Genomic DNA, 576,716 nt, shown 5'->3' on the forward strand with positions numbered 1-576,716 from the left:
CATCGACGGGTGAAATTGGCAGAAGTGACATATATGGGGCTAGCAATGTTATAGGGAATCTTCCCACCAAGGGAAAGAGGGCCGATAAAGGGGGGGGGGTTGTAGCGAGACATTGTTTTAGAGCAGACAGTGAGAAAGATGAACTTATCTTTGGTTCTCAGAAGGAGCGCCCCACGAGCCAACTTCGGCTGGCTGTCAAGGACACTGGCTCCATGCGGAGTGGGAATTGGAAAGAGAAAGTAAACATTTGTAACATTATAAGATAACCCACTGGCATGGAGCAATAAAGAACTTCCCACACTCTTAGAAGCCAGAGGCATAACTCATACACATTCGTGGCAGATAGGCAGGAGCCATATGTGACAGATCCAATACTGAGTTGAAGAAATGCCGAAACAGAAGATAATCAATTCTAGGACTGACATTAGACAGCATGAAGCACAGGTAAGATATAGGAGTACATATTTAAAAAGAAACAGATAATACGTGAGGCAACATGGTGAAGTTTATGGTCCCTAACTCATTAGCAAAACATCTGAGACCCCCTCCCTACTATACAGCCCTCCTATCTGAGTAAAAAGCTTTTTTTAATAATTCCATTTTGTATCGGATGAGTGATGAATGTGACATGATGTTCAGATGAGTGATGAATGTGACATTAACCATCTCTATGGTATTTATTGGCATCCCAGTTTATCAAATTCACATTTTCTAAGCAGTAACTGTGGTGGGGTAAAATATTAATATGAGTATAAATGACCACCATGAAGGGCATAGCCCAGGCAAGTTAAGCAGGCTTTGCCGTGATTAGTAATTGGATGGGAGACCTCCGACGAAGACCAGGGTTGCAGAGGCAGGGAATGGCAAACCCCCTCTGTTAGTCTCTTGCCTTGAAAATCCCAGCAGGGGGTGCCATAAGTCAGCCACAACTTGATGGCACTTCCACCACCACATAAACGACCACTTCAGATTTCATGTGCAGGATTACAAACTTTCCTTTACAAAAGCTGCCTGCACAGCCGATCAGCAAGAAAGCTAGGCAAGATATGCAGGATTAAAAAAAATATATATGGAGGAACACTCAGATACTCAACCAACCTTTCCAATCAGAGACTGTACATGCAAAGAGCAAGCATAAGCAGATCTACTCAAAAGAAAATCTCATGTTATGCCACAGTACCAGGCAGATCTACCCTTGGTACTGTCAGCTCTTTTGTTCAGACAGACATGAACTTAACTGCTGCTAGATCAAGATGCGTAGCCATTTTAGCCTGCCTGTAGCAGTAGAAAAGAGCAAGAGTCCAGTAGCACCTATAAGACGAACAAAATTTGTGGCAGGGTAGGAGCTTTCGTGAGCCACAGCTTACTTCTTCAGATGCAGCTAGAATTACCACAATCTTCAGATGTGAAATCCAACCAGAAATAAAGATGAACCCTGGATCATTCATGACCTCAATATCCAAGCAACACCACCAGTGGACCCGACATCAGCCATACCATCTCGGGTTCATCCTCCAATGTGATTTACATCATCACGTCTTATGTCATCACGTGCCCCTCCACTCTCTACATGGGACAAACTGGCCAGTCCCTTTGACAATGAATTAATGGACATAAGTCTGACTTCAGAAACCAAAGCATTCAAAAACCAGTGGGGGAACATTTTAACCTTCCAGGACATTCAGTTGCTGACCTAAAAGTAACAGTTATTCTGCAAAGGAATTTCAAAAGAAGATTAGAAAGAGAGACTGCTGAATTGCAACCGATAACGAAGCTCAAGACAATGCACCCACCTGGACTGAATCGAGACCTGGGCTTCCTGTGTCATTACCAATGTTGATTTCTCCACACCTACCACCCCTCTGCATACCCCACTCTATTGAATCGCACCTGCCTTTGTCATTCACTGGCTATTATCATTCGGGTTCTGCAATCACGCCACTCCCCAGGATATAAGAACAGATGGACTCACATTTTAGCTGTATTTGAAGAAGTGAACTGCTGCTGTGTTTCCCTCCAACTTTCCACACCCCTCTGAAAGGGCACTGGATACTTCTGTAGCATTCCCATAGGTTCAGGTGTGAAACAGCGGTGTGGCTGCTTTATCTTTTAGGGGCAGGGAAGTGTCCTATCCATCATACTCTCCAACTGCTAAAAGAGGCTGTAAGAATACCTTTTTGCCATTTCACTGATAGCCAGGACTTCCCCGTCAAACACACTTTTCTCTCTTTCTATTACAATGAGTTCTAATCCCTTCTGTATCTATCTTTTAATAGCATTGCATGCTCAATCATAAGTTGTTCTTTTAAACTGTGCTTGGTTAAAATTTTTCTTTATTTAAACTATAAACTACAGACCACAACACAATAAACAGCAAACATAGAGAACAAGAAAAAACACACAATTCTAAACATAACACACTAACAATACATATATCTATAAAATTAAGAGGAAAAGAAAAAAAATAAAAAACACCTAGATTACGCTACACGTTTAGTTCCAATTTTCTCCTTCACAAGTATGTATCATTTCTAGAGTCCCACTTATTCTAAGTTAGTCACAAACCCCCTTTTTTTCTATTCCTGTTTCTTAATCTATAAATCCAGATGTCATCAAATCCTTATTATCCATTTCATGCAAAAAGTCTATTAACAGTTTCCATTCAGTCAAGAAGTTAACTAATGGCCTTTTTCTAATTAATGCAGTAAATTTTGCGATTAACGCAAACGCCAAAACATTTGTCAACCATTCCTTCATCGTAGGCAATGTTGTAGTTTTCCACTTTTGTGCATGAAGTACTCTTGCTGCTGTAATAAAGTATAAAAACAGTGTTCTAAAACTTTTTTCCAACTGGCTGTCCATTATTCCCAACAGCAAAGTATCTAGTTTCAGCTGAAGTTTAATCTTCAAAGTCTTCTGAATCGATGATTTGTATCTGCAGCCCAAAACTCTTTGCTTTCTTACATGTCCACCATATATGAAAAAATGAGTTCTAATTCCTTCAGTGTCCATCTTTTAATAGCATTGCATGTTCAATCATAAGTGTTTTTTTTTTTAAACTGTGCTTGGATGTACATTTCGATTAATGAATTGTGGCTCAATAGTACAATGTATCAGTTGGCAAGTCAGGGTCTTTGTAAGGACAAAACAGGAGAGAGGAGAAATTCTTTATCACCCTGGGCTCTGTGGAAGAAGTGTGAGATAGCAATGTGATAGGTAAGGCATATACATGGTGAGAAAGTTCCCAATAAGTTCAACATGCCCAGAATACAGCTCTGCCTTTTTATTACCGAATATTGTGAAGGCATTTCTTATTGGCAAGCATTTGTTTCCAGCCAGATAGTCTCTTTTGCTCATTAATTCCAGAAAGGGGTCTTACACATTATAGGAGATTAGATTTAGGAGTGTATGAAATGACAAAGAATGTCCATATGAATAATGAAAAAACCTTACTAGTTAACTAGTAAAATGATGAAAGCCTGACTCAGACCTCACTTCTAAGAGCAGAGCCTCATTAACAGGAACCCTCATTTCAAAGGTTATACTTTCCAGGAACCACACAGAGGCAATTGGTTCGGCAACAATTGCAGGAGATACACAGCGGCCCTAAATATGATACTCAGATCCGAACAGCTTTTTCCCATCACATTAGCATAGCAATGATCAGTGCTAGGCTGGGGCGTAATAGTTTAGAGAAATAAAGAAAATTGTTTATTATGTAATCTATTTAATATGCATTTTACTTGTGTATGATTTATTTTCGTTGAGACCCGCCCTGAGCCTGCTTGAGGGAAGGGCAGGAAATAAATGGAATAAAATACAAAATACAAATACAAAAGATCCCAGAAACCTTCAGATGAGGCTGCCATCTTCATCCTCTGCCCAAGTCACTCTCTAGCCCTGCCTCCTACCCATCATGTATAGCCACTAGAGATGGGCATGAACCAAAATACGAACCAAAGTTCATCGCGAACCGGTCCAGTTCGTGGTTCGCAAACTGGCAGTTTGTTGGAGCTCATTTTCTGACAAATGGCTATGATTTTAGAGCAGTTCGTTTGGTTCGTTTTTCCGTTTGTCACTGCAGACAGCCTGGTGCCGATCAAACAGTTTCCTAGGCAAGGGGGGGGGGGGCGCTTTCTGCAGACCTTCTGCTGCCCTGGAAATGATGTTTTCATGAACTAAACAAACCAGTTTGTGAACCAGTCAATTTCATGCTGGTTCATGGTTCGTGAAATGTGACAAACCATGAACTGCAACAAACTGCCATTTTTCCAGTTTGTGCCCATTTCTAATAGCCACTGTTTAGGAACAGTGGGAGAACATGTCCCTCCCTTCCCCTAGTTTCAGGCCTCACCTTCCTCAGGAGCACACGGCCTTCTGACCAGCTCCCTTCCTCATACTGTTCATGCAGTGGGGAAAAGCTAGGCTACCACCTGAACATTTTTAAGGCCCCAGGGAAGTTGCCATATCCCAGGCCCATTTTTATACTTGATTTATTTTCAAAAATCAAAGTCACAGTGAGGAATGTTACTGCAAGCCTTCGCTTTCCAAGCTGAAATGGGTATTTAGACCTCCCTCCCACTGAGAAAGCATCAGGAATACAGATAATTTTTGTTGGAGTAGAGCAATGCCTTGTGTACAAAAATGAAGAGAAAAAGATCCTGCAGGGGGCAGGAAGCCCTAGTAAGACAGGACTGTAGGGGGAGTAATTCCTTTCTAATAAGAGGTTTTCTCCTTGTCTGTCTGCAGATTGCTATTTTTAGGATTTTCTCCTAGCACACTGCATGAACTGTCTTGACTGACAAGGCAGCTTGCTTTATCCCCTCTCTTTCCTATCCAGTTTGTTAGTTCTATTAATAAAACATTTGTTATTCTTAATCAATTCACTGTCCTGACTGATACACTGGCACTGTGCCAACAATTTATAGCCCATAGAGACCTTTAAGTGTAATCAAAATTAAACTTATGAACCATAGGACCATAGATACCTTTAAGTTTAATCAAAAATAAAGTTATCTACCTATCTACATCTCAAAGATTAATCTTGGCCGTTTTCACACTGCTTACTGGCTGCGGAAAATTGCACCAAGCTCCCGGAACGACAGCATCTTTGAGGGGCACGGAGGCCATTTTTGGCCCCTTCCACCACCCTGTGGGCCCCCAGGGCAGCAGAAGAGGCCAAAAACAGCCTTCCCGCCCCTCCTGGGAGGAGAGGAAGGACGCCGCGTTGCAGGGGGAGGTAAGTGTGGGGCTGGGGGTGGGGGGGTAGGGGGTAGGGGGCTGGGGTTTGGGCAATTTAAAGGGACCTGCCATGGCAGGTCCCTTTAAACTACCAGCTGGCAGGTGGCGGGGGATCCCCCCTGCCGCCTGCCAACTGGTAGTTTAAAGGGACCTGCCCTTGCAAGTCCCTTAAAGGGGCAGTTTAAGTGGCCATTTCCCTGGGGAAATGGCCATTTAAACTGTCCCTGTAAATACGACCCAACAACCCAGTATACAGTTCATGGAAGTTCCATGAAAAGGAGCTTCCGTGAACCCTGGTTCGCGAACCCCAAACCGGCCTGGTTCATGGGTGTTTTTGGGTCGTATTTAGGTTCATGCCCATCTCTACTCTTCAGAGCGTGGGGTGGTCTGGTGTGGCAACTTTTTGCTCTAAGAAAAGTTTGCACAAGACACTCAACTTACACAAATAATCTTCATGGAGACAGCCTCATTTGAACAACTTGTCCTTCTCAATTTTAGGTGACTACTGAGAGCATGTTTGTGCCTTGACATTTCCTGTCTTCACACCATAAATCTCTATGGCCAAGGAAAGAGTAGCCATGAATCTCCTGGTGTGAAAGTTTGTTTTTCCAGCAAAAAAACCAGAACCCCTTGTTTATATTTGCTGTTGGAATGTCTTCAGCATAAAGTCTTCAAACAAGAACAGTTTGTTTCTGTCAGAATCCCTGCAATGTGAAATGTATATGACCAGTCTATGACCAGTCTGCATTAGCTAGAGAGCAGTAAGTACATTTATTTATTTATGTCATTTATTGTCTTTCTCACTGTGGTTCAAGGCAAATTACACAATGTGAGATTAGTACAGCCAATATCTCTCTGTGCCAGTGACCCAGAGTTAGCCGTGTTAGTCTGTAGCTGCAAAATAGTAAAGAGACCAGTAGCACCTTTAAAACTAACCAACTTATTTGTAGCATAAACTTTCGAGAACCACAGCTCTCTTCATCAGATGAAGAGAGCTGAGGTTCTCAAAAGCTTATGCTACAAATAAGTTGGTTAGTCTTAAAGGTGCTACTGGACTCTCTACTCTCTGTGCCAACATAACAGCTCTGTGGTCGTGCCAATATAACATCTTTCCTTGTAGGTTCTTGGGGCTAACTGGAAAAGAACTTGCATGGCAAATTTAAGTTTAACAAAATATTTTAGTGCAAAACCCCTCCAACAAACAGTTGAACACAGAGGAAAACCTGCAATATATATACTCTGCATGAATTCAGCAAAGCCATTGGTGGTTGCTTGAAACAACTGGGTTAGCCAAGCCCTGCTTCTCCAGTCCAAGTGCTAGCTTCTTCTAGTGCAATCCTCTTGCTTACAAAAGAAACAAACTGGGCATCACGGACTCCAGGCTACATCTTCAGCTTGGTAATTATAGCTCTTATACAAGGCGACAAATGCCCAGACTTTTATACAGCTCTCCAGCAAACAGAGTAGCCCTGTACTTAGGGTTCCCAGGCCCCCTCCCTTGAAATGTGTGTGTGTGTGTAGGGGGGGCTTCCTGACAGAGAGGGCACAGCTTTTCTTTCATGCACATGCTCCACATGCTGCCAATGGCACTATTTCTGATTTAAACAGGAAGTGACATCATCTCAGTAGGGCCATTTCTTTAGGAATTGACCCCAAACAGAGTTTCCACTATGTTTCGGGCAATTACTAAAGCATTGGCTCTGCTGAGACTCGGTTGCTTCTGGTTTAAACAGGAAGTGAAGCCATCAGGTGCCTTTGGAGTTCATGCACCATTTTACCACATGCTCCAGCCACCCTCCGCACACCTCCCCACCATAGGGTTACCAGTCCTCTGCTCCCATTCTCTAACTCCCCACACCATTTACTTGGCCAGTGGTGGGGAGAGGCAGGGGAGCGTGCCTCCCAGGGCGCACTCCTGGGTTGCGTGGTGCACTTCCATGCTCCATCGTAGGTCAATTTGGCCCCAAACAGGCCCAATTGGGTCTAAATCGGCCCGCTGTGAAGTGCAAGAGCTCTTCAGGGCCTGCCAGCACTGCTCCCGTGCTCTGCGGTGGGCCGAATTGGGCTTGTTTGGGGTCAATCAAAAGCGGCCCCCAGTGAAGCACAGGAGGACTCCAGGGCCCTGCCATGAGGGCCCTGGATCATCAATACTGATCATCAATACACTGAAAATTATAAACTTGGATCAAAAATTTTAGACAACTAGTTATGTGAGATTTAGTCAATCGGTCTGTCAAGGATGTTTGTATCTGCATAAGACCCATAATTCTGAAGAAAAAGAACAGGATTTCTGGATCAAGCAATTAGGAAGTAGGTCCCACAGACTCTGATGGGGCCTACCTGGAAGGAGCTCTGCAGAAATGCATCCTTCAGAGCTTGTTGCGTGATGGGATGCCTTGCAGGTAAGTTAATCCCCCCCTTTCCCTCTGCACGTCATCTCCATCTCCTTCATTCCGTGCCCACCTGAAAGGGATTCCTGTAATTGTTTCCACTGGTAGTAGAAAATTTAACATTCTCACTTCTGTTCATGTTCAGGAAGTTTCTGCCATTTTTTCATAACTGGAGAATATAAATACCCAAATATGGCTTGCAATTTAGCCTCAGTTCTTTTGCCTCCTGGTTAATGGGGTTGCAGCAACCTGGACTGGTCCACCATCCAAATCTTCAGGCCCTGGAAAAGGGTATTCTTTTTCACGCACTCCTCCTTGTGGGGTAGCATGCGAACCCCAGGATTCCAGAGTTGAAACATGCCGTGAACATCATTTATGGTATGTTTCTGGTGTCTGAATGCAGCCGCTGAGCTCTTCATGCATTCCAAATAAAGCAAAAGATTATTTCCAAATTTTCCTTTTGCTGTTGAGGTCCATTTAGGTTTCTTTTCAGAATGTAAATAAAATACAAAAAATTACCCTTCTCTTTCTTAAGTAATTGCTCCTGACAGAAATCAACCACATGCTTAAGTGACTCAAGGGTATCAAGAGCTCATATCTTCATTTAATTTCATCTTTTGAAATGAAGTGCCTTTCTCACATCGTTCTACTTTCTGGACTGCATCAGTGCCCTCCCAAGAGCAGGGCTCTCCTCTGGGAAACCAATTATCCCACGGATGGAAAATAAGAGATCAAAAGGAATTTACTCTGAATGCATCTGATGAAACAACCAAAGGTCAGCTAATACAGTCTAGGGCTTGGTGGCACAGGATTTTTGAAAGACAATCTGAGAGGAAATCATGTTTTTAAACTTCTGGTTTAGCTAGCATATTTCCCCATCCAAACATATATCCCAAGAGGCAATTGAAAGAAAAAAAAAAGATCTGCATTCCTCTACTTTGATGTTGGTTTTTTTTTTCAATTGGATCTCCAAAGCAGGATAATCTTTCTTTCAATAATAGAAAAGAAATTGTGGTTTGAACCAACTGCCAGCATTTTCTTTATAATGAAATGTTCAGTATGTACAATTGAAATAAGACAGTGTTACCAGACACAGCTGGGGGCTGTAGGGGTTCCAACCTCTGGGTGAGGACTGGAGAACTCCCAGAATTACAGCTGATTTTCAGAGATCAATTCCGCTGGAGAAAATGACAAGTGTTGGAGGATGAACTGTATGGGATTATACCCTGCTGAGAGAGCTCCCTCTCCTCCCCTGCCCTATCCAGGCTCTTCCAAATCTCTAGGAACTTCCAAACCCAGAGTTGGCAACCTTACCTGCCAGTAAGTGAAGCTGAGCCTGATTAACACCCAGCCTATTTAGGCTGAGACTTGAGAAACCTGCCTGCTGGATCAACAGGTCCACTAGGCACAAGCCTAGGCTCACAGCTCCACTAGGTGCAAGCCCTGAGGTCCATGCGCCCTGCATGCAGCTTCACACTTTAGTCTAGGGATCCCAAGTTCCCTGGTGGGGGTGAGGGATCCCTCACTCCCACCCTCTACACCCCACCACTTACCTGGCAGGCAGGGAGGAAAAGCAGGAGAACAAGCACTCCTAAGGTGATGTAACAATGTCAGTTCCAGGACCTGTGTGATGACATCACTTCCCAGAAGTGATGTCATCACACTGCCCCAGAAGTGCACATACGAAAACAACAAATAAGGTCAGTACCAGGTCCTCACCTCCCACAAGGAGGGTAAGGGGACCTAGCAACCCTACTTCAGTCTGCACTCCCAAGTCTTGCCAGCCAAGCCATCAGCCCTACACCATTGGATCCTGGACCTGACCAACCTGCAGAGCACAGGACAACTTATAGAAAAACCAGAAGTGAAGTCACACCTTTCTAAGAATTGCCAATTACTCTATGGTACAACTGTAGAGCTTTTAATGATTCCTAGAGAGGATTGACATCACTTCTGTGGAAAACCTTACAGGTTTCCCCTAAAATGACATCACACTGTTGTTGTTGGCGGCTCCTATTACCCCCCCCTTCAGCTCTCCAGATGTTTGCTAGGCCTCGCAACCATAGTTCAAAGACACCAGCTGTGCTAAATTAAATGTGACCCTTGTGATCCAATTAGTATGTTGACAACTGTTGGAATAGGCAACTCACCATGCCTTGGACATTGGGGGGCACTGCATGTCTCTCTTGTATGTCTGTGTAACTCTAGCAAGCTTCAGCTCTCTTGTGTAAGGTGAGAATGCCTCCTGACTCCTCCTCCTCACCTCTGTGCCTTTTGGGAAATCTCTCTTCTTCCCTTGTGGCCTTTCCAAGGAGAAAGATGTAAATCCTCCACGCTCCACATGGAGCCCTTTTGTCCACAGACCCACACCTCCAACCTCAATGCCTACTTTTCAGGCCGTGGTCTTAGAATACGAATGTAACTTTTTAGATTAGGATCTTTCCCCTTCTTCTACAAGATATTGATATGGAAGAAATCTACTACAATAAAACTGTAAGTTGTATCTTTCTATGATTTTGTCTGAAGATTAATGCATGTTTTAGCAGTTTAAATGCTTCTGCCTAAATAACTCTGCAGTTACTCTGCTATGTTACTAAACTAAACCAAACCAAATATAGATTTCCAACAGGGTTATAGTAACCCAGTCTTGGATTTAATAAGTTCTGTTAGGGCCAATGAAAGCTCATATTTGAATCTCAAAAGAGGGTTTTTTAGAACTGCAAAGCCTAAATTTGAATCTAAGAAGTAAAGAGTTTTAAACTGCAAAGTTTTTTCCTTGACTCTGCTGGCCTAACAGCCATGAGAGAGTCAAAAGGAATTAGTTACCATGTGAATTGCCCTTGCAGGCAAACTCACAGGGAACAAAGGAACTACTAGATGAAAGGTATAACAGCCTTTTCCCCGGCTCCAAGCATGCAAGAAAAGCAGAGAAACCTTCCTTTAAAAACTTTTGGATAACTTGATCCTGGCCTACAGAAGACTAAAAATTAAAGAGAGAAAATAAAGTTTTCTAGAGAAATACTTGAAATTTCTTGAAAATGTTGAAAAGACATGCAGTTTTGGAACGGCTTTCAGGAGAGAATTTTGAATCCTGGTATTTTAGATTACAATCTCAATTACAAGAAGGGAATGTATATTTTGTATTAACTGATCCAAAGCTGTCTGGTTCAGATAATGACTCAGATGTGCAGGATTGGCTGGATGCTGATGCAAAGGCCAAACATCTCATTACAACCACACTGGCAAATTCCCAGTTGGCGCATATTAAAACAAAGAAAATGGCAAAAGATATGGTGAATTCTCTTAAGAGTATCTTTGGGGATCAGGACCAAGTCAGCAAAATTGCTTTGTTCAGAGAGCTATTTTCTACTAAAATGGCAGAAAATGATGATGCATATGTGTATATTGAACCTTTGTTGAACCTAATTGATAAACTTGCAACTGCTAGTCAGATACTAGATGAAGATTTGAAAATTTTGTTTTATGCTCACTCCCAGAGAGTTACTCCAGTTTCACCAGTACTATTACTACACAAGGTGTTACATTGGAGGAAGTGTTAGCTAAGATAAGATCAGAGTACAACAAGCAAAGATCTTACCATGAGAAAAATAAATGCAAGACTAACTCAAATTACATGGTCAGAGAGGCCAGACCCAGAGGGGCAGGACCTAGGCAAATTGATTACAGGCAAAAAGCCAATCCTAGAGAAAGGCAGACTCCTCCCTTCTGTCACAAATTCAACAAGCCTGGTCACCTCCAGAGGGGGTGCTTTAGCAACAGGAGCTACAGCCACAGGGGTAGAAACAATTATGCTGCTGCAGTCAGGAAACCACAGGCAGAGTTAGTAATTTCAGAGATTTTCCTCAAACAAGGGCTGATAGTAGTTTTCCTGTGTCTCATATAGCTTGAATAAATGATAGCCCAAAGTGCTGGCTAATTAACAGTGGCACAACAGCACATATGGCATCAGATATTAATTTGTTTGATGAATTGGATACTAGTACATCAGAAAAAGTTATAATGGCTGATGGCACTTGTGTGAATGTTGAGGGCAGAGGCTCAATTACACTTCATTGTAATACTGGTGTTTCTAAAAAGATAATTAACGTAGAAGAAGTTTTATACGTCCTTGATTTAAAGGCAAACTTGCTAAGTGTGCCTGTACGATCAGAAAAAGGATTTTCTATACATTTTGAGAATAACAAATGTACAGGAGAGATATATTCCACAGGTAGTCTCAGAAATGGAGTCTTTGAACTGGACTGCCAAGGCAAAAAGTCCTACAGGGCAACAAAAGCTACCACAAAAGGAGAGCCAATTGAACTCTGGCATAGAAGATTTGCACATCATGATATGCAAGCCACAAAGGAGCTGCAGTCTAAGGACTTGGTAACAGGTATTAATATAAGTGCATGTAGCAATGATGATGAATTACGTGTTTGTTGTGTAAAGGGAAAGGCAACTCGACCTTCAATTCCCAAACAAAGCCAAAGGTGCTCAAGGCAACCATCGAACTAATTCATACTGACCTGTGTGGTCCTATTAAACTAGCATCAACAGGAAATTACCTTTATAACTTGTCTTTTATTGATGACTTCTTGAGATAAACAGTGTGCTATTTGGTGAAAGAAAAATCACAAACTGAGCAGAAACTACAAGATTACATTTCCATGGTTTCTAACAAATTCAACAGGAAACCTCAAGCTTTTCAAAGTAACAATAGTGATGAGTATATTTCTCATGCCACCCAGAGATTTCTCAGGGAAAACAGAATTCAACATAGATTCACTATCCCCTACTCTCCAGAACAAAATGGTATAGCTGAGTGTAAAAATCGTTTTATCATGAATATGTATGCTAATTGATTCAGGACTTCCCTACAGACACTGAGGAGAAGCTGCAATGACTGCAATCTACTTACAAAACAGATTGCCCACAAAAACCTACAAACAAAACTCCTTATGAATTATGGCATAATAAGAGGCCAAGCATAGATGTCTGGGGATGAGGCACCTGCCTGCGGCCCAGTCCTGGGATGTTCCCCTACCAACTGCACCAGCCCAGCACACCCACATAGAAAGCAACGGGGCACTCCACCCCAAAGACGGGGTGATGGGTGGCAGAGATGGCGGAGCTGGCCAAGATGGGCCATGGCAGATGAGTGGCATCAGCACAGCAGCATAGAGCGGGCCTTGTGGCTTCTCGCAACCCGGTTGTCCAGGGAGACCTGGTCCTGACCACTGGAGCAATGCCAGTGCACCTTGAGTGTGGCGCCAGCACTGGCAAGCCAAGGGGAGGCTGAGAGTCCCGTGCAAAGCTGGCGGGGTCTGCCACCACCAGCAAGAAGGCAGAACGGCGGGTCCCAGGGTGGAGGGAGAGAGCAGTCGGGGGGACAGAGGCAGCAGGATTGGGGAAGGAGCAGAACAGGGTGCGGAAAGGACAGGAAGGGAGATGGGCGGAATGGGAACCGGGCATGGCTCAGCAGCAGATGAGCCGCAAGGGATGGCTTAGGAGGGCATGGCCCCCATTAGCCAGGATAATGGGCCTCACGCTGGGTGCAGGATGCTGGGGAGTGTGGGGGGGTCTCCATTAGGTGGGAGGGAATAAAGAGGGCTCAGGAATCCAAGACCAGAGAGGAGAAAAAAGGAGTGCTGTGCCTGAAGGAAGGGCAGCCTCTCAAGTAGGGAAAAGCCACAACTTAGGTGACACCTACCTCACATCTGAGGCCAATTAGTGGAAGAGCCCTCTAGCCTAAGGCCCGAGCGGCTGCCAGACAGCCCTGCTAGCCACACTCAGGCCACGATGTCCAGGCAGAGTTCGCATGGGTTGCCCCTCCCCATCATGGCCGACCAGTGGGGAGCACCCTCAGGCACCCTGGAGGCTCACAATGTGGTGAATGCATGCACGCAGCCTGCTGTGAGACCACTTCCCCACCTGCCAACCCCGCCTGGGTGGACCTGAAGCCAGCCTCTGCTATGGCCACCAACCTTCCAGGGCTCCCACCAGCATACCCCCAACAACTACACCAGCATGGAGCAAGGGACTCAAAGGGGCCAGGGTACCTCACCCAGGGGTGCACCGACTGGTTCCTCCTTGGACCTAAACCAGTTTGGGCAGTGGCTGGCAGAGCAGCAAGGCAGGCTGCTGTGAGATATTATAGCTCAGCAAGCAGAACAACAGGGGCGGCTCATCCATGGCCTGATGACTTGCCAGCAGGAAGCCCAGCTGGTGATGATGAGAGCTCTGTGCTGAGCCTTGAGGGAGTCCCAGGGAGCCAGTGGAGCCGGCTGAGGTGGCCTGGGGATGCCAGGAAGAGGGATTCCCTTCCATCTGACGAAGCTAGGCCCGGAAGATGACATCAATGCCCGCTTGGAGGCCTTTGAAAGGACAACTTTGCCCCTCCTCATCATGGCCAACCAGTGTGGAGCACCCTCAGGTACCCCAAAGACTCACAATAGAACATCTTAGAGTATTTGGATGCACAGCCTATGCTCACATACCAGAAGAAAAGGGATCCAAACAAGAACCCAGAGCCTTAGAAGGCATCTTTGTGGGATATGCTCCAGGATATAAAGGATACAGGATTTATAACCCAGAGACTAACAGTGTTACTATTAGCAGATTTATGCAATTTGATGAACGAAAAAGGAGTAACCAGAATGCTGCTACATGTGACCCTTCAGAGGGAGATGATGATGACAGCCAGCTGCTGCTCTATCGCCCAGATGACATTGCTACACAGATGTGATCAGATATCCATCCTGGTGATGAGGCAATGGCTGCAGCCACTGAGCAGATGCAACCAGAAGCCCGACCAGGTGAAAGAGTAAAGGCGAAAATTCCCAGGCCAGTAGATGTGCCTGAGGATCTAGAGCCTGCTGCGGAGGCCGAGGAGACTCAGGACCTCAGGCACTGTCAGCGCATCAACAGAGGAGTTCCAGCCGAGAGACTGACCTACCTTGCAAGGTCGTCACCACCACAAGAACCAACTTCATGGGCCAAAGTTCAATGAATGCCTGAACTAGAAACAAGGAAATGGTAGCAAGCAACACAAGAAGAAATAGATGCTCTGCACAAGAACAAAACATGGACTCTCACTAAACTTCCTAAGGGTAAGAATGTTATTGAATGTAAATGCGTTTTTAAAGCTAAGAAAGACGAAAATGGTGCAGTTGAGAGATACAAAGCTAGATTAGTAGCCAAAGGATATTCTCAGATTTATGGAACAGATTATGACCCAACTTTTGCACCAGTTGTAAAATATTCCACAATCAGGATGCTTTTAAGCATAGCAGCTTCTAGAAACATGCAAACAGAACACCTGGATATAAAGACTGCATTTTTACATGGTGAAATTGAGGAAAAATGTATATGAGTCAACCACCAGGGTTCATAAATGAAAAGAATAAACACTTAGTATGTAAACTTCAGAAAGGACATTATGGTCTTAAGCAAGCTGCAAAATCTTGGAGTGATAAACTGACCAAAACGTTACTTGATCTAGGTTTTAAACAAGGCAAAGCTGACCTCTGTCTTTACAGTAGATACAAGAATGGGAGATGGACATTTATTTTGGCTCATGTTGATGATCTTCTTGTTTGTCATGAAAATTCAAATGATTGTGCTGAAATTATATCTCATCTAAACAAGGAAGTCGAGGTGAAACACTTGGGCAATGCCAATTTTTACTTAGGAATCCAGATTGAAAGGTAGCCAGATGGCAGTTACCTTCTCAGTCAAAGACAGAAGATACGAGAACTACTGCCTTCCTCATTGAGACTCAAGGCTGATTACATGGTGTGAATCAGTACGATCAATAGATCCAGAGGAGTTAGCCATGTTAGTCTGTAGTAGCAAAATCAAAAAGAGTCCAGTAGCACCTTTAAGACTAACCAATTTTATTATAGCATAAGCTTTCGAGAATCAAGTTCTCTTCATCAGATGCCTGATCAAAACATCAGTTTTGATCAGGCATCTGATGAAGAGAACTTGATTCTCGAAAGCTTATGCTATAATAAAATTGGTCAGTACGATCAATGACTCAGACATTCAATAACAATGCTATAGGGCATGGACTGAAGAAATTTGAATACAGAACAGAAACAATGCTTAAACAAAGATGCTGCTGTGATAGGCTTCAAGACACCAGAGAGTCTGGAAAATGTAGGTTTTACCCTTAGAGTCCTGACTACATTTTTTCCGGGCATCTCAAATGCTGCCATAATAGGTATCGGAAAGGGGGGCATAGGAGGAGGAGATGAAAATCTCCCCTTCCTTCCCTGCCCTGGTTGTGGCTACTCGGAACAATTACCACCAACACAACTGAATACAACATAATGTTGTGCCCTTAATGCTAGACTTAGGAATAATAAGACTTGCTTCTGAGTGGATATGTGCAACAATCCCTGAGTCCAAGGCAGCCTTAGACCTGTGGTTCTCAAACAGCAGGCACTTTCCTGTTGGATCCAACCCAAGAGATTCAGAAAACAAAATCATTTTTAATTTCTTATAAAAGAAGTGTGTGGGTATTTGCAGGATCACTTTAACCTATACTATTATATGCTTGCCTGCAGGATTATGTCAATGTTTTAGTCTACAATTTATAAGGAGAGCATTAGAGATGGGCACGAACCCGGAAAATTCCAAACCGTGCAGTTCATGGTTCATCGCGTTTCATGAACCACGAACTTTCACGAACTTGCCCCGGTTTGTGAACCAGTTCGTTCTGTTCGTGAAAATGTCACTTCCGTGTCGGCAGAATGTCTGCAGAGACCCCATCCCTCACATTGCCTGGGAAACTGATTGATCAACACTAGGCTGTCTGCAGTGACGAACTGAAATATGAACCAAATGAACCGGGCTAAAATTTGTCATGGTTTGTGAGAAATGAGCTCCCACAAACCACCAGTTTATGAACAACGAACTGGCCCAGTTCATGATGAACTGCAGTTGTATTTTGGTTCGTGCCCACCTCTAGAGAGCAATCTCTTCTATGAAAAACGAGCATGCAAATGTGCTCAGAAAGCTGTTGCCGGGGAGGGAGAACTCCTGTCTTTCTCCCAAGCTTCCCCACCCTGGCCCCTGCAAAAACAGTGTAGGGAAGGAGAGTTTTCCTCTTTCAGTTGCTGCATGTACACAAAATACCTCCAAATGGAGCAGCAGAGATGGGGGAAAGTCTCCTTTCCACAATGTTTTTGCACGGAGGGAAAAAAAGTGTGGGAGAGAGGCAGGTTCTCTCCTTCCCTCAGCAGCAGCTTTCTTGGCCCATTTGCACGCTCTTTTTTTATATAGAAGCCAATCCCTGAGGTGATGTGTGTCTGCGAGGAGCATGGATTGGCTCCATGGAGAACTCGTAAAAGAAGTAACGCGTAGAGTGTTGGCTATACTGTGTGGGGCTTCACTGCTATCCTAAACAGTTTAAAGGCTGCCCTAAGAATGGCACTGTGACACTCCCGAGCTGGAAGTAGACTCTCCATGAATAACAACAACAACAACAACATTCAGTTTATATACTGCCCTTCAGGATAAAACCCACTCAGAGCAGTTTACAAAGTATATCATTATTATCCCTACAACAAAACACCTTGTGAGGGGGGGGGGGGGCTAAGAGAGCTCCTAGAAGCTGTGACTAACCCAAGGTCACCCAGCTGGCTTCAAGTGGAGGAGTGGGGAATCAAACCTGGTTCTCCAGATTAGAGTCCCGCTGCTCTTAACCACTACACCGAACTGGCTTCAGAAGTTGTGTCGGAAGAAGGGAGCTCTGACTCCCAAAAGGTCATACCCTGGAAATCTTGTCGGTCTTTTGGTGGTGGTGGGCTACCTTGGTGGCTGTATTTGGTGATGCTGGCCGATCTCCACCTTTCCTTTCCTGGGGCTTGCTGGGTCTTAAGATACATTTGCGAAGTGAAGCTGCATTGGTACAATCTGCGTGACTCAATGTCTGGCATAAACGTCATTTTCTGGAGACCGGTTCCAAAATGAAATGAAATTCAGCAGCCACGATTCAACCAGAATTAGACACATCTAAACTTGGTGATTTCCTTTAGCTTAAGAGCACTTATCTCTGTGCTGAACTATGGCTGGTGTGGCCTCATCTCCCGGCCCTCCCGCCCAACGAGAACATCAGCTACATTTTGCTGTCTGTCTCACTGGTATTCTAAAGCAGAATGATGCGAGCATCGTTGGCCCCAAAGGCCCATCTGCCCTGGATGCTTGCCTTCGTAGCTGGCACTGGTTTTTTCACTGAACGTTAATCTTGGCAACATTTCTGAGCTCATTTACCATTTCCTTTTTATATCTTAAAAAAGACTCTTGTATACTCCTACGTCTCTTTTAAAAAAGCCACCTCCCCTCTCTCTTCAGAGTTTATAAATGGTTCTTTTTGTCAAGGCCTATTGATCATTCTTCAGTGTTACAATCTAGTTTATGTGTAATGTTCAAGAGCCCTTTCAGTGCTGAAAGCATCATTGGAATGGTATAATTTGGGGGCAGACAGGAAGGTGTGCATGGATGCATCAACCCCCTTTTTCCCTGTTACGGAGCTAGAGTTCTTCTGGAATTATAGCTAATCTCCAGAATACAGAGATCAGTTCCCCTGGAGAAAACACCAGCGCTGGAGGGTGGGCTGTATAGTATTATACCCGGCTGAGGCCCCTCCTCAAACCCCACCCACCCCTGGCTCCACCCCCAAATCTCCAGGAATTTTCCAAGCCAGATTTGGCAAGCCTAGCACAGTGGCTCCAGGTGGTGCCTGAGCAGGCTCTGTGCATATGACTGGAAACATTTAAAAAGTGTTCTTAATCATAAGAACAGAGTCCCAATGCAAACTGTTTGCAAAAAGGAACGGCAGCCGTGCATCGGTGGGGTGTGTGACAACGATGCTTGTTCAGAAATCCACCCCTCCCCTATGGACATTTACCCTGTGCATAGCAAATGTACATGCTTTTGTAGTATAGATATGAATGGGAGATATAAAATAATAGCTGGAAGATTTTTCAACCTTCTGTCCCTCTAGCAGTTTTGGAGGGTAGGTACAAGAAAGTACCATATGCCAACAGAACACGCAGATGCCCATATGATAAAATTGAAACCATTGAACAGATGATTAGAGAGTGTCCCATATTTAATGAGTTGAGGGCTAGCTTAATCTTCCCTCTACTTAAAAATATGGAACTACCTAATATGAGAGCGCAGGTGACATGGTTATTATCGGATACAAATATTTCCGTTATCTTTCTGTGGCAAAATATATAGGGGCAATAATTAAACACCAGAGAAATGATATGAAGTTTCTTCCCATTTTAATTTCTGCTTAAGGCAATAGCATTATGATCAGTACTAGACAGACAGACAGACAGACAGACAGACAGACAGATGATAGATAGATAGATAGATAGATAGATAGATAGATAGATAGATAGATAGATAGATAGATAGATAGATAGATAGATAGATAGATAGATAGATAGATAGATAGATATTTTTCCTCTAAGAAGTTCAGGGCAGAAAGAGCGACTGGTCCAAGACACTCAGCAGGACTGATGGCAGAGGCATTCCCAGAGGTTGTCCCCTCTTTCTGCCAATTACTGGCAATTGGGAGGAGGTGGCAATCAGCCTGTGGCTCACCTGCCACCAGCAGGCACGTGTGCTCCATGCAGGTCACAATAAAGTTACTTCTGGAAGCTTGGTGAAGGGTTGGTTTCAGCTCTGAACAGGCTGATGATGTCACTTCCGGAAGAAGCCCAGTAAGTGCAGAGCAGCCCCCTCCGACCGGTTGTCACGGAGACCAGGCGATCCGAGAAGGCAGAGTGGGGATTTGAACTCGGAACCCTAGTCAAACCCTCTAACCACTACTCCACATAGGGTTACCAACTGCCTGCAGAAAAAAAATGACTTGTTTCTTTAATACAAGCTGAGTAGGATGTTATTTAACAGGTGATGCTATTTACCTCCATGTCATGAAAAGCTTAAGCTGCCCATTTGGACACATTTAACAAAGCGACATGACTCTTTTTCCAGGCCTGTTGGCAAATACTATAAGCCTCCCTGTTGTCTCTCACATGTAAAAAGAGCTGAGGGAAAAATCTTTTAGGAAAATGAGGACGAAGGAGATTCTTGGAGCTCTCTGTTCTTGCCATGTTTCACCTTGAGACTGTCAGGGAAGCAAAATGTACCAAACTTTCCTTTAAATCCATGTAAGAGCATGAATGAAATTGTTCCCTCAAGTCATAGTTAATCTATGGTGACCCTGGGTTGGGTTTTCAAGGCAAGAGACTAACAGGGGTGGTTTGCCAGCGCCTGCCTCTGCAACCCTGTCCTTCGTTGGAGGTCTCCCATCCAATTACTAACCAAGGCTGACCCTGCTTAGCTTCTGAGATCTGACGAGATCAGGCTCTCTGAAATAACAGGGCACCATGTGATCCCTTTGGACAGAGCTTATTTCTGGGAATTAGAGAGGTTAAAATGAGGCTTACTTATATCTGGAAACAATATTACTGCTTCAGCCCATCTATTTTTGGCTGGCTGAGTGTAGGCCTTTGTTTTTCTCAAAACAGCTGTCTGTTTGAATGTTGACGCTGCAACAGCTTTCACAATAATTGGCAATAATTGCTCTTGCTATTAATTCTCAAGTGTTTAGACAAGAGTTCCCCTCTCTCTTCTTTGTTTGCACTCATGTCATATGGAGACGGCATTGTTTGCCGTGGATGGTCTGACAGCTCGCTCTGTCTCTTTTTTCCTTAAGAAACACTTGCGCTTCAGAAAGCCAGGAGAAATGTTGAGAGCTTCATGGGAGACAAAAGTTTTCTCAAGATTTTTCATTATTACACTGTGTTGTGAAGTTGATAGCCTTCAGGTCATCGATACGGTATCTCTCAGACGCTTTGGGATGGATTTACACCAGTGTCTTGCTGCTACATTTAATAATAAACTCTCTGGAAAATAATTCCTGAGGGGGAAAACATGATAGTCTGTTGCAATGAAATTAAATGGAATTCCAGCAGTACCTTAAAGACTAACAAAACGTATTTCAGCATAAGCTTTTGTGAACCGGTGCTCACTTCATCAGATGCATGAAGTGTCCATTCACGGCAGATGCATTTACACTTAGAAGCAACAGAAGGGCAGGAATGGGGAGGAATGCTACAAAGAGAGGTTGCCCAGACTTGCATAGCCCAGGTGAGCCTGATCTTGTCAGATCTCAGAAGCTAACCAGGGTTGTATTTGGTTAATATATTTGGTTGGAAGGGGGGATCCAGCTTCCGGCCTTTGATGGGGCTCCACTTGTGCCCATTTCGTCGGTCTGAAGTCTTGGTGTGATGCTGAACTCCTCTTTATCAATGGAGGACCAGGTCGCGGCAGTTGCCCGGTCTGCTTTTTTCCATCTTTGGCAGGCCAGGATTACTGTAACTCACTACATGCAGGGCTTCCCTTGAATCTGGCCCAGAAACTACAGCGGGTCCAGAACGCTGCTGCCCGTGTCCTGATGGGTGTGCCTTTCAGGACACATGTAACTCCGGTTCTGCAGCAGCTACACTGGCTTCCCGTGGAGTTCCGTATCAGGTTCAAGGTTTGGGTATTAACCTATAAAGCCCTAAATGGACTGGAACCAGCATACCTGAGGGACTGTCCCTTCCCATATACTCCCTGGAGGGTGCTGAGATCAGCTGGTAAGCACCTACTGGTGGTCCCTGGCCCCAGGGAGGCTCAATTAGCCTCAACCAGGGCCAGGGCCTTTTCAGTCCTGGCCCCGACCTGATGGAACTTTCTGTCTGAGGACACCTGGGCCTGGCAAGATCTTGTTTCCTTCAGGTGGGCCTGTAAGATGGAGATGTTCCGCCAGGCGTATGGTTGAGGCCATCAGGGGTTCCATCAAATGAGCCTCTCTCCCGCTCTACCTTATGTTTATGGGGGGGTATTGACCATCTACCCCCCATATATGAGCGACCACGTGTGGTAAGCTGCACCTCCACCTCCGTCAGATGCTATATAGTTTTTATACAGTGAGCAGGTGTTTTATTAGAAGGCTGTGTTAAATTATTGTGATTTCATCTCTGTATATTTTATCCACTGTTGTGTCCTGCCCTGAGCCCGCTTGCGGGGAGGGCAGGATATAAATAACAACAACAACAACAATAATGGAATGGGAGACCTTCAACGAAGACCAGGGCTGCAGAGGCAGGCAATGGCAAACCACCTCTGTTAGTCTCATGCCATGAAAACCTTGCCCGGGGTTGCCATAAGTCAGCTATGACTTGTGGGCACTCTCCACCACCACACAAAGAGAGGCTAGTTTGGAACAATGACCTATCGATGGAGGAACCAATCCATTCAGAGTTAGTGTGGATGCTCCTCAACTGTTGGTAGATGGGCAGTGTAAGAAAATGAGTCCAAAATCAAATCTAATCACGGAAGATGCAGTGTGAAACATGGTAAGCAGAACTATTTTAATATTTGTAAAGGGTGGACCAAGCTAAGAAATCATAACATATAGTGAACAAGGAAACCTAAGTCCCTGTTCAAACCTGGGGAGCGAGAACGTTGAACTTCATGATTACTCTTATAGTGAAATCCTAAGCCGATTCCAGACGGCCCCCTGCCTTGCGAAACGTCGCGCATCGTTACGCGTCGTTGCGCAGAAAACGCGAAATATCATGTTTTCTCGCGTGAGTTTTGCGCGACGTCGCGCAAAACTCGCGCGAGAAAACGCGATATTTCGCGTTTTCTGCGCAACGACGCGTGACGTTTCGCGAGGCGGGGGGCCGTCTGGAATCTGCCCAGAGTTACTCCAGTTGAAGCTCATTGAAGTCAATGTGTTTAGGATCCCACTGTTCATGTAGCACTTTCAGGTTGGATTTTCCCTTTGAAGGTTTTTTCTATTTGGTAGGAGAATAGAACCTGTAAGTCAGCAACGATATGCCCACAGTGCACTCATAAGAACAGTAAATCTGTCCTATCAATAAGCCCCATTGAGTAGACCTAAGTAGGACGCTGACTAGCCCCTTTGGATAGACCTTAGCATTGCTTTCTGTCTCCTCACTGGTTTCTGGATATTGTGATTTTTAAAGTCAGATCTGTACCTGTAGTAACCATTAATTCTGTCCAGTTTTGATGTACATGAGTTATGTGCCACCAAGTTGCCTCCGACCTATGGTGACCCTATGAAGGTCTTCCTCTTTTCCTACTGCCTTCCACTTTTCCTAGCATTATTGACTTTTCCTGAGAATCTCGTCTTCTCATGATGTGATCAAAGTACAATAGCCTCATCAGTACATTGGGACAAACAATGTAGAGCCTTCTTCTAGGTCTTGACGATGGGAAACACTAGAAATCTGGATTCGCAGTGTGTTTTGCTAAAGGCACAAATAGATTTTTCTGAAAACGTTGCAAAGTTTTTCACTTTTTTAAATACAAGGTTAAGAAAGGTTCAATATCTCATCTGATTAGAACCAAATCCCCTTAATCCACAAATTGCTTAAATGTAACAGAGACCATTTCATCCAAAATATATGCCACAGTAATCGGTAGGAATGAATGAAGATGGGGCCCATTTTATTCGCGGTTAATGTACGCATTACCTAACCACACTGGATCCTCTATAGACCAGATTTAATTATTTCAGTGTTCTCCTTTAATAGCCTCCTTCCACAAGTTAATTAAGCCACAGCCTTGGCCATTTCTCTTTATTTTGAGGATGCACATGGCATGGGAAAAATTAAATTACTGGGGAAATCAGGATTATTTCTTTGAAATGTTAGTTAAATTAAATGACAGAGGCATCAGGAAAACTCTGCATCCTGCTTCAGTCAGAGTTTTTGGCAGTGTGGTGGGGTTGACTCTTGCATAATTGAGGGGCATTTGCTCTGTTCAGAAATGCAAATTCATCTCCCAAGCAAGCAATATCTGAGCGATAATGTAGTCTATGCATATCAGGGGTTATAACTTAAATTTCTTATTCATGCTATCTATCTTGGAAGAACTTGAAGCAAAAAGTAGGAGATACCACTTCAGTCAATTTTGTACCTGTACTTCGTACTGTCTTATACCAGCTTACTTTCACTTCTGTTGTATATCTAAATTTCTTTGCTGATAGGAAAACCCTTCCCTTTCCCTTTCCCCTTCCTTTTCTTTTCTTATGGATGATTTTACACAGGGATTTTTTTCAGGGGGAACGTGGGGGAACGGAGTTCCGGAACCTCTTGAAAATGGTCACATGGCTGGTGGCCCCGCCCCCTGATCTCCAGACAGAGGGGAGTTTAGCTTGCCCGCTGCGCCACATGGCGCGGAGGGCAATCTCAACTCCCCTCTGTCTGGAGATCAGGGGGCAGGGCCACCAGCCATGTGACCATTTTCTCCGAGGGCAACCCACTGAGTTCCACCACCTCTTTTCCCAGAAAAAAAGCCCTGATTTTACAGTGTTTCAAGCCTGCTTTACCTTTCTCTATGGCTGAAAGGCCCTGACCTAGATAGCCCAGGCAAGCCCAGTCACATCAGATCAACAGGGTCAACCCTGTCAAGGGTTGCTAAGCAGGGTCAACCCTGGTTAGTACTTGGATGGGAGACCAAGGTTGTCCTGGGTTGCTAAACAGAGACAGGCAATGGCAAACTGCTACTGAACATCTCTTGCCTTGAAAACCTTATGGGATTGCCGTAAGTCGGTTGTGACATGATAGGAAGAAAATGGCAAGAAGTGTGCATTTGTGAGGGACTGCAAAGGGGTAGCTGTGTTGGTCTCTTCTAGCAAAATAAAACAGAAGCCAAGGGGCTTCTTAAAGATGAACATTTATTTCAGTACGAGATTTCATGGGCCACAGCCCATGGATGAGCTGAAACCATAGCAATGAGGTTTAGCAGCTGGGTGTAGGGTAGGAAGGGACTGGAGGCTTGGTTGTTCACCACTACCACTCTTGACCTCATGGCTCTCCAGAAAAAGTAGTTCCTGGCTATGAAACTATACTAAAAAAAATAAGTTTCCTATTACATCGTTTCGTAAAAGCATCCCCCCCCCCACACACTAAAAGTTCCCATCTATGAAGAGGAGGTTAAAAAAAGTACTTCTAAAGACTCTCTTCTCTTTCCATTTAGTATTTTCTGAAAACAGTGAAGGATAATGATTATGTTATGAGCCTTGAGCAACCTATAAATAAAGAATAGCTTGTGGACTATAACTGCTAGAGAATTGCTCATCTAACATGGTGGCTTCTTCTGTAGCTGTGTCTTTGGACCATTTTGCATAGGCCTGGTGTACGTGCTGAAACTCTACTTGATGACCAGCAGGTGAATGAGTAATGGACTCCATGAAAATAGTTAACTGACTCCTGTCAGTCCGTGGCAAGTAAATCCCCAAGTTCTCCACAGCAATCACACAGGTGAATTGGTTGAAGTAACTTTCATTAGAGATCTATCAGGTTCAAGGTACTCAGACAGTGGAATTGGCAGAAGTGATGTGTTAATGAAAAGCATGGTTAGACATAGAGTAAAGTCCCACCCCATGCCAAGTATATCTTCAGATCTGAATAACAACTTTATTGTCTAAACATTTAGCTTGTACTACAGATTTAGCAATTGAGTTTTTGAGGCTTCACCCGTGTGCTGAATGGATATATTTTTTTGTAATGTGCTGGTGTGTTGTTGCCACATAGAAAATCCTAGAAGGTTATCTGACTATTAACAGAGTCATTGTAAAGTTTCATTCACATTCCTTTTACACTAATAGAACCCGCCACCAGCAAAGTCTGTTTGAATAAAGTCCAGCTGTTGCTTCAAAGGGTTGAAGTTGACATTTTCCCTGTTGAGCTGAAATATTTTAAAAGCTTACATACAAAAATTTTATTGTCCCTTGCCTCCTGCTCAGCTTTTGCTTTGAAAGGCGCCGTGTTTTATAGAAGCTGCTCAATCATTTCTTGGAGAGCGGCTATTTCAACAATTCTTTATTTTGTCTGAAATTTCCACACAGCCATGTGAGTTTTGTTTGCGGAAAGTGGAATGAAAATAAGAGTTATGGTCTGGTTTTGGACAGGCATTACCTCATTCCTCAGTTATTCCAGCCATTTTCTTTAATGTAATTTCTAGAGCATAAACTAAAGCAAGAATCAGTAAATTGAACTGCTGTTCTGCCTTTGTCTTCTGGTACTAATAGGATTGACAAACACCATCCGCTCATGTCATCTGCCACAAAAAACACTTTCTGTTTCAAGCAGTGCCCTTGGTTTGTTAGGGTCCAGCTAGCAGATGCTTGTGGAGCTCTCAGTCCAGGCATCTGAGAAATGTGCTCAGTTAAAATTATAACATAAATAATTGTAATGCACAAAAATATTCTTAGCATGGAGATCAAAACAAGTTTTTTTTAACTCTGGCCGTTTTCACACATCTTACTGGCTGCGCAAAATTACACAAAACTCCCAGAATGACGCAAAAACCACTTCCTGGTGCAATTTCCCGTCATGACTCCAGTTTGTGGTGCAATTCGCACCACAAACCAGTGTCATGATGGGAAATCGTGCCAGGAAGACGCCGTCATTCCAGGAGTTTTGCACGATTTTGTGTGGCCGGTAAGACGTGTGAAAACAGCCTCTCTCTTCATTCCACTCTAGATATGGGAGCACATAACCTTATAGGCTTTCAAGTGTTTACCTGTTTTTTTCTGATTTGGAAAAGAAAATGACTGAGGGGAAGGATGAAAGATGCTTACTGTGTTTTGTTATTTAAAAGAATTTTGAAATTGAATAAATTGTCTGTATATGAATTCAAGCACCCCGGTGTTCAATGCATTGACAGCAGTAGATTAAGGCTAGATGACTAGAGTGGTACAGGGCAGGTTGGGGAGTTAGCTGATTTGACTTGAAAGTTGGTAGTTCATTCTTTTAACTTTTAATCAGGGCTGCAAAAAGTGTTCCATTTGCCAGCAAACTCAAAAAACATATTGTAGTATTGCAGATGTCAACTGTTCAAGGTCTAGGGATTAAAAATCACTTCTTTTTCTAACTGGCTGTTCTGCTAGCTGAGCTTTTGTTATACTGATGGCTCAGAATGGTTGGCTGATACTTCCTCAATGGATGGTAATAGTTAGGAGGTAATCCGCTAGTTATACAATTTAAAAAGTTGACAGGAAGGAAGAATCAAAACAGGTGAGTTCATATATTTTTAAAAAACAGTTTAGGCAGGAAGTATATGGACTCAGATTTCAGTGAACATTACAAAATCTTAAAATGTACAGTTTCATGCATCTCTAAGCTTTATTCAGTGCACTGTTAACTGCCAATGTATTGGTTTCAAAAATGGTTTATATGTGTGAACGAAGCATCTCAGATAAAGCACAATTTTTACAGTGGAATGAGTTTACAGACCATGTACAGAGAAACCAAGTGATGTATGTACTTGGTTTCCATTTTTTCGGCACCTTTTCTGGAACAATGAGTAAGTGCTGTCCCAGAAAAGGTGCCAAAAAACCAGAAACCAAACGGCCTACAACTGTTTTGCAAACAGAGACATCTGGAATCCTGGGGGAAAGCCGCCAGCGTTCCATGAGTGGCCGTCCCTATAAGGACATGTTGAAACGGTTTGGTTCCATGAATCACCTCTGAGAGCGGAACTACAAATGACAAAAGGCACAGTTTGGACACTTGTCAGCTTCCCTCAAGTTTTGATGGGAAATGTAGGCAGTTTGGCAGAATGTTGGACAAGTGACAGTTGAAAAGTCCATTGGACAGCAGTCAGAGAGCCAAGCTGCAAGACCAGAACGCCTACATTTCCCATCAAACTTGAGGGAAGCTGACAAGTGTCCACCTTTTGTCACTTTTAGTTCCGCTTTTGTCACTTGTAGTTCCGCTCTGAGGTGGTACCAGCCAAGGAGGCCCATACATGCTAAATATTTAAATGATGGCTCCTTACTGAGTAAGGCGAACAGAGTGTGTTTTCTCCGTCTGGTAAATTGAGAGACTAAAAGCCAAGCTCTTAGGAGTTGGCAACTATACGAGAACAATCTGCAGTGATTTAGCATAGCAACAGACATGTTTATCTACAACTTCCTCTGGTTCTTGTCAGTAGAGAAAAGGATCACTCTGAGGAGGTCCAAAGTCATAAGTAAAGTTGTCAGTCTTCCCAGTTTGCCTGGCAGTCTACTGGAATGGGTCACAATTAGAGAGAGGCATGAACAGCAATACGAACTTTAAAAAGCCACGAACAGCCCAATCTGCTGTTCATGAACAAGCTGGTCGTGAGGCCCCATTCTAAATGAACAGGTGGTCGTTGCAAGCCGGGTTTGTTGCTGTTCATTGCTGTTCGTCAAGCCAGACAGTCTGGCACCTGCAATCAATTTCCTTGGCAACCGGAGGCAGGGACTGCCTGAACTCTGTCTGAACTCCTGCTGTTGCCCTGGAAACCCCAATCTAAGCCCAATTTAGCTTGATAGGCAGGTCTTCCTTTCAAGTGTGGAGCTCCAAATTTGTTACAAGGGAGCAAAGACCAGGGGGGAGGGGGTTCACAGCTCTGGTTTTGCAGACAGTGAGGGAGAGACAGTTGCTGTTGGCATTTTGAGAGAGAGAGAGAGGGAGAGTGCATTGGAGCTTGAACTTTCTCTGTGTGTGGTGGGATAGGCATCTATCTCTTCAAGTTCCAGGGCTGCTGCCAGGCTCTGGGCCAAGCTATTATTTATTACTGGTACCTTTCCTGCTGCCTGTTCAGGTAAGGTTTCTGGGAGTGGTGTGGTAGGGATCTTGATGGCTGGAGGAGAGCCTGCTGGCCCCCATGAACAACAAACAACGAACATGTTCATGAACAGGTCATGTTAATTAATGTTGGTTGTTCGTTGTTTGTGGATGGCAAGGAACAATGAACACCATGTTCGGGTTTTTTGTGTTCATGTCCATGTCTAGTCACAATCTTCCAATTATTTGGAGAGTGTCCCATGCCCAATTGCGACAGTGACACAGCCAGATTGCCCAAAACTGTGATCCAAAACTGGTATTGGCCCAGAATCATGAAGAAGAGCAAAGTCCAAAGGAAGAATGGAGCACCTCAGGAAGGGGGAGCCCTACTGGCTACAGGCACTGAGAAAAACCTGGACAGATGTCCTTTGCAACTTCTCAGCAGCTCCTGGAGAGACGGCAAGGTGGGACAGATTCTCAGGATGATTCCAGTGGCCAATGTGAATGAAAAGGTACCCTGTACTGACCATGTAGGGGTGTCTCCAGGAACAGTTGTAGTTTGAATTGGCAGCACTAGCCCTAAGTGAGGAAGAGATGTGATGGCAAAGCAGATCCATTTGCACAATCATAGATAAAGCTGCTTCTTGAACTGATCGAGGCTGCCCACTGTGGGTCTCACCACACGAGACAAAATACACTTGAATTTGAGTGTATTTTGTAATTCGAGTGTATTTGAGTGTAATTCAAGTGTATTTTTTCTCGTGTGGTTCGACCCTGTGATGGATGATTGTTATCCGCTTTCTTGATAGCTGTTCTGGGACAGCAATTTTTGAAGTGTAATTTGTGGACTGCTGGTAGTCCATGTTGTGTTTTTATATGACCCAGGAGAAATGATTAAAATAAATGGGGAAAATACTTCAGATTCATTCATTCATTCATTCATTCGTTCGTTCGTTCGTTTGTTCATTCATTCATTCATTCATTCATTCATTCATTCATTCATTCATTATGTTTCTATCTTACATTTTCTCCAATGGGCTCAGGGTGGCCTGCATCGTTCCCCTCTCCTCCATTTATCATTGCAACAGCCCTGTGAGGGTAGCTTGAGTCCAAGGGAGTGAGTGGCCTACAGTCATCCAGTAAGCTTCATGGCAGAAGGCAGATTTGATTCTGGGGCCCAGTACAGTTGCGTTTAAGTGCAGAAGGAGCAGAGCGTCCAACACCCCTTCAAGAGTCTTGCAGCCATAATAGAAAGGAATTGAAATCAAAGGGCTTAGACTGAAGTAACTCTGTTTATGATTTTTCTGTAAATACCCTGTTCTGAAACATAGATTGGACAATTCAATCAATCAATCAATCAATCAATCAATCAATCAATCAATCAATCAATCAATCAATCAATCGAACAAACAAACAAACAAACAAACAAACAAACAAACAATTCTATTTCACATTTTCCCCACAAAAGAGAGTCATCACGAAGAGTTGCACGTCAGAGTTTTGACTCACGTAAGAGCTGAATGATGGCTGTCAGAAATGAACGGAGTTCCAAGCAGTGTTACATAACCCTAATCAAATTTCTCATGGGATTTTAACCATTTAGCTGCCGGCTTTCCTTTTTTCACATTTCTTTGTGTTGCTTTCTCCTGGTCTGTTGGTTTCCATCTTAGCACTATATTTGGTAAGGCATCTGTTGGTATATATTTCGGTGGGACCCAGCTGTTAACAGCACGGCCAGCTTTCGCTCATAACTCTTCAAGGATTTCTCTCTCTCTCTCCCCCTTGTGTGGAGAAAGTCCTCATTATTTTTCCACAGACAGTTGTTTTGAAATGTCTCTAACTATGAGAGAGAGCAGCCTGCCCTTGTAACTGTTTTAAACATGTGCCCCATTTGTGTTTACACAACTGTTATATTTCAGGTGCTGCTGAAAAGTTGTTTTATAGCCCTCCCTGAAATGGGGGGGGGGGGCGCCTCCAGGTCCAGCTTGTAAAAACAAATCGCACAATGCTAGCAAGGGTTGAACTCCAGCAGATTTTTCTATTTGATTATTTTTTAATTGCAGGCCAGAAATCAGTCAGGCTCATGTCTGAACAGTGAGGTGAAAGGTGGTGCCCCCATTATATTATTAAAGACAAGGCTAGCATATATTGAAGGCATAAAATACCCTCTGCTATGACTCAAACAGAAATTCTGAGGTGCTGTTTCAGGAAGCACTAATGAAGGGGCTTGCCAGCCTCCAACCTCCAAAACTAGAGATCAGTTCCCCTGGTGAAAATGGCTGCTTTGGAAGGTGGATACTATAGCATTATAATCCACGAATCTCTCTGTCCAGGCTCCACCTATAAAACTCCAGCAACTTCCCAACCCAGAGTTGGCAACCCACTAAAGGGATGCAAACATTTTTTTCAGTGGGGCGGAAGTGATGTGATTGACAGTAAGGCTTAAATCCTGTTCTTTAATACTAAACTCGAAAAAGCAGAGAGTTTTAAGAATCGTTGTGACTGTTTAGTTACACCAAAATAGTCAGAGATGTGTTACTGGGAAAGAACTGCGGGCGGTCTGGTAGGATGTCCAGCTGCCCTCTTATTTGAGGGGTCACCTCTGAAATGTCTGGCTTCTATCCAGTGAGCGGCTGAGGAGGCGGGATTCCTGAACCACCACAAGGGACCCAGGTAGCACTGCCAGGTCTCCCGCTGTGGACCCCCCCCCCCCCAAAAAAACAGGAGCAACCCTCAAGGGAGTACCAAAACAACATGAGGGCAACACAGTGAAAAAATAGTAGGAAGTGTAATTGAAAAAGTAACAAATGTATAGTCAATTAAAGTGCAACATGCTACAGTACCATAGTAATACAATCAGAATAGGCAGTAGTGACCAATACAACCAACCAACCTTGTACTCCAAGGTAATGAGTGCTACATATAAATGCCAATGGCCGTTTGAGGCGGCCACACCTTTGAAGGTGCTTGCTTTTCCACCCAAGAGCTTCATGGTGGTGATTTATTATTTTCAGGTGTTATCTGTGAGCGGAACCACAAGTGACAAAAGGCACAGGTTGGACACTTGTCAGCTTCCCTCAAGTTTTGGCGGGAAATGTAGGCAGCTTGGCGGAATGTTGGACAAGTGACAGTTGAAAGTCCATTGGACAGCAGTTGGAGAGCCAAGCTGCAAGACCAGGACGCCTACATTTCCCATCAAAACTTGAGGGAAGCTGACAAGTGTCCAACCTGTGCCTTTTGTCACTTGTGGTTCCGCTCTGTGTTTGCAACTCCTGAGGAAGATGTTTTGAAACAAGCTCTTTGCCTGGCTCCTTATAGAGTTGCTGGGGTCTTGTGCCCCCAGGCTTTCTTCCTGACACCTGTAAAAAAAGAACATAAATACCTTTAATATGAAAACTATTTTATGACTTTATATGTAGCGCTCACCTTGTACTCCATTACCTCGGTTGGTTGTATTGGTCGCCGCTGCCTGTTCTGATTGTATTACTATGGTACTGTAGCATGTTGCACTTTAATTGACTATACATTTGTTGTTACTTTTTCCATAACACTTTCTACCATTTTTTCACTGGGTTGCCCTCATATATATTGCTTGTTTAGGTCTCCCGCTGTGACAGCATCTTCCTTTTACTGCATTGCTTTTTCCCTTTTGTAACTCTGCATTATGCTATGCCATGCCGTAGAGCGGGGCTTTAGGAAAAGAGGTGGTGGAACTCAGTGGGTTGCCAGCACAGGGGGCAACTCTTGGCAGGAGGTAGTGCCCCTGGAGCCACATGCACATGTGCAAAGTGCGCGCACGCTCCCAGGACTGCACAATGATGTCACTTTGGGTCAGCTGGAACAAGGGGGGAGTTTACAAAGTTTAAATTGCCCTTGGTGAAAATGGTCACATGGCTGGTGGCTCCGCCCCCTGATCTCCAGACAGAGGGGAGTTTTGATTGCCGCTTCAACATGGAGGGCAATCTAAACTCCCCTCTGTCTGGAGATCAGGGGGCGGGGCCACCAGCCATGAGACCATTTTCAAGAGGTTCCGGAACTCCGTTCCCCCACATTCTCGCTGAAAAAAAGCCCTGCCGTAGAGACAGTTTTCATTTATTTGCTTGTACTGTTTCCCAGTTCTGCAGTCATAATTCTACTGCACTGTTTATTGAATCAATCAATTCATCAATCAGTCTTTATTTCATCAGTAGAAAGAAACACAGCAATAATACAATTATTCCATCAAGATAAAATCAAGAAATGTCCAAACATTTTCACAGAAAAAAATAAAATACGTAATGATCATTTGAAATATCTCAAAATAAAACCACCTTACACAAGCCAATGGCTAAAGATCCAAAGTGATACAATTACTGTGCAGTCAACATCAACATACGCCAGGCACTGTTTACTAGATGTCTTATGCTGTCTAAGTTTTTTTTTTAAAAAAATTGTAATCTGCCTTGAGTCTCAGTTATAGTATACAAACAGGGCAAATCCCAGAGCAGTAGCTCAATAGAGTTCCAAGTCAAGGAGTTCCAGACCCCTGGGGCCCAGCCCAGCTCAGGGGAAGGGACACAGGCTGCCTGGAAGGTCCTGTTGCAAATAGCAAACCAGATAAGCTGCCACCAGCTCCCCAGTCTATCCCTAGGCTAAGGAGTTAGGGAGCAAAGCTCCCGAGCCTATTAGGGAATTTAGCCAAAGCAAAGTCTACCTTGCAAGGGTAAGCTTTCAGGCAGAGTTCACAGCCAAAGATTAGTTGTTTGGTAGGTGGATCTCAAGCATACATAGGGTGAGTTCAGCAAAGGTTTTATAACAGTGAGGCTTCATAGTCTTAATAACCCACACAAGGTAAAAATATAAAGGTTTATTAAATCAAAGCACAAGGTTATCATACAATGGAACATTGAAGAAAACCTATTAGAAAGAAAGAAGAACTAGATGAGACCTGCACTTTTGTAAAAAGCACAGCACTTACCTGATTATTGGACTCGGAGTTGGCATCCTGCTTCCTTGGAATGAACGGGAGGGGAATGTGTAGTCCTTCTTCTTATAACTTTGTATTTTGTATTTAATGTATGATCATTGTACTTGTTGTAGGAATTGCACATTGAAAATGTACATGATTTTGAGAGTACTAGCACTGGTGGAACGCTCTGTCAATGGAAACCCGGGCCCAGCGGTACATATTATCGTTCCGCCGGGCCTGTAAGACAGCGCTGTTCCGCCAGGCGTTTGGTGATTGAAGGGGGCGGTGCCATGTCGGCCTCCCACCTTTGGGGTGGGGAAGGTTCTCCCCACCACTGCACCTTGTTAATTTGTTTTATTATTTGTATATTGATTTTAGTTTTTGTTTTTATCGATTTTAACTGTTCACCGCCCAGAGCCCCTGGGGATGGGCGGTATATAAATTGAAAAAATAAATAAATAAATAAATAAATAAATAAATAAATAAATAAAATTATATTGCTGTTTCTTTAATCCCTGGGTGGTTTTTCCACTCTGTTACTGAGTCTCAGTTAGACAGACAGGCTATGGATACTTTATTTATGTTGCATAGGGTCCCAAGCACTGTCTCCGTGGGTCCTCTGCATCATTCCTGGGATATAAGATCTGTGATGTGTCCCTGATGCCTTGTTTTCTGCATCTTAGCGATGGGAGACTTCCATTTTTCACTGTTCAGAAGGCAGCCAGTTGCCCTAGCTAAGTACCTCCTACACCTCCTTTACTCCATGGTAATGTACATCAGGTTGCTCCATGGTTTATGAGAACCTGGAAAATATCTGACTTTTATAGCTCTTTTTAAAAAATGTGTGGATAGTTAACTTCGGAGATGTATATTTCCTTTCAAATCACTGTTTGGAAGCTGCATTCGACCAGTACAAGCAATTAATTTGCCATGTGCCTTGGATTTGAGGCCAGGGACTTATCAAAGTGTTGCAACAACTGTTCCAGAGCAAAGCACCAGCACTAACAAGACTTCCATCCAGGCAAACATTTGAAGTTTATTTTTTTCCTGAAGGCAATTTAGTTTGACAGGCCTCTGAAAGGAAGCCAATAGAGGAATTCCTTTCTGCTTGGGAAGCGGGGGTCTGAGGTTAAGCATGTCCAGCGGTCTACAAAGGTTAAATAATAAACCACATGTCTACAGATTCTCCTACCTGGCTGAGGAAACCATGGAAACAAAACTTTGCTTTTGTGAGCGAAAAGTGAACATTGGTCATTGCTAAGGTGGCCACAGGCAAAACTGGTGAAGACGGCTGGCTAGCCATGTTTGTTTGTAAAGGCCAAGGAGAAAAAGACTAAGCTAAGAGACTCTGAGGTGATTTTGTATGTTCTTAGACCACCCTTGAATCTTGAGGCCAAGATGACACACTCCATCAGTCAGGAAAATAGTAAAGAGTCCAGTAGCACCTTTAAGAATAACCAACTTTATTGTAGCATAAGCTTTCAAGAATCACAGCTCTCTTCATCAGAGAGCATCTGACGAAGAGAGCTGTGGTTTTCAAAAGCATATGCTACAATAAAGTTGGTTAGTCTTAAAGGTGCTACTGGCCTCTTTACTATTTTGCAACTACAGACTAACGCAGCTAACTCCTCTGGATCCATCAGTCAGAGATTCTGTTCCCAAGGTGGGAAAATAGATCCATTTGCCCACACTTTACTGTGCATGCAATGTCTAACACACACACACACACACACACCTTACCTCTCAAAAACAAAAGAGGTCACCTGAATTAGATATGTGCCTTGTGCATGTGGGAAATGCTCCTTCATTCAGACAGAATCTCCAATTGGATGAGAACACGCCCCACCCCCCAAGTTAGTTTAGCACGCGGGACTATAGGCCAGTGACAGTGTTTAGAGATGGGAACCTTGAATTGCTCCTCTGCTGGACTTGAAACTAGTCCACTGTGTGTTTGTGTCCGTCTTGGTTTAAACAGGCTGCATATATGATCAACAGAGAATTCAAGCTGTATTTTTCCTTACTTAGCGGATAGTTTCAGGTGGGAAGACAAAATAGTTTGTAGGGTCGCCACGTGTCTGGTTTTGGCCCAGACAGTCCGGTATTTGGGGCGACTACCCAGGAAAACAGTCCCCTAAATACCTAACACCTGGTCTAGGCCTGAGGTGTGTGCGAATTTGTTGTATGTGGCCATAGGCCTTCACAATCCAAAATCATTCATTAGAAAACAAAAAAATACAAGAATACAGATATAATTACATGCATATAAATAAAATTACTATAAAAAGCATTTTACCTAAAATGTAAACATTAAACAACAATGTTTCTAGCAGCTTATCAGACAACAATCTGTATCAGGTGTTTGCTCTCCTGGTTACCACATTTGCCCTTATTTTCCTAGCAGCCAGGGCATAGAGGGCCATCCTATTCGAAGCGTCTAGGCCTGGCCCCTCCCCTCCCCCATTGGTTGCCTGATTGCCCAGTCTCTTGCAGCTGCACAGTGCTGCCACTGGGCTGGGAATGTGACCTGCCACTCAGGGTGCCCAGGCAGCCTTCTGTGGCAGTGTGGCACTGCCTAAGAGCGCCCAGCCAGCCTGTCCAAAAGTTGGGGGAATTGGCGGGATGACATCACTTCCTACAGTGATGTCATTGCACCACTTGGGAGTGTGTGCGCATGCTGCCCATACACACAAAAGGTCAATTCCTCCCTGCCTCTCCCCGGGGTCCGGTATTAGACCGGACCCTATCTGGCAACCCTATCTGTAGTAGAAGAGCAAGATTTGGGTCCAGTAGCACCTTAACGACCAACTAGATTTCCAGGTATGAGCTTTCAAGAGTCAGCTCTCCATTAGATTCTCTATCTTCTGTCCCTATGGATTCGCTGGCAGCTTTGTCCCTTCAGTATTTTCATCTTGCTTGTTCTTCATTGTTTCCCAAACAGCTATTTCCTACCTTAGTGGCAACCTGATGCCAACTCTAGCATACAGTCCAGATTCACCCTTATCAGTTTATGTCCTGTTCCCCGGAGCTGGAGATCTAAATGCACGTGCTCTCCCCTTGCCTTCCAAAGCCACAAAGAGTTTTGTGTTTCATCTTTACTGAGATCACTTGTTTTAGCTTCATCAGAAAGTGTTTTGGCAAAGATCCTTGCTCCCCCCTTTTTTAGTAAACTCCAGTGACAAGACCCATTCAATCTGGGTCAGTCTGTTCTTTCCCATGTCTAGACAGCACCTGGAACGTCGAAAACTAATTTTTTAGAAACCTTCTCCGTGTCATAGCCAGCCAACTGTTTCTTTGGCAGTGGATTTGACACTTTATGGAACGTTCCTGATTTAGATCCTAGAATGGGATACAATCCATGATCAAGACAGTGGACATTGCTCAGTCCTAAGGGCAACTATTCTAAATATACAGGCAACTATATACATCGAGCAAATGTCGTTTTCGTCAGAACTGTCCCTGGGGTCCATGTCTCGTTGGCATCTAATTTTAAAAGCTTCAGACATTCCCCCAACAAACTGGCTTGCCTAGTTCAAATCAATGCATGAAATTTGGGTCCGCCATCCGCTGATGCTTGGATCTTGTTGCTCCATTCAGATGGTGTCTGGAATGATGAATTTCTCCTATATTAAAAAATCCATTTCTGGACTTATTAATAAAATTGTATATACTTAAGGATTATAATACGGTTGATTCTCTTATGACTGTATATCTGGCAGAGTGTTGTTACCTGACTTGCATATGAACAGGCATTGGCAAGTGGCTATATATTCTATTGGTTTGTTGAATACGTAGATCTGAGAGTAGAGAGTAGAGATGGACATGAACAGCAATACGAACTTAAAAAAGCCACGAACAGCCCAATCTGCTGTTTGCAAACAAGCTGTTCATGAGGCCCCATTCTAAATGAAGAGGTGGTCGTTGCAAGCCTCGTTTGTTGCTGTTCTTCAAGCCAGACAGTCTGGCACCTGCAATCAATTCCCTTGGCAACTGGAGGCAGGGACTGCCTGAACTCTGTGGTCTGGGGCAAGCCACTCCTCTCAGCCCCAGCTCCCCAGCTGGATTATGAGGATAATGATAACACTAACTTGTTCACCATTCTGGGTGAGGCACTAATTTGTCTAGATGAGTGGTATATAAGCACTATTATTGTTGTTGTTGTTGTTATTGTTATGTATTGGCTTAGTTTCAGGCTGAGCTAAGGCTCCTGAAGCCTTCATTACTATTCGTTGTTTCTTGCTGGCAGCAGCCAATCAGATCTGTATAATAAATACCAATCACCATGCTGTAAATAAGTTACTTAGTATATAGTTTATGCAAACTAAGGATTCTAGTTAGGTGTTTGTATTGGTTGTTGCTTGAAAAAGGGCATGGGGTTTCATGCATCTATTTGGCTCATGTTGAGCTGGGGCTTTTGTCTGTCTGCTTCTAGCTTCAATAAAGTTGTTGATATGAGCTGAAAATCACAATGCTTAATAATAATAATAATAATAATAATAATAATAATAATAATAATAATAATAATAATAATAATTTATTCCACACTTGCAATGGAAATGAGAACTCTGTGAGAAATCATCCTTGTGGGTAAGCATCTTTTTCTGAGCTGAGTGGTAAGCCACTAATAGTGATTTACATCTGCTCTGTGGTGTTGCATTATATATCATAATTTTAATTCCCAAGCTGCATAAGAATGATCTTTTGTGCAGCAGGCTAGCAAAACATCGACTCCAAATCACTGTGTCTCCATTTTTCAGATGGCAGCAATCTTCTCCTACTGCTGTCTGGCTTTCACATCTGGTGGATGAAACCCAAGGGCATCACGGCCTCTGTGACCGCTATAATTTTACCTGACCCTTCGTTCTGTGATGTCATAATTAATTAGACCACTTCAATTCTGTTATAATACCGAAGGCTAAAGCTTGTTTCAAGCTGCACTAATTAAATCCATCTTTTTTCCCAAGGAATCTAAAGATTATGGCCATACTGTGGCATGTATCTGATTTCAAGGGGAGGTATCGAAGAGGGGGGGTATTCAGTTTTAAGCTGTAATTTGTTTTAATCCTCATTTGTAAGATAACTTGAGCCCAGAGGAAAGGCTGGGTTTAAATATTTTAATAAATAAAAATTTGCCCCAGAATATTTCCCAAAATGCAAATTTTTATGTAAGTAATACAGTGAGAACAATCTTGTAAGACTTTTGTGGCTGTTGGATGTAATCAGCCTAGACAACCAGCATCAGAAAAAAATATGATAGACAAGATATTCCATTTCCCCAGGTCTTAAAAATAGCGCCCCACTCACACGCGGGAGCAGCGCGGAGGGCAATCTAAACTCCCCTCTGTCTGGAGATCAGGGGTGAGGCCACCAGCCACGTGATCATTTTTGCCATGGGTGATTTAAATTTTTAAAAACTCCCCCATTGTTCCAGCTGACTCAAAGTGACGTCATTGGTCCTGGGAATGTGCACACACTTTGTGCACACCAGGGGCACCACCTCCCACCAAGAGTTGCCCCCTGTGCTGGCAACCCGCTGAGTTCCACCTCCTCTTTTCCCAGAAAAAAAAGCCCTGATTGTGAGAGAGCTGATGCCCATGGGAGAGATCCTAACATTGTTTTGAAAATTCTGATGGACCATAAAATAGAGTGGCTGTGATCAAGCAAAATTAGCCATGTATATGATACCCCAGAGGTGATAGTCTCAAACAAAACAGGGGGGGAAAGCATCTGAGCCTGTAATCTAGAACATTGTTCACTTCCACCTTTTGTTTATTTCCTGTACACTACCTGGTCATTAATAAAGACTGGTTCAAGGAAGGAAGTTCGATATCCCTATAAAAATATTCCAGCTGTCCACAATTGTGAGCTATCGGACATTCCAATTCAAAAAATATTTTATTTTTGTTTTCTCTATTACAACCTGCCTTTCTCACTGAGATGCAAGGCAGATTGCACGAGTATAAAACACTGCAGTCAAAGAGCAAAAGGCATCTAGTAAGCATTGCAATAGGAGGACTAGGATTTCAAAAATTGGGAACAATGCCAAAGAAAAAATCAGGAGTCATATGTCAAGCAATGCAGAAAATGGAATATAAAAAAGCGGAAAGCCATGCAAAAAAACACACACACACGATAAAACATGCCATACAGGGTGCTATAGCCAATGTACTCATGATTTATATGTATGCATGTGCCATCAAATGACAACTTACTTACAGTGACCCCATCATGGAGATTTCAAGGTGATTTGCCATTGCTTTCCTCTGCAGAATCCTCTTTAGTGGCCTCTCAGACCCTACGTAGCTTATGAGATCTGATGAGATTTGTAGGGTTCCCACGGGGAGACTGGGAGGCTGGGCGGTGAGTACTTACCCCTGCCTCCGATATGCTTCCATGCCCTGCATTATGACATCACTTCCCATTGTGCCAGAATTGGGGCTGCCTTTGTTGTTTTTGGTGTAACTGGAAGTGTCATAATTGCACAGGGTGTGAGAGACCCCAGGATTAGACATGGGCACGAACAGAAAAAAACAACAACAACATGGTGTTTGTTGTTCCTTGCCATCCACAAACAACGAACAATGAACACTGACAAACATGATCCTGTCACGAACATGTTCATTGTTCGTTATTTGTGGGGCCCAGCAGGCTCTCCTCCAGCCATCAAGATCTTTACTGCACCACTCCAAGAAACCCTACCTGAGCAGACAGCAGGAAATGTACCAATAATAAATAATAGCTTGGCCCCAGAGCCTGGCAGCAGCCCTGGAACCTGAAGGGGTAGATCCCTATCCCACCACACACAAAGAAAATTCAAGCTCCAATGCACTCACCCTGTCTCTCTAACAGCAGCTGTCTCTCCCTGAAAGCCAGAGCAGGGAGCCCCCCTCCCCCCTGGTCTTTTCCTCTTTTAACAAATTTGGAGCTCCAGTCCACACTTGGAAGGAAGACCTGCCTGTCAAGCTAAATTGGGCTTAGATTGGGGTTTCCAGGGCAACAGCAAGAGTTCAGACAGAGTTCAGACAATCCCTGCCTGAGTTGCCATGGGAATTAATTGCAGGTGCCGGACTGTCTGGCTTGATGAACAGCAATGAACAGCAACGAACGAGGCTTGCAACGACCACGTGTTCGTTCAGAATGGGGCCTCACAAACAGCTTGTTCGTGAACAGCAGATTGGGCTGTTCGTGGCTTTTTTTAGTTCGTATTGCTGTTCATGCCCATCTCTACCCAGGATGCATGCCAATGGCAGGCAACCTCCAGACGACCCGCCTCCTCCCAGCAATTGCCACCAATTGGTGGGCAGACAGGAAGATGGCTGGGAGTTTACCAACCAGCAGCAAGCACCTGACACGGTGAGAGTAATTGGTGCAAGGGCATATACCAGGAGATGCAAATTTCGGATTTCCACCATGCAATGAGCATCACAAAAGCATTCTTCTATTGTTCCTAGAGCAGTAAGTAGAGGGGAAAAAAGTGGACAAAGTTTGTCCATGCTTGCCATCTATCATGGGAACTTTGCTCATGTGAGCAATGCCTTCTGACGGCACCACCCTGCACGTGGGCAAGATTGCCAAATGCCTGTAACCGAGTATTCTCTGTTGTAGTTCACACCTGGTGGGACAGCTTCCTGAAGAGGTCAGGGAGGTCCCCACACACTTCATTTCATATAGTGTGCAGAACAGAGATGCTCACACATTTTTTAAAAAGGATTAGATCTGTAGTATCATGGAACTGCTGAGGAGGATGTTTTTATAAGGGAACAAGCGGGAACCCTCAAGGACTTGTGGGGGGCATCTAATTTCCCCCTCCCCACTACCACTTCTTCTTTTCCTGCCCTGAAAGCCCCCATGGGCCGTTTCCACACAGCTTACCTTGTTCCGGAAAACAGCGAAATCTCGCGCAAAATCTCGCGAGAAGACGCTGTTATCGCGTCTTCTCGCATGATAACAGCATCTTCTCGTGCAATTTCGAGCGAGATTTCGCTGTTTTCCGGAACAAGGTGTGTGGAAACAGCCATGGTCTCTCCTTATTTCTGCCAAAGGGACATTTTTGCCAATCGGGTATTTCTCTCAACCTGGGGCATTTTTCAGGTTTGTAAAAAGATCTGTTGACCATTCACGGCTCCAGTCTCCAAATTTATGTTTCCTTAGATTTGACTAGGTAGAGAATTAGATTAAGGTGTCTTCCAGACAGCTGTTATGTTCCAGTGTCATTTCCTAAGGTTTCTGTCCCCTCCTCCCATAGTTTCCCCATGTTATGGTTGTAGTCTATGACAACGTTTATTGTATGTGTCACCTTGCTTTTATTGCATTGCCTTTGTACCTTTGTAACCCACTTTCTGAGTTATGTATGTCATATCTTAGACAGTTTTTGTTGGCATTCTTTTCCTATTCCGTATTTCTAGTTCCGTTGCATTATTTCTTGGATGTCTTATGCTGTCTGATTGAATTTTTAAAAATATTTTGTAATCTGCCTTGAGACTCACCCCAAAAGGTGGGCCATCAATGAAGGAAATAAATAAAATTGCAAACACAGCCAGTATATCTTGGAGAGTTCATGTTTATATCCGTATTTATAAAGCTTCCATGGATGCCAATCTGCTGCGGGGTCAGCAGAAAGGCGGTTGAGCAAAGATTGTCCCTGCCAGTGACCCTAGCAAGGAATTGATCGATCTTGCATTTATCTGTGTGGCTGTACTGAGACTGTCTGAAGGAGGAACTGGTATAAACTCCCATGTTGTTGTCTGAATGTGGCAGGCATGGTAGGAACTCGGGAGTGTTCATCACTAAAATAGGACAAAGCCAGCATGTTTTGCCCCGTGCTTAGAGGCAACCATTTGTGCATCGGACTCTGTGAGTTTCAAAACAATGCTCTTCCCTCCCTAACACATGAAAACACTTTCAGAGTTAATGCAAAGTGTTGGCAGAGTCTGGTCCCTAGAATAACATCCTTTCCTTTTTCGGGTGGGCTGTTTTCTCTAAATAATAATAGTAAAACCCAAGCCCCTGCTGTTTGTTCTATGTCTCCAGAAAGGCTTTGCAAACTGCAGCGTCCAACAGAATGGGGAAAGCAGGATGTTAGCTTTGCAAGACGTTTCCCTGTGTACTTAGCCCACCGTCAGCATTCAGTTCTCAAAACGGGAGTGACATGGCGGGAAAGTGGCCAGGGACATAGCCAGCCATCATCATCATAGCTGTTTTCCTTGTTCTCAGCTGAGAAAAAGCCAATGTGTTTGAAGCGCTAGCTCAGGATGCTTCTGGGCAAGAGGCAGGGGCCTTTCTGCCTTTTAGATCTGCTGGGTCTCTGCATTAGAGTTTTTATTTTATTTATTTATTGATTTTATCGTATTTATATTCCGCCCTCCCCGCAAGCCGGCTCAAAGAGTTACAAAGACCAGTTCCTGGTCAGACAGCCATAGACTACCACCTTTATTGCCTTAAAAGAAACACTCCTTGGATTCCTTCATAAATAAAATGGAACACACTTGAGAACAGTATTTCAGCTACAAATGCCTCTCAGGCTGACACCAACGAGATAATTTCTATAATTCCCAACGGGCAATTAAAAAAAAGTAGTCCACTATGACAGTGGGTCATAGATGCAGAGGAGTTAGCTGTGTTAGTCTGTAGTAGCAAAATCAAAAAGAGTCCAGTAGCACCTTTAAGACTAACCAACTTTATTGTAGCATAAGCTTTCGAGAATCACAGTTCTCTTCGTCAGATGCATAATAATAATAGTAAAACCCAACAGTGGGTGGTGATGTTTTTTCTTCCGCTAGAGAGCCTTAATAAACTATTTATTTATTTATTTATTTATTTATTTATTTATTTATTTATTTATTTATTTATTTATTTATTTATTTATTTATTTAGTTAGTTAGTTAGTTAGTTAGTTAGTTAGTTAGTTAGTTAGTTGGATTTATGTGCCGCCCTCCCTGTGAGCCGGCTCAGGGTAGGTCACAACATCATAAAACCACAATTTCAAAAAACATATGCACAATAAATACAATAAATTACAGTTTAAAATCATAAAACAGTAATACATCTGGGTAGGCACAACGGATCTCATTAGGCAGTGGAGCGGAACAAAGGCAAGGGACCAGCAAGATAGTTTTGCGGCATCAAATACTGCTTCTGAAACAATTTTAAAGTATTTGCATTATTTGATCTTGGATGACCTGCGCATACCTTCGGGACACCACTGGATTGGCATGCATGTGGGAATCAGCACTTTTGTACTTTGGTCTGATTGATTTAGGTGCCCCCATGGTTTCCTCTCCTCCTGTCGCTCTTACCGTTCCCCCCACAGTTATTCCCCCCTCTCCACCACCACCAAAAGAGATGCTGGCTGCCTCCCCTTCATTCTGTCCCTGCGTCAGTCACAGCGGTAGGGCAAGCCCCAATTAAGTTTAGAAACTAGCAGAACTGACATCAGGCAGCGTCCCCAGTGTCAGGAGAGAATGGGTTGTGTCCTTGGGAGCAGTGTGAACTTTTGAAGCGCTGATCAACTTGAATGGATGTGATCTACTAGAAAGGATCTGCTATTCATTTCTGTGCAGGGAAATCAAGGGAAAAGAAAAGGCCGTTTTATAGAAACAGCCACGGTGAAGAATAATAGTAAATGGGCTCTGCTGCTTGTCTTTTCAAGCAGATAGAGGGGAAGTCACAAAATGTTGTACATTTCAGAGTCTCTGTGCTGCAGCAAAATTGCCTTTGATCAGGGCTTTTTTTCTGCGAAAAGAGGTGGTGGAACTCAGGACTGCACAATGACGTCACTTTGGGTCAGCTGGAACACTTTGGGTCAGTTTAAATTGCTCCTTGGAGAAAATGGTCACCACTGGAGCGGCGCGGAGGGCAATCTCAACTCCCCTCTGTCTGGAGATCAGGGGGCGGGGCCACCAGCCATGTGACCATTTTCAAGAGGTGCCGGAACTCTGTTCCACCATGTTCCGGCTGAAAAAAAGCCCTGCCTTTGATAAACTAGGGCGTGTGTTGGAATGACAGTTGTGTTTTTTTTCCAGCACAACAGCTCAGCAGCTTTCACAACACCATGTTAATGAGGTGCATGAGTCTGAAGGGTTGTGCTAAGATTGGCCACTTACGTTGTTTTGTAGCACACATGTTTCCTTTGGTTTCATTTATTTGTTCTCTTAATTTATACTCCTCTTCTCCCCAATGGGGTCCTAAAATGGCTGACATAATCCTCCTCTCCTCCCATTTTATCCTCACAACAACTCTGTGAGGTAGGTCAGGCTGAAAGTGTGTGACAGGCCCAAGGTCACCAAGCAACCTTCTGGGGTGGAGTGGGGATTTGAACCTAGTTTTCCAAGGTCCTAGCCCAACACTCTAACCACTATACCATACTGGGTCTCCACTACCCTCTCAGAATGCCAGTGTCTCAGGAGTGAAGTAAAAATGTTGGGGACTTACTGCTCTTTTAGAGAGCTATCAAACAATCCTTTTGGAGCTTCCAGTCATCCTAAGAAGGCAGGAGGTAGTTTTTCCCCACAGCAGTGAAGTGTCTGTTTGAGAATTGTCTCAACTTCTGCTTGACTCGAAACTTGGAAGTGGGCAGGGAGATAGTTTGCAGGTCAGACATCCTCTTGGGTGAAGAAAGGTGACTTCTGGGTGACTGGACTATGTGGAAATACATCACACATGCCAGCGTTTTGCAGGGGAAAACAAGAACCAAAGGAAAAACAAGCTATTTCCTCATCTTCTGCACGTGTGACTATGACATATCTATGAAGTGACTCTTTATTAACACCAGATGAAGCAAAGAGAGAGATCTAGAGAAAGGCTCTTCGGTGTGTAAACAGTGACCCTGAAAAAGCAGGGTGAGTAGTAACTCTCCCTAGTGACTTGCTGAAGCTCATTTCCTTTCCAAGTTTCACAAATGGAGGGGATCAGGCAGTGGAGAACTTGACAATAATGCACAAGGCCTTCAATGTAGCCAAGATATGACTGGAACTATGGGCTAAGCTACAAGTGACGAATGACACTTGAATGGCAAGTGAACAGACTCGCGTGTATTCCTCCCTGTTCACTTGCGCTCCACTGATCAAGTGGAGTGCAAGTGGAGCGCAAGTGAACAAGGAGGAATATACGTGAGTCTGTTCACTTGCCGTTCAAGTGTCATTCGTCACTACATGATCAAGTGGAGCACAAGTGGAGCGCAAGTGAACAGGGAGGAATACACGTGAGCCTGTTCACTTGCCCTATGAGAGAAGATTCTCACTATCTTAACGGAAGGGCTGTTTCTTCTACAGAGTCAGGCTGGGCCTGTGTAGAACGGTGAAAGGGTATGTCACAATAGCTAATGTAAATGACCTTTGATAAGTTTTGATTTATTATTGTAATTATATGACTTTAATGCCTTTGCATAAATGGGATTAGAGCCAGCAGGGCAAAAAATGTATTCTTCTAAGATTTGGGAATGTGAACAAAAATTAGGAAAGTTAGGACAATAATATGCCCTCATTCTTCCCCAGAGATCAATTGGAATAGAATTAGAATGAGAAAAAATGAGAGAAACATCTTGTATGAAATAATTTCCTTTTCAGATTATCATTAAAAATTTTAAAAGATTTTTTGACATTTTTTCTTTAGCAAAGCCTGTGTTGTTGTGATTGGCTTGGATCATATTACAGCAGAAATCCCTTCATTTGAATAGGGGCAGCCAATAATGTGCTGGCCTACAGGGGTCCCACCCACTTTCTGAAAGAGGGGAAGAAGTTTTGTTGAAGAATCAAAAGTGTGACAGAAAATCCCATGGTACCGACGGGCATTAGGGATCTCTATGACTTGGATATCCCAGGGTAGCCGGATTTCATCAGATCTTAGAAGCTAAGCGGGGTCAGCTCTGGTTAATGCTTGGACAAGAGTCCTGTCGGGATTTTAGCAAGTGGTCTACGTTTAATCATGAAAGAGTTAAATTGTTGTTGCATTACTTAGTTAGTCAACTAGTTTGTATAGGACCACTTAGCTGTCAAGTTAAGTTTCCCGCCATAGGAAGTGGAGTCGATATGCTTAATGAGAAAGATCTGAAATTCACTATTGGGCAACCAGTTTGTGTGTGTGTGTGTGTGTTGAAATCAATGGGCTTAGACTGGAGTAACTTTGCGTAGGATTTCACTATAAGTTCACTACACCATCAAGCTGTAGACAGTTAGTTAGTTGTTCTTTATTTTCTCACCGATGTAACCTTTTACCCTAACATGTAGTAAAGTATTTTTTTAGAGCTAAATACTGGAGTCTGTCCTTATTACATTCTAATGCACAATAATCTATTCTGCGAATTAAAACGCTACAAGTCCACTAAGGAGGTCCTAGTTCACTACACAGAAGCAGGAAGTGGCAAACCACCTCTGTTGATCTCTTGCCTTGAAACCGTTATGGTGTCGTCATAAGTCAGCTGCAACATGCTGGCTATTTACACACACACATACTAGACAAGAACATTTTAACGTGCATGAGCTGGTCCCGCTGCAGAAGGCAAAATCCACAGAAGTCTCATTGGCTTTAATGAAGAAGATCACAGTATATTCTTCTTCATATTAAAACAAATGGAACTGAAAAGTGGTTTGCTTTACCGGGAGTCCATCAATGTTATAAATTTTTAAAGGGTCAGCTGAAGAGTCACCCATCGGTATAACTCAATGTTCATAAACTAACTTTATCTGAACTCTCATTGAATGCCCCCCCTCAAGAGCTGTTGAGATAGGCATGGTTACACTGAATGTATCACTTTCTGTAAATATGAACGGTCCTGATGCCTCCTGAATGTCCCTTTTGTTCTCTGCGAAATGGCAATATTGTCAGAACTGAGCATCTTTAGGTTGATAGAAGTTTCTCTCTCGCTCTCCCTTTCTTTTGTGTGTAAGTATCCAGTATTTTTAAAGAAATTGTCTTTGTTTCATATGAAAGCACTGTTATTCAAAGGCAACATATTTCAACTTGTATTACAACCACACAAATCTTTCCCTCCACAATCAAACCTCCATTTTTACTAGAGGAAAATGAAACATTTCACATTTCCACTGGCTATTGTTTTGCAGTGGATTGGTCCTCTCTTGTAACATTAAATGCTTAACATGTTAGGGCTTTTTAACAAACTAGACTTTTGTTTCTAACAGGGAAGCTCAGACGAGCTTTTATCTTTGTCCTGGGCAATAGGAACTCCAAGACCACCAGACTCAAAATAAAATAATGGCACTGCGGAATCTGTAGCTAAATTTCACTGATTAACTGGTTATGTTGAATCTGCTGTTTTGTTGTATCTATGTAGTTTTACTTGCTCCATCATAAACGCGTTCTTGTGTGATTTATATGATTAACAAAAATATTTCACAATTGGCAAAGAAGGTGGGATTCAAGAAGATTTTTGTGATACAGAATTGTAAGTTTTGTGAGACTAAGTGAGATGTAAGTGCTGTGGAAAACTGGCCTGTACATGTAGAAAGACTGGAACAGTATTTTGAAGTGAATGAGATTTTGATGGTTGTTGTGGGTTTTCCGGGCTGTATTGCCGTGGTCTTGCCAAGACCACGGCAATACAGCCCGGAAAACCCACAACAACCATCGTTCTCTGACCGTGAAAGCCTTCGACAATACATTGAATGAGATTTTCCTCAGAAAATACCCCGTGTTGCTGGATATTATGGAAGGGAAAACATACAGTCTTGTAGACAATTTGATTGTTTTGGAGTAGAGATGGGCACAAACCACAAAAAAAAACCCCATGAGGTTCATGGTTTGTGGATTTTCGCAAACCAGGAAACACGAACTGGCACGAACTGGGGCCAGTTTACGAACCAGTTTGTGGTTCATGGTTTGTGGGGTTTAAATGCCCCTTTCCGGCCACTTAGCAGCGGCAGGGAAAGGGGCGTTTGACAGTTTAAAGGGCCCTTTCCTGCCTTGCAACTGGCAGGTCCTGTTAAGCTATCAGCTGGCAGGCGGCAGGAGGGATCCCCCCTCGCCACCTGCCAGCTGATAGTTTAAAGGGATCTGCCGCTTGCAAGCAGCAGGCCCTTTAAACTGCCCAAACCCCAGCCTCCCTCACCCCGGCCACAGCCCCAGCCCCACACTTACCTTGGCCTGCGGGCCCGCTGCATCCTTCCCCTCCTCCCTCAAAGAAGGGCCCATAGGGTGCGTGGACCCATAGGGTGGGTGAGGAGGCCAAAATTGGCCTCCCTGCTCCTCAAATGGTGGCTGTGGCGGCCATTTGAGGAGCAGAGAGGCTGTTTTCAGTCTGTCCTGCTGTCCTGTGGGCCCGCAGGGCTATATTTTTAAACTGTATTGTTAAACTGCCCCTTTACATCCCATACGAACCAGTAGACCAGTTCGTGGAAGTTCATGGAAATGAGCTTCCACGAACCACTGGTTTGCGAATCACGAACCGGCCTAGTTTGTGCAGTTTTTTGGGTTGTAATTCGATTCATGCCCATCTCTATTCTGGAGAAGGCTGAAAGCAAGACAAGTTCCAGCACCCTAGCTGGAACTAATTTCTCTCTATTGCTACATTAGATCCAATGCCCCATCTCTACTAAATCATCTTCCAATTGAAGAAATCAAAAAGTCTGTTACTTGGTAAAAGGGAGCCATTGGATTTAACCCACTATGTTGCCCAAGGAAAATATGAATACAGCACAATTTTTTTTAAAAAATTGTATCCTCTAAATCCAGAGGAGTTAGCCGTGTTAGTCTGTAGTAGCAAAATCAAAAAGAGGCCAGTAGCACCTTTAAGACTAACCAATTTTATTGTAGCATAAGCTTTCGAGAATCAAGTTCTCTTCGTCATGCATCTCTTCGGATCATGCATCTGACGAAGAGAACTTGATTCTCGAAAGCTTATGCTACAATAAAATTGGTTAGTCTTAAAGGTGCTACTGGCCTCTTTTTGATTTTGTATCCTCTAAGCCATCACACATCTCATGTTGTGGTAGAATTCCATTCAAGTTAAATATACAGTATTTTTAAACAAATAGTTATCTCTGAATTTCATCCAAAGTGAAATCTTAGGTGAATGAGTACATGCCTATGTTCCTGTATCTAAGTCCTGAGCAGGCCCAATGCCTGTAGAACTTGAGATGGAAGTTTAAATTTTCCTAAGATCAGCAACTTTCCCCAGAGGAGATACACACCTGAAGCAGCTACCAAATCCCATCATATAAGCAATACTTGAGGTGAATCTGCTGAGCTGAATTATCTGCAGGAATTTCAAAGGAAACTCTGCCTTCAGTGGGATCAGCAAATATTTCTTCGGGTGATTTCTCAGCAAATATTTCTTCGGGTAATTTCTCAGCAGCAATAACTCTTATTATAACAGAGCAGAAACTTTGCATTTAATTTGGTCTGGAAAAACTTCCTTTTTTGTTCTCAGGAACAGTTTTCCATGGTAACCTTCTCATGGCACTGCTTAAAAGCTGCCAGATACTTCCAAGTTTTCCTCTGTATGTTGAAAGAAACAGTGGAAGAAATACGGAAAGGGGTAATTAGTTGCTCCTGTAACAGGTAGAAATGTCATAATTTTACAATCCCAGTGCAGGAGCTGGAGGGGGTAGGGGGACCACATTATGAATACTGAGGACAAATACCTTAATTCAACTGCTGAGAAACATTCGTGTTACATGTTGAATAAGGCTGGAGTTTCTGAGGAGAACATTTGTCAGAAAAACGTTCTGTCCGTGGTGGAACAGGCATGACATCCTGATGACCAGATATGGCAAGGGATGCTTCACCTGTTGGACTTCTGACTACCGACTAAACTCAGCATTATAGGACCTGCTGGTATACATGTGGTAATGGTGTGCTTTTTAACAATTGTGTTTACCCTTCTAAAACATGTGCCAGGCTAGTGGTGGCACCATGTAGTTAATTACCATGATGCCTCCACTGAGAAGAGAGATCAGAGAGCCAAACTGTGCCTCCAAGTTGCCAATTACCTGTCTTATAAGATAGCTTACTTAAAATAGAGAGAGTTTAAAATGATGGTCCCAGAATATGTCAGGAAATGTTGTTACTTTTAATGATGTGGGTAATTTTATGGTGGTGGTTGTTTTTATGATTTTACTGCATTTGGTTTTTATTGTGTGAGCCACTTCAAGCAGGCCTCTGGAGTGGCAGCACATGCACTTTCCAAACAAAGAAGTTATTTTTAAAAAATGCAGCTTCGTCAGTTGAATGTTTTCCAGTTGTGTAACTATTAATAGCACCGGGGACCTCAAGAAAATAAGAGAAACTGTCAACATCTAGATCCCTCAACCAAGAGTCCATGACAACGTTCAAGTAAGTTACTTAAAAGAAAAAACCCTTTTAGCCTTAAAGCTAGCATCCTGCTCTCTAATTCATACACAGCTTTCCCTCTTAAGAATGGAACATTTCCCTCACCTTGGCCGGTTGCTTTTTTCTGGATGTTTCCAAGCCTTTCTCCACATCCATCCCTTCCCTTGGGAAGATGTCTAAATAAAGGACAGCTGTGAAACGGTTACTCTTGACCAGCTCACCATGTGCCAAGAGCAGATGGCCATACTAGCAAGGCTACGGGCTGCTTTCTCCCTCCGTCCATTTTTCCACGTATACAGCTGTCCCCTTTGCTGTTTCAGATCGGAAACTCTGCTTGTTTTTTTCCTTAGTGGCATGGAGGTGTGTAAACCTGTCAACAGTGGTTTCAAAGTCAGCTGAGGTGATATAATAGGGTTAGTTCTCAAGCAGCCACTTTCCTAACTTGAAGCAGCCTTTGGGTTTTGGTTAGTGGCCTGATTCTGATATTTGCTGGATATTATTGGGAGGTTGAGATGGCCACCTTCTTTGTCCTTGGGGTAGGGGGAAGGTACGCTATTCTCCACACAACAGTCTGAGGACTAGAAGTACATTTTACCACAGAAGTTGCTCCCTTCAAAAGCAATCAGGTTCCGTAATGAAGCTGATGTCATCTAGATGTGACAACTTCACAGTTATGGTACAAGTGAGCTGGGACACATTATGGTTATATAATCCACACATTATATGCTTCATGGACAGTGCGTCGCTTTGCTTTTGGAATCTGAATGAGGATCTGTCTTTGGAAAAAAAAATAATGCATAGAAGAGGAAGTCAAAAGCACAGTGAAGAGAATTTGGGCTGTGGAGACCACGTGAAGGGACTTGAAGGACTGGATCTGGTCTAAAAGCTGCCATTTGGTGGGAAAGGGCAAAAAATCTCAGGCCTCCGTAGCTTTCCAGGTCATAAATGGACGGATTCACAGAAAACTTCTTCCTACTGTTACCACATGGTAAAAGCACGTAAAACTAAATTTTGTCAGAGGAACCAGTATGTATGTAGGATCCTGGTAACTTCTGTGTTGTCCAGTATAAATTATATTCTGTGAAATACAAAGTTATCAGTCCAGTTCCTCTATCTGACCCTTTATGAAATTTAAGAACAATTTCTCTTGGGAAAATGTACATAAATATTATTTGTTTGTTTGTTTATAGTTTGCCTTTCTCACTGAGATCCAAGGCAGATTATACAGTCCAAATCAACACAAGATAATTGATAGCGAGGACATCGGCCATTTCCGCGTGTCCTTGGAGGTGCAGTTCGCCTTTGGAATTGTGGCGGCTTTTCCCCTATACATGAACACGTTATCATTTGCCAGCCATGTGCCTATTGATTTTTTACCATGTTTTCTGCATATTTATTCGGACCGCACTTGCACCAATGTTTTCTTTTGGTGCTGGTTTCCAGTGTTTTGGGGTTTTTTTTTTGCATTTTCTGGCATATGAATTTGAAGTGTTTCTGAAGAAACTTCTCACTCCTCTCAGTCTCTGCCCATTTCTTCCCCTGAAGCTCTTGCCCTTCCTTCTTCACATTTCTGTTCAGCCGGAGAAGCCTGCTTGCAACAGTAATTGCATTCAATCGTGCATTTGCAAAATAAACAGGGGATGGACTTCCTGCAGACCTTCTGCTGACCCGGAAGTGAACTTCTGCTGGCCCGGAAGTGACCTTCTGCTTACCCAGAAGTGATGATTTTCTGACCTGGATGTGACGTTTTCATGAACCAAACGAACCAGTTCGCGAACCGGGGTCAGGTTCGTGAAAGTTTGTGGTTCATGGTTAGTGAAATTTAACAAACCACGAACCACATGGTTCAGTTTTTTTCTGGTTCGTGCCCATCTCTAATGATAATGGTTAGGGCATTCAATTAAAACAGCTACAATAAGACATGGTAGTCGCAAATCTAAAAACTAACACCAAGCTAAACACAGAGGTGAAACCTTTCTGAATTAAAAGCTTAAGTAGTTAACATGACATCTTTAGTAATGTCAAACTACCCAGTAGGAGCAGTGTTTCTGTGTATTATGGGCTGTCAAGTTGCTTCTGACTTATGGTGACCCTGTGAATGAAAGACCTCCGAAACATCTTATTGTCAACAGCTTTGCTCAGATCTTGCAAACTGGTGCAAGTGGCTTCTTTTATTGAGTCCAGCCATCTTATTTTGGGTCTTCCTCTTTTCCTACTGCCTTCCAGTTTTCCTGGCATTATTGTCTTTTCTAGTGGGTAGTCATGTAGTCTTCTCATCATGTAGTCTTCTCATGATGTGACCAAAGTAACTCTCCTCCAGCACATTTCAAATGAATCCACTTTCTTCCTATCAGCTTTCTTCACTGTCCAACTTTCACATCCATACATAGTAATGGGGAATACTATCATGTGAATTATCTTGGTCCCCTTAAGAATCTTTGCAAGTTCCTTCATGGCTGCCCATCCAAGTCTCAATCTCCTTCTGATTTCTTGGGTGCAGTCTCCCTTTTGGATGAAAACTGAGCCAAGGAATTGAGAATCTTGGGACAATTTCAATTAATTCATCATCAACCTTAAAATTTTGTAATTCCTCCATTGTCATTACTTTTATCTTCTTGATGTTGAACTGTAATCCTGCTTTGGCACTTTCTTCTTTAACCTTCATCGGTAGTCGTTTCAAGTCTTCGCTATTTTCTGCCAATAATATGGTATCCTCTGCATATCTCAAATTGTTACTGTTCCTTCCACCAATTTTCACTCCAGTTACTTTTAAATCTAACCCAGCTTTTCTTATGATATGTTCTGCATATCCTGTACAGAGTACAGATTGCACATCAACACAATCAAACCCATTTCTTTTAATACCATCCATAACTTTTCATGATTCACACAGTCAAACACTTTGCTGTAATCTATAAAACACAGGCTGATTTTCTTCTGAAATTCCTTGGTATGCTCCATTAGCCATCGTAAATTTGCAATGTGGGTCGAATCCACATTCACCCATTACCCGCACGTTTATTGGATATCTTCCGTTTGCCTCCAATCCGCGATTTTTTCCTCTTCGTTCACATTCCTGCTTCCAATCCATCTTTCTTGCGCGTCCCTCCGGTCACATGGCCGCTCGAAAACCGCTTTTTTGGGCGGGACCTTTTTTCCCCACCCATTTTTTAAATTTTTTTTAGTGCACTTTTCCGTTATTTCGATCTTGCCTTATAAAGAAACATCATTGAAGATAATGATGCCTCTCTTTCCCCCACTGACAGCACTGATGGCTCTCTCCCGTTTCTTTTTTGGAAATTTGGAAGCATGTGGGAAGCTTTTGTGGGCATTTCCTATGCAGGACAGTTCAGTGCCTGAATTTTACTGAAGTTTCACTTCCTTGGAGTGTCATTATTTCAATATTTCGTAATTTCGATATTACAGTAATATAAAATAATTTTTTTAAAAAAACAGTTAAAAAGGAAGTTTCGCGAGTCCATTCTGAGGATGGATTCACCCCAAAATGATTTTTTAAACTACCAGATTTGATTCAGAAACAGCATAATCAATAAATCCAATGCTATGAAGTCAAAAACAGTCTTTTGCAGACTACAGAGCACTTGCAAGTTGAATCAGCCAATAGGAACTCTTGGAACTGCCGAAAAGACAGGAAGGGGGGTGGTTTTTTTTTAAAAAAAACGTAAATTGCGCATTGGCCCGTTCACAGCCACCGTGAAACTCCCGTTGAAAACCTGTGACCACATATTCAGGAGAAATGCGAATGAAATGAGGTAATGTGACCAGCACTCGGGATTGCATGGGGAATGCGGGGAACATGCGGCTTAGAATGAGTAATGTGGATTTGACCGTGATCTCTGGTGCCTTTTCCTTTTCTGAATCCAGCTTGAACATCTGGCATTTCTCATTCCATATATGGTAAGAGTCTTTGCTGTATAATTTTGAGCATCACTTTGCTTGCATGGGAAATTAATGCGATAGTCCGATAGTTGCTGCACTCTTTGGCATCCCCCCTTTTTTTCAAAAGTGGAATGTAGATGGGGTGTTTACAGTCTATGGAACATTATTTTGTTTTCCATATTTGTAGACAGATTCTTATTAAGATTTTGATGGACTCCATTTCGGAAAGTAGGAGCAGACAGTAACAAATACATCCGCAGACAGTTCCCAATTGCCTAGTCCAGAGTCCCTTTCCCTTCCCAAGGTATCTCTTTGAGCTGTATTTTATGATACAGCTGGATTGCATATTAATAATATAGATTGCATATTAAGTATATAAATGTGGGTATAATCAGGTGTTAAATATATTGGGCATGATCCAGCCAAAGTTACTGGACATAACAATAAATCAACAGTATATTTACTATGGCTTCTTTCACACAGAGGTTGTTCTTCCAAAGTGGAAGAGCAATTTTACGAGCACCCACATAATCTCATCTTTTATTCACGCTGTAATAATTGGTCCTTGATTTGACCTTTTCCAAACCTGCGTTGCTGTGATCTTTTGGGGAAGAGTGCAGTCCAAGTGTGTTTCATGCCATCTGGATGGGAAAGTGCACGTTTTCAAAGGTCCTACCCTTGTTGGAAACATTTCCCTGCTGTCAGCTCCTTGCAGCTGCTGCCTCTCCCTGCTGCCTCCCACTCCCACCCCACCTCATACAGACACAGTACTGGATGGGATTTGGGAGCTTTTTGAAAAAAATTGGTAATTACTACCGCAAGTTCTGATATTAAAGAACAAAAATTCAGATGACCTCAAAAAGTCCTCTGGTGATTTTCTGCAGGCAGAAGATGCAGGGGAACAGTGACCAAAGGACTCTAGCTTGGAAAATTCCTGGAGATTCATGGGTAGAACCTGGGAGAATAGAGTTTGCGGAGGGAAGGGAACTTAGTGGAGATGTGATGTCATATACAATCTGCCTCTGAAGCTGCCACCTCCTCCAGAAAGACTGATCTTGGTAGCCTCAGGTTCAATTGTAATTGTGGCAGGCCCCAACTGGTGGCTGGTAACCCTACATGAGAGACTGGTAGACAAAAGTGTGAGAAAACTCACCTCTGCAAGCTCATTTTCCAGACGGTATGCCTCTTCATTTGCAGCAGTGATGAAAGGAACAAGGAGAATGGTCCCCATGCAGAAGTAGCATCAGGGCCTACTAGGGGCCCCAGGTTCCCGCCAGTGTCGGGCAAACTCCTGAGGATTTGCCCCCTCGTCCGCTGATCGCCCAGAGTCCGGTGGGAGGGGCACGCTCCTGGAGGTTGCCTGCCACTGGTAGGCACCTCAGGAGAGCGTGCTGCACGCATGCTCCCAACTGGCTCAGCAACATCACTTCCAGATGTGACATTGTCATACCAGCCAGAGGAGCATTTCTGCACTTCGTTTGGAGCCAATTTGGGCCCCAAACGGGCTGAATTTGTCCTGTGCAGAGCGCGGGAGTGCTTGCATGTCCAGCGTGATAACATCATTTCTGAAAGTGATGTCATCATGCCGGCTCCAGGGTGTGCATGCGTTTTGTGCACATGCGAAAGAAGACCTTGTGCTCAACACAAGGTATGTGCCAGGTACTCCACCCTCATGATGGGAGATGAGGGGTACGTGGCAACCCTAGGGCCAGCCCAAGAAGTGCCTTAGGTGGGTTGCACGCACTCCAAACCTGCCAGCAGGCTGACAGTCAGTGTGCACGTGCACACCCTGGCTAGCTGGCCGCTGACTCAGGGCATGCATGTTCCCACTGGCAACTGGGCAACAGTGCTGGGGCTGGAGGCACTGCAGGGGGTCACCTTGATGCCCCCCCTCATGAGCAGGTTGGCTTTAGGATTACCTGCTCCAGGTGGGGAAATTCCTGGAACTTTGTGGGTGGAGCCTGGAGAGGGTGGGGTTGGGGAGGGGAGGGACCTGAGCAGGGTATAATGCCATAGAATCCACCCTCCAAAGCAACCATTTTTCCAAGGGGACTGATCTGTCGACTGTAGCGCTGTTAAACATAATAGAGATGTTTGAAGGAGTTCAGGTCCCGAATTACTGTTCTCTTTCTAGCCATAAAATGAAACTTGCAGGCTTGTGGGGGCATCATGGCCATCTAAGGAAGGGAGGAGGAATTTAACCCTTTAACCCCCACTTGGCTTTCCTATTTAAAATTGGCCTTTTTTGCTCTGCTGTTAGCCTTTTAAACAAGAAAAGATCTGTTTTTAAAGGATAGACCGGTAAAGTCATTTTTTAATAGTTAAATTAAACTGACATGAAATGTTAAACCCTCTCCCTTTCTTGCACAGCCCCGAGACACATCGAGGCTGCGCATATCTACAATTTGCATTTTATGCGGTGAACCAGAGCAGTGATCTTTGGTCACAGGAAGTAACTGCAGGCAGTTAAAGCCAGGATACAAGTACTGCAGGCAGGATCTTCCTCATCCTGGCAGTTTGGGTTCCTTCCAGTACACATCAAAAGACACACACATTCTGGGGGTTGTTTAGGGGTGACCAAAAAAGCAGGCAAGAGCCCTCAAAGAAGACGATGAAATTTGCATACAAGTTGTATACTTCATATTGATAAGTGCATATTTTTACATAATTATGATCATAGCACCAGCTCTGATTTAGGGTTGCCAGGCCCTATACCATCCCGGCAGGAGAGGGAGCACCTGGCACTTACTTCATGTCCTGAGCGTGTTTCTCTTCCCATTCCCATCCAATTCCAGGAAGTGATGTCATCACACTGGCACCGGGCCAATTCTGGCCCATTTGGGGCCAAAATTGGTCCCATTGAAATGCAGGAGTATGCCCACGAGCAGCGCAATGATATCACTTCAGGAAGTGACATCATCATGCCCAGGGCTTTTTTTCTGGGAAAAGAGGTGGTGGAACTCAGAGCCAAACTACAAGTGACGACTTACACAGGTTGGACACTAGTCGGCTTCTCTCAAGTTTTGATGGGAAATGTAGGCATCCTGGTCTTGCAGCTGTAATGGAGAGCCAAGCTGTAAAACCAGGGCGCCTACATTTCCCATCAAAACTTGAGGGAAGCTGACAAGTGTCCAACCTGTGTAAGTCGTCACTTGTAGTTTGGCTCTCAGTAGGTTGCTGTCAGAGAAAACGGTCATATGGCTGGTGGCCCCGCCCCCTGATCTCCAGACAGAGGGGAGTTTAGATTGCCCTCCGCACCGAACTGAGCGGCGCGGAGGGCAATCTAAACTCCCCTCTGTCTGGAGATCAGGGGGCGGGGCCACCAGCCATATGACCATTTTCAAGAGGTTCCGGAACTCCATTCTACCGCATTCCAGCTGAAAAAAAGCCCTGATCACTGCACATGTTCCTGGAGTGTCTGTTGGTGGCAGGTGATCTCTGTGGGTAGCCCAAAATCTACTGTCAATTGCCAGCAACTGGTGGGCAAGAAGGTAAACTGCTGAGAGATGGCCCGCCGCTGGCAGGCACTTGGGATTCCTACTCCGATTGCTTCTACTCAATGACAGTGTAGCTCTCATTGCTCCTGTGAATGGAGAGGCATTTGCTACAAGAATGCAGCATCCACCTTGCAGTTTTCTTTGCACTTTCATTGCCTCAGCACCTCATGGCCACCGTTCTTCCTCCTCCATGCTGCTGAAGAGCTTTTTTGGAGCTTCTTGAAAATATTGATGGATAGCAATCACTGATATTTTTAGCCTGAAAAAGCCCTCTGGTGAGCAGGTGGGGAAATGATGGCTATGGGGAGGGGGGGGAGCTGAAGCACATGGGGCAATGTGGGCAGGACCTATAAAAATGCACATCTTCCATCTACCTGATGCACAAATGCTCTTTGACTGCAGTCTTTCCAAATGGATGATACCAAACCAAGGTATGGGAAGATCAGAACAAAAGAGGGGAAAACCTGGAAAATGGACAATGGCTAGCAAAATATCTGCAAGGACACACACTCTGTCCACTAGCCTGGTGCTAATTGTTAATGGGGAATCTTTCAAGGCCCTTTCTTCTTCTCGCTTCTTATGGCTCATCAAATTCATCAAAATCCTAGCTGTTTTGCACCGAATCCTGGCCATTCAGGGCTGAAATTTGGCCCAAAATGGCAAAAGGGGGCTGAAAATGGCCAAAAAGGGGCCCAAAATGGTTAGGATCGGGCCGCTGCTGAGCAGGAGAGTGATCCAACCACCCATCAGAGGCCTGATCCAGGCCATTTTGGCTGCAATCTAGGCCCGAAATGGGCCCAAAATGGCCGAGAGTCAGGTGGGCGGGGCCAACTGACATGTGACCTCTTTGGGAAACTGCCGGAACTGTGTTCCTGTGCATTCCCCCTCAAAATGAGCCCTGGACATACTGATTAAATAGCTTAGTGTTGGGTGGAGTTATTACGCTGATACTGGCATTTGAACAACTTTAGTTTCTGAATACGTGTACTTATAATGAATTAGGCAGCTACATAGTATTGGATATTTATATTTTATTAAGAGTAACTTCCCATTAAAGACTAGCTTCATGGTGGACCAGGAATACAGCCCCTGATGAAATGGACGCACGAAACAAGTTTGAAATCAGCCAGCCCCTTGTTGGGCTTTCAGGGAGTTTTCTCTCCCCTTTTATGGTTCCACTTGAAAGAGAAAAGAGATTACATATTGCCACTATTTGTTAAGACTTATCTGACAGCAACGGTGTATATCTTTTGTGCACCTGGAAGAAAAACATTAAAAAAGACATTATTATTCTGAACAGATTTTGGACTATTAGTGTATGACCAACTCTGGCCAAACATTGGGCTATATGATTTTTGTATTTATCTGACATTACCAACTTGTATTTGACTATTTATGAATATGAATTTTGTAAGAACTTTTAAATATTTATTAGTATGTATACGAGCACCTAGTCACTTTGCACTTTAAATATTTAAAATTTATACTAATATGTGTCATTACTGCTATCATTACTGTTTTCATTTGATCCCCGTGATTATAGGTTTCCACCTTTTGTTCATGTCAAGCCCTATTGGCTGTAGCAACAGATGTGATCGTTGATAACATTACAATGAGTTGGTGAAAATGAAAGGAGAGGGGTTCCCTTTGACCACCAAAAAGGCTATGCTGGGGATCACGGGAGCAGCACGTAAAAAAAGCCATGTGTGACGAGGGCTGTAGTAAGGAGGGGAAATGGGTCGAGAGAGACTCAGTGGAAAACCTGGCTTCATCCAACCCAAGACTATTTGGGATGTGAAGATATCACAGAAACTTGTACAGATGATCATGTAGCTCACCAAATCCAATGGGCTTAAGCCACAGTGTGGATAAGTGAGGACTCCATTTGAGGCTAAAAAAGAAGGGAAGAAACACTGGGGGCCTTAACTACACAGAGCCAAGCTACAAGTGATGCCTGACACAGGTTGGACGCTTGTCAGCTTTGCTCAAGTTTTGATGGGAAATGTAGGCATCCTGGTCTTGCAGCTTGGATCTCCATTTAATTGAAGTTTACAGAGCGGCAGTCTGTGGGAGGGAGAACATGTGGTCAGGAGGGGAGTGCAGGCGTTGGGCTCAATTAAATGGAGAGCTAAGCTGCAAGACCAGGACACCTACATTTCCCATCAAAACTTGAGGGAAGCTGACAAGTGTCCAACCTTTGTCAGGCGTCACTTGTAGCTTGGCTCACAGTTCTCTTCCTAGATATGTCCCTAGATCTGATTAACAGATGTGGCCCCAAGTGGGCCTGGAAAGCATGGGACCCCCAGGCCACATCTGTCAAATGGTCACAGAGATATCCCTGGGGAAAAATAGGCCCTGAGAAGGAGCAGTAGCTGAGAGAGGAGAGTATTGGATAACACTGAAACTATATGACATTTCAACAAAGTAATTTTTCCTAGTTGACTTAACTTGTTCAACTGTGTTGAACTTGTTTTCCAAATGGAAACCTGAAGAATATTTGTCTCTTCTGTGACCTGCCAATGAGTTTAACATCAATATGTTTATTTTAGGACAGGTTTTTTAAAAAGATGACAAAGAAAGATATGGTTTGAGAGTAAACTAAGTAGCAATTTTTGTTGGGAACCATCAAAAATTGCTGGCGAATTTTAGAGAAACTCTATGCTTGTTTACTCGGAACTAAGTTCAGTGGGATTCAGAAGTATGCTTTGGACTACAGTCTTATTTCCAAATCAGATTTTTTTAAAAAACCAGAGAAAACAATTCCTGTCGCTTTAGGAAAGTGACTGAGCCAATTCTTTCTTCCCGCTGCAACAATTTTGCCTTCAACGTGCAAATGAAACTCAAGACGCTTAATCTTTCCAATCGTGCAAGCCAGGTTTATTCCTGCTTGCCGTGATGCTAAGAAGTGTGTGTGTGTGTCTCGGTGTGTGTGCGCACTCCTTATGTGTCGCAGTTCCTTTGCTGAATGGTTTGTTCAGCTATGTGTTGGAAACATATGTTGACATCTGAAATGCCCTGTGGAGTCTCTTGGGTCAGGGAACTAACCAATCCCTAGACAGGAAGGATTAGGAGGGTGGGGTAGAGAGAAGGGGGGTTTGACAACTCATTGTGAGCTAGCAGTAGGTGAATCCACTGCTAATGCCACGCAGAATGGGTTAGGACACTTCCCCGAAGAGGCAGCTATTTCTTTGGCAGCCTATCAAGGCTGCACCACTTCTGCTGGGGAAGTGTGTGTGTGTGTGTGTGGAAAGGTACACTCTTCCCCAAGACAAAATGCGAGGCGTGAGTTTTCACTGCTGCAAGAAGACCAGCAATAGAAAGCAACTGGTGTGTTCTCTTCCTCTGCTACAGCGCAATTCTAAACAGGTGAGGCTTGAGACACCCCCTCCCCATACCTGTGTGTGTGAAGACTGATGTGCAAGAAAAGGGATCCACGCATGTGCTTGGAGTTTGTGCTACTCATTCGAAGTTACTTGAACTTATACTGCTGAATCAGTGTGTGTGTGTGTGTTCTTCCCGCCTGTTTAACACAATGTAGAACAATCCCTCTCATATTTCAAGCGTTCTGTTACTTTGGGGGAAACACAGTGGGATGTGGCTGCTGGTTTCGATGCAAGATCTCATTCATCTTGCCTGCTGTCTCGAGCGGGCAGCCATGGTGAGACGGGCAAGGGGAAGCTGTGTGAACTGGGACAGAAGCACCGGCTTTCCCGCTGGTTTGTGATGGTAGAATTTCATGGCTGGAGCCAAATCTGCTGGAACGGGAATTTTTTTTTTGAAAAGGAGCAGGGTGGGTGCTTGGGTTTTTTTTCAAGTTGGTTGTATTTATCTTTGCTAAATTTGAGAAGGCAAGCCAGAATCCTAGGCAGTTTGCCATGCTTTCATTCCTAGCCTGCTTTCCATTGAGACACTGCAACGAAATCTCAGGCTAACTTGCTTTCCTATAATTTTAGGTTGTCGTGGTCTAAACCCCTGCTGTTTATTTCTAGCTGTTGCGAATGCAAGAAATGCACTTTCTGATGCTAGCAGGCACACATTCTGTGCATACTTTCTTTTAATATCTTCAGATACAAACATATGGCCATGCAGGCACAAATATGCATTTAATAGAAATTATAGACACGGAGTTGTATTTTTAGGCTAGTCGTTCTGTCTGATCTTGGGGATATGGTCTTAATCCCACTTAGTCGGGAGTAAGTTTCACTGAAACCAGTAATGCAGTCTTCTAACCTATTACACTTTTGACAAGCAGAGCCTTTTAATGACTCTAATTACAAACAAAGTGGGGAAATGTTACAAAATAATCATTTCCTTAGGGTTGGATTCAACCAGCTTGTCTGATGTGAAAATGTAATGAGGACGGAGTCCTCTTTGTTCACCCAAAAAGGCTAGGCTGGGGGTGGGGGGGGAGGTTGTGGAACCTACATGTACAAAAGCCATATGTAGGGGAATTATCCACTACCTTTTTCCTTAAAAAGAGAGAGCGAGAGAGAGAGAGAGAGAGAGAGATGTACCAGTTCTCATAATGTTTGCCGCTAAGGGACCAGAGCCTCTGGCCAAAAAAGGTGATGGTATTCCAGAAAGTAGTACTGCAGAAAGAGGTGCTGGTACTGCTTGCTCTTATGTGTCACCACAAAAAAAGCCCTGGAATTGTGAGATGGAGTGAAAAAGCTGGCTGGATCCAACCCTTCGTTCTGAACCACGTGTGCATATGTTCAAAAATGTGCACGACAAAAAACCAAATTCAACGTCTAAATGATGCCAAACGGCATATATTTCTGTAGCTTGCAAACCTTCTCAACATATGTGATAGAGACAGAGAGACAGAGAGATTCCTGAGATCTGTGCTCCTCTTGGGGTGACCTTCCCAGAGCTGCAGATCAAAAGGTGAACAAGATTACAATCTCTTCCCAGGCTCCTGGGTGACTCTATTAGTGGGAACGGGCCGGGGCTCAGCGGTAAAGCATCAGCTTTGTGGGCAGAAGGTCCCAAGTTCAGTCTCCAGCAAAGAAGATCAGGGAGTAGGTGATGTGGAAGACCTTTGCCGGAGACTCCGGAGAGCTTCTATGAGTAGACGAGATTTGATCTTGATCGACAAATGGTCTGGTTCAGAATAAGGCAGCTGCAAGTGTTAAAGCAGTCTATTGATTTTCCCTGACCAATTAGAGCTATAAAAGCTTCTGGCCAGGCTTGGCCTTTCCCTAGGCAATAGTAAACCTTAACCGTGTCTGCCTGCCAGTGATTTGCCCACCTTGTCTTACAGTAGACCCTTTGCCAGCTCTTGAGGCTGCCTACAGACCAACATCACCACAAAGAGATAAGCAATGTGCCGTGCCAGCCCTGGAAACCCCACCATCTGACCACTAGCTTCCCCTGTCTTTGGAGTTTTCCTTCCACGCAGGCCCTTTTCACACTACTTACCCTGCTCCTGGAACGTTGTGAAATATTGTGCAAAACCCGCGGAAGATAGCGTCTTCTCGCGGGAGTTTTGTGTGATGTCGCGCAAAACTCTCGCAAGAAGACGCTCTCTTCCGTGTTTTTTTGCATGATATTTCGCAACGTTCCGGGAGCAGGTAAGTAGTGTGAAAAGGGCCGCTGTCCATTTACTTTCAAGCCGATCTTCACAGCCATAAGGAATGGAAATTTGTCAACAATGAATGTTGAAAGACGCTGATTTTCTGTAGTGAATAGCAAATAGGGTGGCTTTTCTGGTCCTATTTCACATCCTATTGCATGCACAGCTCTGAGTATGTTTGTTTTGGATACGTCGGTGCTTAAAGGCTTATTCTTCAGTTAACTTAGATTTTTTAAAAACCCTTTGTTTGGAATTAAAGCCTATTGATTTGAATGGAATCTATTCACAGTTGAACTTAAGATCAGGGTGTCGGAATAGCTAAGTGGCCTGTGGGACAGATCTAGCTCTCACAGCAATTGGACCTCGCCCCTGTTGGCTTACCAAGTTTTATCCCAAGAGTTTCCCATGTATAGAAATGGGGTGTGTGTGCGCTCAGGTTGTAAGAGTCCACGTTTTAACGTTGCATCTCTTTTGGAATTTGTATGCAAGTTCCCAGATACGCCTGAATGCAACTGTGCTATAATTCTGAAGCTGTTGCTATTAGATGGTGCTATCTTTTATTATAAAGCCAGAGCATCCCACGAGGAGCTCAGCTGCTATGGCAAAGTACACATCCAGCCCTTGGACCCCTGCCCAGAGAACAGCGTATTGTGCAAGAATACAGGAGTCAGCCATCCCTGAATTAGTGTGTGTACATATTTATGCCTATGCAGACCCCTGGTGCTACAAACGGTGCCGGAGATGGACAACTGGGCAAGGCAATCAGTTGCATGTATGATAGTCAGGTGGTGGAGCAATTGCCATTTCCTGGCCCTTAGCTTCCCTGCTGCCTAAAAGTTCTTCTCAGTTTTCAACTTGCCCTCTAAAATCTGATGTCTAGGCTTTGATCCCAATCAAATCACTTTCCTTTCTCTCGTGGAAGTTGGACTGTGAACATTCTGACAGCTTGGCTTGCTTAGCAGTTGAAATGCCATTCTATACCACCATTCCAGCTCAGCCAATCCAGGTCAGAAGGCTAACCAGGTGCAACGCAATACGGCGTTTGTTTGCCAGGATTGTACCAACAGGAGAGCAACACCCTACCTGGTGCTTCTTATTCTTATAGTTGGTTGTCTTTCAGTGTTCTTTTTAAAGCCCCCCCCCCCCATTAAAGGTTTGGCCAATACATGGGAGCAGGTGCACATCAGTTCTCTTGGCTTTGTTGGTTTGTCATTCAGAAAATTTCTATGTCAGAAGGCCAACCAAGTGCAATGTAATACAGCATTTGAGAAAAAACTGTGAGAAAAAAATGGTCTCCATCTAATGATGCTCTAGGAATTTCCCCTAGTCTCTATGGTAAAAACCATAGAGACTAGGGGAGGCAGCCTAGAATGTCACTCAGAAGTGACATCATATTCTCTCCAAACTCTTCCCTGCCTAGGCAATACCCCCCTCCCCCCAAATCTCCCATCATGAGCCATGGCAATGTTGGGAACCCAATCTACTTAGCTATGCTACTTGCCTGAGGTAGTAGGAACAAGAAAGTTGTCAAACCCTTAGCAAGCCACAATGCAAAGCCAAGGAACTATGTTTGGCTTGGTAGGTGACAGGGTCTGCATATAGGGTTGCCAACCTTCAGGTGTTGGCTGGAGATCTCCCAAAATTACAACTGATCTTCAGACCACAAAGATCAGATCCCCTGGAGAAAAAGGCTGCTTTGGAAGGTGGACTCCATTAAATTATATACTGCTGAGGCCCCTATCCTCCCCAAACTCCGCCCTCTCTGGGTTCCGTTTCCCAAAGCTCCAGGAATTTCCCAACCTGGAGCTGGCAGCCCTACCTGCAGGCCCGTCCTGGAGGGCTGTTTCTGTCCCTGCCTTGGGCAACAACATCTTCTGGCTTTTGTTCTCCCCAATAAAGCAAATAAATGCATCTGTTATGCTTTCACAAAGAGAAGGCTTCCCAAGGGTGAAATGCGAGTTGTGCATCTACTCTCAGTGACACAGGGCCAAAAGGAACATACAAGTTTGTTTAACTGCTAGGAAACTTCCCCCAGATGTGCTTGCTTTTAGCTTTGTCCTGGACTTTCCTTTTCAATTGTTTCTTACTAGCCCAATTACGATCTGATTACTAACCCTCAGTCTGGTTTCTGGAATATACAAATAACATTCAGATAGAACCGCTTTTATCAGTCTGAGCCTCTCTGGACCACGTGGTAGTCGGGTTGCCGGGTCCCCTTACCCTCCTGTTGGGATGGGGGGGGGCCTGGCACTTACCCGTCTGAAGTCTTTGCACGCGTGCAAAGCGTGTGTGTGTTCCTGGCATGGTGTGACGATATCACTCCCAGGAGTGACATCATTGCGCAGGCCCCAGGAGTGCTCCTGGGCTTCGTGCCGGACTCATTTGGGCCCCTAAACAAGATGAATTGGCTGACGCAAAGCCCGGGAGCACTCCTGGGGCCTGCGCGATGACATCACACCTGGGAGTGACATCATCACACTGCACCGGGAGCATCCCCCAGGACGCCTTTTACTGCACCTTTTCTCCTGGGCATGGAGCTTTTGGATCATCTTCTCTCCACCGGTCCAGATATAACAATAGCAATAAGAAGAAGAAGGACAACAACATTTGTTTATGAATATTTAAGACTTTTGGACAGTGTTTGCATAGTTGCCTTCCCCGGAGTTATCACCTTTGCAGGTTGAGTGTCTTCGGTACTTGCTGAAAAAATTGATGCCTGTTACTTTATAATGTATAATGTATAACCATTATGTACTGTAACATTTGAATATTGAATTTATATGAACTGTGACAAATATATTAATTAGCACTTGAGCACTTTAAGTGTTGTAATATACACGTAGTAGAGTATCTTTCTCCCATGGGAGTTGTTCTCCCCCCCAAGGGAACAGCAACTCTATGTGGAAGTGTGCTTAGAAATGGACAGAGATCCAGATCTTTCCAGTTACTATGAATAGTTTTGCCTTGATAATGCTAAAAAAGGCAGATCAGACAGAGCAGAGCAAGAAGGCAGATCGCTTCTCCAATACCTCACCGTTCTATTCCTGATGTGTAACGAAAGGACAGCGTTCTTCATGTGACCAGAGAAACGGTGATCTTTGGGGGGGGGGCAGTGAGTCAGACATGTGTACAGACTGGTGTTGAAGTATAGGAGAGCTGGGGTGTGTGTGTGTGCAATCTTATCTACTGCACCTACCCTTTCTGCTGCTACCGTTGATCTACAAGAGTGAAAATGGCAGTGTTGATGCCAGAGGCCTATGAAGCTCCCTTACGTCGAGCCTCACTTCTGGCCTGCGTCGAGTCCAATCCTGTCTGCTACCAGCTGCGGTTCTCGGGCAGTCATTCCCTGTCCTATTACCCAAGATCCTAGAAAATGCCAAGGACAGAACCTTCACATGAGGCATGTGCTCTGCTACTAAGCTCTCCTCGTTAAGGCCCTTCTGCATTTGTCTGAAAGACGTCAATGCCACTGCAGGCACATCCTTTTTACATCGCTCTGGTGACACTGGATGCCTCAAGGCATATGGAGCAGGACACTGTGAGGGGCTTCCTTCCTCCAACTCAGGCCAAAGCGGCAACACTGCCACTGGAAGGGGTTGTGGGGGTTCCTCCCATACAATCTGGGGCTGCCACCATCAACAGAGAAGCCACTGGGACCAAGGGAACAGCACAAGCAGGGGAGAAGCACCAGCCGGGGGTGATCCCAAACCTGGAGTTCCGTCACAAGAGCCAGAGGGCAGCGATGTGTTTGACAGTTGCCAGGGAGACACTGCCTGAAATTATTCTCCTGTCGCTAACAGTCTCTGTCCTAATGGCGGCGCCTGTCTGTCTCCTGCATTTTTATCCCACCTTTCTTCCAAGTTTCTCAGAGTCACATATGTGGTTCTTCTAGCCTCTGTTTTTTCCTCAGGGTTTCAACTCCAATCTCCACAAGACCAGTCTCCATCATAGGGGGAGTGTTTATGATTGCTCTCCATATTCCCACTAACTAGGGTTCCCAGGCGCCCGCCAGTGGTGGGCAAACTCCCGGGGATTTGCCCCCTCATCCACCGATCGCAGTGTGATGATGTCACTCCCAGGTGTGATGTCATCACACAGGCCCCAGGAGTGCCCCCGGGCTTTGCAGTGTGATGATGTCACTCCCAGGTGCGATGTCATCACGCAGGCCCCAGGAGTGCTCCTGGGCTTTGCAGTGTGATGATGTCACTCCCAGGTGTGATGTCATCACGCAGGCCCCAGGAGTGCTCCCGGGCTTTGCAGTGTGATGATGTCACTCCCGGGTGTGATGTCATCACCCCAGGAGTGCTCCCAATTCATCTTGTTTAGGGGCCCAAAGGAGCCAGGCACGAAGCCCAGGAGCATTCCTGGGACATGCACGATTATGTCACTCCTGGGAGTGATATTGTCACACCATGCCAGGAACACAAACATGCATACCACAATAAAATAAAAAGTTGTATTTTTTTAAAAAAGGAGTACGATGCGCGCGCACTCCCACATGATGTGGCGATGTCACTTCCATAAGAGATGTCATCGCGCTGTCCATAGGAGTGTTCCTGCACTTCATTTGGGACCAATTTGACCCCAAGCAGGCTGGATCGGCCCCATGCAGAGCTCAGGAATGGCGCAATGACATCACTCACAGAAGTGACATTGCCATGCACCTGGCGTGGTGACATCACTTCCAGAAGTGATGTCATCACACCGCCTCCAGAGCCGGTGTGGAAAAAACTTCGAGCCAGCAGAAAGTAAGCACCAGGTCCCAAGCCCTTCCGCTGAGAGGATAGAGGGACCTGGCAACGCTACCACTAGCTGAAGGGAAAGTTGTTGGGGGAGGGTATTGGGGAAGCATTTGTGGATGTTCTTGCCAGGACTGATATTGCTTACCACAGAGGGGACACCTTCAGTGCACCTAGGCCACGTGCCACATGCGCAGGCCACGTGCCGCCCCTGGGAGCGCTCCCGCACTCTGCAGTGGGCCAATTTTGGCCCATTTGGGGCCGAAATCATCCCACTGCAGAATACAGGAGTGCTGCCAAGGTGGTGTGATGGGCCCTGGAGTGCTCCTTCACTCTGCAGAGGGCTGATTTTAGCCCATTTTGGGTCAAAATTGGCCCACTGCATCGCGCAGGAGTGCATCCTGGGAGGCACATTTCCCTGCCATTCTCCCTGCCAGCCAGATAAGTGGGGGTGGGGGAGGGGGTGGAAGATGAGAGCGGGGAATCCCCTACCCCCAGCGGGGGACTGGCAACCCTAACGCTACCTCGCCCTCAGTGGTTTTTTTTTGTGCTCCTGTTCTCAGATCCTGCCCAAAACTGAACTGGCAAATTTAATAATTCGACATTCTGATTTCCAGTTTATGTGGAGGTATTTACAGGCCTTTACATTGAAATGATTTTCTATCCAAAATCCACCGTGTGCTATATGAGCAAATAGAAAGAGAACAAAATAGAAGTGGAACCAAAAATAAAACGAAGAGCAGGTGTTGCTGCTGGCTTATTATTATCCAAAAATTGATCAAATGCACACCTGGCCATGGCTGCCACCAGGGGGTCAGGAATAAATTTATCAGGAAAGACCACAGAGACGTGTGTCAGGAGTTCCCTCCAGGTTGGGACCTTGGGACAAAGTCTGCATCAAAGGGGGAGGAGGAGGACTTGGGAACTTACTCCTCTAGGGATTCAGGAACCACCACCCCCCTAACTCCATCGGGGCTCTCTTAGGACCTGGGCCCCTAGACCCCAAGACTCAGGCAGTGCTGACAGCAATCTTGTCAGAGGGTTTAGATGACCTGCCACCCCAGGACTGGTCATCCCTCAGCATCCCTGGACCAGGTCTTGAACTGGAGCCCCCTGGACTGTACTCCGACTCTCAAGATCACTTGAGATGCTGATTGAGGACATAGCCTGTGTAGAAGAAGAGCCTGTTTGATGGTATGTGCTTAGGGTTGCTAGATGTTCTTGGCAACCAGTGAGAGATGTGGGGTGTGTGGGGTGCAGCATCCAGATCCCCTTCCAGGGGAAAAAGTGTGCTTGTGGCTCCATGAACCGCCACAATGATGCCAATTCTGGAAGAGGCTTTGTCACATGGAGGGGTAGGAGCATGCACGTGATTTGCATCAGGGCCAACTCCTTAAGAATCCTATGTTTGTGCTCCCCCCCACAAGAACAGAACTTCTGGAAGTGACATCATCGTGGTGGAGCACAGAGGCATGCATGCCCATTTGCCCAGGCTGCCTGCCAGTGACTGCAGGGTGGCTTGCCTCCTCCTGGCAATCAGCGGGCAAAGCGGCAAACTACTAGGAGTTTGACTGCTATCAGCTAGGCTGTGGGAGGAAAATGATAAGAAAGTGGGGGTCGACAGACAGTGTCCCAGTGAGCTCACATCACTCCCCATGCACCCAAAAGTGACCATATTGGTGGGGACAATAGCATTTAGGCAAAATTCTGTGGTTAAACTTACAGGTGCACAGCAGTGATGTCAGAGTGTTGCCAGTGATGTCAGCATGCCCCTCCAGGCAGGACTTTTTTTCTAGGAAAAGAGGTGGTGGAACTCAGAGGTGGAACTCAGGACCACACCATGACGTCACTTTGGGTCAGCTGGAACAAGGAGGGAGTTTTTAAAAGTTTAAATCACCCTTGGCGAAAATGGTCACATGGCTGGTGGCCCTGCCCCCCGATCTCCAGGCAGAGGGGAGTTTAGATTGCCCTCTGTGCTTCTCGGCGCAGAGGGCAACGTAAACTCCCCTCTGTCTGGAGATCAGGGGGCGGGGCCACCGGCCATGTGACCATTTTCAAGAGGTGCCGGAACTCCGTTCCACCGCGTTCCCACTGAAAAAAAGCCCTGCCTCCAGGTAAGTCTCCCACCAGTTGCCAGCCTTGTGCTGGCTACCCTAGGTCCATATCTCTTTGAAGGATCAGAGCCCAACCTGCTCCTTGAAGGATAAAACCCAGGAACAACACATGTATAGTGGGGCCGCTTTCCTCCAGTGCTTTTTACTTAAGCCTTCATTCTGGCTGGGGTTCTCACTTTTCCAACCAGACCGGCTCCTGAATGGCAGTTCTTGTTGAAATTCTTGTTCCAGCAACCTGACCAAGATCTCTGGCTTGCATTGCCCTAGGGAAAACCCAGTGGTGGAGTGCCTGTTGTCTGTTTTGGGTCTACCTTGGGTGATTCTGGCTCCTGCTCATGAGGAACCCTTTCCTTGCCCTAGCTTCCCACTGGCCTAGGAGAGAACAATACGAGAATTTTGAGGTTTTTTCTCTAGAGGAAAAAATGGATGGGGCAAATGGTTCTGAAGGTGATTACTGCAGTCTCTCTCTCTCTCTCTCTCTCTCTCTATCTCTGTGCAGTATTTATGTCCATTTTGATTTAAGGAGAATTTATTCACTTTTAAAAGACAACGTTGATTATGCCTTTTGTCAGGGGTCATTTCGTAGAAAAAGAGCTGGAGGAACTCATTAGCATAACTCATTAGCTTATGCCACGCCCCTTGACATCACCAGAAGTGTGTCATTGATATGACTGACTTGTATATGCCACACCCCCTGACATCACCTATCCTGGCTGTTTTGGACTCAATCCTTGCCATTCAGGGCCGAAATTGGGCCCAAAATGGCAAAAAGGGGCTGAAAATGGCTGAAAAGGGGCACAAAATGGTCAGGATCGGGTTGCTGCTGAGTGGGAGAGTGATCCACCACCCATCAGAGGCCCGATCCGGGCCGTTTAGGCCCCAATCCAGGCTGAAACGGGCCCAAAATGGCAGACAGTCAGGTGGGCGGGGCCACCTCACATGTGACCTCTTTGGGGAACTGCCGGAACTGCATTCCAGTGTGTTCCCCCTCGAAATGAGCCCTGCCTTTTGTAGGAATGAGCAAATCTATCTACAAGTCTTTACAAGTAATAGTTTTTTCCCCCCAATAGCAGCCAAGTTTTTTAACTGGCGATTTGTCATGCAAGTTCCTTGGTTAATCCATTCTCACCCGTTCAAAGGCATTCTATCCGGTAGCCCCTGCTGTAGGGAAGTCTCACTAACTGCTCTCTCCTTGCCCCACAGGGCTCCAGTCTAAGTTCAGTCTCTGCATACTTGTCATTTACCTTTCAAAGATGCACGGGAAAGAGCTGTCTCTGACATGTCTGCTCACACTCTGATAGAGTTCCCAGTATTTCAGGGTGACCCTTAATAACTTCCATGCAGAATATCTTCAGAACAACATTTTATACTCTGCCCTTATTCTTGGCTCTTGATTCCTGGCATTCATCCATGTCCTCAGTATTAGAAGCATTTTCCAGTTTTTGAAGCAACAAAAAACCCACTTTGCTTTACCAAAACAGTGTTTTCCCCCAAAAGTCTTTAATATATTTCACCCACTAAATATGGCTTTTGGAAACCCATCACACACGCAAATATTTATGCTAAAAAGCCAGCTATCTAGAACAAACAACAAATGGATTGGTCCAGTGTTACTGTTATTCTGGTTTTTCTATTCATTATATACGCAATTAAAATTTATCTTCCCCAAAAGAAAACATATTCCGGACTTTGATTCTGGTTATAGAAAAGTGGAGGGAAGGAATATGTTTCCTACACGCTGTAAATGTCTACGGGTTACCCACTGTTCTTTTTCCTTCTATTTTTGGCATGTAAGGTTGAGAGACGACGTTATCTCCCTGCTTATTGTGCCCGCTGCAGAGTGTCCCGCTCAACTCAGTGCAGAACTCTGGCAACGATACCAACTATAAAGGGCATGGAGACCTCTTGTAGTTTCCCTTTTATGGTGAGCAAGTGGTCTACAGTGTAATGAAAAGGAAGCAGGAACTTGGGAAGATGGAACTGACAGCTGTGTTAGGAAAATGGTTGGCCTTGTATAGCTTCAGTTCAGCTCCTTGGCTTAACTGAGGCAGTGTGGTGTAGTGGTTAGAGTGTCATGCTAGGATCTAGGAGAACCAGATTCAAATCTCTACTTTGCCATGAATGCTTGCTGGGTGACTCTGGGCCAGTCACCTTTTCTCAGCCTACTCTACCTTCCAGGGTTGTAAGGATAAAAAGGAGGGGAGAAGAATGATGTAAGTTGCTTTGGGTCCCCGTTGGGGAGAAAGGCAGGATTTAAATGAAGTGTGTGTGTGTTATGCGCTGTCAAGTCGCCTCTGACCCACGGCAACCCTATGAATGAAAGTCCTCCAAAATATCCTATCATTAGCAGATTTGCTCAGATCTTGCAAACTGGAGGACGTGGCTTCTTTTATTGCATCCAGCCATCTCATTTTAGGTCTTCCTCTTTTCCTACTGCCTTCCACTTTTCCTAGCATTATTGACTTTTCCCCTCCTGGATAAAGTGGTGAGGGGGTTTGAGTGTGTCAATGAAGCTGAGAACACAGGCTTGGTCAAGAGTCTTAAACTCCTGGAAGAGTCACTCAAGGTGGAACGGTCAAAGCTGAAACACCAGACTAAGAGGCATCCACACCCTTCAGAAATCAATGGTCACAGGGCTCATTTTGAGGGGGAATGCACCGGAATGCAGTTCTGGCAGTTCCCCAAAGAGGTCACGTGTTAGGTGACCATTTTGGGCCCCTTTTCAGCCATTATCAGCCCCTTTTTGCCATTTGGGGCCCAATTTCAGCCCTGAATGGCCAGGATTGGGTCCAAAACAGCCAGGATAGGTGATGTCAGGGGTGTGTGGCATATGCAAATCAGTTATGCTAATGACACACTTCCGGAGATGGCAAGGGGTGTGGCATATGCTAATGAGTTATGCTAATGAGTCCCTCCAGCTCTTTTTCTATGAAATGACCGCTGAACAGTCACATCAGCAGAAAAGAATTGAATGTTCCAATGGTGATGGGAGCGGAGGAATTCTTGAAGGATAGATACTGGGCAGCAGCAGTAGTGGAAGGTGACACTGGCAGAGGATCTTTCACAGACAACGGCAGTGTCACTTCAACTAACCCTGGTTAGTACTGCGAAGCAGAAGAAGGCAACGGTAAACCACTTCTGCTAATCGCTTACCTTGAAAACCCTGTGATGAGACAATCCAACTAAATGAAGTAAAATAAATAAAATAAAAATTTTGCGTCTGAAGGCAGAAATACATGTTAGGAAATTACCTAGGGTTCCCAACATAAACTGCAGCTGTGTTGGGAGCCTGGAGTGCAAACCAGACTTGATTGCAGGTCCTTGCTTAGGTGCACTTGTGTGTTCCTTTTCTTGCCTGTGAAGTATAGAAGAGCCAATGTGGAGTGTGTGTCAGAGCCAAGCTACAAGTGACGCCTGACACAGGTCGGACACTTGTCAGCTTACCTCAAGTTTTGATGGGAAATGTAGGCGTTTTGGTCTTGCAGCTTGGCTCTCCATTTAATTGAAGTTTACAGAGCGGCAGTCTATGGGAGGGAGAACATGCGGTCGGGAAGGGAGTGCAGGCGTCGGGCTCTCGCCAGGCGCCCCCCCTTCCCCTCTGCTGGGCGTGGGGTGGGGGGTTCTGAAAACTTCAATTAAATGAAGAGCCAAGCTGTAAGACCAGGATGCCTACATTTCCCATCAAAACTTGAGGTAAGCTGACAAGTGTCCAACCCGTGTCAGGTATTACTCATAGCTTGGCTCACAGAGTGTCGGACTAGGATTTGGAAGACTTGGGTGTGAATCCTTACTCCGCCATGAGAGCTTGCTTGCGTGCCCTTGGGCCACTCCGCTTTCTCAGCCTCACCGACCTCACAAGGTCATTGTTAGGATAAAATGGAGGAAGAAAACGATGTTGTGAGCAGCTTTGGTTTCCTGTTGCTGGTGGAATGTGAGAACATGGCGGGGATTGGTTTAATAATGGCTGACCTTTGTGTGGTAGCTTTTTTCTAAATCTTACAAGCTGGGTGAGGATCGCTCATTACAGGGAGAGAGATCTTCGCAGTGACTGTAACACGTGCGTTGTCCTTGAGATGAAAAGGCAGTTAAAAAAAGGTGTTGGTTATGACGACAAACATGTACTCCGATAAGAGAGATCTAACCAAAACTTTTACTTCATTTATATCCCACCTTACTCCCCAACGGGCTTACATCAATCTATCCTCTGTTTCATCCTCACAACAACCTTGTGAGGCAGGTTAGGCTCAGAGAGTGTAGTGGGCCCAAGGTCATCCAATGAGGTTCCACGACACAATAGGGATTCAAACTTGGGCCTCACAGGTCCTAGACCAGCTCTCTAAACACTACACCACAAAAATCTGATCTGTGGTAACAGTTTCCCACACCCAAATGACGTGCAGCAACATAAATTAGCCAAACATTGCTAATGTAAAACACCCGTTTCATTTCGAATAGCACATCTGGTGATTTAATCTACAGGTGATGAGGAAGAACCTTACACGATCAGGACAAATTGTTTCCTGAGTTCCCTCAGGAGACTCCCTAAAAACAGTTGCTCTATGTCGGTGTCGCGCTTTGTGCCCACTTGCCATTCTCGATAGGCCCGGCAGCGCCCGATGAAAATTTAGGACTGCCACCCTCTGGGCGGGCCTGGAGATCTCCTGGAGTTCCAACTGATCGCAGACCAACAGAAATCAGTTCTGGCCGCTTTGAAGGTAGACTGCATGGGATTATAACCCACTGAGATCTGTCCCCAACTTATGCCCACCCCAGACTCTACCCCCAAATCTCTAGGAATTTCCCAACCTGGAGTTGGTACCCTATGAGAGATTCAACTGGCCTCTGTAAGAGCAAGAGTCTGCTTTGCTGTGGCCCCCGACTTTTGGAATAATATGCTGGAAGAGGGATGGATGATGTCTTCTTTGGCAAAATGTAGGGAGTTTTGCCAAGCAGCCTTGTTCACATAAACCGTTGTGGAGTTGATTTCTGTTGATGGAACCTGATGTCCAAATGGCAGCCAGCTTTCAAAAGTTGTGAGTGGGCTTTCGAGGAGGGATTTAGGGGTAAGTCTCAATTGCTACTGAACACTTTAAGCCTCGGGTCTTTAATTTGTATTTTATTAGATAGTTTTCTGTTTTGTGAAAATATGCTCTTTTGACTCTTTTCGGAAGAGCTTTGAAGACATGATATATACATATTTTAAATAAAATATCTATTTAATGTTTTGGGTTTCCAAAAAATATCTTGGGATCAAACTAAGACCCAGTGTGGAGAAGTGGTCAGAATGTTTGACTTGGATCTAGAGACCCAAATTTGGATCCACACTGAAGAATTGAGTCTGAGAACTGAGTCAAATTGAGGTGATAAAAGATGAAGTTCTAGACTTATTTGGGAAATTACAAACCACTGAGTCTCCAGGTCCTGATGGCATACAATTGAGCATTCTTAGAGAATTCAAATGTGAACTGATATGTGAAATTGTTGATCTAATAACCAGAAACTTGTCACTAAAATCAGCTACTGTACTAGAAGAGTGGAAAGTATGTAAAGTTACATTGATTTTTAAAAACGGGGCCCGAGGGGAACCAGGAAATTACAGGCCAGTTAGCCTTATATCTGTTCCAAAGAAAATTAGTAGAAACTGTAATCAAAGAATTATTAGGCACATAAAGGAACAAAAGCTGTTCAGTGAAAACCAGCATGGCGTCTGTAAAGGGAAGTCCTACCGAACCATCTTTTGGAGTTCTTTGAGAAAGTGGACAAACATGTAAATAACAGTTACTTGGTAAACTTGATATACTTGGACTTTGAAAAGGCTTTTGACAAGATATCTTGTCAGAGGCTCCTGAGTAAACTTAGCAGTCATGAGATAAGAAGATGGGCCCCCTTATGGATTAAAAATGGTTTAAATAATAATAATAGCATTCGATTTATATACCACCATTTGGGACAACTTAACAGCCACTCAGAGCGGCTTACAAAGTGTGCTATTGTTATCCTCACGACAATCACCCTGTGAGGTGGGTGGGCCTGAGAGAGCTCTGAGAGAGCTGTGACTGACCCAAGGTCACCCAGTTGGTTTCAAGCGAAGGAATGGGGAATCAAACCCAGTTCTCCAGATTAGAGTCCTACTGCTCTTAAACACTACGCCAAACTGGCTCTCTGACAGGAAGCAAAGAGCAGGAATAAATGGACTGTTTTCTCTGTGGGGGGAAGAAATCAGGATTAGTTGGGGGCGGTGCTATATAATTTGTTCATAAAGGACCTAGAACTGGAGGTGACCAATGTAGTGATGACGTTTGCAGATGACACAAAACTATTCAGGATGGTGAAAACCAAAGTTGTCTGTGAAGAGCTGTAGGAGGATCTCCCCAAACTGGTCGAGTGGACAACAATGGGTCAAATGAAGTTCAGCATAGGCAAGTGTATGTTGATGCATATTGGAACAAAAAATCCCAGCTTCGTATATATGCTAACAGGGTCTGAACTTGCTATGATCAAGAAGGAGTCATAGTGCAAATTAAAGAGATTACAGGTTATGATGACCTTCAGTTTGATCCCCAAATTATCTTCCTTGACTTCTGGCAAAATATAAATGTTCCAACAATCAGGCATGAATTAATTGATAGCTTACTGGTGGTGGCTAAAACACTAATAGCAGCAAGATGGAATCAGAGATCAATGGTATGTTAAAGTTTGGGATCAGTTCATATTAGAAAAATTAACATATGTTGTATGCAAAAACGAGAATCTCTCTCTCAAATCGTCTTTCTTTAACAAGTGGTGGCCCTTCTTTGAATTTATTGCTAGTAAAGATATGTCTCCTCCAAATGACTTATACCAGACAATTCTTGATAGTTAATCACTCCATCTGTTAGTATATATAGTTAAGACTGTTTTAAGTGTATCTTATCTTTGTTGTTGTTACTCCATGATTTTACTGTTATTGTTCAACTTATTATTGTTTCTTCTGTAGTTGTAGTTATGTTTCTTAATTATAAAAAATTAAAAAAAGGAGTCATCGTGGATACCTCAGCGAAATTATCAACTCAGTGCGCTGAAAAAGGCAAACTCTATGCTGGGGTTTATTAGGAAAGGGATTGAAAATAAAGCGGCCAATATTATAATGTCCCTGTGTAGATTTATAGTGTAGCCGCTTTTGGAATACTGTGTGCAGTTCTGGCCACCCCTCTCAAAAAGGACATTGCAGAACTGGAAAAGGACGGAAGAGGGCAACCAAGACAATTAGGGAGCTGGAGCACCTCTTCAGGAAAGGGGGAAGAAAAAGGAAGGAGGGGCTGTCTTTGGACACCAAAATTGGGAAGAGCTATAGCAGGGAGGGGAACTGAGCAAGATTCAGTGAAGGCTGGCTGGATTCAACCTGATAAATGGCTTTTTGGCAGTTTGCTCTTCATAATTTTATTGTTTGCATCTAAGAAAACAGCAAGTCCTATGAGGAAAAGTTGAAGGAGCTCAGTATGTTTAGCTTGGAGAGGAGACGACTGAGAGATGATATGATAACCATCTTCAAGGACTTGAAGGGCCGTCATATAGAGGATGGTGCGGAGTTATTTTCTGTTGCCCCAGAAGGTCAGGCCAGGACCAACGGGTTGAAATTAAATCAAAAGAGTTTTTGGCTAAACATTAGGAAGAACTTCCTGACACTTAAGAGTGGTCCCTCAGTGGAACGGGCTTCCTCGGGAGATGGTGAGCTCTCCTTCTTCGGAGGTTTTTAAGCAGAGACTAGATGGCCCTCTGACAGCAATGCTAATTCTGTGAACCTGGGCAGATCATGAGGGGGAGGGCAGGAAGGGTTACATCAGTGTTTAGTTCTCACGCCCCCCTCTTACATGCCCAGAGTAAGGCCAATTGCAACCTTGGGGCCAGGTAGCAATTTTCCCCAGGCCAGTTTGGCTAGGGATCCTGACGGTGGTTTGCCATCTTCTGGGCAAGCAGTAACAGTCACTGTGTATGTGACTCAGCGTGTTTGTGTGTGTGTGTGTGGGGATAACTGTGAATTTCCTGCATTGTGGAGGGGGTTGGACTAGATGACCCTAGTGATCCCTTCCAGCCCTATGATTCTATAATTCTATGATTCTGTTTATATTGACGAATGCATGAAAGGAGGGCAGAATTTACAATCAATATTTTAAAAATTCCAAGATTCCCTCCTTCCTCCTTTGATTAATTTCAGTGAGTCAAGCCCCATACCAGGTTGTCGGGGCACCCAGCATGGGTAGCCTTCCTTACAGCCAGCCTGGACTTTGCCACTTCAGAGCGCACATGGGATGCCTTTCGCTTCGAGTTTCTTTCAGTCCCTTGAAGGGAGACCTCACAGTGCTTTGATCTTCTTAATTATCCCCCAAATTAACTCTAATACTTGGAATAATTATTTTTAAAAAAACAGCCTACCACTGCTTTCTAAGGATCTCCCCCCCCGCCCCCCCCCCCCCGCTCTGACTGAAGACAAGTTGGGTGGTCTTTGCTTTTCTTTTCTTTTTTAAATGCAAAGGTGTTGAGGAATGGCTGTCAAGACTGGATGCTAATTAGCCATTTAGGGCTTCTCATTAAGAAGCAGATTGCCGTATCTGCTTTGCTGGATAAAAGGAAAAAAGGCTTTGGATGTGAAAGGAGAGTCCTCCTGAGACCTCATGAGAGTCATTTAACACTTCCTGAGTTCATATCTTTCCGCAGACAGCTGGATGAAAGATCCGCGTCTTCTTTTAAAGCAAGAACTCTGATGAAAAGCTCCGAAGGAAACACAACAGTTGAGGCAGCTCAAGGAACAAACTGGTATACATTTGAATTAAAATGGTAGATGCTGGGCTCTCTCCTTCCTTTGTACAATCTCCTGCTCGACTTTTATTTTTGGAACCCGCGGAACCAGATTTTGGATTGGATCCAGCCAGCCTTTTTACTTGGTCTCACCCAATTCTCCTCCCAACGACAATCTCCGTCCCACTGATCCGGCTTTTGAGGATGCAGGATCCACGATCTCCAGCACGGCTATTTTGGGAAGTCAGAAAGGACCCTTTCTTCTTTTCTCAACAACAGAAAAGCTGGTTGGATCCAACCCTTTATGCTTTATATTAAAAGTCGCCAGGGCTTTTTTTCTGGGAAAAGAGGTGGTGGAACTCAGTGGGTGACCCTCGGAGAAAATGGTCACATGGCTGGTGGCCCCGCAGCCATGGCTGGTGGCCCTGAGCAGCGCGGAGGGCAATCTCAACTCCCCTCTGTCTGGAGATCAGGGGGCGGGGCCACCAGCCATGTGACCATTTTCAAGAGGTTCCGGAACTCCGTTCCATCGCGTTCCCTCTGAAAAAAAGCCCTGAAAGTCACAATATATAATATGGCATAAGCAAACGGTGCCCTCTTGGGTGGCTATGCAATTAGTCTTTGTTCAATTGCATGTATCAAGAGGCCTCACTAACAGTTGGCTCATTCACTGACAAAACTCTGTATCCTACATCATGTTATATCATCTGTCTTAAGACAATCAATCCATTTAAAGAGTTTACTAAGAGTATTTTTATATTTAGGTTACATTTGCAGGGGGAGAGTACCTAAGCTTTAACGTAGGTGCATTTTTAAAGTAGTTTAAGCATAGCTGTTGATCAGTGTTAAGTCTATCCCCCCATTTTCTCTAAACTGACTTTGTTTCATTTCGTTTATTTATAGTTTGCCTTTCTCATTAAAATGCAAGGCAGATTACAGAGTATAGAAAGGGGGGTTGTAATCATACTAGGGCTGCCAGGTCCCGTGGGAAATGGCTGATATATCTAATAATTACATTCTGGAGAGTTGTGTGTAGACATCGGCACGAACTGCATTATGAACCAAAAAAACCCACGAACCGCCCGATCGCCCATTTGTGATCTAGCTGTTCGTGAGCATCTATGGCCAATGAACCAGCATTCGTTAGAGCCGTGATTCAGTGCATTCTTCTGTGGTCCTTGAAGCCAGACAGTCAGGCACCATCAATCAATTCCCTTGGAAACGGAGCTGGGGCAATGCCTGAACTCTATCTGCACTCCTTCTGTCGCCCTGGAAACCCAAATGGAAGCCCAGCTTACCTTGATCAGCAGGTCTTCCTTCCAACTATGGAGCTGCAAAGTGGTTACAACCTGGGAGAAGACACCCGGGGAGGGAGGGGGAGGGGGTGTTCTGTAGCCATGGGCACACCAATCTCATCCTTGCAAACCCTGATAGGCAGCTCTGATGGCCAACCCCTGACCTCCTGCATTGCTCAATGGGACCTCAGCTTATAAAAAGCATTGGGCTCCCAGGCTGAGTTTCACTTTCAACGAGCAGTGGAGTGTGACAGAGCTGTTGCTTGCTACTTGCTAGTTTTTGGGGGGAGAGAGAGAGAGAGAGTTTAATTGAGCTTGGATTTTGTACACTGGGCCATCGTCAACCGGTGGCTCTAATTGTATCAAGTGGGAGTTTCCTGGGGGCCTCAGATTGCAGAGGGTATAATTCCAAGATCCCTATTGCAATCTTGACCAAACTTGGATAATGGCTGGAGGAGAGCTTGTTAAACACTCCCTGGGAATATGGGCTCTCCAAGTCCAATGGGGGTTATTCTGAGGCCCACGAACCACAAACCTCGAACCAGTTCGGCAATGGGAAAAGTTCGTTGCGGTTTGCTGGTTCAGGTTCATCGTTGGCACCAAACCACGAACCGTAGGTTCGTTGATTTTTTTTGGTTCGTGCCCATGTCTAGTCGTGTGCTGTAAATCACAAGTGTCTGGGATGTATGGATAATATTTTTTTAGCCCTTGAAAAAGTGGAATTTACTGAACAGGTTGAGTGAGCTGGCTTCCCTGTTGGGCTTTTGGTGGGCTTGACCCCCGGGATGCAGTATCAGACCTATAAAACAACACAGAGAAAGAACATTAATAATTAGAGATGGGCACAAATCGAAATATGAACCAAAGTTCGGCACGAACCGGGCCGATTTGTGGCTTGCAACTCGGCGGTTCATCAGAGCCCATTTCTGATGAACTGCCACAGACTTTAGACCAGTTCATTTGGTTTATTTTTTGGTTTGTCACTGTAGACAGCCTGGCACTGATCAATCAGTTTCTTAGGTAATGGGGGATGGGCTTTCTGCAGACCTTCTGCTGACCCAGAAGTGACCTTCTGCTGACCTGGAAGTGACATTTTCATGAACCAAATAAACCAGTTTGTGAACTGGCGCAGGTTCGTGAAAGTTCATGGTTCGTTGTTTGTGAAATACGACAAACCACGAACCACATGGTTTGTTTTTTTCCCGGTTCATGCCCATCTCTATTAATAATCGACTGATTCATTGAAGCTTGTGTACTTTGTACACTTTGTACACAGCGGCACGGAGGGCAATCTAAACTCCCCTCTGTCTGGAGATCAGGAGGCGGGGCTGCTGGCCATGTGACCATTTTCAAGAGGTGCCAGAACTCCGTTTCACTGCGTTCCAGCTGAAAAAAACCCTGTTTAGGAGAATGTAGCCCAATCCTAGGCACATTTACTCAGAAGCAAGTCCACAGAGTTCAGTGTGACTTACTTCCAGCTAAGAGTGCATAGGATCACAGCCTACAATGCTGTTTTTTGAGGCCAACCACTCAGAGCGGCCAACAATCTTGAGCCCAAATATGCTGCTCCTTGAATGGAGGTTTCATGGATGGAAATGGGCAGGTGAAAGGTTTGATGGCATAAAATCCCATTAAGCCTCTATTAAAGGGAGACATCCAACAAAGACCCGGGTTGCAGAGGCCGGCAATGTTCGTCTCATGCCTTCGGTCAGCTATGACTTGAGGGCACTCTCCGCCACACAAAGGGACAGGACATTTTTTCCCCCCTCCAGGCAGTTTGCAATCTTAACTGTTCTCATTCTAGCAGCTGCAGAGATTTTTGGTGTGGTGCAAAAGATTGTGTTGTTGTTGATCCCTAGAGACAAATCTACGGCTTGACCAAGTTTTATGGTGAATAGCAGACCTAGCCGAAGCCCCACAGACGGCGTCACCTGTGTGTGCGTGGAGGCCAAGCAGTCCCTTGGATGTAGCCCAGGGGGGCTACTTAACGGCCCGCACTTTTCTTTCAGCCTGTCAAATCAAAACATTACAGCGGTGGAAGACCATTTCCTGGTATTTGAGCTGCTGTTTCTTTTCAGGAAAAAAAAATATAGCAAGGCCTGGAAAAGATTAAAGGGGTCCCTGAGGGCATATACTTTTTTTTTAACATGTAGACTTTTGCTGAGACATTACTAGTCTATCACTGGCTCGTATATTTTTGTTGGAAGCCCAATGCACTTACGCAATCTGTTTGTTCATTCTTTTCTCTTTTTATTTTGAAAGGTTTAAGCTATCTTGAGAGCTATGATGATTTGTGGAGTAACCTTTTCCATTCTGACAACGGTGTAAATTTGGGGGGAGGGGGGAGTTTTTACAGATAATCAACATTTTAGGGGAACAACTGGAAATCTTGGGTTGTATTTACATAAACCCAGGGCTTTTTTTCGGCAGGAATGCAATGGAATGGAGTTCGGGCACCTCTTCAAAATGGTCTCATGGCCGGTGGCCCTGTCCCTGGATCTCCAGACAGAGGGGAGTTTAGATTGCCCTCCGTGCCACTGCACAGAGGGCAATCTAAACTCCCCTCTGTCTAGAGATCTGGGGGCAGGGCCACCAGCCATGTGACCATTTTCTCCAAGGGCAACCCATTGAGTTCCACCACCTCTTTCCCCCCCACAAGTAGCCCTGCATATACCTCTGTAGTTTGTCTCCCCCCCCCACCCCAAGTGCTCCAACAAAATAAACTGTTGGCCAAAACTACAAGAAAAGATGCAAAGCAAGGAGACTTTTTTCTTTTAAAGGAGATATTCCCCCCACAGTGATGGGAGCTGAACTGGGAAACTACAGGAGATGACAGATCTGTCTCTATGATCCCATTCATTCATGCCCAGTCAAAAATAAGCAGAGATTTAAATGCCTTCTTCTCTCTTCAAATGTCAACCAAATTTTTTCTTACTGAGCATTCCTTTAAGCACAATTCCCACTATTGTTTGTTCTTGAGGTACCTAATAGGCAGCACTGCTGAGGCCTGATAGTAGAGTTGCCCGCCTCCAAGCAGGTCCGAGAGTTGTCCCATAATTACAACTGACCTTCAGATGGCAGAGAGCAGTTCTCCTGGAGAAATTGGTAGCTTTAGAGGGTGGACTGTATGGCATTATAATTCACTGAGGTCCCTCCCCATAACCTCTTCCCTCAACCTCCAGCTATTTCTCAACCTGGAGTTGGCAACCCTATCTGACAAACTCATTTTTTTTGTTTCCATTTCCTCCTCTAAACTCAGGCCATTTCCGCACGCCCTTATAAGGATGGCCAACTCATGGAACACTGGCGACGTCTCCATTTGCAAAACGGTTGCAAGCTGTTTGGCTTCTGTTTTTTTGATGCCTTTTCTGGGACCATGCAAAGTGCATTCCCAGAAAAGTCACTGAAAAAATGGAAGCCAAACGCCCTGCAATTATTTGGCAAGCAGAGAAATCTGGATTCCTGGGGGAAAGCTGCCAGTGTTCCATGAGCGGCCATCCCTATACGGGTATGTGGAAACGGCCACAGCCATACCTTTTGCTTAGCAGCACGGCCAAAACATCTGTCAACCTTTCCATCTTCTCTCCAACCCCAATACTTCCCACTTCACCCTGCAATTAATACTTCCCCTTTTAAAAAAATCTTAGACAACCCCTGGCATGCATACCCAACAGAGGCACATCAGGCAATTTTGCTTGGTATGCAGGGTCTGTTCTTTGTCCAAGAAACTGAGGAGAGGTCCAAGGCAATAGCAGAGCCATTGGGCCTGGGAGGGGGGGGGGTGAGAGAAAGCAACAGGCATGGCCTATGCCCATTATTCCTTCTCCACTCCATGCAGCCGCCAATTAAGTCCAAGGTGAGCCCCTAAAATGCTGGTGATATTCTTGTGGCATGACTTGCTCTGAACACATCTGACCAAGCACAACCTTTGCCTCCCACCGTTCTGTTTTCCGGCATACCAGAAATGTTGTGTTTTTTCAACAGAGTGTCTTACCGGGATTCTCTGTTTCGGACCTCAAACTATACGTCAGCAGAAGAAATTCAAAGGGGAACTCCAGCATGGAGTGACTGAGTTGGGATTTAATTGAAGGTTTCCCATCACCTTTCCTTTCCATTATTATATTCAATTGTCATCAAGTTAGGTCTTCCTCATGGCGAAATATTTCCTTAAATGTTTCCTTTCCCTTTAATCTAATGAAAGCTCCTTGACTGAAAGTCTTGAGCAGTCAAAACTAGAGATGGGCACGAACCTAAATACGACCCCAAAAACCCATGACCCAGGCCAGTTCGGGGTTTGCGATCGCGAACCAGCATTTGTGGAAGCTCCTTTTCACGGAACTTCCGCCAACTGTATACTAGTTTGTTGGGTCGTATTTACAGAGACAGTTTAAATGGCCGTTTCCCCAGGGAAATGGCCATTTAAATTGCCCATTTAAGGGACTTGCAAGGGCAGGTCCCTTTAAACTGCCGAAATCCCAGCCCCCTACCCCCAAAACCCACCCCAGCCCCACACTTACCTTCCTCTGTGGCGCGGCATCCTTCCTCTCCTCCCGGAATGGGTGGGAAGGCCATTTCCACCCTCTTCTGCTGCCCTGTGGGCCTCCAGGGCAGCAGAAGAGTCCAAAAACAGCCTCCCTGCCCCTCCCAGGAGAAGAGGAAGGATGCCGTGCAGCAGGGGAAGATAAGTGTGGGGCTGGGACCGGGGTGGGGGGGTACAGGGGTAGAGGAGGTTTGGGCAGTTTAAAGGGCATTTGTGAGGCTTACCCTCATACTTCTGTCTCTCTTGGAAAGAGGGTGATAAATAACTTGCCAGAGATTGAATCTTACATTGCTATGCATCAGAATATATGGATTTTCATATCTTCACATCTTTTTGATCATCTGGACTGAAGCCAGCAATGCCAGCTTGAACTACTCAAAGATTACGAGCCAAGCTACACAAGACAAATTACACGAGGAGGAGCACATGAAGGGGAGCTGCAATGTTAGCCGGGAAGCTGAGTTTTAAAAGAGATTGGAAGGCTTTGTCAATTTCCCCTCTCTACAGAGCCAAGGAGATCCCCTTCCAAAAGGCAAAGAGGAAATAAACAAATCCTCTAAGAAGCAATCTTCCTGGCTCTGTAGAGAGGGGAAATGGAAAAAGCCTTCCGATCTCTTTTAAAAATCAGCTTCTCAGCTAACATTGTGACTTCCTTCATGTGCGCATCCTTGTGTAATTTCTCTCTTGTAGCTTAGCTTGGAGAGAGCTCGGAGAGAGCTGTGACTGCCCCAAGGTCACCCAGCTGGCTTCAAGCGGAGGAGTGGGGTCGATGTGACAACTGAAGTTTGGCAAGTATTTTTTTCTTAAGTGGAGATTTAAGCAAATCATGGTAAACAGTGAGGGGAGCACTGCCAGTTACACACACTGGTGCATATTGGTCCATCTGGATTGTCTACAAGAGACGAATTACATAAGGAGGAGCATGTGAAGGGAGTTGCAATGTTAGCTGGGAAGCTGAGTTTTAAAAGAGTTTATTTCCTCTTTGCTTCTTAGAAGGGGAGGTGAAACTGACAGAGCCTTCCGGAGGCAAAGAGGAAATTAACAAACCCTCTGAGCAGTGATCTTTGCAGGCTCTGTAGAGAGGGGAAATTGAGGAAGTCGATCTCTTAAAACTCAGCTTCTCAGCTAACATTGTGAGTCCCTTCACCTGCTCCTCCTCAAGTAATTTCTCCGGTAGCTTAGCCCTATGATCCTTTATACCCCAATTATGATTAGATAATGAGAGTTCTAGAACAGTAGTATTGTATAAAGGTTAGAGTGCCAAACTAGAATCCGGGAGACCCAAGTCTGAATCCCCACCCTGCCACGGAAGCTCACTGAATGAACATGGGCCATTCACACACGCTGCCCATGTGATTTAACTCATGGGACTGTCGTGAGGCAAAAATAGAGGAGTGTGGCGTAATTCAGCGTAGATACCCACTGATATGAAAGGTAGGATATAAATGATCAAATAAACTCCAATTGCTGATTTGTTTTTGAGCTTCTATTTTGATCTGCTATCATATTTTCCAGAGGTAGTTCGGAAACATGAGGGCTAGAAACTTTTGAATTAAAGCTGAAGCCACTGCAATTCGTAGCCATTAGGGATTCTTGTTAAGGAAGAAAGTAGTTTCAGATTGCTGTTGGCGTGGAGAAGTCCACCATCTCAGCTTTCATCCTACAAAAACACACACGGGATCACGTAATCTGGAGAGGAAAGTTCCAGCTTTTCAAAATACATCTCACCCCTAGATCAACGCGTCGCCAGCTAGCACTCTGTTCCAAGCTGCATTCCACATGTGTTGTCAAATGTCAAGTGGGACATCTCCAGTTTTTAAAAAAAGTCTTTCCAAGACTTTCCTTATATGAGTGCCTAATATCATTTTGCACTGTGGCAAAGCATTATTTGAAATTTTAAAAACCCTCAAGAATTAGTTACACAAGCAGACAGCTACACAAAGAAGCAGGAAATTCCTTCTCTCCTTTTGAAAAAATCTACTTTCCGAGTCACGCTTACTGTGTCAACTTCAAATAGGCATTATTTGTGACCAGTTTACTTTGGCATTCCCAGCTTGCCTTAGTGACAGATTGCTGGAAGGTTCTCTCCCCACCCCCCTCCCCGAACATCCTCCAAACAAGAGCGTTTTCCAAGATATTGGTTTCCGCGTTATTTCATCCCAAATCCCTCCCACCCACATAGGAAAGGGTGCGTTTCCCCATCTGCAGACACAGTCGGTTTGAGACACTCGTGTTCTTTCTTGCTGTCTCGGTCTTGGATGAAGAACAGTGAAGCCTTTGGTGGTGTGTGAAGGGGTGGCTGGGAAGGGAGTAAGCAAAAGAGTTCCAAACTCAGCAGCAGTGGTGACCTGTAAATGGTCAAGTACAGGCAGGTTAGAAGATCATCATTCAATGCCGAGTTTCAACAAAGGTCAAGGAACGCAGGGCGTATGTATCTCTGCCAAGAAGAAACCTCTCAGGGGGATCTGATGGATCCTATGTCTTGAACTGGATTTTGAAAAGCGGAGGCAGGAGGCTGATTGGGAGCTGGAGCCGCTCATGGGCTGTAGAGTGAGCGTGGCTTGCCTGGGAAATGAACTCTGCGCCGTTCCCCTCCATCATCGCCGCTTGATACACGACAAGGAGGAGATCATGATTCAGGTATGCAGAACCTCCATGTGGAGTGGAAAAGAAATTAATTAAGTCCAGGTGGTGGTGGTGGTGGGGCAGTGGCTTCATGCGCCTGACTCTGCTGAGAAGTCCTGGTTGCTTCATGATTCCTGCAGGCAGGGTCTGAGTGGAACGAGAGGTGTGTATATGTGTGTATTTGGGGGTGTGTAGATGCAGCATGAGAATTGTAATTTGCAGTGGAAAGGGACAGACAGACAAAGAGAAACAGGGATCACTGATGAATTTTCCATGGGCATTGCTGTGTACCCGGCTGAGCTTAAATTCTTTAGTGTCGTGGTTAAGAGCGCGTGGACTCTAATCTGGAGAACCGAGTTTGATACCCGACGCCTCTGCTTGAAGCCAGCTGAGTGACCTTGGGTCAGTCACAGCTTCTAGGAGCACTCTCAGCCCAACCCACCTCACAGGGTGTTTGTTATAGAGATAATAATAACATACTTTGTAAACCTCTCTGAGTGGGCATTAAGTTGTCCTGAAGGGTGGTATATAAATCGAATGTTGTTGTTGTTATTGTTCTTTAACCACATGGCAAGGCAGTATAGACGACTAAGCTTCCTTGATGCAAGTGGCCTCTCATTAAGGTCCTGTTGTCACATGGATGGCTGCAGACAAAATCTATCCCATCTCTGACATGGTGGTCTGCAAAATGAGACACCCCTTTGCTTTCCAAGACCAATAGCCATAGAGTCTCTCTACACGAGATGCCTCAGCGCGTGTTCGTCAAGTGTAAGGAGACACAATGTTAGCTGGGAAGCATAGTTTAAAAAGGCAGAGCCAGCGGAGATCACTCCTCAGAGGGCTTGTTAATTTCATCTTCGCCTCCCTGAAGGCTCTGTCAATTTCACCCCTCCAGTCTAAAACCATGTGGGATCACAACCAGACAGCAGCGAGGAATGGAAATGAGCTGGAGTTGCCTTCCAGAGCTGGGCTTGGACCTGGAGAGGTTATAATGGGCTGAAGTTTCCCTTCTGGCATTTCACAGCCCCTCCACACAGCCCGTCCACACAGGCCTTTGCCCTGCCTCCGGCTCTGTCTTTTTAAACTACCCTTCCCAGCTACCATTGCATCTCCCAACACGTGTTCTTCACAGGTCAGATGTCTCGTGTAGAGAGATTCATAGTCAGGGGCAGACTGGGATGTTAAAACAGTCCTGGAACGAGCAGGGAGAAATGGATCCTACTCAGCCCAGGGCTGCAGCAGTCTGGAGTTATGGGAGGCAACCTCCAGTTGGACTCTGGAGATTTCCCTTAATTACAGCTGCTCTCCAGACTACAAGCGCCAGTTCCCCTGGAGGAAGTGGCTGCTTTGGAAGGTGAACTCCATGGCATTATACCCTGCTGAGGTTCCTCCCCCCCTCAAACTCTGTCCTCCCTTGGGCTCCACCACAAATCGCAAGGACATCACCAAGTAGGGTTGCCAATCACCTGGAGAAAAAAAGTCCTGCCCCTTTAAAAAGGTAAAGGTAGTCCCCTGTGCAAGCACCAAGTCATTACTGACCCATGGGGGGACGTCGCATTATGACGTTTTCTTGGCAGACTTTTTACGGGGTGGTTTGCCATTGCCTTCCCCAGTCATGTACGCTTTACCCCCAGGAAACTGGGTACTCATTTTGCCGACCTCAGAAGGAAGGAAGGCTGAGTCAACCTTGAGCCAGCTACCTGAACCCGGCTTCCGCTGGGATCGAACTCAGGTCGTGAGCAGAGCTTGGGCTGCAGGACTGCAGCTTAAGCAGCTGTTATTCATCAGGTGGTGGTATTTCTTTCTGAGTTGTGAAAAGTTTCAGCCACTCATTAACCCTCTTAAAGGGCCAAGACACTTTTTGCTCCAGGTTGTTGGCAACACTCCACAGCAACAGCTTTATTCACATCTGTGTAGGCCCTCTGTCTTCATCGCTGCAGCCAAAGGCCGAGCTGAGCCCCTTAAGGACCACTGACTCATCCCGACTCTGGACATCGGCAGCAGCCCAAACAGGGACTTCCCCGTTCAGTGCAAGGGCCAGTCCACTCCTGGCCGGGGTCCAACGCAGCACGCGCCAAATCTCTCTGCAAAGTCCCTTTAATCCATGTTAAGTCACAAGAAGGCGTGCTGGAGGATTAGTAAAATTTTGCGGTGAAACGGACAAAGAAATGTACAAGAGAGAGGAAACCGCAACCCAACAGGAACACTGCATCAGATAAGAGACCTGCATGGCTACGAACTCTCAGGACGAGAATGGATTCACTGTATTTATGCAAGCAGCAACGGCGTGCGTGCATGCTCACAACCACCTTTACAGAAGTAATGCCATGCCTCCCCACTCCCCATGGCGCATGTGGTGTCATGCACCCCTTCCCCTCTACTAAATCAGTGCCAGGGAAACCCTTCACCCACCTTGGAGCCCTCAAGTTCATGAACAAACAAAACCATTAAAAAGGCTTTTAATAAACATATTATAAAACTAATTATAATACATAGAAAGGAAGGAGAGTTAGTGAGAGAATGCCAGATGAGAAATAAGTGGAAGCCAATGATTGAGGGGTATGGATGAATCCAGGCCTGGCGCCACTGTTGAGGCGGTGAGGAGGGTGCTGTGGGGGCCGTGGGGCTGGAGGGGGCGCTGAAGGGGGTGCCGGGGGTGGAGGCGCGCGTCCCGTGCTGCTGCAGGGCTGGCCAGCCCCGCGCCACCGCCGGCCAGCCCTGCTGCTGCCGCCGCCACACACCCCCAGGCGGGCGCAGCAGCCACGGGCCAGGGACTACAGGCGGGCGGGGTGGCACGCGGTGCACAGGTGGCCTCCTCATGCCACCTCAGCTACCCGCCGGCGGCACTGCATGATGACGTCATTATGTGATGACATCATCACGCAGTTCGGGGTGTGTGCAGTGTGCACGCGAGGCTCGCCTCCAGCACCAGAAACCCTAGTGCCGGGGCTGGATGAATCCATCTGGGGAGGGAATTTCATATTTTTGGTGCCAAGACCAAGAAAGCCCTTGGTAGGTTACTGCCTGTCTAGTCTCAGCTGGCAGGGTCATCCGAAGCAGGGCCTCAGAACATGACTGCAGTGACAGGGTATGATCATATAGGAGTAGGTGGCCCTTGAAGTTCATTTAAGTTATCCTCCCACCAAAAGTGACTTTAAATTACTTTGGCCCCTTGAAGGAAACGTGGGTAGGGTTGTCATTCTTCAGGTAGGGCCAGAGATCTCCCGGAATTATAACTGAGCTCCGGACTACAGAGTTCAGTGCCCCTGGAGAAAAAGATCCAGAGGAGTTAGCCGTGTTAGTCTGTAGTAGCAAAATGGCAAAGAGTCCAGTAGCGCCTTTAAGGCTAACCAACTTTACTGTAGCATAAGCTTTCGAGAACCTCAGCTCTTTTCATCAGATGATGCATCTGACGAAGAGAGCTGTGGCTCTTGAAAGCTTATGCTACAATAAAGTTGGTTAGCCTTAAAGGTGCTACTAGACTCTTTGCCATGGAGAAAAAGGCTGCTTTGGAGGGTGGTCTCTATGGCATTATAACCAGGTCCCTCCCTGCTCCAAATGCCGCAATCCCTAGTCTCTGCTCTAAATCTCCAGAATTTCTCAATCTGGAATGGGCAACTCTAACTGTATGAATTCATATGTCTGCTGAGCTCCCCCTCCTTCCAAAATTCTGCCCTCTGTAAGCTCCACTCCCAAAGCTCCAAGAATTTATTAAGCTGGAGTTGGTAACCCTAGTAATGCGCCATCCCCCAACTTCGGCATGTTCAGGATTGATTCTGAACAGCCACACCTCACTATATACAAATTCCCTGGTCACGTATGGGCGTATTTTTTCAGATTTCTTACTGAACGTGCTAACAGGTCTACAACTCCCTTGCTCTGCCGTGCATTTAGTGTACCCTGCTTAGTGCCGGAAGAAGGCTTACCTAATAGGATTTTAAGCCTTCCAGATTTTTGGTGGTGTTTTGCTGGTGGGTGGGGTAGGGAATTGATAACAATTTAAAACTTACAGAGGAGATTATGTGAGGGTACAGGATGCTGCCTCTATTTCTTTTTTCTGCAATGTCCTCTTCAGTTTCGACAGTCGGTAAGCCTATTTGGCAAATACAACATTGGCTTTGACACGTCTGGGCTGGCTTAAGCTCCCTTTAGGTAGTAAAAGTTTATGTTTCTATGTATGTACAAGTCTCTTGTTACTGGGTGTAATTGATAGAATGCTTTCTGTTTTTCCAAGATACCAGAACATCGTTTAAAAATGAGCTTCTTTTGAAGACTGCTTAAGTATTGTGGTATGCCTCGACTCCCGGCTCTTTCTTTTTTTGGTTCCCCACCCCCCTCTGGTCTATTTCCCCCTTAATGTAAAGAGCCAAGATAAACAGGATTCGATTTTTTCCACCTCTTTCTCACACATAATACTATATTCCAGCTATGTTTTTGCAGGTTTCTGTTGAAAAATGGTACATGTGGCTGTTGACATATTTCTTAGGAGGTTTGGGGTCAGAGTTTTCCGCATAGTGAAGTTCCCCTGGGAGGAGTCCGCATAACACAGGGGCAGAGTATGGCTGTCCAAACTTTTTATCCTTCAAAGAACCTTCTGTGCTTTAATTTGACTGCTGTGGGGCCCCACCACGCAATCCCAGAGAGCCAGTTTGGCGTAGTGGTTAAAAGCGTTGGACTCTAATCCGGAGAGCCAGGTTCGAGTCCCCACTCCTCCGCTCGAAGCCAGCTGGGTGACCTTGGGTCAGTCACAGCTTTTCCAGAGCTCTCTCAGCCCTGCCCACCTCACAGAGTGATTGTCATGAGGATAAGAATAACCAGGGCTTTTCCCCCTAGAAAAACAGGTGGTGGAACTCAGAACTGCACAATGACATCACTTTGGGTCAGCTGGAACACACTGGCATGGAGGGCAATCTAAACTCCCCTCTGTCTGGAGATCAGGGGCGGGCCACCGGCCATGTGGCCATTTTCAAGAGGTGCTGGAACTCCGTACCACCGCGTTCCAGCTGAAAAAAAGCCCTGATAATAACACAGTTTATAAACCGCTCTGAGTGGGCGTTAAATTGTCCTGGAGGGCAGTATATAAATCAAATGTTATTATTATTATTATTTCTGAAAGGATTGCAGGGGTGCCTACAGGGACCTACCGGTTTATCAGCCATACAAATATGTCACATCCACCATGCATGTATCCTAGGTCAGTGATGCTGTTCTTGTCATAGCAGAGTCCTTAATAGGCTTCTGGGGAACAGTTTTTGACACTGACAACCATTGGAGAGGGATTTTTATTTATTTATTTATATTATTTATAGTCCACCTTTCTCATTGAGACTCAAAGCAGAATACACAAAGTCTTTTTTTCCCCCAAAAAACTGCCACAGAGAGGCCTCCTACCATAGCAAGAGACCTGGCACCCCTATGAGAAGGGGGTGCAAGTGAGGGCATGGGGTGGTGGGGTGCCCTTTGCACCCTCAATCCAGGCCCCTCAAAAATTTCGAATAGGCACCTGCAGCCTTGTTCCTCTTTAGTGCTGTGGGAAGAACTTGGTTCTCTGGATCTTTTCTGTATCTGTTTTAAATGTTAACAATAAGTCTATGCTTTTCTTTACAAAAACACTTTCAGTGCCCGACCAGACTGTGGTCTCGTAGCACTGTCATTTCATTTGGAAAGGGAGCTCATGTTAATAAACCCATTACTTGCGACTCCTTTGAAATTCTGGAAACTGGGCTTGGTTTCAAGGTGTTATTATGACCCTTCAGCAAATTCTCACTCAGATGTTTGAAAGTGGACCCATAGTTCCTGTTAGACACCCAGCATTGTTTTAACTCCCAGATCTCGGAAGCGGATTAAGATTTCCAGGAAGATGCAAACCATCCTCTGAAGAGTAGAACTGCAAGGAAGAACTGAGTCCTTCTGTGGTTGTTGCTCCAAGGCTTGCAGATGGGGTGATTCCGCACACGTTGGATAATGCACTTCCAATCCTCTTTATAGATCATTTGGAACGAATTTTTTTGTGTGCAGAACAAAAAATCCACCTCAAACGATTGATAAAGTGCATTGAAAGTGCATTATCCAATGTGTGCGGAATCCGCCATGGTCTCTTTCAGCCTCCTGGAATGCACATCAATGCCACACACACACACTCATGGTTCATTTTGTATCAGACTGGTCAGGGCCATCATTCCTTGCAAATTTGTTTGCAGCTTATAGGGTTCCCAGAAGGTCTTTGCAAAAATACTGGACACAGGAAAGGGGGGGGGGGGCGTACTCACATGAAGAATGATCTTTGTAGGCACTCAAAGTGCGCCTGCGCTCTTGGCCCTGTCGTGATGACGTCACTTCCAGAAGTGACATCATTGCACTTCCCACAGCTATAGATGCTTCTGGGTGGCGGCTTTGCTCTGCTGGAAGCACAAGGGGGAGGAGAAAGGAGACAGGGGCCGAATCCACACTTCCCTACCTTCTGCTTTTCCTACACAATAATTGCACTGGATTCTATCCTGCAATATGCCAGTCTGTGTTCATATCCCCTCTCTTACTGCGGCAGTGTCGCACTATACTCCGTCCACATCCCTGGGAGAATCTCGCAAAATGGGGCAGGTTTAGATCTACCATAGCCAATGACATCAGTACTTTTTTAACCAGATTTCCGTTATAGCGATTTTTCGCTCAATTGCTATGGCGAGGCCACACCCCCTTTGATGCCTGCAATTGGTCAATGTTGTTCTTTGTCATTTTTCTAGATATCCATTGGACCATTTTTCTGGCAGGCAAATTTGAAATGATATTTAAGGTGGGGGCGATCCAAACTCTCTTTGTTGGGTGTTAGAGGTGGATGTTGGCCACCACTATGGCTCCGAGGGAGACGATTTTATTTCTCATTGCGGGAAGTTGGTGGGACAGAGGTGTTTACATGGCCAATCACCACAGACTACTGTGTTACCGCTGAACTATGGTTATAGGATAGCAATTTTTCGCTATACCGATAATTTCAATAATTTTAAAAAAAACCTGGAAGGAGTCAACCTTTGCAGCCACAGAAATTACCTAGGCTCTCTTTCAGCAGTAAAACATAATTCACTGAAATAAAAATGATGCCCTCCCCCCCGATGCCTCCACGGGCATTTTTCAACGGCCTAAACCACTCCTGGGTGATCTTCATGAACGGGATTGCGCAATAGCACTAGGAATGCCCTTGCCTTTTAAAAAAATAAACAGGATGAGGGTGTGGACATGCCTTGGACAGAGTTGGGACCATAAGAATTGCTTTGCAAAGAGGGACGGTGTTCCAGAAAAGCAAGAAACAAAGAAATGGGGGTGGTTAAGAGGGAGCGATCTCTTTGTGAACCGCTTCTATTTGTTCACATCCATGGTGAGAACTGTGCAGGAGAAGCATTTGAAAGCGTGACAAACTCGTCTGAGGCGCAGTGCAACAGATGCGAAAGAACGGCGGGATTGAGGTAAGAGTATGTGAACCTCCCTCTGAGAAGCGCATGAATGGCGGGAAAATTGCGGCAAACTTGAGGCATGTGGATTCGGCCAGGAAGAGGCCCTCCCATGTACAACTTTCAAAGCTGTGTGTAGGGAAGCTGTGAGGGCTCAACACGGCCTTTGGCATCCAGCAGTGTGTTTGGCCAGCAGGCAGATCCCTGGGTGACTGGGCCAGCCCTGCACTCTCAGCCTCCCCTCCCTCACAAGGCTGTTGTGAGGAGGAAACAGAGGCGCAGAGATGGTGAGAGATGCTCTGCTGGGGAGACAAAGAGGAAAACAGCAGTCAGGCCGCCTCTGACCTGTGAGCATTTAAAAGAGGCTTATTTTGCGGGACAGAGTGGTGGTGGTTATTTAGGTCAACTCTATATAAATGCTGTAATAAAAAAATAAAACAAAAACGTAGAGCTCAGCTAAGGATAGGAAGGGAAGCCACTTTTTTATATTAAAGTCCATATGAGGTACAAGGAGCATGTTTTCATTCGCCGAACTACAACTCCAGAAGGCACGAGTAGGAGTGTGCAAAATGAAGTGCTGGAACTGAAAACATAGGTAGAAATCACCGTTTCAAATCGTTACCTTGATTACCTGCAATGGTAAAACAAATTCAAGATACTCGCAATAACTAAACCCCTTTCTCAGAAAAATCCGTTGTTTTCTCTTCAGGTAATGATGCTTACCAACCATACAACATGAACACATTTTTTCCTTTTCGAGCAAAGAGTCAATTCAATCTGCAGGCAGCTGCCATTCTCTTTCCCCCCTTCTTGTGGGCTGGAGAACTTTTTTCGTTGTAAGCAGAAAAGTCTTGGCTTGCTCGGGTGCCCCTAGATTTCAAATCCTCTTTTGCACAGACTTCTCTTGCAGCTGTTGGCCCCTGCTTGCCTAGGTTGTAACTGAGCTTGCTGAGCTGAGCTATGCTTTGCTCTGGGTGAGCTACGCTTTGCCGAAGGTTGATTCATAGAAACAACCAAAAACGCCGGTGTATAGGAACTGCACGCTCACAATTTTCAATAAATGATTTTGAATAATTTTGGGGGGTATTTATATTAATTCATTGTTCTGTGAATAGCTTGATGGAGTCATGAGTGTTTAAACAAATTATGGTGACCATCCGGATAGACATTATTGCCTGATGAAGTAATACCTTACGAAACGGGTACTGAAAATTGCTGGCTAAAACCCGTAGCTGAAGGCTGCAGAATCTATTGGGCTCCAGCACACACGTTGTCTTCTGGCCATGGTGCAATATACTTGAATATTAATTCTCATGGACTCATCTATCTTTGTGCTTGAGGACTGGGCTACAATTGTTCATTAAATGTTATAGGAATTATTTGTATAGCACTGAGCACTGTTGCACCTTGAATTAATATAAATACCAAAAATTTTTTATTCAAAATCATTTATTGAAAATTGTGACGGTGTAGTTCCTATACACCGGCGTTTTTGGTTGTTTCTACAGTCTTGTAACCAGTGTGCCCTGTACTGTAGTTAGAAGGTTGATTCATTGCAGACACTTAGCCCTGGGGCTTACAAATTACTTCCGTGCACTTGATTAAGTCTGCAACTGCTCAGGTCTTTGCAAAATGTCTGTTTTTCTTCTATGGCCCTGTCCCTCCTCTGTCCCCTCAGAGCACTGCAAGGGAGGAGCCAAGTGTCCGGTATTTTTACTCCATTTCATCTGGGCAGTCCAAGAAAATACTGGACCGTCTGGGTGAAAACCGGACACTTGGCAACCCTAGCAACTACTAACGGGAACGTGCTGCCTTCTCTCTGCTGCTTTTAGCAATAGTTTCTCCCACTGGTTCTTTTTATCCAACTAAACTTCAAGGCCATTAATGCTTCCGTCTTTGATGACAGAAAACACAATAATAGGAACGGAACAGGCGCTCCCTTTTCTGTGTTTGGCTTCCATCGTTGTGACAATTTTTTAAGATGATTTCCCCCCACTCTGTTATTATTATTTTTTTTTAAATACTGTGACTCCAGTTAGCTAACCCGGGAAAAACTTAAGCAATAGATGATTGGGTAAATCCAATCATCTATTGCTGTAGAAACGTTCTGTATACACACACTTTCTCTCTCTCCTTGTCTCAATGGCATCAGAAGATCTGCCAGCTCTAAATCACAAGCTGGTGACATGAACCAGCTTCTCTTTGTCACAAAGTGCTCCACAGGGTGAGACCCGGCGGGCCCGCTGTCTTGTTCCTATTATTCCCTGTTTTCTGTCATCAAAGACAAAAGCATTAATGAAATTCTTGCCCTTGAAGTTCTTTTTGTCAGTCATCCAACCAATCTGAACAAACGATCCCCCCCCCAACCAAAGTTGTAACACAGAATCCTATGACCAGTTTGAATTCAAAGCTGGAAAAAAAAGGAGACAAAAGGTTTTCATTATGTTTGAAAGGAAATGTCAAACTTAAACTCTTTCATGTCCATATAAGCCCCAACGGGCATGAATGCCTGGTTCCATCCAGCCAAATCTGGTATTAGATATGGCTTTTGCTTAAAGGAAAATTGAAACCATTTGGCCTCCTCTCTTTGAAAGCGTTACCTACACTACTGTTTTCTCACTTGACATGTTGCAGCCAGGCTTTGGGGATAAAGAAAATAACCACCTCCTGCTTTTTTAAAAACTCCATATATATATATATAATTCTCCCTAATGAGGAGCCTAAAAATTTTCAGAGCTGAATTGCTAAGCATATGGGAGGGCCCGTTGTTTATTGGTAGATCATCCGCTTTACCATTTTGACAGTGCAGTTGAAGTCAGTGGGCTCAGAAGGGTGCGACTCTGCTTTGTATTTAAGGCTGCCAACCTCCAGGTGGGAACTGGAGAGTCTCAAAATTACTACTGAACTTCAGACTACAGACATCGGCCGCTCTGAAGAAAATGGCTGCTTCGGAGGGTGGACTCTTTGACATTATATCCCTCCCCAAATCCCACCCTCCAGTCTCCACCCCAAAATCTCCAGGAATTTCCCAACCTACAGTTGTCAACTCTTACAGCATTGCCCTGTAAGAGATCTTTGAACAACAGTGACTGTTAATATCAATATTAATATTACTATTAATACTAATATCAATGTCAATGTCAATGCCAATGCCAATGGTAATGACAATATCGATATCGATATCGATATCGATATTAATATTGTCATTACCATTGACATTGATATTGATATTAATATTAATATTGTCATTACCATTGACATTGATATTGATATTAGTATTAATAACATTATTATTATTAATAACAATGATGACAATGATAATAAAAATACATTTGATTTATATACTGCCCTTCAGGACAACTTAATGCCCACTCAGAGTGGTTTACAAAGAGTATTATGGCATTATATCCCTCCCTAAATCCTCACGATTATCACCGTGTGAGGCGGGTGGGGCCGAGAGAGCTCTGAGAGAACTGTGGGGAGAGAGCAGGGGGACTCAAGGTCCCCCTGCTGGCTTGAAGTGGAGGAGCAGGGGATCGAACCTGGTTCTCCAGATTAGCATCCTGCCGCTCTTAATCACTACACCATACTGACTGCTGCATGAGACATTTGATCGGGCTGCCAACCTTTGAATAATAAAAAAAAGATGGTTGGGGCAGATGGGGCTAAAGCAGAAACGGGATAACTTGGAACAGAGCCAGGCTGGAGGATACTGGAATATCATCAGGAGGGCCTATCCTGGGAGAATCTAGTAGGTTGCTGGTGGACCTTGGCAGAATTTGGAATTGTCAGACTGGTCAGAATTCTATACATTGTCAGCTTTTTAACTCAATCCATCTCATCCACTTCTCCTTGCTACAATATCCCTCATCTCACATGACTTTTGTACATCTAGGTCCAATGATTCTCTGCATAGTCTTTTATGGTGGTCAAATAGGGCCTCTCCCTTTTTGGTGACCACACCATATTTTTTCCTGACTAAATACTAGCTGTTAGCTTTTCCACTTGGGAGAAACACAACTATGGGAAAGAACAGGGGCTATAACTCAATCATAAAACAGATGGTGTTTCATGAACCTGCGAGCCTGCGAAAGCAGGGAGGGTAGAATATAAATGTAATAAATTAAATTAATGTATTGTCGAAGGCTTTCACGGGCGGAGAACGATGGTTGTTGTGGGTTTTCCAGGCTGTATTGCCGTGGTCTTGGCATTGTAGTTCCTGACGTTTCGCCAGCAGCTGTGGCTGGCATCTTCAGAGGTGTAGCACCAAAAGACAGAGTTTTCCACACTGTGACACTGGGAGATCTCTGTCTTTTGGTGCTACACCTCTGAAGATGCCAGCCACAGCTGCTGGCGAAACGTCAGGAAATACAATGCCAAGACCACGGCAATACAGCCCAGAAAACCCACAACAACCATCAAATGAAATGAAATGAAATGAAATGAAATGAAATGAAATGAAATGAAATGAAATGAAGAAGGTCCCAAGTTCAGACCTTGGCATCTCCTGGGAGAAGGATCCCAAAACAGTAGAGGGTAGAGAGTAAATGTACTTGATTCACCATTGGTCTGCTTCAACACAAGGTGGCTCTGATACATACTTGGGATGAGCTAGACACTGCATATCTCAAGAAAAAAAGCTGGGGTCTAAATACAGTTTATGGACTTACTCAGATGCTTTTTAATATTCAGCCATACACACACCCCTAACCAAGCCGAAGGCATGAAGATCTCGTTTTCAAAAGTGCCTGTAACGGCCGTGAGGCATACACATAAACAACAGTGAGGTGTCCACATTTAAAAGTCTTTTTAAAAAGACAGGTAGCTTATGCAGAAAAGGCAAAGCCAATTTCCAGCCACAGTTTGTGAAACAGAAATGTGTCTACAATTGATAGTGCTATTCGGACGTTACAGGCACTGGTAGTCCACTAAAAACAACAACAACAAACAACAACAACATTTATAGAGCTAATGAAGCTGTATGCACATTGGGAATGCACACATTGCCTTAGGGCCAAGCTACAAGTGACGAATGACACTTGCCTGGCAAGTGAACAGACTCATGTGTATTCCTCCCTGTTCACTTGTGCTCCACTTGCCCTCCACTCAATCACGTAGTGGAGAGCAAGTGGAGCGCAAGTGAACAGGGAGGAATGCACCTGAGTCTGTTCACTTGCCATTCAATTGTCATTCATCACTTGTAGCATGGACCTTAGTCGCTTGAAATGGATAGCGGCTAGTGTGCACTCTTTGAGCTCCCAGTACGTGTGGTTGTGTTGTCTGAAAAAGGCGAATGTGTGTGTTCAATCAAGCTCTTGATTAGGGTTCCCAGGGATCCCAGGGGGCCAAGTGGGGGTGCAGTGGGCTGGGGGGGGGAGGCGGAAAACCATGGGGCACTTACCCCCCGGTGCATGCACACAGCGTGCACACTCTCTTGCACTCCTCATCTGCAGAATCCTGGTGAGGGCAGAGTAAAAACCATCCCTTTGGAGGCAGTTTTCACTTTGAGAAACCTGTGCATGTGTCACAGCTCCGTCCTCCATCCTGCTCATTTTCCAACGAGCTGAAGGAGCTGCGGAACATGGATGCGTGCTCAAAGTGGAAGCTGCCTGGAAAGGGGTGGATTTCATTCTGTGCACTTCGGGATTCTTCTGCAGAGGGGGAGTGTGTGCCCACACTTCTCCCACCACCAGTGCTTCCCCTCCCTGCCGGCTGGGTGAGCTGGGCCAGGGGACAGTAGGTGGGGGCAGGGGATCTCCCACCCCGGGCAGGGAGATGGCAAGCATACTCTTGACTGGGGTTGCTAGCTAATGGCTGGTACCCGGCTAGAAATGAGGGAAACAGCCATTGTCGCATGCAACACAATGTCACTTCTTGGGGAAGCTGGAAGTGACATCATTTCCCTTTGGGGCTCACTGGAAACTCTGTGGTAAAACCAGAGCGTTTCTGGTGATAAATAGAATTATAGAATCAGGGTTTGGAAGGGACGTCCAGGGTCATCTAGTCCAATCCCCTCCACAAAGCAGGAAATCCAAAACTACTTCCCTCCCACATAGGGTTACCAGGTACCCACCAGTGGCAGGCAAACTCCCAGGGATTTGCCCCCTTATCCACCAGGGCAAACTCCTGGAGCATGCCTGCCACTGGCACACACCTCAGGAGCACGTGCCGTATACATGCTCCCATCCCTGGTGCTGGCTGCAGAAGCATCCTGTGCTCTGGTTTGGCCCCAAACCTGGCCAAATCAGAGTGCAGGAATGCTCCCACAGTCGGCGCGACGATGTCACTTACAGAACCGATGTTGCCACGCACTTGGTGTGGTGACGTCACTTCTGGAAGTGATGTCATCATGCCGCTGCCAGAGCATGCGCGCACTAACATGTGCACACAAGGGTAAGTTCCAGGCCCCTATCCACCCTACTCCCACACCCCCAGTGACCCCTGCTCCATGCCCAGAAGATGGAAAAAACCCCTACAGGTTCCCTAACCAAACTGGCTGGGGGAGATTGCTGTACAAACAGTACAGGAGGCGCCTTTAATGCGAGTAAACAAACAACGAGAGTGGAAAACCACACACAAAGGCAAATTGATAACAGTTTTATGTAATAAATGAAAGCTCAATAAATAAATATATATACGCCCAGTATAATCAATCAACAACCAAGAATTACAAATGCCATATGCAGGACCCAAGCGCTGTACATCTTTGAAGCGCAAACATGGAGTTTGTCACAAACTTCTTAAAGGACAATCCCAGAGTCAAACACAAAGTTCCTCAGTCCTGAAAAGTCCAAATAAATGGTGACCAGAAGATAAAGGTCCAATGAATGGAGTCCCCCCGCCCGACATTCTGGGCTGACAGGTTCCTGCTGTTTCCAGCGGTCTTCCTCAGGGGCGGATGAGCATCAAACACTAATGAAAGCATATACATTAATATACAGTTACAAACATTACAATAACAGTTAAATATGAGGCATCTCTGCCGTCTCCATACACTGATGGTACACACCTCTGTTGTCTGAAAAGGTTCTTAGCCAGGGCTTCTTTTCAGCTGGAACGCGGTGGAACGGAGTTCCGGCACCTCTTTAAAATGGTCACATGGCCGGTGGCCCCGCCCCCTGATCTCCAGGCAGAGGGGAGTTTAGATTGCTCTCCGCGCCACTCCAGCGGCGTGGAGGGCAATCTAAACTCCCCTCTGTCTGGAGATCAGGGGGGAGGGGCCACCGGCCATGTGACCATTTTTGCCGAGGGCAATTTAAACTTAAAAACTCCCCCTTGTTCCAGCTGACCCAAAGTGATGTTGTTGTGTGGTCCTGAGTTCCATCACTGAGTTCCACCACCTCTTTTCCCAGAAAAAAAGCCCTGTTCTTATCTATTGGGGGGGAAATGGAGCCACTGGAACGCACTCTCCATAAAGGCGGGTTATTTTTCTTTCAGTAATCTAGCCTTCCTTTGCTTTGCATGCATCACAAAGGTCTTTTGTTTTCTTTAATATTTATAAGCCATGTGGAATTAATTTCCAGATGCTAGATAATTAGGTTGGGGGGGGGACGGGGAAGCTAGACCACAAAATGAGGCAAAAGTCAGACAGCCTGTTGCCTTCCTCAGAAACAAGATGACAGACAGGGAGATTAGCAGCCGTGGGAGTTTTATACCAGCTACTGGCCCCTGATTGGCCTTCTGATGTCATCTGACTTCCTGGGCTAAGAGGATTATGGGCTGTGCTGTGAATGCTAAAACTGTCAATATTTGGTTTTTCTGATCCTCGTCCTCAGGAAACAGGGAGGCAGAATTTTACCAATAGGACTCCCGGTTGAAACCCTGTGTAGGTTGTGAGGTGTCTGGTTTTGGCCCAGATGGTCCAGTGTTTTGTGGGACTGTCCAGGAAAAAGGCCCCCAAATACGGGACACCTGGCCTCTCTTCCTCTCAGGTGCCCAGCCTGGCAGCCCAGATTCCTGTGGCTCATGGCTCTACTTCCAAGCCGGGAAAGAGGCCTGCCACCCCAGGTGCCTGGGTGGCCTCCTGCGGCTGCACAGTACCCAGAAGTGGGGGGGGGGGGGGTTGGCATGATGACATCACTTCCTACACATGTTGGATAATGCACTTCCAATGCACTTCAGCAATCCTTTGGAAGTGGATTTTTTGTTTCACACACAAAAACCCAGTTCCAAATGATCATTAAAGAGCATTGAAAGCACATTATCCAATGTGTGTGGAAGCAGCCTTGGTGTCCCCATTAACCTGGAAGGCTTACGCAACCCAAGAATGTTCTCACGTTGCCTCTAATCTTCTAGAGTTCTCCAAGCAGAGTGAGAACACAAGACCTGTTGATTCCCGGAACTTGCTCACCTTGAAGTCCTTAACAAAAGCAACAAAACGTGACGCGCTAACGAAATAAAGACATATCAACCACTTGCAAACCACTTATACTGTTATTGCCAGAAGCAGATAGTTGTTCAATGTTTCTCAGTACACACAGTCTTCACACAGACCTATACATAAAGTGCTAGTGCATAATCATGCAGATGGTATAGCCCGTGAATCATCCTTCAGTATAGGCACAATTACAAATTATGATGCAAGGTTCAAAAAAGTCCACAGGTTTAGACGCTGAGTACAGGTCCAGGTAGTACAGGCGGAGGAGACCATCTAACAGGCTGAACGGTTCGTTTGGAAGGTCCCGTTTCCAAACCTTTATCAAAGACGGTTTTCCAACTGACATCGATTCCAAAATTTATAAACCTTATATAAAAATCAATATGCATATTGAGAACATATACACATCCATTACTACCAAACCCAACAGAGTCTGCGTGAACTTCTGGATCCTAGAAGAAATATTATTCCGCAGTAAACCTTCTTCTTTTTATAGCAGATAGTTTGTTCCAATGTTGTTGCTGAAATTTCCCACAATTGTAGCTTCATTAACCTGGAAGCAACTCAGTTTCTTTTCAAAGGATCCCCAAGGTGTCTCTTATACGCAGGGCTTTTTTTCTGGGAAAAGAGGTGGTGGAACTCAGTGGTGGAACTCAGGACCGCACAATGATGTCACTTTGGGTCAGCTGGAACAAGGGGGGAGTTTTTTAAAGCTTAAATCACCCTCGGTGAAAATGGTCACATGGCTAGTGGCCCCGCCCCCCTGATCTCCAGACAGAGGGGAGTTTAGATTGCCCTCCGTGGTGTGGAGGGCAATCTAAACTCCCCTCTTTCTGGAGATCGGGGCGGGGCCACTAGCCATGTGACCATTTTCAAGAGGTGCTGGAACTCTGTTCCTCAGCTTTCCCACTGAAAAAAAAGCCCTGCTTATATGGCTTTTTAAGATGCAGGTCTCATGATTTTCGGCAAAGCCTTTTTCGGTAACCAAAGGGGATCCCTCCCTTCTTTTCCACAGGACAAAAAACTGGTTGGATCCAACCCATTGCTGTCCTTCCAGTGATTGTAAGAGTAGGGAATGACTTGGGATCTCAGGGTGTGATGCCAAAGCAAATTAGGTCAGATTGTGCAGATCTGTTCCTCTGGTGGAGGTGTTTTCATCCAGCTGAAAGCCTTTCCTTAATGTTGGATTCTTGCCTCGCTTCAGCGGAAGCCTCTTTGTACTGGAAGGAGGCACCTCCACAAGCAGAATGGATCCGGAATGGATCTTTGTACTGGAAGCCTCTTTGTACTGGAAGGAGGCACCTCCACAAGCAGAATGGATCCATGGGCCCTAACCCATGACAGAGTTTTTAAGCCACTCATCTTTATGTCATCTCTGAGCCCCATCCATGCCAGTTTTACTGATCTTTTTGTTCTGAACCAATGTAGCCTGCTGTAACTCAATGTCATTTTACCCGTGTCATAACTATTTTTTTCACAGGCTTTCACAGGGGTTTATCTAATGAACTGTAACAGCTTCCAGTGTTTCTGACCTTGTACTCCCTCTCAGACTTTGCTATGTCTTGCTTCTTAGTGACTCAACTTGATATTACAAATATGTGAAACGTTCTCACACAAGAAAAGCGCCAAAATCTTGTTATGATTGGGATGGGGTGGGGGGAGCAGACTTGAACATTAAAAGAGACGTCTCTCACACATGATGCCATTCCTGTCAACTTTTACTCTTGCTGCTTAGATGTTTACCTTGTTTCTGAGTAGTCCTATGGACATATATATGGAAATGACCTGATTTCTGAATAAAAGCCATTTAACCAAGAACCTGTGTCTTGCTGCAATGATCCAGGGATCTGTCTGCCATATCCTGTCATCCATAGCCTGACACTTTATTTTCCTGTCCTTTGGTACTGAAAATTCCTCCCAAGTTCAAGACTCCCACCATCAACATTTTCTCAAGTCTATACTTGTCACCTGTTAGTGTCTTTACCCCAATCTGCTCAATTGCCCTGGTCAATTTGTCCCACGGGCAGGGCTCATTTTGAGGGGGAACACGCAGGAATGCAGTTCCGGCAGTTCCCCAAAGAGGTCACATGTCAGGTGTCCGCACTCACCTGACTCTTGGCCTTTTTGGGCCCGTTTCAGCCTCGACTGTGTTATGCACAAACTTGTGCCTTAGGTGTCCCTCTCGCCAATCACAATAAGAGACACAGACCACGGAGTCCTGTAGAATGAAGCAATATATGATTGTTTAATTTAAACAATGGAGGAGCGTATTTTCACAGGAGTAGGTGGTCTCCTTGTGTCCTGAGCTCATCAAAATTACAATAGAAATACAGGCAATTAATACTTTCAGATAATCATAACAATATTACAGTATTCTAATATTTGATATCTTATTGGCTCGTAACATATCTAGGGTCAGTTCTGATTTGAAGATGCAATTCTGGGCTGGCCTCTCTATTTGGGGGAATTCCAGTCTTCACAGTTTTTTTCTCCTCTGCCCTCATTTTGGAAGGACACTGTCTAACCTTTTACCTACTTTCTTCTGGGCATAATACTTTCTTTTTTTTATAATATTTTTTATTTTTCAATATCTAACATACAAAACTACTACATACATACATAACCTACAAAACAGTAACTACAAAAGACTACAATAGCACAAGGGATGGGAAGGAAGGGAGAAAAAAGAGAAAGGGAAGGGGGGTGGAAAAAAAGGGGAAGGTAACCTACAAACACTAAACACTACGTTTCAATGCTTTCCCTTCATACTGCCACAGTAAAAAAATAGCTTAATAAAATAGTGACGGAGTGGTTGATCATACAAATTACAAATTACAGTTCAAATTAAATCTTTTTCCCTCCCCTGGGCCTCGGGCGCAATTCCCTCTGCGCAGCTACCGCCGGAGCGCTCATTGCCTCCCCCCTCCCTTCAGGCTTCGGATCCTCTTCTTTTTGCTTGGTGTCTGGTCCAAATTCTGGATTTTTGTCCACAAAATCCCTTAGCTGATCTTCCGAATTAATCTTGTAAGCTTTATCTTTATAACTAAACCCGATTCCTTCCGGGAGTAGCCATTTGCACTTTATTTCCCGTTCCCTCAAAAGAGCTGCCAACATCTTGTACTTAAATCTTTTCTTCCGCACTAAAAATGGAACGTCCTTCAATATCTTGACTTTATTTCCCAGAAAGTCCAATTCCGCATTGTATGAATTATATAGGATACTGTCCCGGACCCTCCTAGATGAAAACTCGATAACAATCTCGCGAGGCAGCTGCCGCTTCGTTGCATATTTTGAAGATGCCCGACGGACTCCCAAAATGGCGCTTTTCACTTCTTCTTTAGTTGTCCTCGCGGGTGTCGCTAAAAGTTCCGAGGCGAGATCCCATAAATCCTCTTTTTCCTCCTCTTTAACATTCTGGAGACGCAAAATGGTTTGTGTTCGCTCCACTTGCAGTCCGATCAGCTGATTTTCCACCAACTTTAATTCCCTGTTCGCTGCTCTCGTAAGTGACGCACTTTCCCGGGCAGACTTCTCTGCCCCCCCCCCGCTGCTTCTTTAATGGCTTTCACATCGCTTTCAATTAAGCCCACCCTTTGATCTGTTTCATTCAGCTTGTCAACAAAGGGTTTTATGGCTTCCATAACCGCTCTTTTAACCAGTTCTTCAAGCGTCTCGCCCCTCTGCAAGGCCGCCGTAACTGACTTGCCAAGAGAAGGACTCTGCTTTTTCGCTGCCATTTTAGGGGGGGGGGAAACCGCCAATCTTCCGAGACTCTATGAGGGGGGAAAAGTCCGAGCTAACCTTCAGACCCCACCACTCCTCACAACGCTTGTAGTAACAGAAGGGATTCGCTTACTTGCAGGCTTTCGCCTAATCCTGCTCCTTGCCGTTTTCCATAGCCCGGCAGCACACTAGGTGCCGCACTCGTCTGCCGACCTCCATAGGGACAAACGGGCGATTTACCCCCTGCCTCGATCTGTCAGAGGGCTCTTCCCGCCGCGTCCCGGACTCAGACTCCCTGCCTGAGAGTCTGGGGGCTAACCTTTGCAGATCAGCCGCCCAGCCAGGCGGCTCGGCCGCTTCCTCTCGGACCTGCCGAGAGGAGCGTCCGACATGGCTGCGAAAACGAAACCGAATCTTCTGGGCATAATACTTTCAAGGGCGCCAATGAGTCTCAATCTGGTGGATAGGAAGGGATGTTTTCCTATTCGTGTCCTTTTCCCGAGTTTCTTATCAGCTTTAAGGAAGATAATACCACAGGTGGCCAAAACCAGCTTGCTGCATCAAATCAGTTTTCTACAAAAGGCTCTCTGGTACTGATTTCTATTGGAATCTATAGAATATTATAACATATAATATAAGTGCAGCCCTAAAAGCAGTATATCAGTTCTTACAGAGTTTCAAGTCTTCTTGTTTCAAGTGTCAAATTCTTACAGGTTACATTGCAAGTACTACTTTGGCTCCTGAGCATAGAAAAAGTGCAAAGCATGTAATACTGAAAAAGCATAGGTTTAGTATATAAAAATAAGTATATAAAAAGCCTCCAAATCTATATCCATCAACTGGGGCCAAAACTGCCCAGATCAGGCCTCTTGACGGGTGGTGGATCACTCTTCCACTCAGCAGCGGCCCAATCCTGACTATTTTGGGCCCCTTTTTGGCCATTTTCAGCCCCTTTTTGACATTAGGGGCCCAATTTCGGCCCTGAATGGCCAGGATTGGATCCAAAACAGCCAGGATAGGTGATGTCAGGGGGTGTGGCATATGCAAATCAGACATGCTAATGAACCACTTCCAGTGATGGGAAGGGGCGTGGCATATGCTAATGAGTTATGCTGGTGAGTTATGCTAATGAGTTCCTCCAGCTCTTTTTCTAGGAAATCACCCCTGCCCGCCGGTATGAGTTATGAAGGAGGAGACGAGTTGTGCAATGCTTTCTGCTTACCTCATTTTCCCACTGAAAGTAGATTTCATATCTGCAGTAGGGGTAAAACAGCTGGAAAATAGTAGTTGTCATTGGGGAAATGGATTAAGAAGCTGTCAACAAACAAAAATCTAGAATGATTGAAATACAGCGCTCCTTGTGATAGGTGTAGCCCCACCTCCTTCACAAGAGTAGAGCTTTCGATCAAGACAGCGTGCAACATGAAAAATTCATAGCCTACTAGGACAGTCAGCAGAATAAAAAGTAGAGTTTGACCCAATATTGGGCTTACCTGGGCAAGAAAGCATGGACAGATTCTCTGGGACCATTGATCCAGAGGAGTTAGCTGTGTTAGTCTGTAGTCACAAAATAGTAAAGAGTCCAGTAGCACCTTTAAGACTAATCAACTTTATTGTAGCATAAGCTTTTGAGAACCACAGTTCTCTTTGTCAGATGCATCTGACAAAGAGAGCTGTGGTTCTCGAAAGCTTATGCTACAATAAAGTTGGTTAGTCTTAAAGGTGCTACTGGACTCTACTATTCTGGAACCACTGCAGCCTCACATTATTTACTATGCGCAATCCCCTCTTATCAGTCCCATGGCACAGAGTGGTAAGCTGCAGTACTGCAGCCCAAGCTTTGCTCATGACCTGAGTTCGATCCTGGCAGAAGTCAGGTTCAGGTAGCCAGCTCAAGGTTGACCTAGCCTTCTGAGGTCGGTAAAGTGAGTACCCAGTTTCCTGGGGGTAAAGTGTAGATGACTGGGGAAGGCAATGGCAAACCACCTCATAACAAAAAGTCTGCCAAGAAAACATGATGTGACGTCCCCCCCCCCCCCCGCATGGGTCAGTAATGACTCGGTGCTTGCACAGAGGACTACCTTTACCTTTAATCCCCTCTTTGGAGGCTTTTGTCCACCCAGATATTTGGGAATCCCTTGGTCTACTGTGCCTCTATTATGGACATTAATATTGATCATCCATAGCACATGCAAAGAAAATAGAAAGGCTCTCACAAAAAGAGCTATTTATTCTGAGAAACCTGGTGGCTTGGATGACAATAGCCATTTTCTCCACCAGAGGACACCACAACCCACAGTTTCTTTTGCAGAGGTTTCCACTCCGCGGTAATATCTAGGATTGTTGGAGGCACGGTAGACACAGCCTTGTCCTTACAGTCTTGAAACCAGTGGTTATGAGAGATCTTAAAAGCGGGTGTAGTTTAGCGACTGAAACTATGAACCAGCCATTCCTCAGCTTAACTGCCTCTCGATAAATGGCCTTCACTTTCCCAGCTTGATTCCCTTACCTGAAAAAATTCCTAATGACCCACCTTGCAGGTTTGTTGTAAGAATGCCAACAAAATATACGACACGTCTCGAACGTTTAAAGCAATGTGTGAATGCTGAAGTGTTGTTTCGCCGGGCATGTCTGGGTGCGTTTTTTGACAACGTTTTCTTTGCTGTGCTGTTCTTTTGGAAGGGCTGGAGGCAGCGTTCTCCCCAGGTTTCTGGGCACACATGCACCTGTGTGATCATTATTTAGGAACTTCTTTACTTTAATACTTAATTAAAATGTTGGGATTCAATTTCTATCAAATGTAATGATGACCACCAAGGGAAACGAATGACCTTTAAAAAGCATTGGATGAATGAATGAAGAGGCCTATGAACATCTGTTTGATGCTGCTTCTTAATGAAACATCCACGTTCAGGGGCAGTATACCTCTGAATTCTAGTTTTCGAAGAGAAAATAGCAGAAGCTTCGTGCCCTGCTTGCCTGTGGCCCCAAAGACCTCTTGCTGGCAATTATTGGCAACAGGACACTGTACTAGACAAATAATCTGATGCACCAAGGGTCTTCTTCTGTTCTTAAATAGTAAACACTTCAGTAGCACCTTTAAGACTAACCAACTTTATTAGTGCATAAGCTTTCAAGAATCACAGCTCTCTTCATCAGATGCATCATCAGCTTTCTTTTTTTTTTTTTGAAAAATTTTTATTAGGTGAGAATATTAATACATACAACTTTTAAATAACATTTCAATATCATTTCCCCCCCTTCCCCCCCTTTTTCAGGACTTCCAACAGCTTTCCAACCCTATATCTTAATCTATTCCTGATGCATCGTCAGCTTTCGAGAACCATAGATCTCTTTGTCAGATGCATCATCAGACGAGGTTCTCGAAAGCTGACGATGCACCTGACGAAGAGAGCTGTGGTTCTCGAAAGCTGACGATGCACCTGACGAAGAGAGCTGTGGTTCTTGAAAGCTGACGGTGCACCTGATGAAGAGCGCTGTGGTTCTCGAAAGCTGACGATGCATCTGACGAAGAGAGCTGTGGTTCTCGAAAGCTGACAATGCACCTGACGAAGAGAGCTGTGGTTCTCGAAAGCTGACGATGCATCTGACGAAGAGAGCAGTGGTTCTCGAAAGCTGATGATGCATCTGACGAAGAGAGCTGTGGTTCTCAAAATCTTATGCCTCAATCAAGTTGATTAGTCTTAAAGGTGCTACTAGATTTTTTCTACTATTTTGCAACTACATTCTAACACTAACTCTAGATCTTCTGTTCTTAAAAAAAACTTAATATTGGTACAAATATTTTAACTTGTATTTTATGCCCTTCCCTCAGTCGTTCATCTGCTTGTGAGAGCCAGTTTGGCGTAGTGGTTAAGAGCAGCAGGACTCTAATCTCGAGATTCAGGTTTAATTCCCCACTCCTCCACTTGAAGCCAGCTGGGTGACCTTGGGCAAGTCACAGTTCTCAGGAGCTCTCTCAGCCCCACCCACCTGACAGGGTGTTTTGTTGTGGGGATAATAATGGCATACTTTGTAAACCACTCAGAGTGGGTGTTAAGTTGTCCTGAAGGGTGGTTTACATTGAATGTTGTTGTTGTTGTTGTTGTTGTTGTTGTTATCTTGGTATAGTGTAGTTGTTGCAATGCATCCAAATAAAATAATCACAGCAAATGCTCTTAAAATGCATTTCCTTTTTGCCGTCTAACCTTCATATAAACGATTGGACCGTGGTGAAACTCTCATCTGTTCTAACAATGAAATTGGTTTGCCTTCTTCCCCACTGAAATGGCTCCTCTGGGCTTTCTCGAGTGCTGAGCTAACTGCGGTTATTCTAGTAACTCTCTAGTACTTCCCATAAATATATAATTCTTCCATGGGATGCTTCAAAGCATCGTGCAGAAACTGGACTCATATGGAATTTGAGAGAAATCCCTGCAGGCCTTTGCTTCCATCTGTGTTCAGTTACTCTGGAATGCCTGGATACGGAGTCTGTGGTGGTCCGCTGGGCACTTCGGCCTGAAGATATGGAGAATCCTGGCTTTAATTCTGCAATGCGTTTCAGCTCGACCCGTCTCAGCTACGTCTCCTCAAGAGCATGAAAAGCTTGCTAGAGAAACCCCACCTCTCGCGTTCAGCCTGTGAACTCCACGACCTGCCAGGTGCTCAGGAGTCTGCTCAGAAATCCCAGGAAAACATTCTTAGGATTGCATCCCAAAGCATTCAAGTTTCACCAGGGTTGCCAACTCTGGGTTGGAAATTCCTGGAGATTTGGGGGTGGAGCAGGGGAGGGGAGATTTTGGGGAGGTGAGGGGCCTCAGAATGGTATAATGCCATAGTCCACCCTCCAAAGCAGCCCTTTTCTCCAGGGGAACTGATCTCTGTAGTCTGGAGAACAGTCGTAATTCCAGGAGATCTGCAGGCCCTACCTGGAGGTTGGCAACCCTAATTCACTTTGACATGGAATAACGTAAACAGCTCCTATAGATTGTGCTGTGGCTTTATGCATCTCCAATTCATTTTAAAGGGGCTTGAAACCATACATTCAGGTTGTGTCCTAAATCTATACTACCCTCTTACCCAGACAAAAGCACTTTGTGGCTTACCCTGGAAACCCGTAAAGCATTCCTGTGATGAAATGGCCCACCTTGCTTTGGACACAGTTGCTGTTCTTTGTACTGTAATTAAAATATTTTTGCACTTTTTAAAAAAAAAGTTAGGCTATTTTTAGCCTACCTTTCCATTAAAAAATATGCTCATGGTGATTATCACAAAAGGCAATAAAAATCCTCCATAAAGCAGACAGTATAAATGGAACTAAAACTCTTAAAGGCTAAATTTCCAGCAGCTGGAATAAGAAAGCTTTTAATTGAGGCTGGAAGGCCTACAGGGAGAGTCTAAAAGCAGAGCCTGGGACCCTTGGCTTGCACTTCACTGAGGGCTTTCCCCCCCTAAACAAGCAAACAAAAAAAGAGGCACTGGTACTCACGTTGTTCACCACCTTGGCGCAGGGCCGGATTGATGGGGGGGGCAGGGGGAGTAGTCTGCCCACGGTGCCATCAAAGAGGGGGGCCGGGCGCAGCTGCCAGCCCCCAAGAGCGCACAGGCTGCTGAGCAGAGGGCAGTGGGAGCTTGCCCACACCATTCACCTGCCGCGAGAGCAGGGGGCGTGAGGCAAGCTTGCCACCCTGTCAGTGTGCCACCCGCGCGGCAAGCCGGCTGCTCCCTAAGCGGGGCAGGTGAACGGCACAGGCAGCCTCCCAGCCCCCTGCGCTGCCGCTGCCAGCTCCACGGTGTGCCAGGGCAGCCGGCTTGCCGCATGGGACGGTGCGCTCCACAATGCGTGATGATGCCACAGAAGTGACATCATCATATAATAATAACAACATTCGATTTATATACCGCCCTTCAGGACAACTTAATGCCCACTCAGAGCGGTTTCCAAAGTGTTATTATTAAAGTGTTATCATGCAGTGCCGGGAGCACATGCGTGCTGTGCATGTGATGCTGGACTTGGGTTGCCCTGGGCAGTGGCAACCCTGGATCCAGCCCTGCCGTGGCGTTTGCATTGCCATGTCCTCTTACCCTCCCCGCGGGATGCGGGGGGACTCAGCACTCATCTTCATGCTGGCCTGGGAGTCCTCTTCCAGGAAGTAGTGTCATTGCACAGGTGTGGGAGTGCATGCATGCTTTGCGATGGGCTGATTTGAGCCCCAAACATGCCCGATTTCGCCCATTTGGGGCCCAAAGCATCCCACTGCGAAGCGCAGGAGGAGTCTTGGGGGGGTGATGTGATGACGTCACTCCTGGGAAGTGATCTTGTTGTGCCACCCCAGGAATGTGCCCAAAGGCCCACTCCAACACCTCCTCCCCACTGGCCAGGTGAACATGGCAGGGGGGCGGAGGGTGGAAGCAGGGGATCCCCCGCCCCCACCAGAGGACCTGGAATTCCTACTTGGGGCCCAGCCCACCAACCGAAAGAGGTGCCAACGCTGGGTACTGGTGCCTATGGCCAGAAAAAAAGCCCTGCCTTTACTGTCTGCAAAATCTGGCCGAGTGTTTTTCAGCCCCTTCCTGGAATCAGATTAGGGTTGCCAGTCTCCAGGTGGAGGCTGGAGAGCTCCTGGAATTACAGCTGATCTCCAGATGACAGAGATCAGTTCCCCTGGAGAAAATGGCTACCTTAGAAGGTGGACTCTATGGCATTATAACCAGCTGAAGCCCCTCCCCTCCCCAAACCCTGCCCTCTCCAGGCTCCACCCCCTCAAATCTCCAGGAATTTCCCAACCAGGAGCTGGCAACCCTAAATCCTGCATTCTCCTAAGCAGGGCATTGTGGGCAGCTTTGTATCCTCCATTTGCCATGTTGACTGAGATGGTAGAATTTTGATAATAATAACAACAACAACATTCAATTTATATACCGCCCTTCAGGACAACTTAATGTCCACTCAGAGCGGTTTACAAAGTATGTCATTATTATCCCCACAACATACACCCTGTGAGGTGGGTGGGGCTGAGAGAGCTCCGAGAGAGCCATGACTAGCCCAAGGTCATCCAGCTGGCTTCAAGTGGAGGAGCGGGGAATCAAACCCGGCTCTCCAGATTAGAGTCCCGCGCTCTTAACCACTACACCAAACTGGCTCTTTCTTTCTTGATGGGTTTCTTTCTTCCTTGAGTCTCTTGCACTGGAAATCTTGAAATAAGCCTTAGTTGCCTTTTCCATTTCCTCATGCGAACCCAGCAGGTGTCTGGTCTTCAGAATTCGAGTTATATGAGATCAGGTTTGGCCACTGGTCTGGATAGCACATATTGGGTTGAAGCCCACCACACCAAAGGTTTCCTCCAATTCTCCTTCCTGGCTGCAGAGCTCCCTGCTGTGCCATTCACTGGCGTCCCTACCATGGAGATAGATGAAGATGGGCAGCCATGTTAGTCTGCCTGTAGCAGTGGAAAAGAGCAAGAGTCCAGTAGCACCTAGAAGACTAGCAACATTTGTGGTAGGGTAGGAGCTTCCGTGTGTCACAGTGCGCCTATAAGACTAACAACACTGGTGGTAGGGTAGGAGCTTCCATGTGTCACAGTGCGCCTATAAGACTAACAACACTGGTGGTAGGGTAGGAGCTTCCGTGTGTCACAGTGCTCTCCAGATCTCATGAAAGCTCATACCCTTCCACAAATGTTGTTAGTCTACTGGGGTCCCTTTTCCCTGAGGCGCTGCATTCCACGGGGATCAGAGGGCTGCAGGGAGATGGGGAAGGCAGGAAATTTCCATTCTGCGGATGGAAAATGTGCCCTGGACCCACCCCACAGTCTGCTCTGGCTGACATCGGCACTCCAGACTTGTGGACTGGGGTGCTACCTGAGATTTTTAAAAACAGAATACTCAAACATTGATAGTTAACCCTTCTCTGTTTTTAGTTTCTATTTTAAGTTCTGTTTGGGCGGACCAAAGTGGTTTCTTAGGTTTTGAAAGCGAAGTGAATTAATTTTTTATTATAAAGTCAGTGGCTTCCCTAAGCTAGAGAGAGGGCTGGTTCACACGTTTGTAGATTACTCAAGAGCAAGTGGGCGGTAAACCAAATGTGGAAAGAATCGCGTTTGCTCAGAGCACCCAGAGATCTAAAAGGTCTACTTGCATCGTTTAAAAGGATGGTGCTGGAGAGTGCTGTCAAGTCATAGCTAACTTATGGTGACCCCAGTAGGGTTTTCATGGTAAGACACTATCAAATGTGGTTTGCCATTGCCTGCCTTTGCAACCCTGGTCTTCGTTGGAGGTCTCCCATCCAATTGCTAACCAAGGTTGACCCTGCTTAGCTTCCAAGATCTGATGAGATTGGGCTTGAGAGGGTTTATTCTTGCATGCAATTTATCAGTTATTTAGCAACAGAGCCTAGTTAAAAAAAAATGGGTCCACTCCTAGAAGACAGTGTGGCCTCCAGGGGGACAGGCCGGCTTGCCTGGCCTTCCTGCTGTGGCACTGGCCTCCCGAGGGGCGGGCCGGCTCACCTAGCCTTCCCACTGTCGCACCAGCCTCTTCAGGGACAGGATGGCTAGCCTGGCCATTACACTGTGGCAGTGCCTCCTGGAGGCCGTATTGGCCACGACACACTTATTATCCTAGTGTGCCTGCGCAGGCGCACCAGGATAAGATGTGCGTTGTCGGCAAAACAGATTGCCTTTTATGTTTAAGGCTGTTTCAGTCCTCCAGTAGTATGCCCACCTATGTGAATCGTGTCATAGTTACTACTACTGAGGCTTGATGCCTGGGCATACGTGAAACTGCTTTATACTGAGTCAAATTATTGCTCCATCAAGTCTCATATTGCATACTGTACTCTGACTGGAAGCTGCTCTCCAGAGTCTCAGGTATAAGAGATCTTTCACATCACCTGCTGTTTGATCCTTTCCACTGTACATGCTGGCAGGGCTTTTTTTCAGCGGGAACGCGGTGGAACGGAGTTCTGGAACCTCTTAAAAATAGTCACATGGCTGGTGGCCCCGCCCCCTGATCTCCAGACAGAAGGGAGTTTAGATTGCCCTCCGCGCAGCGGCGTGGAGGGCAATCTAAACTCCCCTCTGTCTGGAGATCAGGGGGAGGGGCCACCAGCCATGTGACCATTTTCGCCAAGGGCGATTTAAACTTTAAAAAACTCCCCCCTTGTTCCAGCTGACCCAAAGTGACGTCATTGTGCAGTCATGAGTCATTGTGCACCACCTCTTTTCCTCAAAAAAAGCCCTGCATGCTGGGAATCGATCTTGCCAGGGTACTGGGACCTTCTGCGTGCAAAGTAAATGCTCTAACCCCAAGCCGTAGGCCCCTGCGACAGGAACATTAAACAGTTGCAAGTCCTGTGTGTGGCTGGCTGCTATAGGATGCGCAGTCAGTCAACTGCCAAATAAATTCATTTGCTAAAGTTTATCCTGACATGGTGAACCTTGATGGCAAGACCACACAGGGTTTCCAAACGCTTGTATGTCAGAACACCTGCAGGTGCGAAAAAGGGAGCTAGCAGGACTGCAGACCTGGAACGTCCTTGGGAGCTTTTCTAAATAATGTCTCTGGTACCTTGCCAGAGTAAAAATGTTTTTTCCAGGTAGAAATGTGGCAGATGATTAACAGCAATTATTACCCTGTTGTCCTTGACTATAGACACGTGCCCTGTAGGTTCAGGGAAGAACTTCCCAGACTGCGGCTTACCAAGCCAATGTAGTCTGCCAGCTATAAGCGGACATGTTACATACACTTTATTCGTGAAATGGCTGTGGAGTAGGTTATGCCCTCAAACAGTAGTTTTCCCAAGGCTATTCTGTTAGTTGAATAGCTTTGCAGGAGGAGTGGATCAGCTTATGACCTACGCGGAAAATTCACGGGTCTGGAGGGCTGCAGGCACCCACAGCAAGCTGGCCAAGTGGTCCCTCGAGGGTGGCCTTAACGGGGCAGTCCCCTCTTCCTTTGCAGGCGTGTGGAAGAAGTCTCACTTATCCAGGGCTTTATTTCAGGGGAAAGAGGTGGTGGAACTCAGTGGTGGAACTCAGGACCGCACAATGACGTCACTTTGGGTCAGCTGGAACAAGGGGGGAGTTTTTTAAAGTTTAAATCACCATCAGTGAAAATGGTCACATGGCTGGTGGCCCCGCCCCCTGATCTGACAGATGAAAGACTGAGAGATCTCTGTCTTTTGGTGCTACACCTCTGAAGATGCCAGCCACAGCTGCTGGCGAAACGTCAGGAACTACAATGCCAAGACCACGGCAATACAGCCCGGAAAACCCACAACAACCGTTGTTCTCCGGCCGTGAAAGCCTTCAACAATACATAGAAGGGAGTTTAGATTGCCCTCTGCACAGCGCGGAGGGCAATCTCAACTCCCCTCTGTCTGGAGATCAGGGGGCGGGGCCACCAGCCATGTGACCATTTTCAAGAGGTGCCGGAACTCCGTTCCACCACATTCCAGCTGCAAAAAAGCCCTGCGCTTATCCACCAATTGTCTTTATTGTTGGGCTGCGCTTTCGCTACGAAATGTGGATTCAAAGGGACTTTACAGCAACAACAAGCAGTATGTTGACCAACCGGATAAACAACACTTTGGGGGCCATGGTAGGTAGAGTGTTAGATTGGGACCTGGGAGACTCCGGTTCGAATCCTCACTCTGTCCTGGAAGCTTGGTGGGTGATCTTGTTTCAAGTCCCTCTCTCTTAGCCGAACCTACCTCACAAGGTTGTTGTGAAGACACTGGAGAAGAGGGGAGAATGATTGTGTAAAAAATATTTTGTGCCCTCTTTGGGGAGAACATTGAGGTATAAATAACCAGATAAAATAAATAAAGCCTCCGTTTGTACAATTGGAACTTTACCGTAAGACCAAAAAACACTCTTCAGAACGAAAAAAGGAACTGAAAACTTCAAAATAGTACTCTTTAGTCTCCCAAACACCAAGAGGTAGGTTTATTGTCCTTCCCTCTACGGGGAGATTGCTTCAGAGCATTGGGGCAACCACAGGAAAAGCCCTGGTGTAGGTATTTGGAGCGCCTTATGGGAGGAAGAGCATCTGATCTCTTGGTTCATGTGGTGCTATATCTGCTCTCCAAGCTAAAACATCCTCCTTGTATAGTTTCCTACTATAGTTTGGCTGTGGAAAGCAGAAGCAAAACAGAGCAGAAGCTATTAATTGAAAAATCACACCAGCCTCCTTCCCGGACTTGTTTTTCTGATTGGCAACATGGTCATTACGACAGCTGAATGTGAAGTTAGGGAGGAAACAGCTGGGGAAGAACAAAACCGCAACGGCGCTGACTCACTGCAGCTCATAGCACACATCTGCCCATAACTGTTATTGTCAGGGAAGGAGATCAAAATAACAATGACTTCAGTGTTGGGGGAGGAAGAAAGGACAGGCAGCTGTCCCGAGGATGGCTGGGGAGCACGGAGCGGCTTCGCACCAGCTTCTTTTGGCCAAGGAACTTTGTTATCCTTTGGCGAAGACAGAAACACCTCCATCCCATTGGACCCCCATTACTATTGAATGAACAGCACGACGTATCTAGCCCAGAGTTGCCAAATTTTTAACTGGCCACTGCAACTGTGCCTTTAAAAACCATTTGATTTGCAGCCAGTGGACTTCAAATTAGCTTTTTCTGCTGGTTTTTGCACTTCAAGCTTCTGCTCAAGGCGACAAAACCTCACAAAGTTAAGTGGAGACTCCAAAGAATGTTATCTTGATAGGGACGGGACAAACTCATACGGGACGCTGGCTCGAATGGGATTAAAGAGGGCTTTTAAGTGCTGCTTTTACCATTATTTTTATATCAATTTTAAAAATTTTGTAAACTGCCTTGTAGATATTTGTGCGGAGAGGAAGGGTTAGATCCTGTCAGCTTTTTCCGTTGGTGAAAGAGGGAGGAGGAGCCCCTTTTGACTGGGTGGGACTTGTGGGACCCACAGGGACAAAATTATATTAACACCCAATTAGATCTGATGATGGACGGCTGGCCCGACTCTGCCCCGGATGTCTTGCAGCGTGCCTTCGAAGCTGTGACTGGGTGGCTGAAACAGAGTTGGTGGAAACTAAATCCCACAAAGACGGAGGTCCTGCATGTGGGTCTGGGGTCCATGGGTACGGGACTCCGGCTCCCTGCTCTTGATGGAGCGCCGCTTTCGAGAGTAGAGAGCCTGAGGGTGATCTTGGATGCCTCCTTGACTATGGAGGCACAGATCGCAGCAGTTGTCCGGTCTTCATTTTTCCATCTGAGACAAGCCCGGCAGCGTGTCCCCTACCTGTTGACCCACGACCTAACAGCAGTGATCCATGCAATGATTACCTCTAGATTAGACTACCTCAACTCGGTCTATGTAGGGCTTCCCTTGGGCTTGATCCGGAGATTATAGCTTGTCCAAAATGCAGCTGCTCGGGTGATTGCAAGAGTCCTGATAGGGGAACATATAACACCTATATTACGCCAGCAGCATTGGCTACCAGTTGAGTACCGGGTCCAGTTCAAGGTTTTGGTGCTGGCCTATAAAGCCCTATGCGGACTGGGTCCAGCATATCTGCGGGACCACCTCTCCCTATATATACCCCAGAGGACACGTCGTTCTACGTACAAAAAACTTTTGTTGGTCCCTGGTCCTAGGGAGGCTCGCCTGGCCTCGACCAGAGCCAGGGCCTTTTTGGTCCTGACACCGGCCTGGTGGAAATCTCTGTCTGATGAAACCAGGGCCCGGCAGGATTTACTATCCTTCTGCCGGGCCTGTAAGACAGAGATGTTCTGCTGGGCATATGGCGGAGGCTAGGCTGGACTTGACTTGACTTGAAAAGATCTGTCCACCACCCTATATATATCTATAGATATATGGGCCATGTCTGAAATGAAGTAACTCTTCCATTGCCATCTGAGAAGTTTTTATTGTATGTAGTGTTTTAAATTTTATTGTAATGTTTTATCTGCTTTTATGTGTTTTTATGTAAATTAAAATGTTGTGCTTTGCCCTGAGCCCGCTCTGCGGGGAGGGCGGACTAAAAATCTAATATAATAAATAATAACAAATAAATAAAAAGCCACGTGGGATGGCATGTGGAATGAGGAGGGGAATCAGGTAAGATTCAATGGAAAAGTTGGGAGGATACGACCCATGAGGTAGAAATATTTTAAATAAACCAGTAGTGTGCGGCTCCATTTTAAGATGGAGATGATATTGTAGCAAGTAGCAGAGTTCACAAATACCTCACTAATGGAAAGCCTTATTAATTCTGTCCGGTATTTTCTGTGTGTTCACCTAGCTATGATAGTTTTAGAAAGCTTTTCTCTCATCTTTCCACATATTCAATCTCTCTCTCATTTATTTGTTATTTATTTCATTTATACCCCATCTTACATCATTCCACTCTCCTTCATTTTATCCTCACCCTGTGAGGTAAATTAGTCTGAGAATGTGTGACTGGCCCAAGGTTGTCCAGCCATCTTCTATGGCAGCATAAGGATTTGAGCTAACCCTCTAACCACTACACAGCATTAGCTCGTCCCTCATGAGAGTTGGCTGTTTTGTAATCCCAAGCGGGCAAGTTGAAGAAATGCTCCTCATGTGAGAAGAATTTTGTGAGGAATGGAAATATTTTGTCAGTGTATCGGCTTGTCCTCCTTGACTGACAACATACAAATGGCCTACAATTTATTTATTTTAGCACTCTGTTTTGTCAATAAATGACATATTGAACCCATTATTCTCATGATTATGTGACATCTGCTGTAGCACAGTAGTTAAATGGTTTGGCTGTGAATCAGCACTCTACTGGTTTGAATCTCACTACTGCCATGAGCTCAGTAGGTGGCCTTGGGTAAGCCATTCCTCTCAGCCCAGCTCCTCAGCTGGATTGTGGAATAATAATATGCTATGAGAGCTGCTATAGCATAGTGGTTATGTGGTTGGGCTGGGAATCGGCATTCTACTGGTTTGAATCCCACTTCTGCCATGAACTCAGCAGGTGACCTTGGGTAAGCCACTCCCCTCAGCCCAGCTCCCCAGCTGTATTGTGGGGATAATAATAACACTAACTTGTTCACCACTCTGAGTGAGGCACTAATCTGTCTAGAAGAGCGGTATATAAGCACAGTTGTTGTTATTCCAATTTCACACAACACAATCCTACTATATAAAAGGCTAAGCGTGTTTCAGACAACTCATTTCCTACCCTGGTGTGCCACCAGAGGGCGCTGCTGTGGAAGAAAGCCCGGAAGAGGCAGCCTGTCTCTCCAAGAGCACACCGCGGCAGGAACCCCAGGTTGGGATCAGGCGCGGAGCAGGCAGCAATGCCTGCCCCCCGCCTTCACCCAGCTGGGATCAGGAGTGGAGCAGATGGCAATACCCACCCCCCTGCATCCAGTTGGGATCAGAAGCAGAGCAGGTGGAAATGCCCCCCCCCTTCACTCAGCTGGGATCAGGAGCACGGTAGGTGGCAATGTCTGGCCTCCTCCTTCACCCAGCCTGGATCAGTCACGGAGGAAGAGGCAATGCCCACCTACCTGCCCTCCCGTTTCTAGAGCCCATTGTATTTTTCCCACAACGGGCTTTGTTACTAGTCAATAATAAAGATCACGTTATCATTGATTGGCCTTGCTAGTCTGATACAAGTTTCCACCAGAGATCTAAGTATCAACCAGGTATCAGTGTAAAATGTCCGCTGTCCCAAGTAACACCGTCTTTTGCAGTTCTGTAGGTGTTATGTCAGAAAGCTGCAGTTTTTCCATATAAGTTGCAAAATTTTCAAAATGGTTCCCAGTGCCCCGATGACAATAGGGACTGCTGTTGTATTCTTCATCCATAGTCGGGTGGTTTCTATTGCCAGGTCTCTATATTGAATCATTTTTTCTTGTTCTTTTTCTTCGATTCTGGCATCCTCCAGAATTGCAATGTCAATTATCCAGACCTTTTGATTTTTTCCCACAGCTGTTATGTCTGGTGTATTGTGTTCAAGGTGTCGATCAGTTTGTATTCCAAAATCCCGTAAGATCTTGACTTGATCACTTTCTAGTGCCTTTTCCTCCTGGTGTTCCCATGAATTCTTTGATACTGGCAGATTATACTTTTTACTCAATGACCAGTGAATCAGCTTTGTGACCCTGTCGTGTCATTGTTGTCTTTGTCGTTGTTATCGTCGTCGTCGTCATCGTCGTCGTCGTCATCATCATCATCATCATCATCATTATCTCTTCACACATTATGGAGAACACAAGGTTGGATCCCAAGGCCCTGCCCTGTGTAACAAATGCACAGGACTTTCAGGTTCTTCTCAATTCCTGAATGGCTGGTGCCTAATTTGGACTGTGACCACAGCTAACGTCGCAAAGGGATTTCAGCCTCCCCCCCCCACTCCTTCCATTCTCCTGTCCAGAAACAGTCTTGCGGATGCCCTATTTGATCTGTCAGGGGAAGCCACTATACATAATCCACAGGCCATTTTTTTTAAAATATCCTTTTCATTGACAGAGTTTTTACATTCCAGAACACTTTAAAGTAATCGAAAGAAATCACCACATTTTTCTCCCAAAAGGAAATGCGCTAAGCCGTATAGATAATTTAAGACACATTCAAAACTAGTTCATTTGGATCACCTTATTTAACAACAGGGGTATTTATTCAACCAAAGCATAACCTCATCTCAATATTTTTCAGTGCCATTAGTGTAAAAACGAGTTCAGTTGTTGCTGCCGCCCCTCATTTTACTGTTTTTGCTATAGATCTTTTGGGAATGTTACACAGCACTTTCCCCCTCCACAAAGCCTACTGAAGATCAAAACGAAAGACGGATGGAAACATTTTGATGGATTAGCATCGTCGTCTTCTTCGCTGCTTCTTGCAACCATTTTTACAGGAGAGTTTATTGTTAAAGGCCTCGAAGGCAGACATCTGCCCAAGAAGGGAAAGAAAACTCTCTCAAACACCATATGCTTCAGAGTGCAATCTGCTAAGCCCATACACTTCAGTGTAGCTTCAGCTATTGGGGTCTTCTGTTTGGGGGGCTCTCCTTTGAAACCTGGCCTTGTAAATTAGGAAGTGGACTAGCAGCCCATCATTAAAATAATAATAAACAAAGATCTCTTGATAGCGAACAGCACAGTGTCATGTCCCCAGACAATAAAAGAGGTGAAACTTCCTCGAAGCAAAGAAAATGTGGTTATGATGCGTCCCATGATGATACGGGGCCGAGCAAAGGTTTCCAGTAAGCCGCTTGTTTGCAGCCAAATAGGCTTCATTGGTTATAAAAATAACAATGGGATTAACGACGTTTGCATCATTCAGAACCAGGGCTTTTTTCCAGCAGTTATGCGGGGGAACGGAGTTCCGGCACCTCTTGAAAATGGTCACATGGCCAGTGGCCCCGCCCCCTGATCTCCAGACAGAGGGGAGTTGAGATTGCCCTCAGTGAAAATGGTCACATGGCTGGTGGCCCCGCCCCCTGATCTCCAGACAGAGGGGAGTTCAGATTGCCCTCAGTGAAAATGGTCACATGGCCGGTGGCCCCGCCCCCTGATCTCCAGACAGAGGGGAGTTCAGATTGCCCTCCGCGCCAAGTAAACTCGCCTCTGTCTGGAGATCAGGGGGTGGGGCCACCGGCCATGTGACCATTTTCACCGAGCGTGATTTAAACTTTAAAAAACTCCCCCCTTGTTCCAGCTGACCGAAAGTGACATCATTGTGTGGTCCTGAATTCCATCACTGAGTTCCACCACCTCTTCTCCCAGAAAAAAAGCCCTGTTCAGAACAACCCCCCAAAGTGGGTCGCCATCAACATTCCCATTTTTAGATCAGAAGAAGTGAAGCTGCCGAAAGAACCAGGTGAATGTGGCCTGGTGGCTTCCTGAGGACCAGGGGACTTTTCGTTTTACTTACGGAAATTTTTAAAATGTTGCTGTAGTATTATGAGAACGTCAGCAGTTCATAGCTCACAGACTCTGTGGCTTGCCTTAGGCTATCTAGTTTCAATCAGAATCCTTCACTCTGCCCCGTCTGAATTCAGGAATATTGATGCTGGCCCACCTTGCAGGGTTGCTGGAAGAATTACTGACATAATATGCATGAACTCAGTCCCCTTGAAGTGCTAGATAAATGCCAAGTGTTGTTTTTTTAGTTGTTCTTGCCTTTGTATCTCTATCGGAAATAACAAACCAGGGCTACGATATAGTCAAAACTTGAGTGTAATCTAGTTACTCATAATACAAAGTGCAAAAGTGCTATAAATACATACATAAATACAAGCCAATTTTTACAGAGTCAACTTTAAGTGCATAAGTACAAAAGTACAAAATTCAGGTAAGTAGCAAGTATATAATAATTGTGACTGTCCGGAACAAATCTTATCAATTAAAGTGCAAGTGCCAAAATTGACAAAGAAGAATCGGTAGGTGGGAGCTTGTGCCAATGGTACATTAACAGTCCATGAAGTCAAAACATATATAGAAGAAAACGCCAACGGGGACTTGCAGGCAAATAACATTAACCCGTTTCGTGAGGATCACTCCTCACTTCCTCCTGGGCGTGTAACAATTCGGACTGCGCATACTGTGAAAAAAATAATTAACAATAAACAAACATACATTCAACTTTAGTAAATATTTATACAACAAACCAAGAACTCACAGTATGAAGGTAGCACAACAAACTTTCCCACCGTTCCTCCTCCTCCTCCAGAGGAGGAGTCAGAGATGGCGAGGGAAAACCTTTGCAAGGGTCAAAAAAACAAAAAAACAACCCTTGCAAAGGTTTTCCCTCGCCATCTCTGACTCCTCCTCTGGCGGTTATATCTGTAGCAATAGTTATCCTTATGGGTACATGTCCGTGAATCACGTGTTGGAGGAACGGTGGGAAATTCACTTACCTGAATTTTGTACTTTTGTACTTATGCACTTAAAGTTGACTCTGTAAAAATTGGCTTGTATTTATGTATGTATTTATAGCACTTTTGCACTTTGTATTATGAGTAACTAGATTACACTCAAGTTTTGACTATATCGTAGCCCTGGTTTGTTGTTTCTGCTAATTTGTACTAGGGTTGCCCTTGTTAGTTTTTTGTATCTCTATCAGGCAGGTGGCACCTTTGTGCCAAGAACATACCCTGAGTCTAGGGTTGCCAAGCTCCAAGTGGTGACTGGAAGATCTCCCAGAATTATAACTGCTCTCCAAGCCACAGAGATCAATTCCTCTGGAGAAAATGGCTGCCATGAAGGGCGGAGTCTATGGCATTATACCCTAATGGGGTCTGTCTCCTCCCCAAACTCCAGACTCTTTAGACTCCACCCCGCAAATCTCCGGGAATTTCCCCATTCATTCCTGGCAACGCTATGTGAGGCGGTGCATTCTTTGCTTTGTTGTCCTGGTGGAGTTCTCACAGAAGCAGGTTTTTGTAACTCTCGTCAGTGAAGCAGTGGCTCAGCACATGTGGAAGACGCGAGCATGGAATTGTCTCTTTCGTTGAAACTGAAGAGGAAGTTCTTGTGGAGGGATGAAACTGCATCATTGGTCAGCATTCCTACGAAGAACCAGAAGAGAGGCTACGGCATCAGGGACCATATCCCAGATGTAATGCCAGGGCTGCAAATGGTCATTTAATGTAGTCATTTATTTTTTAATGGGAAGGCACCTTTTTGTATCTGGTAAATGCCTGACTCGGGACTCTGACGTTAGGCTAATTAATTAATTAAGGTATTTGTGACTCGTTTTTCCCCCCAAGGGGTTTCCAAAGCAGCTTACAGGTTTGTCCTCCCCTTTCCCCACTTTTATCCCTACAACAACCCTTTGAGGGAGGTTGGGCTAACAGCCCAATGTCATCCAGTGAGCTTCTATGGCACAGAAGGGATTCAAACCCGGGTCTCCCAGTCCGATTCTCTAAACCTATACCACACAAATCTGAGCTCGGCTCTCATCCTGGCATAGGAATAAAGTAAATCAAACCATCTGGAAATACTTCTGGATCCTTTTCTCTCTTTCAGTGCATAGTTGCTGAACGACTCGGTATTGTTAAAATCTTAGATATGCAGTATATAATTATGTATAAATGGTTACCAATTTGGCCTATAAACGCCAGGAAGTTCATACTTTTACCATAATAAAAAAATAATATTATGCTTGAGAAAAGCAGGCTACCATCAGATAATTTTAGCAGGGATTCCTGGGAGTGAGAACATAATTAAGTATGATGACAGACTCCGAGACAAAGAATTTAGCTGGCTGACTGTTGCTCGGGATCCCCTCTCCGTGGATGAATTTTTTACTTTATTTATTTAGAAAATTAGAAAATGTATTCATCACCTGTTGACCAAAAAGCAAGGCCCTAAATTGCTTTATAATATAAGATCAAACAAGGTTAAATCAAGAGAATAAAAACAGTTCCAAAGTACCCAGGAGCAAAGCTGCTTGTTAAGCCGAATGTACAACTGTAAGCAGGGATGGCCTGGGGAGGCAGAATGGCCCAGGATCAAGGCCATGTGGTGCCAGTCAGTGCTGCCCGGGCCAGTGGCAGTGCCAGCTCACCCACTGCCTCCTCTTGGACTGGCAGCAGAGCTTGCACCCGTCACCAGCGTCTCTGGCCTCCTCTGGGCTGAGCAATTGCTGAAGCATTAGGATAGCTACTTGGCTCTATTTGCTCTTACCTGCCAGTGGCCAGTCTCCAGGTGTGGCTTGAAGATCTCCTGGAATTACATCTTATCTCCACACTCCTCCCCTTCTCAGACCATCCCCCAATATGCAGGAATTTCCCAGCCTGGAGTTGGCAACCATAGGCTCAGCAGGGACTTTTCCTGCACAGAAGAGACTGAGATGGTAGAACAAACTGCAGGATGTCTGACTCTAGGCGAGTGCCCGATAAAAATGCCCTGTACATAGAACACCATGGGGCGGAGGGGAGAGAGAGAGATACATAGATTATTTTCTCCCTGTTGTGCTAGCTTTCTCTCTGCATGGAAGTTTTATTTTTCCTTTTTTCATGTGAAGCTGTTTCAAAGTGGGATGCCCTGCTTGCCATTCCACCACTTCATTCTGTGGGACTCAAAAGCCCAGAAAGTAATGTGTGGAACACAAAGGGGAAAAGGTCAACTTAGGGCAAAGCTACACATGACGAATGACACTTGAACGGCAAGTGGATTGAGTGGAGGGCAAGTGAACAGGGAGAAATACACTTGCCGTTCAAGTGTCATTTGTCACTTGTAGCTTGGCCCTTAGATATGCGGTCTAAGTATTAATTTTTATTTAGTCCACTTTTATCTCCTCCTTCAAAGGGTTGTCAGCTCCAGGCTGGGAAATTCCTGGAGGTTTGGGGGTGGAATCTGGAGATGGTGGTGTTTGGGGCGGGGGGGGGGGACCTCAGCAGGGTATAATGCCACAGACTCCACCCTCCAAAGCAGCCTTTTTCTCCAGGAGAAATTTATGGCACCTGGAGATCAGTGGCAATTCCAGGAGAGCTCCAGGGTTGTGTACATCACATTTTATGGTCAGAACAACCCCGTAGGCTAGGTTGTGAGAGGATGACCGTTCCCAAGGCAGGGCTGCCAACCTCCAGGGGGTGGCTGGCGATCTCCCGGAACTACAGCTGATCTCCAGGCCATGGACATGAGCTGCTCTAAAGAAAAGAGCTCTAAAGAAAAGAGCTGCTTTTGGACGGCAGGCTCCATGGCATTATCCTCTGCTGAGGTCCCTCCCCTCCCCTCCCCAGGCTCTATCATCTCCCGGCTCCGCCCCTCCCCGCCAATCTCCAGGAATTTCTCAACCTGGAAACCGCAACAATATCCGACCGGCAGCACTAGTGGGAAGATCTGAACCCGGGCCTGGCAGATTCCAACCCTCGCCACGCTTATTGACTCGGCAGTAAGTGGCCAGGAGTTCCGAGGGCCTCCCGCCCCGGCTGCCTTAGGCTAGGCGGGCGAGCGAGCCCCGGGAGAGGCGGAGCGGCGCCGGCTGCCTCTAGGGGGCCGCGGAGGCGCGCCGGCGGACCGGGAGGCGCCTGCTGGGTCCGCAGAGGGAACTTCAGCTGCGGGCGGGCTGGGCGCGCGGGGCTCCGGCGCTTCCCCGGGAGGCGCTTCGGCGAGAGGCAGCAAGAGCCGCACGACTCGCGGGCGGCCGGTCCGGCGGGGCTGGGGGAGGCCGGCCGGCGGCTGCCTCCTCCGGGCAGCCTTTGCCGGTGTTTGTCTGGTCGGCGGACGCGCGGCTCCGGCTGGGAGATCGGCGAGAAGAGGTCGCCCGGGACGGAGGGCTGCGAGCGCGCCGCGCGTTCCCCGGGCAGACGACGAAGTTTGCAAGGAGGCAGTCCCTCGGTCTCGGGGAGGCTCTTTTGCCTCGGAAGGGTAGGAACCCCCCTCCTCCCTCGCTCCCTTTCCCCCTTTGCATGGGGTCCATTGATCGTGTGTGCGCCTGCGTGAGGGTGTGTGTGTGTGTGTGTGTGTGTTGAATGGAGGTGTGCGGGGAACGCCGAAACCCCCAAACTAGGGGGGGGGGGCGACTCAGATTGAGCCGATCGCTTCCCGATCCCATCGGCTTTTTGTCAAAAGTCATTAAGAGTTTTCTGGCACTTTGATAAAACTTTGTTCTGGCAGGAAACGCCCCCCCCCCCCAGCGCTTCAGTGGGAGATTCTTTTCAGGCAGGTGGCCCCGTTGGCCTGCGGGAGAGCAGCAGGGCTGGAGTCCGGAGGCACCTTGGAGACCGACCAGATTCTCAGGGGATGAGCTTCCGAGGGTGGAAGGAGGGAGCTTTGACTCTCCAGAGCGCAGGCCCTGGACCTCTTGTCGGTCTCTAAGGTGCCACTCCAATCCTAGGACGGGATGCTGTTAGGAAATTTGAGGAGCAGTTATTTGACAGGATTGCATGAATGTGTGTGTGTGTTATGTGCCATCAAGTCGCCTCCGACCTATGGCGACCCTATGAAGGAAGGACCTCCAAAATGTCCTATCATTGACATAGCCAGGGCTTTTTTTCAACTGGAACGTGGTGGAACGGAGTTCCGGCACCTCTTGAAAATGGTCACATGGCCGGTGGCCCCGCCCCCTGATCTCCAGACAGAGAGGACCATGTGACCATTTTCACTGAGGGCAATTTAAGCTTTAAAAAACTCCCCCCTTGTTCCAGCTGACCCAAAGTGACGTCATTGTGCGGTCCTGAGTTCCACCACCTTTTTTCCCAGAAAAAAAGCCCTGAACGTAGCGTAAATGGAACCTCCTTATTCAGAGGCAGTCTGCCTTACAGTGACTTGTGCCAGGGAACAGCAATTTTGACTCTCAAAAGCCTGTACCTGAAAAATCTTGTTGGTCTCTAAGGTGCCACTGGACTCCAATCCTAGGAAGTGGTGCTGTTGTGGAATTCGAGGAGGATGAGCCTTCCAGCAGTTATTAGACAGCATAGCATGAATGGAACCTCCTTATTCAGAGGCAGTCTACCTTACAGTGACTTATGCTGGGGAACAGCAGGATTTGAGTCCCAAGGGGAGCTTTGACTCTCAAAAGCTTGCACCCGAAAAATCTCATCGGTGTCATAAAATGCTGCTGAACTCAAATCCTGCAGTTCAGCGGGAGAGTTCAACCATAATCTTATGCACCTTCTCCTTTGAGTAAAATCTTCACTGAGCTTCTGATAGGATAGCACTGTTGAGCTCTTCTCTAAGTGGGTCTACCTTGGAACAAGACCCATTTCGTGCAACGGGTGCTTAATTCCTAGGTGGCCTGCAACCCGACTCTTCTGCGGCAATCAGTGGGAGTAACAAGGGCTTAACTGTGTGTGACTCCACTTCCCTTGCTGGAATTCTTGCAATGATTTGTGTTGCTTAAATGGCTGTGGATCTGCTGCCCCCCAAAGCCGGCATGCCTCAAAGGAGTAGAGCACATGATGCGCCAGGGTTTGGGGAGGAGGGGGAAGGGAGTCTAGATTGAAAGAAGCGAGAGTAAGTTTTGTCCAAAAGATCAGCTGTGCATATGCTGAAGATTCGCTGGAGTTGCATTATAAAGTATCTTCATGCAGTGCAATCTTGTGGAAAGTTACTCCAATCTAAGACGAATTACATGAGGATGCTCAAGTGAAGGGATACGCGTTTGTAGCCAGGAAGCCAAGTTCTAAAAGAGAGATCGGAAGGCTTGTCAGTTTCCCCTCTCTACAGAGCCCCCAAAATGGCCCCTCAGAGGGTTAGTTAATTTCCACTTAGCCTCCCCAAGGCTCTGTCAGTTTCACCTCCCCTTCTAGGAGGCTAAGAGGAAATTAACAAACCCTCTGAGGAGCAATCTTTGCTGGCTGTGTAGAGAGGGGAAATTGACAAAGCCTTCTGATCTGTCTTTTAGAACTTGGCTTTTCGGCTACCATTGCATATCCCTTCACTTGAGCGTCCTTGTGTAATTCGTCTTAGACTGGAGTAACTTTTAGAACTTGGCTTCTCGGCTACCATTCCGTATCCCTTTACTTGAACGTCCTCGTGTAATTCATTACTTGTGTTTTAGTTCTAAATCCATTGATTTCTGTAGGGCCAATTCCAGACGGCCCTCCCCATCCTGAAACGTCGCACGTCGTCGCGCGGAAAATGCAAAATATCGCGTTTTCTCACGCGAGTTTTGTGCGACGTCGCGCAAAACTCGTGCAAGAAAACGCGATATTTCGCGTTTTCCGCGTGACGACGCGCGACGTTTCAGGATGGGGAGGGCCGTCTGGAATCGGCCTAGGTTTGGCCTGGAATGCCTCTGCATAGGATCGCACTATTGAGAGATGTGTGTTTGTGTGTGTGAGAGAAATGAACTACGTTATTGCTCGTCCCCCTAGAGTGTGCCTTGAAAGCAATGTGTTACATTTTGTTGACAGTGAACTCAAAAGGATGTTTTAAGTTGCTCTAAGGATAAAATGAAGGTGGAATGAATGATGTTGTAAGCCACTTTAGGTCCCTCTTGGGAGGAAAGATGGAGCATAACTACCTGAACAAATTCCTTTGATTCACACCCCATGCTTCCTTCAGAGACCCAGGGTGATGTTCGTGGTTGAGGTTAATGCTTTTTTTGTTGCAACAACCTTCTTGGCAGGTGGGTTGGGCTGAGAAGGACTATCCTTAAGTCAGTTACTGATCTTCATGGCCCAAGCAGAGATCTGAACCCAACTGTAGCGAACAAGTCTCTAACCTTTATGCCACAATGGCATCAAAGAGCCATCTGCTTTAAAAGTGTGTGCATCATGTGCCGACAGGGTGACCTTATGAACTGATAACCTCCAAAACATCCTATCATTAACGGCCTTGCTCGGGTCTTGCAAACTGGACTCTTTTGACTTCCTCTGTTGAATTGATGCATTTCATATTGAATGTTCCTCTTTTCCCACTGCCTCTAACTTTTCCTAGCATTATTATTTTTTCCAGTGAGTTTTCTCATGATGTGACCAAAGTACAATAACCTCAGTTGAGTCATTTTTATTTCTAGGGAGAACTCAGGCCTTGATTTGGGCTACAGCCCACATAATTGTCTTTTTTGGCAGTCCGTGATATCCATAAAACAGTCCTCCAACACTACATAATTAAAAGATCAAGATGGGCAGGGTCGGATCAACGGGGGGGGGGGCAGGGGGGTAGTATGCCCCTGGCACCGCCAAAGAGGGGGTGCCACGTGCAGCTGCCAGCCACCAGGAGCATGCCAGTGGCAGTGTGGGTGGCTAAGCAGCTGCCCACACCATTCGTCTGCCCTGCAGGACTGGGAGCATGTGGCAAGCCGGCTGCCCCCTCGTGGGACAGGCGAGTGGCACGGAGGGCTGAGCAGCCGCCCATGCCATTCGCCTGCCCAGCAGGACAGGGAACGCGTGGCAAGCCGACGGCCCCCTCAGCGAGGCAGGCGAATGGCATGGGTGGCCTCCCAGCCTCCTGTACTGCTGCCGCTCCGCTGGCAGCACGCCCCACCCTTGCGTGATGACATCACGGAAGTGACATCATCATGCAGCGCTGGTAGCTCGTGTGCACTGCGCACGCACGCACAGGGGGGCAGACTTGGGTTGCCCTCAGCACCGGCAACCCTAGATCTGGCCCTGAAAATGGGTAGCCATGTTAGTCTGTAGCAGTGGAAAAGAGCAAGAGTCCAGTAGCACCTATAAGACTAACAAAATTAGTGGTAAGGTATGAGCTTTTGTGAGTCACAGTTCACTTCTTCAGAAGTGTGTCTGAAGAAGTGAGCTGTGGCTCATGAAAGCTCCTACCCTACCACTAAATTTGTAAGTCTTATAGGTGCTACTGGACTCTTGCTCTTTTCCATAATTAAAAGAGTTTACACAGTATATATAATTATTTGGTCCATTCAATTTTTCTTATTTTTTCAAGAGGGCATTGTTGACCATGAACAAAATTTAATGATTTTAACTAATTGCAGTTTCTCTGGTATTGGTGATTAAGTGCTGTTGGCATGTGCACATAGGCAATATTTAGTGAACATAACACTTGTTTATGTAGAATGTTTCAATGTGCTTTGCGTACATTATCTCAGTAATTTTTACGACAGCTCTGTGTGGTAGGCTGCTGTTTTCTCTGTATTCTAAATTGGGAGAGGTGGGGGTTGAGGCTACGAGCAACTCACCTGAGCCCTGATCTCACCTGAGCCCTGTTGACATGTTACAGTGAACACACATGCATCCTGCCTGCACATGAGTTCATCTCTTTGCAAGAAAGAGACACATCATGCTCGCTTGAGAGATGAAACCAGAGACTGGCAGCGGGATTAATGTGACGTTTATTTCACCTGTTCAGTTGTACATGCATTGAATGTAACGTAAGAATTATTCAACACAGTATAAAGAAAAAATCAAGTGTACTGGCTACATGGCTTTTGCATGTGTTCACTGTAACTTATGAATGGAGCTCTACTCGTGACATTTGAGGGATTCTGGCTCACTGCCCATGTTCTTCACTTGCTCTCAGATGTTCCACTTTAGGTTCTGTCTGTATTCACTTCAGGGGCAAAAAATGCTGTTTTAGATGTTTTTCTATCAAGCTTTTGAATTGACCTCACAGGAGATGAATTCGCAAGCTCTTTTCTACTTGCCTGTGTTATGAGTCACTGGTGAGCCTGAAACACATTGTTATTTATTAGCTTCTTATATTCCCTCCCTTTCTCTCCAATGGGGACCCAAAACCGTGACCTTAGCAACTGTGTTCTACCTGCTAACTTTTCTGTTTTTACAAATGACTAGGGGTTGCTAGTTGGGGGAAGAATTATGCAAAGCAAGACCTGTACAGCAGCCCATCAAAATAGGAGCGTACGGCCACTCCCCAGCTTTTGGGGGGAGTTTGCCAAAGCTTCTTTTGGTAGCTACCGGACTGGCAGAGGGCTTTCCAAGTGCACATATAACAGAGGTGACCCTGGTTGGCCGTTGTTTCGAATCAGAGCTCAGCCGATCAGATGGCCTCTCGCCATTCCCCGTGTTTGTTTTGAATGGCAAAGAGCTACACCTCTGCTGAAATGCTTGATCCCAAGACCTACAATTAGGGGCCAATTACCGCATTTTGTATCATTTCGAGGCTCTTTTGTGTGTTTCTCAAAACAGTTTGTGCCTCGAGTCATAGTGTTTTCTTTCGTTTAATAGTGAGATGTTCCTGGAAGTTGTTATTACTTAGGGGCGGGGGTATAGGCTTGGCAGTGTCTAGATTCAGCAGCTGTAATATGCCTCAAATAGCAGGGTGTGTGTGTGAGTGTGGAAGTAACTGTTTCATTTGTACGTGTTTTGTTTGTACAGAATTCTCCGCTCGCGGTTTGCTCAGCAGTGCCTGGGAGAGGGCTGAACGGCAGGTGGTTTCCGAGCTGCGTTCCCGAGAGCACCCTGGGCTCTGGTTTTCTTCCAGAACTTCTTGGGGCTCCTCTGGGAGAAGATAAATGATGGTGGATAAGCTTCCTTGCTAGGGTGCCTCGCCAGCACTGCTGATTTCTGTGAAATGCGAAGGTGCATGGAAGCACTGGGGTGTGTCCTGGCTCACTCCCATAGAGAGGTCAGGCAGAGGCCAAATTAGTGTTCTGAGAATATCCCTCTGAATAACCTTCTGTGCGCTGAGCTTTTGCAGGGCAGAGTCGCAGGGGGTCTTTGACAGATAAATCGGTTTGGAAATGGGTTCCCTTATGGTGGAAAGTTTGAAACCTAAGGCAGAAACTAAGACTTGGAAAAGATTAATTTGCAAGGCATTATGTGGTATACTTACTGAGCCCCGTGGCACAAAGTGGTAAGCTGCAGTACTGCAGCCCAAGCTCTGCTCATGACCTGAGTTCGATCCTGGCGGAAGGTGGGTTCAGGTAGCCAGCTCAAGGTTGACTCAGCCTTCCATCCTTCCGAGGTCGGTAAAGTGAGTACCCAGTTTCCTGGGGGTAAAGTGTAGATGACTGGGGAAGGCAATGGCAAACCACCCCGTAACAAAAGTCTGCCAAGAAAATGTTGTGATGCGACACCCCCAATGAGTCAGTAATGACTCGGTGCTTGCACAGGGGACTACCTTTACCTTCACCTTTATGTAGTATACTTGGAAGGAGGGGTCACCAGCAATATTGAAGGGCTTGGGATACACTGTTGTGACTTAGATCAAGACGAGTAGCCGTGTTAATCTGTCTGTAGCAGTAGAAAAGAGCAAGAGTCCAGTAGCACCTGTAAGACTAATAAATGTGTGGTAGGGTATGAGCTTCCGTGTGAGTCACAGCTCACTTCTTCAGATGAAGTGAGCTGTGACTCATGAAAGCTCATACCTTACCACAGATTTTGTTAGTCTTAGAGGTGCTACTGGACTCTCGCTCTTTTCTACTGTTGTGACTTGTATAACTTCTGATGTCCCTTCCAAAGGATTTAGTGCTGGAGTGGTTTTGGGGTGCTGCCAGAACGGACCCGCCTCGGGGGGAATGATCCCTGCGACACCTGTTATGTGCAAAGGCCCATGGGGCAGTGCTTGGGTGTGACACTGTGACATCCACACGGCCTTAGCAGCTTTCAGGAGGGTGGAGCTGATGGCGTGGAGACATGCGACTCAGTGGCCAAGGTTCATGTTGTGTATATAAACACTGAAAATAAGGATCAGTTCCCAGGGAGAAGTCATTTTCATCCACAGCCCTGCAGAGATTGTCATGGGGATTTTGGCTGTGGCATGCTTTGAGCTGTGCATCCCATTCCATGCTCGCATCTGGAAGAAAAACCTGGCAGCGGCATCCTGTGATTGCCTTGAAGGGACGTGGAGTTCGGTGGAATCTGTTCCACATGCAGTTTGGTTCTTCCTCTCCCTGCTTGTGTGATGAAGTTGCTTAAAGGGAGGGGCATTTAGCAGCAGGCGGTACCCAGGGCTGGCCCACCCATTGAGGCCGGCCTGGCAGCCACCTCAGGCGCTAAGGCATGGAGGGGGCGCTGGCCCGGGGGCAGGGGCACGCGCCACGGAGCTCAATTGCCCCGTGCTGCTGCCCCTGGCCAGGAGTGTGGGCTGGTGGCGGCAGCATGGGGCCACTGAGCGGGCAGCCTCCCAGCCCTACTGCCCAGTTGCTCTGTGCTGCCACCGCTGCCAACACACAGCTATGGGCCAGGTGCGGCAGGTGGCCAGGGTGGCATGCGGCACATCTGAGCCGGAGGGCTGGGAGGATGCACACCACTGCGTGGCCCCGCCGCCTGCCATGCCTGGCCCGCAGCTGCTTTGCCCAGCCAGGAGTGTGGGCTGGTGGCGGCAGCATGGGGCCACTGAGCGGGCAGCCTCCCAGCCCTACTGCCCAGTTGCTCTGTGCTGCCACCGCTGCCAACACACAGCTATGGGCCAGGTGCGGCAGGTGGCCAGGGTGGCATGCGGCACATCTGAGCCGGAGGGCTGGGAGGATGCACACCACTGCGTGGCCCCGCCACCTGCCATGCCTGGCCCGCAGCTGCTTTGCCCAGCCAGGAGCGCATGCTGGTGGCAGCAGTGTGGGGTCACTGAGTGGGCAGCCTCCCAGCCCTCTCACCCAGTTGCTTTGTCATGCCACTGCTGCCAGCACACAGTTGCAGGCCAGGTGCGGCAGGTGGCCGGGGTGGCACACGGTGCATCTGAGCCAGAGGGCTGGGAGGATGTACACTGCTGTGCACCGCCCTGGCCTCCTGCCATGCCTGGCCCGCAGCTGCTCCGCCTAGCCAGGAGTGTGTGCTGGTGGCGGTAGCATGGGGCAGCTGAGCGGGCAGCCTCCCGTTCACTTGCTCTGTGGGACAGGCGCAGCCGGTGGCCAGCAACTGAACGGGAGGGCTAGAAGGCCCCCCCATGTGTGCACCCAGCCCTGCGTGATGACATCACATGCAGTGATGTCATCACGCAGTCCGGTGAGTGCGTGCATGTGCGCGCACACAGAACAGCAGACCTCAAGCTGCCTCAGGTGCCAGCTACGCTGGAGCCGGCCCTGGTGGTACAGGAGCACAAAAAAAGGAGGCAACTCCAAAAATGAGGGGAATTCTTCCCAACAGGACAACCACGTTAAGGTTATTTAAATAGACGCTTATGAATGGGACAATAAATTACCATACAACCACAATAAATACTGTAAAAAAAATTAAATATTTTTTTCAATATAATTTTACTAAAGCGCTAAGTGCTCAAAGTGCTTAACTACCTACTTATAATCAATGGTGCTATATCATAGTAAATGTTACAGGGACAAAATACAACACCTAATTAACAAAATCAACTTTAAAGTCCGCAATGGCTGTAGAAGACCTCTTAAAGATGTTGTTCCTTTTTGGGGGTGTAGTTTAAATCTGTTGTTATGTTCTCTATTGCGGGGAGCGTTCCTTCATTTTTGGAGCAGGTGGTACAGGACTGAACATGGTGTTGGAGACCCAGTCCGTTGTACTGGAAAGCCACCAGCTGCTGCTTGAAAGTCCACTAGCGGTATATACAAGCCACATATTGACCACGATGTGTGAATGTCATGAGTCAGGGATAGGGGTCATTTGCCTCAAGATGTGGCATCTAGGATAACATATAAACAGGGTTCATTTCAAGGGGGAACGCACAGGAACGCTGTTCCGGCAGTTCCCCAAAGAGGTCACATGTCAGGTGGCCCCGCCCACCTGACTCTCGGCCATTTTGGGCCCGTTTCGGCCTGGATCGGGGCCGAAATGGCCTGGATTGGGCCTCTGACAGGTGGTGGATCACTCTCCCACTCAACAGTGGCCTGATCCTGACCCCTTTCAGCCATTTTCAGCCCCTTTTTGCCATTTTGGGCCCGATCTCGGCCCCGAATGGCCAGGATTGGGTCCAAAACAGCCAGAATAGATGATGTCAGGGTGTGTGGCATATGCAAATAAGTCATACTAATGACACACTTCCAGTGATGGCAAGAGGCGTGGCATATGCTAATGAGTTATGCTAATGAGTTCCTTCAGCTCTTTCTATGAAATAACCCCTGCATATAAAGATCTGGCCATTGTGGTGCGTGCTCAGGTTACATCTAGATTAGATAACTGTGATGTGCTCTTCATGGGACTGCCCTTGAAAAGAGTTTGGAAATATCCGCTGGCACAGAATGCTGCAGCCAGGATGTTGATTGGAGTGTGTCGTAGGGGCCATATAACACCAGTCTTGTCCCATCTGCAATGGTTCTAAATCTGTTTCTGGATACGATTCAAGGTGCTGGCGCCGACCTTTAAAGCCCTATGTGGTTTGAGACCAACATACCTGAAGGATTGCCTACTTCTGTATGAACTTACCCAGCCACTGCAGTCAACATTAGACGCCTTGCTTCGAGTGCCCTGACTTTCTGAGATTAAAGTGTTTGGCAATTTTGTTTGGTGTTAATTTTTAAGACATGTTTTTAATCTGTCGGCTGCCTTGGTGGCCCTGACAAGGGCAGAAAGGAGTATAAATTTTGTAAAATAAATATATATAACCTTGTCCTGCTTTCCAGGTAAGAGCAGTTTTGCCGTAAGTTGGGTTGTGGCTTCCCAACTGCAAACCTGTACTAACCCAAACCACACTCTTCTCAGTGGAGATGATGCTGGTAACATTCTTCAAAGATTCATTTGGCTTTTATAAAACAGTAAAGAGCCCAGTAGCACCCTTAAGACTAACCAACTTTATTGTAGCATAAGCTTTCGAGACCCACAGCTCTCTTTGTCGGATGCATCCGAGGAAGAGAGCTGTGGTTCTCAAAGGCTTATGCTACAATAAAGTTGGTTAGTCTTAAAAGTGCTACTGGACTCTCTACTATTTTGCAACTACAAACTAACACGGCTAACTCATTTGGCTTTTATGTCTGCCTGACTTGCGTAAGTGGATTCTCTCGTCGGTGACAGGTTGTTGATTTTTTTATCATCTTTGAAACAGTGGCCCGGTCACATCAGTTCAGCAGCTCTCAGTGTCTTCCAACAAAGGCAGCGCTCATGGTCAGTGTTGTGTCATTGGCACAACTTGGTTGTTCCATCAGAATTTTTATCATTTGTCTGATGAGTTCTTTGTTGTCAGCGAAGAGGGTGCCTTTCCTTCCAGTACACTTTTTTATCTGCCTGGCATAGAAAGCTGAACAGTGGACAGGGTGTGCTTTTCAGTGGTGTTGTTGAAATGTGCAAGATTCATTTGACACAAGAAAACTTTTTCGCTCACATTAAACCAAACGCAGCTGATGGTCAAAAAGCTATACGCGCTTGAGCTTCTGTTTTAAAAGAATACAGTTAATATTTTATAGGACCAGAGATACGGGATGGAAAACTTTCCAGTGCTTTCTTGTTCTGTGGAAAGCTTTCAGTTTCGAATGATTAATTGTTTCAAAGAATAAATAACAACAAATGGATGCCTTTGTGATTGCTATGAACATTTTCAGGTGATAGATCCAGAGGAATTAGCCACATTAGTTTGTACTAGCAAAATAGTAGAGTCCAGTAGTACCTTCAAGACTAACCAACTTTATTGTAGCATAAGCTTTCGAGAACCACAGCTCTCTTCGTCAGATGCAACTTTATTGTAGCATAAGCTTTCGAGAACCACAGCTCTCTTTGTCAGATGCAACTTTATTGTAGCATAAGCTTTCGAGAACCACAGCTCTCTTTGTCAGATGCAACTTTATTGTAGCATAAGCTTTCGAGAACCACAGCTCTCTTTGTCAGATGCAACTTTATTGTAGCATAAGCTTTCGAGAACCAGAGCTGTCTTCGTCAGATGCAACTTTATTGTAGCATAAGCTTTCGAACCACAGCTCTTTGTCAGATGCAACTTTATTGTAGCATAAGCTTTCGAGAACCACAGCTGACGATGCTTCTGACGAAGAGAGCTGTGGTTCTCGAAAGCTTATGCTACAATAAAGTTGGTTAGTCTTAAAGGTGCTACTGGACTCTTTACTATTTTTCAGGTAGTTTTCCATAGGAATTATGTAAGAGAATGCATGGATGTTGATTTGTAAGTAAGATGGGGGAAATAAAACCACAAATGCATATAATAATCCATTTTTTTAAAAAAAAGGAGTTATGAATTCACCCGGTTGACTATGTGGGTCACATCAACACTGAAGCTAAGATTGTTATTTATCTGCCTCCTCTCACATGGTGGAAGGAATGTTGCAATCACCAATATGATGTGGCGCTAACAAGCAATGTGAGGAATGAAGTACCCTTATGACCCTGCTGGGCGAAAGTTAAATTGTGTTGAAATAGATGAGTGGATGACCGCATCGAGGGCATCACCATGCACCATTTTTTGAGGGTGCTAAAATTAGTGTGTCAACAGTTTTCAGTGCTGTTGGGTTTTCCCCTTAAACTGAAACAACGTAAGGGAGTATATGTTGTATTGCCTTTCATTTTTTTTACATGTATTATTGCAATGAAAACAATTGCCACATCAAGAATATATTTGAATACCCTCTGCCATATCAAAAAAAAATTGCCTGATTCTTTAAAATGGGTTTTCTTGGAATCTGTTTAGAAGCATATATGGAACTCCTCTTCCAACAAATCTAGTTGTTGGAATATTAAACTCCAATTTTACAAGCTGTTGTCCAGTCGGTATTTAACGCCACATAAATTGGATCAGATGAATAGGTCGTTGAGCCCTCTATGCTGGAGATCTTGCAAGCTGGAAGGCACGACCTTACATATGTGGTGGGAATGCCATTTCGTTCAGGAATTTTGGAGAGTGGTTCACAAAGAGATATCCAACATGGTGGGTCTTTCGTTGCCACACTCCCCAGAATTTCCCCCGACTCTGTGCTAGATAGGAATACCAGATCTCTTGTTTCGACATTAGTTCCCTCTGCTCATCTAGTCATTGCTGGGAATTGGAAATCCCTCGTAGGCCCATTCTGGGAAAAACCACATCATGGTATAGGGCTGTAATGAACTAGTCATATGTTAATGATTTACCAGACCTTGCAAAGGTATTTGAATTATTATGCTCCCTTCTACATAACTGCTGAAATGTCCTGGGTTTTTTTTTAAACGAATGAGTACAGATAAATGAGTCAGTGAACAATCTGCTTAATCGTAAGGCACTTAATCACAGAAAGCAAGACTGGTGAGGAAATTCATTTAAATTCCAAGTGGGCAGCCCTCAGAGAGGCAGTAAATGAGTGAAGTAGTCACTTGTTTACGTGCCTGAGTCCTTCTTGCCTTCTGTGAATGTGTGAGCGCTTGAGGGTTACAGTGTGTCCAGTGAGTTGTAACACGTTATCCGGATCCATGTGTAGAACAAGACAGTGATGCGATTATTACGTGCTCTTCTTTCTGTCGAAGCACTCGTGGAAGCAAGTGTGTCTGTATCTCAGGTATGGTGTGTGAACCTGTTTTCTCAGCTGCAGATTGAAAATTCTCTCTCCACACCTTTGCTTGGGAATCTCTACGCTGCATAATTAGAGTAGTAACTGAGGGGCTTTTCTTGGTATGGCTAGACTTGGCAGCCAAGATCCGTAAACACAGAACATGAATTCTCCGTTGTGTGATGTCCTTATTCTAGTGGCTGTATTAGAACTCACCAGGCTGTTGATGAGTCCATTTATAGGGCATGCTTACAGAAAGGAGGGTTAAGTATTCTCTGTATTTCAACTTTTCCACACTGTATAAGTTGCATTTCTGTACTGTTTTTAAGCCTTTACACAGTATAACTGCAAGTGAAAACTACAAAATCCATGATGAGGGAATTCAACTGACACATATGCACCAAAATTTCCAGGGCACGTCTGAAAGAGAATTTGAACTCCAGAAATATCTTGGCAGGGATGAAGGAAGAATTCCCGCCCCACCATGCCTGCATTTGACTTGGGCATTGGTTGTGCGGATCTTACACCAGCACTCAATAGGATTAAACTTTGGCTGCAGCTTCAGAGACGGATGGATATTGCAGGCAGGAGCTACTCTTCAGTGTTTTCAACTATACCTAAAATAGGGATTTAGTGGTGGTGACGGAAAGTTGTTTATCTCTGAAAGACTAGAAATGTGGTGCTCTTAAGATTTTGTTCACCAGGTTCCACGTACATCATGGCTGATTCCGCACACGTTGGATAACGCACTTTCAATGCACTTTATCAATCGTTGGATTTTTTGTTCCGCACACTAAAAAATCCATTCCAAATGATCTATAAAGAGGATTGGAAGTGCATTATCCAACGTGTGCGGAATCACTCCATATAACCTTTTGGTTGTTGTGCTTGAGTACGGGCAGATGAGATGATACACATTGATCTGTTCTTGATAGGACGGGTTGGATCTAGACTGCTTTTAAAACCACATCTCCCACAAAACAGCCTTCATTCTGCATGGCTTTTGTGCACGGGGCTTCTGAGTTCTCCAGTGTAGTCTTTTTTTACTCCTCCTGCCTTTTTCACTATCAGAAAAGCTGGCTGGAGCAAACCCAATGTAGGTAAACGTCAAAGCGAATTAGTGTTTTCACTACATTTCTTGTTGTTGTTGCTGTTAACTTCTTTTATAGCCTGCCTTTCTCTCCGAGACTCAAGGCAGATTTCAGAGTATGTTGAACGATTCAATCAAGCAGCAAAGACCTCTGCTGAGCAAAACGGTGCAGTAAGGTTGTAGAACTGGGAAACAATGCCAAGCAAGCAAAACTGAATTAACAAAACTGTTAAATGTAGGTAGAGAACAGTGTAAGGCCACGAAACTGTCTCAGGTTGACATATCAGACTGAAAAAAGGGTTACAACGATGCAAGATGTTTAATTGAAGTAAAAAGAAAAAGGTGTGTGCCTGTGTGATACGTACGATAAACATTGCAATATACGACGATACTGACCTTTTTGAAGAAACCTCTTGAGTTGATCACTCATACTATATTTCTTCTTTTATAAGAATCCCTTGTGAGCATTTATATTTTGCTTATTCTGCAAAATGATAGAAGGGTGGGGGCCTTCCTGACAGCCTTGGGCGGGCCTTCGCACAAGGTGGGAGGCTCCACAGAGAATGTGCATGAACAGACTACCCATCCTTCTGCAAACAGTGCAAAACTGAATTATTCAAAAAAGCTTTTTATTCAGATAGGAGGGCTGTATTGTAGGGAGGGGGTCTCAGGTACTTCGCTAATGGACCATAGACTTTACCACTATGTTGCCTTATGTTCTATCTATTGCTTTAAATATGTGCTCCTAAGAGCTACTTGTGCTTCGTGCTGCCTAATGACAGTCTTAGAATTGCTTATATTTTGTTTTAGCCTTTCTCCAACTCTGTATTGGATGCTGGCGAATGCTATGTCTTTGTAAACTTGTATTTATTAACCCTATGACATTGTTTATGGAGATATCCTTGATATCTGACTGTACTAATCTCACACTGTGTAATCTGCCTTGACTCTCAGTGAGAAAGGCAGACTATAAATGTTAAAAATAAATAAATAAAATCTTCTGAGCTAACTGGAGTGGGTAGAATGCCTTTTTTGCAGCTGCGTTCACTTCTCCAGCAGTAACACTAGATCCAGTACCACCCCTGGGCTCTTCATTGAGTCAGCAAGTGTCAGCTGGACCCCATCGGAAATGAGAAGCACCATATCCTTCATGCAAAGCTGCCTAGGAGCAGGCAAGAATTTTCTTTCTAAGAAGTTCTAAAACCTTATACATCTATGTGGGTGAACTTTGGTTCCGTCACCGTCAGTCACGTCTAGGGGTAGTAAGTAAGCAATTAGCGTGGACTGCATGACGTGCTTATGAAACAGTGTCAGGAGATTCAAAGGGCAGTTAATGCTTCAAGTGTGACAGTAGTATAACAGTCCTGAAGATTAAAATTTGTGACATTTCTGTGACAGGTGATGGTGGAGAGAGTTTGTATTCTCTGTGTTGAATGCTAATAGGAAGAACTGTTTCTAGTTTTCTGAGACTTTATTGGGCCATGACGATGGTGTATATGTCTGTTTGAACTATACATCTTTAGATTATAGGTGTGGATGTTGCACTTTTGAATGCTCTTAAAGGGGCAAAAATATCCATACCCTTGTAGAGTTGCCCTGACTTGGATAGCCCAGGTGAGCCTGATCTCATTGCATCTCAAAAGCTAAGCAGGGACAGCCTTGGTTAGTAATTGGATGGGAGACTTCCAGTGAAGGCCAGAGTCGCAGAGGCAGGCAATGGCAAACCACCTCTGTTAGTCTCTTGCCATGAAAACCCCACCAGTCAGCTATGACTTGAGGGCACTCTCCACCACCACTTGTAGAGTTAGAACTTTGAGGGCGAGGGTTGGGCTAGATCCTTTGCCCTGCGTTGCTGTTTGTTAAGAAAGGTGGGTTGAATCCAGCTAGGGTTTTCAATCAAATTCTCCTTATTCTAGCCCCTCTCCCCGCACAGTTTTAACAGTGTCTATTTATTTTATTTCACTTCATTTGTTTTACTTCATTTGGACTGCAGTACTGCAGCCCAAACTCTGCTCACGACCTGAGTTCGATCCCGGCGGAAGCCGGGTTCAGGTAGCCGGCTCAGGTTGACTCAGACTTCCATCCTTCTGAGGTCGGTAAAATGAGTACCCCGTTTCCTGGGGGTAAAGTGTAGATGACTGGGGAAGCCAATGGCAAACCACCCCGTAACAAAAAGTCTGCCAAGAAAACATCAGGATGTGATATTCCCCCCATGGGTCAGTAATGACTCGGTGCTTGCACAGGGGACTATCTTTACCTTACCTACTTCATTTATATCCTGCCTTTCTCCCCAGCAGGGACCCAAAGCAGCTTACATCATTCTCCTCTCTTCCGTTTCATACTCACAACACCCCTGTAGGTTAGGTTAGGCTAAGAGTATGTGACTGGCCTGAGGTCACCCAGCAAGCTTCCGTGGCAGAGCAGGAAATCGAACCTGTACCTCCCAGATCCCAGTCTAGATTTATGACCACTATACCACACTGGCACATTTCCAGCGTCGTCTTCTGCTTCTTTTTTCAGCAGTGTAAAATCTGGTTGTTTCTAACACCGTGACTTTTTTTTAAGGCTCTGTGCATTCAAGCATGTAGTGTCCTCAACTGCAGTCTAGAACCAGTAGAAGGAAAGGCAGAATGCCACCTGTGCTTCAAATAACTGTGCATAGGCAAGGGTTTTGAAAGGCTTTGGAAGTGGCTTTGAGTGGGACATCCCATTCCACGGTCTGCTCTTGAATTCCATTGCAGCCTCTTGTCAAACAGGTTTTGCAGGCTTCCAAAGCAATGCAAAAACCTGCAAAACCTATTCGGAACCAGTAGAAGGAAAGTCAGAATGCCACCTGTGCTTCAAATAACTGTGCATAGGCAAGGATTTTGAAAGGCTTTGGAAGTGGCTTTGAGTGGGACATCCTATTCCACGGTCTGCTCTTGAATTCCATTGCAGCCTCTTGTCAAACAGGTTTTGCAGGCGTCCAAAGCAATGCAAAAACCTGCAAAACCTATTTCCCGGGAAATGGGGATCAACCTACACATGACGAATGCCAATTTTTCTTTCAAGTGATTTCTAAAGCGGTTGCAGAGTTTTTAGTGGGTGTGCTTAAGATTCATACAAGTTTTGTATAAATATATTGACTTCTGAAATTTATGTAATTTTATAGTGACTTGTTTGCTGTCTTAGATCTTTGTATGCCATTAAAGGTACTTGATTGATTGATTGATTGATTGATTGATTGATTGATTGATTGATTGATCTTTCTTTCAACTTGCCTTCAGTTTTCTGGAGAGAAACAATTAAACTGCCTCCAGCTGTAGGGAAAGCTAAATTACAAATAGAACCAGGATGAGATAATTTTATATACCTTGGAACAACATCCTTCTCTGGACTCTACCGGACATTTATCTTGTCTAGTCTGCAGATTTCCATTTTGAGCACAGAGTGTGTTTGAATGTTGAATTTGTCACATGTTTGCATTGGGTAGTTATGGGCCGTTTTCACATGTCTTACTGGCCATGCAAAATCGCACAAAACTCCTGGAATGATGACATCTCCCTGGTGGGATTTCACGTCATGATTCTGGTTTGTGGCGCGACAAACCGGAGTCGTGACAGGAAATCGTGCCAGGAAGACACCGTTGTTCCGGGAGTTTTGCATGATTTTGTGCATCTGATAAGACATGTGAAATCAGCCATGGTGCGTGTGAAGCCTCAGAACAGGGCTGGTGCATGCATTAATACAAGTGGTTGTGCGTGAGTTTCCACTGGTATATTCATAGCCTAGCCTTTTTTTGTCACATCTTTGTGTGTGCATAGTTTTAACATTTGCTCACAGCTGGGCTTGCAGAGGTTGCTGGAGATCAAGGATTGCTGTTTGGTGCTCAAGTACAAGGCAGAATTTCCATCGCTGCTGCAATCTCTTGATATCGGCATTATCACTGCTTTGCTGGGTGGAGGGAGGGAGGTGGGGGAGACACAGTCTACGGCATTCCTTTCTTAGCCTCTTTGTTATCTGATAAGCCCCAAGGTTCAGACAGTGCGATAACAGGATTGCAGTAATGAATTGCTGGAGGCTGAAGGTGACAAATTGATTTGCAGTGACAACCCAATGGACAGGTGTGTTGGCCCAGTCTCTTTTCTGCCTGCCTCTTCTGGAAAGATCTGAGGGCCATCAAAGATAGGGGAAGAGGATGGGGTGGAAGCACAGAAGGGCAGTGTTTGGTTTAATGTAGCTACCTGGCTCCTCTGCTGGGCAGATAAGAGAGACAGTGGTCTATAATCTGGGTAAGAATGTGTTTCCTTGAGGATAGAAAGAATGCTTTGGCAAAGAGTGTCTTTGATCCACAAGACAGAAAAGAGTAGAGTGCAGTAGCAGCTTTAAGACTAACCGACTTTACAGTAGCATAAGCTTTCGAGAACCACAGTTCTCTTCATCAGATGCATCTGACGAAGAGAGCTGTGGTTCTTGAAAGCTTATGCTACAATAAAGTTGGTTAGTCTTAAAGGTGCTACTGGACTCTACTGTTCTCCATTTTTGCAACTACAGACTAACACGGCTAACTTCTCTGGATCTTTGGTCCACATGCATCCAAACTTTCTTATTGTACTGGCTTTGGTTTGCCCATTGTGCCTTTTACCATTTATGATTGTGACTGTTTGCCTTAGTTCCTTCTTGTTCTCCCACCGTTCCTGCTGCTGTGCTCTGTTGTGACTTCTTATGTCACCATTTTAATTGGAAGCACCTTGGGGCAGGGAGCTGTTCTCCTGTGGGCCTTTCTGGATGCTGTAAAGGTGCTGTGTGTATGTGATTGTATTGTAATAGATGATGCACTGATCGTGTGCCTGCTAGAAGAGATGCTATGCTCACTTGGCAAGCAAGTGAGAAAGACCAGAAGGAGTGAGAGAGGTGACTGGAATAAGCTGACGAGCCCAGTAACATCTCTTAAACGGTTCAAACTAACCCGTCCTTCTATGGGGAAATGGCAGAACAAATCTATAGCAAACTCTGCCACTTCCAATGAGGTTTCTCTTGTTCTCTGGAAGTGTATCCCAGATGGACCCAAGAGTGAAAAGGTTTGGAGGGAAAGAACAAGAGGTTCCAAGATCCAGCACCTGCTGTGGGGATTCTATCTGGAGAGTCTGTCTAAGGGCCAAGCTACAAGTGATGAATGACACTTGAACGGCAGGTGAACAGGCTCACGTGTATTCTTCCCTGTTCACTTGCGCTCCACTTGATCACGTAGTCACAAATGACGCTAGAATGGCAAGTGAACAGGGAGGAATACACATGAGTCTGTTCACTTGCTGTTCAAGTGTCATTTGTCACTTGAGGCTTGGCTCTAAGAGTCTAAAAACAAAAGCCATGGGGTACTTTTTACTAGGAGTAGGCAAAATAGTGCAAAACATAATGTGCAAGCTTTTAATATGGATGTCTGTGCTCTGTATGGTATTGGAGAGGCATTAGGTTAACTCCTTGCTTTAAAAAAAAAATAAGTTGGCGTTTTCCATTCTATTTTCCAGAGGTGCAACCTGATCCCTGCTCCATCCGGCACCACTATCTATTCAGATTGGCCCAATGTCCTTATGCAAGATTCTGACAAGAGACCTTTTCCAACATACAGCCTGATGAAAAGTTCTGGAGAACCTGTGCTCTGACATACCGTATTTGTGTTAGCTGGGCTGGTCCTAATATAAGAATTGTGTGGCTCTTGCTTTGGGCAAGGGTTGGCTGTTTGCGACCCCTGTCTAGTTGTGTTTTCCAAGTCGTATTAACTCCTCCTCAAACCACTGGGTAAGTGGAGGCTTGGTGTATTTTTCCTTCACTTAGTATTTGTTAAAATATATTCCTTGGCTTGGATCTTGCATAGATTTCCGCAAGGACAAAGAAGGGATGGTGATTTTTGCCAAACTTCTGCTTTCCCATGGGAGAGCTCCAATTCCGGGAGGAGCATTTCGGGGGCAATTTCAGTTGCTATGAAAGGGGTGAATTGGTGAAAATCGCCCTCCTTGCCCACAACACCTGGAAATCTATGTAGGATCCAACCCACTGGTGTTTCTGGTCTCCACCCCGCAGCCCATACAAGAGCTCCAAACAAACTAAAGGCTGTTGTTTCTCATACTAAAAAATTCTCACACCTTAGGCATTTTGGCATATTAAGATGAATGCCATATGAAAACTGTAAAATAGCCATTACACATGCAAGTGTTCTGCTCCCATGTACACACATTGTAACCATAATTTGGATTATCTTGGTCCCCAGAGAGACATCCTTATCTTTAAGGATCATTTCTAGTTCCCTCACGGCTCAGTCTCCTAATTTCTTGGGTGCCGTCTCCCTTTCGGCTGGCGCTTGAGCCAAGGAATAGAAAACCTTGAATCATTTCAATTTCCTCATTGTCATCTTTAAAACTGTGTAATTGTGTTTGGTGCCCAGATTGGTGTTGGCAGAGGATTGCAGCAGTCTTCTCCCTACAGTACTGAAGCTGAATACTGCTGCTTTTCTATCTGTATAGATGCTAAGCAATTTGACTTGGAACGGGAAAGGCATCCTTTTTTAAATATAGTTTCAGGTGGGTAGCCATGTTGGTCTGCAGTAGAAGAGCAAGATTTGGATCCAGTAGCACCTTAAAAACCCACTAGATTTCCAGAGTATGAGCTTTCGAGAGTCAGAGCTCCCTTTATTAGATACCAGATAATCTGACGAAGGGAGCTCTGACTCTTGAAAGCTCATACTCTGGAAATCTAGTAGGTCTTTAAGGTGCTACTGGATCCAAATCTTGCTCTCTTTTTAAATATTGTGATTTAGCTGGGTGGGGTTTGTTAAAACGCCATCTATTGTGTACAGGGATTTTTTTCTGGGAAAAGAGGTGGTGGAACTCAGGGGGTTGCTCTCGGAGAAAATGGTCACATGGCTGGTGGCCCCGCCCCCTGATCTCCAGACAGAGGGGAGTTGAGATGAGGGCAATCTAAGCTCCCCTCTGTCTGGAGATCAGGGGGCGGGGCCACCAGCCATGTGACCATTTTCAAGAGGTTCCGGAACTCCATTCCCCTGCGTTCCAGCTGAAAAAAAGCCCTGATTGTGTATATCCACAGTATAAGCTTAAAATTGTCTTAACAGTCAGTTTCTTTCCCCAGGAGGCCCTGGGATCTGTATTTCTTTGTGGAAGGGGCCACCGTGTGTGTGGGGGGGGGGGTCATGATTCTTGGCACCATCTCTTTGCTATAATTCTGAGGATTCTTTGGGAGAAATTTAGTGGTTCGTAGTGTAAAATCATGTAAAAATTGTCATACCTTTCCTTTCTTTACATTTTCATAAGAATGGAAGAGCAGCCATCCTAGATGTTCTCCCTACTAGCAGTGCCCAGGGCCTGATCTACGGTTGCCGGCACCCAGGGAAACTGAAGACTGGCCAGTCGCACATGCGCGTAGTGTGCGCACACTCCTGGCGCTGCGTGATGACGTCACTTCTGTGACATCATCATGCAGTGTGGTGTGTGCCGCCCTGCGGCAAGCCGGCTGTCCAGGCGCACCGCGGAGCTGGCAGTGGCAGCGTGAGTGGCTGGGAGGCCGCCCACACCATTTGCCTGCCCCGCAGGACAGGCGGCAGCCAGCTTGCCATGTGCCCCCTGTCCTTCAGGGCAGGCGAATGGCGCGGGCAGCCTCCCAGCCATCCACACTGCCTTTCACCTGCCCTGCAGGACAGGGGGCATGCGGGCACGTGTCCTGCCGCCCACGTGCTCCTGGAGCTGGCAGCTGCGCCCGGCGCCCCCTCTTTGGTGGCGCTGGGGGCAGACTACCCCCCCTGCCCCCCCATCAATCCGGCCCTGGCATTACCTCCATCTAGCAAACAGTCCCCAGTATGATGCTCTAGAGATGGGGGAAGGTCGGTCAGTTGGTTGCTGTGCCATTATGATCATGTATATATATGTATTTTTACTGTGTAACTTTGACTGTTTTATGGTTTTAACTAGTATCAATTATTTAATGTGTTTTAATTGTATATGGTTGTAATCTGCGCTGCTGGTGTGGGGAGGGCGGATTATAAATCAAATATAAATCGAACAAATAAATAAATAATACATAGATCCGACAAATGGTTCATCTAGATCAGCATCTTGTTTCACCCAGTAGCTAACCAGACACTCCGAGAAGAGTTTGAAGGCCAAAGTTTCCTGTCCCACCCCCACCCATCCCCACTCCTCTGGCACTAGTATTCGGAGGGTTACTTCCTCTGAATATGGAGTTTCATTGTGGCTAGTAGCCCTTGATGGGCCTGCCCTCCAGGAATTTGTCTAATCCCTTTAAAAAGCCAGTTAAACTAATTGCTATCACTGTATCTTGTGGCAGTGAATTCCACAAGTAAATGACTCATGGAGCAACAAAGTACTTTTTTTTTAGTCCAGCCCGAATCTGCTGCCCATCAGCTTTATTGCCCCTTCCATTCTTGTGCAAAAGTTCTCTCTCTCTCTCTCTCTCTCTCTCTCTCTCTCTCTCTCTCTCTCTCTCTCTCTCTCTCTCTCTCTGCTTTGATGTCCACTGATGCTTACTGAACATCAGCAGATGTTTGGGCCAAGACTGGTGAACAGAGTATGTGTTGTGAGCTTATGAAGAGAAGGAATAACCGCATACCAAAATAAGTCTGCTTGGCTGTTTGGTTTTATGTTACCATTTTGAAAGGCTGCGATTCTTCTGCTTTGTGAAAATGGTTTCCATTTGGATTAACTCTGCAGACTGTAAAAATATGAGCCGAAGCTTAAGACGTAAAGAAGGGATCCTCCAGCCTTGTTGTCTTAGAACAATATTCGTGTGCGCATTTTTAGCGTTCCAACAGAGTGGGTGTGATCCGTCCAACGTTAAACCCTTTAAAGTCCCATTGGTTTCACTGGAGGAGTTAAACGTGTGCTTAAAGCTGCAATTTCAAGCATCTTGACTCGGGACGGGAGTTAGTCCACTGGACGTGGTTGGATTTATTTCTGACTAAACATGCTCAGAATTGCATGTCTTCTCTCCCCCACAGAAATTGGTTATGGACTTTGTTTGCAGCAGAGGTTGGTGGGCCAAAATGGGGTGATTCTCCTCCCAGCTGGGCGCTGCATGACCTGCTAGAGAGCTCCCCAAGGTGCCATTGAAAAAACTCCATTTGCAGAAGGATGAGAAGTTCAAGCAAGCCAGGAGAAAGCTTAGCTGAAAGACCTGAGAGGCGCTGACTGTTGACTGGGTCAGAGCCAGCTGGCACACCTGGGACTAAGCCCCGATTCCTCTTGGCTGCTGGTGGCCTGTTGGTACAGTAGGTCACTGGGATTTTCCTAGTGAGTGCAAGGGCCACTCCTCCTCTGGCAGAATATTTATTTATTTATGCTATTTATACTTGTGGCACAGAGTGGTAAGTGGCAGTACTGCAACCCAAGCTCTGCTCACGACCTGAGTTCGATCCTGGCGGAAGCCGGGTTCAGGTAGCCGGCTCAAGGTTGACTCAGCCTTCCATCCTTCTGAGGTCGGTAAAATGAGCACTCAGTTTCCTGGGGGTAAAGTGTAGATGGCTGGGGAAGGCAATGGCAAACCATCCCGTAGAAAAAAAAAAGTATGTCAAGAAAACGTCATGATGCGACGTTCCCCTCCCCCCCATGGTTCTGTGCTTGATGACTTTTACCTACCTTTACCTTTTTACCCCACCTTTTTACCCAATGGGGACCCAAACTGGCTTCCCTCACTCTCGTGCCCTCCATTTTATTCTCACAACAACCCTATAAGGTAGGTTAAGACGAGACTGTGTGACTGGCCCAAGGTCACCCAGCAAGTTTCCATTGCAGAGTTACACATTCGAACCCGGGTCTCTCCCAGATCCTAGGGTCCAAGCTACAAGTGACGAATGACACTTGAACGGCAGGTGAACAGACTCATGTGTATTCCTCCCTATTCGCTTGCGCTCCGCTTGATCACGTAGTGTATTTCTCCCTGTTCACTTGTGCTCCACTTGTGCTCCACTTGATCATGTAGTGACGAATGACACTTGAACAGCAAGTGAACAGGGAGGAATACATGTGAGTCTGTTCACTTTCCGTTCAAGTGTCATTTGTCACTTGTAGTTTGGCCCCTAGTCTGGCACTCCGATGGCTACAACACACTGGCTCTTCTACACATACTTATGTGGAGGTTATGTTGAGCATACGATAACTGAGTAAGTGGTAAAATTCATATTGGATTAGGGCCCTCCCCATGTGACCACTTTACAATTACACCGATGTTTACTTGGGAGCCTCCAAACTGATACTGATGGAACTCTTCCCTGTTCCACCAGTCGCTTGGTTTTCCCAAAGGTTTGCATTGAGGGCTTCCCCCCCCCCCCCTTATCCAGGCTTTTTCTTATTTTCTTGAGCATTGGGTATGGTGTTGTGCTGTCGTGCCTCCTCCCATCCTACCTGGATAATGTATGCATTGGACCCAAGCTATCGAATGTCGATGGAGTGTTAAGGCAGCAAAGAAAATCTCGGTTGAGCAGATTGCAGCGTGGGACGCTGGCTTCTGATCCGTCCGTAGTGGGATTTGCACCTTTGTTGGCCTTTTCTTGTGCCTGCCTCTCAAGGATAAACTTTACATTTAAAAAAAAATCAAAGCTTTAGCTTGTGTAACTCCTAGCCAGGCTGACCCAGTTTCCTTTGCAACTAACCATTTTCAGTTCCTGATTTCAGTAATAAAAACAACGTTCCACCTCACCGTCAGACCACTCCAGCTCTGTTTGAGCGACTCCATTTTATGCACCTGGTTTTGCGCTCATGGAGAGCCCATATTCCATGCTTGACATAGTTGCTATTCTGTTCTTGGCCCAAGTGAGTTGATGGGAGTGACGGGAACAGTGAGAATCTCTCTTGTCACTTTGCTTTGCGATACCTTTTGCCTGAGGAGAGAACTTCTTCGTTGGCTTTCATAAAACCGTCGTAAGGTTGTGAAATGGTTCCAGGTGAAATCGTTCAGGCATGCAGATGTCCCGAATGACTGGTGACCCCAGGTGACCGACGGCTTTATCTTTCGTGCTTCAAACTTTGTTGGAGTTCTGACCATCTCTGGTGCTATTTTCTTGAGAAAAATCAGTTGAGCGTGGCTACTTGAGATTGTGGCTTCTGGATAGATGGGATCCAGACAGGGCTTTTTTTCTGGGAAAAGAGGTGGTGGAACTCAGTGGGTTGCCCTCGGAGAAAATGGTCACATGGCTGGTGGCCCCACCCCCGATCTCTAGACAGAGGGGAGTTTAGATTGACCTCCACACCGCTCCAGCGGCATGGAGGTCAATCTAAACTCCCCTCTGTCTGGAGATCAGGGGGCGGGGCCACCAGCCATGTGACCATTTTCTAGAGGTTCCGGAACGCCATTCCCCCGCGTTCCCCCTGAAAAAAAGCCCTGGATCCAGATAACTGAAGGACATGAACCACACCTGGTCCTTGAGGTTGTGGGTTTGAAGTTCGTCTGTTGGCGGTCAGCGGTAATGTTATTGTTTAGTGATGCTTTGAATAGTACGGGAAGTGACTTTGAGGGGTCTTTTGTGTCCGAGAAGTCAGAGGCAAGCTGAGGCCTTGTGAGAAATCTTAATTCCGCACCCCTCCTTTCCCTTTTAACTGACTTTTAACAGCTGTCAACATTCTGAAGCTTGTAGGCTAGATTAAGTCTTAATTGGGGAGTGTTTTGGGGGTCTCCCACCAGATTTACAGTGTCATTTTTTTCTGCATACCTGAAAAGTCCCCAAAGTGCGTAGAAAGCTGAATTTTGTTTCTGTATAGTGGATGGCCTGATTTTGCTGCTTCATGCTTACGATGGAGGCCAATCACTTTATTAGATTTAAGGAAGACAAATAGTATCTTAAGGCTGTGTTTATGTAAGCGATGGAGAAACCGCACTGGCTGTTGTGATTTTGCTAGGCATTTCTAAATGACTTCCTTAATCTCTTCCCTGTAGAATACACCAGGCTTCACTAAGAAGCATTTTTTAAAAAAAAAAAAAGTCCTGAAGCTAAGCTTGTAACTAAAATTAGTAAATATCAGTGGGTACCCTTTAATGTGTATTTTGGAAAATTAAGCTGATGATTTTCCGATGTCAGCGCCACACAGTTCTTAAATGACTACTGGTGCTTTTCTCTCCTCTGTAAATAAAGTGTGTTAGCAAACACTGGTTATTTCCCCCCATTTTATTAAACATTCAAGACTTGCTGACAGAAATGTCGACCCTCAAGTATCATGGGTGTTAATGCTGAGACCTCGGTTTTTTTCTTGTGCTATTTTTTTTTTAACATACAGGTGTTCCTTTCAACAACATTATTATTGTGGAAGGACCAGATGTTGAGCTTAAATTCTGAAAGTTTTGTTAACTTGTAACTGTTTAGCTGACAATGATAAACTCTCTTAATTCCTTGACGATAGTTTCACGTGGGTAGCCATGTTGGTCCGCAGTAGAAGAGCAAGATTTGGATCCAGTAGCACCTTAAAGACCAACTAGATTTCTATGGCACGAGCTTTTGAGAGTCAAAGCTCCCTTCATCAGATACATGTGTCTGATGAAGGGAGATTTGACTCTCGAAATCTCATACCCTGGAGATCTAGTTTGTCTTTAAGGTGCTACTGGACCTGAATCTTGCTTTCTTAATTCCTGTCAACCAAGGTTATTTTAAAGTGTCTTTCGTGTGCTTTTGCTTTCCACGTTTTATATATCCCTTCCCCCATCAATCACTATCTTTCTACTTTGGCCCTTGCTATCCTTGACCTTGTTCGCTTTCACTGCTGTGATACCCCATTTGATTTTTGTCCACAATGTCACAGGCCTCTGTAAACCAAGTCATGTGGGCTGCCACAGCCAATCCGATTAAATGGCAGAGAAGGCAAATAAGGGCAAGGACAGTGAGGGCTAGCATAGACGAAAAATGGCAAAGGGAAGCAGCAGCTTTGGGAACAAAATGGTGCTGAAAAGCACAGTATGAATGTTTGGTGAGGTGTAATTTTATTTTGTCGATATCAAGTTATATGAATTTTGATATTGGAATGAGGAAATATTTAGCAGAGCCCTAGTTATATTCTTTTACAAAGACTGGTTCTACTGCACATATTAGTTTGCATAAGCATGTTTGTTGCCGTAGTGAACTCTAGATGGCACATGCATCTTGACTGAGAACCGTTTCTGGGTTTCTCTCTTCTCTTTCTTGTTGGATTCTTGTGCTTTTAGGAGAAATTCACTATTTGCAGTGCTATGAAAAGCTTCACCTGTTGATTTCATCATCTGAAAATGTCCAGAACATGGTAGCAGAAATATAGTCTCAGACATACAGTGTATGATCTTCAAACGAATGAGATTTTTTAACAATATGTATGTGCTTTTAATTGATTAATTTGATACGTATTTTAAATAAGAGAATCCAGCTTGAGTTGAGGAGGAGAAAGGCAGGATAAAACTGCCTTAAAAATGCAAATGCCACAAAGCGCATAGCATATAGCTCTCTGATTTTGTGTCAGCTCAGCTAGTGCCCGCTTTCTTATGAACCTACCTCTCCCTGGCCCATAGATCAGCATTGCCCGAGGAGAAAATCTGTAAGGCTGATGCGTTTCTGTGAGCTAAAGCAGATGGGCCAGGGAGAGTCAGGGCTTTTTTCAGCAGGAACGCAGTGGAACAGAGTTCCGGAACCTCTTGAAAATGGTCATATGGCTGGTGGCCCCGCGCCCTGATCTCCAGACAGAGGGGAGTTGAGATTGCCCTCTGCACTGCTGGAGCAGCGCGGAGGGCAATCTCAACTCCCCTCTGTCTGGAGATCGGGGGCAGGGCCACCAGCCATGTGACCATTTTCTCCGAGTGCAACCCACTGAGTTCCACCACCTCTTTTCCCAGAAAAAAAACCCTGGGTAGTTTCATAAGAAAGCGGGCACTAGTTGAGCTGATAGAAAATCAGAGAGCTGTATGCTGTGCGCTTTGTGGCATTTGTCACTGGGGACTGCAAATTGGATTAGAACAGTGATGGCTGGTCCCTTAAGGTGAATGGGGCAGTAGGGTTACCAAGTTGCCACTGGGAATAGGGGATCCCTCTGTCTCCAGTGGCACTTTCCCCCCAGCACCCAACTGGGTGAAGGGAAAAAATAAGGGGGGGAATGGTGGGTGGTAACAGCCAGCAGCCCAGCATGCTGACCAGAAGTGATGTGAGCACATTGCAGGGATGGTTTAGCATTCAGCCCAAACTCTGTGGTTAAACCATAGAAGCTCTAGGGACATTATGTTGCTGGTGAGGCCCTGCCTGCGGTGGTGAGTCTTCTTTCAGTTGCTGAGCCCTGTGGAACAAGGCCCCACCAACACAGGCGGCCTCCTACAGCCTGCTTCCTTTCAGTCCTCACCAAACCAGACAGTACAAGGGTGGCACTGCCAGCGAAATCTTTCTCTCTATCTTGTTTCCGTTTAACTTGGCATTGCAGACACGTATAGGGTTGCTGGCTCCAAGGTGGGAAATTCCTGGAGATCTGGGGGGTGAAACCTGGAGAAACCTGGGGGAAGTGGGGTTTGGGGAGGGAAAGGACCTTGGCATGGCAGAATTCCATAAAGCCCCCCCCCCCCAAGTAGCCATTTTCTCCTGGTGAACTGATCACTGTGGCCTGGAGACCAGTTGTAATTCCGGGGGATCTTCAGCCACTACCTGGAGGCTGGCAACCCTAGACATGCATGGCCTTCCCAACAGAGGACCATCCACAGACCATATATTGGGCAGGGAGCTTTTATGGTTCGTTCAGAGTCCCTAATGATCCATTGACCGGTCAATCTTTTCCAATGATGAGGAAAGGAAGGGGGAAAAAATCACCAGTCAGGGACTCTCTTAGATGGCAAAACTGTATGGCTACAACCCCCCACCCCACACACACACCTGCCCCAATCAGGCCTATGCAATTTGCCGGCTTTTAAAAAACATATACCCATCTGTCATACTACCCCACTTTCTGTCGTGTAGTTAGATTTTGCCTTTCACTTTCTTATTCTTCTTACAACCTCTGGGTAGATTGCTGCCAAAAGGTAAAAGGTAAAGGTCCCTGTGCAAGCACCGAGTCATTACTGACTAGGGTTGCCAGGTCCAGGTTGGGAAATTCCTGGAGTTTTGGGGGGGTGGAACCTGGAAAGAGTGGAGTTTGGGGAGGGGAGGGGCCTCGGTGGGGTATAATGCCATACAGTCTACCCTCCAAAGCAGCCATTTTCTCCAGAGGAACTGATCTCTGTGGCCTGGAGATCATTTGTAATTCTGGGAGATCTCCAGCTACCACCTGGAGGCTGGCAACCTTATTACTGATCCATGGGGGGGGGGGAACGTCGCATCACAACGTTTTCTTGGCAGACTTTTGTTACGGGGTGGTTTGCCATTGCCTTCCCCAGTCATCTACACTTTACCCCCAGGAAACTGGGTACTCATTTTACCGACCTCGGAAGGCTGGAAGGCTGAGTTAACCTTGAGCTGGCTACCTGAACCAGGCTTTGGCCAGGATCGAACTCAGGTCATGAGCAGAGCTTGGGTTGCAGTACTGCAGCTTACCACTCTGCGCCACGGGGCTCGCGTGGATTGCTGCCACCAGGAATTATATTCCAAACTAGTTAATTTAAATTTCCCCTTGAATAATGTGCCCAAACGTCAGGCTCCTTCATGGGACTATGTGGCCCTGAGAATAGGAATGGGATATATAGGAATCACGTATATTCTGGGGTGGATCAAAAAAGACAAAACCCAACCCACATACTGTCAGTCATCAACCAATCATTTCACTCACTTATTGCCTCTTAGAAGGGGAGGGGAAACTAACAGAGACAAAGAGGAAGTTAACAAACCCTCTGAGCAGTGATCTTTGCCGGCTGTGTAGAGAGGGGAAATTTACAAAGCCTTCCGTTCTCTCTTAAACTCAGCTTCCTAGCTAACATTGTGACTCCCTTCACGTGCTCCTCCTCGTGTAATTTGTCTCTTGTAGCTTAGCTCTCACTTGTTGAACACAAAACATACTGAAGGAGAAAAACTGGAGTCCCCCCCCTCCCACCGCATAGGGAAGCAAATCTTCAGTCCATTGAATCTGTGGTAGAGTAGGTTAGGGTGAGAGGAGGTGACAGCCCTGAGGTCACCCAGAGTGGAGATTCAAATTTGCATTTTCTTCCTTGGCCAACACTGCTCTCACTGCTACATCACACTGTCTCACGTCAAAGGTTTTGTGATCATTAGCTTGCGTTCTTTTGCGGGGGATGGAATAGAAATTGCCCAGGACTTGTTGAGATCATGCATCTTTCAGACATATGTTTTTAATGAATTCCTGTCTTCTAGTGATGTAAATTTTTATGTGATGTGGTAAGCTTGTTGCAAAGGAGGGGGGGTGGGGTGATGGTTTAAATTCCGTTAGTATTGTCTCTTACAGAAACATAAATCTTACTGTCTTTGCAATGGCACCAGTAAACCCAAGGCAAAAATCCAGCCCTCTTAATATGTTGAATTGCAACAAAGATTTGAAGAGAATATTGGGAATTTTTTTTTTACTTACCTGTGTCTCCATTTCTTCCTTTATTGGGAATTGGTAGTGCTTACATGAGGAATGATCAAGACCGCTTTCAAGAAGTGACATCATCACATAGGGTCTGGGGGCGCTCCTGTGCTTCACAGCGGGCCTATTGGAGCCCCAAACGGGCTCCATTTGGGGCTCCAATAGGCCCACTGTGAAAAACGGGAGCGCTCCTAGGGTGGCGTGATAGCATCACTTCTGGGAAGTGATGTCATCACATCACCCTGAAAGAGCAGCTAGGAGGCCTGTTCCCACGCTGGCCAAGTGAGTGGTGGCAGGTGGGGGAGAGTGGGAGTGGGGGATCCCCACCCCCACCAGATGACTGGCAGCCCCACAGGGGATGCAGCCATGCAGAAGTGGCACCAATTTATTTCGGGTAAAGGCAGGTGGTCCTGGCCCATTCTTGAAATACAGAATTCTAGTACCTGTGAGGGAACTGTCTGGATCCATGGCAGAGTCTGGTGGTGGAACCAGGGGATGGAGTCCGGCAGGATTTGATAGGCCGAGCCGCAGCTTTTGGTACAGATATTGCATATTCTCCTCTAAGGGTTATAACATTTATAAAATCAGAAGTGCTGGTGGTTGTTGGGAAATGAGGAGAAAACTGTATCTGCTTTTTTTCTGGTAACTGATAAAAAAATTCTAAAATGCATGCAGCCAATTCCTCATTTGCTGGCTTCCCACAGTCCCCATATTACTTGGTGACGTGGTCGCTGTTGAGAAGGTGACCTATGTGGGTGCTCTTCTGTGGAGGAAGCCGTTTCACTCTGAAGAGGCTTCTACAAAGAACCAGGCCTCTCTTGAACACAGTTTGTTGGTCTGGTTAATTTGGCTTGAACCTTAGGGGAGCCATTTTTGCTCAAATGTCTTTGCTGAAGGACCCTCCCCTCCACCCTTGTGGTTTACACTCTTGCCAAACATTATTTCACTGTTGAAGTGTATTATGAGACTCTTTCACAGAAGCTTTTAGATGTATGCTAGTCCCTTGTGACAATCTCTTAAGACACAGATTGGACACTGGTCAGCTTCCCTCAAGTTTTGGCGGGAAATGTAGGCAGCTTGGCGGAATGTTGGACAAGTGACAGTTGAAAAGTCCATTGGACAGCAGTCGGAGAGCCAAGCTGCGAGACCAGGATGCCAACATTTCCCATCAAAACTTGAGGGAAGCTGACAAGTGTCCAATCTGTGCCTTTTGTCACTTGTGGTTCCGCTCTCAGAGAGCATCAGCGATTCCTTATGAAAGTCCAACGAGGAATCACTTGAGCTAGCAGAATAGAGCAACCTTGTGTCTTCCTTCTCGCATGTACAAATACTTCACTGGTGCTTGTGTGAAGAAATTCTGCTCAAATGGGAGTTGGACACGACCGATTATTTGTTTCAATGATACTTCTGCAGGAAGAATTCCCTAATGCCTTCTTGTAGACACACATTATGTTTTAGTAATACTGGGAGTGAATTTTGATATGGGCATGTTCAATACCTTGGGTACCTTTCTGTACATTCTTTCATAATTTCTTCATTGGCGGGTCTCGGGTTCCAGGTATTTCCAAGGAAGGCTTTGCCCGCAAAGCATTTAAAATACAGCTAAATGCCTTCATGTTTTGCTGTAGGTCTCCTTTGTCTTTGTGCTGAAGTCTTTAATGTGGTCACTATTGTTCAAGAATGGTTTGATGCTATCTTGCCACTGTTACGGTGGTTTATAGATAGACCTTGACAGCTGCAGGAAAGATAAAGATTTTTTTTTTAAAGCAGAGTTGCTTGTTTCACTGGGACTAAGCATTACAAGATCCCATAATGCTATATGAGGCTGGGAAGTTTTGGAAGTGAAGAATTAGGAGGCAGGAAGAATTAACCTTTCTGTCTTCCCCAGTTTTCTGTCTGTTTCCCCCCCCCCCTGGTTTGGGAGGAAAGAATTTATGGATTGTCGTGGAGGAATCCCACGGGTGTGTATGGGGAAAAGGTTGACCTTCTCTCCACTGAGCCTCCCCTCCAACCCCTCTCCCCCAAACAGGTCACTATTAACTGAAAACATGGTTTTCCTGAGGTAATGTGTAGCACTTCCTGAAATCACAAATAAATTAAAGGGTGCCGATTGAGAATGGCAGAGCCTGCCTCTTGTGCTCCGGATAGTCCCCTGGGGCAGACATAGTACCCATTTTTAAAAATGTATTCCTTGTCTCTTAAAAGATACACTGATGTTGTTTCTACCTCTGACATCTATACTAGGGACACCAAAGAGGGAAGGCCAGAGCGGTTTTTTCCTATCCCTGTTTCAGGTTCAGATGGTTTTAGGAGTCTTTAGTTATGAAGTATAAAAACTTTTATGAAGCCATAAAAACTTTTGAATGAATCAGTATTTTCAAGATCAAGATTCTTTTAGAAGCGAAGGAAGATTTTGAACTTTGTTTTTTGCTCCCCTGGTCCCTTCTTCATAGGTAGTTAAACTGTACTCCTGGACTCAGATCCTGCTATACACTCATGGGTTTGTATTAAATGACTCAAACACGGCTACCCGCCTAAAGAAAAATAAAGTTTCTATCAGTAATGGTTTGCAAGTATGTGAATTCACGGTGGTGTATCTTGGCCAACTGATACATTACATTTTTCCCTGGGACCTGGTGATCAAGCGTGTACTGTGAGTTCCATTTTGGGTGCTTAATCCCAAGGATACTGCCCTTCAATTCCCCATTTCATCCCCAACGGGGTTGACATTATTAAATCAAAAGAGTTTTCTGTTAAACAGGAGGAAGAACTTCCTGACAGTGGGAGCGGTTCTTCAGTGGAACAGGCTTCCTCGCGAGGTGCTGGGCTCTCCTTCTTTGGAGGGTTTTAAGCAGAGGCTAGATGGCCATCTGACAGCAATGCTGAGTCTGTGAACCTGGGCAGATCATGAGGGGGTGAGCAGGAAGGGTTACACCAGTGCTTAATTCTCACAGCCCCTTCTTACATGCCCAGGGTAATGCCAATCGCCACCTTGGGGTCAGGAAGCAATTTTCCCCAGGCTAGTTCGGCTAGGGATCCTGACAGTGTTTTGCCATTTTCTGGGCATGGAGCAAGGGGTCACTGGGTATGTATATAGGGGGAGGTAGTTGTGAATTTCCTGCATTGTGCAGGGAGTTGGACTAGATGACTCTGGAGGTCCCTTCCAACCCCACCATTTTTCTTCTACCACCCAGCTGAGCAGCAGTGGCAGGAGGCATTCACTGGCATTGGGGGATCACCTGCCACCATTGGGAACCTGGCAGCCCTACCTCTGCATTATTAAACAAGTGTATTCTTTCCACACTTATTCTCTTTGTGACCCCTTTAGCACTGTTAATGACACAAAAAGTACTGCTAGCAATGTGATTATTTCACCGGGTCAGGTCAGTAGGGTGACTATCTGCCTATCTCTGAAATAAAAGGCCAAGTGGAGATTTGAGGAAATCTCTAGGTCATCATCTTGTCATATCCAGTCCAAAAAAACAGCAGACTTCCTTGTTGCCTTGGCGGTCGTTGAGCTGACTGCACCATGAACAGATATTCCTCAGAAAAAAACTGCACATACGCCTGGCCACGAGGCATCTGTGAGGTCTCTGCAAATTGAGTGGATCGATTGCTTTTCAATGTACTAACATCATCACTGACGATCTGGTTGCCTGAAACTGAAGATTCAACTCGTTTACCACCTCCCAGTGATAAAATTATAACAGTAGACTAATTAGACCAAGAGGCAGGTATAGTTACCTGTGTGTTAGAGACTGAAATGTTTATCAGCTGCTGCTTTCCGGTATACAGCATGCAAATTTACAATTTGTATTTGGTCAAACCTGTTCTTTCCCCCGGCAAAAACCCTTTATGGTAAAAGCAGAATGTTATCAGAAGCTACATATGTTTAATTCCATCTGCACATATTAAATTACAAACATGTAATAAAATTATGAAAGCTTTTGTGTTAAGTATCAAGGGCTTAGCTGTCTCTGCTAAGTGGCATAAGGCAGATTTTGTTCCTAAATGGTTATTCTTGGTCACAGTTATCAAGCCATTCCCCCAACCCCTGGTGTTTGTACTCTTTGGTTCCAGTTTTGGTGGCAATATAAATCTATTGTACAACTCTTCGGGATGACTTTGATCTGCTAATGTTGAAGGATTGACACAAATTAAGCCCCATCTATTGCTTATGTACCCTGATCTGGATAGCCCAGGTGAGCCTGAACCTATCAGACCTCAGAAAGCTAAGCAGGGTCAGCTGTGGTTAGTAATTGGATGGGAGACCTTTGGCAAAGACCAGGGCTTTTTTCTGGGAAAAGAGCTAGTGGAACTCAGTGGGTTGCCCTTGGAGAAAATGGTCACATGGCTGGTGGCCCCATCCCCTGATCTCCAGACAGAGTGGCATGGAGGGCAATCTAAACTCTCCACTGTCTGGAGATCAGGGGGCGGGGCCACCAGCCATGTGACCATTTTCAAGAGGTTCTGGAACTCCGTTCCACTATGTTCCAGCTGAAAAAAAGCCCTGGCGAAGACCCAAGATTGCAGAGGCAGGCAATGGCAAACCACCTCTGTTAGTCTCTTCTCTTGAAAACCCTAATACAGGTTGCCCATATACAGCTGTGACTTGAGGGCACTCTCCACCACCATTGTGTATGTTTTAATTCAGAACAACCAATTAGAAGAATTCTGGGCACCTCTCTACTAAAAAGTTCCTGTCTCAACTGCTGTTCCTATATTTCACAATAATTTCACAATACTCAGTAAGTACTGTGTTGGAGGGTCCTGTATCGATAGTTTCTAATGACCCAGACATACCATTTTGCCCTTAAAATGATGGGGGGTTATTGATAAATTTTCCCACTACTTGAATGCAAATATCTCATTGAGAATTGACCCCTGTTGTTTCTACACCAAGGTGATCGGCAGAGGGGCTCTGCTTGGCTTGGAGTATGGGGAGAAACTTTCCTGGAACATGGTTTCACGAGACCCAGTCGTTGCTTTTCTCCTCTCATAAGAAGTGAGAATTCTCTGGAGAGCTGGAGCAAAGGACCGAGGGTTCCCCCTGTGCCCAAGGTTGGGAGTCCACTGTCCAGCTCCACAGACCGACGTGTTTTGCTTCCTTAATTTTCTTTATGAAACTGGCTTACCATGAAATGTAGTTAGGATCAGGGCTTTTTTTCAGTTGGAATGTGGTGGAAAGGAGTTCCGGCACCTCTTGAAAATGGTCACATGGCTGGTGGCCCCGCCCCCCGATCTCCAGACAGAGGGGAGTTTAGATTGCCCTCCGCACCGCGCAGGGGGCAATCTAAACTCCCCTCTGTCTGGAGATCAGGGGGCGGGCCACCGGCCATGTGACCATTTTCGCCGAGGGTGATTTAAACTTTAAAGAACTCCCCCCCTTGTTCCAGCTGACCCAAAGTGACGTCATTATGCGGTCCTGAGTTCCACCACTGAGTTCCCACCACCTCTTTTCCTAGAAAAAAAGTCCTGGTTAGGAGGATTACATCCTTGGTGAGGTAACTGGGCTTGAAGGTTTTGTTTTGTTTAAGTGGTAAGTCAGAAATGGCGCTTGGGCTTTGACAAATGTGTGCTCTTTCTGCTCGACATTCTTTCTTACCCTTGAATAAGTAAGAAGCCCATTACTTTTTATGAGGTTCAGATGTTCTCTTTTTCTTATCGTCTGTTGCTTATTTTAACATTTTATGGCAAAGTCTGAGGTTTATGAGAGGGTTTGCATTACAGCCCATAATTATAATCCTGAAATGAACATGTAAGCCAGGTCATTACCATTAGATAGCTCCGGGGTCACAGCTCAAACCCCTCAGTGGGCCACTTTTATATTTTTACTAATTTGGGAAGGTTTGCATCACATTAATTGTGGAAAGACTTTTTGGTTAACGATTTTAAAGCTGTGTTTTCTCTTTAACCTACTGCCTGTTCATTTCCCCCTCTTTCCCTTTATTCATGAGTGCTCGAGCTTTTCTCTCCTCACCATTATAGGTCCTTCTGAACTCCTCTCTGTTCACTCTCCTTCCTTTTCTCTCTCTCCTCTCTCTCCACACCCCGTAGAAGACACTCAGATAATTGCATATGGCCACACCATTATTCAAGATGTGTCTTTGTGGTCTTGCACGGATGTAGCTCACAGTTACAAGATTGGCCCAAACAATGTGGAGAATTTCCCACTTTGCAACCTTTTTGCCAGATTCTTAACTGTAGGATTGCTAGCTTGGATTTTCATACTGGCTGAAGCAAAGTGCCCCCTAAGCCGCATGCTTATGGGCTTCCTTCAGACCTAGTAACCCTAAAACCCTCAGTTACAAGCTTGACCCAGATGTCAGCCTTAACAGTCTTTTGACTGTGTGATGAAGCACAACGACAAATTTGGAAAGCAAAGATTCTTTTTTTCCGGGGTTTGGGAAGAGAGGGGGCAGAAGGGAAGATGGTTCTTGAGCATAGCTTTTAGAGCCTCTCCCTGTACGTTCCCCGGAGATTGCTCCGATCAGCGAATAAATATTTACTTGTGGTCCCCGGCCCTAAGGAAGCCCGCCTCGCTTCAACCAGGGCCAGGGCCTTTTCAGTCCTGGCCCCAGCCTGGTGGAACGCTCTGTCAATGGAAACCCAGGCCCAGCGGGACATATTATCGTTCCGCCGGGCCTGTAAGACAGAGCTGTTCCGCCAGGCGTTTGGTGATTGAAGGGGGCGGTGCCATGTCGGCCTCCCACCTTTGGGGTGGGGAAGGTTCTCCCCACCACTGCACCTTGTTAATTTGTTTTATTATTTGTATATTGATTTTAGTTTATGTTTTTATCGATTTTAACTGTTCACCGCCCAGAGCCCCTGGGGATGGGCGGTATATAAATTGAATAAATAAATAAATAAAATAAAATAAGGAAAAGTGGACACAACTGGGGCTTTGGGAGTCGACCCATCTGAAATATGTTCATAGCTTCTGGGTAAGGTAATGGACATGCTGGTCGGTAATTGTGGAACATCTGCGACTGTCCTATAGTGAGTCTGGCCATGGGTCTATCAAGGCCATAGAGCTGCAGAAGGACTCCCACCGCTGACGGGCCTCAGATGTCTCCACAAACATTTGGGAAAGGGCTGCCAACTATGAACATCTGGGTTTCCTCCATCAGGCTGCCAGTGGACGAGCAATCTGCTTGCAGGCCTTACGCTCTACAGGCCTGGGATTGCTGTTCAGTGGTGTGCATGGAATAAGTTCACGGCCTTAGTCCATTTCCTAGCAAGTGTATTCCTGTTTGCAACGGCTCTGGAAGATAAAGACTCTAATTAGAGCGCTTGGCGAGAGGAGGCGGGGAGGTGTTTTGGTCTACAAAACAAAGCCGTGAACTTCTGCGGTAGGTTATCTCCATGCAGGAATTCATACCAGACAATCTGTGCTTTTTCTTGAATGCGTTTTTTTTTTTGTACTATCAATGAATCCGTGTCCAAAAGACCCCATTCAGTACAGACTTCCTAAAATAAACGGAACAAGTATTTTGGCAGAGTGCTTTTTGCAGAGATTTGTGTGTGTGCATCACTCAGTTTAAAAAAAAATCCCTTTAAATGAATTTTATTGTCAAAGGAACACACACTGTGACAAAGGCACACGCAGTGATGCCCCCCTCCATCAGTTTCACAAAACTCTTCATCAGACAGAATGCACGAACCTTTGCCAAGACCCTTATGGCTGCAGTTTGGCTTTCCTTCCATTGTTGCATGACTCCGGGATGTGAGAGTGGTAAGAGGATCGGGTTTTGTTGCAGGCTGCCAGTCCTCTATTCCGGTGTCCATGGAGTAAGGGAGAGCAGGTTGCTGAGATGGCAGGCCCCACTTGAGCATCACACGTCCCACAGACACTGAATGGAGTCGATGCGCATACATGTCTATCTACAACTTCCATAGAGTGTGAACCAGGGCTTTTTTTCAGCTGGAACGTGGTGGAACAGAGTTCCAGAACCTCTTGAAAATGGTCACATGGCTGGTGGTCCCGCCCCCTGATCTCCAGACAGAGGGGAGTTTAGATTGCCCTCTGCGCCGCTGGAGCATTGCGGAGGGCAATCTGAACTCCCCTCTGTCTGGAGATCAGGGGGCGGGGCCACCAGCAATGTGACCATTTTCACCATGGGCGATTTAAACTTTTAAAAACTCTCCCTTTGTTCCATTTACCCAAAGTGATGTCATTGGCCCTGGGAGCATGCGTGCACTTTGCACGCGCACATGTGGTACCAGGGGCACCACCTCCTGCCAAGAGTTGCCCCCTGTTCTGGCAACCCGCTGAGTTCCACCACCTCTTTTCCCAGAAAAAAAAGCCCTGGTGTGAACGATATGCATATGTACAGTCTCATGTGCACTCTTCTTACCGGAGGGGATGTGGCTCAGTGGTAAAGTACTTTCATATGCAGGGTTCCAGGTGCTGTCCCGGTATCTCTGGTTAAAAAAGCTTGTGGTTGTAGGTGATGTAAAATACCTTTAACGGACACCCTGGTGAGCCGCTGCCAGTCAATGTAAACAATACTGATCTTGATAGACTAAAGATCTGACTCGGTATCAGGCAGCTTCAAGTGCCTGCCAAAGGAACGAAGGTTGCCAACAGACACAATTCCATGTTCACTGAACCTGTGAAAAGGTCTACTGTGAGCAATGAATCGGGAAGTCCCTCATTCCAATTGCTCATTTCTGCTGAAAACTTAGCCGGTTGGTTTAGGAAGCTTCAGACTGGTTTCCTCCTTCCTGCTCTTGACCTGATTTGAACACACATACACATGTACGCACATGCAGCTGCCTGATACTGAATCAGACCTTTGGCCCATCAAAGTCAGTATTGTCTACTCAGGCCGGCAGCAGCTCTCCAGGGTCCTTCATATCACCTGCTGCTTGGTCCTCTTAATGGAAGATGCTGGGGATTGAACCTGGGACCTTCTGGAGGCAAAGCAGAGGCTATTCCACTGAGCCACAGCTCCTCCCTCATATTTAAAATATGGAGGTAATGATGTTGTGGTACAGGATTTTAGGACTGGCCAGTCGAATGAAGATTCGGGCAATAATGTCTGAGATCCAGAGTCGAATGAAGATTCGGGCAATAATGTCTGAGATTCAGAGTCAAACGACGATTCGGGCAATAATTTCTGAGATCCAGAGAATCTCACAGCCATTTCTATGCGACCAAGACCACTAGACTGAAGTAACCAGATGGCAAACCAAGTTTTAAAAGTGAGAAAATTTGCCATAAAGCAATTTGGGAAATAGCCAGTGCTTGTGGTGTTTTTGCTGTTCAAGGAAACAAGTCCAACAATCTGGGACGTGGGTGTGCCTAGTGACCTTTTGGATCTTGGTTAATATATACTAGGTCTGGTTCTGAGCACTGGGAAGGGCTGTATAAATACTAGTTATGTTGTTTTGTGAACTGCTCTGTGGCTCTGTGAACTTTCAGACTTGAATACAACAACTTTGGATTTTTTTAAAAAAAAAAACTCTTTGTTTTGGTTTTTATGTGCCACCTTTCCACCCTGTCTGGCTCTCCCAAGGAAATTTATAGTAATTTAAAAACAAATTTTAAAAAATCAAACAGGAAAAATAGAAGGAACCAGGGACTGCCACAGATCAGTTGATCCAAAAACTTACTGGAATAGTATATTTGTACCATGTATATTCACCATGTTGTCTGTTCTTGGAAAGCTTTATTTTTCATGGAAAAAATACGTAAAATCAGCTTTGGAAAAAACACATTGTTCTAGAAATAAGGTCTGGAGCTGATTGAAATGGGGGAAAGGAACCTGTTTTTTAATCAAAATGAAAAGGTGTGGTCTCCTAGTGGGGCATAATATCTGAATTAAAACTGGGTGAGTTCTTTGCAATCGAAGTTCTTCTCTAAGAGGGAAAAATGCAAAGCAAGGAAAAATATCCCTGGAGGGGAATTAATTTTGAGGTGACTCAGATAAGGCACTTTGATCCCATCCATCTGCAGATTGGCTTGTTTTAGCATGTTAATATAAGGATAGCAAATTCCCTTTTTCCTTTTATGTTTGCAGAATAGCTCACAGCCCACACATGTCTCTGTAATTGGGAGAGATTGTTCATTCTTGCCTTCAGGAAGGCATTTCTCTGTCTGCTAAGCTCATGTTCCAAAGCAAAGAAGAAAAGGATATGTTGTCTGGGGGGGGGGCGGGGAGAGATGGGGGGAGTGCCGGAATGTCTTGGTTAGGAGTTCATTAGGAAATGGACAAATATAGGAGGTAGACCCGGGGCCCAGTGATTTCTTCACATGGAATGTGAACTCCTGCCGTCGCAACTAGCACCCCCCGTTTACTTGTGCTCTGCCACTTGAAATTAAAACCAGGCAGCGTTTCTATAGAGTGGACTGTGATGAATTAAAAACAAAGCCCCTTTTGTGCTTTACTTGATTAGACCGTAAAACTAAAAGCTTCGGACTTGCAATTTAGTGCTGGTACATTATATGTATTAAATAGCGCTTACCCAATAATTGACAATTTGTTGCCCTTCACTGGTATCCTGAAATCCACTGCCTATTATGCCTGATAGAAGGGCTGTGTTTGGGGGGTTGTGAGAAGGGTGGGGGGCTCTCTCTAGTTAGTCTGTGCTGTGGGAAATACTTGGCCTCTTCTAGGGAGGGGGATATAACTTTCGTCTATTTTGAATCCACAGGGTTAATCTCTAGCATTGCAAACTATCCGGCTTGTCCATTTGGCCTATTTAGTTATAATAAGTTAGTAATATTTAAGAGCTGATTGACTCCTGAGATGGAACAAAATGGTAGATGGACGAGGCAGAATTCTGTGCTGTACCCCTTGGGACTGGGGAGCTTGTCACACTTTGGTATGCTTCCATATATTACAAAAAAACTCTTGGCATGTAGTCAATCCACCATGTTTGGGACAAGGCTAAATTTCACCTTTCTTCCCGCTGTGGTGGCTTGTTGCATGCAGGAAGCTTTTTGCATGGGGAAGGGAGTATTTGTTCAAAAATAAGATCTCTTTTGCAGCTTGATTCAATGCCACTACTCTCTTGTTCTTGAGCGAGTGAGGCAGCTCTCGAAATGGCATTTTCAAGGATTGTGTTCCAGACTAATGTCTGGTCACACTGTATAGGAATTCGATTCATCATTGGTTTGGGCTCCTGGCGGTTTGTAAGACTGATTGTGACGTGTTTGGGCAGAGTCATCTGGCTATCAGAACATCTGAACAGCTGTTGTTGGAAACCATTGGTTGGGTCATTGACACTTGTGTCACTTGAAACTGTGCCTTAGGCTCTTCCTCCCCTCCATAAACCAAGCCTTAAGTCCTGTCTCACTAATCTAGAGAACTGGGTTTCATTCTCCACTCCTCTGCTTGAAGCCATCTGGGTGACCGTGGGTCAGTCACAGCTCTTTCAGAGCTCTCTCAGCCCCACCCACCTCACAGGGTGATTGTCGTGATGATAATAATAACACACTTTGTAAACCGCTCTGAGTGGGCATTAAGTTGTCCAGAAGAGCAGTTTATAAATTGAATGTTGTTGTTATTATTATTATCAATGAAGTTGATTATTATCAATGAAGTTGCTTTTATTATGAGCTGAAGACCTGCGGTAGGAATTAGAGCAGGGTCGCTATTCTGTCTTGTTACTCCTAGCCACTTCCTGTCTCAATTTAAAGACGATCTTTTCTCTCCTGGCAATTAACTCCTGGAAATCCTTGAGATATTGTATCAAAATACTATTGCCTGTTTTTAATTTGTTTATTAAAAAGTAACAATATGCAATCAGAAAAAAGTATTCAGAGCAAACAGCATGTCAGGTTGACAATTAACAAAACAAGTGAAGGAAGAGAATGGACACAGTTACAGCTGTCCCTTTCTTACCTATTCATTTTGCAGAGTGTAAGGATTTTTTTTTTTAAATGCAGCCAAGTGTTGCCAATTTTTGTCATCTAAAATAGACTTAGGATTTTGGATTGATGTTAGTTTGAGTATTGATAAAAAACCATTCTAATTTTCCAGACAATGTTGGTTGTTTCCAATAACGTGCAAATACCTATCCTTGCAGAGGTTGGAGCATATAGCAGTACCTCCCTGGAACCAGTAGTTATGATATCAACACAATTTAAATGATAAATTTCAAGTTTCAAATGAAGGATCAACCCCATACCTCAAAAATAGTATTTTGTGCTGTTTTCCAATAAACTTGGGCTGTGGGGCATGACCACCACATATGACTGTAATCTGCCTGTTGTTCTATGGCTGTCCACTTAATTGGGATTTTGTCCTGAAAGTCCCCAGGGATTAATCTTGGAAGGTTTAATATTTAAGTTTTAAATCACGGTTGTCGTCTGAAATCAAAACAAATCCTCAGATTTCCTCACTATAAGTTCTCTTGGAAGGTTAAAGCAAATTAATATCTTGGAGTTTATCCACCCTGTGCTAGAAAACAGGCGGCATTGTAATAATTTACCTCATGGCTGTTTAGAAGACAGCTGGTCTTCCTGAGGAGAAAAGTAGGCTAAAGTAAGTAAATAAAGAAGAGAATAATTGAGGAAGATGAGAGAAGGAAATCTTCACTCCAGAATAGTGGGTAAAGATGCTCCATTTCCAGCAGGACCCAGAAACCCCCTACTCTTTTTTCCTCACAAGTTACCCTTGGAACACATGAAGCTGTTTTGTATTGACAGAGGGCCAAGCTACACATGACGAATGACACTTGAATGGCAAGTGGATTGAGTGGAGGGCAAGTGAACAGGGAGAAATACACTTGCTGTTCAAGTGTCCTTCGTCACTTGTAGCTTGGCCCTCAGACTTTTTCTAGCAAGATCAATATTCTCTACTCTGACTGGAAGAGCCTCTCCAGAGTCTAAAGAAGAGGTCTTTCGCATCACCTATAACCAAATGTTTTATCTGGTGATATGAGGGGGTTGAACTTGAGACTTTCTTTATGCAAAATAGATCCAGAAGAGTTAGCCGTATTAGTCTGTAGTAGCATCTGACTGAGGGCCAAGCTACACATGACGAATGACACTTGAACAGCTAGTGTATTTCTCCCTGTTCACTTGCCCTCCACTCAATCCACTTGCCGTTCAAGTGTCATTCGTCATGTGTAGCTTGGCCCTAAGAGAGATGTGGTTCTCGCACGCATATGCTCCAATAAAGTTGGTTAGTCTTAAAGGTGCTACTGGACTCTTTACTATTTATGCAAAACAGATACTCTGCCACTAAGGGTCCTTTCACATGGTCATTTTAACCTGGTGTTATCCATTAATGCCCTGACTCCGTTTACATCCGTTTATGAACCGTATCTGAAGCGCTCAGTCCACCACCACTTCCCGACTATTTAGGGGATATTGGGGAGAGCAACCTTTACATTTAATATCAGGTCAGTTGATTGAGCAATTTTTAAACTCAATCTATCTGACGAGAAAGATATTTTTTAAAGACTCTGCCGTTTTTTCCTGCTTAAAAAATGGAACAATGCATTTTTTTAAAAGCAGGTGGCTTCTCTTGCAGCCACTTTTTTAAAGCAGGGTTTGAGGTTTCCCAGAAGAGAGAAAAAGAAATCTAACATTGGGAACAGTGATCAGGTTGCCCTGGATTGGCCCTACCAGCTTCTTATAATTCTGTGGTTGTCCAGAGGAAGAAAATGGATCCATCTGTGCAAGCATTTTTTGAAAGGCATTGGGGCGGACAAGCACTAGCATCAGGAAGCAGGCAGAGAAGTTAAAACCACTTTGGAGCAAGCTGAGCCAAGCGGCCTCCGTAGCACTAGCCATGCATGCTGCGGGTTTTACTGACCTGGGCCAGGGCAATGGACATAGGTGAGATTATATTGGTTGCCGTTGTTGCTGCAGCCAAGCTGTCAGTCAAGCGGATTCTGTGGGTCTTCTAGCACTGCAGAGGCCTTCTGGCTAGTCTACCACTGACTGGTTTACCCAGGGCTTTTTTTCTGGGAAAAGAGACAGAGGAACTCAGTGGGTTGCCAGCACAGGGGGCAACTCCCTGTGGGAGGCGGTGCTCCTGGTACCACGTGCGCATGCGCAAAGTGCGCACACACTTCTGAGACTGCACAATGACATCACTTTGGGTCAGCTGGAACAAGGGAGGAGTTTTTTAAAGTTTAAATTGCCCTCAGCGAAAATGGTCACATGGCTGGTGGCCCTGCCCCCTGATCTCCAGACGGAGGGGAGTTTAGATTGCCCAGAGCAATCTAAACTCCCCTATGTCTGGAGATCAGGGGGCAGGGCCACCGGCCATGTGACCATTTGCAAGAGGTGCCGGAACTCCGTTCCACCATGTTCCAGCTGAAAAAAAGCCCTGGGTTTACCACTGCTACCAGCCTAAATCAGGCTGTCAAAGCAGTAAACATAATTTCTTTCATGCTGGAAATGAAAGAAATGCTTGGGAAACAAAACCAGAAAAGGCAGTTTCTAACATTGGAATCAAAGAATGCTCTTCTGTGTTAAAGACAGTTGATTCTCTTCCTGTGGAAAGCATCACTGGGTTTGTTCTCTTGCTTATGGACCCAGAAGATGCCCCTCTCACTTTCCATAGCATCAGAGTAAGACAGCCCGGAGGAAGAATTAATTTGGCTGAAGAACCGCCCTCTGAACTGGTCAGCCGCGCATTTCCCTGAGACGTTCTCTCCTCTGTTTAGGATATTTCCATCTGAGGGCAGAAACTGTCTTTGGCAAAGTGTGTCCAGCTCTAGCTGCCTGTGCCGTGTTAGATTTATGCTTGCTTATGCCAAGGTAAAGGTGGTATTTGGTCCATTAGAACCCTGACTCCACATAAGGCCACTCGGGAAGTTTTGGGGGAAGAAAAATTTATTGGAATGTATATCCCATCAGTTCCCTGTCTTTAAACCTCGGCTGAAGGATAAAGCCATTGCTGACTTCTCTACAGTTTCTGCAAAGGAGGCCGGTAGGTATTCACTGAGGTAGATCTCCCAAGGCTGTGAGATATGGGCTAAACACTAAATGACAGACCCTATCTTCACCGCTACCTGCAAGCTCGAGTCACATTTCACTTGTCTGAAATGTCGCTGGATGAAATATACACACAGGATGGAGGATACTTCTGGTTTTTTGTGTGTGGCACGCTTATGATAACATTGGCACCGAGAGACTTCCACTGAGGAATCAGATTCTAGAGGGCTTTGATTATCCCTGGATGTAAAGACTTGGATCTTGCATTGCCCGTTCAAAGCATCCCATGGCTGTGGTGTTCTGTTGGCATACTGCTCTTGTGGAAGCAGACACGCTTGCATCGACGCTATTTGTCACTCAGGTAATTTCTGAGGTCTATTTTTTGTGCTCTCTCTCTCCCACGAGAGGTGCTGCTTCCACTTTGGAGTCTCTTGTGCGTATGGAAAAAATAGGGGGTCCAAAATCCACTGGGCTCTTGGGCGCAGTAGACAACAGGAAATCTGCATGCACAACCAAGGAAGAGCAAGTAGAACCATGTCCAGGATCCAAGCCTCTATTAGCATTAAGCCGTCAGAGTAGGACGGTGGCTATTACGGTCTCAGAACGGAGTGACCCCTTGGTCGAGCTGCCCCATTCTCTCCTTATAACAATTAAGAGTTCAGCCAGGTGCCTGGTCTTCCTCCCTTCCTGATCGGTCGTTTGGGTATATTTGTTTAGTCTTTTGGATAGCTCCTTCTTCCTCTGTACAACCAGCAAAATCACCACCTGTATTGCAAAAGAGAGGGAAACTATGCCAATTGGCGCAGTTTGGTTCATTTTATACAGACTTCAGAATTCAGCTTTCCTTGGCGCAGAATTTACATTACACACACCACACACAAAACACCACAGAATGCAAACAGACCCGGCTATGACCTTGGAAGCTGTCAAGCTGGGAGGCTTCCCTCTCCTTTTTATGGCTTGAGGGAAGGAACTGCCGTGTCTGTGAGGAGAAGTTAGTTCGAACGATGCTTTTTAGAGTCTGTCTTTGTCACAAGACATCTACCGAGGGAGCTCTGGCATGGGGGGAGAGGGGTTTCTCTTCATGCCATTCCCCCCCCCCCGGAATCTCCCTTTCCCATATTCATATTACTACTGTTCTGCAGGGTTTGTCTTGCCTGCCTGTTTCTAGTTTGATCAAAGGAGCTGGATTGGATTCTTAAAAGCCTTCATGTCTTAGGATCCTTCATGCAAGATCATAACTTCCCGTATATGTGGTCCTTTCTCTATGCACCTGCTTCGTGGAACAGGCTGTGGGTGGAGGTCCAGAGCGTATCGGCTTTGGTTGCTTTTAGGGAAGGGCTGTGAAAGGTTTATTCAGAAGAGCTTTCCCTTAATGATCACGTAGGTTTTGAGTCAGTTGTTTATAGTGGTTAATGTTGGACAGTCTTAGGGCCAAGCTACAAGTGACGAATGACACTTGAGCGGCAAGTGCATTGAGCGGAGAGCAAGTGGAGGGCAAGTGAACAAGGAAGAATACACTTGCCGTTCAAGTGTCATTCGTCACTTGTAGTTTGGCCCTGAGGCTCAAATTCCCACCCAGCCAGGAAGCTCGCTTAGGTGATGGCAGGCCAGCCTCTATCTTTCTGTCTGTCTGTTTTTCTCCTCACCTAGCCAGACAGGGTTGTTGTAAAGATAAAAAGGGGATAAGATGTATGCTGTCCTGAGCCACTTTGCAGGAGGGTAGCATTAAAATGTGCTTGATAGATTAGCTACCCTCTGTATTTTTGGGTTGTTTGGTGTGTATATATTTATTTCTATCTTGTGTATTTTCTTGTAAATCACCTTGAACATTGTTTTGAGAAAGGGATCACTGGAGACTACATAAATAAGTAAAATAAATATGTATCTGGGAAGACCCAAAATTAGATGGCTTGACTCAGTTAAGGAATCCGCAGCCTCCAGTTTGCAAGATCTTAGCAAGGCTGTTAATGATAGAATGTTTGGGAAGTTGTTAATTCATAGGGTCTCCATAAGTTGGAATAACTTCCATAAGTTGGAATAACACACCCACTATGGGGTAATAACAGCTTGGGATGGTAGAGGGTTGGGTGGCAAGTTCTAGGGGCTAGGGAGGGGGGGATAGCCTATCTCTGCTCCACTGCTCCAGTCAAATTTGGACCCCCCCCCCAAGGCTACGTGGAAATAAAAACAAAAATATTAGCAGATCCAATCACAGGTTTCCTGATAATATGGATTTTGGCCCTTTGCCTGAAATGGAAAAGCTTTCATTGTGTACTGCACAGATGGAGAACAGACGTTTGAATCCTCAACTCTGGGGCAGGAGGCAGGCTCCCTTTACATGAAGCTATATGCCATGCTTCGCTGAAATGTTTCCCCAATACATCAGTTTCTATGGAGGGAGTCATTTCCTTCATGTAAGAGCATTTGGCATTCTCTCTCTCTCTCTCTCTGCATCTTTTAGAGTTAGAATCCAGCTAAAGCCTTGATGCTTGAACCTGTTGAATATGCCAACTGTTTCTTAGTGCAGGCTGTGTGACAATGTCTTGACAACACTGACTTAGAGCCAAACCACACGATACGAAGTACACGTGAATGACACGAAAACTTACTTACCTGTGTTCTAACGTTGTTTTCAACTACACGCGCCAGGATTGCAGGACCTCCATCGAACCCGTGTTCATGGTGGCACAGGTTTTCTCCGCGTACCTCCAAGATATCCCATCATGCATCTCCACTTTGCACAGATAGGAAGCAGAATATATAGGAAATAACGACGCTCTGCATTGCCGACTTACTGATTGTGACTGCGTACACGCGCCGTCACGGCTACACTGGAGCCGAAAATTTTGAATGCGTGCCTGGACCAGGACACGTGTTCATCGATAGAGTGCTGGACACGGGCATTTGGGGTAAGACAGGACTCCTGACACTCGCTCTGTCTCGTGTAATTTGTATCGTGTGGTTCGACTCTTAGGCTTTACCAGAACCTCCCAGAACCTACTTCAACACTCTAACCACCACACCACGCTGGCTGGGTGTGGGTATGTGAGTTGCAAAGGGGGTTACTTGTGGGGAGTCTTCTGGCTATAAAACTCTCTGACAAGCCTTGCATGATTTTAATTCTTGTGCAACATCCTTACTCTTTGTGCAAGGTTTGGAGACTTCTGAATTACACTGAAGTCTGTGAAGGAGTTAAATGTGCACGCGATGGAATGACTGCAGTTGTAATAAGGCATTTTTGGAATTTGCCCTGTCGGTTGGTAATATTTCACTAATTGAAGTAACTCTTTGTTTTGAACAGGTTGACAAGGCTTTGTCCGGAGTCTTGGCCAGTGAACTGACGGAGGTATGTTCATTGTTCAGCAAATCTGTCTGCTTATTTTTAAAAGTCTGATGATCTGTTGCAAGTTGTGCCTCCCTTGCTGCCCCAAGTTTAATCATATCTGTGAATTCTTGTGGTTTATTTGCTGCCGTGCGTTGCATGCTATAAAAAGCTTAGCTCTCCCTCTGAGCAATGAAAAAAAATCACCAATAAAGGAAATACGAGATTGGCACAATGCAGGAGGGGGGCACACACTTGATTTTGCAAACGTAGGCCAGGCATGCTTGATGAGTGATGGATCTGATCGTGGCTTGGGCAGGGAATATGATAAACTTATAAGTTGCTTTTTTCCCTCTACCTAGGGCCAAAACATTTAGGGGTCCTAGAAGGGGAGGGGGCTAGGCAGACAACATTCTGGTGATTCTTGTGGCCAGTGTAGCAAGTTGAATCCTCTCGCTGCCTGTCATGTGACGTCTATTTGGATCTGGGTGGTGTGACATGCGGGCAGTCGGCCTCTTTGTTGGGAGAGATCAGCAGTGGTAGCACTCAAAGCTAGTCAGAAGTAGTTTTTTAAACACTGGCCCTACTTTAAAATCCCCTGACCTGGATGGCCCAGGCTAGCCTGATGTTGTCATATCTTGGAAGCTAAGCAGGGTCAGCCCTGGGTAGCACTTGGATGGGAGACTGTCAAGTAAGTCCAGGGGCATTACACAGAGGCAGTTGCTGGCAAGCCACTTCTGTTTGTCTCTTGCCTTGAAAACCCCGTTAGGGATTCATCATAAGCCAGCTGCGAGCTGACGGCACTTTACACACACACACACAGAGTTTGAAATGCTCCAGAGGTAGCAGCATTAGCTCTCCCCACCGGTTTAACTCCCATATAAGCAGAAACAAGGGGAAAAGGGGCTCTTTAACCCTGTCTTCCTCAGCATTGTGAAAGAGGCTTTGACAGAGTCCTTCCTTTAGCCAGCTCAACTGTCAACTATGCTTAGTTGTTGTCTTGGCTTGAGTGGGGAAGTGAACAACTAAAGTACCTAATATGGCAAGGTCTCCATTGGTTTTCAGGCTTCAAAACTGGGGGCTTATAGGCCTTTGCCATTTTGTGAACTTGAGAGAGTGTGTCTGAGATGCATAATGGGGCATATTGGAATCTTCCCTGGGGGGTGGGAGGGTCTGTCCTTTAATATGTCCAGGCTTTGCTTCTGTCCAGCTGAAAGGGGTATTTTTGTCTGAAAAAGCATTTTTCATGAGCTTTTAAATGACAGCCCATCCCTCAAAGAGCTGAATATTGTATGTGTGCGTTATGTGCCATCAAGTCGCCTCCAACCTATGGCGATCCTGTGAATGAGAGACCTCCAAAATGTTCTATCAGTAACAGTCTTGCTCAGATCCTGCAAACTGGAGGACGTGGCTTCTTTTAGTGAGTCAAGCAATCTCTTTTTGGGTCTTCCTCTTTTCCTGCTGCCTTCCACTTTTCCTAGTATTATTGTCTTTACAGAGAATCTTGTCTTCTCATGATGCGACCAAGGTATGATAGCCTCAGTTTTGTCATTTTAGCTTCTAGGGAGAATTCAGGCTTGATTTAATCTAATACCCACTTATTTGTCTTTTTGGACGTCCATGGTATCTGCAAAACTCTCCTCCAGCACCACATTTTAAATCAATTCATTTTCTTTCTGTTAGCTTTCTTCACCACCCAACTTTCACATCCATAATAATGACAATGGGGAATACCATAGTTCTACGAATGCAAATTAGCCTATGCAGATCTTCTGCAAATGTTGGTCATCGGATTGCAGGCTACTGAAGGGGCCAGGCAGTATTCGCTTCCTGAATTTGGCACCTGAGATTCTAGCTGTTAAAGGCTCTTTTCTGTTTGACGTCATGGAAATTCAGAACTCGTGTACGTATGCTGAAAATAAGGGGATCTGCTGTAGGGTTTGCCTTGCCTCAAAGAATAGCAAAGGAGGTTATTCACAATGTTTTAGAGTGGTTTAAATAAAATATTTATCTACTGCTGTGATATTCAGCCTTTTTGTCTCCAGGGAACCCTTTTTATAGTCCTCCATAGTCTTAAGAATTTGGGACGTAGGGTGAACTTTTTTTTTTAAAGATTGTAATATCTTTTTTTAAACTTACTTATCAAGTGTTCCTTAAATAACCTTATTTTCGAATGCTGTTTGAATGTCCTACATCCAGGGCTTTGTTCTGGGAAAAGAGGTGGTGGAACTCAGGGGGTTGCCCTTGGAGAAAATGGTCACATGGCTGGTGGCCCCGCCCCCTGATCTCCAGACAGAGGGGAGTTTAGATTGCCCTCCACGCTGCTCCAGCAGCACAGAGGGCAATCTAAACTCCCCTCTGTCTGGAGATCAGGGGGCGGGGCCACCAGTCATGTGTCCATTTTCAAGAGTTTCCGGAACTCCGTTCCACTGTGTTCCAGCTGAAAAAAAGCCCTGCCTACATCTATACTGACTACAGTTTAGCAATAAATGCACTTGAGTCAATTGCAATAGCCATCAGCTCTGTGGGATTGCCGCCATCACTGTTTCCCTATGTAAAAGAATTTATTTATTTATTACATTTCTAGACCGCCCTCCCCGTCAGACGGGCTCAGGGTGGTGTAACACCATACAATTGATAACATATAGTTTAATAAAATAAAAAACATTATAAATACACATTTAAAACATTTTTCCATATGCAGTAAAATTTCTCAAATGGCGGGTATAAATATTAAAAATTCAGCATTTTAGATGCAGGGCTCCTGCATGGGTGGAGGATGGTCTTCGGTGGTATGGCTGGTAAGAGGACAGCTTAGCCCCCACCAAATGCCTGGTGGAACATCTCCATCTTGCAGGCCCGGCGGAAAGATAACAAATCCCACCAGGCCCTAGTTTCCTCAGACAGAGTTCCACCAGGTCGGAGCCAGGACCGAAAAGGCCCTGGCTCTGGTAGAGGCCAGACAGACCTCCCTGGGGCCAGGGACCATCAGCAAGTGCTTATTAACTGACTGAAGCGACCTCCGGGGAACATATGGGGAGAGGCGGTCCCGAAGGTATGCTGGACCCAGCCTGCATAGGGCTTTATAGGTCAGCACCAAATGAGTTTGGAGCTGGCGGTGGGTGACTTTTAAGGTCCAATATCCAGTGAGGATAAAATGAAAGGGAGGAGAACAGCGTAAGCCTCTTTGGATTCCCATTGGGAAGAAAGGCAGGGTATAAATGAGGCAATAAAATAATAAAAAATATTATAAAGAGGATACAATCTCATTACTCTGTCAAGTTATAATGAAGATCTTGCTGCACAGATGTGGGATAAGATGATAATAATAACAACATTCAATTTATATAACACCCATCAGGACAACTTAACACCCACTCAGAGCAGTTTACAAAGGGTGTTGTTATTATCCCCACAACAATCAAACCTGTGAGGTGGGTGGGGCTGAGAGAGCTCTGAGAGAGCTGTGACTGACCCAAGGTCCCCCAGCTGGCTTGAAGTGGAGGAGTGGGGAATCAAACCCAAAGCAGGACTCCAGATTAGAGTGCTGCCGCTCTTAACCACTACACCAAACTGGCTCTCTGTCCCTCTACCCTGTGTGTGATGCTAAGAAGGGGCCAATTGTATGGAATAGGGGAAACACAGAATTTCAGTGTACGCTTAACCGTGCAGTTGAATTCATTGGGTCTTATTCCAGCATAGTGTGTTTTTAACACTGCAGTTTTATCAGGCCGTTGTAACCAAAACTATAACCTTCCAAGCCCATTGATTTTAATGGAAAGAGGGTAACTCTGTCTGGGACTTCAAGCCACTTTTCTGTCTGTCGTTGCTGCTTTAACAGACTTGGTCCTGGCTCTTGCCGCTTGAACAGCAAGAGAGCAGGGATTATGCAAGACGATAAGGCCTGTCAGGTTGGATTACCCTCTCTGGTAGTGCATTGAATTCTTAGTCAAACGGGATCATCTTGCTTAATCTCTGGCTTGTTCTTACAGCTGGCAGGGGAAAAATTGCTGATGAGTATTAATGGAGCAGCACTAAATGCAATGAAGGGATGGCGTGTGTGTGTTCACAGTGCTTACCGGCCACGGAAAATCGTGCCAAGCTCCCGGAAAGACAGCATCTTCCTGGAGTGATTTCGTGCGAGAACGGCTGTTCTCGCACGAAATCGCACCAAGAAGATGCTGTCGTTCCGGGAGCTTGGCGTGATGTTCCGTGGCTGGTAAGCAGTGTGAAAACGGCCTGTATCTTTTTAAAAAAAATCTTAACCATTTGCTGTGGCTGGCTTCATATTTAAATATTCTCCACTGTGTGTGCCCTGGTTTCTGGAGTGCTTGCATTGTCCTGTTTGGATCTGCCCTGGGTCATGACAACCATCTGATAGATTCTTGGAAGACAGGTCCATTGATAGACTTGAGATGATTAATGGGAGCCTCTGTGTCCAGGTGCAGTAAGCCTCCGGAACCCAACGCTAGGAGGTGACATCAGGAGTAGACTTGACCTCTATGCTCTGTTTTTCGGCCTTAACAACAACAACAACGACATTCGATTTGTATATCGCCTTTCGGGACAACTTAACGCCCACTCCGAGTGGTTTATAAAGTATGTCATTATGGTTGGCTGCTGTGTGGGATGCTGGACTAGATGGGTCTGATCCAGCAGGCTATTCTGTCCCATCCTGTAGTCACTCCAACGGCTACATGCCAGTTTCCATGTTCAGTTCAAGGTACTGGCCCTCACATGCAAGGCTCTTCACGGCTGTGGTCTGGCATGCCTACAGGACCGCCTCTCCCTCTGTTCCTCCACGGCAGCTTTGCTCATCTGAACAGGGTCTCCTGCAGGGCCGGCATGCCCATTGAGGCCAGGTAGGCAGTTGCGTCAGGGTGCGGGGCGCCGGAGGGGGTGCTGGAGGAGGTGCTGGGGGCAGGAGCGTGCGCCACGGAGCTGCAGCTTCCCAGCCCTCCCGCCTTGCGCTGCCGCCGCTGCCACCACACCCCCCCCCCAGCTGGGCGCAGCAGCTGTGGGCAGGCGTTTGGGGCGGCGCAGGGCAACTGAGCAGGAGAGCTGGGAGGCCACCTATGTGCCATCCCAGCCGCCTGCTGCAGCAATTAGGCTGGCTCATGCGCACACCCATGATGAGGTCACATGTGATGTCATCACGCAGGCTGGTGTGTGCATGTGCGTGCACGCATGTGCCCAGCCGGCTTGCTGCAGGCGCCGGAAACCCTGGCGCTGCTCCTGGTCTCCTGCAGGTGCCACCCTGCACATGGGCATTCTCTGTGGTGACCCCTCCCCTGTGGAACGGCCTGCCTGAGGAGGTCAGGAGAGCCCCCACCATCTCCTGGTCTTCTGCAAATGATGCAAAACTGAATTATTCAAAAGGGCTTTTTACCCAGACAGGAGGGCTGTACTGTAGAGAGGTAGTCTCAAAGAGATGCTTCACTGACGAGTTATGGACCATAGATTTCACCACTAAGTTGCCTTATGTCCTATCAGTTGCTTTAAGTATGTGCTACCTATTGCTTTAAATATGACCCTACTGGGTAGGTCTATGTAGTCTAATGTCAGTCCTAGAATTGCTTATGCTCCGTTTCAGCATTTCTTTAACTCTGTATCAGATTCTTGCCAATGCTCTGTCTTTATAAAAGTGCATTTATTTACCCTAGGGCATTGTTTATGGAAATGTCCTTGATATTGACTGTACTGATCTCACATTATGTAATCCTGCTTGAGTCTCAGTGAGAATGGCAGACTATAAATGGCATAGATTAAACAAACAAACAAATAAATGTTCGGTATCTCTTTGCATCCCAGTGCTAGGAAGCTACATCAGGGAAAGGCCTTGGCCTCTGGGCCCTATTCCTAGCCCTCCAGGGCAAGACTTCGCCACTTTGTGAGACAAGGGGCTGGATGGTGGACCACTGATGTGATTTAGCAGGGCTTTGGGGGAGCGGTCAGTATTGGCTCTCATATCCTGTAATTATTTGTACCTTCGTTGCAATGTGATAATTCACATTTCCTAAACTGTTGGACTTTCAGGCCTCATTCTGTAATGACATTCCTCACCTTGAAGATAGATTGGTTGTGATCTGTCCGTTGAGGATGACCCTCCGCACATCTGATAAGTGGGACAAGCCCATGAAAGCTTTTAATACCTGTATTGGTGTGGTGTAGTAGTTGTCAGACTAGGTTCTTGGAGACCCTGGTTTGAATCCCCATTGTGCCGTGGTAGCTCACTGGGTGACTTTGGGCCAATAAACACAGCCTAACCTACCTCACAGGGTTGTTGTGAGGATAAAATAGAGAGGAGAGCAATGTAGGCTGCTTTGAGTCCCCACTGAGGAGAAATATGGGGTATAAATGAAGTAAATAAGTCAAATAATGCATTTCCCATACCTGTATAATATACAATAAAAGCTGTGCCGGCTGCGGCAAGTGCTTTGAAGCCATTTGGATTAGTGGGTGTTTCAGATGGTAAAAAATGACTGTACTTCTTTTTGGTATAAATTCCCAGTTGTGTCTCATACTATTTGGTGCAGCGATTAAGAACGGCAGGACTCTAATCTGGAGAGCCGGGTTTGATTCCCCACTCTTACACATGAAACCAGCTGGGTGACCGTGGTTCAGTCACAGCTCTCTCAGAGCTCTTTCAGCCCCACCCACCTCACAGGGTGAATGTTGTAAAGCGCTCTGAGTGGGTGTTAAGTGGTCCAGAAGGGAGGTATAGAAATCGAATGTTATTGTTGTTATTATTATTATATTGTTTTTTAAAAAATTGTCGACTAGATTGATTTCTGCTCTCTCTTCTTTAGATTGCATTTGCATTGTGAATCTTGGTAGGGCAGGTCAGTTTGGATACTGGGCAGGAAGGAAAGCACACCAAGAAAGTTTTGAGGTGGGGTGGATTGTTGGTAGCCATTCATCTTCTGCATGTGCCAATGCTTTCTGTTAGCCTTTATTCTCGTCCCTGTAGGTGGTTAATATTGGTTGGTGTAGGCACTGCCCACTGCCCTTCAGATACCCGCTTCCCCCATTCAGGTGGTGAGATGTACTCAGGACTTTTTTTCTGGGAAAAGAGATGGTGGAACTCAGTGGTGGAACTCAGGACTGCACAATGACGTCACTTTGGGTCAGCTGGAACAAGGGGGGAGTTTTTAAAAGTTTAAATCGCCCTTGGCGAAAATGGTCACATGGCCAGTGGCCGTGCCCCCTGATCTCCAGACAGAGGGGAGCTTAGATTGCCCTCTGCGCCGCTCCAGCAGTGTGGAGGGCAATCTAAACTCCCCTCTGTCTGGAGATCAGGGGGCGGGGCCACTGGCCATGTGACCATTTTCAAGTGGTGCCGGAACTATTCCACTGCGTTCCGGCTGAAAAAAAGCCCTGGCTGTACCCTTCCTGCATCAGGCGTGGTCTTTTGGAGCTGTGTGTGTTTTATCTTCCTAGTGTTTTAAATAAAGACTTGTTCAGCACAGTGATTTATCTCTTTTGAGCTGCACAGAGCTTTTAGAAAATTCAAACAGACAAAGAAGAAGAAGGAGAATGGTCTTTGATCCAACGGGCTAGAGTTTGCTTTTCTATAGCAGCCTCTGTGGAAGGTTAACCTTGAACACCTGCGGGGGGGGGGGGAAGCTTTAACGAGCATGTAAAAACATTTTGAAGTGGGTCTTTTTTTGGAAAGAACACATTGCTCAATGAATTTTGCAGACATAATTGGTTTTGAAACGGCCCAAAAATTTGTAAAAGCTTTTGAAGTCATGCAGGGAGGGAAGGTAAAATCCATTTTAACAAGTGTTTAAAGAAAGGCACTGATGTTCACTAAGAATAGCTTCCAATGGATGGAACAAAAGTGCGTCCCATTCTCCCACAACACTGTCATGCTCAAAATCGAACTTTCAAATCACCTTCCGCCCAATTCGTGGATGCATGCATGTTTCTCGGGCAGGGAAGTTGCAGGAACTGCTGAGCCTGGGTGGAACGGTGGTCTTCAGCCCATGGGTTGGGACTCTGCGGTGGGCAGCGGAGTCCCTACAGAAATGCCATTTTTGTTTTTTTGGGGAACTGCTGCTAGAGGGGCATGCTTAGGGAGCCCTTCTTCTTATGCATGCTGAGAGGAGCAGCAAGATGGTTGAAGATGGCGTTGCAGCATAGGCAAGAGAACAAAAACTCCCACCGCCACATGGAAGCTTTCCCCCATCTTCCTTCTCTCTTTGTTCAGTCCTGCTTCTTTGCCTACCATTTCTGTCTTTGCCCGATTCCGTGGAAGCTTAGCTTTCCCTCTTCCTCTCCCAATGGAAGCTTGCTTTCTGTCTCTGTTCCAGCCACACCCCACCCCTGCCCGTAGGTCCTCTGGTATCATTAGGTAGCTATTAATTACAACTTTAAAACGTTTTCACTTGATATGAAAAGCAAAGATGAGACGGAGGGGGAAGCAAGGCAAATATACGAACTTGGGAGTAAGTCTATTTCCGTACTTGAGAATGCAAATGGTGGAACATGGAGAAAGCTTTGTTAAGTTATCTCAACATGTTTGCAGTGGGGCAAATGAACAGTACGGAAAAGACAGCCAACTTGCATTCAGGACAAGTCTGTACTTCTCCAAAAATACAGTACAGAACCCTGAAAAAGCGAAACACAGTCGACTCGACAGCATGTTGCAGCCATTCAGTGAGGGAAGGAAAAAGGCAGTATCACTCCCGTTATGTAAGCAGCCAAATGGAAACGTATAGGGTAGAGCACACGTGCTGGGGACATGTCTGGTTTGGATCTCAAGAGTGTCCGTGTAGTTCCAAGGTTGTCCTTGAGCAGAGGTGAAATAGCTGAAAGCAAAATCAGGGACATATTTTGGAAGGAAGGGGATTTTCAGTCATGCGTGCTGCCTTGGAGATGACGTGCAAGTTCCATTTAGTCGCCGCTCGTAAGATTGTACAAGAGAATGCAGCTCGATGTTTTCAAATATGACATGTTTGAACGGTTAAGGTAGTGGGCTGGAAAACAGAATGTATGGTTTCTTTCGGCTTCATCGGCTTTCCTTCACTTTGACCTTCATAAAATTACTTGGCTCCAGCATTCTTCTCTTTCTCTCTGTACTCCGTTTCTGGTCTATATCAACACCACACTGTTCCAGTCACGTTTGGCCTTTGCTGCCCCGTGCCATGTGGACTCAATTTCAGCAGAGTGTTTTGGTGCTGCCATAATGTAAATCACTGCTCTGGGGAGTTTTGACATAAGCTTTTTGTTTAAATCAACGTCGTGCAAACTGCTAATGGCTAAGCTGAGGCACTCACATTTTTCTGAGTTGGGCTTCCGCAAGAAGGTTTGGAGTGTGAAAGAGTCACAATGACCAGGGCTCAGAGAATCCCACTCCCTCGCTGACTCCCTTGGGGTAACATGGCTCCTGGTTTGGAGGAGGTACGGCTTGTCCAGCAGTGACTTCCCAAGAGGAACAGAGCTCTCAGTAGTCACCCCAGAAGGTGGAGATGGACTCTGCTGCCTCTCTGGATCAGGAACGAGGAAGTAATCCAATCATACTTAAGAACATAAGTATGGTTCGTCAGAGCCCATTTCTGATGAACCACCACGAACTTTAGGCTAGTTCATTTGGTTCCTATTTTGGTTCATCACTGCAGACAGCCTGGCGCCGATCAATCAGTTTCCTAGGAAACAGGGGATGGACTTCCTGCAGACCTTCTGCTGACCCGGAAGTGGCCTTCTGCTGGCCCGGAAGTGGTGGTTTGCTGGCCCGGAAGTCACATTTTCACAAACGAAAATGAACCGATTCGTGAACTGGAGCAGGTTTGTGAAAGTTCGTGGTTCGTGAAATGTGATGAACCATGAACCGCACGGTTCGTTTTTCTGGTTCATGTCTATCTCTAGTCACTAGCACTTTCTGATTTGCAGCTGAAGTACACATAATTTATATGAGCAACTATCCCAGCCTTTAATGAGCAAGTGGATTCTGGCAACCCTCCTAGTTCAGTGACTACCTATGGAGTATTTGATTTAGTTTAGATGTCTTTATTACCCACATAGGAGAGAACATTGGTGCTTAAGCAGATTTTTTTTACCCTTTCTTTTGCCCAGTTGCATCTCATTTGATGTCACATCTACCTTTGCGGCAGAGACAGACAGTGGTGCAGTAGTTGTACGTCCTGGCCTGCTCTTCTAATGATCTTCCAGCTCTGTTCATATGTTGCAGTGAACGCATAAACATCCTACATGCATGTGAGACATCTGATTGTAAGAAAGAGTCAGTGCACATCCCCTTTACAAATGAAACCAGGAACCAAGCTCACAAATACCTGTACACAGAGCTTTATTTCTGGGAAAAGAGGCGGTGGAACTCAATGGTGGAACTCAGGACCGTACAATGACATCACTTTGGGTCAGCAAGAACAAGGGGGGGAGTTTTTTGAAGTTTAAATCACCCTAGGTGAAAATGGTGACAGAGGGGAGTTTAGATTGCCCTCCATGCCAGTGGCACGGAAGGCAATCTCAACTCTTCTCTGTCTGGAGATCAGGGGGTGGGGCCGCCGGCCATGTGACCATTTTCAAGAGGTGCTGGAACTCCATTCCACCACGTTCCAGCTGAAAAAAAGCCCTGCCTGTACATGTGCTGAATGTAACAGGAGAGTTGCTCAAAGCATGTATAAAGAAAAGTGTGCATAGATTGTACCTTTGTCTACTGTCACTGGTGAACAGGACTTCTTGCAAGAAAGATTCCAGTTTTTTCCCTACAGAATGTGGGCAACAGGGCTGTTGGAAGAAGGGGGCAGTGAACATCAGCATTGTCCCCCCCCCTCTTTTTGAGTCTTTAAAAAGAGAGAGAAATAGGACACCTCTGGACTGCAGCTCAGTCATCTGAACATCGGTTGTCAGTAGAGGTAGACAAGTGCCTGGAGAATGACCACTTAATCCTATGACTTCATAAAGAATTGACCCTTCTGGCCACTGCATGCAGACTCCAGGTGGCAGCAGCAAGCTTCTCTTTGCCAGTGAGCAAAAGCAGATAGCTGGACTGAAGCTTTCCTCGTTCTCTCTGCAAGAGGGTTCTTTTGCCATAAACTTTTGGAAGGCAGAAGAGCAGAAAGGGGGAGCTTCCAGTAGACCAGACAAGCCTAAAGAGGTCCTGGCAACGAATGGGTTCTTCTCTCTTGGGAGGAAGAGCTTTGTTGCAACTGTCTCTTCGGAAGCGTATGTGATAGCAGTGAGAGCTGTCTCCTCATGGCCAACATGGGACTTTTTCTGACGGCATCTTCTCTTGTCTCGGCTGCTGGAAGAGTTGGCATTTTAGAGAGGTAAAATTTCTGGAGAATTTGATGCCATGTGCAGGGGGGATGGAATGCAGCTTTTGTGCTGTGGCTTTGTTTTTATTGGGTTGGCGTCTTTTTATTGACTCGTTTTAATGTATTCATTTTGTTGGCTTGGCTTGTTTTATTGACTTTTCAAATGGACTTGCTTTTAATGTTTTGGTTGCCTTTGTGTTACTGCTTCAGCTGTGAGCTGCCATAGACCGGTCCGGAAGAGGGGGCATACAAATCCTCTAAATGCATAAGCTTGTATGTAAATCATAGAGAAGACCATGTGATCTTCACAATTGACATGCACGTGTTGCTTTCATTTGCAACCTGAGGTCACACTTGGGGACCTTTAACAATTTGTTTTCTAATGCTAAAACCTTTATTCTGAGGTTCCTGACTGGTCAAAGTTACTTCTTCAGATATTTGATCAGCCATTTAAGCTATTTAATTGGTCTTTGTTATCAAAATCTGTGTTCCTGCAGAGGAACCTTGATTTGCATATGTTGAAAAGTCTGTTTCAGCAGCACAGATAATACCCACTAGTTTATGTTGTTCAGTTTGTTCCTGGTTTTTAGAACAGCTATAGAGTGTTTATTTAAGGGGTTTATATAGCAAGAGAGAGAGACTTTAAATGAGTTGCAAAGGAGGAGAAATAAATAAATCTGCCCCCCCATCTCCTCCTGTTGGCTTCACCTCTTCCTCCTCCCCTCTCCCTCCTTGCCACGGCCTAGCTATCACCATCTTTTAATTTGTACCATTTTGAATTGCATCGCTCAGTTAAGGGGAGAGGGGTTGGTTGGGGGATTAATCCCAATCTTCCTTCTTTATTTTAAATTTTATTCATTTATTTCTGCTCTAGCCAGAACTAATGTTGTGTGGCCATTTTTCTGGCTGAGCATCCTATCGTTGCCTGAAAAATAATCTATTTTGTGTGTTTGTGTAATGCTCACATAGGGTTGCCATGCCCCCGCTGGGTGCGGGGGTTCCTTCACTCCCACCCGCCAACCCCACCCCTGCTTACCTTGCCGGTGCAGGGGAAGAAATACGCCTCCCAGGCCCCATGGGCCCCATGGCGCATTCCCGTGTGCCGCAATGGCCCAATTTGAGCCGAATTGGGCCGCTGTGGACTGCAGGGGCTCTCCAAGTTTCCTTGTACAGCCTGGCAGTGCACCAGCATGCCACAGCACTCCAACTTGGGCTCAAATCGGGCTGGCATCAGGCTGAAGTCAGGCCAAATGGGGCCTGATTCAACCAGAATGGGCTGCTGTGGAGTGCAGGACCGCTCCAAGGTCCCTCATGTCACCTGGCAGCGCTCCTGCACACCACAGTGGCTGGATTCGGCTCCCCCAGAAGTGATGGCATGGTGCAGGCTGGGAGCATGCACGTGAGGAGTAGACATGGGCACGAACAGCATTACGAACAGAAAAAAACCACAAACAGCCCAATCTGCTGTTCGCGAACAAGCTATTCGTGATGCCCCATCCTAAACGAACTGGTGGTCGTTGCAAGCCTCATTCGTTGCCTTCGGCAGCCGTTGGTCAAGCCAGACAGTCTGGCACCTGCAATCAATCCCCTTGGCAACCAGAGGCAGGGACTGAACTCTGAACTCCTTCTGCCTTTCCTTCTGGCTTTAACCCTTCAAAGTATTTCCAGCAGAGAATCCTGTTTTTGCCACTGTGAAGAGAAAATGACAGCCAACAGGGAGACCCATGGATCATGCCTTTCCTGGGGTGCAATCTCTCTGAAACTTGGGGGGTCTTCAGAGGACAGTGAGGACTATGTCCCCTGCAAATTTGGTGGGTATTGGACATTGGGAAGGTCAGTTGGTAACCCCTCAAATTAGCTGCCAGCAGACACTGCTGTTTTTGCCAGGACAGGGTTCTTTAAACTATCCCCCCCTGCCGCCTGCCAGCTGATAGTTTAAAGGGATCTTTAAAGGCCTAGGTACGTGAGTTTGAGGGGAGGGGGGCTAAGTGGGGGGTTTGAGGGTGGGGGTGGTTCTGGCCCCCACAAACAACGTACATGTCCGGGAACAGTCCATGTTCATCCATGTTCGTTGTTCGTGGATGGCAACGAACGACGAACGGGGTGTTCGGGTCCCCCCCTCCCGTTCGTGCCCATGTCTAGTGAGGAGACTTCCATAGGTAAGTGCCAGGTCTCCCACCTCCTGTCGGGATGGTAAGGGGACCTGGCAACCCCATGCTCACATCACTTCAATAACTGGGAGGAATTTGATTTTTGTGCTCTGTCTTATTGGGCAACAGAAACAGGGCAAGGAATCTTTGATTTTTCTCTTCTCTGCAGTTGCAATACCATAGGTTGTAGGGAATATTGTCTCTCTTGTGTCTAAACCTGCGGCCTCTAGTTGGAATTTGAGAAGGGTGGGAGTTTTCTCTCAATATGCTTGCTCAAAACAGCTAAATAGTTTTCAAGGCCAGTCTGTGCTGAGATTCTTGTCAAGTATTTTGAGCTTTCAGGTCTTAACTTAGGAACATAATAGAGTTGCAAAGGGATATTCTCCAAATAAAGTTTTTCAGAGGTCCCTGCTGTTGGCGAGCACAGCCTCTTAGTTTTGCTCTGTTGTTCCCGCAAGAGACTCCATTTGTCTTCTGGAAGGAAAGGAGAGCTTTAGGGTGTTGATAAGAGATTTGGTGCAATATACTGAAAGCAAATATGCTTAAAAATGCAAAATGCTGCTCCCAAAGAAAAATATTTTATCTTTCTATTGCCTTTCCATAGATAGAACAGTGCTTCTGTGCTGTGAAGAAATGAAGTAAACTCTTCGAAACTAACCCTGTATGTGCTGAAAACCATAGGGACGAATCCTTTATGCTCCTGCCAGATTTCCTTCCATGGTACACCTTGTGAAGGAATGGACTCACAAACCCTTCCTTGTTACTTCTGGTCAGCTCCCAGGAGGTCAGAAACTCTCTTTGCCTTCTTAACCTCGCTCCCCAAGGATGCCAAAGCAAACTGGGTGCCACATGCTGCCACAATGAGTTGGAAAGTATCTCCTGCTAAACAGAATCAAAAAGAGTCCAGTAGCACCTTTAAGACTAACCAATTTTATTGTAGCATAAGCTTTCGAATCAAGTTCTCTTCGTCAGATGCATGGTACGAAGAGAACTTGATTCTTGAAAGCTTATGCTACAATAAAATTGGTTAGTCTTAAAGGTGCTACTGGACTCTTTTTGATTTTGCTACTACAGACTAACACGGCTAACTCCTCTGGATCTGCTAAACAGAGTTGTACTTTTTGCACTCTGTACTTGCGCTGTCGTTCAGAGGTACCCTACATCAGGGCTTTTTTTCTGGGAAAAGAGGTGGTGGAACTCAGTGGGTTGCCAGCACAGGGGGCAACTCTTGGCGGGAGGTAATGCCCTTGGTATCACATGTGTGTGCGCAAAGTGCGCGCGTGCTACCAGGACCACACAATGATGTCACTTTGGGTCAGCTGGAACAAGAGGGGTGTTTTTTTAAAGTTTAAATTGTGCTCGGCGAAAATGGTCACATGGCTGGTGGCCCCGCCCCTGATCTCCAGACAGAGGGGAGTTTAGATTGCCCAGAGGTTGCGGAGGACAATCTCAACTCCCCTCTGTCTGGAGATCAGGGGGCAGGGCCACCAGCCATGTGACCATTTTCAAGAGGTGCCGGAACTCCGTTCCGCTGCGTTCCCGTGAAAAAAAGCCCTGCCTTTAATCATGTTTGTTCCCCTTCTTGACTTTTCCCAGCCCTGTAGTATCATCTACTGTGACTGCCAGCGTCTCTTCAGGGTCTCATATCTTCAGCATCTCCTTCTCCGTAATCCTTTTAACTGGTAATGTCAGGTGTTGAACCTGGAACCTTGTGGTATAGACCAGATGCTCTACCATTAAACCACGATTAATTCTTTGTCATTGGCTTATCCATCTAGGTAACTCTAGGCAGCAAAACTGTAAAAACAAAATTGTTGCAAACTGGCAATCTTTCCTCTGTCATTGTCTGATTTTCTAAAAATGTCCGCACCATCAAACACGCGTTTTAATTAATTACAGTTTAATGTTTATATAGACACTGGCATGTGAACTGTTTATGTAAATTTTACAGTAAATTGATAAAGTCCTAAATGTTTTTATTAAAAAAAAAGGATCAACTCAGCTTGGGGAACTAAAATATTCTCAGAACTTTTATGACAGGGAAGGGTGAGGTGAAAGTTGGAGAGTTTTTCTTCATATATTGCTTGACAACTATTTCTTTTCCTGGGGGGCTACAAACATTTCTGATACGTTTGGTTGCATTTCAGCATTACTCAGCATGAAAAGGTACTAATAAGTCTACAGATGGCCAACTGGTGGGACACAGACTGGATCATTTTCTGAAGTGATAGCTGGTTTTTTTTTTCTTTTCACTTCATGAAAGGACACAATTAGTTGCTTGTGTGTGTTTCATAAAACATCATGGCATTTGGGGAATTTTTCATAAACGGCATTGGTTCTTTGCTCCTCCCTAAAGATGCCTTTGTATCACCCAGGTGTGCATGCTGTAAAGCACCTTCTGTTTGATGATGCCAACATTATTATAAATCTTGACCATCCATGGGGTGGGGGCTGGACCCTGTAGTAGTTCTGGACCCTGGACTAATATTTGCAGAGCCAATGATATCCGTTGGCTGTGCCTGGCACTTTCCCCTGGTAACCTCTGGATTAAGTGTGCGGATACAGAGTATAGGAAACTGTGGGTCAGGCAATGCTGTTGAGAGCCTCCCCATAATAGTCTGTACCTTTTTCTGCTGCCCCACTAGCTCCCAAATCCTGACAGATTGGACTGAGCATGCATGCTGGCCTCTACTGTTCGGAAAATTTTCTCAGCTTAATGCACTTTGCATGCCCTTGATCAACCGGGGATCAAACTGGGTGACTGAATGGTAACAAAGTGTGCAAAAGGTCCCATAATACTGCTTTTCCTTCTGTCCTTAGAGGGAACAAGTGTTTCATGGCTCAGGACAAACTCATGAAATGGCCGCAGTAGTGAAGGAAAGCAAGTTCAGTTCCCCTTTGACCCTGAACTCATCATGGAGCTGGACAGAGAACCCCGAAGAGGCTGGTCATTGGATACTGAGGTCCAAACTATAAGTGACGCCTGACACAGGTTGGACACTTGTCAGCTTCCCTCAAGTTTTGATGGGGAATGTAGGCAGCTTGGCGGAATGTTGGACAAGTGACAGTTGAAAAGTCCATTGGACAGCAGTCGGAGAGCCAAGGTGCAAGACCAGGATGCCTACGTTTCCCATCAAAACTTGAGGCAAGCTGACAAGTGTCCAACCTGTGTCAGGTGTCACTTGTAGTTTGGCCCTGAGAGCTCTTGTGATACTTCTCCTTAGGTCCCCTTGCCCACCCATTTTATGGAGACACCATCTGACATCTTGACTGACATCCAGATACGGCTTCTCTTGCCTCATGTCCTTTTCTTCTAGGTTCCGTGGGGGTTCTTTATTGCATTTAAGGAGACCTCCAGATGCTTACTGGCTTTCTCAGTGTTCTCTCAGCGAGAAATTCATGGGACAGAGGGAGAGTAGCGAAAATTACATTTGTGTTCACTCTCCTCATTCTTTGGTAAATTCCTTGAGGGCATTATGTAACAGTAGTCAATGCATATCGATTGCAAAACACTTCTTACCTTTATCTGTCAAATCATCAGTGAAGGCACTATGCAATTCTTATAAAAATGTTCTTTCTGGAACACATTGTCGGTTCAGTATTTGCTTCGTTATTTCTGGGGGGGAAGTTTATTTTCTTTAATGTTTACCTAAAGTTTCCTCTTTTTCTTTCCCAGCCAGAAGAGCTAGCATCAAGTTCTCATACCTTCAAGACCAAAACCTTCAAGAAAGCCAAAGCCTGTAACATCTGCAAGCAAGTAATTGACCAGCAAGGCAATTTGTGCAGAGGTGAGCCCCACTGAATGCAATTTCGCTTTAAAACGGCGCAAAGTAGAGCTATATGTTCTGCAGCAAAGATGGGGTTTCTAATCTACCTTTGCCACTCATGTGCAAAGCTGAAGTTGAGAAAGGGAGGATATTGGCAGGAGAAGAATTCTTCATAATTAGAAGAGGCCGATGATGAACAAGCTGAAACTGAACGCAGACCAGATGCAGGCGACATTGGTTGGAAAGGGCAAGGTTCCTAGAGGGCTGGGCTTGTTGACCCTGGATGGGGGTTTGTTTCTCACTGACTGGTAGTATGAATAGTCAGGGATTTTTTTCAGCTGAAACGCGGTGGTACAGAGTTCTGGAATCTCTTGAAAATGGTCACATGGCTGGTGGCCCCTCCCCCTGATCTCCAGACAGAGGGGAGTTGAGATTGCCCTCTGGTGCGGCGGGCAATCTCAACTCCCCTCTGTCTGGAGATCAGGGGGAGGGGCCACCAGCCATGTGACCATTTTCTCCGAGGGCAACCCACTGAGTTCCACCACCTCTTTCCCAGAAAAAAAGCCTTGTGAATAGTCCAAGAACGCTTCTGAAGATAGTTTCAGGTGGGTAGCCATGTGGGTAGCTGTGTTGGTCTGTAGTAGTTGGCCTGTGAAGGATGTCCACCATCCTGTTTTAAATGTGTATGGATTTTATTGTATTTTAATATGTTGTTTTTATTGTATTTTGTATTTTAATATGTTGTTATCCGCCCTGAGCCCGCTTGCGGGGAGGGCGGAATAGAAATGTGAAATAAATAAAATAAATAGTAGAAGAGCAAGATTCAAGTCTAGTAGCACTTTAAGACCAACTAGATTTCCAGGGTGTGAGGAGCTTTGACTCTCCAAAGCTTACACTCTGGAAATCTAGTTGGTCTCTAAAGTGGTACTGGACCCAAATCTTGCTCTTCTGCACCCAGCATTTGATAAATAAATCGTATGTTGGCCCAGAAACCTAATTAAAGGATTCCATGTTTGGGCCATTAGCAGAGCCTATAGTTTAACGGAGGAAGCATGATTATAGGTGGTTGTGAGCTTGTTCTGCTGGCTGGCGTGTGTGTGAAAATAACAAAGGATACACTTGTTTATATTTAGAAAGGAAAGAAGAGTTCTTTATTGTAGGAACCCCATACTCTGATATGAAAGGAGGAGAGACAGATCCTAACTACTTGTCTGTTCTGAGGATAGGCATGGATAGCAGGACAAGGCCTACATCCATGTTGCCAAGATGGAGGGAGGAGGAGAGAGGTGGTGTCTGGAACAAAGCCAGGAAGAGAAAAGGGAGAAGGAGGCAGTCAGGACGAGAAAATCTTAAGAATAGCAATCTGCATATCAAAGAATAGTCAGAGCAGTAAACAGTACTCAGAGTGCCCTGACCTCCCTATCTTTCTAACTCTTTGATTTGTCCCCCTCTGAAACCTGCGGAAAGGGATAGCACTGAATCCTCCTCTTCCAACAGCTTTCTTGGTGGATGGGTAGGTTGATGCAGTTGCTAAAAGTCTGGCTTCTAAGTCTTCCCCTACTGGTTTTTGTCTGAATTATCCATGCTGCTCTGTGCCAATATATCCTAGGCTGTACTATTGTGATACGTTGTATGCAGAACTGCCCTTGAAAACAGTATGGACGTTTCAGTTTGTGCAGAACACAGCCTCTTGTCTTTTTATCAGGAGGTAGCAGTTGATAAATATAACACTTGCTTTGGAACAACCACTCCAGCTGCCTGTTTGCTTCTAGTTTCAATTTAAGGTGCTGCTTGTTATCTTTAAAGGCCGTTATGAACTGGAACCTCTGAAGAACTGCGTCTCCTTATAGGAATCTCTTAATTATGTTCGCTTGACCGATGCTGTCTCTGCAGCTCTTCCCATTAAATGGTTTGCCCAGTCATTGGCTCAATGTTGTGGCATAGCTTGCTTGAGGGAACTCGGGGAGCCGCAAAATGGAGCTTTGCGGTACGGTTTTCTTGCAACAGGTCAGTCCAGGCTGGTCACATTGCATATTGGAGTTCTGCTGAGTTGTCTGGCTTCTTGATTGCCCTGTTTGAATGTTTTCCCTCTTTATCTGTGCTGTTATTTTTACTTTGATGTATTGTAAACTGCATTGGGTCTTAAGAGAAAAAAGAGACGGGAATGCTTTTAGTAAATCGAAATGTAGCACTCTACACACGTTATCTTGATGTGATTCTTCTAACAGTCCTATAAGGCTATAATTAGAGATGGGCATGAACTGAAATATGAACCAAAGTTCGTCACGAACCAGGCTGTTTTTTGCTTCGCGAACCAGCAGTTCGTTGGAGCTCATTTCTGATGAACCATGACAAACCGCTATGATTTTTAGAGCAGTTCGTATGGTTCGGTTTTTGGTTCATCACTACAGACAGCTTGGCGCTGATCAATCTGTTACCTAGGCAATGGGGGGATGGGCTTTCTGCAGATCTTCTGCAGCCCCAGAAGTGACGAACCAATGAACCAAACAAACTGGTTTGCGAACTGGGCAAGTTTGTGGCAGTTTGTTGCGGTTCGTGGTTCATGAAACACAACAAACCACAAACCGCAATGCACTGTCATTTTCCTGATTTGTGTCTGCCACTAGCTATAATTATTAAGTGTCAAGTCGCAGCCAACTATTGGCAACCACCTTGTTGCCAGTACTCAATAAATATGGGCAGTGATTTCACCTGATCATGTAGAAAGCATTACTCCATTGGAAATACCATTCCCAACTTTTGTGTAATTTTTTAAAATAAGGAATTAAATATTTTTAATGCGTTGGGTGAAGCTTTTACTGTTTTTATCTTCTCAACTGTAAGATAACCAAGTGGCAGAGAAGGGCAGGAAGGAAAAGAGACTCCAGATTTGTTTGTGGTGGCTTATCATATTTATTTAACATTACCTACTCTGAAGTCAGTGAAATAAGTCTGCTGATGATCCTATATATAAAAGAACCAAGTGTCTCTTTCTACTAGGGTTGCCAGGTCCTTTGATCCCCCTGGCGGGGGATTGGGAGCCTGGCACTTACGCGTGCATGTGCTCCTGGCATGCACGATGATGTCACTTCCCGGAAGTGACGTCATCACGATGGTCAAAGGGCAGCCCAGTGTGCACTCCCGCGCTTGCCAAAGGGCTGCATCACCCTCTGTGGGCCCGATTAGGGCTGAAATGGGCCCTTTGCAGGGCGCGGGGGTGCACTGTGCTGCTGGGGGTGCCCTGGGGCGTGCCCCCCGCTGGCCAGGTAAGTGGGATCAGGGGGGAGGAGGTGGGAGCAGGGGATCCCCTGCCCCGGGCGGGGGATTGGCAAGCCTACTTTCCACTCTCCTTGTAGGCCTTGTGACCCTGAATGAAATGTCTAGTTGGTGTTTGGTGTGATTTTTTTTTTAAAAAAAGGCATCCCCTCCCCCCGCCCGGGATTTGCTTGGTAATGGGGGAATTGGCTGCACTGCATCCATGGGGTTGATCCAGTACATTCATAGTGCTTACAGAGGCATTTTCTTCAGCTTTCTCCTGATGCAAGATGCATATTGCATCCAGGATGCCTCCTTCTGTTGGAGGAAAGCACTTCTGAAGGCAGTTTGGATCTGCATGATCCAACTCCCTGGCTCCACAGCCACTAGCAATATTCCCCAGGTGGCTTATTGGTGAGAACCCCATTGGTTGGCCCTTAACTCAGAAATGGCATTGGGATTTTCCACTGCAGAAAATTGACTGGCGTAGGTTTTTGGCCGATGCGTTGCCTTGGTGCCTTTGTGGCTTCAGAGGGACATTATTTGCTCAGCCAGTATATTGGCAAACAGATCAGTGCAAACATACTTCAAGCCTCTCGGGCGTTTTGACACCCTGCACAGGCTGCCTTGAACTTCCCAGCACTGGAGAAAGAAGGGATGTGAAATCCTGTTCTCCTTGACCAGTTGGTTAGCTTAAGAAAGAAGAATAAAGCTAGCAGTGCCTGGTATAGGCTGTGGAGGTCCAGATGGGATCCCCACAGTTTTAGCAGAAGGAGGGTATGGGCTGAGTTCTTTAATCTTGCATGGTCAAAAAAGAAAACCAGGACCTCTGTGACTCGCCCAAGGTGGCTTTACATTCACAACATAAGAGTCCATATTTGACAGTGGTGGGCAGAGAAAATAACTTAATTTTGGGGTCATAGTGTCCTAATAGTTTATTTTTTAATGAAAACTGCTTCAGGACTAGGTGTTAGAAATTAAAGAAGTGGGAAGGGCCATGTGACCCTTCCACAAGCACACTTTTAAGAATCCCACAATGGGGGGAACCAGTTGTAGGGATTTGGGGCAGACAAATTGGATTTATTGTTTATTTAGAAAATGTATATACTCCGGAGACTTGCTTGAAGTGGCTTGTATGGGGCGAGGAATGGTTTAAACACTCCTCTGCCCCCTCTCTGTGTCTTTGCTGCACAGAAAATGGATTTGTTTCAAATACTTGCAGTGCAATCCTAAACAGATCAATGGGCTTAAACTCGAATAACTCTGCTTAGGATTGCACTGTTGCTCTTGGTGAAGTGTAGTTAGTGCCTCAAGGGTTTTTTTAAAGGTCAAGGCATTAGTAGTTTGTGTCAAGTGATCCTAAATTTGCTCCCTTCGGCAAGGTCATAAGAACTACCTTCCAGGAGCAGATCAAGGCCATGGAGTCCATCTGTACTCTGTAGTAGTTCCAGAAGCCTCTAGACGTGGTCCACCAGATAAAATGGATTGTGGTCTACCATGAATTTTAATCAGTCTTCTGACTACAGGTGTGCAGCCAAAAAAGATTCGGTTTTCCCGCTTCATAATTTACGAAGCAGGGAAAAGAGTCGGAAAGAAGTAATTTCCAAAATGGCAAGCTGCTTTGGAAATTGCTTCTTGGCCCCACTTTGAAATGCTCCAAAAAGATTCAGAGCACTTCGAAGCTTCCCCATCTCACAGCTTCCTCTGAAGCTGATGGGGGGAGGAGGTGGGGGAATTCTCTATCTCCCTGGCATCAAGTCAGTGAGCAAGGTGGCCAGTTTAAACTAGCCCCCCCGCCACTGCCTCCTCTTCACCCAATGCCAGGGAGACGGGGAGTCTCTCCATTTCCCTGGCATCGGATCAGCAGCACTGCCTTCACCCGTGGCTGATGGGGCCAGGGAACTCCCTGTCCCCATCAACAGCAGGTGAACGGAGCACCCGGCGGGGAGGTGCAGGCTTAAGCCTATGGCGGCACCGCTGGGCTGCTGCCCCCAGTGCGAGAGGGGTGGGTAGAATCTCCTCGTCCCTTTCGCACCAGGACAGCAGGTGCCACTGGGCTGCTGCACCCAGTGCAAGAGGGGCAGGGAGAATCTCCTTGTCCTTCTCACATCAGGACAGCGGCGCCACTGGGCTGCAGCACCCGGTGTGAGAGGGGCGGGGTGATTCCCTCGCCCCTCTCGCACCGGGTGCAGTAAGCCCAGTGGCTCTGGCTCTGGCGCAGTGCTACCCCGATGAGCAGCTGATTTGGTGCTTTAAATGCCTCTTTTTGTGCCCCTGTGCAGCAGCACAGAAAGGGGCATTTTAAACCCCACAGCCGGCACTCAGCTGCTCGTCAGGGAAGCCCCCAATGAGCAGCTGATTCAGGTGTTTAAATGCCCCTTTCCGTGCCTCTGCACAGCAGCACGGAAACGGGCATTTAAACTCCTTGACCCGAAGCTTCCTGAAGCTATACAAATAGCTTCAGGAATCTGTGATTCTGGGTTTCCGAAACGGACCCGTCATGCTGGGGCTGTTTCGGTAATCCCAAATCTTTGCGAATCAGGTCCAATTTGGGTATTTCCCCCAAATCGGAAACCTGAATTCGCACATCCCTACTTCTGACTATCCTTGTTTTTGCACACAGTGTGGTCTCATATGGAAGGAAAGCATGGGAACAGTGTGTGCACTTTTGAATACTTCCCAGAATCCTCAGAAATGTATAGAGGCTCCCTAGCAAATGAGCAGAGATTCTTTGGTAAAGAAGTCCGTGTGAACATGGTTCCTTGAAGGTAAAAACACTGAAAATAGCTGATACATGAGTGTCCAGAGACAACTAGAATCCTCACTTGCTTTCTCAAAGCTAGTTCAGAAGGAATGAAATTGACAGTCTATAATATTCTGAGACTTTAATGTACATCTCATGAAGTATCTTGCAATTGCCGGTTTTGAAAGCTTACAATGTACTTTTGGTAATGTGGGGAGAGCGCACTGTTTATGTTTCACTAAGAATATTCGAAATGTAAACAAGTACCAATGTGGTTTTAAATGATCCCTTTTCTGGGTGGGAACAAAAGTTGATAATGACACATGAGTACTGTAAGTAGTTATCAGAGTACACATCGGGTGGCATTTCTTTGGCAGGCGAATTTAGATTTTCAGTTGGAAATCCTTAAAGAATTTGAACTTCCTTTGGGCGAGTGGCTACTAAGAGAGGCTTGTGGGGCCAAATCTGGGATATATGTTGGACTTTCCTTAGAGCAGTGATACTTAGAGCTAAGCTACAAGAGATGAATTACATGAGGAGGAGGACGTGAAGGGAGTTGCAATGTTAGCTGGGAGGCTGAGTTTTAAAAGAGATCAGAAGGCTTTGTCAATTTCTCCTCTCTACAGAGCCAGCAAAGATCCCTCCTCAGGGTTTTTATTTCCTCTTTGCCTTTCAGAAGGGGAGGTGAAACTAACAGAGCCTTCAGGAGGCAAAGAGGAAATTAACAAACCCTCTGAGCAGCGATCTCCCTGGCTCTGTAGAGAGGGGAAATGAACAAAGCCTGCCGATCTCTTTTAAAACTCAGCTTCCTGGATAACATGGCAACTCTCTTCACGTGCTCCTCCTCATGTAATTTGTCTCTTGTAGCTTGGCTCTTAGACGCTCAGGAGCCTCAAGAGTCTCTTTGACATACCATCTGTGACTCTTCTCCCTGAGCCATGGGCCTTGTGTTACACATGGAAGTAAAGATCCCATCCACTCCAGCAGGCCCCTAACCTTCTTCTCAACCTCTGTACTCACATCCTAGCACACAGGCAGCTGCCGGGAGGGAAGCCCTTCCCCTCACTCTAGATACCCAAGGTTCAGCAGTGGTGGGAAGAGACAGTTCTACAAACTCTGAGGTACTTTGGTAATTTAAAAAGGCTACCTTATGCATGTTTGGTAGGGTCACACACATTAGTCATGTAGCTCTTTTGGCTGATGGTAATTGTGAATGTGGCCGTCTGTTAGATGCAGAATGAGTACCATTATCTTAGAGGACCTGAGTACTCTGTTTTCATTGGCCAAACCACAACAACAATAACAACAACAACATTCGATCTTGGAAGCCCAGATCTGAACCCAAAGGCAGCAGCACTTCTTGTTTTCTGTCCCTCGGCAATTTGTTTTCAGTGCTTCTGAACATGAAAGCTCTGCTTAGCTGTCCTAGTACGCAGCTCTTGATAGACACATTCAAGGCGGTCTTGTCTTATTCTGGAACCCTTTCTAGATGACACATCGATGTATACTGGGAGCCTGTGCTACCCATAATGCTTCTGCTAGGCAGGCAGGCTAATAAAGATTTCTGTGGGCCTGTACATTGCATGACTGATGGGATTTATTTGCATGTCTCAGTGGTATAACTCGCTGTTACTGTTTATAGTGTTATTGTGAGCTACCCTACATGGCCACAGGCATTAATATAAAAATAATTGTCATGTCTGTCTGGCTACCTACATTCCATGATTGTTTGCTGTTTATTGCTGATGCCATGTTTCCTTATACTAAAGTCATACTCAGGGCTTTTTTTCTGGGAAAAGAGGTGGTGGAACTCAAGACCGCACAATGACGTCACTTTCGGTCAGCTGGAACAAGGGGGGGGGGTTAAAGTTTAAATTGCCCTTGGCGAAAATGGTCACATGGCTGGTGGCCCCGCCCCCTGATCTCCAGACAGAGGGGAGTTTAGATTGCCCTCCGCGCTGCTCGGCAGTGTGAAGGGCAATCTAAATTCCCCTCTGTCTGGAGATCAGGGGGTGGGGCCACTGGCCATGTGACAATTTTTAAGAGATGCTGGAACTCTGTTCCACCGTGTTCCAGCTGAAAAAAAGCCCTGGTCATACTACCGTATTAATGTGTTCCTATGCACTTTCTCTCTCTGATCATGCATAACTGTATTGCAGGTGTTACTGAGGACCTGAGCAGGGCCCTCATTCCTTATCTTAGAGAGATATGCAAGTCTCGGCTAGCCGTGACCTTGGTGTATCTAAACGCCAGCTTCCACCACGATCCCCAGATTCTGGGAAACTTTCATGTATACCTGAGCCTGCTGATGCGGGGAGGGTGGAATATAAATTGAATAAAATAAAATAAATAAATAAAATAAATGTGTAATAACTAAATAGATTCTCATAGAACTCTTGTAGGCTTGCGCGCCAAAACCTTAACTGTCAGTTGGAGCGTGGGAAAACCAACTATAACAGAGACTGCTTGATTTAACTTGTCACTTCTGTCAAACTCCGTGATGGAGGACAGACCTGAACTGTATGGAATCTAATAAAGCTCTATCTGCTGGAACCAACGTGTGTTCACTGTGGAGGGGCTGAGGGATCTACCTGCCAGGGACTGACAATAATAGACAGAGTACACAAATGCTGGCTTCTGCCATTGTACTGGAATGGACAGCTTCAGCTATTTCAAGAACTGCAGTCAAAACAGAGCAGAAGCTAATCTGCCTGTTTTGTGGGAAGGGGATGGTACCATTTGCACATCAAATACAGCCGCGTGATACATTCTAAGCCAGTGTTGCAGCCAGCCCCCAAATAGAATCCATAGGTGGAATTTGAGGGGAGGACCCCAAAAGATTACTTGCTTTGGATCCCTTCTCTTGCATTCATATCATGATCTGCCAAATTCTGCAAGCCCATGTTCAAGGATTGCCAGGCCCTGGTCCCACTTGGGTACTAATGTTTCTGAAACCAAAGATTCTTTGCCATAACAGTAGGCAGGGCTCATTTTGAAGGGGAATGTGCAGGAACGCAGTTCCGGCAGTTCCCCAAAGAGGTCACATGTCAGGTGGACCACTCTCACACTCAGCAGTGGCCTGATCCTGACCATTTGGGGCCCCTTTTCGGCCATATTCAGCCCCTTTTTGCCATTTTGGGCCCAATTTTGGCCCTGAATGGCCAGGATTGGGTCCAAAACAGCCAGGATAGATGATGTCAGGGGGTGTGGCATATGCAAACCAGTTATGCTAATGACACACTTCCGGTGATGGCAAGGGGTGTGGCATATGCTGATGAGTAATGCTAACGTGTTATGCTAATGAGTTCCTCCAGCTCTTTTTCTACGAAATGACCCCTAACAGTCGGAGTCTAGATTGGTTTACTACCAAATGTGAAGAACCTTGGACTGTCTCAGTTCTGTCTTTTCCTCTAGTGGTAACCATTCTTGTTGCAGTTGCAAAGGGCAGTAGGGGGAATCTAGTTACCTTCTTAGAATAAGGGTGAGAAAGCTCTCCTAAATGAGTGACTTCCTTGTATCTTCTGAGCCTAGAAGGGGGCTTGACAAATCCCAAGCACATGGGCCCCATGGCTCCTAGAGATTCGGTTGTGCCACCTGGTATTTTCATCAGTCATTTATTGTAAATGCCTCTTGGTAATACTCGAGTTCAAAGTTTATTCAGGTAATGGATAGAGGCTAGCTTTTTGCTGTGATGACAGCCAGGGTTACCCTATATTAATTTATGTGATACAACACTTATGTTGCAGAGGAGTTAGCCATGTTAGTCTGTGGTAGCAGACTTTTGTTATAGCTTAAAAAAATGGCAAGAAACTGTTTAGGATAAGGTTTTGTAGTAGCAGTACTTTAGAAAGGGTGGTCATTAAAATATAAAATCATGATTTCTGAAAAATAAGCCTGGCTCCTAAATGTATGGGTGGCTCGCAAAACTGAAGAAAATGTTTATGGCCTGTCCGAGAAAGCTTAGGTGCCCTGTAAGAACTGTGTGTGGTGGTGGTGTCTCCTTGTTAGACTAGGGCTGCCAGGCCCCCAATGGGGGCGGGGGATCCACCGCCTCCACCCTCCCATCCCCGCCCCTACTTACCTGGCCAGCGGGGGGGGGGGCACGCACCTTCCATGCGCACCCCCCTGCAGTGCTGCATGCCCCTGCTCACAGCAGCCGCCAGGATCAGGACTGTTTTGGCCTGGATCAGGGCCCCTGTGGAGCGCGGGAGCATTCTTGCACTCCGCAGGGGCCCACAACGGGCCTGATCCACGTCAAAACGGGCCTGATCCGCGCCAAAACGGGCGCAGATCGGGCCCATTTTGGCATGGATCGGACCTGTTGTGGGCCCCTGTGGAGCGCAGGAACGCTCCCGCGCTCCACAGGAGCCCAAAACAGGCCCAATCCATGCCAAAACGGGCGCGGATCGGGACCCTGCGGAGCTCAGGAATGCTCCCGCGCTCTGCAGGGGCCTAAAACAGGCCCAATCTGCACCAAAATGGGGCTGATCTGTGCCCGTTTGGGCATGGATCGGGCCCGTTTTGGGCTGCTGCGAAGTGCAGGAGCGTTCCTGCGCTCTGCAGCAGCCCCCAACGGTGCAATCCAGGGGCTGCGTGATGACGTCACGCTTGCAGGGGCAAGTGCGTGCGTGCGTGCGTGCACCGCACGAACCCCCCCCCCCCAGGAAAGAACCAGGCCCCAATCTCCCACTGGGAGATTGAGGGGGCCTGGCAACCCTATGTTAGATGTACAGAGTGCCAGAAAGGGCGGGGGGGCTTCCAAGCATGATAGCTTATAGAAGCTGTTGGAACAGGTAGACACGAAGGAAACTTCAGTAAAGATGCACTCTTATTATGTTTGCAATTTATAAACCAGCTTGGACTCTTAAACATTCTTGCTAATCAGGGATGCTATACCCTTGAGTCTTTTTGCAAGTGGTTTGCATCTTATAAGTCACTATAGTAGCTAACACTCTCTTTTATCTAATTTATTTTTAAAGTATTCCACCCACCCCAGTGGCATTTTGTGGTTGGCAAAATATATATGAGTCTGGCTCTACAGACCTTTCTCTACTAATGTTTGTATGCCTAGTTGATGTTTATGTCATGTTTTTTTTTCATTGTTTGTTGTTATAGTTATTTCAGAAACATTAAAAAAAAGTCTGGCTCTGTAAGTGATGCGTAACGTTGGCATGCCTTGCTGGGCTGCCTTCAGTGAGTTTGGGGGACATTAATATCGGGGGATATCAAATTTGGGAATGTCCAAAGTGGGAGATTTCATTGGAAGGCCCACGCAATAAAATTTAGAAACTTTGTAGTTGAGGGCTATGTTCTTCACCTATGTTCTGGCCATCATCTTCCTGCTGTTCTTTGACCCCCTCCTGGAAGAGCTAAATTTGATGATCGCTGAAGCAGATAAACATTTGGTAGCCAGCAGGCCAAACTTGGAGTGGGTGGGTTGTTTTTTCATCCCTGAAAGGACCCTGCATCCTTGTTTTTCTGCACAATCACCTATACGTGCACCAATAACTCAGTAAGGAACGTAGGATTAGTACTGCCAAATTATAGATAAATGCGAGTTGAAGCTGAAAAATGGTGAATTGCCTTTAGGCTCCTCAGTGAGTTCATGATAAGTTGCGATTTGAACCAATCATGTTCTTAACTTTCACTCTAGAGGATCTCTAACTGGCCTTGCTGCTGGACATTGCCTATCACAAGCTGGACTCTCCCGCGTAGCCCTCTTTCCTCATCTCTTGTCTGATTTCACTTTCTTCATCTTGTATTGTCAAGCAAACTAGATTTTAGACTACATGTATGATAACTTGGGTAGAAAATGGCACCTTTCTGTTTCGTGGATAAGGGCAGGGAAGAACTGAATGTTATGAAATTATGGCATTACTAGCAACAAAGCTCGTTGTGTGAAAAAATACAGTGGGCTCTAGAAAATGTTGTTGGTCATTTCTCCCCCATGAAACATAGCAATCAGTAGAGCTTAATCCGGGGAAACTGCTTTCAGGATTGTAGCTAGGCTTCTGTAGGGAGGGGAGAATAAGCTCCACATGATCCAACCGGGACCCCTCCCAGGCAAGCGTGGACAGGCGTTCAGCGCTGCTGGGGCTTCTGCCTTCTCCTCAGTGACCCTCAGGCGAGGTGTGGAGAGGAGTGCTTAGGCTGTCGATTCAGCAAGCCCCCTCCCACCAATGTGCCTGTGCAAAGATTAATTTGTATTCTGCTCTTTTCCCCCTCTGCACCCTCCTGCTCTGGCCTGGGGGCTGCCGTGAGGGGGCCTGGCGAATTGACGGACTGAGCATTTCTCCCAGTGGCAAGCGGGTGCTTTGCAGCGACCTGGAGACCAAAGTAGGAAGGTGCTGAGGGGAGGCTTAATTTGTGCTTAATTTGTTGATTCAGTGCACCCCCTCTCGGCGGCGAGCGGGTGCTTGACTATGGCCTTGAGGCCAGAGCGCACGTGCACAAGGATAAAAAGTGAGTCGTTGTCAATACGGCTTGCCTTTTATGTAGTAGGATACCTTGGGTGGGGGTTGTATGAGATTGTCTGTTCAGGGGGCAGCCACACTTTCTTTGTGGTGCTTTGCTTGGCCTTTTAACAAATATCTTCATTCATGCATGAAGATATATTGGCAAAATTGTGCTGGCTTTAACGAACAAATCCCTTCTTGATAGAGAGGGATCCTACTCTCCTTGTAGTTTAAGAATGATGTGGCAGAAGCCTACAATAGAATAGTCTCACAAAGCAAATGAGACGGGTATGAGTTTTAAAAAGTAAATTTGTGTGGTAAATGCCACCCAAGGAGGATTACGCAATAAGTCTTAAAAGATCAAACCCATCACATCTTTTAAAATCCAATGTTATCAAAATAAAGGATTCTTCTTTTATTCAGCGTAGCACTTTTCAAGAGCAATTAAAAAAAAACTCTGCAGAGGCGAAGATAGTTTAAAATGACAAGATTTTCTTGAGTAAAACTTTGCAGCGTGACTATTTTTCAGCCTCTTGACTTTATTGACAATCTTTTGTCATCCTCGTTCATCTTTCTTCGGCCTCTTCCCTTTCCCCTTCTCTGGCAAAACTCCTGTAAAATGTTTCAGACACTTGCCTGAATAGAGTCAAAGCACATTTGACTGAATACCTTCACAAGGTTTTTTAAAAAGGGGTTTTGTTGTTGTTGAGGTACAGCAACTTGCCTAAATATGGCTGTTCTTTTGCTTCCCTGCCGGCAGGCGAGAGATGGTTGTTCTTGGAACTCGTGCCAAAATTCTTAAAAAACAAATTTGGCAAAGTCTGGATGACGTGACAAGAGAGGGGATTTGTGGAATGCAGCCCCTCAGCTGTTGTGCTCGCAGCCGCTCTTCTGAGTGTGACATTGATTAAAACTGCTGGACTACTTCAAACAGACCTACCCCTGTTGGAGAGATATTAACTGTGATTTTCAGTGCTCTAATACGAGCAGACGAAGTCTAGTTTGGGCTCTAGTCTGGCAAAGAAGTGAATGGTACGTCGTCAGTAATTTGTCTTGAAGAATGCCAAAGCTTGGTAAAGAATACTTATTGACGTCTTTTGACTGTAAGTCCTGCATTCTTTTCTGGCAAATACGCTTTCTTCTGTAAATATCATTCTAAGCTGATGTGCTGTGACAAACACTGCTGTTGTCAAATGTATTTTGAACACCTCCGGGCTGTGTCAGATCGAAGGACCGAAGTGTCTGTTTTTGTAAGAGGGGCTGTTGGCGCTCCTGCAGCAGTCGTGCCTGGGATTAAACTGTGACAATAAAACTCAATGGATTGACGAGTGATGAGGGAGGATATCTGATACCTGAGGTATTTATTCTCTGAGTACACTGTAAATACCAGCAGAAGGTGTACCTAGACTTTCGGTCTATAGACTTTGGAGAAATGAAGTGTGGGAGAGGGAGAGGGGCTGAAAAATGGTCTGGATTGGTAAGAAGAAGAAGTGGTAGCTTTTAGCGAGGATTTGTGTAAAACCTGTGTGCTGGACCGATTAGATATGTCGATTCTGGAACCTACCACCAATGGAAGATGCAATTACAAGGCTGGACAAAGGAACAGAGCCGTAACTAAGGAATGCTCACATCATTAGAGTGATATGCTTGACAATGCATCGGTGTTGAAAATAAGCCTCTATGTATGTGTGCTATGTGTGGCTTCTTTGTTGAATTTTGCTCACTGGACCTCGCCACACTTAATTGGTAGCTGTGATTTAACTAGGGCCAGGTTGCCTGAAGAACGTCCGAAAGTTCACCACCTAGCTAGCTTTCAGCGATGCCTCTGGAGAGCTGTAAAAGACGCTCATGAAAAGGAGCCCTGGATTCTTAATCTGTTCATCTGCTGAAGGTCCCTGGCTCCAGGGAGGCCCACCTGGTGTCAACCCGGGCCAGGGCCTTTTCGGTCCTGGCCCCAGCCTGGTGGAACGCTCTGTCTAATGAGACCAGGGCCTGGCAGGATTTATTGTCTTTTCGCCGGGCCTGTAAGACAGAGCTGTTCCACCAGGCGTATGGTTGATGCTAGGCGGAGTCCCCCCGTCCAGTCATGCATGGTCTGTGCCCTCCCCACTAGCGACGTCCTCCATCCGTTGAGCTCCACTGTAAATGCTCTGGTGAAGGTGAAAGGGAGGTGCCTTGTGTATGCATATAGTGCATTTTATTATGCCGCTGAGTATACGTGTATGTATATATATGTATTTTAAATGTTAGGATGTTTATATATTTATAGTTTTAAACTGTGTAATTGTTAGATGTATTTTAAATGTATGTGAATTGTAATCCGCCCTGAGCCCGCTGGTGTGGGGAGGGCGGAATATAAATCTAATAAATTAAATTAAGATCTATTTTTGGCATTTGCACATGGGCAACCGACTTGATGCTGCCTTGGGTATTGTGGAAAGATAGGATATAAATATTTTAAATAAACAAATGGTAGACTCCTCTTGCTGCCCACTGGGACCACAGTTGTCAGGCCTCAGTCAGGCTGTGGTAGGTGGTTGGTGAATTTCTATTCCGTGTTTTTAGTGGAATAATCATATCCTGGAGAATTTTAGCTTTTGATAGTGGCCCAGGAACGCTTTTGATATGTGGTCCATTGAGATGTATGCACAGGGGTGAGGGGACGTTTGAAAGAGGCAGACATGCTGGGCAAGATGCATTGTGCAAAACAAAGAATTAAGTTGCTGTTTATTGGGCTGTGGTTTCATTAGCATTTGTAAGGCAGCAGTTTGCAAACAATGTGTTAGGGTTGGCTGGTGTGTCATGGGGTATTTGTGAGCATGGGGTGAGGAATTAAGTATTAAAAGTTGCTGAGGGGCCCAGTGTATCTAACTGTAGAGGAGGTTATCCTCTGCAGAATTCAGGCCTTGCACCTCTGCTAGGGTTGCCATCCCCCTGCCCAAGGTGGTGGATCCCCCGATAACACCCTTCCCACCCTGCTCCCACTTACCCACCTGGCGGGGGGATGCACTCTCTGGGGTGCCCCCTCCCCAGGGGGCATGGCATGCCCCTGGGTGGGGGGGCGTGCTCCTGTACCGCAAGAGCAGGTGATGGCAGTGGTGAAAGCAGGCTGCTTTCGATGCCGCTGCTGCTGCCAGCGTCACCTGCTTACACTGCCACTGCTTGCTCTCGCGGTGTGGGAGCTGCAGCACTGACGAAAGCAGCTTGCAGTGGCGAGAGCAAGGGGTGGTGGTGGTGGCGGCAGCAGCAAGAGTGGCTCGCTGTTGCCAGCTCCTCCCGCTGCTGCTGCTTGCTTTCGCTGCTGCTGCCCGTTACTTCCATGAGTGACGTCATCACGCACACAGAGGCACGTGCGCACAAAGCGCGTGCAAGAGAAGTTGAAAAAAGAAAAAGAAGTAGGGTGGGTGCGAGTATCCCAGTCCCCCACTGGGGGACCCGAGGGGCCTGGCAACCCTAACCTCTGCACTGGTTGGAAGATGATTGGCAATCCAGCCAGTGGGGTTTCTGATCAATAACGGAGGTTCCCCTCTGCATTGGTTACTGCTGTTGGCCTTTTTTCTTCCAGATAGTAGGCAAAGACTTGCATGGGAAAAAATGGATTAGATTCCTCTAACAGCAGATAATACTTTTGTGCAATCAAAAAACAAACTCCCAAACAATCTTTTTTTATATGAATGGTGCATTTTGTAGTGGTTAGTGTGTCGGACGACTCCTTTGACGAGCCACATTCAAATCATCTCTCCACCAGGAAGCTCACTGGATATTTTTTGAGCCAGCCACATACACAATTTCTTTCCCTCTATGTCTCCATACCCACACCTTGCATGTTTGTTGTGAGGATAAAATGAAGGAGAGAACCATGTGTACCAGTCAAAGGAAAGGTGGGATGAAAGTGGCAGAGAAGCTGCTCAAACTCAGAAGGAAATTGTGTCTCGGGGCCAAGCTAAACATGACAGCAGCCATGAGTCTAACCCATGGCCACTGAGTTCATTTCAGAGGAGAATTTGGCCATTTAGGAATAGCTGCGGTTGGGCCTTCAGCGCAGTGGCACCAGCTGTTCTTGTTTTCCTGCTGTGCCTTTTTTTCAAGCTCCGTAATCTCTAGTTTGGCTTAGAGATGGGCACGAACAGCAATACGAACTAAAAAACCCCCACAAACAGCCCTGTCTGCTGTTCGCGAACAAGCTGTTTGTGAAGCCCCATTCTAAATGAACAGGTGGTCATTGCAAGCCTTGTTCATTGCTGTTCATCAAGCCAGACAGTCTGGCACCTGCAATCAATTCCCTTGGCAACTCAGGCAGGGATTGTCTGAACTATGTCTGAACTCCTGCTGTTGCTCTGGAAACCCCAATCTAAGCCCAATTTAGCTTGATAGGCAGGTCTTCCTTCCAATTAAGGACTGGAGCTCCAAATTTGTTACAAGAGGAAAAGACCAGGGGGGAGGGGTGCTCCCAGCTCTGGCTTTCAGGGAGAGACAGCTGCTGTTAGAGAGACAGGGTGAGTGCATTGGAGCTTGAATTTTCTTTGTGTGTGGTGGGATAGGGATCTACCCCTTCAGGTTCCAGGGCTGCTGCCAGTTTCTGGGGCCAAGCTATTATTTCTTATTGGTACCTTTCCTGCTGCCTGCTCAGGTAGGGTTTCTGGGAGTGGTGCAGCAGGGATCTTGATGGCTGGAGGAGAGCCTGCTGGCCCCTACGAACAACAAACAATGAACATGTTTTTTTTTTTATATAATTTTTTATTTTCAATATCTAACATACAACTACTACATACATACATACCCTACAGAACAGTAACTACAAAAGACTACAATAACACAAGGGATAGGAAAGAGGAGAGAAAAAAGAGAGAGGGAGGGAGGGGTGGAAAAAAGGGGATGGTACCCTACAAACACTAAACACTAAACACTACATTTCTGTTTTCCCTTCATACTGCCATTATTCAAAAGTTAAAGCTTTATATTATATTGATGGAGTGGTTGACCTTACTAAATGCAAATTACAATTTAATTTCAAGTTAAATTTTTCTTCCCCTCCTGGGTCCCGGACGGAGTTCTCTCTGCGCAACTGCAGCCGCAGTGCTCGTTTCCTCCCCCTCCCCCTCAGACTTCTCCTTTTCGTCTTGCTTGGTGCACTGGAATTCTGGGTTCCTGTCCTCAAAATCCCTTAGTTGATCTTCTGATAATATCTTAAAGGCTTGATCTTTATGGGTGAACCAGATTCCTTCCGGAAATAACCATTTGTACTTTATTCCACGTTCTCTCAGAAGAGCTGCGAACTTTTTATACTTAAAACGTCTTTTCTGGACTAGAAATGGGACGTCTTTCAATATCTTAATTTTGTTGCCCAAGAAGTCCAAATCCGCATTGTATGAATTATATAGGATAGTGTCCCGGATCCTCTTAGATGAAAAATCGATGATGATCTCGCGCGGCAACTGACGCTTCATTGCATACTTTGAAGTAGCCCGACGGGCTTCCAAAATGGCGCTTTTAACTTCTTCTTTAGTTGCCCTCGCGGGTGTCGCCAATAGTTCCGAGACAAGACCCCGTAAGTCCTCGTTTTCCTCCTCTTTCACATTCTGGAGGCGCAAAATTGTCTGTGTTCGTTCCACTTGTAGCCCGATCAACTGATTCTCCACCAGTTTAAGCTCTTTATTCGTAGCCTTCACGAGTGACGCACTTTCCCGAGCAGACTTCTCTGCCCCCCCCGCTGCTTCCTTGATGGTTTTCACTTCGCTCTCCATTAAGCCCACCCTTTGATCTGTTTCATTCAGCTTGTCAACAAAGGGTTTTATAGCTTCACCAACCGCCCTCCGTACAATTTCCTCCAGCGATTCTCCCTTTAAGGCAGCCGAAACTGACTTGCCAAGGGCAGGACTTTGTTTTTTTGTTGCCATTTTGGGGGGGGGGGGGCGCCAACCAAATTTTGAGACTCAGCAAAGGGGAAGAGTGAGCCTTCTTAGCTTCAGATCTCACCTCTCCTTCACGTACGCTTGTAATAACAGAAGGAATTCGCTTACTTGTAGGCTCTCGCCTAGTTCTGCTCTTTGCCGTTTCTCATGGCCCGGCAGCACTCGAGGCGCTGCGCACGTCCGCCGGCCTCCGTAGGGACAAACGGGCAATTAACCCCCCGCATTGATTCCAGGGGGCTCTTCCCGCAGCGTCCCGGACCCAGCCTCCCTCACTGGGAGTTTTGGGGGCTAATCTTCGCAGATCAGCCGCCCGGACAGGGTGCCCGGCCGCTTCCTCTCGAGCCAGCGAAGAGGAGCGTCCGACATGGCGGAGAAAACGAAACCGAATCACAAACAATGAACATGTTCATGACAGGATCATGTTAGTCAGTGTTCATTGTGCGTGGATGGCAAGGAACAACGAACACTATGTTCGGGGTTTTTTCCTGTTTCGTGCCCATGTCCAGTTTGGCTCTCAGTTATGAGAAGTCTTTGAAGCAGTGATGCAATGGCAACAAATGCAAGTATCGTTATTTATATCTCTGTGGTTTTGATGAGCTAGCGGATATATTCTGGAAATATTTCTAAATTATGCATCATCCTGGAAACAAACGCCCCTTCTCCCCCACCCTTTCCCTCCCTCCTCTGGCGGTAGTTTCTAATGCCTACTTGTCCCAGTTCAAGCTTTAAATAATTTTTGCAGATAACATATTTTGAGTTGGATTGTGTACCATTTTCACTGAATGAAATGAAATTTCCTCTGAGTGGCAATATAAAAGGGAGGGGGGAGGTCTTCCATTTTAAGGACATTTCCCTAAAACGTTATTTTCCTTTGCTGAAATATCTTTTCTCAACTCTTAACTCCCATCTCCTGGTCATAAAATTCTCTGCAGGCTTTTTCCCCCCACAGAGAAATTCGAAAACTGTATCGTCAGCCCTTCCTTCCAGTCCAGGACATTCAGTATACTTAGCAGACATGCAACTTTTATTAGCTGCAATAGGTAAATCAAACCTCCATGTACAGTTGCTGTATATCCCTGAATAACAGCTTCTGGGAACAAACCACCGGAGATATTCATTGCCTTTAGGCCTCATACCTTGGTCTGATCTAACAAACCCATTCTTGTGGTGTTGTGTGAAGAAGCTCATACCACTTTCGTTCCACGTCATCCTCTAACCTTATTGTACTCCCAGAGATCGCTCCAGTCTTGGGGTGGGAATCTTAGGCTGTTGTCACACATCTTTGCAGTCGCGCAAAATCGCGCAAAACTCCTGGAAAGACAATGTCTTCCTGGCGCGATTTCCTGTCATGACTCCAGTTTGTGGCGTGACAGAAAATCGTGCCAGGGGAAGACGCCGTCATTCTGGGAGTTTTGCATGGCTGGTAAGACATCTGAAAACGGCCCATGACTGTGCTAATTCACAATTTTTACATACTCCTGGTACAACCTGCCAGTCATTCTAGTTTCACTTTTGTGAGTATATTTATAGGAAATAGGATATTCATTTTTTAAAAAAAACAACAACTTTAAACCAAGGGTTTTATCAATTGAGTCATCCTTTTCTTATCTGAAATGGAATTGCAGAGAGTTTGCTTTTTAACTGCTTACTTAATGTTCTGGGTGTTGTGAAAGCAATTTTAGTTTTGGACTGAGACATGGTCATACCACTCATGGTCACTTGAGAGTCAGGAAGAACTTGTGACTCATTTGGTTATTAGGAAGACTAAAAAGGCAGATAAGGTGGTGCTTTAAGCACTGAAGGCGAGTCAGTTGTCAGAGCTGCGAAGCTTTGATTTGTTCCTACCTGATGCCGGCATATGTTACGAATATCTTTCTTAGAATCAGTAGGTTTGCTAATTCTCTGGAAAAACGTTTCAGAGATTAACAATTATTAATTGTTAATAATAGAACCAGAGAAGGCGTGTAAGGCTGTATCAGCACAAAATGCTGATATGATTAAAAATAAAAAAGGAAATGGTAAGACTTGTTTGTATTATAAATATTGCAAATGTGACAGTGATGTAAATATTGCAAATGTGATTTATATATATTCAAGGTAAAAGAGGTTTTAGACTTGGATGCAGAAGGGAGATTTGTGTGCATGTCTGTGTGTGTGTGTGTGTGTGTGTGTGTGTGGAATTCCACATTTTCTTTCTTAAACACATTGTTTCTTTTCTGTTCTAGTTTGCAAATATGCTTGCCACAAGAAATGTGAGTCAAAGGTAAGTGTGTTCTCATTTTTCTAAAGCTTAAGAATGTTGAAAAGGATTTCAAGAATTGCTCCACTAAATATGAATAACCCCAAAGCAGATCTTTGTCTATACCAGGAGTAATTGTAGAGCAGAGAGCCAGTGGGGTGTAGAGAGTAGATTATTGGAACTGGACTGCTTAAAGCTCACTGGATCTATCACTCAGCCTAACTCAGAGGGTGTGAGATTTTTTTTTTAATTGTTGGAAAAGGGATTAATGTAGGGTTGCCAGCTCCAAGTTGGGAAATTCCTGGAGATCTAGGGAATGAAACCTGGAGAAACCTGGAGAAAGAGGGGTTTGGGGAGGGAAAGAACCTTGGCATGGCATAATTCCATAGAGTCCACCCCCCAAAATAGCCATTTTCTCCAGGTGAACTGATCTCTGTGGCCTGGAGACCAGTTGTAATTCTGGGAGATCTCCAGCTACTACCTGGAGGCTGGTAACCCTAGATTAATGTCCATCACCATCCCTGAAGGAAAGGCAGGATGGAAATGTAATGAAGGAAATAATTCATCACAAATCGTTAAGTTATTATACTGTATCTCCCGTCATCATTTTTCAAAAGTTCAAGCTGTGAATTAAGAATGATTAACATTGGGGTCCTGAATATGGCTGCTTCCACACATGTTGGATAATCCACTTTCAATACTCTTTAGTGAACATTTGGAACTCCTTTTCCATGTGTGGAACAAAAAATCCACTTCCAAAGGATTGCTAAAGTGCATTGAAAGTGCATTATTCAACGTGTGTGGAAATGGCCTATATTGATCCAAGTCTGCTGCTGGAGGCACTTAATTGTTGGTGGAAGAAGCCTTCCCTTATCAGAAGACGCTGTGTTAACAAGAGCCAGTTCCTTCTGCTGGAGGAAAGGGCTTCTGCTAGCAGAGTAGACCCATGGAATCCAACTCCACCCCCCCAACTTCCTCCTGTTTAATGCTAGCCGTAGTTTGCTGTGACACTTGACTTGGCAACTGTGGTTAGCCCTTGCCCTCTAAACCAGAAAGCACGGTTCGAAGAGGGTTTTCTCTGCTTAGTAAGGGAGGAAGAAAAATGGGAGGAGAGAGCTTGTGAGTTTGTGGCTTGCTCATGAAGCTTCAAACCATAATCTGAGTGCGCGCATGCTTCTTGTTCGCCACAAGAAATGTGGCCTTGTTTACATTCGATTGGATTTATACACCGCCCTTCAGGACAACTTAACGCCCACTCAAAGCAGTTTACAAAGTTTGTTATTATTATCCCCACAACAAACACCCTGTGAGGTGGGCGGGGCTGAGAGAGCTCTGAGAGAGCTGTGACTGACCCAAGGTCCCCCAGCTGGCTTCAAGGGGAGGAGTGGGGAATCAAACCCAGTTCTCCAGATTAGAGTCCCACCACTACACCAAACTGGCTCTCGCTTTTGAAAAGCCAGACAAAAAAAGGAGCTTTCATGTCCATAATTTTCTCTCTCTTTTTTCCCCCTGGTGGTTGGAACCCTGAGCAACTGTTGGGGTGTTCCGCGTTTCTGCCATGGGGAGCTCTTCTTAAAAATTCCACATGTAAAATAGGGGGAAGTGTTTGTAACTGTGCATGGCAGGTGCGTTTTCTGTGACATGCCGAGGCAGAGGTAACAGTGGCTGGTGGTTGATGGGGAAGCTGGGATCTTGGTGACGCTTTAATGTCTTTGGGTGTGATGGAGTGCCAAACTTCCAGGATGAATTGCTCTTAATGCCGTAAAGCAAATAAGCTCCTGTAAAATATGTAGACACTTATAAAGACACACAGGAAAACTGAATTGTTGTTAAAAAGAATGGTATGGGTAGGTAGATGTGTAATTAATTGTACCTAATTAAACTTCAGAAGAATGGGCTAAGTACTCACACATGTGCTTTCCTTAGTACATTACATTTATTAAAGCTTGTGGTGTAGTAGGAGGAGAATGCTGTCTTTTCTGAACTCTGGCGGACATGCATCTTTCATGGCCTTTTCCACATGGGTGATATCCGCAAGTTTGATACTGCTGGGTAGTAGATTTTTTCTTGCTTCCCCACAGCATTGTGGTGCATGAATGCACATCCTGGAGTTTCTCTGGCTTTTCTCCAATCACTCCCAAATCTGCATTGTAATATATACAATAAATATACCATAATTCCCATTATCGATATCAGGCATTCTGGGAGTCAGTCACAGCTCTCTCAGAGCTCTCTCAGCCCCGCCCACCTCAGAGGGCGATTAATGCACTTTGTAAACCACTCTGAGCTGGTGTGAAGTTCTCCTGAATGGCGGTACATAAATCGAATGTAGTTGTTGTTGTTTTGTTGTTGTTGTTACGTTGATGATTAGTATGTTGTCAAAGGCTTTCACGGCCAGAGAACGTTATTTGTAGATTTTCCTGTCTGTATTGCCGTGGTCTTGGCATTGTAGTTCCTGACGTTTTGCTAGCAGCTGTGACTGGCATCTTCAGAGGTGTGGCACCAAAAGACAGAGATCTCTCAGTGTCAATGTGTGGAGAAGATGTTAGCAGGTAATTTATATCTACTCAGGAAGGTGGGTTTGGGCTGAGTCATCCTGTAAGAGTTTCCCAGGGTGTGGAGTGCTAATGGGGGGAAGCTTCACTGTGTCCTTTTGCACATGGATTGGTGGATGATATGCTAATCTTATCTGCAGGGCTGTGGAGTGCTAATGGGGGGAAGTTTCACTGTATCCTTTTGCATATGGATTGGTGGTTGATATGCTAATCTTATCTGCAGGGCTATTGTAAGATGTAGAGTATTTTGTTAGTCTGGTGTTTTTCAGGACTGGAAACCATGTCCTGTTCAGGATTGCAGCAAAGCATAAATCCTGTGTGAGTGGGAAACTTCAGATTTTCCCAGTCCCACACACACAACAGTAGTTTCCCCTGCCCCTGTCCCTGCAGTGGTCATTTCCTCCTACCTGCCACAGAGGGATTTTTGGCTTTTTAATTCAGCAGTTGAATATCATTATATTGATAGGGCAGTACATGTAACAGGTGTGGAAAGCACCCCTGGTGAAAGCACCAAACGTAGCAGCGAGTGGTCTTTTGGTGCTGTTGCTTTAAATGGTGAGGCAATGTGGTAAGGCACTGAGTGAAACATTACCATGTTGCCACAGCTGAGTGGAATTCCAGGGAAACCAATTCGACAAGCTGGGACCCATGAGACCAATGAGGGGAGGGATTTCATTCTCCCCCCCCCCCGCCCAGCTGGTTCATCTTTCCACCTTGGGTCTGGTACTCCCTCCCTTGAAGTACCAGAGAGAAAGTCGAGGGAGAGGGAATCTTGTACACCCCTCCCCCACTATGATTTCTTGCCCCCTCTTCATTGCTGCACCTGCCCTCTTGCTGCCCCTTGCCACTCTGCTTGCCTACCCCCTCCCCTGCTGTTTTGCCCCATCCCCCCGTGCTGCTCAGCCTGCCCACCATGAGGAACAGCGGGGGGCAAGGAGTGGTTCCCACTCTCCTTTTCCTGCTCACATGCAGCGCTGCCTCTTCCCGTTCTCTTGGTGAGCCAATAGAGGCATATTTGCATTTGTGCAAACATAACTTGTCTGGGGTTTTTTGTGGTGGGGCTGGGGGTTTAATCTATTGGGGTCCCACCCTGATCTGCATAGCCCAGGTGAGCCTGATCTCATCAGATCTCGTCAGTTCTCAGAAGCTAAGCAGGGTCGGCCTTGGTTAGTAATTGGACGGGAGACCTCCAGTGAAGACCAGGGTTGTAGAAGCAGGGAATGGCAAACCACTTCTGATAGTCTTTTGCCATGAAAACTCCACTAGGGATCACCATAAGTCAGTGATGACTTGAGGACACTCTCCACTACCTATGAAGTTTGCTAAAAAATCTCCCTTCTGTCTGCATGGCCTCATCTTCATATCTAAGTATCTGCAGATGAGGCCAAAAATTAATAAGGGTTTCATTTTCTTTCAAATATTAGACAAAACCTCATTACAGGTGCTAATAAAAATGTTTTGGGTTCCGTATAGATGTTTAGTGAGAGTAACTAGCGCGGGGTAGTGGTTAGCGTGTTTGACTAGCATCAGGGTGACTCAAGTCCAAATCTTCTATCGGCCATAAAATTAGCGGGGTGACTTTGTGCCAGTCATTCTTTCTCAGCTAGCCTACCTAACAGAATTGTTGTGAGGACAGAATGGCAGAGGGGAGTGATGTACATTCACTGGGCTCTTTGGTGGAAGAGTGGCAGAAAATGTGCTAGACACTGTCATTCCGGGAGTTTTGTGTGATTTTGCGCAGCCGGTAAGACGTGTGAAAACAGTCCAAATCTGTTTACAAACTGTGCAGGTTTTTTTATGAGTAAAATCAAACTTGTTTGCACTGAGATTATAACATTTCTGTCGCATGCATGCCCTACGTGCTTGGACACACACACACACACAACTAAACAGGTTTCACTACAGTGAGAATTATACGAATGATGTCAAGTAACCACAAAAATAAGTAGCAACGTATAATTATAAGGACCCATATGGGGTTTCTGTTTACCCCTTTGTAGGGATCTCTGTGAAACAGCAGAACTTTGTTTCTCTCTCCCCACTCCTTCCCAGCATGCTGAGTTCTGTGCTTCGGGATTCTGAGGGAATAGGAATTTTGTGCAAACCTCTCCAGTTGGGATTCAGCCTGACTTCTACAGCTGGGAAAGTAATCCTCTGAGATTGGTTCCATGACTGAGTGGAGAAGTGAGCTGGATGCCAATATGGAAGACACCCACCGCCTGTTTCCTAACGGGATCTGGGGTGCTCACTACTAGGAGATTTTGGAGATGGAGCCTGGAAAGGGCAGAGTTTGGGGAAGGGACAGACCTCAGCAGGGTATAATGCCATAGTGGACACCCTCCAAAGCAGCCATTTTCTCCAGGGGAACGGATCTCCATGGCCTGGAGACCAGTTGTAATTCCAGGAGATCAACCCAGCCAGCATTTGGAGGCTGGTAGCCCTATTCCCTGTATGTAAACCTGTGGTGGGAGGAAACACACTGAATGAAGTCAAGACTACTAGCCATGATGGCTGAAAGGAACCTCCACTCTCAGAGACGCTAAACCTCTGCATACCAGTGCTAGGAGGCAACGGCAGAGGAGAGGCTTAGTGTGTTTTATTGGCTGTCCATGGCAGCTGGTGGTTGGCCGCTGTGTGAAACAGGATGCTAGACTAGGGATGCCAGACCCCTGGTGGGGGCGGGGAATCCCCCACCCCCGCTCCCCACACCCCGCCCCCACTTATCTAACCAGCAGGGGGGTGCGCACCTTCCCTGTGCGCTCCCCCGCAGTGCTGTGTGCTCCTTTGCACAGCAGCCGCCAGGATTGGGGCCCTTTTGGCCTGGATTGGGGCTGCTGCAAGTGTGGGAGCGCTCCTGTGCTCCGCAGCGCTTCAAAACGGGCCCAATCCGTGGCAAAATGGGCCCGTTCTCAGGCACTGCGGAGCACTCCTGCGTTCCACAGCGCCTCAAAACGGGCCTGTTTCGGCATGGATTGGGCCTGTTTTAAGCCCCTGCGGAGCCTGGGCGCGCTCTCAGGGGCCGTGCGATGACATCACTCCTGAAGTGACGTCATCACGCTTGTGGGGGTGCGCGCACGCGCTTTGCGTGCGCACACCTCCCTCTCCCCCAAGGTAAGTGCCACGCCCTTATCCCCCGCCGGGAGGTTGAGGGGGCTTGGCAACCCTATGCTAGACTCTTATCCAGCAGGGCTCTTCTTATATTCTTAAAAATAGGGCTTTGTTTTTGCCCTGTCAGGCTCTCTCTGCATATGCTCTCATACAAAAGGCCCAGGGCTTTCCCCCCTGGTGTTAGAAGTACTGGCACCTCTTTCTGCTGGTGGTCTTGGCCCCTAAGTTCGCAAACATCACGAATACAGCTCTCTCTCTCTCTCTTTCTTTCTTAAGGGGGGGAAAAAACATTGGAAAGGCCTGTGCCCTGAATGTATTCCTGTAAAGCAGAGGGCTGTTTAAATAATACATTCAAAGTTTTGAATAATACATTCAAACATGAAATTCCATTCACAGAACCGTACTTATGGGTGTAGTGAGATTGGGAGCAGGACTTTGCGTCTGGGTGCTTTCCCCCTGTTTCCTTTCCAACTCTTCCATGCTGTGTATAGAAATCTGACATTCATTTCCACACACACAATGAGGGGAGAAAGGGATGAGTGGAAAAGAAGTTGGCAGCCAATCTGTTGCCGCATAGAGAGGTTGGGTAGTAGAAGCAATATCCAAACAGTCCCACTACTGTGCTTGCATATGTCTTTTCCCCCCCTTTGAATGGCAAATGCTATTTTTCAAAGGAACTGTACTCTGTATTTGTCTAATGAAACAAATGTAGGAGGAAAGGCAGCCAGTGGTTATTCTCATTTATATATCACTGAAGATTTCAGAACTGCCAAGCTGCTATTTTCAACCTGGTCCCCAAAATCCAAAGAAAGGGGCATTAATGAAAATTAAGAACCTGCAAATTCAGACCAGATGGTCAGGAAGCAGTTTTTCATCCTGACGGCAACAAATATGTAGATTGGTATCTCAGACAGGGTTGTTGAGACAAAAAACAGTGCAAACTAATACAGTCCTGGGGGAAATGAAGCCCTGAGTGAATTCAATATCCTCTTAGAGCAAGTAGTATATCTACTGTTGCTGACTGCTTAACTGCATCTTAAAGATGGTTGTACTCAGACAAATTTTCTGTGGGAAACACGGACTAGAGAATGGTTCCTAAAATTTCCTTTTTACAACCTCCTTTTTATTTCCATCCATTAAAGGACCTGCATTAGTCTTTTTGTTAGAGGTTCCCATTGGAAGTGGCTACACAGTCTGACATATGTACATAATTAGTTCATTAAGCTGGAGCAATCTTGAATGCTGTAAAACTCGGCACTTTTTTAATATTTCAGGGTTTTTTGTTTTCCTTGAGCCTGATTTTGTTCCGGGCTGTTCATTTTCTTTGACTGAGGTTTTGGAATGCCCAGCTGAAGGCAAAAATTATTGTTTTAAAAAAATTATCTTACTCTAGCTACTTTTCTGGTTTACCTATTCTATCTTGTGTTAGGAGTAGAAATGGGCACGAACAAAAATACGAACCAAAATTAAGCACAACCAGGCCGGTTCATGGTTCGCAAACCACAGTTCATCAGATCCCATTTCTGATGAACCGCCACGAACTTTTAGGCTGGTTCGTTTTTTGGTTCATCACTGCAGACAGCCTGGTGCCAATCAATCAGTTTCCTAGGCAACAGGGGATGGACTTCCTGCAGACTTCCTGCTGACCCGGAAGTGACCTTCTGCTGACCCGGAAGTGACCTTCTGCTGACCCGGAAGTGGTAATTTTTTTACCTGGATGTGGTACTTTCACGAACCAAACGAATCGGTTTGTGGACCAGGGGCAGGTTCGTGAAAGTTCGTGGTTCGTGGTTTGTGAAATTTGACGAACCACGAACCACATGGTTTGGGTTTTTCCTGGTTCATGCCCATCTCTAGTTAGGAGTGTATGGATGTGGTCCATATTCTGCTTAAATTCCGGAGGCAGTTTACTGTGGAAAACTGAACTGGAATTTCTTTTCTTCCCTTTTTTGGTAGGGGAGGGGAAGTTGAAAAAATACTCAGCTATCCAAGGTAGAGTCCTTGCATTTTGCTTTAGCTGGTACCAGAGATACTCTGCAACTAGATTCCCACCCCCCTAAGAACTTTGCTGTTATTAGTTTACCAGATCTTTTCATTCCGATGCCAATGAATCATGATGCAGTTTTATTCTGGATTGGCAAAACAGCAAGAGAGAAATTCTTGGTCGTTTCATCTGTCTGAGTGGGTGGATAGACAGCATGATTGATTAAATACGGGACATTTCCTGTCCTTGTGGCTCAGGGCTGAACTAGACTACTTAATTTTAATCACATGTCTGTCCCATCATCTATAAAACAAGAACAGATAAGAGTGTGTATGGAGGGGGGCTAAGACCTGAAAAGAAGTGTGTGGATGAGGGGAGCTGATCCTTCCTAGTCCTTGCTGCTCCAAACTTTTTTTTATGTATGGGACACTTTTCTCCTTTTCCAGTTTGGTCTGCTATTGGAGTTATGCTGGAGAAAACCTCGGAAGAATAGAAGGCTGAGTCAACCTTGAACCGGTTACTTGAACCTGGCTTCCGCCAGGATCAAACTCAGGTCGTGAGCAGAGCATGGGCTGCAGTACTGCAGCTTACCACTCTGCACCACAGGGCAGTTTCAGGTAGTTCAGTAGAATTTCAGATTTGAGTCCAGTAGCACCTCAAAGATCAACAAGATAGATAAGCTTTTGGGATGCCTGTGTCTGATGAAGGGAGCGTGACTCTTGAAAGCTTATACACCGAAAATCACGGTGGTCTCTAAGGTGCTACTGGACTCAAATCTTGCTCTTCTGCTGCAGACCAACACATCTGAAATTATCTTCATGGAAGATCCACAGAGGAGGCTGAGAGTGAGTGACTGAGTTGAGGGCCATCCAATATGTCTTCAAGTAAAGTGCCTGCCTACTGTTATATAAACACCATGTGAATTTGCATTATTTACATACCCTTCCACCTTTTTGTATGTTTCCAGAGTGATTCTTTGTAGCAAAAAAATGGTTTCCCTCCATTTTTGCAATCCAATTTTCTTCAATGGGTTGAATTCCGATGTGCACCAAAGACGACTGCCTAGGTACATTTAGCCTAAACATTTAAATATCATTTTATAGAAGCATCTTTGAACATTTTGGAATGTACAGAGAGAGGCGTAAACATCTTAAATAATTTTTATACCTAAATTTTATACCCTAAATAATTTTTATATCTAACCAACACACATTTTTTCTGCATTCGCTGAGGTAAATGAATGAAGGGACGAAGGGAGGTAAAAAGAGGAGTGTGTAGCTTGACTAAGTGGGGCATAATTGGTTAAGTTGCTTGTTAAATGGTTTAGAATCCATAGGTCTTATACACTGATCATGAATGTATTACTCGGAAACAAAGTTCCCTTGCTTTAACTGGACCTTGGGCAGACTCAATGTTTACTGCGTCAATACAACCTCCAAAGATGACATTCATATGAAGGATTTGTTCTAGATCAAAATATCACAGAGAGAACTTCCATGTCCAGTATTCCCCCCGTCCCCTGTTTTCTTTGTGAGCTGTTTTGAGTACTCTGGGGGGAGATAAGTAGATAGAAATACCTAAATGTACAAATAAATTTAGGATTCTAAATGTGAAGCACTCACTTCTGTGGCTGAATCCCAGTCTTCAGGTTTTGAAACACTTTTTAAAATACAACTTAGAATAATTTGACCGCTATGCCAAAATGATATTTCATTTTGATATAACAGTGAAGGTTTCCGTAAGCACTGCTGCATTATTTATTATTCCATTCAGTTCCAAGGATACCATTCCCTGTGAATTTTTAGAGGCCAGGGAAATGATTCTCAATAACGTGTAAAGGAACTCTCTTGGATTTATTCAGGATTAAATTGCAACTCCCCCCCCCCTCTCTCTCTGCATTTAAGGGCAGTTTTTGTGGGACCTTTCAAAAACACCTCATATATTAGCTAGAATAGTGTAACCAACACCAGTCAAAACAGACACCTACTATTTAACAAAGAGAAGACGTTCATTGTGCATTTTGAGTTCATTGCTCCCCTTTATAACAGAAGCCTCTTTGCGAGTTGGACGGAGGTATAGGTGTTTGGAAGCATAATTCAATTCCATGTGGACCGAAGCACCAAGGGGCAGGACGTGACTTTCTTCCCCTTCTTCCTAAAGGGCTTTCCTGCTCATTTCAAGGTCTCCCGTGTACAACTGCAGATTTCTTACATCTGAATATCCTAGGGCATAAGTTTGTTTTAATTGTGGGCAGGCTGGCTACAGCTTGCCTCCTGCCTTTTCTCTCTGTCTGGCTCTCTTCAAGACACAGTCTAGACACCCTCAGCAGAGTGCAGATTAAATCAAAGCTCAGGGATATGGTATTAATGACCTGAAATCCTCCTACTGGCTTGCTTCCTACATGGTTGCAAGTCAGTATAGCAGAACCAATGCCAGACCAAACAAATTTATTACCTCAGAATCCTTTGGTTTATTTTCCTTTCCTTACAGATAGCGGAGATTTATAATGTGTCTCCAGTGGCTCCTCCTTTTAAGAAACTAGCCAAATCTCATTAATTTTAAAAAGTAAAAAAAAAAAGAGTATCCTCTCAAATGTTACATTTTTTGTTCTTGTCCTCGGGCACCATTTCTGAAGCCTGCTTTTGGGGAAATTTTATGTGCTTTCCTTCTTCTCTTCCGGCCACCCTTGGTGGCTTCATTGCTGGTCTGGAGAGCTGTGACCAAGCATTATAAAATTGCCTCTGAAGCTCAGTGAGGGAATTCCAGTTACAAATGGCCTTTTGAAGAAAGTAGAAGTGAAACAACCAGGAGGAATATTTGTTTGGTGTTTAAACTCTCTCCCTTAACCTGAAATAATATCTTTTAAAAGTCACAAGAAAGGAAATTGAGGGTGGGACTTGCCCAAGATGTGCACGTTATGAGCTGAGAATATTCTATATGGGAAGTCCTCCCGTTTCTGTTCTGTGCAGTCCGTATGGGAAGTTTACCAACATAGAATCCTCAGAATAATTGCTGGTTACTGTTTAGGCCTGGGAAGGGTTGACCCATTCGAGAGGAAATTGTCCATCCCCAGTTTAGAAGTATTTGCTCTTGGAAACTGATCTTTACACTTAGGGTTGCTAGTCTCCAGGTGGTGGCTGGAGATCTCCCAGAATTACAACTGATCTCCAGGTGATAGAGATCAGTTCCCCTGGAGGGGAAAATGGCTGCTTTGCAGGGTAGACTCTATGGTATTATACCATTCTGAGGCCCCTCACCAAACCCTACCCTCTCCAGGCTCCACCCCCCAAATCTCCAGGAATTTCCCGACGTGGACTTGGCATCCCTATTCACACTAAAATTATGAGAAACATTAAAGTGTGAAAACTGACAAAAACACACCTTGTTCCCTCAGTCAGGGTGCACTGTCCAATTCAATATGATCTTTCCAAGAGCTGCTATCTTAAACAGAGAGGTAGCTAATTTTCCCAATGTCCAGCATTTTTGACTATATGAGGACACAAATTTTCCGAAAATTGGGCTTTTATCTCTTTCAGAATGTAGGGAGCAATGCCCACTGTGAGATGCAGAACATGAAGTTGGTACCCGGGGAGACCTTTGGAATTAGTCTGTGGGCCAAGCTACACATGACGAATGACACTTGAACAGCAAGTGTATTTCTCCCTGTTCACTTGCCCTCCACTCAATCCACTTGCCGTTCAAGTGTCATTCGTCACTTGTAGCTTGGCCCTGTGTTCCCTCAGGAGAGCTTCAGAGACTGGACTGGATCCTGCAGACAATTTCTGCTAACAGAAGGGGATTTTCACCAATCCCCTCCTGCTATGGACCTCCAATTCCCCCTCATGCTGTGTGTGGGAGTCCCCTGTCCCCCAGCAGCACCATTTTAGGAGTCATTGGGGGCTGACACAGGAAGAAGGAGTTGAGGAAATCCCACTTCGCTGACAGAAATTGCTTCTCTCCGCACAGTTTTACTTAATGGTCCAAGCCTGTGCCTGAGGCGACTCCTTCTACTGGTGTTCCCAACATCTTTACTGTTTCCCACTCCAGCATCTGGGTGTGGAACACATATAAGCATCATTAAATGGATAAAAACCAAAGCATCTCTGATTGGTGGAAAGACACCGGCAAAATAAAAGGACTGTGCAAGGTGCCAGATCCTGGCAGTTGGCATCCTGCTTCTCCACCTCCATTCTGTTAACAGGAACCCAGTAGAATATTTGCTGGCACCTAGCACAGGATTGATATATGCCGGTTATTTGGTGTAGTGGTTAAGAGCGACAGGACTCTTATCTAGAGAACTGGGTTTGGTGTAGAGCACTCTGCTGGTCCAAATCCCACTACTGCCATGAGCTCATTGGTGGCCTTGGGTAAGGCACTCCTCTCAGCCCCAGCTCCCCAGCTGTATTGTGAGGAGAATAACACTAATTTGTTCACTGCTCTGGGTGAGGCATTAATCTGCCTAGAACAGCAGTATATAAGCACAGATGTTGTTGTTGTTGTTATTCTCCACTCCTCCACTTGAATGCAGTTCGTCTTCATGGTCACACTGCCTTCTCACAGGGGTTCTGCTCATGCGCCCAGGCCTGCTGCGGAAGAATCTTCTAGAGCGCCATAGAACGAATGTGGTGCTCGTCTAACCTGTCACATGCCAGTTTTTCCCCGTCCTTTTCAGTTACTCTCTTGCCTTGAAAACCCCACCAGGGGTCGCCATATGACAGCTATAACTCGACAGCACTTTCCACCACTATCTCCAGCTAAAGTATTAGGTAAGGAGTGATGGTAAAAATCTGTGCCTGAGATACGGGAGAACTATTGCTAGTCAGAGTAGGTAGCACTGGGCCAGATCAAAGCTATGGTCTGAATGTGTATAAGGCGTCTTCTGATGTTCATAGTGGGTAGCTTCAGTTCCCTAGCCGGTTTGGTATAGTGGTTAAGAGTGGCAGGACTCTAATCTGGAGAGCCAGGTTTGATTCCCCACTCTTCCACTTGAAGCCAGCTGGATGACCTTGGGTCTGTCACAGCTCTCTCAGAGCTCTCTCAGCCCCACACACCTCACAGGGTGATTGTTGTGGGGATAATAACACACATTGTAAACCGCTCTGAGTGGGTGTTAAGTTACCCTGAAGGGCAGTATATAAATCAGATTTTGTTGTTGTTATAGTACTTTGCATTTTGAGGATTCTGTATAGATTTTCGTGAATTTGTTTACTCTACATGGTACTCTGCTTAATGCGTGTATATGTTTTTTTAAAAAATAGCCCAATCTGTAAGGGAAAGGGCAATTGAATGACTGTTGGTTTTAGCACAGTGTCTACTTCTGTGTTTGCCAGAAGATTTGGTGAATCCCCAAATCTAATAGTCGAAAGTCCAGCGGATTACAAAACCTATATTTGTGCTTCTGTCAGCCAGCAAGCGGCCTTTGGATTTTGCTTGGTTGCCCCCAGGAGCAGAGAACTGATGTAATATCAACCATCACTTATCTGCAAAATATTTTGCTCTAAGTTGGATTTAATGTCAGTGTAATGAACTGTTCCGTGAACGAGCCTTCTGACTGGATCTGAAACAGAGGGGGTGTAGTGTGACTTAAGAATACGAAATGGCTTTTAGTGCACACAGTGCCTGCATTGTTTAAAACTATAGATGTGTCATCCTGAAGGTCACGCATTAGAGCAGTTAGGTCTTTTGTTTGGCTCTCAGCTTAAAAAGCATTTAAAAGCAGGCTATTGTTGTAAGATAAGAAATCACACTTCAACAGTTTTTTTTAAAAAACTATTTCATTTTTTGGACAGTAGAAGGCTATCTTGTGTAATGGTTTGAGACTGAGTCATGTATATATATATATATATATATATATACCGTTTCACAACTCATTATCTGATAATTCAGCAAACCAAATACAACAGCTTGGGGAACTAGAAAAAAAATAGGCAGTCATCTTAAACCTGCTACCTTGAAAATAATTTTCAGTGAAATCAGTTGGTTTCCTTAAAAATTGTAGGTGTGCAAATTTTGTTCAAATGTGGAGTCTTGGTCTGGGTTTCGGCCACATGAATCCCCTCAAGTTGCTTGCTAATCGCTCACTCACCCAGCACGAACTGCATCCTTAAAGTCTCTCTAGCTTTATGTCTGCCCTCTTTTCCCGATTATATCCCTTTGTGTGATTTTTGCTTCCTTGGTCTCCTGAAGGTCTCCTGCAACTTTAAACAACTTTTACGGTTCTTGTTTCCATTTATTCCCTTTGGGGAGAAAGGTATAAATGAAATATATAAATAATCAAAATATCATTAGATCCAGAGGAGTTAGCCAAGTTAGTCTGTAGTTGCAAAATAGTAAAGAGTCCAGTAGCACCTTTAAGACTAACCAACTTTATTGGAGCATAAACTTTCGAGAAGCACAGCTCTCTTCGTCTGGCAGCAGGAGAAGCACAGCTCTCTCTGCTCTGGCAGCAGGAGAAAGAGGGTGTCAGTTTCACAGACCCCGCGCTGGATCCGGCTTGGGGTCTGTGAAACTGACAGCACCTTTCTCCTGTTGCCCGGGCTGTCAGTTTTACAGACCTTGCACCAGTTCCAGTGTGGGGTCTGTGAAACTGACAGCCTGGGCAGCAGGAAAAGAGGCTGTCAATTTCACAGATTTCCTGGCTGAACCCAGTTCAGGGGCTGTGAAACTGACAGCCTCTTGCTCCTGCAGCCAGAGCAGCCAGAGAAAGGGGCTGTCAGTTTCACAGACCCCGCACTGGGTTTAGCTGACAGGCTGAAACTGGTGCGGGGTCTGTGAAACTGATAGCCCCGTTCTCCTGCTGCCGGGCAGCCGAAGAAAGGGGTTGTCTGTGCCGGTGCAGGGCAGTTGAAATGCCACGAACCACAAACTAATTCATGAACTGAGAAAAGGTCAGAAGTTTGTGGTTCGTGGAATGTTATGAACCACGAATTACGTGGTTCAGGTTTTTTTGGTCCGTGCCCATATCTATTCTTGACTGTACTTCAGCATTCTCCCATCTTGTGATACACAACGTTTGGCTGCTGCCTCCTGGCCAGGGCTGGCATAAGCACACAGCAAGATGGGGCGAGTGCTAGGGTCCGTGGCTTCTCGTGGAGTCCACTGCTGCTGACTCCCTACTCATGCATCTCCTCTGACGCCTGTAGTCATACCCTTCCACTGCCTGCTTTTGAGTGCTTTGTCACCTCTGCTCCCAGCTGCATTTGTTGCCTAGCGCTGCTAGAGAAGGGCATGTGGGAAGTGTACAAAGCATCACCGTTCCTGGTGGCCATGGCAGTTACGCTTAGCTGCATCCAGCACCCTTGAGGAAAGGGCAATGCACGTAGTGTGAGTAGCTGTGACCACAGCTGGTGGGAGAACTTGCAAATGGACAAAGAAAGGACACACAGGTAGGTGGGGGCACATGGGAGGGAGGTCAAGAAGGGGAACCCAGTAGTGGGGTTGGGGGACTGATCACTCTCTGCCCAAGGCCCCCCAAACCGGGAACTGCCCTTGCTCCAAGACACCTGGTGGGTGAGCTCAGACTTCCTACCCCCAGTAGGTCCCATTAAACACAGCAATGCTGCTTTATATCCACAGCAAACTAGGGAGCAGTGGTGGCTTTCAGCTTAATGCTGCAAGTTGAAACTGCATGTGACTTCAGATGTTTTCTTTTTGTGTGTGTACTGCAAACAAAAGCCTCTACTCATTGTAAGGGGAACGGCTGTCTGTAGGGTGTGATCTCACATAGAGTGGGGTTGGATCACATTGGAGATGGTGCTTGGAGCATCCAACAAAAAGTTCTGGAAGCTTTGAAGCTGTAGGCGTGGGTGTCACTTTTTTGTGGAACAAAATCCCCCCAAATTTTGGGAACAGGAAATATATGCAATACATATTTTCTTACCAAATCTAACTTTATCTCCTGTTATTTGGAATATTTATGAAATTCAAAAGTTTAAATGCTTTAGTTTTTCTTGAACAATATTCAGGTCCAGTAGCACCTTAAAGGCCAATTAGATTTTCGGGTATGAGGTTTTGAGAGTCAAAGCTCCCTTCATCAGATACAAGCAAAACCGAATATATGCAGTGCTTGAGAGACAGCTGCTGTACCCCATGCTACCTTTGCATATATATCTTAGTTTACCATTAGAGAAGTAAAACTAAAATAAAATTTGAAAATAGAAAGAACTTTTTTATAGTACACAAAAGGAAAGTGTATTATTTGGACAGATTTAAAAAAAACCCAGGAACACAATCCACATCAATACCCTTATTAGTACCCAGCGAATGGCATATAATTGTGCAAGCTTTTAAGTTCACCAGAACTCTTTACAAATGCACAAATACATGGGTGGACCAATATTTGCTAGTTGGGTCTGCAGTTGCTGCTACACACCAGGAAAGGAAAACTGATCATATGTCATTTCCAGAATGTTATGTGGGAATATTTTTTTCTCTGCTTTCTGTGGAAGAATATCAAAGGCAATTGTGAATAGCAGCTTTGTTAGCACAGGCTTGTGAAAAAGGAAGAGTTTATCACCCAGTCATATACGTATTTAATAATTCCAACAGAAGTCAAGACAGTGACGCCTTTATTCTTTCGTGCATTATCAGAGAGCCTGACCTATGTTTATAGTTTTACCTAGAATTGACTCAGCAGTGTGTTTCAGGATATCAAAGGATTTTCAGTACTTGCTCTGTTGGGTTGTAAAAATGTCACAAATCAAGTGCCGCCTCCTATATTGCATTTCAAATGAAAAAATATACAACACTGAACCCCTATCCCCTGAGTTTTCCTTGGGAGTGTTTCTCTCCTTCCCAAGTTTTGACTGAAAATGAGGATGAGATGAGATGGTGCAGGGCTTTTTTTCAGTGGGAACTCGGTGGAGTTGCGGTGCGGCAGCTGCGGTGCGGAGGGCAATCTAAACTCCCCTCTGTCTGGAGATCAGGGGGCGGGGCCGCCAGCCATGTGACCATTTTCTCCGAGGGCAACCCACTGAGTTCCACCACCTCTTTTCCCAGAAAAAAAGCCCTGGTGGGGAGCATAATTGTTTTGGATACAGCACCTTCCAGATGTTATATTGCGGAGACCAGCTGTTGCCTCAAGTATTCCTGCAAGGAGAATGCTTTTCGTAATACATTGCCCAGTTTTCTATGCTTACGGGCGGCTTCTTTTCCCTTTTGCGTGGTTTTCTTTTGGTTATCAAAAGAATATGAGCAAGGGCCACAGTTTAGGCCATTTGTGACATATGTGGAGGTAACGAAGATGCGAGAGTGCGTTTTGTCAGTCTTGCAGAAGCTGTCTGCAAAAGGACATTAATCTTCAAATGGTATTGTAAGAATGGTGAATTGATAGCCCACCGAACAGATATGACCTTCAAAGCTATCTTCAGTAGACACACTGGGGCCTTTTCCTGTTGTTTAAAAAAGTTGCCCGTGATCTTTTTGAAATAGAGAGCTCTTGTCAATGGTGAGAAGCAGTGGTATTCTACATTTTAGTATTTTTCCTTGCATCTGCTGTCTGATGCTCTGCCTTAAAGCTGCTTGGTCTTGAATGTGAGGTGCTAAAGCTGCTTCTATTTTAAAAAATTCCACAGTTCTAGTTTTGTTAGCGGCCCTGAATATGATAGATGGGTAGCTGCGAATTTGATGGGGCAAACTTATCACTGTCCCTGACTAGCCTTCCGAGGCTGTTATTTGCTCCATGGTGAAGAAGCCGAGACTGGAGATGCATTCTTGTATGCCTTCTCCCCTTGTACAAAGAATAGCATCTTCACTGGGCAGTTTAGATTAGAAATCTGATACTGGGCGTGGGGAAGGATTAAATACTATAACCAGTAATTACAGGTACCACTTTCCTGGTCATATAGCAGCACCCCCTCTCCGCTAGGTAGAACACCAGGAAGTCAAGCGATCAGTCACGGATTTTCCAGTGTAATATGTATTTTGGCTGAAAGAGAAGATCTGTATATTTTAAAAAACGTGGTACAGCTCTGCTTGAAACTATGTCTTTAATCTGTAGGTGGAAGATCATCGTTTTTTTAAAATCCCCCATGTCAAAAACTTCATTGCATATGGAAAATTACCACAGCAGAAGCCTTGACCTGGATAGCCCAGGTGAGCCTGATCTCATCAGATTTCAGAAGCTAAGCAGGGTCAGCTTTGCAATGTAGCACCTTTAAGATGAACCAACTTTACTGTAGCATAAGCTTTCGAGAATCACAGTTCTCTTCGTCAGATGCACTGTGATTCTTGAAAGCTTATGCTACAGTAAAGTTGGTTCATCTTAAAGGTGCTACTGGACTCTTTTCGATTTTGCTACTACAGACTAACATTGGAAAAACCACGGGCGGCCCTGGAGCAGTTTTGGGAAGAAACCACACTATGCCAGGAAACCACTATAGCAATTGTAAATATATTTCTATTCACATATAAAAGTGCGAAGTGCAAAGTGCAATGTGTTCAAGTATACAATTCCTAAATACACAAAACAGGAATACACAGTATAATCATATACAGCACATATATTATTCAAACAAGTCTTTACAGTCCGTATAGTCTCTTGCTTTCATTTAAAGTGCAACATGCAAAATTTTATACAGAAGCCCATGGAGAGAGTCGTGGAAGATGTTCTAACATTCCCAGTCCCAAAATTCAAGATATGTCCAACAACGCCGATGGGGATGTGCAGGCAATTGTCATTAACCCGTTTCGTGAGAGAAAGCTCACTTCATCTTGGGCATGAAAAAATTCAGACTGGATACAAGAAAATTGCAAGATCCAAACTCATACTCTGGGGGCTTGAGAAGAAGGTGGTGTTAACGGACTTTGCATGTTGCACTTTAAATGAAAGCAAGGGACTATACGGACTGTAAAGACTTGTTTGAATAATATATGTGCTGTATATGATTATACTGCGTATTCCTGTTTTGTGTATTTAGGAATTGTATACTTGAACACATTGCACTTTGCACTTCGCACTTTTATATGTGAATAGAAATATATTTACAATTGCTATAGTAGTTTCCTGGCATCGTGTGGTTTCTTCACTACAGACTAACATGGCTAGTTCCTCTGGAGCTTTGGGATGGGAGACCGCCAACAAAGACCAGGGTTGCAGAGGTAGGCAATGACAAACCACCTCTGTCAGTCTCTTGCCTTAAAACCCCACTAGGGGTCGCCATGCGTCAGCTATGACTTGAGGGCACTCTCCTCCACCACCACAGCAGAAAGAAAGCTAGCTTTCCTTTTCTTGCTATGTTCCCACAGGCAGGCTTATTTTTTCTGTGCAAGAAGATTCAAGCATACATTCTCCCACCTGTGAGTTCTACATCAATACCATCCCTAGAAAGCTGTACTATATGCTTTTACTGAATATATAAGACAAGCTAGGCTTTTTTAAACTTTATGGTGAACCGTTCACATGATTGCTGAGCATTACCATATGACAGACTCAACTGACATACCTGCTACCCAGAATTAGATGTGATTTTTAAAATAACATCATCTGACTGTTCAAAGTTCTTTGTCGCAACTTTGTGGTGTCAGTGAACATAATGATCCTCCTATAACACATAGGGGAATTAGAGCATGTGGGACCAGCACTGAGAAACAAAATTGTTCCCCTAGGCACCTGGTGAAGTCGTGGCCAAGGTGATATTTGAGCCACTATTTTACTTACAATCATGAATCAGCCAGCAGAGTCACCAGCACAGGTACCAGGCCCTGCAACAGACCCAGATGCCAGCTCTGCCCTTATATCTACCCAGGGAATACAATTACAGGACCCAATGGCATCAACTACACTGTCTCTGGCTCTTACAGCTGCTCATCCTCCAACATGATATATGCCCTCATGTGCCAACAATGTCCATCTGCTCTGTACATTGGACAAACCAGCCAACCTCTGCGCAAAAGAATAAATGGACACAAATCTGACATTAGAAATGGCAACATCCAGAAACCAGTGGGAGAACACTTCAGTCTACCAGGACATTCCATCAAGGACTTAAAGGTCACTGTAGTTCAACAGAAACCTTTCAAAAACAGAATCCAATGGGAAGCTGCTGAATTGGAATTCATATGTAAATTTGACTCAGTCAGGCTGGGATTGAATAGAGACTATGAATGGTTATCTCTTTATGAGAAGTAACTGATTTCCTTAATAGAAGCAAACTGATCTCCATATCAGAAGCTGCTCTTTGCATCTACTCCTCCCTCCCCTCTCCTCCTCTATATCTGACCAGTTTCTTCTTGCCCTCCATGCATCTGACGAAGAGAACTGTGATTCTCGAAAGCTTATGCTACAATAAAGTTGGTTAGTCTTAAAGGTGCTACTGGACTCTTTTTGATTATTTTACTCTGCTCTTCAGATCTTCAAATATCTGCTGTCTCTTGATGTCATCTCCACATTGCTGTGTGGCATTCTGGTTTAAAGTCCCGTTATTTGGGCACTAGAGCTGTGAATGTGGGACATTTAGTAGAGAAATCTTCCTTCCAGACTGCCTGCCTAAACCCATTGTGGCGAATCAGTTGAACTTGCAAGCAAGAAGCTAGAGCTCCGGTTATCAAAGGAGAGCGAACTTCATGGTAGGATGAGTACTAAATTAGGATGCACAAATACGATTGCCAGTTCTCCAGGTGTGAGCAAAACATTTTTAACCTGAAGAACATGTTTCTGCTGAATGATAGAACAGGGCTCATCTCTGACTTTATGCTGGGCTTTGGAGGCATTTGGAAGCAATTGAAACTCTGGCTCAGTCAATAGTCACAAAGAATGCAGTTCGTCTTCATGGTCACACTGCCTTCTCACAGGGGATCTGCGCATGCGCCCAGGCCTGCTGCGGAATAAACTTCTAGAGCTCCATAGAAAGAATGTCGTGCTCGTCTAACCTGTCACGTGCCAGTTTCTCCCCGTCCTTTTCTGTTAGTCTCCTGCCTTGAAAACCCCACGGTCACCATATGACAGCTATAACTATAACTATAATACTAATCTGAAAGAGAATGGATATAAGATAATGTATAGGTGGTATTTAACACCGAAAAAATTAGCAAATGCCATGTCAAACAAATGCTGGAAATGTAAAAAACATGAAGGTTCCTTTTACCATATGTGGTGGACGTGTGAAAAGGCCAAGCTTTTTTGGACTAAGATTTATGCAGAAATGTTGTTAATTGTGAAAAGTAACTTGTTGAAGAGCCCGGAACTGCTGTTGTTAGGTTTAAATATGAAAAAAAGTTAGTGTCAAGGATAGGACGCTAGTATATTATCTGACGGTAGCAGCAAGATTATTATATGCACAGTATTGGAAACAAGAAGAAATACCAGAAGTTGAAGATTGGATTCAGAAGCTGTTGTACATGGCGGAGATGGATAAAATGACAAGAAAATTGAAAGATCAAGATCCAAGTGAATTTTTGAATCACGGGGGGAAATTTAGGGACTACCTTGAAAATAAGTGGGATGTGAAAGGACAACTGTGGTCTCTGGATAACTATTAAGATGTACAGAGGATAAGTATGAACTTTACCTTTAATAATAGAAACAAATAATAGAATAGGGATAATGATAAGAAATAAGGGGTTATAGTGCTGTTGGGAGTCAAAAAGGAAAAGGGGGGAGGGAGAAGGGGTGGGGGCATATATACCAGAATAGGGGGTTAAATGAAGTTATACTATGTATTATGGAATGTGTGGAATGTATGTTATCTCATCCAATAAAAATTGATTTTCAAAAAAAAAGAAAGAAAAGAAAACCCCACCAGGGGGTCGCCATATGACAGCTATAACTTGACAGCACTTTCCACCACTATCTCCAGCTAATGTATTAGATAAGGAGTGATGGTAAAGATCTTTGCCTGAGATACAGGAGAACTGTTGCTCGTCAGAGTAGGTAGCACTGGGCTAGATCAAAGCTATGGTCTGGGTGACCAGCAGGGTGGCCTTAGGTCAGTCACAGCTTCCTGGAGCTCTCTCGGCCCACCCACTTCATTGGCTGATGTAGTGAGGATAATAATAACATACTTTATAAATTGCTCTGAGTGAATGTTAAGTTGTCCTAAAGGGTAGTATATAAATCAAATGTTGTTGTTGTTGTTAGGGCACGCTCATATGCTGGAAAACTTCCTTCACTAGCATTTGAAGTTTTGTCTGTAGATCACATAGCATGTTTCTGGGTGTACACTTAACAAAAAACCTTCAGTGTACACCTAAACATGCGAAGTGTGATTATGCCAAATGATTGTTGGCACAAACTGGCTTTGTGTTTATGTTCATTGGCAACTCTGCAGCTGTCCCTGCCCAGTATGTAAAATGGCCTTTTGATTCACCTCAGACAAACAATCCTGAGCAACAATCAAACTCTTATTGTAACTTTTCATTTCCCCTTGTGATCTTGCTTTTAAAATTAGACTGCTGTGATATGACTAAACAAATAAGGTTTGCCACATTATAAAGGGGAGCATTGATTTTTAAAAAGCTTTCCCAGTCTTTGAACTTCAGTTCTAGGGCTGTCTGCTGGCGCAATCCTTTTTTAAGGCACTTTTATCTATCAAAAGAGGCTAGAATAAATGCCCAAGCTGGAGGGGGTGAAAGGCAAGGTGAAGCAAAGATCAAAGCTGCGCCTCTGGTAAGATGCATTGTGTGAATAGCGCTAGTTGGCTGCGAGAGTTGGGATTCTTAAGTGGGAACTCAGTAATATAACAGAGGGGGGCACTGTTGTACAGTACGTGAACTAGACACTAGTGTCTGATTTATTTCTTTAGTGGCCTGTAGACTAGAAGAAAACCAACTAGTGACACATTATCAGCCGGCACTAAGCAAACGTATTTGTTATCTCTGCAGGCAGCGACTGCTTGCTAATTGCACTTTTTAAAAATGTGGCACTCATATAAAGAAAAGAGAGCTATATATCTTGACGATGACTAGGGCAGCCAAGAACCATAAGTCAGCTTCTTTAATGCAGCAATCTTGTTTAAGTTGGGACTTAATTCTGAGAGCACAATTCATCATCAGGCCCGGTATCTGGAGTGGCAAATGCTCTGTAGCATGAAGCGGACAGATGTGATTCTGTAGACCTGCAGTGGGCCTGCCCCTGAGAGTCCCAGTTGGTATGTAGTTGATATTCACAATCAGGGCTTTTTTTCAGCGGGAACACGGTGGAATGGAGTTCCGGAACCTCTTGAAAGTGGTCACATGGCTGGTGGCCCTGCCCCCTGATCTCCAGACAGAGGGGAGTTGAGATTGCCTTCCACGCAGCGGCACGGAGAGCAATCTAAACTCCCCTCTGTCTGGAGATCAGGGGGCGGGGCCACCAGCCATGTGACCATTTTCTCTGAGGGCAACCCACTGAGTCCCACCACCTCTTTTCCCAGAAAAAAAGCCCTGTTCACAATTGTCTATCACACTCTCAGCGGCATGTTGTTGCTCCTGTGTGCCTACCCAGAGCTTGCATTCCAGTTGAGTTCCAAGGGCGCTTGCTGCGTTTTCACGAAAAGTGTACAGAGCAGTTAAGTTGCAGGACTATCATTGGGAATTTCTTCTGGTTTCAGTTTTGGGTTCATTGGCATCGTTCAAAAATGCTAATTTTGTAAATCCCAAATGGTTTGCAGGGGGGCAGGCAGAAGTCAAGGTAACTGCAAAATTTGTATTCTTCCATATGAAGGCTTTGCTCTGGGTGCCCCCATCTTTGGTGATGAGGCACACAGAATCTGGACACAGGGTCTTTTCAGTTGTGAAATACCTTCTCTGGAATTCCCCCTGTCCCCAATGATAATAATAATAATAACTTAATGCCCACTCAGAGCGGTTTAAAAGTATGTCATTATTATCCCCACAACATCCTGTGAGGTGGGTGGGGCTGAGAGAGCTCCAGAGAACTGTGACTAGCTGAAGATCACCCAGCTGGCTTCAAGTGGAGGAGTAAGGAATCAAACCTGGCTCTCCAGATTAGAGTCCAAACTGGCTCTCTGATGTTGGTTGGACACTGTTATCCTTGGGGCACAAGTAATAACTTGTGCACAAGTAAAAACTTTTCCTTTCTCCTGTGTGATTTTGTTGCCGGATGCTGGTCTTATTTGTTACTGACTTCTGGTTTGCTGATGCTCTTCTGATCTCTGTTCTGCTTTGTTGTTAGATTTATGTTACGCTGTGGTTTTTAGGTAGAAGAAAAGTTTTAAACAAAACATAGAAAAAGCATAGAAAGCATAGCTTCAGCCCAGTCAGTTCACACAATTCTTAGAGTGTGGTAATGACTTGGCATTGTTGTGCATGCCTGTGCTATGCTGGCAGCTTATTGATTATGGGCTGTTATGGTGGTATTCAAAGCAGCCCCACATTTAGGTACATTTGCAGTTATGTGCAGACAGCCTGGTTTAGGGTTGGCAGCCTCCAGGTGGTGGCTGGAGATCTCCTGGAATTAGAGCTGATCTCCAGGCAACAGAGATCAGTTCCCCTGGAGAAAATGGCTACTTTGGAGGGTGAACGCTATGGCATTATACCCCACTGAGGCCCCTCCCTTCCCCAAACCCCACCCGTTCTAGGCTCTATCCACAAAATCTCCAGGAATTCACCAACCAGGACCGGGCAACCTTGTGCTTGATTTGTTTGTGGCTGGCCAGTCGCGGGGAGAACTCAGCCATTTCAGAGAGCCATAATATGTTTAGCATCCGTGAACCACCTCAGGTGTTCTAGGGTGAAAGAGAGAGTCTGAAAAATTATGCTTCCTCTCTACATGCTTCGAAGGCTATAGGGACAGGTGTATTCTCACAGCGCTGGAAAATGCATCTGCTTACTGAGGTAGCATATGTATCGTCCCCCTTTGGAAGATAAAATCCTTTATCTTCCAAAGAAAATGATTTTAAAGCCTTTTCAAAGGTGATGTCAAGCTAACGTAATTTGGTTTCCTCGCGCAGCTGCATTTAGGCCGGTTCTTTTCAAACGTTGTGTAATGAGAAGTGCAGAGTGCCATCCTAAGGAGAGTCACACCCTTACAAGTTTGTTGAAGTCAGTGGGCGTAGAAGGGAGTAACTGTTTAGGATTGCACGGCCAGTGTATCGGTTGTAGGCAGGGCTTTTTTTCAGCTGGAACGCGTGGAACGGAGTTCCGGCACCTCTTGAAAATGGTCACATGGCCGGTGGCCCCGCCCCCTGATCTCCAGACAGAGGGGAGTTGAGATTGCCCTCGGAGGGCAATCTAAACTCCCCTCTGTCTGGAGATCAGGGGGCGGGGCCACCGGCCATGTGACCATTTTCACCGAGGGCGATTTAAACTTTAAAAAACTCCCCCCTTGTTCCAGCTGACCCAAAGTGATGTCATTGGCCCTGGGGGCATGCGTCCACTTTGCGCGCGCACATGTGGTACCGGGACACCACATCCTGCCAAGAGTTGCCCCCTGTGCTGGCAACCTGCTGGGGCACCTTTTAAGGCACAGTCAAGTGGGGTGTCGACCAGGCCTGTTGACTTCACTGTTGCCTGTCATGTGAAATGAGCACACCCTGGAATAAATCCTACACTCACACAGGCAGTTTCCTTACAAGGGAATACTAGTAAATGGTAGAGAAAGCTAGTTGATCATTACTGATGATCTCCCTAATTAGTGATGGAACATTTCTACAAATTTTGCATCCATGGAGAAAAAAATATGTTCTATTTTTTTGTGAGAAATTGAAATGTTTGCAATACTTTCTCCTCAGCCCTAAACTTATATCACAGTTTTAACAACATAAAAGGCATTGCTTACAACTTACTTGGTGATAGAGAGTGCTGTCAAGTTATAGTTAATTTACAGCGACCCCTGCTGGGGTTTTCATGGCAAGAGTAACAGAGGTGATATGCTATTGCCTGCCTCTGCCTCCCTGGTCTTCTTTGGAGATCTCCCATCCAAATAATAACCCTGCGTAGGTTCTGAGGTCTGACAAAGTTGGGCTTGCTTGGGCTATCCAGGGCCATTTCCAGATGGCTTACCTGCCTCCGGAACGTCGCGCCATGTTGCGGGGAAAACGCGAAATATCGCGCGAGAAAACGCATATTTCGCATTTTCCCTGCAACATGGCGCGACGTTCCAGAGGCAGGTAAGCCGTCTGGAAACGGCGTAAAACTCAGTATATATAATTCTAAGGTTCACTATATTTATGAAATTTAAAAGTAAAGATGCCATAGTTTTCTACAGCCAGATTGTGAATATACCCAGTACGAGAGAGAGAGAGAGAGAGAGAGAGAGAGAGAGAGAGAGAGAGAGAGAGAGAGAGAGATGCAAACGGTCACACCTTATGATATCTCAGCGCATATTTCTTAGTTATTGTCATCTAAGAGGTAGGGGAAAGTGTAATTAGTTTATAATAAAAGCATCCAGGATTGCTGCATATCAAAATCTCTGGTAAAGACACATTCTTCTGCAGCGTGGGAGGTGGCCTGATAGCCTTCTGCTTGTATAAAAGTGGATGCTGTCATCACTCATCTGGAGTCAAGGAATGAAACTTTTTGACAGTTATAGTGCTTTTTCAGAGGTGTTTGATAAATTTTATACATGCTTCTTCTGCCAGACAGTGTGTCAGGGATACAGAAGCTGTCTTTCGACAGCAGGTGTCTTTAATGAGATTTTAGTTAACATTTTCCACCTGTTTGGCTTGTTGCTTTAGTCTCTAAAAGATACACGAGACAGCAGCCATCTCATGCGATAGAAAAGGAAACTTATTATGCCATAGGTTGTGCCTCCTCCAGTTGGGGGACCAGAGAAAAATCCTTTTTCTGCAGCACTAATGAGCTTCTGTTTGAGATTTTCACTGGGGGCCAAGCTACAAGTGATGAACGACACTTGAACGGCAAGTGAACAGACTCATGTGTATTCCTTCCTGTTCACTTGGGGCCAAGCTACACATGACGAATGACACTTGAACAGCAAGTGTATTTCTCCCTGTTCACTTGCCCTCCACTCAATCCACTTGCCGTTCAAGTGTCATTCGTCATGTGTAGCTTGGCCCTTGCACTCCAGTTGCACTCCACTTGATCACTACGAGCCAAGCTACAAGCAACGAATGACACTTGGACGGCAGGTGAACAGACTCATGTACAGGGGTTTTTTTCTGGGAAAAGAGGTGGTGGAACTCAGTGGGTTGCCCACTGATGGAAACAGTAAAGAGTCCAGTAGCACCTTTAAGACTAACCAACTTTACTGTAGCATAAGCTTTCGAGAACCACAGTTCTCTTCGTCAAATGCATCTGACGAAGAGAGCTGTGGTTCTCGAAAGCTTATCCTACAGTAAAGTTGGTTAGTCTTAAAGGTGCTACTGGACTCCTTACTATTTTTCTACTACAGACTAACATGGCTAACTCCTCGGGAAATGTGGAAATGTTTCTCGGGTGAGTTCAGTATAACTTAGTGAGACAGTATAACTGAGGGCCAAGCTACAAGTGACGAATGACACTTGAACGGCAAGTGGATCGAGGGCCAAGCTACAAGTGACGAATGACACTTGAACGGCAAGTGTATTTCTCCCTGTTCACTTGCCCTCCACTCAATCCACTTGCCGTTCAAGTGTCATTCGTCATGTGTAGCTTGGCCCTGAGTGGAGGGCAAGTGAACAGGGAGAAATACACTTGCCGTTCAAGTGTCATTCGTCACTTGTAGCTTGGCCCTCAGTGAGTTCCTAATGCTAGCACTTGGTCTCTGGATGGGTGCGTCGACTGTTCGTAGCTGGGCTCGAGGCAGCATTGCAGTAAACCGTGAAGGTCTGTTCAAGGGTACATTCCTATTGCCCGTACTGCCCTCTGCATTCAAATTGTTTAAAATTTCTAGGGTGGCGCAAAAAAGAGGCATATCTGACATCTTCTGTCATTTTAAAAGCTCAAGCTGGATTCTTTATCGTTAGCTGATGTATAAAATCTGCACTTTATCTTTTCAGGTGGAAGCACAGGCAGATAGAGGAAAGCATTCTTGCCCCGTAGACAATTATCCCACCTGCAGAAAGGGCACGAATAGACACAAATGGGCAAATTAATATATCCCCCCTTCTTTTCCCAGTATCCTCAAGCAAGCCTGTGGAGGTGTTGGTTTTAAAAAACAAAAACAGAATGTGAAGGCAGGGGGATCTGAAAACTATACTTGCCTACTCGTGTTGTTCTCCGGTGTTTCCAGCATTTTTCTCCCAACCTGGCTGCCCAGAATTGGAGCCTGGTTGGGAGAAAAATGCTGAAAATGCAAAAAGTAAGGGTGGGGCAGTGTTCAGTTTTCCTGGCCTGTGTGTGCTGATTTTGATTAAAAGTAGACACAAACACACCCAATCTTGCTTTCTTCACACATGAAATGGAAGCTGCCATAAGGGCTAATAGCAGCTGGGAGAAGAGTACTTCGTAGCAATGGGATAAAAAAGAGAGATACTAGATCTTGAATAGACAATTCTACACGTCTTTCCTCCTCACTCCTCACTACAATCTCTTCTGTTTCTTTTGTATGGGGGTGTAAACATAGGGTGGGGGAAAGTTATCTTCTGCCTCCAGCTGCTTTAGCAACTTGCAGAGTACGGTGCAGCAGCATTTGAAACAAATATTCCCCCTCCTTCCCGTTTGCGGAGCAGATGGGCTTCTTGTTGCTTCGGGTATAGATAAAACCCGGGCATCTGCCCCTTTGAGGTCAGTGTGCAGAAAAGTGAGATAAAAGTGTTTTTGAATAAATAAATAAATACCCCTTCCCCCCACACACCCATTTGGATCTTTTTAGCCTGGTCTGTCCGCCAGTGTATGCAAGGAAAGCATTTCCCTTTGCCCCTCTTGGAGCGTGTGGGGTGGCTGGGGCTGCCCAACTGTCACTGGGAAGGGGGAATGCCTGGTTTCCATCCAGAGATCAAAGCAGGACCTTTCCTCTGCCTGCCTAGAATAGATAAGGGAATGGCTCAGACCAGCAGACGGTGTTGTTTGGGGGGCAGGAAGCACTTCCCAAAGCCAGTGATTGACGGAAAATGGAAATGTCAATCACAGAAGCAAGGGACGAGACGGTCCCTGGGCTGGACGTGCTGCTGACGCTGAGGGGTGCTCGCTCCCCTTCTTCCCGAAGATGGGAACCAGACAGCATAACTTGTCAGTTTATAAGGCTCTGCTCCCAAACGTCAGAAATAATTTTTGTCTGGATTCGAAGCGTTTCTGGTGTTTACAAACAGGAGTTTGCTTGGGAAGGGTCTGGATTAGTAAATTTCTGACTCTGCTTCTCAAGAGGTAACTTTTATCAATAGTGGAGCCAGATTTGAAAAGAAAACACACGTTGAACTTTCCCTTTTTGTTCTCTTAGGTGGTAACCCCCTGCTTCCTGCCAGTCAACTATCCATTGGTAAGTATATTTGAGAACGGTGGTATTGCTCGGGGAGTGTATTTGCAATAGGAGTAGGCACAAATATATGGTAACACTCACTAACCAACAGTGAATCACAAGTAGCCCTCCTCAGAGCTCAGCCCGTGATTCGTAGGCCTGTTTTCAATGAGAGCTGCTGTAGCACAGTGGTTAAGTGGTTCGGCTGCGAATCAGCACTCTACTGGTTCGAATCCCACTACTGCCATGAGCTCAGTAGGTGGCCTTGGGTAAGCCACCCCTCTCCGCCTCAATTCTCTGGCTGTATTATGGGAAGAATAATAACCCTAACTTGTTCACCACTCTGGGTGGGGCACTAATCTGTCTAGAAGAGCAGTATATAAGTACCGTTGTTGTTGTTGTTGTTGTTGTTGTTGTTGTTGTTAATACAATAGGGCTCAACCTCATGGCTGGCAGGTACTTTCTGGGACTCAGACCTATTAGTGTGCCCACTGTAAACCAGTCCCAGCCTCTCCTGTCCTGGCTGGTCTGAGGAGAGCGTGCCCCTGAAAACACTAAGCTGTTCTCTGTTTGGGTATCCAGTTTTTATCTTAACAGCAAGAAAATTAAGGAGGGCTCCTTAGTTTAGTTGCTCAGGAACCCTTAAAAATCTGCAACCAGTCTAGCTTGGCCAAGTGATCCATGCCCATAACTATGTGCCGAATGCATTTTCCTCAGCCGTGTATATCCACTATCTACCCCTCTCCCCACAACAACAACAACAACAACATTTGATTTATATACTGCCCTTGAAGACAACTTAATGCCCACTCAGAGTGGTTTACAAAATCTCTTATTATTATCCCCACAACGAGAGCCAGTTTGGTGTAGTGGTTAAGAGCACGGGACTCTAATCTGGAGAACCGGGTTTGATTCCTCACTCCTCCACTTGAAGCCAGCTGGGTGACCTTGGGCTAGTCATGGCTCTCTGGAGCTCTCTCACAGGGTGTTTTGTTGTGGGGATAATAATGACATACTTTGTGAACCGCTCTGAGTGGGCATTAAGTTGTCCTGAAGGACGGTATATAAATGGAATGTTATTATTATGTTATTATAACAATCACCCTGTGAGATGGATGGGGCTGAGAGAGCTCTGAGACAGCTGTGACTGACCCAAGGTCTCCCAGTTGGCTTCAAGCAGAGGAGTGGGGAAATCAAACCCGATTCTCCAGATTAGAGTCCTGCCACTCTTAACTACTACACCAAACCATACACACCATAAAAAGCAGCAGGGCTTCTACATCCATTTTCACTCCCAGCGCCTCTGTTTTTAGAAGAGTGCTGCTGTACCTTAGTCCTTTTCTATCTGTAAACAAGGGACTTGATCTCAGTTAGCATGGGAAGGATTCCACTTCGTTGTAAGAGGCCTTGCTTGATGACTTCCTACCTGTGGAAAGACTCTGGCTGATTTAAACAAGTTAAGCTCAGCTGTATTTGTCTTAGCCAGAGGCCATCGCCAAAATAGCATGAAATTTAAACAAAACCTTTAACAATAGCGAATGAATAGCACAAAGCTTATTACCCGCACAGCGGATCCTAGTAAGTGTACTCAGGACTAATCCAGCCATCTGCGTTTCAGTGAAATTCATTTTGCTTTGTACTCGGAGCCAAAGGAAAATGAGCCGTTCTGCGCGGAGCACTTCAGTTCTGTGGTGAGGGAAATGGCTGGTTTGTGAGGTGGACATCTTTAAGCAGTGTGGGTAAAATCTTTGTTCTAGACATTCCGTACTGCTGATATAGGTAGTGGATGTTCAGTACAAAACGTAAAAAACAGAAGCAGAAAAGAAGTAGTCAAGGCCTTTTCATCATAAATAATTTTGCAGAATATCCATTGATTGAGAAAAGACATAATGACAAAAAATATCAAGGTGACTATGTTTAGTGTGCATATGGATTTGTGGATCTCTTGCAGTATCTCTGCGCCCCCCCCCCAGGGGCCCCTGGCCCCCAAGTTGAGAACTACTACTCTGGGGTATGGTAGCAAAGACCAGTTTTTGCAGGTGTACTCTTGGGTCCTCAATGTGGTGCTTAACCACACCTTTCCTGGAGCCTACCATGTGTGGCCTTGTGGGGGGGGTCCCTGCCTGGTAGTTTCTGGTTGGTCATTGGGGTTCTGATTGGTTGCACAGATTAAAATGATGTTGCTTTGATGGCTGCTGCCTCCGCAGTGATGGTTTTATCGCTCTCATTCTATCCCAGTGGCTGTCTTTAATTAGTCCTCTTGTCCCCTGCCCTTGGGCTTCCTCTCTGTGACTGGGTGGCTCCTCCTCCTGTGGCGGCCATTTTGTGGCTGCGCCCACCATCTTGTGTTAGAATTCCAAATGTGCCCACAGGTTTACAAAAGGTTGGAGACCCCTGGACTACAAGGTGGTTTGCAGGCCAAATTGGATCGGATGATGCTGGGTGGATGTAAAACAGGCTTTCGAGTTGGGTTGGTGGTTGCTGAGGCAAGGACACAAAAAGCCGATTCTCCTTTTGTGAATGAAGAAGGCAGGTACTTGCCTGAGTGTCACTCAAGCCCTAAATGAGACACACTCTTTAGTGAACATTTGAAACTGATTTTCCATGTGTGGAACAAAAAATCCACTTCCAAAGGATTGTGAAAGTGCATTGTAAGTACATTATTCAACGTGTGTGGAAATGGCCTTGGTCTCGTCTTAACTGGAAACTCTGCTTTGAACAACACAAATCTATTCATCATATGTGATGAACAACGCCTTTCATAATAGAAGAGTCACAAAAATCACAATTCCCAAGGAACTCTGGGCAGCTTTTCATCTTCGCCCGATGCTATTTTGGGGATCCCGCTGAAAGCAGTAACAGCCTCACGGCTTCAGTAGGCACACATTTCAAGTTGGCACTGATGGCAAAAATGGCTCTTTCAGCCATGCCTGTTAATCCACTTTTTATTTGCAAGACTACTTAGCCAAGTGGTAGTCTTCGGCCGGCAGAGGGAGCCCACAGAAATACAAAGAAGCACAATAAATATATTGCAAAGAAAATAAATAATGTTATAGAAAGGGAGCAAAATGTTTGTTAAAATTTAGAAAGGTATGCCTTCTACTCCCCATCAGAGATCAGGCTTGCATCTGATCAGGGCTTTTTTTCAGCTGGAACGCAGTGGAACGGAGTTCTGGAACCTCTTGAAATGGTCACATGGCTGGTGGCCCCGCCCCCCTGATCTCCAGACAGAGGGGAGTTGAGATTGCCCTCCACACCACGGTGTGGAGGGCAATCTAAACTCCCCTCTGTCTGGAGATCAGGGGGCGGGGCCACCAGCCATGTGACCATTTTCTCCAAGGGCAACCTACTGAGTTCCACCATCTCTTTTCCCAGAAAAAAAGCCCTGCTTTTGATGCAAGTCAGAGCAGAAGTGTAATATTTTTCTCTCTAAAAAAATGGGATTAGCATACTACCCTTTAGGGAGAAAAATGGGGGTTGATGCTAAGCAAAGCGCTCATTTCCTTCCTCTTTCCTTTTATGAATGTTAACATTGAGAGTGTGAAATTGTTTTTGGTGAGGAGCAGAGTTCCGATTATGTTGCTGCAATTTCCAGGGGAAAAGGCCACGGAGAACTGGCCTCATTAGCCATGAAAATAGAGCGTCCATCCTCTCCTGCCTAGCTAGCTGCCTGTGGGCGATTCGGAGTGAGGAAACAGAGGTGCAGGCGTGGCTGCTGTTCTCAGCAGTTCTTTGTCACTCTTTCAAGCCATTTTTTGAAAGATCTCCCAGAGAGAAACCCTGATGTGTCAACATCTTTTTTTAAAAAGTGAGTATGCAGATAGTTCAAGCATGCAAATCAGTGAAAGAAGAGCCTTGTAATAACGCGGGCGTGAAGCGTTGGTGCTGGTTGTGTCTGACCAGAACACGCATGACTGGAGTGTCCCCCTGTGGGCTGGAGAGCCAAAGACCCTCCTTCTCTCCTTGATCCCCTGGTGTAAGGGACCTCTGCCCATGTCTGCTTCAGCTTAAAGAGCGATCCTTTTTCTTGGCACGACTTCCAGATTTGTATAGTTATTGAAAGTACAATCATGTTCCTTACAACATGTTTCATGCATGTTTCTTTTTGCGTGTGTGTGTTTATGTGTGTGCCTACTGAAGCTGTGAGGCTGTTTCTTAGAGTTGCCAGCTCCAGGTTGGGAAATTCCTGGAGATTCGGGTGGTGGTGGAGCTTGGAGTGGGTGGGCTTTGGGAGGGGAGCAGCCTCGGCAGAGTATCGTGCCACAGAGTCCACCCTCCAAAGCAGCCATTTTCTCCAGGGGAACTGAGCACTCTTAGGGCAAATCCACACTTACTGGCACAGCGCTAAACAGGCGGAGTGAGAGCGTTTTTCTGGCGTGTTTTATGACATCATCACGCCACGAGAGCGGCATCTCATGGCGCGCTGATGTCATAAAATGCTCCAGAAAGATGCTCTCACTCCGCCTGTTTAGCGCTGTGTCGGTAAGTGTGGATTCAGCCTTAGCTGGAGACCAGTTGTAATTCCAGGAGATCTCCAGCCACCACCTGGAGGCTGGCAACCGTACTGAATGTTACTGCTTTCTGCAGGAATCCCCAAAATGGGATCTGGCGGAGATGAAAAGCTGCCCAGGGTTCCCTTGGAATTGCAATTTTTGTGACTCTTCTGTTACGAAGGTTTAGTCCATCGCACATACTACATTTTATGTAAATTGCAACTTCTACCTGTGAGGTTGTAGGTACGCAGGGAGACAAAAGGATGTGGGAGAAAGTGGGAAGAAACTCGATGTTCTTGATACGAATCTGAGCCCCAGCGATGTTGCGAGTGCATCAGAGGCTCTCCATGGACCTCAGAGGTAGTTGCATGATCCGGAATGTGGTGATGGGCACGAGCAGGGTGCCTTGCTTTCTCCCATGCAGTCCCAGTAATGTTGCCGGCATCTCAGGGGCTGGTTGCTCCGAAAGGGGATGGGCTATGTGCCCTGAACAAAGTAGGCCACTTTTTTTTTAACGAGTGCTGTGCGGATCGCTCACCCTGGCTCTGACTGGCTCATAATGTTATCCACTATTCGATGGTTGTTGTGGGTTTTCCGGGCTGTATTGCCGTGGTCTTGGCATTCGTTTATGAATCTGGAAACCAGAGGTTACCAGGGCTCCGTGATAGGAGTGGGTCATCCGTGGGAAATACCGGTGTGCATGCCACAGTTTTATTTGCTGTGTGAGGTGTATGGCCGAATTCATGCAGATGATACGAGAGGTCCCCTGTCTACTAATTTAGAACCTCTGACCATGCAGGAGGAAGGCGAATTGAGAATACGAAGCATCCAGGAATGTTCATGCCACAATAATGCATAGATTATTTGCGCTGATTTTGACACCCTTCTTCCCCCCCCAGGGAAGCCCTATTCAGTGCTCGCAGGGAATTTAATGTGTAACGTTGCTTAGTGAACTTTGCCTTTGTTTGCTTTAAGATACCATGTTACAGCTATAAATGCGATTAAAATCTGAAAAAGTTGGGCGTTGGCTGATTGCATAGTATGGACTTGAGGGCTTGCAACCCCTGCCCGATCCCCTCTTCTCCTTGTGGAATGGTGTAGAGTTGTATGGGCTGAGTTGTGAAGAGATGCTGGACCGAGCAATACTTCTGAAAAAGTTTTTTTGTCTGGGGTTTTAATCTTCTCCCCCAGATTAAAACGAGAAGCTTCCTTTGCTTGTGTGGCTAGGAACATATATGCATCTTTTCAGGGCTTTTTTTCTGGAGAAACAGGTGGTGGAACAATGGGTAGTGGTTGCCAGCACCTGCAGGGCCGTGAGGTGATGTCACTTCCGGGAAGTGATGTCATCACAAAAGGTGCTGCAGCCCAGGGGATCTTTAAATTTTAAATCCCCATGCATCAGCTGTCTGGCAGGGACTTCCCCGCCAGGCAGCAGACGCAAGCCAGTGGGAGGTTTAACCTCCCCTTTCTGTGCTGTTTCGAAGTGGCATGGAAAGGGGCATTTAAACCCCAGCTTCAGCTGTCTGGCAGGGACTTCCCCACCAGGCAGCAGAAACAAGCCAGCGGGGTTTAAACTACCCTTGTTGCTTATTTCATCTGATGGGAGGGGGAGGAGGGCAAACTCCCCCCCCCCATTGGGTGAAATAAGCAGCTGGGCAGGAAGTTATTGAGGGGATCTGAATTTGTTTTTACTGGACATGTGATCACTTTGGAGAGGTGCCAGAACGCTGTTCCATGGCGTTCTGACTGAAAAAAAAGCCCTGCATCCTTTTGCAATTAGCAAAGTGTTCTTCTTGAAACGGCAGGACTGCCCACACTGCCCTTAGCCCAGCCAGTCAGAACTCAAGGATGAAACAGTTGTTCTCTGCCCATTAATTGAGATCCAACTCACACGTTGCCTTTTCAACTCAGATATGGAAAAAACGTCCCAGTTTAAATGATTCTGTGGCGCCCTTATTTTATTTACAATATGTGTACCCCACTGTTCTGCCCTCATCAAGGCCACCCAGGCAGCTAACAGATTAAAAACATACATCATGAAAACTCCACTTAAAAAGCATTAAAAACCAAACAAAAGCACATCATTAAAAATTAAACCGAGCTAAAATACAGATCCAAAAACATAAAAACAACCATTAAAGCATAAGGCTGGAAGGAGGGTTCACTGAGGGAAAGGCTGAGGAACAAAAAAGTCTTCACTGGCGGAAGATGACAACTAGGGTTGCCAGCTCCAGGCTGTAAAATTCCTGGAGATTTGGAAGGTGGAGCCTGGATCGGGCAGGGTCTCAGGAGGGAGGGACCTCATTAAGGTATAATGCTGTAGAGTCCATCCTCCAAAGCAGACATTTTCTCCAAGGGAACTGATCTCGGTGGCCTGGAGATCAGTTGTAATTCTGGGAGATCTCCAGCCACCACGTGGAGGCTGGCAACCCTAGCGACAACAGAAGGGGACTAGGGTTCTCAGTGGCCAGGTGGTAGCTGGAAATCTCCTGGAACTACGACTGATCTCCAGGCAACAGAGATCAGTGCTCCTGGAGAAAATGGCTGCCTTGGAAGATGGACTCTATGGCTTTATACTCAGCTAAGATCCCTCCCCTCCTCAAACCCTGTTCTCCCCTGGCTCCACCCCCAAAATTTCCAGGAAAATCTCAACTCAGAGTTGGCAATCCTGAAGAGGATAGGCGAGTCACCTTGGGGAAGAGAGTGCCAGACCTTTGGTGCCCAATAGAGAAAGCCTTCTCCCAGGTTGCTACCTGTCTGATCTCAGCAGGTGAGGGCATCAGAAGTACCTTGAAAGATCCAGAGGAGTTAGCCATGTTAGTCTGTGGTTGCGAAATAGTAAAGAGTCCAGAAGCAACTTTAAGACTAATTAACTTTACTGTAGCGTAAGTTTTCGGGAACCACAGAGCTGTGGTTCTCGAAAGCTTACGCTACAATAAAGTTGGTTAGTCTTAACTATGCTACTGGTCTCTTTACCACCTTGAAAGATGACAGTACTGGTTGGGTAGGTTTGTAAGGGAGTCCTTCCGAAGTAGTCGCTGTAAAATGCTGTAGAAGTAGTCAGCTGATAAATACTAGGGCTCCACTTCCATGTTTAGTGGAAGGCTGTATCATCGCACTCAGTTGATGGAACCATGAGTGGTTTTTGCCATTCCAACCTGAATTTTAAAAGTGTCAATCGGCTCAGAAGAAGTGGTGACCTACTAGTGACCTTCTGACTGAATGAGCTGAAAATGGCTGCCACTTTCAGCTTTGAAGTTTTCTGACATTTGGCAGCCTTTGAGTCAAACCTGCAATCTTTCTCCGGCTTAAAAGCGGCATTACCTGGTCATGCCAGTCTCTTGAAGTATTTCCACTCTGTCTTGGGCAAAGGGTGGCATTCCTAACCTTGGGCAAACATTGTATATTTATATATGCGAGTGTGTGTAGACGTGCACATGTGCTTACAGTTGCAAAGTTGTTCTTGCTAACATCTATCAAGATCCAAGCCCGTGCTGAAGCTTTTGAAGTTCACAGTGTCATTTTTCTGACTGACAAACGGTTTGTGGAAAAGAAAGCAGATTTTTCTGTTTCTTTTTAAAGTTATGATAGATTGGCTTGCTTAACCTGCATTTCTAATCAGCCCATCTGGAACATCCCTTGCTCAGCGGTGCTTTCCCCCCCACTTACGGTCACGTAAGTTTCAAAGCGAAATGTTACTTTTGAAAGATCAGTGTTTGATGTCATTTCTAAAAAATAAAATAACGTGGCTACTGCCACGTTGTCAATGACAGCCAGTTTTGTGTGTTTTTTAAGGGACATCTCTGCTGTAGCATTTCTGATAACCCGTTAATTATGTCGAATTCACTCTTTCTATCTGAGAATATTTTGGATTAGAAAACACGCAAAAATGCTAGATCTTATTGGAAGGAGGGCAGATTTGTACAATAATTTTTTGTGCCAGAAGTTATAATCTTGCATTGCAGATGTGACAGAATCCTGATGCATTCAAATGCTGTTTTGATAATGTTTGCAAGACAGCTGTTTGTTTAGAGATTTGGGGGAAGAATTTATTTTAGATGTTTATTTTTTGATACACTTTTTGTGCAGTTCTTGCGTTTCTCATGGAGAAACCATTCTCCTGCTGCGATGTTAGTCATTATATTGTTGAGGACAGAACAGGTTACTTGGAGAGCCCGTTCTTCCTGGAGACTGCTAGTTTTATGGGGAAGGGTCCGTGTGATGTAACAGATCAAGTGTTGGATTTGGAGCAGGGAGGTTTGAGTTCAGATCTGTCCACAGCTAGAAAAGTCTCTTGTGTTACTTTGGACTGCTCCTTGTCTCAGCGTCATCTTACTCAACAGAATTGGTTTTTGAAGATTAAGCACGATATTCTCCATCTTTACTGATTGAGCTGCTATAGAGGGAGGATGGAAGATGACCATGAAGTCAATGTTCTTTAAAAAGTCTACAATTATGTGCTGTTAACTCATGATTAATAACCAAACACGGTTAATATATTCCTTGAGCCTCAGTGATAAATGAAGTAAAAAACCCAAAGATCTCTGCAATCATTAAACACAAAAGTCATAATTCAGTTAGCCAGGGCTTGGTTCCTAGCTTGAATTTTACACCCCGGAGTAAATCAAACCATCTATGACAGTTTCTTGCCATTTCTTGGAGGGCATAACTCAGTTTATGCGCAGAAACTGCAAACAGCCACATTATCAGTGAAATCCTAAAGAGAAGTCAATTTTATTTATTTTTATTTATTTATGTCATTTATAGTCCGCCTTTCTCACTGAGACTCAAGGCGGATTTCACAGTATGAGCTTAGTACAATCAGTATCAAGTACATTTCTGTACAGTATATCAAGTATATTTCCATATAGTGTCAAGGACATTTCCATAAACAGGATCCAATACAGAGTAGAAGAAATGCTGAAACAGAACATAATCCATTCTAGGACTGACATTAGACAACATGAAGCACGGTAGTGCATAGGAGTACGTATTTAAAGCAGCAGCTAATATGTAAGGCAATATAGTGATGAAGTCTATGGTCCCTAACTCATTAGTGAAGCATCTGAGACCCCATCCCTACATTACAGCCCTCCCATTTGAGTAAAAAGCCTTTTTGAATAATTCAGTTTTGCATCATTTGTGGAAAGCCTGGAGCGTGGGGGCTCTCCTGACTTCCTCAGGCAGGCTGTTCCACAGGGTAGGGGCCACCACAGAGAAAGCCCATGTACAGGCTGCTGTTGGTTTCCCTAGTTTGGGAAATGCCTGAAGATTTGAGGGTGAGCCTAGGAGAGTGAGATTTGAGGAGAGATCTCAGCAGAGAAAGGATTCCCTAAAGTCCACCCTCCAACGCAGCCATTTTCTCCTGGGGAAGTGACCTGGAGCTGAGTTTTAATTCCGGGAGATCTCCAGGCCCCTGCTTCCTAGTCCGGTTTTCTACCCATTTCTGTATGGAATTTTTAATGGGTCTCAACTTACCCTGGTCTTTTAAAATCTATTGTGGTTGGGAGTGTTGAGTGATGATGAGTGGGCACAAGGCCCATTTGTTGTGAACCCCACACCCCTGTCATTAATTTGGTATTCAGTTTGTTGAACTTTAAGACATGCCAAAAAAGTCTGTTCCTGAAGCCTTTTCTTCATTTATGCTTTGTGTGCACTTGTGTGTTTATAAATGGGTGTTTTTTAAATAGTAGTTTTATTGCTACTGTTGAAATTGATGACTTATTTCTTGTTGGTGATAAATGCTAAATGATCATTATTTTTAACTAATGGAATTTCCGGGTGTTAATGTTGGCCTCTTCTTTATTGTGTTTCATATCTTATTTATAAGTTAATTACCATATAAAATGGTAGTATTTGGCATGTTTATGAGATTTTAAAGTAGACATGCTTTAATTTTTACCAGCAAAATTATGAATATACTCAGTATTTTAAAGAATTGCAAACTGCTGTACCCTGTACTACCTGAGCACATATATTTTAGTTTTAAAGGTCACCACTGGAAGGTAGTCAGCAAACCTACAAGCAACAAATGCCTTTGTACGTTCCTCTCATGAATATGGCAGAAGGTGTCAAAATGCATACTGAATAGGAGTGTTTTATATGTCTGCAGTATTCACAGGAATTGTCATTCTCTAATGCTGTAGATTGCCTCATCTAAAATCATAATTCTGCATATTTGGAGGGGAAGCATTCGCCCCTTTCTAAAAGACAAAATCTTTCATAGGCACCCCACCCCTGTGTTCTTCAAGATTTCTAAATTTTTGAAATGAGAGTAGGGTTGTCAGCTCCAAGTTGGGAAACCCCTGGAGATCTAGGGGGTGAAACCTGGAGAAACCTGGAGAAAGGGGGGGTTGTGGAAGAAAAGGACCTTGGCATGGCATAATTCCATACATCCCACCCCCAACGTAGCCATTTTTGCCAAGTGAACTGATCTCTGTGGCCTGGAGACCAGTTGTAATTCCGGGAGATCTCCAGCCACTACCTGGAGGCTAGAACAAATACAAAGGGGGTGGAAAGCTTAACTACAATTCAACCATACACTACACAACCAAAAAAAGCTCACCCCAGGCGGAAAATTTACAAATTTATGCGATTTAAATGTGTAATACAAAATTACAAGGAACAAAAGTAATACCAGAAAGCAGTCATTATGCAATATTATAGTCAATAATGGCTGAGACAAATATGATCCCCAATTTTATGAAAAGGGCAACGATTCTAATAGACATATATAACAGCCGTAGTCCAGCAAGCTGTCCCGGTCCAATATATGTAGAACCAATTTAAAGCCACATAGGCAAGATAACGTCCCGTTCCGACGCTAGTAGGAGCCGCTGTGGAAGGAGCGGGAACAAATGAGTAAGGCGCAGGGCCAAACACAAAACAAGCCGTCTCAATCCGACGCTTGCAAGAGCCGCTGTGAAGTGAGCGGGACGGAGAGCTGAGGCGAGAGCTGAGGCAACGAGCAAAAGCCGGCCAATTCTTTCTCTTTTTCTCGTTTCAGACCTAGATATGTCTTTCATCAGGCCATAACATCTAAGAAGTAACATAAAGCAATAATATGCATCGAAATTAAAGAGAAACATACTATGATGTAAAACACCCTCCCCCCAAAAAAACATAAGAGAATCACAGCATAAATTACAATTGTGAACTCCCAGGAAATTATCCAAACATATGCGGAGTAAAAGGGGTGGGGTGATACAACCACTTAAATATATATCAGGGTGGGACCATAATACACACATCCAAATTAAAGACACAGTGCAGTAAATTATTTTAAAAGCACAGAGCAATAAATTATTATACACAAGGTAGTTTAACATATTAATATACAAGGTACTATTCCGTAATGATAAATTCCGACTGTCAGCCGGGGGAGGGGGGAAGGGGGGAGGGGGGGGGGGAGGGGGAAGGGGAAGGGAAGGAAAGGAGAAGGTGAACGGGAGGGAGGGAAAGGAAAGGAGGGGGGGGAGGGAGAAAGGAAGGGACTAACAAGCCGGGTTGCTGCCGATCAGAGAATTGCTGATCATAAAAAGGAGGAAAGTTCCAAATGGTTATTCAGACCATGTGGGATCATGGACCGAAGTCTAACGATCCACCTAGTTTCAGCTTGGAGGAGAAACCGGTTGCGAATTCCCGGTGTAGAGACAACTTCCAACACAGAAAACCGGAAGGGTCTGTCAGAAACATGTTTAGTCCTAAGATGTTCATACAGTGGAAGATCCACGCTAGGATTTTTACATCTAGAGATATGTTCTTGAATACGTGATCGCACCGGGCGGGTGGTACAGCCAACGTAAAACTGATCACAATCGCAGATGAGGAGATACACTACATTGTGAGTGCTGCAGGTTGAAAAGAATCTGGAATAAAGGTATTTTCCTGATATTGGATTTTTGACAGCAGTTAGTTCTATACTCAATGCGCAAATATTGCAGTGACCACAGGGAAAGTGTCCCCGTGGTAAACTGGATACCTCAGATTTAGGTCTAAAATCAGAGTGGACTAAAAGATCTTTAAGATTCCTGGTACGCCGGTATCCAATCTGTGGAAAACTGTTACACCCCGGCAAGTCAGACAAAATGTGCCAATTCTTCCGGATGATATTGGAAATGGCGCCTGATAGGTGGGAATAGTCCAACGCCCAAGTGATCCTGTCCGAGGGCAAGTCCCGATGGCGGTAGTTTAATATATTAATTCTGGGGGTAGCGTCAGCCTTCCTCCTAGCTCTATTTATAACCCATAGGGGGTAACCGCGGTTAGCAAAAGCCGAGCTCATGCGAGCCGCCTCGATGTAATAATCCTGCCGGCACGTAGCATTTCTCTTAGCGTGCAGGAACTGCCCCACTGGAATGTTCTGTTTTAAGGTGGGCCGATGATGGGAAGTATATTGAAGATAGGCTGATCTATCTGTGGGCTTACGATAGGGTTTAACCCCCAGACTCCCGGAGGACTGTTTGTGAACAATCACATCAAGAAAAGGAATACTCTCATTACTACTCTGATGGGTGAACTTAATATTAGAATCTAACCCATTTATCCAAAATATTTCTTTAATTTCAGTTGCCTGAACAATTTAAACAAATCAACACGGGTATTGAGGGAATTATACTGTGGGGTCGGGACGTAACCTAAGCCTTTATTCAAAACCTTACGTTCGGTGGGGGAGAGCACATGAGAAGACAAGTTAAAAATTACGTCTTGTATCTCCCCCTGCGGGATAGCCTTCCCTTGGTCAAAAAAGGCCGTCTGGTTGTGGGGGTAGGAATCGTACGACTTCTAAGAGTACGTCCCCCCTCATCTCCAGACTGCTCCGTATCCGAGGGGTCCGTAGTGTCGAAATCCGGACCCCCCGAGGTGGCATTGGATCGACGCACCTGTAACTTTCCACCTACTTCTTTCCTCCTCGACCTGTTAGATATCATTATGGAGAGAAATTACTTTAGATTTGACTCTCAATTTTTCTATCAGATTAGGGGGGTTGCCATGGGATGTCCGGCAGCCCCCTCTATTGCAATATTGTATATGGCCAATTTGGAGGAGCAATTTATTTATAATGAAGGGTCCAACCCGTTCCACTCAGAAATTGTCTGTTTTCGGAGGTACATTGACGACATCTTTTGCGTGCTGCGCACGTCCAATAAAACCCAGGAGTTTATGGAATGGATAAATGGGTTAGATTCTAATATTAAGTTCACCCATCAGAGTAGTAATGAGAGTATTCCTTTTCTTGATGTGATTGTTCACAAACAGTCCTCCGGGAGTCTGGGGGTTAAACCCTATCGTAAGCCCACAGATAGATCAGCCTATCTTCAATATACTTCCCATCATCGGCCCACCTTAAAACAGAACATTCCAGTGGGGCAGTTCCTGCGCGCTAAGAGAAATGCTACGTGCCGGCAGGATTATTACATCGAGGCGGCTCGCATGAGCTCGGCTTTTGCTAACCGCGGTTACCCCCTATGGGTTATAAATAGAGCTAGGAGGAAGGCTGACGCTACCCCCAGAATTAATATATTAAACTACCGCCATCGGGACTTGCCCTCGGACAGGATCACTTGGGCGTTGGACTATTCCCACCTATCAGGCGCCATTTCCAATATCATCCGGAAGAATTGGCACATTTTGTCTGACTTGCCGGGGTGTAACAGTGTAACAGTTTTCCACAGATTGGATACCGGCGTACCAGGAATCTTAAAGATCTTTTAGTCCACTCTGATTTTAGACCTAAATCTGAGGTATCCAGTTTACCACGGGGACACTTTCCCTGTGGTCACTGCAATATTTGCGCATTGAGTATAGAACTAACTGCTGTCAAAAATCCAATATCAGGAAAATACCTTTATTCCAGATTCTTTTCAACCTGCAGCACTCACAATGTAGTGTATCTCCTCATCTGCGATTGTGATCAGTTTTACGTTGGCTGTACCACCCGCCCGGTGCGATCACGTATTCAAGAACATATCTCTAGATGTAAAAATCCTAGCGTGGATCTTCCACTGTATGAACATCTTAGGACTAAACATGTTTCTGACAGACCCTTCCGGTTTTCTGTGTTGGAAGTTGTCTCTACACCGGGAATTCGCAACCGGTTTCTCCTCCAAGCTGAAACTAGGTGGATCGTTAGACTTCGGTCCATGATCCCACATGGTCTGAATAACCATTTGGAACTTTCCTCCTTTTTATGATCAGCAATTCTCTGATCGGCAGCAACCCGGCTTGTTAGTCCCTTCCTTTCTCCCTCCCCCCCTCCTTTCCTTTCCCTCCCTCCCGTTCACCTTCTCCTTTCCTTCCCTTCCCCTTCCCCCTCCCCCCCCCCTCCCCCTTCCCCCCCTCCCCCGGCTGACAGTCGGAATTTATCATTACGGAATAGTACCTTGTATATTAATATGTTAAACTACCTTGTGTATAATAATTTATTGCTCTGTGCTTTTAAAATAATTTACTGCACTGTGTCTTTAATTTGGATGTGTGTATTATGGTCCCACCCTGATATATATTTAAGTGGTTGTATCACCCCACCCCTTTTACTCCGCATATGTTTGGATAATTTCCTGGGAGTTCACAATTGTAATTTATGCTGTAAGTGATTCTCTTATGTTTTTTTGGGGGGAGGGTGTTTTACATCATAGTATGTTTCTCTTTAATTTCGATGCATATTATTGCTTTATGTTACTTCTTAGATGTTATGGCCTGATGAAAGACATATCTAGGTCTGAAACGAGAAAAAGAGAAAGAATTGGCCGGCTTTTGCTCGTTGCCTCAGCTCTCGCCTCAGCTCTCCGTCCCGCTCACTTCACAGCGGCTCTTGCAAGCGTCGGATTGAGACGGCTTGTTTTGTGTTTGGCCCTGCGCCTTACTCATTTGTTCCCGCTCCTTCCACAGCGGCTCCTACTAGCGTCGGAACGGGACGTTATCTTGCCTATGTGGCTTTAAATTGGTTCTACATATATTGGACCGGGACAGCTTGCTGGACTACGGCTGTTATATATGTCTATTAGAATCGTTGCCCTTTTCATAAAATTGGGGATCATATTTGTCTCAGCCATTATTGACTATAATATTGCATAATTACTGCTTTCTGGTATTACTTTTGTTCCTTGTAATTTTGTATTACACATTTAAATCGCATAAATTTGTAAATTTTCCGCCTGGGGTGAGCTTTTTTTGGTTGTGTAGTGTATGGTTGAACTACCTGGAGGCTGGCAACCCTAAATGGGAGTGCACTCTGTCTCTCTCCCCCTCTCCAGGCCTTCATATCTCTAAGAAGATCTGGATGCAAATTCTTGTTCAGCTAAAAAGCTGATTTGGTAGCCTTGTGGTAATTTGCCCCCTCTCAGCCCAATTTACCTCATGTCACCATTGACTCAGTAGAGGAGAAGCAGGTTATAAATGGGATTGGAGCACACAAATGGTGTGCCTCTATAAGCTGTGAAACAAAAAGTGGAAGGAAAAAAATTCCCCTCTTAGTCTGCCTCAGGCGATGCTCACACAAGCGAACTGCCTTCCGCTTTGTATCTTGACTCATTAGTGCTGGTTTGGTTATACACAGGGGTCGTTTCGTAGAAAAAGAGCTGGAGGAACTCATTAACATAACTCATTAGCATATGTCACGCCCCTTGCCATCACCAGAAGTGTGTCATTAGCATAACTGATTTGTGTATGCCACACCCCCTGGTATCACCTATCCTGGCTGTTTTGGACCCAATTCTGGCCACTCAGGGCCGAAATTGGGCCCAAAATGGCAAAAAGGGGCTGAAAATGGCCGAAAAGGAGCCCAAAATGGTCAGGATTGGGCCGCTGCTGAGCAGGAGAGTGATCCACCACCTGTCAGCGGCCTGATCCAGGCTGTTTGAGCCCCAGTCCAGGCTGAAACGGGCCCAAAATGGCCGAGAGTAAGGTGGGCGGGGCCACCTGCCATGTGACCTCTTTGGGGAACTGCCAGAACTGTGTTCCTGCACGTTCCCCTTTGAAATGAGCCCTGTTTATACACCATGACGACAACACTGTCCTCCTAACCTGACCTGACAAATCTGTAGAGTATCTTGACTCATTAGTACTGGTTTGGTTGTATACCATGACAACAACACTCTCTCTCTAACCTGAGTGACAAAACTGACAGACTCTCTCTTTCTCCCCCCCCCCCTTTTTTTTGGCAGCTTGATCGCTCGGACTCTTTTGTAAACCATGTAACCAGAACAGTAAGGCTTTTTAAAAAAAATCTTTTTGTGTATTTCTTCGGTTAAAATTATGTGTGCATATTTATCTCACTCCGACATAAAGGATTATGGCTAGAGGTCTTCAGAACACTGTACAAAACATAAAGATATAAGAGAGGCCTCCTTGACGGCTAAAAGGGCAGAGAAAGATAACAAAAGGGAGAAAGGCCATAGAGGCTCAAATCAAATTGAGTGTGTGCCAAAGAAGTTTGAGCTGGGCGGGGGGGGGGGAGTTCTGCAGTCCAGTGGCATTTCACAGAATGGCATTGCCAGTGAACCTGTATGGATACTTGAGAGTAGAGATAAATTGTTAGCTTAGAACATAAAATAAAAAGTAGAAGTGGAAGGAAGAGAATTGATGATTCCGCACACGTTGGATAATGCACTTCCAATCCTCTTTAGAGATAATTTGGAACTGAAATTTTCGTGTGTGAAACAAAAGAATCCACTTCCAAACGATTGTTAAAGTGCAATCAACATTTGCCTAACATTTTTGCCAATGTTAGGCAAAAAAAGACATTCTTACAACTCAGACTAACCTGGAAGATGGTTGACCTTGACATGGCAGATCCTTGACATGGCTGATCTGGCCACCTGGATTCATGGCACATTAACATCAAGACTAGACTACTGTAATGTACTCTACATAGGTCTCCCCTCAAAGTTGACTCAGAGATTCCAGCTAGTGCAGAATGCTGCAGCACGTTTACTCTCATGAACTAGATGGAGCATGAATATCACTTGCATTTTATGGTCACTCCATTGGCTTCCCATCAGCTACCAGGGTCAATTCAAGGTCATGACTATCACATTCAAAGCCCTTCATGGCCTTGGCCACTCATATCTGTGTGACCACTTATCCCCCTACATTCCACCATGGCAGTTTCGTTCATCTGAACAGGGTCTTCTGCAAATACTGCAGTTGGGCAAAATCAACCGCTGCCTGCACACGCGCTTTCTCTGTGGTAGCCCCACCTTATGGAATGGTTTGCCTGAAGAAGTCAGGAAAGCTCCCATTCTCCTGGTCTTCTGCAAACTATGCAAGACTGAATTATTCAGGAGGGCTTAGTACCCAGATTAAAAGACTGTGTCATAAAAAGTAGTTCAGAGAGATGCATTGGCAGGGACAGAGACTATATGCTACTCTGTTGGGTACTGTCTGCTGATGTAGACGTGCCCCTACAAGGGAGTTTCCATGTTGCTAACCATGCCATGTAAATTAGTTATGCTTTGTTTCAGAAACGTTTAATCTCTGTGCTTTGGCTTTATGCTTGTTTTCAAATTTTCTGCTACTTTGCCATATTGTAGCTCCTTCACTGAATGCCCTCCAAATTGTTGTTCATTATTGTACTTTGCTTAGTGAATGTCCTAGCTGTTGATTAAATTGCATTTTCACTTGGTGAATTAAAGTAAATTATGAAGAGATGTGAGAAAATCTATGACAGTGGAAAACACTGATGCGGCAATGTTCAAAACAATAGTTTATGACAGGAAGAAGAATTCATTCTGGAAAGAATGAAGAAATGAACCAATATTTCAGCCGTAAATAAATAATCTGATTTTTTAAAAGTAAATAATAAAATAACGATTTCTATACTTGTTTTCTCACACACACTCACACACACACACACACACACACACACACCCTGTCCAGGATGAGAAAAAGTTCATGGAAGAGGTTAGATGACTGTGTGTACACTTTTATTTTTCTTTTGGGAAATATCAATAATGGGTGGCCCTCAAAGTGCCAGTTTTTATATGTGACTAGAACTTGGAAAAATATCTGTATGAAGTCTACAAGTTACACAGTGCTGACTTGATAACTTCCCCATTTATCCCTTGCAACAACACTTTAGTGCTTCATTTTACATAAAGCTGAATTGGTGGTTTACATGAATTGGAGCTAGTTTATTGGTAGTAAACAAGAGATACACCTTTAAGTGCTCGATAAATAAGAATAATGCTGAAAACTATGCAGAAGACAGAGATGCAAAAAAGGAATAAAACATTTCCAGGAACTCAAGCTAGTCTCCTGGTTGTCTATTATGACTGGAACTCCTCCCAGAAGCTCCCTGGAGTGTTCTTCCCTTCTCTCCCCAAAGTAATCTAAATTACTAATAGATATGGGCACGAACCGGAAAAAACCCGAACCATGTGGTTCATGGTTCATCAAATTTCACGAACCACGAACTTTCATGAACCTGCACCTGGTTCGCAAACCGGTTCATTTGGTTCCTGAAAATGTCACATCCAGGTCAGAAAATCATCACTTCCAGGCCAGCAGAAGGTCACTTCCGGGTCAACAGAAGGTCCGCAGGAAGTCCATCCCCTGTTGCCTAGGAAACTGATTGAATGGCACCAGGCTGTCTGCAGTGACGAACCAAAAACCGAACCAAATTAACCAGCCTAGAAGTTCATGGTGGTTAATCAGAAATTGGATCTGACAAACTGTGGTTCACGAACCATGAACCGGCCTGGGTCGTGCTTAATTTTGGTTCGTATTTCAGTTCGTGCCCATCTCTAATTACTCATTTAAGACAAATTGCATATATTTGCTTATTTTATTTTTTTTGCAAAAGTATAAGCAAAGAATTTATATGATGATGCTGAATTCTCACCCTTGCTCCAGTGCTCAACTCCTCAGGTAGTTGCTGAGGTTTCGAAACATTGTCAACAATTTAGCATTTGTTTTTTGCAGCTTTTTTTGAGATCGACTCTTCGGGATGTTGACCCTTATACTCATTTTGCGCTGGTGGGCATAAGAATGGAATGCATGGTTACTTTATAGTAATCAAGTGTGTAAAACTGGCAAGTTAGAAATATTAGGTGACTCTTGGACTGCTGCCTGCCTACCTTCAGGGCTACCCATACATAGAAATCCTGTTTCTCCATCTCTCCAAGTTCCTAACATTTCACTGTGTAGATTACATTGTGTCCTGAAATGCACATAGGATGAAACTAATAATAATAGTAGCATTTGATTTATATACCGCCCTTCAGGACAACCTAACACCCACTCCGAGCGGTTTACAAAGTATGTCATTTTTATCCCTACAACAATCACCCTGTGAGGTGGGTGGGGCTGAGAGAGCTCTGAGAGAGCTGTGACTGACCCAAGGTCACCCAGATTAGAGTCCTGCTGCTCTTAACCACTACACCAAATTGGAGGTTCTCGAACTGGCAGGCACAGTTTTCACTTTACATAGAAGTTCAAGCAGCCCGGATGGCCTAGATTATCCTGACGTCATAAGAGCTTTGAAGCTAAGCAGGGTCAGCCCTAGTTAGTACTTAGTTGAGAGACCACCAAGAAAGTCTAGGGTTGCTCTGCAGAGGAAAGCAATGGCAAAACCACATCTACTCATCTCTTGCCTTGAAATCCCCTTAAGGAGTCCCCATAGTCTGTTGCAACTTGACTGCACTTAATTATTAAATATTATTGCAGAAGCACAAAAAAAGCATTGTACGGGAGTTCTCTCTTTGATACATGTCATTTCTTCTAGAATAACAGGACAACAGCGTTGGCCTGGATGCACATTGCCCCAAACCCCAGAGCTGGCGCTTATACGAAGCTGTGAAATGTGGGAGCTGAAATATCACTGCCTTCTCCTTTAACTTCCCTTGCTATGCCTGAGGTGTCATATGTACAAAGGGGGCGGGGGAGTGAACTTGACCTTGGCTTGTCAATAAGGAACTAGAACAAACAAGAAAAACTTCAGAGGTTTTTTCAGACGTGGCACAAAGAAGCGAACAGTCCCCGCTAACAATGGAAAATAGCTTGTAATTATGTTACAGAGATTATCTGGCAAATTCTTTTTTTTTTTTTTTGTGATGTGCGAAGGCGGCCTTTGTAACTGTTCATTCAGCTGGAGAGGCCGAGGAGGAAATATTTGTTTCTGTGTAGCTAAATATGTGCAATTTGGGTCAAGAGGGTAGATGAAGAGGAAAGAAAGAGGGCATTGCCTGTTTAATTGACTGGAAGCCTGGTGACCTCATTGTTTAGCCAGCATTTCTTCCCAGGGTAGAAATAGCTGCAAAAGCCAAAATATTTATCTGTAAACTTTAAAATACATATAGAAAACTCTCATCCCATGCCCATACCCAAAAGAAGATAGCAAGAGCATTAAGCACATGAACTGCTGCTAGCAAAGAGATTCAGACGCATTGACAGCATCCTACTAAAGGAGTAGGTGTTTTCTTCTAAGATGGAGGGATATCTCTAGCCACACAGTGTCTTGGTCACAAATGAAGTGCAGAATTGTAAGGGAAAGCATACTTGTCCCTAGCTGTCCATTGTGCCAGGAACCCCTGTGAAAACACCTGTTTTGTGTTTTCCCTGTCTTCTCCCCCAGGAAATCCCTCCTTTTAAATGAAGCCTGTGGATGTAGCTTCTTAATCCTCACTTCCCTACCAAAACCGAGGTTAAGTAGGTACAACTGCATTCATCCCTTACGCGCGTATTCCTCTTTAATTCTCCCCTCCCCTCCCCTTGTCAAAACGTTGATAATAAAATCTCCTAGGTCAGCTCCTGTCTCCCCCCTCCCCTCGAGAGACACCTTATGTTGCTTCAAGTATTGTATGAGCTGATAGAGCTAGATGTGACTATCATTCATCTCCTAAGTGAAGGCAGGATATGTTGTTCCTAAGGCATCCTTCGTGGGCATTCTGAGAACTTTGGCACAAGTGCAATCCCCAAGCAAGCTGATCTTGGTTAGACTGCCTCGGTTTACATGCAACATGAAGTCCTGAACATCTCTGGGCCATGACCGTTTTAGTATAAATTAGTTTCCAGCACTGTACCAAGCGACATTGTGTCCATATAATACCTGCTTGTGCTAAAGGGCCAGGTTGGGCCTTGGTAATGCATAACAAACTTTACTAAATCTTATTGATAGTTCAAGATGGGTAGCCGTGTTAGTCTGTCTGTAGCAGTAGAAAAGAGCAAAAGTCCAGTAGCACCTATAAGACTAACAAAGTTTGTAGTAGGGTATGAGCTTTCGTGAGCCACAGCTCACTTCTTGTATTTGAAGAAATGAGCTGTGGCTCACAAAAGCTCATATCCTCCCACAAATTTTGTTAGTCTTATACAGGGCTTTTTTTTTCAGCAGGAACGTGGTGGAACAGAGTTCCGGCACCTCTTAAAAATGATCACATGGCCGGTGGCTCCGCCCCCTGATCTCCAGACAGAGGGGAGTTTAGATTGCCCTCTGCGCCGCCGAGCGCAGAGGGTAAGCTAAACTCCCCTGTTTGGCGATCAGGGGGTGGGGCCACTGATTTCCACCACCTCTTTTCCCAGAAAAAAAGCCCTGGTCTTATAGGTTCTACTGGGCTCATGATCTTTTCTAAATCTTATTGCCTTGCTGGGGAAGAAGTTCATGTTACGATCCTTTAAGTAATTATCAAATGCAAAATAGCTTTCAATTCATCCTCTCTTTGCACCTGCACAGTTGGATGCATCCGTTATTGAATGGGACTAGACACATTGCATTGCCTGGTTTTAGTCCCTGCGTGTAGGATGAAGTGATTGTAACAACCAGTAGCAAGATTAGATAAATTGATGGGCAGACACCAAAGGCACCCTCAGATACTTAAATAGTAAGTCTCAATGATGAACTCTCAAACTGAAAAGTCTCGAACAGATTTTTTAATATTTTAAAAATCGCATGAGGTGGCAGTAGGTGAGTGAAAGCAGTCTAATTACACGAGAAGGCAGTTTAATCGTAAGAATTCGGACAATTGAATTAGTTCAGCTATATCTGAGCGCTTCAGTGAACAACTTGTTCTCTGACCACAGCCTATGAGCAAGATGCCGAGCGCATGACCGAGCGTTAACTAACCCATAACAAATACATGCTGAGCGAAGGAACCCTCCATTAAATTTTTTTCTGTGGTGAAAAATGCCAAGGAGCTTGCATTTCATCGTTCACTGCCATCCATGCACACAATACTTTACAGAACAATGCAAGCAAGAAAAGCTAGGTCCCTGTCTCAACAACAACAACAACAACATTCAATTTATACACCGTCCTTCAAAATGACTTAACACCCACTCAGAGCTGTTTACAAAGTATGTTATCATTATCCCCACAACAATCACCCTGTGAGGTGGGTGGGGCTGAGAGAGTTCCTAGAAGCTGTGACTGACCCAAAGTCACCCAGCTGGCTTCAAGTGGCGGAGTGGGGAATCAAACCCGGCTCTCCAGATTAGAGTCCTGCACTCTTAACCACAACACCAAACTGGCTTTCTAGTTTGCAAGAAGCTTGCAGTCTAACAGGACAACTGGTAAAAGGATGGGTGTGGAGGTCAGGGCATAAGAAGGCAAAAAGAGAGGGAGAGGTATTCTCCCCGCCCCCAAGCCTGTAACAGAGCCAATACTGACCCATACAGTAAAATTTGTGGTAGAATATGAGCTTTTGTGAGTCACAGCTCACTTTTTCAGATAGGTGTCTGACGAAGTGACCTGTGGCTCATGAAAGCTCCTATCCTCCCACAAATTTTGTTAGTCTTGTAAGTGCTACTAGACTCTTGCTCTTTTCTACTGCTACAGACAGACTAACGCGGCTACCCGTCTTGATCTATCTCTATACAGTAAAAACATTTGAGAATGTGGCCGCACATCAGAACAAGCTCGAAGGAAAATGAAGAAAGCTCCAAATAGCACTTTTCATTTTTTCCTTCAGGCTAGCCTCCGATAGCTATTAAATATTTTGCAAGTGATGAAGAGACAGTTATCCGTAGCTGCAGTGGTGTCATTAGCGTGTCTTTCTGCCATCTCCTTGAGAATCTGTGGATGGTTTCTCTTTTAAAGAGAGATGTTTATGGAAATAGCACATAGGTGGGGAGAACCCATGCCATGGGTGCCACAAGGCAGCAAGAGTTTATGGCTTGCCTGGACGGGAACAGGATTGTGTTCCAGCCTCTGTGACTCTCCTGCCTTGTCCGCCCTGGCAAGCAAAATTGGCTGCAAAGCTACCTCAGTGGGTCCATAGACTCCTGCAGTGTGTACCAGCATAGCACACTTGCCCCAAAAGCTGGCAGTGGCCACCACAAATGCAACAAGTGTTTTGCGCAAGTCAGGACTCACTGCCCCGCCCCCATCCCCAAGCTCCAGCCCAGTTTTCCTTTTGCCTTCAGCAACTCTAGCCAGCGAACTATTAATGTCTGTAGGGGGTATTGACCATCTACCCCCCCATATATGAGTGACCACGCATGGTTAAGCAGCACCTCCACCTCCGTCAGATGTTATATGGTTTTTGTACGGTGAGCAGGTGTTTTATTAGAAAGCTGTGTTAATTTATTGTGATTTTATTTTGTATATTTTATCTTCTGTTTTATATTTTATCTTCTGAGCCCGCTTGCGGGGAGGATGGGATAGAATCATCATCATCATCATCATCATCATCATCATCATCATCATCATCATCATCATCATCATCATCATCATCATCATCATCATCTCTGTATTTTGCTCCTCCCATCCATGTTTCAGACAAGCCAACTGCCTTTAAAAAAATTTCCCCAAGTGAAATAAATGTATATTCTTTCTCTTTCTTTTAATGAACAAAAACATTGAAAAGCTGTTTCTGAGCAGAGAAGAGGAAGTGCGTTCCGGACCTCAGTAGCTCCATACTGGGCCTGTGTGGGAATCAGCAGGCCCCCTTAAAGAAGATCTTATGTCCTTGAGCACAATTCAGGAGTACAGCTGACTTGCAATGAATACAGCCTCACAGCTGGATCACTGCTGGATACACCAAAGGGTATCCAATGTCAGCTGTGTGCCATTGTTGAAGCAGGTGTATCCCTGTGCTGTAGCCTAGCTTACCGGCCACTCAAAAAGCTTTCATGAATATCAGGTGGTAGAACAATGGAACAAAGAGAGGGGGGGCACTTTGGTTGGTAAACTGGCAGGTAAAGTTAGGTCAAGAAGCCTGGCGGAAATAGGAGAGCGATCTCTCGTCTTCTCCTGAGAGCGCTTTGAACTTAGTTCTGGGAAGGATGATGTGTCTGATAATGTGCTAGAAAAGTTTTTAGGAGACCTTTTTGCGGTTAGGAAGTTTGCCGATGGTGGCTCCAGTTTTCGGCTTAAGAAAACACCTGCAGTTCTCGCGGCAAAGAAGCCGAGATGCTGTAAATGATTGACTGGACATAATTCCGGAGAAGGATTTTGTAACGTTTTAAAAGTCTGTTGGAATACCAGGTGCGCTAATTGGAAGGGGGAATCCCATTTGTCACCAGTCTTACAAGTAATAGTCACTTTATTTATTTAACTAATATTCAACCCCCACCCCCAAGCTTTAAAATGCAACAGTTTGTAATCTTTCTTCTGATACTTCTTTAAATCTGTGCCATTCTGGGAAGCTTTGCCGGGGGGTGGGGGGTAGATTTATAGCCACTTTAAAGGTAAAAAGAGCCATCAAGTTGCAACCAAGTTACGGCAACCCAATCATGGGGTTTTCAAGGCAAGAGATGAACAGAGGTGGTTTGCCATTGCCTTCCTCTGCATAGCAACCCTCGTATTCCTTGATGGTCTCCCATCCAAGTGATCAAGCTAATTTGGGCTATAAGATGCTGTAGCCGCTTAGATGGTGTAAGGTTGTAGGCAACTTATGATGACCCTGTACAGGGGTCATTTCGTAGAAAAAGAGCTGCAGGAACTCATTAGCATAACTCATTAGCATATGCCACACCCTTTGACATCATTGGAAATGTGTCATTGGCATAACTGATTTGCATATGCCACACACCCTGACCTCACCTATCCTGGTTGTTTTGGACCCACTCCTGGCCATTCAGGGCCGAAATTGGGCCCAAAATGGCAAAAAGGGGCTGAAAATGGCTGAAATGTGGCCCGAAATGGTCAGAATTGGGACGCTGCTGAACGGGAGAGTGATCCACCACCTGTAAGAGGCCCGATCCTGGCCGTTTTGGGACCAATCCTGGCTGTTTTATGCCCAATCCTGGCCATTTTGGGCCCAATCCAGGTCAAAACAGGCCCCAAATGGCCATAAATCAGGTGGGCGGGGCCACCTGATATGTGACCTCTTTGAAGAACTACTGCGTTCCTGCGCGTTTCCCCTCAAAATGAGCCCTGACCCTGTAGGGTTTTCAATGCAAGAGACTTTAAGAGGTGGTTTGGCATTGCCTGCCTCTGTGTAACGGCCCTGGACTTCCTTGGTGGTTTTCCATCCAAGCGCTAACCATGGCCAACCCTGCTTAGCTTCCAAGCTCTGAAAAGATTGGGCTGATCTGGGCTGCTATGGCCATTTTACATATTATAAAATACACTGGTTGAGTACCGGGCCCCCACTCTGTATACTGTGTAACAGTTAGACATGAATTGCGAATTCTCAATTCCTGTGTCCATGATGGCCAATTCAGATTATCATTGTGGCATGTGTGGAGAAGAAGTTTCAGTGTCATTTTCTCAGTCTAAAACATTGTCAGGGGAAAACTGTTGTGCCTGTTATGGAAAGTCATGTCTACACTTGTAGATTTCCCCACATGCCAAAGAGAGCAGAAATTACTTTTTCAGATGGTGGGCAGAGCCACGCAGATGTTGTCAAGAGCTACTTCTAAATAGGTCTCACTGAGTCCTGCAGATCAGAGTCACTGTAGATTAGGGGTCCTCAACCTTTTTAAACTTGTAGTTTGGAATTCTGACTCGGAAAATCTGGACAGTCAATCAAATCTCCAGTGACCAATCAGGATCCTTGTTGGGTCAAACCCCCAACCTAGCCCTACCCACTTTCTAAAAACACTTGGCAGGTGCCAGGAAAGATATTGGTGGGTGCCAGGATGCCCATGGGTACCACGTTTGGGACTCCTGATGTGGATGCTAGAAGTTGTTCACAGACACACGCTGTACCCGGTGGGGTCCTGCAACCTAAAGGCCCTCTCTGTAGACACACCTGGTATTCCGTAGTGATTTTTATCAATGTGATGCTTTAAATAGAATTCCAGCGGCTATGCTATGGGCGTGGGCCACAGGTTCTGCTTGGTTTAAGGGAACACAAGGCTGATCTGCTTTACAACATATGCAAGATGAAGTGCAAAACTGTCTGCCTGGTACATTTTTTAACCATGCCCTTCCTTCAAGTAGTTTAAGATTTTCCATTCCCCATTTTAGCCTCAACACATCTCTTTGAGGTAAGCGAGGCTGAGAGCGACTGAGGCCATGTGGTGAGCTTAATGGCTGAACTGGGATTTGAACTTGGTCTCCCAGATCCTAGTCCAACACTCTTACCACTGCACCACACTGACTCACAGTCACAGTGTCTTCTGCAGGGTGGTTTATGTCCTTAGAAGCTGCCTTATACCAAGTCAGACCATTGCTTGATCTTACCTATGATCTCCACATGGTGCCTGCTGCTGGGTTGCTTTGGTGCCCACATTCCACTTACTTCTTCCTCGAAGCACTTCTTCTCCAAAGCAAAGAGCCAGTTCTTGACTTTCCTCCACCTCGCAAGCAGGAGGAACTTTGGAGCAACCCAGAACACATCACCTGGTCTGCATGGAGGACCCATTTGGAAATGGTTACCTCCATCACAGGAGGGTGCTTGGCTTGAAACCATCTGGTATTTTGTGTTCCATTGCCCATGGCATCCATACCAATATTGGCCATGCCACCTTGAAAGCCATTTTGTGGTGGTGCCATTAACCCGTTCTCAGCTTTATAAAAGTACTCACAGGTTGGGGACTTGTGACCTAACTGATGGATAGGAGAATCAGACAAATAGTCATGAGCTGCGGTCTTCCAAATTCTTACCCAAAGTTTGCTTCCATGAGTGGAATCCATAAAAGCACAAAATTTGCTATGTATTTCAATGTGTAATATTCATATGCAATAGTAAACCATGATGGTCTAAATACCATTGCACGCTTATTTTTAATAAGATTTTGTCAAGTTTGAAGAGGCTGTCATCTTCAGCAATCTATTGTTTAAAATTATATTCCTGGAGTAACCACAAAAAAATTCCAACAAAACCTCTTGAGTTCAGTTGTTAGGCTTCAAAGGCCAGATGTCAACACAGTAACCTTTATAAATAAAGGTGTTCTTTTGTTCCGCTCTGTATATTAAGCTGCTCTTTATTTCCATAAACCGTCTCGGGTATTTTTAAATTGCCTTGAAATGAGTATAAATGCCGTGTTGATTGTCTTTTTAAATGTCAGGGAAACTAATTACTTTTTTGGATCTTGTTTTCAGAATTCCAGCAGTTTTTTGAAAAGCTCATCTTTCTGTTGTGACAAACTCTCAGAGTAAGTAACTTTTGAAAGGTTGCCCCGTTATTGCTGCCCAGTCTTTCCAGAGAGGTTTCGTCATGCTTTTGAAGGTCACTTCTGAAGAATGCTGGTGATTATCTTGGAAAGTCACAGAGCATTAATTCTGAGTTTTCCAGCTATAGCTCTGACCTTAAATTCCAAGGAGATGCTTCTTGGGTAAACTGGTGAAAGCTACCTAACACAATGCTGGTTTTCAAATGTAATTCTTTGCTGTTTCTTTAGTACATGATGCATTTTTGAGAGAAGATGGAGGGTTGTATTTATATAGCAAAATCCACTGCTTACAAGACAATTTGGAGCTTCTTGGACACAGGAAAGCAGAGATGTGCAGGACACTTTAAATGTGTGAAGACTGCTCCCATGTGGCAGTTTGTTTGTATGCATGCTACTGTTTGTCACGCCAATTTTTGTTGGAGAGTTGCGAGTGTGAGACCATTGGGTCTGAGATTTAAATATACTGTTATTGCCCTTGAAAAAGTGGAATTGACGAAACAGGTTGAGTGAGCTGGCTTCCCTGTTGGGCTCTTAGGGGGAGGGTTTTTCCCCCTGCAGTATCCAACCTGTCAGGAGATAAACAGAAAAAGAGGATGTGAACAAGGATTTTGAATCCCTGTCCTGTCCACAATTCATCTGCACATGTAACTTTAAGACCTTATTCCGATGGCTCTGCAAGAGATATTGGCCCTTTTCATACTGCTTACCTTCACTCGCAACGACCTGGAACATCGTGCAAAAAACGTGGAAGATCGCGTTTTCTTGTGTGAGATTTGTGCGACATCACGCAAATCTCGCGCGAGAAAACGTGATCTTCCGCATTTTTTGTGCAATCTTCCAGGTCGTTGCGAGTGAAGGTAAGCAGTGTGAAAAGGGCCATAGTTAAGAAGATGGACTATTCTCATTGGACTGTGATTGATATTACTGGAAGGACTATTGAAATGTTTATTGCAATGTAGTTTATTGTTATTTATTCAGTGTCCTATGATGATTGTATGAGATCTTATAGTGTGTATATTTATTCACTGTTTGCACTGATAGATTTCGAAGAGATTTGTAACTTTGTGATTGATTGTCTCCTCTTCCGGTGCGGGGGGGGGGGGTCCTGTTGCATGTTGATGTTGGCAGTTTTTCACTGTGCGGCTGCAAATTTGCTGCAGGGGTGGGGGTGACGTGGGATTTTGTGGTTGTTAAAGCAGGGCCGGATCTAGGGTTGCCGGTGCCCAGGGCAACCCTAGTCCAACCCCTCGCATGTGTGCAGCACGCGCGCGCTCCCGGTGCTGCGTGATGATGTCACTTCTGTGATGTCATTACGCAGGGCGGAGCATGCCGTCCACGTGGTGCACCAGCAGGCGAATGGCGCGAGCGGCCTTGCAGCCCCCACGCTGCCTTTTGCCTGCCCCACAGGATAGGGGGCGGCCGGCCGCCCCCTGTCCTGCAGGGAGGTGAATGGTGTGGGCGGCCTCGCAGCCCCTTTGCTGCTTTTTGCCTGCCCCGCAGGACAGGGGGCAGCGTGGGGGCTGCAAGGCCGCTCGCGCCATTCGCCTGCCGGCGCACCGCGTGGACGGCATGCTCCGCCCTGCGTAATGACATCACAGAAGTGACATCATCACGCAGCACTACTGATCTCAGATTTGCATAATATTTATATGCCACATGGACAAAAGATGTGAATCTCAGGGGCCCGAGACCCTGATACACAATCTTCTTTCTATGCAAACACAAAGGCAGTTTGAGCTTCTTTACCGACCCCCTTTCTTGCAATATTTCCCAGCCATTCTGATAATTACCACCAGGGCTTTTTTTCAGCAGGAACGCAGTGGAACGGAGTTCTGGAACCTCTTGAAAATGGTCACATGGCTGGTGGCCCTGCCCCCTGATCTCCAGACAGAGGGGAGTTGAGATTGCCCTCCACACCACTCGACGTGGAGGGCAATCTAAACTCCCCCCTGTCTGGAGATCAGGGGGCGGGGCCACCAGCCATGTGACCATTTTCTCTGAGGGCAACCCACTGAGTTCCACCACCTCTTTTCCCAGAAAAAAAGCCCTGATTACCATGATATATTCAATCTCCAGCCTGGGATTGAAACGTGCACCGCTATTGCCGTTACTAAAAGTGTCTTGGTAGCTCTAAAAATCCAAGCTTAATGCCGTTTCCTCAGCCTTGTAATAACCAGGAAATAAGCCTGCTGACTAGTTTGGAATCTTTGTGGATTTTAATCTGCATCACTTTAAAAAAAAATAAAACTGTATATTTCTTTTATTTTTTTAAAACCTCAGTATTGTTCTTTGAATTTTAACCAAATCTTCCTTACACGGTCTAAAAACCAATCTGCTTTTAACAGAGTTTTTGAACACATGGGTGGATAAAACACGGTTGCTCATTTTGAATCAAACCAGAGGAGGCGCTAAAGAGTCCTCCTACTCTCTGGAGTGGCTGAAGAATGGCTGCAGGAGAGCTTGGTTAGGACTGTGGCCTCAACAGGAGCGGGAACCCGTCAGTGACCTTTACATAGTTTTGCTGCTATTTCTGGGGTTGGGTGTCAGAGCTGAATGCTGGCCCTGCCATCCTTGCTCATGGCTGCCGACGGTACCTTGTTGGTTTTTATATGAAGCAGCGTGATGACGAACTCTCTCTGGAAGGCTGCCAAGTTTGCTTAATGAACTGAACGCGTTTTCTTTAATTTGTAGACTGGGATATGAATGAAAGTATTTGGAACTGTAAACAATGGCCGATTCCTTTGTTGTTAGACTGAGACAGCAGTTTCTGCTCATTAGCTTTTTATCACCCCCCTCAACAGCCTTCCTCCTAAACTGTTGTGTTCTGTCCACTACAGAAGTGCTGACTTTGATCACATGATGGAGGAAGGTTATGAATTGGACTTGACTTACATCACAGAGCGGATCATTGCTCTCTCCTTCCCAGCCAGCTGCTCAGAGGAAACCTATTTGCACAATCTCCAGGATGTAACACGAATGCTTAAATCCAAACATGGGGACAACTACCTGGTAAGAGCAAATGTAGTTCCCTTAGGACACCCTCTGCATCCGTCCATGTATTTCTTCATTCCGGTGATCACGTTCTAGTTAATGGGGCCTCTTGACAAATTACATAGGCAGGTATGTGCCTGAGATGTTTTGAATGGATGTCGTCATGTATCTGACTGCTCTGGCAGCATGTATGTCAGTTTAGGAAGGACCTGGGATCAGTTGTTGCTCCCTGTCGAGTAGAAAACAAATCCAGGAGGGAAACCTAAGTCTAAGTCCCCCCACTATCTTTTCCATTAAGTCTCTCCCAATTCCATTCCTTGGCCGTTTTCACACTACTAACCTGCTTCCGTAACGTTGTGAAACGTCGCGCGAAAACCGCGGAAGATAGCATCTTCTAGCGCGAGTTTTGCGCGACATCGTGCAAAACTCCCACGAGAAGATGCTATCTTCCGTGTTTTTTGCGCGACTTTTCGCAACATTACAGAAGCAGGTTAGTAGTGTGAAAACGGCCCTTATTAGAGCCCCCCCCCGCCCCCAACATGGCTGTTGTCCATGCAGATTTCAAGCATAGCACTTTGGGTGGTCAAAAGGAACTTCTTTCTTCCTTTTTCATCAGTGGAAACACTGGTTGGATCCGACCCCAGTATTGCTAACTGCATTTTTGAAAAAAATCCTCTGGAGCCTAAAAGAAGAGACTTACTGGATCAGTCTGAACGGCCCGTCTAGTCCAGCACCATTCTTCGTGCAGCAGCCAACCCGTTATCTTGGAGAGCCAACAAAAGGCTCAGAAGCCAAGGCCTTCCCCCTAAGGTCGTCTCCTAGCATTGGTATTCAGATGTGTTTGCATTTGAATATAGAGGTTTCCTTCAGTCACCCTGGCTAGCAGCCATTGATGGATCTGTCCTCCATGAAAATATCTAACGTAATAAGATGAAGGTGCTCAGAGGTATTCTACATTATCTATAGTACTTCTTGCAAGATAATGTTGTAATGTCCTGCAAGTTATTTTGATTGATTTGAAGTAGCAGATAAAAAATATGGGTAGAATTGAAGTGGGGTATTGTTTGGAAAACAGAAAGGTGTAGGGTGATACATATATTTAAAAGCAAAGAAAATAGTGGCCTTGAGATAAAATTTATGACAATTTTTCAAGCGAATGTTGGTATTATTCTGAAGAGAAGCTTGATGTTTTTTTTAACCACGTGTGATGGTTATGTCAGTCAATCTTTATTACGGTCATAGACCACACAATAATAGCATACAACCCAGTCATGGTAAGTCATATTATTTACAAATCTATTCACTAAAATTTCAGGGTACAGAGTCTTAAATATTTAAAACCTTAAAACCTGAGTGCCTAAGACCAAATTATTAAATATTAAAATCCTTAACTTTATAAAATATTTAAATATTTCCCCCTGTAAAATACTTCCTAATCCGTATGGCTTGCACAGCAAAATTTGCCACCTTTAATGTAATTTCATGGTCCTTATCGGCTAAAAGCTTATCTAGATAGAATCTGTCATTTCTACCTGGGAACCGATTACAAATTGGAGTTATGAAGATTGCCCTAATATTTTGATAAAGCTCACACTCGAAGAGTACGTGTCCCCTAGTTTCTATCTTTCCAGCCCCACATATACATACTCTTTTCTCGAGTGGTTGTTTTGCATATCTGCCCTCCATGACCGCTGATGGTAACGTGTCCATTCTGAGGAGGGTAACTGCTCTTCTATAATCTGCTTTATTGATGGTTATGTGCACAGGCATACTGGAAAAAATAATAGCGGGTTATCTGAAAACAAGATGAGACCCAATAAGATATATTGGTTAATAAAGGTATGGGATGTAGTTAGATTGGGAAGGTTTACAGTATTAAAAATGGGAGTGAGGAAAGTCAAGAGTTGGGAAATATACTGGGTTATGCAGTATATTATACCTATGTTATGTTATGGAGAAAATGAGATATGTAAATAATTGCAGGTCTTTTTTTCAGCCGGAATGCGGTGGAATGGCATTGTAGCACCTCTTGTTTGGTCCCCCTGCCCACTGATCTACAGACAGAGATCAGTTCCCCTGGAGGACTAATTGCTTATTAATCCCCTTTGGTGTGCTCCGTAAAGATTCGGAGCACACTGACAAACTTCCTGCCCTGCTGATAGTTCCCATCTGACAGCTGAAGCCGAGGGTTAAAACATTTCCCCATGCTCCCAGTTGAAGTTTAAAGCACCCGTTTTGCTTCCCCGGGCTTCAGCTGGGAGAGGGGAATTCCCCCCCCCAGCTGAAGTTTAAAGCCCCTTTTGCTTTCCCGGGCTTCAGCTGGAAGGGAGGAATCCACCCTCCCAGCTGAAGTTTGGGGCTTCTCCAGACTTCAGCTGGGAGGAGGGAATTCCTTCAACTGGGAGGGGCTGTGCCATCCCAACTCCTTCAACTCCTTCAACTGAGAGAGGCTGCGCCCTGCGCGATGATGTCACTTCCCAGAAGTGACATCATTGCACAATCCCAGGAGTGCACTGCGCTCTGCCCTGAAAAAAGCCCTGAATAACTGATAAATGGAAGTAAAGTATTATGTAATTAAGGCTGGTGCCATATCATTGGAAAGAAGACATTTACATGGGGGAGGGGAGAGAAATAATTTATTTATTATATATAAATAATATATAATATTAATTTATTGCAATGTTATATAAATTATTGCAATGCTGTCTGTTTCACATTAGATAAAGTAAAATAAAAAGAGGAAAAATGCAAAAAGGCCAATAACAACTTGTGTAATGGGGGGGGAGGGGGAGCCTGTAGCCTTTTGCACATTTTATAGAATGAGTCATAGGTTAAAGCAGATGGGGAAGGGGAGAAGGAAAGAGAACCTGGACAGATCCAGATAAGTAAAACATTTTAATTTCAAATAAGTTTTACAGTGCAATCCTATGTTTGCCCCTTCTAGCGAAATCATTAGGATCAAATTTCTTTTACAAAGACAAATCTAACACTCATCATAAAATAATTCTTTTGTACTTTGCTAAAATCATGGGAAGAATAATTTTGCAATAGTACAAATGCCAAGCTTATATCTGGTTTATCATCTGTACATAGAAAACCCTTGGCTTCACCCTCTCGCAAATCTGTAAAACACACACACACAGAGAAAGAGAGAGAGTGTGTGTATGTGTGTATTCTGGAGCAGATTCATACCCCAGGCCAAATTCCAACGTATCTAAGGGTCGAAGAGTTCCCACAGAAACAAAAACGCCACTGGGTTTCACCGTACCCAAACATCTAGAACGTGAAAACTCATTTGTCTCCTGAGATGAAATGTGCACTTTGCATATTACCACCAGTTTTGTTCTCTTAATTTTTTTCCCAATTTGAAATAATTTTAAAGCAAAATATCTAAAATTACTAATTGCCCTGGTAGTCTCTAGATTAGACTGTTGCAATGCACTGCTGTTAAAGAATGTCTGGAGACTACAGTTTGTACAGAAATGTTGTCCAAAACAGGGATGTTATTGCTCCAGTCTTGTTCCCTATGGACTGGCTTCCAGTCTGTTTCCATGGCCAAATCAAGGTGCTGCTATTGACCTTCGAAGTCCTGAATAGCCTGGGACCTGCATGCCTGAAGGACTGCCTGCTTCCATGTGAATCTACTCAACCGCTATAATTATCTTCAGGCCCCTGCCTCAGGTGCCCCTGTCATCTGGGGTTAGATGGGTGGCAACCCAAGAAAGAGCCTTCTCGGTTGTGGCACCAAAACCATGAAAATCCTCCCCAGGGAAATTTATCGATCCCTCTTGATAATTGTCTACCAGACTTTTTTTTGTTTTGCATGGCGTACCATTACTGATCCTCTGTCTTGTTTGTTATTAACTGCTGGTTTTGTATCTCTATACTGTTTTTTAAAGTTTATTTTTAATGTCTTTTAATTGTTGTTTGCCACCTTGAGGCCGTTAATTGAGCAGAAGGGTGAGAAACGTTTCTCTGACTGTTGTGAAATGTGTTAAATGTGATGCTTAAAGCACTCTTGTGTTCCCTCTCTTTTTCTGGAACAGGTGTTAAATCTCTCAGAGAAAAGATTTGACCTTGCCAAACTTAACCCAAAGGTATTGTACTGCTTCACTGTTCAGAGTCAACGTTTCATAAACTTTGAAAATAAAAAAGAGAGAAATGTAGAAGTCTGCTCTTCACCAGGCCCTGCAAAATGGGGATACTTGTGTTGTTTATAATGGTAACCCCTGGAGCCTAGAGAGGACTGGGCTGGTGAGAACCAGACTGTACAATATCGAGAATGGCCTGGTTGATTGTAATGTGCTCTGCCCAGTGGCAGCACATGGCACTGACTGCAGGATGGAAATCTGAGAGTCTCTCTATGGGAGACATCTGACACATAAAGAACATGGGTTGGGAGATGCAATATTTAAAAGACAGAGCTGGTGGCAGGGCAGAGGCTTTGCTATATGCTGGAGCTGTGTGAAGGGGCTGTGAAATGCCCGAAGGGAAACTTCAGCCCATTATAACCTCTTCAGGTCCAAGCCCGGCTCTGGAAGGCAGCTCCAGCCCATTTCCATTCCTCGCTGCCCTCTGGTTGAGATCCCACACAGTTTTAGACTGGAGAGGTGAAATTGACAGAGCCTTCGGGGAGGCGATGATGAAATTAACAACCCCTCTGAGGAGCGATCTTCGCCAGCTCTGTCTTTTTAAACTACGCTTCCCAGCTAACATGGCGTCTTCCTACACTTGACAAACACATGCCAAGGCATCTCGTGTAGAGAGACTCTCAGTAGAATGTCTTTGGTGCTCTCCTTTCCTCCTAGGAAAAACAGAATCCATCTTGTCATTTTATTAGTGATGCTGTTGTTTGTATTAAGACTCAGAAAGTTTTCTCATGGAGACTTTTAAAAATTTTTATTTATTTATTAGTGCAAAATGAAAAAAAAAATTAAAAAGCCCAGAAAACCAATGCTGGTTACAAAAACGCTATTAGCAAATCTATACATAGGCTTCTATAAAAGTTTTCCAAATATCTAAAAATAAGTCCATACACAGTTGCTGTCTATATGTGATACATTTTTCTCAGCTTATATACGGGGAGGGGCAACCTCCCCCGCGGACTGCTCCGAGCCGGTTTTTCCCGCCGAAATGGTCACGTGTTAGTAGTGGTCGCCCCCTCTTTCCCTCAGTTGGTTTTTCGCCGCCGTGAGGAACGGATGTTCTTAGAGTGGGCTTGTGTGTTAGTTAGCATTTGTGGAGTTAAAACGTTTACAGTTTAAAGTTTTTTATAGTTAACGTAGTTATAGTAATAGTAGCTGTAGTAGTTATAGTTAGTGTTCTTCATACTTCGTGATACCCGTCCGGTGGAATCAATCAAGTTAAGTAATAGCATTAGGGCAACGTAGAAAATATCCCTCCGTAATTATATGAATCCTGATTTTGTCCAATTAACTGAATAACAGATCACAGAAAGGAGCAACTTGTAGCTCTTCTGTTCCATTTGCATATTCCGTGGAGACCCCCATTTGGGCATGAGATGGAGTGGCTTTTTGCGGGTATGGAAGTTGGCACTCAAAGGAGGAACCTTAAGAAACTCTTAGTATGTGTGTAGCCTTCTGCCTCCGAGCTTCAGTTGTAGTCAGAACCCTGTCTTTAATACACATATTTGCAACATGGTTCTCTTTTACTCCAGATAATGGATGTGGGCTGGCCCGACCTTCATGCTCCACCGCTGAACATGCTATGCACGATCTGCAAGGCCATGGAATCCTGGCTGAACAGCAATTCTCAACATGTGGTAGTGATCCATTGCCGAGTAAGTGAGTTCTGCTTGAGTGTCCTCTTTTGTTGCTGTTGATAGGTTATAATGAGAAACCATCCTTTTCAATTGTGAGTGGGCAACGCAGGAAATTCACAACTGCCTCTTCCCCGCACCCCCAGTGGCCCCTGCTCCAGGCCCAGAAGATGGCAAAAAGTCTCCAGGATCCCTGGCAAAACTGGACTGGAGAAAATTGCTTCCTGACTAGACAAGGGCATGAACAGAAAAAAAAATGAACATGATGTTCGTTGTTCGTTGCCATCCACGAACAGGGACTCATGAACAACCACGAACATGGCCCTGTTCATGAACATGTTCATGGTTGGCTGTTTGTGGGGGCCAGCAGGCTCTCCTCCAGCTATCATCCAAGTCAAGATCCCTACTGCACCACTCCCAGAAACCTGACCTGAGCAGGCAGCAGGAAAGCTACCAATAATAAATAATAGCTTGGCCCCAGAGCCTGGCAGCAGCCCTGGAACTTGAAGGGGTAGATCCCTATCCCACCACAAACAAAGAAAATTCAAGCTCCAATGCACTCTCTCTATCAAAATGCCAACAGCAACTGTGTCTCCTCTGTCTGCAAAGTCAGAGCTGGGAGCCCCCCTCCCCCCCTGCTCTTTGCTCCCTTGTTGTAACAAATTTGGAGCTCCACACTTGAAAGGAAGACCTGCCTATCAAGCTAAATTGGGCTTAGATTGGGGTTTCCAGGGCAACAGCAGGAGTTCAGAGAGAGTTCAGACAATCCCTGCCTACATTGCCAAGGGAATTGATTGCAGGTGCCAGACTGTTTGGCCTGATGAACAGCAAGATGAACAGCAATGAATGTGGCTTGCAACAACCACCTATTCATTTAGAATGGGGCCTCACGAACAGCTTGTTCATGAACAGCAGATTGGGCTGTTTGTGGCTTTCCCCCCTTCGTACTGCTGTTCATGCCCATCTCTATTCCTGACCTCAAAGTGGTGATCAGCATTATCCTGGTCCGACCTTCGGGGGCAATGGAAAACAACTCCACACCATCCTCTATATGACAACCCTTCAAGTACTTGAAGGTGGTTATCATATTACCTCTCAGTCATCTCCTCTCCAGGCTAAACATACCAAACTTCTTCAACCTTTCCTCATAGGACTTGGTCTCCAGACCTCTCACCATCTTCATTGCCCTCCCCTGGACACATTCCAGCTTGTCTATATCCCTTTTAAAACTGTGTGCCCAAAACTGAACACAATACTGTAGGTGAGGTCTAAGCAGAGCAGAGTAGAACGATACCACCACGTCATGTGATGTGGGCACTATCCTTCTGTTGATACAGCCTACAATTGCATTTGCCTTTTTAGCTACCACATCACATTGCTGGCTCATGTTCAGTGTATGGTCTACTAAGACCCCTAGATCCTTTTTGCACATACCACTGCCAAGACGTGTCTCCCCCATCCTATAATCATGTGTTTCATTTTTCCTACCTAAATGCAGAACTTTACATTTATCTTTGTTGAAATTCATTTTACTTGTTTTAGCCCAGTTTTCCAGCCTGTCAAGATCATCCTGTATCCTGATTCCTGACTCTGTCTTCGACCGTATTTGCTTCCCCCCCAATTTAGTATCATCTGCAAATTTCATAAGCATTCCCTCTATTTCTTCATCCAAATCATTTATAAAAATGTTGAACAAAACAGGTCCCAGGACCATTCCCTGTGGCACTCCACTTGTCACTCTTCTCCAAGAGAATGAGAAACCATGAACAAAACACTCTTTGGGTGCGATCAATCAACCAGTTACAGTAATAGGATCCAAACCACATTTTACCAACTTGTCAATTATCCCCGCCATGCTAATTGAGGTCCTTTAATTGAGGAGGCTAGGATTAAACTCAAGTCATTGTACATGCAAAATTATGAGCTCTTCTACTAATTATGGCGTCTTCACTAGATTGTTTTTCTAAAAATTAGGTATAATATTGAAGAAAAGTAAAGTTTGAATATTATTTGAAGGGCTTTTTTTCAGCTGGAACAGGGTGGAACGGAGTTCTGGAACCTCTTGAAAATGGTCACATGGCTGGTGGCCCCGCCCCCTGATCTCCAGACAGAGGGGAGTTTAGATTGCCCTCCGCGCCGCGAGGGCAATCTCAACTCCCCTCTGTCTGGAGATCAGGGGGCGGGGCCACCAGCCATGTGACCTTTTTCTCTGAGGGCAACCCCCTGAGTTCCACCACCTCTTTTCCCAGAAAAAAAGCCCTGATTATTTGTAACAGCCAATCATTAACCTCTAAATGAAAGATTCCCCTCACCTTTTCCTTATATAAATAGGTCAACAGGCTGTTGTTTGTTTAATTGGCACCACAAGCTTCCCACCACAGTGTTGCTTAATGTGTTTTCTTCATAGTTTTGATACAAGTTGTGGCTAGTAGGAATTATCTATTGGTAATTTGTACTGATTGCGTGTCATGCATTTAATAAGGTTTTGAAACATTGTGAAAATGCTCATTAAATGCAGCTACCGCCATAAATCATAGGCATCGGAATATAACGTCTAATAATACCAGTTGCAAATAGAAGTGCTTTCCAGAATATGTGTTTTTATAGCACATCGTGCCAGAAATTACAAAATTGCCTAGGCATGTCTTAAAACGGTCAAAGAAAGAAAAACACATACAGGATGCAACTGAAACTGAGTTGAGTTTTATTCCCCCCCCCCGCCCCCACTTTGCTGTATTAGCTTTGTTTTGATTTACCATATGTAATAAAAATGCGTTATGCAATTATAAAGAATTGGGAAAGCGCTACTGAGTCTTGAAGTTTTAACCTGTCTTTTGGAGTAAGAGTTAAATAACAGAGTATGATATCGCTGCATCTTTTTGATTTATTTTTTTTACAGGGTGGAAAAGGTAGAATTGGAGTAGTGATATCATCATACATGCATTTCACAAATGTTTCTGCAAGGTAAAGAAAAGCCACACATGGTGCTTGTATATATTTCAAGTCTGAGGGCCTGATTGCTTTGTTACTTCCAACCCAGGGAAGTTTTAACTAAGAAGCCTGTGCAGCCTGTGCAGAATAGAAGGCAGCTGTTAAAGAAGGATGGAAAAAAGATGTCATCGTTCCGATCATATAGCTGGAACATATCTTTCTAAGGGCCAAACTAGAGGTTAGGCTAAATGTCCAGTTACGTCCTTCCCTCATCCCCTCTGTTTCCTTATCTTAGCTCTAACTGACCGGTTCAGGAAAACAAGAGATGTTCCAATGTCAAAACATGAGGTCCATTCTTATAGCTGGCATGGGAGGAGGAAGAGGAGGAGCTTATTTGGTAGTCGCCGTTTTGGTTGCAACTACACGTCTCATTTCGGCTGCAACCGCATGTTTTGTTTTAGCCTGAAGTTACCAATGTATGGCCCTAATTGATTTTATGTATGGCGTAATGCTGGTATGTGGGTTCTGTGTCTATCACCTTTTAGTATGACCAACAGGGCTTTCTTTCTGGGAAAAGAGGTGGTGGAACTCAGTGGTAGAAATCAGGACCGCACAATGATGTCACTTTAGGTCAGCTGGAACAAGGGAGGAGTTTTTTAAAGTTTAAATCTCCCTCGGCGAAAATGGTCACATGGCTGGTGGCCCCACCCCCTGATCTCCAGACAGAGGGGAGTTTAGATTGCCCTCCACACAGCAGCACGGAGGGCAATCTAAACTCTCCTCTGTCTGGAGATCAGGGGGTGGAGCCACCAGCCATGTGACCATTTTCAAGAGGTGCCAGAACTCTGTTCCACCACGTTCCTGCTGAAAAAAGCCCTGCTCACCAAGAAATATAATCCATGGTGAGGCTGTATAGACAAAGTGGAAGAATTAGGCAGATAGAATTGAGCTAAATTTTTGATCATTTCAGTTCTATGTGACAAATTAATGTAGATTGTACCGCATATATTTGTAACAAAGAGAGAATAATCCAAAGTATGTCTACTCAGAATCCTAGTTAGGTCTATTCAGTGGTGCTTACTCCCAGGAAATTGTATTTAGGATTACACTGAGAATCACTGGTGTTCCCAGAAAGAAAGCAACGAGGCTAAGGAAGATACCATGTTCAACCCAATTCAGGTTGTTACTTCCATGGGTGGAGTGGAGGGTAGCTGTGGGTGCATGCCTGAATCTCGGACTGGGAAGGACAATTATCTGGAATGTAATGCCTAAACAGGTTCCTCTTGAGAGACATTTGTTAAAATAACAGCACTTAAGACAAATCACATGCCAAGGAAGAGTACTTTAGGCTGCCAAACAGTCATTTTGAAAAATGAGTTTAGGTCTATGCAGCAGAAAATATCTGTGGAAGGGGCCTATTTTTCTTCAAACTGCCTCTGAAACATGAAGAACTTTATCCTTCTCCGTTAGAAACAGAGCTCTTTCCTGGAGTTTAATTATTATTGAATTCCAGGCAAATGTCAACAGGCTGGAATGTTTCAGTACAGAGAGAGAACGGTTCTCTTGTTAAAGACTTACTGAATTGAGGGGGGGAGGGGTTGTTATATGACCAATGTTATTTGGATCAGAACTCTTTAATTTTAAGCCATCTTCAAGTTGCATCCATAGGCAGTTAATTGATAAAATGGATGTCCCCTACTAGAGCTGTAAATCACAGTGCAATCCCAACCAGAATTACACACTTCGAAACCCACTGAAGTCAGTGGGCTTAGATTGGATAAAAGGTGTCACTCTGTTTAGAATTGCACCGTGACATCATCAGCCAGTTGACACACCATCATCTTCTGTTTCTTGCCGTGTGTCACATTGTAATAATCTGCATTTCTAAGATTCCTCTCTAAATAGATTCCTCCCTCTTTCCCTTACCAGTGCGGATCAAGCCCTAGACAGGTTCGCTATGAAGAAATTCTTTGATGATAAAGTTTCTGCCTTAATGCAGCCATCTCAGAAAAGGTATTTTAATTTTCATTTAGTTTAATCTATTTCCCTTCATCACATCTGGAAGGCAGTTGTCTGAGTTTCTTCCTCTGCTAGCTCTCCTTTACCTTCCTTCCTTTCTTGTCTTCCTATATCTTTTTTTTTCAGGGTTCACATGGAGCAACTGAATCAGTAATGTGAATATGAGCTTTTATAAACAGTATTTTGTTGTATGCCCTGTCAGAATGTGGAATGTTAAGTAACAAGATTGTGTCAGCTTGATGCTGCTTAAACTAACCATCTTTGTCAGATGTGTGTCTTTGGGAGACTCATTTAACAGAGATGCCTTCCTCCTGAAATTCAACTATTACAGTAAGCAAAAAGTTAAATGTGTGTTATTACCGATATGGCCCTATGAGTATTTTTAAAGTAACAGCAGTCAATGCAGTTGCTTCCATAAATATCATAATACTAGAAACAATGCCCGTTGTGTGAAAAAATACAACGAGCTCTAGAAAACTGTTTGGTGTGCCCCCTCCCGGGGGCAAGCAGGTGCTTTGCAGCAGCCTGGAGGTCATAGCAAGAGGGCGCTGAGAGGAGGCACAGGGAGGAGAGCTTAGGCTGTTGATTCAGCAGGCACCCTCCCAGCAACAAGCAGCAGCTTCACAGTGGCCTCAAGGCCAGAGTTATTGGTGATGCACCTGCATGAGGATAAAAATCAGGGCTTTTTCAGATGGAATGCGGTGGAATGGAATTCCGGCACCTCTTAAAAATGGTCACATGGCTGGTGGCCCCGCCCCCTGATCTCCAGACAGAGGGGAGTTTAGATTGCCCTCTGCACCACTCGGCGGTGCGGAGGGCAATCTAAACTCCCCTCTGTCTGGAGATCAGGGGGTGGGGCCACCGGCCATGTGACCAGTTTCTCCGAGGGCAACCCACTAAGTTCCACCACCTCTTTTCCCAGAAAAAAAGCCCTGATAAAAAGTGAGTCATCGCCAATATGGCTTGCCTTTTATATAATAGGATCTTGTTCAATTCTGAATGAAGAAATCATCCATCCATCCTGTAATCTTACAGTGTAAATCCTAAACAGAGTCATAGCCTTCTAAATGAACTGGTCTTCACCAGGTCAGTGGAGCTTACATGGATATAACTCTGCTTAGGATTTTATGGTTAGCGACATGAGCTTTACCTATTGCTGGAACTCGGAACTGAAGTAGCCTGCCTGCCTATTTATAAACCACCATATTTGTCAAAATAGATAAGATATTTGCATGTTTTTTCAGCCTCCGAAGTTCCTTCTCTGCAATATGGAATGCTGTCTTAATTTACCTCCAGTATTGAAGCCAGAATCCAGGCCAGTTTCTGCAAAAAACGTGGTCAATATCTCCTTCAGAGGTTGTCATGATTTAGAACTTCAGTATACAAGCAGGACTTGGTGTGATATGAGTTGAAAAAATTCCTCAATTTAGAATTAGCGTGCGGGCTTTGAAGTTCCAGAATTGAAAGAGAAGCAGGATTGACCAACTGACTTGTACTTATAATGAAAGTGTCTACAGGGGGATGAAAAAGGAAGAAGTCGGTCCGATGGCTTGATTTGGTCACTCTAGTTACTCATCCTTTTTACTGGCCAGCATGAAACAATGTTCGCACTTGTTTAAAAAGAGAGGGCTTGCTAGCAATTGAGAAAACAATACCGCGTAGAAATCAGGTTGGATGATTAGACCTGTTTCTCTGTCTCTGGATAAAAACTTTCCCAGTAAGCTGCTCTGTTTCTCTGGAGACTTACACAGCTGGCTACACAGTGGAAAAATAACGACACATTTCCCTGAGGCTCTTACGTTTTAATAAATATTTAGCTTGGAGAGCTCCGTTCCCATTCAGCTGTCTGTCTACACATAAGTGCAGCTTTATTAAAAAGGGCTGTGTGGTCGCTTGTAAACATTGCCTCTTGGGGCACAGATGAACAACGCCGTGGGAGCAAAAGGAATGAAGATGAGATGGGTTGTGTGTAGTATAAACAGGGCTGATTTCTAACAGCCTTTCCCTTCTGCAGGCAAGCAGCCATGAGAACCAGAAGCCCTCTGGATAGGTTTGACAGCCTGTGCTGCAAGACAGTTTGGGCAGCCGTATGGTGCAGGATATAGGAGAACCAGCCTGTTTAATGTGTGATTTGCTCACTCAAGGGTCCTTCTTCCATCCTCTTAGGCCTGAAATGGGACAAACCATCCCCCATTTCCCCTCAGGAAAAAATGAATGAGAGAAGGAAGTTCTCTTGAATAGACATGGGAACAAATGGGGAAAAAAACCCAAACAACCTGTTCGTTGTTCGTTGCCATCTACGAACAACGAACAACGAACAACGAACAGTAACAAACATGACCCTGTTCACAAACATGTTCGTTGTTTGTTGTTTGTGGCCCTTTAAAGATCCCTTTCAACTATCAGCTGGCAGGTGGCTGGGGGGATAGTTGAAAGGGCCCTTTCCTGCCACGTGCAAGAGGCAAGGCCGTTTAACCACCCCACAAACTGACCTTCCTAATGTCCAATACCCACCAAATTTGCAGGGGACATTGTCCTCACTGTCCTCCGAAGACCCCCCAAGTTTCAGAGAGATTGCACCCTGGGAAAGGCATAATGCATGGGTCCCCCCCTTTGTTGTCATTTTCTCTTCACAGTGGCAAAAATGGGACTCTCTGCTGGAAGCTACTTTGCAGGATTACAAACTGACCTTCCTAATGTCCAATACCCACCAAATTTGCAGGGAACATAGTCCTCACTGTCCTCCGAAGACCCCCTAAGTTTCAGAGAGATTGCACCCTGGAAAAGGCATAATTGATGCCCCCCCTTGGTGTCATTTTCTCTTCACAGTGGCAAAAACGGGACTGCCTGTTGGAAGGCAGCTACTTTGAGGGGTTACAAACTGACCTTCCCAATGTTCAATACCCACCAAATTTTCAGGGGACATAGGCCAGCACAATTACAATACTCTACCATGTACAGCTTGAACATCTGCTCGGGGCTAGTGATTCATCATCTATATATATAAATACAAGTGTCCTGACTGACTCATCAGTGCCCAGCCCAAACCCCTGGACCTTGAAACATGAAATTTGGGGAGAACATTCCTTTCATGATGTAAAGACTCACTAGGAAGGGATTTTAAGAAATTCGTCCCCCTAAGGGAGTAAAAAGGGGTAAAATGCATTTTCACATAGGGATACAGTTTCCCTGTGTGGCTGGCAGGCTGCTCCCCCCCCCACTGCCATCTGCCAACTCAGCCACTCTTCATTTGCACATGTGGCCTGATTGGTCATCACCTCAACATTCTAAACAGTATGCAGTTGCTGTTGGGAGTCATTGAATGTGTCCTGAGGTAAAAATACACCTCTCAGTCTTCCCCTCTAGGGTTGCCAATCTTCCTGTGGGGCCTGGCTTTCCTGTGTGGCTGGCAGGCTTTTGCCTGCTCACCCCCCCCCCCCGGATTGGTCAGCTGTGGAACTTTGTGTTCGGAGATAAAAATCAGGTAAAGGAAATTGCAGACAGTTGAAGAAAGACAGTACAAGACTCCTGAATAGGGATTTTATATAAAAGTCAATATGGCAGCTGAGTTTTTAAATGTCCATGGGGAGATGATGCACAACCTTTCTAGGGGCAATTTCAATGCGAACCTCTCACATGATCCTACTGAAGTGCCCACCACCCCACCCCTCCCTCAGTCCAACTCCCCCTCACACCTCTCGCAGCCAAGAAGCCTTCTGGCAGACGTTGTGCAAGATACACCAACACTAAAAGGAGGAAGCAACTTAGAGATGCGACAAAGAAATATGCACATCCTACTCCTGCAGTGTACTGAGCTGCAGTGGCCAAGTACCAGCAAGATTACCCCGAGGTGCACAGCGCAGCAGAGTCTCTCTATGAGCAAAGCAATCCTGGAAGACAAATAGAGAGGCACTCACTTCCATGGAAGGTCAAGGCTCACTCAGGCATGGCAGATGATCCTTCGCTACCTTCAAGCTGCCTCTTAACCTCATCCATGCAGAAACACCCCTGTTCAGCATCTCAAAACCAAGCAACATGGCCCAAGTGCTGTGGAACTGTAAGCTCATTGTTTGGGATGAGAGCACCATGGCGCATAAGGGGTGTTTTGAGGCACTGAGCATAACCCTCAAAGATGTCAGGGGCAATGAGAGAGTGATGGGGGGAGTCACCGTGCTGCTGGCTGGAGACTTCTGGCAGACTCTGCCAGTAGTCCCAAGGGGAACTTGAGCTGATGAGGTTACCGTGTGTGTCAAGGCGTCGTCTCTGTGGCCCCTCATCAGAAAACTCTCACTAAGAAAGAACATGAGGGTCCACTTGAGCGGTGAGGGGTCTGCTGGGGAATTCTCTGAACTCCTACTAAAAATAGGAGACAGGGAATATCCCGAGTCCAAGGGAAAGGTGACCATCCCTGCAGACCTGGGCACAGTAGTGATGACCCCAGCAGACCTAACAGCCATGATGTACCCTGATATCATCACTATCACAGAGAAGTCCATGGACTGGCTGTGCAAGCGTGCCATTGTGACCCCCAAGAATGGCAAGGCTGCCATCATTAATGAAACACAACTCCCTCGAAGGGGCAGAAATGGAGTACAGATCTGGGGATTCAGTGGGGCAAATGGATGATGTGGTCCACTACCCCGTGGAGTTCCTCAACATGCTCACCCTCCTGGCTTCCCAGCCCACGAGCTTCTCCTCAAAGTGGGGGCTCCAATGATGCTGCTCTGGAACCTCAACCCACCCAAACTCTGCAATGGCACCAGACTACGAGTGAAAGCCCTCCACAGGAACATCATCAAGGCTGCATTGTTCACCAGCAGTGCTCGGGGGGGGGGGGAGTTAGTGTTCATACCACGCATACCATTCATACCATCAGATAAACTCTTTGAGTTCAAGAGACTGCAGGTCCCCCTCAAGGTCTGCTTTGCTATGACGATCAACAAGTCCCAGGGGCAGACACTGAAGGTGGCAAGAATTGACTTGAGGGAGGACTGCTTCTCACATGGGCAGTTCTACTTGGCTTGCTTCAGAGTGAGCTCACCCAGCAGCCTGGTGATCCTAGCACTTGAGGGGGAAACTACCAATGTGGTCTACAAAGAGATTCCTCAGTAGAAAAAAAACGGTTGTACATATTTTCCGCTTTATTTCTTGCTCTACAATCTTTTCCTTTTAAAAATCTCTTTAATAAACGTTACATTTTGAAATTCACTTCATCAGTTTTCAACACTTTTGTGAGCTTCACAAAAGTGTTTGAATCAAGTGAAGCATGTTGATTTCAAAAACCGATGAAGCTATTATATTACAAAACCAACTCTACCCCCCCCAAACCAAAAAATGTTACATAGCCTTAAATATTATAACCAGATTTAAAGTAGTTAAATACCATAGTGAAGCTAGTCTATATATAGAAAGACAAGTGTCCTGACTGGCTCATCATTGCTCAGCCCAAACCCCAAATCTAGAAACATGAAATTTGGGGAGAACATTCCTTTCATGATGTAAACACCCACTAAGAAGGGATTTTAAGAAATTCGCCGCCTAAGGGGGTAAAAAGAGGTCAAATGTGTTTTCCCAAGGGGATACAGCTTCCTTGTGTGGCTGGCAGGCCACTGCCTGCCTGCACCCCTGCCCACTGCCAGCCACTCTTCCCTGATTTGACCAGCCTTTCAAGGTAATTTGCATATGCAGGCTGATTGGGGCTCACAACGTTCCACACCTCATCATCCCCCCCCCCCCGAGACAGTTGGAACACAGAGGTCAGGGGGTGGTGCCGAGCAGCGCAGAGGGCAATCAAAACTCCCCTCTGTCTGGATGTTAGAGGGCGGGGCCACCGGCCATGTGACCATTTTTAAGAGGTGCCGGAACTCCATTCCACTGTGTTCCCGCTGAAAAAAAGCCCTGGTCTCAATGGAGTATAAAACATTTCTTTTTAGTGAAAGTATGAACTGTCACTTAATATTTCCACATACTTAAACAAGAGACCAAATCATATTGGATCTCTGTGATAATATAACCGGGAATGTTCCATGTTCAAAAGAAACACGTTCTTGCTTGGTTGATGTCCCTTTTATCTTTCTTAAAAACACAAAGACTCTGTCCTTTGTCAAACGTTAATGTTTGTCACCTTCTTTGCATGTCCTACCAAATGTTTGTGTACTCTTCCCCACCACCCGGGATGTTTGCCAGCTCTTAGGAGGATTCACTGGCAACCCACATTATATTCAGTTCAGTCCAAAGGTTTGAAAGTCAAATATAAAAAGCTCTGTCTCAGACTAAAGGGGTATTGAAAAGGTCACTTAATCACAACACTGCATATGGTACGGGGCCAAAATTTGGTTTCCTATAAATCTCAGCTTTCAAGTTTCTAGCTCTTAGGGCTAGAAAGGCATACTTGAAAATGTTTGCTGAAATCTCTAGCATTTCCAGCACTTGGAGGAAGGAGTTGCAGCTTCATTCTTCTATCCCTATCTCTAAGACCAGGAAAATTCAAATATTGTCTGCAAAATGGTAAAAATTAAGCAAAATAAGAAACTCATCTAAATTTGCTTGTTGGATAATTTTTTTGAAAGCAACTATCATCCAAGGAGCTCAGGGCAGCCTACACTGTCTCTCTTCCCCACACTCTTGTGCAGTAGTTGACGCTTAATGTGTAGAATTGGCCTGAGGTCAACTAGGCAGAGCAGAGATTTGAACCTGGATCATCTAGATCTTAAATCCTTATTAGCCATTATGCTGCACTGGCTCTGTTTTTCTTTTCTGTTCCACGAATATCCAAGGTAGGTGTTATTGCCAGGTTTCTGCTGGTGCAGAATTTGCAAAGGTGTGAAACTTAATATATTTCTTTTATTATAGAATACATTCTTCCTGTAAAATGGCAGGCATTCAGTGCAGACCTTCAGTTGGCTGTAGGATTCGACCTAGATTTAGGCCGCCTTCACACATGCAGTATGGGAGTCATTCTTTTTCATGTCGTAATACAAACAGCTGCAGGATCATATGTATGAGCAGTGAGGATAAAACAGTCTGCCTTTGTCTCCACTCCCCCCCCCTCCCAGTAGCATCTTCCACCCTGAAAGAGTGCCAGTTGCATGGGAAAACCCTTGCAATTCGTCCTATCTGCACATTCACACTGTTTATGTTCTTAGACTTGCAATCTAAAATTGCTCCTTGAGGAGCTGGATGAGGAGGTCTTTATGTGTACCACTGTATTGAACTAGGAGAGCCTGCCTAGCCTTTTAAAGTAGATCTACATCAATCCACTTTCTTTTCAAGGCTGGTAGTCAAAGCACAGCCTTATCACAGTACGGTTGACTTACTACCAGTACGGACAGTGTGATTATGGATGAAATACATTGTTTTCACAGCTTAGAATGGGGGGGGGGATGTGCGTCTGTTCTTTGTCCTCTGTTCAAAAATATAGGACAAGGTTATGTACCCCAATTTCTCCCATTTTAAACAGATTTTTTTCTAAACTGGCACATATTGTTGTGTTTACCTATGATGACTGTCTTTTGTTTTAGGTATGTGCAGTTTTTGAGTGGCCTTCTCTCTGGATCGGTAAAAATGAACACAACTCCTCTCTTCCTGCACTACGTCATCTTGCATGGAATCCCAAGCTTTGATGCTGGCGGAGGTGCGTTTGTTTGATTGCCGTCATCCTTATTCCTAGCTCTTTATGCAACTTGGTTCAGGGCCAATAGCTCTTCAGATAGGCCATGATCCCACATCAGTATCAGGGCCAAGCTACAAGTGACGAATGACTCAGGTTGGACACTTGTCAGCTTCCGTCAAGTTTTGATGGGAAATGTAGGTGTCCTGGTCTCGCAGCTTCGCTCTCTGACTGCTGTCCAATGGACTTTTCAGCTGTCACTTGTCCAACATTCCGCCAAGCTGCCTACATTCCCCATCAAAACTTGAGGGAAGCTGACAAGTGTCCAACCTGTGTCATTCGTCACTTGTAGTTTGGCCCTCAATCTCTTAACCTCTTGAGGTCAAAGGTTGAAATCTTTCCCTTGTCTTTGGTTCCCCTACCTCTGGCATGGATGCTGTTCTTGCTCCAGCTGCCACATCCCAGCAGTTTCCAATCAGCCACTTCCTTGCTCCTCTTCTACTAACCACTGGGGAATGATCTCCAGGCTGCCACCAACATCTTAGAGCGGCTAGTAAGACTTCGCCACTGTGGCACCATCTTCTGTAGAACATACGGGGTAGTGTGGGAGAATGGATATAGGGGAATTCTTACTGGTTACTGGCCTCCTTTCTCTAACCAATGGCCAAAGGGCAATCACTTCCTGGTTGGTACAATTCAAATTCACTAGGGGAAAAGTATCCCTTTCCCTCCCAAATGGAGCCTGGTAAAATGGGAGTTTCTCAATTCCTAGTACAAAGAAACAAAACACTATAATAGTTCCAAGAACAATATAGCAACTGTCTTTTCATCAACCTAAGGAATGAGAGAAGAGACAGTGTGGCCACATGTACCTATGAGAGCTGCCAGAGCCAAACAGGTATATTTCTCTCTGGCTACCTTGAAGAACTGAAATTATGGTCAGTTATTTTTTTTCCATTGAGAGTATCCTGACATACATTTATTTATATTTATTTATATTTCAATTTATATACCGCCCATCCCCAGGGGCTCTGGGCGGTGAACAGTTAAAATTGATAAAAACAAGAACTAAAATCAATATACAAACAATAAAACAAATTAACAAAGTGCAGTGGTGGGGAGAACCCTCCCCCACCCCAAAGGTGGGAGGCCGACATGGCACCGCCCCCTTCAATCACCGAATGTCTGGCGGAACAGCTCTGTCTTACAGGCCCGGCGGAACGATAATATGTCCCGCTGGGCCCGGGTTTCCATTGACAGAGCGTTCCACCAGGCTGGGGCCAGGACTGAAAAGGCCCTGGCCCTGGTTGAAGCGAGTCGGGCTTCCTTAGGGCTGGGGACCACAAGTAAATATTTATTCGCTGATCGAAGCGATCTCCGGGGAACGTACAGGAAGAGGCGGTCTCAAAGATATGCCAGTCCCAACCCGCTCAGGGCTTTAAAGGTAAGAACCAACACTTTGAACCTGATTTGGAATTCAACCGGAAGCCAGTGCAGCTGGCGCAGGACAGGTGTGATGTGTGACTGGTAAGGTATACCAGTCAGGACCTGTGCCACCGCATTCTGGACCAGTTGTAGTTTCCGGATCGGCCCCAGGGGTAGCCCAGCGTAGAGTGAGTTACAGTAATCTAGCCTGGAGGTGACCGTTGCATGGATCACTGTAGCCAGGTCCTGGGGCGTCAGGTAGGGGGCAAGTTGCCTGATCTGACGAAGATGGAAAAATGCAGACTTGGCAACTGCCGTGACCTGGGCCTCCATCAATAGGGAGGCATCCAGGAGCACACCCAGACTCTTTACCACTGGCAAAGTTGCCAGTGGTGTCCCATCCAGGGCAGGGAGCTGGATCCCAACATCTGGCAGCTCCCATCCCAGCTGCAGGACCTCCATCTTCACTGGGTTCAATTTCAGCCTGCTTTGTTTCAACCATGCGGTCACAGCCTCCAAAGCTCTGGCCAGATTGTCTGGGGCCGTGTCTGGCCGGCCGTCCATCAACAGAAAAAGTTGGGTGTCATCTGCGTATTGATGACAACCCAGCCCAAACCTCCGCACCAACTGGGTGAGGGGGCGCATATAGATGTTAAATAACATCGGGGAGAGTATCGCCCCTTGGGGAACCCCGCACACCAAAGGGTGACGGGGCAATAGATCTCCCCCGAGTGCCACCCTCTGTCCCCGACCCTGGAGAAAGGAGACCAGCCACTGTAAGGCTGTCCCCCTAATCCTCACGTCGGCAAGGCAGCTGGCCAACAAATCATAGTCAACCGTGTCAAACGCTGCTGTGAGATCAAGTAACACAAGCAGCGCTGACCCGCCTCGATCCAGATGCCTGCGAAGGTCATCTGTGAGGGCAACCAAGGCTGTCTCTGTCCCATGGCCAGGACGGAAGCCAGACTGGAATGGGTCCAGGACTAGAGCATCATTCAGGAATTCCTGCAGTTGTACCACCACCGCCCGCTCAATCACCTTGCCCAGGAACGGGAGGTTCGACACTGGGCGGTAACTGGACGGGTTGGTGGGGTCCAAAGATGTTTTTTTCAGGAGGGGCCACACTACCGCCTCCTTTAATGCTCCTGGAAAAACCCCAGAGCTCAGGAAGATGTTAACAATGGCCTCCAAATGGTCCCGTAGCCCCTCCGAGCTGGCCTTCACCAGCCAGGATGGGCAGGGGTCCAGAGGACAGGTGGTTGGCCTCATCCCCTGCAGGATCCTATCAACATTGTCCAGAGCAGCCTGAAATGGTCTAATACGGACCCAGAAGACGGCCAAGGGGTCTCCAGTTCCCTTACTGTATCAACAGTGAGTGGCAGGCCACGGCGAAGGGACAAGATTTTACCCGCAAAATAGCTTGCAAAAGCCTTGCAGCCAATAGTTGAATTAAGAATTTGGTGGTCTCCCTGAGAGAGGGAGACCAAGGACCGAACTGTTCGAAATAATTGAGCCGGGCGTGAGCTAGCGGACGCAATGGAAGCAGCAAAGAAACATAAAACTTCATTTACAGTATTTTTTGCAAAGTTTATATATTGTTCAACTTTGTTTTTCAGTTTGTCGGCCATTTCTGAAGTTGTACCAAGCCATGCAACCAGTTTATACATCAGGAGTATAGTAAGTAATAACCACCCACACTCCCATATGTGTTTATTGGCCAATAAAAAAATAATCTTGTTCTGTCCCTCCCAGGAGTGTTGTATTTTAGATTGTAGGTTGCTGATTATGGTTTGAATCCTCTCCCATGTCTAAATATGCCATGAGTGTTGTAAAGAGGAATAGGCTAATGTCCTAATGTCCTAGTTTTTCTCTGTGCAGAGATCTATTTTGTTTCTGTGATGGATAATTATTAAATGTATGGTCTCTACTAGAGATGGGCACGAACTGAAAAAATGTTGGTTCATTGTGGTTCATGGTTTATAACGTTTCATGAATCACGAACCAGCATGAAATTGCCTGGTTCGCGAACCAGTTTGTTTGGTTCGTGAAAACTTCACTTTTGGGTCAGCAAAAGGTGTGAAGAGAGTCCATCCCCCTGGTGCCTTGGAAACTGATTGAGTGGCACCAGGCTGTCTGCACTGATGAGACAAAATACTAATCAAATGAACTGGGCTAAAAACCATAGCGGTTTGTCAAAAACGAGCCTCTACGAACCGCTGGTTCATGAACCACAAACAAGCCCGGTTCATGATGAACTTTGGTTCGTATTTCGGTCCATGCCAGTCTCTAGTCTCTACCTCTGTATGCACACTTGGGGTGCTACAGCCTGGTGAAGTGGGGGACTGTGCCATATGATCATGTTGTGACTCTGTACGGCTGCTTTCACACATGTTGGATTATGTACTTTCAGTGCACTCTAGCGATATTTTGCAAATGATTGTTAAACGGCATTGAAAATGCATTATCTAACGTGTGAAAGCAGGCCATGTCATCAGTAAGCTGTTAGGACTTCTGGGAGTCAAAATGACATGTCATTTTAAGATCTTAAAGGATAACTATTCTCATAATTGATTTCCCCGTTTGTTGTTTAAGTAGTGTGGGCCCAGAGAACCAAAGCAGAGTCTGCATTGCAATTGAACCAGCCCAGCTTCTAAAGGGAGATATTATGGTAAGTTTTTTGTGAATTTTGTTTATTTGTGAGTGCCCTGATTTCCTCCCAAATAGAGACACAAAATGGCTTCCAACATCATTCTCCCGTCTTCCATTTTATCCTCCCAACAACAACTCAATGAAGTAGGTTGGGTTGTGTGTGTGTGACTGGCCCATGTTCACCCAGCAAGCTTCTGTGGCGGAGAGGGTTCAGCCTCAGTTTCCCAGATCCTAGTCTATCATTCTATCTGTTACACCATGCTGGTTCTCAGTTCTTAGGGCCAAGCTGCAAGTGATGAATGACACTTGAACGGCAAGCGGATGGAGTGGCGAGCAAGTGGAGGGCAAGTGAACAGGGAGGAATATACTTGCTGTTCAAGTGTCATTCATCACTTGTAGTTTGGCCCTGAGATAGCTTTTAAGAAAGGATTAGGTAAATTCATGGAGGATGGATACATCCAAAGCTCTTAGCCTCAGTAATGTTCCTATAACAAGGCAGAATGCTTGTTGTGCTCAGATGCTGGGAATGTTTCTTGTCCTTCCTACTAACCTCCAGAGGCATCTTTCTGGCCATTGCTGGAAGCAGAATCTTGATCTGATCCTGCATATATTTCTTGTTCTCAAGCTCTTAAAAAATTCACAACGGTGAACCTCTTTTATGATTATGATTGTTTATTTAGGCTGTGTGTAATCCCATTGTCCAACTTTATCCCCACGGTAATATAGCTTGTGCTATATTACAGTGTAAATATTCTTCAGAATATATGCAGAGTTCAGCTGCATTTTTAGCAAAACACATGGTTGTTAGATCCATTCGTCTCTTGTAGTTTGGCCCTGAGATTACTTCATTGCCGTATCCAGATAGCTTAATTTAAAATAAATCCATGATTCTAAAATATATCTTGTACTCCTTATTGGAAACAAAAACAAAAGCCACAGAAACACTTGGGAATATTACTTAGTACTTAAGTTATTTTTAATAAACTCAGAGGTTTTTATCCCAAAGATGAGCCATCACTACTTAAATCCCTGGATGGTTGGTTAAGAATGTCCTTAAGACATTCAGTGCTGGGGTTGCCTGGCCTACATATCTGTGGGATATAAGTTAATTCAGGGGTGGTTCATGCATGCATCTATGTCATTTGCTTCCTTGGTTACGAAACAGAGGGATAGGTGAACTGACTGCACTGAAAAACATTGAATTAGAGGAAGTGTAAAAACTTGCCTCTGTTGTTTGATCTGTAATGGTTCATTCACACATGCAAAGACATATTCTAGCATTCCTTTCGTTGCTTTAGTGTTATTTCAGATCCAAGGTGGTGTTCTTACTCATAACTCTACCAAAGGGTGAAACCAAGGAGTAACTCTCAATACTACTATTCATAAAACTCCCGGTACTGGATTTTTGAACCATACAACGAATACGATTTTTTGTATTTTATATTTTAAATTTTAAAGGTGCTTCAGTGCTATAAGTGCATCAAGAAAACAATCATACACCCTAATCAATAACAATCAATAAATACAATAAATACATATATATATATATATATATATATATATATATATATATATATATATATATATATATATATATATATACAGATACAAGTATATAAACTGATATATCTTGCTGATGGAATAGCTTCTGGGTGTTTCTCAAGGATTAATTGTTTGCCCTTGAAAAAGCACTAATGTGCGAAACAGACGTGGCTAATAGTCTGTAGGGCGTGGACGTCTGTTTGAAGAAGGAAAACAGCATATACAGAACGGTTATGTGAAGATCCGTCCTGCACTTTGCACTTTACTTTGGCATCACCTACCTCCTCTTTTCCAAGGAAGGGTTATACATCAGTTGTGGACCTAAGAGACTGTTTTCCTTGTGCTTTTGTGACATGAGGAAATGGCTTGAGGGGGGAGCATTCTGAGGCCATTTGGGCTCGCTTTTATTTTTTAACAGCTATTTACTTTTTAACTACTATATGGGTGCGGAAACCCGTGTTGGAGCCAAGGAACCCAGACTCAACTCTTTAAAAATCCTGCACGTCTAGCTTGGCCCTCAGTCAGGGGTTCAGGACCTCCATGTGGTTCTTTGATGTGCCACCTGTGGCTCTTTTGAGCATTGCTTCCCAATGTGGCCCCTGTGCCCATGTTTCAGGAAAGGGGGCAAGGTCCTTGCCTAGTTGAGACGTGTGGTTGGCAGGTGGTTCCTACCTTGAAAAGGGACGGAGCAGGTAAGCTGTGAGCCTCCCTGCAGCGCAAGCTTCGTGCCAGGGATGGAGATAAACAGGGCTGTCTGGGTTGATGGCAATTGTGCGTATGGCTCTCCACGAGCTGCAGAGGGAGCACCAGCGTTGCTGTAGTGTTTTGCTCTTTTTGTTTCTTCATTTTGTTTAAATTGTGTTTTTGCGGATGGTGGAAAGGCAGGCTGAGAATACCTCCGCATCTGGGTTGCATCTAGGGTTGCCAGCTCCAAGTTGGGAAATTCCTGGAGATCTGAGGGGTGAAACCTGGAAAAATCTGGAGAAAGTGCGGTTTGGGGAGGGAAAGGACCTTGGCATGGCAAAATTCCATAGAGCCCCCCCCCCAAAGTAGCCATTTTCTCCAGGTGAACTGATCTCTGTGGCCTGGAGACCAGTTGTAATTCCAGTAATTCTTCAGCCACTACCTGGAGGCTGGCAACCCTAGTTGCATCTTTGTTGCAGTCCTTCCAGATTATTCTTGGGCAAAGCGTGTTTCTCTGCAAAGCCGCCTCTCCTGAGCCGAAGCCACCCATTTTGGCACTTACTGAAAGGGCTATTGATTCGTTGGCACAGATATCGCTCTTGGTGCAGCTACCCTGCAGCTGGCAAAATCTGTGAACTGGCTGATGGCCCTGCTTCTAGGAAATTATTGCCCGCTGGCGATCCTCAAGGGCATTTTATGCAAGAGACAGCCGGCATAATAGCAATCTTTTAATCATTCTCTTTGTATTATGTTTAGGAAAATTCCGTTACATGAGCATTCTGATAAAAGATTATCAGTAGGGCTCTGTGCGTGTGTGTGTGCGTGCGCGTGTGTGGGCATGCACGTGCATGTGCTGCAGTTCATTGGAGCAGAAGCAGCCACAAAAGGGCAGAATGTGGCATTAAGTATAGAAAGGAGATTCCTGAGAATCTCTGCTTGTATATTTTTAATAGCCTGTATTTACTGCTTCATCTACGTGCAGAAATCTCCCAGCTCAAACGTGGTTGAGTGAACTTTCTAGGAGCGAGGGCACAAATTTTCCTTGCCCTTTAGAAGTCTTTGGCCCTCCTGATGACTAGCAAAATGGAAGGGAATTGTGCAACAGATCAAGCGTTCCAGCAAACAAGGCAAAATAAGATGGAAAAGTTTTGCTCACCTCTCATAAATCGATGCAGCTTGAAAGCTTAACATTGCTGGATAAAGAGTTTTTATTTTGTTGAGTGCCGAATCCGTGCAGCCCGGTGTATTGGGGTGCAAATGTTGTGGTTAGGAACGAGAGCTATGAGCAATTTGATTGCAACGCATGATATTCCCAGTTCATGTTTTGGCTCTGCAATTTAACTGACTGGGTGGTTGGAGCAAGGAAGAATTTGGGAGTCCGTGTGATATCCTCTGTGGCGTGTGTTTTCATAACCAGTGCTAGCAGGAATGAGGAGCGCCTTTCTGCCAACGCACTGGAGAGTCTGCATGCCACCACAGCACATTCTTGGCACAGCTTCTGCTAGCAAATTAAAACCCTTCTTGCAATGATAGTGATGTGCAGCCGGTGGCAAGCAGCTTCCATGTGGGGATTTGCAGAGTGCTGTCGTAGGCCTTGCACCTCAGAACTGCCTGCCCACCAAGCAAATGGGCCCATCTTGCAGGACCATTGTCAGTCTTGCTCAACTAATTGTGCGAAGAGCTTCCATCCCTTAGGAAGAGTGGTTAGAGAGAACTGTGGCAGTTTGAGAATTTTTAAAGAAAAATAAGGACAAGAGAGAGAGAGAGGGGATCTTACCATATAGGGGAAATGCAATTATAATCTAAGCTAGTATAAGGGTTAGGGGAATTTTCTTTCAGAGTATATGAATAAGAGTATAGTTAAATGAATATATTAATGGGGTATACTATATATACTACAAATGATATATAATGTTAGTGGATCAGGTTGTATATTACATAATGACTATGTAATATGGTGTTGTGTGCTGTGCCACATTGGTGGCATGGCACACAGTAGGGGTTTTATAATACATATTATATTGATAGTAGTATATTTGATAGAATATATGTTTAAAAGAAATAGAATATGTTTAAACTAAGATTTTGGTTATATATTATGCTATATCATACTGGTCTGCTATATTGAGGGTTATAAGATGTATACTATATTGATAGTATAATTGATAGATGTATACTATATTGATAGTATATTTGATATATATGATAGAATATCTGGAAAAAAATTAGAATGTGCTTAGAGTAAGGGATTTCATTAAGTAATAAGAGGGGTTAAGGGTTGGAAAGCTGTTGGAAGTCGATAGGGAGGGGGGAGGAAAAGTGTGGGGGATAGGGTTAATTAGATATTAAGTGATTGTATGTATTAAATTTGAATGGTATACTCACCAATAAAAATTTTTATAACAAAAAAAAAGGAAGAGTGGTTAGAGGACCGCACCCAAAGAGTGGTGGTCAATGGCGTTTCATCAGATTGGAGGGAGGTGTCCAGTGGGGTGCTGCAGGGCTCGGTTTTGGGCCCTGTACTTTTCAATATTTTTATCAATGATCTGGATGAAGGAGTGGAAGGGCTGCTCATTAAATTTGCTGATGATACCAAATTGGGAGGAGTAGCAAACACCCAAGAAGATAGAATTAAAATTCAACAAGACCTGAATACTCTGGAGAAGTGGGCAGCTGTGAATAGGATGCAATTCAACAAAGACAAGTGCACAGTATTACATCTGGGCCACAAAAATGGGAAGCACAAATACTGGATGGGGGATACACTTCTGGGCAGTAGTATATGTGAAAGGGATCTTGGGGTAAGAGTGGACTGTAAACTGAATATGAGCAGTCAGTGTGATGCGGTGGCAAAAAAGGCTAATTCAATCTTGGGTTGTATCAAAGGGGCCATAGCATCGAAATCACAGGAGGTCATAGCACCTCTCTATACTGCCTTGGTCAGGCCACAGCTGGAGTATTGTATGCAGTTCTGGAGGCCTCACTTCAAAAAGGATGTGGACAAAATCGAGAGGGTGCAGAGGAGAGTGACAAGAATGATCAGGGGTCTGGAGACTGAGCCCTACGAAGAAAGGCTGAGGGCCTTGGGAATGTTTAGTTTGGAGAAGAGGAGGTTGAGGGGGGACATGATTGCTCTCTTTAAATATTTGAAAGGCTGTCATTTGGAGGAGGGCAAGGAGCTGTTCCAGTTGGCAGCAGAGGGTAGGACCCGAAGCAATAGGCTTAAATTACATGCACAAAGGTACTGGCTGGATATTAGGAAAACCTTTTTTGGGGTCAGAGTAGTTCAAAAGTGGAATCAGCTGCCTAGGGAGGTGGTGAGCTCCCCTTCCCTGGCAGTTTTCAAGAAGAGGCTGGATGAATACTTGTCAGAGATGCTTTAGGCTGATCCTGCACTGGGCAGGGGGTTGGACTAGAAGGTCTGTATGGCCCCTTCCAACTCTATGATTCTATGATTCTAAGGGCCAAGCTACACATGACGAATGACACTTGAACGGCAAGTGTATTTCTCCCTGTTCACTTGCCTTCCACTCAATCCACTTGCCGTTCAAGTGTCATTCGTCATGTGTAGCTTGGCCCTAAGACTGAGAGTCAAGCTACAAGTGATACCTTACACAGGTTGGACACGTGTCAGCTTCCCTCAAGTTTTGATGGGAAATGTAAGCGTCCTGGTTTTACAGCTTGGCTCTGCATTACAGCTGCAAGACCAGGACGCCTACATTTCCCATCAAAACTTGAGGGAAGCTGACAAGTGTCCAACCTGTGTAAGGCGTCACTTGTAGTTTGGCTCTGAGAGTGTGTATTACCATTTGGAGAATGGCATGGGCTGCGACTGCAAAACCTCCATGGGCCGTGTTGCTGACTGTAAGGGCGATGGGTTACCCATTTCTCACTTCCTTCTCATCCATACATGTCATCCGGGTGAATATTTAATTTTACCTTGAGCACTCTCTTGCTGTATCTCTTAAGGGGGCCAGTGCTTGCCGGTTAAAATACTGGCAAATGGCAAGTCCTGCTGCCTTTAGCACAGGCCTTTAATTGCCCATCCTCAGAAATGATTTGGTGTAGCCGGCTTCCTCCTCCTTGCTTGCACAAAATGATAGGGATGAGATGGGTTACTCTGTTAAGGGAGCAGTTTGTGGGCTGGACTCTTGGGGGGGGGGATTGTTCCCACAGTCAGGGTGCGGTTGACAACCTCCAGATGGTGGCTGGAGATCTCCTGGAATTACACAGAGATCAATTCCCCTGGAGAAAATGGCTGTTTTGGAGGGTAGACTCTATGGCATTATACTTCGCTGAGCTTCCTCCCTTCCCCAAACCCCCCTTCCTCAGGTCCCACTCCCCAAATCTCCAGGAATTTTCCAGTCCAGAGCTGGCAACCCAAGGTGGGGTGGAGGTGGGGTTTTTCACTTCCTGGAATTATTGTGAGAGAGCAGAGTGCACGATTTACTGTCATATCTATAAACTGCATATCGTATAAACGATGGCGATATAAAAAGCCCTGCATATAAGAGAGGAGGGCTGGACTCAGGTACAGACAGGGATTTTTTTTTCTATTTGTTTTAGATAGCATTTTTTTTTCTTTTGCAAATTAAGCTGAATTGTTTATCAAAGAGCAGAAGAAGAGGGATAGTATTTAGTCCTTTGTTCTCCTACTTTTTCTTTTTCCTGCTTTTACCCCCACTGGGGAAAACTTATAGACACCCAATATCCTTCCCCTCTACCCCCTTAGGGAGACAAGCAGCTTAGGGCTGGCTTTTTCCAGGGACAAATCATCAGGGGAGGGAAGCTGAACCAAGTTCTTGGTTTTCCCAGGACCTCCCAGACACCACCACTCTTAGAACAACTCACACATCTGGACTGACTTTTCAGGCGTGATTGCAAAAGATGACTTACACATTTGTGCCTGGGGATAATAATTATACGAAGAAGAGGTTTTTGCGTGAAGGAGCTCTTATTCCTGGAGAAAGAATTCACCTGCAGAAGATTTTCTGAAACTGTCTGGGGTCACACCCTCTTTAATAAGCACACGCTGGCGAACTGATGTCTATGCAAGTGTCATATATTCGGGACATTAGTAACAGAAATTGACTTTAAAATTATGCTCGTCGGGCTAGAGGAGACTTACATCCATCTGTACACCTCAGTCTACCCTGCATCATGTAGGTGGTATGCCATGATTGCAGTGTGATTTCTTGGTGGTAGTTTTTGCTGGCGCACTAAATCGTGTCTTGCGTGTGGGGCTGTGTGTGGGAACAAGATGACATTTGCAGAATGTGGTGCCCAATGGAGTCTTCTCAGTTTTCTGTGGTTGAAGAAATGGCTGTGAAGATTGGTTTGGGGGTGGGGGGGGGGGGAAGTCCGCCAACATCTTAGAAGGCAGAGGGGAAGTTGCATAATATTTCCTGGAGTAGTTGTCAGGATATGAGTGCTTCACAGAAGAGCTCCTTGACCTCCCCATAACTAGCCAAACCACAAACGCAAAGTTTTTCTAGTCTTAAGCTCATTAAAACCAGAGGGCCTAGATTGGAATAACACAGCATAGGATTGCACTGTTGCCCATCAGAATAATCACAATTTTACAAATATATATGGTATAAGATTTATGAAGGCTGTAGAATCCAGTTTTTCTAAGTGCACAATTGCTTACTTAAGGCAAGTTGCACGCAGCCCTGTTCATAAAAGCTTGCATAGGAAAACAAAGCGTTGTCAACAAGAGCCCTCTGACCAGCAGTTCTTCTTCCTCCACCCTCTCTGTTCCAGAGGCCCTGTAAAAAGGAGTAATAACAACAACAAGATTCAATTTATACACCGCCCTTCAGGATGACTTAACACCAACTCAGAGCAGTTTACAAAGTATGTTATTATTATCCCCATAACAATAATCACCCTGGCTAGGGTTGCCAGGCCCCTTCAACCTCCTGGCGGGGGGATTGGGGCCTGGCACTCACCTTTCCTGGGGGCTCCCGCAAGTGTGATGATGTCACTTCCCAGAAGTGACATCATCACGTGGCAAACATTGATGCCAGGTGATTCACCAAGTTGGGGAGCAAATGGAAAGTGATGACCGTACACCCGCCTCTGGCCCAGAGGGATGAAAGGGAAGAGGCAGCCCTTCAGGTGTGTGTGCCCAAGGCCATGAAGGGTTTTGAAGGTCCCCTCTGCCTTCTAAGATGTCAGCGGACGTTGCCCCCCACACACAAACCAAACTTCACAGCCATTTCTTCAATCACAGAAAACTGAAAAGACTCCATCGAGCACCACATTCTGCAAATGTCATCTTGTTCCCATGCACAGCCCCACACGTAAGACACTCTTTAGTGGAGCAGCAATAAACCACCACCAAGAAATCACATGGAGCTTGATTTGAGCTCAGCAACAAACTGGCAGCCAGTGTGTTATGACAGGCAACGGTTTGCGTTGAGGCCGGTTGTGCAAATGGATGACAATACAATTGCAGCAGATCTGTCTTTGAATATGCGGCTGCTCCATTCATGCATAAAGCAGGTGATGGGAGCTGCGATTTAAAGGGGGCTCATTGTGTGGGGATGAGGGACCCTCTGGCCACCCGCTCGGTCCTTCCACCCCAGATATTTTTCTTGCAACTGAACTTAACTGGGCTGGAGAGAAGCACTTGGAGGGGTAAGACTGGCAGGTGAGGAGGCTGGTGGGGGTGCCCCTTTGCTCCTTAAATCGCCCCTCCCTTTCTGTCTTGCTCATGAATAGGGCAGACCTATGACTGGAGATGGGGGGCAGTGGGCTGTCACTTGTTCTTTGGGCCTCAATGGCAATAAAAAACCACCACCCCAGCAGCCTCCTTCAAAGAACTAGACAGTAAATATCAAAACAGGAGTGACGAAAATTTCCCTTTATTGTTCCTCTGCAAAGATCTGCACATTGCATGCACGTGTGGCCCTGCTTCAGACCAGGGGATCTGTTTGTTTATAGCTGCAAGCTGCTTCAGATCAGGGGAATATTATGTTTAATCTTTCGCCCTCCCAGCATGGTTTTGCTCATTGAAACTCCCCTCCCCTCCCTGCACCCCTTCTTTCCCCTTCCCCATCCTGCCCAGATCTGAGTCTAAACAACAAACCGAGAGGCACCTCCAGTAACAGAAACAGATCTGAGTCTGGTCTCTGCCGTTGCCTGTTTCAGACCAATGGAGGCTCAGGACCCTTTCTAAGTTTATTTTGGATCCTAAGGCAGAGAAAGAACTGCTGCAGATCTTTATCCCTTTATTAACAATGTCTAGTCTACAACAATACTCCGCACCTGCTCCAGATAGTTGTCTGTCGGCAGCAGGGATAGGACAATGCACAGAGTGATGAGATCATATGCATTATGCTAGGTAACACGAGGAAGTGGCGCGGCGGGTGGGGGGGGGATGCAGCGCTGCCGCCAATCCAGTGTAATGTCTATGTCTGCCCTACGGTCAAAAGCTTTGTGAAAAGGAAGTAACTTGAAACCTGGTCAGGTTCGGTGCTTTCCCTTCGATCAGCTAAAACTCAGACGCTTTGGAAAACACTTTCTTGGGGAAGGAGTTCATTGAGTTGTTGAATTGTCTAATTGGAAATGCAAACTGTCTTTTTGGATGGCTCTTCAGGCTACCCCTGTAAATGCATGCATGCCATTGCAACATGAATAATAAGGAAAGAATGTACCATTAAGACCTCAGACTCTTCGGGGAGTGCTATCTTGATTTCCCATCTGAGGTATGGCACATACGCCGGAGTTGGAGGAGGGCCTGCGGTTCAATCAGGGCACCAGATGTCTAAATCTGTGTTTGGAAATACCGTAGCAGTGTTTTGACAATTCTTTATCTGCTTTCCTGCTGCTGAACATACTTGCCCTGTGAGGTAAGGCGCACCTCATGTGCAGGTGCCAGCTAAAGAGATTATGAAAGCTTTGAGAATTGCTTATGTTGTGTTGGCCCCAGTGGATTCAAAATTGTTTCTCCAGAATTCCTTGAGGAGAAGATGGACAAGCGTCCCTGAGAGGCATTTCCCCTACCATTCCGATCTCATGTGATTTGCATGCACAAAAGAATATTGGGCCCATTCTGGGACGAGCTGTTTTGCTCCTGCACAATAGTGAATTCTGTGACTAGTATCTCAGATGATCAGCAGCCGTATCCTGGAATCCTCTAACATTCAAGGGTTTTGTGTCAGACACCCAGGAGTTCCTTAGTAAACAAATCAGTATGTAAAGCAATCTTTCAAGAGAGAGTAAGCTAGACAACCGTGGAATTCGGCCATTCTCTTCAGGGTAATGAAATAGGCACTATGCAAGGCTTGCCAATCCCCTGCTGCCCCCTCCTCCCCCTACCCCCATTTACCTAGCCAGTGGAGGGGGGGCTGCCCCCTGGGGCATCCCCCCTGGCAGCGCCCCAGTGCTCTCCCATGCCCCACAACAGGCCCGTTTCAGGCTGAATCAGGCCCGTGGGGTCGGGGTGATTCAACCTCCTTGCCAAGCGTGGAAGTGCTCCCGGGCCACCCTTTGACCCACATGATGACATCACTTCCCGGAAGTGACATCACCACATGCGCCAGGAGCACATGCATGCCGATATACAGACTTGGCGCTTCACAAAGTGAGTGTCAGGGGCTCACAGGACCTGGCAACCTTACAGTATACTGAATCATAAAAAAACATTAAAAGTGAGTGGTGGCACACAGAAAATATGAAAAACTCAGTCCCCGAAATTGCTGCACATGGTTTCTCGGATTACCTGAAAGTGTATTCTAGGCTTCCTTGTACCATTCAACCCCAGAAGATTTTGAGGTGCATTTCAGAGTTCGAGCCATTGCCAAAAGAAGCAGCATTTGATACCAAACTTTCATGGGACCATCCTTTGAATTATGCAGGTTTAGCTCAGTGGGGAAATTAGTCCCGGTAGGACCACTGGGTTTTTACTTCCTGCATTTTCTATATGTTTCTTCCTAGCAATCAGCCTCCAGGCCCAAAAGAATCAGTTAAAGGCCTTGTGTGATGAAAACTATTTTTAACTGGGACCTGGAGGAAAAAAGCAATGAGCACCTGGCAGACAAGTCTGGGGAGGGTATTCTGAAGTCTGGGTGCCACCACAGAAAAGGCTCTGATACCCGTCACCACCATTTCTGGAGGAGCGGTGTAGAGTAGGGCCTCACCAAATGCTTCGACTTGGTCTTAGTTTTCCCAGACGGCAGAGGAAGCGATAGAACTGATTCCGGAATGAGAAGACTGCAGGCATGAATATTCCCCCCCCTAAAACCCCTTCTTGTGGGAGAACTTGCATGTCAGGAGGAAGTCTAGTCTGTCACTCTTCCCCCTTGAGGCCTTGTTTTCTATGTCCTGAGATCTTTGTGGGCGTGTGGAAGAGCATTCAGTCGCGTGGAACAATCTGGATGCTGATTTACCCCCTCATTACCAGTTGTGTAAACTAGCCCTCGACTGTTTTATGCTGTATTTTACATGGACTGAAGGCCTCAGACGAAATGGGACTGAGATGACATTGGTGGCAGCAGGGTTTGCCAGGGGCTCTGGGTAGGGGTTTGTCATTTTCCCACTGTCCCATGGCCTACCACTACCCTGTGAGGCATCTTAAACTGAAGGGCAGTGATTTGTTCAAGGCTACACAGCGTGCTTTATCTCTCAGCTGGGTTTTGCGTCTTGATCTTGCACGTCTCTCTACCAGTGCCTCAGTCTTTTCCCCTACACACATCTGTCGGCCTGTCCATGAGAAGGAAGTACCGTGTATTCTCTGGTGTAGCTGGATATTTGGTGACTACAGGAGTGTTGGAAATGGCATTGTTTTGTTGCCTGTCTTTCAGCTGAAGTGCTACCACAAAAAATACCGATCGGCCACCCGTGACACCGTTTTCCGCCTGCAGTTCCACACGGGGGCTGTTCAGGGATATGGTATGGTATTTGGCAAAGAGGACTTGGACAACGCAAACAAAGGCAAGCTTCCTTCTTTAGATGGCATGAATTGGGGAGCGTGTGCATGTCTGGAGGGGAGCTTTGGTGGAAACAACCAGCATCCAACATTAAGAGATAATGGTCCAGGGAATGAAAATGCTCAATTCCATGATAAAAGTTGACGCCATCTTCCAGTAAGGGTGTCACACTTAGCAGAGGGTATGTGCTTAGCCATAACGTTACAGACCATCATGCGGAGTTGCACATTATGCAGGAGACCCAAAAGAGAGCTTTAATAAAGTATTAAAGAGAGTCCAGTAGCACCTTTAAGAGTAACCAACTTTACTGTAGCTTAAGCTTTCGAGAATCACAGTTCTCTTCATCAGATGCACCTGATGAAGAGAACTGTGATTCTCAAAAGCTTATGCTACAGTAAAGTTAGTTAGTCTTAAAGGTGCTACTGGACTCTTTTCTATTTTGCTACTACAGACTAACACGGCTAACTCCTGTGGATCTATTAACAAAGTATAGCATCTCCTCTTTTTTATCCTTTTCTTATAAGGGCTTCAGGGGCAAAGGAAACGGTATGCAAGCGAGTTGGCTACCAGTTGGCTGTTCTTGAACTCTGGCAGTGAAGGACGGAGACAGGACAGCCAATGACTCTTGAAAATGTTGTTTGTTTTCAGCACCAGCGTGTTAATTTTTCTGATGCTGAGGACAGGAAGTAGTTTTTAAGCCATTTGAAGATAGAACAATATAAAGCGCCGTGTCTTTCTTCTGCCGAATATCATCTCTGGCTCTGTAGCTTTTTGAAGCCTTTCAAAACTTAGCCGCCGAGAGATGATAGCGGGAGGAAAGGAACCGCGTAGGCAGCTGTATCTTACTACTCCCAGTCTTCTGGTGTGTGTGGGGGGGTCATTTTCCTGCAGAGTCCATCTTTTCTGTTTTAGATCCCAGTCTTTTGGGAATAGATCCAGAGGAGTTAGCCGTGTTAGTTTGTAGTTGCAAAATAGTAAAGAGTCCAGTAGCACCTTTAAGATTAACCAACTTTATTGTAGCATAAGCTTTCAAGACCCACAGCTCTCTTCATCAGATGCCTCTGATGAAGAGAGCTGTGGTTCTTGAAAGCTTATGCTATAATAAAGTTGGTTAGTCTTAAAGGTGCTACTGGACTCTTTACTATCTTGCAATGCTTTGGGAAATTTTGCTGTGCAAGCTCCGTTTCTGTGACTGTGGCTTGCCTAAGAACCCAGTGGTGGTCCGCCTGAGCCCCTCTCATTCATTTCAACGGGGCTTGTACAGGAGAGCTTTCTGGTAGATTTGGCTCTTCATGATTACACTCGAAGCTCTGTCAAGAGAGAGAAAAAATGTTTTCTTTTTTAAAAGCAGCCATAAGTTGAAGAAGATAAAGTAGATTTATATGATGTTCTCAGTGGTAGATCGTAAGCCAGGTATACCTTTCAAACTTGTTCTGTCCCTATGGCAAGAAATGGTGGTATTTTTGTAGGCTGCAAGTAGAATTAGATTTTAAATGGCAACCAAGCTTTACACTCATTTCACCCCAGAATCTTGATTTCTGCTTACAGTCTTCCACTTTCTTTGCATCAAAAACAAATTCTGAAATAATTTCTGCTGCTTTTCCAGACGACCGTTTTCCTGACTATGGAAAAGTTGAGCTGGTGTTTTCAGGATCCCCTGAGAGAATCCAAGGTGAGGATCCCTCATAAATAACCTGCCTTGCATCCCAGTCCTGTATATGTTTACTCTGAAGTAAGCTCCCAGTCGGCTAGCCTAGATGGAAATGCGCACAGATGTTCTAGTCGAGTCAGGATGAAGCTCCAAAACGCTCTGCAACGGCTTCCGTGGGCCTTTGGGCCACGCTTATTCTACACTGCATCTTCTCACATTGCGCTGGATGCTGCCCCAGATACCCTCTGCGCTTCTCTTCAGAGATAGGGGGCACAACAGGTTGCAGCACGACCTGAGAAGCCTCCGTGGGCAAGCGGAAGTTCACATGTGGCTTTCCACGTCTTAGCCGTAGTGCGCAGTATTCTAATTTTGGCTTCTTGGGATCCATTAGTGGGCATGAAGCTGGTTTTCATCCCCTTGGAAATACGTGTAAGAAAAAGTATTTTATATTGACGCCTTTTGCTTGAGATCCAAGCTTGGCCTGGTTGCCAGATTTACACTCCCAATGTTTTGTTTTGAAGCAAAGTTGCACAAGAACAACCGTCAGAAAGAAAGCTGTTGAATTCTGCTTCTAAATAAAACTGAAGCCCAGAGGCACCTTTAACCAACTAACAAAACTTATTTCCTTAGGAGCCTTCGGGCATCCGAGCTCACGTCTTCAGAATTTTTCTTGTTATTCTTGAGGTTTGGGTTTCCACCTGGTGATGAGCTTCACAGGTGATTTCACAGCATTGCCATCTAAAAGGATAGATCATCTGGGGGTCAGAATTCCAAGGACTCCAGTTAATGGTTCTCTACAAATACAAATGTCAGTAGTGCCAAATCTTTGCAGTTCAGCAATGGAAAACCTTACATTATGAAGGCCTGAATTCATAATTTTCTATTCCTTTGGTCCAGCTGTGTGTCTTCAGAGATTTTTGCTGCTGAATTTGGCTCCAGGGCATCATTTTGAGGATTGGGGGAGGGAACGGGGAGGGCACCAGCCCTAGACACACGAGCCAAGGGAGGTTCTTCAGAACAAGGTTACCCCTTCTTTCTTCTCTGGTTAGCAAGAGAGTATCTTCCAGAAGGAGCAAAAGGGAGACTTTGCCCCCGTGCCAGTTTATGGATTTCCATTTAGTCTGTCTACAGACCTAATCAGGGCTCAAAGTAGCTAATTAGATTTTGAATTGCTTTCCGGTTTTTGAGACACCTCCAGGTTGTCAGTCTTAAAGCTGTTTCAGTTGTGTAGAATAAGGCCTCCAACAGACTCCTCGGAGAATTGCAGAACTTCAGACTACAGGTGGAAGGTCACATTCAAGGATGTCCCCACGTCCCCGGAGTGCAAAAAAGGCTAGCCCTTCAAGGAGGAATACTTGCCGGTTTGCATTGAGTTGCTGGGTTTCTACGTGCTGCAAACTTTGGCTAATTCACACCTGGGGCTTTGTCACCCATCTGAAATGACACAGGTCTCATTGGAATGTATCCAGTACATTATTCTGACACCTAAAACTTTGGTGCCACTTTAATCCTCCAGGATCTGAACACCTGCAGAATGATCCCGGGGTGATAGTGGACTACAACACCTCAGACCCCTTGATTCGCTGGGATTCGTATGAGAACACGAGCCCTGACGGAGAAGGTGAGTTCTGTTAGGAGAGGAAGGCGATAAGCTAGAATGAAGCAAATAAAGTCCCAGCTTGCCTGCCCCCAAGTGAACCAAAATAAGGTGAAAAGTTAAGGAACGTCCTCATCCCAATTTCAAGGGCAGCATGTGCCTCGTATGACAGCCGCTGGAGGGATTTCTGGATACTGCTCACATGAAGTCCAGGGCTGACATATAACCATGTGTTAATCATGGCTTACGCACCATCTCTGTTCACACTTCAAGATGGGCATTTGGTAGCTTGCTGGGCTAAATCCTACAGCTGTAGGTTGTGTGTATGGAAACACCAGCAAGTTCAGATTGTCTGAAGAGGCAGGGAAGCTGTGTTTAACTATGGTGCGATTGGTGCGGACAAAATATACCTATGGTGATTGCAACCTGCAGCTTTCTATGTAATAGTTACGTGTTCTCCGCTGCCATCATTCATAAGGTTCATACTAGATAACTGGCATGGGTTTCTTGAAAGAATGCTGGGACTTGTAGTTTGGTGAAGGTACTGACTGTTAAAGACTTGTAGTTTCCTTTCCAATCCCAGAACCTCAGTTCCCATGATCCCCTGGGGGAGAACACTTGACTATTACATTATACTTAATGCCTGTAGCATAAATACGCTCTGAGCAGTGCAGAACTGAATTCTGCAGCAAGAAGATATGGATTCCATAATACATACACATTTGCATAATCTCTCTTTTGCATAATCAGTTTTTACTACATTATATGATTCTGCTTTGTGGGGAAAGTGCAAGGAAAGTGTTCAAGAAACTGATGCCCTTGTCTTCTAGAAATCTTATTGTGCAGCTCTCTTTTATGAGCTTTTTCCCAGGCAGTGCCCTACCCATTTGAGCATACATTGGCAACCATATTTTTCACCTTTTCTAGTATTGCAGGGACACCTGCATAGTCCTAGATAATTTTATTTATTTATTTATTTACTTCATTTATCCACAATATGAACCGCAAGCGGCTTACACCCACCTTTCCTTCATTTTATCCTCACAACAGCCCTGCGAGGTAGGTTAGGCTGAGTGCATGTGATTGGCACAAGCTTCTGTGGCAGAGTAGAGATTCGAACCTGGGTCTCCTGTTTCTAGTCTGACATTTGAACCAGTCTTTCAGTGCAATATTTTTAACAGTATTCAGGCTGGATAACAACTCGATGAGGTAGTGTGTGTAAGCAAAAGGATGTGATGGTGGGTAAGGAAATATCTGGTCCAGCTGACAGGCTTATAGCAATATGTGCTGAAAGCTGCAAAATCTCTGCCCGTTATTACTGCAGATCTTTCAGTGCATTTCCCAGTGAACAGCTGGCTTTCAGGAATTCACCATGATAGATCATCTTTTTTGTTGTTGTTGTAGAAACTGATTTTTCATCTGAAAAATTTCCCCTCCCTTTTCAACTAAAAGTAAATAGCTGTTGAACGGGGAGGTGCCCTCTTGCATAGTTAAATGCTTGTTTTCCCAGAGGGCTGCTTCACTGTTACAAAACCCTAGCTCCGAGACAAAATTGCTTTGGTTCTGTTGCCTCGGAAGGAATGCAAACACTTACCCACAAAAACACCCTGGTCAGTGCCAGTTCTGGTAAGTGAAGCAGAGACTGGAAGCAACAAGATGAGCTTGTGGGTTGGAGTCTTGAACTCTCTAGTGAGTTTCTAGACAGGAGTGAGTGTGTGTGTATGGAGGGAGGGAGAGGTGTATTTTAGAAGGGAGATCTGGCAGGCAAAGTGGGGGGGAGAGGTTTATTTTAAAATCCAAATTGCTATGTACTGCTCCGTCTCCCCCTCCATTCTTCTTTGGCAAGCAAAGCCGAAGTGGTGAATTACAGGATTTCACAATGCCTCCTTGGAGAGGTGCCTACTATATTTTCCAGTTGTATCTCCCTTCTACAAATGCTCACTTAGGGCCAAGCTACAAGCGACAAATGACACTTGAACACAGCAAGTGAACAGACTCACGTGTATTCCTCCCTGTTCACTTGATCATCCTGTTCACAGCGTGATCAAGTGGAGTGCAAGTGAACAGGGAGGAATACACGTGAGTCTGTTCACTTGCTGTGTTCAAGTGTCATTCGTCACTTGTAGCTTGGCTCTGTTATCTCCCTGGATATGCCTTGGAGTATGGCTTCTGCATTGCCCATCTTCTCTTGTCATGACCCCATGAAGCAAGGAATTGAATGTAGTTATTTTATCTCTCAGAGCAGTTGGAGGAGTAAAGATAAGATTTAAAACGTCTCACTTCCACGTGCGTGCTTGTGGTCAATGTTTCACTTCCTCCCATGCTGCCTCTTTGGAAATGTTTCTGTGTTACTATAGAAATGTGTGGCTTTACATACTTGTGTCAGTACTGTAAACAGTGTACAAGTTTAGGCTGGTGGATTTCTGTTCTGAGTTTTGGCTGCAGAGCAGATAGAAGGTGCTCCAGATTCCGGCAGGTCAGTATTTGAATGCGAATCCCGCTTTAGAGGAAGCAGGAGGCTGCGGTCGAAATGAAAGCTATGAGTTTCTTCTCGGAGTCCTGGGAGCTGAAACGACGTGGTGCAAAAACTGATTTGAGATTTTGCGTTTGTGATTTTAATTCAAATCTGGAGTGGGGATTTCCCCCTCCCCCAGAACGCCCGTGTGTTGCGGGGTTGTTGGGATTGCCTGATATTTTTGATTTGGGGATGTGTTAAATATTAACAGTGCCATCTCAAGAAGAGTTACACCCTTCTAAGCTCATTGACTTTGGGCCAAGCTACACATGACGAATGACATTTGAACGGCAAGTGGATTGAGTGGAGGGCAAGTGAACAGGGAGAAATACACTTGCTGTTCAAGTGTCATTCGTCATGTGTAGCTTGGCCCTTCCATGAACTTTGAAGGGTGTAACTCTGCCTAGAATGGCACTCTGGATCTCTTAACCTGGGCAGTGCCCACATTATTTCAAATGCCAAATGGCGTCGAAGATCATCTCAGCCTGCTGCAAGTCTGGTATTGAAAGAAAATTTTGTAGGACGTCAGGTATTCATATTTATGTATTTATCTACTTGATGTATAGTCCACCTTTCATGCTGAAATGCAAGGCATTGTACAAAAATTAAAACAACAAGAATGCAATAAAAACAATATAATGTATATCTAATTCTGAGCGTGGCCCCCAAGTGGATCAAAAAATCCAGAGAATGGAGCCAGGTACAGATAGGGGATATTTCTCTACAGAACTGTGCCCCCCTCCCCCCGGGTTGCAGAAAAATACTGTCTGGCTATCTATGTTAAATTTAATTTTTTTAAAAAATACAGAGATCTCACAATGCTACGTGAGGAAATCTTGTCCGCCATTTTTTGACAGGGAGGAGCAGCCTGGGGTGATGATACCCCCCCTTGTGTGTCTCATGCCCCCCCCAATTTGTATATAACTATAAATGCAAAAGAACTGTATTACAAAATTATAAATCCTTGCAATAAAAATGGTGTAATACATATGATGGACCATGCAATGAAATTACCAGGATCTTTTTATACCATCTTTTTTCTTTGAGTACCAGCGAGGACTCAAAGGGGCTTATAGCATTCTCCTCTCCTCTCTTTTATCCTCAAACCAAACCTGTGAAGTAGGTTAGGCTGAAAGTGTGCAACTGACTCAAGGCCACCACCAACTTTAATACCTTAACCACTGCACCATGTTGTTTCTTTGAGGAATTTAAAATACTAGTATCAAGGGTATGGTGAATATTTGGGAAACACTCAAGAGAAAATCCAGTGTTTATCACCAGGACATTTTTTCTGGGAAAAGAGGTGGCGGAGGTGGTGCCCCTGGTATCACATGTGCGCGCAAAGTGCACGCATGCTCCCAGGGCCAATGACGTCACTTTGGGTCAGCTGGAACAAGGGGGGAGTTTTTAACAGTTTAAATCACCCTTGGCGAAAATGGTCACATGGCCGGTGGCCCTGCCCCATGATCTCCAGACAGAGGGGAGTTTAGATTGCTCTCCTGGAGATCAGGGGGTGGGGCCACCGGCCATGTGACCATTTTCAAGAGGTTTCGGAACTCCGTTCCACTGCATTCCAGCTGAAAAAAAGCCCCTTCTGTCACCCAAATTCTGAGGTGAATTTGGAACATTTATTAATTTGACCTTAACTGGGTGCTTTTCTAAGTATATTCTGAAGGCGCGTCCTAGATAACAAGCATGCTTGTTCATCACTCATTTGGAACATCCAGTTGAGATACATATTCCAGAAAGAGCATCACAAATCCATCATCAATCAGTTATCTGGTATCTTAAAACAACAGTTTTCCAATGGAGGCAGTTAGGATATTCAGTTGCAAGTTTACAGGTAGTGAGATCAACGTGTATGGATGAACTAACCATTATTGCCATTTGTTTTGTTTAAAAAAACAGCTGAGGCATTTCTGGGGTTCCTCAGCAAATCAGCACACGATGAGTAGGGAACAAAACTTGTTTGCCTCCCTGTGTGAGGTACAAAAGAAATGCAAGAGAGGCAGTCTCTGAAACAACAGGAGCAAAAAGAGCTGAAACCAGCAAGGAAACAAAAAGATCAATACAATGACTCAATAAATACTACTTTAAATATGTTGAATACTCAGTACAGTCAATATCCATATAAACAATGAAAATAGCAATCAACAATGAATGGATCAAAATGAATTCATACAGTGAGAGGTGATGCATCATATGTCCACATAAGACCGCGTTCCCTCTACCAAGTCTCTCAGTGATGCATGCAGTCTCTCATTCAAAATCCAAACGGTAAATAAATTTCTCAGTGGTGCTACACTGAAGACCTCCGCCGAGAAGCAGGGGTGGTGAGGGCAGGTCACCATCCTTCAGCGTGGGTATGGTCCCTTGGCGGGGGAAGAGGGCTCCCAGCACACAGCTTGGAACAGGCTCCATCTCTTTCCATCCCGGAAGTGGGCAGTGTTCCATGAAAGGTCTGGGCCAAGATCTCACACAACATTGTGGAGAGCTAAGCCTCTCAATGCTCAGAAGTGGAGCTTAAAGCAGAGGGGATTTCAGGGGGCTGAGTGGCAGGGCTTTTTTTCAGCTGGAATAGGGTGGAAGGGAGTTCCGGAACCTCTTGAAAATGGTCACATGGCTGGTGGCCCCGCCCCCTGATCTCCAGGCAGAGGGGAGTTTAGATTGCCCGCGGAGAGCAATCTAAACTCCCCTCTGTCTGGAGATCAGGGGGTGGGGCCACCAGCCATGTGACCATTTTCTCCGAGGGCAACCCACTGAGTTCCACCACCTCTTTTCCCAGAAAAAAAGCCCTGCTGAGTGGGATAATAGCTTAAGCAAACTCACCTTAGTTTAAGCATGCCTTTCTTTCTTCATTAACATGGGCACTGAGATCAGTGGGATGTGTAGACCTAAGCGGATGTAGGATTACAACCTAAATCCACCAGAAAGATACCATTCTTGGCAACTAACTACTGATAAGTTTCCAAGAGAGAACAGCGAGCCAAGAAATGGTAACCCTCTTCTTCAGGTTGCTGCTCTGGTACCATGGCATCCTCTGCCTTGGCTCCTAGTGCATAGTTTTTAGTTATACCGGTGGAGGAGAGCGGGTGCATCGGCTACATTTTAATGTGAACAAAGGCACATGTGCCTTCTGAATTTGGGATACAGGAAACGTGGAGGTGCCTAAAGTGTGGCTGTTTTGATCTGGGGTGGAAAGCAGTGCTCAGGAGACAGGCAGGGCATATTTCCGGAGAAGCTCTTTTGCTACGGCAGTGTTTTCTCTACTGCGGCTTTGGATTTCCAAAAATTGTTTTTTTGCAGTTAAAGCTTCTTTACTAGAGTGATTCCAGCCTATGACGGACTATGCAGTTGGGCATGATGACGTTACAAAACTAATTAACCAGTCAGAATTAGCAATGTGCTGATATTACTGAGACAAGTTCTTTGGGACAATGATGTTTGCAGAGGCGATGGCTCTTACAAGAACCCTGCGAGGTGAATTGGGCTGAGAGAGAGTGACTAGCCCAAGGGCTGCCTAGTAAACTTTATGGCAAACTGGGCATTTGATATCAAACAACAAAAGGAAAGTGGTCTCTAACACAGCAAGTATACACTGAGGACCCCGTTCAAAGACACAGTCCTAAGAGACCACTATATATAAAGTATAAATTTAATATTTATTTATTTATTTATATTTCAATTTATATACCGCCCATCCCCAGGGGCTCTGGGCGGTGAACAGTTAAAATCGATAAAAACAAGAACTAAAATCAATATACAAACAATAAAACAAATTAACAAAGTGCAGTGGTGGGGAGAACCCTACCCCACCACAAAGGTGGGAGGTCGACATGGCACCGCCCCCTTCAATCACCGAACGCCTGGCGGAACAGCTCTGTCTTACAGGCCCGGCGGAACGATAATATGTCCCGCTTGGCCTGGGTTTCCACTGACATTGACATTGCTGGGCCCGTGTTTCCATTCCCGCTGGGCCCGGGTTTCCATTCCATTGACATTCCATTGACATTCCATTGACATTGATATGTCAGTGAAAGTGCAAAGTGCAAAAAATCCCAATAAATATTATAGCTCTTAATAATATTCCAAGCTCTCTGACAATTATTTCACCAATGCCTAATATCAGTATTCACAATCAGACAATGACAGCGGGAGGACACGCGCCTAGGAGAGCTGAAGATAGAAGAACACACTCTTGGGCTGTTGTCAAATACTGATGGGAGTTTGCCTGCAGAGAAAAGGAAAAGAAGAAACCGGATCATCATATGGTTATGTTACAAAAACCGTGGAACTCACCAGCGTTGTTTCTCCAGTGACAATTTATTGATAATAATTGGGACATTGTCTGATTGTGAATACTAATATTAGGCACTGGTTAAATAATTGTCAGAGAGCTTGGAATATTATTAAGAGCTATAATATTTATTGGGGTTTTTTGCACTTTGCACTTTCACTGACATATTAAATTTATACTTTATATACAGTGGTCTCTTAGGACTGTGTCTTTGAACGGGGTCCTTCATGTATACAAACTGGAGCATTTTTCCGTGTTGACAAAATTCCCCAAATTTGTGCCCGTGTCTCTCAGCAACAACAGAGCATCCACAGGTGGCTGCCATTGCTAGCTATTCTGCTCACTCGATGTTGCTGGTTTCTTACACCAGCATATAGCTCCATAGGAATGAGTTGTAAGAGGTTACTCAAGGAAGGAGTTGTAGGAACTACTTTGTGGGCATCCTGGGGGAAATAAGAGCTGGGGGTGCGGGTGGGGAAACCTCTGTGAATTGCATAATGCAATTAGAGATCTAGTTATGTCGGATCAGTGGTACGGTCATATTCCCTGCACAGATAAATATGCTATATTGGTGCTTTTCCAAGAGATGTTTCGGACAGTTCTGGTTTCCTGTTGAAGCAGAGAACTTAGGAAGGGACAGTACGGGCATTCTTAATAATAACAACAACAACAACATTTGATTTATATACCATTCTTCAGGACAACTTAATGCCACACTCAGAGCAGTTTACAAAATGTGTTGTTATTATCTTAACGACAATCACCCTGTCAGGTAGGTGGGGCTGAGAGAGCTCTGAGAGAGCTGTGACTGACCCAAGGTCACCCAGCTGGCTTCAAGCGGAGGAGTGGGGAATCAAACCTGGCTCTCCAGATTAGAGTCCTGCCGCTCTTAAACCACTGGCTCCTGAACAGTGTTCACTGCCCAAGGGTCATCCCCCCTGAGCTGCCTCCATCAGCGCCTCTCAGAGTCAAAAGAAAGAATGAGGGAGGCAGCTCAGGTAACCACACTTCACTCATTACCTCCACTTCTGGTTCCATCCATGTCAGGTGTATGTGTGGGGAGGAGACTTTAGATTTCCCTGCAAGGAATTGATGTTCTGTTTCCTTTTCAGGAGGGCACTCCTCTCCTCCTTGTAGCAGAGACCCCATAGCAGGAGTGGCCAAACTGCGGCTCGGGAGCCACATGCGGCTCTTCTAGACATATCATGTGGCTCCTGGAGGTCTCTGAGCATTGCCGTGGCCAGCGAAGCAGGGAAGGAGGGGGAAATAGGCAAGCTTGCAAGCTCCCCCCACAGAGGTTGTCGGGAGAAAAGAGAGAGCGGGAAAGGAGAACCCACCCCTTCCTGTGATGTCACTTTCACGGCACTCCCCCAGACCCGCCTCTTCCTCTAAAATTACTTCAATGTTTACTGTCTTGTGGCTCTCAAACATCTGAGGTTTATTCTATGTGGCTCTTATATTAAGCAAGTTTGGCCACCTCTGCCCCATAGCTAGGATGTTAAAGACCCACCTGGCTTTCACTTTTCCTCTCTGCCATTTATTTCGAACATCTTAAGTGGAGCATTTTAAGGAGGTGTAGAAATATCCTCGGTGAGATTTTTCTCACCTTCCCTCGCAAATATTTACTAAGCCCTGTTAATACTTGCACAACTACATACTTATAGGCCTCCCCCCACCCCCACGCCTCTTTGCCGTCTGAGTGACTGGAATGCATTCATAACCCTCTGGAGCCCCACTGAAGTCTATTGAATACAAACGGGCCCGTGTTAGGAAGCCATATGCATACCTCTTATTTAAAATCCCTCTCTCCAGAAATGAGCACTCTCGCCTGCCAAGTTTATTGGTTTCAGTGTTGCTTGCTTCCGAGTAAGTGCATTCAGGATAGCATCCCTGCAGCATGGGCCTGTGTGGAGTTCGAGGCCTTGCTTGAGCTCAGCTGGCTTCGGCAAAGCTGACTGTATAGAACCTTTCAGTATAGAAGCTTTCAGGGCTCATGAAAAGTGAACGGTCTTTGTAAACATAAAAAACCAGGCCGCTATACAGTGCTCAGAGTTCTAATGGGGAACAGAGAGACAAGCAGTAAAACCAGATTTTGTCAGGTAGAAACATTGTGTTTATGGGGCTTGAACTAGTATCCACACTAACCTGTGATTTTTTTTACTTCCTTTATACCCTTCCTTCCTTCGTTTGTTTATAGTCTGCCTTTCTCACTGAGACTCGAGGTGGATTAGACAGTATGAGACCAGTACAGTCAACTTCAAGGACATTTCCATAAATAATGCCATAGGGTAAATAGACACAATTTTACAAAGGCATAGCATGAGTAAGAATCCAATACAGAGTTGAAGAAATGCTGAAACAGAACATAAGCAATTCTAGGGCTGACATTAGACCACATGAAGCACAAGTAGCTCATAGGAGCGCATATTTAAGACCACAGACAGTATGTAAGGCAACATAGTGATGAAGTCTATGGGCCCTAACTCATTAGCGAAGCATCTGAGAGCCCCTCCCTACAATACAAAAGCCTTTTTGAATAATTCGGTTTTGCATCATTTGCAAAGCCAGGAGAGTGGGGGGGCTCTCCTGACCTCCTCAGGCAGGCCATTCCACAGGGTAGGGGCCACCACAGAGAAAGCCCGCGTACGGGCTGCTGTTGATTTTGCCCATGTGTAGGGTGGCACCTTCAGGAGACACTGATCAGATTAATGAAGCTTTCTCCCCATTTGGGACCCAAGATGGCATACATAATTCTCCTCTCCTCCATTGCGCCCCCACAACAGCCCTGTGAGGTAGGTTATGCCGATATTGTGTGACTGGCCCAAGGTCACCCAGCAAGTTTCATGCCAGCGTGGGGATTTGAACTTGGTTCTCCCAGATCCTAGTCCGATGCTCTAACCACTACTTCACATGTGCTCTCAGAAAGACATAGAGCTAGCTGGGAAGAACATTCTTGTGGTAACAGAAAAAAGGCCAGTATCAACCAAGCTGATTTGTCCTGTAGTACTCCCAGCTCTGATCAGCCACTTGTCTTATAAATATTACAGGCTAGCCAGAAAGTAATTGCCTATTTAGCTAAAAGAAAGAAAAACCCTGTTGATGGCTGTCATGCCTTCTTACCTTCCCTCTAGAATTTCTCTCTTTGTATACCACAGAACTGCCTGTCTTCTGGTTTTGTCCAAATTTTAATCATCATCATCATCATCATCATCATCATCATCATGTAACATTTGATTTATATACAACTTAATGCCCACTCAGAGCGGTTTACAAAGTACGTCATTATTATCCCCACAACAAACTCCCTGTGAGGTGGGTGGGGCTGAGAGAGCTCTGGAAGAGCTGTGACTGACCCAAGGTCAGTTAAGTGGAAGAGTGGGGAATCAAACCCGGCTCTCCAGGTTAATCACTACACCAAACTTGCTCTATGATCAAGATGATCAGATGAATGAATCCTGCAAAATTGTTCCCATTCCAAGGAACCGAGAGGCCCTGAAACTCACAACTGATGCCAACCCGTGGTTTCTCTGGTCTGACCTGAAGAGACTGGCCCACACTGAGTGCTCGGAGGGGTGCCATATGCTACCCTGCCTCTGTTCTCCGTCCAGAAGTCAAAGAGGGTTATGGAAAGAGGACGGGTGGTGCCTTGGCCCTAAAGTGAGCCCTGTGACAAAACTGAATTGCTTACCCAAGTTGTGTGTTGTATCTGCAGCTCAAGAACGAGAGTTTTGAGTTTTACAATTCAGGAATCGTTGTTTTGCTACTTAGTATGAATCCTCTTTGACTGCCTTCATTATTGCGGCCAGGGGCGGCGGGGGGGGGGGGTCGCCCAAGCAGTCCTCCCATCTTTCCCCCCATATTGTCTCTTCCTTGATCAGATCTCCTTTATGACTGTTTTGACAAGACAATGACAGATGTCACAGGCAAACAGTAATTAAAACTGCAACTGGGCATGAACACAGCGTGTCACTGTGCTTGCTTGCTCCTTCCACCTCCCTCTTCTTGCTCATGCAGCTTGATTGGAAGTTTCCTGGCTTGATGGAGCTCCAGTTTGCTGTGATGTCCAAACAAACTCCAGTTTGCTGAGGCCACCTCCTTTTGAGCATCACCGCATATTGGAACTCTGTCGAACAAGGAAGCTTCCAGTCGAGCTCTGTGTACAAGAAGAGGCAAGTGCAAGCCATTTTAAACAAGCCACGCTCATGCCCAATCGCAGTTTTAATTAGACCTTGCTGTGCTGTTTGAATACAGCAAGCGTTGCCAAATAGCCAGCTAGACATTCTGTTTTCTGGTTACAATTCGTAATCCAGACTCAGAAACACACTTTCAAAACCTCACTTATTCTCTTGGCGTGGCTAATTTGGTGGAGATACACTGGATGTAGGTGAAGCCCTCAAGCAGTTTGCCACAGACTTCAGGGCGAAGGTTTCTCAGTTCTGATGTGGTCAGAGATGGCAGCAGGTAAAGATTTGCCAGAGCCAGCTGTGCATTTTTACGGGTCACCGGGGCTTTTTTTCAGCGGGAACGCGGTGGAACGGAGTTCCGGCACCTCTTAAAAATGGTCACGTGGCCAGTGGCCCCACCCCCTGATCTCCAGACAGAGGGGAGTTCAGATTGCCCTCTGTGCTGCTCGGCGGCATGGAGGGCAATCGAAACTCCCCTCTGTCTGGAGATCAGGGGGCGGGGTCACCGGCCACGTGACCATTTTCGCTGGCGATGATTTAAACTTTAAAAAACTCCCCCCTTGTGCCAGCTGACCCAAAGTGACATCATTGTGCGGTCTTGCGTTCCACCACTGAGTTCCGCCACCTCTTTTCCCAGAAAAAAAGCCCTGCTGGTCACCTTCACAATTTTATTCATTCTGGGGATAAGAGGGAGAACCGGAGTTTGCTGTGGAGCAAGGGGTTTCATGGGTAGATGTCAAATTAAAAGCAGACGAGCGAACCAGTTTCGAGCAGGCTGACCCTGCCACTTAGAAGCTGCATCTAGCGTGTGAGTTTGTGGGCATTCAGAACAAATATTTGCTTGATGGATTTAGCGGAGGGGGGGGGGAATAGGTATCTGCCTGTCATGCAGTAAGTCAAGAATCAAGTAAAGGTGGGCTGTGCTTCCATCGAGTAAAACTTAAAAGGTGGGAGGTGGGCAAAGGGAGAGACCCTCTGCCGAGAAAATATTTTGCAGCCCGAATCACCTTTGTAAAGCACACGGCTTCATTCTTTAACTGCAAAGGTTCAAATTTCATTGAACCTGATTGTGCCCTCTGGCTCCTCCTCCGTGTTTACATTTTCACAGCCTTTTTTTTGGCTGAAGCCAAAGTTCCATGCTCCTCCAGCAGTTACCTTCAGAACTGCAAAGAAGCAGAAAGCGGTGGTGGTTTTCAATACCTACTTTCCCTCTCTCTTGCTGGAAGAAAGGCTTTTTAAAAAAATCAGCTGGCCGTACTTTGCCTCTTAAGAGTATGGCACGTCTGTCTTTTCGGTAAGCGGCTGTTGTGTTTAGATTTGAGAAGATGTTCAGGTTGTGTATGTGCGTGTGTGTGTGAGAGAGAAATATGCATAGAGTGCTTTGTGAGTATCAGGAGTTTGTATTTAGCAAAGAGAGCAGGAAACGAGAAAACAGATTCACGCACAGGAAAAGGAATGCAGTTCTAGACTTGTATAGATTTGTCTGAGGGTTTATTTGTTATGTGGTCATGGCGGGGAGGGGAAAACACTCCGATCATATCCATTCTCCTTGTTTGAAAAGGGATTTTTGAATGGCACAGCTTAACGAGACCAGCTCGGTGCGTTGTTTTCCTCCTGTTTGGAAGAACTGGGTCAGAACTGTCATTTCCAGGCCTCTGATGTGTGCTGATTTGAATGTGTTTCCTCAAATGCTGAATGGCTGGAAAGGAGATAGCTGTGGGACAGGTCAGAAAAGCTGCCAGACAGAAGTGTTTCTCTCTCTCTCCGGAGCCCGAGTTCAGTTCTGGGAATTTCACAAAAGAAAGCCGGATGAGAATGGTTGTGGAGCAGAGCTGAACTGGTATGTGCCTTGCGGTTCTGGCCTGGCCTTTGTAAATGTGATTTGCTTTCTGTGCATTAGGCTGTAGACAAAAAAAAATGCACACGCGGTCTCTGTATTGCGTGTGCCTGATCCCAATCAGTTTGTAGTTCAGATTCAGGGCTGGACTTTTGCCAAGTTTTGTGGCCGTTCAAAAGAGAGCCAAAGGTAATTCACCCCCCTCTTCTGGTAGAGAGACTTCGCTCTGAGAGAAACAGAGTAAAGGAAAAGGGCTCTTTTCAGCTCGAGGTAGACGAATTCCATTCCTACTTTCAAGAGTTTACTGTTTCGATCTGCCTTCAGGGTGTGTTTTCTGTTTTTCTGGCGGGAGTGGGTTGGGGAAGACAGCTGTGTTACTGTACCATTCTCTGCAGCCAGTTACTTCCTTGGAAAAAGTGAGAGCCGAGTGGCGTTTTGGAATAAAATGAGGTATTTCATCAAGAGCGCCAGTATTCTCGCTAAGGTGTTTAGAGTGAACCCTCGCTTAGCTAGTGTGTATCTTCCAGATTTACTTTGCCAGAAAAGCAACCTTCTTTTCCTTCCTCTTCTCTCTCTGCGCCTGGACATATTAGGGGTTTTTTTTAGCTTTAAAATTTTTTTGACCTAACTGGGATTTGTCTCTTGGGGGTGTTTAGAAAGATTGGGTCGGGTGATGCAGAATGTAGAAGACTGGTGGTGTCTAAAGTTATTTCCTAATAGTTTTTTTCAAAAAGAGAAGCTTTAAAAAAAGGAACAAAAAACCAAGCGCTAGACAAAATCCAACCATTCCTATATTTTGTTCCATTTTTGAAAAAGAAATGGGCAGGCTTTCTCATTTGTCCTTAAAGAATTTGAATTAATGTCGTATGTCTGGTCCCCAAACAGCCTGATGAAGGCTGACTCACAACAGATCAAGAGATCCAGCCATTTAAATTGGATAGTAAACTTTTTGCAGACTTCACGGGGAACGTGTCCGTGTTTGCATCATAGGAGCACTCAGCACAGTGTAGGATAAGGCCCTCTGTTTCTCGTAGTTTTTTTAAAGGCATGGATTCCTGAGCGATATGATTAAGTAATTTGAATGGAATGTGCAGAAAGGTATGACGCTGAAATTATTGCATGTGTAAATATTTTGTCAGACATGAAATGTTATATAATCCTGGCTTGTTGTGATTTCGAAGGACTTGCTAGTGAGCATTGTTCAGGGTTGGAGGGAACCCACTCAGATCTGAAGAATTTCCAGAACTGGACTCAGGGGTTCCAGGCCTTTCCTGGAAATGTCCCGTGAGATAGGCCTAGGGCGGCTTGGTGCTATTGCCTTCCCATGCCGCACCTCACCTGGCATGCTCAGAGACCTTCAAGGGGAAGATAACATTACTGCTTCTTAAATGGAACCTGGCCATATTCATTCTCTTTGATCATTTGGGGAAGATTTTGGAATCCATTCTGGGTTTGGAAATCCACTTCAGGCTTGGGATGAAATTCCATTCCATGCTCCACCAAAGCTATCCAAGTAGGACCAAGCTGATCCATTCATCCATCGCACCGGCATTCATCACTCAGTGGAATCCTGCAGGCAGGGCTCATTTCGAGGGGGAACACGCAAAAACGCAGTTCCGGCAGTTCCCCAAAGAGGTCATATGTCAAGTGGCCCCGCCCACCTGACTCTCGGCCATTTTGGGCCCGTTTCATCCTGGATTGGGGCCAAAACGGCCTGGATCGGGCCTCTGACAGGTGGTGGATCACTCTCCTGTTCAGCAGCAGCCCAATCCTAACCATTTTGGGTGCCTTTTCGGCCATTTTCAGCCCCTTTTTGCCATTTTGGGCCCAATTTCGGCCCTGAATGGCCAGGATTGGGTCCAAAGCAGCCAGGATAGATGATGTCAAGGGGCGTGTCATATGCTAATGAGTTATGCTAATGGGTTATGCTAATTAGTTCCTCCAGCTCTTTTTCTATGAAATGACCCCTGCCTGCAGGTGAGAACTTGAACTTGCTCAATGAGGAAAAGAGCAAGAATCCAGTACCACCTATAAGACTAACAAAATTTGTAGTAGGGTAGGAACTTTTGTGAGTCACAGCTCACTTCTTCAGATACCTGAAGATTCCCTCGAGGCAGTATAATATTTATATGTAACTATGGTTACTTATAGTAAACAAATTCACTAGGAAGATTCTCCACCCTTTGATCAAGAGGTTCATCAATATGTGGCTAATTTGGAATCCAGCATGGAGCAATTCAGCCGTGGAGCCTGCTGCGTTAGGATGTATAGTAGAGAAGATACCTGAAGAAGTGAGCTGTGGCTCATGAAAGCTCACACCCTACCACAAATTTTGTTAGTCTTACAGGTGCTACTGGACTTTTGCTCTTTTCTGCTGCTACAGACAGACTAACATGGCTACTTATCTTGATCTTGCTCTGAAGAGTATGCGTTGATTCTTATGAACATAGACTGGGCAGTGACTGCTCAAGAACTGTGACAGTTCCAACTCAATGGGAGCTAGACATCCTAACATGGGGCTGTGTGGGAAGATGAACATTCCCAAGCTCTGTAGCAGTTCACAAATAATATCTGGAAATACACAACTCTGTGAGTTTTTAAGCGAGCACTAAATGGTGGGTATTTCTCTGAAACCATCTTCTGTCTCTCTGTGAAAGGACTTAGCTTTTTGTGCAGGGTACCCAAAAGTCTTTCTTTGGGAGGACAAAACTTGCTAGAAGAACATAAGCAGCCCTCCTTCCCCAATCATATGCGGTTTCTTGTATATGCGGTGCAGCCAGAAGCATGGGCTGCTGGTACGCAGCTGCTGCACATGTGTCTTTCAAAGCAATACCCTTCCTGGTCACCATGAATGAGAAAGGGTTTCCTTGCTCAGCAAGCAGGCAAGTTAATCAGCCTCATGTGATCTAATAATTTTTTAAAAATCATATACTATATTTAACCAAAAAAAATGCTAATGTTTTTTGCAGGTGTACTTTTGAGGGGAAAAGAAGGGGTTGTGTTACATTCACATGACATTTGCAATTATGTACACTAGATCCCTACCGCACCACTCCCACAAACCTTACCTGAGCAGGCAGCAGGAAAGGTACCAGTAATAAATAATAGTTTGGCCCCAGAGCCTGGCAGCAGCCCTGGAACCTGAAGGGGTAGATCCCTATCCCACCACACACAAAGAAAATTCAAGCTCCAATGCACTCTCCCTGTCTCTCTCTCAAAATGCCAACAACAACTGTCTCTCCCGCTCCACTGTCTACAAAACCAGAGCTGGGAGCCCCCCCTTCCCCCTGCTCTTTGCTTCCTTGTAACAAATTTGGAGCTCCATACTTGAAAGGAAGACCTGTCTATCGTGCTAAATTGGGCTTTGATTTGGGTTTCCAGGGCAACAGCAGGAGTTCAGACAGAGTTCAGACACTCCCTGCCTAAGTTGCCAAGGGAATTGATTGCAGGTGCCAGACTGTCTGGCTTGACGAACCGGAACGGAAGAGGCTTGCAAAGACCACCTGTTCGTTTACAATGGGGCCTCAGGAACAGTTTGCTCACGAACAGCAGATTGGGCTGTTCGTGGCTTTTTTTTTTAGTTCGTATTGCTGTTCGTGCCCATCTCTAGTTCATGTCTTATTCTCCCACCCCTTTTTGAGTCCTTTCCTTGCTTTGGTGTTTTTATCCTAAAATTTCCTCACCTGCTTATCAACCCAACCTCAAGACCAAGACTTCCCTTAGCAGCACCAGCTGCCCTGTGATACCCATTCCCCCTTCAACATGCCACCTTCGCTGCATCCTTTTATCAAATTCCATCTTCACTGCGTTCCTTGGGTGCCCAGGCAACATCGAACCACGCTGGTCTCTTGGCATCCTCCAAAATGATGCAGGGTTTTACAATGTATCCAAAAGAAAATAATTACCCTGTAATGAGTGCTTTGTTTTCCCTTCACATCGGAAAGTATTGACTCTCCCCTCGAAGCAGTATAATATTTACATGTAACTATGGTTACTTATAGTAAACCAATTTTCTAGGAAGATTTCCCAGCCTTTGATCCAGATCAATGTGTGGCTAATTTGGAATCCAGCATGGAGCAATTCAGCCGTGGAGCCTGCTGTGTTGGGATTTATGGCAGAGAGGACAGTGAAGGCTTCCTTACTCTTGGTGGGCCGCGCTCCTCACTTCCTCCAAAAGATAAATGTCACTGGGTAGTATGCAAGGTGTGTTGGGCAGAGCCACACAGAAAGCTGCCGTGTATTCCAGCCTGAACAAATAGCGGCCTCTCTGCCTCCTCCTTCAAAGCCCTTCTCAAAGGCCACTTTGTATTTATTTATTTACTTCTTTATTGGCTGCATTTAAGCCCCACCATTTCCCCCAAGTGGGAAAAAATCATTCTCCTGTCCTCCATTTTTTCCTCACAACAACCCTAGGAGGTTGGTTAGGCTGAGAGTGTGTGACTAGCCCAAGACCCCCCAGCGAACTTCCACGGCAGAGTGAGGATTTGAATCTGGGTCTCCCAGATCCTAGTCTGACAATCCGACCACCGCAGCACACTGGAAAATCTTTACTCCTTAATCCTGCAGCTGAAAACAGCTTCAATGCATGCCATTGAATTTCCCCACATAGTTTTCGTGTTTGCCTTGCTCCCTCCATTTCCCCCCCTCTCCCATCTTTGTTACCCTTACTTGCAGGGCTTTTTTTCTCGGAAAAGAGGTGGCGGAACTCAGTGGGTTGCCCTCAGAGAAAATGGTCACATGGCTGGTGGCCCCGCCCCCTGATCTCCAGACAGAGGGGAGTTGAGATTGCCCTCTGCGCCGCTGAGCGGCGCAGAGGGCAATATCAACTCCCCTCTGTCTGGAGATCAGGGGGCGGGGCCACCAGCCATGTGACCATTTTCAAGAGGTTCCGGAACTCTGTTCCCCCGCGTTCCCACTGAAAAAAAGCCCTACTTACTTGTCTCCTCCCTGCCCTCCTCCGGTGCCCCCCTCAGTTCCCAAAATGCAGCATGTACGTTCTTTAAGGCAAAGACATTTCATTTCTCCATATGAAGATCCCGTAACGATCGTTACATTTCAACAGAGCTGTGCAAATAGCATTCTCCTTGCGATTCTCTCTTAGGAACCTTTGGAGAATCCGCATTTGGCTTCTCACAGCCTTGAGAAAAATCAGTTTTCTGCCCTTCCCAGTATTAACGAAACCCCATCAGACATGGTAGGAGTTACAGATCCAGTCTTACCATGAAAATAGCATAAGGTAGCCAACTTGGAGCCCAACCAGATGTGTGCTGGAAGGGCCATGAATGGGACTTCTGTTACATTTTTTGTTTCTGTAAATGGCAGTCAAGTGAGGTGCGGGGGGGGGGGGGTTGAGATTGGGACGGAGGCATGGGGAAATGGAGTTTTAAGCCCCCTACTCTCTGATTTCTGTATATTTGCCCCAGCATGGAAAACTGCAGTTCTGCAGGTTTGTTACGGGTTGGGGAAACGGTTTGGGGCTCCCCTCTTCCCTCACACCTTAGTTCTGCTTTGAATTGGGCATGCACCCCCCCCCCCATATCCCACTGTTTAGAAGGAAGCAAACCGCCTGAGTGCTATTCATCATGTCTGGCTTTCCCCTTTGAGAACAGACTTGGGGTGCCATGAATGGGTAGCAAGTCGCCCTTTAATGTATTAAGTGTTTTTACCATGGTACGAAAAAAGGACAGCCCTTCATCTCTTCGAGCGACTCTCCTTTATCGCTGAACATTAACTAAGTTTCCTGCACTGTCCCTGATCAGGGCTCTGACACTATCAGGAATTTCATGTTACGTTTCCTTTTTCTTCCCCCGCCCCCCAGGCTGTCTGTGGCATTGTGAGTGTTAGAGATTCGGATCAGCTCCCAATAGCTCCATCAGCTCAGTGTGTTAATTTGTGTTCACTGTCTCTTGAGGAAAGATTTGGCTCGTTCTAAAGCTTGACGGGCTTAGTTCCTCGTGAGTGAGCGAGGCTCAGTGTTGCTTAGCAAACACACAGCAGAACCACAAGTGACAAAAGGCACAGGTTGGACACTTGTCAGCTTCCCTCAAGTTTTGTTGGGAAATGTTGGCATCCTGGTCTCGCAGCTTCGCTCTCTTGACTGCTGTCCAATGGACTTTTCAACTGTCACTTGTCCAACATTCCGCCAAGCTGCCTACATTTCCCGCCAAAACTTGAGGGGAGCTGACAAGTGTCCCACCTGTGCCTTTTGTCACTTGTGGTTCTGCTCTATAGTGTCTCAAGAATTTCTGATTAACACAAACTTCCTTTTCAATGAACCATGAGTCCTGCAGCCAAACCATATTCTTAACGGTGGTGACGGGACTGTGTAGCTGTCAATGTCCTCTAGAAAGGCATCAGTTTTTATTGCCTTTGTAAGGCAGTACAGGGCTGGGAGGGCGGCCTAGAAATCCTTTAAAAATCAATAGTAAAGAGTCCAGTAGAACCTTTAAGACTAACCAACTTTATTGTAGCGTAAGCTTTCGAGAACCACAGCGCTCTTCGTCAGATGCATGGAGGGTATGAAGAAACCAGACTCTTTACTATTTTGCAACTACAGACTAACACGGCTAACTCCTCTGGATCTAAAAAAATCAATGAAGGTGTATCTGCTGATGCTTTCCAATAAATCTGGGCTGTTTCAAAGCAAGAAGACTGACCCTTTCTTGCTTGGCATGGCTGAGAAGAAAGTTGTAGCCCTGCTTGGGTGTGTTGGGAAGAGGAATGCTGCTCCCAAGCAGGGCCGGCGCATCCGTGGAGGCGGATCCAGTAGCTGCCTCGAGCGGTGAGGTGCCGGAGGGGGTGCTGGGGGGGGCAGGAGCACAGCTGCAGAGCTGGCAGTGACAGCACTGGCGGCTGAGCGGGAGGGCTGTGAAGCCGCCCATGTGCCACCCCAGCCGCCTACAGCACCTGGCCCGCAGCTGCTGTGCCCAGCCAGGAGCGTGTGCTGGTGGCAGCAGCACGGGGCAGTCTGAGCGGGCAGCCTCCCAGCCCTCCCACTCAGTTGCCCTCCCACTCAGCCCTCCCACTCAGTCACAGCTGTGGGCCAGCACGCGGCAGGCGGCTGGGGCAGCACAGGGCAACTGAGCAGGAGGGCTGGGAGGCCATCCACGCACCATCCCAGCTGCCTGCCGCACCAATGGGGCCGGCTCACAGCGGCATGCTGCATGATGACGTCACACGCAGTGACGTCATCACGCCGTCCTGGTGCGCATGCTTTGCACGTGCGCTTGGGGACAGCAACAGCCCTGAAGCTGCCCCTGGCCTCAGGTGCCAGAAACTCTGGCACCAACCCTGCTCTCAAGCAGTCTAAAATGGCCAAGGCCAGACCATGCAATTGATGCCAACAAAGCATTGCCTGGCAGGATGAGAGTGTGGCTCAGGGGCTGCTTTGCATGCAGAAGGTCCCAGATTCAATCCTCGCCCATTAAAAAGTAGTAGGAGATGTGAAACTGCTGCCCGATACCCTCGAAAGCAGCTTCCAGTCAGAGTAGAACTGATCGACCTTGATAGACCAGTGATTTGACCCAGAATGATGCACCTTTGTATTTGTGTGTGCTCAAGAGCACGTTCCTCGTAAGTGGCCTGCATGAGAGTCTTGGAGAAAGAGCCGCTGTCTCCACTTCTGGATTCTCCAGTGCAAGCTTATTGACGATTATTGCAGTGGATTCTCCAATGCAAGCTTATTGACGATTATTGCATTAGAGAATTCTCCAATAATACAAGTTTATTGACGAAGTGGGGATTGTAATTTATTTTTGTGACAGTGTACAGGAATCCAGGGGTTAATATTTACTCCAAACGAACTAATATGTAGCTCAATAATGTGATGTCTGTGTTATTGAAATTACACATGGAAATAAAAAAAACAAATGGCTTAGTCTTTTTAATGTGCACGCCTTAAGACAAGTGAGTGTTATTTCATCATCAACGTTGGCAAGGATAACAGTTGCAATGTTCTTCTTAGTTATTTTTTAAAAGTCTCTTTGTGCTGGTTTTTTTCCCCTTACACAATCTCTGCTATCTTTTTTTCTTTTAATTTTACAGTTTTGCATACCCAGGGCCCCATTGATGGAAGCCTATATGCGAAAGTGAGGAAGAAGAGCTCCTCAGATACCAGCATTCCCAGCGGAGCTCCAGGTGCCATAACCAGCAGTCCGGACCACGGTGACCACACTCTGTCCGTTAGCAGTGATTCGGGACATTCCACTGCTTCTATAAGGACGGACAAGACTGAAGAGCGCCCCTCTCCCGGAACCAAGAGGCTCTTGAGCCCCCAAGAGAAGGAAGAGTTGGACCAGTTGCTTAGTGGCTTTGGCCTGGAGAACTCGGTCAGTCCTCTCAAGGATATGACCGATGCCCCAAGCAAGTATAGTGGGACTCGCCACATAGTGCCAGCCCAGGTTCACGTGAACGGAGATGCCAAGCACAAGGACAGAGAAACAGACATTCTGGATGATGAGATGCCCAGCCACGACCTCCACAGCGTGGACAGCATCGGGACGTTGTCCTCTTCTGAAGGGCAGCATTCCAACCACCTTGGTAACTTCAGCTGCCACAAGAGCAGTCAGAATTCCCTTCTGTCAGACGGGTTTGGGAGTAACACTGGCGAGGAGCACCACAGCACTCTGGCTCCGGATCTCGGAATTAGTGTCGATCCCATGTACGAGAGGTCCTTTGGAAATGCCGAGACAAAGCAATCTCAGCAACCGCCGAGGAATCCTCCGGTTTCTACTCATCCTCAAGCCTACAGCCCCAGTAGCTATTCGACCCAGACATGGGTACGCCAACAGCAGATGGTGATTGCTCATCAGTATGTCTACTCCCCTGACAGTGAAGTCAGACTTGGTGTTCACAATGCAGTGGAGAAATTGGGCAACCCACAGAGCCAAGACAGAATTCCAGATACTCCTGCCCGGGGCTCCAGCAGCAGAGATGCCGTACAGAGAGGGCTGGGAAGCATGCCTTCTTCCAACGAGACAGCGGAAACCCCTAGCCCTGAGGTTTTTAAATCAAGATTAGTCCCTGAGAAGGTCACAAATGACCTTGACCTGCAGCTGAACTCGGGAAACGACTTGGGGGCCTTACCGTCCTCCCCCACTCTGGATATTGATCAGTCGATTGAGCAGCTGAACAGGTTGATTTTGGAACTGGACCCAACATTTGAACCAATTCCCACCCGCATCAATGCCGTCAGTAGACATACAGGTCAAGTGAATGGATTTGCCAGCCCTGAACTGGATGTGGGAGGTCCTGGGATGATCCTTGGATTCCATGGGAAAACAGAGGTTGCGAACAGGAACCTGCCCCAGCAGGGTAAGTTATCTTTAATAATACATGAAAGAAATGCCCTCCCCCACCAGTGGTTGATGCCTACCCGTGCTTGATATTGCACAATAGAAATCTGTAAAAATGAAAAACAGAATACCTGTGGGTGACTCCTTTTCTTACTTCTTTGTGTAATGTTGGAACGAGACTGCATAAGCAGTCATCTCGTTAAAGAATTGGCATTTTCTGAGCACTCGCTTAAAAAATAATTTCAGTCCACAGGACTGTCTTTTTGAGTTTTGTTATATTAAAAGCAACAGACCTTAACAAATAATAAATTCCAGAGCTGCTAGCTGGCCAGTCGGATAACAGCAACTTTTTCTGCTGCTATAACATCTTTTTAAGAGAGAAGGGATGGGGGGAGGAAGGGTTCCAGTAGCGTCCAGCTTTTCAAGCAGGGAAGAATGGTATCTGAAATGTCCGTGTTGCATGCCTCAGTTACAGGAGGTTCGGGTTCAGGGGACTTTATGAATGACGAAAGGGTGTGTACGTGCCAAACGGTGAACATTTTAGAATTTTGGTCAGCATTTGTTCCGAAGCCTTTGTGCTTAATTTAAACTTTGAGGCACTACTGTAACTATGAATAAGCTCCCATGTTCTTCGGTCTGAACAAACCCCTTTTGAGGTGATGGGGTGGGTAAGGATTCTGTGATCTGCACAGAAACCCAATTTGTTCCATGTCAAAAAAGAGGTTGGAGACCTTGCAAATACACAGAGTGGTAAGCGGCAGTACTGCAGCCCAAGCTCTGCTCACGACCTGAGTTCGATCCCAGCGGAAGCCGGGTTCAGGTAGCCGGCTCAAGGTTGACTCAGTCTTCCCTCCTTCCGAGGTCGCTAAAATGAGTACCCGGTTTCCTGGCGGTAAAGTGTAGATGACTGGGGAAGGCAATGGCAAACCACCCCGTAAAAAGTCTGCCAAGAAAACGTCATGGTGCGATGTCCCCCTATGGGTCAGTAATGACTCAGTGCGTGCACAGGGGACTACCTTTACCTTTTTTTAACCTACTCCTGACTGTCCTACCCATGTACACATTCATATTATTTATACGATGCCGGAGAATGTGTGTGGCTGTTCATTCCCCAGGGGAAGAGGATTGGGCAGCTGGTCAGTCGGGTAAGCGTGTGAATCAGCCCCATGAGGTTTTGAATTGCTTAAAATAAATCTTAATTATTTAGTAACATTCCAAGGATCTTCCCTTATAACTTCAAATTGCCACAGTGTCTTTTTTTCTGGAGGGAAATCCGTGTCCTTTAATTACAGAGCACGGCTGTTGGATTGGCAGCGGTAATAAGTGGGTTTTGTTATGTTCCCTTTCCTCCCTTAAAAAAGAACCGAAAGCCTTCTGTGTTGCGGGCAATGGGTGGCATGCCGTTTCTGTCTCGGACATTGTTATTTATTCTGTGTCTTAGTGAGAGCATTTGAGGATCAGGGTGGAGCACATCAGAATGTGCTTTGACTGTTGTCTTGATTGGGATGGGGCAGCTGTAAGAAAAACGAACCCCCCAGGAAGACCAAAATAGTAAAGAGTCCAGTAGCACCTTTAACACTAACCAACTTTATTGTAGCATAAGCTTTCGAGAGCCACAGCTCTCTTCATCAGATTCATCGTCAGTAGAGATGGGCACGAACCGAAATATGAACCAAAATTCGTGATGAACCAGGCCGGTTTGTGGTTCGTGAACCAGCGATTCATCAGATCCTATTTCTTATGAACCGCCACGAGCTTTAGGCTGGTTCGTTTGGTTCATTTTTCAGTTCATCACTGCAGACAGCCTGGCGCCGATCAATCAGTTTTCTAGGCAACGGGGGATGGAGTTCCTGCAGACCTTCTGCTGATCCGGAAGTGACCTTCTGCTGACCCAGAAATGGTGATTCGCTGGCCCGGAAGTGACATTTTCACGAACCAAAATGACCCAATTTGTAAACTGGGGCAGGTTCATGAAAGTTCATGGTTCGTGAAATGTGACAAACCACGAACTGCATGGTTCTTTTTTTTTTCTGGTTCATGCCCATCTGTCTCATGCCCATTTGCATTGCTTAACATGTCATATTCATACTTGCATTGTGCTTCAGTACTGTTTGTATTTCTGGGTGGTTCCAGATTCCTACAATCTGAATTCTATTGCATTGTCCATCGGCTGTCCTATCCTGTTGTTTTTGTATGGACTTATTCTGTGCTATCTGCCTTGAGTCTCTTTGAGTCTCTTTGAGAAATTCAGACTCTAAATAATGTATTTAAATTGAATGAATTGCACCCCACGATACAGGGAACCATGATAAGGAGCCCGTTTCTTTCCTGTAATGTCCTAGGTGTATAGCATGCTCAGGAATTTGCTGAGAAATTTTCATTTTTCCCTCTTTTTTATATTCACATCTTAGCATTAGATAATTTAAGTTGCATTTGGTTTCATGGAGTATGGAACATTTGAGAAAGAAGTTTGAATGTTCTTTATAGGTAATTCAGCTTTAATCCTTGTTTTGAGGCATATCAGAGGTCCAGGTTGTGTTAACCCTTGCTTCACTTCTTGAGGTCCGTATTGTTCATTGAGGCATATATGAGCCCCGTGTTTACATTGAGTATAACTATCTGAAAGATTATCCAGGTTTTTTTGCTAGGCGTTAAGTGTGTAAGTTGTCATGTTGTCTTGACAACCAAACCGCTGTGGTATAGGGAATAAGCCTGGACTGCAGAGACCTGGATTCTAGTCTGTTGAACTATGTCGACCCCTGGGTGAGCGTAGGCCAGTGTCTGCCCATTGGCCTCACCTATCTCTCAGGATTGGTGTCCCATTCTCTCCCTTTGCATGGAAGGAGGGGTTCAGTTTCCAAAATACATTAAGTGGTTATGGTTAAAAAGAATGATCAGATATGGGGTCATATAACGGAATGCTTCTTCATTTAACTAAAGCTTTCTGGCAGCTAGAAAAGTACGATGTCAGTTCTTCTCTCTGATGTCTTGTTTTCTGCGTGCAGATATTTTTTGTTTGTTAGTACGGAAGACCGTTCAACCAAGTTATCCTTATTGTTTCAGGATCACATGACTGAGTGGTCTTCCATATAAAGATAAATTAATAAATAAATTAAACAATAAATTTCCTGAAGAAGTTGCAAAAAAAGTGCTTATCTTGATATAGTTTAAATTTATAGATCAGATCAAAAGATACTTGATAAAGTTTAAACAAAGTATTATTTTAAAAGTACAGTCAAGTCACAGCGGACTTATGGCAACCCTGTGGGGGTTTCAAGGTAAGAGATGTTCAGAGGTGGTTTGCCATTGCCTCTGCATAGCGACCTTGGTCTTCGTTGGAGGTGTGCTGTTAGGGTTGCCAAGTGTCCGGTTTTCACCCAGATAGTCTGGTATTGGAATTGTCCAGTGGGAACTGAGTTAAAATATCAGATATATAAATAGCCAGTATTTTCTGCATGGGGGAGGAGTGGCTGGCCGCTGGTGTGCACAAGCTGCCAGTAGCGTCAGCAAGCCTTCATGCGCTGCCTCCTTCCCCTCCCCTCTGCTTCCAGGCAGCTCTGTCGCTTGCTCACTTAGCTGCCCAACCCGCCCACTTGGCCTTCTGCCCGCCTGGCCCCCTGAACGCCACTACCAGCGGAGTGGCCAGCCCGTGCCATGCCACCTTGTACCCCAAATGAGCTGATGAGGCTGCTGCTGCTGTGACAGTGCCCCGTGGGGCTGGGCGAGCAGAGATGTGCCAGGAAGGCATGTGTGCAAGGAAGCACACCACAGCTGGGCCCTCCTGGAGCAGAGCCCCCTGCAAAAGCCACCTGACTGTGAGGCAGTGCAATGATGTCATCGCACTGGGGTTGGGAGTGTGTGCATGCAAGGGACCCTACTATGGTGAGTACCGGGTTCCCTCCCCATCCAGTATTTTCTAGGAAGCCATCTGGAAACCCCATCTGCCATCCAATTACTAACCAGGGCCCACCTTGCTTAACTTCCAAGATATGAGAAGATTGGGCTAGCCTGGGCCATCCAGATCAGGGCAAATTATATGTTAACTTATTTCCATATATTGTACATAAATGGTATAACAAAGGTGCATTTATTGATGCATAAGAGGTACCATTTTATACCTCTTTTTTCCCTTTCCTAATTAAAATACCATGTGATCCTATACCTGCTGCCTCAAAGGATGCAGACCCAAAACATCTATCTTCTGTGGTTTGTGTGAACTAGATTTCTTTAGGTTTAAGTAGACCGAGGACTAATTACAACCAGATTCAGAGATACCCAGCTTCTGTGTCTAGGGTTGGGAGCGTAGGGGGCATTCAGTGCTCTAGACAGCGATCCCACCGCTGGAAGCATATTTTGTTGCAAATTCTGGCCGGACACTATTTAAAATCGTCTTGTCAGTCACTGCGTTCAGGGATCCTGAGATAAGTCTAACTAATTACAGTATAGAATCTCTCTTTCAATTTTTAGAAACTTTGTTGTTTTGTGAACAAATAGGGTTTTTTTTCTTTTAACCACACCTCAGTTTTGAATTGGGCGAGGCTAGATAAAATTACTTCGTTCCACGACTGACCAACCCTGACTTTTTATGGCATTCTTTCCTGATAAATCCTTTTAACCATTTTTCGCCTTAAAGTGAGGGGGGAACGGGTTTGAGTCATCATAATGAATGGATGTGGCTTGAAATTCCTTCACAGAATAAAAATTCAAAATTAGATCTGTGCTTTGAAACGTTGCCTTTCTTTTTTAATGCTGACAGCAGGGTGGGGTGACAGCTGTAATTCTATGGGAAGCAAGCTTCCTTCCAGATTCTTTGACCCTGTTTCCGCTGTTGGTTGGGCGGCTGTGTGCTGTTTTCTCAGATGCTTTGTCAAAAACTGTTCACCTAGTCAGAGAGTATTTTGTGTGTATTGGCTTTTTGGTCTTGGGACCAAAGTACAGGCTTTCCTTGGGATATGTTTCTGGGCAGCCAAAGATGGACTCTTTCTCTACCTATAAAAACATGCATAAAACTGGGCACTTGTCTTTTAAAATGCTCGGGTGACTAGGAAAGGAAACTGCTGTCCTTTCAAGCATTTGGCTGCAACTGCTCTTAGACTTAACATGGTATGCCCTCGACTCTTGACGGGATGTCTCTATATTCCAAGTACAAAGTGGGAATTAGTTTAAGGGGGGGGGGATGACTGCAGCCAGAGAATTGGAGCCTTCAGACTGCAAAGCCAGTGTAGCTTGGCCTCCCTTGAAATTAGAAGGCAATCTTCTACCTAGATAGGACCAAGAATTAGGACAAATGTCTTAGGGTCTCTCCACACGAGGCCTCTGACATGTGAAGAACACATGTTGAGAAATGCAATGGCAGCTATGAAGGGTAGTTTAAAAAGACAGAGCTGGCAGCAGGGCAAAGGCTTTGTTATACTCTGGAGCTATACATTGCCATTGCTCGCTGCCCTCTGGTTGGGATCCCACACAGTTTTAGACTGAAGAGGTGAAATTGACAGAGCCTTCCGGGAGGCAAAGATGAAATTAACAAACCTTCTGAAGAGCGATCTCCGACTGCTCTGTCTTTTAAAACTACACTTCCCAGCTAACATTACATCTCCCTACATTTGATGAAAATGTGCTGAGCTGTCTCGTGTAACACACTCTTAGCTGTGCTGTGTTCTAGGATCAGGGGGCTGGGGAGACTGGCTTTCTTTAGGAGGTGCTGAGAGCTCCTCAGAGATTTGCAGATTCCTCAGCTCAGTTTGACTGTTGTGATAATAGAGGAGTGTTAGAAACCCTTGCAGTAGGAAGGAAAATAACTTTTTCTGTCTATCCAGGCTTCAGTTGCTTTTTGCAACCGCCTGGGACAGTGAACACTTTAGCTCTGGACACAAAGACCTGTGCTGTTTTCCAGACTTCCTCTGGACAGCTGAACCAAACGGAGTCCTCCTGTTGCAGGAAGGAAATTCATTGTCGTCCTTAAAGCAAATGTACGCCAGAAAAGTGAAACATGTTAACACTCTCAAGCCAGTTTTATTTATTGTATGCAGTATCTGAACCCCACCCTTCTACCAGGATCTCAGAGTGATGCACAACCGTTTATCTTGCATTGTGTTCCCAGAGACCCTGCAGGGTTGGGGAACATTGAGACGTGAGTATTTTTGCCAAGGCCACTTATCGAGCTTCATGGCTGACTGGGCCAGAAGCCTGTGTCCCACGTTCAAACCCCAACTCAGCTGTCACAACACTGCACTGTCTTTAGCTGTCAAGGTCCCTGCCGAAGGATATGTAGGTGTGTGCAATGTATAAAGCAGTTTTATAGCAGTTTGGTGTAGCTGTTAAGAGCGCTGGGACTCTAATCTGAAGAGCCGGGTTTGATTCCTCACTCCTCCACTTGAAGCCAGCTGGGTGACCTTGGGGCAGTCATGGCTCTCTCAGAGCTCTCTCAGCCCCACCCACCTCACAGCGTGATTGTCATGAAGATAATAATAACACGCACTTTGTAAACTTTTAATAATAACACACTTCGTAAACTGCTCAGAATGAGCATTAAGTTGTCCTGAAGGGTGGTATATAAATCGAATGTTGTTGTTGTTATAACACACTTTATAAATCACTCTGAGTGGGTGTTAAGTTGTCTTGAAGGGCGGTATATAAATCAAATGTTGTTGTTGTTGTTATAACACACTTTGTAATCCGCTCTGTGTGGGCATTAAGTTGTCCTGAAGGACAGTATATAAATCGAATGTTGTTATTATTATTGGCTGTTTTCAGACGCCCATAAGATCACGCAAAACTCACGGAATGAAGAGTCTTCCCAGCGCGATTTCCTGGCACGATCCCCTTTAATGGTGCGATGATATCAGAAATTGCACCATTAAACAGGATCGTCCTGGGAAATCGCGCTAGGAAGATGCTTCGTTCCGTGAGTTTCGCGCAATCTTCCAGAGGCTTTGGCCGTGTGGAAACGGCCATTATTTAACTATCATGGCTTCCCACACTTAGGAATTCGTAGCTTGGTGAAGTGCTGATGCAACCCCATGAGAGCCCATTTCTTGAATGGCGGTTCCCAATTTGACATATTCCCCCTGTGGACTGGCTGCAATTTTGCAGACGAATCTCCCCCGTCTCATTGCATACATATTAAAAAGATAAATCTTTAGCTGGCACGTCAAGTTATATAGCTTTGATTACAAGAATGTGGGAATGCCTTCACAGGCCTTTGAATATGAAAAACAAAGTATTGGAGCTTTAGTGTATTAATTTCAAAAATAAGGTGGAGGGGGGCACAGAGAAAGAACGGAAAGAAGCAAAGTGGAGTATTGAACTTTTCCGACTGTTTTCCTTTTATGAAGTTCGCTGGGAAATCAGCTTTGCAACATGACAGGAAACTGCTGCTTCCTGCTAACACGCTCCTGGGCCGCTCCCCTGGGCTTTGGACAAGCATGCATGTTTCCACCCGAATGTTGTGATGCTAGATCCCACACTCTGCTGATCTGGGGAAGTTGTTCTTTTGTGCGTATTTGCACCAGTTAGAAATGCAAAATGAAAGATTTGCTTGGGAAATCTGTTGGTCTGAAAACAAGGGGAAAGCTCTTCTTCAGTTCCTTGGAGATGTATGTCTGGAAATCTGAAAGTGAATTAGGGACCCTTAATTCTTTCCTGATTGCAGTCTCAAATGGTTCTTGGCATGAAAAAGAAAGAAAAAAACGCTGCTGGTGGCTTGAAGTGAATTGGATGAAAGGGACCAATTCCTTTTATGTGTCTGAATCCTTGGTTCCATTAAGAGAAGTGACTGGAGGTCTCTCTACATGAGATGCCTCGGCGCATCTTCGTCAAGTATAGGAAGACACAATGTTAGCCGGGAAGGGTAGTTTAAAAAGATAGAGCCAGTGGAGATCACTCCTCAGAGGATTCGTTAATTTCATCTTCGCCTCCCTGAAGGCTCTGTAAATTTCACCTCTCCAGTCTAAAACTGTGTGGGATCGCAACTAGAGGGCAGCGAGGAATGGAAATGGGCTGAAGCTACCTTCCAAAGCTGATCTTGAACCTGGAAAGGTTATAATGCACTGAAGTTTCCCTCCTGGCATTTTTGCAGCTTCACTGTATAGCAAAGCCTTTGCCTTGCCACCAGCTCTATCTTTTTAAACTACTCTTCCCGACTACCACTGGATCTCCCAACCTGTGCTCTTCATGTGTCAGATGTCTCGTGTAGTGAGATTCTGAGTGCCCACACTAGGCTGTGTAAGCGTGTATGTTGGCTTTGGACAATGGGGCTGTCTGCAGTGGAGGGCGGAAGGTGGAATGGGTACCATTGTGTCTTCTTCCCTTTCTTCAGGGCATGTGCAGGCTGCGGCAGGATTGCAGCTTGCTCTTTGCTTTGCCAGCTGCAGTCTCACTCTGTCCCTTCGTGTGTGGATCTGGATGCCAGTTACAGCAAGAACCCGCACCAGCCTTTCATACAGAGCAGAACTGCTTGTTCTGATTCATTGTCTGCCCTCTTAGGACAAGTCCTCACCAGTCCCCTAGAGCAGCTCTCTTCAGGTTTCCCAGGGCTCAACTTCAGCTCGTGGGCAGCAGCACGTGACCCACTAAGCAGCAAACATGTGACGTCACGGTCACATGACAGGAAGGGGGAGCTGTGCTCTGACAGTGGGGAGCAGTCCAAGAAATATGATGACAGGAATCACAAGCCAAGCACCAGGAGGTATATCATAGTAAGGAACAAGCTGAGGGTTGGAGCCATGGAGGAATCCTTCCCGCCACTGAGTGATCCTTGCCCCTCTATCCTCTTACTGTCCTTCAATTTGCATGCAAAGTGAGGCAGGATTTCTGGAAGCCCTGTTTTCTGGGCATGCACACTAGCAGCAGTTTCTTCCAGATCTGTAGGGGCTCTAGAACCGAAAGGTGGGGTTCTGCTTCCCACCTGAAAGTCCCAACCCATAGGCTGAAGATCACTGGACCACTGGAGTCCTTGGGAAATCGTGCAAAATTCCCGGATGACAGCGTCTTCCTGGTGCAATTTCGCATGAGAAGATGGTGTCTTCTGGGTCTTTTGTGCGATGTTCCACAGGCAGGTAAAATATGTGGAAACGGCCCTTGTCTCCCCTTTTAACCCAACCATCCTTCCAAAGTCTCCCCACTTTTGTTGCTTCCAGTAATTTATATGCCTCGGGTTTTTCATAGGGGGAACTACCACACATACGTGGCATGTGCTGGAGACTTAGAAATCTAGATTGTGTGGCTCCATTATCATGCCGGAGCAGGGGCACAGCTTGACTCTGCTACTAGGTAATCGCTTTCTTTGCCCGATAGATGCTGTCTGTCTCCTTTTCTGGAAAGTTGGGAAATATCCACAGGCAGGGGTTTCTTTCTGGGAAAAGAGGTGGTGGGACTCAGTGGTGGAACTCAGGACCGCACAATGACGTCACTTTGGGTCAGCTGGAACAAGGGAGGAGTTTTTTAAAGTTTAAATCGCCCTAGGAGAAAATGGTCACATGGCCGGTGGCCCCGCCCCCTGATCTCCAGACAGAGGGGAGTTGAGATTGCAATCTCCCTTCTGTCTAGAGATCAGGGGGCGGGGCCACCGGCCATGTGACCATTTTCACGAGGTTCCGGAACTCCATTCCACCGCGTTCCCACTGAAAAAAAAGCCCTGTCCATAGGTATCCACACCTATATATTACCTAGAATTGACTGTTGGGATAAGTTTGATTGGGTTTGTCTTCTGACCTGTGTGGAGGTATAAATAGGTTCATGAAATAGCTGCTGTATCTGCCTGGAGGCTTCCGGGCTGAGTTCAGAGCAATGGTATATTACCATTAAAGCCCTCCATGGCCAAACCATGGCCAAACCAAGAACTCGTTTCCATATGTGAATGCCAACATTAAGTATGGCTTGTCAGCCACCCCTCTGTGCTTGTATGAATCCAGGCACCCTACCTGTTGAATAACGCTATTCGAGCCGTATGGAGACATTTTACATTGAGATGTTGAGGAAATCTGTGTAGCAAAAGCAAGTCTTTTACACAGTAGTCCAAGGCTATGAAGCATATTGAAGAAGGTCCAGTTATGCCCTTTGCCTGTGGTTTCTGTATCAGGTAGCCATGCTATTCCTGTAAAGCGTAAGCAAATTCTGTGGAAGAGCTAGAGGTCACCTCTGTGTGAGAGAAATTTCCTAGGAAAATGAGTGTTTCCCTTTGGCGTGCTAATATCTCACCCTGAGTCAGGGAAGCTGAGCTGTGTTTACTTTCACTGATTTCTGCTATATGGTGCTGGATATATTTATTTACTTCATTTATACCCGGCTCTTCTCCCCATTGGGGACCAACATTTGCTTTCAACAACAACCCTGTAAGGTAGGTTAAGCTGAGAGAGCGAGTATGTGACTGGCCTGTGGTCACGCAGCAAGCTTCCATGGCAGAGTAGAGATTTGAAGCTGGGTCTCCCAAATTGTAGTCTAACATTTTCCTCACTACACTGCACTGTCTGTCTTTTGATGAAGAACTTGCAGTTTTACAAAGTGAAGGGAAAGCTGCACTCAGTGGGAGAAATCAATCACCTGGAGTAGATAGGATATCAATAGAGCTATTTCAAGCAACAGAAACGGAGTCCATCAAAATTTTAACAAGAATCTACATTCTCATTGCAAAAAAAAAAAAAAAAGATGTCAACAATTGCAGGCTGTCGTATTAACTTCCCGGGCAAACAAAGTGATGTTCAAAGTTTAACAACACAGATTGTTACCGTATATGGAAGAAGAAATGCCAGATGTTGAAGATGATTTAAGAAAAGGAAGAGACAATGGAGAGTATATTGCAAATTTACAATGGTTCATGGATCACACCAGAGAATTTCAGAAGAAAATCAGCCTGTGTTTTATAGACTATAGCAAAGCTTTTGAGTGTATGGGTCATGAAAAGCTATGTATGGTGTTAAATGAAACGGGTGTGCCACAGCATTTAATTGTGTTGATGTGCAACCTGTAGTCTGGACAAGAGGTTATTGTTAGGACAGAATATGGGGAAACAGAATGGTTTCCGATTGGCAGAGGTTTTAGGCAACGAAGCATATTATCTTCCTGTCTGATCAACCCATATGCAGAACACATAAGGAAAGCTGGATTAGATTTAGATGAAGATGGGGTGAAAATTGGAAGGAACATTAACAGTTTGAGATATGCAGATGACACCACATTACTGGCAAAATATAGTGAAGACTTGAACAACCAAGGCTCATTTCGAGGGGGAACGCGCAGGAACGCAGTTCCGACAGTTCCCCAAAGAGGTCACATATCAGGTGGCCCTGCCCACCTGACTCTCGACCATGTGGGCTCATTTTGTCCTGGATTGGGGCCAAAATGGGCCGGATCAGGCCTCTGACGGGTGGTGGATCACGCTCCTGTTCAGCAGCGGCCTGATCCGGACCATTTTGGGCCCCTTTTCGGTCATTTTCAGCCCCCTTTTGCCATTTTGGGCCCAATTTCAGCCCTGAATGGCCAGAATTGGGTCCAAAACAGCCAGGATAGGTGATGTCAGGGTGTGTGGCATATGCAAATCAGTTATGCTAATGACACATTTCCAGTAATGGCAAGAGGCGTGGCATATGCTATTGAGTTATGCTAATAAATCCCTCCGGCTCTTTTTCTACAAAATGACCCCTGTGAACAACTACTGATGATTGAAAGAGAAATTGCCAAAGAAGAATTACAGCTGAACATCAAGAAGACAAAAGTAACGATTATTGAGGAATTACACAATTTTAAGGTTGACAATGAAGAAATTGAAATTGTTCAAGATTTTCTCTTCCTTGGCTCAGTCTTCATCCGAAAGGGAGACTGCACCCAAGAAATCAGAAGGAGATTAAGTCTTGGACAGGCAGCCATGAGGGAACTAGAAAAGATAATTAAGTATTTAAGGATATGTCACTGGAGATCAAGATCAAGATTATCCATGTTACGGTATTCCCCATTACTTATCTATGGATATGAAAGTTGGACAGTGAAGAAAGCAGACAGGAAGAAAATTGATTCATTTGAAATGTGGTGTTGGAGGAGAGTTGCAGATACCATGGACGGCCAAAGACAAATAAGTGGGTACTAGATCAAATCAGGCCTGAATTCTCCCTAGAAGCAAAAATGACAAAACTGAGGCTATCATACTTTGGTCACGTCATGGGAAAAGACAGTAATGCTTGGAAAAGTGGAAGGCAGTAGGAAAAGAGGAAGGCCCAAAATGGGATGGCTTGACTCGATAAAGGAAGCCACGGCATTCATTTTGCAAGATCTGAGCAAGGAGTTGTGGAGGTCATTAATTCATAGGCCTGTCACGAGTTGGAAGCCATTCAGTGGTGTGTGCATGTGCACGCGCACACACGCAGACCGTCATGGATGACGGGCCAAGTTTGGGCCATGTTTTTCTTTAGATGTGTTTTATCAAATGTCCCTGATTTCATGAGAGAGCCCCGGTATGAATCTGCTGCTCTTCAGTTTTTTAGAAGTGCATAGTAAACCTAGCTGATAAACTCTGGTGCTGTGGATCAGGGTTCAGCAATAGTTTGTGCATGAAGACCTCTTCTATTCCAGTGGCTCTTAACTTTCAACTTCTTGTTAACCTGACATTGAAAAGATTCATTTTTTTTAAATTAGGTAATGGAAAATAAAACCCATGCTTTCAATTTCCTTTGCAATTGGTGTTCTGAGCAATCATGTCACCTCTCTTGGTTTGGAAACAAATATTTTGTCTTCGTGATGCTACTTGAAGCTCCGATTGGATTGCAAAGGAAGGTTTGCTGCTCTCCAGGTCAGATTTCTGGGTGACATCATTTGGCATCTTAATAAATGGTAACTGTAGGTGTAGCAGATTGTTCTTCTAGCGAATTTTGCACAGAACGGCATAAATATGTGGAACTTCATCTGAAAAACGTATTAGCAGGCAGTTCCATGAAAGGCAGCGGCATTCTCTGGAGGCTTGTTTGGAACCAACTCCTACACAGTTTACTTTTCCATACTTCTGGTTATGGCACGCTCGAAATCTTTCTTTTTGCAGCTGTCTTGCATGGCTCGCTGCAACAGTCTCCTGTAGCAGCTTATCCAATTAAAACAATTTTGTTTTTAAAGGACGGTTTGCAAAGGCTAAATGTGAGCAAGTTTAAAAACCGTCTGTAAAATGCTTTAACTACTGCAAGCTCATTCCAAGTATGTTAGCAGAGCATTTTGGAAGATCTGAACAAAGCAGCTCTCAGTTCTTTCCTCATCTGATCGAGGGCTGTCATCATCCCCAAGGTTAAACACTCCTTTGCAGGGCTTTTTTTCAGCTGGAATGTGGTGGAACGGAGTTCTGGCACCTCTTGAAAATGGTCACATGGCTGATGGCCCCGCCCCCTGATCTCCAGACAGAGGGGAGTTTAGATCGCCCTCCGTGCACTGGCACAGAGGGCAATCTAAGTTCCCCTCTGTCTGGAGATCGGGCCATGTGACCATTTTTGCCGAGGGCGATTTAAGCTTTAAAAAACTCCCCCCTTGTTCCAGCTGACCCAAAGTGATGTCATTGTGCAGCCCTGAGTTCCACCACTGAGTTCCACCACCTATTTTCCCAGAAAAAAAGCCCTGCTCCTTTGCCAGACCTAATTTGTCGCCTCTTGACAGAAGCATGGTGACAGATGTGTCAAGACTTGTGCTAAACATAGTCAAATTCTCCTTAGGAGTCTTGGTTAAGTGAGGAGTTGGTTAATCTTAACCATAGTTAACGGGGGTGCTGATGGATCCTTGTACTGTATGTTAGCAGAGGATGTGCAGCAGAGCACGTATGAGGCGTGAATACAGAATGGATGCTAAGGAATAAACTCACCTACAGAGCCTGGTTTAAGCTTTAGATAAGAAAAACGAGTCTTTTTTTAAAAAAGAGCTCTATTGAGGGATAGGAAAGAGTAGGTATAGCATTCCTTTCTAGCTATCTAGTCTAGGATGCCAAGGAATGCAGGAAGGCATGTCCTGCTTCCATCACATCACGATGGAGAGACGAAGAGAAGAAGGTGTGGTGAAAAAAGGAAGGAAGCCCTTGAAAAAACAATCGACACTTCAAAGGACTTAAAGCCGGTAGATCTAAGCCGATTTTCTGTGTAAGATGAAGGGACGCTTCCTCAGGATACCATCAGCTCAACTCTTCTGTGACTGCCCTTTGGCTGAAGTTGACTCGCTGTCCATACGTTCTTTCACTGTCCAAAGCACGAACTAACTAGAGAGAGATTGTATTGTCGAAGGCTTTCACGGCCGGAGAACGATGGTTGTTGTGGATTTTCCGGGCTGTATTGCCGTGGTCTTGGCATTGTAGTTCCTGACGTTTCGCCAGCAGCTGTGGCTGGCATCTTCAGAGGTGTAGCACCAGAGGTGTAGAGAGAGATTCTTTAAAAAAAGGCTACTGAGGCATTCAAACATTCCCAACTCTTCAAAATGAAGACTATTACTGAGTAGCCTTTGTAAAAGCTGCATTGTAGATGTGGCAACCTTTTCTTTAACTGTTTTGTTTAATTGTTAAACTTTGTTGGAGTGTATGGCCTATGAACTTCAGAGGACTAGCTCCAGGATAGTAGAATGCAGGGCTTTTTTTTCAGCTGGAACGCGGTGGAATGGAGTTCCGGCACCTCTTGAAAATGGTCACATGATTGGTGGCCCTGCCCCTGATCTTCAGACAGACGGGAGTTTAGATCTAAACTCCCCTCTGTCTGGAGATCAGGGAGCTGGGCTACCAGCCATGTGACCATTTTCGCTGAGGGTGATTTAAACTTTAAAAAACTCCCCCCTTGTTCCAGCTGACCCAAAGCGATGTCATTGTGCGGTCCTGAGTTCCACCACCTCTTTTCCCAGAAAAAAAGCCCTGGTAGAATGGAAGGGTGGACAGACCTTGACCTCTCTATCTCTCTGACTCTTTCTTAGTCCCCCCCCCTGCCCCTTCGGGCTCAGCCATCTGAGCCTAGACAGTTGGCAACCCAAGAAATGGCCTTCTCGGTCACGGAGACAAAACTCTGGAACTCTGTCTCCCTCTATCGTTGTCTTCTGTCACCCAGTGAAGACTTTTTTTGTTTTGTTGGGCCTTCCCTCACTGACTCCCCTTGGCCGCCTCCTTCCTTGTGTGCCCATGTGTTTATATGTTTTGTTTGTTTTAAATATTTTATATATTTTTCTCTCTCTTATATATGTATATTGTTTAAACATTTTGATTGTTTGCCACCTTGAAGACCCTTAGTTGAGTGGAAAGGCAGCATATAAATGGTTTAAATAAAATAAATGATGGCGAAGGAGGGAATTTCTCCTGCTAGGAGTGTACAGCCTCATAACTTGCTCACGCTTGAGACATATGGAGGAACCCTATTCTGAATCATATCACTGGCCCATCTGTCAGAATTGTCTGTTGCTGTTGTTTTAAGACACAAATATATTTATTTTTGCACCTCACTGGTAGCAAGCCCACCACTTGGCTGCACCTGACGTTCCCCCTTAATGCCATTGTTGATCCATTGTCTGTTGTGATGTGATTGGCAGCAGTTCTAAGTAAGAGAAAGATCATTCTCAGCTCTTGATACATGAGACTATATAATGGAAACAGCAGGAATTGAACCTGGAACCTTTGGTATGCAAAGTGCACGCTCTGCCACTCAGCCACAGTCCCCCCACACCCAGTGATTAACTTAGCGGATACAAGTTGGCAGAGGTGGGATTTGGAATGGTTGCACATCTTTTGTTCTTCTGTTACTGTGTAACTGCATAGCTAAGTTGTGGTGTCCATTATCACTGCTTGTGATGATTTCCAGTAGTTTATGTGGCTTTTTAAAAGGGTTATGTGGGTTTGGGGAGCATGCGTCTCTTGGTGTCAGCTAAATGGAACCTGGCAGCATGCTTCCAAATATAGAATACTGGGAACAAACGTAGGCAGGAGAACAGTTTTCATGGTCTGTGTATGAAAGCCCAGGCATCCGTAGACTAACCAGGCACTCTGTTTGCATGTTGATAGAAACGCTGTGTCACTGAATTGCAATTAGTGTACGTCACTAATTGCAAATACCTTCTCAAAACAGGCTATGCCCATGTGAATTGGGAGTTCTTGATTCGTTGTCTCATATTATTCCAGAGTGCCCTCTCCTTGCCTCACAACGGAAACAATACTTGATTGAATATCTTCACCACAGCGCTCTTACCAAAAGGAAAACCTTAATTCACCTTCTGGAAGATGTTAATCCCCAAATTACTACACGTGTCGCAACATTCTGAGCAGAAGCTTACAAAATTAAGTCCAAGCACACTATTGTATCTTAACTGTCGGTCACTTATTCATTTTTATCATTGGCCATTATTTTCTTTGACTGTTTTATGCTCATGTTTTTTATTATTTATTAGTTTTTTTGTGTTTACTTGGAAATGAATGTACGCTGATCAAGAGAGAGAGTGCATGAAGGAATGACCTGGTGCTTGGCTCTCCTTGCTGTTTCTTATATGCCTGGGATAATGCTGATCGCCACTTTGGGGTCAGGAAGGAATTTTCTTCCAGGCCAAATTGGCAGTTTTTTTGCCTTCCTCTGGGAATACAGCAGAGTATGTGTGGGGTGGGGGGTGGGGGGTGGGGAATGGGATAGCCGTGAATTTCTTGCATTGTGCACAGGGCTGGACTAGATGATTCTTAGGATCCCTTCTAGCTCTATGACCTCGCTGTGGACAACTTATTTGTTCAGTGTAAGCCCTACACAATACCTGGCCCAGGGCTTTTTTTCTGGGAAAAGCGGTAGTGGAACTCAGTGGGTTGCCCTTGGAGAAAATGGTCACATGGCTGGTGGCCCCGCCCCCTGATCTCCAGACAGAGGGGAGTTTAGATTGCCCTCCGCACCGCTTAGCGGCACGGAGAGCAATCTAAATTCCCCTCTGTCTGGAGATCAGGAGGCGGGGCCACTGGCCATGTGACCATTTTCAAAAGATTCCGGAACTCCATTCCACCACATTCCTGCTGAAAAAAAGCCCTGGCCTGGCCTAATGAAGTGTGTTATGCTCCTGGCTTTTAAAAATTTTAGTTTTTATTTATTTGTGCAAAGCAGACAACAACAAAAATAGTGAAACAGTGCTGGTGAATCTATACATAAGCTTCTATAAAAGGTCTCTAAATTTCTAAAAAAGTCCCTACTCAGTTGTTGTCTATATGCAATACATTCAAATGTTAATAAGTTCCTAAAATCCTTTTTCCAATGGGAAGCAGACTTTTATTTTTCCAGTGCTGTAAAACAAATCTTACCATAACAGTAAACGGTCCATTTCCATTCACCATTGGTTAGGTTCCATGAAACAGACAAATAATTTACAAGTACATAAACATCCTCACAAATAAATGAGGGTAGAAAATTAATATAATGGCTTCCTCCCCCAAAAATCGGATAACTGGACATGTCCAAAGCATATGCTTAAGATATGCATCTTTTAAGTTACAACGTCAACAATCGGACACTGTATTTAATCTGTTACTAAGAAGGTGCTATGGAATATACCCTTTTGCTGAATAAGTTGCCGCTTAAGATCCAGACTCATCGGATATAAGGCTTAGAGCCGTGTCCCATTGCTTTGGCAGAACTGGATGATCTAGATCAATAGTGAGATAGTGAATGTTATGCTCTTGTGCGGCGTCACAATCGGAGGTGGAGTTTACAAGTCTGGGACAAAGCACAAACCACAAGGCTGCACATTCAGGTGTTGTCTGAATTCATTGGCTTTTGTAGCAGTACGAGTTAAAAGCCAATGTTGATTTTGCGGCAGCCACGTTTGTACAGGAAGTAATCAAACGCAAAAGTGTGGATTACTTTTTTTGTTAAGACTGACATTACGTCACAATAGGGGGGGGGGGATAGGGGCCTGGCACTTACCTTGGGGGAGAGGGGGTGTGCACACGCAAAGCGTGTGCACACATGCCCCCACATGCATGATGACATCACTTCAGAAGTTGCGTAGTCCCTGGGAGCATGTCCAGGCTCCGCAGGGGCTCAAAACGGGCCCGATCTGTGCTGAAACAGGCCCGTTTTGGGGTGCTGCAGAGCACAGGAGCGCTCCTGCGCTCTGCAGCGCCTGAAAATGGGCCCGATCCGTAGCAGAACGGGCCCGTTTTCAGGTGCTGCGGAGCACAGGAGTGCTACTGCACTCCACAGTGCCTCAAAACAGGCCCAATTTGTGCTGAAATGGGCCGAAAATGAGCCCGTTTTGCCACAGATCAGGCCTGTTTTCAGGTGCTACAGAGCGCAGGAGCACTCCCATGCTCCGCAGCAGCCTCGATCTGGGCCAAAACGGGCCCAATCCTGGTGGCTGCTGCACACAGGAATGCGCAGCACCATGGGGGATCCCACAGGTAAGGTAAGTGGGGGTGGGGTGGGAGAGTGGGGGCAGGGGCAGGGGATCCCCCGCCCCCACCAGGGGTCTGGGATCCCTACGTCACAAGGATAGTGTTTGTAGCATTGTTTTGCTAGAAGTGTAAATTAAAGTGGTGTATGTTGATTAAACCTGGATTTGGCAACCCTAACTAGAAGCCTGGTGAAAAAAATGCCCTTTCGGTAGAGGCTTAATGTGTAGAAATGGGTAGGTGAAACTTTTCATGGAGAAAATAACATCACCTGGTAAATCATCTTGGCCCAAGGGATGGGACAATTATTCTCCACACAGTTGGCAGCCCTAATTTGAACGGATTCTGGTGATCAGTAAAGCTTGCACACATTTGTGGGTGCCCCCCCCCGCCCCGCCACCTTGCTGGCTTCTTGCATTTGTTCGCTGTTTAAAAATGTATTAAAATAATACATGATATTGTGATCTCTTTCCTCCCACCCAGTTACAGTGAGCAGATTTTTAAAAAAACTAGTGTTCTTGTGGTGTACTTTTGTTTCCATAACACTGATAAATCTAAACCACTTTTTGAAAACATGGCAGTAAATTAGACAGATTTCCACTGTTTGTAATAGCATCTAATCTGTAAATATATAACAAGCAACAAAACTGCATATTTATTATGTCCCTGATGGACCATCAGTTTAGTGTATCACAGATTGTGCAGAGTACCATTTTTTGTGCAGCCGCTTTTAGTCACGAGAGCCAGTTCAGTGTAGTGGTTAAGAGTGCGGGACTCTAATCTGGAGAGCCGGGTTTGATTCCTTACTCCTCCGCTTGAAGCCAGCTGGGAGACCGTGGGTCAGTCGCAGCTTCTTGGAGCTCTCTCAGTTCCACGCACCTCACAGGGTGATTGTTGTTGTGAGGATAATAATAACATACTTTGTAAACTGCTCTGAATGAGTGTTAAGTCATTTTATTTATGTATGTATTTATTTATTTATAGTCTGCCTTTCTCACTGAGACTCAAAGTGGATTACACAGTATCCTGAAGAGCAGTATATAAATCGAATGTTATTATTATTGTTATTATTATAATTGATAGAGTTTTCCCCTGTTAGAGCTAAATTAGATTTTTTTAAACGGGATGTCTGTGATTAGGATCTTCTACTTTTATTTATTGATTTATTTTACTTCAAAGCATCCATGTGAAGTTGCCTCAGTAGAGTCTAATGCCATAGAGTTCCTTCTCCAAAGCAGCCATTTTCTCGAATGTAGTAATTTCAGGAGATCTCCAAGATGTACCTGGAGGCTGGCAACCCCAGTTGGCAATGAGCCCCCATAAGTTTGACCAGCAATCTTTGGGCTGAAAATGGAGAAAATACTCCGTAAGCTTGTGGTTCCCAAATTCATGAGGGTGTGAGAACACCTGGAGGAACTGAAGCTCTTGAGACAGAAAGTAATATCTTGTAATTAGCCCTGGAAAGACTTTCCTCTTGGCAGCAAGGGTTTAGATTTGCACCCACCCAAACAGCTGTCACACTTGGAAGCCACAGAGAAAGGCAAGGAATAAATGGAAGAGGGAAAGGAGCAGATGAGGAAAAGTTATACCCTCCCTCTCAGTCAGTTCTATTTGGTTACCATTATTCCTCCCCTTTGAGCAGCAATGTGGATGAGCCAACAAATGTGTCTAGATTGGTTCCTATTGGGTGTAGTAAATTGGGATCGTACGTCTCTTCAGGATAATCTAATGGACTTTCAGATGGACGGAATTTGTTTCTAACGACCAGAGATTGGTTACTGTACCATAACTTTGAATATAGCTTTGTTTAGTAGAACACTATAATAACTATGATTTCAAAGCATGTTTTTTAAAATCAGTAAAGTGGGTGTATAGGAATTTTAATGCAGGCTAGCCTTAAGTATGTGTGGAGAAGGGTCCCCAACCTTTTCTTTAACGAGAGCTACTTCTGAGTAATGAAAAGTATTCCTAGTTACTTCTGCCCCCAGCTTGTTACCAAATCTGTCTCAGATATAGAGCATGGTTTAGAAATAAGAGCGAGAGTAAGAGGAATGAAGTTGTCAGCCAGGCAGTACAGAGGAAAATCCTACCAAACAAAAAAGCTTGGGAAGGAGCCCTAGGGTAGATCTTTTTTCTTCCTATCATTTCCTGGGTCTTCCAGGGGGATGTGCATGCTACTCTGCAGCAGCCAGCAAGCTTCTACTGGATCACAAGCTACATGTTGGAGACCCCTGGTGTAGGTTTTACCTATGTTGTATTCCTCATTTATTCCTTCCAGACTGTATAATGTCTAGTCTTGGTATTCCTGAAATCAGTTATCACGATTTTTCGGTTTGGACTATTGTGATCAGATAATTGTTCTATTCTCTTTTGTATTATAAATATTGCAGAAGAACAAAGGGCGGTGTTTCTAATTTTAAAAGGAATAGTATGCAATTTTGACTACATCTCTCATTTGGGGGAATAAAAATGTTTAGGATCAGAATAGCAGTTTATAGCCTAATTTGCCTGTGTGTTATGCTAAAAATAGAAGTGCTTACAGGGCATTATATAACAGCCTCTCTGTTACTTTCACTTCTGGTCCTGCATTACAATCCATCAAAGTTATAGACAGCTGTAGAAACACTTAACTCCACATTCCTGCTAAGGCCGATTCCGCACACGTTGGATAATGCACTTTCAATGCACTTTATCAATCGTTTGAGGTGGATTTTTTGTTCCGCACATGAAAAAATCTGTTCCAAATGATCTATAAAGAGGATTGGAAGTGCATTATCCAACATGTGCGGAATCACTCTTAAGTATGTACGTATTTACTTCATTTATATCCCAATATTCTTCCCAGTGGCTTAAATATTGGGTTGCCAGCTCCAGGTTGAGAAAATCCTGGAGATTTTAGGGGTGGAGCTTGGAGCAGGTGTGGTTTGGGAGGGGAGGGGCCTCAGCAATTTATCATGCCGTAGAGTCCACCCTTCAAAGCAGCCATTTTCTCCAGGCGAACAGAACTTGCAGATCAGTGGTAATTCCGGGAGATCTCCAGCCACCAGCTGGAGGCTGGCAACCCTACTTAAATAACTCACCTCTCCTACATCTTATCCTCACAACAACCCTTTTAAGGTAGGTTAGGCTAAGGCACGTGACTGGCCAAAGGCCACCCAGCAAACTTCCGTACATAATCACACATGCTGATTTTTTTCTATAATCAGTCATTTGGAATGCAGTATTGTAGAATATATTTTAGCTGTATGTTTGTCAACCGCTTCACAGTTAGGTAGTTTTGTATCAGTAAATGTTGGAACGTGTCATCGTCCCTGAGATACATCCTACTTACCATTACCCTGAACTCCATTCTACCGGATGATTTCCTTATGATCCAAGAGATTTGTCTGGAAAATGTTTTGACTGTGTCGTAGCTGGATTAATACACTAGACAAGCTTTTCTGTGTGTTGCTTGCATCTCCAGGTTCCCGAGGGGACTGTATAACAGGGGGAAGAAGCAGGAAGTTGAGCTTTGGCCAGTATGACAATGACATTCCAGCGCAACCATCGTATACGAAGTGCAGATGGGCGAAGTCAGCTGCCTCTGACCATCCGGAAAGTCCAGGGCCTTTAGTTGCTGGAGGGGAGACCAAAGAGGTAAGCAAGAATTATATGAGCAAAAGAAATGAACAGCGTGCTGTTAATGACACCTGCGTAGCCCATGACGCCTGCATAGGAGGCCACAAGCAGATATACCTTTTGACTGGAGGCTGTTTTCTCATCTAGAGGCTGGAAAAGGTGAATTTGGTTGATGCTGAGGCATTAACCGTGCAGTAGCAAAATCAAAAAGAGTCCAGTAGCACCTTTAAGACTAACCAACTTTACTGTAGCATAAGCTTTCAAGAATCTCAGTTCTCTTCGTCAGATGCATCTCATCTGATGAAGAGAGCTGTGGTTCTCAAAAGCTTATGCTACAATAAAGTTGGTTAGTCTTAGAGGTGCTACTGGACTCTTTACTATTTTACTGTTAGATATTTTATAACCGTGGTTCTGAACACTTTGTATCATACACACCACCGGTCATTCTATCAAAGAACCTGGGTCCCCCTGTGATACTAACAAAAAGTTCTCTTGTTCTAAGGACTTTGAAATATTTGCCGTTATTCTGTTGTTATATTTGTAGTTTATGGTACATTTATAAGGACATAGCAAATTGCAGTAGTGTCGTGGGAAGTAAATTTTATTGCTGTGGCTTTAATGGATAATTCCTGGCAGGTAAGGTCCTCAGGAAGGGGCGCATCAAAGACACTTGCTAGCAGGCAAGGAGGATGGGCGATTAGGAGAAACGTGAATGTCCAGGGTCATTACTAGCATGCCAGAAGGTGGATAATCTGCAGCAGATTGGGTCAGCAGGAGACAATAGATTACACTTGCCTGTGGAAACGCGGATTGAGAGAGAGTGAATTCTTAGTCATTGTTACGAAAGACCTGCACCACACCTAGACTGTTTCTGCATCCCACCAGTGGTATGTGAATCAGTGGTTGAGAATTGCTAGTTTACAACATTCCAGCTGAATGTTGGTTCTGTTCGGCATCGGGAGATGTTCGTTGCAGGTCGGGAATTCGGGATCGTCGTCTGCACCGAACCACGATCCGCTGGTTCGTTAATTTTTTTCAGTCCGTGCCCATGTCTAGTCCTGAGTCACTTAGGCAAGCCTCTATTGTCTTGCAACCCTCACCCCCTATTTGTAACGTGAGCAGCCAGAATCTTTGGTGCTCTGAACAGGCTTGAGTCCAGAAGGGTGTTTAAATGACTTGCAAGTGACAGTCACTGCCCTTGGAAGCAATGGTGTTTAAATAGGGTGCTACTTGCAAGTAATAATATAATAATAACATTCGATTTATATGCCGCCCTTCAGGACAACTTAATACCCACTCAGAGCGGTTTACAAAGTATGTTACTATTATCCCCACAACAAAACACCCTGTGAGGTGGGTGGGGCTGAGAGAGCTCCAGAGAGCTGTGACTGACCCAAGGTCACCCAGCTGGCTTCAAGTGGAGGAGTGGGGAATCAAACCCAGCTCTCCCACGCTCTTAAACACTAGACCAAACTGGCTCTCCTAAATAGGGTGCTTCTTGCAAGTTACAGTCATTGCCCTTGAAAACTTCTTCTGCAGCTTGCCATGGTTATGGGATGGAAAGGGAGAGCATGATCCACTTTCTCAGAAAAGGATCTCTTCCCCAGAAATCTAGAGACATAAATGGAACTAGATCAACTGATAGCCTCTTGGCCAAGGGCCCACAAAGAGCTTGAAACAAGCTCTTCTTGTTCCCTCTGTGGTCAAAGGAGGGTGTACGATTGGGAGTGGAGTTAGTGGCTGCTTTTGCAGATTATATTTAGCTGCACGTGCCCTTTTGTCTATTACTTTGTGGATGCTGAGACCTTTTCTGTTTGAAAAGTGGATACAGTCATTACATTGGAAGCTTATATGATGCCAGAGAAGGGGCTGTGGCTCTGGGGCAGAGCGTTCGCTTCGCAGATGGTCCCAGAGTCAATCTACGGCCTCTGCAGCTAAAAGGATCAGGTGGCGGGTGACGCGCAAAACTTCTACCTGAAACTTCGGAGAACTGCCCTCAGTGAGGGTAGATAATATGGACTTCAATAGACCCGTGGGCTGACTCAAAAGAAGGCAGCTCTGTGTGTTCACACATTCATTTTACTGTTCAGATAGGTGCTGCATGCTACCATGAAAACCTGGATGAAGCAGATGGTGGTATCTTCTCACCAATCAAGAACGGAAATGAAGCAGCCCCGGCTACCCCTGCATTTCCAGTGTCACCGGAGACTCCCTATGGTGAGTGAGATGGGACGGTGGGAAGTTTGTGTCGGTGGCTTTCTTATTGCTTCTTTATTCTTTATGAGTCCTACAGATGGGCATTTTCTAGAGCCCGGTTTGAGGCATTGCCTTCAGCTGTATTGTACGGCAAATTCTGGCAGATACCAATGCATGAGCGCTTATGTCCATGCATGGACAATATGGTGGAATCGGTTACTCACATACTTTTATTCTGTGAATTTTATTGTGAAGAACGGTCTCGCCTCATACTACCTCTTTTGTCTAAATTCATCCCTTTGCAATCCTATTTGGAATTTAGACCAGAAGTTCTGCGCAAATTTCTTTTAGAAGATTCTCAGAGCTCAGTAACCTATGCTGTGGACAAATTCTGCTCTTTAGCTATCAGAAAACGTAAACTTCTCTTAGTGGAAAAAACATCATACATTTTTTTCTATTTTCATTATTGTTATTCCATTTTCACCCTTATCCCTTTATGCCTGTGGTTTTCCTGTATTGATAATATTGATTTATTGCTTGTAATCCTATTGTTTTATATTGCTGGCTTTTGCTGTAATAAATTGGATTTGGATTTGGATTGCTTCTTTCTTATGTTAACCAATCATTTCCTTTCCTTCATTTACAGTGAAAACTCCTCTGCATTTTCAGCAACTGAGCCCGTCTGGCAATCAGAGCTGCCTTCCATCAGAGATGTATAGGACTACTCATGGTACGTCCTTTTCTTTAGAACTGAATGCATTTACAGGCAAAAGGGCTAATTTCATAGGCTTCATTATGCACCAAGCGCACATTCACCTTTATTAAGATCTGGATCTTGGCTCCAATAATGGCACATAAGTCTTTGATCATTAACAAACTATTTACATCTGCTTACAGCTTAATTCTACCAGGATCCCCAGAGCCGCACGCATATGCCTCAATGTTTCTCTACACACTTTTGGGCTAGCTGATTTCTTTTTAAACTTTGGCTTCCCGTGGTGCATCAGTAAAATCAGTTTTCTGAATTAACTTTTTGAAGGGTGCAATAGAAAGGGCAGCCTTGGCGCAAACCGACTAGTTATACAGGAATGCACATAACATTATTCCTGTGGCTCTTTTAAAACCGAAAAAAGCCAATTATAAAGAGTCAGGTGGGATCTGCAGCAAACCGGGGAGTGGGTGACGCCTGTTACATTCCTTGCCATCGTTAACGCCGCTCCAAATCCCAGCCTCTCTCAGAGCCTCTCTACACAAGACCTCTTACGCGAGGACGCTCAAGTGAAGGGAGACGCAATGTTAGCCGGGAAGCCGATTTTTAAAAGGCAGCTCAGAAGGCTTTGTCAATTTCACCTCTCTAGAGCCTGCGAACTCCTCTGAGAGTTTATTTCCTCTTCACCTCCCCGAAGGCTCTTTGAGCAGGGCCAGGCAGGGAACAATCTTGATAGTTCTTCCGGAAGCATCTCGTGCTAAAAGGTGCCACTGGGGTAATCGCATACATCTGTGTGTAACATTTAGTTTGAGCCTCAGAAATCCCGATGTGTTCTTGGAACACTTACCGGACGACTTTTTTGCTTTTTGGATCCCAGCTTATAAACTTCTCTATGGATAGATCTGCCTCTGGTAGCTAGAAAAATGCAGTTTAAAATTATGATTACCAGGGCTTTTTTTCTGGGAAAAGAGGTGGTGGAACTCAGTGGTGCAATTCAAGACTTTGGGTCCGCTGGAAAAAAGGGGGAGTTTTTTAAAGTTTAAATTGCCCTTGGTGAAAATGGTCACATGGCTGGTGGCCCCACCCCCTGATCTCCAGACAGAGGGGAGATTAGGTTGCCCTCCACGCCACCAAGCGGCACGGAGGGCAATCTAATCTCCCCCCTGTCTGGAGATCAGGGGGCGGGGCCACCGGCCATGTGATCATTTTCAAGAGGTGCCGGAACTCTGTTCCACTGCATTCTTGCTGAAAAAAAGCCATTACAGTATAGAGCTTGCAGAATAAGAATCATATAGGAAAACATTGGAAGAGCAGATAGTATCCTCCAGTTCAGATAGAAATGAAGCATAGACAATTCCTGACACTAGACACAATTCCCCATTGACTTGACTTTGAGATAATTCTATTAGAGCATATTCCGCAGGTCACCATAGAATTGGTGAGCTGTGTAGAAGAGAGTATGATCTTAGAGGAAAGGACATCATTGGCATGGACGCTTGTAGTTTTTGTTGATATGATAAATTATCTTTGTTTATCAGGAAACCAATCTTGGCTGGAACATATAGTGGCACATCCACAGGCTGTCTTTTCATGATAAATATATAACCCAAAGGTTTTTAGTTTTTTTTAAAGAGAAAAGCATGTCTTGTTTATTGGCAAAATTGAGTGGCTTTGGTACCTTGAGAACTAGTGGCAATGGAGCTGGTAAATATGGTTAAATGCAAAGAGGAAGCACACTCCTCATCACTGTTACACAAGCCTCCACCTGGGAATTTTCTGTAATATTGTGTGTATTTGCATAGCTTATCACGTATTTTCCTTACTGTTTGATAAATGGGAGGCCATCTGCCATCTCACTTCTGAGCAGATGCTGTTGTCCAATATTTTCCCTGTGTTCATGGAACTTCAACAAGCACATGGAATGAATCTCTCTGGGAAGGAAGAAACTATAGATTAAAAAAAATTACTCTCTGCATGCACTCATTACTTAAATTTCTTTTATGAGCTTGTACTTGATAGGAAGTGTTGATAAGAGTTATATATCACTTCCACGCTTGGATTGTCAATTAGAAACAATAAAAAATATTGCCTTTCCCTCCCATCTCAGGAAGTGACAGAATGAGAAACAAGGTGAAACCTGGGCCGTTTCCAGACGGCTTACTGGCCCCCGGAACGTCGCGCCACGTTGCGGGGAAAACGCGAAATATCGCGTTTTCTCGTGCGAGTTTTGCGCGACGTCACATGATGCCGCGCAAAACTCGCACGAGAAAACGCGGTATTTCGTGTTTTCCCCGCAACGTGGCGCGACGTTCCGGGGGCCAGTAAGCCGTCTGGAAACGGCCCAGGTGAGGGGAAACAGAATGAGGGGGAACCATGTATAGAAACGGGCCAAAAGTTAGCAAGCTGTGGGTGGAGCCTGTTTGCTAGTTTTCCTCCCCCCTTTCCTGTCAGTTGCCTGATGGAGAAACAGTGGCCGCACCAGAAGACAGAAAAAAAGGAAAACCAAGTGCAAAGTGAAAGGATTTATTAAGAGTTTTTGGATCCCTACACATTTCACTTTAAGCTTCGACGGGGGGATCTTCAATGGAGTATTTCAAATTTCACCTTGAGCAGTGGAAGTTCCCCTGATGAAGAAAGAAGCTTAAAGAGAAACAAGTAGGTTGCCTGATGGAATTTCAAAGGTGAAAGATACCAGGAACCATGGCTTGTATCCTACCACTCCACTCAGGCAAGTCAGAATTCTTCCTCTGGCTTGAAGAGACTTCTTCCAATGGAAAATAGCAAAGATTCCAGTAGCACCTTTAAGACTAACCAACTTTATTGTAGCATAAACTTTCAAGAACCACAGCTCTTTTTGTCAGATGCATCATCAGCTTTCGAGAACCACAGCTCTCTTCGTCAGGTGCATCAGAGCTGTGGTTCTCGAAAGCTGACGATGCATCTGACAAAAAGAGCTGTGGTTCTCGAAAGCCGATGCGTCTGACGAAGAGAGCTGTGGCTCTTGAAAGCTTGTGCTACTATAAAGTTGGTTAGTCTTAAAGGTGCTACTGGACTCTTTGCTGTTTTACTACTCCAGACTAACACGGCTAACTCCTCTGGATTTACTTCCAATGGAAGAAACTGGAGGAAGGCTGAAAACTTAGCTGAGTGATAAGGTGGTGGTAGAGAGTGCCTTCAAGTCATAGCTGACTTATGGCGAGCCCTGGAGGGGTTTTCCTGGCAAGAGACTAACAGGGGTGGTTTGCCATTGCCTGCCTCTGCAACCCTGGTCTTTGTTGGAGGTCTCCAGTCCAATTACTGACCAAGGTAGGGTACAAGCCAATAATCCATGGAGTTAAGTGAAAACTTTTATAATAGACAGCTGAGCACAGGATCTTTTAAACAAACTCTGCATTTCAAAATCACAAAAGGTCCATTTGAAAAATCTCCATTTGGTCTGATAACACCAAATGACAAAGACCATTAAAATTGAAAGAATACCAATAATGGTTGATTATTTAGATACACTCGATCCAAATTTTTACTGGGAGTTAAACTTCAGCAGCTTAAGTAAGTACTTAGCGTGTTACTGTATGATCAAACAAATGCAGCAACTGTTATAATAACAGACTAATGTGGTACTTAGTAGTGGTGGTAGTAGTAGTAGTAGTAGTAATAGAAATGGCCTGTACCAACCAGCTAGTGTAGTGGTTAGCCTAGCATCTCAGAGATTCATGTTTGAATCCCTACTGAGCCATGGACGTATACTGTAATAGCGATCAAAATTGTCCCACTGTACTGACTGTTGGAAGAGGAGGCTTTCATGCTGTCCCTTTCCTCGGGTTTCAGAGGGGGACAAACCAAAGAGTTAGAAAGAGAGAGAGGTCAGGGCACTCTGTTTACTGCTCTGACTGCCCTTTGATATGGAGATTGCTATTCTCAGGATTTCCTCCTCCTGACTTCCACCCTCTCACTTCTTCTCTTCCTGGCATTGTTCCAGGAAACACGTCTCTCCTTCTCCTCCCTCCATCTTGGCAGCATGGATGCAGGCCTTGTCTTGCCATCCATGCCGATCCTTAGACTAGATAGGCAGTTAGGATCTGTCTCTCCAACTTTCCTATCATAGTCTGGAGTTCCTACAATAAAGAACTCTCATTTCTTCTCTAAATATAAAGCAAGTGTATGATTTATTATTTTCTCTCCTGCACACACACCAGCCAGCAGAATGAATGCATAACCACCTATAATCACGCTTCCTGTGCCACACGACAGACTCTGCTAACGGCCCAAACATGGAATCCTTTAATTTGGTTTGGTATAGTGGTTAAGAGCATGGGAGTCTAATCTGGAGTTTGATTCCCCATTCCTCCACTTGAAGCCAGTTGGGTGACCTTGGGTCAGTCACAGCTTCTTGGAGCTCTCTCAGCCCCACCCACCTCACAGGGTGTTTGTTTGTTGTGGGGATAATAACATACTTTGTAAACCGCTCTGACTGGGTGTTAAGTCATCCTGAAGGTGGTATATAAATCGAATTATTATTATCGTCATCGTCATCATGTTGTTGTTGTTGTTGTTGTTGTTTCTCTGGCCTACATAATTTATTTATCACTGACTAGATGTTCTTTCGGTGTAAAGTAATTGGAGCTTCCTAATCGGTTTGATACCGAGGAAAGTAAAGACAGAAAGGTGACCTGAGGCAAAGGAGGACATCTAAGAGTGATGTAGAAAAGGGAAATTTGGCAGCTGTAGCCCTTTCTAATTTATGTGTGTCAAATAGAGCCTTCCAAAGTCCATATTGTATACTGACTGTGAAAGGGCATAGAATCTCTTCCCTCCTTCTCTCCAGCCAAGTATTAACCATCCTGGAATGCGCCCGCTGCAGAATTCAGATTAAAATGCTGACCTTTGTCCTTTTATTAGTCAGTTAAAAGGCTTAACAATTGACAGAGAAATTGACTCCAGGGTAAACATATTTCTGAGGTGAGTCTCTGCTAATGAGTTATGGTTTAGGTGTCTTGTCTCTTGTGCCGTTGGATTTTCCTGCAACCAGCGGGTTCAGCCGTTTGGTTGCTTAATTGATGGCACCCTCTGAACAACTGAAATCTTTCCTGGATGGGTGATTTCTTTCAAGTATACCATTAGAGTTCTGAAATCTGACATAGAAGGCTTTCTGATAGGCAGAGAAGGCCAGTAAATAATTACAAACAAAACAGGATAAATTAGATTAAAGCCACAGAATTATCCTTAACAGTACAGGGAATAATGCTATTAATACTACATAGATTGTTCTTGTTCTGCAGATTAGAGTATTCCAGGGCGTTTTTTCTGGGGAAAGAGGTGGTGGAACTCAGTGGGTTGCCCTCGGAGAAAATGGTCACATGGCTGGTGGCCCCGCCCCCTGATCTCCAGATAGAGGGGAGTTTTGATTGCCGCTTCGGCATGGAGGGCAATCTAAACTCCCCTCTGTCTGGAGATCAGGGGGCGGGGCCACCAGCCATGTGACCATTTTCAAGAGGTTCCAGAACTCCGTTCCACCACGTTCCACCTGAAAAAAAGCCCTGGAATATTCGATCCCTTTGAATCCAACACAGGAACCAATTCCTGTATTTTGTGGATTTTTTCCTTACCTTTTTTCCTCAAAAGATTTTTGACATCAACTGATGCTAATACTATTGAAAAGACACAGCTGCGTTTTCATGAGTTATTTTTTCCGAAGCCTGAATGTGGGTGATGCCTCCATGGGTGTTTTAAGAACTTTTGAAGGAATGATGTTGGCGTGAAAGCAACAATTTCGTATATTGTTTTGAGAAAGCCTTTTTAAAGAAAATTAGACTATCCACTCTCTTTAGATATTCTAAATGCACGTGATCAATGGATATTGGATTTGATCATTGAACGTGTCTAGTTTACAGTACTTTTACTGGGACTGCCTGCTTACTAATTCTCTCCAATCCAGGTTTTTATGTCTTGTTCTAGTATGATATTTCATGGACGCTATTATCACTAGCAGCCGAGTGTCACTTTCTATATCTCATTTAAACTCAGCGGTTTAGTCCTCTTGTGTTTTGGGGAGACCTTTCTCCTTGGGCGTATCTGAGAAAAATTTGAACCAGAGAGACCTCACAGTGAGTGCAGGGTAGTAGTTAAGACTGTCAGATGAGGATCTGGGAGACTAAGGTTTGAGTTCCCACTCACCCATGGAAGATTGCTAGATGACTTTCGGCCAGTCACACATACCCTCGACCTAATATTTCCTCACAGAGCAGCTGTAAGAACAAAAGTAACAAAGGAAAATTACGTTAAGCCCCCTTGGGATCTCCACTGGGGAGAAAATCAAGATGTAAATCAAGTAAATAAAATACTCCTGCCTGGAATTCTGATCTTGTCTTGGTTGCCTGCAGCTTCCAGAATTATCATTCCGCGAAGTGTCTGTGGACTTGCCTTCCCTCTGCTGTTCCTGGCACTAAGTCTGGCTCGTAATTATGCACAGAGATGGCCAAGACATTTTGGAGCCAGCAGAAATTCCAAGTAGCCTTCCTCTGCTGGTAAAAATACAGCAGTAAACTAAATAGTTGACAATTTGTTGTCTTTACCTCCAGATCTGCTCCCTGAAGCAGACCGCTTCACCCTGCTTAACATTAAGGGCCAAACTAGACATGACAGCGTCCTTGTGGTTGCCACAAGGACGCCACCGCTGTTTTAAAGTATTTTTCAAAAGCTGTGAGCAGGGCTTTTTTTCAGCTGGAACGCGGTGGAACAGAGTTCCGGCACCTCTTGAAAATGGTCACATGGCTGGTGGCCCCGCCCCCTGATCTCCAGACAGAGGGGAGTGTAGATTGCCCTTCACACCACTGGAGCGGCGCAGAGGGCAATCTAAACTCCCCTCTGTCTGGAGATCAGGGGGCGGGGCCACCGGCCATGTGACCATTTTCACCGAGGGCAACCCACTGAATTCCACCACCTCTTTTCCCAGAAAAAAAGCCCTGGCTGTGAGGGCCCAGTCCTGCTTGCGTCTGCAGCATGGCTCTCTCGCTCCCCCCAGCATAGCCTTCTTAAATTTTTTTAGAATAGTGGCAGCGTCCTCAGGGCAGCCATGAAGATGTCATCTCTTCTAGTTTAGTCTTAGGCCAGCTCTGGAGCCAAGTCCTCTTGATTCACCCTGACTGTGGCATGCCCTCCAACACTTCACAGATGGAAATAGAGATATTCTTGTAGATACTCCAGCAAGCTTGTAATACTTCCTTAATCAAAGTTTACAGCCTGAGCACACCCTCCCCATACATTGTTGTCTTCTCTGTATGCAGAGACTCTTCAGAAATTATCTTATACTGGTTTAAAAGCAAAGACAGTATTGGTAAAAGATATATGAGAAAAAAACTGAATTGTGAATGTGTGATTGCTCTGGAATATGTAAGTAATTGCAGCTGGCTGCACACATCATAGTGCTTCAGTGTTCACATTTGTGCCTTTTATGTGCATGAACACAAGCTAAATGACGCATGCACACGGAAGAGAGTCACAGTGCAATTTTATGCAAAGTTACTCTAGTTAAGCCCCTTAAGTTCTTTTCTATTGTCCTTTTTATGCAAATATTCGTTTTAAATATTTATGCTCTATTTTAGCTAATATGATGCGTTCTTCTGATTCCTAGAAGGTTGTCTGTCTTTTAAATTATTTTTCCGCTGATATAACTATAGCAAAGTTTTTTCCAACTTGCTATAAAGCTGGGCCAGGAGAAGTTTCAGGAAAAAACTGTTGACATCACTCAACTGTTTTATATTACATTTTGTTCTTTTTTCTCTGTACCACCCTTTTTTCTTTCTTATATGCCAATAAAGGCTGATCGAAATTGAATCAGTATAAGTGTTGTATAGGATTGTCCTGTTACTGTCTAGAAACCCATGAGTGGGAGCTAAAACCTGAAGAATAACAACTCGTAACAACTCACAGTATCAACTGTTCCAATTTTTTAAAATGTCTCTCTAAAAGGCAAAATATAGGCAGTGTTTTACCAGGGATGGATAATGGAAAACTTGGACTCTCCCTGGTCAATACGGACCTTGTGTGGGATTTGTTGTGGCTCTTCCTGTTACCGTGCATTTCCAGGGCAGCCCTGTATGGGCAAGAAGCCAAAATGCTCCTCGGCTTATGTAACAGACACGGGGCCGAACTTCCCAGTGTTAGATTCTCGTTCTCGGGCATGTTGATAACTGTTTGATTCATTTGCTTCTGGTGGTATTCCACTTCCTTATTGACAAAAACATGTTTGTCTGACTACTACAACCTGTACATGTTCAGTCAAGCCAGAGGTTTGTATTTCTGCATACCGAAATGTGCTGTCAATGAAAGTGGCTTTGGAAAAAAGCTCAGGTGCAGCCAGAATACGTGGACACAGGTCTTCTGCAGAATCAGACCATTCGCCAAGCAAGGTCAGCGTTGTCTACTGTGAGGAGCAGCAGCTCTCCAGGGTCTCGGGTCCACTGGAGATGTTGGGGGTTGATCCTGGGACAAGCAGATGCCCTGCCTCTGAGCCACAGCTCTTCGCCAATATGTGGAGGAGAATATTATGAGATAATATTTCCGGGGCTTTTTTTCTGGGAAAAGAGGTAGTGGAACTCAGTGGTGGAACTCAAACCACACAATGACGTCACTTTGGGTCAGTTGGAACAAAGGGGGAGTTTTTTTTAAAGTTTAAATCGCCCTTGCCGGAAATGGTCACATGGCTGGTGGCCCCGCCCCTTGATCTCCGGACAGAGGGGAGTTTAGATTGCCCTCCGCGCCGCTCGGTGCGGAGGGCAATCTAAACTCCCCTCTGTCAGGAGACCAGGGGGCGGGACCACCGACCATGTGACAATTTTCAAGAGGTGCTGGAACTCAGTTCCACCACATTCCTGCTGAAAAAAAGCCCTGAATATTTCTGTTTCTCTTGGCAGAGCCCTAGATCTTTTTTTAAAAAAACTAGTTCCCATGCAAAGGGTCATTTATACTGCTTAGTATTTGTTTATTTACTTGATTTACTTAGTATTTTTTTATTTACTATCCTGCCCTTCTCTCCAATGGGAACTGAATGTGGCCTACATTGCTCTCCTTACAATTTTATCCTCACAACAGCCCTGTGAGGTAGGTGATGCCGAGAAAGCGAAGTGGCCAAAAGTCACCCAGCGAGTTTCCATGGCAGAGTGGGGCTTCAAACCTGGGTCTCCCAGATCTTAGCCCAACACTCTAAGCATTGCACCATACTGGTTCTCTAGCAGGCAAGGTTCCTGCTTGGGACCTCGATTGACAAGAATTTAAAGGGAAACTGTTTAGAGGTATACATTCTCAAAGTGCATCATCTCCTCCATGTTCTTTGGCCGTGCCAATGTTGAGTAACATTTATGAGGGATTCTGCGACTTCATTTTTCAGCATCAGATATCTGGTATAAAAAAAGGACAGGATTACCAAGGATTTGGGGCAGCAAGGAGGACATGATAAAGACACATTGAAATCATACATATGCTTGAGAAATGGTCACAGATTTCTGGTGGTTCACGCATTGTATTTCCCGCCCCCCATTAAAAGGGAAGAAACAGAAACCACAAACATTTCATCTCCATCTCCTGCCCCACAAACACCTCTTCTGTTTTTCTTCCTCAGTAGTTCCACCCACTCATAAAGATTTTCTTCGTACCTGTAGGAGATCACGTAGGAGATCAATGTAGGTGATCACGTGGTGGGGGTGGAGGTGGAATGCTTGGCTCTCTCAGTGCCCTCCGGTCTGAAGTGGGTAATCAAGGCCTTTCCATTGCCCTGGCAACCCCCTGCAGCTTGTCTGCCTTTGCAGTTATCACCTGTGCCACCCTGTTGCTGCTTCCGGCTTGACAGAATGACAAAAACTTCCCACCGATGGCAAGTGGAATACACTGGGTGCCCTTTGGAGCAACACCTAGCTTCCAACGTGTAGTGGGAATTCCGAATTTGGCACGGAAAGAGCAGCGATTTTTTTTCCCAATGCAAGAATCCTGTGCGGTTCGGAAAGAACAAGAGGGCTCTATGTTGTCCCTCTCTGGGATTTATAAAGGCCTGCTTGTCTTGTGTGAATTGAGCCCTCTTTGTGTAAGTGCATTACACAAGTTCAAACATTCTGCTCTGAGCGTCTTGCCAGGGATTTCAGCTCTGCCTCACAAAGGCTCCGTGCTTTCCGAGGCTCTCCCTGCCATAGAATCACAGTGCCGGAGAGGACATTCCGGGGTCAGCGGAGCAAAGTGCCTGGCACAGAGGCCGAATTCATTAAACCCCAAATTGTCCATAGAGAGAGGCTTATTCCACTTAACTGAGCTTCAGCCAAGGAGGATTCATTGAGCTTCCCTGAACTGCATATTCTACCAGCCAATAGCACCCCCCAACACAAGTTGTTCTTCCAAAGTGCAGGAAGACGCAGTTGCCACACCTGGGATGGACCCTTCTCTTAGCCAAAGGAAGCAGTTAGGATGCCACAGCAGTTGCACAAGTTCCTTGGAGAGGGGCGGCAACTCCATCTCTCACCTCTCTTAAACACAAACTTCCCCTTTCCCATTACACGAGTCTGGGGTGTGGGGAAGAATTGCACCGCCGCACTGGGGCCCAGTTTTTGGGGTATGAATGAATAGGACAGAGAGAGACAGCAGATTCCGTCCTTTCGAGCAAGCAGCTCGCGGTCCTCCCTCTAAGAGCAGAGATAAACAAGAGAGGTCCCATATGAGGGAGGATTTAAATCAGGCAAATGGTGGCGGAAAGATCAGCGCTTTTCTGATCCAATTCTTCACCTCATCTCAAGGCTGCTGTTGGCTTTTAAAAAAAATGGAAAAGAATAAAATCGGACTCCCTCCCTACTAGGGTTGTCCACCACCTTATCTTGTCGAGCTGTGTCTGCTGCTATTGATTGCCGCTATCTGAATGTATATTTTTACGTGTGAAGTTTTTAAAAAATCTATTTATGGTTTTAATTGTATAAATTAATTTTAAATGTGTTTTAAAATGCTGTAATCCGCCCTGAGCCCTTCGTGGGGAAGGCAGAATAGAAATCCAAAGAAAAGAAAATAAATTTAAAAATAAAATAAATGTGGGCGATCCAATCTGATACTTCCTAGTGCTGCATTTAGCTTGGCCCTGAGAAACTTCTGCCTTGAATCTAAGGCATACATTGGAAACGGGTCCAAAAACCTCACAGCTTGTGACAAGCCATTCCCACGACCCTGTTTTCTTCCTGAACTCTTTTTTTAATGGATTCCTTGAAGTGAAGTTAGAGTACAAATGATCTTCTTGCAAGCCTTCGTGTACTTTTTCATGAGACTGCCACTTTGGGGCGGTTGTTCAGGTATGCAAAACATGCATAGCCAGTGCCCTCTTTTGCGTTTCTAATATTTTACAACCTTACCACCTCCTCCATTTGTGCATTTAGTATTTTCTTTCGCCTTGTATATATTCACTCAAATTTATCTCTATTTCAACTTACTATTTCCTTGTTTTATTAGGATAACTTAGGCAGGCAGTTACTGAAAGATTGCCTGAGAATCCTTGATAATAAGTGGAAAGAGAAGCAAAAATATTATGAAGGATGACAAGGGAAAGACATGGGTCAAGAATTTCCACACATGAACAGGTTAATATCGATCCCTTTAATCTCACATAGAAGATGCACCTGCCCAAGGCAAAAATGCTTTTTCCTCAAGTCTTTTGGGGGCTCTGTGTGTGCTTGCTCATCCATTTCACTGAATATTTGCCTCTGGAGGAGGAGTCAGTGACAATATTACTTTGGGCAATGTAGGAATCATCCAAGTTTTCAGCAAGAAGCATGTCGATTGTGTCATGTGATAAGAAAACTATATCCCATTTGAGAAGTGTATTGAAGATCTGGGTTTGCTTTTCTGATGATCCCTGAATTGTGGAAATGGGTGTCTGTGGACTTAAAACTAATCCCCGCACTTGACAGAAGGAAACGTGGGTTTTCCACAGTAATCTCTGAATCTTAGGATTTCAGAACTGCATGCTAGAGATGGGCACGAACCAGAAAAAAACCAAAGCATGCAGTTTGTGGTTTGTCGCATTTCACGAACCACGAACTTTCACAAACCTGCCCCAGTTCGTGAACCGGTTCGTGAAAACGTCACTTCCAGGTCAGCAAATCGTCACTTCCGGGCCAGCAGAAGGCCACTCCGGGTCAGCAGAAGGTCTGCAGGAAGTCCATCCCCATTTGCCTAGGAAACCGATTGATCAGTGTCAGGCTGTCTGTAGTGATGAGCCAAAAAACGAACCAAACAAACAAGCCTAAAGTTCGTGGCAGTTCATTAGAAATGGGCTCTAATGAATCATGGGTTTGTGAACCACAAACTGGCCCACTGTTTACTTTGATCTTGCTATTTCCTCCCAGGAGTACCCAGGTAACATCCCATCCATGTAGCCGGACCCAGATTTTGTTTCGCTTCAGAGATGGAGATCCGTCAGGCTCATCTTTGAGCAAGTCCAGATCTGTGTATGGCCCTCTCAGCCACTCCATTTAAACATTTACTCTCAAAAAAGGAACTAATCCAGCAATAACATATATGCTTCAAGAAAGTGCTTGTATCAATCTCTTTAGAAAAGTGTACGGTGACCAAGAAGTGCAGCTTAGGTAGGCCTTGGAAAAGGAGGGTCTTTGTCCTTTTAGCTCCGTCTGTGTAAAGTGGCACAAAATGAACAGGCTGTGATCAGAGACAGTGTAGGTGGAAGAAGAGCATCATGTGCTGGGGAATGTATCCTTGTTCCGTAGGAAGCATTATCATTAGCAGATCCATGGAATTCTGCCCAATGCTTAGTTTTGGGCACTGTAAGTAAGAGTCTTCCTAAAAGTCCACGGTATTTGCAGAAAGTTTAGTTTGCTGCCTTTATTCATTAGGGGCGTGACCCACTCTGCCTAATTTCCATTCCATTGCTTCAGCCACAACTGGATTGTGCTGGAGATATTTTTATGGCGGCTATAAAACGTACTTAAGGTGTCTCCTAAGTCAGTGTGTATCTGTCTGCCTTCATTTCTTAAGTAATACAACGGAAATGGGAATCATTGTTAAAAATAGAAGGAAGGAGTGGTGGGGTCTAGCCCATGCTTATCAGTTTTAATCTTTCCTGTCTCTCCCTTCTATGTAATTGTTTGCATTTCTAGAAAAAACATTTGGTTGCTGACGCTCAGTACCTTGTAACTCAGTTTAAACCTAGTGCAAATCTACCGGATGCTGCTTGCCTTGGCTCCTGGGTTCATTCGTGCACTCCAGTGTTTATGCCGTTCTTCTTGTGTTTACACTGAACGAATTTCCAAGAGTTAGCAGATAACCACATCTCAGAACTCAGCATATAGTCTATTGAACAGATGTTCATCTTAGGGCTCATGCTCACTGTATAGTTTCCATCAGCGGTAGTGCGGAGTGATTTGTAACATCAGATTGAGCTAAACATTTGCTACAAAACAAAGGCTGCATCCACAGACTGAATTTTCCTGAAAAGGAGAATTGTAAAAGTTGTGGGATTTTATAGATGGAAGGCGTCCTTAAAAGGTAATCTTGGCGTACCCTGCTCTCCTCAAGTTGTAGCTATTTTTTCCACCTTTGTCTTCCCTGTGAAATGCTTATGTGCTTATGAAATCGTGCTGTTGGAACAGGTTGGTTATTCTGTAGGTTGAATTTTGAAAAGAAGGAACGTTCTTTTCATTGATGGGTCAATTTGTCCACCTGTTTGTCCAAACAAAGAAACAAACTAAAGGACTGACTTTGTTCCTCGCTGTCATCTCAAATTATTTCATTCTCTGGTGAGAGATTAGATGCATGTCTTTTGTAAGGCCAAACAAGCAGTAATGGTTCGAACAAGCGGATTGTCATTTTGTGAAAAGGATTGGGATTGGGGGGAGAATCTTCTGGCTTGGTGTAGTGTCAACAAATGTTACCGTCCACCTCTTCCCAAATGTGCATGTCTAGCAATCAGCCATTCACCCACTACAGAAGGGGGAAAGAGGAGGCCTGAAAGAAAAAGGACAATTGTGAGCAGGGCTTTTTTTTCAGCTGGAATGCGGTGGAATGGAGTTCTGGGACCTCTTGAAAATGGTCACATGGCTGGTGGCCCCGCCCCCTGATCTCCAGACAGAGGGGAATTTAGATTGTCCTCCACGCTGCTTGGTGGTGTGGAGGGCAATCTAAACTCCCCTCTGTCTGGAGATCAGGGGGCGAGGCCACCAGCCATGTGACCATTTTCTCCGAGCGCAACCCACTGAGTTCCACCACCTCTTTTCCTAGAAAAAAATCCTGATTGTGAGTAGGGTTACCAACCTCAAGGCCAGGAGTTCTTCTGGAATTGCAACTAGTCCCAATACTAGACAAATCAGTTCCCCTGGAGGAAATGCCAGCTTCAGGCATACCATAGAAACAGAAGTTCTAGAATTATATCCCATTCCTGCTTGAGCTCCCTCCCCAAGCACCAATATCACATCTCCGGGAACTTCACAAGCCAGACCTGGCAAGCATTGATGTGAGCCTGTAGAGGACTTAGGGAAACAAGGGGAGAGAATGGGTTGGAGAGAGAACGTGCAAATGGGGAGAAATTGGGATAAAGATGGCCGGGAAGGGAGGCTTAAGCTGCCTTATTCCTGTCTATTCAGCACCAGTCTATTTTTATGGTCATGTTATGATTCATATTCCCACTATATTGTAGGTAGGCACATTCTGGGTATAGGAAAAATAATTCCAACAATTGTGTGTGTGTGTGGGGGGGGGGGTCTCAGCAGAACTGCAAGCGGAGGACTAGTAACAGATGTTTCCAACAGCTGGAATTTGGCTCTCACCTCACAGGAAAACTGCATACTTCAGCATTTCAAATGGGGAATATCCCTCACCAGTCACTAAACAATAAATCAAATTTCTGTAGTTTGGCACTCTGTTCGCCTTAACACTCCAAGGAAAAAAAATAAAAGGCCCCTTGCTGAGCAGCATAATAGGGAAAATTGGGCTCCTGTGCACCCTTTTAGATCATTGGCAAATGGTTGAGATACTCCCATGGCTGATGTAATGGCACAGCTACTGGGTCGGCAAGCAGGTAGAAGAACTGCTTAATCTGAAAGAGCTGTGAAAACAACAGCCATGCCATCCACAGAGCTGCTTAGAACTTTTGCTAGGTATCAGTTACCTAAGTCCAGTTCACTGTATTTTTAGTTAATAGGATTCTCAAAAAAATAAATTTGCTAAAGAAATAGGGGATATTTTTTCTGGTGGCTTTTTTTAACTTCAGGGAAATATCTTCTATATGGAGAAGACCCAGGAAAAGAGGAAGTGGTGGGGAGAAGGTGGAAATATGGTGTAGTGGAGAGAGATGGTTCTTGAGGGAGAGGGAAATGCATCTGGGGTCCCTAGAAGTGCTTAAGATCTCTTCCTTCCTTCCTTCTTTCTTTCTATTATGTATTGAGCCTGAGGACCCTGTAGATCGTGGGGTCCTTGGTGGATTGGGCCATGATGTCTGACGCCAGGAGGGGCGGCTGAGGCAGGTCCTCTATTTGCATGACCCCGTAAGCAGGAAAGGGGTCGCGGCAGGGCCTGGTAATGGCAGACAGCTGAGGGCGTCAGCATGCCCGATGGCTTTGCCCGGCCTGTAGAACAGCTGGTAGTTGTAGGCTGACAGAAACACCAACCAGCGCAGCATCTCTTGGGACTTGACTTGCGGGGTCTGGCGGTCCGGAGCGAAGAGGCCTAAAAGAGGTTTGTGGTCAGTTGCAATTTCGAAGTGATGCCCATAAATGTAATCATGAAATTTCTTCACACCTGTGACTAGGGCCAAGGCCTCTTTATCTATTTGCGCATAATTCCTTTCTGCTTGTGACAATGTCCTCGAAAAGTGCGCGATGGGGGCCTCCTGCCTGTCTGGCATTAGGTGGCTCAGGACCACGCCAACTCCATATGGCGAGGCGTCGTAGGTGAGGATAAGCAGCTTGCATTCATCAAAGTGCGTTAGTACTGTGTTTGATGACAGGAGCTCTTTGACAGCGGCAAACACAAAGGCATGCTTGCGGCCCCAGATCCAAGGGGCGTTCTTGTCCAGCAATCGATGTAGTGGCTCCACTAGTGATGCCTTGTGTGGCAGGAAAGCATGATAGAAGTTCAGGAGCCCTAAGAAAGCCTGCAGCTCCTTCTTTGAGCGAGGCGGCAGTACACTGGTAATGGCTCGCACCTTGCTGTCTGCTGGATGGATGCTGTTGGCATCGATTAGGAACCCAAGGAACTCTACTCACGGGATACCGAACTGGCACTTCTCTTTCTTTACCTTCAGCCCAGCGTCCTGGAGACAGCAGAGGACTTCTTGAAGGTGGCAGGTGAGTTCTGTTGAGGATGTTCCCACAATCAAGACATCATCAAAATAGGGAATGACTCCTGGGATTCCTTGTAACAGTCCCTCCATAAGTTCCTGGAAGATTCCAGGGGCCACGCTGACCCTGAACTGTAGCCGCTTGACCTTGAACGCTCCGTGGTGGGTCAGCAATGGTCTGCACCCCTGCCGTGTCATCGTCCACAGGGAGCTGTTGGTAGGTTTGCACTAGGTCAATTTTCGTGAATGTTTTCCCTCCTGTGAGAGATGCCAAAAGGTGACTGACTACCAGCACTGGATATGAGTGCTGTTGAAGTTCCTTGTTGATTGTATACTTGTAGTCTGTCCAAATATGAACTGCCTAGTTGGCCTTGATGGGCGTGATGATCGGTGTCTCCCATCGGGCGTGTGACATGGGCTCAAGGATTCCCTGGGCAATCAGGTGCCCCAACTCCTCATCGATGCACGGTTTGAGTGCGAAGGGAACTCGACGCGCCTTCAGACGGGTTGGCACAACTGTTGGATCGAGGTCGAAGGAGATGGGCAGCCCGGTGTAGCACCCCAACAATCCATTGAACACAGCAGGGAACTCCACACACATGGCTTCCATGTCAGATTGGTTGACTTGTTGGACTCTGGTGATGTGGATGCCCAATGACTCAAACCAATCGAGCCTCAGCAAGCTAGTAAGGCGCCCCTTGACCATGACCAGATGGAGAGGACCATGAAAGTCTTTGTAGCTGACCGCGACTCAGCCAACTCCTGCCACTAGAACCTGATGACCCTGGAAGTCCATCAGGATGAGATTGCATGGCTCAAACTGTTGACTCTTCCCCATTGGGCACACTCGGTTGAAGGTGTCCATGGAGACTATAGAGAGCGCTGACCCAGAGTCAACTTCCATCTCACATGGCAACTCCTCAATTCACACCATGATGCGGATCTTTTCTTTGGTGCCCGTTGCGGTGTTCAGGACGATGGTTCTGCCCGAACGTTGGTTCATGGAGTGGCATTCTTCAGGCCGGGGAAAATCCTTTCCCGCTGGCTGTCGTTGGTGCAAAGCGCAGCGCGGAAACTGTGGTGGAGAGCCTCCCTTCTTGGTCGCTCTGCAGGCCCGTGCTATGTGACCCCTTTTTCTCCACGCCTGGCACTCTGCATCATGGAACCTGCAATATCTTCTCTCTTGGGTTCCCCCATAGCTGGCTGCTGCCTGGCCAGTGCTGTTTGGGTCTGGTGAACCTCTTCCTCTTCTTCAAAGTCACTCTCGAGGTTCTCGTGGTGGACTTGTTCCACCTTCTTTGGCAGTGTTGGGCTCTGCGACTGTCGCACTTCCTTTGTGGACTAGTCTGCTGCTTCTGCCGCAATGGCCTCCTCATATGCTGCTTTGAAGTTGAGATCCTTCTTCACGAAAAGCCATCTCTTCAGCTTTTCTTCCCGTAGGTCGCACACTAGTCGGTCACAGAGGGCTTCTTTGAGGTTGGCAAAGCCGTGACGAATGTGGAGATCAACTCCCCAGGTGCCTGATCACACTTGTAGAAGGTGTGGTGGCTAGCGATCTTTGACGGCTGCGGCGAGAAGTGTTCCTTCAGCTTTGCCTTGATGGTCTCGAGTGGCACCTCCTCCAGAACTTCCAGTGCCACAAGAGCACAGGCAATTTTGAATGTTGGACGGCCACAAGCACTAGGGAAAGCAGCTTTCTCCCACACAGTGCTGGTGATTTTATTTGACGTGGGGTAAAATTGGAATCGTGAGACATAGGAGTCCCAGTCCTCCATAGCAGCATCGAATGGCTCAAACTGGCCCTTGGCGGCCATACTAACAGTTTCTCTGAGCGAACAAGGGATGGCAGAGGTGACACTTCCTCACCGGTGATTCAGCTGGTTGCCACAGGGCTGCCTACCCGCCAGGCATGATTCAGCTCTCGGCTGCGGGGCTGCCTACCTGCCAAGAGTGATTCAGCTCTGGGGCTGCCTACCCCACCTTGGATCCCATCCTCATCACCAGTATTATGTATTGAGCTTTTTGCTCATACTGATTTCAGCCAGTAATGAGTTCAGCTCAGAACAACATGTTTATTGAAGGCCAGAAGAGACAGACAGACAACACAAGTTCAACGTGAGCCAAATATATACACCCAAACTCCGCCCCGATAATACCCATCAACCAATAGGCACTTGAAGTTAGAATCCTTATTTTGCATTAACTATATACAATGTAACATATTTACAGAGCTGTGATTGGACTTTATTGTACATAACGGATTGGATGCAGCCAGCAGAGAAGACAGCCAATAGCAATGAGAGCTTTAGGAGCCTAGGCTCAGACTGAAGCTCAGCCAATACACAACTCTTCCTTCCTTCCTTCCTTCCTTTTTCTTTCTCTCCTTCGTTCTCTCTCTCTCCCTGGAAGCTTAGAGCAACTAGTCAGTACAGAAGAGGATACCCCCAACCCCACCCCCACCCCAGGCTGGACTCAGAGGCAGCAGTGGGTAAGTCCTTGGACACCCGTTGCTGATGCCCCCATCGGCTGCCATTCCATCTGTTATCCCTGCAGGTCTTCATGAGCTCCGCACGGACCCGCATGACGAACACATTAAGGTAGCACTAAAAAATTGGCTTCCTTGAGAAGATTCAGAGCTAGGAGCACGTGGAATCACATCCCGACACGTCTGCCCATGCCGCAGGAGCCACGGGGCTCAGGCACTGCCGTAGCTGAATGTTGATTGGGTGTAGTTAACCAGTTGCTTCCTTCAGCTCAGCACTGCTTCCTTTTAGCAGCAGCGCAGGTGGCAGCAACAGACAAACTGACGCCCTTTATCTGCACTGCTGCCCAGGCCTGAACGGTGTGGCCCCTGCAGTTTTGGCTCACGGTGTTGCAGGGTCTGCTCAACTTGGCATGCTCCTAGGCCATTTTAACTCCTCGTTTGGCCCTGACACAGTGCAGCTCACGCAGACAGACAAATGCAGACAGCAAGCCGCCAACTCAGAGCTGCCCTCCATCGACCAACTTCTGCTGCTCCGGTAGTTCATGCAAGATACCAGGGTCCCTTGTGAAGTTGGCATCTTCCAGCAGCGAGGGCCTCCCAGTGGCAGAGTATGTATACTCACAGTCAGGGAAATACATTTTAAAAGATGCAAAGGCCAAGTTGTGGCTTGGAAGGGTGGGATATCTTTTTCTCTCATGATGTTTGAAAACATTTCTTCCTGTTGAATAAAAGAGGTTTTTTATTCCATAGACAGAAATAATCACATTGTTAATATAAAAGACACAAATAGATCCATGTATAACCAGTGCTTTTTTTCTTTAAAAAGAGGTCGCGGCATTCATGATATTCTCACCTCTCCATAAATAAGTGCTGGTGCTCTGTACCGGTATGTACCCCCTGAAAAAAAGCCCTGCAGAAGTTGCATCCATGTAACTAAGACTAGTGAGTTTTTAAAATGTACCTTTTAAAAAATTCAGCAGGCCCGCAAAGCTCAGAATTCTTTCAGAAGTTGTGGTCAGCCCAGAGTCCCTAACAGGTCCATCCCTTACAGACCAATGTATACCTTGGTTTAGTTGGTTTAACACAGTAGTTAAGTGGTTCGGCTGTGAATCAGCACTCTACTGGTTTGAATCCCACTCCTGCCATGAGCTCAGTAGGTGGCCTTGGGTAAGCCACTCCTCTCAGCCCCAGCTCCCCTGTGGGGATAACAACTTGTTCAGCGCCCTGGGTGAGGCATGAATCTGTCTAGAAGAGCGGTATATACGTGCAATTATTATTGTCTTATATATGGAGGGAGGGAGAACTGATCTTCAGACTGGTGGTGGAAAGTGCTCTCAAGTCAAAGCTGACTTATGGTGATCCCTGATCGAGTTTTCACGTTAAGAGACTAACAGAGGTGGTTTGCCATTCCCTGCCTCTGCCACCCTGGTCTTCGTTGGAGGTCTCCCATCCAACTACTAACCAAGGCCGACCCTGTTTAGCTTCTGAGATCTGATGAGATCAGGCTCACCTGGGCTATCCAGGTCAGGGCGATCTCCAGACTACAAAGATCAATTCTGCTGAAGGGGAAATGGAAGTTCAGGAGGGCAGATTCTACGGTATCACAACCCCCCCCCCCCCCGAACTCCTTCCTCTTCTCCAAACTCATCCTTTGGCATCACCCCAAGTCTATAGGAATTTCCTAAGCAGTAGTTGGCTCCCCTAGGTGTTGTGTGTTACTTTGAAGGGGTTTATCTGACCTTGTTACTATTTTCCAAAGTATTACTAAGACGAGTAAGAACTGGAGCCAGTGTGATGTGGTCGATGGGCTATGGATTGAGCGCATTGGGGTGGGGGGCGTGTTACCGGGTTCAAGTCTTCAGTCAGCCATGAAGCTTGAGCAAGCGGCTCTCTCTCAGCCTAATCTTATTTCCATGGTTGTCGGGAGGATCTGCTGTGCTGTTTCTTGGAGGAAGGGGTGTGGTGTGCGTTACAATAAATATTTACAAGGGGATGTGGACTTGAGATGGGGATGATAGCAGCTCTTCAGCTGAACTGGATCTCTGCAGCAAAAGGCTCGATGTCTATAAAATCCTGCCGTCCTTCCACGTTTAGCTAAAAGATGTACATACAGTGGCCAGCGCCTTGCATCAAACTGAAAAACTGACTCAGGCTTTTCCAGATCTAGCAGGTGAGCTCCGGGCAGAGGGCAGCGTGTAAAGGAAACCAGCAGGGATTGCTCTAAGTAAAGACGTCGAAGGGTCCGATTTGGCTTTCTCCCAGAAATAAGGCTTTTGGAAACGGGAGAGGTGGGGGGTAGGAGAGGAGAAGTGTGGCATTCGTTGTTGGTAAACTCTGGACGAACGGTAGTTTGTGGGAATTAGCATGCAGTTTTAAAAGACGATGCCACACACCCAGGTTAGGAGGTGGTCCAACAGCATTCTTGGGCAAAAGTATGATGATGACTTATCTTCCCCTCCAAAAGATTGAAATCTTGAGTCTTTATCAAGTCATTTCCCGTCCCTGTCTCTTCTGAAACCTTGGTGCCCTGCCATGCAACGGGAGGAAGTGTGTCGCTGCCTCGTAAGGGCCACTCAGCTTCCCCTTTATATTTTATATTTACTTATTTTATTTACGTCATTTATAGTCCACCTTTCTGAGACTCAAGGCGGATTACACAGTATGAGGTTAATACAATCAGTATCAAGTACATTTCAATACAATACCATAAGGTAAACGGATACAAGTTTAAAGACATAGCATTAGCAAGGATCCAAGATAGTAGAAAAAATACTGGAGCAAAACATAATCCATTCTAGGACTAACATTAGACAACATGGAGTGCTGGTTGTACTTAGGCGTACATATTTAAAGCAGCAGATAATATATAATGCAAAAATAGTGATGAGGTCTATGATCCCCAACTTGTTAGTGAAGCATCTGAGACCCCATCCCTACAATACAGCCCTCCCATTTGAGTATAAAGCCTTTTTGAATAGTTCGGTTTTGCATCATTTACGGAAACCCAGGAGAGTGGAGGCTCTTCTGACTTCCTCAGACAGGTCACTCCACAGGATAGGGGCCACCACAGAGAAAGCCCTTGTACGGGCTGCTGCTGACTTCACCTGTGTGCAGCCTGGCACTTGCAGGAGACCCTGTTGATGAGCGAAGCTGCTGTGGAGGAATATAGGGAGGGAGGTGGTCCCGTAGGTGTGCCAGACCAAAGCCATGAAAAACTTTATATGTAATAACTAATACCTTGAACTGAGCATGGTAAATGATGGATAGCCAGTGGAGCGACTGTAGGATGGGAGTGATGTTCATGCTCCTGCTCGCTCCTGATAACAATCGAGCTGCAGCATTTTGCACTAATTGGAGCCTCCTAGTTAACTTAGATGGGAGGCCAATGTATAGAGCATTACAGTAGTCAAGCATGGATCCAAGTGGCCAGGTCAGTCGTGTCAAGATAAGAAGCCATCTTTCAGGCTCGAGTGAGATTGTAGAAAGCATTTTTTGTCGCTGCCTTCACTTGTTTTTCTAGTAACAACGCTGGGTCCAGTATAACCCCTAGGCTCTTAACCGAGTCTGCAAGGGTCAGACAAACTCCATCAAAAGTGGGGAGTACGTCCTTCAAGATCTCTGCCTTCTCAACAAGCATCACTTCAGTCTTGTCTGGGTTTAATTTCAATTTGTTGTTTTTCAACCATTTCACCATGGCTGTCAGGCAGCGATCTAACCCGGCCTTGTAGATTAAAAAAAAATCCCAGCAAACATCAATGAAGAACGCCTGCCAGCATGATGGCTACTGATGGGCTTGTTCTCCCTGCTAGAGAATCCATAACGAATGCCCAAGTATTGATGGCAGACAGCATAGAGGGTTCAATTCCACAGGTTTGCTCCACTTTCCCCTGGCGGAAGAGTGTCTTGCAGCAGGAGAAGGCGCCTTCCACCGAAGGAAAGCCCTTTCCAGCAGGATACAGGTCATGGCTCTATTTTTTGGATCGTGCCCAAGAGACAAAGTGGCTTGTGTTGATATTACCAATGTTCTGTCTATTGTTATATGGGGGGGAATGTGTGTCTAGTCACTTGGGAGTCTCTCTACACAAGACAGCAAAGAGTCCACTAGCAGCTTTTAAGACTAACCGACTTTACTGTAGCATAAGCTTTCGAGAACCACAGCTCTCTTCGTCAGAGAGAACTTCTGTACACAAGATCTCTTACGCAGGGACGATCAAGGGACTTGCTTTCTGTGTGGCCAAGTGTCCTCTGTCTCCCTAGCGGTGCACATGTATCCACAATGGGAGAACAAGTGTAAGATCTTTCATTGATCCTACTTGTGTAAGATGTCTTGTGTAGAGACTCTTGCTATCTGTGCGATGCCCCCCCCCGCCCCCAATCCACAGGTGAGGATTCCGTTACTGTCATGAAGCCTGAGCATTTTGGTTGCAAGTTTTAGGACGTTTCAGGCAGGCAGCCATGTTGGTCTGCAGTAGAAGAGCGAGGTTTGGGTCCAGTAGTGCCTCAAAGCCCAACTAGTTTTCCGGGGTGTGAGATTTTGAGAGGCGGAGCGCCTTTGGTCAGATTCCTGGCATCTAGTTGGTGTTTGAGGTGCTACTGGACCCCCAAGGTGCGGGAAGCAATTGTGGCTCTTCTTTCCGATCCCTTGGCAGTGCTTGGTTGCTTGGGGATTTCTACGGCGAGGGGGGAGGGGAGAGAATGCAGATGCCCCCATGCGATGCCACTTCTGTTTCTCTGCAAAGCCCTTCAGCCGGAGGGAGCGCCAGCTGCTTTCGGCACACAGCCCTTCCATTCCCCACCGACAAGCCCAGCGGTGCCTGCCAGATTTAGTGCCCTGAGGGTTGCGGGGGGGGGGGGGTCAATCCGAAGAGAGAAGCCCCTTTGTGCAGAGCCCAGCTCAATAAATAGGCAGCCGGCAAGACTACCCCCCTCCCAGCAGCATCTTGCAGTCCTAAGCGGAGTTACTCCTGTCGAAGCTCACTGAAATCAGTGGGCTCAGACTGGCATAACTCTGCTTAGGATCGCCCCGCTGGCCTCTGACCTCCGGGCCGCTTTGCACCGCGGGAGGAGAGGCTGGGCACCCAAATCGCCCTCTCTGTGTGTCAGCCGGAGCAGAGGGTTTTTTTTTAATATAAAGTCCATTGCGAGGAGGAGTCGCCAGGCCGCGAATTGCAGCCGGCGGCCGAGGAGGGAAGGCGCGAGCGGGGCTTCCTCTCCGCGGCCAAGGAGGGCGGGCCGAGGCGCCGCTGCGAACGCCGCCCCGGACAGCGCGCCCCGCTCGGCCATGGCGGCGTCCCTAGGTAAGAAGCCGCCTCTATTCTCTTCTCTCCGCGCAATGCCGGGCAGAGTCGCGCTGCCCGCGGATCTCAGCGGGCTCAGACCGGAGTCGCTGCGCCCCGGCTCGCCTTCTGCACTCGCCTTCGCGCGCAGCTTCTGCCCGGAGGTTCCCGCAGCGGCGCGGCAGAGCCGAGCGGGGAAGATGCCCCAGGCGAGCGGCGGAGTTGGGGGGCCAGGCGCTTCCGGGCCTGCGAGGCGGAGGTAGGCGGCGGGTCGCGATAGGCTGCAGCGCCCAGGACGCCTCGGAGGAAATGCTGGTTTGGGGGGGTGGGACGGCTCGCAGACTTGCTCTGGCGCGTCCCAACCCAAGCAGGAGTCTTGGGGCGCCTGCAGAATGAGCAAACTTTTAAAAAAACTGGCAAAAGCTTTCTTTGACTCATAGTGCAATCCTGTGCACAGTTACTCCGGTATAAGCCCGTTGAGTTCAACAGACTTAGACTGGAGTAACGATTGCACCGCTAGAGGAGCCTACTTGGTTAGCTGCATGCTACCTTGACGTAACACCAACACACACACACACACCCCCTTTCAGATCAGCGGCTTCACTGCTGTAGAGGATTTCGGTTAGGAACTTGGCAGTATTTCCCATTGGCTTTAACGGCTTGCAAGCTTGGCTGATGCCTCTGGACGTTGCAGCTAATAATAAATCCTGGGGCGGCGCGTTATGTAAACAGCGTCGAGGCTTTTCGCAAGTGGCTGCTTGGAATGCGCCCGCGCTTCCTGCTCGGTGCCCTCCGGGGCAGCCACATCATTTTAGAAATGCCTTTGGGATGCTCAAGGGGTTTGCCAGCATGCCGAGGAGTTGCCCTCTTAATCTCATGCAGTGTCGTTTCTGATGAGAAAAGGGCAGCAGCCGCCGCCGCCGAAGGAACGGCAAGTTTTGCAACCGGACCAAGTGTTCTAAAACCTGGAGGAGAGCGCAGGAGAAGTCCGGGACAAGTCTATCCTGTGCGTTCTTACTTGGGAGAGTAAGTCCTGTTGATCGCAGTCAGACTTGCTTCTGAGTAAAGGTAGAAACCCTTGGGGAAACTCGAATCTTCTTACTTTGGAGTAGTGGTTAAGAGCGCCGGACTCTAATCTGGAGAGCCGGGTTCAATTCCCCACTCCTCCGCTTGAAGCCAGCTGGGTGACCTTGGACTAGTCCCACCCACCTCACAGGGTGTTTTGTTGTGGGGATAATAATAACATGCTTTGTAAACCACTCTGAGTGGGCCTTAAGTTGTCCTGAAGGGCGGTATACAAATCTATTATTATTATTAGTTTATTATTATTACCTTTGGAAAACATTTTAGGAAACCTTTTAGGAAACATAAGCAATGCTTCCGCACATGTTGGATAATGCACTTTCAATGCACTTTATCAATCGTTTGAGGTGGATTTTTTGTTCCGCACACACAAATCCGTTCCACATGATATATAAAGAGGATTGGAAGTGCGTTATCCAACGTGTGCGGAATCACTCATAGGCGGAATGTGCCCCAAATGGTTCCGTGTTGTGCTGCTTGCTTTTTCTGCTGTCATAATAACCAAGAACTATGCCGATATGGTTGTTTTAAAGTGCAACTTTTTTAAAAAAACCTGTCAGACTACCTGAGTGTGCAGTGCATAATGGGTGTGGTATATCTTTCATGCCTTCATTTCTCAGCCATCTACGCTTTTGGGGGGGGGATTGGGGCAGCTGCTGTGCTGGCGAGGTATGCGGGAGGGGCTTCAGCGAGAGACTTAAAGTGCAATCCTATGAAGAATGGCTCCCGTTGAAGCCAGTTGGGGTAGCTGTGTGGAGGACTGCCCTGTCAAAACTTATCCGTAACACCCAACTCTTGTTCCTCCCCCACTTCCTTTTAAATCAGTGTGACTGAAAGTGTATCTGTGGCTGGATTGTACCACTTGCGCTGTCAGAAAGTGCGGCAGTGATAGACGGTGTTCATAGCGCTCAGTTCCCAAACAGTTCTCTCCACCTTTCCTGTCCTTTTTTACTTTTTTCTCTTCCTTCTAATAAAAGTATTCCCTGTTACTGCGTAACAACGACCACTTGTTGAGTTTATAGGAACGGAAAGATTGTAGACATGGAAGGTTCAGAGTCTGAATAGACGTTGTGAAAGATTTGGTTATCGCCAAGTTTGAAACAACATGGGCCTGTTTTAAAATAACCCCAGAAACCCTAATTTTGCAAGGGACCAGTTCTTACTGGGAGGGGTCCACAAGTCAGTGGTAGAGCGTCTCCTTGGAATGCAGAAGTTCCCAGGTATGCCTCTGCTGAGGCTGTACCACTTCAGACTGCAAATGCTCCTCCATGCAAAAAAGTGGGTATCAGGATGGTGAATTCTGTTCCAGCCTAACCATCTATCTAACTTGTCACACCTTTTACGTGGAGGGATTTGTGTGTGGAGTTGTCCGTCATGCGCCTCTCCCCCTTTGTGGACCAAAGTGGTACAGGGGTTACCTCCTCATTGAGGACTAGGCCAGGATTTCACGGTGTTAATGGTAAGCTGTGCTTGGCAATAAAAGAAATGAGAAAACAGTTCTTCACAAATCCTTCTGGTGTGTCGTAATGAATTCTTAAAAAAAAATAGCCGTGTAGTAATGTTGAACGGTTCAGGACAGGGAGAAAGGAAGACTTGACTCAACCTGTAATTAACAAGGAATTCACTGCCGCGGGGTATTGTGGAGGCTGTTAGTGTAGCTTTTGAAAAGGGCTGGGGAACATTATAGTCTGTCAACAGCAGTAAGCCTTAAAAGCTCAGTAGAACCTCCAATTTCAGGGGCAGTATAGCCTGAACACCAGGAGCTGGAGTTAAGCCACAGGCAGCAGCTATCAGCTTTATGCTGTGCTTATAGACTTCCTGGAAGCGTCTAGCTGGCCCCTGTTGGGAAGAGGCTGCTGGATGAATTCCTTGATCTGATGCAACAAGATTGCCCTAAGGGCAATTCTGAGAGTCCTTTGGCTAAATGGTTTTCTGTGATAGCAGGCTAGTGAGTAGCATATTTTTAGTAATGCATTGGATTTTATTTAATTTTCTACTCAAGTCAAATAGAAGTGTCTCTGTTTGAAAAGCAGACGATTCCTGGCTGTTTTAATGTATAGATCGTAGACTGGCAGGTGTCTGGATGACGTTGAGTGATTCCACACACGTTGGACAATGCACTTCCAATCCTCTTTATAGATCATTCGGAATGGATTTTTTTGTGTGCGGAACAAAAAATCCACCTCAAACGATTGATAAAGTGCATTGAAAGTGCATTATCTAACGTGTGCGGAATCAGCCATTATCTTAATAAAAGCCATTTGGGTGAACGCTACTGGACTTTTGACGTCCCAGTGTGCTCTAATATGTTGTGGAGGAGTGCGCGCTGAAGAAATGAGCTCTTGCCTGACGAAAGCTCGTACGGAAATAAATGCCTGCAAGGTGCCGCTGGGACTTCTGTTTTTGTTTTGCTACAATAGACTAACGTGGCTACCCTGCTGGAATTATGTTGGGGAGGCGTTTAGCAACGGCACATTCCTAGGACCGTAGGGGCCTCCCTGAAGCCCTCGCAGAGCCTCTTTAAGCCTTTTCCGCCCAACGTGCTAAGACTTGCATATTTTGCTCACTGGAGTTCGTTTCTCTAAAGAATAAGAAAAATAGAAAGCGTTGAAGGGAGTGATTCAGTTGAAATCAATCAAGCTCCATCTACTTCAGATGAAGAATGCTTGTCATGCACTGAAGGTTTGTTTTCCCTCCCGTGTATGGTTGTATGCGCTGTATGTTAGAGATGAAAAACAGGGACTCTCATACCATTATAAGATTGCTCATCTTCATGTAAAGGTTGTAGTGCATAATATTTGGTTATTACTGGGCCGGCTTTGCTTACAGCATGTATCAGCAGCCAGGATTTTTTTCCAGCTGGAACGCGGTAGAACGGAGTTCTGGAACCTCTTGAAAATGGTCACATGGCCGGTGGCCCCACCCCCTGATCTCCAGACAGAGGGGAGTTGAGATTGCCCTCTGCACCACTGGCATGGACACAATCTCAACTCCCCTCTGTCTGGAGATCAGGGGGCGGGGCCACCAGCCATGTGACCATTTTCGCCGAGGGCGATTTAAGCTTTAAAAAACTCCCCCCTTGTTCCAGCTGACCCAAAGTGATGTCATTGTGCAGTCTTGAGTTCCACCACCTCTTTTCCCAGAAAAAAAGCCCTGATCATCATCAAAGTAAACTTCTTTCTTAGAACCACTCCTTCCCCTGTCCGGAATACGATATTGTATCAATAACACAGTTCTTGTGAGGTTATATGCAAAGGTGTTGAGGCTCTAATGGGAAAAGTGCTGTAAACATAGTATGGTTTTTATCTGTCCATAGTTGAACCAGGGCCTGGGAGACTCCCGTTGCAAATCCCCACTGGAAGCTTGCTTGGTAACCTTGGGCCAGTCACACACCCTCCGCCTAGCCTACCAGCCACAGAATTGTTGTGTGGATAAAATGGAGAGGAGAATGCTGTCACCCGCTTTGGTTTCCGGTTGGGGAGAAAAGTGAGAAGATAAAAATGCAGTAAATTCTACTTAACTTTTGAGTTATTTCTAATTTAGCCATTGGTACTGAAAGAATTCCCTACTCTGTCACCAGCCACAAAATCCTGTTGTCATTTTTGTTATTTAGTTTATTTATCCAGAGGAGTTAAGCAGTGTTAGTCTGTAGGAGCAAAACAGAAAAGAGTCCAGTAGCACCTTTAAGACTAACCAATTTTATTGTAGCATAAGCTTTTGAGAACCACAGTTCTCTTTGTCAGATGCATCTGACAAAGAAAGCTGTGATTCTCGAAAGCTTATGCTACAGTAAAGTTGGTTAGTCTTAAAGGTGCTACTGGACTCTTCTAGTTTATATACTTCAAGCCTTTTTTTAAAATTAAAAAGAACCTCTTTTGCGTCTGCTTTGTTGCCCCTGCTTAATTTGGCGACTTTGGTAGAATGTGCCCCCGCCCTCCCCCACAACCTTCCCCCTCTGTCAGTTGTGATTGCTGTGCCTGATTTGTGTTCTCATCCCCCTGTGCACTTGGTCGCAAAGCATGCCACCCCTTGTATTTTGTCACATGATCCCCCCTCCCCAAGCCTTTTATCCTTTGCAGGGTGAAACTCCAATTGATTGCATCTGTACCGGTTGGTTCCTCTATTGTATCTTCTCTGTGGGCACCGAGCTCCACAGCCTCAATGAAAAACCATGCACATCCTGTGAAGGTGCTCCATTGGTCAATTAATTCTAAATCTTTCTTTGGATAAGTAACACAGCAGCTGGTATTTTAAAAGCCCAGAAGGAAATCGGTTCTCAAGAGCTGGGTGATTTTTATGCTAATTTTTTGTTTCAATGAAGGTTAGGTCGAGGCATTGTTCTCTTCTGCCACTGCTTCTGTCCTGTCCTGACTGCTTAGGGCTGAAAGCCACAGGAAATCGATGAGGGTGAAGTTACTTTTAAAGCCTTGCGATTGCTGTCCTGGAGGAGTCTGGGCAGATGAGCTAAAAGAGATTTAATGTTGGACCCTCTTTTTGTCATCTTTTCTACACCTGTATTTCAAAATGCTGTTTTTCAGTAGGAGTTGTGAACCTCAAACAAGGGGACATTTCTGCTTTGATTTGACCTGTATATGGAGGGTCATACTGAAAGTACCCAAATCTTCAGAGACAAGTCACATTGTGGTTCTTCAGCTGGGCTTGAGTGGGATGGCATACTACCTGAATACCACACATGAGCAACTGTGAGCTTCTCAGAGGAGAGGTGCCTAGCAGGGCTTTTGTTCAGCTGGAATGCGGTGGAACGGCATTCCGGCACCTCTTGAAAATGGTCACATGGCTGGTGGCCCCACCCCCTGATCTCCAGACAGAGGGGAGTCAGCGGTGTGGAGGGCAATTCAAACTCCCCTCTGTCTGGAGATCATGGGGCGGAGCCACCAGCCATGTGACCATTTTCTCCGAGGGCAACCCACTGAGTTCCACCACCTCTTTTCCCAGAAAAAAAAAACCCTGGTGCCTAGTCATAATAGTAACAGCTTCACAGAAGCTCCAACATTAGTTTAGGATGATTCCAGAATGTGTTGAGAATGGAACACAATAAATCTCCCAACAGCGATCGTTTCTTTTCCCCACTCCAGAGACAATGACCATTTCTGCACATGTTGAATAATGCACTTTCAATGCACTTTAGCAATCCTTTGGAAGTGGATTTTTTGTTCCACACATGGAAAAGCAGTCCAAATGTCCACTAAAGAGTATTGAAAGTGGATTATCCAACATGTGTGGAAGCAGCCAATGGCAAACGTAGTTGGAGATCGGCCTTCTTAAGGTATTTTCTACATCTCTTCCATCCAGAGATATTTACTTGGCCAGAACCCATGAGACGTGGGAATGCAGTGGCAAGAGCTGTTTCTCTTTAGGGGGCAGGTGAACCATCTCTCCCCCCCCATGCTGCTGGTCTGCTGCTCACTCCTGCCCTTTCTCACTGCTGCTGGTTGTCCATGTTGGATTTTCAGCAGATTTACTGTGCAGTCCTATGAAGAGTTACTCCAGTCTAAGTCAATTGACTTCAGTGTACGTAGAGGGGAGTGACTTACTGTAGGATTGCCCTGTCAGTCTCGGACGGAAAACTGCTTGTGATTTAAATAAGGAGATGCTCTCAAGTCGCCCAGCTGTGTGCTCATAAAACCGTCTTCTGGTCGTTCATGACAAAAGAACTATGCTTCTTGTGTTGCTGTCAATGCATTATGTGCCTAATGGGAGTGGGAGCTTGCATCCGTTCCTCAGGAAAATCTAGTTCAGGATAAAGTTCTGGCAAAGAAAATAGACCTCATATGAACTGAAAAACCAGTTCAGCTATTTCCGTCTGGCCAAGCACTTTAAAACCGCCTCAGACTCGAAGCCAGACGCTACAGATGGCATAAATGGATGTCAGTGCTTTGAAAGTGTGCCTGGAGTCCTGGTGCATGAAACAGTGTCTGCCTTGCACTGTCGCCCTGTCTGCTGTCTGCTCCTTTAGCACCGTATTGTCGGAGAGAAGGAGGGAGAGAAGAATAAAATGGTTCATGCAGAAGAACTTCATAATGGCCACAGTATCTCTTGTCCTTGTGAACAGGAAGGCGTGGGGGTAGGGAAGAGCCTTCTCTCCCCCTACCCCCAGCCCTCGCCTTCAGTGTTTTAGCTATCCTCAGGTTATTTCCATTCATGTTGCAGTCTGTAATTGTGGTGGTCTTGAGACGTGTAAGGGGGTTGCTAAGGAACTGTCCGGCGTTACACAGCGTCGTCCCGTGCCAGTTCTGCTTTTAGCACGGGCCCTTCTTAAAAGAATTCAATTGTTTTCTGCCGTGATGTAGTAGTTTTGCCGTCAGCCCTGCAAAATATAGCACAGGCCGAGGAAGGAAAGCGAATGGGCCTGGTGTCTTAAATATAGCTGGACGGGGCTGCGAAAGAACAACACAGTTTGAAACTCAGAGCAGAACCACAAGTGACGAATGACACAGTTTGGACACTTGTCAGCTTCCCTCAAGTTTTGGCGGGAAATGTAGGCAGCTTGGCGGAATGTTGGACAAGTGACAGTTGAAAAGTCCATTGGACAGCAGTCGGAGAGCCAAGCTGCGAGACCAGGACGCCTACATTTCCCGCCAAAACTTGAGGGAAGCTGACAAGTGTCCAACCTGTGCCTTTTGTCACTTGTGGTTCTGCTCTCAGGGCCAAGCTACAAGTGACGAATGACACTTGAATGGCAAGCGTATTTCTCCCTGTTCACTTGCCCTCCACTCAATCCACTTGCCGTTCAAGTGTCATTTGTCACTTGTAGCTTGGCTCTCAGTCGAATTCCAGAACTTGCATCCCTTTATCCCAGTTGAATGGAGTCAGGGCAGTCAGAATTCTCCTTTTCACGATTCCTCACCCACCCTCCTGCGTCAAGTACAGTGGGCGCAGGGTGAGAGCCTGCCTTCTGAGAGAGCACTTCTACTTGCTTTTTCTTTATCCAACCTTTAGGCTGCAGTTAAATAAAACAGAAGTCCAGGGGCACCTTCAAAGGCTAACACATTTTCCTTTGTTAGGCTCCACTGCTCTTGTTCTTCATGCTGTTGCTACAGACCAGAGGTCTCCAACATGGTGCCCCTTGACTCCTTTCCCGGTGTCCATCAAGTATTTTTAGGAAGTGGGAGGACTTAGGTGGGGCTACTGCCCAATGAGGAATCTGATTGGCTGTTGGAAATTTGATTGGCTTTCTGGATTTTTAAAAATGTTTCGTCAGCAGGAGCTGTTGCCACAGAACAAGGATCTTCATTGTATGGCTGCAAGTAAACGGCAGCCACCAGTGTGTTGCTGGCTCTGCCTCCCACAGAGTTCACCACACTGTGTGAGAATTCCAAAGGTGCCCTTGGGTTGAAACAAATTGGAACCCCCCTGCTACAGACTTAACAGGGGTACCTGCCTTTCTTGAATTAGGATACTGCTATCCCCAGGGCTTTTTTCTGGGAAAAGAGGTGGTGGAACTCAGTGGGTTGCCAGCATAGGGGGAAACTCTTGGCTGGAGGTGGAGGCCCTGGCACCACATGCGCGCATGCAAAGCGCTCACACTCCCAGGGCCAATGATGTCACTTTGGGTCAGCTGGAACAAGGGGGGAGTTTTTAAAAGTTTAAATTGCCCTCGGCGAAAATGGTTACATGGCTGGTGGCCCGCCCCCTGCTCAGCAAAGAGGGCAATCTCAACTCCCCTCTGTCTGGAGATCAGGGGGTGGAGCTGCCAGCCATGTGGCCATTTTCAAGAGGTTCCAGAACTCTGTTCCGCTGCGTTCCAACTGAAAAAAAGCTCTGGATGCTGTCATCAAATTCAGGTCAATCTATTCTGAAGTTGGCATGTGTGATCACCGCTTCGGGTTTTGGGTATTTCCAAATGTTTTTTCTGCTTCAGGTAAACCCAAAGCAGGAAACCTGAATTTTTTCGGGGTGCACACCCTTAATTGTAACAAGCTCATGCTGACGTTTTTGAAGAGCTTAATCAAATCTGGTGATTAATTGTGTTTACGTTGCAATGTTACTGTGCTTTTGCTAAACAAAAAAAATGGTGGATAAAGGGTTTGGGGAGCTTAGAAGGGTAGGTTTTGTTACCAGTGGATAGACCAATCAGCTCCTGGGGAAAAGGAAGAGGAGGACACAGAAGCAGAACAGGAATATTTGATTATGCATGGACAGAACGCGGGCTAGCAGCGACTGGGCAGCGACTTAAAAAAAATTCACGCACTGTGCGCAAGGGGAAAGAATGCGGGAAAGATGGACAAAACCCGTATCTGCTTCCCTTGACTCCCTTGCAGGTGTAGAACAGATTCTGAACTGCTGCAAAGTGACCGTACATCAAACATCATAGTAACATCATTTGCAGGTACCTCTATGCAGCATCACATTTCATGGTACGGCATTGCTGCTCAGGCTGTTGGAACACATGTGAAAAAGGCACTTAACTGGTTCTGGAAAGAACAGCTGCTCCTTTGATTGATGGCTGTTCGTGGGAATCCGGAGAGACCCCTGTTCTGTACAGATGTTGGCCCCCTTGATTACAAAAGGGTTAATTGTTGTGTCTGAGTGTGACAATGGAGAACACAGTCCAGATGCTCAGTGGGCTTGTTCTTAATTGAATGCAGACGAAGCGGCTTTCCGGAGACCAGCCTCAGTTTCTGTACTGATTATCAGGGCACCGGGTAGGTGAACGAGGCAGGCTGCTTTTACGCTCTGCAAGTGTGATTCTTCCTTGCTTTCTCACTTTAGCTTGTGACTTCCCATGTAAAATGGTGGAATTTTCTGAAAATATTAGCAAAATGGATGAAAGGAGGCTTTTTATATCGCAGGGATTTGGGGGGTGGGGTATTGTGCTCCATACAGAGAGCAATGTGGTGCCAATTCACCCTCAGTGGTATCTCTTAGGGAGGCCCCAACATCACAAGGTGGAACCTCTGGTTTACCTTCAGCAAAAGAGGACCCCCAAATTGTCGCTTCCCCATATAAAGGAACCGTTCACTTACATGAGAGAAAAGAGTATGCTTGCGGATGCTCTTGGGGTGGTGGTGCGTGCTCCTGGTGAAAATAGATACGGAGAACTGATTCCAAATCTGAATGTATTGCCCTGGCTGTTTGTCACCGTAGCCCCAATACACCCTACCACAAACTTTGTTATTCTTACAGGTGCTGCTGGACTCTTGCTCTTTTCTGTAGCCCCAACGTGAGGGTTTTTTGTTTTTTTTTTGCAGGGGAGGTCATGCTTTTTTAAAAAAAATATAATTTTATTGAAATTGTAAAATCTATAACAACATTGAGATAGCAATAGATAGCAATAACAATAATATTAGTAATAACCAGGGCTTTTGTTCCGGCACCTCTTGAAAATGGTCACATGGCTGGTAGCCCCACCCCCCGATCTCCAGGCAGAGGGGAGTTGAGATTGCCCTCCGAGCCGCTCCAGCGGTGCGGAGGGCAATCTAAACTCCCCTCTGTCTGGAGATCAGGGGGCGGGGCCACCAGCCATGTGACCATTTTCTCCCAGGGCAACCCACTGAGTTCCACCACCTCTTTTCCCAGAAAAAAAGTCCTGGTAATAATAATTAATATAAACAATGTGTAGCTCTCTAAAAAACTGGATGTATCTAGTTATATAATTGTTTTTTTCGGAGAGAATATGTTAACAGTATCAAACATGGTGCTACAATATATTTGCATATAAGTTAAAGATTTTTAATCCAGGTAGAGAACTATTAGTTTCTAAGAGCAGAACCACAAGTGACAAAAGGCACAGATTGGACACTTGTCAGCTTCCATCAAGTTTTGATGGGAAATGTAGGCCGCTTGGCAGAATGTTGAACAAGTGACAGTTGAAAAGTCCATTGGACAGCAGTCGGAGAGCCAAGCTGCAAGACCAGGATGCCTACATTTCCCATCAAAACTTGAGGGAAGCTGACAAGTGTCCAACCTGTGCCTTTTGTCACTTGTGGTTCTGCTCTAAGTAATCAAAGAAAGGGAACCATTTTTCAATAAAGTTTGTTGTGTTCAGGAAATGTTCTGCCTGATACAGTTTATCATACAGTTTTTTCAGAGATATAATGGTCCCATATTTTAGAATACCAGTTATCAATCGAAGGAATGGATTTTGTTTTCTAGTGTGTGGCTATTGCACTTTTTGCTGCTTCTAGCAAAGTGCCTATGAGATCTTTTCTTATCGGGGGAATGGGGACTTGATGTTTATCCCACTGATCTAAGAAAATAATCTCCGGTGGTAGGGGAATCTCAAATCCTGTAATACATTTAACTTCCCTCTTGCTTGAAAGTAACAGAATGTTAGTAACAGCTTAGTGGGAGAACATATAGCCTACATTTCCCCGGAAGAGTTCATGAACGTCAGCTTGGTGTAGTGGTTTAGGATCCGGGAGGACCCAGGTTCAAGCCCCTACCGCACTATGAAGATTGCTTGAGTGACCTTAGGTTAGTCCTATTCACTCAGCCTAACTTTTCTCAGAGAGTTGTGAGGATAAAATACTGGAAGGGAGATTGATGTACCCTGCCCTAAGCTTCTTGGAGGAAGGGGGGGATAAAGGTGTAGTAAATAAATAGAAGAATGCCTGCTATGCACAAGGTGGTTTCCAAGATATTTGGCAATTTTGCAGGGTTACACAACACAGAATGCTATTTACAACTGCATCCCTTTAAATATGTATTTCAAAGGGGATTCGCAGATGTGTTCCTTTTAACTGTCACTTGGAAAGCCAGTATGGTGTAGTGGCTAGAGTGACGGACTAAAATCTAGGCGACCCCGGTTCGATTTCTCACTGTGCCGTGGAAGCTTGCTGAGTGGTCTTGGGTCAACCTAACCCACCTCACAGGGTTGTTGTGCAGAAAAAACAATAGGCATAATGATCTTGTGCTTTGAGAAGAGTCCCCCAGTGTGTGTTCAGTTGCCAAAGTGTGGGTAAGAGCCCTCATATCTGAAGCCTTTTTAGTGGTGGCTCCTTCCCTCCCTCTGGAGCTCCCTCTCCTAGCATCCTCCTGATTTCTCCAAGGCTGATTCCGCACACGTTGGATAATGCACTTCCAATCCTCTTTATAGATAATTTGGAATGGATTTTTTTGTGTGCGAAACAAAAAATCCACCTCAAACGATTGATAAAGTGCATTGAAAGTGCATTATCCAACGTGTGCGGAATCAGCCCAAGTGTACTTAAAATCTTTTTGTTTTGAAACGTCTTCAAGCCACTTGGAGCTAGTGCTACTGTATTCTTTCTTTCTTTCTTTCTTTCTTTCTTTCTTTCTTTCTTTCTTTCTTTCTTTCTTTCTTTCTTTCTTTCTTTCTTTCTTTCTTTCTTTCTTTCTGACTTAGTGGTTTATTTTCATGCTGTTGGGCTGATTGTGCGTTTAGTGCCACGTTGGTTTTACACACCGCTGGCCACTTCTGATTGGGTTGTATGCTTTTAAGTAATAATGAACAGCAGGTATTTTGTTGTTTTGGTTTGTGTCTTTAAACCTAGCTGGGAGGGTTCAATTAATCTAGGCTTTGCATCAGCAAACATGAAAATATCCAGAAAATGTAGCTAAGGTTGAAGATTGCTTAAGCAAGCAAAACTAGCTTTTGCTTTCTGAAAACAATGTTCCCCTCCAACTATTCGCTACGTTCCAGCTATCTGCATCAGCTCTTTTTAAAGGCCTCACAATGTTTACAGTGCAACTTTTGCAGTTCATTAGTACCTTTAGTGGGTTTTCTGTTGGACAAAACTACCATGAGGAATGGAAGGGATTACTTTCTCTGTTAGATGGGCTACGGCCTGCCCATGCTCCTGCTGACAGCCCAGTTGTTTACAAGAGCTATTTTGCTGGATGATCACCTAATACAATGAGCTATTCATCGTTTGGGTAATTTAAGAACGGCTCGTGAAGAATAGTCCAGGATTTTCAACATGTGCAGCTGTGTGTCTGTCCTGTAGCTTGGTGATTCTGCTCTGACGGTTGGTTCACATGTTCTGTGCCTGCATTCTCCTTGTCATGTTGCAACCATTGTGTGGTTGAACCTGAGTGCTCACCTCACGACGGGAGAGCTGAGGTTTGAACCCTGTAAAAAAAGCCGGTGCTTTTTCATTTCCGAACCCCATGATATCATTCTTCTCTTTCCGTTTGCTCCCTTGGATTTTTGTTTCTTATGTATACCAATCGATGCGGCATGACAAGGGTAAACCAATGATGTTAGTTTCAGTTCCGGGCAATCAGTATTAAATACGGATTAATTTTTGTGCAGAAACAAATTGGGGTGGGTAGGGCTCACAAGCTGTGCCTTGCCTTGATTTCCATGGTCGCAGTGTCTTCACGTGTGTCGCTGTGTTGGTCTGCTGTCGAAGAGTAAGATCGTGGTCCAATAGCACCTGTCTTTGATGAAGGGAGCTTTGAGTCCCCAAAGCTCATACCGTAGAAATCTAGTCGGTCTTTAAGGTGCTATAGGCTCTTGCTCATGGTCAAGGTGCTATCTACCCAGGACTTTCCGTGCACCCATATCCTATGCAAGATCTGTGTACTGAAGGAAACAGAGGATATTCATTTTGTGTAGGGAAACCTCCACATGTACACTAATGTGCACGTGGCACCTGCAGTACACCGAGTATCCACCCGATTCTTGCCTCCCTGTATTTATCCCTGCACAATCTGCAGACGGCTGTGGCTGATATAACTATATTGACATACAGTTGCAAGCTTATGGGCCTTAACGGATATACTTCTTTGCAGAACCTCGAGGTTATCTGGAAGTTCTCAACCACTCTGTTGTGATGTCTGACAGCCCCCTGGGCCCACACTCTGCTTTGCTGCAGACTGACATGCCGACAAATCCTTCCTGTCAGCGATCTAGCGCCGTCACTTGCAACAGCCCTGTCTCGAAAGGAGAGAGGTAAGGGAACTGTAGTCAGCTGCTCTTAATTTCCAGCACCTCGTTTGGGTGGCAAGGAAATCCATGATCCAGTCGGGAGGAATTCCAGTTCCTTGACTCAGCCCTAGGTTCCACCACGTTGGAGGTAATGCCGAGAGAACTTTTTTGGTGGGTAGCAGTGACTCTCTGCTCCTGTTCACAGCTCCTGTGTGAATTCTCAGATGCGGTTCAAGGACCGACATACCGCTGAGAATCCATGCAGAAAAAAATAGACTGCAGTGACCAAGATTAATATTTGTTTCTTCAACCAGTATGCCATTAGATAGTGGTTAGGCCAGGATCATTTCCAGATTTCAAGGGAAAAGTTACCATGTGGTGAGTTTTCACTTCAAAAACCAGTTGTACAAATTCATCTTAAATTTCCCCTGGGTGAAATATGCCACGTTATATCCTTGATATGCCCCCGGCATTGCCCAGCTGCTGTTGAGATCCCTTCCCACATTTCTTAGGGCCTAATTATAATCTCTGTTTTCAGCTAATTGGCTTCTTTCCCCATCACAGCAAAAATTAAGGGTTTTCTGTATGACCTTTCTTTTGACCGGTACCAACCGGCTAAAATGTTAAGCTCTTAATCAACTCTTGAATGCCTATTGATTTCTCTGTCTCTTGTACCCTTTCTCTTCCTGCTTAACTGAAAGTCAGGGCTGTAGATTTCTTTTGAATCAGCATTGCATTGCACCTAGGAATTGAATTTTTATAGCCTCCTAAAATAATGTATTGACGCCATAGGCCGTTTTGTGAAAACGGCCATAATGTCAGATTTCCCCAAATTTCAATTTGGGTATTTTTTAGAAAGATACTGAAGGAAGCATGTAATAACTTATCATTTAGTAAACAGTGGCTAGCTAGTACTCATTCTTAAAGAAAAGTCCATCATTAGAACTAGGCTTTTCACTCAAAGGAACCAAAATACACAAAAGAAAGAAACTCAAAGCATGCCCTGTATTCACAGCCATGCTAATTAACTAAAGAGTTCTCCTGCATGGGTTCCCATACCAGAATAAGAAGTGCAAAATCTAATTGACCAATTACCGTATAATGAGGCCTGAGCTGAGAGTATGTTGCTGGATGAATTATTTCAACGATACCTTTAAAAGTGGGCTCTGGGCTCCAAACAAATGGTTAACCTGCATAAATAAAACCAATAAACTACCAGAAGGCAGGGAATCCTGTACTGTGGTAGCTTCTCTTATGGCATAAGAAGCTAAATCATTCCAACCCTAAAATACAGAATCACACCTGATTTATGACAACAGGCCTCTCTTTGCTGAATTCCTCCCTTCACCCCCGCTCATGTAAATTTCAGGGGTACATATGTGAATGTTTTTCTTGTTTTCCCATTGCATCTGAAGAAGTGAGCTCTGACTCACAAAAGCTCACACTGGATCAAGCATTGTTAATTCTTAATTTGCCACTGGGCTCCTGTTTTATTAGTCTCAAAAAGGAAGCAAGAGGAAGAATATACACTCCTCAGTCTCTGAGATACGGTTTCTGAAATGGATTTGAGGAGCTAAAAGACTGAAGGCCAAATTAGACATTTTACTCTGTTTTGCAACTCCGTTTTACAGAAGAATTTAGCCATTTAAAAAAATGCCTTTTCAAGCACCGAAACAGGCTGTTTCAGAATGGTCTACTTCTTCTGTAAAATGGTATTGGCAGCCACAGGTTGAACCCATGGCCTGTATAACATCAAGTGTGGCTCTGAGCACAAATCCGTTGGTGTGCTAATTAAATTCATAACCATGATTATCCTGGTAGTTTACCAGTTGAGAGCCAGGCGCACTCATTAGAGTGTCAGCCTAGGCTGTCCCAGGTACGAATCCCTGCACTGCTGTGGAAGCTTACAGGGTGACTTTTGGCCAGTCACCCACAGCCGAACACACCTCACAGGGTTGTTGTAAGGATAAAATGGAAGAGAGGAGAATGATGTAAGCAGCTTTGCGTTCAGATGGAGTATGAATGAAGTAAATAAAATACATAAATAGCTCTGCCCACCAAGGGAGAGAGAGCCACATGAAGAAATCACTTTCTGCCTGTATAGCTGATGTGGTACAGATGCGTTCTGGGGTGGCCATCTACATTGTACTTCCCACCTGGGCTCCATTGAACTGGATGTCCCTTTATGATAAGCTGATGGACGTCACTTGCACTGACCCTTGTACGAGGTAAATATTGAAGCTAGCTAGGAAAGAGAAGATAGAGATCAGGATGTACATCCTAACTTTCCATTCAGCAAAATTCAAAGCTTTCCTCTTGCTCTAGGACTCTTCCTCCAGTGGAAGAGAGCCTCTGTACTTAGCTGACAGAAGGAGTGTAGGATGCAACCTTTTGTTTGCAAAAAAATCCTGCAAGAGCTGAGATCTTTGTGCCAAAGCACTGCTAGACCAGGTTGCAAGGAGGGGGGAGTAGAAAAGCTATTTTTGAATGCTTTTGATTCCCCCTCCCTCCTTACTAAAGAAGGGATTTCCCCATCAGATGGACTTAGTGTTTATTGTGGTAGAATGGGTGGGGAGGGGAATATGTCATTTCCTCTACTCTGATGTGTGGGCCATTATTGTGTAGCATGCAGGTCTCTTGGTATTCATGTCCAAGAAAGAGACTCTTTAAAGAAATCCCAAACCCCTCCTCTCCCTCTCCAACTGCCTAGTTAATTTCCCGTCTTTTCATTTCTACAATGCAGACCTGTTCTCCATCACTTTCAGATTTACTCTGTCATTCTTTATTGAAATAATTCATTTGCTGATCAGTGTTTTTGCCCAGTTTCTGAAGTTTAGTTTTATCTGCACAAAATTCAGTGTTTCTGAATTTCAACCTGGAAAGTATAATTTAATAGACATCCATTTGTGGTCATGGAACTTTACGGGGTTAGGTAAGCCCAAACATGGTCTCCTCCCGCCCAAAAATACAGCTTGAATTTTGCAGGGGAGGGGGACAGCAAGGGGAAAGGAGAGAGAGCTAGCAGGCAGGAAAGCAAGGGCTTAATGTTAGCTGAACTTATTTGAAGGAAACTTGCTCTGTCCTGTCTGGAGAGCCCTCTTTGTGCCCATGTTCTACTAAGTAAAGAGCAAAATCGCTTAGGAAGTTTTCCTGCACGACATAAGCACTGCTGTGGGTTTGGGTCCAAAGTTAGTTTTGGGTCATAAAAATGCCCGTGTTTAAAATGAGAAGTTTTCCTTACAAGGAAGAATTCCAGCTCTGCCTCCCCTGGGGAACAGCCAATGAGAGCTGGTGGAATGCTGGACAAGTGACAGTTGAAAAGTCCGTTGGAAGGCAGTTACTGAGGGAGAAGATTTTGGGAAGCTGCTAAGAGAGGCAGTGGAGATACAGTTGGCTGTTAATACTTTTTCTGATATATTGAAACATTCACTGTTTAGCCACAATATATATGTGTTTTAAAATCATTCACTCCTACATTCTATGTTATAAATAAAAGTTATTCTTGTTTTAGTTTTAACCATGGCTGGCTCGATATTGTTGGCGAAGGGAAAATATCACATGCACAAACCTCAAACACCCTTCTCACAACGATTTAAAGAAATAGTGGCAGTGTGTATGAGAAGTAAACACTACGGGCCAAGCTACAAGTGACGAATGACACTTGAACGGCTCTAAGATACCTTTCCTCAGTAGCTCTGGGCAGTAGCTGGGTGAGGGGAAGTGAATGTAGGGAATATAGGCTGCCTGTCTAGGAAAAAGGAGAGAAGACCGTGTGTGTATTTGGGTCAGGACACTCTGCCTGAAAATTAGAGGTTAGACAGGTGATGGGTTGTGACTTCCTATAACTGCCTGGGAAGCCACCAGACCTGTGAAGGAAGGTTTATGATGTGTGAGCAGGGGGAGGGGGGGTCATGATACGAACTGCCTTTTAGGGAAGTGGTGGTAGGAAAATGGTATCTGCACAGACCTTACAACTGCCTCTTCCAGGACAGTTATGTGGCTACCACTGGTTATGATTGGAAATACTTCTGGCCTCCAATATATAAAGTTCAGAAAACGTTGGAAGTCTCAGTCTTTTCTGATGAAAGAGCCTCGTTAGGTAATCATGGATGTGAGAAACGGATTTGCAGACACACTTATACAGTTGTAGATCCAGCGGAGTTAGCCGTGTTAGTCTATAGTAGCAAAATAGAAAAGAGTCCAGTAGCACCTTTAAGACTAACCAACTTTACTGCAGCATAAGCTTTCGAGAATCACAGTTCTCTTAATCAGAAAACTGATTCTTGAAAGCTTATGCTACAGTAAAGTTGGTTAGTCTTAAAGGTGCTACTGGACTCTTTTCTATTTTCTTCTCTTCATTCTTGCATCTGACAAAGAGAACTGTGATTCTCAAAAGCTTATGCTACAGTAAAGTTGGTTAGTCTTAAAGGTGCTACTGGGCTCTTTTCTGTTATACAGTTGTGTTTATGAGGATCAGGAACCTGGAATAAGCTGTGGGTCACTCTTGAGTTGCAGTATGTAAAAATGTCATTTTATAATAGATGTAAATTTAGCGCTCCTAACATTTAAAAAAAAACGTTTTCTCGTTTGTTTTTATTGTTCCAAACAGTCCTCCTGTGGATGAACATGGTTGGCAACAAAACAGTTCTAAATCCTCTGTGATGCCCCAGTTTTCCGGAACAAACAACAGCCAGTCTGTAGGAGGTTATTTCGCAACTCTGGAGTCTTCGGATGGCTCACTCACGCACCAATTCCAAACCAAGGGACTCCAAATCAGTTCATTGGGAAGCCAAGAGACTTCATCAGCAGGGCTGCAGCAGGAATCTGGGGCTAGTTCCAGTGTCCAAGCTTTTCGGAATTATGGCGGGGCCAATACTAGTGACGGCCAGCCGGCAGGGGAAAAACAAGCAGGTTTTGTGGCGAATGCGAGCGGATCTCCCCAAACTGTGAGATCACCGGTGGACAGCGGCTTTTTGCCAGACACCTTCCTTACATCAGCTTCTGGACACAGCAGCCAGAGCAGTCCAAACCAGCAAAATAACACAACGAACACTCACCCGCAGCCCCCGCTTCCAGAGAAGAAGAGGAGTTCAGAGGGAGAACGTTCTTTTGGCTCTGTCTCTCCTTCTTCGAGTGGCTTCTCCAGCCCGCACAGCGGTAGCACCATCAGCATCCCATTTCCAAACGTTCTTCCCGATTTCTCTAAAGTTTTGAACACTTCTCCGTTGCCAGGTATGCTCTGTGCCACGGCCGCTTATTTCAAACCAGGTGCCGTGGTGAACCAGTTGCAAGAAGAAATGACCAAATACTTAATGTGATTTTTAAAAGGATTAAAAATCTGTTGAACAAGCGTTTGAAGCCTAATGAAGCCTACGACTATTAATCTACCGTGTCCTTTTCCAAAGTGGAATAAGTTTGAATTTCTAAAGATACAAGGCCTGGTTTGCACATCCACAGAATGAGGGGGTAAAGACCTGAGGTGATAGGATAAATGGTATCGTTTCAGACTGCAAGTGGGGAAATATGCTTTGCAGTCTTCTTTGCTTAGGAAAGTCCATGCGTATAGAAACTAGAAAAACAAGGAGTGGCTGTCCTAGAACCTTTTTCCATGAGGTTACAGGGATTTTTTTTTTCCTGTCTGGGAGAACATTCAAGAATCCCTGCAGCCAGAAGAGATATGGATAATTCTACCATCTCATTCTGATACATATGTACACAGAGGCGGTGACCGAGTTTCTGGCAGCCATGGCTGCCCCTACATGCGCACGCACTACATGCACGTGTGCCCCCCCCCCCGGACTGCGTGATGATGTCATCACGCAGCAAGCCAGCCCCATTGGCCGGCGGGTGGCTGGGACGGCACGTGGAGGCTGCCCACACTCCCAGTCGGGCGTGGCGGGTGGCTGGGGAGGTTCTGCACGCCACCCCGGACACCGCCATGCCTGGCCCGCGGCTGCTGCGCCCGGCCAGGGGTGTGTGTTGGTGGTGGCAGTGGATGTGGCTGGCTGGCTGCAGCAGCTTCGGGCCAGGCACGCCAGCTCCGTGGTGCGCACCTCCGCCCCCGGCGCCCCCTCCAGCACCCCCTTTGGCACTTCAGCGCCTGCGGTGCCCACACCACCTCAATGGTGGCGCCAGCCCTGTATGTACACCAGGGCAAACAGAAGGAATACATGCTCATTATGTTGTTTTCACTGTGTTAAGAAACCTGTGTCTGGGATATGTCATTTGAGATTGCATGAATAAACGTTCCCCTTCTTTGTTTTGCAGAAAACACGGGTGAGAAACATGTAACTGTAAAATTTGTTCAGGATACATCCAAGTTCTGGTACAAACCAGAGATTTCAAGAGAGCAAGGTAGTAGCCATTTCTATTCATGTGTTTGTCCATTTATGAATATTTATCGTTCAGTCCTAACTTGTAAGCTCAGGGCAGGTTGCATAACATTTATTTCCAGCTTGACAAGAGACACCGTTCCCAGTCCTTCGTGGTATGGTATCAGTCAGACAGAAGCTGAGAAAAATGTGTTTGGGCAGAAAGATAATGGACAAAAAGAGAGGGTCCTTTATTCCCTCAGCCTAAAGGGAGTGTTAAACAGCTTGTGGATAATGCAGATGTTATTATCTGTTATGATTTAGTCATCCAAAATCTGTTCTTGACTAGTCCTGGGGTAGCCTGTGCCCAAGGGAAGCCTGTGAGAAAAATGGGGTGGGGGGAAGGCCTCAGGGAAAAGGGGGAGTCCCATTTCCCCCCCAAATTTCCTCACATCATGGGCCATTTGCTGTTTGCCCCATGCTACAGCAGTAGTTTCTGTTACCACTGACTGATTGCCTCTGTCTTCTGGTGCAGCCTTTCCTGATCAAATTATTAGGCAAGCCAGCCATACCTTGTCCATGCTCTAGAGTTTTTCCCAACGATCACTGCCTCATGGCACCCATTGGCGCCATAGTAGTTGCCTAAAGCTTTCTAGGCACCCATTGTCGTCTTCCCCAAAGCAAAAAGCCAGCCTTGGTTTTCCTCCACACCGTTGGTGCCACAGGGCTGTGTCAGAAGAACGCAGGAGACATCTCTTTTTGTGTCTTCTGGGAACACCCATTCAGACACAGCTGCCACCATCTTGCAGCCTCCCATCATTTTGTGATCAGCCACAGTACCTCAGAGCAGTCATTTCCTGAGGGCCCTGGCCGCCCATGGCAGCCATTTTGGAGTGGGGCCCACTCCTTGTTCCAAAATTTCCATAGGAACCCACAGGCTCAACAAGATCAGGAGCTCCTCAATTGAAATACGTTGAGTTAGGAGTTTGCAAGTTCGCAGAGGTCAGCATACTGGTTATCTCTTGGTAGAAGCGACTGTTTTGTATACAGGAGTCCTCGGCGTTTTAATATTTGCATATTCTCCATTCTTCATCCCTGGCAGTCCAAGCACTCTCCCAAACATCACATTTTACTAAAAGTCAACGCAACAGGGGCAGTTCTCATGCACATTCCATGCATTCCCCTTAGAAAAGGGGATCACAGCTTCACTGAGGGCCAAGCTACACATGACGAAAGACACTTGCCTGGCAAGTGGATTGAGTGGAGGGCAAGTGAACAGGGAGAAATACACTTGGCATTCAAGTGTCATTCGTCACTTGTAGCTTGGCCCTGAGCCTGTGAACATTTTGAATTTTGAAAACCATCAATGGGCACCCAAGCACAAAATGGCTGCTGCCTGCCACCTGCAGCTGATACCAAGCTAACCACAGAGTATCATAAGGTTCCACGCTAAGCATTATGTTATGACGGAGCAGCTGTTTCCAAATGGTTGCAGACCAAGGTAATCCTTCCTGGGGTGTTTTGAAGCCCCTCTTACTCTGGTGAGATAGAGAAGACCAAGGTCTGGCTTTTGGGGTTGGGTTGGGGAAGAGGTATTTTGGGGGAGTAGGAAGTGGGCATCAGGAAATTCATTGGCAGGTGCCATGGTGCCCATAGGCACCAAATTGGGGATCGCTAACTTAGAATGTAAAGTTTGGCTTGGGCTATAGTCCATTTATGTGTGCTGAGATCTCCCTGTCTCCGTGATCCATCTTTCTCCTTTCCATCTGAGGAATGAGGTTGTGGGCTCAGAGGAGTTCACATGTACAGATAAGTGTGGGCTAGTCGAGGTGAGACATGAAATCCTGAGCACAGCGAAGGAAACGAGGGCTAATAGCCTACTACTATTTTGCTCTGATGTTCAGCGACAAGAACGGGACCAAATCCTTATTGCTCGAGTGCCATTTAGGAAGCCTGTGATTATTCTGCAGGAATATTCCCCTTCCCCACTCCACCCCGGAACATGTTTCAGGTCACTTCTGATTATTCCACAGGCATGCCTGTGTGTCTTTGTTTATGAAGAGTTTCAGCAGATGGCTCTTAAAATACTCTTTTCTTGCACTTCTGTCTTGAGTACAGTTAAGAGGAGGCCTTTGAACTTGGCTAGCGGTGACTCTTGACACACACAGAGAAAGTTCTTTCCCCCCCTCCAAACACACAAAGTCATCCTTTACCCTAATTGGCCAGACACTGTGCAGAGCAGCCCATCGGCAAGCACGTCTGATCCAGTTATCTTGCAGTTGAGAAATTTCAATGATGGTTTCTGATTAGCATTGCACGTAATGCGGTAAAAACCCTGTCCTTTTAAAGCAGGCATTATGCCACACAGCCTTATATGGATCCTTTGTGAACTTTGTCCAGCGTAGCCTCTGGCTACTGGCAGACAAACTGCTTCGCTCTGGGCTTCACTTTGTCTGCAGCCTCCTGAATTGCAGGTGTAGCATGACCACCGAAGGAAAGAGATTAGTAAAGAACACACAGCTATCAGCTCCTTGTTTACTTTGGATTCAGGAACCAGGAAGCTGGGCATTAGGTACTGTGGAACAACAAGGGGTACCATTTTGGAGGAGGTTTTTTTTTTTTTTAATTCAGAAAAAGCCTGGTTGGCTTGCTGAAGAAATGAAATGTATGGTTCACTTCTGCAGCAAATCTGCCTTAAAAGCAGATTTGCAAACCTCTGAATTAAGCAAACCATGTTTTGTCTTTAGCATCACTGCACACCAGAGTTAACTTGGGGAGTGAGAGAGAAGGAGGGTGCAAACTCACTGCGCGTTCACAATCCCCTAACCCTCTGCACTAGGCCCCTTCCCATTTAAGGTATCAACAAAAGCTCTCTAAAGCAAAGTATTTCACCGAATATATTCCAATGTTGTTGATACCTTGATTGAGTTTGCTCTCGGGGGTGGTGGGGGGAGCTTCTCTGTTGAGTACACCTCATATAAGACAGGAATATCCAGCTACAGTCAACTTCTGAATAACAGTGCCAGGAGGCAACATCAGAGGAAGGCCTCAGCCTCTCTGCCCTCTTGTTGGCCCTGTAGAGCCAAGATACAAGTGACGAATGACACTTGAACAGCAAGTGAACAGACTCATGTGTATTCCTCCCTGTTCACTTGTGCTAGTGGAGGGCAAGCGAACAGGGAGGAATACACATGAGTCTGTTCATTTGCCATTCAAGTGTCATTTGTTACTTGTAGCTTGGCCCATAGAGTCACAGGTTGGCCACTGTGTGAGATGGGATAGTGGACTAGACAGGCCACTGGTCTGATCCAGTAGACCTTATGCTCTTATGCATAAACTTCTGGTGTTGTTTTGTAGCACTTTACGCACAGATGACCAGTGCTTTCAGTCTTGACGTGGAGGCCTGTTGTTTTGCTTTGTTACCATGCTGAAAAAATGTTCCTTTTCAAACCATCCTTTCTCCTCTCTCCCCCTCCCGCCCCTTCCTCTCCTGCAGCCATTGCTGTCCTGAAGGATAAAGAGCCAGGGTCCTTCGTTGTGCGTGATAGTCACTCGTTCAAGGGAGCCTACGGCCTTGCCATGAAGGTCGCTATTCCCCCACCTTCTGTGCTACAGCTAAACAAGAAAGGTATGACTTTATGCACATCCAGTTCAACAATGATAACTGAGTATTTTCATAACAAGTTAAGTTCAGAAGAAATCCTTCTCCCGGAATTGTGCCAGAAAAGAGCTGCTGCAAATTATTCTTCACTGTGTCCTTAGTATAAGTTTGAAAATAAGTCCACCATGAGCCTGTCTCCCCCCACATACCACATTCGTTATTTGCTACTTACAGGGTATGTCTTGTATTGTATTTTCTTGCCAAGCGATTTCCGAGATATTGCCTTAAACCAGTATTTATACAATGTGGTAATAAAGCAGTTTAGTTAAAGATCATTGCTTCGATTCCTTTTGCGTGGCCTGACTGCAGTTCAGCGCTACTGCATACTCCTTGGGGTAGCTGCCCTGGCACAAGGGAAGGTTCCAGGGTACAGAGGGCAGACATCCAGGTGTGGTGGCGTACTGCACAGAGAGACTCCGGTGCCCACCTTGCAGAGACATTGGAGGGCACAGAACACATTATTCTCAACCTCAGCCTTCCAGGTGGGGCAGTGTACCAGAGAGGGAGGCAGGGCTCATTTGGAGGGGGAACGCACCGGAACGGTGTTCCGGTAGAGCTGAAAAGCGGTCACATGGGTTTTGGCCCCGCCCACGTGATTCCTTTCCCTCCCCTTTGCCTCCCCTCCAAAGGAGGCTAAGCTGCTTCAATTCATTCTGCTGCTTTATTTTCATTCATGAGAGGGGGAGAGAGTGCAAGCTGGGCGTGGCTCTCCAAAGGAGGGTAAGCTGCTTTGAGTTCATTCTGCTTTATTTTCAGGAAATACCGGGAGATTTTTTGGGAAAGGGGCCTGAGGGGTGGATGGTGCCTTCTGACACACTTCTGGTGATGTCAGGGGGTGTGGCAAATGCTAATGAGATATGCTAATGAGTTCCTGCAGTTCTTTTTCTACGAAATGACCCCTGGAGGGAGGCATCTCGCTGGGGTTGCTAGGGAGAGGAAGATAGTGGCACAGATGTTTTGATACTGTCCTCCCTTCTCTTGGCCCTTTAATCCTCTTTGGTTTTGACCAGCAATAGCCAGTTTTAACGCTAACAATGCAGATTCTTCTACTTCTCAGTTCCCCTAAAAATATTGATGTAGCTACCTAGAGTAAGGTGCTTGGGTTATATTTGTATGGTCCTTTTAAAAGTCATAGGTATGCATCCTGGATCTTGCAGATAGTTTCACACACTGCCTTCAAACGCTGATAAAATATTCCATCCCCCCCCCCCCCCCCCGCTTCAAACTTTTTCAGTGCAAATTACTCTTTTCAAAGCTTTTTTTTTTAATTCTGGGGAAAGGTAATCCAGTTTAGGACTCTTCTCATTTCTGGCTCTGTCCCTTCGCAGTAATTCATCTGTTATTTTGTTTTTTTTACTGTTTCCTGCTGCAGTTGGAGATCTGTCCAATGAGCTTGTCAGGCATTTCCTGATCGAGTGTACCCATAAAGGAGTGAGGTTAAAAGGATGCCCCAATGAGCCATATTTCGGTAAGGACTGTACGTGGTTGTATGTATTATCTCCTTGAAAGTATTTTACAGCCTGCCGTTTGATTTTGGAGGCCTCCAAGAAGGCGTGCAAATGAGGAATAAAAGCAGCGACAATAAAAACCATAAAACCACATATTAAACTATACAAGTGAGGCAGCCAGGCACCGGGAGAGTTATTATCTTATACTCTGACCACAAATCCAGACCCATAACTCATTTTTGCTGTATTGGTTTCTTCTCATAGAATGGCCTTTCTTTTGCTCAGAGGAGCAGGATGTGTTGTTCCTCACATCTAGTCTGAAGTGGCAATGTCAGTCCTAGGGTGGCAGTCCCTGGCAGTTAGATCCCCAAGCCCCTCACAGCAAGCACGCAGGTGCATGGGTTGAAGAAGACTTTATTGAGAGATCTGGTCAGTTCAGGTGTGCACTCGTAGGTAGAAATTGGCAGAAGGGATTGTTCAAACAATAGGACTACTAATTATAGGAGACGTTCTCCCTCCCTTTGGGCTGTTTTCATTCAGGCGCGAAAACCCAAAAAGTTACATGGGAAAAGATTAGTTTAGTCTAGTACAAAGGGGAATCGTGTCTCCTGTGAAACAGATACATTTCAGCTGCAGCTTCAAGCCGAGGCCACTCAGAAGTGAAAGTTCATATTTCTTAGAGATAAGGAAGAGCCAGCTGGCTCTTCGGGAAATTAATATTAGCAGTTTAGATACCCTCAGGAGGCTTATATAAAATGCATAAGATGCCGTATTTAATTTTGGCATTACAAGTATAAAATGCAGTGTAAGATGCTGAATACAACAATGGTAGAAATGTCTAGATCATTCTCAGTATAAAAGTCAGAACACAGTGATGGCATATGACACAACAATGGCATGGATGCTGGCATCCATGACAGGCACAGTCCATTTTAGTTACCTCAGGAGTCTACCGTGTCGCCCACATTTCATTGAACTGCATACCTAGAGCAGACCATGATTGTTTGCAAAAGTGTCGGGTGTATCCCAAGATGGCAGATGAAGATGGCTGCTCCCATCCATGTGGCCGGATGGATGGGAAAACCCATATTCATCCGCTCCCCCACTGCTGTTTCTTGGGTACAGGGCCTAGTTGCATTTGACTGTCTCTGGACTTGGGGGCACAGAGTGATGAAATAAAGGTATAAAGAAAACACTTTAAAAGATCGTTTGCTTAGGAGAGAGAATGCAAGAGCTAAATTGTATGAAAAGCGCAATGTAGCCTTGTGTCATCTTTAACACAATATCAAAGCACAGGCTTTTTTGATTTAGTGTTCCGTTTTGTTAAGATGCATGACGTGAAAGTGCAGTATAGCCAGGTGGTGGGGGAGCTGTGAAGAGTGGGCTAAAAGCCTGTCAGATATAACATGAAGCTAATAGTACTTTTTCGTTCTCCTTGCTAGATATTTTGCTGATGGAGGTTTCATTTCATGCATCTGACATAGCAGACTCTAGCCTATGAAATGCTTATACTTCAGTAAATCAGTTAGTCCTTTATGGTGGCTTTTTAAGGCGAGAGACCATCAGTTCCCAACCAACTAGTTTTTGCGATTGAAGTAATGGCGTAACATGAATTGCCTTTGAATTTCAATTTTTGCCCTTGAGGAAGTTTTCATTGAAATGGGCTGATGATACACTGGCAAACCCGTTGGGTAGATGGACATTAGAGGCTTTTAGCCAATACCTGCATGAGATTTCAGCTTTGAATTGTAGTCCACATCTTTTGAAGGTTAATTCCTGTTAAAACACAAAGAAGACAATGGTCAATTAACTTGTATGGAATATACTTACCCGTTGGCTGACTCTGGATCCAATACTTACTAAAGCAAGAAATTGTGTTGGATATACAAACTATTATATGGAACTAAGCATTTTATATACTTACCAGTTGGCTTGAAAGACTTTTGTGCCTTTATAACACAAGTGTATTCTGGTTACTGTATGTATGGATTCGTGCTGTTGTATTATTTATTGTATTATTTATTATATTTACTGACTAGAGGATATATGGGCGTTTAGCACCATTGGTCACTTTGAGCACTTCTGCACTTTAATTATATTGATTGACTCATTCATTCATATTCATTGTTGTTTAATAGCTTTGTTCCCAGGTGGTTTGCCGGTATTTTCAAGACAAATTCTGGCTAACTTAGTGTGTCTTCTTTTTTAACCACAGGAAGCTTGACCGCTTTGGTGTATCAGCACTCCATCACTCCTCTGGCACTGCCCTGCAAGCTGTTGATCCCAGACAGAGGTATTCTTAATAAAATAAAATTGACACACACACACCCTCATAGCCAGCCCATCTCCCCTTTCGTAATGTCTCTCTTGCACAGCAGCTCTTTTATCACCATGGGGCAAATCAGCATCCGGTCTGGAGTTCGATCGGACTGAGAATTTAGATAAAAGGGCGGATGATTCAAGTTCTTCATTCTAGTATCAAATGAGGAAATCATTGCAGAACAGATGTGGTTATGATTTTAGGCGTGCGATCAGGTGCCAGAGACTTGGCACAAACTGCATGCATGCATTTAGGAAAGATGATGATGTTCAGAGCATGAACAGAAGAGAGATTTACTGTTAACCTACAAAAACAGGAACTTGAACTGACAGTAATGATGAAGGCAAAGGTTACATTGTCGAGCACCGGGGCCTGTTTGATAGTTTGCTGTTAACATTTAAAACAAAAGTACCTTTTCTTTCGTGGATTCAAGATTTGGAAAAAAAAAAAAGGTCTGCAAGTTTGCAGCAAAATCAACTGTGCTTTGCAGTGGTTGGCCAGTGCCATGATATCGTCACGACAACTCCCCCAGAGCACTTTTGCAGCTGCGTTCTAATGCACTCTCTTTCTGTTGCACACGTAAACATGTATATAATGTTCGATGATTAACATATAAATAGATAAATGTACATAAGTTGTACATATATCTATTTATATGTTAATATAAAGTAGGGGATTTTTTAAAAAGCTAGAAGCCTGGACCGAGAGGCAGCCCTGCCTTTGACTTGATAGAGCACACATCTGTCATACAAATTGTGAAGCTGGGAGAACTCACCGTGGCTTCACTTCAAATCAATCTGTCATCAGCCGTCGAGTTCAAACATCTCCTTGGCAATATTTGTCATTCAGGCATTTGAATTTGTTTGATGGTGCATGTGAACTTAAATGGCACATATGAAAACGACTGGTTATTATTTATTTATCATATGTCCTCTCTGGAAGTGTTTGGTATATGTTTTCCCTTCTGGATTCAAATAGCAAAAGATTTGCAATTTGATGCCCTCTCTTACAGATTTGTAAGAGGGGGCACCAATGTTAACTTTCATCAGGGCTTTTTTTCAGCGGGAATGGGGTGGAACGGAGTTCCGGCACCTCTTGAAAATTGTCACATGGCTGGTGGCCCTGCCCCTGATCTCCAGACAGAGGGGAATTTAGATTGCCCTCCACGCCACAATCTAAACTCCCCTCTGTCTGGAGATCAGGGGGCGGGGCCACCGGCCACGTGACCATTTTCACCAGGGGCGATTTAAACTTTAGAAAACTCCCCCCTTGTTCCAGCTGACCCAAAGTGACGTCATTGTGCGGTCCTGAGTTCCTCCACTGAGTTCCACCACCCCTTTTCCCAGGAAGAAAACACCCTGACTTTCATACTTTAATACAAGTTGCTGCATAGGGGTGTTTATGTTTTTCGAAGATCTGTACAGTGCAAAGACTTGATGCACCTAGTGCATGCCAGGTGGGTCCTGGAATGCTCCCAGAATGACAGCTGATCTCCAAACTACAGAGATTAGTTCCCCTGGAGGAAGTGGCTGCTTTGGAGAGTAGACTATATGGCAGCCTCCCTAAACTCCACCCTCCCTAGGCAGCACCCCCAAATCTCCAGGGATTTCCCGGGCTGGGTGCAGCTCACACTGAATGATGTTATCTTGTTTACGATCCCCTCCATAGACAGAAAGGAGGTCATTCGTCGTTGGTTTAGGACCCTTCCCAGAAATCTGGGAGACGAGGCTGAAGCCACCTTTTCCTTGGAGGCAGAACGTTGTTTTTGATCCCCAGATGCCCTCCTGCCTTGGAACAGAAGGCGCAGTTCTGAGAAAACCCTCTGTAGCTCCACAAGGGAGAGACAGATGCTACCTCCAGCCGAACCTCTTGCCTCTCTTGTTCCATTTGGCCAGGTTGGAAGAGATGGGAAGAAGGAGACCCCAGCCAAGGCAACCACCTCCGAGATGCTGTCCTAGTGCTCTGTGGAGCTGTCGGCATTCTCTCTGCCCTAAACTGGGCAGGGAACCTGGGAATTGCTGCCTAACCCCGTATGGAAGCTCTGCAGTGCAGCATAATGCAGCAAACACAGAATCTCGCAATCCAGGTTGTCTTAAAGATGTATATGGCTGCTTCTCTTTGCAGATCCACTGGAGGAGATGTCTGAAACCTCCCCGCAGACAGCCGCAAACTCAGCTGCAGAGCTTCTGAAGCAAGGGGCGGGTAAGTTCCTGGTGCATTGATACGGAGACTGGAGTGAAGTGGCTGAAACGAAGCAAAAAGCAGCCAGCCATGACACTGGCAGCAAAGGGAGAAAGTTTGATACTTCGGCAGCAGGAAATAAGAATATTAAGAACTTGTAAATTTGTCACATTCACCCAATACACCCTTTTCAATTTCCCTTTCAGTGTCATTGAGGGTAGAAGTACGCCCCCCCTAACACCCTCAGCTTATTTATTGCAATCTACAAAAAATAAAAATAACCATGGAAAAAGCAGTCAACCACCAAAGGGCAATTGGCCTCATTAAGATTGAAGAATTACACACACAGAGTATGCAGCTAGAGCAAATTGAGATCAAAACGTTATCCTTTTTTGCCATTTCTCAAGGTCAATTTGGTCCCTCTGGGATATATATGAACGAGAATGTGCAACTTCCTTGACCTTTTTTTTTTGTGAGCTCTGATTGATATTTTGATGTATTTTCTGGGAATGCAGCAAGAAGGAATGCCACCCAACGCATCTGGCAAGCCCTGTGATTTATGCAGTCTGTTTTGATCTTTCAAAATAACCGTATGGTTTGATGCTGTAGGAAAATATAGGATAAGTTTTAGGAAGACTACATAGGGATACATATTTTGTAACCACCACCTATGGTTATTTGTGGTTTGTGGATCTCTGAGTTGGAGCCAGTAGGAGAGCAGTGGAAGAGAAGAGGTGAACTTTGGGACAGCTTTGGTACACATCTGGAACTTAAATGAATTGGTAGAAATCCTGGATCTTTCAGTACTCTGCTAGCTTTCAGGAAGCTATGTAAGCCACCGATCACAAGGCATTTTGTGAACAAACCGTCTTTAGTGAACAAGGTGTGAAACAAGATTTTTTTTATCAGTTTACAGTAGACTATTATCTGAGCCTGTGAAACATTTATACAGTGTTTTCGTGTTTACTGTGAATAAAGTGTTGTGTTTATAGAATGTTCAGTCTTGCCCAGAGTAGAATCTGATCTCAAATTGGGTGGGTAGGTGCTTAATAGAAATGTGTTTCCAATCTTTGAAAAATTCTGTCATCCACCTTGGAGAGAATGGATTTCAACTGCATCACCTGTTTAGCTCTATCAAATATATATTTTTAATCACCTCTAGACTGTATACTACATTTAAAGACGTAACTTCTTGGGCACTGAGTGGAGGTCTGGAGTGTCAGGCACCCCTTCTCTGGGAAGGCTCTGTTTGCCACTGTGTTGCATGCAAAACAACAACAACAACAACGTTTATTTTATATACCGCCCTTCAGGACAACTTAATATCCACTCAGAGCAGTTTACAAAGTGTGTTATTATTATCCTCACGACAATCACCCTGTGGGGTGGGTGGGGCTGAGAGAGCTCCAAGAAGCTGTGACTGACCCAAGGTCCCCCAACTGGCTTCAAGCGGAGGAGTAGGGAATCAAACCTGGTTCTCCAGATTAGAGTCCTGCCGCTCTTAGCCACTACACCAAACTGGTTCTCACTATGGCATTATACCCCATGGAGGTCCCTCCCATCACCAAGGAAATGGCTCAGAGAAATGAGTTGGTGACTGTGGACAAGAGGTGTGCAAAACAAAACAAGCCATAAATACACCCAGAAATCACTGGTTCAGTTCAGATTAGAGCCCTGCAGCTCAACCACTACACCAAACTGGCTCAAACTGACAGAGCAAATGTTTTCTTAGAAGGTGAAAATCTTTCTGCTCGACCCAAGCGATTGTTTTTTCCTTGCCTTGAGAAAATCTGACATAGCATAGCACACCTCTGAAAGTATCTCACCATATTTAAGAGTGTGCCATATACGGGCACTGGGGAAGGCAATGGCAAACCACCCCATAAGAAAAGTCTGCCAAGAAAACGTCGTGATGCAACGTCCCCCATGGGTCAGTAATGACTTGGTGCTTGCACAGGGGACTACCTTTACCCCTTTACCATATACGGGGAACTGCAAACGAGTCTGCTGTGTACAGTGTAACGTTCTTGCGGGGAATTATGCAGTAAGCTGCAATGATCCATGCTCTTGCAGTTTTCTTGTCATTCAGCTTGCTTTCCAGTCAATTGCAGTATTGCCTTTTGGACCCAATCGCCATCTTACATTGCTAAGACTTTGGACTAGAATGACGTTGCAGCAGATGTGGGACTGCTCCTGCAGAACACCCGTCTCGTGTCATCTCCTTCCTCCTCCTAGACCATCTAGGCATTAGCAGCATAAGAAGTCATGTTATTATACGGCCCATTTCCCTGCTTCCCCTCAATTTCAGTGACCGCAGCTGGCAAGGGCAGGGAATTTTGGGATGCGGCGACACCACAGCACAGCAGTAGGCCAGAATTTGCTACAGCATCTTGTTCCTGCCCTTGTAGTGGTCTGATAAGAGGCTGGGATAGCCTGCCTGAAGAGGTCAGGAAACTCCCATCTCCTGTCTTTCCACATACTATGCAAAACTGAATTATTCAAGAGGGCTTTTTGCTCAGATAGGAGGGCTGTACTGTTACAAAGTCGTCTCAAAGAGATGCAGCAGTTAAAGGGATTGGGAGGGACTATAGCGTTGACTACTGTTATTATAAGTACAATAGACTATAGACTTTCTCACTTCAGTACGTATGATCTTACTGGGTAGTTCCTATGTTGTTTAATATGTCAGTCTTAGAATTGCTTGTGCTCTGTTTCAGCATTTCTTCAGCTCTGTTGGATTCCTGCTGGGTTTAAATTTTTGCACATTTGTGTGCATATACCCAGTTACATTGTTTATTGTTTGAAATTGATTGTGTTGACTCGCCATGTGTTATCCACCTTGAGTCTCGGTGAGAAAGGTGGACTATAAATAATGCAAGTAAATAAAAATAAATTATATTGAGTCAGCTCACTCGCCCGTCAAGGTCAGTGTTGCTGACGCTGGCGGTGGCACGCCAGGGTCTCAAGAAGAGGCCTTTCTTATCACCTGTCTCCTTGTCCATTTTTACCTGGAAATGCAGGGGGTTGAACCTGGGACCTTCTGTATGCAAAGGAGAAGTTCCGCTACTCAGCTGCGGCCTCTAAAAGCCAAACTACAAGAGACGAATTACACGAGGACGCTCACGTGAAGAGAGTTGCAATGTTAGCCAGGAAGCTGAGTTTAAAAAAACAGATCAGAAGGCTTTGTCTATTTCCCCTCTCTATAGAGCCAGCAAAGATCACTCCCCAGAATGTTTGTTTATTCCCGCTTCGCCTCCAAGAAGGGGAAGTTAAACTGACTGATCCGGTGGGCAGTGAAGAGGAAATAAGCAAACCCTCCGAGGAGCGATCTTTGCCGGCTCTGTAGAGAGGGGAAATTGACAAAGCTTTCCGGTCTGTCTTAAAATATAGCTTCCTGGCTAACATTGTGACTCCCTTCACGTGTGCGTCCTTGTGTAATTCGTCTCTTGTAGTTTAGCTCTAGGAGGAAGGAAGCAAATGAGGCAGGAAGACCTGCGAGACTCCGCACAACAATATGGCCGCTCAGTGCTTACTGTCAGCCCAATATTTGTGTCAGATGAGGGGGAAAAGCTTGCAGTCATGCTCAGAGGAAAACCTGCCTTACAAAACCATGCCACACCTCTATAACCCTTGCTTTCTTTCGCTTTCTAAAACAGCATGCAATGTCTGGTACCTGAATTCTGTGGAAATGGAGTCCCTCACTGGGTATCAGGCAGTACAGAAGGCCTTGAGTCTGACGCTTGTACAAGAGCCCCCTCCCATCTCGACCGTGGTCCATTTCAAAGTGTCTGCACAGGGCATCACGCTGACGGACAATCAGAGAAAGTGAGTGTGAGAAGCGGGTTCTCTGTGGATTTCTGCCTTCAGAGGGCAATTTCATACATTGCTCAACGCTAAACCGGTTTGTAATAAGGGTATAGTCATCAAAGAGCCGCATCCAGTTGTGGTCCCCTGGTGTAACTGCGCCTGTGTGAAAAACAAGCACGCATATTCTACTACAGTTGAAAGTGGACATACTTAAAAATGTTTTCAAGTGGCTTCTTTTGACAGTGCTTGCTTGTGTTTTAGTGATTTGTTTCAATGGCTTTCTTTTGCTTGCATTGTGTTTTAAAAGCCTTGTGGTGGTGTTTCACTTTTGAGCTGCCTCGAGTGGGTCTCTGGACATTTTCTAAAATTGTTTAATTAATTTAAAAGAGGGGAAGTGGAATTTGGGGCATGGGAATGGAAACGAGCAGAAATCTGGTCAGTGCTCGGGGAGCAAATCACGGTTGGCCACAGTCAGTGTTTGGATGGGAGACACCCAAGGAAGATTTAATGTCTCGCCACACCAAGACAAAACACACTCGAATTCCATGGGTGTATTTTGTAATTCAAGTGTATTTGAGTGTAATTCGAGTGTAATTCGAATGTATTTTGTCTCGTGCGGTTTGACCCTTAGATTGCTATGCGGAGGCAGGCAGTGGCCAATGACCTCTGCTCCTCCCTTGCCTGGAACAATACGTGGACGGAGTTGCCGTGAGTCTGTTGTGACTCAATGGTGAATTCTTCTCCTTCACAAGTATTAACTCTTCTGCTCCCCAATTTCTGCCAACAGCCCTATGGAGTCTGAGACCTACAGTCCAGTAACTCCACCAATAAATATCTTTTAGCATTTCTCAGCCTAAGTTTTGTGTGCATGTGTGTGCCTCCTCTTCTTTTTCAGGCTCTTCTTCAGAAGGCACTATCCAGTCAACACGGTGATTTTCTGTGCTTTGGATCCACAGGACAGGAAGTAAGCATGATGGATGCTTTTTTCTAATTCAGTGTTTACATTTTGCCCCAAGACTGCCAAAAAACCCACCCCCTAATAAAAAAAATTCTTTTTTCTTTCCTCCCTCAACCTCTCCAAATCTTCCATTGTTTGTTTCTTTTATGCAACCAGGTGGATGAAGGACGGTCCTTCGGCAAAGTAAGTAGATTTTAATTTTTACTGTGTAAGGATCTGTGACTTTGTTTTCTGTTAGTTGTATAATAGCAAAGAGTCCAGTAGCACCTTTAAGACTAAACAACTTTATTGTAGCATAGCTTTCGAGAGCCACAGCTCTCTTAGTCAGATGACAAAGCAGCTGACGATGCATCTGATGAATGCTGATGATGGATCTGACAAAGAGAGCTGTGGTTCTCGAAAACTGACAATGCATCTGATGAAGAGAGCTGTGGTTCTCAAAAGCTGACGGTTCATCTGATGAAGAGAGCTGGGTTCTCGTAAGCTGACGATGCATCTGACGAAGAGAGCTGGGTTCTCAAAAGCTGACGATGCATCTGACGAAGAGAGCTGTGGTTCTCGAAAGCTGACGATGCATCTGATGAAGAGAGCTGTGGTTCTCGAAAGCTTGTGCTACAGTAAAGTTGGCTAGTCTTAAAGGTGCTACTGGACTGTACTATTTTGCAACTACAGACTAACATGGCTAACTCCTCTGGATCTATGACCATGTTAGTTGTATACTCTATCTAATTGTAGCAGGGTAGCTCAGGACAGTGCTTTGCCTCAGGCAATCTCTGAATCTGGCCTGTCAATCCTAAAACCCTTATCAGATTGCCCTCTGGGTCCCAAAGGTGGGTCATGGCAGATCTGTGACCCTGGACACAAACCTGTGAGTAGCCTTTAGGGCCAGGAAACGAAGCAGCTTCAGCCTCTCCCTGTTTGAATTGGTACTGTTGGTGTCAAGGAGTGTGACATCTGCAGATTGACTCGATTTGTAACAAGGAGGAAAAAAATGTAGCACATTTGGGGTAGCTTGCAGCCAAACTTGGATGACAGGGATTTGTTTTTTTCAATCATCTATAACCTGCCTGTTTTAGTGAGACTTAAGACAGATGACATGGCATAAAACAATGTAATCAAATAGCACAAGAGATCTGATCAGCAAGACAATTACAAAAATCAGATTACAAGAATTAGCAACAGTGCAAAAAAGGATCAGACGTGATATGTCCACTGTTTTGGTGGCAAAGTAGAAAGCGGTGTAATAAGAGCAAGATAATTCATGATACAACAAATAGGTAATATATAGAATACATAGTGACACAGACTACAGCTCTGTTCTCTCGATGTTTTGGCCTCTAAGAATTAGGATCTGGGGGCGGGGGGGATATGAGAGGATTTTGTAGGGCAAATATTGTCATGTGAGAAGGGTCTTAGGGAGATGAAATTCATGTGGATAGTGGGGGCAAGTTGGGGTTGGATAGGTATTTTTTAAGAGCTGGTGAGTAATGTTACCGCTCACCCACTCTGAGAAAAACTGGACCCTGGGTATTTGCTGGATGGGGAGATCTGCCCTGCAGACTATTTAAGTCGATTGCCCGTGTTCTAAATAATGTTGGGTGTAATTCAAAATGGAGTTCTGAACCGTTTTAAACACTTTAAGATAGACTGTTGTCCTGCTGTAAGAGCCAGAGGCCCTGGGCCAAATCTGACCCACTGAGGTACCACACCTGGCTTCTCATATAGCAGCCTTCTCATATAGAGACAGAAATGGTGCCGATAAAGTGGTTTCTATGGCCAGTGGACAACTTGAAGATGGTAGGAGTTACTTTCCTTCTTTCCAATATGATTTTCTACAGGAATTGGATTTGAGTCCAGTGGCACTTTAGAGACCCAACAAGATTTTCAGGCTGTAAGAAAGAAGAAAGGGGCCTTGACTCTTGAAAAACTTGTACCCTGAAAATCTTGTGGGTCTCTATGGAGCCACTGCAGACCGACATGGCTGCCTACCTGAAACGATCTAGAGTGATAGTGAGGGCTTGTACGTGAGTGGAATCCCAGTGGTGCAGCTTTGAGAGAGAGAAACTGAGAATTGAAAGATGTATAAAGCTTATAAATAGCTAGCTTTTGAAGGGGCAGACAATATATGAAATGAGGAACTCAAAGGATTTAAAGATGGGTGAGTGATGGTCAAGACATTGTTTACTACCATGTAGGTCCAAAAGTAAAATCCAAAAACCATCTGAGGTTTTTGTATATATATATATGATTTTAATTGCTGAATTTTATTGTAAAATTTGCTATGCAGTTGTATTTTATGACTGTTGTACCCCGTCCTGAGCCTGCTTTTGGGGAGGGTGAGTTAAACACTGAATAAACTTAGAGCGGAACTACAAGTGACGAAAGGCACAGATTGGACACTTGTCAGCTTCCCTCAAGTTTTGATGGGAAATGTAGGCATTCTGGTCTCGCAGCTTGGCCCTCCGACTGCTGTCCAATGGACTTTTCAACTGTCACTTGTCCAACATTCCGCCAAGCTGCCTACATTTCCCATCAGAACTTGAGGGAAGCTGGCAAGTGTCCAACCTGTGCCTTTTGTCACTTGTAGTTCCGCTCTTAAACTAAACTAAAAGCCACACCTTTCTCCCAGTTTCACTGGGTTTTTAAAATCCTACTCAAATAAAAATATCTTTCGCGTAACTTGAACAATGTATCTTTTTAAAAACAACTTATTTACCAAGGCACCGGAGTGCATTGCAGTGCACAGTGTGTGTGTATACTTTCTGGAGCACACTTGGTTCACCAGGATCCACTGGCCAGGCATGGTCTTCTGTGTGGCAGTGCATGAATTAACACTGTGGTCTAGAACCCACAACACTCCCCTTTGTAGGAAAATTGGCAGTGGTAGCCAAGTTGCCTTTCAGGGATCCTGAAGAACCCCTGACAAGCCTGCCAAGAAACCCCATTGTCCCCGAATACCCACAGCAACATGTTTGGCCTCCAAAGGAAATCATGATGGGTTCTCCAGTGTGGCACTTCTCTGTTCTCTAACCCGCTCTTTTCCTCTTGTGCTTTCTGCAGGGTCTTTGGGTTTGTTGCGAGGAAACAAGGCAGTGGCACAGACAACGTGTGCCACCTGTTTGCAGAGCATGATCCGGAGCAACCGGCCAGCGCCATTGTAAACTTTGTGTCGAAGGTCATGATAGGTTCCCAGAAGAAGAACTAAAATGTATTTTATGAGCTCGCAGGAAGGCGGTTGGGGATGAAGCCTGCCTCTGCACCTTGGAGGAGGACGAGAACATTCTGTTGCATAGCAAGACCAGCAGCAGCACCTGTCCTTTGATCTACAGTCAGATCATCTGAAACATTTTGTGGAGATGGGAGCTGGAAACCATCAGGATCCCTGGAGCTATTTTGGAACCAACCCAGAAAGGAAAAAGGCTTCAGAACAAGGGGAGCCGAAATACACTTCCAAGCAGTTTTCTGATTTTTCATCCAGGGAAGGCGTGGGGTGGGAGCATGGGATGAGGCGGTGTCCTCTCATTCAGTGAGGCACATGGCTCTGGTGTGCGAATCTGACTAGAAGAATTTATATGCCAGAGGGCAGAACTACCCATTGTAAAGGAGCTCCTATCTTGCATAGGGTTGTTGGTGGGGGAGAATCAGGAGATGGAGAGCAGAGGCCCAAACCCTTCAGCTGCCCACTCCCCTGAAAATGCCCCCTTCACACTGCATTGAATATTTTTCCCACATAAACCAGAAGTAAGCCCACCTGTAGTTTAAAACATCCTTGGGGTGCATTGGTAGGGGGAAATTAATGGGTACCAGTTTGTGGATGTACTAAGCATCCTTCCCTCCCGTCCGCGGCTTCTCACTTGTAACTGTGCACCTGTGTTTGCGTTTTCTTAGCCAGTGTGAGTTAGGGAGCACACCTTAGCTGGGACAACATGCTTCTGCTGCTAGATACTTGCTGTAGTTCCGTTGACGGTAGCTGTAGTTTTTTGAGGCTCTTCCCTTTGTTTTTATAAGAGCTGTGGAAGTCAAGCTTAAAATGGGATTGAGGTTACGTTTAGAGGAGATCGGTGCAAGTTTGTTTCAGAAGGTGCAGAGAGAGGAGAGAGAGAAAAGGGTCTCTGGAGATTTGCCTAGTGCGTGTAGCATAAGGAAGACTTTGGACTTGTTTGAGGGATAAATAGGAGAGGGGTTGGTTAAAAGGCAAAAAATGTGATATGGGAAACTGTTTGGTGCGTTATTTTTATGTTGCTTTTTTATATGAAGAATTAAACAGGGAAAGCCATGTCATTTTGGTGACTGCAGGATAAAAATGAGGGAAAAGCACATCAGAGATAGGCTCTGTATAGTTTATAATATATATATTATATATATATATAATTTTGATGTTGTTTTTGCTAGATTATTTATAGTGTAACACGGATTTCAGAATGTTGTATAGATGTTCTGATTCCAGGCATATTATTGAGCTTTGCTAATTTAGAACTAAGCTACAAGAGACGAATTACACGAGGAGGAGCACATGAAGGGAATTGCAATGTTAGCCAGGAAGTTGAGTTTTAAAAGAGATCGGACAGCTTTGTCAATCTCCCCTCTCTGCAGAGCCAGGGAGATCCTTGCTCAGGTTTGTTTATTTCCTCTTGGATTCTTAGAAGGGGAGGCGAAACTGATAGAGCCTTCCAGAGGCCAAGAGGAAATTAACAAACCCTCTGAGGAGCATCTCCCTGGCTCTAGAGAGGGGAAATTAACAAAGCCTTCCGATCTCTTTTAAAACTCAGCTTCCTGGCTAACATGGCAACTCCCTTCACGTGCTCCTCCTCGTGCAATTCGTCTCTTGTAGCTTGGCTCTTAGAAAAGGCCTCTTTGTAAGCTCAGCTTTGACGCTCCCTGCTCACTTTACTCAGACTCACGCAGAGGGACCCACACGCTCTTTTCCATCCACACATCACACATCTGGTTTGTGCCTTGCAGTAAAAGTAGGGTTTCATATTCTTGCTTTAAAAAAAAACTCTCTAAAATTTCACTTCCTTTTACAGTAAATGTTTTCGCATCATTTTCTAGTTTCGAAAAAAAGGATAATACTTTATACTTTTATTTTGAAATACAGTTTACATGATGAATGGGTTTTAGGCTGATTTTATTTTTTAAGGAAAAAACCGACAACCTGGAGTAAACTTTTTTTAAAGTCCCAAGGAGGAAAACTGTATTTATAGTACGCCTATTGCATATTTTGAGAATTCTTATGCCCTGACAACCTTGACAAATTTCATGTGATCAAATATTCCAATGCAGAGTATTTTTATAAGCTGATGAAGGCTTTCTGATGTTGTCTTGTGGTTGGTTTTTGGGTTGTTTGGGATCATTCTTCGGGCTTGATGCACAGACATGACAGAATGGGGAACCACTACCCCATGTTATGGTTCTGCACATGTGAGTGGGAAGCCATAGAGGTGGTCCTAATGGGTTGAGTTTTGCCATTTGATCAGCATCCATAGCCACTCTGTCTGTCTGAGCAAAGAAAGAAAGTTTTAGAGTCAAAAGAAGAATAACTAGACCAGCAACATAGCCTTTGGTGTTAAGGAATAGGACTCAAATCCAGAACCAGGGGATAAAAATAAATGCACGTTGATGGTGGTAAGTTCCACATAAGTATATCAAAGCGCCTGATGAGGCTTGTGTGATTTATGTATATGTGGTTGTATCTAACATCGAGCTTGTGTGATACTGGTTTATGTGCACAGAAATGTTGCTTGTCGATCCATTTTAAGACTGGGTGAGGGCGTTGGACTCCTGAGTGCAAATGATTGGCTGCTTCTATTACTTCCCTCTTATTCCTGCATAAAGCCTGCATTTAAAGGATTGTACGTAAACAATGGGTTGGATGCTGTGGATTCACTCCACTAGCCGCCTCACTTTCCTCTGTCCTAAGACGCATCTTGCAGCGGACGAGGGCTGCTTCCGCAAAATCCTTAGTCCAGGGGAGCCAGATCTCATCAGATCTCGGAAGCTAAGCAGGGTCAGCCTTGGTTAGTAATTGGATGGGAGACCTCCAACAAAGACCAGGGTTGCAGAGGCACGCAATGGCAAACCGCTTCTGTTGGTCTCTTGCCAGGAAAACCCCACCAGGGGTCGCCATAGGTCAACAATGGCTTGAGGGCAGGATTTCATTTTTTCCAAGTCCTTGGCAGCAATTCAGTGGAATTAGGGCACATGGCTTTAATAGACATTTTGATAGTTCCTTGGGACTGGTTGAAAGTGGAGGCATATGAATCAAGAGCTCGCTGAATGAATACTGCAGATGCACCCATTCCAGTTCCTTCTTTACCCAGCCGGATGTTCTTCTAGGCTGTTGAGTTCATTAGTGGCTACGAAGAACCTGATTTTGCTGTCTACGTTTCACTTCATCTGCAAGACGGATACTGACTGGGATTGAGTTTGGGGTTGTAGACCGTTATTAAAGGGTACTTCCTATTGCTTGGGAGTAGCTGGTTGCTCTTTGGGCCATCCTTTGCCTTAATGATGGCCAGTTAAATAACTCTTTTGGGGAACACAGTAAAACCAGCCGTGCAGTGGGAGGATGTGAAACAGAAATCACGGTGGTGAATAATGGATGGAAATAGTAACCAGGGGAAGCTCACTAACCTGTGTTGCACCACAGTCTGCATGAAAAGTGCATGAAACAAATTAAGTATGATGCACCAGATACACATTCACGTGGAATTGTGGGGACTGCAGTGATGCGTTGAGCACTTCTTTCTCCCAGGATTTTGATTACTATGTATTGAATCTCACAGGTAATGCCAGCAAGTTGCCACTTGTATTTAGCCAAGCTCCTATTATCTCCTTGTTCAATGTACTACTGTAATCCTACAGTGTTCAAATATATATAAAAAGAGAGAGACTATAAGCCATGGGTGCCTTCTATTGGGCATAGCTGTTGCATGGCTTCCCATTCGCTTCAACGGAGCTGTTTGCAGGCTGTGCCCTCTGGATTGCACCTCATGTTTTTGTAATGAAATGGTTCCATTCAACAGTATCATTTTTTAAAGAACGTTTCTTACCTGCCTTATATATTAGCAATTTTTTTTGCCTTTCTCCAAAACATGTATAAAAAGTATCCAGTATGTAAATGAATGTGCTATAAATTCTATGTATAGTCATTTATCTCTGCTTTTTGAAATATCCTCTCTATTCAGATTCTAATAAAATTATGAATTTTATAAATCTAATTCTACAAACTGGTACTTGTCGTCTGCTTTGAGCTGCCAGAGTTAAATTTAGCCTTAATGGACACAAAAGCACCGAAGCAGGGGGATCAAGGGGAATATGCTCATCTTCGTTGCGGACATTGCAGGGCGTTCACAAACATTTCCATGATGACATCACTAGGGTAACAACTTCTTTAAATATTTGCTCAGTTCTTAAATGTCTGCTAAGTTGCTCCAGTGTAGATGGCTGGTTGCTGTTCATCCATTCCTAGCTATTACTATCAGGTCTCCGCTGTTCCGGCAGTTCCCCAGAGGTCACATGACAGGTGGCCCCGCCCACCAGACTCGGCCATTTGGGGCCCGTTTCGGCTTGGGTTGGGGCCAAAACAGCCGAGATCGGGCCTCTGACAGGTGGTGGCTCAGCAGCGGCCCGATCCTGACCATTTTGGGCCCCTTTTCAGCCATTTTCAGCCCCCTTTTGCCATTTTGGGTCCAATTTCGGTCCTGAATGGCCAGAATTGGGTCCAAAACAGCCAGGATAGGTGATGTCAGGGGGTGTGGCATATGCAAATCAGTTATGCTAATGACAGTGCTGGCAATGAGCGTGGCATATGCTAATAAGTTATACTAATGAGTTCCGCTCTTTTTCTATGAAATGACCCCTGGTTACTATTATGAACGGAAGGTGTTAGATCTCAAAAATGAGTATTGGAGTGCTGAGAAAGGTGGAGAAAAGCGGACTGAAGCCTTTTTGCTTAGAGGAAAGGCCAGACAGTTTTCAGCTTTTTAGTTTAGTGGGGAGAAATGCCTAGCGGTGGAGAAAAACATAGGAAGGTTTATAAAATCACACATGGGGTGGAGAAAGGAGTTACATATATAATTTAAACAAGGGTTACAGAAGGAAAAAGGGAGCGGAAACAAAAGGTTTGAGTTTTCAGGGGGAAAAAACTAGATACACAAAAGAATTATTACAAGGATTATTAAAGAGCAAAAGTGATACAACATTTTTCAGGTATATAGAATATTAAACTATATAATCAAATCAAAATGAAAAAAAATCACCTTTACAAGTTAATTTTTAATTACTAGTTTAGGGGCAACCAATGAAATTGAGCAGTAGATTCAGAATCATTGAATCATAGGGTTGGAAGGGACCGCCAGAGTTATCTAGTCCAATCCCTCGCACAAGGCAGGAAATTCACAACTACCTCCCCCCCCCCCACACACACACACACACGGCTCCATACCCAGAAGATGGCAAAAAACCTCCATGATACCTGGCCAAACTGGCCTGGAGAAAATTGCTTCTTGACCCCAAAGTGGCGATCAGCATTACCCTGGGCATGTAAGAAGGGGCCACAAGAATGAAGCACTGATGTAACCCTTCATGCCCCCCCTCTCATGATTTGCTTACGTTCACAGAATCAGCATTGCTGTCAGAGGGCCATCTAGCCTCTGCTTAAAACCCTCCAAAGAAGGAGAGCCCACCACCTCCCGAGGAAGCCTGATCCACTGAGGGGCCGCTCTAACTGTCAGGAAGTTCTTCCTAATGTTTAGCCCAAAACTCTTGATTTGGTTTCAACACCGTTGGTTCTGGTCTGACCTTCTGGACAGCAGAAAACAACTCTGCGCCATCCTCTATATAACAGCCCTTCAAGTACTTAAAAGATGGTTATCACATCACCTCTCAAGATAGTTATCATATCCCCTTTTTCTATATCAGAAAGTGCCCCTTTACTCAATGAGTAATTAAATTGTGCAACACACTGCACATTAACATACCTTTAAAAAGAGGATTAGACAGGTGAACGGAGAAGTCCATCACACATGAACCAACACGGATGCAGAGGTATCAGTTTTAACTTTGTTATGAAATCTTTTGTAAAGTTTTTCATACTGGCATTTAATAAAATAAGTATTAGGTACAGCATTTCGGTTAAGACTGTCTCCTTCAAAAACAACAATAAATAAATGAAAACATTTAAAAATGTACACATATGAACATGTCTTCTACCAAGTCAGATCAGTGACTTTTCTCTGACAGGCAAGGGATCCCCAGATCTACACTGCTATCTGACCCTTTAATTTGAAGATGCCCCAGACTGAACCCGCACCTTCCACATGCAAAGGAAGTGCCCTTCCACTGGGCCTCTCATCGTTACCAGCTACAAATTACAAATTTGTATAAACAATCAGCTATACGGAAAATGCAGGGATGCCTTACGACTTGATAAAGACCCCAGGTTTAACTGTGTAATGGAACAAGCTGGCATGGCGATTTTTCATCAGGGTTTTCATCAGATGACCAAGGTATACAATCCTATTGCATGGTAAGTTGTTTTTCTGTGCTGGCTGAGTGGCACGTCTTAGTAAATCAGAAACAGAATGGAAGTTGTCCTGCAGAATTCCCCACTGAAAAAAAAAGGCCAGATGTGCTTTTGCTCAAGTACATATGAGGCTATGCCTCAGAGAAACGCGCACAAAGATTTTTCTCTTCAAAACTTGCCGCTGGAGGTACCCCAAATATTTTTTACCTTGTCAGTACATTTTAGTTAAACTTAATTCAAATCATTTTTGATGGTGTTATTGGTTATTACATCATCTTTTCATTTCTCTTATATTCGAGGGGGAAGCATGTTTCTAACTTCCAAACGGAATGAGATTCTCCAGGACTGTTCCCTTCAATAAAGTATCCCCCCTGCCAGGTTGTAGGCCCAAAGGAGAAAGCATCACAGGCCACAAAAATTCTCGGTTGCAAAGCAGGCGCTGTGAAGCGTAGCAACAGGTATTGGAAGCCTGAGTGCAGCTGGAGTGTCTCTGAGCAAAGGAGGGGGATTTGGGTAACGTGGCCTAACGTCCAGGCTGAGCTTCTCTTTCCCTTCTATTGCAAGTGATAAAGCCCGACAAAAAAGTGAGATCTCCATAGTCCAGGTCTGACCATCTCTGCAGTACATAGTAAAGAGTCCAGTAGCACCTTTAAGACTAACCATCTTTATTGTAGCATAAGCTTTTGAGAGCCACAGCTCTCTTCGTCAGATGCATCTGACGAAGAGAGCTGTGGCTCTCGAAAGCTTATGCTACAATAAAATTGGTTAGTCTTAAAGGTGCTACTGGGCTCCTTACTATTTTGCTACTACAGACTAACACAGCTAACTCCTCTGGATCTGCACTACATGGGCTCCCAAATGGCTCTACCTTCCACGAGGTATCTTCAGACTTTATTATGGATCGATCAGAATGTTTATATTCCCTGACAATCCATCACCTGAACATAGCCTTTTAATGGAAGTGAGTCACGTGCTTCCTCACAAGTCACTGAGCATAGAGAGACTGCAATGATCCTCAGTGAAGAAAATAATTTACTCAGGACAGATCAGGATGGGTATCTGTGTTAGACTGTCTGTAGCAGTAGAAAAGAGCAAAAGTCAAGTAGTACCTATAAGACTAACAAAACTTGTGGTAGGGTAGGAGCCTTCATGAGTCACAGCTCACTTCTTCAGATACTTCAGATAATGAAGAAGTGAGCAGTGACTCACGAACGCTCCTACCCTCCCACAGATGCTGTTAGTCTTACTGAAGAAGTGAGCTGTGACTCACAAAAGCTCATACCGTACCTCAAAGTTTGTTAGTCTTATAGGTGCTACTGGACTTTTGCTCTTTTCTACTTAGGACAGTGTTCCTTAAACATGAGTTCATGAAGTTTAAAAGGACCGTTCTTTCTCCACATGTAAGTATCTGAAGCTCACAATTCATACGAGCTAGAACATGTGGCTTTAGAGAGAGGGTTATATATATTTATGTTGATAATGAGGAAAACTATGATTTTGCATTGAATTCTTTGAGCCTCACTGGGGTATTTGGTGGCCCCGCCTAGAGCGGAAGGCTGGCTGCAGACCTGAACTTAACAGAAGTTAATAATCTATTGAAATTTAACTGTAGACCTTGGTGTGAGTGGGCTAATTGACCTTTGCAGTCTGGACTCTGCCATGTGTCCCCTGACTGAGGTCTTCTTCACTCTTCAGCTCCTCCTTGCCTGCATTCCAGTCTGACAGATGGAGTTAACTCTGCAAAACACGGTTATTATGTCTCTGTTGTTGTTTGCGTTGCTCTCTCCAGCTGACTTCTACTTTGACCTTTTTTTACTACCTGCCTGTGGTTGGTAGTAAAAATGTGGAGCAGGGAAAACCTGTACTCTAGGTAACTAAAGACAACAGTTTCATGGAGTGCTCTCTTGATTTGGTTGTCAGCAGGGCTTTTTTTCTGGGAAAAGAGGTGGTGGAACTCAGTGGTGGAACTCAGGACCGCACAATGACGTCACTTTGGGTCAGCTGGAACAAGCGGGGGGGGGAGTTTTTTAAAGTTTAAATCACCCTTGGCAAAAAACAGTCACATGGCCGGTGGCCCCGCCCCCTGATCTCCAGACAGAGGGGAGTTGAGATTGCCCTCCATGCCACGGCGCAGAGGGCAATCTCAACTCCCCTCTGTCTGGAAATGAGGGGGCGGGGCCACCGGCCATGTGACCATTTACAGGAGGTGCCGGAACTCCGTTCCACCGCGTTCCAGCTGGAAAAAAGCCCTGGTTGTCAGCATCTTCTTGTGGGCATTGAGGTGCAATGTAGGAACCCCCAAGTCAAATAAATCATCTTTGGAGAAGGCAAGACCAAAATTCCACATAAAAAACTGCCGAAGCTCCCCACCCCATGTTCACGGTTTCAATAAGAGTACTCATGCAGCAGCAGACCAAAGGCCTCTCTAGTTAGGGTTGCCAACTTCGGCTTGGGAAACTCCTGGAGATTGGGGGTGATGGGTGCATCTGTAACTTACTGAGGATGTGATGCTATAGAAACTATCTTCCAAAGCGGCCACTCTCTCCAGGGGAACTGACCTCTGTAGTCTGGGGGAAATCAGATGCAATTCTGGGAGAACACCGAGCCCTGCCTGGAAATTGGCAAACCTACAGCTTCCTGTTTCACAAAGTGGCCAACCAGATGCCCCTGGCTGGCCTCCAAGCAGCGTGTGGAGGTCAACCCTCCCTAGCACTGCCCTCCAAACCCAGGTTCTCAGAGGGTTTCTGTCTCTGAAAATGGAGGTCTCCTTCAGTTGTCGTATCTAATAACTATGGATGCCCCTCTCCCTGAATTAGCTAACCCCTCTGTGGCCTTCACTATATCCTGGGGCAGACTTACTTATTTGGACAGTGCCTTTGGCCTGCTGCCCTGGAGGACCACTGACTGCCAGGAGCAACTCAAACCCACTTACTGCTCAGCAGGCTTTCTTCCTGGGTGATCTTAACTTCCCAGTCAGCTCCAGGTGTCAGTGAGTTCCACAAGAGTCAATGCGGTGTAGTAGTTAGACTGCCAGAATAGGATCCGAGAGGCCCAGGTTTGAATCCCCAATCTGCCATGGAAGCTGGCTGGATGACCTTGGGCCAACCACTCACTCTAAGCCTCAGCTAAGTCACATGGTTTCTATGAGGATACATGAAAGGAGAGGAGAAGGGTGTAGGCCACTTTGAGTCTTCATTGGGGCTGAAGGAAGCGGATAAAAAGTTAATTTCTGTTTGAGCCAAGGACTTCCTTTTGCCTTTGCTGAATCAAGCGCCCATAAACTTTATGGGGTGCTGAAGTGTTCTAGTACTATGGGCACTAGCGATTCTCCACCTACCATATATGTATAATCTTATAAATATCTTTCATGACCTTCATGACAGTCCCCTCTGGTGAAATACTTGATGCATGGCAAAATAATGGTTAGAGCAGATAAGAAGAATGGAAGAGATTGGGGGAATGAGGCCCTAACTGGTTAGAAAAATCAACAGCCTTTGTGTAAGCAACACTCTGTGCTTCATTTACGCAACTATGTTTAATCTTTGTAGTTTTTTTTTTAAAAAATCATGCTGCTTTCAATGGAAGATAGGCTTCAATTTGCCCATTGACACCAGCCATGCTTTAAAATTACTCATGGGTGCAGGATACTTAAATCAGTTTTGCTTCCTGATGCCCACGTGAGTCTTGGTGCTAAAAGGTTCTCGAATGGAATAGGCAGGGCTTTTTTTCAGTGGGACAGCGGTGGAACGGAGTTCTGGCGTCTCTTGAAAATGGTCACATCGCTGGTGGTCCTGCCCCCTAATCTCCAGACAGAGGGGGAGATAAGATTGCCCTCTGCACCCCTGAGCGGCACGGAAGGCAATCTCAACTCCCCTCGGTCTGGAGATCAGGGGGTGAGGCCACCAGCCGTGTGACCATTTTCGCCAAGGATGATTTAAACTTTTAAAAACTCCCCCCCCCCTGTTCCAACTGACCCAAAGTGACGTCATTGTGCGGTCCTGAGTTCCACCACTGAGGGCCAAGCTACAAGTGACGAATGACACTTGAACAGCAAGTGTATTTCTCCCTGTTCACTTGCCCTCCACTCAATGCACTTGCCGTTCAAGTGTCATTCGTCACTTGTAGCTTGGCCCTGAGTTCCACCACCTCTTTCCCCCCCAAAAAAGCCCTGGGAACAGGGAATTTTGGGTCATTCCCCATGAGCTCATTTTCAGTCCTCTTGTGACAAACCCCACTTCTGAGCTACAAGTGAGGCAAAGCACTGGGATTGCATCTCTAGGAACTGAAGATTTCTCGCACAATTGTTAGGAATGTTCTTTGCTGGTGGTTGCAACTTTAACACTGTCTCCGCTGCTGCCTCCTGTCTCCTCTGCTCCTCTTCCAACTTGCTGTAAACTCTGATCCTCTGTCTTCATCTTCAACTTTCCTTCCTCCTTATTCTGCTATGTGGCAGTTTCACAAAAATCTCACGTCTCTCAGGCCCTAGATTGCTGGATCATGCTAGACCTCTGGCTCTTTTTCAGACCTTTCCCATCTAGGCCATTATACAAGAGTCCGAAGTCTTGACGTTGTTACACGCAAACAAGTGTCCTGAACTGCTTCTAGGCCAGACTCAGAAAAGAAGCAGACGGCAGAGTCCAGTGACAAGGGTAAAACTTACTGGTTTATTCGAATAGACGGAAGAGAGTGGGTAGAGAGTGTAAGGCCCCTCAGAACCCAAGCACTCTTCCGGGGTTTCAAAGCCGTTACACAAACTTTTATCACCTTTTGTTCATTAGCAGAAAATATGCATTCAATAAGTTACTGGTCAAGTTAGTTACTTGTACACAGGGCTTTTTTTCAGCAGGAACGCGGTGGAATGGAGTTCCGGCACCTCTTGAAAATGGTCACATGGCTGGTGGCCCCGCCCCCTGATCTCCAGACAGAGGGGCGTTTAGATTGCCCTCCATGCAGTGGTGCAGAGGGCAATCTCAACTCTCCTCTGTCTGGAGATCAGGGAGCGGGACCACCAGCCATGTGACCATTTTTGCCGCGGGCAATTTAAACTTTAAAAGACTCCCCCCTTGTTCCAGCTGACCCAAAGTGACATCAGTGTGCGGTCCTGAGTTCCATCACTGAGTTCCACCACCTCTTTTCCCAAAAAAAAAGCCCTGCATGTACATATGCCCTAACCTCATTCCATTGGTTTGGCATAATTAGGGGTTGTCCCCTTACTCAATTAACACTTGCAAAAGTTGTTTATCACTTCAAAGAACAAACAGTCCTTTTCTGGCACCTGTAGTGCCAATAAAGTAACTATCCGATAGCTGTGTGGCATCCCCAAGGCCTTCAGTTTGCCTGTCCCCATCCCTTAACACTACTAGAAACCATTGTTAGTCTTCGATCTGTTACCATCAGCACAAACAAGTACCCCAATATGTAGCATATGCTTGGCTATTCATCTTTCCCAAGAAGACAATGAAGACAGTTTAGCTGGAGCGAGTCCTCTGTTATCAAGGTTTGAACGTATCTCTTGTGACTTGGCAGAGACCAGGCAGGATGGGCAAGTTGATTTGTATCTCTAGAATGCGCTTTCGGCTTTACAGCCAACCCAGGCCAAAATGCAAGGCTAGAGAGATGAAGATAAAGGGCCTATTTCTTGTGTCTGTTACAGAGAGTTAGGCCAATACACAGGTATATTAAAGCTAAATTCTCCTAGAGTTATGGTCCTTCTATTCTATGGCTATGCTATATCTGGTGTTTCATATATGTCACTCAGGTGTTCTGAGAGCTTCTGCTTACTCCTCTTTGGGGCAGATTTGAGTGCATCCTACAACATTGTGTAATGTCAGCTGCTTCATGTCCCCTTTGGGCAGAAAGGCACGATATAAATGAAGTAAGTTCTGCATAGTTAATCTGGGCACTTTTTTCAGCCATTTCTCTCTTATCTTTTCTCTCCACCAGACATCTGGAAACAAAAGTATAAGCTCCTATAAACTTAGGGATAAATTTTCAGAATTCTTTGACACATGTTAATCCAGTTTAGGCCCTATCAATCAAATGGTAAATCCCACCTCTGCCGTCACATGTAAGGCTCGAGGCATCCGGTAAAGTTTCTTGTGGCTGGCTGTTGGCATTCAAGGGGCTGGATTACCTTCCATGCCTTCCAGCACAGGTGGGTAAGTCAGTTAGATACAACACCCAGCTCTAAATTCTTAGGCCTTCCATCTGTGTCAGACTTGAGACTCAACAATCTAGCTGGGGCAGAGACTGTGCAATTGAACAATCCTCGGAGAATTGGAAGAAAATATGGTCGTCTAGAATATTTACCTCAAAAATCATAGTAACTAAACTACAAACATTTAAAGTGATTCACAGATGGTACCTGACACCCAAAAAGCTAGCACAAATATCAGCTAGATCATCCCCAAAATGCTGGAAAAACTGTGGAGAAGAGGGAACCTTTGCTCATTGTTGGTGGGAATGCAATGGAATTAGACAATTTTGGGAGGAGATACTAATGAAAATTAAAGACATCACTAATTATAAAATCCCCTTTGACCCGAAAATGATCTTTTTAGACCTGTGGGAAAATGTACACATCCCTAAAATCAGAAAGGAACTTGTTGCCTCATTCTTTATAGCAGCTAAGAGTGCTATAGCGACAGTATGGAAATCAAAAAGACTACCAACTATTGAGTCCTGGTTCTCTAAAGTTTGGAACCATTTCATATTAGAAAAAATAAGCAATGACATACAAAATGCAGAACACTTCATAGAAAATACTGGTTTTATTGAAAAATGGCTCCCATTTCTGGAATACATAGAAGAGAATAATCTGCAACCTAAATCAAAAATTTTACAAGTTATGACAAACAATGGATATCTCTCTTTCTACTAAATTAATAGTATAATAATGTAAACACATGGTTATATTTATGACAACTAATAAGAATACAAGAATATCTCTGTAATGTATACTGATCTTATAATCAGTTTTGTAATGATGTTTACTGTTTGTAAGCTATTAGTTGCAACAAATGTTTCAATAAAATTTATTATATTTCAAAAAAAAAAAAAAAGACTTGAGACTCAACAGCGTGGAGAACTCCTATAAACATAAGGGCTGTATCCTGTGTAACTTTTGAATTACAACGATTTGCAAAGGGCTTAAAGCATTGCAAAGTAATGTCAAATACTGCAGTCTCTTAATCTTTATGCTTGAGTTTATTGTACTTGTAGTGTCTATACCCAGACATCCTTTGGGCTGCAAGCCTCCTCCACGCTTACAAATATCTTCTCTCCCTTCCTTTTATTTTTCCCCTTTCTTTTTTCCAACAGTCATTAACGGTCTCACTGGCTATAGAACTTAACCTTCCAATCAGGTTTTTAGCTGACAGTGACAACCAATCCCCAGAAAGGACAAGGAATCAGCCAATCTCATCAAAGACCTGCCTTTCTCTCAGCCAATCGGAATGGCATGTTTTGAAACCCTTCTTTTCTCTCCAAATTCAATTGATCAAGCGGTGTGCTTTTTATTTTTATCATCTCACCTGCATGGGATACATTTGCTTTTAGAGAATTTACTTCCTTATATTCCTGTTTTTCTGTAGCTTGCCTTTCCCTAAACTAGTCATCTACTCAAAGTCTGTAGTAAATCGGAATCTTATTACTTTAATGAAGTAAATGTTACATTAGGAGCCAGACCAAAAAAAGGAGCAACACTGCCCTCTAATGGCAATATCTTAGTTCTACATGTAAATGGCTACTAAGGCTGCACAGAATTAGCCAAAACTTGGAGCTTAGCCTGTATGCTTGTCAGTGGAATAATAGTTCGTTGTTGTGCCCATTTGACTGCCATAATCCTGACACAAGTTTTGGAGCATCTCTACTTACCAGTGAAGCTTTGGTTGGCAGAAGAAGGGCATGGAATGGCACTTGTAGTAGTTGTGGAGGTGTGAAGGGAGATGAGTGAATACTCCTATTGTAACTGTAGACCTTCCCAGCACTCGTTATCTGGATTTCCATATTGTAAAACGTGGGTTTGAAAGGACTCTTTCAAGTCACTGAGGGTCCACTTCGTGACCATTAATTTGACTGCTTTACAAACAGAAGAGGCACCTGGTGTTCTGAACATTTGTAGAGTCACTCTTGTCTCACAAGATGGCTGGGTTAGAGCTGTGCGAGCCCATCGAACTGTATAACGTTTTGAACCAGGCCACGAAGTTCTCCAGACTGACAGATAGAAATTACTTATGTTTGATCGATGCGCGAACAAAGCGGGAGTACGACGAAAGCCACCTGATCACCGCAATAAGAATGAAACAGAATGCTTTGGGATTATACGTCGTTCCTCCGTCTATTGACTTCACATACATCAAACACTGTGTGGTGTACGATGGCAGAACCGACATCTTGGACTTTGCCAGTGAGATGGGTGATACTGCATTTGGAGTGGATGAAGAAAAAAATGCCCCATCTGGATCGGCAGCACGCTGCGGCAGAGTCCTGCAGCAGTTCACTCGCTTTCCTGTCCAGGTCCTAAGAGGGGGATATGAGCGGTTCACTGCCTCTTATCATTTCCTCCAGACCCAGAAGATTTTCTGGATGCCTCGAGAACTGGAGGACTTTCTACCCTACCCAGTGGAGATTGTGCCACGTAAGCTGTATATGGGGAATTACAGACAAGCCTGTGATCAACAGATACAGAAGGATCTGAAAATTAAAGCCCACGTAAATGTCTCCGAGGAGGTAGACATGTTCTTCCCCAATGATAGTGACAACATCCTTCATATTCCAGTTCCAGATTCTCCAGAAGCAGACATGTTATCCTTTTTTAGCGACCTCTGCCATTTCATTGATAGCCGTATGAATCACGATGCAGTCTTGGTTTTCTCTACCTTGGGCATAAGCAGGTGCAGTACGGCCATCATGGCCTATCTGATACATTCGTGTGGGCTTTACTTAAAGAATGCTTGGAGTTATGTCCAGAAGTGCAAACGCAACATCCGGCCAAACCGAGGGTTTGTGCAACAGCTATCGGAATGGGAGGCCAGGGTCTACATGTCAACCGTCACTGATATCTCTGAACCAAATTACTGACCAAAGGCATCCGACAACACAGTTTGTCTGTTCTCTTGGTTGCTGATCATCCAGAAAGTTGTTTTAACACATCCTCTGCTATTCCAGAATTTTTTTTTTTAGAAACCTGAAATAATTTTGATGGGGTTGGGATTTGTATCATTTTGGATGGTTTTGGTTTTTAATGTTCTACTGGCTGCTTATTACTTTATCTGCCATGTTTAGTACTTTAGATATTTATGGGTATGGTTTTTTTCCTGCTGATTTTACTATTGGTGTTTTTAATCTGTTAAATTGTTTACATTTGTATACTGCCACTGTTACAGAAGAGTGAGACAAAAATTTCTTAAACATTTGTGGTGTGCAGGACTTTCTTTATAGCTTTCTCTGCTATATTACATTGTGTTGAGTAGTATTTTCTCCCTGGGAATAATTTGAACCAGGTATTTATAGCTCCAGTGGGAACAGCACAGACAGCCTGAAACACTACCCAGAAACGATTTCCCCGAATAATCTGGAAGAACCAAGGCAAAACTTAGCAACAAGACGCTGGCTTGAATCCTATTAGTTTTTTCACTTAATCTCATCCAATTTCCCTCTTCACTAAACCCCTATCCCTTTTGACTTTGGTCCGCACATGGAACACACATTCTGTGGCCTTTTCAGTGGCCAAAAAGGGGCCCCTCCTCCCCTTTTCACTGGCAGAAAAGTTAGTCTAATCCAGTCTACAGACTTCCTTCCTCCTCGACTTTGGGACCTAGCTTCTCCTGCATTCCTTTTGCAAGAAGCATTTAGCTGCTTCTGAGAGCAACGTGCATCTTGCCAGCTTACAGAGCTGCAGACCTGCTGAAAAGCTGCCATCTTACTGCACACAGTGAGATTTGACAAGAGCAAGAGCAGAAGCCAAAATGGTGGGAGTCGTTTGTTTTGGATCCATTTCCTTAAAATTCCTAGGGGGGAATCCATTGTCCAGGTGCATACTCCATTCTTTATGAGCTAGGATCTCACTGGATTTTAATCATGTTCTTTAATTGAATGTGTGTACAAGTGAGGATTAAACATTACTCAGTGCCTTGGAAGGACGGATTCTTACCTAGATGTCGAGAATGGGGTTGGCAGGTCCCCTCACCCTCCAGGCGGAAGACGGGAGACCTGGCGCTCACCTTTGCAGATGTCGGGTGCGCACTTCCAGGCCACACAATGATGTCACTTCCAGGAAATGACATCATTGCACAGGGCCTCGTGGGAGGACTGCCGGGAGGGCCCTGGAGTCCTCCTGCATTTCACAGCAGGCCAATTTAGGCCACAAACAGGACTGATTTAACCCATTTGGAGCCCAAACTGGTCTAATGAAGTACGTGCTGTGCAGCGCCACCCGGAAGCATGCCTAGGGAGGCGCGTTCCCCCATGTTTTCCTTCGCTGGCCAGGTAAGTGGGGGTAGGGGATAGAAGGTGGGAGTGGGGAATCCCCCACCTCCAATGGAGGACTGGCAACCCTAGTTGAGAGTGATAATCTCTCTCTCTCATACATATCCCATTTCTACTCCTGCTACATCCTTGATTTAGATTGGGTCTTGTTCATCCAGCTAGTGTTGCACCTCCGCTGCTGCTTGAAATGGTGGTGGGAGAAAAATAAAATTGAAAAAAGGTCACTGGGCCTATGGCATTACATCACTTCTGGGGAGAACCCGGAAGTGGCATCATGCCTCTCTATGAATCGCCAGAAACTCTATGGTAAAAACCATAGACTTTCCATTGATTCCTAGAAAGGCATGACATCACTTCTGGGAAACATGCCATTGCTGATGGCTACCCTCCATGTCCCTGTCCCCCCGTCTCCCACTGGTTACTAGGCCTGGCCTAGCAACTTTACTTCCAGTGGACATGGGAACGAGACTCAGCAAGCTCTTGAAAGAGAGTTGTTGAAGAATGAATCTTAGGGCACGAGGTGTTGCTATGGCTGCAAGAATGTTTGTATTTTCCTGTTCAGGTCCTTGGCTGGAGAAATATCAATCTATAAATAGAGATTCAAAAAGATAAAGGGAATCTTTGCCCTGTCTGGCAGAGATAATAAGGTAATAACACACTTGCCAGGTTCCACGTAGTATAGATCTGTAAACATTGCTCTAACGGAACTCCGTACAAGGCTCTTGCCTTGCCACTGGATTAGCCTCTGTAGGGCTGTGTGTGAAGGCTGCAAAGTTGTAACAGGTGGCTCTGCAGGTGAGACAGGCAGTCCATGAAATGAAGTGTCCTGGCAGCCATGTTGCCATCGGGCAAGAGCCCTGCTGAAACAACATGAAAGGCTCCGTTCCGCGTTAATTTTATTTTGCATGTTGTGACCACAGTTGGAATGAAATTTATCGAGAGATTCCATTATGAGCTCGTTAGATCCCTGGCCTTAGGATTAGATCTCTTTCCCCTTCTGGCAGATCTCCCTCCTCTACATAGGAACAGAAATCCCAGCATTAGGCAAAGAACCTCCTAGGCGCTGAACCTCCCACTACAGCTTGTGAACCATCTCTTGTTCATGAGAAGTGTGTGTTTGTAGGGAACACCCTGAGGGGAGGGGAGGATTTTAAAATAACCTTTTCAAGATTATGACTAGACATTTATAAAATAAAAAAAATATTAAGAGAGATTGCTGGCTTTGTGCTAAAGCAAGTACATTATTATGCCTGAACCAGTATAAGGCAAGCTCAGAAATTTGGGGGGAGGTGTCCTTTTTGTGTGTGCTTTTTTGTTTTGTTTTGCATACTCTCTCTAGATGATCCCCTTACAGTGGCAAAGCTTGTTATACATTCACTCACACAACAGCCTTCTTAATAACATTCTTCAAGCCCCACCAAGAGGATGTTTTATGCATTATATGCTTTTAAGGTGCTTTACTCAAACACCCCAAAACACAAAGCCTTAGGAAGCATCAAAAGTGCTCTTGTTTCCTATTTGTTTGAGTCATAGGTATCATACCTGTGCATGAGGCAGGGAAGCCAGTAGTGCATATAACTTCCTGCCACATCTGACCCTGTTGTAACGAGGCACACGGAAGTCCCATAATTCTCAGCATAGTTTTTTGGGGTGGGTGGGTGGTCAAAGAGGACCTCCCTTTTCCCCCACCAACAAATCTGGTTTGATCTAACCTATTGCTTTTGTGGAACCAAAAGGCCAAAGAGAAGATGCAGAAGGTTGAGTTAATGTGGTCCTTCTATTGAACACATGAAACTGCTTTATACTGAATCAGGTCGTTGGTTCATTAAGGTCAGTGTTGTCTACTCAGACTGACAGTGGCTCTCCAGGTAAAATATATCTCTCATACCACCTCCTTAGGTAGGTAAGGTAAAGGCAAGCACCTTTACCCTGTGCAAGCACCGAGTCATTATTGACCCATAGGGGGATGTCACACAGAGTGGTAAGCTGCAGTACTGCAACCCAAGCTCTGCTCATGACCTGAGTTCGATCCTGCCGGAAGTCGGGTTCAGGTAGCCGGCTCAAGGTTGACTCAGCCTTCCATCCTTCTGAGGTCGGTAAAATGAGCACCCAGTTTCCTGGGGGTAAAGTGTAGATGACTGGGGAAGGCAATGGCAAACCACCCCGTAACAAAAGTCTGTCAAGAAAACATCATGATGCGACGTCCCCCGTGGGTCAGTAATGACTTGGTGCTTGCACAGGGGACTATCTTTACCTTTACCACCTGCTTACCTGGTCCTTTACAATTGGAGCTGCCAGAAACTGAACCTGGAACCTTCTTCAAGCAAAGCAGAGGTTCAGCCATAGCCCCTTATTGTCTAGATTAGCCAACAGTGTTTTTGTAGCCAGCGCTGTTTTCTTTTTCTTTTTTCCTGTTTGCTTTTTTATGTTTTTGCACTAAATAATTTTTTAAAAAACAAAAAACACTTTTGCTGGCGTTGCAAAAGCTCAATAGCAGTTGGTGGCAGTTTTTTTGAAAAAATTCAAAAGTGCTTTGAAAATTAATTTTGAGCCGTTTCTAATACTCACAGTTGTCCAGCAGATGGCAGACCTACACCAGGCTAGTTCAAAAGTGCTAAGTAACCGCACAGTTCAATTCTTCATCAATGAGTCTCTCCACACAAGACATCCCACTCAAGCGACACTTGTTCTCCCATTGTGGATACAAGTGCACCACTAGGGAGACAGAGTACACTTGAATAGAAGACCACACAGAAAGTAAGTCACTTGAGCAATCCTGTGTAAGATGTCTTGTGAAGAGAGATTCTAAGAGCCAAGCTACAAGAGATGAATTGCATGAAGAGGAGCACGTGAAGGGAGTTGCAATGTTAGCCGGGAACCTGAGTTTTAAAAAGAGATCGGGAGGCTTTGTCAATTTCCCCTCTCTACAGAGCCACAGAGATCCCTGCTCAGAGGGTTGGGTAATTTCCTCTTTGCCTCTGGAAGGCTCAGTCAGTTTTGCCTCCCCTTCTAAGAGTCCAAGAGGAAATAAACCTGAGCAAGGATCTCCCTGGCTCTGCAGAGAGGGGAGATTGACAAAGCCTTCCGATCTCTTTTAAAACTCAGCTTCCTGGCTAACATTGTGACTCCCTTCACGTCCTCCTCCTCGTGTAATCCGTCTCTTGTAGCTTAGCTCTAAGTCTCTTGACTACCATCATTATAAGCAAAGGAGCACTTACGTGACTACCTCCCCATAGACACCCTCAAGTATTGACGCACATTCTCCTTTGTATAAGAAACCTTTCATTGTCATTGCTGTAAACCATTTTTTGAAAACAAACATTTAAAGATATGACGTATATCAGGCTATGTTTTGGTAATGCAACCCTTTACCAATCATTCAGAATGTTTACGTTTTTTTAACTACTTAACCAGGCTCCAGGGTTGGTCGTTTACCCTCTCCATCTATCTCAGTAATCTGAATGCACAGTGGAAAGATAGATACTGGCTTGGATGCTATGGATGAGTACTGTGCATGCTAGAGAGTCTCTGTGGTTCCTCTTGTGCCAGCACTTTTGTCTGCACAAGGGCCCATTGGAAACCATTGATGCTGTGCAACTGGAAGGTGTAGCAGAACAGGAGGTGTGCCTAGAACTCATTCATAGGATCCAAACCACTATTTTTGAGGCAAACTATGTATGTATTTATTTACTTACTTAATTTACACTCTGCCTTTCTCAGAGCAATACAAAAATTATTATTAACAACAACAACAACAACTGTGCTTATATACCACTCTTCTAGACAGATTAGTGCCCCACCGTGAATGCTGAACAAGTTAGTGTTATTATTATCCCACAATCCAGCTGAGGAGCTGGGCTGAGAGGACTGGCTTACCCAAGGCCACCTACTGAACTCATGGCAGTAGTGGGATTCAAACAAATACAATGTTGATTTGTAGCCCAACCACTTAACCACTATGCTATAGCAGCTCTCATAGCGTCTTATTATCCCACAATCCAGCTGAGGAGCTGGGGCTGAGAGGGGAGGCTTACCCAAGGCCACCTGCTGAGCTCATGGCAGTAATGGGATTCGAACCAGCAGAGTGCTGATCTGCAGCCGAACTACTTAACCGCTGTGCTACAGCAGCTCAGTATAATTAATATGGTAAAGTTAAACATGGAAGCAATAAAAATACCTCATGAGAGATCTCTGTGACACTGGGAGATCTCTGTCTTTTGGTGCTACACCTCTGAAGATGCCAGCCACAGCTGCTGGTGAAACATCAGGAACTACAATGCCAAGACCACGGCAATACAGCCTGGAAAACCCACAACAACCATACCTCCAAACCCTTAGGAATTTCTCAATCTACAGTTGGCAATCCAACCTCTCTGCTCTAAAAGCAGCAATCCCTAGCATCACCACCCAACCCCAGGAGAGAAGGAAACCCCAGGGAGGACTCCTAATTAGAGGAAATTAGAACCGAAATATGAACCAAAGTTTGCCATGAATCAGGCTCTTTTTGGGTTCACGAACCAGTGCTTTGTCGGAGGGCATTTCTGATGAACCACGTTGAACCGCAATGATTTTTAGGCCGGTTTGTTTGGTTTGTTTTTCGGTTCGTCACTGCAGACAGCCTGGTGCCAATCAATCAGTTTCCTAGGCAACAGGGGGATGGGCTTTCTGCAGACCTTCTGCTACCCCGGAAGTGCCGTATTCACGAACCAAACAAACTGGTTCGTAAACCGGGCAATTTCATGCTGGTTCGTAGTTCGTAAAACGCAACAAACCGCAAACTGCAATGAACCACCATTTTCCCAGTTCGTGCCCATCTCTACTCCTCGTTCATGGATTTGCTTCGTTGCTGGAAGAAGTTGCTCAGTTATTTATTATTTGTTTATTTGATTTGCTATATTTTTGTCCCACTTTTCCCCAAAAGGACTTAGGTGGGCATGTATCAGTCCCCCCCCCTCCATATATCAACCCCGTGAGGTAGGTTATGCTGAAAGAGATTTGAACCTGGGCCTCCAAGATCCTAGTTCAACACTTTTTTTTTTTAAAGAAACATTTTATTGGATAGGTTGAGGACAAACATCAAAGAAAAAAATATACATTTCACTATTTCTTTCTCCTACTGAATACAGATTTATCCCCAACCCACCCTTTCCCTACCCGCCCCCGTCAGACCTTCAACAGCACTTATACTCTATAATTCATATATTGTTCCCTCTAATTCTATTATTTTCCATAATCTTCAAAGGTAAAGTTACAATCAATACTAAATTCAACAAATTACATAATACTACTCATCAAAAATTATCCATAGACCACAATTGGTCTTTTATATCCCAATTCTTTTCCAGATAGTCTTTGAGTTTTCTCCAGTCCGTCAGAAAATCATTTGAACTTTGTTCTTTTAGCTTTCTAGTTAATTTGTCCATTTCCACCATATACAAAAGTTTTTGTATCCACTCATCAACTTCTGGTATCTTATCTTGCTTCCAATATTGTGCGTACAACAATCTTGCCGCTATAGTCATATACCATAATAATGTTCTATCCCTTACATTTATAGATCCTAGTTCAACACTTGAACCGCTACACAAGCCAGCTCTACCACTTGCATCTGCGACTTGAGGGATGCACGACGCACCAGCACCTGTGGGCATTTGGAATACTTGCACATCAAGGCAGGCATCCTAACATTCAGTGCTAGTTTCTGTGGGCAGGATGAAAATGTGCGAGTTAGACAGAATGCTGGACTGACTAGGCCTTTGGTCTGATCTTTACGGATTTCTGTCATGTCTTGCCATGTGGGCCTTCAAAAATACAGCACAGATCTCCGTTGACCCTGGAGAGTGGTGCCACATTTGCCGCAGTCTTTGCGTCATAGTTGCTTTGAAGTTCCGGAGGACCATTCCCTTACAGTCTTTCTGCGAGCAGCTCTCGATACCTGATGTTGTTCTCTGATGACATGGAATTTGGTCAGATTCTTCTCCCCCAAATCTTCATTTCTTTCCTTGCAAGACAGAAAGAGCCAGTAACAAGTAGTTTGCTCCGGAAGACTGTCTGGCGTGTTGCCCTCTCAAAGCTGCACTCCTTTTCTCATTTCAATATTTCTCACAGGACGGCAGCTAATTGCTTTTTGAATAACCCTATTGTTTTGGACCCAGCAAACATGCCCGGGGAACACTTTCAAGCAGCCCAGGCTGTGTCCAACTGCAGGCGACTCCAACTTTCCATTTTTCTGTGAGGAAAAAGCTGCTCTTTAATGGGTATTGGGCTTAAGCCTCTTAACAAAGCCTGTTTTGCGGAAGAAAATGCAGGAAATCTCTGTGGGCAGGTAGGTTCACATATGCATGTTACCCCATTTGGATTTTCCTATCCTTGATAACTATTGATAGGTAGCTGCTGAATGTGGGAACTTACTATGCTGAAAAGCATTGTTTGGCTGGCAATATAGAAGTTCTGCTGTGGTACATCTCTGTCGACCCATTCACATTTCCCATATGCAAGTCTTCACCTGTTGTGGCAATCATCACATCATGAACACATGTGCATGAACAAGCCCTTGATGTCTTGCAGCTGAATGTGTGACCCATCCAAGGGGCATATGGGGGTGAGACATGCCCCTCTAGGAATCTTGTCAATCACTTGGTAAAGACCATCGAGATTGGGGCAATTGCTAGAATGTCGTGGATGTGGTGACTGGAACTGGTATCGCTGCATCCATGAAGTCATTCCCATCTCTAGCCTGTGGAAATCAGATCTCTGGAGAATATGGCTGCTTTGGAGGGTGGGCTGTATGGTAGTAGGACCTCCTGAGGTTCCTTCTCCCCAAGCCTGTTGTCCTGAGGCTCCACCCCCAAATCTCCAGAATTTTCCAGCACAAAATTGGCAACCCTAGTTAATTCCTTTGAGAACTCAAGGCGGATCACATGGTGCAAAATTAGTACAGTCAATCAATATCAAGGACATTTCCATAAGCAATGCCATAGAGTAAATAGAGTAAATAAATACAATTTATTTACAATAGAGTAAATAATTGTATTTATTTGCAATAGAGTAAATAAATACAATTTTACAAAGAGCATTAGCAAGAATCCAATACAGAATTGAAGAAATACTGAAACACATCATAAGCCATGTTAGGGCTGACATTAGACGACATGATGCACAGGTAGCTCATAAGAGCACATATTTAAACAACAGATAGTTCATAAGGCAACATAGTGGTGAAGTCTATGGCCCCTAACTCATTAGCGAAGCATCTGAGAGCCCCTCCCTACAATACCGCCCTCCTAGCTGAGAAAAAATTCCTTTTGAATATTTCAGTTTTGCATCGTTTGTGGAAAGCCAGGAGAGTGGGGGCTCTCCTGACCTCCTCAGGCAGGCCGTTCCACAGGGTAGGGGCCACCACAGAGAAAGCCCATGTATGGACTGCTGTTGATTTCACCCATGTGCGGGGTGGCATCTCCAGGAGACCCTGTTCAGATGAGCAAAGCTGCTGTGGAGGAACATAGGGAGTGGTCCTGCACGTATGCTGGACCAAGGCCATGAAGAGCTTTGAATGTGATAACCGATACCTTGACCTGAGCACGGTAACTGATAGGTAGCCAATGGAGTGACTGCAGGATGGGAGTGATGTTCATTATTATTGTTGTTGTTGTTGTTTACATTTCTAACCCGCCCTTCCCGCAAGTGGGCTCAGGGCGAGGTACAGCAGTTATAAAAATATAATACAGATATTAAAACAATTCATAAAACAACAGTTCATACTCCTGCTCGCTCCTGATAACAGTTGAGATACAGCGTTTTGCACCAATTGGAGCCTCCTAGTTAACTTAGATGGGAGGCCACCGTATAGAGCATTACAATAGTCAAGTCTTGATGTTACCATAGCATGGATCCAGGTGGCCAGGTCCCAAGCTGTCTGCTGTCTTGCAGAGCTTCCAAAGCAGCACAGAACCAGGTTTACCAGCTGTTTGTTTGATGCTCTGAATTAAAGAAGAATGCTAAATGTGGAACTTGAGCATTATAAATAGATCCTCTAACTCCCCCATCTCCCACCCTCAAGGTTTCTCAAAAAAACTTTGGAACAAGCTCATAGCTCATGAATAAGAATAAAAATGTGCAGCCATTTCCGGTGGCTTGGAACCCCAAAGCTGTGGTTAATTGTTTGATGTTTTTCTGGAAAGATCTAAAGGAGCACAACTGTTGTTCTAATAATGTGGAATAATTGACAGAAGCAACGGAAAAACAAACATTGCTCGCTGATGATCCGCAATCCCCTTTCGGCTGACATAATAAAATGGGAAATGCATGCATAAATCAAGACATTTACTCAGGTTTTGAGAAAACTTTTATTGCAAATGAGACAAGACTTTTTTTTAAAGGATAAATTATGCAGATAAGTAAATTTCCATGTTTTCATGACTCCCCTCTCCCACTGTACCTCATCATAGATATTCTTCTCCATCTTCCCTCCCCCCTTACCCTCCCCTCCCCATGCTCCTCCCCCAAATCTCCAAGAATTTCCCAACCTGGAGATGGCAACCTTACACCCCAAGCTGGAGAACTGATGTGACCCCCGAAGGAGGTGTGAGGTTCCACTTAGCTCTTTTGAGAAGCTGATCTGATTCCAGATGCATACATGGTACAGATAGAAAGGATTTCAGCCAGAAGTCCCTAAGCTTGCCAATTGCCCACTCCTCTTCCTTCTTCAAATGGGAGTGACTCAAAGCCATGGTTGTCATTTGGACTCTAACTTCTTGTCCTTCATTTGTTCCTGAAGCAACAGAGCTAATTGAAGCCAAACTGGAGAGCCAGTTTGGTGTAGTGGTTAAGAGCGCGAGACTCTAATCTGGAGAGCCGGGTTCGATTCCCCACTCCTCCACTTGAAGCCAGCTGGGTAATGGATGGGCTATTCAAAGAGTTCAGCCCTTGCCCTTCTTTTTCAAAATATGTCCCATACTAGCAACAAAGCCCATTGTGGGGGGGGGGGGAAAGTGCTCTAGAAAGGGGAGGATGGGCAGGCAGGCATTTGCTCCTCCTCTGTCACTGATTCCAGCTGGTGAAGGAGGGGGTTGGGCATTGTCATCTGCTCCACGCCTGATCTGCCTGATTTCAGCCACATGAAGGGGTGGTGGGCTTTGCTACCTGCTCCATGTGTGATACATACCGGGTAAAGGGGGGGGGCATTGCCTCCTGTTTTGTGCCTGACTATGGCCGGGTGAAGGGGGGGTGGGCATTGCCGCCTACTCCGAGCCTGATCCCAGCTGGGTGAAGGGGAGTGGGCATTGCTGCCTGCTCCGAGCCTGATCCCAGCTGGGTGAAGGGGGGTGGGCATAGCTGCCTGCTCCGAGCCTGATCCCAGCTGGGTGAAGGGGGGTGGGCATTGCCACCTGCTCCTTGCTAGGTGAAGGGAGGAACAGGCATTGCCTTCTGCTCTGCTCCATTTCGCCCCAAAGGCTTCTTCATAGGCAAGATATCAAGTAACAGTCAATCTCATTCCACCATTGCAATTCCTTCCAGTCAATCTAGTGTCGCCACTAGAATTTCCATTCTTGTGGGAAATTCTGGCTTTATATGGGACTATTAGGGCTTCCAAGCACCTTATGTACTGTTTACATGTACTGCTTGTAGAAATTTTGTGACTTGTATACCACCGTTGATGTCTAAAGGAAATTTGTGATTTCATACCATCACTGAAATTTGTTATATGACAATTTGTATGATGGAACAATTCATATGATGGATTTATTCACACTGAGCACTTTTAGCACCTTAAATATATGAATTTGGGATAATTGTTGATTGCATTTTCCTAAGGGTTCTTTGTATTTTAGACTTCCCTTCATGGCAGCGCCCTCTGGTGGTGCACCAGGGTATAAAGTGAGTTGTCTGAAATACGCTTACTCAATTATATAGTAAGATGATGGGCCTCTAGAGTACAACCTTGGATCAGCAGTGCTTTTGCACATGCACAGATTTGGAAAAAACCAACTTGCACCTTTTTGGCAGGTGTTTGAAAAAAATCAGTGCTGAACCAAACAGACCTGGTGATTGGCTCAGGTCTGATGGTTACAGCAGAACTCATTAAACACGACGGTTGAACTTGTTTAGCGCAGAATTCATGGCATTCCTTGTGCTGACTGGGATGCTGTAAAATGGGGGTCAAAATAACAACAACAGCAACATTTGATTATATACTGTCCTTCAAGACAACTTAATGCCACACTCAGAGTGATTTACAAAGTGTGTTGTTATAATCCTCAAAACCATCGCCCTGTGAGGTGGGTGGGGCTGAGAGAGCTCCGAGAAACTGTGACTGGCCCAAGGTCACCCACCTGGCTACAAATGGAGAAGTGAGGAATCAAACCTGGCTCTCCAGATTAGAGTCCTGCCGCTCTTAACCACTATAGCAAACTGGCCTCATCATATCATGGGAAGACCCTCACAAGCAGATGAACTCAGAGTGGAATGAGTTCATGGAAGAGGTCCTTAGTCCCCTCCCCGTGCAGTCTCCTGTGCTCCACCAAAAGCGGATACTGACGGTCAGGGCATTCTCCGTGGAGTCCTGTGTGTGTGGATTTGAGGAGGGACTGGCAAAACATTACCTTTTGTTGTAAGAACTCTTCTGCAAGCACAGCAAGATTTTGTGTGTGTGTGAACTGGACGGAGCAATTCTGGCTGCCTTCTGCATCTCTCCATATAACATTCCATCCCTTAGGAGCAATTGGCAAGGGGGGAGGGGGCAGGATGTTGAAGGGGACTGCAGAGGGACCCGGGAAGAAATCTGTTGTATGAACTTGTTAGATTTGTGGTTCACATAATCTAATCTAGTTTTTAAAATGAAATTAATACCCAGATAGAAAGTCTATGGAGCCCTGAGGAGTATGAAGGCAGAGTGAAGAAAACAAACCTTCAGTGTACTAAAGAAAAACCGACAGTTTCTTTGCTCAGAAGAAGATTGACAGCTGTTCCTTTCAGGCATCACCAGGGCTTTTCTTCTGGGAAAAGAGGTGGTGGAACTCAGTGGTGGAACTCAGGACTGCACAATGACGTCACTTTGGGTCAGCTGGAACAAGGGGGGGATTTTTTTAAGTTTAAATTGCCCTTGGCGAAAATGGTCACTTGATCTCCAGACCCTTGGCAGTGCGGAGGGCAATCTAAACTCCCCTCTGTTTGGAGATCAGGGGGCAGGGCCACCGGCCACGTGACCATTTTCAAGAGGTGCCAGAACTCCGTTCCACCGCTTTCCCGCTGAAAAAAAGCCCTGGGCATCACAATCAACCTTTTATAAGATTCATATGTGTGGTTGCCATTTTGTGTGAACTGGGCAACTTGCATATTTTCTAGTGTCAGTATGGATAAACACATATCCTTTAAAAATCTGGGTTTTCTGATGATGTGTACCAAAGCAGGAAAATGCACGTTGCCCTATGCACAGAGAATGGTGACAAACAGAAGAGGGGACTATGCACAATCTCCCCTTGCGCATGGTTGATTGTAACAACTGAAAAAGTCTAGGATCTGACTTCTACAAGATCCTTAGCTGTAACAAAAATGGCTGTTTTCCTTGAAAGGAGGGAAAGGAGAATAAATACATTTCTGGTTCATTATTACCAAAGGCTGTTTCGACGGAACCTGCTGGACAGGGGAACATAAGAGTTGCCACCTCCAAGGTGGGAAATTCCTGTAGGTGAAGGCTGGGGAGGCCTAGGGTTGCCAATCTCCATGTGGAGCCTGGAGATCCCCTGGAATTTCAATGAATTTCCAGACAACAGAGATCGGTTCCCCTGGTGAAAAAAAAGGTTGCTTTTGGAGGGTGGACTCTATGACATTATGTTAAAGGATTTCTAGACCCCTTTTTATAAAACCTTGTGAGTATTCATCCGAGTTAACAGCAGCACACAGGCACGCAAGATGGCCTTGCTCCAGTGTCTAAATTCTTCCTCTGAGATATCCTGCTTGTCAGATCAGTCTCAGGGAGGTGAGAAAAGTCACAGAGCAAAGTATAAACTTTTGGGGGGGGGTTAAGATAATTAAGATTTTAACCTTGAATGCATCCCTTCCTAAGAAAATATCAGATATATGCCTCCAGCTCTTCAAATGTTTGTATAATTCATTTGTCACTCAAGCTTCTCAGCTACCATATATTCTGAGGAATGCTCATCGTTTTGTATCACTTTGACGGGGTGTTAATAATAATAATAATAATAATAACTTTAATTGGGATTAGAAATAATAATAGTCTACAATCAGAGATAGGGACAATCAGAGATAGGGATAGGCAGAAGCATAAGCATAGACAAGCAATTAGTAACAGTTAATAATAAAATTAATAAACATTCAGCAATCCAGTGCAGCTATATGCTTGGATTTAACTTTATAAACTTCTGCTAGAAATTTTGCAACACTTAAAGTAACACAAGGGTTACAATCTTCTAAAAGGTAAACTAAAATTCCTCCTTTAATAGAATTATTATACTGAAGGCATTCAGTTAAAAATTGTTTGCGTAACAGACCAAAGAGAGGGCATTCTAGAATAATGTGGGGTGTTTATACTAACCATTGATCTCTTATTCAAATAGCAATTATTCTGTAAACAACCTGTGCTAAAAGTATATAAAGCCCTCCAATGGAACCGGTCTTTACGCATTTCAGCCTTGGAACTGGTGAGATGTGTCATGGGCTTATTCTATAAACAATAAGCCCATATTTCTTTATAGATCACTGCTTCTGGTGTCTTGATTCTGTGTGAAGTTATTGGAAGACAGGGGGGTATGAATTAAAATGCAGAGTACTTCAACATAACCCCCCCTTGACATTATACCCTGTGGAGGTCCCATCCCTCCTCAAAACCCTCCTTTCCCATACTCCACCCCCCAAAATCTGGGATTTTTCCATGGGTGGACATTTCTTGAGTCAGAGTCGCTAGGATGGTCAGGTGGTTATGACATGTGTAGGGGTACATTGGGGAAGAGGCACTGGACTGAGATAAACCTGGTGGTTTTAATTTTAGTGTCACTTAAAATGATTGTAGTAGCTAGAGAACAAATTGGCAGTGGCGTAGTGTGGGTTGAGAGTGCCCCGGCAAGACAAGTATCGCACCTTGGTTTTTGCTTGCACATGTGCGCTCCTTGGTCTGCGCAATAGCATCACTTCCGGGTATGTCGTCACACAGGGCATGGCCGCTCCCCTCTGCCGCAGCCGCCCATGCCATCGCAGCCAGCTTGGCTGCTGCAGGAAGACCAGCTCGGTTCCCAGTGAGCCAGCCACCCCGTCAGCACGCAGGTGGTGCAGGCATTCTCCCCACAGGCACGGCACAGTCTCCACCCCCCTCCGCCGCAGCTGCCCACACTGCTGCAGCCAGCTCGGCCGCTGCAGGAAGGCAAGCTTGGTGCCCAGCGAGCTGGCCGCCCTGGCGGTGCACAGGTGGTGCGGGCTGCCTCCCCAAGAGTGCGGCGCAGTCTCTTGCACCCCTATGAATTTTGCGCCCAGGGTACAAGGAACGCAGCAGAGAGTTAAAACAGTAGAAGACGCGATGGAGAATTTAGCAGACACGCAACAAACAGAGATGAGATTGGTGAAGGGGAGAATGTCAGTTGCAGAAACTAAACATATGGAGAAGCAGCTACGTTTTCGTGGCTTGCCAGAAGTGGAAGGAAAGTCAGCGCAAGAACAGATGACTGAGGTGTTGGCTGAGTACCTGGGGAAGGAGGAGGAGGAAGTTGTGGCTATCCTAGATGTGGCATACCGTGTGAATTCGAGAATAGCAACCCAGAGGAAACTACCAAGAGATGTGATTGTGCAGTTTACAACACGAAATATGAAAGAGAGGATTGTGACAAAACAGTTTCAAGATCCATTGGAGATTGATGGCAAGACGATTATTATAATGAAGGAACTGCCCAGATCAGTGTTACTGGACCGGAAAAAATATAAAGTGCTAATTCAGATTTTGAAGGACATGAAAATCAGGTACAGATGGGAGTTACCGGAAGGAGTGTCCTTTGAGTTTGGAGGGGCCAAAAAACGCATCAGATCTGAGCGAGAGATGGAGCGATTTATTAAGGACAATGAAAAAGACTTACCAACAAGATCATGAGTATGGACTTTACCGGGGGGAGAAGAGATAAATGTGAATTAATAAGCAGTCAGATTAATAGATTGACATATATATAGATATATATAGGTTAACAAACAGAACATAGAGAAAATAATTAATTATAAGGACTAAATATAAGGAGCGATTAACTAACAATATTTTCTTTTTTTTCTGACAAGTTTTGTACCAAACTGAATGTCTGAAGATATAGATGGGTCAAATTGATTGACTACGTGAGGAGAGATATATAGAACTATTATAAAAAGATAGAATGAGTAATATATATAGAGAATAAGTCAAATTGTTTGATATAAACGAATGTATGATCTATATGGTTTATGATATATAGAAATACCTGAAATTGAAAAATTGGGATAAATTGTTTATCTAAGATGGAAACAAAGGCTTACAGTTTGGGCATATAATGTTAAAAATAGTTAAGGATGTACTGCTTAGAATAATGGAGAATATATATTTGTTTTAGATAGAGGAAGCTAATAAAAGTAAGGGAAAGGGGACAAAGGGTTGGAAAGCTGTTGGAAGTCAACAAAAAGGGGGGGGAAAGGGAGGGGGTTAGAGATGAAAAAATTGGGGAAAATTGAATGTAAATGTGGAAATAATGGATTCTAACCCAATAAAAATTTTTCAAAAAAAAAAAAGAATTTTGCGCCCAGGGCAAGTGCCCCTCTGCCCCCCACCCACGCCACACCACTGCAAATTGGCAACTTAAAGCTATGCCACTTTACTTGGAAGTGTATTCCATTGTTTTCTTATTCTTATGTGTAAATCTATATGCCAGTTTAGTGGTTATAGTGTCGGTCCAGGATTTGGTTGACCCAGCTTCAAATCCCTTTATTGGGCGACTAGGGAACCCAGGTCCCCCAGTGGGGGTGGAGGAATCCCCTGCTCCACCCTCCACCTCCTGCCGCCACTCACCTGGCCAGTGTGTGTGTGGGGGGAAGGCCTCCCAGGCAGCCGGCATCACTCCTGGGAGTGACATCATTGTGCAGGGCCTGGGAGTACTCCTGCATTTCTCAGCAAGCTGATTTGGTCCCCAAACAGGCCAAAGAACAAGGTGAATGCTGGTCCGCCCCCCCCATAGGGAAGGTAAAGGGACTTGGCAACCCTATGGGTGACCTTGGACCAGTCTTTCATTCTCCGTCTAACCTACCTTCTAGTATGGTTGTGGGATTAAAATGGAGAACAGAGGGATGTAAACTGCTTCGTATTCCCACTAGGGAGAAAGGTGGATTAGAAACTAAGTAAATAAAGAGAGATCTCCTAAGACTGAAGTCTGATGTTCCTGTGTAATGGTGAATGAAATAGACACTAAAACTGATGGAAATGTGTGAGCAACAGGGTCCCTTCTGAACATTAAGTAGCACAGGGTTTTTTTCAGCTGGAACGCGGTGGAACGGAGTTCCGGAACGTCTTGAAAATGGTCACATGGCTGGTGGCCCCACCCCCTGATCTCCAGACAGAGGGGAGCTTAGATTGCCTTCCGCGCTGAGCGGTGCGGAGCGGGGCCACCGGCCATGTGACCATTTTCGCCAAGGGCGATTTAAATGTTAAAAAACTCCCCCCTTGTTCCAGCTGACCCAAAGTGACATCATTGGCCCTGGGAGCATGCGTGCACTTTGCGCGCGCACATGTGGTACCAGTGGCACCACCTCCCACCAAGAGTTGCCCCCTGTGCTGGCAACCCACTGAGATCCACCACCTCTTTTCCCAGAAAAAAACCCCTGAGTAGCCACATGGGCGTTGCTTGGGATTTTTCACCCATTTGAGGTAGAACTGGCTGGTAATATCTAACAGCAGGGCTTTTTTTCAGTGGGAACGCAGTGGAACGGAGTTTTGGAACCTCTTGAAAATGGTCACATGGCTGATGGCCCTGCCCCCTGATCGCCAGACAAGCAGCGTGGAGGGCAATCTAAGCTCCCCTCTGTCTGGAGATCAGGGGGCGGGGCCACCAGCCATGTGACCATTTTCTCTGAGGGCAACCCACTGAGTTCCACCACCTCTTTTCCCAGAAAAAAAGCCCTGTCTAACAGTAATGTAAAATGCTAGCTACTGAAGTGCCTGATAGAATGGGAATGCAGAGTACATTTTTCTGACAGGCGCTAGCTGTTGGGTGGGTGGAGATCTTGGCTGGGAGGCATCTTCTTATTATATCTAAATCTGAACAAAATCTGCAAATTTTGTGATGCGGGAAGAGTGATGGATAGAAAAACGCTCCCTTTCTCAAAAGCCCGAACTTGGAACAACAGCTATGAGAAGATAGTGCCAAGGGTTATCTATGTTTTGGCATCTTTACTTGGCATGATGACGAGAGGACTTAAATGACTCAAAATTCATTGCAACGTCAGGGACCAGCTTAATCTTCATTATAGCTTGAACCATTTCCTGCTGTTAGGAGCTTTCTTAGGCAGTTCCATGTTTCTGTTCTCTTTATGCAACAGAAAGGGCTATAACAAATGTAGATGATTGCAGCCGCTTGATTTAGGACAATGGTCCTCCTCTGCCGTAAATCTGTAGGCGTACCTTCATCATGTGGTTGCATTCTCTGAAGCTATTGGAGAGAGCCATAGATTAGCAAACTGGTTCGAGACAGCAATTTTTCTCTTTTTGGAGCCTTATGAAAGGGTTTTTTTAATTTTAAAACAGTGTCCAGGAAAGACACTCTTTCCCTACGCCCGTTCCATCCATCCTTTTGGCAAGAATGGCGCCGTGTGTTACTGCCATAACTGTAACTCATGCAAATACACTGTTGACAAGCTGGCCCTAGCTGTTGTAGTTAAGGATCATATGATAAATATTCCAAATGAACTTTTACAGCTTTTGAGAATAGAATTTGTTGGTAGGACTGTGGTAAGATCCTGTCCTGCCCGTGAAAGCTGTAACAACTAACCATCTGTTAATGCTTGAGTTTATTTGAATGCTGCTCTAACATCCAGTAACCTTTCAGAGGGCTGATGGAAGTGATGGGTGGAGGGAGCGCTGTGGCTGACTTTCTCGAGTTCACCCCAGGAAGAAAGCAGTTGGGTTGGTGTGGCTAGAGTTGCCATTATCTGGGGGTGACAGGCAAGCTCCTTCCGCTGGGCTCTAGGCCTCACCGGCCCTTTCACTCCAGTAGGAGCAAGAGGCAGGGAGTGACTGTGAATGACTATGCATGATGTCACTTCCAGTTTGTATCCAGAAGTGACATCATGATGCTCTAGGAATTCTTATATGGTTGTGATCAGGGTTGTGGGTCATTGCCTGGCATAGGTGAGAGACTCACCCGTAAGGCGGGGGGGGGGGGCTGTTACTGGCTACATCATTACGGTTGAAAGTAGCAATGTCTGGTGTACAAAGATAAAGAGAAGAAGACCTACAGGGGGCAGCAAGGATTAGACAGGAATATGAAGACAGCATCTCTGGACCAAGCGCAAGTGAACAGGGAGGAATACATGTGAGACTATTCACTTGTCATTCAAGTGTAATTCGTCACTTCTAGCTTGGCCCTAACCAGGAGTCATTTCATGGAAAAAGAGCTGGAGGAACTCATTAGCATAACTCATTAGCATAACCCCTTGACATCACTGGAAATGTGTCATTGGCATGACTGATTTGCATATGCCACATCCCTTGACATCACCTATCCTGGCTGTTTTGGACCCAATCCTGGCCATTCAGGGCCAAAATTGGGCCCAAAATGGCAAATGGGCTGAAAATGGCCAAAAAGGGGCCCAAAATAGTCAGGATCAGGCCACTGCTGAGCAGGAGAGTGATCCACCACCCATCAGAGGCCCGATCCAGGCCATTTTGGCCCCAATCCAGGATGAAACAAGCCCAAAATGGCCGAGAGTCAGGTGGGCGGGGCCACCTGACATATGGCCTCTTTGGGGAACTGCCGGAACTGTGTTCCAGTGCATTCCCCCTCGAAATGAGCCCTGGCCCTAACTCTCTTTCTACTGAGTGTCATTTCCTTGTCTAGTCTCCAGATTGGTACACTTAGGGCAATAGCCAGCTTCTTCTCGGAACTCTCTCTCTCTTAGTCAGCTAGATAGCTAGACACTGTCCTCTTCACTATCAAGTATGTAGCTCCTAAATAAACTGATCTTTACTCTTTAATCAGTAACATGTAGCCATGCACTCTGGCAACTATTGTATCATTGGCAACGCATTAGCGTTCAGCCAAAAGTTCTGACTGAATTCTAGAGCATCACCGGTGAAGTCATGACATCACTTCCAGTCATGCCAGAAGTGATGCCATAGTATCAGGATGTCAGTAATTCCGCCTCCCCCACATTTTCGAAACGACCTAGAGTATAAACTGGCAAGTTCGTGGAGAACCTTTAGGAGCTTTGCTGTTCCATTGTTGAGGTGCCTGACAGAATTTCTCACAGCATTCTACTCTTCTCAGTCTAGGGGAAAAAAACAACCAAGGATTAAAACCATTTCAGTTCATTGGATTCTTGGACTTACCCTCTATATGGACGTACCTGTCTTTGCATTGGTTTATGATTACTCTGATTGAATGTAAATTATTGCTATTTATGATTGTACTCTCTCACTTTACACTTGAGCACTTGCATTTTAATATAAAGAATCACATTTGTTAACGTTTTGGATTGTCCTTGGTCACCCTGGGGATGATTCAGAGACCTCCCTTCCATTTAGTTGACCATAATTAAAGTTGCCAACTTGTGGTTCTGCAACTTCCAGGTAAGGCCTGGAGACATAGCAGAATTACAACCGGTCTACAGAGAGCGGCTGCCACGGAGAAAATGCCTACTACGAAGGGTAGATTCAATGCCATTATATCCTAGGGGTGTGCATAACTGAAAAAATGAGCTGAAATGACATACAGAACACCCTGATTTGGTTTGTTAAAGCCAGAGGGAGTAAAGCAGGCTTTGTAGGGAACGATGCCACACTGACATTGCAACATCACTTCTGGCAAATACCTGGACATGACATCACATTGCTGACATGACACTCTAGGATTCAGATAAAACTCTATGACAAAACCATAGAGTTTTGGCTGAATCCTAGAGCATCATGTTGGCGACACATCAGTCATCCTCCCATCCCTGCTTCCCCGCTTTCTGGTGATGCCCCAACAAATGACAGCAGACAAGAATGAGGAAGGCCAGAAGCTGTTCCTAATCCAATGCATTATTTGGGGGCTTACCTACACGTAATCAGAAGCAGGGAACTGCCACTGAAAGTGGTAGCCTCATGTCAAGGTTGCCCTCTCATCCATCAAGTAGGTCAAGTGATCTGCTCTCCTGCCATCATTACGCCAAGCAGTTTCTCTTTGCTATTATTGATAGAGGTGAAGAAATGCTAGGTGTGATATTATCATAACACGACCTAAGCGTACAGTGCGGAAACTAGAAATTCAATGCAGGGCTGCCATTTTGGGCAGCAGTCCCCCATGCTTCTGACAATGTGTTGTTCCATCTTTGAATGCCTGCATTCCTTAGATATAATAGGGGGGAAAGCTTTTGTTTCTGGAAACAGATTGATTTAACAGTGACCCTTTTTCTTTAGGGTTGAAGACTACCTGGGGCTTGTTCTTTGTTGTTTGTTCATGTGTGAGCAACCCATAAATTGGTTTTGATCCTGCCACCTGCAGTCCAGGATGAGGCAGTAGAAGTACCTTGTTGGGGCAACAAAATATCTTGAAGTAGCTTGTCCATATGCCAAAGTGGCAAACTCCACCACAGGACCGTCCTCACTTTCCTTCTTTCTTAAGAGCTCCTCATCCTCAAAAGGTTAAGTATTTGAGCAGAGTTCCCCCCACCGCCACAGCTCTAGAACTCCTTCCCTGTAGAAACACATTTGCCTCTGTTTTATGTTTTAGGAGGGCATGTGAAAACTTTTATTTTTAATTTCAATAGGCACATGGGGATTCTTGTACCATTTACTGCTTCTGTAGTGTTTCAAAAACCTGTTTAATCCAAGATCCTAGTGGGGAAGGAGTAATTAATGTGTTTATGGGTACACAGCAATGGTTCTGTTGTACTGATTCCAAGTCTTTGAAAATGATAAGGTGTAAGATCCGGCCTTGGCATTGCAAGACTGCTTGAGATGGGTTGTGGTAAATATGAACAGCCCATTAAGAGGAGGCCTTATGTCCTCGGGCAATAACTTGGTAAAGAATGTGATTTAGGGCCAAGTGCAAGTGAACAGGGAGGAATACATGTGAGTCTGTTCACTTGCCATTCAAGTGTAATTCGTCACTTCTAGCTTGGCCCTTAGACTTCTTCAGATTTGATCACTGCCACATGGTCTCATTTGTGAAGAACATCAAAAGGAAATGCCATGGAAAACTGTGGACAGTGCAGTGAAATCTTTAAGGGACTGAGGGCCAAGCTACAAGTGATGAATGGCACTTGAATGGCAAGTGGATCGAGTGGAGCACAAGTGGAGGGCAAGTGAACAGGGAGAAATATACTTGCCGTTCAAGTGTCATTCGTCACTTGTAGCTTGGCCCTGAGTTCAGGAATGAGAGCTCATAGCTCTGTGGTAGGACACATGCTTAGCATATTTAAGGTTTCGGGTCCAATCTCTATTCTGTCTATATCAGAAGCAGAAGGGTTGGGAAAGACTGTGGCCTTGGAGAACTACAGCCAAGAATTTCTGAACTGAGTGGATTTTGGTATAAAGCAATGTCAGATTTCACCGTTGTGTTCCGCACTGAATTTATATTTCTTCAGTCCCAGTCTTCTTGGTTGTTTTGTACGTCTAATACCTAATCTTAAATTAAAGATTGGTTTTGTTTTAAGTCATATTTGGGAAGCATTCTCATAAAGGTAATAGGGCTGTAGTCTCAATGTCTGTAAAACTTTTAGGCATTTCAAAAAAAGATATAATATATTTTGTTATGTATTGGATGTATGGGGGGGGGGGCAAAAATGGTATTTATTTGGATCCATCCAAGTATCTGTATTCCCATATATATTCAGTATTCCTGATATTGGGGCTGAAAACACCACTATAGTATTTGGATTTGAGTTTTATTAGGGAATTATTAGGTTTTATTAGGGAATCAGAATATATTCTGCTCCATTATTCTTATGGGGGTCTGGGAGTGCATTTTTTGGGTGCAAAATCCACCAAAATTTCAGGAAACCTAAACCTTCCTGTCCACTACAGACTCCCAACATTTCAAAAAGATTGGACCAAAGAGTCCAAGTCTATGGGCCCCTCAACAAAGTGCCCACAGCCACTTTCCATTGTTTCCTATGGGAAAAAAATTCCAAGACTTTCCTGGGCAAAGAAACCTTAACCAAACACACAGGGCCAAAACCCAGTTCCAATGTAAGCTGAACCAACAAAGCCCAACAGAATCAATGCCAAACCAAAGAATCTCAGCAGAACGAAAGCGAAGCAAGCGAAACTATTGCAAGCCCAACAGAACCAATGTCGCTCACAGAACCCAGGGCCAATGTGGTAACACCACAGAACACAACCAAGTGCTAGTACATCAATGACCCAGCAGCATAGCCACCAAACTGGCAGAAGCACAGCCAGTCACCTGGCAGTGGCAAGCAAGGACACACATATACACACCGTAAGTTGGTATAAGATCACTCTCCCAATGAAGGCCTCAGAAAGTGAGGGACAATTTTGGGCGACCCAAGTTCTCTTCTCTCTGCAGTCTGCACAGCCTACACTGTCACTCACTGATTTGGAGAAGCTTAGAGACAGAGCTGCAGCAGCTGCCCTTCATCACCAGCCCTCCTGTTTCCTCCTACCCCGTAAGCAAAAAAGTAAACAGTACAGGAATACAATGCCCTGACCCTGGATAGCCCAGGTGAGCCTGATCTCGTCAGATCTCAAAAGCTAAGCAGGGTCAGTCTTGGTTAGTAATTGGATGGGAGATCTCCAAGGAGCACCTATGGCTGCAGAGGCAAGCAATGGCAAATCACCTTTGATAGTCTCTTGCCATGAAAACCCCACTAAGGGGTGCCATAAATCAGCTATGTCTTGAGGGCACTCTCCACCACCACACACAAGAACAACACAACAGCATTCACGAGCTCATTTTGGGTTTTTCTGTGGGTCTGGCTTCTGACTGTTTTTTAAAAAATGCCAGTGTGGTCTCAGCTTTCTCTAACTTCTCGAAATCTTCCTGTTCCAGTGGCAAGAGAACAACATTTTTGGTGCTGCTTTTCTCAATTTTCTGTACAGAATCGTGCCAGGGTCCAATGAGTGTTCTGGCTGGGCTGGTGGTTTTTCTTTTTCTTTTGGTGTGTGTGTGTATGTGTGTGTGGAGAGATTCCAGACTGGAAATGTGGATTTTATAAGGTGTGTCAACAGGATAAATTGGTCTACCCTTTTTTAAATCTAAATTTTGGGAAGAGCACATTTCCCCACCTCCCCAACACAGACTGAGAGAGATGAGGGCACACAAGTCCAGAGCTGGCAAATTGAAGAGTGGCAAGTTGAAGAAGAACAACTGCTCGACTCTCTAGGGGAGCAAGTAAGTCGGATGCGGGCTGACAATGTTGCCTGCAGGGGAGAAGACATGCTCATTCTGCGTGCTTGTTGGAAGGCATGAGAGGAGCTTCAGCCTTGAGAGAGAGTTCTGGCCAGACTGCCCAGTGGCTCAGAGGACAGGTGGCAGGCAACTTGCAGGCCTCAAGAGGTAGTCCCTGACTATTGCCTCTGCTGAATCCTGGCTCATGTGCTTTAGGGCTCTCTGCCTGCTGTAGTGGAGGCTAGACAGGTAGCGGGTTATGACAGATTCCCTGGCCTTTACTTGCCTGGGAAGCCCCAAACCTGTGAAGGGAGGTTGAGAGTGGGTGGCAGGGTGAGTGAAAGGCTCAGCTGTGGGACCGCCATAGGGAGAAAGAATGGAAGTGAGCCATGAGCACATCTGCATTCCCCACTAGATGTCAGTTCTAGGGATGGCAGTCCATGGCAGATAGATGCCCAAACTCCTCACAGCAAGCACTCCAGTGCATTGGTTGAAAAGGTCTTTATTCAGAGATCCATTCAGTTCGTGGGTACTGTTGTGTACTGAGCCTGGAGCTCAGAATGATTGCAGCCCAGAGTGATTTCAGCCAAAACAAGGTTCTTTATTGCAAGCCAGGACAGGCAGATGACAACAGACACTACTCGCTAGATGACACCAACTCAGCAGCACAGAAGCCCTCAATATATACACGTAAACCCCGCCCCAAGAATAGCCAGTAACCAATAGCAACACGTATTTTAGAATGCCATTATTTGCATGGACTATATACAATGTATTTTCAGGCAAGCCACTGATTGATCTTTATTTGAGAGGACTCATTGGCTGTTGCCCCCAGAAATAACCAATGGATATGCAGACAAATGTAACCAATGGAAGTGCAGGCATTAGGAACCTTAACATATCATGAAGCTCAACACAGTGCATAACATTTAATTCAGTAGAGGCCTTGTCTGGCCTAACTCAGCCCAATACACAACAGGTACTTCCATAGATGATATAGGTTGGCAGGAATGAGTATGCAAGCATATGCCCTATTGATATAAGGAGCACTATTCCCCCCTCCCTTTGAGCAGTTAGCATTTAGGTGCGAAAATCCTAAAAAGTTCCATGAGAACACAATAGCTTTGTCTGGACAGAGAAAGGCAGACGATTACAAGGAATCAAAACTCCCTCTTTCCTCTGTGAAGAGTATCATTAGAGCTGCAAGGTCACTGAGCATACTTTCAGATATAACAGTTGCTAGTTCTGAGAGTAAGGCACTTTCGTTTTCAAGCAGGTTAACATTGGTACTTGATTGTGACTACAGTACAAAGCACAATCATATGAACAATGCATGAGGTCAATATATTAGAGCAGAGAAACATAAATGACATGGATGGGTGCAGACATGACACTAGACGGATAATCTTGAATGTGAACTGAGGTATATGAATGTAAAGCACCATTGTGTGTGTGTGTGTGTGTCCCACTATAACTATAATGGGAGACCTCCTACCACTGGCTCCTGTTCCCCACCAACACTGCTTCACAGACCAGCTGTCAATGGGACCTATTTGTGTAGCTTAGAGTTGCCAGACCTGTGCCCCAAATCCTTTTGCTGCACAGAGCCTGGGAAAGGGAAGTATCACAGAAGATGTGACGTCACTTCTAGGTGATCACCTGGAAGTGATGTCACAGTATGCACACAGTTGGTGCCCCCCATCTTTCTCCTGCTGCTCGTTTGATCAAGCGTAGATGATCGAGGCTGGAGGCAGAGGCTCAACCACTATGGGCAGGCACCTGGTAAGGCTAGTATAGGCTGTGATTACTGGATATAGGCCAAGTTCTATTCTAAGTATGATAAAGCAAGGTGTTCTTCCCCAAGACTGAATGGAGCAGGGAAAATGTGCATGAGCCTGGGTCGGTGTGAATAATACGCTCTTCACTTCTTACACTACAAATCACAGTTACAATTAACTCTGGTTACCGGTGTAGAGATGACTAAACAGGGTTCTAAATGAGAACTCTACTAATCATGGTCCTATGCGAGAATTTAGATTAGGTTTAGAATCCTAGTGTATGGTGGGGGGGGAGGGGGAACAACTACCCTTAATTCACTTGCCTGCACTCATCTGTCACTAGGGTTGCCAGGTCCCTACACCCTCTTGGCGGGAGGTGGGGGACCTGGCACTTACCTTGTGCCTCTGCTGTGGGCAGTGTCAGTCCCTGGCAGTGAGGTCCCTCAAGCCCTCCACAGTTAACACACAGATGTTCCAGTTGAAGTAGCTTTATTGAGACCCATACAGTACAGGTGTTCAGCTGAAGATGCAGAAATTGGCAGAAGTGACAATTCAAACAAAGGCATAACTAATTATAGGGAAACTTCCTGCCCTTCGGGGTCCATTGACATTCTGGCACGAAACCCCAAAGAGGTTATATGGGAACAGATTAGTTTGGACTACATGAAGTACAAAGGAAAATATCCCAGTCTCTGAGAAAAGATACAATGTGCGCTGCAGCAGCTCTCCTCCAAGGACACTTGCTGGAAGAAGTGAAAGTACATATTTTCAACAGATAACAGAGAGGCCCACTGGCCCTCCTGCAATTAATATTAGCAGTTAAGACACTCTCAGGTGATCTACACAGAATACAGCATATAATTCTGGCAAACAGCATTGACCAGTACAAAATGCAGAATACAATCATGGCAGGTATGCTGGCATACATGACAGGTAGCTTCACATGCATGCTCCTGACGCATAGGCAATGATGTCACTTCCAGGAAGTGATGCCATCACACCCTGCTTTTCCAGGTGACTTGCTGGTGGAGGGCAATCTCCAGGGGGAGGGATCTCAGGGTGACATCTCTGGGGGGGTAAACCTATGTGCCACAGGTAACTGGAATGTTCAGTCACAATTCTTGGAGCAAGGTGTGTATGAACACATGAAGCTGCTTTATACTGAATCAGACTTTTTGGTTCATCAGGGTCAGTATTGTCTACTCAGGCAGCAGCTCTCCAGGATCTTAGGCAGTGGACTTTAACATCATGTACCCTTTAACGGAGATGCTGGGGATTGAACCTGGGACCTTCTACATGCCAAGCTGTCATGCCTCAGGTGGGGTGAGCCACCGTATGACGCCACCAGTCTGGGATTTAGGGTCCCTTGGGAAGGCTAGGGTTGCCAGCTCCAAACTGGGAAATTCCTGGAGATCTGGGGGGTGAAACCTGGAGAAAGTGGGGTTTGGGGAGGGAAAGGACCTTGGCATGGCATAATTCCAAAGAGTCCACCCCCCAAAGTAGCCATTTTCTCCAGGTTAACTGATTTCTGTGGCCTTGAAACCAGCTGTAATTCCGGGAGATCTCCAGCCACTACCTGGAGGCTGGCAACCCTAGGGAAGGCCCAGAGTACCCTTTCAACCCTTCTGACCTCTGTAGCTTGGCCAATAAACAGGCATGAGGACCCAGCAGAGTAACAACGAACAAAATAGTTTATTTACAAGGAGGTCAGTTAAAATCAAACAAACAGGCAAGGTGCATTAGGCAACAATAGATGGGTGAAAGCAAAATAAACAAAAGGCCCTAGTGCGACTGAACTCATGTCCCTCTGTCTGCCAGGCCTGCCTTCTCACCCTACCTGGATGAGGGCCTCTCCCCCTAGCAGGAACCTCCTCTGGCTGCTCCCTGGGAGAAAGAACACAGGCTTTGTTCCTCCCAGACTTATATAGCACTAGCCCCTGTGTTCTGATTGGCCAAAAAGGGCGCCAAAACGGCCCAGGGGCTCCTGGGAATTGTAGGCAGGCCTACTCCCACTGCTAACAGGCCTCTGAGGCCTTGCTAGGCCTTCCTGGCACAGCCAGATCATGACACAGGCGGATGTTTTTCCACTACGCCACTGCCCCTCCGTGATCCACAAGTCAGCTCTGTGCAGGTTTTTCCTTACTCGTGCTTACCCAGGGCTGTCTGAGTGCTGCCTAACTCTCGTTTTTGGATCCTGCTACATGCCTATCCCTATAATGATCAAAATCGCCTCATTGGCTTTCTAGAGCCTTAACAGTACTGAGTTATTTAAGGGGAAGAAGGTACCGAGGCAGCCAGCATTAGCCACGTCCAGGGAAAAGCTGCTGCATTCCTAAGTTTGGTGGCTGCAAATCCATCTGGCATACTTGCGGATCCTCTGCCCTCAAATATGTCTCTCACCCTTTTTCATGAGGCTTGAAATCCATTAGTAAGGGTCACGGGGAGATTAGGAAACCCATTCCCCATCTGTTAAGTCAGACATCTGAAAAAACGAACTATGTTTGCCACACTTTCCCTAAAGAAATCTGTGCAGTATATTGGGGATCCTGTTTATTTATTTATTTTTAAATATATGTTTAGATACCGGCCCTGTTGCTTGGATGATTAAATAATTTTTGAGGGGGGAGCTCTCCTTGCCAGCAACGATCAAGATAGATCAAGGACTCCCGTGCCATGAACATACAGTTCAGGCCACAATCCAGGAAGCGTGGATGACATACAATAAAAAACATTGCTTGGCAAACTGCACCACTGCCCATAGCCTGTTCCTTCCCCAGAGAGGGCGAAATTATTTGTCACCTTGCCACCGTAAATCCAAATTAATCTGCATTATGTTACAAATATCGCTTTAGAACATTGCAGCAATGTCTGATGTCCTTTTAAAATTGTTTCCATCCTGGTTAAATTCTAAGATGGGAAGAAGCACAGCAAAGGGGGGGGTAGGGATAATGGGGGGAGGGCTTGATTCAGTGGGCATAAGAAAGGTTTATCAACCTATCCTCTCTCCCTTGGAGACCCCTCATCCCAGTGTCACATTAACCAGCAGACATGTGTTTGGAAAACATGCTTACACGTAGTTGCATTTTTAGACAATCCTTCCAGGCTTGGGCCCCTATTTTCTCACCCCTCCCCTGCTCTCTTGCCCCCCCCCCATTTTTCCTTGGTTGATGGCTCAATCTTTTCATAAGAAAACTCTAGCGTTTAGTTGCTTATAGTGGATGGTGGATCGGTTTTAGGAGACAAAAACAGTCGCCAAGAGCTTTGAAACATCCACCTGGGGCTTATCAGACGATATTTCAAACCCTCAAGTTTGCATGAATCTGTGCTGAAATCTTAGGAGAACAGGATATCTCTTAAAACATCCTGTACTGAAAGCAATCCTCTTTTTCCAACTCTGTTCCAGCTGGAGCCGTGAGATGCAAAGGCATGCAAAAATGAAGGGCTAAGAGGGAAAGAGAAGGCGGTGACATTTAAATCTGAAATGGCTCCATCCAAAAGAATGATTTTTGTTCTCGTTTTAGTTCTATCTTGTTTTTACATATTTACTGAATCAGAAGGGTGCCCTGTTCTTTCTTTGTGGAGCTGAGACCTTTGACTGGGAGGCACCTCGTTCAATTTGCATCCCACCCCTGCGAAGTGGGGCTACTCTGAGCAAGAGTGACTGAACCAAGGGCTTCATCGAACTTCACATCTGACCGGATCATTCGTCAAGGATGATATACCTCATGGGATTTTCACAGCAAAACTGATGAAGGATGAGTATTATTAGCGAGAGCTGGTTCAGCATGCTAGCTAAGAGCCTAATGGTGCAAATCCTAAGAACGTCCCATTAAGTAGACTTGAGAAGATTCAGAATATTTAGGATTGCATTATAACAGTGTAGCAGAGTTATACCTTTCCAAGTCTATTGAAGTCAACGGACTTAGAAGGGCATAACTCTGTTTAGGATTGCCTTGTCACTCGCAAATCAGGAGGCAAGTCTCTGGTTTGGATCTTACCTCTCCCACCAGCTCTCTGGTTGGCCATTGGGTAAACCTCTGTGTGTGCCGTGCATAGCCAATATGAGGCCTGGCCTTCCTTGCAAGGTGATTGTAAGGAAGGAAGCAACAATATTGTGCATGTGAAGTGCTTTGAATCTCAAAAGCTATATTTAAATTCTAAGAATTTAATAATAACAATAACAACAACAATAATTGTTTATATACCACCCTTCAGGAGAACTAAACCACTCCAAGTGGTTTACAAAGTATGTTATTATTATCCTCACGACAATCATCCTGTGAGGTGGGTGGGGCTGAGAGAGCTCTGGCTGACCCAAGGTCCCCCATCTGACTTCAAGCGAAGGAGTAGGGAATCAAACCTGGTTCTCCAGATTAGAGTCCTGCTGCTCTTAATCACTGCACCAAACTGGATCTTGTTATCGGCTACAAATGGGGAGCCCGTTGCAACGGAGGGGAGTTCTAAAAGGCTTTGTTAAAAATGTGATAGGAATAGTCTGCATCCATATTGTTTGGAAATTGTACAATTTTTTTTTTTACTCCCCATGGCAGAGGTGGAGGGAGTTACATTCACTATACCTGTATATATTTAGTCACACAAGCCTTATTTGCACTTGTGTTAGTGGAAGGGGAGCCACTTTCCTGTGATGAAAGTCCCCTGTTTCAGAGAGTGTTTCCTTCCTCATTCTCACCTAATTCTGCTGCTTGGGTTAACTAGGCCTTAGACACGTGCAGCAGCGTGGGATCTCATTGCAGGATCTCTCATGGCACTATCATCATCATCATCATCATCACCATCACCATTATTCGAATTATCCGAAACACAATCAACAATAAGCAGCGGTCACATGTTATTATTGATTGACCTTGCTAAGCTGATATAGATTTCCACTGGAGACCCAAGTATCAACCAGACATTGGAGTAATATGTACATTGTTCCAAGTAGCACCATCTTTTGCAGTTCTGTAGGGGTTATGTCAGAAAGCTGCAGTTTTTCCATATGAATTGCAAAGTTGAGTCGTTCTTCTGTACCTGGAGTAAAATGGTAGAGAGTCCAGTAGCACCTTTAAGACCAACCAACTTTATTGTTGCATATGCTTTCGAGAATCACAGCTTTCTTTGTCAGATGCATCTGATGAAGAGAGCGTTGGTTCTTGAAAGCTTATGCGACAGTAAAGTTGGTTAGTCTTAAATGTGCTACTGGACTCTTTACCATTTTGCTACTACAGACTAACACGGCTAACTCCTCTGGATCTATGTACTTGGAGTGACATAGCTGCAGAAACATATTCCTTCTAGAGGCTGATTGGAAGGGAAGAAGAACAGAACCATTCATTTATTTTTTCCCCAACACACAGTCTGAGAAACAGCTCCATCAGGTTTCGATCCCCTTAGATCCACCAACCATGAGGTTTTATGGTGGCTCTGCTGCATGGATTTTGTGTCACAGAGAAAAATACTACCCACTGCAAACAGGAGGAAGCCTGTAGTTTTCTAGCCACTTGAACCGTGTCCCAGTAATACAGTTCTGGAAATGCTCAACTTGGATGACTTATAAGGAACAAGATGTTTCTTCTTATCACTGGTGTGAAGAGAAGGATTACTGTACAGATGTACAATTGTTGTGCCAAAACCTGCCTTACAGTTGGTCATGTTGACCACAAAGATAAGCTAGGTAAGACAATAGCCCCATGACAGCAGTAAACGCTTGCCCTTTAAAAATGACCCGATAAGTTGAGGACTTTTACCTCAGATGATTAATAAATTAATCTGTATAAATTAAATTTATTGGTGTGAATGTCTATTTCAGGCCTGCATCTAATTTTGAAGAGCTCTGCCAAATACAGGCTCTATTCACTCCCACATCATCATCATCATCGTACTAATAGTAATAAATAATAACATTTGATTTATATATTACCCTTCAGGACAACTTAACACTCACTCAGAGCACACAAAGTGTGTTATTATTATCCTCCCAACAATCACCCTGTGAGGTGGGTGGGGCTGAGAGAGTTCTGGAAGAGCTGTGACTGACTCAAGGTCAACCAGCTGGCTTCAAGCAGAGGAGTGGGGGGAATCAAACCTGACTCTTCAGATGAGAGTCCTGCCGCTCTTAACCACTACACCAAATTGGCTCCTATTTGAGGTGGCCTTATGCTGAATCAGACCATTAGTCCATCAAGGTCAATATTGTCTGCTCTGGCTGGCAGCAGCTCTGGAGGTCTTTCACACCAGCTGCTACCTGATCCTTTTAGCTGGAGATGCTGGAGTTTGAACCTGCGACTCTCTGCATGGATGCTTTAACACTGAGCGACAGCCTTTCCCATACAAGCCAAGAGACAGGCAAAGGGCTCTAAGCCTCTCCTCCATAGAATGACTATCAATAGGGGCTTTGCCGAAGCCATTTTTTTAAATGCACCTCTCTGTTCATTCCTTTTTGCTCATGCATGGGAATAATGAGGGCATCAGTTGCTGTTTGCACTAAACAATCCTGTTGTGATGTCTGGTTCACTAATGCTCTCTTACTATCAAATCTTAGGTTCCCCATAAATTGAACTTTATTCTGTGTGTGTGTGTGTGTGTGTGAGAGAGAGAGAGAGAGAGAGAGAGGGAGAGAGGGAGAACCTGCTCTGGTGCCTTATAACTGATGTGAATGTCTTACCTGCTGAAAGGTGAGATAGGAGACAGAACTGGATTTACAAGACTTGTATCTGAAAAAAACTGCAAATGGACTTTGGCTTCAGGGTCTTCTTAACCTAGTCTTCAATTTGTCATATTGTACTAGTTCTGTTTACCAAAAGGGTCCTATAAATTTGAATTCATTCTTTGAAAGTCTGTTTATTTCAATTCAATCGCCTTGAGCACATCTGAATTTGTTTGTGATGGGTGTGAATGTGGTAAGCTGTACTTACATACCCCCTCGTTCCTTCCCCTTGTACAGATGGAAATCCTCAATAAACTCCAATTGTCACAGGCAACTGTAGGCGATGCTACTAACTGAGGCTTGCTTCCTTGCCTGTAACTGGAATTCATAGCCACAAACCACAGTAAGTGGAAAGCGACCACATTCTGGCATTATGTGTCAGATACGACTCCAGCATATCTGCCATGTGTTATGAATTTCTTGCTGCAGTGTGTAGTGTACCTCTGAGAACATGCAGAGGGAACCTGTTTTGCTGACTGGTTGTTAGCTGCTTATCTTGCAGGTGTTTTGGTTACCATTTCCTGGCCGGCCTGTGACCGTGGCCTTGAAGTTCTAGCCGAGACCACATCAACCTCCTATGAGACTGAGCAGAGCTCAACCTTTCCCTCCTCCCCTCTCATTTCTTTCTCATTTGGGCGGGGAGTTTGCCCTATAATCAGGGCCGGCACCACCACTGAGAGCGGGACCACAAGTGACGCCTGACACAGGTTGGACACTAGTCAGCTTCCCTCAAGTTTTGATGGGAAATGTTGGCATCCTGGTCTCGCAGCTTCGCTCTCCGTCTGCTGTCCAACGGACTTCTCAACTGTCACTTGTCCAACATTCCGCCAAGCTGCCTACATTTCCCATCAAAACTTGAGGGAAGCTGGCAAGTGTCCAACCTGTGTCAGGCGTCACTTGTGGTCCCGCTCTGAGGCAGCCGCCGTGGGCACTGGGGCACTGGACAGGGCGCCGGAGGGGATGCCGGGAGCGGAGGCATGCGCCACAGAGCTGGCATGCCTGCCCCGCAGCTGTTTCAAGCTGGCTAGCCCCACGCCACCGCCACTGCCACCACATGCCCCCGGCCAGCAGCCTCAGGCCAGGCACAGCAGGTGAACAAGGCGAACAAGGCAGCGTGCGGAGTGGCCTCCACACGCCACCCCAGCCAATGGGCACGGCTTTGCTGCACGATGACATCATGTGATGATGTCATCACGCAGTCTGGGGCGTGTGCGTGCACTATGCACACACACACATGGGGCTTGCCACAAGTGCCAGAAACCCTGGTGCCGGCTGTACCTATAATTAACCTTGCTTTGCTACCTTGCGTCACTTCAGCCAATGATCCTGTCTGACCATCTTGATACTGGTATTCTTCTTTAATAAAGTATCTTTAACTCATACACCTGAGTGATGCAGTGAAGTGCTTGGGGGGGAAATACCTGGCAAGACCTGACATTATGCCTAATTGGAATTAGTTGAAGACATTCAACCTTAGGGCCATCTAGACTTGGGTTTTAAAAAAGAGTTGGGTCTAGATTCCTAGGACCCAACTCTGTTTCCCTCAGGGGTTTTTTTTCTGGGAAAAGAGGTGGCAGAACTCTGAAGAGGAAAATGAGGAAGAAACACATGGGATTCTTTGAAATCATATTATTTTCAAGCACTATTGGCGAGCATTTTCAAGAGGTGCCGGAACTCCGTTTCTCCGCATTCCCCCTGAAAAAAAGCCCTGGTTTCCCTAGAGCCACAGAGCAGGGATTGCAGGCTGAGCCTAGCAACTGCAGGGGGACAGGGAGCAAGGACACGGGAGGTGCAAAATTGGCTATGCTGCTTTGCTACTGGTAGGAAAAACCCATAAGTGATGTAGGGTAGCTCTAGGAATTGCTGGAACCACAGAGTTTCTGGTGATTTCTAGAGCTACCATGGCCATTTCCACACTACTAACCTGCTTCCGTAATGTTGCAAAACATCGCGCAAAAAACACGGAAGATAGCGATGTCGTGCAAAACTCTCGCAAGAAGAAGCTATCTTCCGCGGTTTTTGCGCGACGTTTCTCAACGTTACAGAAGCAGGTTAGTAGTGTGAAAATGGCCCATGTATCATTTCTGGGTTTTCCCTGGAAGTGATGTTGCAGTGTAGCAGATGTCAATGGGGTTTCTTTTCTCCTGCTGCCACTTGGGGCCAAGCTACACATGACGAATGACACTTGAACAGCAAGTGTATTTCTCCCTGTTCACTTGCCCTCCACTCAATCCACTTGCCATTCAAGTGTCATTCATCATGTGTAGCTTGGCCCTCAGAATGGTGGCTGGCAAGCAGGGTTGCTGGCAGCAGGCTTCTTGCCATAGTGGGAAACTTAACTAAGCAAGGTGAAAACACACCAGTAGGGACAAAGTAATCACAAAATGTATCAAAAACACTATAATGGAGTACAACTCTCATAAATAGTCAATCCAATCAGTAACATGAGTCAGGTAAGAATACAAAGACAGGTGCACCAGAAGTCATGTGCAGCTGACTAACATATATGATACAAGAAATCCAACAGGAAGACATCCAACAGGTAAGTCCAGAGAGTCCAAGTATTTGAATAAAGTCAATCAAGATTGATAATATGTATTTTCTTTCATGTGGAGCTGTGTTCAAAAGCTGCTGCAAAGAAGCCCATGATACCTGACAGACCGTGCCGGCTGAGTTCCACTGTTTCGTGTTTCCCACGTCATCAGGGGCAACATTTAACCACCTTAAACTTGTAAAGGAACAAATCATGAACATACCACCACTGTAACTATACAGGAAATGTACAAAAATAAAAAATAAAAGCCTGACAATCAATACAGACTGACCAGAAATTAATTCATACTTCCAACATGCCAAAAAAACAAAGGGGGAGCCTATTTGGGCATGGAATGCTGCCCCAGGAAGAGGCAGGGCTCCAGTCTACCTCCAACTGTTTTCCTGCTTCAAAATGGTGACCCTGGGGTGAGGGGGGATTATTTCCCCATTTTTGCTGCTCCTTGTGGAGTATCTTGTGAACACGGAGCAGTGAAAACAGGGAAATGGCTCCCCCCGTAGCACTGTTTCAGTGTGGGAAAACTGTTGAGGAGGGAAGGCATCCCAACAGCATTCTCCTTTATTCCCCACAGCAGTTACAAGGTTGCGAGGAAACAAAGTTGGGTGCTGAAAACCTGACAGCTCATCTAGTTTGGCCCTCAGCGTGAAGAGAGAAAAGGAAAAAAGAGGGAACCCACAAGCACTGAGAAGTAACCAGATTTGTATGCAGAATGGACAAAGTGAGATTTGTTTGTGATGTTCGAATTGAATTCCAGTTCATACCAAGTTGCTAAGACTTTGCCTGGGCTATACCACTCCAGACTGCAGCGGGGGCTCACCAGCTCACCATGCAAAACAAATTCTTTCTACGCAAAAAACCAACAAGGAAGGCTAGGCTAAGACCCTTCTCCCTGTCATCTATTTTTCCTGCATGGATGAAATTTTTATTTTGGAATGGAGGAGCATTCACTCATGCGAGCCTCACTTGCATCCCCAAGTGGTATAGTCCAGACACAGGTCTACCACCTCAGTGAGAAGTAGGCCAAAGAGAAACTGGCGAAGTGTGATCGTTGTTTGGCTTTCTATTTTTGCATCTTTGGGTGGTGCTCAGTCACAGCAATCCCAGGGACTGTATAATTATCTGGATAAATAGATAGATCCCTTCCTGCTGTCTAGCCAAATTTTTTCCCCCTGCTTAATACTCCTTGCTGTGCAGACTCTTTTTTAAAATCCTTCCCTACCCCTCGATGACTAGACTGACAGTTAAATGAGTTGGAAACAACTTGGGAATTTTATTACTGCTTGCATAGTAATTTTTTTATGGGGAGGGGGGGTTGGCATTTATTCATCTCCCTCTGAAGTAACACATTTTCTCTTTTTTGTGGTCAGGCGCATGGGGTGAAAGAGAAATCAAAGCTAAGGGGAGACAGCTATTGTTCAGTCAGTCATTTGATGCAGGACAGCTTTCGTTCACTCAACAACAACAACAAAACTAGAAAAAAAATTCTGTTTCCCTGACCTAGATACCACATCAGCCAACCACTGAGCCCTTACACACGAGAAAAATGTCTGTCACTCTGAGAGGCAGCGAGCATACAGAGGTGAGGAACTGGATCTTATGCTGTACGTTGGTCTTCCAGGTTCTCTTTCAGGCTTCTGGCTGGGCTCATCTTTGGGCCCTCCTGGTACCTGAATAGGGTACCACTAACTGGACAGAAAAGTCTCACAGAATCAGCTCTAGTCGTGAGTTAGGAGTGTCTACACACACAACACACAACATTCTCATGGCAAGGGACTGCCACCACAAAGAAACAGATCTCACAGTCTGGGGTGGCTATATGAGACCTGGTGCATAAATGCTACAGAATGAGACAGCAGAATTATCCGGGGTTCACAGCCCAGCCCCCGGACTTACCTGGAGAAGAGGATGGGAGACCCCCAGGAGACAACTGCCCAGCTGCCTCAACAGACAGTGGCCAGGGTTGAGCAGTCCCGGCACCGCAGCAGTAGATCCAGGGGGCCCAGAGGCTCCAGAGAAGGCAGCACAGCCAGCAACAAGTGCGGGAGGGGGAGAGCCAGAGGGGGAGGCCAGCCAGGGAAGGGCAGCCATGCCCTGCATCAAGGGACAGGCAGCCCAGACGCCGGCCAGGGCGGCACCTCATGAGCAAGGCCAGGGAAGCCCAACCACGCCCAGCATCAAGGGACAGGCAGCCCAGGCACCGGCTGGGGGGGGGCACCTCATGAGCAAGGCCAGGGAAGCCCAACCACGCCCAGCATCAAGGGACAGGCAGCCCAGACGCCGGCCGGGGGGGGGGCACCTCATGAGCAAGGCCAGGGAAGCCCAACCACGCCCAGCATCAAGGGACAGGCAGCCCAGATGCCAGCCGGGGGGGGGGCATCTCATGAGCAAGGCCAGGGAAGCCCAACCACGCCCAGCATCAAGGGACAGGCAGCCCAGATGCCAGCCGGGGGGGGCATCTCATGAGCAAGGCCAGGGAAGCCCAACCACGCCCAGCATCAAGGGACAGGCAGCCCAGATGCCAGCCGGGGGGGGCATCTCATGAGCAAGGCCAGGGAAGCCCAACCACGCCCAGCATCAAGGGACAGGCAGCCCAGATGCCAGCCGGGGGGGGGCATCTCATGAACAAGGCCAGGGAAGCCCAACCACGCCCAGCATCAAGGGACAGGCAGCCCAGACACCGGCCAGGGTGGCACCTCATGAGCAGAGGCAGAGACGGCCAAGGCGCATCCCCTGGAAAGGCCCTGCCAGCCCTATCCTGCAGGAAAGACTGAAGGAGAAGGGAGAAGGAAGAAAAGGAGGCCCACCTGGGGGGAAGCCTCAGCTGGGATACATTCGCATTTAACCCCACCCTGCTAGAGAGGCCAGGAAGGCCAGGAGGAGTTAGTGAAAGGGAAGGAACACCTGAGGGCAGACACAGCTGGGCAGCATCAGGAGAGGGAAGGTGCTTGGGGCAGGTAAAGGAAACCCTATAAAAGCTGGCTCAGGAGAGTGTTTGTGGTGGGTTGTGTAGGAGTGATGGAGTGGAGAGATGCGAGAGAGTGCAAGGAGGGAATTTGGTGAGGGAGGAGATGATGGGGGCAGGCCGGGGCAGGCCGGGGCAGGCCGGGGCAGGCCGGGGCAGGCCGGGGCAGGCCGGCGACTGGAATGAGAGAGAGTCTGGGTGATGTATACCACCCCTTCTTCCACAGAGCAGGGTCCTGTTGTATCCCTGATGCCCCTTTGAAGTCTGGGCCAGGCATGCTGTCGCCCTGCCCAGCGGCACCCATGACAAGCCCTGACAGGAATTCTGACATAATAGAGTGGACTGTATTTCTTCAAGATACAGGTAGGAGATGTTATTTTTAAAAAATCCTTCATATGAAAAGCTTCCTGCATGTTAACAAAAAAAAGAACTCAGAGAGAGGTAGCTAGCATACTACCTGCTGTGCCAGTTTTTTTTTGGGGGGGGGGCAGGATATTTAAAACAAATTCAAGGTAACATAGCAAAAATGTGCTTTTTAACAGTCACATTCTGACCTAATTGTGCTGCATTTGTAGACTGAACTCATATCCATGTAGATCAGGGAGAGGTTTGGTGACAAAAATTTCCCTGCCTTTCTGCCTTTTCCATCACCACAGGAATTCAGTGAAGCAGCTGCTGATCTAGTAATGAATGGGTGGGTGAATGAACAGTCTGTTGAAAACCTGGCTCCTTTTTGAGACTGGTGAACAGGATGCGAGCTCAGCTGGTGGGTGTGTTGAACATCTCTGATTTCAGCTTTGCACAGAACCATCATAGATGGGATATCTTGAATTTCGTGATGTTTGTCTGCCACAGTCTTTAAGGTGCTGTAAGATCCTGTGCTTGTGGCAACAGATTTTACATGGCCGGCTCTCCAAACAGGCACATTCATATGAGATTAGAATTACAACCTTAGTCCTTAATAAATGTGTCTGAGGAATTTTGTTGCTCCTGGTTCTGTGTATTAATACTAGATAGCTCTGGATACAGGGAAAATCTTGGATTACCCAGGCCACACTAGTTTTGTCAGTTGATTATCAATAGTAAGGTTGCCAGGTCCCTATACCCTCCCACTGGGAGGGGAGGGGGAGACCTGGCACTTACCTTAAGCCAGCAGCACGTGTGTGCTCTGGTGAATGCATGGTGATATCACTGCTGGAAGTGACGTCATTACGTCAGCCACAGGAATGCTCCTGTGCTCCATGCAGGGCTCCCTCGACATCAGTATAAAGTCCAAGAGGCATGTGATCATTAAACTGGTGTCTGGTAGAGAAAGGCCATTTCCACACGCCCTTAAAGGGACGGCCCACTCATGGAACGCTGGTGACGTCTCCGTTTGCAAAACATTTGCAGGTTGTTTGGCTTCTGTTTTTTCGGTGCCTTTTCTGTAACCACGGAATGAGCATTCCTAGCAAAGGTGCCGAAAAACCAGAAGCAAAACAGCCGACAACTATTTTGCAAATGGAGACGTCTGGATTCCTAGGGGAAAGCTGCCAGTGTTTGGTGAGTGGGCTGTCCCTTTAAAGGCATGTGGAAATGGCCAAGGTTGATGTCAGTTCCTGGCAGGTAGATCCCTCAGTCCCTCTTCAGTGAACACACATTGGTTCCAATCAGGGGTCATTTCGTAGAAAAAGAGCTGGAGGAACTCATTAGCATATGCCACACCCCTTGCCACCACTGGAGGTGTCATTAGCATAACTGATTTGCATATGCCACACCCCCTGACATCACCTATTCTGGCTGTTTTGGACCCAATCCGGACCATTCAGGGCCGAAATTGAGCCCCAAATGGCAAAAAGGCTGAAAATGGCCCAAAATGGTCAAAAAGGGGCCCAAAATGGTCAGGATTGGGTTGCCTTTATTCAGGAGGATTTTACAGTTCAGGTCTGATCCCTATCATGGAGCTTGGTAGAAGGGACAATTCAAAACAAGAGGTCAATGTTATACTAGAGTTTTCCCGTGTTTTTGGCAGGGTTACACTGGTTCTGTGAGAACCCATTACAGTTATGGCTAAGCAGTAAGTACGCAATACTGGATTCCACGCATATGGGCAAAGTAACAAAGGCAAGCCTTCGGAGTCTCCAAGGTCGTTTCTAGCTTGGAGATGCATAGTTCTGTAAGATAACAGGAGGCCCGTCCTGGCTGGAGGAATAACAGTTACAATATGAAAAGAACATGGCTACTGAAAGAATACAGCAGGTTAGACATTCAATTTACTGTGGCATCAGTGAGAGAATAAACAAACAAACATGGCATGGATTCACAGAGACATGACAGTTGCAGGTTTGCTCACAACGCCTGTTTCCTCAAGTTGCGTGGCCCCCATAGGATCGCCTTAGTGCAGGGGTCCCCAATCTTTTTGAGCCTGTGGGCATCTTTGGAATTCTGACACGGGGTGATGGGTGCCGCCACATAATGGCAGCTGTAGGAGGCTGAATTAACAAAACCATGCCTGGCATTGGGAGTCTGGCTGGCAAAGTGGGCAAGGCCAGAATAGTAGAGAGAAAAAGTCACAGAACACCCTCCTCCATCCCCAACACCGCTCCGCAAGCTCAGGATCACCAAGGAAAGCCCTTCCTCTGTAAAGCTTAAGGGCTTAGGAAAACAGGGCCGTTTCCAGACGGCTTACCTGCCTCCGGAACGTCGCGCCATGTTGCGGGGAAAACGCGAAATATTGCGTTTTCTCACGTGAGTTTTGCACGACGTCTCGCAAAACTCACGCGAGAAAACGCGATATTTCGCGTTTTCCCCGCAACATGGCGCGACGTTCCGGAGGCAGGTAAGCCATCTGGAAACGGCCCAGGATAGAGATGAAATCACGAAATCAGCACAAACATATTTGTGCAAAACATTTTGTGATACCTTAGAACAATTTTGAGCCTTTGTTAAAAATAGGGGTCTTTTTAAAAAGCGTTTAGACGGTTTGCCTGCAATTTGGCAAAGGATATTTTTCTATTTTAAAATATTTGCATCAACCTTCTGGGAGCCCCATTCAGAGCAGGTCTCATTTTGTTTAATTGTATACATTCAGATAAGATACTCATTAGGGATGCCAACTCCCATCTGAGAAATTCCTGGAGATTTGGGAGTGAAACCCGGGGAAGTTGGGTTTGTGGAGAGGAGGGATGTTATTGGGGTAGAATTCCCTAGAGTCCACCTTCCAAAGCAACCATTTTCTCCAGGGGAGCTTATCTCTGTAGTCTGGAAATGAGTTGTAATTCTGGGAGATCTCTAGGTCCCACCTGGAGAATGGCAGCCCTAACTCCAGCTTTTAGTCTGAGGACCACATCACACTTCGGCCGTTTTCACACATCTTTACATAATGCAAAACTCACAGAGTGAGGGCGTCTTCGTGGCATGATTTCTGACATCATTGCGCCACAATTCCGTTTTCGTGGTGCAATGACATCAGAAATTGCGCCATGAAGACACCCTCGTTCCATGAGTATGTAAAGACATGTGAAAACGGCCTTCACTGGGAAGGCAGTCTTTAATTGGGTTTCTTGCAGGTATTATGCAAATCCTGGATCAGTGTTACTAATCAGGAATCTTCATTGGACATTTTTTCTACTTCATGAAGAACCCGTGGGACGTGATTGTCATATGGAGTGGGTAATGGCTCTCAGCTTGGAAGCTGAAGTCAACATTTTCCATTCCCTAATTTCTGTCTGAAGAACGGATCAAAAGTTTACACTCTGAAAATCTTGTTGGTCTCTAAGATGCCGCTGGATTCAAATCCTGCTGTTCTTTTTTCATAGTAATTCATAGAATCATAGAGTTGGAAGGGTCCATACAGACTATCCAGTCCAACCCCCTGCCCAGTGCAGGATCAGCCTAAAGCATCTCTGACAAATATTCATCCAGCCTCTTCTTGAAAACTGTCTGTGAAGGGGAGCTCACCACCTCCCTAGACAGCTGATTCCACTTTTGATCTACTCTGACCGTGAAAAAGTTCTTCCTAATATCCAGCTGGTACCTTTGTGCAAATGAAGACCAGGGTTGCAGAAACAAGCAAAGGCAAAACACCTCTGTTAGTCTCTTGTCATGAGAACCCTGCCAGGGGTTGCCATAAGTCAGCTATGGCTTGAGGGCACTCTCCACCACAGGGGAGAAACTAAGTTTCTATAAAGGACCATGTAGACTGATGGCACTTTAATAACTTGGAATCAAATCCAGGCTGATTTTTTGCTCTTGCAAGCAATTGTTAAGCTGCTCTTCCACCCTGACATCAAAGGTCCCCGCTGATTTCACATACCAGTACCTTGAAGGCCACATCTCCTGCAGACCAACACAGCTACTCACCTAAACTATCCTAATTTTTGTGCTACCATTTGGCATTTGTAATTGTAAGTCTCCACTCTCAAGTCAGTCTGTGTTTGAAATGGACTGTTACTTCTGCAACACACAAGCGGCTTGGATCGATGACGCTATTCAAATAATAAGAGATTCTTCCCCAAAGACTATAATTTGCTTTCTTCCTTGGAAAGGCACATTAACTGCCAGCATTTTTTTTACCATTTCCTTAACACGGTACTATTTTTATCCTCTTCCACCTATGTCTTACGTGCCAGAGTTTAGCTGACCTGAGGGCACATGTCTGGACAGATCACACATCCATCTCAGCCTGCCAGGAAGTGGTGAATGAACATAAGGATTAGGGAAGGACCACTAGTAAACACTAACAGCATACTTGTTAATCAACAGGAAATTACCAGTATGATATATAGCAGGAATAAAGGCAGAACTCTCTCGCTGTTGAACTGGAACAGGTTAAGGCAGCAGGACAGGCGCAATATGAAAAGGACATTGATTTGCAGCCCTGTGTTCTAACAGAGCCCTACCTAAGGGCAGCCAAAAAAAAAGGGTCCATGCACAGCGAATCTCAGGAATGCATCCTGTAGCCTCAAGCCCTGGAGAAGGGCCAACCTGAAAAGTTCTCTCCTTAAGTTGAGCCCATTCCTGAACACAGAGACCATTGAGCCGAGGCTAAATTTTGCTTAGCGGCTATGTAGCAAAAGCCCCCAAATAAATGCAGCTTGCTATTTAAATTCCACCGATGTAGTTCAACGTTTGTTTAAAGCCTTCGTTCCCAGACCCGTCAGGCAGGAATGGCTGGGAAATGGATTAATTACCCTCAGAGGCTCTTGTTTATAGTAGATCTGTTGACATGCGCAAATTATGGACAGTACAGTATATTTTGGTGTATAAAGCGGACACTAACATTCCCTTAAGTGATAAAGTGGTTGACCCTTTTGGAAAGGAAAGAATGGGGGCAGGGTGGTAAAAAGCGAGGATCCAAAGGTCTCCTTTACCATAAGTTCTGAATGTACGTTATCTCTCACCGTTTCCTAAGAGAATTGGGTAGTTTTATGCTGTGTGTTTTGTAAGAGTCAATGAATGGATTTTTAAAGTCCTCAATAAAAAAAGTACTCTGGAGTAAAAGAAGGATGGTGGAAATCTATACAAAATCCTGTTCAAGGCTGTGTTACCGGAACTGCTCTTTTTGAATGGGGAATTAGCTTAGCAGTCCAGAACTAAATTTAGCGCGGATCTAACCATCTATACCAAGGTCCCTTCTCCAGAGGCTCACGTAATAAAGAGGCAGACTAAATCACAATACAACGTGTCTTTACTAGTAATGTGGCGTATGCCTGAACTTGCACACACATACAAGGTTACATACAAGAACTAGGAAACATAGAGGTAGGAGAATAGAGACGGTCGCATTAGCAGGTACCCCATGATGAAGTTGGGTATACTTACAATCCTGAAGCGGAGCAGAGATATAGCAGCGAGGTGGTCCGATGCCGGCACCAGAGCCACGAGTAGAGAGACAGCAAGGGGGTCAGGATAGGAATGACGCGCGCCATGTGGCCTGAGAGGCTGGCTTATATACCCCAAAACATACCCTGGTGCTGGTGCTGTACCTTGTGGTTCTCACGGGTTAAAACAAAGGTTTTAATGGCTTTCTGAATGCCTTAGATGGGCCACTTTAGGATTTTGATTGTATCATAGTGACACCTTAGGAAGAGGGGACAAAGGAGGGAGGGGAAGATCCGGGCGTGTTGAATGGATGTTCCAGTGGACAGGGCTTGTCCTGATGTCACCGGCTCTGGAATGCGAAGGCTGTTTTGAGATGCATTCTCTAAGTGCTTGGGATGGTCGGCACTTAGCTTCTTCTCCGGGGCGGCTATTAAGATATGCAGAGCAGGGTAAAGCTCGCTGCTGTGGACGTGATCTGCTCACTTCCCCGAAATGGCTTCTCTCAGTAGGCTGCTTCTCTGGGTCTTCTGGCTGCCTAAGAACATGGCTGCCAGCTGGGCATGGCTGGGGCTTGCTAGCAGGCTGCCCGGTAGCGAGGGCAAGCTGGGTGACCAGCCCGTGGGAGGCTCCAGGCGGGAACTGGCCAGGGGGAGCCTGGTCAGGCTCGCTGGAGGTCTCACCGGCAGGCACCTGGCTGCTAACAGCACGGCTTGGGCCCGGGTGAAGTAGGCTTCCATGGAGGCAGGGAAACAGCATGTAAAACACAGTCCATAACAGGGAGCAAGCACAGCCCGTGGTAGATGGCAAGACAGGCAGGAAGCACACGTGTAGTGGAGTCCAAACACACCGGAACGTCCAGATATAGGTCTGGGCAGGGCTGCCCAGAAAGAGAGTCCTTAGTTTAGTTGTCCAGACATGGATTCAGGAAACTGACACAGTCTATTGCAGCAGCAGGATAACTAACAAGCAGGCAGGAAACTGACACGTGTACTAACGTGCACACGTGCAGGGCAGTCTCTGCTGTAGTTGTAAAGCAGCAGTGCAGGAAACTCAAACACAGTTCATGGCAGGCCTTAGAGCAGGGGAGGGGGCCTACTTGGCAACAGCTGACAAAAGGGAGCACTTTTCCAACCAATGAATTTATGGAATTCACTGCCATGTGATATGAAAATAATATTTTAAAACTGTACTTTAAAATGTTTCTCTTGTTCATTTTCTTCTATCAGATGCTTTAATAATTCTTTAAAGAAACAACAACAACAATAACATTTGATTTATATACCACCCTTCAGGACAACTTAACAGCCACTCAGAGCGGTTTATAAAGTATGTTATTATTATTCCCACAACCACCCTGTGAGGTGGGTGGGGCTGAGAGAGCTCTGGAAGAGCTGTGACTGACCCAAGGTTCCCCAGCTGGCTTCTAGCAGAGGAGCGGGGAATCAAACCCAGTTCTCCAAATTAGAGTCCTGCCACTCTTAACCACTACACCAGAATGGCTCTCCTATTTGCCTATTTATTTATTGAAACATTTGCATTCTGTCTTCCCCATCATCTATACTGGGTCAAGGTAGCTTACAAAACAACAAAAACATTAAAACAACTGAACAACTGAATGATAAAAACTCTAACAATAAACCACTTCTGGGGTTTCAAAGTCATGACTCTAGTGCTAAAAATAACCTTAACCAACTTTATTGAGGCAATAAAGTACTCTAATAAAGTACTCTAATAAAGTACTCTAATAAAGAACTCTTATTTCCTTTCTAAATATAAGCCAAGTGTAAGTTTGTTATTTTTTCTCACACTCACACCAGCCAATACACAAGCTCTAACCACCTGTCTTGCTTACTTTGCAATTGATATTACTCTTCTAAAGGCCCAACTTTGGATTCCTTTATACATGTTTCCAGGGCCAGTACTCTTCCTCTTTTAATAGCTTCCAGGCCCAGCATATTGCTATTGTTTTTAATAAGCCTGATCTTATCAGATCTCAGTTAGTACTTGGATGGGAGGCCATCAGGTTTGCCAAGCAAGCCATCTCTGAAGTCTTTTGCTCCCCCAGTTGGAATGAAGAGGCAGACACACGACTTGGAACTAAAGGGCCGTTTTATTGGCAAGGGCCAACTAAGCGGTACAGGTCAAGTCGTGGGGTCACCCCTGGACCACCACCTTGACCTGTCTGGGCAAGCTCCACAGCCCCGGGCGTGGGCCAACCAAGGAATGGCTTGGACCTAGCCAGCCAGGCAAAATGGATCCCCCATTTAAGCTCCTAAAGCTTCAGCCGTACAGCATGAGGGAAGGACTTGCACGTGGGGTTCACTGCAGGCAGTCTCCAGTTGGTGGCAGCTGTCACAAGCATACCCCCTGCTCCTGGTAGACCCCCATTTCCCCACCAATGGGGAAGTGTCAAGGGGTGCTCTCTGGCCCACTCCCTACCCCTAAATTCTCTCCTGTCACCACCAGGGCCAAGCCTCTGCTTAGGCCCTAGCGCCCCACGGAGGCCTAGAGCCAACCGAAGCCCATGCCACTGGTCATCTAGGAAGATGTCATTGACCCCTGTAGAGGTCAGCAAAATCGGCCCATAACTTAAGATAAAGTAAGTGGGCAGGTGAACCCCCATCATCTCTGTAGAGGTCAGCAAATTGAACCTTTCTGCGGGAGTGTGGCAAATAAATGCCTAGAACCTCCCAAAAGCTTTCTCTATGGCTCCGTTAGCCTTTCGCCCAGCCCTCTCAGAGGGTAATGAGTCCCAAGCTTCCCACCACACCAACACGGAAGCATTGTGGACCAATCATCAACACACCAAGCCACTACTTGCCTATGCACTGCAAGTCTGTGTTTGCCTGTAACGAAAGGACCATGCCCTGCAGCCAAGGTCATTACCATGTGGTGAATGACAAACATGAGGCAGAGGACCACACCTCCCCTCAAACAATCAAGCCACTACTTTCCTGGGCACTGCAAGCCTGTGTGAGCCTGTAAGGAAAGGGCCATGCCCTGTGAGCCAAGGTCATACCACCCAGGTGAATGACCCGAACATGTAATGGAGGCTGCTCCTCCCCTCCAGCTCATGAGACCACATTGCTTATGTGTGCAAATCTGCATGAGCCTATATCAGCATGGCCATGCCCCGCGGCCAAGGTCATTACAGCCCAAGTGAATGACCAGTATGTGAGGTGGAGGACTGCTCCTCCCCCTGAGCACACTGGGCCACCTTGCCCATGCATGCACATCTGTGGGGCCTGTAACGGAAGGGCTGGGCCCGTGGGAAGCCGAGCTCATTACCCCCAGGTGAATGACCAGGAGTGAGGCAAAGGACCCCACACCCCATCAAAGATAAGTAGCAGCTCGGCCATCACTTTCCCCGTGGCTAATGCGGAGTCAACCAAACCCTTCCTTAAGGGCTTGGGTCATCACTGCACTAACTCTCAGGATCTAACTCTCGTGCCAACCCTTAATGTCATGCGACCCTGGAAACTGCCTGGGCTTACATCAAACTGGGAGGGTTATAGCTGAACCTAAATGCGCCTAAGCTGACTGATGGCTGCCACTGGATATGAGTCAAGCCCTTAACTTTCCACTCCCCCATAGCTGTGGGAGAGATCCACTAGCTCAGCCATAACTCCTACAGACCAACAGGTACCCCAGCCTAGAGACTGCTGGCCACTTGGTCACAGGTTCACCTGTGATGCCAAGCATCACCTGTGATGCCAAGCATCACCTGTGATGCCAAGCATCACCTGGGGGTGATGCCACCTGGTTGCCAAGCAACCATAGCCCTTCCCAGAGGCATAGCTCAGAAGAAATCTGAGGGACAAGCTGCACCATTCCATCTGCAGGCAAGACCAGGCACTACCTTAAAACACAAATGCCAGGACCAGTCTCCAGAACCCTCCTCAAAATCCTATGCCACTTGGATGAAAGAGGGTTAGGTATGGGCACTACTGCCTAATTGTCCACATGAAGTGGGCTGAATGGTTATCTAGTTCCCTCCTCCACAATCCAACTGCCAAGGGGATTAGAAAATTCCAATCATATATAGTTTATAGTGAGACTCCCATACTGACTGGTCAACGGGCCACTGCTCAGTCCACCAGTGTCCCTGAACTGAACTCAGAAGCCATCAGGCCCCAAAACAGCGGAAACTCTGAGGAAACTCCACTGCTCAGCCCACCAGTGCCCCTAAACTAAACCCAGAAGCCATCAGGCCCCAAGGCAGTGGAAACTCCATTTCTAGGTGCCAACACCCTGGAGGCAAGGCTCAGCGCACCGCCAGCTGCTGGAGCTCCCATAAAAGAAGGCTGGCTAGCAGCCGACTGGCCCAGGTGCAGTAAACCTTCTTAAGTCTCATTCACTTGTCTCCCTCCTCAGGTCCACCTCATCCTTCTCCACTTCCGGAAGAGGAAAGTTAACCTCTGACATGCTGCTCCCTTTATCACTGTCCCTTTAGGACTGAGTCAAGTAATAACTCAATGGCCAAACTGCAAAACCAAAAGGCAAGACCCAAGACGATACAACACAGGAGTCTAAACTTGGTAGTCGAGAGACTGTTGCCTGACCCCCCAGAGCCCCCACAGCCTGGCACTAGGGGCCAGTGGACTTACTTACCTTGTCAATCATCCACTGTCACCTCAACATGACTGGATTGCAGCAGCCTAGGCCAGAGCCACTACTGGCCGTCAATTGTGCTAATCTGGTAGAAAGATCAGATCACATCTTAGACTTCAGTGCCCTGCATGACAGCATTGCAGATTTCAGCAGATGCAATAACACAGCATGTCATTAGGTGGCCTGAGTGACAAAACTTAAAAAAACAGCTCTTTAGGCCCACCAAGGCTGCAAAACTGAGCAGGGAAAAAGGAGGAAGGGTTTAACCAGTCACCACTCTGGGACTGTATATCCTTGCTACACCAGTAGAAATAAAGTGTGCAGCAAACCACTCTTCAGATGATTGCAAGCCCCCCCCCCACACCCCGGCCTCAGCCAGGCCTTTACTGCTGCTGCTGCTGTAAGTACTCTCTCCAAATAAAGAGAAAACAGTAAGGGAGGCCTAGATAGGCTGGAGGCCTGCAGGGGCTGGGCCTAACCCTGCTTCAGCTCTCCTGGCTGATAGACACTGATGGCCCAGTATTTCCCTCCTCTCGGCCACTTCATCATCCTCAAAGGAAGAGTCTGCAGGGCTGCTTTGCTGGAGGCCTATTTGCTGGCTGCTTGCCAGGGCTACTACCCTTTTTGGGTGGCAGAATGGAAACGTGCAGTAAGAGCTCCAAAGCCCAGTAGGAACACAGCACCCCCAAAATGGCAGCCCAAACACTGTGTAGGACACAGAGGCCTCTATAAAATTGCAGCCAGTGCAAGGAGGCTAAGCAAGCCACCGTGAAACACAATCAAAATGGTCACTCCCAGCACAGGATAAGCTGCAAATAGCTCCACAAAAATGGCTACTACTGCCAGTAAGCAGGAAGAAAATCAGGCCACACAAAGCCCACACTCAAAATGGCCACCCCTGGCGTTGTGCATATTGTAGATGCCTTCACAAGATGGCCACCACAGCCAGGAGGCTAAGCAGGCCACCGGGTGCCACTCTCAAAATGGCCATACCCAACTGAGTAAACTGCCAAGCCCTCCCACAACATAGCCCCTGCTGCCTGGAGTCCTTAGGCCAAGTTCCGCCCTGAGCCTGCTTGCGGGGAGGGCGGAATATAAATACGATAAAATAAAAATAATAACATAAAAAAGCCATTGCTGTTGGAAATACTCCCTCCCAAGTAAGTGTAATGGCAGGGGAGGGAAAAGCCTAGATGGGGGGAGGGGGGCTACCAGCATCCATCCTGCTAGACCAGTAGCAAGAAAGTATGAATTAATCCACCCCTCAGATAGCTGCAACTCACCCCTGTGGCCTACAGCCAAGCCTATTGCTGATGCTATAAGTCCTCTCTCCCAACAAAGTAAAATGGGGTGGGGGGAAGAGGGAGAGGAGCCTAGGTAGGCCAGAGGCCAGCAAGGGCTGGGTATAACCCTGCTTTAGCCCTCCTGACTGATAAACAACAGGTCCCAAATGTAAATAAGAAAAAGCCTCTGCCAAACCAATGAGCCTGGCGCTGGGCCCTGGCTCTCCTCCTGGAGTTTGAAGGTAGCAAGCTGGGGAATCTCATAGCTTCTCCAAGGCAGCTATCACTGCATAACCATGAGGGCCTTCAGTAAAAGAGCCTCAGAGAAGCTTGGCTGAGAGAGCTTGAGATGTGCTCTGCTGAGGCCAAGCAAGCAAAGCAACTGCCTACTGGGAGGGTGGAGCCACCTTCTGAGGACTCTGGCTCCGCCCCCAGCCAAATCCCCATAGTTTGAGGAATGCCTCTGCCTCATCCTCCTTCCAAGCGGGCAAAGCACGGTGCCCAGCAAGACACGGTGCCCAGACGGCAAAGCACGATGTGGGCAAAGCACAGTGCTCTCTCTCTCTCTCTCTCTCTCTCTCTCTCTCTCTCTCACACGCACACACACGCACGCACAATCTCAAAAAAAACTTCAGAAAAAAAACTTTCCATGACTGAGTTACAGAGGGAGATATTCTGGCTTGATATGTACAAGAAGTGCTTGGCTGGGTGATGCCGAAGGGTTCTTGTTCAGGACCAGTATATCCCATACTGGGTGTTTGCACTTTTTCTGGGCACACAGGGTAGACTGGGGATTCAATTGGGAGACTGAGCACACTGGTGCTGAGACTCAGCTGACACAGGTCAGCAGTCTCGAAAGAATAAAATCCAGGCAATACATCTTTTATTTGGATCAACTAAAGCGATACAACGTATTGAGCAAACTTTTGAGTTCACTGGAACTCATCATCAGTCTGAATGTTATAAAATTAAACAAATAGAAGTGGGGAGTAGATTTTATAGGTCATGATAAGATCCCATCTTGTGGCATTTTCTATGAAATACTAAATAGACATGTGGCTTTTGTGCTGGATTCAGGTTATACTACTTTTTCTGGGAAGAAGAATAGTAAAAAGTCCAGTAGCACCTTTAAGACTAACCAACTTTATCGAGGCACTAGCAACAAAGCCCATTGTGGGGGGGCAATACAACCGGCTCTAGAAAGGGGAGAGCAGGCAGGCAGGCATTCCCTCCTCCTCTGTCACTGATCCTGTCTGGTTGAAGACAGGGGGCCGGGCATGGCCACCTCCTCTGCGCCTGATCCCGGCCAAATGAAGGGGGATTGGCATTGCTCCCTGCTCCATATCTGATCCTGGCTGGGTGAAGCAGGGGTGGGCATTGCCACCTGCTCTGCTCCTGATCCTGGCTGGGTGAAGAAGGGACGGGCATTGCCTCCTACTCTACGTTTGATTCTGGGTTGGTGATGTGCCTTGATTCCAGCTAGGTGAATGGGGCGGGCATTGCTGCTGCTGTGCTTCTCATCCCAGCTTGGTGAAGGGGGGTGGACATGTCCACTTGTTCCACTCTTGATCCCAACTGGTTGAAGGGGGGCATTGCCACCTGCTGTGCTTCTGATCTTGGCTGGCTGAAGGCAGGGGGTGGGCATTGCCACCTGCTCCACTCTTTATCACAGCCACATGAAGGGGGATGGGCACTGCCACCTGTTCCGTGCCTGATCCCGGCCATGTGAAGGTGAGGTGGGCATTGCCACCTTCTTCGTTCCTGTTCCCAGATGGGTGAGGGGTGGGTGGGCATTGCCTCCTGCTCCGTGCCTGATTACAGCCGTGCAAATAGGGGTGGGCATTGCCACTGCTTCGTGCCTGATTTTTCAGAATCTTTTTGTATGTGTGTTGCTATTAAAGAGTTCAGTGTTTTTAGTCTTAAAGGGTTTAACAATATCCAGATATGCTGGTATTCCTATGTGTTGTGATTGCACGAAGGGGCTTCTGTCCAAATAACACCATTTCTTCTGTGTACTATAGTGTTTGATTTTTACCATCAGGTTTTATTTTTTCCTGCCTTTCAGATGGAAAACATTAAAGATACATGGGCTACTGTAGTGTAGGATGCGGCAGTTTGCAACTTTCTCAAGGTCTGAATATACTTGCAGTTTTTCTTATAGAAAACAAAGACATTTATGTTATTAAATCAAATAAATATGCCAAAATGTACAATTTCAAGTTTCAATTGATACTTTAGGATGCAGGGGCAGAATATTTTATTTCAGTTCCCCTTATGATGTGTCTGTTTGACCAATGTCCATGCTGGCTAATCTTGAAGAGCTAGAGAAACTCCTGGACAGTCTGATGCATAGAATCAATGATTCCTTGAGAAAAGGCATTGTTCTAAGAGTTTTAAGAGGCAACAATGGGACCGCTACTAAGAGTCTCTCTACACGAGACATCTTACACGAGGATGCTCAAGTGTAGAGAGACACAATGTTTGTGGGAGGCTTAGTTTAAAAAGACAGAGTCAAAGGCTCTGTCAATTTCACTCTCTAGAGAGCCTCAAAGATCGCGATTGTTAATTTCATCTTTGCCTCCCAGTTGAGTGAGTTGGTGGATTACTGGCTGGCTTCTAGTCTCCCATATTTGGTTACCATAGTTAAGAGCAGAGCCGCTCCAGGTATTGCTAAATGATGCAGATTATTGAAAAGCCTTTCAATCTGGCTTGTGGTTGGGGATGTTTCTTGCTCTGGAGGAAAGTGCTACTGTTAACAGAACAGATCCGTGCCAGTCAGCTTTCCTCTCAATCTTTCCCAATTAATACACCCCCCCCCCCCGCCTAGGCTGGCCTGGCCTTCCGCTATGGTAGTAGGCCCCCTGCCATAAAAAACAGGAATGTCACTAATGTTGCTACATTACTTCCAGAAACCATAGAGTTTCTGGTGATTCCTGGCTGTACTCAGAAGTGACATTGTGATGTTGGTGATGTCACTGATGCCACATACACCCCCCCCTTGTCCCCGCCCCCAGATATCCTGCTCATTGCCAGGCTCGGCCTGGCAATCCTGCCTCTGCCCCTCATGACTTTTGGCCACAGGGGTCCCCTAGTGTTGCCAGCTCCAAGTTGGGAAACTCCTGGAGATTAGGGGGTAGAGCCTGGAGAGGCCATGGTCTGGAGAGGGGAGGGGCCTCAATAGGGTTGCTAGTCCTCTGTTGAGAGCAAGGGATCCCCCTCTCCCACCGTTCACCCCGCCCCTACTTACCTAGCCAGTGGGGGGGAACGCACCTCCCTGGGTGCACTTGACATGCTCCCACATGCTGCAGTGGCCCAATTTGGGCCCAAATCGGACCAGATTCAACCTAAATTGGGCCGCTGGAGCACTCCAAGTCCCCTCGTGCTGCCCAGCAGTGCTCCTGTGCACCGCAGTGGTCTGATTCGGGCAGAACTGGGCCCAAATAGGGCTGAATCAGGCATGATTCATCCCCCTGCTGAGCACGGAAACACTCCCAGGGTGGCACATAGCCTGCGCAATGACATAACTTCTGACCCATAGAGCCCACCCTCCAAAGCAGCCATTTTCTCTAGGGGAATTGACCTCTGTGGCCTGGAGATCACTTGTATTTTTCCTTAGAGGAGAGGAAGCTTAAGGTCCTCTGATCCCCTTATAGACATTTTGGGTTGTCACAGGGGAACCCCTCTTCCCTTTTTCACCAACAGAAAAGCTGGTTAGAGCCAACCCATAGATTGTATTAATTCTTGTTCATTTTAATGTCTTTTTTGTGTTAAAATGATTATTCACTTGGAGAAATCACTTGAGTTGATCAGTAGGTGATAAATTCTCTTTATATACGCAAGATGCAAAAACATCTGAGAGTGGGAATGCTTTCATTTATTCATGGAGCTCCTTAATTATTTCATGACAAGATGAAATCTGAATTCCTTACTTTGCTACCAGACCAGACATTTGCTTTGCAACCAAACTCTGAAAGCCATTTTTTAAAACCTGAAAAATATTAACCAGACAGCTGGCAGGTGCAAAAATGGCTTTTAGAAGCATCGTTTTCAATTAATCCTAATACGGTTTCTTAACTCCCAAGCGGGCGTTTATAACTCAGTTTTGATCATGCATCTGAAATTTAACAAAAGCCATGTGTACATTTTCCGTAGAAGGCACTCACACACAACAATATGAGTATGAAATTAAATGGAAGCAGGCTGGCTATAATATCCCCTTGATATTTGCAGGAGTTTTGGAATCAAGGCATTTTTCTCATGCACATAGAAAGACATGAAGATGCTTACACATTCAGGACATTGGTTTATCCAAGCCAGGGTGTCCTACTTGCACTGGTGACATCTTTCCAGAGTCTCCAGAGGAGGCCTTTCCTAGGCCTTGTACTTGTTCTTTTAACTGGAGGTGCAGGGAGGCTTAACCCAGGACTGTTTGCATGCCAATCAGGAACTCTGCTACTTACATATGGCCTGGGCCAGTATCTGGAGATGATGTGGTGGAGCACCATGCAGAGAAGCTACTCCTAACCAGAAACACTTGATCCATCTGCTCCCACCAGGAGCGGGGAGAGATCGCCTCAGATACCACTCGATCCTCTGGGATCATCTCTCATTTCCTGATGGGTGGGTGGGTGGCAGTGGTTTTCTGGCAGCATGAAATAGGAGAAAGTGATGCCGAAGGGGCCTGTGGCATGACTGAATGAGAACAATGCCGAGAAGAAGGCAGTGAGAGAGCCACACTGGGATGTCTCCTCCAGGACATAGCAGATCTCTGCAGAGGCCCTGATATGGTTCTGAGTGTGGACTCCTCCTTCCCAGACAGAGAAGCTGAAGTCACAGAAGAAGAGACAACTGGGCACTTGACATTGCTGCAGAAGGAAGCAGCTGAGACACCTCCAGGAGCCGCCTCTGATGTCTAGGAGGAACCCCAAGACTGAGTCAGCCTGCTCACGCTGGGATACAAGAACCAAACAAGAGGCTTCCCTGGTAACAAAGCACCAACCTAAGGAGTGGGAACATCAAAAAAACAACGATCATGACCAACACTAACAAACAGTCCATATCAAGATAAACAATGATGAAATTGACGTAGTTGACAACTTTGTCTTCCTGGGTTCACAAATCAATAACAGGGGTGACTGGACACCTGAAGTAAAGCAGCGAATCACACTTGGACGCTCAGCAATGGTCAGCATGGATTCAATCTGGAAATGCAAAGTTGTCACAATAAGCACCAAGCGCCGACTGGTCACAGCCATTGTGTTTCCTATAACAACCTACGGATGTGAGACATGGACCTTAACAAAAATGGACAGGAGAAAAATTGACTCATTCGAACTGTGGTGTTGGAGACGACTCCTGAGGATCCCTTGGACAGCAAAAGTAACAAACCAAGCTGTCTTGGAACGCATAAAACCTGACATGTCTCTGGAGGGGAAGATTACAAAGCAGAAGCTCAGCTATTTCGGGCACATAATGCGGGCCAACTCACTAGAAACATCAATGATGCTAGGAATGGTGAGTGGAATGAAGAAGAGAGGAAAACCAAAAACCCGCTGGCTGGATACCATCATGAAAGACACTGGACTAAACATGAAGGAATTGAAAGAAGCAGTCAGAGACAGAAAGGCCTGGAGGGATACGATCTACAGAGTAGCCAAGGATCGGACACGATTAAATGGCTAGGATTGGATTGGGAAGGAGTGGGAAGCCCACAACCAGAGGAATAGGGGTATCAAGGGCCACAACAAATAACAAGAAATTCAAGTACGAATTTCTGAATACTAGCGTACAGCTCTGCAAAGTGCCTATGTGCTCATATAAATACTCATAAATGTTTTTTTAAAAAATACAAAATTTAATCAACGTTCCAACATAGCCAAGTTTGCAATATCAATCATATGACAATCAATAATGCGCATATCAGAAGTTCATATACAATATCAAAAGGATGTCAGCTGTGCACAAATAGTAAATTCCTATAGCATACAAATTCTTGAAGGTAAAGTGATCCTTCTCCTTTAGGTGCGTTGAAAGGAAAACTTCCGTGATCAAGGTAAGTCTCTAAGAATAATCAAGCAGTCTACAATCCTGTTATCTCTGAGATTCTTGGACTTTTACCTTGAGCAGGACAAGTTCTTACTATGTCACAGAAGCCCCTGCACCCATATCTTAGTTATAGAGATGTTAGGAGTGGAGTAATGAATGGAACTCTTTTAGACCACCTGCACCAACCTCAGAGAAGGAAGAAGGGGTGTTTGAAAGTGTGAGTCTGGGGGGCACATGGAGTGGAGGAGAATAGAGGTGGGCAAGGACTGGGGAAAACCCACGGGCTATGGGTCTGTGGTGTTTCACAGACCCACGGACCATGAATTTTTCACACTCCAGCCCGGTTCACACTTTAACCCCCAATGCTCCAGCTGTCTGGCTGCTGCCAGTCAGCTGGAGCAAGGGGAAATTTAAATGTTAAAGCTCTCCCGGCGTTGCTGGTGAGCGGTGCCCGGAGAGTTCTAACCCCTCCCCTTTGCTCCAGTCAACTTGCCAGCAGCTTGTGCAGCAGGGAAATGGCCCTTTCCAGAGCCAGTTGGCCTATGGAGGGGGGATCCCCACTCTGCTGGCCAATTGGCATTTAAAGGGCCCATTCCCTGCCACTTACACAGCAGGGAAACAACCCTTTCTGGGGCCAGCTGTCCTGCGGAGGTGGAATCCCCCCTCCGCAGGCCACCTGGTGTTTAAAGGGCTCTTTACCTGCTGCTTGCACGGCCCTTTCTGGGCCATTTGGTTCACAAAAACATCACTTCCAGGGCAGCAGATAGCCTATCCTCTCCTATCGCCTAAGAAACTGAAAAACGAACAAAACGAACCATCCTAGAAGTTTGTGGCGGTTTGTCAGAAATGGGCTCTGATGAACCACTGGTTCATGAACCACGAACTGGCCCAGTTTGTGACAAATTTTAGTTCGTATTTCAGTTCTTGCCCACCTCTAGTCCCTATTAAAGGAATAGGATGTTTTTCTTTGCACAGTTATAGCTGGCCTATTTTAAACTCCCCTATAGGTATGTCCTGGGAACTGAGGAGAGATCAAAAGAGCAGGGACATGGAGGTGATGCCATCAGCATAATATCGCTTCTGGGGAATACCCAGAAGTGATGCCATACCTCTCTAGGAATTGCCAGAAACTCTATGGTAAAACCCTAGAGGTTTTGGCAAATCCTGTAGAGGAGTGATGCCACTTCTGGGTTTTCCCCAGAAGTGACATCATGCCATTGGGCTTTTGTGTTATTTTCTCCTGCTGCTGCTCAGCAGCCCTACTACTCTAGCTAGGCAAATCATAGTGGCCAGGTGTGCAGTGGGCTTCCTGGTTCTTAACGATGCACTTGAATTTGGGCATTCCTCAGATACAAATAGATCCAAGTAGAGTCCCTGTGAATTATTATGAAAGGTTTCTTTGTTATATGCAGCTACAGCGATTTGTTTTTATTCCACCTTTCCTGCAGAGAGCAGCATGCATAAGGTAGTTGTGAATTTCCTGCATTGTGCATTGTACATCTTGCATTGTGCAGGGGGGTTGGACTAGATGACCCTGGAGATCCTAAACAACCCTATGAGTCTATGATTCCTCTTTCCCAATTACATTTCCACAACAATCCTGCAAGGCAGGTTAGGCTGGGGATTCCTTTCCTCTGGTGGAGGGGGAATCCAATGCTCCCAGCCTCCACCTCAGCAACTGCTTACCTGGCCAGTGTGTGTGGGGGGAATGTTGGGTCTAGGAGCTCCAAAGCTTGCTCCTGTGCTCTCTGGAGCACTTTTTTGTCTCACTGGGAATGACATAATTTCTAGTGCGACAAGAAAGTGAAGGCCCCTGCATGGGGCAGATCTGATAAAATTCTGCCCCCCCCTGAATTTAGTCCCCCCCCGCACCCCCAGTTTGCCCCGGGGGACTTGGCAACCCTAGGTTAGGCTATTCATTCAGCATCCTTCATAGCTGCATAAATATTTGGGGTCTCCTGAAATCTAGGCAAACATTCCAGCCTCCACACCACACCAGCTAGCTGTTTTGTGTCAGACTGTAACGATGAATCCTTGAGATGAAAAACTGAAAACTTAACATTTGCGTTCTGATTAAAATAAATATTCTGGGATTTAAAAAAAAAAAAACTAAAGTCAGTGTTCTTTGTAGCAGAGGATGTGGTCAAAAACTGTGATTATGCATTGCACCAGCAGATGGACCCAAAGATATAAAACAGAATTTGTACCCACTTAGTATATAGGCTTTCGGAGTGAAGTGGTGGGCAATCTGTAATCCTATTTAAAGATTTCTTATGCTCAAGGCAAAAAGCCAAATGGCACATTTGGTTGTTTGCCTGTGAAAGCTTTACCAATTCACTCTGTTTATTATTGTGTGGATATTTAAGTTTGCAGAAGATTGGGGTTTATCTATGTCCTGATTTACAGTGGTGTACACATCTGCTGATGAGTGACTCACAGCTGAATGTGTGAACTGAAGAGCACGGCATTTTACATAACATCAGGTGATCTCAAAGTTCTGTCTGTTAATGTATGATGGCTCATACAATATGCAGTCATTGGATGATGGAAATGAATGTGAAACCAGCTTGTGACAAAGAGTGTATGCAGTCTCCCGATACAACAATCAACCGAGAGATCTTCTGATATGGAAAACTGGTTGTGAATAAAGTAGACAGACAGACTTCGATTGGCTTCGAAGTGTGTAACTCTGCTTAGATTTCTAGTGTACATGCTGTTTTACATTGTGCTTTTTACTGGGTCCGTTCATAATAAATTGCTGAATCAATTCTTTGCAAATTTTTCTGGCTCAGATGAGGAATGTATCAAATTTTTATTAGCTGATGTTTTTCCTCTTGTCACTCTCAAAGTGAGAGCTCCGTAGCGCAGAGTGGTAAGCTGCAGTAGTGCAGCCCAAGCTCTGCTCACAACCTGAGTTCGATCCCGGCGGAAGCCGGGTTCAGGTAGCCGGCTCAAGGTTGACTCAGCCTTCCTTCCTTCCAAGGTTGGTGAAATGAGTACCTAGTTTCCTGGGGGTAAAGTGTAGATGACTGGGGAAGGCAATGGCAAACTACCCCGTAACAAATGTCTGCCAAGAAAATGTCGTGATGCGACGTCCCCCCATGGATCAGTAATGACTCGGTGCTTGCACAGGGGACTACCTTTACCTTTTACTCTCAAAGTGGCTAGTTTTATCTTTTTATCTATAAATATTAATATCTGTTAATCCTGTAAGAATTTTAGCCAAATTTAATTCCATGTCGTTTCACGGTTTTTGTATTTATCTCTCTTACCATCTTAGTTTTAAACTTTTTAAGTTTTATTTTCTTATGTATATATGTTTTTTTTGCCACGGTACACTGCTTTATGTTGCTGTATATCTGGCAATGTTATGGCCTATGGCTACAACAATAAACCTATTAACCCTGTACCTCTGGCCAACTCTGTGTACTCTTTAGTGTGTGTTACTGTTCAGTCTGAGAACGTGTATCAACTTACTTGTATTCTGAGGTGATAAATCTGTGTCTGACTGTACCACTTTAGCCAATAGGTGGGGGCTCATATGAAATGCGCTCTCTCTCTCTCTCTCTCTCTCTCTCTCTCTCTCTCACACACACACACACACACACACACACACACACACACACACACACACACACACACCACAATCTGCATAGAATGTGGATGTCAGGTGGAAGGGCTTCATCCTGGCTGTTGCCCTGATATGCTGTGTTTTACCTGAAGAGATTTATTGTCAGTATAAAGGTATGTTCAAATTACGTGAGGCACCACTTGGCAGTCTGAAGCACTTCTGCTTGGCCACGGGCTTACTGCCACAGTGAGAATCTTCAGTCATTTTAGAACATTTTAAAATGTGATGTTGAGGTTGAAGGTGAAGGAAATCACTGCTATAAATCCAACATTTGTGAAGATTTTGCGAAGATCTTGGATTTGGCAGCTGTAGGAAATGGTTTGAGAAACATGGCATCTTTTTGAGGTATTGGATATTTTCATGGATTTGGCTGGATTGGAAGTATTACCCAAAATAGTCTGTCTTGTATGTTCAGGCATTCCTTCTAACTGTTTTGGCTTAAAAGAGAAAATTCAGGGCACACACAACTGAAAAAGAAAATATACAGACATTTGTTGAACCGTAAAGGTTGTGTTTTCCAGTCAGAGGCAAGAAGAGTGAAATGCAGAGGGCACTTCTTGTTCTAAGAAAAGTAGCTGAATTGTCTGAACCAGGGCCAAACGAGCTCGTCCTGCACATGTGACAGAATGACATGGGGACAGGTTTGCTTTTGCGGCCTTTTTGACAGGTAACAGTAAAACCGTCACCAAGCTGTGCCTCCAATCTCCGGCTAGCCAAACAGGACAGAAAGGTACCATGGCCAAATGGATCCATACTATTCAGGTTGCCAATGGAGGATCATGTGTTTAAAATCCCATAAAAAAACAAGTCTTCCAGGAGAAGAGTTCAGGGCAAGCTGTCTTCCTCATATACAGGTATGTTATTTGCAGGCATTTATTTCCTCAGGGGGAGACGTAAACATGTGATCCACCTGTCTTCAGTCTGATGTGATATGGACCAGGAAATCCACTATCACATGATTATGGCCATTTCCACACTACTCACCTTCCGGAACAGGGTGCAACATCGTGAAAAAACCACGGAAGATAGTGTCTTCTCGCACGAGTTTCACGCGATGTCGCACAAAACTCGTGCGAGAAGATGCTATCTTTCGTGGCTTTTTCGCAACATTGCACCCCGTTCCAGAAGAAGGTGAGTAGTGTGGAAACAGCCTATGTTGCGTGCTTAGATTGAGAGCCAGAGTGGTGTAGTGGTTAGAGTATTGAATTAGGACCTGGGAGACCCGAGTTTGAATCCTCTCTCTGCCACGAAAGTTGGCAGGGTGACCTTGAGCCAGTCACATACGCTTACCCTAACCCACCTCACAGGGTTATTGTAAGGATAAAATGGAGGAGGGGGGAATGATGTGGTAAGGAGTTTGGAAGCCCCACTATGAGAGGGGGAAGTGGGTGTAAATGTGCGAAGGATAAATAGTTGCCCAGTTTATAGCTTGCTTGCCTGTTATTGGACAGATAAGAATGAAGAAATTAAGTGGCAGAACTTTACGAAGACAAACTGCAGATAACACTAAAGAAAAACTATGAAAAGAAACATCTAAGTACAGAACATGAGATCAAAACAAGAGACTTGACAAGAACTTCAGATTTCAGTGCCATTCAAAACAAGTCAAGTTCTGTTGTGCATAGCAAGAAGAAAAACTTCTAGTGTTTAAGATAATTCAGGAGATCTTTGAGACTTCAACTTGAATGGGAAATGGGAGTTCTGAGTAGGGTTGCCAACTCCAGTTTGGGAAATTCCTGGAGATGTGAGGGTAGAGCCTGGGGAGGGCAGACCTTGAGAAGGGAAGAGAGTCAGTGGGTTATTATGCCATCTAATCCTCCCCTCAAAGCTACATTTTTTGCCAGAACAATGGATCTCTGTAGTCTGGAGATGAGTTGTAATTCTGGAAGATCTCCAGGGCCCCCCTGGAGGCTGGCAGCCTGAGTTCTGAGGCTCCTCTTATCTAGGCCTGATGAATGGCACCCCCTCCAGCGCCCCCTCTGGCGTCCCAGCACCTGTGGAACGAGTGTCAAATTCATTAGCCCGTGTGAAAAGGCATTCACAATGGGGTGAGCATCAGTACAGAATGTCTTCCTTAGGCAGGCTCGGCCCCCCCCGAGGATGGGGGTTGGGGTTGGGGGGGAGCGAGCTCCCAGAATTCTGACCTTGCTCATGTGCATAGCGCATGAGCCTTCCTTTGTCATGCAAGGAATGGCATCATTCCCAGTGCAACAAAGGAAATGAAGGCCCCCAGGCAGAAATGTTTTGTTTAAATCAACTGATTTTGGGCCAATTTTAACAAAATAGCCCTGCAAAGGGGCCTTCAGTTCCTTTGTCGTGCTGGGCATGATGTCATTCCCGGAGTGACAAGGGAAGGTCTGGGAGGCATAGGAGAGCACGCCAGAGATCTTGAGCCCATTCTCCGTGCCTTTCCCCCCCACCAGTCATGTGAGTATTGGCGGAGAGGGCAAAGGCTGGGAAGAGGGGATCTCCTGCCCCCACCAGGGGACTGGGAACCCTATGTCCAAGACAGCTGTTCTGAAGAAGCGAGCTGTGACTCACCAAAGCTCATATCCTGCCACAAATTTTGTTAGTCTTATAGGTGCTATTGGACTCTTGCTCTTTTCAGCTGTTCTGTTAATCACTGCTGATAGGTAATTGTGATTCATGCAGTTTAACTATCCTTTTGTGTTATTCATAATTGTTGCTGGTTGCCTTAATGCTTTTCAAGCCCTGTGGCAGGATAGAATAAATAAGGGTTTACTAACACTGGCCTACCTTAAAAGACTGTTATAAGAGTTATTGAGAACGCATGTGAAACTCTCTGAACACGTTAAAGATAGTTTTAGCTGTGTAGCCAATTTTAGTTTATAGTGGCAGAACAAAATTTGAGTCCAATAGCACCTTAAAGACCAACAACATTTTCCAGGGTATAAGCATTCTGAAGTCGAAGCTCACAAAGTGATATCTGAGAAAGTAAACTTTGACTCATAAAAGTTTATACCGCGGAGAAAGTTGTTTGTCTTTAAGGTGCTATGAACTTGCATTTTGGACACCTTAAAGTAACCTTGAAATTATACCTTCAAAGGGTATTCACAGGTATACGGGTATTACTAGCACACCTGTTCAAACATTTGTGGCCCGTTCACTGTCTGCAAAATCCAAGACTTTTTTTCCTGGCAAAAGAGGTGGTGGAACTCAGCGGGTTGCCAGCACAGGGGGCAACTCTTGGTGGGAGGATGTGCCCCTGGTACCACATGTGCATGTGCAAAGTGCACACATCCTCCCATGGCCAATGATGTCACTTTGGGTCTGCTGGAACAAGGGGGGAGTTTTTAAAAATTTAAATCACCCTCAGCGAAAATGGTCACATGGCTGGTGGCCACGCCCCATGATCTCCAGACAGAGGGGAGTTTAGATTGCCCTCCATACCATGCCAGTGGCATGGAGGGCAATCTAAACTCCTGTCTGTCTGGAGATCAGGGGACAGAGCCACCGGTCATGTGGTCATTGTCAAGAGGTTCTGGAACTCTGTTCCACCGCATTCCAACTGAAAAAAAGCCCTGGCAAAATCAAAGAAACAAATCTACAAAGAAGTCTCCATCTTGTTGTTTAAAAGCAATTTTTGCTTATCTTATATAACTATGTGAACGAATGGCAATCCAGTTTGATGTGTTTTATTCTTTTATCAAAACTCTTATTACTATTGTTATTTCTTTCACTTTTTTGCATCACTACATTTTACAAGAATCTATCAGTATAAAAGAGCAAGAGTCCTACCACAAATTTTGTTAGTCTTATAGGTGCTACTGGACTCTTGCACTTTTCTTCTGCTACAGGCAGACTAGCACAGCTACCCACCTTGAAAAATCTGTCAGTTAGCCTAGAGTGTCATTGTACCAAATCCTCCAGAAATATAATTCTTATATTATTAAGAGAAAGATCTCTGTATGAAAAATGCAAAATTGGCAGCATAATTTTCCAACACATTTGTATTCCATCCATATCAGGCTCATAACACCACAGTTTCCAACTGCAAAATCTTGTTTGTGTATCCACCTCTAGTGCTGCTGATAATCCCACTGAAGCCACAAGGCTTTTAATACCTGCTGCTTATTCTGTGTAGCTTTCCGCTGGTCTTCTGCCAAGAATGCCGGCAATGTTCTCTTTCCCAGTTTCCCAGCTCCGTCTGTGCAGATTGTCTCCTTTGCTGGCTTACCATGTCCGTATCTGGAACCCTCACTGGAAATGCACTTGGCTCTTCACCTGTGCCAAGAATGTAGCTCTGTCTGGCCCTGAATCCAGTACATTTTCAGCACTAGCCACCAGCATATCCAGTCATCATGCAACCCTCCTGTATGTCGGCTTGCTTTAATTTAAGTATTCCAGGAAACGTAAAATGGGTGGCTAACTTCTATGTTCTTGGGGACCATTCTGTTCTCTAGACTGCAGTCTGGGAACAAGGCATGTGTTTGACCTAATGTTGTCTTCTAATGGGTCAGACTAGGTTTTTGAAGACCTGGGTTCAAACCCACACATGCTGCCTTGAAGCACATTGGGTGCTCTTGGCCGATCTGGGCTGAAGATCTCCCAGAATTAGTGCTCATCTCCAGGCCATAGAGATCAGTTCCCCTGGAGAAAATGGCTACTTTGGAGGATGGACACTATAGCATTATACCTTGCTGAAGTCCCTCCCCCAGCCCTTCCGTTTCCAGGCTCCACCCCCCAAATCTCCAGGAATTCCCAATCTGAAGCTGGTAAACCTAGACCAATCTCACACTCTCAGCCTAACCTATCTCATGGGGTTGTTGTGAATATAAGATGGAGAAGGAAGAACCTTTCCTTTCCCTGTAACTTAATCACTTACAAGCCGTACATCAAGAGTTTTATAACACCACTAGCAACAAAGCACATTGTGGGAAAAAATACAATGAGCTCTAGAAAGGGGAGGGGGGCAGGGGGGTATTCCCTCCTCCTCCGTCACTGATCCCAGATGGATGAAGCCAGGAGAGGTGGACATGGCCACCTCCTCTGCACCTGACCCCGGCTGGGTGAAGCAGGGGGCGGGCATTGCCTCCTACTCTGTGCCTGATTCTGGCTGGGTGATGTGGAGGGGCCATTGCCTGCTGCTGATCCATGCCGGGTGAAGGGAGGGGCAGGCATTGCTTCATGCTCTGCTCCTGATCCCAGCTGAGTGAAGGGGCGGGCAATGTCATCTTCTTCTCGCCTGATCCTGGGTGGGTGAAGGGGGAGTGGACATTGCTACTTGCTCCACTCCTGATCCCTGCCAGGTGAAGTTGGAGGCGGGCATTATCTACTGCTCTGCGCCTGATACAGGCTGGGTGAAGAGGGATGGGCACTGCCTCATGCTCCGCTCCTGATCCCGGCTGGCTGAAGGGGGTGAGCATTGCTACCTGCTCTGCTTATGATCCCAGCTGGGTGAAGGGGAGGCAAGCATTTCCTCCTGCTCCATGGCTGATTGCGGTCGGGTGAAGGGGGCGGGCATTGCCCCCTGGTCCACACCTGATCCCAGCTGGGGGAAGGCAGGGTTGGACATTGCCACCTGCTCCGCTCCTGATCTCAGCCAGGTGAAGGGGGGAGTGGGCATTGCCACCTGCTTTGCTCCTGATCTGAGCTGGGTAAAGAAAGGATGGGCATTTCCACCTGTTCTACTCCTAATCCCAGTTGGGTGATGGTGGGAGATGGGCATTCCCACCTACTCCACTCCTGATTCCAGCTGGGTGAAGGTAGAGGGCGGGTATTGCCCCCTGTTCTGTGCCTGATCCCAGCTGGGTAAAGAGTGGTTGGGCATTGCCACCTGCTCCGCCCCTCATCCCGGCCTGGGCTTCCCACCATGGCACGCTCTCTGGAGGTCTGGCTGCCTCATCTGGGCTTCCCTCCACAGCAGCACCTTCTGGTGGCACACCAGGGTAGAAAGTGAGTTGTTTTGAATACACTTAGCCTTTTGTATAGTGGGATAGATAAATATGGTTTCATCACATGTACATTTTTTAAATCTTGCCTGACAGCAAGATTTTCAGTTTCTGCTGTTCAGAAATTTTCTATAGACGTTCAGTCCAGGGTGTCAGGACCAGATTTCCTTCTTGTGTGCCTTTGCTTAACCGACTCCATTTTTAATCTTTTCAGTGTGTAAGTGCTCTCTTCCAGGTGCCAAGGTTCCCAGGCAGCTATCTCACAGAAAAGGATTGTTTTGGCTACCACCGTTCCACCAAGAACCGGCCTTGGAAAGTTTCCGCGCTTTTGACTTCAAAGGGGATGTTTTGAGAACTGTGGGGGGAGGTTGGGCCTGCTGTGATCTGTTACTCTGTTCCTCATGCTTTGCCTTTCATTGGTAACAATGCACATGTACCATCCTGGACCTTGAGTTCAGGCTAGTGGACTATAATGAACTAATTCTTCAGTAAAAACCTTTTGGAAACAATGGACTGTTGTCTAATTGCAGAAGGTAGTCTGGAGTAAGAACGTTATCTAGCCACAAGTCTGACACAGGGAGTAATATATTGATTACGAAGTAAATTGTATCGGGGGCAGCTAAAAAGAATGTGGGCAGTTGAATCAACTTGGTCCATACAATGAATACAATAGCACTTCTCGGGGAATTCTACTAAAATGGCTCTTCATCTCAGTGGAAGGTAACACATCTGAGTCGATATTTTGGAACAGTTAAATAGAAGTAATATTTAGCCAGTTCGAACATTTTCTGATAGGATACGTGAACATAAATTGGGGAGCATAGAAGGAAGAACCATTTATCAAGTCCCACTTTGTGTGTATGTATGTGAGCAAACTATTCCTTGGATACAAGGAAAAGAGAACGGAGAGAGGTTTTTGCTCAGTTCTAGATATGTTGGTTTCTTTTGCTTTTTAGACCCATGAAGCACACATGAAGACTTTCCTAGGAAGGCTAGGCCCAAGTCTTTTCTTAAGGAAAGGCCAGTTCACTGCTGGAGAATTATGTGTCTGAAGCAAGAAGTATTTATCTGGAAGAATCTGGACACAGGTTGCCAAAATTCAGTGATTGTTTTAATCTAGGAAGGCAAATGTTCCACGCACACTTTTGCTTTATAGACAGTTTGACATAGGAAGACATTGATAGTTCCAATAGCAATGCTTGGCTTTGAACCATTCTTATGAAGTGACGCTGAAATGCTTTGGTATATTAATTATGTCCCTGTCAGTGTTTCTGTACTTGTACAAGGAAATATACCAAATATAAATTTGAAAATACTTTATGCACTTGCCATCTCCGAAATTAATATTGGAAGGAGTGAAGCTGGAAAATATTTTTCTTTTTTTGCAGCAGTGTTGGTGCAAACTGATGGAGGCAGAACGTCGCTAAGAACAGGAAAAACTCTCTCGCCGCTAGCCAGGGCCGGTGCCACCGTTGAGGCGGTGAGGCAGGGGCCGCGGGCACCGCGGGGCTGGAGGGGGCTCTGGAGGAGGTGCCGGGGGTGGAGGCATGCATCCCGTGCCGCCACTGGCCAGCCCCGCTCTGCTGCCAGCCAGCCCTGTGCTGCCGCCTGCCCCCGGGCGGGCGAAGCAGTCATGGGCCAGGAACGACAGGTGGCTGGGGCAGCGGGTGGCGCGGGCGGCCTCCTCGTGCCACCCCAGCCACCCGCCAGTGGTACTGCATGATGACATCATCACGTCATCCACTGCGCATGCACCCGTGCAAGGCTGGCCTCCGGCGCCAGAAATCCTGGCGCTGGGGCTGCCGCTAGCCACTACAATTGAATTTGACTGGTACTGCTTTGTTTCCTAGTATGCTTTTCAAATTAATCTCCAGTCATCTCGAGTGTCTCTATGATACAAAAAGATAGCACATAAAATATCTAAATAAATAAACCACAAAAAGGAATCAGAGAAGTAGGGACTGTTTGGGAATCTCCTTCAGGAAATGGTAAGCTTTTGGGCTAATTCTGCACAACTCGTTTCTCCTTAAATAGTCTGGAGATTTGAGACAAGGGGGAAGGTCTGTTGTTTACTTTGTATTTCATTTCATCTGGCAATCCTTCTGAGGATGCAGAAAAGTGTACCTTGCCTGTGGGTGGCTTTGGTTTTGCTGCACTTGGGATCAGGGCTGGCGCGCCCATTGAGGCCAGGTAGGCGGTGGCCTCAGGCGCAGGGTGCCAGAGGGAGCGCCGGAGGAGGCACAGGGGGCAGGAGCGCACGCCACAGAGCTCTCCTATCCCTCCCGCCCTGCGCCGTCCCCTTCCAACTCCGTCTCTCTTTTTTCCAACCATGGTGGAGGTGGACGGAGCCCCACTGAGGCTGCAGCTCTGCGACACCGCGGGGCAGGTAAAGGGGAAATATGTGTGAGTTGGGGGGGGGGGGCGGGAGGCCATCGGCTGCCCTTGCCCTTTGCTTTGCCCGCAGGAGGAGTTAGATGGGCTGCGCTGGCTGTGCTACCCATGCGCTGTCAGAGCTGCCCACGATCGGGCTGGCGGTGGCGCGCGTGCACGCTCCCATGATGACATCTCGCATGACATCATCACGCAGGGTGGAGCACGCTTGCTTGCGCGCAGGGGGGGGGCGCCTGGCCAGCCCGCTGTGAGCGCCGAAAAACCTTGCGCCACCCCTGCTTGGGATTGTAACAGGGGCAGCTGCTTTACTGTGAGAAGAAGCAGAGGCCCACTGAACTCTTAATCCTGAAGATACAGAGGCCATATTAAGCTGAGTTGCTCATATCCTGGCCCTGCACTGATCATATTGGCATCAGCTTGCTGATCCTGTCTGCTTCCTGGACCAGGCCCCTCTTCCCCCCCTCCTCCTTGGCTTGCTTATGTGGCTAACCAAGCAGCATATTATCTATGGGACATCTTGGGCATCTTAAAGTGGAACTACAAGTTACAAAAAGCACAGATTGGACACTTGTCAGCTTCCCTCAAGTTTTGATGGGAAATGTAGGCATCCTAGTCTCGCAGCTTGGCTCTCTGACTGTTGTCCAATGGACTTTTCAACTGTCACTTGTCCAACATTCCGCCAAGCTGCCTACATTTTCCATCAAAACTTGAGGGAAGCTGACAAGTGTCCCACCTGTGCCTTTTGTCACTTGTAGTTCCGCTCTCAAGGAAGCATTCACAACAGGTCTTTAATTGACCGCTGATCAGTTGCACCTTAGAGATCCACAAGATTTTTAGGGGATAAGTTTCTGAGAGTCAAAGCTCCCTTCTCCAGATACTTCTTCAGGGAGTGCTGAAATCTTGTTGGTCTCTAAGGTGCCACTGGACTCAAATCAGTTGCTCTACTGCAGACCAACATGGCTGCCTGGCTAATATTGATTGATTGTGACTTCCTATCAGTTGCCAGCCTTATTTATTTATTTTATTATGCTTCTAGACCACCCTTCCCGTCAGACAGGCTCAGGGCGCTGTAACAACACATGATTTTTACATAAAAATTAAAAATATTATAAAAACATTATTCCATATACAATTAAAATTGGTGGATATAAATATTAAAATCCAGCATTTTAGACGCAGCGCTTGGCTCTTGCATCACACTTGCGTCACACTTATGAGCTCCTGCATGGGTGGTGGACGGTCTTCAGTGGTGTGGCCGGCAAGAGGACAGCCTAGCCCCCCCCCCAAATGCCTGGTGGAACATCTCCATCTTGCAGGCCCGGCGGAAAGATAACAAATCCCGCTGGGCCCTAGTTTCCTCAGACAGAGAGTTCCACCAGGTTGGAGCCAAGACCGAAAAGGCCCTGGCTCTGGTAGAGGCCAGGCGGACCTCCCTGGGGCCAGGGATCATTGCAGTGATACTCTTATTGCAGTGATACTCTTGTGTATTCCCTGAATGTTTCAGGTGGCATTCTCCGATGAGACATCAGGGTTTGAAACACCGAGAAAAATCCTTCCCCGAATGCCCACGAAATTTCATTTCTGGCTGAAGCACCCTTGGAAACATAATTTATTTCCCTCCCTTTGGCGCGGATAGAAAAGAGCTAAGCTTAATGTATGATAAAGTTGTTTGGATTTCCTAGTAAAACAAGCCCTTCATGGCTTGCTGGCTGGCAGGCAGTAGTGTGTTATTGTTCTGTCCCAAATGAAAACAGGCTGGGATGGAATTAGGAATGCATGGACCAGGGCCAAAGCAAACATTTCTCTGGCCTAGAAACCTGCCACCCCTCATCACCTGTCTGGGCATGAATCGGACATTGTGGTGGCGGATGCTCTGCCGTCGGACCGATCGATGTGTGAAAATTGGTCTCCGCGTGTTCTCAGTGCTTGAGCACCCTCATGGGAAGGAGCATATGAAACCCTTTGGCTTAACCCCTTTTTGAGGCTTAAGTGTCTAGAGTGGTGGGTGTTTCCCTCCCTCCCTCTCTCTCCCATGTACCACGGGCGCTCTCGTTACCAATTCCTGATGAAAAGCAGGGAGAGTTTGAAAGCACCGGACGGCGAGCAAACGTATCGTTGAGTTGCAGTTAAATGTAATGAAAGGAAACGGGGGGTGAGGTTGAACGAGCATTTAAAAGGGCAGACTGTGAGTGTAGGAATATTTGAATATAAAGGCCAGGGGGTCATTGAGAAATGGCGGTTGGGGGGGAGGGAAGGATTTTTCTCGGTTTCAGTGTATCCAAAGCAGAGTGTAATATAAGCCAAAGGGTGAAACAGTGGCTGTACCGTGGAAAATTAGAGAGGCTTATGGGCTCTCGGGCAGCGTGTTTTCACCTGTTTGTCACTTCTTTGTGTCTCTGGAGAAAACAGAACGGGTCTGCAGGTGCCAACCATTCTCCATGCAAGCCTGAGTGAGAAGAGAGGCTGAAGAATATTGGGGGTGAGGAATGTAGGAAGGTCAGTTTGGGAATTAAGGTTTTATCCTTCATATTACTTCACTGTTGACTCCAAATATTTATAGCAGTGTTTCCCAGACTTCCAATGGATGAAGAACATTTTTGTCGGAATTAAAATGGGAGGCACCCTTTCAAACCCCAAAAGGATTACTTCTCAAATGGGTAAGAATGGTGCATTGCTACTGCCCTTTGGATCCTCTGGGCTAACGTTGCCAATCCCCACGTGGGACCTGGAGATCTCCTGGAATAACAACTGATCTTCAGACTACAGAGATCGGTTCCCCTGGATAAAATGGCATTATACCCCACTGAGGCCTCTCCTCTCTCCAAACCCCATTCTCCTCAGGCTCCACCCCCCAAATCTCCTGGAATTTCCCAACCCAGAGTTGGCAGCCCTACTCTAGATGCCTGTCAACCCTTGGGCTGCTGTCATAAGCCACTTTGTGTCCTCACAGAAGAATTAGGATATAAAGGAAGCAACTGAGGGGCAGTGTGGGCTGCTTTGTGGCACAGGAGGAGCAGTGGTGTGTGCAATTTGTGTGTGCAGATATGAAGGGGAGGTCAAGTTGCACAGAAGTTACAAAATACCAGAGCTGGGGATTATTCCTGGTGTGTGTCTGTTTGTGGCTTGCAAGAAGGCAACTCCAAAGCAGAAGTAACAGGGCTGACTGAATGATCCAATCATTCCCAAGGAAGAGGCAGTGCAGCTGTGAGGCATTTCCCCTGTCGATGTCTGCTGGCCGGCGAGCTGCTGCAGGCAGATTTCGTCAGATGAGGGTTGCACCACCTTGTTCTTTCTCCTGCCCTGGGAGTCACACAGCACACTTCAGCTGCCTCTTCCCTGTCTTCCCCCTAGGCCTGCAAGGGAACCTGCTTTTAAAGCATCCCCCTGTCAGGTTATGGATGACAGGATATGGCAGACAGATCCCTGGGCCATTGCAGCAAGACACAGGTTCTTGGTTAAATGGCTTTTATTCAGAAATCAGGTCATTTCCATATACAGGTCCATAGGACTACTCAGAAGCAAGGTAAGCATCTAAGCAGCCAGAGTAAAAGTTGACAGGAATGACATCATGTGAGAGAGACTTCTCTTTTAACATTCAAGTCTGCTCCTTTCCCCCCTCCCAATCATAAACAAGATTTTGGCACTCTTCTTGTGTGAGAACGTTTCACATATTTGTAATATGAAGTTGAGTCACTAGAAAACAAGACATAGAAAAGCTGGAGAGGGAGTAGCATGCAAGGTCAGAAACACTGGAAGCTGTGGCAGTTCATTAAATAAGCACCTGTGAACGCCTGTGAAAGAAATAGTTATAGCGTTGGTAAAATGACATCGAGTTACAGCAGGCTACATTGGTTCAGAACAAAAGGATCATTAACATTGGCATGGATGGGGCTCAGACATGACACCCCCCTTTCCCCACCTCCCTGGTTTCCCTCCAGTCCTCACCCAGCATCCTTGAGGGGCCCTTCTCCCAGCCTATCAGGTGGGAGGGCTGGATAGACCCTGCATTCCCCTGGTCCTTCCCACCCCAGGGCACGGCATTTGTTCAGCCCCCTGTCTGGCTAACCCATGCTGCTGCAGAGGCTTCACTGGCTGCCTTCCCTTCCACTCAGCATTCATAACAGCCTTTTATTTGTTGTTCTCATCTGATGATTGCTAGCGGCTCCTGCGGGCCCAAAATGATTGTATATGGGACTGTGTAATGTGCGTTGCTGAGGGTGAATCAGTAAATTGTATCTGCTTTTTATGCTACAGTTTTATCTATTTTTTGTTGTCTTTTAAACTGATGTGATCCACTTGGAGCCTGCCTGCAGGGAGAGCGGACTATAAATTTAATAAATAATAATAATAGTTTTCTGTGGCATCTCAGTATGCGGCCTGAGAATTAATGTGCACACAGTTTGTATTTTCTTCTGCAGTCTTGTATGCAGACTCAGACAATGTGATCTCTGCTTATAGATAAATAAACGCTTTGCAAAGAAATGGGAAAGTATTTCCAATGTCGGGGATGATTTGGGGCTGAGAATACCTAAGCCTACAGGTGTTCTACTGCCTTACACAGAGCCAGACCGTTGATCGGTTAAGGTCAGTATTGCGCACTCAGAGACCGTCCAGGGTCTCAGCCAGAGATCTTTCACACCATCTTTTACATGATCCTTTTCACTGGAATGCTGAAGATTGAACCAGGGACCGCCTGCATGAAAAACAGACGCTCTGCCATAGAGCCACAGTCCACCTCCTCAATCTGCTGCACTGAACGGGTGCTGGAGGTTTTCTTCCCCTTCTTGTACCACTGTAATAGAATGCCTACATTATTCAGGCTATTGCTTGACTCTTAAATACTTGCTGGGGGGGTAGTAGGGATCCCATTCCCCCAGTGGAGGTGGGGGATTCCCCGGGCCCACCCTCTGCCCTCCTCCACCACTCGCCTGGCTGGCATGGGGGAAAGGAGTGGGAATGGGCCTCCTGGGGGCCTCCTGGGGTGTGCTCCTAGGGTGGCACGGTGTCACTCCTGGGTGTGACGTCATCATGTGTTCCTGAGTGTTTCTGTGCCCTAAGAGTGCTCCTGATTTTGGCCCCAAATGGCCCTATTTGGGGCCAAAATTGGCCTGCTGTTAAGCGTGCATGCACCCCTGCACTTGTGGGATGAAGTCACTTCCCAGAAGTCACTTCCTGGAAGTGACATCATCATGCAGGCATGGAGAGCACACATGTGAAGAGCATGATAGGAGTGAAGAAAAGGTAAGCACCAGGGGCCCCTCCTGCCAGGAGGGTAAGGGGACCTGGCAACCCTAGGGGGGAGATAGAGGAATTTTTAATGATTTTAGTATTATTACCACCACAACATTATGTAAGGGGGATAAGGTGGTAACTCAGTCATTGAGAGTGGAGATTTTGATTGTGGAATTTGGCTCCTAGCTCATCTGCTTCACCACCACTTGACATTGGCTCACACGAGCTATATAATTCAGCAGAGAATCAGCATAGAATCGCAGAAGAATCCAGGAAAGAAATCAAAATGAACAGGCTGGGGTTGAGGAAGACGTTAAGCTGTGTTTTCCTCTACAAAACCAGGCAGACATTATTTTCATTTTTCTGCTACAAGTTATTTCATCTCCACCCATTCCTGGTTACCAAAACTCCAGCTGGAATGGCAAGATTTTTGTTGAAAGAGAGAGGAAAATGTCAGTATTATCAAGTGTCAGTGTAATTGATACAGATGGCCAGCAACTGGAACTCGGTATAATATTTTTCCGGGAATGGGGATTGCCCTCCCAACATATGTATTTGAACCAAATATGAGGGAAAAAACCCTACCCTCAACAATACCGAAAGGATTATGCAGAGAATGATGCTAATAAGGCCCAGCAACAACGGGTCTGAGAATAATAATATAAAATGTAGGACTTAAGCCTAGGGTTGCTAACTCTGGGTTGGGAAATCCCTAGAGAAGGCAGGGGTTGAGGAGTGAAAGGACCTCCGTGCAGTATAATGGCATGGAGTCCACCCTTGAAAGCAGTCATTTTCTCCAGGGGAACTGATCTTTGTTGTCTGGAGATCAATTATAATTTTGGAAGATCTCCAGACCCCACCTGGAGGTTGACAACTCTACTTCAGCTTCATTCCTTCAGCCACAGAAATGGGTATATGTGTGTGGTAAAAAGTCCCCCAAGAAGTAAGTTGGAGCCCTTTCACACCATGCTACCCTAAAGGGGCCATGCTATCTTCTGCCCAGGTACACTGATACACCTAGCCACAGGCAATGAAGGCCTTCTTGGGTCTCACCGGGCCCTAAACGGTGCCCTGTTCCTCTCTAAGGCTTAGAGACTCCTGTTGTGAGCAACTGGTGCAACAGAGGTGTGCAAAGTCCACGGAGATCTGCAGCAAGGGATGTGGGAGCATTCCCATCGCCCTTGAGCTCCTGGGCACATTGCAACACTCCTAACACCAGAGTAGCCTGCCAGGAAAGAGGCGGGGAAATTTCCCAAGTGCTTTTTTTTTTTTAAAAAAAAAAACTTGCTTCCACTTGTCTCTCCAGTGCATTTTTACCCTTCCAAAGAATTCAAGGCATCTGTAACGAAATGGTTACCAAGGGTGAAATGAGTGCTGGTTGCAGTTAATCTGTCTTAAAGAAAAAAAAAATGTTCCCCATGAGGTTTAATGGGCTGTAGTGCCAGGGAGGGGCCTGCAGGAGTCTTGGTAGGGGACGCCCTTCTTCCTGGACTACAGCTCCCAGCTGCCCCGGGCCAAGGAAGTGCGGGAAAAATAAGGGGTGGGGCAGCCTCTATAAAAAGAGACCCATCCCATCTTGGAAGGAGAGTCGCCTTCTTGGTTGAAGAAGGAGAGGCTCCTGCTGCCGGGTGGAACCAGGGTGCCTAGGCCCCAACGTGGAGGGCCTGGGAGGTAGCAGAAAGAAAAGAAAGGGCGAGCCTTCCCTGAGACCCCCCCCCCCCCTTTAAGGTACAGTAGGGAACAGTGTGGTAGGGAAAGCAGACGGCAATTCCCTTCTGTTTAATTTTCTGCCCTATGGGTTACGAAAGGGGGGGGGGGTCTACCCCTATGTGTTGTGCCTTTACCTGCTTTGTGTGCAAGTGCTCTGTATATAGTTATTGAATTATACTTTTTGAATATAAAGAACCTTGTGGTGCTCTGATTACGTAACCTCCCCCAACTTGGCACACTACAAGAAGGGAGGGAGCCTAGGAGAAACTAGACCTTGGTGAGTTGCCAGTTCTCCAGGGCCCAACCGAAGACTGGGTAACTCACTTCCCAGCACAGAAATTCAGCCGGAGGGGTCTCACTGCTCCTCAGGCGGTGTACAAACCAGTGAGTGGTGGCAGCGATGGAGACTGTGAACCACACCCACCAGGGATGGTGGGAGGCGGATAGCGGGGCTAGCAGGCCATTGACGGCAGCTCAGTTGCCCGGACTGAGAGCCAGCGCCCGTTCCACCACAGCATCATACACATTTTTGTTATTATGGTGAGACAGAGAGATGGTGGAATGTATCCTACCCCTATCCTACCACTCCACTGAACAAAGTTTGACACATTCTTCCAGCCTAAGGAGCTTTCCTCCAATTTGTATCTCCTGTTTGTATCTGATGAAAGGCACTTTGACTATTGAAAGCTCATACCCTGGAAAACATGTTGGTTTTTAAGGTGCCACTGGACTCAAATCTTGCTTTTCTACTGCAGGCCAACATGGCTACCCACCTGAAATTTCCTCCAACTTAAGTGGCTCTTCTTCCCATAGAAGAGCCGCTTAAGTTGGAGGAAGCTTTCTTAGGCGGGAGGAAGGCTTCTTGAAGGATTATTGGTTCCACTGTAGTGACTGTCCCAAGGTCACCCAGCGAGTTTCATGACAGAACCAGTATTTCCATTTGGGTCACTAAAATCCTACTCTCCTAAAATTATGTGCTGTGTTCCTAAAGTACTATGCACAGTAGACCAAAGAGAAAATAGTGGACCAAACAGACGGATTCTGCTTGCTACGTGAGAGGCAGAATGATCGATAATGGAGCACTGATTTATCATTGCATTGATTCATAGGGCCAGCTCTCATTATGCAGAACGAAAGAAGCGAAAAATTGTGAGGTGCACGCTACGAAATTTCCAAACTGAAAATATACAAGAAAATCAGTGCTTTGGGTTATTAACTTGATTTTCTGGAATGGTAACACAAATCTTGGACCCCCCCTCCCCCCACCAAAAAAAAATCAGTGGGCTTTTGTGTGTTTGGGCGCTGACCAATACCAACAGTGTAGCAGGGGCTTGTGCCTTAAAAAAAAAACAAATTTACTGATCTCCTGTGCAGTGACCCAGGGAAGGCAGCTCCTGGCCTGCAGAAGCCATGTGCAGTACTTGCAGATTATCTTTCCCTCCTTCCTAAGGGCAGGGATTTTTTTTAACTCTGCAAGAAGGATGACTGGGGGGCACCCTGTTCAGCCGCTCATATAATTGGATCCCTGGGCCTCTAGTGGACAAAGGGCACATTCTCCCCTCCAGGGCTGTTTTTCTGGGAAAAGAGGTGGTGGAACTAAGTGGGTTGCCAGCACAGGGGGAAACTCTTGGCGGAAAGTGGTGCCCCTGGTACCACATGTGCGCGCGCAAAGTGCACACATGGTCTCAAGGCCAATGATGTCACTTTGGGTCAGCTGGAACAAGGGAGGAATTTTTAAAAGTTTAAATCGCCCTCTGTGAAAATGGTCACATGGCTGGTGGCCCCGCCCCCTGATCTCCAGACAGAGGGGAGTTGAGATTGCCCTCTGCACTGGTGTGGAGTTCAATCTCAACTCCCCTCTGCCTGGAGATCAGGGGGCGGGGCCACCAGCCATGTGACTATTTTCAAGAGGTTCTGGAATTCCGTTCCTCTGCGTTCCAGCTGGAAAAGAGCCCTGCTCCCCTGAAATGTTGGTGGCATTTGGTTGAAAAACAGGCACTCCAGCCACCCTCATCCCTGTCAGATGTCTCATGCAGAGAGACTCTCAGAGAAGTAGTCTCTTCTGAGCCCTTGCAAAATGTTACTCTCTGCTGGCTAAAGAAGACATGCTACCTTTTCTCCTCCTTTGCTGGTAAAATGCCCATTACTCTTTCTTCAGCCATTTCTTGGGGGTGGCTCTGTGGTGAAGCATCTCCACTTATAAGGATCAGGGTAGGATTGCCAGCCCCCGGGTGGTGGCAGGAAATCTCCTGGAATTACAACTGATATCCACGAGACAGAGCTCAGTTCCGCTGGATAAAATGACTGCTTGGAGGGCAGACTATGGTATTACATCGCACTGAGGCCCCTCCCCAAACCTTGCCCTCTCCAGGCTCTACTCCCCAATCTCTGGGAATTTCCCAGCCTGGAGCTGGCAACCCTAAAACTTCTTCTGACCAGTCACAGCAGGCAATACTGACCAATACTGACCAGTTGCAGAAAGAAACCTTGTATCCAACCATGTGTCCAACCACTTAGATCCAACCACTTTACTTAGGTAACGGTAAAGGTAGTCCCCTATTCAAGCACTGAGTCTTTAGGGGACATCGCATCCTGACGTTTTCTTGGCAGACTTTTTACGGGGTGGTTTGCCATTGCCTTCCCCAGTCATCTACACTTTACCCCCAGGAAACTGGGTACTCACTTTACCGACCTCAGAAGGATGGAAGGCTGAGTCAACCTTGAGCTGGCTACTTGAACCCGGCTTCCACCAGCATCGAACACAGGTCGTGAGCAGGGCTTGGGCTGCGGTACTGCCGCTTACCACTCTGCGCCATGGGGTCTAACCACTTAATCTATGGTAAAACAATCCTGTTCTGTACCACAAAAGAAATGCTCAGCCTTCAGATGGGAATTCTGAAACATTTCGATGGGAGTTTTGAATCGCAGACTACGATACAAGCCATGTTTGCCCAGATTCAGAACGCTGCAGTGCATGAACAAAGAGAACTTCCAAAGATAGCTTAGTCAACTTGCTCTCGAGGGAGAAAAGCACCGACTACACAAATCCATCTTTGGATGACTCACCCTGCTGTCTTTGCTGACTCTGCAGGGGCAGCCTGAGTTCTTTAACATCTGGATTCATTCTGCTCTGTTACATGGATACAGTAGGCCAGCTGTATGCGGCGAAGTATTTGAAAGGGAAGAACCAATGCTGTGTCAAAACACAGTCAAGATTTCGTTTCCCTACTAAGCATCAACAAATAGTCATGTCTAGGACAATTAACAAACTGTTTTTGTTGCCGAGGTGTGGATAGAGCTTGATCTATGTAGTGATAGGCAATGTTGAGTGGGTTGGCAAGGGAATGCACTGGATAATTTCAAGGGCTTGTTTTCGTAACTCCGAGGACTGGAAATTTTAACAATGCAGAGAGTACCTCGAGATGGTGTATTATGGGTTCTTATACAAAGTCTTCTCCAGCAATAGAAAAGAGCTTCATGAAAATCAGAGAGAAATGGTGGAAACCCCTCTTTTTTTGAAAAAAGGAGAGAATAGGAAGAATCAATGAATTATATCTTTAAAAGTACTCAGGTATAGGATGGCATTTTCATTGGCAAGAAATCAAGCCCTCCCCTCAACAGTTTTAGAGGGGCATTACAAAAATGTGCGGATGGAAGATAGGCTATGTCCTTGTTATAGGGGAGACTGAGGGCCAAGCTACAAGTGACGAATGACACTTGAACGGCAAGTGGATTGAGTGGAGGGCAAGTGAACAGGGAGAAATACACTTGCCGTTCAAGTGTCATTCGTCATGTGTAGCTTGGCCCAGAGAGCCAAGTTACAAGTGACGAATTACACTTGCCTGGCAAGTGAACAGACTCACGTGTATTCCTCCCTGTTCACTTGCCCTCCACTTGTGCTCCACTTGATCACTATAGAACATGTTTTACTACATTGCCCCTTTTACCAAGAAATCCTCAACAAGTTTATCTTCCCTATAATTACAAGGTACCCTGGTCATTTGGAATTAGTGTATACTAGAATGTTATTAATGGATGAAAACTCAATGGTTACAGCGTGCCGCGTGAAGTTTTTGGCAGCAGCCTATAAAATTTGCCAGTTAAGGAAAGTATAAAAATATCTGATGAAATGCTGACATGGTATTTTTTTAGTCTTGTGTATTATAATAATTTTTACTTTTGAGTTCTTGAGTTTTATGACTGCTGTTTTGTTTCATGCTGGTCTAGGACCATTTTAATAAAAGGTGATTGATTGATTATCTTAAAAAGTATATTTTGGAAAAAGAAATCCCACTCCCCATAACAACACTGGTCAGGGGAGCTGACAGTAAGAACAGCACCGGAGTTGCAGAGGAGAGTTTGATTAACAGCCTCTGCATGTATGAGAGAGGGGGCGTGGCCATTCCTAACCAATAGTTTTAATTGTTGTTTTGTTCTGTATGCATTTTAGCTCTGGTTTTAGTTGTTTTAATGATGATATTCTTGGGTGGTTTTAATGGGTTTAAAACGTGGTTATATCATGTATTTTTAATTTGTTAACTGCCTTGGTAGGCGCTGTGAGAGAAGAAAGGCAAGATATAAATTCTGTAAAATAAATAAATTAAAAAAATGCGTTAGAGTTTCCAGGCTGCCCACTTCAGCTGCCAAACTCTACCTGACCTCCAGATCTCACCATTGTTTGAATGAACAGAAGGAGCAAAAAGGGAGGGGGGGAACAACTCCTTGATGTCACTCCCAGTACCCAGAAGTGATGTCACTTTGTTGCATGACACTCCAGGAATTTCTGTAATCTCTATGATAAAAAGCATAGAGATTGGGGAAATTCCTGGAGTGTCATGAAGATGCCACTTCCAGGTACTCTCCTAGAAGTGATGTTGTGGTATTGTGTGGTGCCATTTCTGTTAGTATCCACTCCCCACCCCCCACTCCCACAAGCAAAAGACTGGCAACCTTAGTGTCTGTGGATGTGTGTGTGTGAGAGTAACTTCTTTAAGTTTCTTACTTGGTGCCTATGACACTATTGGTGACTGGATGGTGCAAGGATGATCCATGTTGCCATGGCATCGTGCATGGATCTATTGCCTGGTGGCAGATGCTGGTGGGTCAACGTCAGGCAAGCATTCTCCTTCTTGCCCACCATCTCTCGCTGGTCATCCCACCCCACTGTCCCTTCCCAGGCATTCCTTCTCTCCCTGTTTCCTACGAATCTTTCAAGAGTTGTAGAGAAGCTGGGGAGAAGGAGCATTAGCTGTTCCAGTTCTTCCACCAAAAATCTGCCACCAGAAGCTACCGACCTCATCTTGCCTCATTACAGAGCCAGGAATGGTGACAGGCTACATGTGAGCATGTGGAAGTGCTTGCAGTAGGCCATAAGTGAACAATGAATTTCAGGTGCGTTTTCTTTATCTTGGCTTTGGCTCCTTGATTGTCCCAGGGTGAATCTCTGAGGCGTGTCTGGGTGGTACCTTCTTGTCTTTGTGGAATTGGCAATGCTATGTACACCCCACAGGGTTCTCCATGAGAGCTAGATCTTTGTATGATCCACAAAGACAAGTCTTCTTATGACCAGTTGATCAAAGACGCTTCAAGGTTTCAAGGTGTACGTTTGCCATAAGCAAGCAGGGACACTTGGTTGCTCTAAGACCGACTTGCTGTGAAAGAGTGTTACGGTCTTTAAAGACAGACACTGAAGAGTTTTCTTCAGATTTGCATGCACTTTAAAAGTAAGCATGTTAGCACTTTATGTTGGATGATAAAGGAAATACCAACTTTTACAGAATCTACATCTTTATGTAGCTGTTAAATTGGACATTGCTGCCAAAATTCAACTATATGATAACAAAACGCACTTAAGCATCTGCAACGTCTTAAAATCCTGTGAAACAGATGGAATTCCTGGCATAACTACATGTTTGCCAGCACTTTTTGTTACATTCCACTAAGACCAAACAGGAAATAGGTTTCCTGCAGTCTGAGTTTTTTTTTTTTAAATACACCCATTCTGTGTGTAGCATGGAACATAAGGAAACCCTTCACTGCTCGGTACCATCAAAAAACTTGCCAAATGGGTGGGAAGCAATGAGAGCAGTACTCCCAGGTTGCAGTTCACAACCACTTAAATTGTTCCACCAAGTCAGGGTGCTTTGTAGCCTACTTTTGAGAATATTGGTTTTAAACGAGCTGTCCTGTGGAGTTGGGAAGCTTTGTACATTTCCATTTCAGATCCATATTGTTAAAAAAGCTGAAGTCTATCTCTAGATGCAGAGGTAGGCAACAGCAAACCACCTCTGTTAGTCTCTTGCGTTGAAAACCCCACCAGGGGGCACCATAAATCGCCTATGATTCAACAGCACTCACCACCACCACCATCTCTAGATGCAGCCAATAGAGGGAGCTAGTGTGTGTGTGTGTGTGTGTGTGTGTGTGAGAGAGAGAGAGAGAGACAGACAGACAGACAGACAGACAGAGGAGAAGCTATCCTGGAAACTGTTGAAGTGCAGATTGCATGCCCAGGCAGCCTCAATTTGCCTTGGGACCATGAAGGGAAGGGAGAAGAGGTTTAACCATTTGTTTCCCACTCAGACTTGCTGTTCAAAACTGGGCTTCCTGCTTTGTTAGTAGCTTTATTGTATCTTTTAAATCTCTCTCTCTTCTCCTGTGAAAATGCTAATAACAAAGCAAAGGACTTGATTTCAAATAGCAAAACTGAGGGTTTTTTTTTTCAAGGACTAAACCTCTTTCTCCTTTATTTGAATCTTCCTGAGCCGAACTGAGTTTTCACAGACCTGCAGTAGGCATTTGAGAGAATGAGGCTATTTTCACATATGTTGGATAATATGCTTTCATCAATGCACTTTAGCGATTGTTTGCAAGTGGATTTTTCTGTCTTGTTTAGCAAAATCATCTTGACAATGATTACCAAAGTGCATTGAAAGAGCATAACTCAGTGTGTGTGAAAGCTGCCTGAGACATGTAATCTTCATTTTAATCCGTATGAGCTCTATGTGGAACACTTAACCTGGATGTAACTGAGAGTTAAATTACATGAGATGAATTGTATGAGGACACTCAAGTGAAGGGAGACGCAATGTTAGCTGGGAAGCATAGTTTGAATTTCATCTCTCTACAGAACCGGCAAAAATCGTTCCTCAGAGGATTTGTTAATAATTGACAAAGCCTTCAGAGAGTCTAAGAGGAAATTAAGAAACCCTCTGAGGAGTGATCTCTACTGGCTCTGTACAGAGTGGGTGAAACTCAAACTATGCTTTCTGGCTAACATTGCATCACTTAAGCATCCTCATGTAATTTGTCTCATGTAGTTTACAAGGAATTAGAGAAATAGAATGGGAAGGAGAGGTCTGAAGACTGAGTGGTTGTGGGAGGTGCTACCATGTTACGTGAATTTTCAGCCTCTATCTGCAGGATACGTCCCTGTGAGCATGTCCAGAGTGCAAACTGGTTAATGTATAAACCAGGGTCTATTACCATGGTGCAGAGTGGTAAGCTGCAGTACTGCTGCCCAAGCTCTGCTCACGACCTGAGTTCGATCCTGGCGGAAGCTGGGTTCAGGTTGCCAGCTCAAGGTTGACTCAGCCTTCCATCCTAGGATAGCCAAAGAGCTATCCTAGTTGTGGCACTGTTTAGATGTTCCTGAAGGTGAAGGGATGGATGCAGAAATCAAGCATATTTCCTGAAGAGCAATGGGTCCACAGTGGATGGTTCCCCCCACAAATAAGTCCAAAAGTGTAAGTGCAGAGAATCGAGTCTAGCTGTGCTCTCAAGCTGAAAAGGTGCCTGATGTACAGGCCCTTAAGGTGCACAAGGCACTGTGAGAGCACCTTAAAAAGTAGATGAAAATGGTGCGCGAAAGACTAGTGGTGCAAAAGAAAGAGCCAAAGAGCACTTCTGGAGATGCTTAAGAAGGGCCAGGAAAAGGCCAAAAATGTAGACAGAAAAAGCATGCCAAGTAAAAAGGTGCCAAAAATGGAAAAGAAGGCAAAAGTGGAAAGAAGGTAAAAAAGAAGACCAAAAGCACCTGTTAGGATGCTAACTTTATACCCTAGGTCACCTTTACAAGATGTAAATAAGATTAATAAATATGGACACTTAGGTACATGTTTAAGTAAACTATACAAACTGTGATAATGGATTTAATTGTTTATTAATTTATTAGTCGATGTTTGGTAAATTGTGACAGCCTATGGCTATAGACAATAAACTCTTTAGTATACATGTTTAAGTTCTAATTGGGTAATTTAGATTAATTTGGGCTAGGATTGCAAGCCGGGGTACTTGAGTATGCAGCGGGAAAATATGGGCTAAATGATTGATTGATTGGCAGATTCCCTTAATGTGAAACTTTGATAGTAAATAACAATGTACTATTAACACATTGTATTTGATATAGGACATAGTACCTTTGTAGCTTTCATATATAAATTGGATCCAAGTACTATTATATAGTATGGTAAGTCGCAAGGAGCTGCAATCTTTACCAGGCTTGGAGATTTACAGTGAAATCCTAAGCAGAGTTACTCCAGTCTAAGTCCATTGAAATCAGTGGGTTTAGACTGGAGTAACTCTGCTTAGGATCGAAAAAAGTCCAGTAGCACCTTTAAAAATAACCAACTTTACTGTAGCATAAGCTTTCGAGAATCACAGTTCTCTTCATCAGATGCATCTGATGAAGAGAACTGTGATTCTCGAAAGCTTATGCTACAGTAAAGTTGGTTAGTCTTAAAGGTGCTACTGGACTCTTTTCGATTTTGCTACTACAGACTAACATGACTAACTCCTCTGGATCTGCTTAGGATTTCACTCTTATTGGTTTATGGGGACCCATCCTATTGATGTGTCCTAAAAGTAATTTGTCTAGCCGGGTATTAGGGTTATCAGCTTCCCTATAGCAAAGCGTTTGCTCTAGGTGGTGATATTTTAATTCAGTTCCTTAGCATATTTTATCAAGATAAACTGTGCCATCAAAACACCAGCCTTACAAATATGGCCACAAAACTTACTGGCCAGCTTGGTATTACATTTCCACATTGACTATTTTTGGCTTTAAAGTATAAAGAAGCAGTTTCTTTAAACTTCCCCTGTCTGGTTACCCGAAAACAACTTCCTCACCAGTGGTGACCAGAAGAGCAATTAATTACAAGCCTGTGTTGATCTACTGCCTGACTGTTGTATAGTAGATGGGCAATTTTTTAAAAAGTTCCTGCTGTCTACACAAATCTAGCCATGGTCATCTATCAAGAACTTGCTCGACCTGCTGAAATGGGCCATATCACATCGTCTTCCTCATGTTTCATGATTTAACCAGGAAGTTATATTTATTGTTTCAGTTGTTTTATTGTTACGTTTTATTGTTTCATTGAGCCTGGGAACCTACTTGAATTCAATGCAGATTTTGTAAAATTTGTATTTATCCATCTAGTATATTTTTATCCCACCTTTGCTCCATGAAACTCAGGTTGGCTCACGTGGGCCTCCCTTCCCTGAAATATGATATCCACAGTGGCTCCCATAACAATCTTGTCTGCATTCATGTCTTGTTCTGAATATTCTTTAAAGGATGCCCCAAGACGAATTATATCATAATATTCTATTCTGGATATAACTAAGGCTAGAATTAAGAGAGCTAGGCCATTGTGTTTCTTGATTATGCAATAATGTGACCAAGAGGGGAAACCCAAGATTTGACTTGTATGGTTCACTTAAGGAGTGGATTTACAAGTCAGATGCAGTGATGGATCGACTGTCAATCTTAAAATCTAAGACAGCTCCTTGGTATAAACTAATCAAATTTGACCATTTAAGATCTCCCTACCTAGCCAGTATTTCTCATTATAACCTCAGAGTCTCTTTCACTGCTCTGCGCTTTCAGGTGATGCAGACAGCTCTCTTGGCAGGGCGTTATTCTCACATCCCTATGGAACACCGCACCTGCATTTGTGGATTACCTGCAGTGGAGAACCTTTCCCACTATCTACTTTATTGTCCATTATATAGTGTACCCAGAGATAAATTTTTGGCCAGAATCCTATCAGTGACAAACACATACTCTGAAATTGAGAAGATTGTGTTTTTGTTATCTGACACTGATAACCATGTGTCCTACAGAGTCTCTCAGTTTGCACTTGCAGCCAAAAAGATAAGGTCTAAGGTGGTACTGAATGAGGCTGTTTCGTGATTCCTGGGATAGTGTGGTATACTGTACTGTTTTAATGAATTTTAATTAACCTTTTCAAACTGTGATACTGGATTTAACTGTTTATTAGTTGATGGTTGGAAAATTTATGATGGCCTATGGCTATAGACAATAAACTTTTTTGGTACTTTGGTACTTTGGACTTGTGTGGTTGGGGATGTAGAGCAAGGAAAATGAATTGAATGGACGTTTAGACTGTATCTAACAGAAAAAATAGCATAGCCTCTTGAGTTCAAGGCTAAGAATTTTAGTTCAAGATTCTCCCTGATGTTCTATCTTTTAATGTCTAGGGGAGCTTTTTACAAATGGGAAACCACTCAAACACACAACTCTCACACCTGTTTTTTGAAATGACACAGTTCAGGAAAGGCTGTACCAGTATGACAGGCTGGTAGGAATATCTTCTCTGTGTAGATCATGTGAAGCAAAGGTATCTCCCCTTCTGGGTGAAAGGGTTAAGGAAGAGAATGTGATTATATGGATGGAAAGGTCAGAACTAGAGATGGGCACAAACTGGGAAAATGGCGGTTCGTTGAGGTTCGTGAACCATGAACCATGAACCGGCGTAAAATTGCCCGATTCACGAACCAGTTCGTTTGGTTCATGAATATGTCACTTTTGGGGCAGCAGAAGGTCTGCAGAAAGCCCATCCCCCTGTTGCCTAGGAAACTGATTGATTGGTGCCAGGCTGTCTGCGGCGACAAACTGAAAATCAAACCAAATGAACCAGCCTAAAAATTGTCACGGTTTGTCGTGGTTTGTCAGAAATGCCCTCCAACGAATCGCTGGTTCATGAACGAAAAAACAGCCCTGTTCGTGACAAACTTTGCTTTGTATTTTGGTTCATGCCCATCTCTAGTCAGAACAGGATAGTTGCAGTTTTCATTGTTCCTTTGCTGGGATAGAGCACAGTGTGCTTAGCCAATAAATATTTTGGTGGTGGGAGGACCAAACGAAAGGCATGGGAAAGTAACATCCTGCAGGGTACAATCCACATTGTGCATCCACATTGTACACAAGACTGGTTCATCTGAATTGTTATCAAGAGACAGTGGGGGCTAACACATGTGCCTCCCAACCCCAAGGCAAGGGTTCCCAAACCTGCATATACACAGCCACTGTCTTGGGAGCGATATCTCAGGTGAGATCATGGAGGGAACAAAGAGAAGGAGAGTCCAACTCTCAGTCAAACTAAACTTTGAGCTCTTTATTGAAGAGAAAGCAGGAAAAGAAAGGAAAGAAAGGCAGGCACAGGGATGTCATGAAATGTACCAAGACTTGGGGGAATATGCTGAGCAGCTCAAAAGGCTTTTATCAAAACTCTGGAAACACTGAGAAATATCCAGTCAAGAACCAAGGCAAATGCTTCCTCTTGGAAGTTGTCTTGCTTGCCTTCCCACAGCTACTGTAGAAATGGAGTCTGCCTGGGAAGGTATTGCTTGTGTGGTGTCCCAGGAAGAGAGGAGGAGTGGGGAGGTTGATGGTAGGGAGAAGGGAGGAAAGACACGGGTTCCTCTGAGTAGGCTTGAAAAAGCTGCTTCAGTACTAAAGTTTCATGCCCTTCGGGGGGTCTATGTAGCATAGGCTAACAGAATGGCTTGATTTGGCCACTGGGTGGGTCTACATTGTAGGAGGTCACCCTTGAGTGAAGTGAATTGTAGGTGATTGTCCTGCCAATAGCAGTTGTTTGTTTTGGCCTGGGTGTGTCAGGATCCCAGAGAGCCACAGAGCAAAGCCTTGACTGGGGGAACCTGACAGCACTGGCTGTTTGTTCCGGGGGTGCACTTTAATTGCACTCAGGCCTGATCACGAGTCCGACCCATTAGTCTGATATACTTCTAGTTTGGCCCTCTGTGAGCTGGAGCCAATGACACACTCTATGACATAAAATGGACGAGGGGTCAATAATGTTGTGAGCTGCTTTTGGTTCCTACAGGGGAGAAAAGGAGGGTATGAATATTTAAAGAAATAAGAATGTACCATCTTAGAATAGTACCCCTAATGGTCATCAGCCTTTCTCAACTCCCTATATTGTGGTTCTGGAGGAGGGAGCAGGCAGGTTCTGGGATTCTGCCCTGGGCATAGAAAGAACTTTATATTAGCTGTGTGTCATTTCATAACAAGGGGATGCTTCTGCCTTTTAATATTTAATGGAATCTGCTAACTACCATTTCGAGTCACCAAATTATGAATTTCTGGAAAAATATAGATGAGTAAGTTTCTGTAAAGAGGTTTGCTTAATGGCTTAGGCATGTTATGAGAGGAAGGGGACGGGATAAAATTCACAGGCAAAAGCGAAGCCATCTGGTACCTCTTCCAGTGTCATAAACTTTACGTCGTCCTGGGTGCTGACATGTCTTTGGCTTCCCGACTGATCGCGGAACAGCTCTATGAAATTCTATTTGGAACCGTTTCTTGTTTCTGTGTTTTATATAACAACATTCCTGGATTGTTTCAGCCTCACATATTCCAATCAAAGTGTATCAAATTTTCTGAAATAAGACCACATTCTTGGGGTACAATCCACCAGCTATTTTATGATTAAAACATATTTTCCCCCATTCTTCCATCTCATTTCATTTTTGACCATTGACTTGCAAGTTTGAAGCCCAGATCGGTTTATAGCCAGGTCAACCCCAGACAGATGTTTGCTTGCCACACGCTTTGCCTTTACTGGAAGGGAAGGAGGCCTGAGCATTGTGTGGCTAGATATTAAAATGCAATTTCTTTAAACGTATACCTTAAAATGTAATTTTTGAAGTACCTATAATACTTAGAATCATAGAGTTGGAAGGGGCCATATAGACCATGTAGTCCCACCCCCTGCCCAGTGCAGGATCAGCCTAAAGCATCTCTTAAAACAACGTATGTATACACCTAGAAAAGCAGAATTCCATGATTCCATAGACTGAAGTCTACTGTCAAAACTGGCATTCTGTCTCTCTGTCTAGTACATTTTTAACCTTCTTCTGGTCCGAGGAGTTCAGGGTAGTGTACATGGTCCTCACTTCCTCATGTATCTTCATAGCAAGTGAAGTAGGTTATACCCAAAGTGAGTGGAACGGGACTGAGATCAGTAGTAGAACATCTGCTTTGCATGCAAATGTCTCAGGTTCAATCCTCAGTATCTCCAGGTAAAGGTATCAGGAAAGAGGTGATGGGGAAGAGCTCAACTTGACGAGAGCTTGGAAAGCTGCACTTAGTCAGAGAAGTTAATACCGACCTTGATAGATCAATAGTATGACTCATTCTAAAGCAGCCTTAATTGTCCACTTACAGTGTGACATAACATCATGCTTCCCCACTAGAGATGGGCATGAACCGAAATATGAACTAAACTTCATCATAAACCAGGCCTTTTCTTGGTTTGTGAACTGGTGGTTCGTCAGAGGGCATTTCTGATGAACCGTGACGAACCGCTATGATTTTTAGGCTGGTTCGTTTGTTTTGTTTTTCGGTTCGTCACTGCAGACAGCCTTGTGCCAGTTTCCTAGGCAACAAGGGGATGGGCTTTCTGCAGACTTTCTGCTGCCCCGGAAGTGACGTATTCACGAACCAAATGAATCCGTTCATGTACCTGGTAATTTCATGCCGGTTCGTGGTTTGTGGTTTGTGAAACGTGACGAACCACAAACTGCAACAAACTGTCATTTTCCTGGTTTGTGCCCATCTCTATTCCCCACCCATGGAGTGGGCATAAGCACATTTGATGATTTCATCGTGGTAAGTGAGCAAGATTTGGGTCCTTAGCACTTTAAAGACCAACTAGATTTCCAGGGAAAGTGCTACGAAACCCAAGTCTTGCTCTTCTACTACAAACCAAGATGGCTACCCACCTGAAACTATTATCATGGTAAATGTTACTACACTTTGTCATGTATGCCAGCATACCTGCCATGATTGTATTCTGCATTTTATAATGATCAATGTTGTTTTGTTCTGTTTGCCAGAACTATATGCTGTAACTCTGTGTGGATCGTCTGAGGGTGTCTTAACTTCTGATATTAATTGCAGGAGAGCCAGTGGGCCCCTCCATTCTCTGTTGAAAATATGTACTTCCACTTTTTCCAGCAGGTGTCCTTGAGGAGAGCTGCTAGCAGCGAACACTGTAACTTTCCCAGAGACTGGGATATTTCCTTTGTACTTTATGTAGTCTAAACTACTCTATTCCCATGCAACCTCTGGGGTTTCACACCAGAATGCCAATGGACCTGGGAGGGTGGGAAGTTTTCCTATAATAGCAATGCCTTTGTTTGAATTGTCACTTCTGCCAATTTGACACCTTTAGGTGAATACCTGTACTGTAAAAAAAAAAAAAGTAAAGGTAGTTCCCTGTGCAAGCACCGAGTCATTACTGACCCATGGGGGGATGTCGCACCACGACATTTTCTTGGCAGTCTTTTTATGGGGTGGTTTGCCATTGCCTTTACCTGGGTCTCAATAAAGCTACTTCAACTGGAACACCTGCGTGTTAACTGTGGAGGGCTTGAGGGACCTAACTGACAGGGACTGACACACTTTAGGGGAGATTTAAGGAGGAGAATCATTTTTAGTAGCAGCTTCACATCTCAATTAATGTGTGGGAACCATTTTCAAGGAACAGGGCTTGGTTGCACTTCCCTGTTGAGAATACACTGTAGGAGAAAAGGACTTTAAATCTAATGGGCATATCTTAGTGTGACTATGTTGGTCTCAAGTCCTTATCTACTATAGCCTTTGAAATGTGACCCATGTCCTCCTCTCAGGTATTGGCTAACAATATGGATTTAGCTTAAGCCTTCCTTTTTGGTTTGAGTTATATTCCAGTCTGAGGGATTCTTTTCTACTTGTAAAAATGCTTCGGCCAGCACAATGTTTAATCTGGAACGGAATGGCTTCTGGGTTTGGGCCCACCTCTTCCCTACTCTTTCTGTGTCGTGCTAGCCAAGCTAGTTGGCTTGGCTTCTCCTGCGTCTCGGTTCTACGCACAGTAATTTGGTTAGCATTTAGAGGGAGGCTGAAATGCTGCCACTTACGGAAATGAACATTTTAGGATTGTCTGTGAAACTAAACGGCCACAGTGGTTACAATCTCCTAGATAACCAGTGGTGACTAATTGGGATTATGCAGTGTGATTGTGCAGTTGCAGTTGCTTTGAGGACAAGATCCAGAATATTGTACGCCAGTGCGGCAAGACGATGGGGGGTAATGAGCACAGTGAAGGATGAGGACCTGGGAGAACCATATTTGCTTATTCATTTGTTTGTTTACTTCCTTTGTACCCCGCCTTTCTCCCCAGTGCGGACCTAAAGCAGCTTACATCATTCTCCATTCCTCCATTTAATCCTCACAACAGTTCTGTGATTGACCCAAGGTCACCCAGCAGGCGTCTATGTCAAAGTGCGGATTTGAACCTGGGTCTCCGGATTCAAGACCAACGTTCTAAGCACTATGCCACGCACTCCCCTCCCTCCTTAGCCACGAAGTTTACTAGTTGACCTTTGGCCAGTCATACTCCCCTAACCTAATTTAATTTCATAGGGTTATTGTGAGGATAAAATGGGAGTGGGGGACAATGGAGGGCGAGGGCATGGCTCAGTGGTGGAATATCTGTTTGGAAGCAAATGGTCCCAGGTTCAATCCACGGAACACCCAGTTGTAGTATCAGGTTGTAGATGATGTAAAAGATCTCTAACCTGAGACTTTGGGAGCCACTGCCAGTGTGAGTAGAGATAGTACTGACCTTGATGGACTAATTGTCTGACTCAGTATAAGGCAGTTTCATGTAATAAGAAGGAAAGGTGGGATAAATAAATATGACTAGTTCCATACCATCTGGGCAGGCTTTGATTCATGTTACCTAAACAACTGTCCGCTGCTGTATATCCAGGGCTTTTTTTCAGCTGGAACTTGGTAGAACGGAGTTCGGGCACCTCTTGAAAATGATCACATGGCTGGTGGCCCTGCCCCCTAATCTCCGGACAGAGGGGAGTTGAGATTGCCCTCCATGCTGTGGCATGGAGGGCAATCAAAACTCCCCTCTGTCTAGAGATCACGGGGTGGGGCCACCAGCCATGTGACCATTTTCGCCAAGGGCAATTTAAACTTTAAAAAACTCCCCCTTTGTTCCAGCTGACCCAAAGTGACATCATTGTGCAGTCCTGGGAGCGTGCACACACTTTGTGCATGTGCATGTGGTACTAGGGGCACCACCTCCCGCCAAGAGTTGCCCCCTGTGCTGGCAACCCACTGAGTTCCACCATCTCTTTTCCCAGAAAAAAGCCCTGTGTATATCAAACCACTCTGGAACTGGAAGGCCAACTTACAGGGTGGTATTGTATTGACCTTTGCCTTTTGTCTTTGCTAGGAGACTCTCTGAGAGCTAAGCTACAAGAGACGAATTACACGAGGAGGAGCACATGAAGGGAGTCCCATGTTAGCCTCCCAAAGGCTCTGTCAGTTTCACTTCCCCTTTTAAGAGGCAAAGAGGAAGTTAACAATCCCTCTGAGCAGCGATCTCCCTGGCTCTGTAGAGAGGGGAAATTGACAAAGCCTTCTGATCTGTTTTAAAACTCAGCTTCCTGGCTATCATTGTGACTCCCTTCACGTGCTCCTCCTCGTGTAATTCGTCTCTTGTAGCTTGGCTTTGAGCCTGAACAATCCATTCTCAGGTAATGGATCTCTGATAATCACAACCTGAAAAGGGCCACAGCAGTGGACTGGATCTCTCTTGAGAGGCCTAACTCTAGGGGTTGCTAGGAGGGGACCGATGGACCTTGCCCAGAAAAAACAAGCCCTTAAAAAGACTTGAAATGTTTACGGCACAATCCACCCCTATGCAAGGACAGCTACAGATACACAAAGTGGTAAGCACAAAGCTGTGTTCCTTCTGGCCCCTCAGCACTTGAGTATGCATGAGACACCACAGTGTCCTGGGCCTTTACTGACGAAAACAGACATTTCTTGTACCACCATTGATGAGCTTCAGTTTTGAAACAAATAAATAAATGCACTTTAAGGAGGTGAAAATTCTCAGTAAGAGAAAAGTCAACAAGTCAGTTTAATTTTCTGGCTCCTATTGTTTTTAAGTTGTGCGTTATTTTCAGTATGTTAATGCTGGACGTAGGGGGGAGAAAGGGAAGGAATTCACGTTCTGGAATTTTTTTAAAAAAATTGTACTTCATTTTTACCCCACTTTTCTCCTCAATGGGGACCCAAAATGGCTTACACGTTTCTCCTCTCCTCTACTTTTTCCTCAAAAGAAACCCTGTGCAGTAGCTTGTTCTGAGAGTTTGTAACTGGACCAAGGTTACCCAGCAAGCTTCTATTGCAGAGCGAGGAATTGAACTTGGGTCACACAGACCCTAATCCATCACTCTAGCCACTACACCACACTGGCTGTCGAATGCATTATTCCCGCCCCTACCCAGCTACCAACCAATAGGCATTTACATTCCAAAATGCTTTTTCACTTTTGTTAAAACTCAAATACATACATATGTGCTGTCAAGTTGCGGCTGACTAATGCTAGTTGTAGCACAGTTTTATGGCTCGTCGATACACTGAAAGCCAAACTATAGGAGAGACGGTGACTGGTCTTCCAAATCTTTCTTTAACTAAATGAAGTTGCGTAGGGGCTCCTGAAGTCATCTGGCCTCAGAATGCATGCATGACGGTCCATTAAGTAAGGGGCTGTCGAGGCAAGTGAAAAGCAGAGGTTGTTTGCCAGTGTCTTCCTCTGCAAAGACTTCCTTGGGGATCAAGTACTGATCTTGCTTATTTTACAAGATCAGACAAGATCAGGTTATACTATGCCATCTTCCCTCCAAAACTCGAAACATGTGTTAAGAATGTTGCTTTCAAAGCATAGGAAAATTAATACCCCCCCCCCCTCCCCAAGAATGCACACAGAGTTGCATGTCTCTTCTGGAAAACGACAAATCTCCAGTGACTAGACCTAACTCCTTAAATTACCTCTTTTACTCATACAATACTAAGCATTGAAAATGGATCCTAAACGCTTGATTAATCATACCCATGGTGGACAAACTGGAGAAAGTGTTTCCACCAAGGCTGATCTTTCCCCACCGCTTAAATGAGCATATATGCTCCCAGTGTAAGGGCAGGGGAAACTGGACCCAAAGGGTATGGACTGTCATGCGTGCATTATGAGGCCAGGTGACATCAGGAGCCCCTATGCAACTTCATTTAGAGTCAAACTACAAGTGACATCTTACACAGGTTGGACACTAGTCGGCTTCCCTCAAGTTTTGATGGGAAATGTAGGCATCTTGGTCTTGCAGCTGTAATGGAGAGCCAAGCTGTAAAACCAGGGTGCCTACATTTCCCATCAAAACTTGAGGGAAGTTGACAAGTGTCCAACCTGTGTAAGCCGTCACTTGTAGTTTGGCTCTTAGTTAAAGAAAGATTTGGAAGACCAGTCACCGTCTCTCCTATAGTTTGGCTTTCAGTGTATCAATGAGCTATAAAACTGTGCTACAACTAGCATTGTGAAGCATTCTTTGAAGTATCTTTGGTTGTCCCAGGGACAGTTTGTATACGTTAAATTCAAAGGCGTTTCCCTTTGCATGTTCCTTCCAGTTATTCTTCCATTTCAGAAGACCTCTTGGCATCCTGCACATAAAAAGGCCAATTTTATTTCCTGTGCTGTTTTTGGAAAGCGTACTTCTATAGGATGCAGTGAGTTCTGCAAACATACCTGAGGCTAAAAATAACATTGGTCTAAGCTTTGCCAGATTCACATGAAATAGCCAGGCAAATATGAGAGGAAATCCTTTTGAGCTTTTAAAATATTTATTTGGGCCCGAACTCCTTTAAAAAAAGAAGAAAAAATAATATATTATCCCGAGAAGCTCTAGATGGATTAATCAGGAGACCATCGCCACCTCCACTCGAGATTGTGCCAGCTGTGGCTTTTGGAAAAGCTAGTGTGTAGACGAGCAGCAAGAGAAGGCTCTGCATTTTGTGTAGTACAGTATTTTCTGTGTTTTGATGGCAAAACTAGTTACAATGCCCGGAGAGGCTCAGAGGAAACATTTTCTGTGATAGATCCTCTTTGAACTGCTCCAGGACCTTCTTTTCCATGGCCAATTTATTGGGGATGTTAAGGAAACATTGTCCTGACCTGGATAGCCTGGGTGAGCCTGATCTCGTCAGATCTCCGAAGCTAAGCAGGGTAAGCCTTGACTAGTCATTGGATGGGAGACTTCCAACGAAGGCCAGAGTTACAGAGGCAGGCAATGGCAAAACACCTCTGTTTGTCTCTTGCCATGAAAATCCCACCAGGGGTCGCCATAAGTCAACTATGACTTGAGGGTACTCTCCACCACCAAGGCAGGATTAGAAGCATGTCTTGCATCCCCCCAACTTGCATCCCTACCAACTTTAGGAGAAAGCAAAAACTCTCTACCTACCTGAATCAGCAAGACAGTTTGAGAGGCAGCCAGCTTAGGGTAAGACTTCTGTGTTGTATGTGTCCCCCAAAATGGCTGCCAGTGATGATGGCTGGCTTGATCTTTGTCATACTGCTTGGAAGAACTTGCTACATGCTACCAAGTCCCCAAGATGGGGGCGGGGGGAGACCTTTCTTTGCGGCGGCTGAGAACATGAAGTGAGAACTTGTGGACTCACAGCCAGCACCTTGAGTTCTTCTGTAGAGAGAAAGAGATCAGTTGCAATGGAGAGATCATTTTCACTGGTACCTGCAAGGGAAAATTTGTTGGAATATATAGGCTGCAAGGTCTGACATTCAGTCATTATGGGGTTAATGTGTTTACCTACCATGCTATTGTTTAGATTGACCTGGAAGGGAAACCTGGCTCGAAGCCAATAATCTGCAAGCCTGGGAAACTGGAGAGTGTTTGTAAACTGTCAATAGATCAGGTGACTTTCTTTCTAAGGTCAAGAAGACGAAGTAGTATCCCAGCTCTTTTGTTTGCAACAGGCAGTTGTAGCTCTAGGAGTTTGTTATTTTGTAGATATCCTGTTAACCTTTTTCCTCAACAAAATTAACACACAATCCAGCCCCTTTAGCATGTTACTTCTTAACTTAATTATCTGAATATAGTTGCTTAAATCTGTATCACTTTTATACCAGTTTAACTCCTCTATGGCTCCCTTCCTCTAAATCCTGAGTAGGTCAGTGAAAATGCTGAGAAATCTCAGTTAGAGATTTCACAAAACTACGGTTCCCAGGGTATCCTGGAAAAGGGGTACAAAACAGTCTAGAGGCTGATGAACGGAGAGCACTCTTGACTAGAGATGGGCACGAACAGTAATACGAACAAAATAAAAGCCATGAACATCCCAATCCACTGTTTGCAAACAAGCTGTTTATAAGGCTAAATGAACAGGTGGTCGTTGCAAGCCTCGTTTGTTGCTGTTCATTGCTGTTCGTCAAGTCAGACAGTCTGGCACCTGCAATCAATTCCCTTGGCAACTTAGGCAGGGATTGTGTGAACTCTGTCTGAACTCCTGCTGTTGCCCTGAAAACCCCAATCTAAGCCCAATTTAGCTTGATAGGCAGGTCTTCCTTTCAAGTGTGAAGCTCCAAATTTGTTACAACAAGGGAGCAAAGAGCAGGGGGGAGGGGGGCTCCCAGCTCTGGCTTTGCAGACAGTGGAGAAGGAGAGAGACAGTTTCTATTGGCATTTTGATAGAGAAAGTGCATTGGAGCTTGAATTTCCTTTGTGTGTGGTGGGATAGGGATCTACCCCTTCAAGTTCCAGGGCTGCTGCCAGGCTCAGGGGCCAAGCTATTATTTATTATTGGTACCTTTCCTGGTGCCTGCTCAGGTAAGGTTTCTGGGAGTGGTGTGGTAGGGATCTACCCCTTCAAGTTCCAGGGCTGCTTCCAGGCTCTGGGGCCAAGCTATTATTTATTATTGGTACCTTTCCTGCTGCCTGCTCAGGTCAGGTTTCTGGGAATGGTGCAGTAGGGATCTTGACTTGGATGAGGCTGGAGGAGAGCCTGCTGGCCCCCACGAAAAGCCAACCATGAACATGTTCATGAACAGGGCCATGTTCGTGGTTGTTCGTGAGTCCCTGTTCGTGGATGGCAACGAACAACGAACATCATGTTCGGTTTTTTTTTTCTGTTCATGCCCATCTCTACTCTTGGTGTCCTCTTCTAATCCACATTGCCATTTTCTTTTCCTGGAGTGCCGAAGAAAAGGAATTATAGAATTATTGGCTTTGAAGCTCAGTGCACTGGTTGATGAAGGTACACACTTTGAAGTATATATTCATGTTCTTCTCAGATGGGCATGCAGGAGAATTAGGACAGAGAGAGCAGAGTTTGTGAAGAATGAAGAAAAGGAAAAGGTGAAAACTAAAATCTTTAACAATAACCTATAAAGGTTGCTTTCATATGGATGTTGTTCTAGCCTGGCATCCAGGGGCCTACTCATATGCTGGGCAAACTTGAGTTTGCTTTGGATGAAACCCCAACCCACCTCAATTTTCAACATGTGACTGTAAGCTTACCTTTAAAATGGCGTTGGGGGGACAAATCCCTGCATGCTTTAACGAGCCAAGGAAGGCTATGGGGTGAGAGGAGAGCTATTCAAACTATTGACAATTCCCCATGTCTGCCCAGGTGTGGTTAGATGATAGAGAACAATCCTTGGCAGACACGTGGAATTGTCAGTAATGCAAATACCTTCCCCCATGACCTTCTTGGCTAGTTAAAGCATGCTGGAGTAGGAGAGAAAGGAATGAAGACTCTCTTCCTGCCTTCACACATGCACAGGAGATGATTTGTGCCCCCCATTGTCTTAAAAAGAGAGTATAGTGAGAACCAGTGTGGTGTAATGGTTACAGTGTTGGACTAGACTGTGGGAGACCCAGGTTCAAATCCCTCTCCGCCATGGAAGCTTGCGGGGTGACCTTGGCCAGTCACACTTTCTCAGCCAGCTTGTATTAAGAGCGAAGCAGGTGGCAATGCCTAACCCCCACCATAACCCAGCTGGTATCAGCAGCACAGCAGATGGCAATCCTCGCCCCTTTGAACCAGTTGGGATCAGGAGCAGAGCAGTTGGCAATGCCACCCCCCGCCTTAACCCAGCTGGTATTAGGAGCGGAGCAGATGACCATGCCTCCCCATCTTAACCCAGCTGGTATTAAGAGTGGAGCAGGTGGCAATGCCCACCCCATGCCTTAACCCAGCTGGTATTATGAGCGGAGCAGATGGCAATGCCCACCCCCTTCAGCCAGCTGGGATCAGAAGCAGAACAGGTGGCAATGCCTGTCCCCTGCCTTAATCCAGCTGGTATTGGGAGCAGAACAGATGGCAATGCCCATCCCCCACCTTAGCCCAGCTGGTATTAGGAGTGGAGCAGGTGGCAATGCTCTCTTCTGCCTTAACCCAGCTGGTATTAGTGGCAGAGCAGGTGACAATGCCCACTCCCGCCTTAACCAAGTTGGTATTAGTAGTGCTAGAGGTGACAGTGCCCCCTCATCACCTTAAACCAGCTGGCATTAGGAACAAAGTAGGTGGCAATGCCTAACCCCCACCATAACCCAGCTGGTATCAGCAGCACATCAGATGGCAATCCTCGCCCCTTTGAACCAGTTGGGATCAGGAGCAGAGCAGTTGGCAATGCTGCCCCCCGCCTTAACCCAGCTGGTATTAGGAGCGGAGCAGATGACCATGCCTCCCCATCTTAACCCAGCTGGTATTAGGAGTGGAGAAGGTGGCAATACCCACCCCCTGCCTTAACCCGGCTGGTATTATGAGCGAAGCAGATGGCAATGCCCACCCCCTTCAGCTAGCTGGGATCAGAAGCAGAACAGGTGGCAATACCTGTCCCCTGCCTTAACCCAGCTGGTATTGGGAGCGGAAAAGATGGCAATGCCCATCTCCCACCTTAACCCAGCTGGTATTAGGAGTGGAGCAGGTGGCAATGCCCTCTTCTGCCTTGACCCAACTGGTATTAGTGGCAGAGCAGGTGGGATCAGGAGCAGAGCAGGTGACAATACCCACCTCCCCTTCACCCAGGTGGGATCAGAAGCAGATCAGATGGCAATGACTGCCCTTCTCCACCCAGCTGGTATTAAGAGCGGAGCAGGTGGCAATGCCCATCCCCCACCTTAACCCTGATGGTATTAGGAGTGGAACAGGTGGCAATGCCTTCCCCTGCCTTAACATAGCTGGTATTAGGAGTGGTGAAACAACAATTACAAACCAACAAACAACTCTATTAGAAGTGCCCAAAGGGCCATACGTATTTCTTATATAAATAAACCAATCAATAGGATGACCAATAGGATGGCAATGCCCACCCCCTGCCTTAACCGAGCTGGTAATAGGAGTGGAGCAGATGACAATGTCCCCCCATCTTAACCCATCTGGTGTTAGGAGAGGAGCAGGTGGCAATGCCCACCCCCACCTTAACCCAGCTGGTATTAGAAAAGGAGCAGGTGGCAATGCCTACCAACCACCTTAACACAGCTGGTATTAGGAGCAGAGCAGGTGGAATTTCCCCTCCCACCTTAACACAGCTGTTATTAGGAGCAGAGCAGGTGGCAATGCCACCCCGACCTTAACCCAGCTGGTATTAGGAGCAGAGCACTTAGCAATGCCCACCCCCCTTCACCCAGCTGGGATCAGAAGCAGAGCAGGTGGCTTTGCCCACACACTGTCGTAACCCAATAGGTATTAGGAGCAGAGCAGGTGGCAATGTCCACCCACTCCTTAACCCAGCCGGGATCAGGAGCAGAGCAGGTGACAATACCCACCTCCCCTTCACCTAGGTGGGATCAGAAGCAGATCAGATGGCAATGACTGCCCTTCTCCACCCAGCTGGTATTAAGAGCAGAGCAGGTGGCAATGCCCATCCCCCACCTTAACCCTGCTGGTATTAGGAGTGGAACAGGTGGCAGTGCCCTCCCCTGCCTTAACACAGCTGGTATTAGTGGAGGAGCAGGTGGCAATGCCCTCCCTCTGCCACCACCCATTTGGGATCAGGAGTGGAGCAGGTGACAATGCCCACCTTGCACCTTCACCTGGCTGGTATCATGCACAGAGCAGGAGGCAATGCCCTTCTTCCCTTCACCCAGCCCGGATAAGGAGCAGAGCAGATGGCAGTGCCCCAGAATAAGCCATTGAGCAGGCAGCAATGCCCACCCTGTCTTCACCGTGCCAGAGTCAGGAGCCAAGCATGCACCAATATCTGCCCGTCTTTCAGCCTGCCAGAATCAGGTGCAGAGCAGGTGGCAATGCCTGCACCCGGTTCACCCAGCAGGGATCAAGAGCAGAGCAGATAGTAAAGCCCACCACCCACCTTCACCTGTCAGGATGAGGCATGGAGCAGGAGGCAATGCCTGTTCCTCCCTTCACCCAGTTGGGATCAGGCTCGGAGCAGGCAGCAATGCCCACCTCCCTTCACACAGTTGTAGTCAGGTGCAGAACAGGAAGCAATGCCCCCCTTTACCCAGCATATATCATGCATGGAGCAGGTAGCAAAGCCCACCCCCCTCCTTCACCAGCTGGAATCAGTGACGGAGGAGGAGCGAATGCCTGCCTGCCTGCCCTCCCCTTTCTAGACCCCTTTGTATTTTACCCCTACAATGGGCTTTTTTGCTAGTTTAAAAATAAACTAAATATGGGTAACCTTCAGTCACACATTAAACATGAGATTGTTGGGGGTTTTGTCTAAAGCAAAGTCGAGTTCTTGCAATATGTGAGGAGGCCCTGAAGTAGAGCTGCATTTGGAGTTGGGTACATCTGCATGGTTGCGCACCCTAATGTCACTTTCAGTTTTGTACCACTTTGCTTTGATCTTTCTGAAATTTGTTTATGAAAAAAAGAATGTAGTCCAAGTGTCTTTGGACAGTGTGGTGCATGCTTTGAAAGGTACTGCCCATATCGGCACCATTTCCCTTGTCTCAGCTACTGTCATTTTTCCCGGTGTCACTGGAAATCATTGCTATATCACTATAGCACAATAATGTTATAAAGAGCTATTGGCCGAGTTTGGTAGTTCCGCTGAATTCCAAGCTTTCGTTCTTTCAAAAAATGTCTAGTCTTTTTTATTGCAGAGATATAAAGGGAACACAAAATCTCAGGGCTGGCACTGACAAAATTGACCTCTAAAATGATGAAAGTTACCTTTATGAAGGGAGCGCCAAGATTATTTCCATGTACCAACAGAGAGTAATGTGTCCGATGTGTTTAGTTGTGGGTGTTTTTAGATTGTTTTGATAACATACCTGTGGGATTGGGCTGCCAAGAAATAAATGACCATAGCTGCAAGAATTTTTGTGCATTTCAGTAGCAGAAAATACCAGTTTGATAAAGCAGGGACTGTGGAAAAACAAGTTAAAAGTATTTCTTTATGAAATGCAATTCAGTTAGGAAAAGGTGGAATTGTTTATCCTGTGTGTCTTAGTGTCATTTATCTTACCAAATTTCTCAGATGATGGAGGATTAGTGACATATGATTTAGAAAATTCTAATTTGAACTTGAGAGGATCAGAGAAAGAAATGGGGAGATAAAGTTGGAGCCACCTGTGGCTCTTTTGAACACTGCTCCCCAGTATGTCACCTGTTCCATGTTACATGAAACTGGGCAAGCTCCTGGCCTGGTGGGGCTTGTGGTTGACAGATGGTTCCCACCTTGAAACAGCCATCGCCGGAAGGACGGGCAAGTTAGAAGGCTCTGAATGTTTATGGATGATCTCCTGAAAAGGACTTTCATTTACAGAGGCCAAGTCTGGGGCTACCAGTATCCATGGCTTGTCAGGCCTGGTTAGGCTTATGGTCTCTTTCTTGGGGGCCTCTCTCACTTAGCCTGCTGGGACTTTCCCATTTCCTTCTAGGCCCCACAGCCAGTCACACTAGTGTCATCTCTTCTCCTTCTGCACTCTGTAGGGCGTCGGATCAAGAGGGGCAGGGGTTAAACCTGAATAATTCCCCTCCCATTTCTTACTGGAATAAGTCAACAGTTCCTGCTTACACCTCCAGGCTTATTCTCCCCAGTCCTGAAACCTGCTTGCAGTCGCCTTTAGAATCATGGGGCGAGCCAAGGGAACGTCTGTATCTCCAGCTGTGTCGATCTTATCTCAATTTTTGCAGAGAACGCTTGACCAGATGTGTATCTTCCACTTGCCAGAATTGCTTTATGACTTATTAGCTGGCTTGCCCATGATGCTATCCCCTCTCATTTAAAAATGCCTTGCCCCCTGAATTTTCGGACCAAACCTTCCTTGGTCTAAACTGAATGCACCTAAAATTTAGGATCAGATTTTGATTTATAAGCACACTAATATATCATTTTACTTATATCCAGGGCTTTTTTTCAGCAGGAACGTGGTGGAACGGAGTTCCGCCCCCTCTTAAAAATGGTCACATGGCTGGTGGCCCTGCCCCCTGATCTCCAGACAGAGGGGAGTTTAGATTGCCCTCCGCACTGCAGCAGTGCAGAGGGCAATCTAAACTCCCCTCTGTCTGGAGATCAGGGGACAGGGCCACCAGCCATGTGACCATTTTCGCTGAGGGCGATGTAAACTTTTAAAAAACTCCCCCCCCCTTGTTCTAGCTGACCCAAAGTGACATCATTGTGCAGTCCTGGGAGAGTGCACACACTTTGTGTGCGTGCATGTGGTACCAGGGGCACCACCTCCTGCCAGGAGTTGCCCCCTGTACTGGTGACCCACTGAGTTCCACCACCTCTTTTCCCAGAAAAAAAGCCCTGCTTATATCGATTTGAAGCTGCCTACACTGGCCTCTACAATGGGTGAGAAAATCTGTGCCCTCTTTTTTTGAATTTGATCTTCTCTTCTGACAACAAAAAGGTGTGTTGGTTGCCAGAAATGACATGATTTTTTGGTTTCCTTACCTCTCTAATGGAGCAAAGAGCAACTGGTAGATGCTCAAAGTTTTATTTACATCTATGGGAAAACTACAAGTGACGAATGGCACAGGTTGGACCCTTGTCAGCTTCCCTCAAGTTTTGATGGGAAATGTAGGCAGCTTGGCGGAATGTTGAACAAGTGACAGTTGAAAAGTCCTTTGGACAGCAGTTGGAGATCCAAGCTGCAAGACCAGGATGCCTACATTTCCCATCAAAACTTGAGGGAAGCTGACAAATGTCTAACCTGTGTCATTTGTCACTTGTAACTTAGCCCTATGTTGTTTATGTCATTTATTTACATGTTTTATTCAAGCAGGAATGGAGAGCCCTGATGAGTTCAAATGAGAGGCCTACACATGAGAACAGCTGTATAAGCAGTCTGTCCCTTCCAGTTTTCCTCATCTTTCTTAGAAGAAAGGCCTCAGGGTACCAACTGGCATCATCAATGACTACCAGGTGGTTCCTTGAGGTGCCCTTTGAAGGCCACAATAATCATGTTGAATAGCCATGATTCTCATAGAGAAACAAGTCGAAAAATAGTTGGTATAGGCTATTGTGAATAGCTTGAACCATGTCTGTATAAATCACCCAACTTTACAGCATTTTTTGCTGAGTCTTAGATGTGGCGTCCAATTGAGTCATTTAAATCCAAGATGTGAATAAAAGGGAGCTGAATAATCTGAAATGCCTTTTAATCAACTCCTGCTATGGCATCCTCTGTAGCTTCAATAAAGACAGACTGGGTCAGGATGTCAGCTCTGGGTAAACGTTATTACAGGCTTGACCTTCAGGGCTAAATTTACAACCTTTTATGTAAATGGAAAGAAACCACAGAAACCTCTCATAGATCTTGGTGTGAAGGCGGCTGTCTAAACTCCTTTTCGTGTTGATTGCAGGAATGCTTGAGAAATTAAACAAATGTATTTGCCAAATACCGGTGCTTCTCAAAAGAGACATATGAAAAGGAATAACTCTGACTTTCCCTCAAACGTAGAACCAAAACGGGGGGAGGGAACCCTCAACCCATTTCTATTAATAGCCCCAGAGCTTTTTTTAGCTTTCTAGGGTGCAAACTGAATGACAGCCACGTGTGTTTGAATACCCGGAAAAATGTTCTCCAGTGGTTTCTAGGTGGGCCTAACTGCTCCTTTTGGTCTGCCCTGTCTGACTAGATGAGCTGGAAGTTGTAACCAAGCTGGAAAGCACCAGTCTTGGGGGGGAAATATTAGGCCTTTCGGGATCATTTCCCACCTTTCCCTTCTTCCTTCCCCTCTCCTGCATCTTACATAGGACCCAGCAGGAAGAAGCTCCATGATAGGCAATTGCTGAATGGAAACAGGCAATTTTCGACTTCAATGCTCCCTGTGGCTCTTCTTTAGTGCTGGAAGATAATATTATTTTCCAGCACAGGAGAGGAAACTTGGTCTCGCTGAAGCCAGTTTAGTGGGATAGGGGGAACGTGCACACTTCACACTCCTGTGCCTCTCTCCCCTGCTTGACCAGGTGAGCAGGGCTGGGGGGGGGGTCAGGTGGGGGCAAGGAGATGGCAAGCCTAGTGATGATGTTAGAAAGGCTTCCACTCCCCTGGCATTCCACAACCTATGCAAACCTGAATTATCCCGCAAACTTTGTAAAACTGAATTTTTTAAGGCAAGAAATGTTTCAGAGGGAAGCTTTGGTAAAGGGATGGGGACTGTAGGCTATACTACTCTTTACTGGTTGTTGATGTAAGTATGCTCCTACCGGTACTTTCTGCATTGTTTAACATGTCATGTTAAATTGCTCGTGTTTTGTTTCAGCTTTGTATCAAAGTTCTGCTTGTTTTTCTCAAATGTCTGTCATCCATATCCTATTGTATTGTTTACGGAATGTCCAAGCGGTTGACTGTATTGTCTTGCACTGTATAATCCGCCTTGAGTCTCAATGAGAAAGGCAGACTATAAATAATATAAGCAATAAATAACATAATAATAAAATAAATAATTCAAACAGATCTGACTCTCCTGTCTGAGCCAGAGTGTTTGTGTGTGGGGGGACTTTTGCTGTGGTTCAAAGGAGTAATGGCAAGAAGGTTTCTAGGGGTGCATCTCAGTGGATGCTTTGCCCCCAGCAGAACAAGAGAGAAGGCTAAGCTAAGCTCCACCTTCAAAAATGGCTCCTACTCTTTCAGTCCTCTAACGGGCTTTGCTCCAAACTGAGCAGTGGTGCCACCATTCAGCTGTGATAGGCAAAGGGGTGGTTGGCCCTTTTGAGGGCTGAGCAGCAGCACCGATCATCTAAAAGGGGGGTGGGCAATGGAGCTTTGCCCATCCAAATCTCTTTGTTGCTCTGTGGCCTGGAATGGCACCCAGTCCCATTTTTAAGTCATTCAGAATTGAAATACTTTCCACATGTGCATTCTTGCACTGCCTCATGGGAGCTGTAGTGATTTTTGGAGGGAAGACTTATAATTTCTTAAGGAAACATGTGCCTCTCACCATGGCTCGAAATAGGGTTGCCAGATCCCCTAACCTTCCTGGTGGGAGGGGGGACTGGTGTTTACCTGCTCACTGCTCCCAACTCATAAGGGATTTTTTAAAGGACCTCTCATCTAATGCCCTAGGTGTGAGCACAATTGAAGCTGAACATGCACAGAAGAGGCAAATTTGCCTCGGTGGCAGATTCTTTCTCCCTGGTTTCTGGAATTAAAACGACAGGTCAGCTCAATCTTGCAGTGAAGAGAGAAAGTTCCTTTTAACTATAAACATTTTCTTTTGTTTTCACTTTCCAAGTATGAGATTAACCTGGACTGTGTTATTTCCTAGAAGAATTTCAAACCCATGACAAAATTATGACTCCAGCATTGAAATGTTTATATTACAGTAAGATCTGATTGTCCTATCAATCAGACCCATTGGGTGCCATGTATCCCGGGGAATGTATTATTTGTTCTAACTTTTGATCTTTTATTCTGTAAACAAATAGCAATTATTCTGTAAACAATCAGTACTGAAGGGTATATAAGGCCCTCCAATGCTACTGATCTTTACACATGTCTCCCCCTAATGGAGAATGTGTCTGGGGTTATTCCATGTAAGAAATAAACCCACTTTTCCTCTGTAGTCACTGTGTTTGGTGTCTTGAAATATATATAGGTTAGTGGTAGTAGGGGACTTATAAATTGGAAGTAGAGGACTATTACAAAAATTCCCCTAACATTAACATGCTCCTTGCGAGCTGGCAAAGCGCACGCGTCCTCCAAGCCTATGTGATGATGTCACTCCCAGAAAGTGACATCATCGCGCAGGCACAGGGCACCCCGCTGTAAAGCACAGGAGCTCTCTCGGGGGGTGATGAGATGACATCACTCTCAGGAAGTGACATCATGCCACCCCAGTTGTACACCTGGGAGGCCTGTTCCCCCACCTTTCCCCTCCGCCAGCCAGGTAAGTGTTGGCGGGGGGCGAAGGGTGAAAGCAGGAGATCCCCCGCTGCCACTGGGGGATTGGGATCCCTAGCTCGAAATGAAGAGCTGTTCTGATTGGTAGGATGAAATGAAGAGTGTTGGGTAATGCTCAGTTCTAACACTGATCGTGTCAAAGTTCTTAGCACCCTTCTTTTTTACCTTTTGAAAAACTTTTCTCTTTGAGTGAAACCAATATATATATATATTTCTACACTTTGATTAAAATTTGATGGAGTAATCAGAAGACCAACAAAACTAAATCAGGGCCTGCCAACTGCCACTGGATTATCTGTATTATGCAGTATCTCTGGCACTTTCTTCAACAGGAATATGGGGATCTTTGAAGCATGTTTAGTAAAAACAGATATATTTGTGTGCATATTTTGTCAGGCCTGTTATTGATTGTAATCATCAAAAAGTAGCACAACATTAAATTAGTTCTGCTTTATCAGACAATGAGAACAGAAAGTTTAAACCAACCAAAAATGCTATGGAAGATCATAAGCAATTCTTTTTTAAAAAAATATATTTTAACAACTTCCATAAACACGTAGAGATTAAATTAGGAAGGCTGGTGTAGGTTTTTTGGTCAAGTGTGGTATTTAGTTAAATAGCAATGGATAAAAATGGAAACCAAAAATACCCAAGAAAGCCACAAGATGTCATTTTGTTTGGGGGCTACTGTGTTTCAAAGACAGATGGGATCATTTGCAATGTTCCTGTATGAATGACATATTGCCCCAAAATTCTTTACTGCACAAGAAACGATGTGCAGTGCCAAAACATAAGTAAAGAGGGGATGTTAGCAATATTATTAATAGCATTTTTGCCATTCCAGTAAGTCCGTTTAGCATGAAACCAAGAAAGCCAGAACAACCGTTCCCCCGTATCTTTTGTGGAGAAGACTCCTTGCTCCACATACCATCTTTGATCCTTTAACTGAGTCTGACCCTAGAGGTTATACTGGTCCAGCATTATTACTAGAAAAACAAGTTAAGGCAGTGGCAAAAAATGCTTTCTACAACCTCACTCTAGCCTGGAAGATGGCTTCTTATCTCGACCTGGCCGACCTGGCCACTTCGATCCATTCTATGGTAACATCAAGGCTTGACTATTGTAATACACTATACATAGGTTCCCCATCTAAGTTAACTAGTAGGCTCCAATTAGTGCAAAATGCTGCAGCTCGACTGTTATCAGGAGCGAGCAGGAGCATGAACATCACTCTCATCCTACAGTCACTCCATTGGCTACCTATCAGTTACCGTGCTTAGTTCAAGGTATTGGTTATTACATATAAAGCTCTTCGTGCCTTTGGTCTGGCATACCTATGGGACCGCTTCCCTCCCTATGTCCCTCCATGGCAGCTTCACTCATCTGAACAGGGTCTCCTGCAGGTGCTGGGCTGCACATGTGTAAAATCAACAGCAGCCCGTGCAGGGGTTTTCTCTGTGGTGGCCCCTACCCTGAGGAACGGCCTGCCTGAGGAGGTCAGGCGAGCCCCCACACTCCAGGCTTTCCACAAATGATGCAAAACTGAATTATTCAAAAAGGCTTTTTACTCAGGAGAGTGATATTGTATGGAGGAGGTCTCAGATGCTTCACTAATGAGTTAGGGACCATAGACTTCATCACTATATTGCCTTACATATTATCTGTTGTTTTAAATACATACTCCTATGTACTACCTGTGCTCCATGTTGTCTAATGTCAGTCCTAGAGTCAATTATGTTCTGTTTAAGTATTTTTTTTCTACTCTATATTGGATTCTTGCTCATGCTATGTCTTTTAAACTTTTTTTTTGTTTACCCTATGGCATTGTTTGTGGAAACGTCCTTGATACTGTATTGAAATGTCCTTGATACTGATTGTACTTGTACTAATCTCATACTGTATAATCCACCTTGAGCCTCAGTGAGAAAGGCAGACTATAAGCAACATAAATAAATTTGTAGATTTTCAGGTCTGTATGAAAAAAACCCCCACCTTTATCTGTTCTGTGTGCTTTGAAGTTAACCAGGACCCATGCTTCCGCACTGGATTGGGGAGAGGTGTGGCTCAATGGCAGAGCCTCTGCTTTGCATGCAGAAGGTCAAAGGTTCGATCCTTGGCACCTCTAATTAGAAAGACTAGGCAGCAGGTGATGTGAAAGGCCTACCTGAGACCATGGAGAGCAGTTGCTAATAGGAGTAGACAATACTGACCTTGATGGCTTGGTGGCCTGATTCCATATATGGCAAATTCATGTGTTTGTTCATATGATTTCAGCTGGGCACTGTGTTTCCAAGCCCGTTTGGTGTAGTGGTTAAGAGCGCGAGACTCTAATCTGGAGAACTGGGTTTGATTCCCCACTCCTCCGCTTGAAGCCAGCTGGGTGACGTTGGGCTAGGATGTATTGCCATTGTTATGGTCTCTGACCACAAATAAATAAAATTCAGCCCCGCCCACCTCACAGGGTGTTTTGTTGTGGGGATAATAATGGCACACATTGTAAATCGCTCTGAATGGGCATTAAGTTGTCCTGAAGGGCGGTATATAAATCGAATGTTATTATTATTATTATCCAAGGAGTCTTCCAAGGGATGAAACACCTAGAATGTTGTAGCAGTAGAATTTAGTGGTATCCCCTGGGAAACTTCAGTGGTTGAGGCAGAGAGGGCTTATTGTATGAGTTAATCTATAACGTAATGACACTGCCTATTATATCTACTCTGTTCCTAATATCATAGGGATGTTAAAAGAACGTTAGTACATACTGAGAGTTAGTCTGATGTAGTGATTAGAGTGAGGGACTAGGATCTGGGAGATCCCAGTGCGAATTCCCTCTCTGCCACAGCACCTTGCTGGGCAGCCTTGGGGCCGTCACACACTCATAGCCTAACCTGTCTTACAGAGTAGTTGTGAGGATAAAATGGAGAACATGAAATAAACCATTCCCTTTGAGGAGAAAGGCCGGGTATAAATGGAGTAAATAAATAACATAAAATTGATTCATTCGTTTGATCAGTAACTTTAAATAGAAATTACTTGCTCAAAATTTTTTTAAAATTATGATTATTTTATGTGCTATGTGAAAACTAAGCATTTTTTAAAAAACGAAATATGTGTATTTTTTGTAATCTGACTGCACCTTGCAATCACTGAGAAATGCCAGAAGTTCAAGCTGGATTCAATAATAATATTATAATAACATTTGATTTATATAATGCCCTTCAGGACAACTTAATGCCCACTCAGAGCAGCTTACAAAGTATGTCATTATTATCCCCACAACAACAATCACCCTGTGAGGTGGGTGGGGCTGAGAGAGCTCCGAGAAGCTGTGACTGACCCAAGGTCACCCAGCTGGCTTCAAGGGGAGAAGTGGGGAATCAAACCTGGTTCTCCAGATTAAAGTCCTGTGCTCTTAACCACTACACCAAACTGCCACTAACCACTACATTCAAAAAAGGAAGAGACACCAGAGATCACATTGCAAATTTATGATGGCTAATGGAACATACCAGTGAATTTCAGAAGAAAATCAGCCTGTGTTTTATAGCTTACAGCAAAGCTTTTGACTGTGAGGATCATGAAAAGCTATGGAGAGTCTTAAAAGAAATGGAGGTGCCACGATATCTGATTATTTTGATGTGCAACCTGTACTCTGGACAAGAGGCTACTGTCCAGACAGAATATGGGGAAACAGAATGGTTTCCAGATGACAAAGGTGTCGGACAAGGATGCATATTATCTCCCTACTTGTTCAACCTCTATGCAGAGTATATCATAAGGAAAGCTAAATTAGATCTAGAAGAAGATGGAGTGAAAATTGGTGGAAGGAACATTAACAGTTTGAGATATGCAGATGACAACATGTTACTGGTAGAAAATAGTGAAGTCTTGAAACAACAACAGATGAAGGTTAAAGGAGAAAGCGCCAATGCAGGATTACAGCTGAACATCAGGAAGACAAAAGTAATGACTACTGAGGAATTACACGATTTTAAAGTTGACAGTGAGGAAACTGAAATTGTACAAGATTTTCTATTCCTTGGCTCAATCATCAACCAAAAGGGAGACTGCAATGACGAAATCAAAAGAAGATTGAGACTTGGAAATGCAGCTGTGAGAGAGCTAGAGAAGATCCTTAAAGATAAAGATGTTTCTGTGGGAACCAAGATCAAGATAATCCAACCATGGTATTCCCTGTCACTATATATGGATGTGAAAGTTGGACAGTGAAGAAAGCTGACAGGAAGAAAATGGATTCATTTGAAATGTGGTGCTGGAGGAGAATTTTGTGGATACCATGGACAGCCAAAAAGACAAGTAAATGGGTCCTAGATCAAATCAAGCTTGAATTCTCCCTACAAGCTAAAATGGCAAAACTGAAGCTATTGTACTTTGGTCACATTATGAGAAGACAAGGTTCTTTGGAAAAATCAATAATGCTACGAAAAGTGGAAGGCAGCAGGAAAAGAGGAAGACCTACAACAAGATGGCTTGACTCAATAAAAGAAGCCACGTCCTCCAGTTTGCAGGATCTGAGCAAGTCTGTTAATGATAGGACATTTTGGAGGTCTTTCATTCATAGGGTCACCATAGGTTGGAGGTGACTTGATGGCACGTAACACATAACACATTTCATACTTTAAAAAAATTAAACCCTTTCCAGATTTATAAGAGAGCAATTCTAAGCAGGTCTGCTCAGAATCCTAGTTAGGTCTATTCTGTTATGGATGATTTTAGAGTACCACAGGCATATCCATTTGATGTGGGATATAAGATCTCAAGCAACCTTTTAGGAAAAAGGATTGTTGCTTTTTTGGGGAAAGCAGCAGAACCTTCATACCAAATTTTATTTGGGCCACCTGTCAATCACCCCGATCAGTTATTCCCGGCTTTCATCTCTTTGTGCCCAATGGTTTAGTTATCACACAGATCTCATATGGGTGCAGGACACAACACTGCTTTAATTTCTTCTTGCAAAGTGATGGGTCAAAAGTCACCTAGGAGGGAATTTTTGGACCGGTACCCCAAGTTCTGATTGCCCCCAAAAGGGAGCTCCCAAATTAGAGGGAAAGACCATAAATGGGGCAGGCTGGGGTGCAGGTTGGTCTCCAGCAATGCAATTGGATGAGCCCAAGAGAGGGAACCGGAAGCCACTCTAGGGACAAGGGCATAAGCCTTGTAAGCAAGACGAGCCAGCTGTTTCCTTTTCTGTTCTTTTAGTAACATGCTGACTTAAGCCTTGGTATTGTAGATAGTCTCCAGATATCTGTGCTTTCTAGGATATATGTGTGGTTAATGAAGCTTTTTTTTAAAAAAAAAAAGCCCAGCTCTCTGGCTTTAGGAAGGTGGATCTCTTGGCCTAGGGTTCAACCAGAAGCATTGGCTTGTTTGGCCAGTGAGTTGGTGCTGAATCGGACAGCTCCGGCATAGAGAAAGGGAAAGAGGAAAACAAGATGGGAATGGGCAGCTCTGACAAATACTGGCCCAGCCCCAAAGAATCTTCTGGTGGTTCCAGGGTACCTGAGTTTACCCCAAGTGTTACCAGAACTGCTGTTTTATGGGGAAATTAGCTAGAAAGTTTGGCTTAAGTTAGTGCGGATCTTTGCCAATGTATACCAGAGTCCGTACTTCCGGATTGCTCATGCAATAAAGAGGCAGCAACTAATCAATAAAAATGTGTTTACTAAGATGTTGTATAAGCCTACAATAATACAGACATACAAGAAACATACAAGAGCTAGGAAATAAAGGTTGGAAAAAATAGAGCCATTTGCATTAGCAGGGAACCCACTTGAGATCGAAGAAGCGAAGCAATACTTCACCTGATCACGGTGAGAAGCAGAGAGACAGCAGCGAAGCGGGGCGATATCCAATGCCTGCACTAGATACGCAGAGTGACGGTCGGGGGTCAGGAGAGGAATGGCGCGCACCTCATGGCAGGCAGAGCCTGCTTAAGTACCCAGAAATGTATCCCGAGGCAGCGGCCTTCCAGGTGGTTCTCAAGAGGGGAAACAAAAGCTTGATGGCTCTATAACTATCACTAATGGGCCACTTTAGGGTCTGAATGTATGATTGTGACACCTTAGGAAGAGGGGACAAAGGAGGGGAGGGAGTGCCGGGCGGGTTGTTCGGATCTGTCAGGAAGCTGGAGTTGTCTTGATGGAATCTGTTCTGGAATGTGGTGGTTGCATTGACATGCGTCCATTAGGTGTTCTGGACAGTTGACATGTAGCCTCCATCTCAGGGCAGCTTCCAGCGATATGCATATCAAGGTGAGGCTGGGCTCCATGAATGTGTCAGGAGCCTGGTCTTGAAATGGCAGCCTCAGAGCAATTGTCCATGGTGGCTCTCTGCTGCCTGAGAACATGGCTTCTCCCCTGGCACTCTTCATGGGCTGGCTAGCAGGCTGCCCAGTGGCGAGGGCAGACTCAGTGACCATCCTGCAAGGAACTCCCTGCGGGAACTGACCATGGGGTGCCTGGCCAGGCTCGCGGAGGGTCCTCCCAGCTGGCACTGTGCTGCTAGTAGCATGGCTCTGGGCCCAGGTGGGGTTAGTGTCTAAGGAGGCAAGAAACAGGCGTAGGTAACACAGTCCATAACAGCAGAGAGGCAGGAGGCAAACATGGGCAACGCTGCCCCTAACAGAGTTCTTGGCAGGGTCTTAAACAGCAAGGCAGGAAGCTGACATAGTCCAGAGCAGACTCCATAACAAGGGCGGGGGGGGGGGTCACTGGCAACACAAGGGAAAAGACAAAAGTTTGTTAAAAACAGACCTGGCTCCTGGCAGCCTCAGTTTACGGAACGGACACCCCTAGATGGTGGAGGGAGTTAGCAGCTGCGTAAACCAGGGGCTTGGAATGGTCACAAATTCAGTGGGGCTTACTCTCAGGAAAGTGTACTATTATTGCCTTCCAGAGATTTCCTACGTACTCATAGTAAATTGAGGACTAGGGAAAAGGGAATTGTTTGAGTCATGGTGTGTCTCAAAGGGAGAGATTATATAGTTCTGTCCCAGCTCCTGCTGATGGCATCAGAAGAAGCAACTGGTAGAACAAAATGGTTTGAGTCATAAGGGGATGTACTGAGAGGAGGGGGGATTGGGCTAAATCCCTCCCCTCTCTGTTCTGCTAGAAAGTATCTGCTGGCAGTTGTGTCCTGGCTCTCAGCTGCTGCTGATTTTTAAAATTGCTGTTTGGCTGCTGCAAAGGTGAGTCGGGCCCAATAGCCACATGCCTAGTTTGTCCCTCAGTGGCAGGACTTTTCACATTTACCACAAAGGTACCAATTCTAGTCCCAGACCTTAATCGTTTAGCCCGCTCTGTGGAGAAGGTTCACAACAGAGCATCCCAGACGATCATTAGGGGTCCTTGAGAGAGGCAGATGACATTAACAGCACTCTTTGACTTAACTACCAGTCTTAATGTTTTCTATGTATCCCAAGGGGGCATGTAGAGAACTCCTGGTGTGTCTGTTGATAGTCCTATCAGAACTCTCTCAGGGCCAAGCTACAAGTGACGAATGACACTTGAACGGCAAGTGGATCGAGTGGAGAGCAAGGGGAGGGCAAGTGAACAAGGAGGAATACACTTGCCGTTCAAGTGTCATTCGTCACTGGGCCAAGCTACACATGACAAATGACACTTGAACGGCAAGTGGATTGAGTGGAGGGCAAGTGAACAGGGAGAAATACACTTGCCATTCAAGTGTCATTCATCATGTGTAGCTTGGCCCACTTGTAGTTTGGCCCTTAGTTTTCATCAAAATTCTGCCAATTATTTGCTCTGGAACGTGGCTTAGGCAAGTCCTCACAGGCACGCCAGGCCATTTTGCTCAGCATACAGGGCCACTTGTCCACTCAGGCAACTGAGGTGAGCCTCTGAAGAGTTGATGCCACAGGAGAAAACAACAAGCCTAGCTTCTGCCTGCCATCTTCTCGCAGTCCCAAACAGCCATCAGCCCGTGTCCAAGGTGAGCCTCTGGTACTGATGCTAAGGCTGACCTGGCTCCCAGTGTGCCTGGCCCGCTACAGCCCTTCTCTTCCCCTCTCCTCCTGTTTGCTAGTATGTGAACATCTTCACAGGGAGATATTCGTTCTTGCAGCAATGGGACCAAAGGGTTGCCTCTCTGTACTCTAGTGGGAACCTCTTTGTTAGTCTTGACATGCTCTTTTAGACAAAATTTACTGGCAACTTTAACCCATTTGTACTGGTGGTGTGAACATCCAGTCGGGTATGTTGTTTTAAAAAAAATGATGTGTAGTAATGATCAGTTAAGGAACTGACTATGAGTTCAGAGGGAATGATCATTAAGTAGCTATTGTCACTGCCATGCTCTGAGGAGGATGAGCAACTGTGGAAAGGTGTATTGGCTTATACCAAAAGCCAGTTTGGTGTAGTGGTTAAGAGAGGCAGGACTCTAATCTGGAGAGCCAGGTTTGATTCCTCACTCCTCTGCTTGAAGCCAGACTGACCTTGGGTCAGTCACAGCTTTCTCAGAACTCTCTCAGCCCCAGCCACCTCACAGGGTAATAGTTGTGAGGTTAATAATAACACACTTTGTAAACCACCCTGAGTGGGGTGCTAAGTTGTTTTGAAGGGTGGTATATAAACTGAATATTATTATTGTTGTTTTTGTTGCATTTCGTCCGTGAAGTGCACAGAGTGATGTCCAGCTGGTTTAGTACCTTTACAGACCTGCCATTCAGCTCTGTGCTTCTTGACTTGAAAAGTCAATTTTGGGGGTTGCGCAAGCTGTGCCAGAATGCTGCTGCCTTACAAGGCCCACGCACTGCCACGGCTGCCGACTGTTTTTCTCAGACGTGATTTTGAGCAGGCACATGCAGCTGATTAAACGGCATTGAACTCTGAGGCTTGCTACTTAATTGGTGAGTGAAGGGGGGGAGGATAATTCAGGGAAACTTCTGGAGTCACTTTCATCGCTTGCCAGAACAAGTAGTAGTCACCTCTGGAGGCTCATGGAGGGAACCCAAAGACACTTTAAAAAATCCAGTTGTTAATGTTGGGATAATTCTGCTGAATGATCACGGAGGAATCTGGATGGTTTAAATCAACTTCCAGATGGGGCAAACTAGAACAGCTGTGTCTCAAGAGGAACCAACACCTTCCCCTCTTCAGCTTGCTGCAAATGAAGAATGATTTCCAAGCATATTCTGAGGCTGGTACTAATGGAGGAGGAGCGGGTAGAAGCAAACCCTGTGTAGGTCTTGCCATGCTGCCTTGCCCCAGAAAACTGGAAATGCCGCCGTTTCCATGGTCTAAATTCACAGAAAGAGGTTGGATGGCCTGCTGCTTCCACAGAGACCAATCCCCCAAGAGAGAGAGTTTGCCATAACGCAGCTTTGTAGAAGCGTCTTTTGGCTGCGTCCCCTCCGTAATGTAGATACTAAGGTCGTGTAGAGATGGCAAAGCTGGGATTCTAATTGATGCTGCAGAGAGGCAGGAGAGGAGGCGTAAGTGGCTGTATAAGACACAGCTGAGTTTGCGGCTTCTCTGCTACAAGCACTTAAAGCCTGGATGTGCTCAGAGATACGAGCCAAAAAGGCATAGCCAAGAGTTGGGAGGGAAATCCACTAGCTGACAGAGGCAAAGGCTTTGTATTCGGAACCACCACCACCACCACCACCACCCGGCCCTATTTGTTTCCACTGAATATTTTTGGTATTATAAGCCACTTTGGGTTCCCACAGAAAAGATAAGCAGGATATAAATAAACACATTTGCTGTTTCCCATAACTTTAAATGACTGAAAGCCAAAACAAAAACAGAGCCATTTTTATTTTGTTTTTATTTATGTGGTAGAAAGTGCCATCAAGTCACTGCTAATTTATGGTGACCCTGTAGGTTTATCAAGGCGAAGGACGGACAGAGGTGGTTTGCCATTGTGTGCCTCTGGTTAATGCCCCTGGACTTCCTGGGTTGTTTCCCATCTATGTACTAATCGGGGCCAACCCAGTAAGCTCCTGAGATCTGAAAAGATCAGACTAGCTTAGGGTTGCCAGGTCTCTTTACCCTCCCAGTGGGAGGGGCACGTGTGCATGTTCCTGGCATGATGATGATGATAATAATAACTGCACTTATATACCGTTCTTCTAGACAGATTAGTGCCTCATCCAGAGCACTGAACAAAGTCGGTGTTATTATTATTCCCACAATACAGCTGGGGAGCTGGGGCTGAGAGAAGTGATCCAAGGTCACCTGCTGAACTCATGGCAGTAGTGGGATTTGAACCAGTAGAATGCTGATTCGCAGCCCAACCATTATGCTATAGCAGCTCTTGTAGCATATTATTATCCCACAATCCAGCTGGGGAGCTGGGGCTGAAAAGAGTGGCTTACCCAAGGCAACCTACTGAACTCATGGTAGTAGTGGGATTTGAACCAGTGGAGTGCTGATTCGAAGCCAAACCACTTAACCACTGTGCTACAGCATATGTCACTTTCGGGAGTGAAGTCATCACGTAGGCCCTATGAGTGCTCTTGCGCTGAGCTGATTCAAATCATACTGACACAAAGCCCAGGAGCACTTCCAGACCCTGTGCGATGACAACACTCCTGGAAGCGACATCGTTGCTCTGCGCCAGGAGCGCACCGCATGAGGCCCATTCCTGTGCCTTTTCCTCCACCAGCCAGGCGAGTGGTGATGGAAGAGGAGGCTGGGAGTGGGGGATTCCCCCCCCAGGGGGCTGGCAACCCTAGGCTAGCCTAGGTCATGCAGGTCAGGTTTTATGGCCTATAGCAGTAGTTAAATCGGCAAACCTTTTCCTAGCTTGCAGTAATGGGGAAAACTTCCTCTATTTAATTCCTGTTTGTAAGGATGAAGTTAAAAAGACTCCACATCTAAAGGCAGAATGGAATGTTCATGCAGCTTCCAAAGCTTGATCTCAGTCAGTAAAATCTTCAGATCGCATCTTCAAATCCCTACATCGACAAGGATAGTCATAACAGAAAGTCAGTTTGGATTACTAAAGGGGAGGGGGGAGAGCAGAGTTACAGCCTTGAAGTCACGTGTCAGATAACTGGTGCTTAGGATTGTAATGTGTGTTTGTCTGTCAGTATTTCTGGAAAATAAAAATGTAAAAAGGAAATAACATTAATGAAATTTTCTGCCATTGAATAGCTGTGATGTTATTGTTAAACAGTAGAGACAAAAAAAAACCTATTCAAGAATGTAAAGATTTGAGGTTGGATCCAGACTGAATTTTCTACTAATGGAAGGAGTATGACTACTAAGGAATTGCACAGTTTTAAAGTGGTCAATGAGGGAAATTGAAATTGTTCAAGGTTTTCTATTCCTTGGCTCAATCGTCATCCAAAAGGGAGACTGCAATGAAGAAATCAGAAGAAGATTGAGACTTGGAAAAGCAGCTGTGAGGGAGCTAGAGAAGATCCTTGAAAAGAAAGATGTCTCTCTGGGAACCAAGAGCAATATAATGCAAACTATGGTATTCCCTGTCACTATGTATGGATGTGAAAGTTGGACGGTGAGGAATGCTGATAGGAAGAAAATTGATTCATTCGATATGTGCTGGAGTAGAATTTTCCGGATAGCATGGACAGCCAAAAAGACAAGTAAGTCGGTACTAGATCAAATCAAGCCTGAATTCTCCCTAGAAACTAAAAAGACAAAACTGAGGCTATCATAATTTGGTCACATTATGAGTAGGGGTGTGCAACCCGAAAAGGTTCGGAAAAAGATCCAGAAAACCGTGAAATCCGAAGCAGCATGCCGCTTTGGATTCGGGTTTCCAGGTCACTTTGGTATGCTCTGTAAAGATTCTGAGCATACTGAAGTGATGGGGAGGGGGGAAGGGGGAAGGCTCACCCACCTCCACCCTTTAACCCCATCCCCCACCCCACTTACCTTGTGTAGCCAGGGCCTTCCCTCCTGCCACCGCCACAGCCGGCGCAGCTGGCCAGCAGACAAGGCCTTCCCTCCTGCTGCTACCGTGGCTGCCGCGGCCAGCCAGCAGAGAGGGCCAGCCTTCCCTTCCGCTGGTGCCATGTAAGTGGGGGGTTGAGGAGGAAAGGTGGGAGGGAATGGTTAGGTTTAAAGGGCCCTGCCTCATGCGAAAGGGCCCATTAAACCTAACCCTCCGGGTCCCCCTAATGCTTTGGGAAGCTTTGCTTAGGGATTTCTGAATGCTGAAGCTTTCCGGATCAGGTCCAATTTGAGTATTTTACCCGAATTGGATTCCTGAAGCGCACACCCCTAATTATGAGAAGACAAGATTCTCTGGAAAGTCAATAATGCTTGGGAAAGCAGAAGGCAGTAGGAAAAGAGGAAGACCCAAAATGAGATGGCTTGACTCAATAAAAGAAGCCACGTCCTCCAGTTTGCAGGATCTGAGCAAGAGATAGGACATTTTGGAGGTCTTCCATTCATAAGGTTGATATAGGTCAGAGGCAACTCGATGGCACATAACACACACAATGGAAGAAGTGGAGTTATTTCCACTAATTCGCTCTCCCTGCTGTAGACCCCTGATTTCCCTCTTATGCAGTTCCTGGGAGTCCCCTGTCCCCCAGAAGCGGCATTTGGGGGAGGTAAGAGGGTTTGGGAGGGAGGGGCTACTGACTGAAGTGCCTTGTATGAGCAGAAAAGTTAACTTGGATCAATTCCTTTGCTTCTATGCAGGAAACAAATGGTTTGTTGTAATTATTTCAAGTAGAGTGAACTTTGCTAGACTTTCTTTTGTGCCCTACTTGAGTGTGGGGGGATAATAATGGAAGTTAACAATGTGGTCCTAAACAGAGCGGCACCCTTCAAAATCCAATGAAATCATCAATTAAGAGTGCACAATGGAAGTACTAGAATTTTAATTCAATAAGGGAGCACCTGTCTAACACTGAAAGCCGAAATGATGTGAAGTTTTAGAAGGGACAGCAGCTGCTGGCTGCCCTTTTGAAATGGGAATAGATTTAATTTTCCAGAGGTGAAGTCGAGGAATGGAATGTTTCCCTCGTGTTTTAATTGATTTTTCCTCAATGTGGAATGTTACTGTCTGCATCATGGAATTTCCCAGAGTAAAAAAGAAAGGCTTAGGTTTCAGTCACACGGCAAAAGATGTGTGCAAAAATGAAAACATCTGGGATGGCAGCCCAAAGAATAGCATTTTTCCTTTGGAAGGGAGACTGGTGTGTCTCCTCAGAAGCAGAGCCGCCAGCAGAGCTTAGAGAGCTCCTCCCTGGCATAACCCACCCCTGCCAGTGGGCAGAACTCCTCCTGCTGATCTGATGGAGATAGGATTGGCATTGGGGAGGGAAGACGGATTCTATCTGTGGTAGCCCTGGGAAAGCTCTGCTCGATGCAGCGGCTTCAGAAATGATGTCACGTCCCACATCTCCTGTTGTTCTTTCTCATGGAGCTGTACGATGCTCTTTCAAAGCTTCTTGACTAAGGGCCAAACGGCACATTCAGTTTTTTGGTGAGTTGGGTTCAATTTCCCTGGATGTGACTTGCTTTCCCCACAGCCACATGCCAGCTATGGATAAAGCCATTTTAAAGATAGGCGGGATCGACAGCTGAGTGAGAATTTGAACTCAGACCTCCCCAGTTTATGCCAGCCACAGCTGCTGGCGAAACGTCGGGAACTACAATGCCAAGACCACGGCAATACAGCCCGGAAAACCCACAACAACCATCCTCCCCGGTTTACCTCCTCAGAAAACCAGGTAACCGGCAGCAGGGGAGGAGAAAAGAAGATGAAGCACTGTGGCCGCCTTCCTTTGTCTCCCTCCCTTTCTCTACTCTCCTCAAGAATTGTTACAAACGCCTTTCTTTCTCAGTAATTAGATTTTGCCTTTAACCCTTTTCTTCTTGCCCTCTCTGGGTAGATTGCTGCCACCAGGAATTATATTCCAAAATAAATTTCCCCTTTAATAACATTAGGCTCCTTTGTGGTACTATGTGACCCTAAGGAAAGGAATGGGATATGGGAATAACAGACCCTCTGGGATTAAAAAAAAACCCCAAAATGTTTATCTTTACAAGTGTATCTGTTTCATATTATGTCTTAAGCTTGATGGTTTCAATGAGTGTTATCTGTTCTTAAAACAGTAAAGAGTCCAGTAGCACCTTTAAGACTAACCAACTTTACTGTAGCATAAGCTTTTGAGAACCATAATTCTCGACGTCAGAGAGAGAACTGTTCCTAAAGTTTCTTTCATAGGCACTCAGATCTTCATAAACTTTCTCTCTCAGGCTTCAGCTATCCATTGCTCACTCCAATACATGCAGATTTTCTCTCAGACACGCACACAGTTTGCCTGCTTTAGATAGAATGAATGGGTTTCTTTCAGACACACAGAGTTCAGATTTCCACACAAGTTATATTTCAGAAATGCTTAACCACACTCAGGCTGCACACAGCTTGCCTCTCTTGCCCCGACTCAATATTTCTCTCAGAAATGCTTAGACTTGCTCAGGCTACACACAAGATTGCCTGTTGGGTATTTCAAGTAGAGTATTTCTCTCAGTATTTCTCTCAGTATTTCTCTCAGAAATGCTTAGGCTTGCTCGGGCTGCAAACAGCTTGCCTGTTTTCCCCAGACTCAATATTTCTCTCAGAAACACACAATTCAGGCTTCACACAGATTAAACTAGAACAAGAATTCTTTCCAGGCTTCCACACTGGTTGCCTGCCTTGCCAAGTCTGACTATTTTCTCACCACTCAGTAACTGAAACAGCAGTTCACTCTGCCCACTCTCAGTCATCAACCAATCATCTCAGAGCCAAACTACAAGTGACACCTGACATTAGTTGGACAATGTATTGCCGAAGGCTTTCACGGCCGGAGAACGATGGTTGTTGTGGGTTTTCCGGGCTGTATAGCCATGGTCTTGGCATTGTAGTTCCTGACGTTTCGCCAGCAGCTGTGGCTGGCATCTTCAGAAGTGTAACACCAAAAGACAGAGATCTCTCAGTCTTTTGGTGCTACACCTCTGAGAGATCTCTGTCTTTTGGTGCTACACCTCTGAAGATGCCAGCCACAGCTGCTGGAGAAACATCAGGAACTACAATGCCAAGACCACAGCAATACAGCCCGGAAAACCCACAACAACCACTAGTTGGACACTTGTCAGCTTCCCTCAAGGTTTTTTTTTTTGAACTTTTTATTTTCTGATTTTCTGGAGTACATAACTATTTAAACAAAATTTACACATAACATTAAAAAACATTAACATTGAACCTTGGAACAGTCAATAAGAGATCAGCTAACGCTGAGAATTACTCTACTGATAACCCACAGCATCATTCAACATTCTTTATACAATGGATGCCTTTCTTGAACCATCTTCATGCTACCAACCAACTGCCAAATGCAGATATGAACACTTTCAGTTTCTTGGCACTATTATGAGTCTTATCCAGTATTGTACCTTCTCTAGCAATAATTCCCTCAAGTTTTGATGGGAAATGTAGGCAGCTTGGCAGAATGTTGGACAAGTGACAGTTGAAAAGTCCCTTGGACAGCAGTTGGAAAGCTAAGCTGCAAGACCAGGACACCTACATTTCCCATCAAAAGTTGAGGGAAGCTGACAAGTGTCCAACTAGTGTCAGGCATCACTTGTAGTTTGGGTCTCACTCCCTCATCCCTCTCTTTCACCACCACTCTTCATCGGTACCACACCAAGCATTTAAAGACACACACACACATTTAAAATCATTACAAGGATGCTTTGAGACTGCTTGGGGAGGAGGGATCAACCTTTTTCCTTTTTCTTTCCTTCTCTCCCTCTTCCCTTTCTTTTCCCTGCTCCTTCTCATTCTCTCCTTACTTCCCAGTGGGCTTTTCAATGTTTCTCCAATTCCTTCTTTCCAAATAGCAGAACCATGTTTCCTTTTTTTCACCCCTCCAAACTAAGCTTGCCAACTCCTGGTTGAGAAATTTGTGGAGATTTGGGGTTGGTGCCTGGGGACAGTGGAGTTTGGTGAAATGAAGGACCTGAGCTTGGTAAATGCCATGAAGTCCACCTTTCAGTGCTGCCATTTTCTCCAAGGGAACTTATTCTTGTACTCTGGAGATCAGCTGTACATCCAGCTGTAAATCCACCTAGAGGTTGGTTATTTTAGCTTCTCCATGCTAGCTGACATAACAGAAAGGACACAGCACTTCCAAGTTAGCTGTAAATGTGCATGAGGAAAGGGTCAGTGTAGTAGTCAAAGAGTCCCACAAGGGTCTAGAAGATCTGAGGAAAGGCAAATTAAAAGTTATTAGAGACAGAAAGTGTCATGTCTTGTTAGGCCTTGAGCATCAACACTGAGATGGTAAACAGACTAGACTCTTTATTTAACTGTAAAATTTTCTTCAGTTTATCTCAAAAGGTATCGAGAATTTTAAAACTACAGTTTTTTAAAAAAATAACACAGCTGGCCTTATTTTTTGCTTGTAGATTTTTTTGCAGCTGTTTGGGCCCACTTGTTGTTCCAACCTTTAACATTGCTCCTTCTTTCATACAGGAAATTATTTATATTGTGAACTTGCTCGAGACAACTTCTGCTTCTCTTTCAGAGTCTCAGCACATCTTGTTTTCCTCTGGAGTCATTTTTAGGAAGTTAGATTTATGTACTCCTTTCCATCCCAGCATCATTTGAACATGGGATCTTCCCTGGAAGATTAAAACCTTTTTGATGAGGAAAAGGTGGTCATGAAGAAAAGTGGGGCACTGCCATTGTGTGTTTGAAATTACAAGCTGAACTTGCAAATCTATTCCTCTAGTTTCCTTTGCACTTAGGGTCATTTGGCTAAGTTCCCAAGAGAATTTCATGTACAAAGTAAGCTCTCTAGCCTGTGAAAGCTTCGGCTTCAATAAATCTGTTGGTCTTTAAGGTACCATGAGACTCCTTGTGCATTTTTGCTGAGACAGACAATAATATAGCTATCCTTTAAGAATTATGGCTAAACTAGCAACAAAGCCCATTGTGGGGAAAAATACAATGGGCTCTAGAAAGGGGAGGGCATGCAGGCAGGCATTCACTCCTCCTCCATTGCTGATTACAGCTGGTGAAGGAGGGGGGTGGGATTTGCTACTTGCTCCATGCATGATATATGCTGGGTAAAGGGGGGGGGCATTGCCTCCTGTTCTGCACCTGACTACAGCTGTGTGAAGGGGGGCAGGCATTGCCACCTGCTCTGCCACTAATACCAGCTGGGTTAAGGCAGAAGAGGGCATTGCCACCTGCTCCACTCCTAATACCATCTGGGTTCAGGCAGGGGGCAGGCATTGCCACCTGTTCCACATCTGATACCAGCTGGCTGAAGGGGGAGTGGGCATTGCCACCTGCTCCGCTCCTAATATCAGCTGGGTTAAGGTAGGGGGAGGGCATTGTTACCTGCTCCTCTCCTGATCCCAAATGGGTGATGGTGGGGGGTGGGCCTTGCCACCTGCTCTGCCGCTAATACCAGCTGGGTTAAAGCTCTGCTCCTGATCCCAACTGGTTCAAAGGGGGGGGGGGAGGCAAGCATTGCCATCTGCTCTGCTGCTGATACCAGCTGGGTTTAGGCAGGGAGAAGGCATTGTCACCTGTATCACTCCAAATACCAACTGGGTTAAGGTGGGGATGGGCATTGCCACGTACTCCGCTCCTAATACCAACTGAGTTAAGGTGGGAATGGGCATTGCCTACTGTTCCATTCCTAATACCAGGTGTGTTAAGGAGGGGGTAGGCATTGCCAGCTGCCTCACTCCTAATACCAGCTGGGTGAAGGCGGGAGGCAGGCATTGTCACCTGCTCCCGGCCTGGGCTTTTCACCATGGCACATTTTCTGGAGGGATATGGTGTCTAGCCTAGGCTTCCTTCCATAGCAGCGCCCTCTGGTGGTGCACCAGAGTATAAAGTGAGTTGTCTGAAATACGCTTACTCAATTATATAGCAAGATAACCTACTGAATTTTATTTTATTTCCTACCATATCAGTATTTCTATACAATTCCTTTTTTTGACTGCTAATTTGCAAGTACTGAGAGAAAACAATCAGGATTACATGCTTTTGTTTGTTAGAGCTGATAATTTACTATACTTTAAATCCCCTCCACCCTCAGTGAATCTTATCTAATATAAATAATTGTATGTGACTATTTCCTGTTTTCCTGACATAGGGAAATCCTTACAATACAATATGAAGGCCAGTGAGAGTACTGTAAGTATGGGTTTATTTCTATATTTTTTTCCAAATCTTAACTCTAACTGATGTGGCACCGTGGTTAGATTGCCAGACTAGGACCGAATCCCTTTTCTGCCATGGAAGCTCACCAAGTGACCCTGGGCCCATCACAACCTCTCAGCCTAGCCTACCTAACAAGGTTGTCATTGTGAGGATAATGTGGAGGAGGGACGGCCGATGTGATAAGCTGCTTTGTGTCCCAATTCAGGAGAAAAATGGGACATGGATTTTAAAATAAACATAAATGACTGTACATATTTGATTTTCTTCTTGCCTAATCCACTCTGATTTCCTAACAAAATCCAAGCTGCAAACAGAATGTTTACATATTCAATTCTCCAACATAGAGTGTTGTTGTATATTTTGAAATCCATGGATATGTTGCAGTTAACATGGTTGTGTGATAGGATATTACTGTTAAAAAAGACCATACAGAGTTTCTTAGAATCCCCTTTTCTACACTTGGGGTTTTATAAAGGTATTTGTGCAAGACTAGGTTTGATTCAGGATTTCCGCACCCTCTTAGATTGAGGAATAGAATGAAAATGCAGGTAGAATCTTCATTTTTACTGTGACAATTTTGCCTGTCCCAAAAAACTTCCCTTTTACCAAGTTCTTTGCCTCTTGCTGAATTTTTGAAATCAATAGACTAAGATAACATATTAAAATAGGCATCCAGTGTCCCCAGTAGCTCAGACACCCAATCATTTATTTTGGGTCTTGGTATTTTCTTGAACTTAAAAAAAACACCCTTTATTTGAATGTCCAATTGAGGTAGGTGGATTCTAGGAAACAAAACAGAATTGCTGGTTTTATTACTGAGGTATAGTGACTGGATTTCATGCATGTGAGTGCCAGACTTCAGAATAGGATATATACAAGTATTCTAAGTAGGGCAATGTACTTAAAATTTAGTATATTTTTAAAGTAATAAAGAACTTGAATTTTTAGTATTTCCTGACTTCTTGATTCACAGCCAGGTGCACAATTGTAGTGTAAATTAGCCAAAATGTCATTATGAACTAGAATTTGTGTTCCAAGGACAATCGTTTGATGAATATGATTCATATACACATTCAAAACTAGAAAATCTCTTTAACTTGACCTTGAACAAACAGAGAGTATCACAGCATGAATCTTAAAAAATAACTTTGCCTTGTTCCAAGGTATAAATCTTCATAGTTGAAACTGGCTACTTCCCACCAAAGCATTTAATTTGACTTTGCGACATAGTATGTGAGCTGTGTTATTGCTATGTGCGCTAAGTCTCTAATAGAAACACACTCACAATTGTTTTCATTGGATAAGAAGTGGTCTGGTCATTGCTATTATCCCTCATTTTAAGGAAGATCATAGTCCGCAAGTAGTCCATGAATTACACTGGAGGGAGGGGGATAGCCCTGACAAGAATCAAGCAGCTGCATTCTGAACCAGCTGAAGTTTCTAGTTTCTCAAGGGCCATTTTCACATTTCTTACTGGCCACGCAAAATCGTGCAAAACTCCTGGAACAACAGCATCTTCCTGGCACGATTTCTCATCATGACTCCGGTTTGTGACGCAATTCGCCACAAACCAGGAGTTCCAGGAGTTTTGCGCAATTTTGCATGGCCAGTAAGATGCGCGAAAATGGCCCAACATACAGTACAAAACTGTTTGCACAATTTTTGAGTTGTGTGTGCCCAGAATACTGTACATGTGGCTCAGTAATGGGGCAGATTGTTCCTCTCCGGGAATTGTTTCATCTTGGGAGCTCCTCCCCCAAGGGTGCTGTCCTGGGCTGAATTAGTCAACTTTAGTCCTTTAAAAAGAAGTTCTCCATTGCCGCTACGTGATTGCAGGAAAAGTGAGTTGGGTCCAGGAAATCCGGGGCTGACTTGTTACACATTGTAACATGTACTGCAGCCCTTAAAACATTTTGAACCTGCCAATTGGACAGATCCACAGTTGTGTGACAACTCTGTGCAACAGGTTGGACAAGAGAGAATGACTGCTTCAGGGTTACCCAGTAAGCTTTACGTGAGAATTTGAACTTGGCTGTCCTGCAGGCAACATCAGATAATTCTCCCAGCACTACATAACATTGGATAATTCTTCACTATGGACAATTGTGCAAGAAAAAAGATATCCCAGGTGAAAATCTACCTTTGTACAGAACTCTGTAGATATTGATGCAAAAGGATGATATCTCTATATTCTTAGGAATCCATCTGATTGGAAGATAGTGTCAGCTCTCTGTGATTGACAGTACTGAGATCTCTCAAGGAAGTGAATGACTACTTTTGTGTTGGAGACAGTCTATATAGTTTGCTGAAAGAGCAGATACCAGATACTGTAAATGGTTCTATGAGAAGCAATGCCAAAGAGAATCATTCATTTTGAGTTTGAAACCTTAGAAAAAGGGTTTTTATCTAGAGATTGGCATGAACTGAAATACGAACCAAAGTTTGTGACAAACTGGGCTGGTTCGTGGTTTGTGAACCGGCAGTTCATCAGAGCCCATTTCTGACAAACTGCACGAACTTTAGGCTGATTCACTTGGTTTGTGTTTTGGTTCATCACTGCAGACAGCCTGGCACCAATCAATCAGTTTCCTAGGCAACAGAGGATGGACTTTCTACAGACTTTCTACTGACCCAGAAGTGGCCTTCTGCTGGTCCAGAAGTGACTTTCAGCTGGCCCGGAAGTGATGATTTGCTGACCTGAATGTGATGTTTTCACGAACCAAACGATCCAGTTCATGAACTGAGGCAAGTTCGTGGAAGTTCGTGTTTCGTGGTTCGTGAAATGTGCCGAACCACGAATTGCATGGGTCATTTTTTTCCCCAGTTCATGCCCATCTCTATTTTTATCTAAAGAAACCAGAAGACATTAAAGGTTACATAGACATCATTATTTGACAAGACTCAGACCTGTAGGAGAGTAACATAGAGTGACAGCTCTAAACAGCAGATCCCAGAGGGGGTGCTATTTCCTGCTTCTGAAGTCATTCTCATGTGTTTCTTTTCAAAATACTGCTCACATCAGAGTAGTAGTGCTCATGTGTTATTTTGACTTTGCTTCAGGGGTAAATGTTTAAGGCCAGTTTACAGCTACTCATGACATTTACAAGGCTTTAGATGGGCCAATCTCTCTTGTTCATTCCACTCATTCAGTTTGGAGAAATCTGCCACTGTTTATTATTATCCCCACAACAATCACCCTTTGAGGTGGGAGGGGGGGAGCTGAGAGAGCTCTGGAAGATCTGTGACTGACTCAAGGTCACCCAACTGGCTTCAAGTGGAGGAGCAGGGAATCATTCCTTGTTCTCCAGATTAGATTCCTGCTGCTCCTAAACACTACACCAAACTGGCTCTAACGTGAAACACGTCCACCTGAGACCCTGCAGAACCACTGCCAATCTAAGCTGACAATGCTGAGCTGGAGAGACTGAGGGTTGCAATCAGTTTAAGGCATCTTCAAGTTATTAAGAAGCTTTCTAAGCAGCATTTCAGAGTTTTATGCTTTTTTTAAAGTTAATAATTTTGTTTTGGGATTGACATACCTTTAAAGGATTGCAATTGAGTTTTGTGTGGTCTTGGAATTCCAGAGTCAGTTCTGAAATAGATAATTCTGCCATGCGGTGATCCCAGTCACCACTGGCCTGGCCAAACTACATATTACCTTTTTTACAAGTTTCCAGAGAGCCAGCTCATGTTCCCCACGGCCCTGCAGCAGCTGTGGGGAATGACTTCCTTAAAAAGAAAAAAGAGAACCTAAATATGCTTGGAATGCCATTGTGGAGGAAGGGAGGGCTCCTGCCTCCCCCCTATGCCATTTTCCCGCATGAAAACAATGCAAAGAGAGATATTTCTCAATTTCTGCTGCTTTACATGCTTTGCCACTGGACTGTTGAAAGGTACTTTCTGTGAAATTACAGGTTTTTTTTTTAACTTCTAGAGCTTCATGGCTGCTCTTCTGAGGTTTTCACAATTTTTATGAGCCCCATAAAGAACAATTCATTAAAGAAATTCTAAGCTGGGTTGCCAACTCCAGATTGAGAATTCCTGGAAATTTTGGGACAGAGGCTGGGGAGGACAGAGTTTAGGGAGGGGATGGACCTCAGCAAGTGAGCCTATAGGGTTTGCTTGCCATAGCTGCACTTTCCTCCAGAGGAACTGATAGTTGTAATCTGAAAATGTATTACCAGGAGAACTCCAGGCTCCACCTGGCAGAACAAAGCCAAAAGCGAGCGAACCGGCTTCCTGGTCAGGTTTGTGGCAGGGCCAGTCCTGTCCTCGCACCTGAGCACCTTTCCTCTATCTCCCCCCACCCCCCTTGACCAAGCCGGTGTTTGCCTTCAGCTTTACAGCTCTTGGTGGCAGAGACCCCCCCTCTAAAAACCAAAAGGCAGTCGAACAAGGCCTCCACCTGGAGGTTCCACAACAATATATTTATAACCGTGCCCGACTAACTAAGCAGCAAAAGTACTGTATTAGCTATTTGGAATCAATGAAAAGGCTATAAAGACCATTCAATAAAGCATATAATTGTTCCAAACTGTTCCATACACATAGAAAATAGTTTCATCAATCGAACCACTCAAGTATATTATTCATATTAGGTCAAAGCAGTTACCACTGTAAAATACAAAGAAGAAATATACAAAATAATTTTTCAACATCATTATAAGTGCATTTGTAAATTCAAATACAATTGATTACAATACTTTATATTCACAATTACCAGTTTGATGGATGTAATTTCTCAATAATTACTGTAAAGCAGAAACATATCAAATTCATAAAATGTCATCTTAATTATTATCAAAATTTATCTATATACAATGTAATTTTCAAAGTTTTTTAAAAATTATATCATACTTACAATCAACAAGTCAATATTTTTTACTTTCAAAGTGCATAGCAATGGTTTTCACAATGGCGTTAGTGATTCAATGTAACAACATGCAGCTGTTAAGTATTACATCCAATTAATATCTTCTATTACATTTAAAGTGCTAGTGCTCCTAGAGTATCTCATAAGAATGCTGCCAGATCAAATGAGTTGTTTAAACCCCTTGTTCCATCGTTCGCAATTTAAACATCCACCACGCCTCCTGTTGCAGTAGGTCCCATTGTGACATTGATGACTCCTTATAATGACTCACATACAGTACAGTATAAACAAAATCATTATCACTATGTCCCATATTCTTGAAGTGTGTTACCAGAGGCGCGTCCTCCACACTCCTCCATAATCTCGACCGGTGTTCCTGGATTCTTATTTTTATAGATCGTCCTGTGCATCCCACATACATTTTTTTACATGGGCATACTATCAAATATACCACATTTTGGCTGTTGCAATTTGAAAAATCCTTCCAAAATAAACCCAAGTCCTTCAATTGTTGTGGTGACATCACAAAATCACACATATTGCACTTGCCGCATTTATAATGTCCCTTCGGTAATCCTCTTACTACAGTCTTCCCTACCATATCCGTATGTACCAGTTTGTCCCTAAAGCTTTGTGTTCTATGGAGGAGAGGAAATAAATGCCCCTTTGTCCATTTGCAGAAATATGTACAGAGAACATTGAAAATTAAAATTCTAGAGATTAAAACTATACAGATTAATCCTCTGCATAGAAATATTTTGGCAATCCATTAAATCAATATCTTTCTCATTTGTCTTTCTAGAAAAAATAAACTAGTATAATAGCTATTTAGAGAAGGTCACCAAATCAGGTTTCCAAGGATCTTCCTGGAAACTATCTAATGAAGAAATTAAACAAAATCCCATCCAGTTGGGAGAGCCAGTTTGTATAGTGGTTAAGAGTGTGGGACTCTAATCTGGAGAACCGGGAATCCCCACTCCTCCACTTGAAGCCAGCTGGGTGACCTCGGGTCAGTCACAGCTTCTAGGAGCTCTCTCAGCCCCACCCATTCCACAGAGTTATTATTGTTGTGCGATACTGATAACATACTTTGTAAACCACTCTGAGTGGGCATTAAGTTGTCCTGAAGGGTGGTATATAATTTGAATGTTATTATTACTATTATTATTTGAATGTTATCATCATCATCATCATCACCAGAACAAACAGGAAAGCTAATTAAATAATTATGTGTACACTGTGCACTTAACTTTGGTAGTGGAAGGTGCTGTCAAGTCATGGATGACTTATGGCGACTCCTGGTAGGGTTTTCATGGCAAGAGATGAACACCTATGGCTTGCCGTCGCCTACCTCTGCACCCTTGGTCTTCATTGGAAGTCTCCTATCCAATGACTAACTAAGGCCGACCCTGCTTAGCTTCTGAGATCCAATGAGATCAGGCTCACCTTGGCGTCATTCGCAAAGGCAACTAAAGAAGAGTTAAAAAGAGATATTCTGGAAGTCCGTTGGACATCTTCAAAATATGCAATGAAGCGTCAGCTGCCTCGCGAGATTATTATTGATTTTTCATCTAAGAAGACCCGGGACACCATTTTATACAATTCGACCAATGTGGACTTGGACTTTCTTGGCAACAAGGTTAAGATATTGAAGGACGTTCCATTTTTAGCTCGGAAAAGAAGATTCAAATACAAAAGGTTTGCAGCTCTTCTGAGAAAGCGTGATATAAAATACAAATGGTTATTTCCGGAAGGCATCTGGTTTAGATATAAAGACCAAGCCTACAAGATAATATCGGAAGTACAGCTGAAGGATTTTGTGCTTAATCATCAAGAGTTCGAGCAAGAAGAAGATCCAGAATCTGAAGGGGGGAGTGGGGAGGAGGGAGTGAGTGCAGCTACTGTAGCTGTTCAGAGAGAGCTGCGACCGAGACGCGGGGGGGGGGGGGGGGGAAGAAGACCTGATCCTGACTGTAGTTTGTATCTTATAAGATCTACCAATCTAATAGCATATTAGAAAGTTTAACTTTAAATAATTGCATTATGAAGGGAATTCAATACTTGTAGTTGTAGTGTGTGTTCTTATGTTGTTTTTTCCCTCTCCCCTTGTTTCCTTTTTCCTTTTTCTGTTTGTAGTTTTGATGTTAGTAATTAGAAAATAAAAAAAAATATTACAAAAAAAGAGAGAGAGATCAGGCTCACCTTAGCTATCCAGGGCAGGGGATGTACTTACTTTTACTGGGGTGTCAAATGCTTCTCTGTGCTGCTTTGGACTTCAGGTTGACCACCATGGTGGGCAGCATCTCACCCCCACTCTCCAAGCCCCACCCTAACTCAAAGGAGCAGGAGGAACCAAAGGGGGGCAATGTTGTGGAATTCTCTAGGCTTTCAACTAATCTTTATGTAGTTTTACCTACTAGACTAATGCATAATGCTATTTTCTTTGGTCTTCAGCCCCCCAAATGCTCCCAGCATCCCCAACTGCTCCCATCTGGCAACCCCAAGCTTGCCTCTGTAATGCTACCTACATTGTACTGTTCTGAATATCTGCTTCTGCACACTCTGTAATGAAAAAAATTAATTACTTATAGAACCAGGTTAGCAAGCATGATAATTTCTTGGGTGAGGAGTACAATCCATGAGCATTTCATCCTCAGTTTAATGGAAAGTAAAAGATTTTGCATCCAAAAATATGTTTCATGTTGAAAGCAATGGAACAGCAAGCAAGCAAGCAAAAAAGAAAAAAGAAAAAAGAAAAAAAGGAATCGATGCAACAAGAAAAATGAGAATTAATAACATTTTGGGCAACACAACATTTGCATGCTCCCTACTTAGTGATGCTAAGATAGTTAGAAACTCAATATTCTGTCACTGAAGAATGCATATAAAAGAGAGTCTTTTGCAGGGGGAACTGTTAGAAACAAGGAATCTAGCACTGGGATGGGAGGTGAAATATGTGATATTTTATCTGAAAGATCTTTTCACTAAGTTTGCGCATGTGTGTGTGTACGCATGCATATGCAAAAAGAGAGAGCTTTAATGTGCATAAAGGTATTGAAGAGACTAGGAAATTGGGGGTAGCGTAAGTAAGTGGTCAAAAGATTGTGGAAAGACTTAGGATTGAGTGACTAGAAAATAAAGAAACAGCTTTTTCATTAGCATGTATTGCATCTTAAAAAGGATTGTGAAATACATTTATAGAATCTTTTCTAGCCAAACAAAACTCTTGCGTTATACCCACAAAGGAACAGAGACTGGTTTGAAGAATTTGGGGAACTAGTAACAAAGCCCATTGTGGGGAAAAATGCAACGGGCTCTAGATAGGGGAGGCTGGCAGGCGGACATTGCCACCTCCTCTGCTCCTAATCCCAGCTGGACGAAGGTGGGGGCAGACATTGCCACCTGCTCCGCTCCTGATCCTGGAAAAGAAGAGAGATCAAAGGATCTCCCGAGGCAAACACAATTCTATAGACTGTTAAAGTGCACCATGCAAAAGCCGAGTGATATTCAATGATTTGTATTCCAATATAAAGTGCAAGGTGCACCGTGTTCAATAAATAACAATGAATAAATACCAAAGAGCGATATATAGTTCACATCCAACAATAAATACGCTGAATAATTTACAACAACAGATCAAAATCATATACACAGATCATGTAGCCGGAGAGTACTCTTCTACTGCCCGGCTGTTAGTGCTGATGAGGTTAACCCGAAGACTTGGTGTCCTGAGGTAATAATATATAAAATAATAGAATTCCTGTGATATAAATTATTCTTTCTTCTTCTTTTACAAGTGCAAACTTGCCCACCAGGAGAAGAGGGAGCTCCCAGGCGGGAGAATGCAAGAAGACAGGTCAAAGAGGAGGACATGGTCCAAAGCCGCTGAGAATTGCTCAACAGGGGGCTAGCTGTTCTCCTGTTTCGACAAACTTTCTCAAGAGCGTTCAAAGCCAGCAATCTTCTCCCTGAGATACACAATTTATAATAAGCAACATGATCTGATGAAAATTTTCGATAAGTACATAATTATAAAATTCAATACTCACATCTCCAATGAATCAGGAACAACACGTTCTGCAGTAAACAACCATAATAGGTATTCAGAGGAAGAGTGAGGGTGAGGACTACCACTCGTTAAGCATTTAAGCATCCCATTATCAATTCCTCAATCAGACACATCCTGGTGGTAAAATTTAAGGGTACAGTAACATCACATAGGAGAACACAGATCAGATATTCACAAGTAACAGGAGAGATCTAATGTTTGATTTAGACTTTGTGGGGTGACTGTATTTAATTTGAAGGTCCAAAAGGATTCCCTTCTCAAAAGTTCAAGCTGTAGATCATAGGTCCTAGCATTTCTTATCACCTGCAGTATAGAGAATAGATCCAGAGGAGTTAGCCGTGTTAGTCTGTAGTAGCAAAATCAAAAAGAGTCCAGTAGCACCTTTAAGACTAACCAATTTTATTGTAGCATAAGCTTTTGAGAATCACGTTCTCTTTGTCAGATGCATGGAGGGCAGAAGGAAACTGGTCAAATATAGAGGAGGAGAGGGGGGAGGGGGAGGAGGAGAGGGGGGATGTAAACAACTCCTTTGATATGGAGATGCAGACAGCTCGTTTAAGTCTTTGATGGAATGTACTGGTAGATTGAAGTGTTCTTCCACTGGTTTCTGGACGTTGCCATTTCTAATGTCAGATTTGGGTCCATTTATTCTTTTGCGTAGAGGTTGGCTGGTTTGTCCAATGTACAGACCAGTGTTGGCACATGAGGGCATATATCAGATTGGAGGATGAGCAGTTGTAAGAGCCAGAGATAGTGTAGTTGATGCCATTGGGTCCTGTAATTGTATTCCCTGGGTAGATATAGGGGCAGAGCTGGCATCTGGGTCTGTTGCAGGGCCTGGTACCTGTGCTGGTGACTCTGCTGGCCGATTCATGGTTGTGAGTGAGAAGTCGTTTAAGGTTGGGGGGCTGTCTGTAGGCAAGGAAAGGTCTTCCACCCAGGGCTTCTGAGAGAGAGGTATCATTTTCCAGGATGGGTTGTAGCTCGCTGATGATACGTTGGATGGGTTTGAGCTGGGAGCTATAGGTGACAACCAGTGGTGTTCTGTTGTTAGTTCCTTTAGGTTTGTCCTGGAGCAGACTGTTTCTGGGTACTAGTCTGGCCCTGTTGATTTGTTTCCTCACTTCATTTGGTGGGTACTGTAGCCCCAAAAATGCTTGTTGTAAATCTCTTAAGTGGGAGTCTCGATCAAGAGCATTGGAGCAGATACGGTTGTAACGTAAGGCTTGGCTGTAGACAATAGACCGAGTGGTATGTTTAGGGTGGTAGCTGGAGGCATGTAGATATGAGTATCGGTCTGTTGGTTTCCGTTATAAGGTGGTATTTATCCGTCCATTATGTAGTTGTACAGTGGTGTCCAGGAAGTGTACCTGTTGTGTAGAGTGGTCCAGGCTTAGGTTGATAGTAAGGTGAAAGTTGTTGAAGTCCTGATGAAATCTCTCAAGGGCTTCCTTCCCATGGGTCCAAATGATGAAGATGTCATCCAGGAATCTTAAGTATAGTAGTGGTTCCAGTGGATGGGAGCTGAGGAAGCGTTGCTCCAAGTCCGCCATGAATATGTTAGCATATTGTGGTGCCATGCGTGTGCCCATGGCTGTGCCATTAATCTGTAGATATAAGTTGTCACCAAATTCGAAGTAATTGTGAGTACGAAGTGACAAAATTCAGTAGCAAGGTGTGCTGTGGTTTTGTCCGGGATAATATTCCGTATGGCTTGCAGTCCATCTGCATGTGGGATATTGGTGTACAGGGCCTCCACATCCATGGTTGCTAGGATGGTGTCATCTGGTAGGTTGTCAATGGACTGTATTTTCCTGAGGAAGTCAGTGGTGTCCCGTAAATAGCTGGGTGTGCTGGTGGCATAGGGCCTGAGGATAGAGTCCATGTATCCTGAGACTCCTACTGTGATAGTGCCTATTCCTGAAACAATGGGGCGTCCCGTGTTACCTGGTTTGTGAATTTTGGGTAGTAGGTAGAATCTTCCTGGTCGTGGTTCCTGGGGTGTGTCCGTATGGATGCATTCTTGTATGTCCAAAATCCACAAACCAGGTTCCTGAAACAATGGGGCGTCCCGGGTTACCTGCTACACTCCAGATTCCAGCTGTGTGAAGGTGGAGGAATGTCAGGTTCTGCCAGGTAGATCTCAATAATGTCACTGCATGAGTCCAAACCTGTTAAAGCTTTATTGATAACCTACGAGCTCATCAATCCAGTACATGTTCATTGCCAAAAATGAAATTCTGCACCAAGCCACAAACCTATATTGAAATCTAAGTACAGCCCAGTTCCCTCCCCCGTAGCTACGAGCCTAGCCTAGGTTCCCACTTCCCATCCCCCAATAGCTACGATGTGTGTAAGCAAAAGCAAAGCAAAGCAAAGTGACTATGAAGGAAAATAGGATGTTTTAGAAAGTTCAGAAGTTCCAAGGTTATGTATCTATGACAATGGTTCCTCTTCCCAGGCTGACCGCTGGAGGTAGGCAAATAAGTTGGAGACAGATAAGCTCAGGAGGACCCCCCCCTCTTCTGCACATTTTCACAGAAACACAGAAGACACCCACAACTATCTCTAACCTAAGAGCACAATGTCCATTAGAGTCCAGCCCTTGGCCCAAGCCTTTACCCAGCAGTCCAGCAGTCCTCTGAAGTATGACAGAGGATGTTAAGACCCTGACAAGGGAAGTCACTGCCACCTGCTCCCCTCCTGATCCCAGCTGGGTGAATATGGGGGGGGCAGGTATTGTCACCTGCTCTGCTCCTGATCCCAGCTGAGTGAAGACGGGGGCTGGGTATTGCCACCTGCTTCCCTCCTGATCCCAGCTGGGTGAATATGGGGGGGCAGGCATTGTCACGTGCTCTGCTCCTGATCCCAGCTGGGTGAAGACGGGGGCTGGGTATTGCCACCTGCTTCCCTCCTGATCCCAGCTGGGTGAATATGGGGGGGCAGGCATTGTCACGTGCTCTGCTCCTGATCCCAGCTGGGTGAAGACGGGGGCTGGGTATTGCCACCTGCTTCCCTCCTGATCCCAGCTGGGTGAATATGGGGGGGCAGGCATTGTCACGTGCTCTGCTCCTGATCCCAGCTGGGTGAAGGCGGAGGACGGGCTTTGCCATCTGTTCTGCTCCTGATGGAGGAACTTGGCAAGAAAAATAAACACATACAGACTTATATATCAATGTGTAAGGATAGTTTGGATCCCCTGAGACCCAAAGTGCAAAATCTTGGGTTACCATTAAGATGTGGCTTGTAGCTCTCCCAGAATTAAACCTGATCGCTAGGCTATAGAGGTCATTTTCCTTAGAGGAAATGGCAGCTTTGGAGGTCAGCCTCTATAATGTGCCTCCTCCATGCGTCTTGAAGCCCCTCCTTTCTTTTTTCTGCCACAGAAATACTGATTGGTCCAAAGCCTTGTTGTGCTTGCCAGGTGCTGGATGGCTATCTCAGCTAGGCAGAAAAAAAATTTACTGAGCCCCTGGTGGGCTGTATATAACTTCATGGGTTACTCATGTGGAAGCTTGCAGTACTATACTATACATGTGGAAAGTTTAAGGGACAAACTTGGGTAAGTCACTCCTCTCAGCCCAGCCCTGTATTGTGGGGATAATAACAACACTGATTGTGTTCACCACTCTGAGGGGGGCAGTAATCGGTCTAGAAAAGTGGTATAAAAGCCCAGTTATTATTGTAATTATTCAGAAATAATTGACCATTAAAAAAATCATGAGGGCTCCCTCATGAATTTTTAAATGGTCAAATTCCTACCTAAAATGGCGGTGGCAGCCACAGGTTGAACATGTGGCCACTATAATGTCTAGTTTGTCCCCAGAAGTATCCACATAGAAGGGTCCTTTGAGTGGCCTTATATATGATACTTTCAGAGCTTTGAGAGCTTTGGCATCCAACCACTTGAAAGGATTGAAGGGCTAAAGTTTCTGTGGTGTGTGGCAGATCAGAGAACAGATCAGTGGCTCTTTTTCATATCAGAAACTGGATGGGTCAAAGTATCTACTAAAGGATACTTTGGAGTATCCAGAGTTCTAATGTACTAATGGAATGTACTAGTGTACTAATGGAGTACTAATGTACTAATATACTCCATTAATGTACATTAGTAATTACTCCATTAGTACATAAATGTACTTTAGTACATTACTACATTACTTTAGCACATTACTAAAGTACTAATGGAGTACTAATGGAATTCCCATTAAACAAGTATAAATGTAGGAGAACATAATTGTCAAGTTAGGGAAGTGGAAGCAATCCAGAGTTCCTTATTTAGGCTCAATTTGCTATCGGTTAAGTAAGAACACAAGAAGAGTCCTTCTGAACCAGACTGTCGGTCTATCTATTCCACCATCCTGTTTTATGCAGCAGCCAACCAGTTGCCCTGAAGGGCCACAAACAGAGCATAGAGCCCTCTCCAATTGCCGCCTCCCAGTACAGGTATTTGGAGGCTTGCTGCCTCTGTCCATGGAGGTTTGCTTAACTTACCATTGCTAGTAGGCCTATCAATGGCTATCTTCCATAAATCTGTGTATAAGAATATGATCCAATCCTTTGATCTGGGTAACTGTTTACCTGAATTAGTAGCTATGAATCTTTGGATGTTGCTCTCCCTGTTCCAGTCAGAAAAACATGCACCTGGCCTTTATAAAACCAGCAATTTTAAAAGAAATGAGCCAAATTAAGAATTGGGTTGGACTGCATCCCAAGATTTCCACTCAGTCCTTACTAGTCATTTGACTGGCAGCATATTCTAGAGTAAGGACTTCTAAGCACTCCTTCAGGACACCAGGATGTGGTCCAGTTTTGGATTAAAGTGTGGACCATTTTTTAAAAAAAAATCTCTAATTTTTATGTAGACCAGGTGCAGGCTTTGCTAACTGGAAAGAGGTTGCATTTCAAAGAACTTTGTGCAGCTAAATAGGGCACGCCATTAAATAAATTGAGCAGAAACCTGGTAGCTATCCAGTCTTCCTTTTAATACGGGAATATTTCTTGTGTAACATATTACTAGAGGCAAATCACAGTTCAAAAGAGTTTTTCAACATGGTTAGTCTTGTGGCTTGGCCTCCACGATATGTCAAAAGGGCTGAATATCCCCGAAACTTCCTCGGCTGAAGGAACAGCTTTGTAGAATACTAGAAGAATATTTAAATAGTGTCTTCTCTGCTGAGATGCATCTGACGGGGAGAGCTGTGGTTATCGAAGGCTTACACTACATTGGAAACTCCTTTGAAGCCTCACACAAGCCAATTAATCTCCATACCAAGAGGAGATGTTTACATTTACTAGCAAAGGAATGTTTTGGTTGCATCCTCCCTCTCCCCCCCGTAATTGCATCTTCTCTCTCCTCCTCTTCTCCCCCTTCCTCTTCTATATTTGACCAGTTTCTGTACCATGCATCTGACGAAGAGAACTTGATTCTCGAAAGCTTATGCTACAATAAAATTGGTTAGTCTTAAAGGTGCTACTGGACTCTTTTTGATCAAATCAATCCAGTTCTTCAGACCCCCTTACCTGAAAATAGTGGCTGTGGCCAAATGCTTCACACTTTTCACACAGACATCTCCCCGTTTTCCTTTAGTAATCCTTTTATTCCTTGGTCATCCAAAGGTCCAGCTGTATCTCTAGCTAGTTTCCTGCTTTGGATATATTTAAAGAAATGCCTATTGTTTGTCTTGATGCTTTTAACAATCCCCTCCTCCAATTCTCATTTTGCATGCCTAATTATTAACTTACGCTTCTTTTACCAGACCCTGTCCTCCCTTCTATTCTCTTCATTGGGGAAGACCTTCCGCTTTTAAAAAGAAACTTCTTTTTGCTTTTTATTGCTTTCTTGATTTACATTGTTAACCATGCAGACATTCTTTTTGGCAATACTTTGCCTAACTTTGGGAATGCTTTCTATTTGGGCTTCGGTTAGTGTGGTTTGAAAAAAGAATCCAAATGTCGCCTAGGGACTTGACTCTCTTGTTTTCCCCTTTCAGCTTCCTTTTAACTATTCCCCTCATTTTTGTGAAGTTCCCTCTTTTAAAATCAAACGTTATGGTCTTGGACATTAGAGGTAACTTTCCATTGACATGAATTCTGAATTTAATAGCATTGTGGTCACTGCTCCCAACGAACTCGTGCAACATCTACGTCTCTTCCAATACACAGTCATTTATGATGTCTAGGAATCTCATTTCTACAGCTTGATGCAAATACAGATTTGCCCAGTCGATATGAAGGTAGTTGAAGTCACCCAATATCACCACATTATCTGCTTTAATCACCTCCCTTATTTCCTTCTCTGTCTCAAAATTAGCTTCAAGGATTGAACAGATAAGCAACAGAACAACTCCACTCATATGTAATCCTTAGGGCCCATTATCTCCACCCATGTCACTTCTGTTAGGGAGTTCATTCATTATTTGACCCTATGCCCTCTTTGATATACAATGCAACACCTCCCCCAATATCTCTCTCCCTTTCCTGCTTACAGAACCTATACCCAAGAATGACTATCCCATTGATTTTCATTATTCCGCCATCTTTCTGAGATACCTGCTGTCATGTTTTGCCCTTTATTGAGACCTGTATATTGCTGTCTCAATATATAGTATTATATTTGGTATAATGACAGATCAGTCAGCATTTGAGGGTAGCAGTGAGGCAAAAGGGGATAGTTTATGCTAGATGAAACAGATGTTTTACTTAAACAAAACCAGAATATATTTATAAGTACATATACATAATCATTTCAGAGTAATTCATAAGTGTATTGGTTTCAGAGTAGTTCATAAACATGATGGTTTCAAGATAGCTACAGATCTTCAAATGTTTCTAAATGGACTCAGTCACAAAGACTTATTCCACCTCCCCACTGACCACTTAGGCTAATAATACAAAGAAAATAACACATAGACTTCCTTCAGATTACAATACTTCTTTCCTTCTCCCTCTATTCCCAGAATAGCTCTCGATACCCCTTGAACTCTTTCCCTGAGAACCCCTCTCTAAAACTTGCAGCTCACTTCACCCCCTAGCATACAACTACCATCCAACCATAACACATTTCAATCACCCATCCACGTCCTCTCTTTCTTCTCTTAGAGGCCCGCATTTTAAACCACAATATACATAAGTTCAAAACCCCATACTAATTAGCTGAAATAAAACACACAAAAATATTTACATGGCAAAACATTACACCCACTATATCTAAACTGCCCTTTAGCATCAAGCACTCCAAGTTCTCCATCTTGGTTCAGGGGATTCTAGCAATGGCATATGGACACCTATAATGTGTTTCCCTATCCAACAACCACCACTTCCCTGGGCTCTTTTGTCCCTAAATATGGCCCTCCTTTGTCATCATACTCTCACTCCCAAGTTCTATTGTGCTCCTGCCAATATTACCCTGAGTTAGTGAAACCAGGTCCCCAGGGGGGGGGAGGATGGGGGTGCACACTAGGAGAACTCACCACACCACTGGTGCCAGGGTTTCTGGCGCCCATGGCCACCCCTCGTGCATGCGCACACAGTGTGTGCGTGCACCCCAGCCTGTGTGATGACGTCACCACATGATGACGTCGTCACGCAGCAAAGCCAGGCCCATTGGCCGGCGGGTGGCTGGGGCAGCACACACTGCCCGGCTACCTGCCGTGCCTGGCCCATGGCTGCTGCACCCGGCTGGGGGCATGTGGTGGCAGCGGCGGCGTGGGGCTGGCCATCTGCAGCAGCTGCAGGCCAGCCACGCCAGCTCTGTGGCGCGCGCCTCCGCCCCGGCACCCCCTCCGGTGTCCCCTCCGGCCCCGAGGTGCCCACGGCTCCTGCCTCATCACCTCAATGGTGGCACCGGTCCTGACTCACCACATGTGCAAGCCCAGTGTGCAAGCGCGGTCATTGGCGCTAATGTGACCATCACAACCACTGACTCCTCCCCAGCACAATCTATCAACCTATCTAGATAGTGCATGATGTTGGCAACCTTCACATCAGGCAAGCAAGTCACGATGTGGTCAAAATACCTTTCATAGACCCTCCCCCATATTCCTAATAATCA

General features: G+C 45.4%; 2 protein-coding genes across 3 annotated transcripts; both read left to right on the forward strand.

The window, feature by feature from the left end:
* Positions 1 to 61,164: 61,164 nt before the first annotated feature.
* TNS3 (tensin 3) lies at positions 61,165 to 422,349 on the forward strand. The gene is made up of 33 exons (XM_054991056.1): positions 61,165 to 61,264; positions 176,609 to 176,653; positions 193,735 to 193,846; positions 214,416 to 214,453; positions 243,330 to 243,368; positions 260,005 to 260,046; positions 271,266 to 271,318; positions 274,174 to 274,345; positions 278,374 to 278,424; positions 280,005 to 280,127; positions 283,006 to 283,070; positions 284,967 to 285,050; positions 292,577 to 292,689; positions 295,707 to 295,767; positions 296,683 to 296,758; positions 308,775 to 308,904; positions 310,507 to 310,572; positions 312,068 to 312,181; positions 333,025 to 334,293; positions 356,078 to 356,250; positions 358,323 to 358,449; positions 359,075 to 359,158; positions 397,014 to 397,173; positions 401,759 to 402,381; positions 403,417 to 403,503; positions 406,957 to 407,088; positions 408,494 to 408,589; positions 410,785 to 410,862; positions 413,014 to 413,091; positions 416,727 to 416,895; positions 417,773 to 417,841; positions 417,992 to 418,018; positions 420,896 to 422,349. The coding sequence occupies exons 1-33, from the start codon at positions 61,172 to 61,174 to the stop codon at positions 421,038 to 421,040; spliced, it is 4,794 nt and encodes a 1,597-aa protein (XP_054847031.1). The 5' UTR covers positions 61,165 to 61,171; the 3' UTR covers positions 421,041 to 422,349.
* Positions 422,350 to 435,503: 13,154 nt separating this feature from the next.
* LOC129338005 (serine/threonine/tyrosine-interacting-like protein 1) lies at positions 435,504 to 436,442 on the forward strand. Of its 2 annotated transcripts, XM_054992053.1 has the most exons (2): positions 435,504 to 435,665; positions 435,954 to 436,442. In XM_054992053.1, exons 1-2 carry the CDS (start codon positions 435,504 to 435,506, stop codon positions 436,440 to 436,442), a joined length of 651 nt encoding a protein of 216 aa, XP_054848028.1. The 2 variants fall into 2 exon arrangements, with proteins under 2 accessions (XP_054848028.1, XP_054848027.1); XM_054992052.1 differs by having other exon boundaries at positions 435,504 to 436,442.
* Positions 436,443 to 576,716: the final 140,274 nt, after the last annotated feature.

The sequence above is a fragment of the Eublepharis macularius genome, chromosome 11 (genome assembly GCF_028583425.1).
Source record: "Eublepharis macularius isolate TG4126 chromosome 11, MPM_Emac_v1.0, whole genome shotgun sequence".
Lineage (NCBI taxonomy): Eukaryota > Metazoa > Chordata > Lepidosauria > Squamata > Eublepharidae > Eublepharis > Eublepharis macularius.

Excerpts from the sequence above, each read along its gene's own strand:
- TNS3 (XM_054991056.1), top strand. The coding sequence starts at position 61,172 with ATGCGAGGCGTGAGTTTTCACTGCTGCAAGAAGACCAGCAATAGAAAG. Across the intron at positions 402,382-403,416 it reads GAACACTTCTCCGTTGCCAG|AAAACACGGGTGAGAAACAT; the intron begins GTATGCTCTGTG and ends TTTGTTTTGCAG. Across the intron at positions 417,842-417,991 it reads TTGGATCCACAGGACAGGAA|GTGGATGAAGGACGGTCCTT; the intron begins GTAAGCATGATG and ends TTATGCAACCAG.
- LOC129338005 (XM_054992052.1), top strand. The coding sequence starts at position 435,504 with ATGGCTGGGTTAGAGCTGTGCGAGCCCATCGAACTGTATAACGTTTTG.